At 40.2% G+C, this 533311-nt stretch overlaps 16 protein-coding genes and 1 long non-coding RNA gene across 31 annotated transcripts; 9 read left to right on the top strand and 8 right to left on the bottom strand.

Annotated features, from left to right (window-relative positions):
* Window positions 1-6164: 6164 nt before the first annotated feature.
* On the top strand, window positions 6165-81442 carry cadpsb (Ca2+-dependent activator protein for secretion b). Of its 7 annotated transcripts, XM_084349662.1 has the most exons (30): window positions 6166-6742; window positions 26049-26162; window positions 28420-28752; window positions 39086-39166; window positions 39469-39702; window positions 41210-41331; window positions 47011-47122; window positions 48517-48656; window positions 49060-49126; window positions 49457-49565; window positions 50276-50488; window positions 56647-56783; window positions 56866-57053; window positions 57954-58055; window positions 58157-58220; window positions 58331-58454; window positions 60801-60833; window positions 64249-64355; window positions 66120-66149; window positions 69293-69449; window positions 69551-69692; window positions 70426-70587; window positions 71860-72015; window positions 72158-72305; window positions 72447-72521; window positions 73116-73199; window positions 73568-73600; window positions 73797-73904; window positions 79373-79477; window positions 80147-81442. In XM_084349662.1, exons 1-30 carry the CDS (start codon window positions 6410-6412, stop codon window positions 80321-80323), a joined length of 3990 nt encoding a protein of 1329 aa, XP_084205788.1. In that variant the 5' UTR covers window positions 6166-6409; the 3' UTR covers window positions 80324-81442. The 7 variants fall into 7 exon arrangements, with proteins under 7 accessions (XP_084205792.1, XP_084205793.1, XP_084205794.1 ...); XM_084349666.1 differs by lacking the exon at window positions 70426-70587 and having other exon boundaries at window positions 6165-6742; XM_084349664.1 differs by lacking the exon at window positions 60801-60833.
* Window positions 81443-82315: 873 nt separating this feature from the next.
* Window positions 82316-195039, bottom strand: ca16b (carbonic anhydrase XVI b). Its single transcript, XM_084349561.1, has 29 exons — window positions 194249-195039; window positions 168523-168627; window positions 135211-135390; window positions 128801-128949; window positions 120314-120409; window positions 117464-117530; window positions 114487-114644; window positions 113105-113297; window positions 108050-108234; window positions 104075-104183; window positions 103936-103985; window positions 103111-103846; window positions 102172-102310; window positions 99228-99319; window positions 97040-97131; window positions 94979-95075; window positions 94780-94862; window positions 94261-94395; window positions 94014-94148; window positions 93225-93397; window positions 92958-93093; window positions 91572-91718; window positions 91063-91156; window positions 90436-90512; window positions 90129-90257; window positions 89767-89913; window positions 89279-89421; window positions 87734-87869; window positions 82316-86540 (listed from the first exon to the last, which is right to left on the bottom strand). Exons 1-29 carry the CDS (start codon window positions 194331-194333, stop codon window positions 86394-86396), a joined length of 4215 nt encoding a protein of 1404 aa, XP_084205687.1. The 5' UTR covers window positions 194334-195039; the 3' UTR covers window positions 82316-86393.
* Window positions 195040-267197: 72158 nt separating this feature from the next.
* LOC311254331 lies at window positions 267198-280079 on the bottom strand. Of its 2 annotated transcripts, none has more exons than XR_014622236.1 (3): window positions 279933-280079; window positions 277471-277546; window positions 267198-267254 (listed from the first exon to the last, which is right to left on the bottom strand). It is a non-coding gene; the product is annotated as an uncharacterized lncRNA (long non-coding RNA). The 2 variants fall into 2 exon arrangements; XR_014622237.1 differs by lacking the exon at window positions 267198-267254 and adding an exon at window positions 276995-277152.
* Window positions 280080-280146: 67 nt separating this feature from the next.
* Window positions 280147-319745, top strand: cfap20dc (CFAP20 domain containing). Of its 2 annotated transcripts, XM_084349575.1 has the most exons (18): window positions 280147-280420; window positions 280571-280660; window positions 283180-283273; window positions 283359-283431; window positions 284616-284730; window positions 284850-284997; window positions 285477-285623; window positions 289156-289328; window positions 289447-289555; window positions 289929-289943; window positions 290993-291103; window positions 291203-291337; window positions 292772-293091; window positions 305572-305907; window positions 307664-307855; window positions 312946-313007; window positions 318161-318255; window positions 319144-319745. In XM_084349575.1, exons 1-18 carry the CDS (start codon window positions 280400-280402, stop codon window positions 319257-319259), a joined length of 2352 nt encoding a protein of 783 aa, XP_084205701.1. In that variant the 5' UTR covers window positions 280147-280399; the 3' UTR covers window positions 319260-319745. The 2 variants fall into 2 exon arrangements, with proteins under 2 accessions (XP_084205701.1, XP_084205702.1); XM_084349576.1 differs by lacking the exon at window positions 289929-289943.
* Window positions 319746-331109: 11364 nt separating this feature from the next.
* On the top strand, window positions 331110-335081 carry LOC311253296 (protein FAM3C). 2 transcript variants are annotated; one of them, XM_084347160.1, is made up of 10 exons: window positions 331110-331213; window positions 332793-332835; window positions 332930-333028; window positions 333133-333174; window positions 333258-333390; window positions 333474-333532; window positions 334127-334177; window positions 334289-334373; window positions 334455-334581; window positions 334712-335081. In XM_084347160.1, the coding sequence occupies exons 2-10, from the start codon at window positions 332823-332825 to the stop codon at window positions 334826-334828; spliced, it is 726 nt and encodes a 241-aa protein (XP_084203286.1). In that variant the 5' UTR covers window positions 331110-331213; window positions 332793-332822; the 3' UTR covers window positions 334829-335081. The 2 variants fall into 2 exon arrangements, with proteins under 2 accessions (XP_084203286.1, XP_084203287.1); XM_084347161.1 differs by having other exon boundaries at window positions 331119-331227.
* A 927-nt stretch (window positions 335082-336008) lies between these two features.
* LOC311254308 (actin-associated protein FAM107A) lies at window positions 336009-341793 on the top strand. The gene is made up of 5 exons (XM_084348010.1): window positions 336009-336103; window positions 338186-338237; window positions 340145-340325; window positions 340416-340572; window positions 341088-341793. Exons 1-5 carry the CDS (start codon window positions 336080-336082, stop codon window positions 341190-341192), a joined length of 519 nt encoding a protein of 172 aa, XP_084204136.1. The 5' UTR covers window positions 336009-336079; the 3' UTR covers window positions 341193-341793.
* A 692-nt stretch (window positions 341794-342485) lies between these two features.
* Window positions 342486-362277, bottom strand: camk1a (calcium/calmodulin-dependent protein kinase Ia). Its single transcript, XM_084349101.1, has 12 exons — window positions 361845-362277; window positions 360329-360447; window positions 351217-351348; window positions 350160-350234; window positions 349567-349705; window positions 349344-349470; window positions 348973-349048; window positions 348780-348892; window positions 348623-348701; window positions 347661-347748; window positions 347324-347498; window positions 342486-345110 (listed from the first exon to the last, which is right to left on the bottom strand). The coding sequence occupies exons 2-12, from the start codon at window positions 360412-360414 to the stop codon at window positions 345007-345009; spliced, it is 1194 nt and encodes a 397-aa protein (XP_084205227.1). The 5' UTR covers window positions 360415-360447; window positions 361845-362277; the 3' UTR covers window positions 342486-345006.
* Window positions 362278-364374: 2097 nt separating this feature from the next.
* On the top strand, window positions 364375-377244 carry pbrm1l (polybromo 1, like). 4 transcript variants are annotated; one of them, XM_084349937.1, is made up of 30 exons: window positions 364375-364467; window positions 364812-364988; window positions 365148-365245; window positions 365410-365557; window positions 365707-365856; window positions 366038-366154; window positions 366237-366305; window positions 366420-366518; window positions 366602-366687; window positions 366807-366898; window positions 366981-367197; window positions 367305-367446; window positions 367638-367723; window positions 367879-368158; window positions 368286-368391; window positions 369204-369843; window positions 370038-370258; window positions 370353-370544; window positions 371058-371215; window positions 371316-371558; window positions 372045-372190; window positions 372448-372605; window positions 373156-373339; window positions 373438-373645; window positions 373777-373975; window positions 374055-374210; window positions 375352-375480; window positions 375871-375935; window positions 376209-376413; window positions 376810-377244. In XM_084349937.1, exons 2-30 carry the CDS (start codon window positions 364845-364847, stop codon window positions 376971-376973), a joined length of 4902 nt encoding a protein of 1633 aa, XP_084206063.1. In that variant the 5' UTR covers window positions 364375-364467; window positions 364812-364844; the 3' UTR covers window positions 376974-377244. The 4 variants fall into 4 exon arrangements, with proteins under 4 accessions (XP_084206063.1, XP_084206062.1, XP_084206065.1 ...); XM_084349936.1 differs by having other exon boundaries at window positions 375352-375513; XM_084349939.1 differs by lacking the exon at window positions 375352-375480 and having other exon boundaries at window positions 374055-374126.
* A 168-nt stretch (window positions 377245-377412) lies between these two features.
* On the top strand, window positions 377413-384868 carry stau1 (staufen double-stranded RNA binding protein 1). 2 transcript variants are annotated; one of them, XM_084348952.1, is made up of 15 exons: window positions 377413-377595; window positions 379239-379552; window positions 379844-379965; window positions 380083-380227; window positions 380332-380488; window positions 380600-380771; window positions 380878-380973; window positions 381108-381320; window positions 381409-381552; window positions 381663-381809; window positions 381922-381997; window positions 382109-382428; window positions 382523-382645; window positions 383467-383546; window positions 384071-384868. In XM_084348952.1, exons 2-15 carry the CDS (start codon window positions 379360-379362, stop codon window positions 384156-384158), a joined length of 2076 nt encoding a protein of 691 aa, XP_084205078.1. In that variant the 5' UTR covers window positions 377413-377595; window positions 379239-379359; the 3' UTR covers window positions 384159-384868. The 2 variants fall into 2 exon arrangements, with proteins under 2 accessions (XP_084205078.1, XP_084205077.1); XM_084348951.1 differs by having other exon boundaries at window positions 380083-380239.
* A 937-nt stretch (window positions 384869-385805) lies between these two features.
* On the bottom strand, window positions 385806-390085 carry rdh20 (retinol dehydrogenase 20; the record flags this gene model as incomplete). The annotated part of the gene is made up of 5 exons (XM_084349459.1): window positions 385806-386333; window positions 387409-387540; window positions 387914-388059; window positions 388258-388356; window positions 389633-390085. 5 exons carry the CDS (start codon window positions 390083-390085, stop codon window positions 386216-386218), a joined length of 948 nt encoding a protein of 315 aa, XP_084205585.1. The 3' UTR covers window positions 385806-386215.
* A 3288-nt stretch (window positions 390086-393373) lies between these two features.
* Window positions 393374-398776, top strand: LOC311255187 (somatomedin-B and thrombospondin type-1 domain-containing protein). The gene is made up of 5 exons (XM_084349460.1): window positions 393374-393655; window positions 395180-395371; window positions 395840-395918; window positions 396041-396223; window positions 397900-398776. Exons 1-5 carry the CDS (start codon window positions 393421-393423, stop codon window positions 398015-398017), a joined length of 807 nt encoding a protein of 268 aa, XP_084205586.1. The 5' UTR covers window positions 393374-393420; the 3' UTR covers window positions 398018-398776.
* Window positions 398383-438661, bottom strand: kcnb1 (potassium voltage-gated channel, Shab-related subfamily, member 1). The gene is made up of 3 exons (XM_084349458.1): window positions 438270-438661; window positions 433341-434005; window positions 398383-406120 (listed from the first exon to the last, which is right to left on the bottom strand). The coding sequence occupies exons 2-3, from the start codon at window positions 433956-433958 to the stop codon at window positions 404198-404200; spliced, it is 2541 nt and encodes an 846-aa protein (XP_084205584.1). The 5' UTR covers window positions 433959-434005; window positions 438270-438661; the 3' UTR covers window positions 398383-404197.
* Window positions 438662-441343: 2682 nt separating this feature from the next.
* ptgis (prostaglandin I2 (prostacyclin) synthase) lies at window positions 441344-450187 on the bottom strand. Its single transcript, XM_084348524.1, has 10 exons — window positions 448663-450187; window positions 447912-448035; window positions 447343-447518; window positions 447109-447255; window positions 446885-446997; window positions 446255-446436; window positions 444037-444199; window positions 443550-443731; window positions 442936-443087; window positions 441344-441612 (listed from the first exon to the last, which is right to left on the bottom strand). The coding sequence occupies exons 1-10, from the start codon at window positions 448731-448733 to the stop codon at window positions 441453-441455; spliced, it is 1470 nt and encodes a 489-aa protein (XP_084204650.1). The 5' UTR covers window positions 448734-450187; the 3' UTR covers window positions 441344-441452.
* Window positions 450188-454234: 4047 nt separating this feature from the next.
* LOC311252706 (SLIT-ROBO Rho GTPase-activating protein 3-like) lies at window positions 454235-491610 on the top strand. 2 transcript variants are annotated; one of them, XM_084346147.1, is made up of 22 exons: window positions 454235-454745; window positions 463944-464139; window positions 469467-469629; window positions 471782-471844; window positions 475548-475739; window positions 476065-476193; window positions 476296-476517; window positions 476643-476744; window positions 478414-478611; window positions 478719-478803; window positions 480318-480345; window positions 482950-482980; window positions 483342-483402; window positions 484790-484867; window positions 485201-485335; window positions 485428-485533; window positions 485608-485835; window positions 486390-486463; window positions 486565-486745; window positions 487481-487627; window positions 487775-488090; window positions 488692-491610. In XM_084346147.1, the coding sequence occupies exons 1-22, from the start codon at window positions 454679-454681 to the stop codon at window positions 489154-489156; spliced, it is 3267 nt and encodes a 1088-aa protein (XP_084202273.1). In that variant the 5' UTR covers window positions 454235-454678; the 3' UTR covers window positions 489157-491610. The 2 variants fall into 2 exon arrangements, with proteins under 2 accessions (XP_084202273.1, XP_084202272.1); XM_084346146.1 differs by lacking the exon at window positions 482950-482980 and adding an exon at window positions 481865-481967.
* A 27106-nt stretch (window positions 491611-518716) lies between these two features.
* oxtrb (oxytocin receptor b) lies at window positions 518717-525760 on the top strand. The gene is given in 3 exon segments (XM_084348217.1): window positions 518717-519793; window positions 524859-525070; window positions 525072-525760. Coding segments are annotated over 3 exon segments (1221 nt in total). The 5' UTR covers window positions 518717-518868; the 3' UTR covers window positions 525156-525760.
* A 1310-nt stretch (window positions 525761-527070) lies between these two features.
* LOC311254843 (caveolin-3-like) lies at window positions 527071-528087 on the bottom strand (the record flags this gene model as incomplete). Its single annotated transcript, XM_084348840.1, has 2 exons — window positions 527071-527412; window positions 527980-528087. The coding sequence occupies 2 exons, from the start codon at window positions 528085-528087 to the stop codon at window positions 527071-527073; spliced, it is 450 nt and encodes a 149-aa protein (XP_084204966.1).
* A 2218-nt stretch (window positions 528088-530305) lies between these two features.
* On the bottom strand, window positions 530306-532284 carry cav4a (caveolin 4a). The gene is made up of 3 exons (XM_084348500.1): window positions 531987-532284; window positions 531599-531786; window positions 530306-531079 (listed from the first exon to the last, which is right to left on the bottom strand). Exons 1-3 carry the CDS (start codon window positions 532212-532214, stop codon window positions 530929-530931), a joined length of 567 nt encoding a protein of 188 aa, XP_084204626.1. The 5' UTR covers window positions 532215-532284; the 3' UTR covers window positions 530306-530928.
* Between the last annotated feature and the right edge of the window lie 1027 nt (window positions 532285-533311).

Raw genomic sequence — 533311 nt, 5'->3', positions numbered from 1 at the left:
ATAAAGAAAATGGAAAATAATATGCAAGTAAACAAGAAACAGCACATTTGTACACAAAAGGATGTGAAAAGAAATAAAACAAAAGACTGAATGGGTTCTTGGAGACGTGCTGAGATCCCACCTCACAGAGGGAACATGAAAATATCAGAACTCCATTTTCTATTTTTGTGTTTGGGAAAAAAAAACAAAAAAACATGAGCGTCTGTGTTACGTAAAAGGATTTGTACAGATTGTTAATTTCTTCTAAACAGGCTTCTCCTTAAAAGCCAATTACCACCCATCATGGCTAAGCATTTCACTCCTCTGCAATCCATATATCCAGTCCATTTCACATAAATTAAAAAAAAAAAAAAATCATATGCTGCAGCACCTATCTTCAAATGCCAGTTAACCCAGGATGTAAACACGTTCTTGGTGAAAATACTGAGCGTCATCTTATGGTATTTGCTGGGTGTGAAGCCCTCTCTCTGAAATGGCTATAGTAGCTGCAGCGCTGACACTGACCCTATTCCATCAATCTCACATTAAAAACGCTCCCAGCATTTAAATATTTCAAAGAGCTCCTCAGCTAACTCCAGAGACGCTCTGAGCCTCAGTGTGTGTGTGTGTGTGTGTGTGTGTGTGTCACTTTCACTCCGACAATCCCTTTTTTTTTTACTTTTTAAAATGCAGCTGAACTTAGAGCTTATGACTGGTGACTTAACAGTATAAGCTCAAGTCTAAAAAGAGCAACGCAGATCTGAATGATACAAACTCAAGTGCACAGGATGAATCTGTTTCTGCATATGTAATCACATTCCTCACAGCTCTCTCCCCACTCACTCTTTAAGAACATATACTGAATAAAATAAACATGTTTTGTATATGCAGGGAATGTCAGGGACACTATATAAATGAGGAGAAGTGAGGCAGGGAAGTCATGAATATATTATCATGCAGTTCTTCTGTGGTGTTTCAGCTGTGTTGCACTGTCTGGTGCGTCACTGTGTGCTTTACATACTGTATGCTGTCTGTGTCAACTCTCCGGAGACACACACACACACACACACGACAACGTGCAAAAAGAGACATGCAAGACATTAAAGCACAGAACATGACTCCAGTGCGGTTTTATTATTTCACATTTTACTGTTGACCCTTGTATTCTTCACAGGTCTTAACCACTTCGAGACAGAATTAATGGAAAAAAAAGAAGCTCTTAAAACGGTGCTCAGACTGGCAGCAGGTGTGACGATAAAATGAGATGGCTCCCTGTAGAGTATGACTACAATTAATAATGAATTTCTACAGCAGGTCAAAGGGAGTTCAAATGATTCATCTCATATCCGCTCATCATAGTTGAACACCTAGTGCGCTGTAGCTCCAGAATTCATTACTTTCTGCAGGTTGAACCGATTCAACAGGAGATTTCTTCCATCTCTCCTGTGCTTGAGTTGGTATTTATCTGACAGATATGTTGATTTTTTGTGAATATGAAGTTAAGAAGTTGCCTTCAGCTGGTCATGTGACCAAATATTCCATGACATTTTGACACTGCCAATACTAAAACTCATGTGAGAAAACAGCAGCTCAGATAATAATCTCACCACTTAGTAGTAGGTCCTGAACATTCAATTGTGCTGCACCGAATGATCTTCATCAGCAGATGGATTCTGCCCAGTTAGATGTTGATGCACTTTAAAGCAGCTATATACTGTATATAATATTTTACATCATCAGTTTGTCTAGTCCAGTATCAAGGCAAAGTGTGTAACAGACACACTTATCCACTTGAGGATTCTGTGTCACTGTCATGTGTTGCTTCCCCTGGGAGCAACATGTCTTATCACATTCACATTACATGTTTATGTTCATTTTCGGTAGGTGGAGGGGATGATGATGCCGTTACACCTAGGTGAGAAGTCTGTGAAGCCAGTGACCACTGTTCAAGACTATCTTGGAACATCTGTAAGCGTGACACCACTGGAGATTTCTAACTAGACTTCGGGATGTTTTCCTGCCATGTTTGTGGCAGAAAGACAGGTATTTTCAACAAGAAGTCTGGATATCTCCAGCAGCAAGACAATGACGCAGTGCACAGGCAGCTCTGTTAAATGCTGTAAACACAAACCCAGAGAGAATTGTCGCCCCACTCTGCAGCTCTATGGAGCACTTTAGTGTCTTTTAACTCATTGTTTCGGTTTGCTGACCAGTGACTTTATTATTTGGTTCACTTTCTAGTGAACTAGTTTCAAACAGTGTTCTGGGGACCTTATTTTCCTCTGGGAACAGCTTGTTTATTCAGTTATGGAACAAATACATATTCCTGAGTTTGTATTATTACCTCATAAATATGGTAAATATAAAAATTCTGAGTTGAAATGTATTCTCCAAAACAACATAGTGCCATTTTGATAAAGAGAAGAACATTTATAACTTCATTTTGTGGTACATTTCCATTGTCAGGCTAGTGATCATTAAGTACAGAAGGACGTTTCGGTCCCACTTGGTCAAACTGAAAAATGGTAAAACCAGCTCCTGTTCCTCATGTACCTTTTCACTGATTATCTAATTGTTTTGGATATTTATTACCTTGGACATGTTGGATGATTAACCACACCTGCCATCATAGAGCTCGTGAGCCTGATGGTGTACATGATACATAAACATGGCCGTGGTTTTTCCATTTTTCAGGCAGTCTGAGCTGATGAAGATCAAAGTGGGATCGAAACTTTGTCTTTATTTACCTTCTGTGGCATGGAGCAAGTGTGCAGGTGTTACCCTTTTTTCCTCCTAAACTTCATGAACATTAATCAACAAAATCATGAATCATAAAGTCATAAATGTTCCTCTCAAAACAAAAACAAACATATTTCCAGCTCTTGTTGCATGACAAAACTCGTGATTTTTTCCCACTGGCCTTTGTGTTGCACTACCCTGAAGAACATCAACATTTAATGTGTACACACTCTGGCTGAAGTAGAGGAGCGGGCCAGAGAACACCAGTCAATTATTAATGTTTAAAAGGTTTGGAGAGTTCTACTGCTGAGGTTAGTGCTGGACCGGGGCACCTCGAGAGTGTGCAGTCTGAAACTGAAGGGTGTCATTCTACTAACTGCCTCACACTGCATTAGGAGCTGGCAGTGGCCTGTTGAAAACCTAACGAGCTGAGGACTATTGGGAACACGGGCAGGCCTCATGCTGCGACTACACAAGGGAACGCAGTGTGAGTCACAACTACAGAAGCACTATTAAATGCCAAGTCAGGGCAACAGGAGATCCACTAGAGTAAAAGTGGAGATGAGGAGTCCTTGAAAGCATGGTTACCTGCAGGGAATTTGCTGGTCAGATGCGAATGGAACATCTGGAGCAGCAGCCAGTCAGTCCAGCTGTCAGAGTCGATTTAATCTCTGAGGTGAGGCAGGCAGGGCTGCTTATCCTCTGTGCATGCTGCGCTCACAGTATAAAGGCTGTTATGGGTGTGCTGGTACTGTAAGTACTATGATGGTGGGGGAGGTGAGCACAATGCAGGGTCAGGAGGGTAACATCAGTTTGGAGGGGAAGAAAAAATCCCTGAGCCTCGACTCAAACCTGGAAGTGAAAGAATCTGAGAAGATGAAAAGAAAGACATTTTTAAAGGTTTGATGTATTTACTGATTGGCCTTGTGTCAAGATTTGGTTTTAATACATTCATTATTTTAGTTTAACTGTGCTCTTATAGCGCATATTCCTACATTAAAGGGCCAGTTCACCCCCAAGACAAAAGAGTTTTGGATATACTGGCCGTAGAGATGTCTTACTTCTCTTGAATATATAATGAAATCTCAGGAAAACTCAATAGCAATGTCTCTTTCCAGAAATCACGAGCCTTTTACTCGAGGGGTGTGTTTGTAAATCCAATCCTGAGAGTGAAATGAGAGCGTGGCTGTTCAAAGTAGTAGAATCTGCTCTTTCTCTATGAATTAACGGACGCGTCAAAAAAATGGCTGGAGAGGAAAAACTGTCCTATCAATATAAAACAAAATGTCGCTCCACTTGTGCAAGAGCAGATCGACAGTGAGGAAAATATAATGTAAAGGATGATGAGACGTACTACTGTAACAATATGCCTCGGAAAATACATTTTAGAAATGGAGGCTACTAGCTAGCAGTTAGCTAATGTTACACACACACAAACAGCTCACCTCTCTGATCATATTGAATTGCTATTCCTCTTTTCAATTTTCTATCACTGTTTGGTTTCCAGTCCAAGTTAAACACGTTTGAACTTCTTCCATGTGCATATTTTTGCGTATCATTTCCTCTTCTTCGCTCTGAAACGGTCCAGTTTGTGTCAGCGTGCACTCCAAATGGATAAAAAGCACAACTATTTTGGCCCTGGGGCCCCCTAACATGTATATCCAGCCATGCAGTAAGCCATGACAGTACTATACCAGGACCCTGAACCCCAAGCAGAGAAATTAAATGAAACCATCATTCATTTTTTTTTATTCATGCCTCTGCTTCTCTGTCTTGATTTGGAACTTGTTGCCATGTTGAGACGGATGACTGCCAGTGAGTGACTCATTGATTTTAAATGTGAAACAATATGATGAAAAGAAAATCACCTTTTGGTTGATCAGCTACAAACTCACAGACAACCTGTGAGAAAGAGTCACAAGCAGACATGGCTTTATTCTGACATGTCATAAGTCAAAAAAGGTTTAAAACAACAATAGATAACAGACATAACAGAGTTAAGATAAATCCAGTCATGAGCAGGTGGTCAGACCAGCTTCACAAGCTCACACTCATCAGCAGGGGAGATATTATTATCAGATCAACTGTGGTTAAATCTGCATCCTTTTTCATAGACTGTCATTATTACGAGCTGCTGGGCTTTAAAGGTGATACAGTGAGTGGGGGGTTGTTAGATAGCTGTGGTGGGATTTTCTAAAATGTGTCCCCACGGCTTACATGTAGTAAAAATAACAACAATAATAATACATCTTCCTCGATCACGTCTTCTACACCAGAAGTGTTTCTCCTTATTCACCTTTATCAGTTTAAACAGGTTAATAGATCCCCTGGTTAGGGCCAGAAAGTGCTGTCACATTGTTGCATTGTTTTTAAGAGCTGCTGTCTTTGACTCAACAAGTCAAAATCAATCTAGATATGTGATTTATTACAGGACACAGAATAACCACTAATAAACACTTGACAAACATATTATGTTTATGTAGAAATTGTGATAGTTTCTTATTAAAATAAGTGTTAAATAACTGTGGATTTTTTTCAGCCGATACGATAACCGATTTATTAGATGCTCACAAAACAACTTTAAAGGTGCATACCGCTACTTGTAGATGCTGCAGATTCAACGGCTATTATTTCTTTATCTGCCGATAACCGATACATTTTCCATTATCGGGCTGATAATGAATCTGTCCTTTACATATCGTGCATCCCTAATCATTATATAATATACAATTAATCAAGACAGTGTTTGCTTTGCAACACTTGGACATGTTAGACATTTGCATTTAGGCACAAACTGCTCAATATTACTGAATGAGATGAATATTTCCGCCCAGCATCATTAATAAATCTCTATAGCGCGACTGCAGCGCTATGCGCCGTCCTGACAGCAGATACCAGCACATGCTGCAACAATCAATTTGTCGACCAGCAGCCAGCAGGCAGAGAGAGAGAGCAGAGAGATAGAGGTTGGGTCTTTATGGCTACCCCACCCTTCACCATCAAGACTCGGCTCAGGAGCCATTCTCAACACCCACAGCCCATAAACTGAGTAATGTTCCCCATTTCGGTGACAATATCAGAGGAATCCTGTGGCAGCCATCTTAGGTGTAGCACTGCAGACCGCCAGGATGAGACAGAGGACGAGGGAAGGCGCGCATCCTTCACTCTCTCCTCTTACTCTCCCTTCAGGACCGCGGACAGCTCCCCGCGCCTCGTCCCCCGCCCGGCAGGCAGGGAGAGGCCATCGCCCGCTTTCATAGAAAAGAAAAAAAGAAAAAAACAGAAAACCACACACACAGAAGAAGAAGAAGCCGCTCTCCTTCCTCTCATCTGTACACAACACTCCCCCTGCCCCTCCCCTCCGCTTCTCTTCTCACCTCCCCCTCTCACATCCGCAGCGGTGACTGGCCAATAAAACACAGAAAATACGTAAGCATCGACGAGCGGTCGGCGCAGGCGGAGAAAGCTCAGCGTGAAGCAGCAGACTAAAAACCTCCTCCTCCAGCTCCACTCGTCCTGCTCACATCTCCCAGCGAGCGAGCTCCAAACCAGGGCCTATCCCTGTCCTGACATCGGGCATACTCTACATGAAATCCAGGCGCGGATAAGACGCAGGCATCATTGGGGGGGATTTCGCGCACAAAAAGAAAAACAGAAAAAGTGTAGGTTAGGCTATCACCTCTAGAGCAAGATGTTAGACCCGTCGTCCAGCGAGGAGGAATCTGATGGGATAGTGGAGGAGGAGAGCAAAGAGGCGATGGCACCTCAGGCCGGATCCCGCATCTCTCCGAGCAGGACCAGCGAGAGCTCCGGAGGACTGGCGCCCAGCAGCAGCCGCAGCAGCGCCCGCCCGACCAGCCCGAGCCCGTCCGCCGCCAGCGAGGAGAAAGAGGACCTGGAGAAGCTGCAGAGGGACGAGGAGGAGCGCAAGAAGAAGCTGCAGCTGTATGTTTTTGTGATGCGATGCGTCGCGTACCCCTTCAACGCAAAACAGCCCACCGATATGGCAAGGCGACAGCAGAAGGTAAGGGCCCATCGGTTGCAAAGGCACCATTAATAACCACATGCTGACGAAATGCCTCCTTTCATATCGCAGATGTTGTCATTGATGACCTACATAAGGTAGAGTACAGAGAGGGGGAGAGGGGGGGCGGTGGTGGTTTGGCCACTAGGCCTATCCGATAGCGCACGGAGAGGCTCCAGCACAGTCCCGGTGAGGCCACTGTTTGTTTGGTCCTTGACGCAAAATGCTGAAATCCTCGGAGCATGACAGCAGCACAGAGAAGCATGAAAGCGCTCGAAGCTCCGGGATAGTGAGAGGAAGAGGACACATGGCACTGCAGAGCTGCAGGCTGAGTGCAGCGCCTCCGTACACACGCTCACAAGTGACATCAAGCCCATTAATTGAAAGGGCGTTCAAGAGATGGTGGATGGCGCCTATAACAAAAAAACAAAAACAAAAAAACAGAAAGAAAAGCAGAATGGTGTCATTCTCCTTTTTCGGCTACATGTCACCCCAAAATCATGCATTTCCATTACATATGCAGCTGCCTTCTTGGCGGATACCCAATTCCAACCCGTTTGCGCCATCACTTATTCCGTCAATTTGGCCTCCCAAGGTGACTTTTAGGCACAGACCTCTTGAGGAGGGTTGCTTAATAGCCTTTCTCCTCTGCAGATGAGCTTGGCTCCTCTCGACGGGTTAGAGTTAATTAATTGCAGGGCAATTTTTCTACATCCAAGCACTATATTTGATGGGTTTTTTTGTTACATGGGCTCCAGATTATGAGATTTATGTGAGGTGCTGTAAGGGGACAAGGCCCTCATCCTGGTTTCACATTGCTGCTGTGGTGCTTCATTGATGTTGAAGCCAGTTTTGGGTCATGGTGTCCTTACTGTCAAAGTCACCGTGCACAGGCGCTACTGTACTGTACTAAAGGAAGGTTGAATTGATTGTTGGAGCCAGTCATTTGTGCATTTGTCTGCCACACCAGAAATAGACCATCTGCTCTTTGTACTCCAAGGCTGTAAAGGCAATTTCCTGCCATTGGTAAATTTAGGAACAAACGCAATTAGACTGTAGATGCATGTGTGAAAACACTGATCATCACATGCTTCAACGAGACACTACAGCAGCTTCTCCTGGCTCTCCTCACAAGGCAGAGATTGCACCCAGTGTGTACCTGCTGGAGATTCATTCAGCTCAGTTAATCTCAGCCCGATCATGTGTCACTCATGCGAGGGCACGCCGTAAACAACATGGGAATTGCTCTTGCGAGTGTTGTTTTTGTTTAACCTGGAGACAATTCCACTGGACACAGTTTAAGCCATATGGTCTGAATTTTCTGCTGACTCATGCACAAGTGCATGTGGGTGGCAGAAAACCACCGCGTTTGCGTCTATTTGTTTGTTTGTGGTCCCGTCCAGCGTAGGTTACTGATAGTCTTTTGCATGCTTACTAATGCACTTTCATATCTGGTCGCTCAGGCAGCCACAAGCCTCCGCTGTGGGTGAGTGAATATCTGGACAAACAGTCCTGTGCTTTGCTGTCAGAACAGGAAATCAAAGTGTGTCTGTCTGCCTACTGTCTGCTGCTAGACTTTGATTCGCTCCATATTTGCATCCTTTGGCTTAAAAACAACACCCTGTGTGAAACTGAACAACAACAACACTTTCTTTTTTGAGCATGTTTAATTGGTTTGATTTGAATGGCACTGAAAGAGGATAATTAATCACACAGCAAACATTCAACAACACGGAGCACTTAGATGCGAGTTGATTACTTTCTGGCAGCTATGTGCATTTTGTAGTGTCATGGTATTTCACAGCCATTTAATAATATTTCTGTCCCGTGTGGCTTTGCAGAAATTATTTGTGACCAAGTACACAGAATATTCACCACAGGTCCAGTATTTTCTCTGTACTCTCCACCATGATGCTCCTCTGAACGTGGTCTCCTCAGACATCCGTAAACAATCACAATCGAATATGTAGCCCATTACAGTTTTGGCCATTATAGATTAGTCACAGAAATGTGATGAAGCAATTTCTGTAATGAAAAAGACTTAAAGGCCTCAGCGAAACATGTGGAGCAGCTCCATGGTAATCCGTTATTAGAAGCTCTGGCACACAAACAGCAGCGATGGGCTATCACGGAGGAACAGGCCAGCCTGCAGAGTGTGCGAGCTCCACTGCTGCTTCTTGAAAAATGTATTGCTGTAACCTTGTGAAAGGGTAATACAATAGGGCAGTAACAGGCAGTTGCTTCCTTTTTTGAAGGGCGAGGGAGACGTTTTCTCATGCGGTCTGAAAGATGTCCTCACAAGCAGCCGTTTGGAGGCTGCTGCTGTTCATTTGTTGGTTGAGTGTAAGTGCATATTTAACTGGTGGCACGTGTGTTTGCATGCAAGGCTAATTGTCTTGTCCCTTTCCCTAAATGTGCTGTCAGTTAATTATTGACAGATATAGATTGTATTGGGGTAATTTATGGAAGTATGTTCTGGATGTTGTGGATGGTCCTGGAGGGCGAAATCCTCCTTCATGTGATCGCCATAAGCTGCATAAACTGTGTGCACAGAGGAATTAACCATAAAGGACATTTTAGAGGGTAACTGCAGCTGAAATAACAGAGTTTTGTTATTGTTTTTACGTGTTATGTAATAACGAGTTTAGCAATTTAGAAAGACGGTTCATTTTCTTTTGATGGCGATGTTGAAATATGTCAACACACAAGAGTTATTTGATGGATTGCCACAAAATGTCGTACAAGCATTCATGATCTCCAGAGGATGAAGTCTACTGACTTTGTTCAACCTCTGGCTTCATATAGTGCCACCGGCAGTTCAATGTTTTCACTTCACTTACAGTAAAGTGGAATATCTCAGCATCCAGCAGATGAGTTGGCACAAATCTTAGCACAGACATTCATTGTTCCCGGATGAATCCTAATGACTTTGGGGATCCTCTGATTTTCCCTCTAGTGCTATTACGAGGTTCACATTTGTGGTATTTCTCTCAGCAACTGTTGGATGGCCTGCCGTGAAATTAAGGTGCAGACATTTATTTCTCCTTCAGGATGGATTGTAATCACTTTTATAATCTCTGACTTTTCATCTAACACCATCATCAGGTTGAAAGGTTAGTTTGTCCAAAACAAATACCCGCAAAAATTCATTCATCTATGAAAAGCATCTGGGTTTCATTAACCACGTTGAATTTTTAGCAGTTTGACTCATGTTTGATGCTGTTTGACTGTGTGAAAAATCCCTATCGTCATTCAAATCTGCAATAAATAAGTACGTTGAAGCCTTTTATTCTTTTTGTTCAAATGTCTGACCTTTTAGACTAACAGCCACAGTTGACTTTGTGTGGCTGTATTAAGGCACAGTCGTGCTTTGAGCTAATGTTGACATTGGCATGCTTACGTGCTAAACTAATATAGTGAAAATGGTGAACTTCACACCCGCTAACTATCAGCTTGTTAGCACTTTATAATCAGAGCATGTTAGCATAATGACGTCCTCATCAGCTCAAAGCATCGCTGTGCCAAACTACAGCCTCAAGCAGCAAAATAAACTAAAATATGAATTGATTATCTTTCAGTGTTTTTTTTAAGTTGTTCTTTTTCGCCTTCCTAACAAGACTAAAAGTTTACAGACACAGTGGACTTTAAGTTGTACTTTTGCTTTGAGCTAATGTTGACATCAGCATGCTAACGTGCTCTTAGTAAAAGTGCTAACAAGCTGATAGTCAGCAGGTGTAAACTTCATCATCTTCACCATATTAGTATAGCATGTTAGCATGCTCACGTCAGCATTAGCTCAAAGCACGGCTGTGTGTCCTTTACAGACACATGAAGTCCACTGTGGCTAAATTTGGTTCATTTTGCTAATTTCAGTGTACGAGTTCCAAAAACAAGACACTGTACTATCAACACGATTTTGAAGCTGTTATTTTAAGATAAAAAAGTTACATAATGTTGCTTTAATTATATCACGAGGCAGTCTACTGTTGATACAGATGTCCTAAAAGCCCCAATATACTTATTTATTGCAGATTTGAATGAAGAATGGAAGCTCTCACACAGTCAAACTTCATCAAACATGAGTCAAGCTGCTGCAAATTAAACCTGCTTAATCAAACCCAAATGCTTTTTATAGACCAAAATGAGTGTGTATTTCAGAACAGAATAATCTCCTGGGTTCAGTATTTTTTCAATTAGAAAGTGCGATGCCCCGACGATAATCTGACCCAATCAACTCGTCTGCCAGCAGGCTAACTTAATGGAGAGCGTCTCGGCTCAGTGTCCTAATACGATACAGTGTGCCGTCCGCTGATACTCGGAGAGAGAGGAGCTGTGAATTGTGTAGCAGGCTTTGTGATGTGAATGTGAAGTAGACTGGAAATGCAAATCAGTGGTTCTTGAATGAAGATTGCTACTTTGATGTTTAGTGCTGAGCCTGGCAAAGGATCTTGGGCGTCCCATTGTGAACTGGTGTCACATGGACTGGGTTTAATTTTATGCTTTTGCATTTTTAATTCATAATAATTGGCTTGTAATGAATGCAAAAGCTGCGGTTCTTAATGATGACTTACTGTATCTGGATAGTGTTTGTGGTAGGGTTGCAACAGTATGACATTTTTACTGTATGAAAACAAATTCAGAAAACACCACTTTTGGTGGCAGGGTCCGCCAAATATGAACAGTAAAAAGTAAAACAGTATGAAACTGTGTTGTCCTTTAAGGTCAGTTTGTTTATTGAGTTTGTCCAGGCATAAAAAAAAAATCAGTTAATGAAGATTTTTCTCTTTTTATTAAAATGTCTTTAGCAAAACTACACAGTGCTCCTGTAATGAAATGAAAACAGAAGGTTTTTTGTTTGAACAGATGCTTCATTGTGATTTTAATCTTTTTTATGTCCTGACAGACTTGATGTTAAGTTGAAATAAATAATATTTTAATAACATTAATAAAGTAGAATCCAATACCTCAGATAATCAAATGTGTAAGGTTTGATAACCGTCGATGTTCATATGACGTTGTACCTTAAAACTGCTCGATTGCTGCAAACCTAGTTTGTGGTGGCAAAAGTATCAAAAATGCTTATTTGCCATTTGTGTTGGGAACAGCAGGGAGAATGTCTTGCCATGGTGGTCAGAGTAGCATGCAGTGAAAATATACATTTAAATATGAATCAAAATAATTGTGAAGTTATCGTCGGCTGTGGAGGAAGAGATAAGAAGTGTTTAAAAGGCTGTTTAACAGAGCTGAGCTGCGTGTTTGCATGGGGAATCACAGTGGGGCCCAGTAGTCAAACTTGGAGATAATAATTTAACCTTTCATGACCAGCAATCGAGCTGGTTAAAGGTAGGGGTGGAAGTAACTAATTACAACTACTCAAAATACAGTAATTAAGTCATTTTTTGGGTATTTCTCAAGTTTGTAATTTTACTCGTAGGTCTACTTAAGTATTCATTTCACCATGTAATCTACTAAATTACTTTTAAAACCATAATTGATAATATTTAAAATTTAACTTTATCCATATAGCACTTATCTAAACAAGGTTACAAAGTGCTTCACATAAAATACGGGTTAAAATAAACTTCACAGAAACATGAGAATAAAACACAAATTAAGAACATTCAGTACAATTTCATTTAATAATACATTAAACATCAATGGTTAAAAAGTTACTAATACTCTGAGTAGTGTTTTAGAACAATACTTTTACTTTACTTTGACTTTTTGTAATTTTGATAGCAGTAGTTTTACTTTTATTGATTAATATTTCAGTAATGTAACTTTACTCATACTGGAGTATAGATTTTCAGCACTCTTTCCACCACTGGTTAAAAGATTACACAGTGATATGAGGAGAGAAACTAGAAGAAGGAGCCGAAGGGGAGAGGAAGAAGAAACTCATCGGAAGAGACATGAGTAAAATTAGCAACATTAAAACATTTATAGGAATACACTCTAACTGGTGTATGCAGTCAGGACTGTCATTAACAGTGGCCATTTCTACGCACTGCATGGCTTTAAATTTAGAAGTCAGTGTTTAATGTCATTGCTTCTTATTTCTCTTGTCTTCCTTTGATGAAATCAGAGATTACATGTGAGCTACATACACGCAGACACACATTTAGCTGAGGTGAAACAGCCTGAGCTCATTATGGTCATGAAACACACAGAAGAGCAGCGGCTGTAAATGGAGAGAGCACAAGTACTATGACATTGAAATAATTTGCATTATTATGTAAGATCGTTAAATGGTGTTCGGCCTGGAAAAAAGACATCCTTCGTCAATGAAAGGAGCTTTGCAGCCGGTGTGAAAGTCAAGCTTTGAGTTAACAATAAAACGTGTCAGTCAGCATTTGAAGGCTGCTGCTGGGGAATGATACACTCTCCCATTAAGTAGCAGACGTTTTAGCATGTTTTAGCAACACTTGTATTGACGAATAAAGGTGTTCATCAATGGTTTGGATATGAAAGTGGATTCCAAAGGGATGACAGCTGAAAAGCAGCAGGTGAAACACCCCCACACCTACAATCTGTGCAGCCGCACGGAGCGACATTAAACATCGCCCATGTCTGCGTATAACCGGGAGGGGAGGCTAAGATCTTACCCGGTGGAATGAAAACACCGTCTTTTCCCGAAGGTTTGACTACTCTGAAGGCAGCAATCACAGTCAGGATCAAATTGACTCATATTTGCCTTGTGCATTAAAATAAGACATTCCTGTGACCTGGCATGTGTAAGCGGGGGAATCATGTGCTGACAAAAATAGCTGCAGAAATGCAAATGTTATAGTGTCGAGTGTTCGCATGTGTATGTAAAATATTTTATGTTTCAAAGTGGTGAGGGATTATTCCTCACAAGAGGCAGAGATGTAACTCATCTGGCTTGAAAGCAACACATCATTTAGTGATGTTTCTCTCCGTCAACTGCTCTCTCTCAGGATGCAGTGTGTACCCGTTAATTAAAGGAGAACCTATGTATCATCGAGGAGCCTATGCAGTCTGTCGACCAAAGCTGCATCTCATTTTGTATACAAATGTTCTACATCTACGGTTATTATTTGCTCAACCTTAATCCTTCTGGAACAATGCAGAAATTTGAGTTTTCCTGAGGGACACAATCCTCAGACACGAGGCAGAATTGTGTGGTTGAGAACAGTAACTGTGTCCTCGTGATGTATGCGTGGATTGAGACGGATTAATCTGCAGAGCTCCTGTCAGTCTTTTTTTTTTATTATCTATCGCATAAGATTGAATCCCTACTCCCCATACTGCACATGAGCCACAAAAAAATGGAAAATTAAAGCCTGTTTGTTGAAAATGGACATCAGACATTAGCAGCCGTAGTTGGCAACAGACCAGATTATGTGTTTACAGCTTACGTAGAGTCTTTCTTAAAGCTGAGCTGAAATGAAAAATGCTTTTTTAACCATTTTAGATCACATCAGCGATCACACTGTGCACCTATTTAACAATATATGTCAAAAAACGTTGTAATTTTGTTTCAAAATCGAAAGTGAAAGTCAATGTAATTTGTGCTTACATCAGCTTGTACTCACCGATTTCATCTAGTAATATCGTGTCATCCACCCGTCAATCAATCTTCAACTTTAAGCAGTGAGTGAGTGGCTCAGAGCTGAGATTTAATGTGAGAAAGACAGCGGGACCAGCGTGTTTCACTTCACTGCTGTACAAAAACACAAATGTATCACTTCCTGATTACTTTATCACTAAATCATGAGCTTTACTTATGACCTATTCTGAAAACAGCAGGAACTTACATTTGTTTTCACTATTATTATGATCATAGAAAATAAAAAGATTCTGAAACTATGGATGCATTATTTTCATTTTCAATATTTTAGTGATTCTCAATCATTTTGATTTATAAAACAAAAAAAAAAGGGGACAAAAAGGGGGAAAAATTGCCGTCACATCTTCATGAAATATCTTCAAATCGCATGTTTTTCCCAGACTAACAATCCCAGTCCAGAAATATTCAAGTAATTGTCATATAAAACTTGGAAAACCAGCAAAAATCATTTTAGCAGTCAGAGTGCAGTATTTTGGCATTTTTTTGTGTTGTAAAAATTACTCAGACAACCTTTATTTATATTCAAGAGATCATTGAGGGGTGACCCTCCTTTATGACGACATTGAGTCAAACAATACAGAGGCTGGTCCACAACAGCCTCATAAAAAGCCAATGCCATGAAAAAAATGTCAGATAATGTGATAAAAGAACTAAATTGTGAACATTCAGTTACTTAAAACCACTAAAACCTTGCAGCAATGCCAGAAAAAGACAGTCATGTTAAACGACAACAACTAAACTAAACATGATTGGTACTAAAAATAGATATTTAAAACAATTACAACTAGCGGCTGCGAGGTTTAAGGAAACTGTTGCCAATTACTTTTCTGTCAATCACCTGATTGATTAATTGACTAATTGTTTCATAATCTAAAAGCTGCTAATTACAGATGATGTCATTGGAATTGTATTCACAATGACACTGCAACAATATAAATGTTAAGGTTTGAAACTTCAGAGTAGTTGCTGAGATTGGCGGACCTCAAGAACAACCTCAAATAGATCAGTGAGTGTTTTGTGCGTTCGTGCTCGAACGGTTCCAGCAATTAAAGATGCCTGTGCAGTCTTAACATGGTAATCATAATTACTCAACCATTTCCAATACCTCTTCGTGCGTCAATCCAAGCAGTTAAACTAAAGCAAATCAAAATTAAATCAGCCCATGTCATCACGTTTCTGTCTACTCAAACTGTTATAATCACATACTTTTTTTCCTACGCTGTAATTGTTGTAATTCTTTTCTCATAATTACAAGATAGTTTTCTCATAATTATGAGATTCTAGGTCATAATTATGAGGTATGGAAGTTGTAATCACTGTTCGAGAAAACTTTTCTTTGATGAACACAATGTACATCATCACACTTATAGCAGGCCGCCGTCGGTGGTCGATTAGGACACGAGAATATGTTTGTGCAGTTACACTGAACCCTGTGAAACATTGCTGCAAAGGGACAATCACTAGGGCATGACTGGACTAAGACACATGATCGGATGTGATAATAACACATTGCTGCAGGACTATCATTGCAACTGATCAATCATGTTCTTGTTATTTCACAGTGTGACTCAGGGAGAAAGATCGAAAAAATGCACCTGGAAGAAGATGGCCCTTCAAACCATGTTTTCCTAAACCTAACCAAACAGCGAGAGAAAAATCAGTTGATTTAATTAAAATAATAAGTGAAGAGTAGAATAATATGTTCTGAACGTGAGTAAGAGTCCTTTCAGACAAGATAGCTTCCTCAAAAGGTGGACGCTGGACGGTCCTGGAGCATCATTAATTATGATGTTCCAGGAACAACACCAACATATGAGATAGACCGGAATAAGACAAAGAGGAGAGAGGCGGAGACAGAGATTAGCAGTGGTGATTTTCCACATTAAAGAAAGAAGACAGAGGTAAGAGCCGAAGCAGGATCATTACTGCAGTCCTCTGTCTCCCTCTTTGTCTGATGACTCCCACCGATGCATAAACAACACAAATGGCAGCCATGATACTGTTTGACAGGTAGACACTCTTAGTTTCCTCTGTGTTATTACGGGTGTCACATGTTCCTGTGTCGCCTCCTGAAAGAGTCAGTGCACCACTCCCTTTCTGTCAAACACAATCTGGTTCAGAGGCTTCTGTTTGTGTTTAAAATCATTGCTTTGATCGCTCTCATCAATGTCAAAGAACAGGAGAAACATTGTCAGCCATACACCAATGCAGTAAGACAACATAAATAATCACACTAGATCCATGCTGATAGGTCTGCTGTTTACTTATCGGGGAGCATGCATGTATGAAAAAAGAGCATAAAGGCTTTTTGTCTTTGCTTAAAGTGATGTCACTTGAGTCAGGATACGACAGAAAGATACAAATCTGAAAAGGAAAAAAAATTGAGTGTGGCGTTAGAAAGAAGTTAGCATACTGGACTCATAGTGCGTTCATGTGGTGTCGGAATAATTGGAAAAACGTATTTCCGACTGCGCCTCAGTTCGGAGCAACAACTTGGAAAGTCAGAGAAAATTTTGGTACACGACATTAACACAGAAGCCGGAAGAAAAACTTCCGAAATTGGGAAGTGGGGCCATCCGAGGAGCACTTGAATGCAGCGTCATCCCTGCTAGCTGCTAGTAGCTTCAGGCTATTAGCCGCTATTAGTATCCCTCATCCCTCACCATGAATCTGACAATGTTATGGGAGTGCAATGCTAAATTGGCGCCGCACTAGAATCTTTTCCTTTTAGTCTACAATCTTCCAAATAGACACTTAAGTAAAGATCCTGTTTCAAAAGTCGTATTAATGTTATCTGTGTGATCATTTTCATTACATCTTAAAGCATTTCATACTGATTAATGCACATAATGCAAACCATACTGAGCATCTGACAAGATGAACAGATTGGCACAGAGAAAGAAATGTCTAAGATAATCACCTTTAAAGGCAGAGAGAGAGAGAGAGAGAGAGGGGGAGAGAGAGAGAGAGAGAGCGCTTTACTAGACAGAGAAAAGAGGGGAAAAGACAGTAAGTGATTTGTGATGGGAGGCTGGAAAGAAAGGGATGTGTGTCTTAGATTCTTGATGAGATTAATGCACCAGCTTCAGACAGAGATACCAACCCACAGTCATCTCTGTGTGCCGTACCATTAAGAATAGCATTGCAGCGCTGCAGTAGGGTCACATAGTTTGCTCATTTTTGGGTTGATCTTGAACCACAGCTTAGAAACATTGGACAAAGAAGAGGAATGCAACAAAAAATAAAAAATAAAATAAATGAATAAGTCGTAAGAGGCAGAGGTCTTTTCTGTTTAAAAAATCAGCTTGTAATGGAGCTATTTCAAGCTTGGCCTTTTTAGCTGTTTGAACTTTTTAAATGTTGCAGCCTTAACCTTTAAACAGTACAAGGACCAAATTTGACTAAGACCACTCAGTGATTGGTTGGACTTGAAAACCATCCTGATTTGCAAGACAGCAGGATATAGAAGACTGATGAGAATCATTTTTAATTATTTGAATAAATGAATTATTTAGTTTCAGTCGAGGTGAAGTTCTGTCCAACCAACAGTACAAAACACAAAGATATAACATGGAAAGGCAGCAAGATACAAGGTTTTCATGGTATAACATTAGTGAAAGTTCTCCAGTCAGGAAACAGCTTACCTCAGAATTACATAATTAAGTAAATAGTAGACTATTACATTTAATTTGTATGAGCTATAAAGCAAATTAAATTATTAGTCTACTTTACTAATTTGAGGTAATCGTTTTCCCCGATCTTTTGAAGTAAAGTCACTGTCAGATTTGGCAGTGCAGATAAAAGCTTCCTTCATCATCGACCTACAGTATATGGTTGATTCTCTCAGGAGGATGGGTTGGGTCGGGTACATGTTAATTTAACAAGCTATTCATCTGGAACATTAACACACAGGACATTGTTATGGTAAACATGAATGCATTTCATAATAAGTCATCAAATGAATAAAACCAAATTCAGGCACAACAAATAAACAACAACGCTTCAGTGTTTCAATAAGTGACCCATTTGATTCTTGCAGCACAATGGAATAAGCAGCATTGATTTGACTGGTTCGGACTAAATTATACAAATGGTCCCATTGATTTGACCCTCTCTGTACTACAGAAGCTCACATGCCCATACCATTTTGGTTATATCAGGTTAAAGGCTTATTTTCTGCTCAGTAACTGAATGAGCATAATGAGGAACCAGCCGAGCTGTATGGCTGCTGCCAGTGAGTTGGTGGTGTGATAATGGATGACTGTTACAAGAAGGGGCAAGATGGGAACACAGTGTTCTGCTGTATATACCAGCACTGCCACAGCTCCTGAATATGACAACAGTCTGGTTATACAGAGCCGGAGCTCCCTGTTTTATCCATGTTTGCCGTGTGTCAGGCTCTGTCTGCAGAGTATACACCTGGCTGTTTACTAACCCAGTGGAGTGGTATTTACTCACACATCGCTCTGTGCGTGCGAGTGTGTGCCTCCAGAACAAATCTATGTGAGCAGGTCTGGTTTTGGGATAATAGCTTGTGCATCTGTCTTTGTATAATTGTAGTTTTGTGACCACAATCACTACACGAGGCTGGTGTTTGGTGTTTGATGAGGCCTGTTGCTGGTGGATTTTGTGCAGCTGTCTCGCAGCGCTTGCTTTCGTACTCGTGTTTGCTGTTTACTCAGATGTGGGTCGGTGGTGTCATCTGCAACATGACTGAAATATGCTTTGACTGGCCAGAGGATTCAATGATACTGTGTTTGCTGAAGACCAACAGCAGCACTGATGGGCAGCTCTTTCCTGGGCAAACAGATTTATACACAAGAGGAACATTAAGTTTGCATGATGTCCTTGTCATCATCACTTTGCATATTTGATCCCATGAAAGCTCATCCTCCTTTTTAGAATAACAATGTCCATCCAGAACAATGTTGATGGTCAGTTGTTTTGGCCTCATTTCTAGATTTAGCATTGCTGATTACAACTTTGGTCTAGTTTCACTAGTGTATTCAGTACCACTGAAAACTACACATCTACTGTACTGTGTTTTGCAGCCATCTGACTTTGGAAACACCCTAATTTAACTTCCCAACGTTATGTAACTTCCAGAGGAAGCTTAGGAGTGAGTCAGCACAGCAGAAGCTTTATTGCGCTGCTGAATAGCTACAGTATATACTGCATTCAATTAGCTAATTACTTCACTCATCACAGCACTGCAAGGACAGCTGATGTGTTGTATACCTCACAAGCCATGTTGATTAAAAACGTCAAAGAGATTGTATAATAAATACAAATAGAATGGTTATCATTGTATATAATTAGTGCGTATCACAGGTGTTATGTAACTGGCTGTTATTCTGGTTTAGTCTTTTTCTTATTAAACACACAGACGGATACAGCAAGAGGAACTGCTCCTCTGAAGAACCTTAATCACTTTATCTGAATATGACCTCCACTCATATGTGGCTTTCTGCTTTATTGAAAAGAGATAAAGATGAGTGGACAGAGATGAATGACCAACTGATGAGGAGATAAAACACTTATAATATAACTCATATTGTGAGAAACTCTATGCCACAGTGGTTACGCACAATTCAATCAGGCCTTAGCTTTTGAGTTTTTGATCCAACACACCGTCTGTAAGACTCCCTGCTGTGCAAGAACTGCAGTATTTGTCAGACCATAATATATTTAAGGCCAGCCAATGAATAAATAAATAAAGGAATCGATATTTCCCCACAGGTGTTTTGTACTTGACAGTGTGGGGAAGACTTTGAAGGAACCTTTATGTATGACTCATGGCCTCAGTATTATTAAAAAATCCTTACTTTAGCCTTGAATAGTCTCTATAATCTAGAGATCCTTTATGTAACAATCCCCTCATTACATCGGAGGTGGTGATTGACAGCTCTGAACATTTTAACATTCTTTAAAGGGCCAGTGTGGAGGATAAAGTGGCATCTAGTGGTGAGTTTGCAGATTGCAACCAACTGACGACCCCTTGTCTCGCCTTCCCCATATTAGTGGCTGCTAAAAATGTGAAAGGCCTCCTCTAAAGCCAGTGTTTGGTTTGTTCCTTCTGGGCTACTGTAGAAACATGGCCGACTCCATGGAAGAGGAACCTGTCACTTCCCGATGTGAGTGGCTGTCCATTCAATGCCGTCCAAAAATAACTTACCAAACTTTCCAGCGTTACTGCAGTTCTTAATATTGTTTGTGATGGGTTATGGTTAGCCACTCAGACAATGTTGTGACAGACCCACTCTCCCTTTAGAAATAAAAGGCTCAGTCTAATGCAACAGAAATAAAACTATTCTTAGTTTGAGGTGATTATACACAAACAAAAATATATTTATGAAATATTAATTCCATTTCTGCCCATAAATCCCAAACACTGGACCTTTAAAATTAGTAATCTCCCCAGTGCATGATGCCATACATTTGATTTGCACACACTGTACAAAAATATTTTATAAAAAAGATATTCATACTTCTTTCATCTCAAATCTATAGAGTTTGTCCTACACTCCACTCAGATGAAGGAAAATGGTGGCAAAATGGACCAAACACATATTGACAAAGCAGAATGTAGAAATAATCTTTTTCAGTTCACTGAAGAATAACTAAAGGCAGCTCTCATTTCACAAGACATGTGCCTGAAGGGGGATAAAATCATGAACCTGTGTTCGGGCCTCAAAAGGCTTCAAGATGCAGAGTATATTTTGAAATGATGTTAAGTAAAAGCTGACAGACTTATCCCCCAGGGTATATCATCCTATCTATGCTATTTATTAAAAAGCAACATGAGGAAAACGACAATTTCCAGAAGTTACATAAAGAAAAGGGGCCTAAACTACAGAAATATTTATAATTCATCTTGAAGTCAGTTTTTAATTAAAGATTTATTGCTCATTTAATGTTTCACAGTGACTGAAATATTGTATCAGCCACACAGTCAAGTATACTCAAATCCATAGTCATTTTGAATTGTAATGGAGTTACTGTAAATAAGGCCAATGCAATGTGCATATCCCCTCTATTGATATGTGAAGGGTGATTAATGTCACTGCCCACTTCATTGGAAGCCAATGAATCACAGTGTAACACTACAATCTTGATAAGAGCCACAGAGAGAGAATCAATAAGAGCAACGCAGGAAAGTATGTCTTGGGAGTCTGGCAATACTGATGAAATTGGAGGCATTTTCTCTCATCCATCAACGCGGCTTACTAATCAGCACAGTTCTCCAATCAGCAATGAAATAAAGAGCATGCAGAACTGAAAGTCATACATACTTTATGCAGCAGAACTATTCTTTCTCTCTCTGTTTTCCAGCTGGTTCACTGCCGTGTACTCAAGTGTCAGCTCTCCGAACAAACATGCAGACATTCACGGAGTTTGCAGCTTTCTGCGTTGTCACATAAAGTCAGATCGGCCGAGAGAAACTGTCAGCTGAAGCAAAACTATTATTAGCATTGACCTTTCATGGTGAAATCTTCAGGTAAAACATAAATGTGTTCTGCCAGTGTTTGGATGAGCGCCAATACCCCCTCGCCTCGAGTTTATTGTAATATCATAGTGACTCTTCCGCGGCTATATGTGAATACAGAGTTTATGTGTAAGGTTAAAAGAGATCACTCTGTCCTTGGCTACACGTATACAGCCAGAGCTGCAGCTATTATAATTGTTCTCAACACAATTGTCAGTATAAATGGAAGAAGTGAATGTTTCTGAAAAGCATTGGATGTGTCAACTTGGACACCGTTTCTTTAGGGCCAGCTTTCTTTTTTATGTTGCAACAATGCTGTGCTTATGCTCTGGTTAGGTCCCCTCAACCCGCCGATATAACAGTCAGGTCATTAACATGTAATGTGAACATTATATGACACGTTTCATCAAAATGCCAATATGCAAATCGTAGTATGTCATATGGTTTCGCAGAAACGATAACTGCCAACATTTTATCCTGGCTGTTATTTTAATTGTTGATTAATCTGCCAGTTATTTTCTTGATGAACTGTTTTGTCCGTTTGTGCCAATAAACAGTGAAAGAATTCCCAATTTCCCAGATCTCATGACAATGTTGTCCAAATGTTTGTTTTATTCATCGACACCTACACATAATTAGCCTTATCCATAAAACCCTGACATTCAAGAGGCGAGAAGCTTTTTGAAAAATGACTGAAACAACTGATCAAGTATTATTTGCTTCTGCTGTCAATTGATTAGTCGACTCATTGTTCCATTTTCTAATTACAGCTCCGAACATTACGATGCAATCACAATGATCAGAGATCTATTTTATCAACCGTATCGGACACCTTCAGCGGTAAAGCCGTTGCTATGTGCCAGTGTAATGTTGTTTTGAAGAAAGCCGCAGTATGTGCGACCTCAGGTCTTGTGGTGTAAGTGCTGTCTCTGCCCCGAAACATTTCAGTCAGCTCGGTTCAAGTTTGTTTTTGTGCCTTTTCTCAAAAGCCCAGCAGCCTTTCAACAGAAAGCATCTCAGCCCATATTCTACCTCCGTACATTATTCATACACTGCTTTCTTGGTTTCACTCTGCCCATTGCTGAATTGATTGTAGCTTATCATTCAGCATGCCCGCACTACAGCCTGAGCTTGTATGCACACTGTTGTTTTTTTCATTTATTAATTCTAATTAAAATGTTAACTCTAAATAAGACTCCTGCTTAGGAAACAACACTTTCAGAATTTAATAAGCATTGTGTTCTCATGAGAGAAAGGAATGAGAGTCTCATAAATTAACGTTTGCCTGTGCATTATTTTTTTATAATGTTGAGGATAGAAGACGCAAAGTGAAGACCGTCTGATGTATTTATCATTACCCTCTCACTTTCAGGAATGGACAACAATCCAAGGACAAGCATGTCGACTTAAGCCTCTGTGTGTCTCCGTAGACTGGGCTGATTTGCATACTGGTGTTAATATTAACATTCCTTGCCTCAGGATGTTCCTTGAACACCATGGTCGATTAAAACATATCAGGGATGGTCCACACTTTCTCTTTAATCTCACATCTAGCTGTTTCAAAGATGAATGAACCTGAAACCTTGAAGAAGAAACACGAGTATTGATCTCTGATGTTGTTGATGTGCTGTTATGTTGTAAGTGGATCTTTTATGTTTGGACATTAGGTGGTTTTACATCCTGAGATTCACTCTTCCGCAACAACCATAAATTGGATGCAGCAGGAGTGGAATATTTTGTGAGACTTGGTTTGGACCTTCGTAAACCTTTGTAAGCCACCTCACCTTCGTTTATCTTTCTTAATACACCAAAATCTGGCACTTACATGATCCTACCGAAGGGGGGTTGGAGTTGTACGATGGACACGCAGATGGTGTTGAGATTGCCTCAAAGGCACATGATATGTGGTACTTTTCCATCTCACTCCTACACCAAAGTCTGTCACTTGCAATGTGCAGCTGAAGGCGTGCAGACACACATACACACACGTTCCCAGCAGGTCCTTGTGCTTGTTTGATACACACAACAGCTTGAACTGTAGATTTAAAGCAGGCGTCAGAGGGAGCTTGTCAGTCTATTGATGGTTAGGTCACTGACTCTGTAACCGTGTGTGAAATCAATCCTCGGACATGTAGACCTGAGTGAGAAAGGATTGACAGGGAAACATCACACATGTGCAAAACATCTCCTGGCTTGTTGATTGTTGAGTGCTAATTGAAAATATAACACGGATTTTGACACGTTTTCAAAGTAGTTAAACCAGAGGAGCTACTTTATACATTTAGAGTACATCAGAATTGTTTTGCTTTATTGTACACAGATACTTTATGTCTGCCTTTAAAAGTCTTATATATGGCCACTGCTAGACTTGCAGCAAAAAATTCACCTGTGGCTCAGAAGCATTTTCCCTATAGAGCACCATTATAAAAGAGACATATGTAAAACTGTTAACAGGACACCTCAAACTGCAAACAAGGTCAATTATGACTCGTTTTATTATAAAATTTTGATCCACGGAGGTTTAAATATTTGTACAATTTTCCTTGAGCCGAGAAAAGTGGTTTAAAAAACTGTGACGATATGTAAAGTCTATCTAGACTAGACTAAAGTCTAGTCTGTTCTATTTAAAATCTGATGCTACCATGAGCATACTAACACACTCACAATGTATAATGCCAACATGCTGATGTTCAGCAGATTGAATAACATGTCACACCATCTTAGCTTAACATGTAAGCATGTGTGTTGGCATGCACTAAACACAAAACATAGCTGGGGTCTATGTGAACGTTATTTATATTGTAGGTATTTGTTTATTAACCTGATAATGGTGCTACTGTATATGTACAGGTAGACGTCACCAAAGTCATACAGTTTGTCCTGAGAGAGGCATGAATGTACAATATTTTATGGCGAGCCATCCAATGCATGGGAAAGGGAGTTGCATTCATATTCTCGTACATCCACCAGGGACCATGAATGTTTGTCTGAAATTTGGCAAATCCACTGAGTAGCCTAGATGTTGAGCTACGTCACTGGAAATATGAAAACTTCAAGCAGCTGGTGGTGCTTCAGGAAATATCATGGGGTCACCAAAGCAATTAGGATTCATCCTCTGTGGACCAAGAGCAACTCAACAAAATTCAAAATGTCAGTCCTTCCAGTAGTTGTTGCATAAATTCAGGAGTGACCCAACAGATCAAACAACAAATCATAATTGCCATTCCTGGAGCCACTACAATGTCTACAAAGAACTGTGATGTTAGACATATATACACAGTATTTTATGTAGTTTGTATTATAGTTCTTATAATGCTTGTCTTATCTGTACACTCAAAGTATCACATGATGCCAATGATCTTTTTTTTTTTACATTGACGTCTGACAAGGTTGTGACCCGTCACATCCCCTCGCGGACAGGATATCACAGCACAGCTGAGGCCTGGAGTTTGTCCAGTTGGCTTATATTAGGGTGGCATCTTTTCTATTTGTGGATGGTGTTGTTCTTTTGGCTTCATCGGGCAGTGACCTACAATGTCCACTGGAACTGTTTGCAGCTGAGCGTGATGCAGGCTGGATGGTGGATTGCTCGGCTCAGGTTAGGAGGGCGGGAGCATCCGAGTAGAAAGAATTCAGGTTCCTTTGGGTTTTATTCATGAGCGATGGTAAAAAAAAGGATTGTAAGATTGACCGCCGTTTAGGGGCACTGGTTGCAGTAATGCTGGCTTTGTATCAGGCTTTAAGTAGTAAAGACAGAGCTGAGCTATAAAGTAAAGCTCTCAGTAGATCCTGCAGTCACAACCTCTGGGTTGTAACTGAAAGAATGAGTTTGTGGGATGAGGTTCCTGGTTTCATCCATGTGAGTGATTTGGCAGGACCTTGTTATTGAGCTGATGCTACCTCACATTTATGTGGTTTGGGCACTCTGTAAGAATGCCTCCTGGCTGCCTACCTCTAAAGGTGTTCAGAGCATGACTGTTTAAAAGGGGAGGCAAAGGTAGACTCAGTAAACACTCCAGGGATTACATCTTCCAACCGGCCTCGGCGTGCTCCCCCAGGAGGAACGTTAGGATGCTTCTGGGGAAAAGGATGTTTGGGCTCACCTTGTGGTCACAAGTTGTTTAAAAATGGATTGATATTGTTGTTTGAAGTGAAGTCTGCTTGCTTTGACACATTTTTCTTCATGGCTTTAACACTGAGGTGTCCTCTGTTTGCCCTCACTTCCACAGATAACCAAGCAGCAGCTTCAGCAGACCAAGGATCGTTTCCAGGCCTTCCTCAACGGAGACACACAAATTGTGGCTGATGAGGCTTTCATCAATGCTGTGCAGAGCTACAACGAGGTACCGACACACCATAACTGTAGCAGCACAATCACAGCCAGGACCATTTTGTTATCCAAGCGCAAATGCTTTCGAATGGATCCCTGAATGTGTTGAGCTATCTGTATATACACCATCCATATCATGAGTGTAAAAATGCAGCTGAATATTCATGTCAGAAAATGAGTGGACCGTATTTTCTTGAACGCTTCAGTTGCAGATTAAAAACCAGAAACGACCAGCTCTCAGTCAAAAAAAGCTCGACTCAGTCCTCTTGCTATTCCCTGTCAAAATGCTTGTATTCAGACGGCTGAGTGGTAAAATGGTGGCTGAAGCTTTTCACTGTGCAGATTATGAGTCAGAGCATGTGGCTGACACAGCCATCTTTTCAAACCTCACTATTCAATCCGCAGACGAAAAAAGTCATTATTACCATGCATATAGTATAAAAAGCAGGGCAGACTGGGGATATATTAAAGGCCAAATCCATGATGGAAAAACAAGCATAGCCTTTATGAAAAACCGAAGTAACCATTAGGAAACACATATCTAGACTGTCACAGAGGTTAATTACAGGATGCCCTCTGCAGTATGTGACAGCTAATCAGAAAGTTAGTTTATTATGTGATATGTAATGTTAATGTGAAATGTACTATAATTGAGAGCTGGGAAATTATAATAACTGTAGTCGGACTGCAGTCTTGTAAAATGTTCGCTCACGTATTGCAAAGACAAACGTCTCATCCAACCATCACCAGTGTCTCAACACTTTAAAACACATGGTTTATAACTTTCTATCAACGAAGTACAAATACCATTATTGTTATTATTATTCAGTAATAAGAAGGCAAAACACAAAATGTCAGTGTGACGATTTACAAGTTAAAGTAATAAAAGTGATGAAACAGGAAAAATCACAGAAAAAAGCAAAGCAGATAAAGACATAGATAAAAGAATAAAATCAATAAGGGGACGATAAGAAGACAGACAGATAAATAGATTAGGAACAGTAAAAAGAATAGAATGAATTAACAATAAACAAATAAAAGCTGTAAGGGCAATAAGAAAAAAACATTACATAAGAAAAACAGAAAAACTGATTACAAACAGTGAAAGGAATAAAAGATAAAAATACTAAAAATCGACGGTATAATAAAGAAAATAAGAAGTATGTTGTGGTGAAGTAAGCAGAAATATAATAAATATAGCATTAAATATGGTAGTAAAGCACAAGATTTTTTAAAGATGTGCTACTAGATGTATTCTCACTTTCTTTTTGGTCGTCAAACGTTGCTCTCAAGATAAGTACGTCTTGATTTAGTGTTGTAATAATATTCCTTATAGTGTTTGTGTGGCTAAGAGGTTGAGTATGATACCAGAACGCTACAGCATCCTGGAAAATGTTCTGAGATAAACCTAATTGGAAATACTTCCGATCAATATGTCTTCCTCTCTTTGTTTGACTGTGGTAAGATGATTGCGGTTTGATAGAAACCATTTTTCTGGTCACCCTTTAACTTCCACCTCTTTTGCACTATGTAAATTTCATGTTTCATGAGTACAATATAATATAATTTATCTTGGGTTATTTAGCACCTTGTCTGCGGCGTGTGGATCTTTATTCACTCCGTCTCAAAGTAAAATGGTTAAATAATGAAAAAATGATGCTAATTTTCTTTTTTCTAATAGCATTGAGGGACACTGTTATTAGCGAAATTATGGACAATCACAGGTTTCTTTGTGTTCTGTCTTTTGCGAAAATCTCCCTAAATGCTGCGGTCTGCAGTTCTCCAAACGGGAAACCAAAGATTGACTTAACATCTTATTAATTTCAGCCTGCGGAGCTTTGTTATCCACTGAGTGTACACAAAATGACAGGGCTTATGTACCACTGCACTGCAATGTTTCAGTACAGCAGTTGCTGATTTTTAACCATAATGGATGCTAGGAACAAAATGTGACTGTTAGAGCGACAAAGCAGTCAGCTCTGATGGTTACTTTGCTTGATGATGTGACAGTATAGCCGACGCCAGTCTCTGTCCCTGTTAGTCTGTCATCGCAGGAGACAGAATGCAGCCATGTTGAGTCACGGTCGTACATATATGTTAAAAACCAAAGTAAATGGTTTAATGGTTTCTTTTTGCAAATGAAGGCAATGATTTACTGAATGTGACAGAAAATCTTTTCATTCTGTACCCTACTATAAATAATTGATGCTAATAATTTATAATAAGAACTTCTTTTATGCAATAGATAACATTGGTCTCTCACAATATAGGTGTTCCTGAAGAGTGACCGTGTGGCTAAAATGGTCCAGAGCGGCGGCTTCTCGGCCAATGATTTCAGGGAAGTGTTCAAGAGGCACATCGAGAAGCGTGTGCGCAGCCTTCCAGAGATCGATGGCCTGAGCAAGGAGACGGTGCTCAGCTCCTGGATGGCCAAGTTTGACACCATTTACCGCGGTGACGAGGATCCACGCAAGGCACAGCAGCGCATGACTGCCAGCGCGGCCTCCGAGCTGATCCTGAGCAAGGACCAGCTGTACGAGATGTTCCAGAACATCCTCGGCATCAAAAAGTTTGAGCACCAGCTGCTTTATCAAGCCTGCCAGGTAAGGATCTCAAGCCTACAGGTGATACGTATCAAAAGGTTTTCACACTTGATCCAAATACGTGAGTGCTGGAACTGTATTTTGCAGCTTTTATAATGTTTGAGGCACCAACATAAGCTTTCTTTCAAAAATAAGATTGGTCTAAACTATAAATCAATTACAGTAAACATAATGATTTTCTAATTTTCTAAATACTGTGAACACTAAAAACTTTCCAATCATTATTTTAATATAGTAAGATTGTGTTTTGATTTTCTCCTCACTTAGCTGGTCAACAGATTGTCAGTCTGCAAAAGTTTTGATAATAAATTGAAAAAAATGTTTTATTGTTTAATCAAGGAAAAAATATTAAATACTTGGTGGTTCCAGCTCCACCGAAAGTTCAGATATTATGCTCAATTCCAAATGCACAATTTTATTAAGGTTGTCTCCTAGAAAATAGCTGCTTGTCATGCATTATTGTTAAAAAAACATGTAATCTTTCTGCTGCAGCACCTCTATTCACCCTCTGTCAGAACGCTCTATTTTAGTGCCTGTCTCTTTAAGACCCCTACACAACTTTACAGAAGTCCCGATGGCTCGTTTAAAGGCACAGTTTCTGAATACAGGCCGTGTACATTTCAATAGTTACATTTTCACAGTATCTATATAGTTCTTAGACCTGCTGCATGACCCGAAACAGACATGGAAATCTCACTTTCTACAACAAGTGATATTCTCTTTTTTATATCAATGTCATATGAATATTTCTGAGTTTTGGAGACATTTGAAGGTGTCACAGTGGGTTTTCAAACCTTGTGATGGGCATTTTTGCACCTATAGGCACGACCAGCTTTTGAGGCGGACCTGAAATTTCTTTTCTGACCACTTCAAGATTTGACAGCACCTTTCACAATTCACCAAATGCACTAGATTCTTGGGGAAAAAAAAGCTGGCACTGGACTGAAAAAGACCCTTTGTCCCAAGTGTGAACACACTATATTCTAGTCCAGTGGTATTCAAACGTTAGTGTCCAAGGCACACCAAAGGGAAAGCCAAAATCTCAAGGCATACCTGTATTTGTATCCATGCAGCATAGCCTCTATAACACATGTTGTCTAAAACTTTGTACACGTTCTTTTGAAGGGTTTTTAAAGGTTTTTTTAGGGTATAGATTTTGCCTCTGTGTTGGGAAGTGTACAACAAAGGATATAGTAAATTAGAAAATCATTCATTACTTGCTGTATATTTAAAAAATAATCTATGGTTGTAACAAATTCCCATGCCACACCATTAGGAAACCACTTTTCTAGACTATCTGACGTTGGGATAATGTGTCGAAATAATCCATGAAATCTGATGTTTAATCAGACAAATGCTCCAAAAGAATCACCTTTTTAAAATCATTTAATCAAATTAATGACAACAGGTCATTTTTATCTATGGCATTGAATAGACATATTTTAAGAAAATTTCTCCTCTCAAGATATATCTCCTGACACCAGGGGAGCCATACTTCATTGTAGGGGAGGTGTGTTGAGATTGCAGGTGGATAATAGTGGACACTGGGGTGCTGCTTGTGTCAGACATAACTCTTCTTCCTCACTGTCTTTACGGCTTTACTGTTCTCTATGGGAATGCTGAAAGCAGCACTAATGTATTCTTTCTTCACGAGCCTGATTAAAAGTCTTATCACGACACGAGGGTTCCAACACATTTACATCGACTCATCGTTTAATGCATGAAAAACATGCCCCTTCATTTCATTTAGCTCTAATGGACACACCCCTTTGGAAGCCAATGAGTTTGAAAATGCTGAATTTTCTTTGGACCCAGGTGTCATCCGTCTTTCAACAGTTGCTATCATATAAATCTGCACAGATGGCAGGAGGTGCTGTTAAACAAATGAGATTGTTCAGTATTGTATAAACGTCTCTGTTGGCAGTGATCAGGACAGGCTCTGTTCTGCAGAGTGTTCATTTGTTAGATGCTTCTAATGCTGAGGTGCAATACTTCGCCATAGCCTCCAAATCCACTGTGCATTTTTCCTCCCAAGCCTTTGAAGATGCTTAACCTAGTTTTTTCATGTGTTGGCAGCAGAGCTGTTAGTATAGGGTCAGGAATCCACATGCAGAACACAATATCATTTCCCTGAACGGATCCCACTCTGAGCACTACAGAGCTATAGAAGAACATTTGATGCACAATGCACCATCATAAAGCCGTGTATGCTGCCGCAATGTGTACAGCTTCATACTACGATGTAATACTGATTTTTGACAATTATTGTTTGTGTTTGTGTGTTTCATGGCTTGTGGATTCAGGCCATAGTTGTGGAAAGAGACCAATTTGTTTTGAATGGTAATTCACAGTGAGCGGATAGTACAAAATTTGCATAGGAGAATTACAATTTCTGTTTTCGTTCGCACTTTTCCGGCTGTTCTTGGAGTCCTCTCTCTCTCTCTTTCGCTCCCCTTTCCCTTGCCGTTCTAATGAATGTATCAGCCCGCATTTATATTGACTTTGAGCATCTCCTCAGTAAGCAACCGGCAGCCACACATACTGCCCTCTACTAAATGATAAAATCCTCACTATAAAGGACATGCAGCAATCCAGTCAGCATGGCTCAGAGCTGCTGGGATTTGATGAAAGGTTTTCATGGATTGGCTGGGCTTCAGACACCATCATTTTTTAGCTGTCATCGCTAGGGATTTACATTTTTTTGCAGTTACATCCAAACAGTAGAAAGGAAGCGCTGGTCTATTTTCGTTTCATGCAGAAGTAAGAGCAGCCCCTGGAAATGACTAGCAGACTGATTAGACTGGTACGTCCAGCGGCTGCTACAGCCAGACTCCCTGATGGCTGCACAGTTATTTAGCTGTGGTGACACCAAGCATGACCAAACAACTGCAAGAAAATGTGTTCTGTGTCTACTTTCCAGAGCAGGTTTGTTATCTACACTAATAGATTTTTTTTATGTTACATATAGTAACATTTAATTAGTAAAGATCAGAGCACCTGGCTGTGCTCTGGTTCAGATTTTATTTTCAGTCGAAGTAAAACAGCTTTTGCAGAAATCACACATCGCTCGCTGCAGAGAGTGAAAAGATATCCCGCGCCTCTCAAATCCTCTAACCAGAATGCCTTTCCCACACACACGATTTTTCTGAAGGTACAGCACATTCTGAACAGCGCACATCAAACACTGCATGACATTTAACAAGTTCTTGTTAAACTTTGTCAAAGGATTTATGATCCTTATTATGACAACAGTTTCTACGCCGTTGTGTGTTCTGGAAGGAATGAAACACAAAAAAAAATGTCAGCGTTCAGAAAATGATCTTGTTGATATTTTATTTTGTAACGCATCTCACTGATGCAGTGTGTGCTTCCGATCATTTTCTTGTTTTACTAAAGTCTATTTACGGTAAAGGAGCCAGCATTGATTTACAGAATCTGAAGTGTTAATACTGTTATGTTATTTAAATCTATCACACTTGGCTTCACAAAAACACCTGATTATCAGCATCTTTGGTTTGTACATCTTTGCTGCACCCTCAATGCTGCGTTATTCACTGTTTGGCCACTAGGGGCAGTAAAGCTCAAAACAAGCTTGTTAGCAACAACTCCGAGAAAACTATTTTAAGGCTTGCTTAACTAGCAAACTGCTGTTAACAGGTACAAATATAACGTTTTAATGTTTTTCCTTATGCTTTGGGATCGTTGTGTGACGTGAAACCAAGCAACTTCAGTTCAGCAGCTAGCTTGCCAGGACAAAAAAAAGAAAAAAAGAAAGAAGCTAGCTAGGAAAAAAATAAATAAATAAAAAACAAAGAATCCTAGCTTGTTTGGTGTTAGTGGCGGCCCCTAGGAGGTAGTTGAGAGTGGAGAGAACAAATGGATAGAGCTGTAGATGTATGGTGCCACCTCTCTTTGATTTCTGCATTATGAGCTAACACTGCTTACAGATTCTCATGCTGATGTGTTTTAACCATTGATATTATTCACACCAGTGGGCTCTCACTAACAAAAATTATTCCCTCATCTCAAGTGGCTGATTAAATTAACTAAGCCTGGCTGGAGTCAAAGTAAGGCAGAAGCACATCTTACTGTCCCCCCACAGAGCTGTAAATCGTGGCCTGTGGCCCAGCCCCCCTCCAGACTGACAAACCATACTTAAATCTGCTTTCGCTCTTACAGGCGTTGGACCCTTCCTTCTCTTCTATAATTTGTCTTGTCAGCAACTGTTAGTTGGGAAATGAGGCCTGAGCTCTTCCTGGTTGTAGCCTGTAGCTGATATAATTGCGTAATGGAGCCTCTTGACTGCACACAGGATTGGGAGAGGATGAAAGCATTTGCTATGCCTGCCCAGCCACCTCTAAGCTGAAAATCAGTGGTGCTGAAACGTAGGGTGAAGCTTGACTGCACCAGTGTGGTTTGAAGCCAGGACAATATTTATTATAAGATATAAAAAATAAAAAGGGCAAGTTCGTCCTTGATAAAGATGTCCTATCTCATAAACGGCTGAAAACTAGTCTTTCCTCTAACTCTTGTGCTTTTACATTCATATGCATTTTTATTAATGTACTTTTCAAATACAAATTTAATTAAAAATAGTGTCAAATAATCTCCATCGTTCTCAGTCCCTTTGATTCTGTAAAACCGTATTTTCTTATGAAAAATCTCCCAGTTTATTGATTATTCTGTCTCTATTAACATCACTACATTAACAATCTTTCATTAAACCAGTAATAAATTATTTGGCTTAGCTTGGGGCAGTGCAACAAGCTGAAAACTAAACATAATTGCTTCAAAGTTACCATCAATAGCTCTGTTTTGGTTTCTACCAGCTCCTGAAGAAAACATTTAGCTCTTTTGCAACCAAATGCTTCAATATCTTCACCAGCTAGTGTCTCAATTTGTCTTTCTGCCATGTTACTCTGCATGTAACATACAGTGGCTTTATTAGAGCTTTACCAGCTGTGTCTGAAAATGAGGCTGGTGAGAGTGAGAAATAACATTAAAGTTATGGAGCTGTTAAACCAAAATAATGAGCTGAAGGCACATAAACACAGTATTTGTATATATTTTTTACCAGTAGGGGTTTCTCAGTCAAAACAATGACAAAAAAAAGACATTCAGTGGTGTTGTAAAGTAGTGTCTGATCTTTGCAGTTGCTGTCTTCATTGTTAAACGACCACCATTGCTGATAAAAATCAATCTTACGTGACTCAGACAGAAATGTTTGGTAATTACCTGGAAGTTAAATCAACAGGCAACCGAATAAAGCACACTGTTACCATGAAGAATAATGTTAATGTACGTATCTACACATCTCAACAAAATACATAAAAACACACTTTTTATGTATGTTGTTGAGATGTGTAGAGTCGGATGACAATTTTCCCTACAAGTGACCCTTTCACATTGTACCCCCATATAAAATAACTGATATCTGCAGCTTTAAACAAGATCAAAAGACAGAATAAACCAAATCTGCGCACTAGACTTAATTAAACTGTGAATTTATTAAGATGTTCGATGTTGAGATGGAGTTTTTTTTTTTACCACGCACACTCATGAGCACATTTCCTAATTAGCATGCCTCGCACAAGAGAGACTTTTCCTTTCACCACTCACTTTTTAACACACACAAATCAAACACATTACAGACACATCATCACACCCAGAAGCTCTAAATATAGATCAGCTGCTTCGACTCCTCCACGTCCTGTTCAGCTCCAATCTAGCCCTACCCGCCCAGTCTTTGTTCTCTACAAGAAGCTGCCTCTGGCCGGCTGTGCTGTCTGCTGCTAATGTCCCAGCATCCACCTGCGCATCTGTCATCAGCTGTGCTGTTAACTACCTGCCTGCTTCTGCTCGATCACCTTTAACCTGCTGTCAGCTTGGCTAACATTGACACAACGTCACCTTTATTTAGCTGCAGTGCTGCTGTCAGCTTCAGTAACGCGGGGTGAAACTTACCTTTAAGCCGGGCGTATTTTATATGAGATTGCCTGTCCACCTATATCGTGCATGTGGACCAGTGACAACCGTGACCTTTTGGTGGTTGTAGGCCGGATAAGATTGGGGTGCTGTGAGGCTCAGTAGGGGGTGGCTGTTAGTTCATACAGACACTGACCTCTAGCGCTACTTCCTCCCACAGCCAGGACCGCCTTTGCTTTTCACTGCTGTCAAGAAAGAGACGGGAGTAATAGAAGGAACCGGCCCCATCCCCCTTCACATTACATGCTCCAGAGTCACTCCTCTCATGTTAGCCATTTTGCCGTTGAGCTGCAATCTGCGCATAGTCACATTTACCAGTATTATCTGCTGCTGCTGCTGCAGTGTTCAGTTATGAAGTGAGGATTTTGCAGTCTCGAGAATTTGCCTGAGCATGTGGATTTGGGTCTGCTGTGTTTTGTGGGAGGGGGAGGCACACAGATGAGAAAATGCAGTGTCAGACACCGGCAGGCCAAGACGCTGGATTTCCAGGCATGGCAGTGACAGTTCTTTTGGGATTGCACGAGTCAGATGTCGCTGGCACCGCAGTCCTATAGTGCCCAGAGTGAGTGGTTTTGACAGGCGGCACAGGATCGCCAGCAGCAGGGGGAGAGAAGCCGTTGAAGCACAGTTCAGGCAGGAACGCAATCAGTATCAGTCACAGTTCTGGTCGTGGATGAATCTGGTTTTCTACTATTGGACATGACAATATCCTGCTCATGAGACTTCCTACCACAGGACGCTCCCCACTGTTTCACTGTCACTGTGTGGCAGCACAGGACCACTGAGTACTGCTGTGCTGCAAGTGCAGACATTCTGCTGCAGCTGGTGGCAAAGTATGATTATGTGCTCTACTAAACAGGAACTGGGGTTATGTAGGAGGGTGGCTGTTTAGTGGCCAGCACTGGTAATACACAAGACCCCCTCCTTTCAAGATGCCATCTGGCTTACATCATTTCATAATGTGCACATCAGTGAACAGAATTACAGAGATCGGTAATGACATAAAAAAATCCATATCAGCAAAATATGTATTTTCTACTCTAACGTGACCCAGATGCTCATAAAGATACTGCTTTTAAGTGTGTTTGTTTCATTGTCGGATCAGATCTGTGTCGCTCATTTCCCTCATCCACTTTTTGTTTTCTGATTCCAGTCGGAGCTGTGCAGCGCCTCTTATTTGTGCCCCCCTCCCCTCCTGTTAACAGCCGCACCATGACTTCAGCTCATTCGCTCTTAAAAAGGATTGCTGGAAGGGGCAGGGAATCAATATGGTAAAGCCTGAAAGACAAGGCCTGTTAATGTAATGGGAGTGGGTGAAATACCATAAGGTAAAGAGAGGTCAGCTCTGGCATGCGTCCCAGAAGCAGGAGACTGGAGGAGTTTAGAGCACTGTATCGCAAATAGATCCCGCTGCTCAGTGGGAGAGACGAGGCAGCTGTGCAGAGATGTTAGTGATAAAAATCTAAATTTAAACATGTTATTCTTTATTTAACTTTTTTTTGCCTTTAGTAGTGTGATATATCAGGTTGTTTCCTTGCATCCAGTCAGCTGAGCAGTTGACTCACTAGATACGAGGGCCCAAGAGATACTGGATTTTTGGGTATGTCCAATTTTGATATTAGGGAGTGAAAAAGATATTCTTTAATACACAGAATATATACTTGAACGCACATTTGTCGCAATGATACCTTAAATGTGATTATCAAACACTTATGACAAGGATACGTAAAGGAAGCTGGATATTTTATGTGTTAAACAATAAACTGTATTGTCTAAAATTACATTATTGCACTGAAAAACTAAAACTTACTGGGAATTTAATTATTCTGAATTATCTCAAACATCTTTTTCTGTATTATAATCTCTGAAAAGAGAAATAATTTTCATCTCAGTCCATATCGGGCAACATATACGCAGATATATCTATGAAACCAGCGCCACACAACACAGCATTTAAAGCCAAAGATAATTTGTTCCTAAATGGGCCTTTGAAATGCATAAAACTCAACAACAGATGCACAGTACCAAACACATTCACCAAACATATGCTCCTTTGGAACAAACTGAAATATGTGCTCCATGAAACTACAGCATTGTTTTCCTCCCACTTTAAAAAAAACAGCACTTGGGTGTAAAACTTAAGGATTTCGTGACATAACAACACCCGGGTTAGAAAGGACATATTTAACTTTTCACTGAGGACTCGTACGCGGCTGTATAGGAAGCTTTGTGACTCCCCAGGTACAACTGTGCTTCAGATACGTCTCAATTAGGCTTCTGTCCTTATAGAGGAAATGGTGGTGACTGGTGAGTCACAACATCACATTTGACAAGAATGAGCCGTTTTGGCTGAGAGAATAACTGAAGAGGTGAAGCAGACAGCGAGAAAGAGACATCAGCTCTCTCCTCTATTTCCTTGTGTCAGCTAATATAAAACTCTCATTCATTATTGATGCGAGCGAGCCATGAATTTCTCTGCTTTTCATTTCTCCAGGGCGAAAACTAGGCTAACAGATGTCAGGTATCTCTGCCCTGAAGCTGATATTGTCCTATGCAGGCATTTTTCAAACATTTTAAAGAAAATGCCTCTCCACTTGTTTTTCTCTCAGTGTGCCAAACAGTTGTGGAATGGCTCCTTCATGTCAAAGCTTTTCTTCATCACAGTGAATGAAGTTCGCTGTTGTTATTTACTGATACGATGTTAATTTCAGTTTGCTTCAGAGTTGCATTTTATTTCTGCTGATTGAAATCAGCAAGAAAAATCCCGAACACCCTTCAACAAAGAGCACTCCACAAACTGTGGGCTATTCTCGGTCTCTATGGTGATGGCAGCATGGGTCCTATGAGCTATTGATGAATTTCTTTTTGATTTTGATCTATCTGTGTGCGCAGCCACACGATGCTGCTATGATTGCAGCCTGTTAGCACAAACTGCGGCTCTAATTAGCCTTTTCACACCCTGCTGCACCGTTCGTCATCATTACTAATCTGCATGAGCACCTCTGGAGTGTATAGTCACATTTGCCTCAAGTCGCTTCTTAATGTTGTCTACCTTAAATATCTGCTATTTAAATCCTGCTATACCTTAACTCCACGGCTTTCAAACATCAAACTCTGTTTACAGGTATTGGGGGAGTACAAATGCACATGTGATAACAAGTTAAAGCCTTTCATGCTTCCAGATGGAGCTTTGCAAAATCTGATAAATTACCTCAAGCGATGTCACTTGAGGCTGAAATTAGTTTGAAAAGGAAAATAAACTAGATGTTTAGAGTTTGAAGTAATTACGCTTTTCAGACATCTGTAGCTTGGTCCTAGTCTCTGCTTGAGGCTTGTGGTTAGAAGCTACATTAGCCGTGTTTGCAACTACTTGCCAGGCACCCCCCGAATCTCAGAACTGCTAATGGTTGCAAAGTTGCATTGTGGGTGATGTAGGCACCAGGTTTAGACACAGACAAAGAATGCGTGGGATAAAAAAGATGCTTCGAATTGATTAAATAATTTTTTCCTCTGTCCTTGAAGTCTAGTAAATGTGTCAAATGCATTTTCTTCTCCATAAATCATCTGCAATGTCTATTTTTAAGTATTATAAATCATTCAGTGTTCATATACGTACATGTTTGCTAGCTTACGTTCTTCCACCACTCTGTCTTAATAGTCGCACTGGTACACTTCGTACATGTGAAACTAAATAGGTACCCATTTTCTTAAACGTGCTATTAGATGGTTAAACACACTCCACAGGGTGAATGAATGCAACAAAATGGTTTCTGTCCATCATTAACTCTTTCTACGTCTTGTCATGGAACCCAAGAAATGGGGACTTGTTCATGACAGCAATAGGGGGGTTTCCATTCACTTGTTTTTATGAGCGTTATCAATTTGCCCTTTAAACAATAAGAATTTTGAAAATTCCTTGTGTTTTGCTCAGGTGGGAATGTTGGTGTATCAGAAAAGCAAAACAAACAATACAGCAATACACAACCTAGACACAGACTTCGCAAATGAATCATGACCTAAGTGGACGATACGACTTAAACATCTCCGCAAGAGAGGAAAACATCAGATCTGTGTGGAATAATGAGGACACTGTAATAAGAAATATATTTATTTAATATGTTAATTAAGTTATTGAAAATACATATGAATAACATTTTAAAAGTATTGTCATCAACAATGCCATTCATGTATCGTATTAAAAGATTTTTGGGGATTTCTCATCTTTCACCGTGACATAAATGATCCTGGGAGATGTTGGTGACCCTTGACACTGACCCCTGGCCGTATTGAAATATTGCGGGGCTCTTAATTTGACCTCATTGACCTGCTCCTCTCTTTTTATCAATAGCTGGACAACCTGGATGAGCAGGCTGCGCAGATCAGAAGAGAGCTTGATGGTCGTCTTCAGATGGCGGACCAGATTGCCAGGGTGAGTCAGACACTGCGGGGGACTGAGGTTGTTTTTAATCTGCTTTGTTATATAGTTAATATGTTACTAATATGGTGCAACTCGTGTAAACATCGTAGAGCTCCCACCCACAGCTGAAAAGATTTTACTATTTCAAAGAATTTATGTCTGTAAATTTGGCTATATTTCTTCTGCACTAAATTAGGTATCCAAGAGGCACCCACACTAATCTTCCTTTTCTGTTTTTAGTATCTTGGAATGTCTTTTGTTGTTAAGACTGCAATTGTTCGCTGAGTGTTTCCTGTTTCCTGTTTTGCAAACAGGGCGGCAAGTTCCCCAAATTTGTGTCTAAAGAGATGGAGGCCATGTACATCGAGGAGCTCAAGTCCTCAGTGAATCAGCTGATGGCCAATCTGGAGAGCATGCCTGTCTCCAAGGGAGGCGAGTTCAAACTCCAGAAGCTGAAACGGGGACACAACACCTCCATCATCGACATGGGCCAGGAGGACGAGAACACGCTGTCCAAGTCTGATGTGGTTCTGTCCTTCACTTTGGAGGTACACTGTTAAAATAATGAGACTAGTTAGGAGTGTGTAATCAAATATGTGAACATTAGAATATCCAAACTCAATGCAAAAGTACATCTGCCTAAACCAGAACCTATAAATCAGAGCTGTCGTCTACTTGTCTGCTAGAGACTAAGTATAGAAGGAGACAGCAGACCTGCTCAGGGGGTTGAACAGACGCTATGTGAAGAACAGGCTGACACACACACATTAAACCCATTTACCTGCTCCTTAACGGGGAGAACGTGACTCATCCTGTTATCAGCTTGTCTGAGATGAGCTATCGCCACAGAACAGGGCGCAATCGCACCTCATTCCTTATGATGCGCTGCTATTTCAGAGTCGGGAAGTACAAAATGTGCGACGAATATGACAGTGTTGTCTGTTTCTTCACACAGAAGCGGGCACACCGTTATGAATGCTGAATTTATTTGCACAATAGCAACAATTAGCTATTTGTGTGAGGTGGTAATTCCACCGTGCTTTGGTAAAGCCTCATTTTTCAAGTCTGTTTACTTTCCAAGTGGTTGGCTGCAGCAGCTGCCAGAAATCCCTCAGCAACAAACCAGGCAAATCTTTGGAGAATCAGTTGGAATCAGCTGTAATATAGAACGAGTACTTTTGCATTTTTTGATCGCTGTGGATGACGACATTGAAATGTTGGGGATGATGTGAGGTGATGATACTTACAGGGCCTGTGATTTTTTTGTAGTCTGTAGCTGGCTCGAACAAATATTGTCAAATAGCAATATGGCCAAGTGCAATATCCAAACTGCAAGAGCTGCGATTTTTTAATGATTTAAAATCACTAAAATTACCATTCCCACTAAGTTGATGACTCATATTGCAATTGCAAAATAATTGCAGTATGACTTTTTTTTTATTACTTAAATATTTCAAATCTCATTCTTTCAAAAGTCATATTGATGCAATGTTTTTTTTATATTTAAGCATGCCAACCTGGCATGCATCGACTGATATAACGATATATAAACAGTCAAATAAAATATATTGGCGCCATGAAGACATCAGTGGATTTGGTGGATGCTTTCAATCAAAGTGGGTCCATTATCCGACAGCACATATTTCTGCCTTTGGCTGTCCCACTAGGAATTTACAGCTACAATATAATAGTTACCCCTGGCAGTGTTAGTACTATATTGTATTCATTGAGCGATTAGAGACCTCGTGAAAGATTTGGTGAGGTAGATTACGCCCACAGTACAAGCAGTTTTGATGATAGAGAGTTGTACTTTATAGTAAGGATGGCTGCAATTCTTATGAGCAGTTCTGCTAGAAAATCTGCTACAATTTAGTGATATTAAGGCACCGGCTGAAGGTGTAAATAGTAAATGTGGCTGGGATTTCTAAAATATCTATCAAACTGTAAGAATTTGCCGCCTGCGCGTCTGCTCTCGACTTTTTGCTCTATGACCTCTTTCAAGAGATGAATCACTCCTCGTCTACAACAACTCACTGAGTTGTCTGTGCTTCCTAGGTGGTGATCATGGAAGTGCAGGGGCTGAAGTCTCTGGCTCCTAACAGGATTGTCTACTGCACCATGGAGGTGGAGGGAGGCGAGAAACTCCAGACCGACCAAGCAGAAGCATCCAAGCCAACGTAAGGACATTCACGCACATTTATTTTTCACATACTTATATGAGCTTAAAATATTGTTCACACCCCATTGTTAGTAAAATTCGCATTCTACCACTGTCTACCCTTAATCCAGCTTCCAGACAATTGATTGCTGATTGCTGCTGTTTCCTACAGATAAGCCAGTAACTGTTTCTGGTATTGTGAAATCAAGTTGCTATTGTCACACAGACAACCGTACACAGGGCAGCGTAAGGAGAATTCTTAGGTGCCTCGATCCAGAACAAATCCAACAAATAGATAAAGAAAATAGTAATCTGTCATTTTAAATTGAATTCCTATTTCTTAAGGTCACTGGAAGATGTAAAGTGCTGGATAGAAAACAGAGTTTTTGCAACTTTTGTAATGAGGTTTTGGAGACAGGTACTATATATCTTGTTTATGTTTAAATTAGTTTTGTTACAGTTAGATAAGTCAAAAGTTATTTGTAAATGAGGTGCTTTTTTGAAGAATGTCCTTCCTTTGTTATTGCATGTTCTGTTTGTGCTCCATATCCTGTGTTTATGGTCCCGAGCCACATAAATAATGAACTCATAAAACTCATAAATGAACTCATTTAGCCAATTCTGAGTGCTGCAGGGGTGACATACTTTTGTAGGCTAACCCAGAAGTTAGCATTGCCTTGTCGATTTGACAAAAACAAGTTTGAGTCTAAAACATTTTGTTCAGCCCGATAATCTTCAGCAAGATAATGAACACTATTTCTATGATTTCTGAAGCGTGAATGCAATCGCTAGAAGTCAAAAGTTAATGTTAATGTTAACTGTTGTCGCATGACTTCAACATCACCGCCACTAGGCTTCCTACTACACTATACTATACACATTTTACTTAAACCTTATTGCTGTGTGTAAGCGGCTAATGTTACTACACAGACACAAACAAACCGTTAGCCTGTGGCTACAGCCAGCTGCTAACGTCACCTCCCGGATAACAGGTTGGGCTTTCGGTCCCATATATAAAGGGACATATTTCATAACTCTTCGGTTTCAGACTAAAGGACCGTGGAAAATGCGCAGTCTGTAACTATTCAGTGTTACACAGCGGTGGACTAAGTTACATGTTTGCAGCTAACACTACTTTGCACGTTAGGTCAATCCGAGTCCTCGTCATCTCATATGATTTTCAAATCAAGCTCTAAACATGACCTGTAATGTTTTCTTACCTGGTTACTAGGAAATGAGCCATGTCAGCATCTGCTTTCAGTCCCAATTCAAGTTGAAGCTGCCTCCATGAGTCGAACGTATCCGATGTGTATTCAGGTGCCAGCCTGGCTTTGGTCGTAATTTCGTTTCGACTCACGACATGCCGCTGACAAAACCTTCGTTTTCTTCTTAGTATGACTTTTTAGTGGACTTTGTGTGGTGGTGGGTCGTTTGCTGCGTAGCAGAATCCATTACTACTCAAACAGTTTACCGCGGTTGTCTTCTCCCTGTATCCAAGTCAAAAGCCGTCAAGGACGCGCATTCAGTGTCATCGGACGTCACGTCCGCAGGACTGTGCGGGAAATTGGGACCACGAATTGCAGTACATTGTGCAACGCACAGCCTGTTCAAGGCAATGGAGAGATACGTGGGTGGGCTCATTCTTTTCGGTTTTGAATGCTTCATCACCCATTACCATTAAACAACTTAAAATGCATGTTTATTTTTTCACAAATCCTGCTCCATGTCCCTTTAAGTCCGCCTGTAAAGACGGACTAGTGAGTAGATGAGTCTCTGTGTCCAGTGTTAGGATGTTAAATGTCCTCAACTACTTCTGTAGTAACATTTAGCCACTTGTAATGAACACCTTTTTAAGGACACGTTAGCACTCCAAACTCTAATAAGATTGTGTTAACCGCAAACCTTATTTCAGACATCTAACCAAAAACCCATTCAACAAACCAATTAACTTTGAGATGAGCAAACCAGAAGTGAAAAATGCAATGTATTTCAGGACTCATTCCTGCAGCACTCTGCTGAGGTCAGAATGAAGAAAACACCCTCAGTTCTGCTGTTCAGACTCAAATTCTGTTCATGATAAAAATGTGACTTTTAAAGCATTATGAATGGGTATCATTAGCCATCCCACTTCTGCTCAGCATCTAGTGTCAGGTGTGAGGTATTCAGAGAGATTTGAAATGAGTGTAAATTGGTTTGCACTCAGAGAGAAAAAAGGCCTTCAGTAGGTCACACTAGTGAATCTTTATTCTTTTGTCATGCAAACTGGTAACAAGTACACAGGTCTTGGCTCTTCCTCTGTGTGCAGTCAAGGCAGACTTGACCTTGAGTGCAGCAGAATATATTTAAGACATTTTCTTACATTCCTTACATTCGTTTCATGCACAGTCGAGTGATTCCACTCCAGGCAGTACTGTAACGTGCAAGTTCTGGACGAAGAAGGGTTTTCAATTATCTGTTTCATCCAGAGGGAAAATGTCATTTCAGCCACTTTAATTACATGTTCCAACAATTTAACACTGTTCATTTGAAACTTGTGCTGTTGAGATTATGCCCCATTCTTTTATTGATCTTTGGTGCCTCCTGTGAATTGCTGCAGATGCCCTAAGTGAAATTCACTTGCATGACAATCCAGTAAACTCTCCTGCATCTCAGTGGGTTCGTCATTGTTGGAAGACATTTCCAGTGCTCTCGCTTGTGTTTTCAGTTGAGCAAAACTTCAGTTTGCTTATTTTTTTTCATCTATTGTTCCAGGGCAGCAGCTCTCGTATTCAGAATAATTACCCCCTCAACTAAAGCTGCTTGAGTCATTCATGATTCACAGCTGAAACCGAAAACCTTTTTGACCTGGTGATGTATGACTCAGCCAGTCAAGGTGTGAAGATTCATGGTGTAATCCCACTGTGTGTCAAGTATAAAGTGAAACGACACAGTTTGTAAAATGTCCTTCCTTCCTTTAAGAGTCCCAACAGTTTGCATGTATCCTAAAATACTTTCCTTCATGTTATGCTATAGACCAGATTCATAACAACAATGGTCTCCTTCTTAAAGCAAATATATCTTCTTATCTTCTACTAAATATGTCTTCCCTTTTTCGCCTCATTAACCAGTATTGCAGAGCACAAGATGCAAGAGAAAATGTCCATGAAACATTCATGCAAATAGGAGCTATTTTAAGGCCCAAATGTCTTCCTCTGATCTCCTTAATTCAAGAGCCATTTTATGGAGAGAGTATGAGAGAGATGGAGGAACATGAATGAGAGAAGGGATTAGAGGGGAACAAGGAGAGGGTAATGTGTGTGTGTGTATGTGTGGAAGGGTGGGTGGGTAGATACACAGAAGAAATCACACAAAAACACACGAGATACATGTATTAATACGACTTGAGGTTATTTGCATGCAGTAATTACTTGCATTTGGATAACTGTTGTGATTTTACTTTGGTAAGTGGATTAAGAGGTTGAAATAGTTAACACCGCCATGAGAATTGTTTTCTGTTATTGTCCCGTACTTCTGCTGTTTGTTTGGTCATTTGAGCCACTCGACATACGCAGGGTTTCATATATTTTGCAGAAGGAGCTGTCGGTGCTCAGCCCTGTCACATCCATTAATAGACCTCACATTGATCCACAAGGTCACCTTCGTGCCAGCACAATGCTTCCCTCTGAAATCAACACACTCGCTCGTCAGCGTCAGTCAGCAGCTTCTCTCTGCTCTGTTGTGTTGGAGCTGCAGCATCGTTGTGCACATTAGGTATGATTTTTAGAAAAGGTTAAAAGAAAAACGGCTTTTCAAGGCTGGAAATCGACACCTTGTCCTGCATACCTCATTACGGAGAGAGAGTTCAGGCATTCATTTTATGTCGCACCACGCAGCAGAACATGTTGGCCGCCCCAGATGGCAGCAGAACTAACAAAAGCTCATGTAGGTTGTGTAACATGATTGCAGTTAACTGCATTTTCCCTGTGTTTTTGGTTTCGTTTAATCCGTCAGGCTCGTGGAGGTGAAGCTGGTGATGAGGTTTAGTCATTATTACATTATGTTTACATTTTCTGGAGCTGTTTTAATCCTTCCTCCTGTACATACTGGCCACAAAGTGATCCTTTCTTAAAGATATAATATGTAAGAATTCTGCATTTAAAGACCTTTGTTATCTATCTATCTATCTATATATATATATATATATATATATATATATATATATATATTTGTGTCTGAGTCAGGTCAGATTCACCACCAGTTAAGCAAATTTGACTATGGCATCATGTGTTCATGTGCGTTTATTCACCCCAAAACAGATTAGTATACTATACATTAGCTGAAAGCTAGCAAGCAACAGAACACGCTGAGGGTGTTTCTCACTAAATTTCAGCACTCACCAAGAGACTGTGGTTCTCTTTTCTTCTTCTTCTTCTTCTTCTTCCCTCTCCTCTCTTTAATGTTACGTTCATGAACTAAAGAAAGCACATTTGTTGTGCATTTTTAGCTATTTCCGTTGAAATATGGGGATACAATCTGTCTAAGTTCTGTGCTCTTTGAGTTAGACATATCAAGCAGTTATCTTCCAAAGTTAGAGGCTTTTTAGTGAGAGCCTGAAGCTTCATATTAGTTTTGGCTGAACTTTAGAAATTATTTTTACACTAAACGAGGACTTTGGATTCTGTCCCCCATCACTTACATTCAAACCACTTGGACATAAGACATAAAAGTTAAATCAGACTTAAAAAAAATATCCTTTAAGTTTTGACTCTGTCTAAACTACTTTCTCTTCCTCTGTCATGTTTGTGAGGATTAAATCTTTGAGCTTAGACATGCAGGTCAGGTGTAGTGGAGACTTCGATGTAGTGGTGTGTGTAACTAAACAATGTTATTGTAGTAGATTTACAAAGCAATATAGTTTATTTTCTAATTTTTAATGTGTTTTTATGCCAAATAACTCTGACTTACCTCTGTTTAAAAGATGCTATGCATATAAATTGTCTTGCTTTTGAGACATGCCTGTGGCGAGGTTTGAACAGATATAATACACTCGACAGTAGAAGTTAATTTTAGCCAGTCTGTAGGATCTCTCGGCTGCTCCCTGTAACAGAATAATTCTGGCTAATAAGACGGGTGTTTGGTTATATAAAACTCTTGCCAAGTGCAGCTTTAAAGATGTCTGGTTGGTATATAAATAGCAGAAATGCATTTAGAACAAGTGAGGCAGAGGAATCGAGTGTGTCATTATGTGTGTGTGTGTTTTCTGTGGTTTAATCCTGGCTTTGACATCTCTGTGACTCTGCAGTATTTCTTTTATTAAAGACTTTCAGTCAGCCCCCCATCATCTTTCTTCTGTGATATAAAGATACACTGTGGTGTGTGTGTGTGTGTGCATGTGTGTGCATGTGTGTGTTGTCCCCGCTCTGTTTATACTGCAAGCTCTGCCAGTTAGTTATTTCCAGACTGTGTTGAAGTGAGAATGTAAACTCTCACAAAACATGGATTTTATTTTTACCTGATTGCTGAACAATTTGTCTGACATTGTTTTCTGACTTATGTCTCAGTTGGAAAATGTTGAAATCTCTCTTCCAGACTTCAACTTTTATTGACAAGTGAAAAGCGATTCAGTGATTGCCGGAGATGAAGTCATTGTGTGGAAACAGTGTGCCGTCGTGCTGTCATGGAAGCTAACCTCTGGAGTGACTTTTGTTGTGTCTTTCAGCTGGGGGACCCAGGGGGACTTCACCACCACACACCCTCTGCCTGCTGTCAAGGTGAAACTGTTTACAGAGAGCACTGGGGTGCTGGCGCTGGAGGACAAAGAACTGGGCAGGGTAATGCTGTTTGCTTCATTCTTACCAGAACAGAAATACTCTGCTCTCAACACAGCCGTGAGAATACTGTGATCAAGACTCACATGTCACATAGAGGAAGACCAAACTTGTATTTCAAACACATTCTTAAGATGACAAAAACAAACACAGACACCGTGTAACATCCTGATTTTAATCCCCAGTGTGCCCTGACTTGAATATGATTCAGACAACCTTTCATTTGCAACTTAAACACAATATAGAAGTCATCAAAATGAGACAATCTTTCTCTCTTCCCACTGAATTTTTATTCGAGCATTTTTGCAAGTACTGCAAGAGGGAACAACACATTTTGTGTGCGCTCCCAGGAAACACTTCTCATTTTGATACTTTCACATAAAACTTGTGTTAGACCAACACCAACTGAATTATACTGCTCCATTCTCTGTTATCACACAGAAGTAGACGACAAAACTTTTCCCATCTTAAACAACAGATTTCCAATCTTTTTTTCTCATTGTTATGCTGGTTATTGTCAGGTTCAGTCCACATTGGTGAATAAAAGCAATCTTTTTTTCCCATTTTGCACTCAACATCAACAATAAGAACATTACAGCAGTGAAAAAGAAGGTGCAATTGTAATTATCTGACAGATTTTATACACTGCAATTGGCGAGGTAGCTAAAAAGCTTGTGTTAGAAAACAATAGCCCAAACACATTTACAGCTACCGTTGTTGCAGTATTCACTCCACACCTTCACCCTCACTCAGACCCTCTAAATGTCTCAACCCTAACCCCCTTCCTGCGATCTCACCCAGCTCTCTCAGCCATCTCAAATGAAGACTCAGCATGACTCTTCCATAATCGCAAAATGTGTTCTTTCCCCCCCCCAATCTTTGAACATTATTTAAATGCTCCTCTGACTTAAATGTAGAGAGAGCAGAAACCTTTATCAGTTCCCCACCCTGCCCTCTCCTGAGGTGTAAGGTTACTGTGATAGACGGTTAAGGAAGGTGGTGTTGGCGGGTTTGCGTTGGGGCAGCGGCGCCTCAGACGTCCCTGTAGTGGCAGTGACCTTGGCTTGTGACAAGGCTCTTTGATCTCCCACTGCAGCAGCGTTGGCAGGAAGGCAAGCTTCCTCAAAGCTCTTTAACTCAGCAAAGAGAGATTAGGCCTCCTCTTCAGGGAGGCAGAGCAACGCACTGTTCTGTTTTTTTCCTCCACCCTGACTCACTTTAGTCTTTCACTTTGAACAAAAACAACACAAACACACATAATCACCAGCCCCTTGCAAACACACAGATTGGTGTTGCTGAATGTTGCACAGGATGAGATCAAAGATTCACCTCCTGGATATGAGCGCTGATAATTTATGGAGTCATGCTATTTGCTGTCTTTTTTCTTTTGAGTGCAGGTTGTCCTCCACCCGACTCCTAACAGCCCCAAGCAGTCAGAACTCCACAAGATGACTGTGACCAAGGCATGCCCCGACCAAGATCTGAAGATCAAGCTGGCCATACGTATGGACAAACCACAGAACATGAAACACTGCGGGTGAGAGACTCGCTGCCAAGCATGATGTGGTGATGCTCCTGTGTGCCTTTCATTTTCCATGTGTTTCTTATAGAACTCCAGCCCCTTTCAGCTCCTTGGCCTCATTTCTAGTCACGTACCATGGAAAAATACTGTGAAGTGCACTACTCCCCCTGGTGGATGATGAAGTGTAGTTTAGATTTTTTTCTTTTTTAATTAGAAGGTGCCAAAAAACCTCAAAATATTGAAGGCAGCATAAATCATGTTTCATTTATATAACAGTGATGCTTTTCGTTGAAACACACGTTGAAACACTTTCATAAAATATAATGAGCTATTTGCAGTAGACATCAATCAGTGCTTGTTTCTGTTATGACATGTGGACTGGCTTTTGTCTCCTTGTGTGTGGACGATGTTTTGACAGGTATCTGTGGGCTTTTGGGAAGAATGTTTGGAAGCGCTGGAAGAAGCGTTTCTTTGTCCTCGTGCAGGTGGGTCATCGCAAAATAGTGTTAAAGTGTTCAACCCAAATTGAAGCAGCAGTGACCTTCTTAGTCGAGGTTGCTTCTGTTGGGGCCATTAGTGAGTTTTAAAGATTCCTTTGAACCCGCTGAGTCACAATATTGAGTGCTTCTCCAAGACAAAGATAACATCTGCACGTATTTGTGTTGTTTTTGTCACACCGATGTGCAGGAAAATAGGGCATTCTTCTGTCATTAGAATAACTATTGTTTCACATATCAATTACAGAATTCAATAAGTCTGCTTTTCCGGTTGCTAGTCGTTGATGGTTAAGTCATCGCTGATCCTTTGTGTTGTAGGTGAGTCAGTATACGTTCGCCATGTGCAGCTACAGAGAGAAAAAGTCAGAACCGCAGGAGCTTCTCCAGTTGGACGGGTATACTGTGGACTACAGTGACCCCCAGCCAGGTGAGACAACACACCTTTACAAAGTGTTAGGTCATATAACTTTGAAATGTAGTCAGCTAAAACAGTTCATCTTTTCGGTTACAAAAAATATAATTTAATCTGAAAACTTTTTTTGGATTACTGTAAAATCAAACATTTAAAACATTGTACCTTTATACATAAATGGACACAGCCACAGAAATGTAAGTTCCACAAATATTCTTTTTTCTCTTCAAACATCTCAAAACATTTTCAAACTGAATAAAATGCATTTTGCATCTTCAGCATTTATAGTCGGTCAAATGAAATTACCCTCACAAAAGACTTTGGATATCATTATATCATGATATCATAAGTGTTTTCCTCGTTTTACAGGCTGCATTACAGTAAAGAGATGTGATTTTCTGAACAGACCAGATTGTTCTACTTGTTTTAATACTTATGCACATAGTCAATATATCCACATTACTGATGATTATTTATCAAAAATCTCTCCCTGGTAATATATTATCAAAGTACTAAAAGTCATCCCTACAATATGGTTGCAATATAGCCAAAATGAAGTCTTAAGGAGATTTAGAAATATTGAGATATATATTGTTTATCATGATATAGCCTAAAAATATTTTGACAATATTATTTTAAGGCCATATTGCCTAGCACCTAAAACTACAGGTCCACACACATTGTAAAACACTGACCACTTGTTCTTTACCATCCTGTTGTCTCAGGCTTGGATGGTGGCAGGGCTTTCTTCAATGCAGTGAAGGAAGGCGACACTGTGATGTTTGCCAGCGACGACGAGCAGGACCGCATCCTGTGGGTCCAGGCCATGTATCGCGCCACTGGCCAGTCCCACAAGCCTGTCCCGCCCACTCAGGTCCAGAAACTTAACTCCAAAGGGGGTGCCTCGGCCCAAATGGATGCTCCCATTTCTCAGTTCTGTAAGTAGCTCGAAACACAACACGGTCACTTGAGCAGAAAGCAGTTTTTTTTCATCCACAAAGCAGCGAAAGCTCTAACCCATAAATGTCTCACGCCATGCGCTCCACACTGCAGTCACAAAAACGTGCTGGTAGAACTAACACACAAGCACGCACACACATGCCTTGATCTCTCACAGATCCCTCCAGCATCTGATGGACTTCCACTCATTGTCACCACTCCCACAGTGTTTAAAGGTGCAACTTCATGCTATTCCATCAGTCTGTTCACATGAGGAACAGACTGATGGAACAGCATCAGTCTGTTCACAAGGAACAACCAACCCAAAAAGACTATCATACAGCAGCAGGATACGTCGTGCAAACTTTGCATAAAAAACTAAATAGGTCACCACACATAAGATTTGAACATTCAAGCCTGCTGGGGTTGAATTCAGACGGACAGTGCCAAGGTGTGCTGCTCTCGTCCTAACCGTTAGGTCTGTTTTAATCCAGTTATAGCTCTAGAGGGCAGCCGTGGAGGCACCCGCAGTTCTGAGACAGTTTCTCAGATGGTTCCCTTGACACTGAACGGCCAAGCCAGACAACTTGTCTATAAAGTTTTAACCAATCTGTCGCTGTACTTGCACCTCTAAGCAGCCCACAGGTCAGGTAGCAAAGTGAAGGTAAGACTGTCTACAATAGTGTGGCATCTGCACCAACTTCTGTTGTAATCGTCTCTTGTGTCCCCCCTCATTAAAGAAGGGAAAAATTCTATTATTTTTGTAAGTATGACTGTAAAATTTGCCAGCAACATTTTTCTTCACACAATCTGATTCTACTCAAGTTGGTTTTGACCAGTGCTGTCAGTCCTTTTCTTATTTCAGAGAAATCAGTGCCTCTTTGCCCATAACAACACTAACATAGACCTCTCTGACCAACTGAACTTAACGTCACATACTTTTTACCAATCCACAATAATAGATCCTGCTATTCAGAAAAAACTTTTTGTGTGCATCTTTTGACTCCATAGTTTAATAATTTCTGTGAAAAAAAAAGTCGCATTTTTTTTCTTAGATGAATTGTAGAGAAAATAATTGGCATTATTTACTTCCGCTAAAAATGGACACCTAGGGTTCTAGTAGTAATAATAATAATTTTAAAAAGGCCCCAAGTTTATTTCACTCTCTGTTAATCATTTGGAGTAGAGCTATAAAGACATGAATTGGATCAGTTACTCAGAATCCTATCACATAAATTCTATGTTGTTTCTCCATTGGTTTCTTTGTCCAGTATGTGATCGTTCTTGTGGTTAGTTGACTCCTCTGATGCCAGCTGTTGCCATTCAAAGCCTCCTCACAGTGGCACAGACCTCCTACCCCCTCTCCCTGAAACATTGTGGCACACCACGCGTACATGTTTCACCCCCTGGTGGTCTTGAATGGCACTGGGACCATAACATACACAAGCCCTCCTGACTCTGCTGCAGTGGACTGAACAAGAGTCCTATGAAGGTTCTGAGCAATCTGCACCAACGGAAATAGTTTTCCTCTTCACCCAGTCAACCGGTTTCATTCTACTCTTTCAGTGGTTTAGTGCACATCACATACGAAAGTGCTAGTTAAAAAATGTAGCTTATCATCATATGTCATACTGTTCGAAATCTCTAAAAGATGGCTTAAAGGAGTACTCCAGTGAACAAGTTATGGGACTAAAAAGAGTAAGATATCCTGACTTTTAGTTTGGATCAAGCCAAAAATCACTGGATCCTGTGTTTCCCATAATGCAACTGGATAGCATCCTGAGCTCCCAGTCAGGGCAGAGGAAGCTAGTATGACCACTAGCTGCATGGTTAACGGAGTTTAACATAAGCTACAGTCAGCAGCATTTAGCATATGCTTCCCCCAATTTGTTTTGAGTATGAAAACTTGACCAATTTTTACATATTGCATCTTTAAATTATTTCAGTTAGCTTGAATATAAATAAATGTGGACTTAAAAGGGAACACCTAATAGGCCTTTATGTTGATGTTAGCATGTTTTTATTAGATAAGAAAAAACTTTCTTTTGACTTGCTTAGTTTTCAGACATACGTTTCAAATTTCCCACTGAATGGATTAATAAAAAGGAAAATAAAGTAGAAGGACATGCAGCTCTTCACATGAAGAAAACAGATCCACTTGCGAGGCTGTCACTCCAGGCAGGAAGTGCAAGAACGACTGCGATTTTGCTTAAAAACAGTAGGTAGTTGCAGCTGTTATTATTCCTGGCGCCACATCGTCTCTCCAGATGGAATTAAAATCACAGACCAACGCAGGTGATGTTAAAATCACTCCACCTCCCCCGGAGACATAAATCCAGTGCGAATGAGGCTTAAGACTTGACAACCCTCCCCCAGAGCCACCAAACGACAACAACTTTCAGAAGCGCTTACCGTGTCTAGGAGACTGATCTTATAAAGTCAGTGGAGTGCTCCTTTAAATCACGTTTAAATTATACTGCAAAAATGATTTACTTTCACCGTGTCATCACTTGATTTATCTCAACTTCTCCAGGACCTTCATAGTCTCTTACTTTTTAAAAAATAAAAGACACAGGCATCTTCTACACATCAAACTGACTCGGGGGTTTACTTCATCGGGTAGGTGTATGTGTTTGCCAATATCCCTTTTAAAAAGTAACCCTTCTGTTTGATCTGCAGTCACACCGAGTGACAGTACTTAACGTGTAGCTCTCGACTCCTTAAGTACTTGTCCAGAATCCAGAATGAATAAACTGCAGTGGAGTGATGAGGATCGTAAAATCTCTCTTCCTCCCTCTGTCTCTCTCTCTCTCTCTCTCTCTCTCTCTCTCCCTGTCTCTCTCTCTCTCTCTCTCTCTCTGTCTCTCTCCCTCTGTCTCGCTCTTCTTCTCTCTAATATGCCTCAACATCTGTTGTCAAGTTCACATATCCTCACATGTACTCACACACCACCGCCCACAAACTCTCATGTTGGTATAGGTTGTTGTTTTTTGAGTTGTGTTTTCTTCTTCATGCTTTGCCTGTACCCTTCTTCAGTAATGCAGCTGCTAGGTCAGGGTCTCTCGTGATTGCTCTCCTCCAGCCTTGTTGCTAGTCTTTATGTTATTCTGGTTTGTCCCTTCTTACCCTGCTGTCTTCTAGCTGGACTCAAGGGTAAGTGCTTCCCTGTAGCCGGCACAGCTCAGATAATCCCCGCTGATTATCTGACAAATGCAACGTTCTTTCTCTTCTTCTCTCCCTCTTCTCCTTTTTCACGTCTCGCCTCATGTCTTAGATATTAGTTGATAACTTTTTGTTTTTTTCGACGACCTCAACTCGAGGATCTAAGTATAAGCATCCATTCGTGCCAGCATAGGATGCATGTATTTTATTCTAAGAACTTATTATTTGACTCAGTAATGGTTAAAGTTGATATTATAGTTGTAACTGCATAATTGCCTTCTCTCTTTACTCATATTGGTGACGGGATCCCTCAGAGTAAAGCAATATGATGATAAAACGTAATTAGAAAAGCGCAAGTGCAAATTTCTGATGCTATGAGAAAGATTTAATAGAAACATAAATTTCAAAGCAGTGAGCAGTGAAACTTAGAAACATATCTGATGTTTATATAAAAGCATTAAATGATGAAAGTGTGTATAAAGTGTGAATGATGGCTGTGATGTGAGTTATTTTTCAAAATATATATTCTGTGCATGAGTGAAATTTGTTTTGACACTTCCTAAGTGTTGATCATGCTTTACTTGAGAGGGCTCAAATATTTTTAGTTCTTTTCCTTTGAACTTTTCTTGATGAGAGTTGGCAAATATGTACGCGGAGTATTCTGAATGCAAAAAAAAAGAAAAAAAAGAAAAAAAGACAAGGAGTAGCTAATGCCGCCCCTTCTTACGATAAAATACTCCGGATCCCCCCCTCCCCCTTCCTCTTACAGTAGATGGGCCTGTAGATAGAGGCTAGACCGGTGTTACACCTCCAGCAAGGAGAGATCTCATTTTGATTTCTTTTGACTGCCCTTTGTTTGCCTGAATAGGAGAACACCTGTGTCATGTGTCCATACTTTTGTACAAATACAGGAGTTTTCATTCATTTCCCCCCCGTCTCCCAGAGAATGATACAGTTTTGCCTCTGTCGGCTTCATGCTATCTACCCATGTACTTGCACCAAATTGTATTGCTACCCTTATTAGAGTTCTCCGGTAGTGGTATGCCTGTTAGTGTGCTCTGTAGAGATCATGAATACACTGCAACATATTCAAGTATTGTCAACTTGCAAATGCGTAGAGAAAAAAAAAAAAAAAAAAAAAAAGGGAATGCCAAAAAAAAAATAAAAAATAAAAAAAAAATGCAAATTTGAAAATGGGTCTGCAGATGTGCATGACATTTAAAAAGCTCATTGAAAAAGTCACACTGTTTTCCAGCATGTGATAATTTATATATGTATGCAAAAGTACTCGCCTATTCACTTTGGGAATCTGGTAATTTTATTCATGGTTGAAGTCATTACTGTAAGTGATAATGTTCCTGTAGTACTGAGTGTATTCTGGACTTAAACTCCATTTCCTCATTTAATCCAACCAAAGGAGATGTAGCCCACTCACTATGTGTCATAGCCCAACCCCAGGCACCTTCTCTTCACTCTATGGATGGTTTCTCACTTTCTCAACACTGATTCAACATCACTCCCTTTGTAACTTGAGTGATTCTGCCTCTTGTGGTCATCTCTTTTCTTACTGCACCATTAAAAGGTTGTCTCACCCATCAGGATCCTCTTTTCATCCTGTCACTGTCTTCCCATCCAGCACTCTTGCCATCATCTTCTCTCTGTGTTTCTAGATCTGACGTGTTAACTCTCCTTCTCTTTTCCATCACGACTTCCTGTTCCTGTCTCGTCCCTCTTCCTCGAACAATCTCTTATTTCGATCTACCACATTTTACTTGTTGTCTCGCAGGTTTTCCTTCTCAGATTGGAGTAAATAAAAGCTCATTTTCTGAGGTTTAACCCTCTGTAGGTTCCTATCTTTTTTTTTTTTAGAAATATCAGTGAATGTTTAGCAGCAGTATTACACTCCTTTCCCCTTCCCTCTCACTGACCTGGAGGTTGACGGATGTCAGTTTTTCTCTATTCGGTTCCCCTGGCCCTGTCCAGCGAAGAGCAGGCCTCCAGCTCCTGACCCCACCCCTCCCACCCCCACTCCCAAATCATCATCACTCATGTCAGTGTCTCATGGACATGACACCTGTCACTCATAGAAACTGCATCTCTTATCTATTTTGAGTCATCCTCGTTCCCATCATGACGTCTCTGACAGCTGTGTTATTTATCCAGCGCAAGACATTACAGTCAGTTCAGTTAGTAGATGTTCGTTCAGAGAAGTACAAGAAATTGATTATTCCATCAATGTTTTCATCCCCCATATTTACTGAATTTCATTATAGTTTCATTACTTTCCTTTTTTGTTTTTACTTTACGCAAGTTGATGTTACTAATATTCTTTCTTCAATGGATTTCACAAAGCAGGTTTAGTATTTTTTAAGTCTGAAAGTCTTCTTGATACAGAGAAGGTTAATGGCAAAAGTTATGAAGCAAGACAAACAGTAAAAAAATCTAATGAGTATGGTTTTCTAGGATTAATAATAACTCTTTTAATCACTTAACTTTTTTCTTGAAATAGCACTTTATGGTGTGTTCAGATAATTATTCTTTTGCCATCTTTCTGTCTTTTTTATTAGCACACGTCCCAATATTTGTCAGGACCTGAGTGACATTCAACAATTGCGAATGGCAGAATCTATTGAATACATTAAGAAGAATGCATCTAATTCTATTGAACCAGCACTTTTTCAAGCACGCTTGGGATATTCAAAGATTTATTTCCCCTGCAAAACATCAGGGAATGTGACATACGAAGATGCATGCATGCACATACAATAGAAGATCGATAGAATCTCATCCACCAATACATCAAATCTCTTTACGCTGTCTGACACAATGCAAGTTGACAATGTAAGCTGTAAGTGTTTATAATTTGCCCTTAGAAGTAGCAAAACAGAACTCCCTGGTGTTTCTGTGTTGTGACGAAGACTTGCTGTTTGCCTCCGCCTCACTGATGTCCTCTCCTCTGAACCGTGTTCTTTCCCCTGTGCCGTTGGCCGGATAGACGCTGACAGAGCTCAGAAACATGGCATGGATGAGTTTATCTCCGCTAACCCCTGTAGCTTTGACCACGCCTCGCTTTTTGAGATGGTGCAGCGACTCACGTTGGACCACAGGCTCAATGACACCTTCTGCTGCCTGGTGAGTGACTCTCTGATACATTTATGGCAGTGGGCTGAAACATGCGGTAATGTAATCCACATTTGTGTTTGCGTGTGTGCAGGGATGGTTTAGCCCAGGCCAGGTGTTTGTCTTGGATGAGTACTGTGCCAGGAACGGAGTTCGAGGTTGTCACAGACATCTGTGTTACCTGCGTGATCTACTGGAAAGAGCAGAAAGTGGGGCTATAATTGACCCCACTCTTCTTCACTACAGCTTCGCTTTTTGTGCCTCCCATGTCCATGGGAACAGGTGTGCCCTAATCCCATTTCTTAAATATGTTTGTACGTGAAATTGCTGATAGGGCTGCATCCAACAATTATTTCCATTGGCAATTAATCTGCCAACTATTTTCATGATTAAACGATTAATCATTCATCACTAATCCTGTTCAGCATTCGAACAGGATTTGAAAGCACATTAGGATCACAACTCATTTGAAACAAAAATAAATTGTATTGCTTTAGGCAGACTGAGTAGGTGGACACCATAAACACAGGACACGAGCAGAATAGAAAAGTCATCCTCGTCAGAAGCATCCTAGGCATTTATTTGTCTCCCATCTATATAATTTTGCCATGCTTATGTTTATTTATGTTTTTTATGTCAAATTTTTGCTTTTTGTCTGACATGTGTTGTCGTTAATCACTTGCACATCTCTACACATTTCCTTGTTTTCTACCATTTTTCTTTGTTATCTTTTCTCTCTGTCCTTTTGTTGCCATAGTCTCTTACTGTCCATATTATTCATCCTCCCATGCGTCTGTTAAAGTCAGAGAGGGCAGCAATTACTGGGGGCCCCTGGGCTATGAGGCCCTAATGTCCCCAAAGAGCTCCCAAAGCCCAGATCCACGCACTGCCTCTAAACAAGCACGAATATTCAAGTTTAGAAAGAGAAAGGATTCCAAAAAGCCACTCTTTCCAGGGCCAAAAAGGTGAGACATTGTGATGTATTTGTATGTGTAACACAAACTAAACTCAAGAAACAAATCTCACACAATTTGCATACAGTTCCTTGGGGGGCTCGAAGCTTTCAGCCAGTGTCTATTTATTCATTTATTTTGCTCCCGTCAGACTCAGACGAGAGGTTGCATAACTTGAACCTCTGCAGGGTTTCAGCTGGGTTAAAGTATGTGGGTGTGATCCTCATAGGCCAGACGGGCTGAGCACAGTGAAAGTGGACGAGAAGGAGCGCTTTGAAGACATCAAGGAGCGGTTACGTGTCATATTGGAAAACCATATTGTAAATTTCAGGTAACTGGCAACAACAGCGCATTACCTCGAGTCACAAAATATTACACCTAATGCTGTTATTCCGCTGTTATTACATTTAATGTCTACGTCTCCCCCTGTAGATATTGTTTCCCCTTCGGTCGTCCAGAGGGAGCACTGAAGGCCACTTTGTCTTTGCTGGAGAGGGTTCGTAAAGATTTCTTTCTTTAAAAAATTGTCTTTTCTTTCCCTGTGGAACAACAACTGTGATATAATGAGAACCACGTTACGTAATTCCTCTATAATGTGGCCTGCAGGTCCTGATGAAGGACATCGTGACTCCGGTTCCACCAGAAGAGGTTAAAGGAGTGATCCGTAAATGTTTGGAGCAGGCAGCTCAGCTCAACTACGAGCGGATTAAAGAGTATGCTAAAATTGAAGGTAACCAGAAACACACAACCCGACATCAACACAATGACTGCTGGAGTGAGTGTGTTAATGATGTCATGATAACAACATCCAATATACAATCAAACTGGTCATTAAAATTTCACTTTGAATGGTTTCAGATTGAAATGCTCAGTCAGTGGTTGAGTGTGGAGTAAAACGGGAATAAAGGACTACAGATAACTCTTCTAGTCTTCCTATTATTTGTTACTCCAGTTTGTGATTGTACTTGTCACTGTTATTTATCGTTTTTTTTACACAAGGTGAACTCCCTTGGTATTCGGTATATCTGTGTCCATATTCCAAATGATTTTGTGGCATCCCAAAATTATTTGTGACACTTTTTTCGGTCACTTTTCTGTCTCTTAGTGCAATAACTCTCTCCTTTGTTTCAGGCCTGCTTTAGCTCTGTGCTGTTCTGTAGGTCAAGTTGGCTTTTGTGTAGAGGTGTGTGAGTAAAAATGCATTCAAATCCAAAGCCCTGAAAATCCGTCGATGTGCTGATCTCTCATTGTGCCTTGACTATTCAAGCTGTGTAGTATCTCGGCCTCTGACATTTTGATGATTGGACTGTGAGTTCAGCTGAATGTTCCCTTTGACTTCCAGCTCCCAGTTGATGCACAACACTCCCCTCCACCGCTCCCATTATTTTACTGTAGCTGTTACCTCTCTGATTCCTCCAGCTGACTCTGCCCGTCCCCCCTTTACACCCCGGCCTTGAAATGCCAGCAGCTCTCCTGTCACCTCTGTCTTATGACCTCTATCTTCCGTTCCCTCGCTGTCTGCGCTGCTTTTTTTTTCTCTTCCTGTCCTACAGTTGTGGGCTTTGCCCAAGTTATCTCTTTGTTTGACCTCTTGACTTGCAATGTGATAAGTGGCTTTTAATCAAAAGAATGCTGGGATTGAACACCTGCAAACCAGCATCGGCCACCTGCATGTGCTTGAGACATAACAACATGGCCTTTCTTTACTGGCATGGATTACATATCAAAAATTACATCAATGGCAAGACATTGTATAATGTCTTATTCTCTCTTGCTGTGTCTTTGCATATTTACATGGAAAAATTGATGTTTTTTATGCCTTGAAAGAAATCCCTCAGGGTGCTAAAGATAGTAAGGATCTAACCCTTACTATCTTGCCATGCTGTGTGAATTTCTGTCCTCTTGAGGCGCCTGGTTAAAAAATAAAACCAAACATTTGGCTTTGCTACCGGGCCTCCTGCCCCGCAGAATGTCGTTTTCACCTGGACAGCCCTCTTCCCATCAGCCTCTGACCTCTAGCCTTCCCACCTCTGACCCCAGCCTCTTGCATGCCCCGATCCTTTTTTATAGGGAAAAGGAGGGAAATGTATGAGCACCCTGTCTTCTGCTTGGCGTCTCAAGTGATGGATTTAACCATCCGTGAGTACCTTCATCATCCTCTCCCTACCCACCCACTCGCTCTCTCCTCCTTCTTTTCAAGCGCTCTTTCACCTCCATCCCCCCCTTCTACCTCTGCTTTCTCCTCAGAGATGTTGCTGCTGCCATGCTTGTTTTTTATCTGTGCCTTTTGTCTGTGAGTGTGAGTGGGGAGCGCACCAGTTGAGAGATCTGAGCACTACCACACTAAATCAGTCGGGGGTCCTTCTTTTTTCTTTTTCTTTTTTTTTTTTTAGTACCATCTGTTTGTGATGGACATGAATGAGCAGTCTGGTCTGTAAGCTTCTTTCTTTTGGTTGGATGCCCGTTCCTTTGACTTGAATGCATTTTTACATTGCTTACATTGTTATCTCCTCCAGTCATTTGGTCTGATCATGTGTCAGTGGTGTGCTGTGCTGAACAGGTAGGCTTTTTTTCCCACCGTGACACCAGAGATAGTGAAGGAGCATCTGTCGACAGAGCTATTGTATGGGGAGGACAGGAGAGGGTAGGGTGTATGGACTTCACAGCTCCTGTTTGTGTGTTAAATGGATTCAAATCAACTCAAGTCACTCAGTGTGTCCTGTCGATGATCTGGCAGCTGTTTGTGTGTCTTACCTGTTTACAGTAGTCTGAGCTTTGTCTGTTTGTTAACAAACATCTTATCACTATTTTAATTTTCCAGTTTTCCACAGGCCAGTATTTCAGAGTTTCAGTTTTTTTTTATTGTGTGTCTGTGACGTTTTGTCTGTTGCCTAGAGAAACCTCACTCCCTGGAGCTGAGATCGTCCCAGCAGATTCTTTGAAAGGGTCACATGGTGATGAATGACAACTCTGAGCTCCAACCCCCTCCCCTCCCTGTAAAGTGATAATAACCCCAGAACAGTGCTTATTCTAAACATCTCCTCTTTATCTTTTCTCTCTCTTTTTCTCGCTGAAGTTGAGAAAGGTCAAAAGGATCAAAAGGATCCAGGTGAACTTAGCTTGTGGTTTAGCCACAGTGCACACAAACATGTACACACACACACAGACCTGATCCCCTCACACACATGTATTTTGTGAATAGATGCATGTACAGAATTGACTTGTTACACATTTTCCTTACAGTATATTATACACACATGTAATATACATTGAAGTTCTCAAATGTCTTGGCATGTTTTAAGCATCCCTTTTTATAAAGTAAATACGCAGAGATTGTATTACTTTATATCATTCCAGTTGTGGTTCAAGGCTGTTTAGTTTGTTCTTGAAGTTTTATTTCCATTTAGTTCAGCTTCAGTGCAATGTCCTGTGCATTATATGGCTGTATGTGTCTGAAAAATATATTAAAGCAACATCTTTGCATAAGTAGTGTAGAGTAATACAATCTCTTACGAAAGAATAAGTCACATATTTGCCTACATGTTAAAGTAAAAAATAAAAAAGAGACATAAGCAACATTTTTAATGTAACACTCATCATCAAATGGAACACATATTGGCATACATTTCAACTAAGGATCATCTTTATGACAATGGGATTGTGTATGTACATGAGTTTTCTTAATGTATTATATTTCATTATATGATCGAACATTTAAATCAAATTTATCCACCGTTTGAGACACTTAAAGGGTCAGTTTAACCATATTCCAAAACATAAATAAACAAAAAACTCTTCCTACTTTGTGGTGTGTAGTCATGCAGATAGTTACGGTTTTATTGTAATTAACACTTCGATTGCTCCTTAACTTTACTGTCCCCAAGAGATGAAAAATTGTGCAAAACATCTAATAAATATAATGGAACTCATTTGAGTGCATCCAAGGCCCAAGAGTCCCCTTTAATTCAATCAGGCCTAATCCAACATAAATTACAACGTATTTAAATCCCCTTGATCAAGATTTTTATTCGGATCTGCATCAATGTGACTCATATATACCAGTCACCTACACAGGCCTTATTTTTTCTTACAGATCCATGCAGTATTCCCTAAAAAATTAAGTCAAATGTTGAAAAATTCCTGGATCCGTCCCCTTATACGGATCCGTACCACAAATTAATGGGGTCTATTCTGGGCCGAGACCTATCCTCTGTCCAAGTTTCTTCCATTCCTTCCATTCAGTAGTTGTTGTGTAATCCTGCTGACAAACCAACCAAACAGGCCAAACAGACACGGGTGAAAACATAACCTTGGTGGAGGTAAAAACTTTGACAAATAGAAGCTACAAACCCATAACACAAGCCCATTTAAAACACTTCACATCAAGTGGCAGCAAAAAATAAAACCTAGAATACATCTGTCTATATCCAACAAAATACCCACCAACTGAAACTATTCGCATGGCTAAATACCACCAGGGTTAAAACATTTTTTGGCTTGTTTGTCTTATGTTTCTTGTAATTTTGGCAAACTGTCCCTTTATTACTCTACAGTAGTCAGACACATTGGATATTGGTGTTCTGTGTTAGAACCTGATCATTTTAAATGCCATAATAGACATAATGTAGATGTTCTACATATCATCTGATGATAATGCATTAATGGTTCTTATGAAGCCACAAAGGCCCCTTATGCTTTTTTTCTAGACCAAACCGTATAAACATCAGATCTACCCTTCGAAGGGCATTACGACCGCAGAATATATAGTTACTGTAATACAAATCCATGTGATCCATCCATTAGTGTCGATTAGATGTCCCTGAAGACAATGACTCTAGTATTATTTCAGCTTGTTGGATGTCTCAGATTTCCCCCAATGATGAACTCAACATGAAGATTGAAAGCGTAACCATAATCAGGGTTTCTATTTTACAAACAGGACCCCAAAATGGATACATACAGTATTTCTGTTTGGCTGGAGTAGAAATGCCTAATATATTAAATATTTGAGAAAATGCTGCTACTCAGTTAGATAATAGTGGAAGTGACAAGAGACCCCGAGTCAGAATTATAATCAATAGACGACTAGTGTTTTATGTAGAGTTACGTATACATGTGCTTTTGATTTCAGATTTGTGTAGTCATTCAGTTCCATGTTCAAATTATTCGCATATCATATCACACAAACGTACTGTTTGAAAAATCCCATTTCATAACATGTAACTGTCTTATTATGAGATCATTCTGTCAGCAAAGGTACAAGCAAGTGATCTGGAGCTTTTGCAAATTATAGACCAACGTTGATATTGTAAATGATAAGAAGGCCAACATCTGCTTTTAGTGTGCAAAACTTTAGTCAATGGCACTGTAAAAATATTCATTAAAACACGTGAAGCAATTCGTTCAAATGATTGAGAACAAGTTTCTGAGATAACAGCTGATTTAATCAACCAACACATAATGCACATAATCTGGAGTTATATAAAAAGATGAAATTCTGTATAATTTGGAAACGCATTGCAAAATATCTATTTACATTAAATTACTTTTGTGCTAAATTTCATTTCAATATGCTTTTATATATTTATTCGTTTTTAGAGAAATGTCTGCATGGATATTGATAAAGTCATTATAGCTTTTTACTGATTTCACTTTAAATCTACAGGAGGACTAAAAAAAGAGTTAATGGAAGTAAATAGGGGTGAAATGCAAACGAAATTAATTACAGAAATAAATATAGAAGGAAAAATTTTTAAAATAAATAATAAAATGGAAAATGAAATGTTAAAGTTGTGAAATAAATACAAAGTTCACTAAATACAAAGTAAAATAAAGACAGAAATATCAATTTATGTCACATTTTATAAAGTAATCAATGCCTACATACAAATGCCTTATTTTTGATAGTATTTTGAGTGCAAATTATTGGAACATAATTTATTAATTTAGCCATTTGTTGATATCTTTCTTTATTTTTGATTTTGGCACTTTCGGTTCTCAATAAATAGCAACATAAATAGTAAGTAAAACAACGTAAAATAGACATCCATTGAAAACGTAATGGAAAACTTTAAACAGAATTAATGAAATATTTTTGCAGTGTCTGCTCATGAGTGTTTTTTCTACCATGCCATGCAACAGCTCCTTATACAGATGGCTTATTCAGTACCGCTTCATAATATGCATGTTTCTGATGCCACTTGCACCTCCATCTCGACGCCACTATTCCTGTGCCTGATACTCTTCCAACATAAGTCTGATTATCCTACAACCACATCAGCTCTGTTGCTTTATGTCATGCAACCCTAAAATGCATATAAATGAGAAACACGCTTTACTTGTTAAAGGGGTTATGGTAGGTAAACATCACAGTGTAGGTGCTGTGTTTATAATTTTATAAAACAGTCAAAAATATAGACAGAAAAAATCTTCTGAATAGTCAAAAAAAAAAAAAAAAATCCCCCTGGAATCCTTCTCTGTGCTTGACTAACCACTCATCCCTCACCCTCATCCTTTTGTCTCAGAGAACGTAGGCCGCTTAGTCACGCCTGCCAAAAAGCTGGAGGAAACAATTCGCCTGGCGGAGTTAGTCATAGAGGTCCTCCAGCAGAACCAGGAACACCACGCGGAGGTGAGTGAGAACCCTCTCCTCCTCTCCTCCTCAAAACACTTTCCCTCTATACTCTCACTCTTATCTCACTCCGCCCCACAACAGGGAGTTAGTCTTATTATCAGTCATTCTATAAATAAAGCTGCTTTCATCTATGGGTAACGGAAAAAAAAAAAAAAAAAAACTTCCAGAGATGAATTTAATTTAGGAAAGCTCTAATTGGTGTTCGACAGACCATGGCTGCATGGATTTAGAGCGTTATGTTTGAGCAGAGACTGTAAATTACACAGAAAATGATATAATGTGTGCAGTTCTTTCCTCTAATCACAGTTCACAGCTCAGTGTTGCAGTGTTACATAACCCGCTGAAAAATGGTTAATATTTTATTCAAGGTAATCCAGACTAAACAGAAGGCAAGAGGGTAAACAGTAAAACAGGTTGACAAACATTACTCACACCTTCTGCGTGCTCCTTACATGTAATGAAAAAGGTTAATAAATTTATCGGTTTAAAAATGTTTTGAAAAAGTTGCCCTTGGTACAGTCAGGACAAAAATAGCCAGTGGTGGAAGAAGTACTCAGATCTTTTACTCAAGTAAAAGTACAAAAACAACAATATAGAAATAAACTATTAGAAGTGTGCATTTGAAATCCTGGAGAAGTATTATGAACTAAATACACTGAAGCTTCAAAAGGGTTGTTCGACCCTATATATTAAAAGACTACAGTACATTATCAGAATAAAGGTCCCATATTATGCTAATTTTCAGGTTCATACTTTAATTTAAGGTGTCCGTTTACATTATTAGCATTATTTTTGTCGTACTGTCACACATTGCTGCAGCAACTCTGTTCACCCTCTGAACACTGCATTTTAGTGCCTGTCTCTTTAAGGCTCCCCTTTGCTCTGATTGGTCAGCTCTCACAGGCCTGAGCCATGGCCCGGGGTATTGACTGTAAAAGTGTGACATCACAACCTTACAAAAGTTCCAACGGCTCGTTAAAAGTTTGTGAATACGGGCTGAGTGCATTTCTATATGAACTCAGTGTTTTGATACTTTCACAGTACTATGCAGCATCGACACCTGCTGTAGAAAAAGACATGGGAATCTAATTTTCTACAATATGGGACCTTTAATATTGATGAATCAATGAGAAAGATGATAACGTGAGATGAATAATGGGGTCATAAAGAAGAAAAAACTAAGGTTTTGTATTTTTTATTTTTGGATTATTTCTAATCTTTTTCCTTTTTTGGGCAAAAAATGGATAATTGTGTTTTCACCGCCTCCTTATGGTTATTCAAATGAAACCACATAAGAAGTTTAGACGGGAAATTACTCAATCACGTCTCAAACATTTTAAAAGGGTTCAAAAGCAAAAACATTAGAAAGCTCTGGTTGAATTGATAACAATTAATTGTATTAATTAATTGTTGTTATAATCTTCATTTTTGATTCTTGAATGTAAAATCTTAATCTGAAAACCATTAACTATAAATGAAGTGTAGTAAAAGTGTTTGTGGGAAATGTACAGTGGAGTAGAAGTATAGCACAAAATGGAAATACCCAGGTTAAAACTGTACTCAAGTACATTACTTGAATAAATGTTTCTTTCCACCACTGAAATAATCCCGTTATTGCACCCTGCTTGCTGCTATAAACATTGAGCTGATAGAAAAGCATGATGAGAATGTGCAGTTGTGTAGACCTGAAGGTGATCCAGTGTGATCTTAGAATATACAGATAAAGCAGATTTATTCTATCTCTCTGAATATGCTTGACAGGCGGCAGTCACAAGTTCTGGAGATCAATCGGTACAGTATTTTTATTTCTTTCTCCTCTTCAGTCCCCATCACGACCCCCCTGTATGGCATGTGCGCCACTCTGGCAACAGGCACTTTTCTAGACACAATGAGCTCATAGATACTGTAGCAATGGGTGGGTTTGTAGGCCATAGAAGTGAGAGCAAACTTGTTTTAAAAACTGAAAGGCACTTTTAGCTTGCACAACATAATTGTGATCATAAAGCATGTTCATCGGGCCATAAAGAGGTTTCCTTTTTCTCCAAGCATGCTGAACAGTAAATTTCCCAAAGTATGCTCCATGTGAACCTTTTGAAGTTTGATCCACCATAAACATTTGTTTCCCCTCCATCCAGCGATTAATTTCACAGTCCGCACTTGTTCAAGCATTACTCCCCCAGCTTCTCCTCTTCCATCCCTCTCTGCTGTCTATTCTTAGTTTCAAAACCCTTTAAGAGAAATGCCTCAAAAATACATTATTGTTCTGTACATCTTCCTGTGTCCTCACTGTCATATGATTGATGACTGTCCAAGCAGGGAAAAGAGGTATGTAGTGAAGTTGAATGAGAAACTCCTATAATGCTCTGTGCATGTCCAGTAGCCGTGCCCCTCCCCTCTCAGCATCAGTTCACTCCCTCAGGATTGGTGATTGATACGGCTGCATAGTTACAGCACTATAGTCCTATCTGGCTGAACACTGGGTCTGCCCCAGAGCTCTCAGGGTCCTGTATGTGTCCCTTAACCTCCATCAAAGGTTGGAGGCCACTCAGCCTGCCGACCTTTGAGTGTTTCCCCCCTCCCCTCACTCGTTGGAAGCTTTTACAGTCCTCCCCTTTAACCCATTACAATAAAAGTATCTCTCCTTGAATGTGATGGAGAAGAGCTTTGTTTGCTGCCTGTTTCTCTAACACTAGAACTGTCAAGCTTTTTAAATATTAGGAGCGGGCAGGTAAGTAGACAGGTAAGTAAGGTTTTGACTGCCAATGTGGTGGTTGGGCCAAATAGGAAAGTAGCTGAAAGACTGTAAAAAATAAGAGCATGCAGCGTAATTTGGAAAAGATCAAGCTTAATTTATTGAACTTGGCAACATGTTAGTCTGAATGATAAGCAAATAAGCCAAGCCAAGACTGCCAGCAAAGCAAATACCGTACGTCTGCTGTCAAAGGGCGAGGAAGTCCTGACTGTGCTGGAAAAACGGTCGGCTGAATCCCACAGACTTACTTAACTAATTGGAACAGACGCACTCCGACACTAGAGATGCTGTGTGCTGCAGTCTTTGGTGTGCCTACTCGAAGATGTGCATGAGTCACATTCGCATCTAGCGGGCTATGGGTTTGTCGGTGATGTGAATGGTGGACCCCCTCATCTCCTAGCTTGAGAGAAAAGCATGCAGGGAGCTCCACATTTGCATGAGAAAAGCACCTTTCCCTTTAAACCTTTATATAGATGCTGTGATGAATATAACAAGGCACGAACATGCAACCCTACTGTGTGATTCTTGTGCGTCGTATAAACTTGACTTACAGTTAATCCCACCTTTATGTCCCGGTCAATGAGAGCAGTGGATTCAGTTTCTGAGTATGCAACGGGAAACACACAACACACACACTCACACGCCACACACAATACACAAGCAACAGCAGACAGGTATGACAGTGTGTCCTTTCCCTTCTATGAAAACTATGTTTGAAAGAACAAAGCCAGCGATCTACATACAGCATGAGACGAACATGAATACTGACAGTGGGGCATTTAAAGGGTAACTCCATCAAAGACACGTGCTTACTTGTTTTGGAGGGCACCGCTGCAATATGTGAAAAGAAGGTAGTATAACACCTTTTGTGGCTCCAGAGGAAACTGCTTCAATAGCCGCCAGTGATGTCACTCAATGGCTAAATTGCACTGTGGGTAATGTGGGTGCCAGCCAGGTTTTGAAAAGCAGTCCACTGGTCTAGTGTTGCTCTGCTACAACACTGCTGGACGTACTATTGACCGTTTAAAAACTAATCAGAACAGCAGAACCAGAGATATCACTGTTTTTATTCCACACATTCTTCTTCTTTTCAAAGCCTGGCACCTACATTACCCACAATGCAACTGAGTGACATCACTGGAGGCAATTTATCACATTACATGATTCTTCCTCTGGAGCCATAAAAGGCTTTATACTACTTACCAGAGAAGTCCTCCCCAAGACCTGTAAACACACTTTAATTTGTAAAATTGGTGGGGTTACCCTTTAATGCATTCTTAAAGGACGAGTTTTACATTTTGGAAATGCTTGCTGAGAGTTAGATGTCAGTTAAATATGAAGCTATGGCCAGCAATCGGTTAGCTTAGCTTAGAATAAAGACTTGTTAACTGCTAGCCTGGCTTTGTCCAAAGGTAAAAATAAATACTTGTAACGCTCATTAATTAGGAAGTTATATCCTTTTTGTATAACAGTTACGTATTTATTGGCTGGGCGCAGTGACTTCCTGGACATCCTGGTGGTTCCAGGAAGTTTCTGTGCCTGGACAAACAATAGTTTTACCCTCCATAACCCCCCTTTGGTTACATGCAGGTTAAACAAAAAAAGATATAATGTTTTAAGTAGTGAGCTTTTTTTCAACTTTTGGACAGATCCTGGCTACTTCTTCTTCTTCTTCAGCCTTAATGCTAAGCTAAGCTAACCAGCTGCTGGTTCTAGCTTCATATTAAGCGGACGTATGTGAGAGTGGTGTCATATGGGAGGCTGATGAGGGTGAAAACACTGAAATATGTGCTGATAAACATTTACATGTGCACACACACACTGAAAACATTAATGTACGTACACACTGAGCATGCACAGTTTTCAGTGTGTATTTTTGCGTGTATCTGCACATATTTCAGTCTTTTCTACCCAATCAGCGTCCCATACTTTCAATCTTCTCATCTAACTATCAGCAATTAAAGCATTTGAATATTTCCCTAAATGTTGAACTATTCCTTTGCCAAACATTAACACACATAGAGCATACACAAATCTAGTGGTATCTCCTTTCAAGACCTGATCAGCTCCAGTTGTGTGTATTATTCCCTCCTTCCTTCCTTGTCTTTCTTCCTTGTGTCATCTCATCTCTTAACTGGAACCCTGGTTCACCTGTTTGCTTTTCCGCATGCTGTGTCTCTAGGCGTTTGCATGGTGGACAGACCTCATGGTGGAGCACGCAGAGAACTTCCTGGCCCTTTATGCCATCGACATGGATGCCGCTCTGGAGATCCAGTCCCCTGAGAGCTGGGACAGCTTCCCCCTCTTCCAGCTGCTCAACGACTTCCTCCGGACAGACTGTGAGCTCCTGTCCACACATTTTCTTTTCTAGCCACTTCAGGTGTTTCATGCTGATACAAAGACACTAACATCTTTCTGTCACTGCCCCTTTTTCGCACAGATCACCTGTGCAATGGAAAGTTCCACAAACACCTTCAGGATCTGTATGCTCCTCTGGTGGTTAGATATGTGGATCTGATGGAGTCCTCCATTGCTCAGTCAATTCACAAGGGCTTTGATCGAGAGTCCTGGGAGCCTGTAAAGTAAGGAGCCTCCGTCTTTATAGCTAGGCTGTAGGATGGTGGGAGAAGCAGTGCTTTTATATTCCGATGACAGACTGATTGCGCGGAGGCTGAGATATCTGGGAGAGCAGCTTTATTGTTCACCCAGGCTTCCTGTAGGTTCACTTTTAAAGAAGGAGCCAAGAGTGGGCTGAATAACCTATTTTTTCCTCTGCAAGAAATAGGTTATTTATTCTGAAAATATTCTTTGACTAATGTATGTGTCTAAGTAATTTCTCTCCGACACATTGGGGTCAGGGCAACACCTAATATTTCTGTTGTTTTGTTTCGTGAACTAACCTTCATAATGTGTGCTTTGACATGTTGCCAGAAACAAAAGGCCTCCAGTCTGTTATGTTGCTGTTTATAGTTCATTTGTTGTTGCTTTCACATTTTGCTTTTGCATTTTTTAGATGTTCTAGTTAAGATTTATTAAGGTAAAAGGTTTTTTCTTGGTCTTTATTTCCATTTATTCGTTTCAGTGTTACTTTGCTTCTCGTTCTTGCTGCATTTTATACAATATATGTGTGCGTCCTAAGTCCAGCTCTCTTTACTCTGTAGCTCTTTGTATAATGTGTGTCTAATGTGTGTTACTGTACGTTCCTGTCTTCACCTAATTTCTGATTTTACTTTAATGATGAGTGTTACATGGCTTTCTGCAGCTCCCACACCACTGTTATGGATCCTTTTTTCTTTTTGTCTGTCTTTTCTGCAGGAGTTTAACAAGTAATCTGCCCAATGTGAATCTACCAAATGTGAACCTCCAAATTCCCAAAGTACCAAATCTGCCAGTGCCAGTAGCAGGACTATCAGTTAACCTTCCACAAATGCCTAGCTTTTCTACCCCGTCATGGATGGCTGCTATATATGACTCTGAGTGTGTATTCAACAAGTTTACTTTAGAAATATTAAGCCAGCAGAGACTGCCTTGGTATGAAGATGCTCTCAGCCAAAGATAGTAAGAAAATAACACATTTTACAGTAAAATTACAGTAAAATGCTTCTGTATGGATCCAACTGAACAAAATCTAAAATCGCATTGCGCAAACATTTAGTTTGTCTTCTCATGTGTGAATACTCTATAATTATGTCCATGTTCATGCCAAGAGCTCTCTGAGAGGTGTTAGAGTAGATGGGGTTCTGCTTTCTAAAATGAGAGGCTGAAACGCTCTCATTTGTCTCAACATGCATGCTGTTGAGCTGAAGTGCGGAGATACAGGCCAAAAAACAAAAATATACATTGATACCACATATTGTCCGCATTTGAAAACATTTTCAAGTTCTACAAAAAAAAAAAATGTATCTCCTAAGAGTTGTTGTCCACAGACATTTGCTTTTTTTAGCGAACTGTAGCTCAGTCATGGCCGTAGGTTCATCTCTGACCTTGAGCACCTGCTAGTAGTCTGATTGGAAAGGTTGAAATGGGTGGGACTGGAGGTGATGGCACGGAGAGGCCGGGCAGATGGCGTTCATACCTCTCTGTTTTATCACCTCCCCTCCCGACTCTTTCCTACAGCGCTTTCCCAATAAGCTCTACTCAGGCTGGCCCAAATGGTCTGCATGGTTTGTCTGGTAATTCCTCCAGGGGCCCCACCAGCCTGGGGACATGGATGTTGAGAGAGGGCCTGTGATGAAGGGAAATCAATTTGGAGATTTTTTTTTTATTTTATTTTTTTTCTGTGGACCATAAATGCTCTTTTTTTTTTTTTTTTTTTTTTTTAACACGCCCTCCCTCACTTCTCCATTCCCCCCACTCCTTTGTCTTGACACAGTGTGATCAGCTGCTGTATCTGCAGTGACTTTACCTGCATGTGGCCACTTCACCTCCCAGTCAATAATCATACTCTGCAGCATGGTTATTGATTTGTTACACTAAAACCCTGCCTGCTCCTTTGCACCCATACACTGACTGTCCAGAAGCATCCGAACAAACTGGAAATGAGACAGACATTTGGACGTAGCAGTCAGTGCATGGCCGGAGTAAAATTTGACTGTGTCCAGGTGTGGAGGAACAGCATCCTCCTCCTCCACACCTGCCACAACACACCCCTCCCCCCAAACACACCCCTCCCACCCTCCCTCTCGTCATCAGGGTGACCTTTGTCTTCTGACCTGTGTGTGTGTGTGTGTGTGTGTGTGTCGATGGCAGTAACGGCTCCGGGACGTCGGAGGACCTCTTCTGGAAGCTGGATGCCCTCCAGACCTTCATCAGGGACCTGCACTGGCCAGAGGATGAGTTTGCCAAACACCTCGAGAGTCGCATACAGCTCATGTCAAGCAACATGATCGAGAACTGCGTCAAACGGTGTGTTTTTGTGCGTGCGTGTGTGTGTGTTTGCACGAGGAGAACTTTCAAAACCAGAAATACTTAGAGGCACTGAATGCTGAGAACACCTTACTGAAAATTTTATATTACAGTGCTCATAAATATTTCACTTGCGTTGCAGCACTAGGATGGCTTTCGAGTCCAAACTGACAAAAAGCAGCAAGTCCACAGATTTCCGCATTTCTCCAACATTATGCACCATGTTCAACGTGATGGTGGATGCCAAGGACCAGTCAGCTAAACTGTGCGCAATGGAGATGGGCCAAGAGGTAAAAACTTCACCTGGGCAGTGTTACAAAAAGTCAATTTATTAGTTGCATATTTAGACAATAATAGCAGACTATATATTAGCTGTATATTTGCAAGAAGAAAACGATATGTTAAATTCATGTTTTCTCCTCTTTTTGCAGAAACAGTACCACACCCAAATAGACGAGCTGATTGAGGAGAGTGTGAAAGACATGATCCAGCTTCTGGTTGCAAAGGTGCGACTGTAAATCAGCTGTGAAGAGAAATGCAATACTTAGAGCAGCTCCTTATTACGAGTTATGATTATGAGCCATGCAAGTGGCATGTCGCTCCGTCTGTGGGACAGTCCACTACTTCTGTTCAGATGGAAATATCTCAACTATTTGATGGACTGGCGTTACATTTTGTACAGACGTTCATTGTTTCCAGATGGTGAATCTTATGACATGGGTGATCCTTTGATTAGGCATCGGACAATATGAAAATATTGTGCAAGTATCCTGGCCAACATAATTGCAATTCACAGTATTATCCCACTTATCTGCAAAATATTCGTAAAACTTTAAAATTGAAAGCTAAAATGGCATGAATGTGAGTGTTTTTTTATCGCAATCCACGATAAAATCTCATCACTTTGATGATCCTGATCTTACCTCTGGCGCCATCGTTGGGTCAAAATTCAAATAGCCAATTAGGAAGTGATAAACTTAAGATGGTGAACATGGTACTGTATAAACATTAAACCTGCTTAACTTCAGTATTTTAGCATACTGACGTTAGCAAATTGTAAAATAGTTGATTATTTACTGTTTTTTTCCCTCGTTTCTCAGTTTGTTGCCATTCTGGACGGAGTGCTGGCCAAGATTTCCAGATATGACGAAGGAACTCTCTTCTCCTCATTCCTTTCATTCACGGTGAGATGAAGCTTCTCTTTATTCAGTCCCTCGCTGCCTCATTTTCCTTAATGGGCCTGAAATGGAATTGTTCAGCAATATTAGGGCCTCATTATGGTAAATCGATACTCTTTGTATCGCACCAGAATGAGTTGGGTACTGTAGCAACTAAAGATGGCATAAAATGCCTCCTCAGATTGAAATGATCCTTACTGTTATTTACTTATTCTTTGGTCGGATTGGATTTGATCTGTTCCGGTCTGATTTTTGAAAATAAAAAAAACATGTTTATATTTGTCAGAGTAAAATTTAAGTCATGGATTTTAGAAGATAGAAAGAAAAGATAAGATTTAAATTTTCCTCTAAACAACATTTTGTTTTGATTTCAGGTGAAAGCTGCCTCTAAATATGTGGATGTACCTGTAAGTGCAATAACACCCCACCTCTCCGTGTGCTTATGAGTTCATGTGTGATTTCCATTTACAGTTGAACAAAATACTTCATGTTTCTTGTTGTAACCATCAACTATGTTTCTTCGCTGCCTTTTTTATTTACAGTTTACAATTGTCCGGCGTTTGCTTCTTCCCCTCCTGACCCTGCTGTGTTTCCGCTTTACAGAAACCTGGAATGGACGTGGCCGATGGCTATGTGACCTTTGTGCGCCACTCTCAGGATATGCTTCGTGATAAGGTCAATGAGGAGGTGTATATAGAAAGGTTATTTGATGTAAGTAAGATGCCGTCTCCTCCTTACAAGAAGGGAGGGGCCTTCCAAAATGTGGCAAAACAACAGGGCAGAGAGGGATAAGTCCCATTTTGAGACCAGGAAATGTATTTCAACCTGGCAGAAGAGGCTTTTCTGATCCTCTACCCCTCTTCACTTCTCTCTTTCTGTCTCTCTTCTCTCTGAACCTCAGCTGCTGCCCTCTGCATTCTGGTGTGCATTGCCACAGTGCTTTTGGGCCTTTGTGTATGAAAAAAAAAGGAAACTTTTATTTTACAAAGAGTCCATAAAAGCATCCTCAAAAACAGGATTATCTGAAGCAGTGCTCTCTGGAAAGAACAGAACTCTCCATAGTAATCACACGCCAGCACACCAACTTATATTTTTTCGAGCTCACCACTGTACTCTGTGCTTTCAGACACTTTCCACATGAAGCATGTCAGCCTCCTGAATAAATGACACTCAACCTTCCTGGCTTCAGTCCACAGTGGAGCACCCACACGCTGGGTGAAGGATGCTGCTGGATGGGCCAGGGTGACTTAATGATGTCACAGTCGGAGGCTGACATGTCGTATACCCTTGGTCTGTTAGAGCAGTGGTTCCCAACCTGGGGTCAAGACCGCACTAAGATGTCACAAGATAAATATCACGGGATGACTCATTAAAAAGAGGAAAGAAATTACTGATACACAAAATAATCAGACTTTTCTTTGTTACTTCTGCAGCCTGTTGCACCAGTTTGTGTGTAAAACAAACGCTAACTGTTACGTTGTGAGTAGGTAGCATTATACTCAAGTCATTAACTAAATCAACCACTGAAAATACAAAAGCTTTACCTTGTGAATCATTCTGATAAAATTAGAGAGAAAGACAGAAATTAAGCGACAGCAGACTGTTATGATACATAAAGTAGAATAATGTATGATACAACACGTAATTGTCGTGAATAACACAACATTTATTGATTGCTTCTGTTGAACTTCAAGGGAAACAGAAATCTCTTCCAAGAAAAAAAAACATTTTCTCTGACTCTTCTATAATTAGTGTCTCCAGATAATAAGGAGTGATCTATACCCGCTGGAGAGAAGTGTAATTTTTCTCAACATTCTATCATTAGAGGTGAACCAATTAGCCGATTGACAGAAAACTAATTGGCAGCTATTTGAAATAATGATCAATCGTTGTGTGAAAACATCTGTTTTTAAATGTTTTGTATACTGAATGACTGTGTTAGCAGTCAGGAGAAAGACTGAGGAAAGAAGTTTTGAGTAAACCAGGAAAAACAATTTGGAATGACGCTATATCAACGCGTTAAAGTGGAGTCGTGGCATGTAGGGTTGCAACTAATGATTATCTTAAAAAGTGATTAACCTCCTGGTTATTTACACAATTATTTGATAAATCGTGAGATTGTGTCTTCTATAAAAGTCAAGAGCCCAAAGCAATATCTTCAAATTGCTTCTTTTGTTCAGTCCAAAACCCCAAAATACTTATTTTACCGTCATAAAAGACAAAGAGAAGCAGCAAACACGGGTTACTGAATGAGGAACCACAACTTTTGGACAAACAAAGGGTATCCAATATCAAACTCCACAGTTTGATATACTACTACTTAACCATAATCAAGCTGTACTCACTCGTAGATAACAGCCACATTAATACACCTGATATTTATCATCCCTATCTTGTACGTTAAAGAAAGTGAGAAAAAAATCCTGGATCACCAAAAGTTGAAGGGGTCTATTCTCAGCTGAGACCCATCTTCTAACTATCTGTTTAGTAGTTTTTGTGTTGTCCTGATGACAACAAACAAACAGCAAACAAACAATCCTCCTCAGGGGGAAGTAATAATTGGCAGATTAGTTAAAAGAAAATTGTCAGTGGCGGCTCTATCTAACAACTCGTTATGTAACTCACTTGTACGGTGCAACTAGTGTCTACTGCTCTTCCACTACATTCAAACTTTGCTGAAGTTATTCACACCTGGTGCAACAGCCTGCAAGACTGCAGCAATTTGAGAAGGAAGCGTCACTCGAAGTGTCACAGTTAATAGAAATATACGTCCTTTGTCGGGGGGTTATAAGAAGGCGTGATATTAAAAGGTCACGAGGCAAAATCCGGTTGGGAACCAGTGTGTTAGAGGGTGAAGAGAGCACTGTCTTACAAAAACATAATCCTAAACGGGATACATTGACAGCGATGTGTCCTCCATGTGTGATTTGAACGACACATAATGCTGTGATGTGTGTGCTTCATGTCATTCAGAAACTATTTGTACAGACCTGTGTCTCTGCAGGTGTGTGACGGCTTTGTGTGTGTGACAGATTCTCAGTTGTGTGAGGCGGTGAGTTTTTATGTCTGAGGGATACTCAGAAGTAGCCCCTTTGGTTTCATATTTTTGTGTTGGCCGTAGACGCGGGAGTCTTGCGCCAGATAAATATGATTTCTTTATTTTTGTTTGTTTTGGAGTGAGGAGTGATGCTGTTGTGAAGTGTGGGTCTGCTTTTGTCTTTGCGGTCCACACTGGCTCCCCCTGTCTCCTCCTGTGTCGTCAGTTTTTTCTACTGTGCAGTTTTCCCCCTCGTGTCCTCTGTGTGGCCCCAAAGTGCACCGAAATCCTACTCAGCACTGTCGTGTTTCAAATCTTCTGAAGATTTCTCAAGCTGTGAATGTTTCAGTTTTAGCGTTTTAAACTATTCTTTACTTCAAGGATGTCAATGTTTTTCTCTTTCATTTGAATGCATCTCCATCCATCTTTCCATCTGCATGCATGTGGGAAAACAAAACAAAAAACGTTCCTAGATGTTGCATAGGCTCTACTTTATCTCTCTTTCTTTCACTGATTAATTTCAATCCTTTTTATCTCCTCTTTTTCTGATTAACACCATTCCTGCTGCCTCCTCTATTCAAAAAGTGGCACTTATCTCTAGTGTTGCGTTGCGTTGTTTTATCACATTATGTTGGTTGGCATGATTTTAGAGTCAAATAATCTTCCTGTGTACATCTTCTAGCATGACCCTCCTCCTCAAAGCTCTGCCTCATTTGCACATACAAGCAGTCTTCCTTAGCACGTACTCTGCCACCCACCCACCTGCGAGGTCTGCATGCACTGCACGCTCAACTCGACTGTGAAGTGGACAGGCATCTGCATATCCAGGCCTCAAGTTCAAACCTTTCAACCATTCACCCAATCTTGATTTAAATAAAGAAAAAGAAAACCTCAACAAACATGCAAATTAAAAATCCACTTCAAATTCAGGCCTAAGAAAGCTTCTCTGCGTTCCTGCCTACTCACATGTTTAAAGTTGACTTCTTTTCTTGGGATTGGAGGTATGACGACTGTTTCTATTAGACTTGGGTGCTGTTCTCTTGTAACTTTAAAATGTACACAGTCTGGGAAACGACCAGCCAAAGCAAAGTGGAGAAAAGGTACAAGAAAATAGCACCGCTGCTCCCTGCCTGCTAACCATTTACTCACTTTCATTCTATTTTTCTTTTGCTAATGAACTCGTGTCAAAACTATAATTTCAATTCCCCATACAGTAGTCGTTTTCTCTATTCAGTGTAGGGGATTTAAATGCAGCCCTGCATTTCTACTTGAATAAATTATAAATAAAGGCTAAGTAATTGCCTTCAATAATTGATGGGCCATGCAGCTTTTACAAAATATTGACTCGGAGAACATTTTCTTTCGGTTTTCAAAGGGTAATTACAGTTCAAGAAAGATAAATCTGTCAACGCTCTATGACTTCCCTCTGCTTTATCATTTTCCTCAAGTAGCAGTAGCACCAGTGCTGTGAGCATTTCCTCTAAAATTGCTCCTTACAGCTCTTCAGAGTGCTACAGTATAAATAGAGTTTGTGTGCGGATGTCAAACGTGGTTTGCCTGTGTGTGTGTTGGGAGCATTTACTGAACAAACAGTACGGCCCAAATTCAAGATAGTCGCAAAGTATTTTAGTCGATGCTAATCAATAAAATTTAATGAGAGTAAATTTATCATTATGGTGAAATTGTAATGGGACCAGTTTTCATGTTAATTCTTAAATATCTCCGTGAGTAAGCCATGCATGAGTTTAGGTAGGTAGGTGAGCCTTTAAGGGCCCTGAAAACTTGTTTTCTAAAATAGTGTCTTACTATGACTGATGTGGAGCCACATTAAAGAAACAGTATTTGTCTTTTCAAGAGTTAGATGATGTCACTCTCATGTCCGCCTACTCATTATGGAGCCTTGACCAGGAGATGGTTAGCTTAGCCTAGCATAAAGACCAGAAGCAGGAGGGGAACATTGAGCCTGGCTCTGTCCAGTGGTAACAAAATCCACCAAACAGCATGTTTAAAACTCAGTAATTTACATGTACAACACATCTTCATACCTGTACGACTCAATAGGTTGATTGCCAGTGACTTCCAAAGACAACATACACTGAATCACTGTTCCCAAAACAACATCGTTGCAGCGTACCTGCGACAGGTGCACTGGACCTTCAGCCCAAGGTTGCAGTTTGGTTGGGTTAAGGTACTGGAACTACTTGGTTAGGTGGAGGAAAACATCATGGTTTGGCTTTATATAACTCGTACTACGTTCCTTTTTAATAATAATAACTACAGCCACCAGAGGTCTCTGTCTAACAAACGCAAATATGGGGCACAATTAGCTGATTTAACATTCAACCTTTATGTTTGTTTTTCTGATGAGGACGGCCTGTACATGTCATATCTCATGTCTTCAATTTGTACAAAAACAACAGTTCAGCTTTTTATGGGAGTTATGTGTTGGGCTATTTCTGTGATGACCATTGTGGGGTTGTAGCTTACGTTTCCCGATTAAACCACAGCCACACAGTCCTGATGAAGCGGCTTAGCTCAGATTTTAAGCGTTAAATTCATCGTTAAATATACCAGAGGATGTGGTTTCCCACAAACTTTAACTCTTGATTTTATTCAGTCATATTTAAGACAAAGTTTTCAGGGGCTTTTAAAGCGCTAGATGAAGACGGAATAGTTATTTTCATTTCCTTATATTAGAAATGCATGATAACGAGAAACAGTTGAAACAAGCGCTCAACACAGTAGCTTGTAATTCTTTGTAGGCGATAAGATTTATTTGAACATGACTTCATTCTTAATTCAGCCCGTTAACTTGCATTGATTCCCGATTCTGATTCATGAAATGCAAGAATGTTTGTCTTGTGAATTAGGATAGAGACTCATTAATCTTTGCTAACTGGTGTGTATGTGCAGTACACGTGGGTCAAATGAAGTGTAGCCTCACATGTGTTTAAGCAGCTCGGAGGTTTTATTGAAGTGATGCTTGAATACACACATGGGGGAGCTTGAACGTTAATATTACTTTCATACACTGTATGTTAGTTGTTCTCGTGTGTCTTAAAGGTTAGTTTCGTGTCATGAGGTCTTGAGTATGTGTGTGAGTGTGTGTTTTGCTGGAGAGCGTTGTGTTTATGTGTTTCAGCAATGGTACACTGCCACCATGAACCTGCTGGGGACCTGGCTCACTGAACGCATGGATCAGCAGCTCCACGTCTACCAGTTAAAAATCCTCATCAGGATTACAAAGGTGAGGACAGAAAACACCTATGCCCTACAATGCCAAACTGCAGTAACCGGCCAAACTTGAGTTGTGACCTATTTTTAAAAAAAAAAAAACATTTTAACCTATTTAAGGTGATACACAAATCAATAGTGGAGTATCTGCATTTTGGGAAATAGGTCTAAGAACTAGCCATGATTTTTAAACCAAGAAAATTACTTAGACATATTTTACTAAAATGGCAACCAGAAGAGCATATACCTCTACCAAGGCCAAACAGGTCCTTTATTATTTAAGCGAGCCTAATCCAGTATCAAATAAAACGTGTTTAAATCTGCATTAAATTGTACTCATAGAATTTTTCATCATGATCCATGTGTTATTCCCTGAGAAAGAAATGAAAAACGTCAAAAAGCGCTCTATCTTTCAATATTAAAGAAACTGAGAAAAAAATCCTGGATCCGTCCCTTCATCCGGATCCGCACCAAAAGTTAATGGGGTCTATTCTTGGCCGAGACCCATCATCCATCCAAGTTTTGTGGGAAATGGTTCAGTAGTTTTTGTGTAATCATGCTGACAAACCAACAAATGGACACAGGTTTAGCATAGCATTACAGCGGTTTGCCTTTGTAGGGCAGACCTGTCGGGTTGTTTGTGTCCACACACTGTACTGATGTTTCTCCCTCCTCCTTGCAGAAAAAGTACCGGGACTTCCGCCTGCAGGGCGTCCTCGACTCCACCCTCAACAGTAAGATGTACGACACGGTGCGCAACAGGCTGACCTTGGAGGAGGCCACTGCCTCCGTGAGGGAAGGAGGCATGCAGGGCATCTCCATGAAGGACAGCGATGAGGAGGACGAAGAGGACGACTAGAGCCCGAACACCGACACTCCAACCCTCCCTCCTTCCCTCCCATGAACCCCCCTCACCCCAACCCCCTTTCACACTTTTGACTTTAGCCTGGTTACCGATGCATGTACCAACTCAGATAGCCACTCTAGGACCTCTTTGTCAGCTCGAAAATGCCTATGAAGGAACTATTAACTATAAAAATAGTACTTATACTGAGGAAAATCAAAATAAAAATGTTAAAAAATAAATGATTGGCAGTTTAGCTGTGTCATGATAAAGATAGCACCTATCTTTGATTCATTCATTTCTAAATTCATTTCTATGTGTTACTAAGCAATATGGAGAACCATTTGTTTGACAATGTTGAGTGAGATTAATAGGTGTGTCCCTGTCCAATGCAAACCTATATGGCGCTTCTTTGTCGTATTCTACATTCATTAATGGTACATTGTCGTGATGATGAGTGTGTGGACCCTTTTCTTTGTCTTGTCTGTTTTTAAGTGAATGCCAACTGCTTCAAACTGAAAATAAACCTCTGTATTTGTTTACGGCTGTTACAGATACACTGTCGTCTACTCACTGTTATTAACATCAACAGTAAGTCTAGACCTGCATTTTTATCATGTGTCGATGCTATGTGATCTTATCTCAATTACTAATTAGACACGATTCAACAGGAATCAACGAGTGGGTATTCTAGAGATGCAATATTCTCATAGCTCCATTTTGATAACTTGGGAGATTCTATTTTTATTTCAACATTAAAAGGCCTTGAAACAGGTTCTATTTTAATTGAGTTGCACTTTTACAGAGAAAAGAGCAAAAATAATTTTTTTTATTAAAAAAAAAAAAAAGTTGGTCTGTCTTTGTTCTGTAATTGTGTAGAATGAGATGTCTGGCATTTGTTTGGGTCTCACTGTTGTTTTGTATATATTATATAAATATATATATAAATATAAAATGCTGTACATTGCATTCTGAGCCATCGCTGCATGCCTGTGGGTTCCCACCCTCCCCAAATGCTTTCTGTTTTCTGTGTGAATTAGCTGGTGGATTCATTCTTGCTTTTGCCTTATGAAAGCCAACAGTTGTAATATGCAAGAGCTGTGGCCTCTAAATAAAAATTACTGTACATGTGCATCCTCTGTCATGTTTACTTGCTGCATGTTTAGAGACACAATGAAATATCTATAAAGTGTTGGATTGTCATTGGTGGAAAGTACCTTATGACATTCACTTAATCACTGTACTGCATTTTAGATACTTTGAGATACTTACGCCCTACAGAAAGCTGCTTCCTCGGTTTGAACATTGGAAATTTGATATGATTTACATATATTTTTAGATCCAATGTGACCTACAGATTCTGTGGGTACCATTACATCAGGGAATGGTCTATAAAGACGGCTTGAAATCATAGAAAATTAAGCTCCCTATAACTCCAGAAGATGCCTGAGAATTATCACATTTTAGTCTCCTTCAGTATCAAAGTAATCCAGTGGTAGTCGTCAGCACATTCATGGGTACATTGCAAACGAGAACTGCTAACAGCCAATTCGGCATACTTTTAATTTTACCAATTCGCCAAAATCCAAATAAATACAAGATTTTTTTCTTTTAAACGCAGCTCAAGTTGTGGGCCATAGCTAACTCACCTGTCCCACCTCTTCTTGTCCACTACATATCAGAGAAAAATGTACTTTTCTACTCCACTACATTAAAGTTCCTCATTATTCTACAGCTGAAAATTTAATATAAAAAAATCTGTGATCCCACGAATATAAACAATATAAATAACATAGCGAAAGAGGTCGATAAAGCTTGCCTACATACATGTTTACATATATTGAGTCTCATCAGTGTGGTGTTGCTACTTTTACTTTAGTAAAGGATCTGAATATTTCTTCCACCTGTGTTGTTTGGTGACAGATTGACAGCAGGGGGCGACAGGACGAACAGGCTGCTTATTTGCTTTTCATGGCATGCTTAAAGTCAACACTCCTCCATCAGTAGTTTCATGTGACACAAGGATGCTGTGCACCCAAACCCAAACTTTATTTAATGTATAGCAATACAGTTTACCTATTAAATAACACTAGTACACTATAATATGGTATATGACAGCATCATAGAGATATATGGCTATGATACTATCATATAAACATGTGATATGATGGACAAAACCATTTTATTATTTATTTTAAGTTACAAAATAGACTGAACGACCAACCTGGCTGAAATGCACTGAGGCTAACATACTGGATCCCTGGACCGTAGAGCAAATGTCAGGAAAGTCTGGGTTAAATATCAGCATGGACCTCAGAGGGGCAGGTGGGGGTTCTGCTGTGGAGAATTGGATAATACATTTCCCACAAAAGTACAATCTGTTACAGGGCCACTATACAAACCAAATATTCGTATGAAAATATAAACTTCTATGGTCACAAAGATTACATTTAAGTCAAAGACATTTGTTTTTGAAGTGTTCAGCCACCACAGCACTCGTGTTTTCAATGAGCATAGAAATATCAAACAGAGAGGACACGTTGGCATTCACTCAAAAGAAAAAGAAGGAAATACGTCGCTGCAAATAAAGTTTGTGTTGCAGAGCAAAGTGATCAGAAATCTGGACTTTTCTCCAAATGTTGGAGAGTTTTCACTCCCCTTTTGTCAGAGAAGTCAGGTGTTCAAAGGAAAGAAAGGTTCCCATCATAATAGAGCACATGATAGAATAGGAGGATACACATCAATCAATCAAGAGAGAGAGAGGGGTGTTCGGGGTTGAAAAGGGCTTGTAATTAACAGCCACAAAATAGTGCGGAGACAGAATATCAGCCCAAACGAAACACATTTTACAGTCCCAACTTTAAATCTATCTATGTATCTATCTACTGTGAGGAAAGCTTCATGTACTCCGATTAGCGTCTGTAATCCTGAGGACACAAACACGCTGAACTGTTAAATGTTAAATTCACACCGCTGACACTGGTAATCTGTACTGCAAGATTTAACAATTTTTAAATTCTAGTTGATTAAATAGATCTCAGGACAAAACCACTTACATGTTTGCAAAACTGGAACCACATCTTTGGTTACAAATAAAGCATCAACCCCCCAAAAAGAAACCACAGTGCCTACAGAAAGTGTTCACCTCCTTTGGATTTTTTTTTGTTGGTTTCATTCATTTACAACTTTGAATCAGAGTGGATGTAGTTAGAGGATTTATTACACTGATCAAAATATAAAGAAAGAAAAGTCTAGAGCTATTATAAAACCACTGATTGCGCATTTGTCCGTCCCTTTTCTGTGATATCTAAATCATCAGGTGTTGAAGTTGAATGGAGCTGTGTGTAATCAAGCTATCAACGGCTATTTAGTGAATTTCCCCACGAAAACTGCTTAATGAAAACAAATGAATACTCCGAACAACTCTGTGGCATGTTTACTGAAAAGTACTAATCAGGGGAAGGACACGAGAACATTACCAAGGCACTGGATATCCCTAAAATGATGATAAAAATTAAAAGAGTTTGGCACGGCTTTTTAATCTGCCCGGAGCAGATTGTGATTGTTTTGAGAAGAAAGAGGCCAAGGGAGCTCTGGAGAAGCTGCAGGGTTTCATAACTGAGATAGGAGGAATCGTCCAGGTGTTAAACCAGCCGCAGCTTTATGGAAAAGCTGCAAAGACCTCACATGAAAGCATGTGTGAGACTTTGCGACAAAGCTGAAGGTTTTAAGAGCTGGTGATCCTAAATGTTACGTGGAGTGTAAGCCAAACACTGTACGTCTGCAGAAACGCACCATCCTTATCGTGAGGCCTGCTGAGGCAGCAGGCAGACGGGTAAAAGATAAAGAAAATCCTGGAGGATTTGTGTGAGAGAACTGCAAGATTCTTTATTTTTTTATCACACCAATGATGAAATATAAAGCCAAGGCTACACAGCACCGTCTTCACAAGAACAATGTTAATGTCTGCGAGAGGCTGAGTCAGAGTCTAGACTTAGTCCAGACCAGTTAGTGGCAGGACATGAAAATTGGCTCACTCACAGTGTGATGGCTGGGAAATGTATTTATATTATATCATTATCGTGATGTTGTCTTAAATTTTGGATATCATGTATAAATGTCGTCTGTTCCTGGTTTTAAAGGCAGCATTACAGTTAAATGGCAATATGTAAGAATTAGGGGCCAGCATATCATCAGAGTAAACGCTAACTGTAGCTGCCGTTCGCTAGTTAGCTCAGTTAGTAGTTAGGACTAGGAGCTTGGCCTTTGGTGTTTGTACTGCTAGCACAGGAGCTTTGGACCGGGACGGGGCTAGTTGGTTAGCATGCAAACTTCAGTAGATATCTCTGCGACACATTACATAAACATCGAAGTCAAAACTGTTATTTTAAAAAAATTGTATTGATCATTTATTTAACATAATTAATATTTTCTAATCTCAATATTTGCCCTTAGCCACATTCCTGATGGTAGTTTATCAAAAATCTCATCATGTTTTGTCAAGGCACCAATAGTCATCCCTACATTATTACCACAATATCGAAATTGATGTATTTGATAAAAAAAATAATAAAATATGATATTGATTTTAGGGCCCAGTGTAGCACTTAGGAGGCCCAGCACTACAAAGTCCACATTCAACTCAACAGAGTTTGACAACGTTATAAACCACAAACGTGTCCGGCTGTACGAAGCTATCCACAAAGATTCAATGTAAATGTTGCCAAAGGTGTTAATAAATAATAATAATGATTAATAAATACTGAAGGTAGTGAATACCTGTGCGTTCAACTTTGGGTTTTCTGCTTCAACGTATCATAATGACGTAAATGTTAATTGCGCAATGTCATGGATGTTGAATAATGAAACCATCGGTGTTTACACTGATTCCCTAAAAACCTCGCTGTCATTATATCATTTTGTCTGCCAACGGGCACACGGTCATCGGGGGGCGGGAGGAGGGGGGTGTTGCCACTATCAATTTGTTGGCATTCGTTTCTTCTTCTGATCAGCGTCAAATCTAAACCATGATTACATCCACTGTGACTTCATTTAGTAAAACATTAAAACAAGCGAGTGTGACTGGGGTGAATACTTTTTGTAGACACTGTACTGCGTCAAACACAGATACCCATTACACTTGTTAACTGTTGAGCTTTGACAGTTGAGGTTAGAAAAGCTGGAAAAAAAAAAAGTGATGAAAAAAAAATTAAGCTTTTTTGATAATTCATGACAAGCTATAGAATCTGAAAACAAAATGAATCTACATCAAGGCAAGTAGACAAAAAGGTAAAAGTACTTTTAAAGAAAAAGAAAACATTGGTTGGCTAGTAAGGATATAATATATATATATATATGTATACACATATATATATATATATATATATATATATATATATATATATATATATATATTACAAAACAATATAAATCCCTGTAAAAAGCAATAAACGTTCACATAAGATGTTCTAACACATTTGAACAAAATAAGCCATAAGTTCATTATACAAGACAGCAGTGAGATATTTGGACAATATGTGAAGATTAGGCAGGTAATCGTCTCTTAACGTGTGATAAAGGGCTTCACCCGTGTGGAGCGGAGCCTCAAAACAGTTAGTTTGATCGATGTGGCAAAGTGACATAATGCATGCTGGGCTACGTCGTGATGTGATGTTTTGTTTTGAGACTTTATCAGAAGTGGATCGCCGTCACTCGTCCTGGTCTTCATGCTTCAGGTTCGTCTCAATGCGGTCCCAAGGTCCCAGTTGTGTCATGATGCCAGGGTTTCACTGTGAAACTTTTTTTTTTTTTGTTCTTCTTTTTTCCACTCACTTCATTGGATTTAGGCAGTAACACTGATAGTATAGTGCAAACTGGACAGAGCTGCTTTTTCCTCACGTCAACTTAAACAGGTGCAAACGCTCAGCAGGATAACGTTTAAGAAATAAAGGACAAAAACATAAATATGAAAAAACTTTTATCAGTATAAAAAGTAATAAGGTTATTCATTTAATCAATAGTCTGGCAAAAAAGGCCTCAGAAAAGTTCTTGAGTTTTTACAAATTAAGTGCCTGGAGGAATGTCCTCAGACGAGCGACTCCATGCTCTCGGCAGGGTCCGACTCGTCTGCAATCACCACCACCCCATTAGTGTCCATGTGCATGGGGCTCAGGCTGCACTCTCTGTTACTCACCAGGCTGAGCATGGCTTTGTAAAGGTACTGGTACTGCTCCTGTGCACACAAACACAAACATGCAGTATGTTACGATACAGATCACATCCTTTCATCTGATCCAAAGCCCACACAGATCATGATATCGCTTTAAAAACTGCATTAATTTAACACTACAGCTCTCTGCAGCTTTATAGCTCATTGGTTCGGTTTCATGTCCAACACAATTACTGTAAGGTTTGTTCAGAACAAATCTCACTGACCTCTATTAGAAAAAAAAAAAAAAAAAACCTCAGAAAAAAATACTACATGTCCGGCACTAAATGGCAGACAAAATTACTAATTGACCAAATAACACAGTGGAGCGTTTAGTTGCTAAAGCCACAGATATTTTACTCAGGAACTGCTAACAAAAGATGTAACACATACTGATGTAAATTAGTGATTTTAATTAGTGTTTCAATGTTTTTCCGCCCCCTAATGACAAAACATTGATCAATGCAGCCATGAACGTTGCTACTGTCCACCTTGGGTCACCCAAACAAGACATTACCTGTGCTAGTACCCTGTACTAGCAAACAATTGCTTATTTTCAGCAATATTAACATTTGTTTGTGTCCACCTAACCAATCCAAGTACAATATTCACTCTTGTTTAAGCTCTGTTTTGGTCTCCACCGTCTCCTGAGGGAAATATCTGGCTCTTTAGCTGCTCAAAACTCCACCATCTTTACCAGCCTGTCAATAACTGTGTCTGTCTGCTGGGCAGGCAGTGTACAGGGCATTGATCACATACATGTCTGATGTATATTCGATGTATGTAGTTGGAGGCTGAACTTCCAAATATAGTTTGCACGGAGTTCGAAGGACGATTTGGTCGGAGGTGTCCAAAAGCTACAGTTTCATGTTCATAAATGTTGCAGAGAGGGTTATAAGTTGGGCTTCACAATTTATGAGGAGATAATTAAATAATAATATGAGGCTCCACAGTCTGAACCAAGTCGTGAAACTTTTATTCTGCTCAAACCTGCAGCACACACAGACAGACTCTCTGGTCTGGACTGTATACATTGCGTAACTGCCTATCAGGGGAGACTTCCCTCTGACCGTTTTACTAACAGGTCACTCAATAAAATTGCTCACAAGAAGGAAATGATGTATATAAGAGCAGTGACAGTGAAATAAACATAGAGCGACTGCCATGAAAACCAGCTTGTTTGACCTTGTTTCTATGCGACATAAACACAAACTTACAATATCAGTGAAGACTCCCGGCCTCATCAGATTGATCATCTTAGCCACTTGGTAGATGTCGACCACACCCTCATTCTCCAGCTGCTGGGACAGTGTGGTGAGGGCACAGAGCATGCCAGCTGACACAGCTCCATACCTGTGAGGAGATGATCAACATCAGCTGTCTGTCTACATTTCCTGTTCAGGTGTTCACAAAGACAAAGAGTAGACCTGTTTCTGGTTTTAGTGCTGCATCATCCCCCTGACTAAAGGCAGTCTGCGAAGTTATGAACATACGTGCACTCCTCAAAATAAATACACTACAGCAAATGCAAGGATACAACAGCTTTACTTCAATGCAGATTCTGGTTGTTGGCAGTTAGCATCAGAGGCTGGTGTGACGGCTTGTTATTTAGTCCACTATGTAGTTTTGAAGAAATTCAAACTCAGAATTTTAATATTTACAATACTAATGAGGTAATAACACAAACTCAGAAATATATTTTTTTTCATAACTAAATAAACAAGCTGTTCTCAGAAGGTCCCAGAACACTGTTTGAAGTTAGAAAGGTGGCAGGGTCCGCCACATATAAACAAAATAAAACAGCAGGAAATGTTTTGTCCTTTCAAAGTTAGTTTTTTTTTTATTCGGTCATGAAAACAAAGAGAGTTTGTTTACTTAGTTTGTTTGGGCATAAAGAGAATTCAGTCAATGAGGATCTCTCTTTTCTGATTAAAACTTCTACCCCCAAACTACATAATGCACCTTTAAACGTTAGGACCTTCAGTGATGAAGGCTAATCAATAAGCAGACAACGAACAGCAGCTGAGATGCTGACAGCTCAGAGGTCTGCAGGAACAACTGGAAAAGCTGTGGAAGTTGTTATGGTTGCCTGGTTACTAAGAGACTTCAGAGTGGTACTTAGTTTTGTGGCAGTAGCTGCCTGGAGATTCTCAGTGCTGGCATGCACAAAAGCACTTTCAAACATCAAGCCGTGGAAAGCTGTCCACATTTAAAGGCTCATTTCCTACCGTGCAACTGCAAACACTACAGCAAAGAACAAATCCAGGGTAATTAAACATGTGAGGACACTTCGGAACCCTTAAAATCCAGATCCGTGACAAAATCTGATGTCCTCGACTTGTTTATGACTATTTCAGGAGAAAAACTGAAGAATTGACGATGAGGGCTGTTACTAATCATTTTCATTGTCGTTAATCTGCAGATTATTCTCACAACTAATCGTTTAGTCGAAATGTCAAAAAATTGTAAAAAGAAATGCTCATCGAAAATTTTCTAAGCCCCAAAGTGACGTCTGTACATTGTTTGTTTGTCCAAACAACAGTCCAAAACCTGAAGACTCTTCATTGGAACTATTTAATTTTTGACATTTTTGTTTGAGAAATGACTGAAACGATTAAAAAATTACCAAAATAGTTTTCAATTACTTTTCCTTCAATCACCGAATCAATTAATCTACTAATCGCTGCAGCTGTAGTGACAGCAAGATGTTTCTTTATGACCTTCGACTGAAAATCAACAACATAGAGGTAAGAGTGACGTACTCATCGTGCACGATGGTGGGGCCGTCTCGAGTCATGGCCTCCTCCTTGATCACACTGATGAGCTCGAAGGCGCTGCTCAGAGGAGCATCAGGGTTGGGCCATTTAGGGCACTGAAAATGTCTCACCTCCAGAACGTAGTCATCCTGTCGCACACAGAAGAGGAGTCACTTCTAGCAATACATGCACATACATGACACGACACAAATAATGTTTTGCTTTGGGATAGTAACGCAGTAATCAAACAACGAGAATGGCAAAGACTCCTGACTTGTGATGTGACAATAATCAAACATTAAAGCAACGAAATGAAAGATGGCTGATTGGTGAGTCTCATCCCCAGGTAGAAAAATACTGACGCGCTGGGTTGGCGTTTGATCCGAGCTGCCAAGCCAAAGCGTCCGCAGATGAGACTCAACAATCAGCTGTCTTTCCCCAGGAAGTTACATTTTGTTGTTTTCAGTATGGCCACGCGTGACAAAAGAGAGTACCTGTGTGGCCTCTAGGATGAAGTCGTGGATGATGATCTGCTCCTCATTGGAGAGGCACAGTCTGTCCTTACTGATGAGTGTGACAGTGAAGGCGATGCAGTTCATGGCCTCTTCCCGACTCGGCCAGTAAACAAATTCATCCTCAGCCTGCAGAAAAACAACCGCAAGTCAACTTTTGGATACAGAAATACAGGGAATACAGTGCTGCTGTATTTTAACATTAGTTATAGCTGCGGTATTTGGAGAGTCTAATATTTAGTGAGGTGGTAAACAGTGTAAAATGTTTGAGAAACATTGATCTAGAGGTCGAATAAAATAAAAAAAATATCAGACAAAAACATTTTTATTTAAGGGTCACTTACCAGGCCCAGGTTGTCGGGCAGCATGACGATAATCTGAGCGTTATGGTCCCAAATCATCCTCCAGAAGTCTGTGGTGGTGTGGGGCAAAGGGTGCTGGGTAATGATGAACTCATTACTCCTGAAGTAACCCTGAGGTGACAAAAGCGGAGCAGTTAGCCTCCCTGAAGATCACACCACTCGTACTGATGGATGATTATGAAAGCTGACAGACTACTGATCATTTTCCAGGAAACTGTCACCAGGAAGTGTCAGACCTGTCAATAAAGTTCTTCAGAATTACACAACGAGCCAGAATACCACACCGTACCATTATGTAGGATGCATTAATGTAATCTGTTCCTTTCATTCCTGGCAGAGTGGTGAGTCCGACCCTTGCTCGCTCCGCTGTGGAGAGAGACACACACACATTAAAATCTCAAACCGAGGCCTCTTAAATTTCACACTGGCTGATAATGCACACATTCATTACCAGTCTTCACTGTTGCTATAGCAACAAGTCCCCCCCGCCCCCCATCAGGGTGCAGAGAACGCATAGAAAGATTAATTTACAGGATTATGGAAATACATTCTAATTTGGGAAAAATGAATTGTCTCTAATAATGTCGTGACTGAAAAACAGCAAACGTAGAATACAACTAAAATGCTGAGTCTGACTCACATTTTTTCGATGTCAAAAGGGAAAAATAACCAACCCAGAGAAGCAAATACTTCTTTACAGTGTCCAAATGTTCTTTTAACCTACAAATATAAACATACGGTTGCTGTGTGACTCATCTACAGGCCGCCACCCCTATTACTTTCAATATAAACCCACTCTAACCATTTCTCCTGACGCCACTGAATGCAGTGGCTATACATGTTCGACATGACCTTGATTCTCCAAAACCTCAGCTCGTCTGCGAGTGCGCTCTGGTAAAGCAGATAAGATACTCACAGGGAACCACTGAGGAATTGCGGTTCTTCTCCTTGTTGCTGTCTTTGTAGGCGCTGAAGCACTCCAGAAAGCGCGTGTTGCACTGAGTCAGGAGCTGGTGAGAGAGAAAGAGAGGGCAAAAAGACCAGAGGAGAAGAAAATCTGATTAAAATAAAGCATGAAAAAATAAAGATATAGTGTTGTTTACCACCACAGCAAGTGTTTCACATTAATAAATAGCGTGTGACGCTCAGGAGGAAGTGACATTATGTGCAAGCAATTAGTTTCTCTCTCCTGATGTTGAGAGAGCAGGAGCTTGATGAAACATTCATCGAGCTTTGCAAGAGGCAGCAGGGGTGACAGACATGACTTTATTACAGCCAACATCAGAGACTCCCAATCTATTCCCGTCTGGAACCTGAAAGTCGCTGTGCACGTTGCTAACAAGATCCAAAGTCTGCCACGATTTCAGCCGATGATGCAAACTTCAAACGGTGTTGGATAGTCCATCTCCCACAGTATTCACTCACCCTGAACTGCTTCTCCAGCTGCGTGCGGCCGGTCGAGTTGGGCGTGAGGATGCTGTTGACGTAGCTGTGCAGCTGCCAGGCAGGGACCTCCGTCTCTCTGCTCAGGATGTTCTCCATTAGAGCGTCATGGATGAAAACATACTGCTCCTGAGGGGGAAAAAAGGAATATATATATATTACAGGTGAATAATGTAACCCCAAGATTGTGAAATAACATTTATTGTTTTGAATCAGCTTGCTTTTATGACATTTCATTCTATCCAGCTTCTTATTGTGGGTCATTTTCATTTAATCCCAGCAGAGGCAGTTATGTGATTGGATGTTAATTTATTCAGAGGGAAACAAAAGTCAATCACAACCTGTCAGCCTGTTTGTCTTTGACTGACACACAAAGACTGTGGTGACAAGTAGCATTATGAAATAAAATGGTGACTGGAAAAGAGGCTTTGTGAAATAAGTGAAATAAGACACTGAAATTAAAATGGCCTGCAATCAGGGCGTGAGACATATTTAGAAGTCAATTTAGTGACAGCACGGTGTAGAAATACTAAACACTTCATTTTACTCACACATCACATACATCACGTTTTAGCATCAAAATATACTCAAAGTAAGTGGTCATTTTATAACCACTGGATTTTAACTATGAATGCACTGATGTGTACATCACGTTGTTTAAAAGGGGTAATATGTAGTTCAGGAGGAAATAATACAAACACAGAAATATTAATTGTTTCCACAACTGAATAAACAAGCTGTTCTCAGAGGAAAATAAGGTCCCCAGAACACTGAAGCTCGAAAAGTGTCAGGGTCCGCCAAATATAAGACAAAGTACAACAGTATGAAACAGTGTTGTCCTTTAAGGTCAGTTTGTTTATTCTGTTTATTCATTCGCGAAAACGAAGAGAGATTTTTTATTCAGTTTGAGTCGGCATAACAAGCATTCAAGTCAAGTACAATTCCCTTAAAGCTTCACCTTAAGTACAGTACTTGAGTAATCATAAGTTTACATACTTTCAATCACTGTGTGACACTTATTGTGAGTAGAAGCCTGATAAACTAAAATTTCCTGATCATAATTTTCTACAATAATATAATGAGTTAATTCAATTTGATTGGTTATTTCATAATTTAATTATTACAGTACATTTTGTCTGCATGAGTTCATATGCTGTGTTTTTATGAATATTTTATTTATTTGTTCCTTTTTGACACTCTGGGTCTCCATAAGAGAAATACAGAAAAAGACATGGCTCAGGGAAAGAAAGTGGGAAAAAAACAGAGAGATTTGTAGAAAGACACAAAAAGCCTCAATTTAAACATTTACATTGTTTTATTGATATACTCTAAATCCTCCAGCCAGGGATGATTTACGCAAAATCTTACCTCAGTCTGAACCAGGTAGTTGCGTTGTGTGCGGATGTGTTTGAGAAAATCCAGGACGCTGACTGTGCTTTTGTCCTTGATCTGTTGAAGCATGCTGTCGATGACAATGTACGTTCCTGTGCGGCCAACCCCTGCACTGAGGAGCAGAGCACAAAGCAATATGAGCATAATGGCAGGCCCACAGAGGGAGCTGTTAAGCAAATACGAGAGCCGAGCAGTCATAAGCAACATTGATTCGAGCCAGGGGCTCGGTAATAAGAGCTGTACCTGCAGTGCACCAGGACGGGGCCCATGTCTGCTGTGCGGGCCGCTGACGAGCGGTTGATGAAGGTGAGGACAGGGAGGGTGTACTCTGGTACTCCCATGTCAGGCCACTGAGTGTAGTGATACTGGACTATGATGCGCTCATTTAGCTTCCCTTTAGGGTTCCCCTTCTGACCCTAAACATGAGAGCAGACAGACGTGTGAGCCTGGTGAGAACACAGTGCAGACTCCTCATTTACTGTACATGAAGGCAGCTATCATGGACCGGCTGCATCTGTTGTTTTAAGTAGAGACTGAGTATAGTTAAGGCCTAGTCCACATGTACAATGATATTTTTTAAAACAGAAACGATCTCCAGCCGGACAAGCATTTTAGCACAGTTTCAGAAATATTCTTCATCTATACAACACACCTGGAAATGCACATCGCATTACTATTCATGTGCACTGGGCAGGAGCGTGCGGTTGTAAACAGGAAGCAGGTTGTATACTCTGTGGCTGATTGATTAGTTGCAGAAAATACTATGAACCAGGGAACCTTTAAAAGGTTTTATGGGTTCCTTGCTATGAACAAGGCGAGGTAAACATGAACACTCTTCACAGAATCCTCCTGGATGATGCTGTTTTTATTAAAAAACACTGTCAGCAGCCATATTTGTCTTTCCATTTCATTGACTGTAATATCAATGTCAGTTTGTGTCTTTCTAAATATAGACAATGTAACATCAGGTCCGTCGATGTACAATCTCAAATGGCCTACTATACTCGAATATCCACCATACCCTTCAGTTACCTTTTTAACTTTAGTGTTCCTTATAAGAAAACGCCGCAGTGTGTAGCAGGCGTGCACTTTGGTGCCTTTCAGCGTCACCACAATGTTTCCATACTGCTCGCTGTTCTCCATCGGCCAGTACTGGTCACATTTCCTCTGTGAGGACACAACAGACACAAGGAATGATTCACAACATCTGAAACACACTCATCTCCGTGAGGGATTTGTTTTCTATTTGTATTTCTGCGAATGATTCCAGTGAACCTACTCGGCCTTTTTCCACCAGGTTGGTGATCATGATGATGATTCCAGTGTTCTGCTCCCAAATCATCCTCCAAAAGTCCTCAAATGTGGACTTGAGAGGCCCCTGGGCAGCTATATAAGCTCTGGGCCGATTGTAGCCCTGAAACAGGAGAGTGGTGGAATATATTTGCTGGTAAGACGCAATCAATACTGTATAAATTTCCCACAACCCCTGATATAGCTGACATGATGGTTTACTGATGCAAGACATTGGTTGGTCATGAAATCCACTCCTCCAGCTGACAGAAACTGTAAATAATTATATATTAATCAATATTTTTGAAACTAGATCCCGTATTTTTTGCCCCGTATGTTGCTGATTCCTCACTTAATATGTTCAACAACGATGTCAGCGAGGCATCTCTTTTGTTTCATTCAAATATTCATGTGAATTTCACAACATTTCAAACACAAAAAAACCCCAAAACAAACCACGATCTGAAAGAAAAAAAGCCGAACATGTGAAGTGGCTGGTAAAACTTACATCCACATAGTTGGCATTGATGTAATCCGAGTGCTTGGCATCCTTCCCCGCCAGCGCTCGTAATTTCACCCTGCTGTGGTCATCTAGGGAGAGCGTTGACATGTTTGTGTGAATTATTAACAGGATGAAAACATGTTATAAAAACATTATTGGATCCCGCAGCAGCAAGCATCCTAATCAGATTTTACAGCTGACTCACAGGCCACGATGTTGATGTATCTGTTTTTGTGCTTGTTGTCAGGATGATTTGAATGTTCTGCTGTGATTTTCAGGTCGGCTGTGGAGCGTTGGACCTCCTGGAGAGGGAAAGAAAATAGACAGATCGATTGTAATTTAATAGAAGACACAATGGATTTATCCTCTCTAAGAGAGTGATATTTACTTAAAATGTCTTAGTGTTTTCGTAGATTTAAGTTTTTATGATACTATTGGTCTTTCTCCCAACTCGCCCCCTGCAGCAGGAGCACAGAGTTCAGGATGGACTGCAAAGCAGAACCTCCCGCATAAATTCAGCATTTTGGTCAAGGACACTTCAGCATAGCAGATGCTTTCTGCCACTGGGGCTCGATCTCTGGCCTCCAGTAGGATGGTCTTCTTCTTCTCTTTTTCTCCACCATACCACACTGCACCAGCTCACCTCTAAAATACAACAATCATTTTCAACACAGCTTCATTGTGCTGCATTTGAAAATTATGCACACAAGCTTCACATCAAATGACCCCAATTAGAAGGAATCCTCCGGGGGTGAAGCTTTTGCCTCATTTCTTAACCTGCTTACTCAGACAATGTGTTCCCGTCCAGTCAACCAACAGACAGACCCTCTCTAATTAACCTCTGTCTCTCTTGATCTTTCTCTCCGTCTTTCTCTCAACCATCTGCTCAAAATTAGCAACGCTGCACACAAACACACGCATAAAATAATCTTTAACCACTGCTCAGACCTGGGCCAATTTGGAGACAACATGTGCACAGTAGGAGGGGAGATGAGCTTTGCTGAACAGGCTATCAGTACTTAGTTAATACCAGAGAGAAGAAAACAAATGTGCTTTTGTGTGTTCTGCAGTCTTAGGGTCTTCACACCTGGCTTCTTTTTAGTTCAGGTCAAACACATTTTGGTGCATTTGCTGTTTGGTTTGGATCTTTTAGACTGGTGTGAAAGCTGTAATGGGAACATCGTGGTGTGGACCAGACAACCAGGCCAAGACTGTGTTAATAAGAAGGAGTCTGGGTTCACCTCCGATCAGACTGTGGTGAGGACACTGGATTTTATGATATTAGCAAGGTAATTTGTCTCTAATTTGTCTACTAATTTGATAAATAGTCTCACTTTGTATTTCAGATCTGCACCATAAGAAGTGAGTGAAATGTAGAAACCACACAGTGACTAAATTATTTTTACTGATTTCATAATTTACTTTTATGTCCTGAGGTTGTCACTGAACATGAAGTAGGATTTTTGTTGTTTATGATTTCTCTAAACCGAATTCCTATCGACAGTCTTGGAATGCCCATAAGATATTCAATCTCGAAACCCCAACCCCCCCTGTAATAATATTATGATAAAAAGCCTTCTTTAGTCCCGTGTCTACCTATCCAGTCACTATTTAATTATCAATCATCTTTTTATTAGCTCAACATTAACAACCAGTCATGTGTTGTATGACTTCATGTTTTCTCCTTTTGATTAGTATGTAAAGAGTCAATGTGAACATGAATCAGCCGAAAACAACATATTTTTTCCTTTGTGCGCACCAAGTGTGAACCCACCGTGACGTCACTCACAAGAGGATATCCTGATTGGATCTGACCGAGAACCCGAGGACATGTCATGATAGTGATATGTCTATCACAAGGTAGCCATGCCCTAAAGCAAACCTCACTTTATTGCCTATTTCACTCTACATGGGACCATAATTTACTTATTGAGCATCATGACCTATTAAAGAACACTTGAAACTAGGGATTGAGACCATAAAGTCATTTGGATACAGTTTACTGAGTGGATAAATCGAGTGAGAAGTAGGATAACTTTCTCACAAGCTTACATACAATCTGACTTCTTTTCAGTTGAGGTTTCTGACTATGTTAGCTATCAGAAAGAAAATCAATTTTGCTTTGGCTTCACTTTTCAGACGCCCAAGCTCCTTCCATATTTTATCCAGTCAGTGGTGCAGACGAACTGAACTCTGCTGTAAATCTCCCCTTTGTCATAGTTGACAAATCAGAAATAAACCATCATTAAAGCGTTGGGTAGCGTACCTCAAACTCCTCAGAGAAACCTTGAAGGTTGTTCTTATAGAGCTCCATGATGTGTTTAACAAAGTGCTTAACGGGGATGGCCTCCATGTCATCTGCAGGAGAAAACACAGAAGAAGTAGCAAAGTGTCCATTAGTGCAACAGCAGGGTGTGTTTCACGGATAATGTGTGTACATTTGTGGGTGTTTGGCAAAAAAAGCATGGAAACCAAAGCAATTTGTGCAGCAAATGAATAGTTTTCTGATTTATATCAGTCAATCAGAGTCTATTTCCTAATAACGAAAAGAAAAAAAAGGAAAGATAGAAAAGAAAAACCTGTGCTGTTTTAACAGACAAACCTCCACCACAAATGTAGGTATTCTGAGTATTTTTTGGTAGATTTGGTATTTTGAGCATTTATACGAGGGAGCATCTGTCTCATCTGAGTCAAATCTGCTCCAAATCACACATGAGGGATCTTAGATAAGGCCGGTCACAATCACGCTGGGACAATAGTGCAGGGGACCCAGCTGTCATCTCTTCTGACACTGGCCAATGTTTTTACTCATGCGCCCGAACAGCTGGGGCCTTTAGGGCTCTTACTTGCCTCAGTGGTTCCAGCGTTATGGTGAATTTTGTTTTTTAATGTGTCCATTTATCAAAATGTCTTTCCTGCCCTGTATTCGTGAGAGACGTATCAGTCTAATCAGTTCATCAGAACGGTTCTGGGTGAGGTCGCTTTAGGAGCTAGAAACTGAAATGAAGTGTGGCTGATTAGGCCCAATTATTCTGAAAAGGATATAAAACAGTATACTTCACATGTATGCTTCCCTGTCCCACAGCACTATATGCAAGATAAATACTTTAAACAGCAATTTAATTCTGCCAATTTCCACTTTAAACATTTTGCCTTTAAGAATATATGGAGATAAGTAACACAAATTCTGAGCCCATAAAGTCACTGCTCTATTGATTTCATTTTCTTACATATTGTCAACTTAAATCAAGTACATGTTCAGTCATTCAAAATATATGTGCCGTAAGGAAACTGCCAGAGTTTCAAAGAGAGTAAAAGAAAAAGAAAAGAGCAGGAAGAAAAGAATAAAGAAGGGAATGGACAGGCAATAAAAACCTAATGAATGTGGAGTCGATACCAGCATCAGCTGTACTCTTTAACTATGATATCACAGCCTTGAAATGCCCCTGAGCATTAAGCGACTGTACTGAAAGTAAAGTCTAGTATTGACTAGCTGCCACTTCTCTGCTGCCAGGGGCAAAAAAGGCCACAAAACTCCAGTCACACTGCTCCTACAGCTCCTGGAGTCACTTCACATGTAAATCAACTGAAACTGTGCAAATGCAAACATTAAGGTGACGGAGAAAACCATTTGAGAACAGTTAATGGCGGCCTGTGGATGTATCCAGTATCGGTCAAAAACAGGTCACTTTAAGTCAGTCAAGATTTCTTTGTTATTTCTGGGATTTTCTGGTTCTCACTGTTGGTCTTAAAACTACATTTTTCAAGGTTAAAATGGTATTTATTGACAATTTGCCCCCACAGTCCTGCTGAATGAACTCAATTACCCCTTCCTCAACACCGTTATTTATTCCAACCATGTATCCATTACTCTAAGCAAACTACTTGAAACATTTATTCATTTATCTCACCATATATCCAATACTTTAAGCTTACCATTTATTCATTAATGTTACATATTTTAATCCATTACAGTACGTTGAGTTAACCATTTTAACGGTTTATTCATTGCTTTAAGCTGACTATATCAAATGTTTATCCATTACATTGAGCTATTTCACAATTATCTATCAGTTTTAGCTCACTATTTTAACTGTTTATTAAGTTTAGCAAACTATTTTAACTGTGTATCACTTTTAGCTAACTATTTTATGAGTTTATTACCTTTTGCTAGCCATTTTAACAGTTCATTTCTTTTGGCTAACTGCTTCAACTTATTTGCTTGCCTGCACACTAGTTTTCACACACTCTTAAAACATTGTGTGCTGACTTAAGATAAAGATAAACATTTTTTTATTTTTATTTCATGTACAACAAAACAACTGCAGAATATCACCTGAGTCACACAGGTACCATGAAATATAATGCAAGTGTACTTGGTTGGGAAATCACTGATAGATATAGATATTTGAACAATTTATATATTCTAATACAATGAAGGAAATACAGCTTACCTGGTATAGGGATGACTGGTATATTCTCATTGGCCACCACTCGTGGAGAGCTGCTCTCCTCCACATAGAAGTGAGCTGTCTGGAAAAATCTCCTACAGGGACACAGAGAGAGGCACATTGAGCTGCCACAGTAAAGTCTATTAGGGAGTCGTTATCCCATTGTTTTCAGATCCGGTCTGTCAACATCAGCATCTAAAAACTGAATAGAATGACATGGTAATGGCAGAAAACTGCTAATGAAAACCCCAGAGTAGTTGAGACACAGCTGATCGCACACAAAGCGAGCGGCTCCTGGAAACACAGTCTGAGCCGACTACAGGGAACAGGTAAACAACTCATAGCGACACACAGCGCAGAGCCAAATTTAGCTCTTTACTCAAAATGAAGACAACTAATCCAAACACAGACTCTCTCTTCAGGGCCACTTTCAAGAGGTCCCACTCCACTTTGACAACAACAAAATCAACTTAAAAGGTGCATTTTCGGAGGAAAATGTACGTGATTGCTGCCTGCGGCTGCCGCTCAATGTCAAGTTCATTTATGAAGCGCTAATTCACAACAAAATTTATCTTATGATACATTTCATTTAGAGCATAATCCTTTAATTTAGAGACCCAACACGGTTGCCAAGTGCTTGCTCCCCCATGACCAAGCACTTGGCAACAGTGGCCAGACAAAACAGCCCAGTGCACAAACATATTGACAAAGTTGGAACCAGAAACTTTTGACCTTCATTAGTAATCCATAGGTAATTTCTCCTGTTTTGTTAGCCACACGTTATGCACCCTTTGTCGGACCATCAAACCCAAACAGTCCAAGGTCCACAGCTCAGGGATGTATTCAAGTCATGATCTTTAGAGAATGATTTCCGAGGTTACAGCTTTGTAAAAAAGATGAATTGTATAGTTGTTATAGGCTAAAAAAAAAATCAGATTCTAAACAGAAAAAAACAATTTCTGAAAAATTTAATTCCTTACTTTTTGAGTAAGCGAGGAATCCTGAGTTCCTGAACACCTTGCAAATCCTCTCCAGCCTCCACCCCCTCCTCACGCACACACAATGTATACTAATGAATGCATATAAGACCCATGTTTCACCCCAGTGCCAGCATTTCCCAGGTTTAAATCCTACCTGTACTTGATGCAGAGGAGGGAGCAGATGCTTGTCATTCTTTAAGAGAGACGGAGCAAAATAAATGTAAAAAAAAAAAAAAGGCTTCACTGCATTTAAATTATATAGAAAGAGAGACAGAGACAGAGAGACAGACAGAGAGAGAGAGAGAGAGAGAGAGAGTGAAGGGTAAAAACAAAAAAGGGAGGAGAGATCCCCCCTTGCTTTGCGTCACAGCCTCCCAATCTAATGGCTCCCTGTGGGTGCAGATGTGGTGCAGCTAACTAACCAGCACAGTTGACACCTCCTCCCTGATTCTCTACCATGGTCTCAGAAGAATAGTTGGCTTTGGGTGAAAGGAAACAGGGATTAAATAGGCTTTCTCAATGGATGTCAGTTGTTAAAAAGCTAAATAATGAATAAATAAATAAACAAAAGAGAGAGGCTTCCCATTTAAAAGCCACATAAGCAGTCACAAACAGAAAATTAGTGCTTTTTTTTTTTTTTTTTTACTCAGTTGAACATCTGTGAGTTTTAAACAAACACCTCGAGCCTCAGAAGCTTCCAGATGTGTAGTGTAACGCCAGCAATTAATTCCACTGTAGACTCACTCATAATAATCTAACATTAACAGTGATGAACAAGCTTAAAATGAGGGTATTACACTTCAAACGATGGTCCACTGATCACGTTTTAAATAAACACTTATGAATCAAATGAATTGTGATATTAAGTTGTTAATGACCAAAACATCTGTGAGCACAGAAACTCACTGCCTTTAATAGCTCCGCTGTCACCCAGAGAGACTAAGCAGAGCACGAGGAGTAAAGAGAGTGTGATTGGGTCGATTTCATCTTCCATCATGGTCTTTTCCCCGGGGGGAAGCAGCCATTGTCGGTGAACTGTCAGAGTTGTCACAACAACAGCTGTGATGGCCATTTCTAATCTCAAAGCTCCCCCTGCTCTTCTTCTCAAATACCTCAACTCTCAGTAATTTATCCACCGACTGAATCCGCTCCAGTCATCTTGTTTTCGACTGTCTGTTTTTTAAACACCTCTATGGAGCTGATAACCAGACTGTTATTTATACAGCGCTCTTTTATCATCTGACACCACAGAATGCCAGAGTAAGGTGTTGTTGGCCAATAAACATTTGCATTAACTGATCTCGCACCTACAAAATATCCTAGAAAAGAATTTATAAATTACATTTAACACATTTTCAGTATTTACCAAAAAATCTCAGGCTGTAAAAATAAACAAAATGCCAGTGGGCCAGAAACAGACTCTTTACAGACAGTAAATATGCATGGGACCAGCTGAGGAAATGGTCCATAGTGCTATTTGTAACTCATTAACCATCCCACATGTGCCAGTGGCCTGGCCCATGTAATTACTGGGGCTCCAATAGCGTGGCTGGAAATTAGCCCAGCAGATGAAGACACAGCTGGGACCCCTGCTGGCACTGCAGGGCCTTCAGGTCTCCTTACCCTCACCCCAGTGGGTGATGGGCCTGATGTACGACGTGCAGGCGAGTCTTGCTACCAGGCTGTTTGGGAGTGATGCACACTCGTGCATACATACACATAAAACAGACACATCCAAATAAGATGGGTCTGAATGTAGAGCAGACTGACTGGAAAAATCCAGACATGCATGAAGAGGTGTCACTTAATTCAAAATGTGGGTGTGAATCCATGAATGGGTGGGGTCAGAGTGGGTCAGAGGGGAGTCGTTTTTCATACCTCTGAGGGAGGTATCAGTGACACCCTTATTAAGATGAAGCACAAGGAGTAAATGTCCCTTCTGATGAGGGTAGGTGTGTACAACTCACCTCCAGTAGACCATCACAATCAGCAGCATTATGAGGCAGAGCAGAGTGAGAGCCGACACCACCACCAAGGGGACGATCCACACCATCCTGCCCATCCCCGGGTGAGGGATTCGGGTCACGTTGGACAAGACGGTCCTATCTGTAACATGATAAATAAATAAATAAATAAATAATAAATACATCACTAAAATTATTCTACTCGCCTACACCAACTCATTTGCCAACTTTAAAGGTGCACTATGTAGTTTTGGGGAAGAAACAATACAATTTCCGACCTGTTTCACTGTGTTTATATTTGCAGGATCCTTCCAAGTACCTACATTTCTAGCTTCGAACTAAATCACGAAACAAATGTCTGTAAGTATGCAGTGTGGCCTGCCATAATATACTTTTTTTATGCCACCACTGGGAGTCGCCAAAGTATATATATATATATATATATATATATATATATATATATATATATATACACACATATATATATATATATATTTATATATACATATATATATATATATTTATATATAACTTGAGTCATGCAAAAACCTAATGGCAATGAAATAATGGTAGAAAAAGGATCAAAAACGCTCTCTCTTGAAACAAACTCAAAGGAATTCCTTGAGGCAGAACCCCCATGGCAGATATCTCACTTCTGCCTTCAGGCCTCTGTGTTGTAGCGACACAAAAGCCTGGAGCTTTATCTTTGACTTTGATGGTAACCAGTGTAGTTACTCTCTTAAATCAAATTATTTGTTCTCCTAATATGGGCTCCTTAACTGTTGGTAGTGTTGACAGAATTATGCTTTGGAGCGAAGCCTTGTCTTGGATGATAGCTGAGATAGCAAATGGGATGTTTCTGTTTGGGAAGGATGTTAACGCTGGAAGACAAAGGGAAACCCTATTGTGTCATATCTGTGTGGGAGAGAGACGACCACTCACCAGTGTGGACGGAAAAAGGCCAGAGGCTGCTGATCTTCGGAGCCAGTGTGGAGCTCTGGGGAATCTGCATCTCTGCACTGTCATTCCGAGGCTCCTGAGTGGAGACTGCATTTACGTCTGTGTGATTTTTGTCTACGTTGACCAGCTGATCGTCGCCAGTGCTCGCAGGTATCGTGGTGCCTTTGACTGTCGGCTTTCCTTCTCCTTTCTCTTTGGCTGTGGATGCGGGGGTGGGGATTAGAGGCTCTTTGGCCACGGTGCTGTTCGCTTGCCTTTCCTCATTATCAGGTACAGTCTTGTTCTTTCTCTTCTTCTCCTCCTCTTCCTCCTCCTGCTCTCCCTCTCTCTCCCCCTCCTTTTCCTCCTCATCCTCGCCCTCACTTGCAGCCTGTTTCTCCTCGGACGGGGCATCTGAGTCGGGGCCCTGGGACGCCGCCTGCTCAGTGCTCGGCTTTGCGGTCGGGACGGACTGACGGGTGGGGTTCTGCGTGGCTTGGGGCGCCTGTGTGGGCCAAACAGAACTTGGCAAAGAGGAGATGACCCCGCCGCCTACGCCCAGGCCTGCCAGCAAAGTGCTCGTCACCACTGACGCCACTGTGGCCTGGCTGCCGCTCGAGGAGGGGCCCATCCCCGTTGCCATGGAGACAATGGAGAAGTGGATGCCAGAGGACGTCCAAGTGGAGGAACCAGAACTGATGGGAGCCATGTCTGCCGAGGACGCTGGAGATATCGTGGGCTGACGGAGCAAAGAAAATGTGATTATCAAACCCTGAACGTAACTGAGACAAAAAATACATTTGCACTGCCATCTTCTGGTCAACTCACCATCCCGGTTTTCACAATACGAGACCCTTCAAATATTCTTGTTGTGTTCGCTGAAAAACAGAAAAGCGAGGAACCATTTACAAATGTATTTCCGGAGCTTGACAGGCAAAATGACTGAAAGAAAAAATGATTCAGCTACCTCTGAACAACAGCGTTTGACTAAAATCACTGCGCAGGTCATGCTGACACACCGCCTGCACTCGGAACAGGTACAGCACGTCAGGGGAGACGTTAGTGATGACTGCTTTCTGCAAGAGAAAAGAGATGCACATACATACACACTTACTTGCAAACACATCGTACAAAAAGTCTGCATGGGTGGATGAAAAGACATTTAAAACTCTCTATGCCACTCATTCATGGTAAAATGAAAATATACCACGCTTAGCCGCTGTTCTGTCAACAGTCTATGACCCACAAGTTCAACGCGGTTTAAAAACCTCCATTCCTGTCTAATTTAATTGTGTTGTGCAGTTTGCAGATGGCTGTACTTATATTAAAATGGCCCTCAGAGCGGATGGGTGATTGCCTCCGGTATTGGAGAGCTAGTATTTTTCTAAAATAATTCTGATAAAAAGGTGTCCAGAGATAGAAAGTGAAAATTGAAATGGAAATGAAGTGGGCAAAATAAGAAAGACTGACAGCGGAGAGAGGAGTGCAGAGAATACTGTTTCCGTCAGTAAAGCGACTGATGGACTGTGTTAATGGAGTGTAACTACATAGAGCACCTCATGGACACATTCATTGCTCTTCCAGTCAGCCATTTGCAACAAATGTATGAACTTGCACATTTTAACAGAACATAAAGATATTACTTTAAAACATCAACAAAAGAATTAATACACAATTAAGGACAGACGCCTCCAAATCAAGTCTCCAGTCAACTTCTGGGTCTTTCAGCTTGCAAGGCTTCAAAGTTCAAATACAGGTTTTTTAGAAATTATTCTATTTCAGATTTGACGCCTCTCAAGCACGTTATACAACAGTATGGCGGATAACAGCAAATGCTCTACCTTCTTGTGCCTCATGTCAAGACCAGAGAGGATAGAAAATGAAGACTGGGCTGTAGAGATATGACGGCTCTGCCAGAGGACCTCAGGGAGCAGTCTGGCTGATGGGGAGTTAAAAGGTCAGTAAATGTAGCTGGGGGGATGCGGAAAGTAGCAGGTAACCAGCACAGGGAGACTGAAATTGCAGCGAGATGGTTTCTATGTTTAACATCAGACAGAAGTGTTGTGGCTGGTTTCCGAAAACGCTGCATGTGAGATACGGAGCTACAGTAGTCTAAAGGAGAGCATATAGATGTTAATATATATATTTATCTGAGGATAGTTTCATTTGTGAGGCAGTTCTTGATGGCAGAAGGCCTGATTGCATATTCATTTCAACCTGCTTGTCAAGTCTCTGACCTTCACCAACTAGTTTGTAAGTTAAAGATGCCCCCAGGCTGCTTTTAAGACACAACAATAAGATTCATGGAATAACAAGGTGTCTGATATGTTTTTTCCCCCACAAGATACGTCAATCATTAATTAAATCTACTCTGAGATATTGTTCATTTCAAAAGTTCAACTGCTTAACACAAACCTGACGAGCCAGATGGTTTTTGACACAGAACCATCTGGAAAGGCGTCACCAGAAACAGTTTGGAGAAGGGCAGGCAACTTTAAGAAAATACTTGGCTGGTGACTGGACGAACCATCTGTCTATCACCGTATCACGGGCTAACTTCCACCAATCACATCAACAGTAGTAGATTGATGTCACCAGCTGAGCCTGTTGGTTAATCAAACCTTTGACAAAGCCAGTCAAGGGAAGAGCAAAAACATCTTTTCCACGAAGCAAAGCCTCCAGTGCCGTTCTTTGCTCTTCATCACTGAAAATTCTCACCAGTTCTGATATAAAAGATGTTACAAGAGCATCTAACCTCTTGAGAAGCTGCCATCTTTCTTTTCAAACAGTCGCTTCTCTCGCTGGTCACAACGGCGCCTGCATCTGCCAGCAGTTAGCGAGCTAAGCTTAAAGTTCCCATGAAGTCAAATCACTGTTTAAGTGTTTTTACCAGTGACCGTTTAGCAGTGACAAAAAAAGGCAATTTTTAAGGTATTTTTAAATGGTATCTTAGTGTTTGTAACTTCCGGGAAAATCATGAAAAAATGTGATGATGACTCATCCTGCACTTGGGGGTGTATGTTCATTTTTCGTCCAAACACTTTCTCTATTTTATGACGCTGCCATAGATGTATAAAAAAAAAAAAAAAGAACATCGCCAGAGCAGTGTGTTGCTAGTGAGCAGATTTCCCGGACTACTTTACAGAAACACCACTTTATTTACTGATTTGGGTGAAACTGGGTCATGTTTTATGAAGAAAATATTTTAGAAAATATTTTCTGGTTGTCTGGTAGTCTGCTGGCCTCAGGCTGCTCTTGACAGATAGCTTTACTTGTTACTGAAGCAACTGCTAACAAACTGATAACCAGTAGCTTCTCAATGAGCCCCTCTGAAACGGGGCCAGAGGCCAGTTGAATAACGAGGTAATTAATGGAGTTTCCTGGTGGACAGATACCAACAGCTTAGTTGCTAAAATAAGTGCTAACAGCAGCTAAATGAAGCTGCCGTTAAAGTGGTCCTTGCTGATTCATTCTCGGGTTGCCAGGTTCCAATCAACCTCAGTACCGTATTCCCTTTTACACACAAGCCTCCATCTTCAGGTAGGTGTTTTTTATACATTCCAGGTTATTGGTGCCGCTTGTTTTATTGGAAACACGTAACTATGCCAAAGCAACTAGCATTCTCTTAGTTGTTTCATGGAGACTCATGAAGTTGTCTCCTTATTCAATGAAAGCTTTTACATCGCTCTTGTCTAATGTCACAAATTCATCTTGAAGGATCTGAAAAGATGAATGAGCAGACAGCTTTTAGTGTCAAACTCTGCACATACATCACTCTGCACAGCGAGGGTTAAACACATTACTGGGGGGTCATTAGCTAATGCATTAACTCGTTTCTAAGCATTAGAAGGAAGGGCTGACGTAATATGTGTAAAGGTTTATATAATTTCCTGTGCAGTTGCTCCAATCAACCAGTAGAAGTCACTTACGCAGCAACAACGCATGATCCCTCACCAGCTTCCCACCCATGACGATGACAACTGTGTTTACTGGAACACATGACCAGGCTGGAGGCTGTATTGCCATCAGGGAACTGATCCCGGGTCTCAGATCTGGTTGGCGAATGTGTTTTTGCCCCTGAACTGTTTATGTCTACAGAGGCAGTCATGCACACTACCAAGACAGCTGGGGGTCAGTGGGCTTTAAGGAGATGCACAGCTGGGTGTTGGGTTCCCACAAATGGAAAGAAATGTGACTGGGGAGAAGAATATATAGTGTGAAAAAAGAACAGCCCTGTAGGGTGTAGCCTCCTGCAGGGGGAGGATATATTTCTGTAGAGACATTGAATGCTCTGTTGGAGAGACACAGCGAGAACTGAAGTGGTAACTTGATGCTTAAGGCACACGAGCAGAAATGTATGATCACTGATGTCAGAAACTTCACTGAGATCTAAAAGACTACACTTGCACAGCTGCCTGCACTGGTTACTGAAAGAAGACAGTTTTTGTTCAAAGAGCTGCCTCCACTGCCGGAATATAGACAGGATTTTTTTAAATTACTTTTCAAAGCATATTATTTGATTTATTTGGCTCTTTTTCTGAATTACTTTTTGCTACGAGCTGCTGAATCTTTGAGCCTATAATATACTGAATAAATTAACAGAAAAGCCCAAAGCCTCGTCTGTCAATACATTACAGTTAGATTCGTCAATGTGAGAGTCCCAATTGTCTATTCTTAGACAGGTGAGTGACACGAGCGCGTCTAGGCCCTCATATCATCCAACAGCCACACACACGCAGGGTTCATCGCAACCTGTCACCTCCTCTGCACACTGTCAGTGAAGCAGCCACCCTCTGATCCGAACAGATACATCTGAGACAAACCAATCAGAGCTGCGTGGACCACATCCATCTTGATAAAAGAAAAATAATGTAGACAGTTCTGGCAAACCACTTTGGCCTGGTATTGATCAGCTGTTAGTGCAGCTGATAGCCACACTCACCATGCTCTGGTCTCCTGTCTTGGTGAAGGTCTTCTCATCAGCGACATCACTTTTCACCCAGCTGTAGGAGACCATGTAACTGGTGATGGGTGGGTGGTAGACGGTCAGAGGGCGTTCCCAGCTCACCATCAATGCTGTTTGGTTCAGCGGCTGGATTTTCATGCTCACTGGGGCACTGCTGCACACTGAAATGCCAGAAAGAAGACAGATAACGGACCAGCATGAGAAGACAAATGACTAATAAAAAAACAGTTTTTCACTATCTGAATGCAACTGGGTGAAAATGAAAGGCTGTGGTTGGGAGGACTGTTTGACCACATGTATTTGTCTCTGTTGATGTGTGTGGGCAGTATACAGCTTGCCTTTTAACAAGCCTATTATTACTGTCCGCTGCTGACTTGACTCTAAGCCATCACTACTCTTGAGAGACCTCTAAAGGTGCAAGATAATACAGTAACTCAATAACAATAACGCTCCTGGAGGCCTGACTGGGGTCAGGATGTCGGTGGAGATTGTCAATCTGGACAGTTGTGTCTTCCCAACGCCACATGTGGTACAGATAATACTGCAACTTCCTGCCTATATTGCAAGTTCCCGCCTGTGCAACATTAAACAGGATGCATGAGGAGGATGAAACAAAAGCTGCGTGTCGGCCTCAAGGTGGCAGTGTAGGCTGCAGCATGGGTATTTACACAGGGATCTGTCAGTATGAGTAAGGGACAATATAGACATGCTTCTCAACACATCGGGGCAACAGCAATCAGGAACCAGTGTCATCTGATTACGTGCATGCAGGGTTTCTGTTAAATTGAAATTGTCACCACAGCTTTCTCCATTTACACAGTGAAGCTATGGTGCAAATTATGCACCATATGTGAAAGGCAGACAAGGTGGAAGGAAATCAGTCAGAGGGGCACATGGGAGAAAAAACAATAGCAGAAATATCTCAGAGTGTTGATGAGGTGTGACAGGTGTGAAATGTATTATAACCCGTTGGATGTCCGTTGTCAACCTCGGTAGCTCAACAGCAGCTGAAGACATCATCGTGACTTCACTGCCTGAATCATTACTGTCATGAAAGTCAACACCTTTTTCACCATCAACACTGAAATCAACAGCAGCTGTAGATCAACAAGATACACCCTCTTATCAACACATGCCCTGCACCTTGAAATATAACAGGGTTATAATTCTAATTTTCTCTGTACTAATTACAAACTTCATCGCTCGGAGGCAGATGTTTGTTTTATGAAAATCTTTTAAACATAACACGCAATAATCATGATAACCATGAAAATGAAAGATGAAATATTGTTATTGTGTTTATAATACACGTATGATAATGTCGTCTGAATAACCCAAGGAAGATATTCGGCCTTGTGCATCTTTTGCTTTTGCTCGATTTTTTTTTTTGCAGTTATGGTAACAGACTCTCCATCGCCCTACACTCGTATTTTGAGGGTACTTTATTTGCTAAAGGAAGAGACAAAGCACAGCAAATAAAGTTTTGTTATTATTATTATCTAAATCTTTTACTCCAACCAACAGCCCAAAAGCCACAGAGTATTTGTTTGCTATCATAAATGACAAAGAAAAGCAGCAAATCCTGACATTTAAAAAAATGACTAAACCTTTAAAATTAAATTTTCTGTCGATGGATTAATCCTTGCAGCTCCACTATCCATTTCAAATTTGGATGCAAATGGAATTTTGTTACTCCATCACAGGTTCGGGTAAAAACAAAATCGTCAGCTGTGACACAGTGTGAACAAAATGGTGAATAGCACCCTAATGTTTCATCACTGGTAGAATTACTTAACATGCTACTGACTCTCTGGAAAATCCTATTATTTTTCTGTGAATACACACACTGTAACCTCCCAAAATAAGCCTCATAGTGGTTTTACCTCAGCCTGCAATACCACTCAGAGCAGAACATGAATCTTTCTCCTGGCAGCTTCTACCATAAAGAGAATGAATTGACTGTTGTCAAGTTTCACTGCTTCTCTCCTCTCAAGGCTGTACATTACGTTTTAAAGGGGGCTGTGTGCAGGCATCGGAATGATGGGAAAAACAACAGTTTAATTGAAAACACAAAGATTGACGGATCTGAATATAAATAATTGGTGGGAATGTAATCTGAGGGCTAAATATTAGGATGGTAACCACCGTACCTTACAGCAGCTACCACCGCAGCCTGAGCAGTGGTTAAGAACATTGCGATATCAGACTGTGTTAAGAATGACGTCTGAGTTATTGATTAGTTGACAGAGAGAAAATAAAGCGGCAAGTGATCAGATGACTGATTGCTGTTTGAGTCATTGGTTCCAGGTTCTGCATTGTGAGGATTTTCTGCTTTTCTCCCTTTCAATAAATTGTACATGGAATAGATTTTAGATTTGTACTGTTAAGGTGGACAATACAAGCAGGACCAAGGCATCACCTCGGGCTCTGGGAAATGTGGCAGGCATTTTTCACTATCTTTGATATTTTATATTTGCTGATTTAATAGACGAAACAATGAATCCACTAATCAAGAAATACTTAAAAAGGGGCAATATGTGTGAATTTTAGTTGAGACATTCAAAAAAATTAACTACAATCATCAACAGAATGTGAATAAATAGCAGTTTTGACTTTATGATGTCTGTGTTGCAGAGATATCCTCTGTAGTTAGCGCGCTACGATAGCCCGTTCCAGTCCAACGCTTCTGTGCTAGTGGTGTAAACACCAAAACCCCGCTGGTCCCTGAGTTCCCAGTCTGAACCACTAGCTGCGCGTCTGACTGAGCTAACTAGCTAAGGCAGCTACAGTTGGCAGCAGTTAGCGATTTCTCCAGTGACATGCTGCTCCCTGTTTTGTTGCAGCCTTGTGGACAATACCACCATTAACTAAAAAAATTCTTAACAGAGCTGAGCCAAATCTGGTCTCAACTCCAGAGAAAGGCCTGCACACACAAAGAGATAGAGCTTTATATGTTTAACTCATGCAGATGTTAAGTTTTAAAGCAGAAACAAACAATAAAATAAATATTGCCCTATATATATCTTGGCATCATTTCTGGACCAGCAATGACTCTGCACCACAAACACGGATCTGCAACCTGCGCTTTGCATCTGCAAAGGTTAGCTATGCATCCTTAATGGACGAACAACTTTCATGGCCACACTAATGGAATATTCAGCCGAGGTGTGGCCCTGGCCCTCACAACATTTACAAGGAAAGCCGTCATTTACTGCGCACAGATTAAATATCCCCCTCACACAACCTTGACAGATGTCAGCACTGAAGATAAGACTGACACTCCCAGCGCCTCCCACTAAGTATGTATTCTTACATTTTAACACAGTGAAATAGAAATGCAAGAGGCACAAAGGGAAAACGAGCAAGAGCGAAGGGAAGCGGTGAAAAAAAAACAAAAAAACACTGGTCCACATTCATTCTGCCTACTGACATGCCACAAAAGCAATTTCACAACTTAATTTGTATGGGTCTATTTTAGCTGTGCCACATATTAATGATGATTGCTGATCGGCCTTGTTAGAGTGCTCCAACTTCATCACAAGCATTCCCAATCAATTCTCCCCGCCAGACACCAACAACACCACTTTAAGGCGCAGCAGCCTTTCTCATTAGTCTCCATAGTTCCTGTACGGTTCTGTTAAAGCAAGCGGCGCAAGATGCACACATAAAAGAGAAAGAGGAACAAAAATACTCTAATCAAAGGCCTGCATGAGGTCTGTGCTTTGTATTAATATGTTCTTTGATATAAGAATGAGTTATAAAAATGGGAAAATGACATGTGCACTATAAGCTTTATCCAAAAATCTCCTGAAATTTTAATCACTACCTATTATTCAGATTGTGCTCCGTCAGTAATTTTTGCCCCACTAAAAAAGAAAAAAAAGATTACCTTCTGCGGTCCTATTATATTTCCTGACCCACTGATTTAAGCTGGGTCCCTACGAATGGGTCTCCAGGCAGAGCTGCTAGATGAGTTTCCTGAATTTGGTCCTCAAATACTATAAAAGATTTCTTTGAATTATTCATTGCAGTCCCAATATTTTTGACCAGAAAGAAAAAAAAGCGCTGAAAACCTGAAAAGTCTTTGTGGACAAAAAAGAATAGTACGGAGACAGTATGTATGCACATCGCAGTTTCACATGAGACTGAGACCATGAATAACGTCTCCGACAACTCACAAGAGGATCGTGGGTAAAACTATGTCTGTTCGATTAGGACTTAAACAGTATGCGATAATAGTAATCCCATTTAAATTTAAGTTTAATAACATGTTATTTTAACGCGTTAATCAGTTAGTATGGAGGGCATCATTGACCAATATTTACAACAGTTTGGCCACCTCACTATGGGGGCAGTGTGGAGCACAAAACCCCTTCCCCTGAACAGTTACAGAAATCACAGTTTAGCATGACGTCTCTGTCACCACTTGCTGAAGTGGTGACAGAGACGTGAAGGGTGATGTGTGTTTTTCAGTCCGCCTAAAACTAAAAACACAAGAGAAGTGTAAGGAATCGATAAAAAAGAAGTGTGTTTATCTGCTCTAATGTTAGCAGCAATCGCTAGTATGTCCAGCTAAGTAGCTAGCCAACAGTTAGCATAGCACATTTAACTAGCACTACAGTGCAATACAAGATCAATGTTGTCTCCTATTTCCTATGTCTCGTAGGCTACACAGGTCAACCACTTGTGAGAATGTACAACCCTGTTTCCCAAAAAATATATCACTGCATTAATTGAAATTAATGGTCATTAACGGTTAGCCTGTTTTTGTCTACCTTTGTCTGAAATCGTGAACCCAATGTGTAAAATTTCCAGTGGTAAATCTGCAGGTGTTATTGCAAATTGTGTATGTGTCCTTAGAAGGGAAGCTTGAAGGCTATTCAACTCTGACTATTAGTCTACTTGAATTCACAAGAAACAAAATAAAATAGTGAGTAATGATTAAAATTATAGAGGATTGTTGGGTTAAAGCAGGAGTGCTATAACATAAACAATACAGAGAATTTGACACAATACAGTAAAAATGTTTACCTCTTGAAGCCTCAGTGCTATGAGGGCTTCCCACCAGTTCAGTTAAATCTTTCTGCCATGCGTCTTTTACAGCCGACTTAAAGATTTTCCTGTTGTTGAGGTCCTGCAGGGGCCGGAAGTTGTTCGTCAGGTACTCGACGGACTTGACGTGGTCCTGTTGCTCTGTTGTTAAGATGTTGTAGAAGGCCCCCAGCTAGAAGGAAAGAAGGAGAAAATGGCTACCGAAGCAAATTTAAGAGCGTTTATTACTATATGTGAGTTGAATATAATATATCACGCAGGACTGCATTTGTAGCCACTTGCCAGCAGCTGACTGCTCACAAATGGAGCACAGTGTTTGCAAAAACCGTTCACAGCACAGGTACCAGCAGGCGCGGACCTCAATCATCATTTCTGGCTACCTACCGGGCTGTAACTTCTCAATGGGGCAAATTTGTGGTCATTGATTGCCATGAATGATCTCCTGCCGCGTGCTGTAATGACTACACATTACAGATACTGTGGAATCAATGTGTCCTATGCGTGCTTGGAGAAATGAATTACAGGTTCATAAAAGACTATCTGTGAGCGTCACAAACATTGTGGCCGTGGTCAATATTCCTGCAGCAGAAGTCATTTCTGAACAAAAGATTTGTGCTCCTGAAAGTTGATAGAAATTCCACTGAGCCCTGCAAATTTCTACAGCACAGAACGCTCTGGAGGATATGCAGCTGGGTAAACCGAGAATTGTATGTATAAAAGATGCTGCAAAAGGGCTGTGTATGGGATCAGCAAAAAGCACGGGGCATGATTTGGCATATATTATCTCTCAAAATCACAAACAGCACAAACAGTTGGACATAAGTTGTTATGAAGCACATAGGTGAGTGCTTTAAAATGCTACTATTCTCATTAAACGTAATGTTAAACTTTTACGACAGTAATTTATATTAATGAATACGAAATCAATATCAATTCTTGAACAAGATTTGATAACCAGCCCTCCGTGTGCAGCAGTATTCTATTTTAGACCGTATATCCACTGTCTCCGACAAACGTCGTGATAAATGCATAAGAGCCCTCTCATGCGGTCATTCAAATGCCAGTAATTGGCTTCCCCTTCCTGCTTAATCATCCACTATATATAGGAAGTTATGGTTTCATATACAGAGGAGTTGGGGAGGAACGAGGGAAAAGAGGCAGGGAGAGGAGAGGGAGATGAGGGGAAAAATTGCTTGTGCATCGACACTGTGGGGAAGCAAGTGATCCACTGACTGTGTGCAAATGGGATCTGACTGTGCGTGGAGAATATACCTGTCTGGTTGTGTGTGTGTGTGTGTGTGTGTGTGTGTGTGTGTGTGTGTGTGTGTGTGTGTGTGTGTGTGAGTGTGAACTTAACGCACCTGTGAGTGGGACAGATATACAGGCCTGGAGAAGATGATCCACTCCACCACCTTGCTGCAGGGCGGCGTGGTCAGAGAGCCGGTGTATCGGTAATAACCGTCCACTGACGACGGCAGCAGATCCCTCAGGATGAACGACCTGAGGTTGGTCTCCTTTTCTGGATAAAGCAAGGGATCAATACTTGTCAATACGCAGAAATGAAAAGCAGCAGCCTTCTGTAACGATACAAACATATCAGATCTTTTGCCCTTCAATGCTTAGCGAAAGAACTCTGCATATCCCGAGTCGCATTTACACCAGCGTTTACAAGGTTGTTTCGTTTGACGGTCCCTGTGGCATTTTTACTGCATTCCTGAAACCTCCACGAGTGGAATGATGGTGACAGCAGTTAAAAGCCTCAGCACTTGTTATCACTCTGGCCTCATCTCTGTACTCAGATGGGCTGAGAGGGGACCAAAGGGAGAGGAGTCAGATAAAATGGCCTGCTCTGACAGCTGATCTGTGGCTAGGTGGTAGTCTGCTCTGTTCCGTGTAACAACTTTGGCATGGGCCACGGGGATTAAGACAGATCCAAATGATTACCACATATGTCCTATCCTCCATGATCAGAACCAGGCAAAGCTGTGCAGGAATCAGTTTGTGATCCAGAGGAAGATCCCTTTATCTCTTGCAAATACGCTGTGTGGGCTTTGCAAGAGGGCTTGTTTTTTCCTTGAATTATGACGTGAAAAAAACAAAATAAATCTGAATTTGCGTCATATCCAATCTCTCACAGCTCATGACCTTATCGAAAAGCAGAAAAAATGAGGTTCAGGGGGGAAAGGACTGATAGGACTACTGAGGCACTGGAAGCCGCACCCCCATGCCTCATATGTACTCAGAGTGAAATTCAGTATTCACAGCCTTTCTTCTCTCAGTCTTCAGACAGCGTACGTGCCCTATCGCTCATGGGCCGCCGAGATGCTGATGGATGGATGACTGTGGGATAACGAGCTTGTGGAAAACCAACCACCCTAACCGGGGAGGAGGCGAGAAGCATTTAGCAGCCAGCAGGAAGAGAGTCCAAAAACCACCACACCCACACAGAGCTCTCTTTCAGCGGGGGAGATGAGAGATACTGTGGCGTTAGCACGAACATCTGTGGAGCCGCACAGTACACAGAGTTCAGGCACTTCTGGAGATTGATGGCGATCCGTGAAATAATCTAGTGTAACCAGACGTTTTTTGGCAACATGCCGGCGATCGAGGTTATGTAACAAAAGAAAAGAGGAGCGCAAATATCTCTGTGAAATAAGAACCACTTTTCAAATGGCCTCTCAGCTGAAAACCAATCCGAAATAAAAAATCTCTTTTCTTCTTTGCAATTGCATGAATTAAATTTAAATTGCAGAAATTTCACCGAACAACTTGACCCATTTTCTGATTTGGAAGTCAATTCGTATGTTTTTTAAGAATCTCTAGTGGCCTCTAAGGGAGCTTTCTTTTTCCCCCTAACATGTCTTGTTGTGTCATGTACTGCTCATTCAGAAAGTTGTGGAAGATTTTCTCTGTCGCCCTCAAAGCTCCACACAAAAAGTCGTAACCTCGCCGGCGCACACATTGCACAACATCAAACATCCATCTCCAGAAAGTACAGGGAGTGAAATTATAATTAGAAACGACTCAATGAAGCCCGGCACCAGTCTTGTGAAACCAGTGTGGGTACAGAGCAATTCCCCACGCTTCTATACGTCCTCATCCATTTACATGTCCTTGTCAGTGTGTGCTTATGCTCACATAAAGACCATCAGCGGCAGGTTGTAAAACAAGTCATACGTGTCCGTGTAAACAGAGCTGCTGCGTCCCCAGATGCAGTAAAGGATTATACAGTCATGCTAAAACATCTGCTTATGGTCTGCATAAGTCATGCATGCAGCTAAGCCAGCACATCAGCATACATTTAAGACAATATGCTATGAAGGAGCGTGCCACGGCATACAGCACAGGACACACAGTTTAAATGTGCATACGAACCTTTGCACTGAGCCACGATCCGCACAATATATATGTACGTCTGAGTCAGAATAGAACAGGAGTGTTGTCTAATTGAGGCTCAGATGTAATTAATAGTTCTTTCTCTGTGAGTGAAGCTCCTTGGAGGTCTCCCACTGTGGAGCTACTCTAGCAAGGGGGAGGCGGTGTCTTGCAAATTTTGCCTCCTTTTGAAGTTAAACTCTGCTCATATCTTGTGTTTAGAGTCTAATTTGGGGTTTAAGAGGCCCACTGTTTAAGCAGCTGAAATAGAGAGCATCAATCTTTGTTCTATGGAGGTTGGGAGGAGCACGGTGAGGAATTTACCTCTAGGATCAAGCAAAACATGAAAAACAGCAATTTTGTAAGGGATAATTGCTCTTTGGATTTCCTGCGTGAACTTAATTCCCACAGTATTGTTTCATGTGGAGGAGATTTTCAACAAAGGACTCATCCCATAGTAGGGCTGTGCTGAATGTCATTATTTTTTGTCCTCAATTTGAAGAAAGCAATTCGTCGGATTAAATGAGCAAGTCTTTTTTGTTTAATCAACTTCCTCTACACATGTACTTACATACAATCTGTAGATAGATGCACATGTTGTTGAAAGGCTAAAAGGCAACAAACGTGGATTGAAGCAGGATGTTTTGTTAGAAAAAACGTGAATTGTTTTTTTTCCAATAAATTCAGACTTTTGGATTTTACAACGCTTTGGATTTATTGGAAATGTTTGGATTACACAGCCACCACTGAAATCTAACTCTACAAACAGTACAATACTAATAATATTAGTGCCGCCTAATCTTTATCTGCACCTGTGCAGAAAAATTGAATGTCAATTTAGACGTTGAAAGTCAACATTATAAACGAAGCCCTAAACTCTTCAGCACAGCCCTGCCACACACATAATACGATTGTTCTATATTTAGCAGAGTTTGCTATTGAGGTTACTTTCCCATCACTTACCATGATGCACCACTCCTTTCAATCCCTGGATGATGGGCTCCACCGCAGGATTGTCTTTTTGCCCCAGCTGCAGGAAATGTCCAGAGACAAAGGATTACAAAAAGGATTACAAGACTAGAATAATAATCTAACGTAATGACTAAAGACGATCAATATAAAACACAGGGGGGTGCACAGGGCAACTACTCTCAGTACAATATAATCTAGCAGCATCTAATACCATCTGTTACCAAGTTTCTGATGTTCAATTTTTTGAGGAGTTTTGTAGGTGAGACTCAGTTCTGTGGTCGTTTTTGATGATACTTAATAACTATGTTGTAATCTGTAGATTTGTCACAACAATTTATACAAACTCGAAAAAAGTCAATGACAATTACTCTACCAAAATCTTTGATTAGTAACACTTTGATGTTTGTTAGAGGAAAATTATAATGACGCGTGATATTACCAATTGTATTTTTCCACTTTAGACGAAAATCAACTTCAAACATTCAGATACCTTTTAGATTTGGGATCCAACAGCACAACACCATAAATCAACACTGAACCTTTATGAATGTATCATTTTGTTTGTGTCTCCAGCAGTCTAACATCGGTGTTGATTCCCTCTTTATCCATTAGGTCTACTTTTAATTCTTTGCAATGACTGAAGACTGGCAGATATTCCACGATATTCCCAATGTCCTACTTAGGAGACGAGACTGGACAAAACAGTATTGGGATGCGGGGACCAATCTACCCTTGCATAACATTAATTCAGGTCAGTCGTGGAGAATAATCGTGTGGAACTGAATGCTGAATGCGGATAATGTGCACACCTTAGAGGCCATTAATAGGCCTTCGGGGAGCACAGGAGGAACTCTCGTCATTGATTAGAAATGGTAAATCTGAGCCAATGTGTGTGTGCCCGCTTAAAAAAACCTTCACACTGTAAACTGCTGTTCAGCGGATTGTGTTTGGTGGTGCTAATTGCAGTAAGCAATAGGGCTGTCAGGACCCAGCGGAGGCATTTAGGTCCTCGTACACACATGGTTTTATCACTGTCTGAGTGTAGACCTACATTACGAACACCTGTGTCCCCATTCCAGCCTCCCTCTTCCTGAGAGCTGACCCTTCCCTACATACTATTAAGCTGAACGTTAGCCCTCATTGATCACCCGCCATCAATCGCCAACATTCTGCTAATAGAAATTAAGACTGTGACACGGACAGGGGCCCTGCAGTCGTGCTGGTGTGTGCGTTTTCACGGTTCATAAATCTCTGAGGTGTTTTTACAGTTAACAGAAATTAGGACCATTCTTGTCCATTAAGAGCTTATGTGCGCAGACCTTCAGGGGACAATTTGGAGTATCTCAGTAAGCAATCTGCAGTGTGCCACAGAACAGAGAAAACAATTAGCTGCATGGTGAAAATACATTTTTCTATCACAACAAAGGTGCCAAAGATCTCTGAGAAATATCTCTCGCTTTCTGACCTCAAAAAGGTATTTACATCATCACAATTTTCATAATAGGAGCCTGGCCCCCTTATGTCCTTGAGTCTGCTCTTTTGTCCATCCAGTTCATTTATCTGTTGTTGTAACGTTTATTCAATTTCCCTGATTTTGTAAAAGAATTTCAGAAAGGTTTAAGTAAGCAACATTTATTAACAATTTTTTTTTTTTATATTATAAAAACAGATATTTTTCATCTAGGCAATACTGCCACTACCTCCTACTACCTATAACTCTTTAGAGAAAACTAAATTCTGGATATGAAGGATTCAACTTTAAAGGTTCTATATATGAGATTTTGATAAATAATATAGCAGCAAACAACTATTTGCTGTATAAAGATATAGTGGAGTAATGGCATCCTGACCAGAGAATAAAGTCTCACTTCCTGTATATGTGTGTGCTTCTCTGTTGTTTGTTTTGGTGGCTGGGCTGCCCGCACGTGCATGTTGCTCGAACTTGACTCGCAGCTGGTTTTTCCTCTTCTCTTCTCGCTAGAGTAGGCATGATAGCTAATTAGCTGTTATAGATATGAATTTGTTTTGCAAATGTGGGAATCGCTTCATGTCGCTGAATGTTGTATATAGCACCTTTAAGCTTGAGTTGTTTAAGAGTTTAAGAGTCTAACATTTTACCGCCTAACGTCAGCATGCCAACATGATCACAGTGACAATGCTAATATTCTGATATTAAGCAGGCAGCAGTTTAAATGTTCAACATCTTAGTTTAGCATATTAGCATGCCAACATTTGCACTAAACAACAAGGACAGCTGAGGCTGATGGTAATGTTATTTCAGGGTTTGAACAGCATTTATCATCACACCTAAATTGCTGTAATTCACAGAATTCCTTTATACTGATAGCGATTGTTTTATTTCAAATCATCTTTGGTGTACGTCAGTGACTTTGTGGAATGAACGCCAGATTTTGTTGCAAATCAATCTGTTTTCAAAGAGACTATTCAAAGTCAAGCGTTGCCCTAACCTTGAAAACAAATCTGTTCATATAAAGCATTTTTTAAAACTTCCAAGACAAACAAACCCTGTTTGCTTTGCAGGTTTTTGTTCCGAACATATTGAACAAATAGAAATATTTTTACCTGTTTCGCTCCCTACACGAAATGTCAGGGGATCATCAAAGTGATTACAATTCATCCTGAGGGGGATATGACTGTCTGCACCAATTCTCAAGGTAATCCATCCATCCAATAACTGTTGAGATATTTCCGTCTGGACTAAAGTGCAGGGACTCACGCTAGCATGGATAGAAATGTCTATGTTGTATAAGGGCATTCGTGTAGTCTTGGTTTTCCTCAGATTACATTTGTCTTGACCTTCAGCCCTGTGTGATACTTTACCTCAAAGAAGACGGCCATGGCGGAAACGATGCGTCTTTCCTTGATGGCCGCGCTGAGGCTGTCAAAGTCGTCTGAATTGTAAAGGTAGATCTGCATCTGGGATGGGAAACAGAGCATAAACAGCTTGAGGAGTGGACAAGGAGAACGAACAGTCCTGCCATCAATCACTTGGACACACTGCTGAGGAGCTGATGAAAAGCTGTTTTGAGGGGCATAAAAGAGGGTGTATTTATCACTCTCATAAATCTCCCATAATCTGTGTCATTCCTTTTTGTGTTCTGCCACTCCTGGAGGATGCTCGAGAAATACAGCATCCCATTCCTCAGGGCGACTGCCCTCACAGAGACAGTCACGAGCAGAGAGGAAGAACTGGAGGATTGTGCTCTTTTTTTCCCGCTGTGAGATCTGACAGAATGGAAGGCTTTTAATCATTCCTCCCAATTACCTTAAATCACCAACAACATCGCTTCTGATTCCACAACATGGCTAGAACTGTGACATATAATGTGAAAACCGTCATACACAGGATACATCACGTACCTGTCGTGGCTCTGGTTTCCTTTAAAGGAAAGATTCTCATTCCTTTCATTTCAAAGAAGACGTATTACGGTAGTGCTGATCAAAATCATCAAATGATTCTAAAAGTAGCAATTGGAGCTGTCCATCATCTCACTGTCTCCAGCCTCTTTAAAATGAAAAACCCTTTCATACCACTGCACCAAGTTAATTGGCAATAAGAAAGAGGTCCTGGATGTTGATTTAATTAAAGGGTATGCTCGCCTTTTTCCTCTTTCCAAGGAAAATTAGGAGAAACCTGCAGAAGAAAATTGACAGTGCTGACAGCAGATGCAAATCGCAAAAAATAAATTCAGTATAAACGCGAGTAAATCCATTAATGCGTGCCGCAGGCATAAACCAGGTACAAACTGACTCAATCTAGATAATTTAAGTGAATTTAAGTGATCAGTTTCCTTCGGAGTTCCTTTAACTGCGGCCTTTAATTGAACTAATTTGTTGTCTGGGAACTCAGCAAGAAGGGGCTCTTGCCATTCATCACCCTTCAGATGTTATTAACTACATCACCCAATTAAGCGGGCCCCCTTAGGCTTCATTTACTCACTGACATTAGATCACGTGACCTGCTCTTGTTAACAGCACACTGGAAAACGTGATATTCAATTATCAAACACTTTCATAGCAGCCGATAAAAACAAATGTTGTCGGATGCGATTTGAATCGCTTGATTGCACGCTTCGTTTCACTGTGTTTGTGAGCTCTGACACGTTTGAATACTTCGTTCACATCCGCAGATATCGCTGAAAGTTGTTGACTTTAAGCAGGACAGGCAGGTGGTCTGACCAATCTTTAAGCTCTCTTAAAACATCCAGACACACTCGTACATGTTTGTTTTTGTCAGAACAAAATTTACCAGACTGCTGTAGAGAGAAATATGCTAAGACAAATCTGAAAATGGTGAGCAGGGGACCAGAACTATCACGAGGAAACACAACAAAACATTATTTGAGCTTTATAATTTACCTCCAGATTTCTCTGGAGAGCAGACTGGTCATGCCATCTCCTTTCTTTAGTATAAATTCATTCTATAGCCCTGGATTTCTTTGTTTTCCTGCACAAGATCAGTGCAAAAACAAATGCTGAAAGCTGCTCTGCATTCCCAAGTGTCATTTAAGCACAAACAGGTGATGTTTGGCATGATTTCCCAAGACAGCGAGATATTGAGGCAAGAGAAGAAAACTTCAATAAATGAGTTTGTGCACAGAGAGATCTCAGTTTTATCACCACAGCACGGCTTCATTCCTTCTTTCCTTCCTTTTTTTTGACAACAACTGTGTTACTGCAGCTTTTTGTTGTTAACAGGTAAATGTGTCTTTTTTTTTTTTCAGTATGATTCTCACTCCAGTCACACTTAACTATCTACGTTATCTTTCACTAAGGCGCCTACAAAGTGATAGAGAACTAATTTTCAAGAAGAATAAAGTGTCGAAATTTGTACCGAACCTGTTGTGAAACAATTACATGAAATTCAGTGTTTCACATTAAAGATTACTGACAGAAAACGTCCGTTCTGTACAAGACAAGAGGATGAGTGGATTACGTGTCCGTATATAGATCATGTATTTATGATCCATGTACATTTAAAACGACAACAACACAGCCTAATGCTTGCTACAGTAAAAGACTAATGTTAGCCTTCCTAGCCATCCAATTCATTGCATACTCAGTTTCCGAAACCACTGATGTTTTGTTGGCTTCCATGCACCACAAATGCAACAACATGCTCATTCAGATGTGTTCATGGGTGTTCCACTGCATTAAAATGTTTGGTGATTTTTTTTTCTGTAGTTATGTTTTCTAACTGTAGTTACACTGCATTCATCTACAGTTTATTTGGTTGCATTTTTGTATTTACAGCAGCTTCATACGTGTTGTTAAAATAGTGCCTTTTGTTGCGTTCTTTGTTTTAATGTAGCGCATGTATTCTGCTGTTTGCATGACTTCATTTTCAGCTGAGCTCTAAGGTGCACTTTATCCATCCCCATAAGTTTTGACTTAACTGAGACTCTTGCTGTATATTCTTTCGCACATTCTGTTTCTATCTCTGAGATGTATCCGCTGTGATCCAACCCATACACTTGATACATCCGCAGTAATGTGTGCAAACACATACCCTTCCCAAGGTGTGATTTGTAATCCATGTATAATTAATCTAACCTCGTGACACCCTAATATATTATTAGAAAAGATCTCTCAATGGTACCCCGAGGCAGAAAAAAAATCCACCGTTTCATTTTTCATTGTGCTGTTTGAGCGAACAGGTGGTCCATCTATCGATTTCCCCACTTCACTCCCACGAAAAAGGCCGTGGTTAGATTAATGTCAAGCTCAGGAGTCACAGGCCGAGCAGCCCATAGGTTCTTTCTTTCTCCTTTAACATGACCATGTTATAAAAGGCAGAGTAACTCCATATGAGTTATAGAAGAATATGTGAACCATATTTGTGTATGTTTTCAAGCTTCCGGGCAGGTGGAATAAACACTTTTCAGGTTTTTCTTCACACTGTAAATACTTTATGCAGTGTGTTACCAGAGACTCAGGGCAGAATGTGACTCATTTGGAGTGGAGAGATAATTAGACAGCAGATTGGAAAACATTCTCTCTGTTTAGCAGAGACAAATAAACCCTGCAGCTCAACCTCCAAGGTCATGCTGCTTCAACTCTCCAAGAACAAGAAAACATATACGCAACAAAACAAAAGCCAACCTCTGCTATAAAAGATCACCGGGTTTATCGAACACAAACATTTATATGAGCTAGAGTTCTGGTGCACATGTGGCGTCAGATGTAATATAATATCAAATACATCAAATTCTGTCAAGGTGCGAATATGAAATATGAGAATGCCACATCTCACAGGATGAAGCGGTTAAATGGCTAGGGGGCTAGATCCTGCATAAATATATTCCCCTTCAACTATTCATCATTTGATTTCACTCTTTCACCTACTGGTTCCCGGGTATGAATAAATACATCATGTTTGATCCATGTAGGCTGACGTATTGATAAAAAGACCTCCCACTCTATGCTGTTTTTGCATATATCGTGTACATACAGTATTTAATAGGAAATATCTTTTGCTGAACTGTGGATGGAAAAGTCTTTTTTTGTACTTCCTGTAATCAAGGTCAATCCATCATTTTTAGGTTGCAATGAGCAGCTGTTCTTTTCTTGGCCCTCTTTTCTCTGATGTGGTCATTTCTTTGAACATTTCTCCACGGTGTCATTTAAACTCAATCCCCATCATACTGTATGTCAAGTCAATTCTATCTGGGCTGCATGTTCTTGACACGCACATTTAACAGAATAAACGGTACAAGAGGAGGGTCACCCATCCTTTGAATTATGAAAAAAATACCAGACCTTCCTTTGAATGTAAATGGCAGAGTGCCATTCATGATTGCTGCTGTGCATTCAGTTTCACAAGTGCTCTAAAGTAATCTTTTTAGTTTGATGAAGCACTTTGTCGACGCAACCACTCGCCTTTCCTCTTCCTTTTCATTTTCCTAAATATGTTCTTTTAAATACATTTTAAGATGAAGGCTACTGAAGCCCATTAAATCAGAAATGTGGAAGGTATTTTCATATTTACAGGACACAAATCATCCTGTAACTGTCAGTATTTAGCCTTGGTTTCTCTTGTCCTTTGCATTCCATTTGCACTGTATCAGTTACCCATTACTTTTCCTAGGGTTGGGCAGTATGACGGTATATTCGATGCAACTGTGGATCAGGCAGATTTAGTGTGCTGAAATTATAAATACAGAGTTTCTCTGTATGCTGATACAGATGAAAACTGTAGAGCCCTAGAGTTTAAAACTGGCTAGAACATCACCGGTACCCATCTAGAGAGCATCATTGATATCGGTGAAGTGAGATGTCTGCAAAGATGACACCCACCCCAGCCACAGTTTGTTCACCCTGCTGCCACCTGGAGAAAGATACAGAAGGATCCGCTGCCGTACCACCAGACTACAGAGCAGCTTCATTCCTCAGGCTGTGAGACTCCTTTACTCATCCATAACACTTGAAGTGTTAAGGCAGTTTTTCTTGTGTAGCATAAAGGGACAAAACTTGCATTTCATTGTACCCTGAACAGATGAAATAACTGAACAGATGAATTACTGTATCAAGGTGTATATCGTTACTGTGATATACAGTATATATACACACCGCAATAGAAGAGTTTGGTCTTAACTTTCATATATTTCAGTTTTTCTACTAACTTGCAAACAGGCTTTGGCAAAGCACTCCCAATTGCAGCACCTGGTCTTCAGGTGTTACAGCTGACTCAGGTTGTTTCAGGCGTAGTTATAACAATAAAAATACGGAAGAGGAGCATCTAATCCATTTGTAAGCCTATTTATGCTACTACTATTTCCATGTACCCCCCGGTAGGTGCGTATAATTATGTTCCTTGTGTTCTTTTGAGAAGAGCATCATCCTTTTAAATTTCAAACACATTAGCTCTTGAATACATGTTCTCTGACAGAGAGGTCGGTGCAAAAACCCTGGTCTACACACAAAGACATGCAAAGCTACAAATCTATATTTCACATCTATAAATGATGTATCTGGAGGGCATAATTTTCTTGTTCTTGCTCAGCTTTTTTTCCCTAACAGCTGCTCAAATTGGTCGTTAAAGTGAATTCCATCGTCTTATTTAGAAGCGCACCATCAAAGGAGCCATATGCACAACAGCTTTATAATGGTTGTATATAATCCGGTGCCCTTTAACACTACACTGCACGGAAAATGATGTGGCAAAAATAAATCTAATTACTCAGCCGTACAGCATCAAAAGCCGTGCCTGCAGAGAGGGCTCCAAAGAACAGGGCTAAGAAACAAACACAGGGGGACTCTAGCTGCGTGTTTGGAGATAGGACAGAGAGGCACACTAACAGCAATTTCCTGTTTTCATACACAGCTATATTTACACTAATTATTAACCATTTGACAATAGAGAGGGTGGGATTTTTTTAATATAAAACCCCACAAAATGTAAGAGTATGACACATTTGCAAATTCATTTTAGATAATGAATAGAAATGGCATTGTAAATGATAAAAAATTTGAAAGGCACTAATAACTCATTCTCCGCACCATACAAAAAGAGTGGGATTTCTGCTTTAATCCAGGAGCCAGAATAAATAATACCAAAAGGTTTCAGACTTAATACCCTTTATATCTGCCGAAAAGACTTGGTGATTTTTTTTTTTTTTTCTGCTTTCCTTTATTACTTGCAGTCTGTTCTCTCTTTGTTTCTTTTGTCTGTTCTTAGTCTTTTGGCATTAATGGCATTAAGAAATCGGTTATGACCTTGTACAAAATTCATCTGAGGAGCAAGTTCAACTTCTGCTTCAATGCTCATTTAATTTAAAAGTCCACAAGAAAACTTTATTTTTCTCCTACGCCTTCTCACTTTACTTTCACTGACGTAATATCCTTGACACCATATCAAAAGACTTTGAATATATTTTATTGTGTATTTTATATTGTACCCACACAGATTCGACTAGTGAATTAGTTATCGGCACAACCTCACATTCATTAACACGGGTAGTTTTGTGTTTTGTTACACAAGAAAAGAACATATTTATTAAAAGGGGCACTATGTAGTTTTAGAGAAGAAATTCAAACTCAGAATTTGAATATTTACAATATTAATTAGGTAAATCCTTATTTTTTCCATAACTGAACACACAAGTTGTTCTCAGAGGAAAATAAGGTCCCCAGGACACTGTTTGAAAATAGAAAGTTGGCAGGGTCGTTGCATTGTGCTTCAAGGTCAGTTTGTTTATTCAGTCAGTTCAGTTTTTGTTTTTTTAAATCAGTCAATGAAGATCTTACATCTTCTGATAAAAAATTTCTTCCGTTATTGTAAAAAGACTATTGTTCTGGTACCACCATCTTATACTGTATGACCCATATTGAGTGAAGCATATTAAGATTACAATTCATGTGCAACAACTCCCTTACTTACTATCAAAAAGGAGAAATTAGGAGGTTATTGAGGGACAACTCTTACTTAACGACCTAGTAGTTGTAGAATATGCTCATGCAGAATAAGGCTTTAATAAGTGCTTTACTGTATAATGGCTAAGACGCTAATATGCAACTAATATGCACACAAACAAGCAACGTGTTAAGTGTAACCTAATCATTTTATTGTTCCTAACAAAGTCAGAATTGAGGCGGCAGAGGTTGAGATATCCTCACTATTAGTCCCTAGAGTAGTGAGGGTTAAGCTTTAATAATGTTGAGTGCGACACTTCCCATAATGTAACACGAAAGTTCCTTTTTGTGAGACCCTCTCTGCCTGGCACATGCCCACATCTTTCAAACTCCACACCCCCAGTTTTCACAGACTTTGTCATACATTTGTACAAACTGAAATAACCCTTGATGACATAATCAGGGTATTTTCTATCAAACTGATTTTATGTGCAAAAGCTGTAGAGCTTCCCTTCATAACTGTGAGTAACGCTCTGGCTATATTGAACACGTAACAATTGCAGACTGTTGGTGGAGGTGATGTGCAGTGGAGTAGTTTTTTTGCTGGCTACACCTGCAGCGCACATACTGTATGCCGCAGGGTTTTTTTTTTTTTGAGTCAAAGCTTTGTTTATAGGGATTGTGTCTTCAGTTTTTGGCCCCTGCACAGCACTATGAAACTTCAACTTTTCACTGAGTTTTTATAATATGGGTAAGTTAACATCAGTGACTGAGCGACCAATAGCTGCTGGTTAAATGCTGACGGGGTGACCGGGACCCCAATGAAGAAGCCAGCTAGAGTCATTTCCTGTATACAGAATATTGACACTGTATGACACATTTCTGTATAAAAGGGCTGCACACACCCCGCATAAAAAATATAAATAGAAGACTGGTCTATTTTTACGCTTGTAGAGCAGATCTCAGTGGCACACACTGCTCTCACGCCTGGTGTAGCTGGTTTCATTGATTATAGTGGAAGCACAGTGTTGCAGCAGCCGCTACGCAAATGGTCTACCTACGTTAAAGGGTGCCTCCACCCATTTTAATGGCGCCGGGTTTTTAAAAGGAAGAAGAAATGCATGGAATGAAAAAAGTGATACAGTATCTGGTTCTGCTGTATTGATTCTGATCATTTGTTTTTAAACTGTCCATCATGAGTCCATCAGTGTTACTGGAGTGCAACCCTAGACCAGCAGACTGCTTTTCAAAAACCGCTGCCTACATTACCGACAATGCAGCTTAGCCACTGAGTGACATCACCGAAGGCAGTTTATTGATAACATGCAGCTTCCTCTGGAGCCATTAAAGGATTTAAACTACTTTTTCACATATATAGTAGAACTCCCCTGGACCTGTAAACACACTTTATTGTGTAAAATTGGTGAAGTCACCCGTTAAGTGTTCAACGTACTGTAGTTTAAAACTCATGCAAGTAGAAGCAATGCAAGTTTTGACTGTATTGTGGTTTTCTTCGACTTTTAAGTGGGTACATTTTGCCATCCTGTGAAATCCAGAGATTACCTAAAAGTATTTTTTGACCCCAGTGAAATTAATTTTCTCCCAAGGCCTGAACAATCCACAGTCCTCGGTGGTGCCTCTTGGATATGGTTTGGAGAGGTTTGGATGCATCAGTACTCACCAACTCCGTGCTACTATTGAAGCTTGAGATCCCTGCAGCATGTTTCAATAACTATTGAATCCATGCCACAAAGAATTAAGCCTGATCAACAAGCAGAAGTGCATCTTATCATTAATGGCATTCACAAACAGTTAGGAAGAAGTTTTTCGTTCTCTCTAAAAACCTCATATTTCTAAACACAACAGTGACTTGCCAAGCTACAACATTCAGTGTTGACCCTCAGGGCCTCTTGATGTGAATTTATCAAAGCGTATTGTAGTGACAGGACGCTTTACCTCTACAGGGAACCTTCTGCCATTTATGCTGTGTTCCGAGCCTGCTGATCCATTACTCTGGCCCCAATGAAACTCCATCTTCTCAGCCTTAAAGCGCCCTGGCAGTCCAGCACCCCTTACAAAGTAGTCATCCTTCAGGAGAACAGCAACTGGAGAAAAAGAGATGGAATCAAACAAAGAAGGAAAATTATTATTATTCTGGAACAAAGGCAGCTAAAAGGAGATTATTAGTCAAAGCACTGATTGTACCAAAGCTCACAGCGGCGGTCGATGCCAATCATTTTTTTTTTTTTATGTTACATCTCTTCTCTGATCTTATCTAATCTAAATTCTCATCTGTTTTTTGGTAATGGCAACTCAATTATCTCATGATCTCAAAGTACAATTAAATGCTGTGGTGTTTCTTCTACACGCTTCTAAATCTGAGATGATGCACTTTGTTATCCAAAATATCAAACATAATCTGACTGAATTCTAAATAAAATGGCACAATGCAATTTCTACCTGCTTCAAAAACCGAGTAATCCATTGTCTCTCCCTGTGACATATGTCAATACGAACTAAAACCGAGGAGAGACTCTTGAGGAGCTCCAGTGGGAGAAAAAAAAATTGGATTTGTTTTCATGTCTAAGATACTATAGTTACTGTGCCAACTTTTCCTTTCTACATTTACTTTTATTGATGGAACTGGATGTTACATAAGCTGCAATGAACACAGATCAGGTTTTACTCTGAAGTAACCACACAGCAAATAGATATTGTGATTACAACTGATCAAGGTGCTTTTATCCTTTCATTAGAGGCTATTTAAAGGGATAAGAAGCTGTTAAATCTCAAATGATCTCGACTCAGGGGGGACTTAAGGGCAGCAAGAGGAACATTTTTCTACCTGGCAACCCGCAGGCTGATATGGTGTGTTCCTTAAGACTCTCTACGTGGGGAATCATTTCATCACTTGATACAAAGAGGGATAAGTGAAAATTATGTTTTTCCACCTGCTTGCTTCATGCTTCTGTCGGAGAATATCAGGCCGATTTAAAACTTTCTCTGAAGGTTTCTTCAATAACATTTTTGTCCAGACAATCTTGAAATTTAGCTTGAAGGGTTTTGTGGCATTTTTTACAACCTGCCACTATTACATACATACACAACATTTTTTGGGGTCAATGCATGTTTTCTCCCATTTTCAGGCTCTCGGCATCCCAAATAGGCTGTGAAGTTAATTTCACATTATTTCGGTTCAACTTGTAGATTTTATTGTCGGATGTGTTTTATGACTGTGGTTGTTTCGATAGAGATACAAGTCATGGAAATGCCTCAGATAGGCAGGCTGATGGCGAGCAGTGGTGCCCCAAGGGGAGGCCAAAGGGGGCCCCTAGTACAATTCTAATGCTAATGAAAAAAGATGTGCTAGCGCCCAACCCCCCATTGTGAGTAGTATATGCATAGTATGCTTCTCAGTCATGAGTACTGTATGCATAATATATTTCTATGTGATATTTTACATTTGGTAGTATAAATTCAGCCTCAATCAATAATGAAAATAAGATGAAAATAAGAAATGCACAACCAGTCAGGTGCTTTTGACTGTCAATGATTTTCATTCTGTGTGCAATTCCTCTAAATATCGACAGTCACATATTTGGTCTCAAAACTAAACTAAACCAATCTGTGAAACCTTAAGCTATTGAGAATTATAAAAAGCCTTTTCTTGTTCTGTAAAATGGTCATTTTTACTTGTGAGCGCACTACTTCTTTTGGGTTATTCAGTAGGATGTAGCACGGTTCCCAGGGGTATACAATCCATATCTTTTTATCCAATATTCTCCTACACAGGAAGCCTGAGATTGGAAGCAAAGCAGTATAAAACATTTGAGAGTGTGAGAAATATTTCTGCAAAATTAAACTCTGCAGCCACAAGCCACAAATTAACCTCAATGCCCTCAAAAATGATGTCTCTGGCTTGAAGTAAGTTGACCAAATCAAACACCACAGCTTTGCTTGTTGTTGCAATCTGCCAAGAAAGGTGCAGTTTTCTCCTAAAAGTCTAATTTCAGTGGAGAAAACTATCACTATTGAAATCCTGCAGTGCCATCTGAGAGGGTTTTTTGAGGGCCATAAAATGTTCTACAATATATAGTGGACTGTGTAATCCTCCTCCTCCACAGACATTACTGCTTTTAAGAGGTTTTTTACGAAATATCAGCCATTTGGATTCACCTCAAAAGGTTCACCCTGTCTGTTTTTGTGGAAGCAAACATTTGTAAATGTACTCAGCAGTGTCATGTAAGGGCGAGTTATCCAGTTCTCATGACAAGGCAGATTATCATCCTTCTGCTGTCCTGGCTAAGGCTACATGTTAATGTATAACCATTCACCGCGTCTACGTTTGACATCATTAGCCAGATTAGAGCCACCGCTCTGTCGGCTGATCCCTCCCGTTACAGGGGGATTTAGTCACCCTCTCTGGATAAAGACAGCCCACTTTTAATCAGCAAACCAAGAGGATGAGCATGTGGACAAGCAAACAAAGACTGTCAGTAAACACAGATGACACGTTGAACCAGCTGGGCAGAGAGCGGATGAAAATCACGGTTCGTAAAATGTATCACCATTACGATGCAAGGTACAGAAACGAGTGCGAGATCAAGAGAAAACGAGTTAAGAGACAAAGAGATCCGAAGAGGGGAGAACCTCGTGTGATGAGGGATGAGCTCAGCGCCTGTCGTGAGGGAAGAAAGAATCTGCCAGCAGTATTAACGTGCCAGTGCTGCTTTAAGCTGATGGCCCACAGTATGATGGAAAAGGTCTTAGATGCAGGAGATTTCTAAGACTGAAAGCGCCGGGTCAAAGTGAACATCAGTCTGCATAGGAAAAAACCACCCATCACATGATCTCGCATTGGTTCCACTCATTTGGAAACACATGCATATTTACAGGAATGGTAATAAACTCTGTTACTGCTTGAAGTAGTGTAATCCCGTCTGTAACAGAAGGAAAGTCAAGGAAAGGGGATGCTCGCTGGCCCTGGGAGTTTCATTAGAAATGCTGCCCTGGGTGTGTTTGAACCCTCCAACAGTAGAGCAGGAATTAGAAGCTAAGCCAAAAAGACCTTGAATCACAGCCAGTGAAAGAAGCCGAGTGTGTGTGAAAGTAAATCCTTGATCAATGTGAACGTCTCTGGGGTCTTCCGATTCCTCATGAATTTGGTCGAGAGTTGTTTGAAATTTCACTGAGAAATGTTTTGTTGAAGAACGCTGCTTGAATGGCGTCCAATCAGCTCGATCTCAAAGTGGATCAAGGCACAAGGGAGCATTGGGAAATCAATCTCGATGAACTTTTAAGATCTATTCACTTGGTTTCTTAATTACAACACTGACTTTTAAATAGTATGAAGGATGTTAAAGCCCCCCTGAGTAGGATTTAGACAGCTGGACTTCAGCCCCCCCTTGTGGCAGCATCAAAAATGTGCACCATTCAATTAAGGAAAATGCTTAAATTAGCATCCAATCCGTCAAAATTTTGTGTCTTCAAATCCTGTGTGAGTTTCAGCTCATTTTTTAGCTACCCAGCCACCGCCTTTACTGGTTTGATTTACTTTCACAGCTCTCATAGCAGCATTTTCGACCCCCAACAGGGAGTTATTTTCATCAAAAACTTCTAAAAACCAAATGGATACTACCTGCTCTGCACCAAACAGCAGACAGACACAGTTGGTGACTAGCTGGTCAACATAGTGGATCATTTAGCTGCAAAAAGAGCCGGATATTTCCCTCAGGAAAGAGACTGAATATGGACAGGCTCCTAATAAATGGTAATGTTGTGCTTTAACTGCAGGATTTGTACAGTGAATTAGCAAATCAGTTATATCCACATCTTGTGTATGCTGCCTCCAAGTGGCCACAAAAAAACAGAATGAAATAAATCAACGATAGCAGGTTTAAAACTACAGTGACGAAATAAAATGATGCTGATATAGCTAGCTTTATCGTACCTGTATCTGCAATTTTAACTGGAACTGGACACATTTTACTGACTTATACAGTACTAGTATATCTGTTGTACTGGTACACCTTTAACTGACAGAGACTAAACATTTCAGACTAAAAACCTTTCTTTACATCACTTTTCAAATTAATTTTTGAGAAACCCAGAAGAAATAGTCCCAGTCTCATGACAATAAACTGTAAATGATGGACAAAGAAATATGATTCTCATAATACAAAGTGTAATGATATGGACCTCTGCTCAGCTCCTGAGGACCATAGCACTGTCACAACCAAACAAAGACAACAGTAGGCTTGGATGCAATCATGTATTGGCATGTTTCCACGGAATAGTTGGATCCCCTCCATTGTTCCTATTAGTGTGTGTCACGCTGAGTGGAGCTGAACCTTACCATGTAGACGAAACAAGGCCGTTTTTACATCATCTTGAACAACTTAAGTACGATTCAACAATAAAAGATTGAAAAGGGGGGCGCATTGAAAAGTCTTTGGACTTTGCAAACTCATAATATCAAGGATGCAACAAGTCGTGATGTGGAAAACAAAAACGACTCCGAAGGCCAAAGAGTCATTTGGCGAATAATGCATTGCATTCAAACCACTGAAATTGTTTTCCTAAGAAAATAAAGAATGAATTTCTGTTAGAATCAATAAGGAACAACGTCTTGAAAATGTAGTCCATGAACACATTCATCTACATTTCTACAATGATAAAGCCAGTCAAGTGCAGCTCTGAGAATAAAAGGTGGAGGTTGAGGAAAGTTTGCCAACTGCTTTAATCATTCTCAAGAGATAATAAGCCTCAACACAATCCATCGTTCAATTGTCCAGATATTTATCATCTTTAAATACTGTTTGAAGTTAAATATTTTAAATTCTGAAGTTCATTTCATCTTGGTAATATAATATTTAATTTACTCTTCAATCACAAATTGTTGTGTGAATGACCGTTAAATCTATCTGCCAAGGTAATTAAAAAAGGGTATAAGTAATGAAAAAACATAGTTTTATCCCCCCAGTTTTAAATCAATTTCACAATATTGTAAGGTGAATTTGCACAATATTAAATTGACCTCTTCTAAATAGTGTTTGCGCAATAATATTCAACGGTAATATTGTTCCATTTTCCTGATTTTCACATTGCTTAGCCATCTAAAATTCCCTCTGTACCGTTTGTGCCCAAAATTACAGCCGGCCGTGTTATTTCCATCTTTGTAAATAAGCAGCCCGCAGCATCGCTCGGCTGTCCCAGTGGCCTTGGTTGTCATGGAGGCTAACAACTCTCATTATGATCAAACGCAAAAGATGAAACTACTCTGTGAGAGAAACAGTGCCAGAAGCAGAGGGGATCAATTAAGGTCAGGGTTTTCACACCAATGGTCCACGGATTAGCTGATTGAAAAACAAAAGTGGCAATGGTTTGAAGTAGCAGTTAATCAAGTGAGCTTCAAAATGGTTCTGTAAAAAGCCATGCAGGCTGATACAAAGACGATGGGGAGACATAAACTGGTACTATTATGTGTGATTGTAATCTGATAGACTTATACATTAGAGCTTGGTTTTAAAATTTGCCATTAGACATACATAAAATCTGAAGAGTCAGTCCGCATAAAATATCTACTGTATGTGGGAACATACAGAAATGTAGTTTCAGGATTTGCAATTTAGTACCTCTCTACATTCAATATTCTACACTAGGAGTAGGTGATGTGGATAACATCTTTTATCACATGTTTTTATATTACATTGTCAGTATCTATTGTGGAGTGGTAAAGCTCCTAGAAATTCAATTTAAAGCTGTTCATAGATAAAATGACCACAAGGAATATGAATTAAATTCTCTGAAAATTAAGGTACTTCATAACTGTGATGTAAAAATCCTGTAAATCCAATATTGCCTGAAGGCTTCCTTGCTGAATTACTTGCAACATTGCCTGCAGTGTTCTAATAAAACCAGAAATAAAATGTATAAAAGGGATAGCCACATGAAGTTACACAGTATGGAACATTTCTGCCCAACTCAACACCTGATATGATTAAATTTTTGCAATAATGAAAAATCTTCGGAAGCCCTGACGGGCAAGTGAGAATTTGTTTCTTTCTGGTGACACATTTTTTTCTGATCTAAATCATTTTCTGTTATATATTTCTGACTTTAGACCTGGTGAAAAAGGATTTTGCCAGGATAATATTTCTAAGTTCTTCAAATTATTTTGAAAGAAGAAAAAAAAAATGGTGAAAAAAAATGTTTTTGTGGGGGTCGGGGGGTTTCCTTCTGGGAACTTTTGTTCCCACTTGGTTTGGCACCTGAAAATTAAAGAAATCAACACAAGATAGAACAAAACAAAAAACAGGGGGGGGGGGGGGGCAAAACTAGTCCACAAAAGATTCAGTGATGCAGACCTGTCTTTCCTGTATTTTTCATGGTTGTCTGGTTGGAGGACTCAGTGTTGAACTTCTCCAGCACCAGCTCCTGGTACTCCTCCGAAACCAAAGCTTGTTCATCTGCAATGTCCACAGGTGATTGGTTCTTCGCAGCACATTCTGGGTATGAGGCTGCCCAGCCTCGAGGTCCATGGCTTCCTGTAGAAACACAAGAAACAAGCACTTATGAAAAATGAAGTCTACTCCCCTGAAATCTCCTTTGTCTAAGAATTGTGGCTACAATACACACAAAATTAGAAACACAGTGACAATATAACTGCTACAGCAGTAGCCAGGTTTCAATATACCCTTAACGGAAATTGAGAGAAAGAGGACAATGATTCTTTCATACTCATTCAGCTGCAGTGCCCTCTAAGCCCCTCCAACAGCTGGGAAAACATGTAAACACAATGAAAATTCATCATCTGGCTACAGGCTATTCCAGCGTTAATTGTCCATATACGATATAAATATCCAAATGAGGCGTATTCTTACAGTGCCGCACTTACTGAAACTGAGCCTGGAATGGGTACAGACTTAATGTGGGTCTACGCCTCAGATATGTTTTAAAAAAACAAAACAAAGAAACATTACACCAAAAGGGTATTGAATAGAAAATACTCCACTTTAACAATTCATGTGCAGTGTGTGCTGCAAACGAACTTCCTGTAGAATCCCCATCCACTGTCTGCTCTTTTAATCCTCTATCCCCTACAGTGGCGCTTCTACAAAGGAATAATCCACTACCGACAGGGGTCTCCTTGATCTCTTCTCGGGTACAATGGGCCAATGCAACAACAAAAGCTGAGGGATCAGGGGAACAAGGAAGCATGCATGGATTTTAACTTTTCTGGGTTAACACAATATTCATGATCCCATTCCCTACAGATATAGGGCAACTATGCTACTGGCTCATGAAAATGATATGAGAACTCCTCTTTACTAAAACACCCTGGATCAAGGGTGGGTTTACGTCTTGCTGTGAATAAACACCTTGCAGCCAAAGACACTGTGCTCCAGTCCCTCGAAAAGACACAACGTTTGAGGATTAATTTGAAATATCCGATGTTTTACCACGGCAACCAAGGAACAACCATAAACATGCACCACGGGGTGTGCAGACACATAAACAGGAATCATTTACTTCATCTTATTCTCCAATGAATATGTCACAGGGTTAGGAAAACAGTGCATAAACACCGTTAAGCCCTTGGAAATGTCATGAAGTTTGTCCAGTGACTTAAACAAAATCAATTGTCTTCTGAACACCACCTGTAAGATTATGGACTGGTGAGGTCTGGATTGCATGGACACGTCAGAATGGATTTGAGCTGCATTTCTAATTAATGACTGCATTAGCAAGCAGGATTAAATTTGTCAGTCATGGCTTTAGACTTGCCAATATGTCTGTACCAGTATAACTCCAATATTTCGTACCCTAGAGCAGAGCCACCCGTACAACTCCAATATTTCATTCCCTGGAACAGAAGCCATTGTGAATACACCACTATTACTATAAGGCAAGAGAAAGCTGCCTGCCAAACCATAAATACAAAGAAGGGATTTATATAAATGTAGCAATCATGTACAGTATTCAAATGAAAAGTGTTCTGTGTATGACATTTTCTATTAAGGCCTAAATATTCAGTGATTATCTTGTATTTCAACTGGTTTGTGCTTGCAGACATCCTAGCCAGAACATTGCCATCGCATAACAATTGTCTGGGGCTCAATTAGCTTTAATAAACATTTAATTGATTAAAAAGCTCTATGAAGCAATATTTTTCATTTTATCACTGAAGCAAATGACTCCTTTTAATATTGCTACTGACACCAATTTCACTGAGAATCCACAACTCGATCAATATTGGTAAGATTAAGGAAAATGTCAGATATCTAGTCAGCTACAGAGAGGGAATATTAGATGGACCAAACCAGGACCTGTTTTTTCCATTGTTACTCTGGAGACACAGAGCCAATTATATTGGCCAATGTCTTTGTATATATAGATAGACTGTATATTAGATGATTGTAGATATATCTGAATTGGTATATATGGTTGAGACATTGCAGGACAAAAATACTGAATACATTTTGAGGTAGTGTATAAAATGTGTTCCCCTTAATGTCCATAAGAAAGCAGTGAGAAGTAGATTGTTAATCTGTATATTCAATGTGAATCTTAGAAGAAATTTGGCAGCACTTAATTACCATTTAATACCCTTAATACCCTTGTATTAAGGGTAGTTATAAATAAAAGGTAAAAAGGCAGTTATAAGTCCTGATAAGATTAATACTAATATCAACTAATACTGATAAGACCACTATATATACGTTATCCACTTAGTGTCAATAATAGCAAGCCACGTGTTCATTGTTAGATTATAAGATAGTTGTTGACATCTCACGTCCTTAATATTTATTATTTAAAATATTGTATCTACAATTGAAACGCTGAATGTTAATTCTCCAGTGCATCATTAACGCATGAACTCGGCAGCAACAACATACAACGCTCAATCTCTCTCTCTGGCTGTAAACGTCGCCATGACAACGAGGTTAACAACAAGGAAAGAAGCCACATTAAAAACACAGTGGACGGGATCGCTGTAAGAGAATGATGTAGAAAAATAGAAAATGTTATTGTAGCCTTCGTAACAACGGGGTGTGTTGGGTCCAGATCGACTTGCTGTAAAGTCTGGATGATGACCTGAGATGCGTTGCCTCATGAGTTTCTTATGATGGTTTGTAATGGCATCGCAAACACATTTTTTAAGGCTAACTAACTTACGTATTATGTCACTGTTAAATCTTTACTAAGGCTTTTTCCTTGCTTTATTAAGATTAATGTATACTTTAATCAAGAATAATGCCTTGTAAGGGTTAATAGATTTTTTTTTTAATTCTGCACTTATTATTAACATTCTAATAACATTCATCTTTTTTTTTTTTTATTCCCAAATATCGACATTAGCCTCGGGCTCAAAAATCCAGTATCCAGTATTAATGCATATTAATGAACCTGATGACGCTTGAGACAAGCTGTGTTAGTTTACTTGAACACCTACACAGCTGTATTAATCTTCAGAGTACGTCTCTAAATGTTTCTAGGACAAACACAGGAGCGTAGACTGAAACTGTGTAGGGTCAGCTGTATATTTATGTAGTTTGGGGAAATATTGTTGATAATGTAGTGCGCACTTGAGGCAGTTGTAGAAATGGTTACGACTTACTCCCATCCCATTTGGGTTTGAGGAAAATATATATTCTCTTTGGCAGAGCTGTCTGAAGTACAATGCCTCCAGTTGCTTTGAACATTTACCATTCCCCTGACCGACAAAGTGCGCTATGCGGGCTACCAACAATAAAAAACACTAAGAACTATTCTGGTTCTCCAGTGGGCAATTTCAACCCTCATTTTCTTGCTTTTCTTCCTTCTCCTCCTGAGTGAACTGTGGCAAACTACAAAAACCTTTTATGAGATGCAACTGAGATATATAGGGCCTCGCAAAACGTGACTGACATGCCTCACAACAACAACAAATTCCATAGGTCAGCTGTTTGGAGGCAGATTAGAACATGAAAGGAAGCTAGACAAGAGACGGGGCTATATTTATTGTCAGTTGGCATATGCAAACATGGAGCTAAGATATGAATAAATATCAAAGGGACGATCATGTCAACAGTTTATCGCATCAGAAACACATGATATGATAAGCTAAGTGTACTGAACCCACTGAAATGTTTCACAGGTCTCTTATTCAGAGTGCAACTAGTGAAAAGTGTAATCTTTTACTAATTTTCCATTAAAAAAAACACATTACATCCCATTTACTGCTAGAGAGATAACTCTGCCTTTCAAGAAGAGAAAGGGAGGAGCAGCGCTAAAATCAGATAAGTGAGGGTTGCACAGCAGTCGATTAATCTGTCTCATTGCCATCCATCAGAATGACTATAATCCTCGTGGTTAAGCCTTTCCCACTGCAGCCCAGCCACTCTATCAGGCTGAGGTGAACAAATTAAAAATAAGTGCATGTTTTAAAATGTTGTAGATTGATTTATCTAAAATATTACACGCCACATTTGCAACTACATTCAGCATATGGCCCTGAGAGAACACCTCATGCACACTGGGCTGCACGACACATTTATTCTAATGAAAATCTTTATAGGAGCTATGAGGTAATTCATGCAGTATACTGATGGTTTTATATGAACAGAGGTGGATGAGTTACACTGATGTTTCAGCTCAACTTCCAGAAATATAACAATCTCAGACAGAGTTATCTTGCCTGGTTCAAGATCTCTGAATCATTGCACGCATCTCTGATTCGTCCAGCGATTTGAAAAGGATTAATTAAGTGAAAGAAAATGGTAATGTAGTCCGATTATCAGGCGAGTATGATATTAACCTATGGTCATGATTACATATATGCTCCTCTGAATTTAAAGACCAACAGTGGGTGAAAAATGAGAGCATTTTTCTCCCATTCCACAACAACTGTACGGCTGAGTGCCAACTGGTAGCTGTACACAGCAGCATGCAGAAGGGATTGTATGGTGAGGTGCTATACTGTTAAACAAAATATAAAATAACACATATTCTCAATTAGAACCAACAAACCAAAGCTGGTCCAGAAGTAGAAGGTGGGAAGATTAGCTTTCTTTCTTTTTTTATCTGTTATGACACAAATATAAGCTGATACAATGATCCCTCTCGCGTCATCTTCAACACTTGAAAGGTGTAATACAAAACAATACAATAGCCCTGCAACAAATCCTACCTTTGTGAAGCTTGAAATGTTCTATATTTGGTGGGACTGTGAAAGCGAGGTGTGTGGTGTGACTTCTTTTTTTTTACTTGAGTCTTTAGTTTGTCTTGTTCCTATAGTCGATTGCTGTCATTTGTTGTTTGTGCTATTTTTTCTAATCCCTGGAAAATATACTGTACTTTGGAATAAATTAACTTGCTTCACAACGGGAATCAGAAGTGCATTTGCACATTTGCACACGGCGCATGAGAAAATGATAGATGCCTAAAATAAACACTATAGACTGATTATTCTGGTCAGTTGTTTACAGTGGGAAGTGACAACTTCCAATTGCAAGAGACAGATGAAGCCTGGCTTATGTATACCATGTGGTGTCCTTAAAAGATTCACACAATGTGTCATTTGCAGTCTGTATATACAATACATGTTTACTGTACTATACTAAGCAGCACACCAAGCATACAGTCATGAGTTAAACATATCAGTACATAAACTACGGATTGTACTTTTATCAGTTTCAGTAGCATTCAGACGGCAAAGATTTAAAAAACAACACATCACCTTTACATAAAGATTTTGAGAAATTCAATAACGTCTCCATTTTGTAATTCATGATCTATGCTACAAGTAAGACGAGTGATGTTTAAAATGTGTCTACTTGTTTGTTAATCCGACCTGTTCTTGGCTCACTTCTGCGTGATGCGACACCGCTCTCTGCAATCTACTTGTTTTAAGTAAAACAGGCACATGTTTCTCTCAATCTGGCACTTTCAGTTCCAGGCGTCATCCCATTAACCTTGGGATAAACAGCCGTGCCTGTGCTACCATGGCAATGCTGACAGAATGGCGATTGCCTTGTCATTTCCGTTTTGTCCCTCGGAGAGAAAGCATCCATGCTGTATGCCGCCTGGCAGACCTCCCAGAATTGGCACACTAGCCCTTGCAAAAAAAAATCTACGCTGATCAGTCCATATGTATGAGTGGCAGTGACAACAAAACATGGCCAGTAGAAATAAGGCACAGCGTGAGAAGGGTCACAGCAGTCGTCTATATGAAGAAGTGGCAAGTGTGATCTAGCTGTGTGTATGATGCAGAATCCTTTCAGTGAATGGAGGAGCATCGGGTAACATTTTGAAAGACATTCCTGGTGTCAGTTTCAATATGCTGATAACACTCCAGATGGTGGAGACACAGGCTTTGCAGCACTGGGGAGTATCAAATGTCCAGGTTAGACTGCTGAAGAGCTCAGGGCTTGTACAATGTGGGGACAGGCCAGAATAGTCAACTTAGTCTGTAATCAGTCAACTGATGATCGGCTCATGGCAGATCTTTTCTTTTATACAAGCCAGTAACGCTGAGGATGGTCTCCAACATGTAAAAAATATAGTAATGGAAATGTTTGTGATCTTAGGCCACTGCAACAGCAGTGAAAATGTCCAATGTGGCAACAAATACAAGTGGTCAGATCAACACCCAGGTTGAAAATTAAATAAAACAGAATAGTCAAAGACAGCTAACAGCCTGACTTCCCGGTTTAACATCAATATTTCTTATGTAGATGTTAAGATTCTCAATCCTCTAGTGCGATGAGAGATTATTAGCAACATTACCTCCAAGTTATCTGCTAAAGCTGCAGGCTTGTTTATGATCTATATGCGCATCGGACCGCCTGCGTTTGTTGCACTGCCACACCTATATTTACCAACACCACCGCATAGATTTTATCATTGCATTAGTCTGAAATCACACAATCCTTTAATTTCATCTTTAAATACGTAGGATAGGATGGTTTATTTTTTTATCTATTTATTCTTTTTTAATCTTTTTATTTTTTTAGAAACATCTGGCAAGCCAAATTATACCTTATGGCGGGACGACCATTTTGGTCAGCCCTGCTCTCAGACAATGAACATACAATAGTGTCTGCGTGTTTACCTTTTTGCCAATGGATTTTAATGGACATGGGGTGGATTTGTGAAAAAAGATCTCATGGATTGCGATTTCAATTAATTAATTTTTTAGCAAGAATGCCAACCCCCACAACTCTGCATGTTTACATTTCACCAGATTAACCAGAAGAGTGGGCCTTTGGCTAAAAAAAGGGTTCAATCCAAAGTAGAGGTGTGAATCTTCACTGGCCTTACGATTACAATTGCAATTCAGCTGTCAACGCTTCGAACGCAGAATGGTTTTCAACGCATCTCGATAATCAGATAATCATCTTCCAATAATCAGACTACAGCAGTCTACAAAATAAACGATGCATCTTTTAATAATGTTAATTTTTAATATTGTCTTCACATGGCAGCTTTAACGCAAGGCATTTATTGACTCTCCTGCACACACCTCTCAGAGTGAGACGGCAAACTTGACAGTGCCTCCTCAGATCTTGACTGATTAGCTGGGCTTGCTGTAACAGTTAATATTTATGGCTGCAGACGTTAGCTTCAGGTGGAAATGGCTAACGTGATTAGTAATTGTTGTGAGGCAGAAGTCTCATCCAGTTCGTACTTCCCAGAAAGTTAATAAAATATGACATGTTCCCCTAGATGTCCCCTTTAAAAAATACATGGTGAAATTTTTTATCACTCGCAGATGATCTCTGCCTCCCTCCAACATCCCTCCTACATAAGTAACGTTAGCCTAATGTCTGCCCACAATTTAAAGCATGGGAGCAACATCGCGTGAACTTTATTGTCCAGCTGAAGCCGGACAATCAACAATCAACATAAGATGCAGACTCTCGATTATGCTCCGTCTCTGAATCTATGCAGAAACTTCCACGTTTCACGCATCATGGTGCATCTTATAATCGAGAACTTTCCACACCTTTAATGCAAAGTCCTCAATGATGACAAAAGAAGGGAGACCAAGAGTTTGCAGGTATGCCAGCAGCCATATTCGGGTACATTGCTGCTTTGAGCCTTCCCACACGCTCGCATTGATAATGCATGCATGCTGATGTTTAACAGGTATACTGCCATCTAATATTTATTATGCACATTGTAAGGAGCATTTACTGTACATTTGGAAACCATGCCTGGCTCCTATACTCAGAGCAGTACCATGGCATCACCATGCTCGGACTTCATTCTGTCACAACATGAGCATATTCCAGTCCTATCTACTGTAAACTGCTAGGCCAGAGCTGTGCTTGCACAAAACAAACCAACAGGCTCTGTCCCTTCCTCGAGCATGACTTCGTTCCACTGTCTCTGTGTCCTACAGATCTCTTTACATGCCTCCTGGCAGCTCTGTGACCTAATGGCTGGGATGTGATGAAGAAAAGGGAGAGAGCTCAGAGCACAGCTGAATCAACTGTGAGAAGAAGAGAGCTACTAAACGATGCCGACTGTGAGCATTTAAACAATAAAGATACGGTCTCACAACTGCAGGAATTATAACAAGCAACCGGGAATGGATATGATTTGCAAATTCAGTCACTAAGCCACAGTTTCAGAACTCCTTGGATGCACTAATACCTACAGTGAGGCTCAGTCTACAGTCTTAACAGCATGCAACTACAAAGTGAGGAAAATCATCCTGGCAAAATTGGGGCAGCCAATTTTGGTGACTGACTGTTCCCGAGTCTAAATGAGGTCACACTGCCAAATCTACAAAATGCTACACCAGAGTAAAATGTGTGACTAAACAAGAGATCAACCAAGGACAGGGTAGTTCTTTGCTATCAATACCGTGCAGTTCAACAAGTGATATGCATTTTTATGAACAAAAACTGTTAGTGAGAAGTTTCAACATACCCACAGAAGTCTTACTGAGACAAACAGTTGGAAGCTTTCAGGGAAATGAGAGGAGGTTTATATGAGTGAATCATCATTTGCAACAATTGTCCTTCTATCTGTGTGCGTGTGAGTATGATTTTATATTAATAGGGAACCGTTCTTTCAAAGGAGTTTCTTGTCACATTCCTTTACTGGCTGGTCTGCGTAAGACGCCTCAATTATCAGTGAACCATTAAGGTAAAAACCATAATGCCCTCAGTGGGCGTCAGAAGGCTTCAAAGACAAGTGAGGGAATATGCAATGAAGAACAGTGAATAATTTCTGCCCAGGACTTATAAAACGAGAAAATAATTGCAGAGTCGGCTTCAGTGCTTTTAAAGGGTTTTTCCTCAACATTGTTCAACATCCTCTTCCCAGGCGAGATCTAAAGGGAAAGGTGCTCGATATATCAGTGCAGTTTGCAAGAATGAAAAAAGGTGTCCGAGGTCACCACGGGAGACATAGAGGGTGATGCATGAGTGACTCTTCTGTTACACTTCACCAAATTAAAAGGTGCATTTATTTGACCTTGTCAGTTCTGTCACGAACAAAGAGATAGAAGAAGTAAGCACACCAGAAATAATCTCTTTGTATTCCATCTTTATTGTAGAGACACTGGGACAACAATAAGAGAGTTAAGAGTCTGAGAAACTTCTTAAAAAATGACAAAAGTTGGTTCAGCTGAGGGTGACAGTAGAAAATTCAGCCCCAACAAGTAGGACAGCCATGTCTCTTAAAGATGGCTTATAATCAAATATCTTTAAAATGATTATTTTAAATTTCCCTAAATGTTGACTAGGTACACAATATCATTTTCACTCAACATGTAAAGCATCAGCAGTGCTCAGGAAATAATCAAAATGTAATCAATAATTTATCAGAGAATTCACATGTGCAATAAAGACGGGTGACATTAGGAGACAGACCGGCTATGTTAGGGCTAAATCATTAATTGACATTAATTTACAGACATTAGAGCTGTATATGACATCATGATGTGAGAAGTGATTTTTTAGAACATGTCAAACAATTTTAAAATTGTGCTTGCACATCTGTTGCATTTCATACATTTCATGTACACTTTAGGCAAAGGGCCACACAATGATCATTTTCTCAGCATAAAATCTGAAAGTCAGTGACAATACTGGCAATGAAGATCGCCTTTTACATGTTGGAGTAAGCAAAAATACCAAATAATTCATGGTTTCAAGTTCTCACAAGTGAGAACTGTCTGCTTTTCCCAGTCTTATATTTAAATCAATTAAACGTTTTGGGGAATTTTCGACTGTAGGTCGACAAAACAAGAAATGTGTTGTGTTATATTACTATTGATTATGGTATTGTTCACCACCACACAATCAGCAGATTATTCAATAATGACAATAATCATTAGTTGCTTATTATTAATTGGGATCAGGAGTAAAAGAGACTAAGCAGGATTATTAATGACAAGTCTTGCATGAAACAAATAGCAGCATAAATACCCTCTACTAATCTAAAAACTGTTATTAGTAAAATTAAATTAAAAATGTTTTTACTAAAAGATTAGATTTAAGTATAGTTTGGCTGTTTTTCAAGGTGCATACAAATTCAGCTATTGAGTTGTTCTCATTCACGAAACATGTAAAAAGTAATTTAACAAAATGCACGACTCACTTTTTCTTGCTGAAGATGACGTGTTTTTACAGCTTTATTTAATTAATTTGTTCAAGATTTTTATTTGAAAAAAACAAAAAACCTTGAATTAGCACCTTGCAGTTGCATGCCTCCATGCAGCAGTTAAGTTGCTGTTCTTGGGGCATTGGGTTGAATAATGGCAAAAGCTTTTTTGAAGAACAGTATGATGTCACAGTGAAGTTAACCTTTGGCCCTTTGGGTATAAAACTCAAGTTGTTGAGTAATGGTCAAAAATGTGTTCTGTGAGGCCACAGTGACCTTTGACCACCAAAATCTAATCAGTTCATCCTCGAGTCCAAGTGAGCATTTTTGTGCCAAATAAGAAGAAATCCCCTCAAAGCATTCTTATGACATATCATGTTCACAAGAAAGGGACGTACAGACGGACAACCCAAAAACACAATTCTTCAGGCCACGCCTATCATGGACGCATTGAAAAAAATTTAATATGCTTATTTATAGGCCACATTAATTTACAGATCTTATCCTTTTATCTGTGTCCAACTCCTCAATCTCCCTCGTTTGTAGACTCTGGTAGACAATGCAGTTTCATTTGATGCATTTGATAAATACAAGCCCTGCTATTGTAACTTTCTATCATTCCATTCAGGGCCACTACCATATCAGCCTCCTTTAATGTACAGCAGCCACCAACTGTGACAGGTGATTAAAGGTCTGGCTGCTCTCAGAGATAGCTGGCACAGGGTTCAGATAAGATAACTACTTCCACTCCAAATGTAATGCCAAAGCCAAAATGACAGAGAAAGCAAACAAGATCCAATGAATCATCAGATCCAATGGATCATCAATAATCCTCCGCTATCTCAACCATCAAAATGAAACTCTGCAAGAATCATTTTGAAGTTGCACTCTCTTCTGCTGATGCTGCGGGTCACTTACTGACCCAAGTTACATAAGTTCAAATGGTTATTTTATATAACAGGGAGCCAGTTACTTTAGATGTGGGTGATGACTGATATGATCAGACGCAAGTTTTGTTAAATGATTCTGAACTCATGAGCCGGATATCTGGGCCTTAGACTCCTTCCAGGGGTTGTCTGAAGTGGTACTTCACTGAAATATTAATCTTGCTTTATTACTCTAGACGATCTGCATTCATCTATTATCTCCTGCAACTATAGCCCGAGCCACCACTATGCTTCTAGCAGACTCATCCAAAAGCTGTACTATGCTGCTGTCTGCCTGCCATGGAGGTTGTAGGCCAAATTAATTTCTTGTACGGTGACAATCTTCAAGCACAAACACTCTTTCCCCTACATTAGACACAGTGTTTTGGACTGAACTCAACTTTTCTCAAAAGCTTTACTCTCCACAAAACAGCCTTTTCAGACAAACTCCCCTGACTGAAACAAAAAGGGATCAGGCACAGTGGTCATCTCAACAGAGGCGATAGAGCAAACGAGAATCACAAAAATAATCTTTTCTACTTCTAGCTGTTTCTTTCAAGCATTTCATAGCAATCTAATGACCAATTAGCAGAACGGGAGCCACATTTTCTGAGGAGAGAAGTGGAGGTTAAACGTCTTATCTCCAGAGAAGTTAATAATCGCAACCTCGAATGTGATGAGGCCATAATGTGCAGTTATGGTGGGAAGAGGCTCAGTGAAAGCCTGTTCGTGGAGAACACTTCCCGGAGTGAGACAGAGGTTTAAAAACATAGGTTTCACCATTATTACCCTGACATACTGTGCACTACCATGTTTCCCATTGTAATTAACAAAAAACAGCAATGCAGAAGAAAGTACTAATGCCAAAGCCTTGGAAATGCTGTATGTGTCTCCATGACAACTTAAATCATTACTTCAAGAGAACAAAGGATGACAAAGAGGAGATACAACTCAGAGGGATAGGTACTTTGTATTCTGCGTTTTTGTAGAGTACCATTATGTTCCTGTGATATGCTAGACGAGCTGACATTAACTGACAGGCACCAGCGGGCACACAACCACCACCAGACACCAGAATATCTTCTCTATTTTTTAATTTTTTTTTTTTACACCGTGAAGTGAGCAGCTTCTGGGTTGCCAGTCTGCAGCGAGAAGATAATGTGGTGTGTGACTCAAGTTAAACAATCTAATCTGGAGACGTCGCCTGTCTGTCAAACTAAAAGAGAAGTTTATGTCGATTTTATTTGGTTTCTTTGAGGGTTGATGAAATTACAGAAGTTTCCTGAAAGGAAATGATGAAAAAACTAGAGCGTGCCTGTAAAGAGGACTTCAAATATGGTCGACACCTGAGACAAATAGAGACTTTGCTGGCATGGTAAATAAATCTCACTACTTGAAAAGCAAGTACTGACTTTATCAGCGTAGGTCAGTAAGAAGAAGATTTGAGGTTATTTTTTTAAAAGATTAATATTTAGTTCTCATAACTGCCTGTAATGGTTTGGTCTATTGCATACACAATCATGTCATCCTGTTCTGTATGCCTGCAAATGTCCTGAACCCAATGAAAAACAGGCCCAATAGGTATCACACAAGAATAGAAAACTTTGAAGTCGACAGTAAAAATATCTACCTATGAAATAAAACCACTGAATGTAATATTACAGCCACTGAAGAGTACGAAAAAATTAGGGTTAGGGTGTTTAGGGGTTAGAGTTAGGGTTCTCCAAGATGTTACAAAATTTAATTAATACAACATAGAACAAAAATTTGGCTGCAAGAAAGTGAAAACTACTGCAGATATGAATTTTTGAAAATGGCAGATTCTTGGTTTGGTTAAAAAATGATTAAGCAACAACTATTTAAAGGGTCTCTTGGGTTTTCGGGACAAATTTCAACCCAATCCAGTAAAAAAACAAGCGGTTACTGAGGCTTCAAAAAATGCTGGAATTTAGCTCTGATGGCCAATCGGCAAATATTCATAACTTAACAGTATTCGGAGTACAGCTATAGGATTTTTGAGGGTCTCGTTTTACTGTAAGTTAACATTCATTTTTCAAGAACATCTGTGACAAAAACTGGGAGGCCCAAGGTAAATTGGTACGGAGTTACACATTTGTGTGCTCAAGCTTGGAATGGACTTGTAACAATGACTATAAGGTTTATCAGTTTGATGCTATTATAATTAGATCAGTGGAAATTGTAGCCTATTTTTCACATAATCACCTGAAAGTAAAGAGACAGAAGGTGATTGGACATAATAAAATAAACTTGAATTAAGACATAATATTTTCAGATTTGGCTGCTGATATGCTTTCAATCACTGCCAGAAATCTACAACCTGTAGACATTAGCAGACACTTGATATCCTCCTCCGCGCTGCTCTGCCAGACCTGTACTACAGCCATCTTCACTTGTGGCTTTTTGCCATCAGCAAGTGAAATGCAAGCCCATTTGGACTGAGGTCAAATGACTCGGCCAGTCAAGAGCACTCTGCTGTTTGCCTATTAAAAACTGGTTGTGGGTAAGTTCATTTAGGACCATTGTTCTACTCCACTGTCCTTAAAGAGCCCCTCCACACATGTATTAGGCATACAAAAAAAATTCTCTAATGTGTCGGACATGTTTTTTGGAGGAAAGAAGTATAATTACCATATTAAAATCCTTGACACTGATTCCTTCTCCCTCATTAAAAGTTCCAGAATATATGAATATGCAAATATTTTCATTTCACAAGTTTAACTGCTGGACACAAGTTGCCTCCTACTCCACTCTAAAGTCCAGTCTCACACTTCTGCTGCAAAGTGGACCACAATTGGCTTCCAACTACACTCAAAAACATAAACGCAACACTTCTGTTTATGCCCCTATTTTTCACAAGCTGAAGCATCAATTTGTTAGTGAGCACTTTTCCTTTGCTAAGATAATCCATCCACATGACAGGTGTGGCATATCAGGATGCTAATTAAACAGCATGATCAGTGCACGGGTGTGCCTTGGACTGGTCATCATTAAATGTCACTCTAAAATAAGAGTGGAATGATATAAACACTTAATTCACAGACAACAGCTCTGGTGGTAATTCCAGCAGTCAACATGCACTCTCAAAACACGGCAATCTGTGGCATCGTGTCTTCAAGTAAAAAAACTGCACATTTTAGAGTGGCCTTTAATTGTGACCAGTCAAAGGCACACCTGCGAAATTGATGCAGTATACTCAGCATCTTGACATGCCACACCAGTCAGGGGGAGTGGCTAACCTGTATTTTAACAAATCTGAGCCCAAAACTTTAGAGAAGTAAGCCTTTTGGTCCAACATGCACCCAAAAAATGTGTCAAGCGGGACTTAACATTTTCATTGGTCACACCATTGCACCTAAAATGTATCAATTTATTTTTAAACAGTTGAGGTTATTACCATTTCTTGCTGCCAGTGCTGCGATTTAAATGGAAAAAAAAACATCTACTTGTACCTTCATTCCTGTTTACAATAATTGACATAGTGTATAGGGTGCACATTGTTATTTGCTGGTGCAACTTAAAAAGTTAGGCACATCAGTGCAACCAGGGTAAAAATGTTAGTTTGGAGCTCTGGCATAGAAAAAGCCTTAGATCTTTTATTTGCAAAAACAAACGTGCTGCATTTATATATTTTTTTTCGATTATATATTTTTTTGTGTGTAGAAAATTGACACTTAAAGCAATGTGTGTTAAATACAGCCTCTAGTGTCAAATCTGCACATGCATCATTCTACACAGTGAAGCTTAAACATTTAACTGTAGGAACAAGAGGAAAAACACATTATTGACTGGGGGGGTTTAAAGTGGTGGATTATTTATAGAAGGGATGACCAAATCCTACACTGTTCTTCCAACATGAACACCCTCAAAGCTGAAAAGTCAGTGCCTAAAGCTGATAGCATTCAACAGCAGTTTATCCATCACCGGTAAATGATTAGCGTCGCCTCTAAACCTATATAAAAATCCCCCCAAAATGCATTAAACTAACGATCTCTACTTAAAGTGGTCAGTGTCAGGGACGAGGATTATAAATTGAACATTCCCAGTCTTTGCAACAGTTTAGCAGTTTGTTATTGGCTATTGATTGTTTGAAAGCACAGCTGGCAGCAACAAAGGCTCTGCTACCAATTTATAACAATTAAGTTCAGCAAAGATGTAGAAATGAGACACAGAAACGAACAGTTTAAAGGTCAGCCGCTTGTCTTTATCTTTATTTAACGTCAATTCGCTGTCAATTTGTCCCTCTTCTGACATTAACTTGCTCCAAGCTTGACTTTTCCTGTCATAATTGTTATATTGGGGATAGACCGATCAGATGCTCCAGTAAACTTGAAACTGTAGTATTGAGGTTAAATGTTTAGAAGCAGAACTGACCAAGAAATCGAGATTCGATTGATCTAGATTTGATGTGGTTATCGGCTCATTTACAGACTATAAAACTCTCCCAAACTCTTCTCACTCCTACGCAAGCGATGGTTCACTTCCCTTTGAAAATGAATGTCGCGCTCATCATTTGCTTTTGGTGTGTTGTAAACAGGGACGTAAATCACAATGATGTCAACATTTTCAGCACATGGTCATCAAACATCTTGCAGAAATTCAAATATATTTCAACTTGTCTATTTAACTTAGAAAGATTTTTTGAGTGTCATTTTTGGCCAATCTTGAAAGCCATTATTTTAAAATGAGATTTTCAGATGAGTTTGGTAACTGGTTGGTAAGGAAAAGAAGTGCTGATGATGGTCATGAAGCTGAGTTTGATGTGATAAAACCAAGGAGGCAGCCATTTTTTCTCCTATATGTGAAATTTAAAAAAAATCCCGGCAGAAATTATTTGATTTCATTCTAGTAGGTTCCTTAATACTTCATGTTATCATGCATTCTCGTGCCAGCTTACTCACTAAATCTCTTCCGGTGGCGCTAAATAAGACTCACCATTTTTGGCACCGCTGCTGTAAAAAGTCCTAGGGCAAACACTGGATAGTAACTGTTGGAGTTTAAAAGCAATGTGCTGGAGAAAACAGCCAAAATTATGAAAAACATATCAGTGACCTAATACGGTCTGACTGCACTTTAGATTTTAATCAAATTTAAGCTAGTTCCGATTTCTGATTACATAATGGTTTCTTTGAGGCGTTATCTTAAACCAGACATGTTTCATTATGCAATTAACTGTGTGACCTCATACCCTTCACTCCACCCAGCCATTCAAGATCCGGGCTTCACTTCCAGCCCATGTCTACAGGAGAGGGTGGAGGAAAAGACAAACAATCCATCCGTCTCTCCGCATATACAATGTGTCTCAGTCGATTGCTTTAAAAGACAAAGGGCTCGCAATATTTGCCTGCTGACTTCAAATCCTTAGATATACTGTGCGTTTCCCAATTGACTATTCGTTTCACTCGAATTTGAATTTAATATGTTGACTGCCCTTTACAAATCTGTACTGGCAAGCAATAACTGTTTCTATTTTAAACACATTTATGTATCAAGCATTGCCAAGAGATCAAATATTGAGTAGTTGGTTAGGCGCCTATATGAGGCCTTTGGGAGAACTGTGCATTCAAAAGCAAAAGCATTTGCAGTCATTGGTATCGGTGAAGTGCTTTTTACACAACTAGCGATGCTTAAAAAGTCTAAACATGCTCGCTCTGAGTATGTCAGTGTACTAAACCATCCATCCATTGATTTCAGGTGGTCTTGCTGAGTTCTGAGAAGTAGGCATCTGATAAGAATGGCGCCAGTGCTGTCTCCGAGCCTGAGCTCAATCTTTAATCAGGGTTCATTGTGTTCCGCACAGCAGCCCCGAACACATAAAAGCAGGTAGAGGAAGTGGTAAATCATACAAGCATTGGGGTCTAATTGGCCACCAGAATGAGCTCCAGCCAAAATATTGTTTTCCCTTGGCGCTATCTGCTTCCATCTCGTGGACTTTCATAGAAACTGTGGCTTCCTGTTCTTGGGTGTTGGCCGTTGCCTAAGTACAACATCCCCTAGTCTGTAAAAATAATCTCCAGGACCTTGTGTAAAGAAAAAGAGGGACAGAAATACATTCTGTCCCATGAGGAAGAGCTTCCCCTACAATTCAAAAACTTTAACAGCTTCCTCTTCAATATGGCAAGCAGCCAACATGCCGACAAATGTTTCTGAAGCTTCACTTCTAAAGGGATCACTGGATGGTCAGCACACAATACAATACATGAAACATTTCTGCCAAATGTATTAAGTATTAAGTAGTAAGTAGTAACTACTACTACTACTACTACTCCTACTACTACTACTACTACTACTACTTCAAGACAAAATCATAGACTCTAACAATGCATCACTTGCAAGTCTATTCTTGAATGGGTTCTGCAAAAACTAGCGTATACATCGTTCTAAAGTAAAATGAGATGGGTGCAGTTTGTGGGCCGTCACTCTCTACATGTCCCTGTTTGTTCTGCCTCACAGCACAGCTGCTGTTCTGCGACAGGCGAGGCAGGTGATTGGAGAAGAAGCAGCAGGTGGACGGCCCGCTCTGTCAGATCAAACAGCTGTAGACTGTGGTATCTTTCTGCACGCATGTCCACAAAATAATTAGCTTACCTCCGATATCCACCTTTCAAAGCAAAGAAAAACGGGTGTGACCTGAATGATTAGAGTCCACTGTATGAGTGCTCAGTGCATGACGGCCCAATGTAAACACATTTATCTTGTTAATTCCACTTTTGATATATGGTTTGTTAAGATAAAAAACACAGCTATGCGATACCTCTGCTTAGCAGTATAGTGATTAACTCATTCTCAAAATATATATTTTGTGTATATATATATATATATATATATATATATATATATATTTAATCAAATGAAACTGGAGAGAAAAATAATAGCAATACAAAAGCAGTGTGTTATTCTAACTGAGAAATTGACCATCCGCGCCTCTTACTTGACCTAAAACTTTAGAAACTATAACTTTGGCATCTCATAGCTGTTGAGTTAAAATCTGCTTGTTGAGCTGTTGAGTTAAAGTGTTCTCAACTCATATGCTTAGATAAAAAACCAAGGTCAGTTATCAGCAGCCCATTTTATTTTTTCTGCATGAGAATATTTCAGGCTTTAAGTGCGCCACGTGTTTATGTCCTTCACTGAATAATGCAGAATTATGATGGTTTTTTTTCTATTCTGTTTGGTTGTTTAGTGAATAGTAACATGATGCAAGTGTTGAGTGTTGACAATACATTTATTTATGATTCAAATTATTCACTTGTTTTTATTTAATGTGATTTAAATTCAGTTTCATCGTGCTGTAAAAGCTGCCAATGTAAACAGTTAAATTAAACTTTAATCAAGAGGTGACACAAACTGATCAGGCAGCCTTTGTTGGCGCCAATTCTCTGAAGCCGACCCTGTGCATCAGGGCTCTGATTTGTGGATTAAATCCGAACAATGTTTGAATAGAGAGTGCTAGACAATTTGAGCATTTGTTATAACAATGGCAGTATTTTAAGTAGACAAATTTGTTCATTATTTGTGTGCATTCACTGTGTCAAATGGTGACCTCCATACAAACAAGCTCAACCATCTCCAAAGCACACGAAGCTCAAAACAAAGATTCATTAGTGTAATCAAATTACTAAACTGTAGCAGTAAAAAACTGACCAGTAATTGTGTTTGGGCCAAAAATAAGCAGCCTAAATATAACATGCCTTCTGGAGATGATGCACTGGATGATGCAATTAAAAAAATGTTTAGCTCCAGGGTATATTTAAACATCTCATTATGCAATTTAAGTGTGCAATGTTGTGATGCTGTAATGTAATGGTATCTAATTCCACGGGTATGCAATAGTAAAAAAAAATCCAATCTTAGCATGCATCCTCTCTGGATCAACAGTTGTTTTAAAATTTCTTTACTCCTTTTATTCCACCAATTATCAAAAAAGTAGTCAAATTAAAACAAAATGCATCACATGATAACTTCGATTAGTGAAAACTAGGCTGTTCCTGAATGAATTTAATTCTGTTTGCCAAAAACAGCAAGGGTAAGAAATAATTCTTGACAAGTAATTGGCTTAACAAAAATTATGGCCAAATGTTTTAAACGGGTGTTTTTGTGACCTGCACCCATTTTCACGATTCTGTAACAGTTGTTTCAGTAGCAGCTTCTCCGGCAAACTTTACTGTCTAACAAACTGTTCCTCTCACAGAGATCTTTATTTAGATCCGGCTCAAATATTTGATGCATGAGATGTTTTATAAACACACTTCCCTCTAATTTGCTTCACTTAGCTTCAGTTTACAAACCGTATGTTTGTCCGGCTAATGACTAAGTTTAGGAGAGATGGTTTTGCATAAATTAAGTAAGAAAAAAAAAGGCAGATAAATAAAAGCCCTTTCCTTTAAACTTCACAGTTGCCCATTTAAAAGTTGTTTTTCCACACAGTATAAAGCAAAGTAAATGTTTTCTCTCAGGGTTCACCCTCTCTGTGTATCGCTGCAAATTGACATCAATCCAATACTGCATCAGCGTAAGGAAACCTCTTGTTAATTGTAAACAGTAGAGAGAGGTGAGCACTCTGTGGAGCGGAACACACACCTCTTCTGTAGAGCCGCAAAGTGAAACGCTGATTAGTGACGCTACATTACTCCGCTTTGTCCAAGGGCAACTGTTTCATATCAGCTAACTGTCGGAAGCACAGACGCTAACCTCGGCACTCATAAATGTCCTGCAGCTGGTCATGTGATGGACGTTTCCATATCAGAAATGGCCACTGTATTCAAATTAAAGTCAATATTATATTAAGGAATAATCAGAGAGTATTTCAGTCATTATTCAAATTAGAGGACTCTTACAATGGAGATGGAGCACGGAGGCTGAAGTGTGTGAGGACATGTGCACAATATGCATTTATGTTGGAATTGTTTGTTCAGAGGAAGCAGCACATGATGTGGTTCTCTCAATGGAATAAATCAGAGCCGTGCATGCTTAGACTGTGCACCAACATGCACACACGTGCCCACACGTGCCCACACACACACACAAAATATAACAGAATCCATCTCCAATTTGACACATCACTATTTCCATCTATTCCTATTGTTACACTCCTTTTCAGCGAGTACCTTATCTCACTCTAAGCCATCACCTCTTTGTGAACTGTCATACCTTTATATTCCATTTATGCAGCTTCATCCATTAGTTTAATTATCTCTTCTTTGGCTCTCGGAACTTCCACTAAGCTAGGACTTACGCACCTGACTATTAGGAAGGGCACACCGTTACCACTTTCTCAACTCGCTGGCGGGAGTGCAGAGCTTTAACAAGGACAATGCTGGCTCGTCAGTCTAAATCATTTTAGTCCAATTGGGTGTTAAGGGAAACAGGGTCTCTATATGGCATTCCCTTTGTCTTGTGACAGTTTTAAGTACACATTTGGTTAAAGTAGAGTTAGGTACATCAATCATTTTAATGACAGTAGAATGCAGCTAAAATAGCCTCACGGTGCAAAACTCACTTTTAAAAGACAGACATCGTATATGTGTTATGTCTCACGTCACCTTCTTCAACTATATTCATATAAAATGATGAACTAGACTGCTTTAGTCTTACAGCTTTGGAAGCCTCGCATATTGACATATGCTAATTAACACTAAACACAAAGTACAGCTGAGGCTGATGTGTATTGTATTAGTTTTGCAGGTGTTTTCTCATAAACCAAATATTGTGCAAGTCAAAATTTTGGGGGCTTTAGAGGAAAAGTAAAAGTGATCGCAAAAGTCATGAGGGTACATCCTCTAGGTACCATGATTGTCTGTGCGATGTATCCATCAAGTAGATGTGTAAATATATTACAAGTGAAAAGCTAGTGATAATACAGGAAAAACCAAAGGATCACCAAAGTGAATAGGATTTATCCTCTGGGAACCATTATTGTACACGGTTGTGTGCCAGTCCATCCAGTAGATGTGTAGATACTTTACAGGTTAAATATTTGACCTGCTAATGGCAGTACAGGAAAAGCCAAGGGATCATCAAAGTAGTTAGGATACATCCTCTGGCAACCGTGATTGCACAAGATGTTGTGCCACTCCATCAAATAGATGTGTGGATATTTTTTAGGTTCAAACTTTGACCGGCTTATGGTACAAAATGCGGGGGTGCACCAAAGTCGATAGGATTCATCCTCTGGGCACCATCGACATCTGTACAAAAGGTTCATGACAATCCATCCAAAAGAAATTTCAGTCTGGACCAAAGGGGCGGAACGACAGACAGTCAGACATTGCAATGCCCGAAGCCACACAGCTAGCGTGGCTGAAAATGCCAAACACATCTCAAAGATTACTGAACCAATTGTGTCACCAGTCTCCTACAAAGCAGCTGGCCATCAGATAGGGAGGGGAGAGGGAGCGACGGTAGATGCCTGCTAGAGGGCCGTTGTCTCTTTGACTAAGGGATGGCAGGAGGATGAGACTGCGGGTCTTGACTATGGGTCACAGCAGTGATAAAACCGGGACGGGCATGAAGAGACAGGCAGGCTGCTGTCTCCCAAGGGACAGAGGTTTTGAGACACACAGAAGCCTCTCACTTACCTGCCTGTCATGGCATCAGGATGACCCCCACAGCATGAGGTCACCACTAAGCAGACCATTAGCCAGAGTCAGAAGGCAGAGGTGAAATATCTCCACCCACACAGTGAACCTTCAGATGACATGTTATCTGGTGTTTTGTTTCGCCTGCTTGTACATCTTGTTTTGCGAGAGCTGCTATTTTAGGCAACACCAATTTTATACTGTCAAAACTGCAGAATGGCTCAATAATCCTCCCCTAAAACACTCATGATATGAAAGCTTATATCCCTTGGAAATGTCTAAAATGTGACATAGTAGTAACAGATATACCATACAATGCATTCAGCAGGTCTTCTGTACAAAGTGCGGGCACAACTTGTATCTAAAATTGGTCGTTATTTAGAATATCAGATACAGATTGCAAATGAAGTCAGGGGGAAGGAAGACAAGACTTTCAACCCAAAGTGGAGATCAGCTCTGCGAATCACATGTACACAAGCTGTCTGGGAATGATACAGAGATCCACGGACTGTAGTCCTGACATAGAAATTATTGAAGATTTATGAGCTGTTCTATTTCTGTTCGTCGAAACAGAAATACAAAAATGCGCTCACTCACACACGAGGAAAGAGATTCGCTCTCAAAGGAAAGATATAAAAATAACAATTAAACGATGCTTTCTCTAGAAGTACTACTACAAGTAGTTGCAGCAGCTGCAGTGGCAATATTTTCACTTACTGACAAGTTTAGATTGATTTGTTTATCAGTAAGAGGCATTTAAATATTTATGCAAAGCAAGGCACAAACATGAACCCACTTAACAGAGTGAAAACCTCGTCTAAGTCCTAATAATGTCCCGAGTTAACCACCACTTTCATATGCAGCCGTTTCTTGAGGAGATAATAATACAGTACAACGGTTGCGTATAGCCAAAGTTTAGATGATGGTTATTGTATAAGAAAGGTCATAGAGTCTCCACAGTTAATAGGTGCCTTCCTGTTTGTTGCATGAACTCTCTGAAGAGATCACAGCTGAACACAACGAGGTCCGAGCCAATCCCAGCCATTAGTGTGAGATACGTTGGTAACAGACTGAAACAGACAGCCAGAGGCCACCTTAACATAACCTTCTTGGCAGAGGTGAACATCATCTCCAGCCAAATTCCTATCTGTAACTTTTGCAGCTGTGCACTTTGACCTGAACTAAACAAGCAAGCATTTATTTATTCCGGCAGATGATGATAAATTGGCCTTGTGGAGAGGCCTCTCTCTGCACAGTTACACCCTTCTGTCTGCAACTTATTCCTGTGGTTTCACAGTCATCTTTTGCTTGTTTTTTTTACAGCTTGAGAGTGGGAGATTGTGTGCATATGTGGGTACATGTGCCAGCCTGTACACAGAGGCAAGAGAAAGGGAGAAATTAAAACAGAGACAGAGGAACTGTGCAAGTTCTTTATTCGTGAGTACCCCCAAAACCACTAATTAGGCCACAAATCACAAGATAGCACATGACCACATCCCCAGATGAGTGTTGAGCTAAGCACAGCAAGCGGCCATTTTAAATCCAGCCTTAATCCAGTCTGTGTCTCACCCTCCTCACTACCCCCAAAGCATCCACACGCAAACCCCTGCTCAGAAGGGAGATGTGGCCAGCGTTTGGAAAGATAGATGAGGGGGGAAATTAAGGGATATAAGGGAGGAGGACGCTGACACAGAGGACGAGAACATTAATCCCAAAGGAGAGGTGAATTCTGTTCAAGATCACTTACATCCATTTTATAATTAAAGTTTGTGTGGGCAGGTCTGCACTTGCTATGGACATAAAAATACATAAAAAGTTTGCTCTTAAAAAGTACGAATTCCCACTTCCCCTCCACGGACTCTTTGTTGCACCTTTCCTCCTACAGACACATGCACTGAGAAATCAGCTTACTTAAATGGCAAGTAGATGAAATGAAAATATATGCTTGGTGATGCTGCTGAAGCAGCTAATGACGTGAAATAGCAGAGGCAGTGGTATGCACATGGATGACTGACAAAGTGGCCCTTTGCCCTCTAGCTTCAAAGTTTCCCTCTGCTGCTGTGATGGGCTAAAAACCTATTTTGAAACAGAAAATGACAGGGAAATGGCTGAAACTGGACACATTAGCACACTCACCAAATGTTCTAACATGATGATTATATTTGCTCAACTCAATCACAGTCCATTTATAAATCCTGCCTACTGATGCTGAATGAAGAGTCTCATTTTCAGTTTTAAAAGCAGAAGATACTGACAGAAAATCAGAGGAGGTATTTGCTTAGTGCACAAAAGGTTTGGACGATCACGCATTTTATAAAGCAGGGAACAGCTTCCACCCCAATAATTTCATGATACATCTACATTATTTATTACCCCTCGCAGGTATATGAGCTCCCACTTAAATGAGTAATGAGACTCAACAAGACAAAGAATGACAGGCCTGAGTGATCTTCCCTCCGCCTGCTACTCTGAGAATATGAAAACCTAAATTAACATAAATGTCTTTGGGTTTGCAGAGGAATAATGGTGCAGGTTGTTTCGGATTTTATGGCAGCATTGAGGGGGCGATGTGAAGAGTTTTTAACTTTCACCGTACTTTAAGCTATCCAGCAGTAAGTGTGATAAACAACCGGATTTTATAGACCGAAAATTTATGCAATTACGAAAAATCTAATCAGCATATTTTGATTACAGATTGTTTTAAACCAAACCGTATCCCCCACCCACGCAGGCACCATTAGCTCAGAGAATAACACAGTACATTAAAAAAAGGCTTGAACCACACTGAGCTATTGCCCTCTCTGAGCTCAGCTCACCCCCACAGCAGCTATTACTCTTCTATGTTGCCGTTGTTCTGCAAGCTAAGCAGGGACAACAATGGCTGCATGTTTACACAGCCAGTGTTCTTATAATTTAGAATCTAGACAGGAATCAATAGTTAGCAGTGTAATTCAGTAAACTAGAGATAGCAGCACGGGATAAACAATATAACAAGCCTGGGAACTTCGGTTATCTAGAAGTGATGCAGTGCTTAAAGCCATAAATCGTGCCTCGCAGCTCTAAGTGCAATCTTATGCGAACGCACCTCCCAGCATTTCAACATGTAACTGCCAATCAATCGTTGTTTTGTAATTCAAGCAAGGCATCGCACGTCTTCCAACATTTTTGCCATTATGCCACTATTACGGCCCTGCACCCTACAGTTAGCTCCTCACCTCTGGGGGGGATATGTACTCATTACGAAGTAAGTCATCATGATTATGTGTTTAAAAATTTGCTGAGCTGCTAGCTAGCTCATTCCAGCTCATCAGCATAACCACATTAGAGAGAAAACCTGTGGGCTGGCAATCTCACACTTCCGCAATATTGCAATCCCAGCAGGCCGAGCATGTCCACATCCATTATGTTGGAGCTGAGCCACCAACTAGGCCTAATATGCTGCCACAAGGCACACCAACACCATGTGACACCTGAAATTAAATTAATTAGGTTTGCACAACAAACCTGTCGGTCTAATACATCAATCTGTCCTTAACAGAGGAATAGAAAATTTGGCAGTATTTATCATAGTTGTTGTGCACTGGGCCCTCCCTTTATGCATCCTGGCGGCACAGGTCCGGATACTGTTCTCTGAGCATGCTAATGTGACAATACTAACAATCAACTCCAACAAAAACTCACTGATTTAGCCCAGGGCGTGGGAATCCCTAATTTATTTCCATGCTTAATATATTTACCTCGTCTAGAGAAAGGAAACAGATTGTCAGAAGCAGTGGGAAGTAAGATGATTTGGAGCTCAATTCTGCTAAATTGGTTGCTGCCAGTGTGATACATCATGGAGAATTAAGATGCCTCTCCCCCAGCACAGAACTTCGGCAGCCATATTGGCACATCTGTCAAGGGCCCACCCCTGACAGAGACAAATGGACCAATTCTGGCACACGAAGGCTGATCCAAACTGCTAGCAATAACCAAGATGAATAATGAGTCAGCTTGGGCCCCGGCAAAATTCATTTTTAATAATTAGTGTTCCAGCACCTCTCATTTTCTCTGAAAATGAGTGCAGGTACAACTACAGGTTGATACGACACATCAGCGAGACTGGAGGAATATAGATGATGTTGTGTTAAGCTTCCATCATCACAGAGAATGGCTGTGACTACAAATGCTAGAGTGTAAGACAGATGAATCTCGCTCTGTTCTCCCAGGAGGAGGAAATTAATCAAGTCTAGAAAGCACTGTGGCAACGGGAGGAGGTAAAGGAATGTTGCAGGATGAGTACAACAAAGTTCAGAAGATCCTAGGGGTTGGACTCTGCTGTAAAATAACACTGCTCATACTCTCAGAATGAAGGAAAAAAGGGGGACATTCCTACATGTGCAACACAAACCAAAGTCCTGTCACGTAGCGTTGCGTCAGCTGACACCTGTGGCACATACTAATGCACCATACAGACAGACGTAGTCAGGGTACAGTAGTCTCGGACCAATCAGGGGCGTTGAGTACGATAAATTGCTGCTTTTCTGGACGGCTGCCATGTGTCAACTGGCAACGATGTCTGTTACTATGCTGCCAGCATGCAGGCTTACATGGAAAACAAGGCATGCAGGTGTTTTAACACTTGTCATTCCCTCTCTGTGTGTTGCCTTCAAAACCTGGAATCAGGATAGGGGTTGCTCTAACTGGTCGATTTAAAATGGCTCACGGGTAAATGGCTGCATTTATATAGCGCTGTCACCCAATTTGCCTCTCGTTCACCCGTTCACACACCGATGGCACTAAACTACCATGCGAGGTGCTGGCTTGGGCTGCGCAATTAATCGAAATATCATCAAAATCGCATGAGGTAAGAAATGGAGTGGTGTCGTGATGTATTGCTGCAGTGGTGCCCTGGCCTACAAATGTTTGTTTGGTACAGACCCCAACAAACGTCCATTCATCGTGATTTTAATGGTTTTTACATTGACAATGAAAATTATGACCCACTCTACTTCCTGAGCCACGGCCTATTCTTTGAGCTTTAGTAAACATTTAATGAAGTAGTATTTGCAATGCTTTGTGAATTAACTCTTGTGTTTAGGGATAGGCAATTTGATTTGGATTCACAGGGCTACGATGTCATTATAAAACATTTTATCAATGCATCAAAATGTTGAGGTTTCAAAAGTATCTTATGAGTATTATTGACACAATATCAATATTTCATTTTCAAATACCACGATGATCGCCAGTAATAGTATACTGCAACACCCCCAGTCTTTCCAAACATACCTGTTTTCCAGTATGTGGAGAACAAGATTTGCAGGCCAGGGCATCTCTGCAGTACTACAGTAATGTATTATAATGCTGTTCACACATTTTACCTTTATCAAACCATGGCAGCTTCCTGAGATTTTGTCAATATTTCAATTAATAGTGCAGTCCTATGTAATTTGCTTCCAAACGGCGACTTTGGCAACACTACACCATTTTGTAGCCACTAATAAAAAATGTATTTGTTTTATACAAAATGACTATTGATGTAATTTGGAGCGACACTCCCTTTAGGGAGCGAGACGACATATTACTTCAAAGGCTTTACTAGATTTTGGAGGTTGGGGGGGTCAGAGGCTGACCTTTACCAACTAGTGGACCGGAATCAGGTAGTGAAGCAAGAATCGATGCAAGGTTTGGTCGCTTGAAAAGATGAGATTTTATATGAATGGATTGTGGTTGGTGTACACAGTGATCAAATGATAGATCTCCTAAATGAATATGAAGATTACTTTAAATGAAATACACTGCATCCACCTTCTGAGATTCATAATATTTACAGTCACTTTGTTTGGAAAATAACAGGACATATTGTTTAGATGATGGTAATGTCATTGAACTGCATGATCATTGGAAATTAAATTCAACTGTGATTTCCAGCTGCCATTCCAAGTATTTCATTCTGGCAGAAATCTGATTTTAACAATTGCTTTGAAGTGTTCATTTGGACAACCAAAATTGTGTATCGTGATTCATGATACAAAACAAATCCCACAATGACTTTAATATCCGTTATTTGATTGTCTCAAAACAATCAGGGGAGAAACATCATTATTTACAATAAATCAGATTTCATCAGTGGGAGCTTGGCGAGATCTCTGGAGCTCTTGGAAAAATTGCCTCAGTCCTTCTCGCCAGGAAAACATACGTTAGGGCTGGTATTTTCATCTTCATCCCTGAGGAGAATGTCCCTAGATCCCTGTATAGAATTTTCCATACTCTGTCCTCCATAGATACCCTCTGTAAGGCCTGATAGTCAGAGAGCTTTGCTTTAAAGTCAAGTGCTTCTCGTACATGGTCTACCGGGAGCAATCCTCCTCTCGATTCATTACCTCCAGGAGGCAGAGCTCCTTCTGTCGGGCACCATGACAACATGGCACTGCTCTTTTACCTCCAGCCTTTATAGGGGGGTGTCAAGCTGCGAGAGACAAAGTGCACTGCCTTCACAAGCACGTAGTCCAGCCAGGTTATATGAATCATACAGTTTAACATGTCAAAACCAACTAACCAGTCTGAGAGACATGGTCACAATTTGAAATCAAGCTAAAAACCCTCGTCGCGTGGTGTATTTGCTCAAACAACTGCCTGTCTTTAATAAAGATTTCTATTAATGCGGTCAATCGTACAACTGCATGATTGACATGTTTATCTTTAAAGCTGGGAAATAATCAATGCTGCTCTTAGCGGCATGTTTTTCATTTTTAACAGAAATTAAGAAAATAATGTGAAAGGATCTGAAGCAGTGGGGAAACAAAAGAGGCAGTAACAGCAAGTGTGTGTGGCAGTAGAATCAGGGTTAATTCAAAGCCAAAACAAACAGCCCTGGCAATCAAGAAGAGTGAGTTACCTAATCTTGTTTTGTATCCTCTAAAGTACTAATTAAGTTGGATCAACATAGCAATTGATTGAAAATGACACTTCATTCACTTCATTATGTGAGACATGAGTGGAAAGATTGCTAATGATCACCGGCAACCTCGGCGATGTGGAATAAAACAGGCTGAGGGGAAATATAATCCACACGTATCAGACAATCGCAGGCTCTTTCAGTGGCTACAACAGCTCGTCAGGGTGGCTTCCATCCAGACATCCATGACTGCTGGATGAAAACAGACAGCAGGAGCTCGATCTGTGCAGAGCTTGGAGTAAGTTACAAATGTGCAAAATCACTGGGATGTGGCGCCTTAATAGCTATATTATTCATTTGTGGAGGTAGACCATCATCATCTTCTTAACGATCTGGGCGACAGTAGCATGTGCTCTTGACTGCATTTTTTTAGCTTCCCCCGACCAAGCACAGTTATCTTTTTTTCCTAACTCAAATCATAAATTCTCCCAGTGAGCACAGCAAGAACATGAATCTTTCATTAGACCTAATTGCTTCATGTCAGTCTGGAATGACATGCGATTTAACTCAGGGGCTTGATGAAACATAATGTTCTGAAAATAAAAATCAACTGTAGAGTAGAGGGATATCTTCGAGGGCGTTAATCTATATTTCTCTAAATCTAATGCCATCATTTCTTTGCACGGTTTTTCCTTCTTTTTTTCTTCTCAATCTACACACTGTTCGAGGGGATCGAGCGTAATGCCTCTGCAAATGCACATTAAGGTACTCCAACTGTTGTGCTGTAATTAAACTAGAACAATAAATCAACAAGAGTGCAATCAAAAGCAAACTACCGCCTATATTGGCCAAAAACATTACAACTACCGGAGAAACTAACAGGGAAGAAGTGAAAACCTGCAGAGATATAAAAAGGGGAAAATGATGCATAGCCCTGTTCCTGTGGGAGTCTTATAGGGAGTATGATATCATCCCTCTTATGAAAAATGCCTCTACACACATACGCACACACGCACACACACACGCACGCACGCAGAGCTTGCCTTAAATAACTTTTAATCAAATTTCAGGGTGTAGGTTTCGAGGCTACTTACATCGAGGTTCATATCCAAAGCACACAGGAAGGTGACGTGTCATGGGATGATAAGAGCTCTCATTACACTGTGTGCCTCGCTCCTCAATGCATTGGACCAATGTGTAAAATACTATTCTTATCATGAAAACTCTGGAACATATTTTGATACTGATGACATTGATATATACTTGATGATTCTTTTTCATTAACACCTGTTTAAAACAATGCAATGGCCGCATTTGATAGCTATTTAAAAAAAAGAGAGCAGATCTGCAATCAGATTTTTAACCCAAGGCTGCCCAAGTATTAACATTATTACCTCCACCAAGAAGGTTGTGTTTTGGCATGTGTCTGTTGGTTGGTTGGTTGGTTGGTTGGTTGGTTGGTTTGTCAGCAGGATTACACAAAAACTACTGAACGGATTTCCACAAAATTTGGATGGAGGATGGGTGCTAGCGCAGAAAAGACCTCATTAACTCCTGGTGCAGATCCAGACAAAGGGGCGGATTGAATATTGAGAGATGGGTATTTTTGATATTCATTTTCATTTATTTTGATTAGGCTTGATTGATTCATCAGGAACTGGTATCGAAGTCAAGGTATCAGTACTTGAATTTAAACATTTCTTCACAATACCCAGCCCTACAATTGTGTTGGTATGCGTTCTGTGACTGTTTCTGTCTCAGCACTGTGAGCAGGTTGTTAATATTTAAAAAAGAAAAAGAATCTAATTTTGTGTTCCTCGTAAATCTTTTACTTTCTGCTGTAGTATCGAAAGAGGTCACAAGTATCCTTTCAACGCCAGTATTCTAGCGAAGTTTACACTTCTGGTAACGCAACAATCTTATTATATGACCTAAACTAAGAAATCAATGTGTGTATTAAAACATATCCAGCACAATTAAACTTTTACAACTGAAAAAATGAAGGATTAAAGAGGTTGTTACTCAACTATATTGGCTTCTGCTCCACTTCATCAGACTCACTGTGTTCCACATTCTTCAGACTGCAGGATACACAGTGAGGAGTATGGAAAGGATGTGTGAAACAATGGATGACGTGCTCACCTATATATTATGTACTCTACATGCGTCTAGCTCAAGGAGCTGAAGTCTATTTTTCAACAGTACCTGTTAGCTTCAGGCTAACCCTACTGTGTGCGTTTCTTTTACACTCACTTGCACAGAGCAAATGCCCTTAATAACCATTTAGCTGCTAAGGCACGCTTGTCTGTCCCCCATTCACAGCCTTAGCCACTAATTACCTTTCCAAAGCAATGGACATTTCTGTGTTCCCTCAATGCTTCCCTTTTTCTCTGTACAATCAGCCAGCTGCCTTCACTGGTAGGAATTAGTGCTCTGCATGAGACTGAATCCAATGTCCAGAATCAACCCATCAGCGAGTTCACTGACCCGATGTTTCTTAATTTTTTTGTCCACTTGCCCTGTACAATTTTTTTTTTTTTAAAAACAGTAAGTGATCCTATCTTCTCCCAGTTAGCAGCCTGCGTCTTGTTAAGTATTCCTGCCCACACAAATAAGACATACAGTATGTGGCATTCTGAAAAATGTGTGCAAAATGAAAGTGAGAAAAAAAAAATTAATTCAAGCCTGATGTATATGCATACATACATCTTTTTCCTCACAACAGCAGTGCCAAAGACAAAATATTCCCCCAGTAAAATAATTCTCAGAGCTTCGATTTACTCCAAGCAGAGGAGCCGAGTTAGTTATTTGCTCAGTGATGTTTTTGGACCCTGGAACCTGTAAATATAATTTTACTGACTGGTCCTCACTCTCTCAGCTCTTCCAATGAGGTGCCCTCCATCAGAGCACATAACCCCCATTTCCCACCGGAGCTGCTCGATGGCAAACCAAAGGCTATGTTTGCACTGGGGTGTGAATGTGTGTAGATAGGTGAATGTGAAGCAGTGCTGTGAAAGAACATTGATGTGTGCTTATCAGAACTCAGCCAAATAATACATCTCACCTGCCCAAACATTTTTAAAAAAGCATCACAGTATCAAACATGAAGGAATTAATAACGCAGAAGGAGCGTTTTTCTCATCGAGCATCAATATTTAAAGGTGCAATACGTAAGAAGGTGTAGGGAGACTAGTATATGACCAGAGGAACTGCTAGCTGGAGCTGCCATTAGCTTGTTAGCTCAGTTAGTTGCTCAGCTAGTCCAATTACCAGGGGAGTCTTGATGCTTACACTGCTAGCAAAGGAGCTTCAGGCTGCCAGGAGAAAGAGGGCCTGGGGCTAGCTGTTTCACAGGCTAAATTCATTAGATATCTCTAAAACATAGTAGTACATAGATGTCTTTGACATAATGTCAAATGTGTTATTTCTTCATATTCTGTTGATAACTTGAGTTTAAAACTAAAATTCTTACATATATTTTAGAAGTGAAACTAGTTTACTACATGACTACAGCAAAGTAGGTTACACCCCGCTTTTCCGAAACCCCGCTGTTCCGAAAATAGACTTCCATTCATCATAATGGCGTGGTTTCCCATTTTTTTCTAAAGACCTCGTATTCCAAAAAGGCTATTGTGGAACCCCTGACCCTAACCCCTAACCCTAACCATATTGGGAAGTAATTGGAACTTGAAAGTCGGATTCGGAAGAGCGTTTCGCAATGGAGGGGTTTCGCAATGGAGGTGTTTCGGAACGTCGAGCTGTTCCCAGCAAAATATTACATGTTGGTTAGAGTACTAAAGTGTATCTAAAAATTATCATTTCTGTACAAACTCGAAAGACAAGATGCCTCTCAGTTTTAAAGAAAACTGTTGACATATGTATTAATCTGACTTGCCAAATTTGTTTTTGCACACTTCACAAAAAAACAACTTTTAAAAAGCTTAGAACTCAGCTACTGCCCCCTTCACGACTTCAGTGAACAGAGTTCGCTCATCAATTTACCACTTCACTTGAAAAACACACCCTGACTGTACAGTCCCAATACACACATGCAAACACATACTACTCTGAGAATATTTACAAGCATGAAAGTGCACATAATGAATCATCCATTAGAGCGTGCTTCTGAAAGTTCACTGTGGGCTGCCACATCCGTCCATCTCTCCAGTTTTGTTAAGGTAGATAGCTGAGAGATTAGAGGCCTGAAGTCCCAGCAGCACTTAATTTGACATTAAAAGCATGCATATTAATAACAGAGGCAGGAATTACAGAAAAACTAAAGTCTACTATATTTCTGATAGTGTATTTCAATACACATGGAAGTCTGCTTTTGCAATTTCAATCCTTGTGCATGTACGCCTGAACCAAACCTGACAATAAAAACATTTTAATTGAGTTGACTTATCATTTGTGGTTAATGGCAGCTGTCTAAAACATAATCTGATCATCAGTTATTATATATAAGAAAAATGAAAACGCACACTGCAGGTATACTCTTCTATTAAACTAATTCAGCCCTTCTGGCTACTGCAGTGAGGAGGGAATAGAGGTTACTGGGAAAATGGTAGACAGAAAGAGGAAAATGATATAGGCAAGAGGTAGCAGGGGTGAGCGAGTCAAAGAAATACATTTCCCCTCCTACTGAGAGCTCCGGCTGGTGCACAAATGAGAGCTCACCTGAATAGGACCAATAGGGGTCACCGGCTGCCCTCCTCTCCCTCATTACGCCTGCGCTCCCATGGTGCCCGTCTAGAGCATGGTGAGGTTGGCCACCCGATACAACTGTGGGAGGCAGAGACAGAGGTGAGAAAATCCACAGGGGGAAGGAACAGTTTCATTTACATGCTGAACAAATGAACAAATACGGCAACTTATTCAACAGTCTATTAAAAATGTCTGAGAAAATGTATGCAAGATTTCGGCAACATACTGAGAGATTTATAAAGGATTTTTTTTTTTTTTTTTTTTTTTGAAATGTGAAAATACAAAGTCTAGTCTTCTTAGAGATTCAGCTTATGTTTTGTAGAATTTATGTCTATCGCCAGTTTTTAGTGCAGATGAAGAAGGGAGTGTGTCGTTCATGCAGGTCAGGTCATGAAGGAGTGGAGTGATGGATGAGTGTCTAATGTGTCCAACTCTGACTCTGCAGACTGGGGATTATCTCATGTCTCCTCAGGCTGGGTAATATCTCAATATTATTTTCATCAGCTACAAAAATGAGCTCCTTTATAAAGGCAAATATATATATATATATATATATATATAAAATATCAGTTTGCGTGTTGCATCTAAAATTTTCACATTAATTTGCCTTGTTGTGTATATTGATTATGTAAAAATACTGCGATGGTTGTCATGTGCAGATTATTCACGAATCAATAAAAGCAAGGCACCGCATTGAAAATTTAAACACATAGTCATGGAACATAATCCTGTTTTTTTCAGAATCATTCAAGATGTATAGTCGGTTTTGCAATAGAAGTATTCAGTCAAATTGCCTCAAATCTTTTCCCTAATTGCAGCTGTTGAAGCTCCTCTCACAGAGGACTGATTGCCTTGTCCATACATATACAAAGTTTTTTCAAAATGCCTATTTTTTCCCATCCATTCTATTCACACAACTCTCATTCGCAAAACATGTCTGTACACACGAGAACGCAAACATTTTTCCAAACGCTCAAACAAGGATGCCAGGCCAGTAAGTGGCGATAAAGTCCATGTCAAGGATTCTTCAAACACCAGAGACAAATAAAACCAAACTGAGCTTATACTTATTTAAATAAAATGATCCAAAATCACAGAAATCCACTCAAGTTAAGTTGTTGTTTTGTAATGAGACCAAGCAGTACTAACAAAGAACTTACATTAGTGTGACCAAAGTATAAACAAACCATGTATGTAACCAATAGTCCGCCATTGTTGTTGTAGCTGTATGCTCATAACAGAAAATCATAAAGTGCATGCATGAATTGAGGTGATGATGTCATTGTTTACACATAATCGAGGGATTTGCAAAATCTGTTATTCAGAGTGCAATTTGACAGTGCCCAAACACTTTTGTAAGTCAAGGAGAGGCCAAACACAGAGGAAAACAATCTAAAATATCTGTTTACATGTGGACAAAGTCTGAAAAATAACAAGAAAAACTTTCCCAGTATCTTTACCAGCCTGGCAATTCTGACAAATTCTGGTTTGCTGAACTGATTCAGTGGAAAAAGAAGCCAGAGCAACAGAGGTGACTGTGTGTACCAAAAAAAAAAATATCTTGCTTTCAGCCCGGGTGCCATCATTTGACACAATGCCTTAATGGGTGGTAATGATCATCACCATCAGGGATCTGTTCAAAACAAGAGGAGCTTTTCCTTCAGCCCGTATGATGCTTCTAGGTCTCCCACAGCTACAATCAATCAAATTCTTTACAGCAGCAGCTGGCCTGAGTAAGAAAAAAACTAAATAGAGTGGACAGTCAATGTGTTTACAACAATGCCACAACAGCTTTCCTGCTAAGCCCCTATGTGAAAACTTAATTTAGTAAAAAGCAGACAGCCTATGTCTCCCTACCAGGAGTATAGACAATCAGCCCCCATGTCTTCTGGGCACAAATGTCCCTTTAGCTTCTTGGGGCAAATTGCCCGAAAGAAATCAAACATTCTCGACAGAATTACAGCGAACGCTAAAGGCACAAATTGTCCTTAAGCACACACATTCTGTAAAGCATGTGTAGTCCCAGCCTTGCAATAATCAAACTCATTGGGGAAAATATGCCCTCGTAACGGATGCAGACTGTGCCTGTAGAGGAGAAAATGTCTGGCTGAAGCCATTGTCAATCAGGTGCATGAGCAAAAACAAGAGAGTTTTGTGTTGCTGCAAGCAGTCGAAACCCACTGTGGCATTCAAAACCAGGAGATGTATTGGCTAATATTGGTTCCCTGTCGCTGGAAGGATGCAAACAATTGGGTACGCAGATTGTTTCTGTGTAAAAGGGAATGGCAGGAAAAACTAAAACAAAAGCAGAGATGACAATCTGCCAGACTCGGAATGAGGGCAGAAAGCACCGCTCCTTGCTGCAACACAGTTTCTGAATCCATTTAGATTTACTGGAGGTTTTTTTTGTACAACTGGTTACACATTGTACTTAATACTGTGTTCACCGTTTTAAAGCTTTTCACACAGTTGCTCTTAAGAACATGCAGCTCGGTAAAACAGTTATTATCACATCCAAAGTGCACAAAAAAAACACCAGGACAGTCTGCTCATGGGTTCATTGTGACACAATATTAGCACAAGAACACCGACAACACAACCACTTAAAAACACTTACAGGCTGCAGTACATAAAACTAAAATAACCTGATGAGGGTCTTTGCACCGAAACGTTGTTGATGGTGGAAGGTGTGAGGGAGTTTTTTTTTAATAAAACTGTAGTACTCATGCATTTCTTTTAAAATAAATAATGTTCATATACACTAGTGCTAGCAAAAAGGTCAAATGTGTCACAACATACTTCATGAATGCAGCATTGTTACAGATACTCCAGCCGATAAAGGAACATTGTCTGGTACAAACCCCAGCAAAAAAATCACATCAACATTTTTCCATTTTTTTCAGGGAAAATGAAATGCAAAAATGATCATCCCCATTAAAAGCATGACTCATACCGCAATCGCATTATCTGTCAAAATAATCGCACACTCAGCCCTACTACATGGGATTATCTACCAATATAGATACAGATTTTGTTTGGTTTATGGACTTTCCCACAAGATTAACAGTTATAAAATCTACATTCTGTTATTATATACACACAGTAACCATGGCAAGTGCTGTCCAATGAGGTAAAGGTAACAACAGCAGAGCTCCCTGGACTCACTGAAGCCGTCCACCTTTACATGGCGAGTTGTATCGGCTTGTTCAGCATCTGCACACATCAAATACAAACACGCACGTACTCACACACATCTCCAGCCACTTAAGACGAGCTCAGCTCTTACTAATAGTTGCATCATTACCGGGGATTAATTAAAGTAAGCACTACATCAAGCCAAGTCTTTCATTGCACTTAAAGTCAGCGCACTGCTGTCTCCAAAAATTCGTCTCCGCTATGGTATGAGCCACTTATAGTGTTTTCCAAATCAAATTCATTGCTAGGAGGGAGGTCACAGAGTCTACACGGGTGAAGACAGAAATAAATAGCTGCTCTGTTATCGTCACGTGTGTCAATTCACTGCGGGGAAACACGGGTTAACAGAAAGCGTGAAAAAAGAAAGAGAGGGTGTCTCTGTGGCTGAGACTTGGAGCATATTTGGAGGCAGGTTGTGAGACAGGAGGGCTACACCGTCTTTGATCAGAGAGCATAGGAGACAGCACCATGTCAACAGTTTACACTCATCCATGTCAGCCGTCCCCTGTGGGCAGAAGGATTAAAGCCACAGCATCTCTGATAGAGCCGAGCAGACAACGCAGGCTGTGCCGGGCCTGAAGGGGGAGGCTGAGGAGAGCCTACACTCCAACCTTCATAAATCTTCAATCAAGAAAACACCAGTGAATAGCCTTTATGTGGGTTAACCGGTTATCTGAATGAGATGTTCTATACGCAGACACATATTTTTACATTTAAGCATTGAGGAATGTTGCCTCATTTTCCACATCTGAGTATGTTTTCAGGGAGCTCAAAGGAAATAAAAGGTTTCAAAAAGCACCTAGAGAAAGAACAACACCTTGTACAATGTCTGGGCATACAAAACCATTTTCCCTTTTTTCATTGCCCTGAGGGCAGTTAAATCATCTACACCACCATTAAGCCCTGCTATTTGTTCCATAATATCACACTCAACAACAAGCCTAGAACCCCTGAGAGCCCTTGAAAAACAGCAGCCTAACAACAACCACAGGAGCGTTTAACTTGCGTTAGTCATCGGGGGGCCGCAGTTGAAATATCAATCTCACCGCCAATGGAAGCATCAGGTACGCGAAGGACGGCCGGCCTGGCACATCCATGTCACAAGGAGGATTATTTGGGGATGGATTATGCTATCGCATGCATCCTGGGCTGCACTGTCCATGTAATTTGGGTAAACAAAGAGTGGCAGAGTGATGAAGTGTGCAAGGGGGTGAATTTTCCTGTCTATAACACATGTAAATTATACATGATGTGCTGTTGTTAAGGTGTTTTTCGAGCTCACGATTGCTAGGGACAGGAGATATCCTTCTACAGTTTGCATAATCACTCCGATTCCGGATTCATTAAGCATGACATGAGACCAAAAATACATCATATCAAATAAATAAATAGAAATATTTTTAGATTGCTCTCTTAATTGTGTGGTACCACTTTTTGAAAGAAAATCCATGCAGGCATTACAATGTAAAATCAACATCTGAAAATTCTTTCCACTGAAATAGTGTCAGTGCTCAACCTATTATCATACACAGAAACAGAGTCAGGTGTGATAACAATTTGAATCCACTTACAAATGCGATTCATACGGAAGTGACAGCTCTCACCGCACAGGAAAAATAAGCATTGTATGCCAATAGGTGGCTAATGTCTAATAAAACACTGAAAATGGAAAATAGAACAAGAGAAATGAAACATAAAAGTAGATGAATACGGCTGGGGGTTTTTTTTCATGATGACATAGAGTAGATGGTTATAATGCCCAGTTTCTTATTCACTTATATGCAACAACTACTCTAAAAAAAAAAAAAAAATCAATAAAGAATAATTCCCCTCAAACACAAGGACTCATCAATTGATCTATTACCTTTAACAATCTTCTGACAACATTTGGCTTGAAAGGAGAACGCTGTCAATATTGTATTTTGTTATCAACAAATCCCATGAAAAGACCAAACCAATAACGCATTAGCCTGTCTCTCAGTGCTTTCAGACTCTCACTCCTAAAGACAGAAATGCTTAAAGTCAGGTCACGAATGTACACTTCCATTTCAAAAAAACAGCTGGGCACTGTTGTTTTTAGCAAACATTGCTCGACAACAGCAGTAAACAGTGCTTTGGACTATTTTCAGCCATGAGCGTTAGCGTGTAATTACTCCAGCAGGATGGTGTGTGTGGGACCGACTCAATACCAACTACAAAGCCTGTGTTAATGGTAATGAAGGGAAATGTCACAAAGGAACAATAGTGGGGCTCATTGATGTGTTGTTTTTAAACGTGTTTGGACAAAAATTCAGATTTATGGCACAGAGGAATGAGCTATATCAGACTGTGGATCAATTCATTGTTGGTTTTGGTGTTGTCATGGGATGTGTTGACCCTCAGGAAAATATTGATTATTTTTTAAGAGCAAAGGGATGTTCACAGTATTCTGCTGTGTTTTTATACACACCTTTATATCCTATTTAAAGCAACACTATGCAACTTTTCTACCTTAAAACGATAGCTTCAAAATAATTTCATGGTACAGTGTCTTGTAATAGGGTGAATGGTCTCTGTCTCAGCCACTCCAGCCCCCATCACCTGTTTCTATGTAACTTCAGTGAGAGGGTACGATCACAGTGTTAAATGTGTTTACTTCAAGTTTTCAACACTTAACATTGTTATGGTGTAATGAGTTCTGTGTGTAGTTAGTGTGGGAGAACAGTTAGCACCTACATTATGTCTGACAAATTGTTGCAAACCTGGGATTGGCATTTACGACAGTGGTGTTGCCCTCAGAAACTGAGGGGGGGGGGGGGCGCCAAATCACACAAAATGCAAATTTCTACATAATGTCAATTTAACTGGGAACTAGTTGTGAAAGCAGAACAGCTCAAATTCCCAATTAGCCTAACAGGACTGGTGTTATTTTTTTGTTGCCAAAGGCATTACCGTTGAGAAAAGTTTGGTTTATTTAATCATCAAGGGAATGTAACCTTAGCAAACTTGCAACAATATTTTATGTCTCCTCCTGACACTAATTCACTAGTCAACCAGATGGTAAAAAAAAAAAAAAAGTGAAAAATAACTCATGAACACTAAGATTCTGCAATTTAATTCACAAGCTCCATCACATTACCTTCAAATGCTGAATTGAAGGCGACGTGGCAAAGCTAGTGTTTGAATAAAGTGCATATTTTTCCAACATGTCAGTGAGCGTTCACATTCTCCTCCAGCATCTGCCTGCTTTGCGTTCATACAGTTATATGTATTTGCAGCCATTGAAGGAGAGGGAAACACAACTCATTCACTCCCATTTTCCCAGCTTGTCCTTTAATTAGAGGGAGAGCGAAGGCATATCATTAAATGTACTAATTAGACAAACTACGCTCTAAACAACTTACATTATCCCGTCGTACTAAACAGAAGTGAGCTGCGCATTTCACAGCATCATGAGTGTATAAAAGGGCAGACTCTTGATGCAAAATTGCTATGTATACAAGCAACAAATGTGTATACTGAGGGAGACAGCTGTTGTCTGGAAAATCTCATCTGCAATGCATGGAGTCAACTGTCAAACGTAAGGACATCTGCTTAGCTTTCTGTTATGGTGAATTGCTAACGCGTGTAATTATGACAAACACACCTTTCAAATGGGCTTGTTTTATTTCCAGGTCAAGTCAAAGAGTAAAACAAGCAAGTGGGTAAGCGGGGCTTGATCCTGAGAGCGCATGTGTTTCTCATTCCTCGGGAAGTGGGCGATGTGGCTAAGATATCCCCGGAAGTGTTTAAGTCACACCGTGGGACTTGGGAACATGAGAACTGCCAAGATCAGCCAAAGATTCGGCACAGAGGGACTCAGGCCTGAAACATCAAGCTCAGAAATAATAAAACAACAACTCAAATCCCAATGCAGATATTTAGGCCTACACAGCTAAAAGCAAACAAGCTGTTTCAGCAAACAGGGCGTCAGCACCCTCCGGCCAAAGAAATGTAGCCATATTACAGCAAAATTAAGCCCATTAGTCTAGAGATAAACATTGGTCCTTGACTGACTCAATGAAAAATTATATAACTAAAATAAAAAATAAATAAAAATTGAATTCCCTTTTGAGGCATTTCTGCATGTATGAGCATGTCTGAGCATGTCAAGATCCTTCTGGCTTTGTGCTCATCATGTTAATTGACAGGATGTGCTACTGCACATTCAACACCACTGCGATGTTTTAGTCTAGCCTAAAATACAACTTTACAGTGAGCTATAGAGACAAGCAGAATAAGTGAAGTGACAGAAACTCAAACTTTTAAATAAGTTCAAAACTCTGCCAAACAGATACGCACACACACACTTGTAGGCATTGTGCGATCCGGCCTTGGACCTCCCTTCCAAACAGAAAACATTTTTGTTTGTGTTTCATTAGGGAACTTGAGATACAAAGCGCGCAGAATAGGAGGAAGGGCAAAGGAGGCACACTCAACATTCTCATTATGCAACTCTTGCTCTGCAGTCTTTTTCCTCAAAACTTATCTGCTGAAAAGTGGATACGGCCATCTCATTATAATCAAATCCAAATGTGTCACCAACTCTCAACACACCCTTACTGCAGACACCCCTGCAGTTTTTCTGCCTCTTACACAAAAAGGCATTCTGTGAAGATTTGTATTATGTGTGCTCTAATATTACAGAAGTCAGGGGAGGTGATGAGGCCTGAGCAGTGCAATGCACCATGTGTTACACCGTTCTTCAACCTTTTACTACGAGGAATAAGTGAGAAACGCAGTACATCAAATGTCAGACTTTGATAGAGGATGTGGGCGAAAAGGTCTAGATGAAAGTCTCCAGTGTGTTCAGTCTTCCTTGAATAGAAAGAATAAAGAAAAGGGGAAAAAAATACACATCCTGGCATTTATTCTGTATTCATAAGAAGCCAGTAAAGAGCTATTGTTCTATTGTCTGACCAAAACTGACTCTTTTATGAATTAAAACGGCATGACTTCCTGTGGAGAAGTCAATGATAAACATAGCCTCTCACATACAGGCTGAACCTACAGAAGAAGTCTGGGCAACATATTCATTTTATATTGATGCTGTGATATTTCACTATATATCATCTTAGATTCTGGATCTAATTCTATCACGATATGGCAACAGTGTTGTCTTGTTGCAGTTCTAAAGACTGTGTTACAATAATGTGATGTAATTTTTTGAAATTACCAGACTGTTCTGCTTGTTCTAATTATTGCCTTTATCCACTTAGTCATTATATCCACATTACTGGTGATTATTTATTAAAAATCTCATTGTGTTAATATTTTGAGTCTATTCAGTCAATCCTACAATACAGTCGCAGTATTGATAATACCTCTGTCAGTCAAAGATATAGTTGTAGTTGATTTTGTCGCCCAGTTCTGGCATCTATGAAGTGCTTGTGGGAGATTTGTAAATATCAAGATATATGTTGTGGATCACGATAAAGCCTAAATATATTAATATTTTAAGGCATACAAAATATTATGTACTGACAGTCATGAAACTTGGTATTAGGCATGGAATGATATGAAAATGTCACGCCATGATTATCCTGGCCAAAACTAGGGGTGGTTATTTCAAGCAAAGAGGCTATTCAATAGTCACCGGGAACTATTCGATGGTTATTCGAGTATTTGATGATCTGTTGTTCAAATGTACAGAAACATAAAGAGGCACGAGCTTATTTTGACCTTGTGTGGAAAAGACGGCACGACGCGTGTTTACCAGAGCTTGGAAATAATAATGCAGTTCTACCAAGGCCAGTAATGACATGTTAGCTGCTGGTTTGACGTAATTTTTCCGGGCATCAGTAAAAACAAGAAAAATATTGGAAAATATATTTTTTCCAGACAAACCATAGGAAACCACCATAGGACTGTATGTTCTTGAGCTTTTTAGGGTCACTGATTTAAGAATATTCATGATTATCACAATGATGGAAATTAAGCACAATCCTGAGTGTTTTATCCTGAACTGCGATAAAATCTTAATTTCTCCTTTTCCTACTATTATATAATACAGATGGGTATTCTACTAATACAGTAGAATTCAATAGCATAGATTAGCAGATGTACATGGTATGTTAAAAGTCAATTGTCATAACACAGTATACTGTTGCAACCCTACTCCTCAGAAATGATGAAATTATACAGTAAATCTAAATTGCGTCAATCTGCTATCGAGTGTGCTTCTAAGGTAATGCTGGTACAGTGAATTAAGTGCATTAAATAGCTGGCGCGCTCACTGATTGAGTGCATCAGGGGCTCTGATGAAAACCATTAACAAGATTAAACAAATTCAGGGCGAGTGAACTCTTTACCACACCAGCTATAGCTTGTTCCCTTCACAGACTACAATAAACAATCCTGTGTCAAACGTGTCTCCACACATAGTGGCAGGACTGTACACAAGAGCTCTGACAGTGTCAGTAAAATTTACTGTGTAAAGTGAGGTTTTCAATTTTCAATATGTGGCAATTGGATCGCCTAAGTGCCAAGAGCTTATGAGGTCATTCCTCAGGACACGGTGTGCAGCCACGCATGAATTGTCTAGTTATTGATTCTGAAATAAATTTCACTGCCTCTGGTGGATACATTACACTCCTCGCACATTACTGGTGTTCATGAATAGTGATGGTAGATTACTGGTAATGTAAATGGGTGCATCTAACTCAACAGGTAGAGCGTGACACTGATTCCACCGGGCCAGTGCTTTGATCGCAGTTCGGGACAAACAGCCTGAAAATGAATATTGTCGCACCTTCAGTACGGTGATTTAGAGAAAAACATCCACAAAATGGCAGCTGTAAAATACCACTATAATAAAGCTGCAAACTCAAAAAAATAAATAAATAAAAATGTGGAGTCAAATATCTTTGGAAATGTGATTTTGTGGAAAACATCTGCCTGGGGTTGATGAAAAATACCTAACCCGCAGCTCACTGGCCAAATGACTCAGTGTTATCCATAAATAATACCACTGCTACCAGTAGGACTTAGTATGCATCACTCCCAAACAAGCTCCTCATGCCTGCCCGGGGCCATACAAACACTCAGCCCTCCTCCCTTCCTCTTTAAATGCTTTTTGATGTTGGACTCTAATCAATACTTGAAGGCTGAATTTAGAAACGATAAATAAAACCGTGGAGAGCTATGCACTTGATACCTCTGTAACAGCCTCTTAAGCAGCCTCACTAGTGTCCATACAGTTGACTCTTATATTTCTCAAGAACTTAACAAGAATCAACATGTAAATATCATTTTGTTCAAGTAATAAGAGAGTATAACACTGAACAGATCTGCTAGACGATTAAACTTATATTTTACACAACAGGTAAAAAAAATAAACAATATCACCTGAGTTTCTTATAATAACAATAAATGAAAAACTGACATTGTTTCATGTGACTGCTACAGCATGAATCGGATATCAGCGGTGTGTTTACTGCATGCTGATTCCATGCTTCCCTTGGAGAAGTCTCAAATTACAGATTGTTTCTAACCTTTACTTTGTAATTAAAGTTAAATGCACAGTAAATTGATATTTTTCTTGTGGAGGACAATCACACTGAAGCTGTAAGTATTCTTAGTATTCATGATGAATTCATTACCTACTGCCAGTTTTTAATGTCATTACATTGCCCCAAAAGTTCAAGGAAATGAAATAATTTCTCTCACACCAAGATACTGTCAGTCTCCTGCCGTTCCACTCATCCCCACTGTTAGTTTTTTTTTTAACTAGAATCACAGCATTTGTATCCGACTGCTCAAACTGATTAATTTTGCTCTGAAGGGAATATGATAAAACATTTTCGAAGATGAGTTAAAAGAAAAAAAAACCTTATTATTACCAATAAAAGCTAGGTTTTGGGGTCTCAGATTTTTTTCCCTCAAAAGGTGTTAAAAATCCAGGCTTTGTACTGTTTAAATCTGAATATAAAGTAGCTCAGAGGGAAAGAGATGTAACACTTAAAATGATGCATAGGTACAGAGTTTCATCGCTGCAGTCCAAGACCATGCTCCCGCTGATTAACTTTAGAGGTAATGTGATGCAAGAAATCTATTGGCATGTCACAGTAAAATGGCTGCTAATTAGCCTAAAGGGATTACAAGACCATTACAGTACCCATCATCTATGCCAACATATAACTCATGACAAATGAGGACATCTGCTCCGACCACAGCTCCTCCACACTCACTCGTTTGGCCTTGCTTAGATACATACTGACTTGTGGCTGATAAACAGCAAACTCCATCAATAGACGCCCGCACAATTTCACATCAAAACTTAATGAAGCCACCTTGCGCACTGATTTCTTCACCTACATGTAGTCAAATGTGAGGCAAAACAAATCCAGGGCTAATAAACACGAGATCTAATACACACAAGGAGCAGGAGCAAACAAAGCTTGAAAAAACAGCATTCAATTGAGCAGTGGTTGGCTGCGACTCAAGGTAATGATTCTAATCAAGCAGCAACAACACAGCTGAGTGCAACCTGCGAGTGCAATTAGCTGCAGTTTTCTTATGGCCCGATGCATGCTGGAAAATACATCACTGTATTTGTACCACATGTAACAGGAAAAATTAAGTGTTTAAGTCGCTTAACAAGCAAAATTGCATCTGATTCCATGCTATTCAAATGTGATGATGCGTTGTTCGTATGGATGTCTTTGGAAGTTTGGATGGGTGATGTGGCCTTATAATAATATTTTTATATTTAAGGAGGCATTGCAATGCACAACGTACATCTCAATACTTTGAAATCCCTTTAAAAGCACTTCGCAAATGCTTAGACTGGGTGGCGAAAATCAGATGTTACAACAATTCTTACCTTGATATCAATGTTGCGTATATATTGCAGGGAAGACTACTGGCACTGGTAACTAGTAATGTTTAGTAATGTAGATATAATGAGTAGATTGGTATTGACAAGTGTTAAAACAAGTACAAAAGTCTGGTATGTTCAGAAAATTTCATCATTTTACTGCAATGCAGCCTTTAACACCGGGAAATGGCAACATCAAAATCTAAGATGGAATTAGGGGTGGGCGATATGGGCAAAAAATAATATCTCGATATTTTGGGGGATTTCGGCGATGACGATAATCAGTCGATATCCTTTAAAATTCAAGAATATTTGCGTCCAGCCCGATCCACTGAAAACGACTGAAAACGCTGTAGTTCGTATTCCAGGCCTATAGGTGGCGCTTGAAATTCACCAAAAACGGAGAAGAAGATACGGAGCATGCGCAAAAAGCTTGCACGCTGTAAACAAAACAGACAGTAGACGGAGAAACCGAACACAACAAGAAGAAGACTAAAATGGCTAGTGCAAGGAAACCAGAAACATTTGTGTGGATTTGTCTGCTGCGACTCACACTCGACTACAAGGCGAGTAAGTTGCAAGAAACACGAACACAAGCATGTAGTCTGCCATTGTTGTTGTTGTTGTTGTTTTGAGACGTCCCGGGGTTCAGAGGTCGAAGGCAAGAGGTCGAGGGGTGGGGGGAATCCTGCCATGCTGTAGAGAGCGTTGCTGCACCGTGTATTAAGTGGATGTGAGGAGTTTCCGCGTGCGTTTCAATATTTTTGGCGAAGTAATTGAAATACTCGATAATGGAAATGTGCACATGTCAAAACAACAATGACGATATTATCGTAAACGATATATATCGCCCACCCCTAGATGGAATATAGTCTACACTGCATTTTCGCATCACATTGTTGAGAAACGGCTTCAAGTGCTTTATAAGCCTTATAACCTTGGCATTGGCCGGAAGTGAACTTTTTTTTTTTTACATGACAGACCTATAAGATAATTTAATTTATGTGCATGCTCAACTGACTCAATGAGTTCCGGCATCACCGCTCAAAGGTCACTCCAAAAGAAGAAAGATGTTGGGTTTATTTTCTTTTTCTAAGACCCTTTATTTATTTGCTTGGGAAGAGGGTTAACTCAGGACTGATTCGAAAAACTTCAAATTGTAACAAATGAAATTCTTTATCTTTTCTGCCGACCCCAAACCAAGGTCTTCAACTATTCCTTAAGAAACCAACACACAAATGCTATGGCCATGGGTTTCTACAGTCTAGGGCTCTAAAGCAAGGCATTCCTTTATTTTTAAAACCACTGCATTCAAAACATATTCAGCTGCCTGTAAGATTCCAGAGCTGTCTTCTTTATTGCAGAAGAACTCACATTTAAACCCACGGTATAAAAAGAATATTAGTAACAGGAGTTGTTTTATCAGATATTACAAAGATTAGAGAGATAGTCGTTCTGCCCCCTCAAATTACTTGAAATCAGAAGGACATTTTCAGCATATGCCTAGATTGCTTTACCATTAGCAATAACAGTAAGGAATATAGTGCTAATTACCTGAGGTAATCTCTTGACCTACATTACTTCTACTTTGGTGAAATGAGACAGATAATCAAACACAAAGCCAACATTAACACACTTACAGAGACGGGTCCAATCCTACATGGTTTCAGTCAGGAGTGAAGTGCCTTTTTCTTTTCATACTACAGTTCATGGGATCTGACCTGACTACAGGTTAACTGAGTTGACTGATCATAATAGAGTAATTGTGAGGCTATCATGACACTGTTCAAATGATAGACACGATGGAATAAGCCTGTAAATCCTGACCTTTAAAAATAGGACAAGAGTTTCCTATAACCACGTCCAGGGCTGCAACTAATGATTTTCATTCTAGAGTCATCTGCAAATATTTTTTTTTTAATTAGCTGATGACTCGCTATGTAAAATATAAGAATACCGTTAGCAGCAGGTTACTACTCTGGTGATATACTGCCCCTATTCGTTGGGGGTTTAATAGGTGGCCAATTCTTAGATATTGCATCTTTAATTGCCAACTTATTCATCTATCAATTGTTTCAGTCATTTTGCAATCAGAAATGTCAACTGTTTGCTGGTTTCAGCATCTTTGATGCAAGGATTTTCTTTCTAATTTACCCTAGTAAATGAAGAGTCTTTGGATTTCTTCTTTTCGATAGATTTAACAATTAATAATAAATAATTGGCAAATAAATCGACAATGAAAATAACTGTTAGTTGCAGCCCTAAAGACAAAGAACAAATACCAAATCCTGACATTTGAGAAGCTGCAAGCAGGATGTGCTTTTTTGGTTTAAAAAAAAACTACACAAATCAGTTATACAACCAGTCATCTTTAAACATAATAGGAATAATGGTTCAGAGTGAAGTGGTGAATCCTGCCAATGCTCAGCTGAATGTCCTCATCGCTGCCCTCTGAATCCTCTTTATCAAAAATAAAATACTTGCATCTCTCCATTGACGTGGCAATTATAATATTCATAGGCTTGAACACAAGATGAACTGTGTTTTTTCATCTCAAAGCAACAACTTCCATTTTATCAAGATGGCACTCTGTAATGTCACTAGCACCATTAAGCCCATTCAAAGCATTTAATTCTGAACATTACAGCAACACAGATGATTGTCTTGAGAACTGTGAGGCTGCTGAGTGGCTGCTAGCTCCCACCCGCCTCACGCCGGCTGCTAAGTGTGGGGACAGATGATCTCTGGAATCCCTGAGTGATTTCTGGTTACCTGGGGATGGGTCTCCTCTGCTGTGGTAAACACTTGTGTTGTGAGGGTTAGATTAGCAGCGACAATAACACACAGCAGCTGTCACACCTTCAGCTCACACCAGACAGATAAGCACGAATCTGTACGGCAGCAGGGCTTAAAATTACCCGAATCAACTGGAAGGTTTTTTTTTGTTCTTAAATCGTTCGACAAATTCAACTGTTGACTGTTCTTTTCACCGTCTGATAAACACGAGAGTTGTCTGTTTTGAGGAAGGGTAAAACAACGTCTTCCTGAAATATGAAAATGTCTCGAGGAAAAGGCCGTGGTATTCAAATCCCTTGTTAATTAGGGTTCCACAACCAGGAGGTTTTGAATGTTTGTGTTGAAGAACCGAAACATTTGCATTCCCCAAAGGGGAGCGTGTCAACAGGATCGATAGGGTAGTCTCCAAACTCCTGTTCAGCCTCCAAAAAAACTATCCAACTCAGCACATCTTCTCCCTTGGAATTCTCCAAAATTAACTAACACCAAGCTGCCTCTGTCATTTTTTTCAATACCACAGCTTCCTTGCAAACATCCAACAGCAGGCTTTCAGATACAATATATTAAGCACCTGAAAAAGGCCAAACACCACCTGAAATGCTTTGCAGTCTTTTTAGTTAAATAGCAGTGACCCCCCATTTCCACTGTTGTTTCAGAGCTTTTTCTTGAATGCTCCCTGAGAGACAGTGGAAGTGAAACAAACAGAACATCAATCTCATTCTAAACCCAAAGGAAAGAGCCTGAGGACTGATCTCTCAGGGTGTTAACTTAGGGAGGGGAAAAAAACACATTCGACAAGGAATTAATGAAATGGGCTTAGCACTGGAGTGGAAAAGTGGATATCAAGTCAGTGTTAAACTCACAGCCTGTCAAATTATACTTGATTACGACTAATCTTTATTTACCACTTATGTCATCTTTTCATGATGAATGATCTGCTGTTAGCAAGTCTGATATTTACTATTAACTGTACAACTCTAGGCTGTCGTATTTTTAAGTGTATATCCCAAAATAAACAATGCATCATCAAACTATGATAAGATGCGTCAAAGCAACCTGCTTATCACATTTCCCCAATAATACACATTCCAGACAACCTTCAACAACCTTACTTACTACTATGTGCATGTCTTTCTAATTTGACTGGAAGCTTCTTAATTATCCCCAAGTCTCACACCCATTTGGAAAGACAGCAACATTTTAAGAAATCTTTTGGGTGTTAGACTAACGGTAGCGACAGCTGTTTTCTTCCCCTTTAGCGAAAAGACCTTTTCAGACTTCCTCCAGTCAAAACTTTTAAAAGGTAGAGGTTGATTATACAGCAGTCTAATCTGAAAAGGGAGCTAAATTGGTTCTGTAAGCCATCGAAAACAGCCAAACTGGAAATTATAGTGCTGACACTTTTGATTAGAATGGCAGCTTACTCAAGAATAACTATTTTAAAGTAGACTGCTCAAATCGCACTGCTCCTTATAAAAACTTTTATCTGATGTGCATTCAACTCTCCTGACAGACAGACGTAAACGGACACTGACAAAAATAAAGAATACTGATATTTTGAATAATAACTGACAGCATTGATGTTTTTGGTCAGGATGGTATATGAAAAGAGGACAGTTATGCATTTCAAAGCACAGCAACCGTCTTCTATTGTTGGTGAATTTGCTATATTTTCTGTATTTATTCCATTCATACCAATTTATATTTTAAGACTAAAGGGCAATCCACACCAAGAACGAAAACTATAAAGCTAACTATAATGATGATAACGATGTGAGCATCAGACTGATGAAAGATAAAGTTCTGTTAACAGTCGTGTCAATCATGTACTGCATGCTTGAGCTGTATGTAAATTGATTACCTGTTACTGATGTATGTTGCATGGAGAAACGTGAAAAATACAGGGATTTGTTTTTATGAACGTCTTCAAAGATGAGAGGATGTAAGGTAATCCAACACTCTGTTACGAGAGTTGATGTCTTTTGAATTGAATTCATACTTTCCTATGCTTTCCAGTTATCCTGGCTAGTAAAAACAAAACAAACTACAGAGACCCCATCAGCACTAAAGTTGTATTGTTTGTTGTTTTTTTATGTGTAATTTGCAGCCTAATATACTGTATGTTAAATAAGCATTTAATAAGTTGTTTAAATAACCAAGAGTCATTATAGTAGACCATCTAAAACATTTTTTTTCTAAATGCCATCTATTAGCTTATACAAAGGAGGTAGGCCACAGTTGGGCACCAATGTTTCAAGCACTCCTACAACATTATCTTGGAGAAAAATTGATAGCCCTGTAATTTTGATTGGCTGTCAGTGTTTCTATCATTCAACAACTCGCTCTGAAAGTGATCCCAACAATATTGTTCGCCGCTTTCGTTGGCATTATAGTTGTGCAGTAGGACTCCACCATCTACTGCAGTTAGAATGAGTTATAAAACAATATCTTTATAGTTATTGGAATTGTTATTGGTCTTGGTGTGGACGCCCATTAAAGCCTGATAATAGCATATCACAGATGTATCAGTGCTGGCACATATGTCAGCTTATGGAACAAAGAAATTGGAGAATGGAAATTCAGACAGACATGTTTGCAGTTATGCGAGAGCTCACTATGTAATAGCAGCTTGGCTTTGTACAAGTGTATTTTTTGTAAACTGTAAAATGCCCCCAGTCAGTACGAATCTTTGCATGAGATCATCTCGTGTGGATATATTTAGGTCAAATATTGATATCGCCCTCAAAAAATCCAATGTCTGTCAGATAACACGACAAAGTCATATTAAAACCAGAGCGAATTATGTCAAAATAAATCTTCTTCACAAATCTGAATAATCAATACGTTTGAAAGCAGCCCACTGACAAGGAACAATGCTGTTAAAGCTCCCAGTTGCATAACACAATACCCTTGGGTGTTTGTTTTTTTTGTGTGTGTTTTTTGGGAAAATGTGTGCAAAAACAACCAGTCAATGCCAAAGATCTGAGGACTGTCAGGTTTGCCTGGCATCGTTTCAGTTTCATTTAAGCATTCTGTAGCTGTTCCATTGGAACAAAACAGTTGTCTGTCCTGACAGTGAGAACTATTATTCACAGTGTACACCACTGTAGATGATGGGCTGGGTAATGACTAAATTTTTTAAAGACTGTGGTGACTGCATTCTGAACTAAAAGTGACCTAAATGCATAGTAACAGAATAACAATATCACTTACATATGCTGGAGCTCAGGCATTTTCTACAGCTCCTCAAAATAACAAGAATATAATTTATGTAAATGTTAAAATTCAATTCATCACATGCAACCGGACTCTTTTTCAACAAGCTTATTTTGCATTCTGCGCAGCACCTTGAGCTTGATAAAACATGCACAGCCTATAATCCTATATCTTCAGTGATTGTCGTCATAATTCACGACAGGGTAAATGAGCCTCGTGGATGGGATAGCCTACTTTTGAATTTGTTTTTTCCTCGCCTCGGAAAAAGACAATCTTGAATGTAGCCCACCGAAAAAACAATGAGCACAAAGCAAACACATGCTCTGTTGACCCACAATAACACAATGCAGGAAGAAGGAGCCTGAAGGTTCCATTGTCTCCACCCTCCTCAGGACTGTGTTGACTGACAGTTCAGCTGTAAGTACAGCTGACACAGTATCACATCGTGGCGAGATTGTTTAAGGGGAAAGAGGACGTTGCGACTGAAGGACACAGGACATTTATTGATATGGCCAAGTCCTTGAGTGCAGCAGTATATGTCCTTCAGTGACAGTGCCTTATTGCCTGGACATTAATCACTATTGTCATGAAGCACAGGAAATAAGTGCACTCTTTTCCCCAACAGCATTTTTCCTCCCTTGTTTCAACTAGCCTGGTTGAATCCAGTTTGTGTGTGCGTGTGTGTTGTGTGCGTGATTTGGGTTGGATGTTGCTAGGACAGATGAAATGATTTGGAGTGAAGTGGCTGTGTGTCATTCTAAATGATTAAAATGCTTCTGTGACCAGCTTGGAGTATCTTGGCTCAAAGACCGAGTGAACTCAACCATACACACCGAGTAATGAAGTGATGACTGATTGCCTTGATTAACATAAGTTACACAAATAAACAGTTTAATCACAATTAATGTCAAATTACTATAATTATCTTATGAAATAAAGCACTGTTCTCATAATGTTGAGCTCATAACTGAAACGTGACACTTGGATATTAATGCCCTCATCTCCAGACTGGACGTCCTCACCCGTAATGTCCACGGGTTGTTTCGGTTCAGTTGCGGCTTCTGGACACTGGCTGCTGCCAACGTTCACCAGATGTGTGAACGGTACATCTCAATGACATCTAAAGTCTATTGAGGATTTATTAACTGTTTGTTATTGAGTGGATGCACAGAGCTGCAACAGTTAATCAATTAGTAGTTAGGATTAAATTAAACAGCAACTAATTTGATAATTAATTAAACAGTTTGAGCCATTTTTTAAGAAAAAGTCAAAATTCTCTGATTTCAGCTTCTTAAATGTGATTATTTTCTGGTTTCTTTACTCTTATATGACAGTAAACTGAATATATTTGGGTTGTGGACAAAATAAGACATATGAGGATATCATTGTGGGCTTTGGGAAATATCGAATGAGATTTTTCACCATTTCATAAACCAAACAACTAATCAATTGACAGATTAATCAAAATGAAAATAATTGTTAGTTGCAGCCCAACACACAGCAAAACTAGCCTGTCTTTTTTATCACTCCCATAGCTGTAAAGCAGAACAAGACCTGATATTGTTTTCTTTATGCTACTATACACAACTCAGGATATAAAGACAAAAAAATAAAGTAAGACAGCATGCTGTAGTCCAGGAAATAAAGGAAGTATGTTATCACATCAATCATGGATGAGCTGCTACCATGTATTTGAAAAGTTTGTGAAACAAAACATGCCAGTGAGCATGGTTTCTGAAGAAAAAAATGCTTTAAGACACACCACCTCTGAAATGCCATTTAAGTCAGGACTGAGATGTGACAGAGCTGTGGCACAACTGCAAATCAATGCAGCCACATTCAGTGGACATGAGGGGTCAACCTTGTCATTTATCTGTTTGGCTGATGATTATAGCTTTAACAAAAAGCAAAATAATTGGTATTGATTCTCTTGTAATTTAATACAGCTGAAGAGCAGGGAGAAACGGGATGTAGGTGGAAGATGGAAGATTATATTCATACTGTTTGAGTATATCAATCCTTTTTTTTTTTTTTTGGTCTGCCTCTACTGTCCCTACCTGCCATGTCTTCTGACGCCCAGTCATAGTACTGATCGGAGATGCTGAAATGTCTTCAAACTGGCAGCCAGTTGGTCTCTGGAGGCTATGTTTGGTCTCGTTCTGTTATCCAGCCGTGTTCACTTGGTGGCTGAGCCTGAGGTCGCTGTCCAGACTGACTCCACTCAGCTAATAGGGCCACTTAGCTCCACGGCTAACTGATCTATTTGCTAACGCCAGCTAGTCACTCAAGCCAAAAGATTGCTACAGCAATTGGCGGTTATGCTGCCCCTTATAGTTTTGGAGCTGCCTTCAAGTTCTGTTCATTTCTTAAACACCTTAAGACATATTATTAAAACATATTTAAAATCTGTATCTGGTCATTTGATTTTCATAATGCCGTTTGGGTATTAACACTACTGACCCATATTGCTATTCAGAAGAAGAGGAGGTGATATTATTACTCTAAAGACAGAGAAACAAGACAATACACTAAAAAACATTTTTGTGATATGTGAAGTTGTCTAGTTTGATAGTAGCTGAAATCCAAACTGAGTTTGATTCATATCCTCCGGCAGACACTTTTCTTTCATAACTTTGATTTCTTATGCAGTAGCTGCCAAAACAGTGCACTTTCATCATTTCCAGCATTATTTCATATTATGAAAATATACACTATCCCTTAAATCGATATCTGAGGGCTGATGATGACTCTTGAGTGTCAGAGCACACAGCTATTTACATCTAGTGCGGAAAACCAGAACAAGTATGCCCTTGTTAAAAAGCTCAACACATGACCACACATTTTCACATGAATGGCTTCAGGGCCAAAAATCAGACATAAAATGCATTTTGAAAAGTGACTAGATGCATCGTGAATTCAGAAAGTCACTCTGTAAACTGTTTATTTACATTTGCCTTGGCTGCACCAAGGAAATTATACATTTTCTCAAACAGCATTTCCCATCAGTAAAGACATTCAGTTATAGTAAACCAAAAGAAAAAATAATCCACACACTACTTCAAGAAATAATATCAAAACTTAAATGATTTTTCAAGTGTTTGTGAGAGTTGTCGATTTTTCTAAACTGCACTCTGTCTTAAAATAAAAATCTGTTTCTGTTAACATTAAGCGCACTGTAACTGTCCTGCATTTAAGATAATTGTATTTAACATAGTCTTTTTTTTTACTTTTCATCCAGAAAACTACCTCAATGTAGTCTCGCAGGAAACTGTGAAAGAATAAAACAAGGTAGCCAATTTCACAGCCTATTTTCAGAGATTATATACACAGCAGATCAGTGTGAAGAACCCATGCTGGGGTGCTTTTCCCAAACAGCAACAGTGGTCACAGCTTAACCACCATAATGCAATATGAACAACACACTAAGTAATAACTGTTCTCATAAACCAGCCTACAGTCATCGCAGCTCAAACTGTTTTATCGATAACAAAATTGCATTGTTGTTTTAAAGTTTATCCAGTGTAATTAGACGAATAGATAAGCCAGTCATTAGATTTGAAAGCAATAAGCAAAAGGATGAGCATCACCAGCAAAAAGGATAAACAGCGAATTATCTGCACGAGTGAAAAGTGATTACAGTTGCAATGTTTCCCCTTCGGACCATTTAGTGGGTGGCACAGGCAGCTGGTGGAGAGACAACAGATAACAGTGTGCCGAGCCCAACCATGATCGAGACCGAGCATATGTTACTGATGCTATTTTTAAAACCTGGGGAAAGTTAGTTTTGAGATGTTCTGTCAGTACTGTGTGCATGTTCAACCAATTATCCCAAGAAGGTAGAGGAGGCCCTTGATGATAATGATGCTGTTGCCAACATCAGTGATGTCCGGACAGATGGCATCCTGCTGGCACAGCAGTACATCAGGACCTCATTAATAACATTAATGACATGTTTGCACACTCATATTCTAGTTGCAGTGGACAGTGATGGTGTTATTTGAAAAGGACAACACACACAAGCGAAAATGGCCATTATGTTTGTCAAAAAGTAATTTTCTTCAAGTTTCCCAAAATCATTGACGTCCTATTGCCAGTGCTACCAATTATTCCCCAGCTGAATCACAATATTTTATGCCTTTATTCTTTTCCAGAGCTCTATTCACACAACGTGCAATTTTTTCCTCATTACTTAAGTGATGCAATCAGGAGAATTTCTATTATTAATGACAAGCTATGCTTCAAACGGCGCCTCAGAGTTGCAGTTCCAACCACACAAGTTTAAAGCAAACATTTGTCTAAACTACAGCTTTCAACACAACTCCTGATATTCTTCTTACAGAATTTTTTATCTCCATATATTGTAGGGAGTGCCACTTTGAGGAAAAACATCAGAAAAGACATCTACGCAAGTGAGAAAAAAACATGCAAGCTTTTCAAAATATTAAATTATCATGAAAATAAGACCAATTTTATCGACAGCTATGCCTTTTTATCTGGTATGCATAGATTGCAGACCGAAAATAATCCTCCTCCCTTTGAAATCTTTTATATTCACATTAATTGAAGCACCCGTTAAGTTATGCTGTCTATGATGCCGAAAAAAACGGTAGATTAATACAGTTACGTGACAGTGTACAAGCAGTTAAATTGGATTTGTCCTTCACCACTTTCTTGCTGGTCTACCAGTCAGAGTGTATTGCCTTTCCGCTGCGTGTCAGAGGTCTGGTGAGACATGCCATGTGAGAAAACTCTGCTGTGTTAGGGGCTTGGAAGGCTACTAGTCAATAAAGCTGCAAAACTAAGGACGTGGAGCATGGAAGTGGGGGATTTTTGGGGCAGAAGGGGGGTGACTCAGAGAGGAACCATTCTCCTGTGTTACATCACTGCTGCTTCACTATGGGGGATGACTGGTGCCACAGAGTGAAAACGTAAAACATACTTGGGATGCTCACAAACTATAACTGTTACACCACAATCTCACATAACATAATTAAACATATAGCTGATTAGACGACATTGATGTAACTACTGTTTATTATTCTTTCATTATTATCTGCCAATATTAATTAATCACAGATTTATCTTTAAGCGTGTACGTTGTCTGACAAGTAATACGAATTTTCAAGGTAGAAAAACTTCAAAGTACTGGTTTGGCTGTATATCAAAACAATAAAAATTGGACCTTTGGAGTTGCTGGGAAAATTTTATTGATTCAACAGAATACCACACAAAAATCTGGTCAACATCAAAGAATACATCCTGGGATGGATGCAAGATCCTGAAAGACTGAAAAAGCTGGCCGTTTCTAAACAATATATGAGAACTATTGGACTATACAGTAACAGAGGCACTTCGTTATTCTGAGTTCTTGTTAAAAAGTCACCTGTTCTCCATTACCCTTTATCCTCTAAACTAATTGCCATTAGACCTTCTTAAGGCTATTGTACATACGGTATCCTGCTTTTTGTCACTTCCTTACTCTTCACAACAGTGTGCCAGAGTGTATTTCCCCATTGTTTTTTTGTACCAACCTACCTAGAGCTGAATCCAACCTCAAACCTTTCTCAACCTGTCATATTGGTGATGCTTAACCTTGACCCAACCTTAACCCCTACTCCATCCAGTTACGTTAACCAAAATCAGGAGACTTTGACACAAAACCAGTGTGGCACCATATTTTATAACCTGATTGAAATTTCATCTATTTTTCTAATATTTTAGAGGCAGACTGATGCCGGATTTTTTTGTGAGAAGTAAATAAGTCTGATATTGACACGTCGGACAATATTCTTATACAGAATGCAAAATTAACTTTTGTGTCCATGGGCCATATGGCTTTTTCTTTAACCAGCCAAATATCAAGACTTCAAGACTTCAAGACACTTTATTGTCATTTCTTACAAATGTATGTTCATACACAGGCTGAAACGAAAAAAACGTTTCTCACCAGCTTCTAGCAGTGCTATACTAAAAACAATAAATAATTAAAACAAGTTAAAATCGCATCAATAAAAAAAGACAATGATTTAGACAAAAAAGAAACCATGGCATTCATACATCAGCAGCAGTTTGGGAGCGTGTCCATAATAAAGTGCTAAATTTGACCAGCTAATGACTCCAACGCTACATAACATATACAGGTCATTTCTAGGGTTGAGGGGAAGGTTCACCCCAAGGTCAATAAAACATATTTTTACCCTTGCCTGTAATGCTTTGTTTTTTTCTTTTTTGCATTTGTCACCAGCATTTGGCTAATTTAGGGCTGGGGCTAATTTTGAGCCTTGTATCTCTGCACTGATCCCTCACATATGACACATTCATTAGTCCGATTATCGGGGCCAATTTTCAGCATTTTCCATTAGTGGTATCAGTGATTTATCTGTCATATTGCCAGTAAAATAAACAAATAAAAAAATGTGCTACATTGGTTCTCATACAACATACCACCTACAACAATATATGCCTGGTAACACGTCACTATTAACAGCCTATCAACACTGAATGATCTGAATGTGCAAAGTAATACGTAACCAAATATATCGAATAAATGTAGTGGAGAGGGCGTGTAAAGTAGCAGCAAATGGAAATACTCAAGTAAAGTACCTGAAAATTTTAAATGGCAACTTAAACCCAGTTCTTGAGTAAACTGTACTTAGGATCATTCCATCACTGCTTGATTGGAAATTCTGACACAAAGATTTTCATCTTCGCTGCAAATGAATATCGGTTTTCAGTCCCCATCATGTCCAATAAATCGGTATCGGCCCTCTAAAAAGCCGAATCGATCGACCCCTATTCAGTCTGGCTTGCGCTTGACCGACACTTCACATGTTAATACCTAAATCAACCCATCAATCTCCTTTAATCCTCAAAAACCTCTAGCGGAGGCAGAATCCCATGGGTCACAAATGTCGCTGGTAGCGGGGTGGCCGATTATCGGGGATTTGTGCACCGGTGGCATTAAACGCCTCTCATACGGGCACAACCATCCACGGACCAACAGCGCTAACTATCGCCCTCATTCCCGTTTCTACCTACACACATGACAGCAAGCAAACACAGATTATACCTCCTCATAAACCTGGACTACACACCTATAGGCTGTAATAAAAACTTCTGAGCACAACAGCAAAACTGCACGTCCAACGAACAACCCTGGTAATTCAGGAGGCAAAGTGAATACTAAGTCAACCAGCGGTACAGATCGTATGAGTGGTGCCTACATCTCCTGAGATTGATGGATTTTGAGACACCATGTATGTTTATATGTGTGTGTGTGTTAACAGCCTACAGTGTTACACATCGTCAGGGTCAAACAAGAGTTGCAGGACTAAATAAATGTCCAGCTTAATGTTGAAGCAGGGAGGGGGGGCGGCAGTTTGCGCCATAGTCCCGCTGCCTAATCAATAACACGCACACAAATCACGGAGGCTAAACGTCTGAGCGGTAACGTAACCCGGCTCGGCCCTGTTACCGTTAGACGAACCCGGGCTAAACGTCGCCTCTGTGCAGAAGAAAAAACAAAAACAAAAACCGACAGCAGAAAGTCGCTTTCCCCCCCACCTCGGTTATAAAACACCAATTCAACACCGTGGACACTCGCAGTGGAGTTGCGGGCTACACATTTAGCTAACCCGTGTTGCGTTCAGTACTCACCGGGGTGACAGTCTTTGTGTTTGGGCAAGGTTAAAAACATTAAGGATAAAATCCACCAGCAACTCGGTCCCCGTATTCTCCGCATGTTAGACCACTCATCGAGAGTTAAACGAGAAGGCAACGGGTGACAAAGTTTCTCAGTCTTTTTTTCTCTTTCCTCCTTCTTCTTCTTCTTCTTCTTGTTTCTCCTCCTCTTTAGAAAATCGCACACACACGACCGAAGCTGAGAGCGAAGTTGGCACGGCGGCCACGAAGGCAGGAGAGCATCAAAGTACCGCCGCCGCTGCCGCTGCTTGCTGCTGCTGGTGGTGGTGGTCGGTGCAGGCGAGACAGTCACTGCCGTTTAAAAAGACACATTTCCTCGCCTCCGGTCCGAGCAGAGCTGGGGGTGGTGGTGGTAGGGGGGTGGGGGTCTGCTTTCAGCTCCGAGGAATAAAACGCTGCGCACGCCACAGCTGTGAGAAAACAGTTGGAAATCTCTGTGACTCCGCGGTGCCTGTAGCGGGGCTTCCCGACAGCGACATTCCCGAAGTGTGGAAGAAGAGGAGGAAGAAGGGGGAGGTGGTGGCGGAGGGGAGGTCAATCGGCGATCGATCGCTGTCTTCAACTACAAGGAAAAGTGGTCGAATATCATTGATTACACGTGGTGGTTATTAAGTGATTATCCGCGGCGTCAGCGTGACGAAGGGCAGCGCGCAACGCGGAGAAAAGTGGCGCTGGGGAAAAAATGTCCCATTCTTCCATCCAGGAAGTAGACTAGCGGTCAGGCGTGCAGGGATATCTGGCTTGCTGGTCCCATCCTACCGGACAGGCTGCGTGTGAGAGGGAGCCAGCGCGGGGCGGGAGCAGCGGAGGGGAGCGGAGGGGAGGGGAGGGGAGGGGGAGGAGAGGGGAGGCGGTTCTTGGATTTGCTGAATGCAAAATGACTCGGAACGGACCCAGAGGCTTGCTTTCTGTCCACCGTGCTATCATGAGGAAGACTCCAGAAATCAGTGGCTCATGTCAGACTGTCGCGTCACGACGTCCAGACTTGGATTCTGCTGCCTCGTTTTGCTTTCTTTTTTTTTTTAAATGTTGCATCAAACGTGTTGCATCAAATGATGAAAAACGCCGTTAGAAAAGCATCTTAGCTGAGGCCATTTCAGAGTCCACAGTGGGATTGAAGCCTTGTTCAAAGAGGAGGAAACAGTCTCCCTGCTAAAAAAAAAAAAAAAAAAAAAAGCCACTGATTCCACAGGCCCATCCTGTCATCTCACTGTTTTGTTGCTTCCTCCCAGGCCCCATTATTAAAATGACCCTCCTGTGGCCACACAGTGAAGTCCCTTTGCCTCCTGCTGGCAGAACTGTGAATGGAATACTTTAGCAGTAATCATCACCAGGAATATCATCATGTATGAGTGTGTACTGATCGGAGAATTATGCATCCACCGGTGACACTCCCCTAGGTAAATGTGTAGTCAGTGGTGTTCTTGCCGAACTATCCAGCTGGACATTTAATTTGAGGAATCTGATTAAATTTCTCATTTAATTACCCAGTTCTCTGCAGGGCCATTGAAGATAGTCACAAGGGCCCTTTGCTTTTAATGTGGGCCATCTGCTTCCTCTCCAAAATGCCTACCTTTTCAAAGCCCCCACAGCCTCGTGGGCATCCTCGCGCGGTCCTCCAGGCTGCACTACCTCCGTACACGCTGCAAAACACTACCGTGGCTGACAATACTCCAGACCTGACAGTATTCTGACTGATCAAGTGCAATTAACCTGAACAGAAGTTTCTGAACTCTTTCCAGATTTGTTTTCCGTCTTGGCCCCTTTTACATGAATTGTGCACACTCCAAAGACCTGTCCTGCAATAGACCCAACACAATCACCCTTATGTGTACCAAACCAATATGTGAGCCATGTTAGTTCTAATGTACATCAATGATGTATCAGTATCATATAATGTATGAATCCAGTTGATGTTGGCATAATAATCTTAACTCAAGCTTCACGTACTAGTTTTTTACTCAGTAAGTGAGTAGATGTTGCTCCGTTGAATACCTATCATATAAAGCTGACACAATTAATTGACTTGTCAATCAACATTAAATCAATTTTGATGATCATTTCATTGTTTTAAAGTCTTTTTCTTCTTGTTCATACAGTCAAATGCTTGATCTTCACTGTACAGATTGACTTAAGTGCAATGATTGACACTAGAAGGCTGTTTTCACATGTATTGCTGAAAGTGTAAATTTTCTGTGCTCACTGTGTGAAAATCTGATTTCAAAATTGGTCCAATTTACAACTAATACATACGTGTGAGTTAGACACTTTAATCCACCGCTGCACATACGCTGAGAATAGATTTAATATTGATATAAGACTTTCTTTCAATGAAGCAGAAAGAATGAACAATAATAATAATACATTTATTTTATATAGCGCTTTTCAGGGTACACAAAGACACTTTACAGGTTAAAAAGCAGAATAATAAAAACAACACACTCAAAGCATAAAAAAGAGACAGGATGCTTTTGTGGAAAGTAGGGCTGCACAACAATCTCATTGAGACAGATTAACTCACATGTCATGCTCCAACCTTTTTTCTGCTTGATACAAAGGCAAAGCTTGTGAGGTTCTCATTTTCCATGACTAATCTGCAAGAGACTAATTTAGTCAGACCTCTCTGACTAAACTTGAAGTGAACCACCAATCACAATAATTCTTGATCAGTTTATCAAACAGAGCAGCACCTTGGTTGTTTTATAAAATACATTCCCCGAACAATGTCACCCCCAACACTTTAATGATTATTCTTTCCAAATAGAGTTATTCAAGTTATCTGGTGACGTTCTTCTTGATATTATACTTTTTGTATGCAAAAAACAAACACATTAGACACGTCATTGTTTCCAGCAGACTATTGGTATATGTTTGGAGGGGTCTTTAAAGGACCAGTTCACTCCAAAATGAAAATTAAGTCATTATCTAGCCTACTCACTCCCATGCTCATAGAAAGATGGATAAAGTGTCTTGGTCCACAAAACACTTTTGAGCTTCACAGCAAAACATTGTTAACATTCTCCTACACAACCGAAGTAGATGGAGACTTGTTTTAAAACACAAATCAAAAACAAATCATAAAAAACATGAAATGGCTCCACACAGCTCGTCCGGTGTAATCCAAGTCTCCAGCAGACCAGAGATCCCAAATTGATTTGTGAAGGCGATATTTACACCCTTATTCAAGCCGAAATCTTCACAGCTAAGCTCAAAGTCATAGCACACACTCTGTCTGCACTGAGTGCACAACCTGACTGCACTGAGAGATTCAATGGAGGAGTTGAGATCCAGACAAAGAGACATTAGCCAAAGCTGTAGTCTTTCTAGGTCATGTGGTGTTAGACTAAGGAAACTCACCGACATGTGCCGTGATGAAGAATCCACATCACATCTCACACGCTTCTGTCTGTTGAAGTTTCCACGAAAAGAGCACACTTGAACCATCCATCTACACGTCAGCACAACTGAAAGGATTTATGATTAGGTCGTAGATCAAAGGCCGAAAATGTCATGTTAGATTCGACAGAGGCACTTGTTGCTGTCATGTCAGCAGAGCTTACTCTGTTTGTGTTTCGACGGCAGCTTCTGGTTAACTGGTGAACTCAGAGGTATGCAGAGATAGCAAGTTCCCGTTGATCTTGTCTAGCGGTGCATGTATGTGTGTTTAAGCTCACTCGCCCACATTACACGGCGTGCACACTAATGCTTTTAGCTTTATCAGCTACCTTTAAGATTCCAGCTTAAAAAGCACGTAAACAACAGCTTTTCCAATCAGTTATGGATCGCAGGGTTTCTGAACACTTGGATTATGTGGGATGAGCTCTGTGGAGCCATTTTTTGTTTTTTGTTGTTATTTTAGTTTTTTTTTATTTTATTTTCAGAGTCCCCACCTTCTTTAGTTGTTTAGGAGAATTCTGCAAAACTGTTTCTGTGAAGATCCAGAAATGTTTTATAGACTACCAAACATGGGGAATGAGTAGAATTTAGTTTTCTGATTGAACTGTTCCTTTAAGTCATTTCTCAAGAGAAACTGCGTTCCCTAGCTTCTCAGTTGTGAGGATTTGCTGCTTTTCTTACATCAAACTGAATATCTTTGGTTTTGGGATTGTTGTTTGGACAAAACAAGCTATTTAAAGACCTCACCTCGGGCTCTGGATGAACATTTTTCCTATTTTCTGGCATTTTAAAGACCAAACAATCGCTTGATTAATTAAGAAAAATAAGCAAGAGATTAATAAACCATGAAAGTAACATCAGCATGCCCCTTAGAGTGTCCTCTTTCACTACTCTTCTAACAAATGACTCCACACAGTAGAGTATGTATTAAGTCTGAAAAATAACACACAAACAGCCATCTGTAAACTTGAGTAATGGACGGTCTCTAATTAAAAGGCCATGGCAACATTTGCGGCCGTGATTTAAGCAATAAGCCACAGGGTTCCTCAAACTCAAGGCTGTCACGTACTTTGTGTGTTTTGTGAAACATTGCCTCCCAGCTGTTTTGAAACCAACCGTGACATGATACAGGCTTAAAGCCTTAATAGAAACAGGGTATAAGCACTCCACAGTGTTTTTTTTCAAATTCCAATAACACTCAAAAAACAATAAAACAAAACAGAGGGGTGACATGTTCCTCATGATGAATCTTAACTTGAGAATATTAAAAACAAGATGCAAATGAGGAGTTCTACATCCGATGAGTGTCGTAGATTAATTTTGTGGTTGCATCTCATTCCCTGTTGAATCTCAATTTTCCCCTGAACAGTAACACTTATTAGCCTCCCTGCATGCAGTGCAGCGCGCTCCTCTAAAACATGTGAAATAAAGGGAACAGCATAATTAATTACACAGCAATAAGTTGCATTCATGCAGCCCTGACAAATTCACCCAGGTGATACTGAATTAATTTGGTCAGAGTCATGCCTTTTTTATGCAGAGCGACATAAAAGCAATCACCGGCAACATGGTGTAAATTGAGTCATGACCATTATTTTTCTTCTGTCTTAGAAACATCATGCAGAGCTTCTTGCCAAGAAAAAGCAAGGAAGCCCAAAAGTGCCCTCCACTCCCCGCAGTACTTCTTTGCACTTTCTAGTACTTTCATGAGGCATTTGTAAAGCGTCCTTTGACATCTGACATTCTGATCTTCTTCACCCTTTGGGAGTTGAGACCCTAAAGGCATCTTAATACTTTCTCTGACAGTTAAAATGTGGGGGGAAAAAGCAAAGAAAAACTGAGATATGCATGATTCATCCGAGTCCAGCCATGACACCAGCATGTCCCATGGGCGTCTCCCTCCTCTTTGCCCTTAAGTGGTTTGAGAATCACACTTGTATTATTTTTTCAAACACATTTCACATGTTGACAGTTGGTACATTATGTACGACCGCGTGCATCAATTATGTAATGCAATTCAGGCTATGACCATATATAATTTATTTGATTCTCAATCTCTTACATTATTTAATCAAAAGCTATTTTTACCATTATTACTCTCCCCAAATAGTTTTATCTTTTGTTGCTCCATCCTCTACTTCTCCACATCAACGTGTCATGTTCCTGGACTGAATCCACTCTGCATTAATGCTTCAGGACGGTGTCATGAGTTTCTGTCAGCAGGGACAGGGAAAACCTCAGAAAGGGTAACACTCTAGAAACTGCATGGATGGCTTCAATTATGAGCCTCTAGCAACAAAAAAGCAGTTCTTGTGGAACTTGTGGAGAGCTTTTGAAAATATACTCTTTAAAATACTTTAATGTCAAATAAGTGGGTGTGATTCTCAGAGGCTGTTTCATTGAGGTGTGTATTGCATATGTTTCAGTCATGAATTCATAATCATTTGAGTTCATGAAGTCGTCATTAAAATGTAATAATAAGGTTTTAAAAAGGTTGATAAGAAAAGTGTCTAAAAGGTACTTTAAATGATTGGTTAAAAATGTTTTATTGCCTTTTATGTAAGGTTTTGTTTTAATGCAGACCATACCAGGTTTCAGCTCAGAGCATTGTGGGAAATGTTGTGATACAGTGTTTCTGCAGAGGAAGAACATGACTCCAGAATAACACTATTGTAAAAGTGGTCCAAGAGGAACACATGGTCACTGTCTTTCATTTGTTTCATATTCATGTACAATGTTGTTCCTGTGCCCTTAACGTTGGTGATGCATTTTGTTTTATTTCAGCTCATTTCTATTTCGCTAACTTGTTTCCGACTGCTAATTAACGGACACTTTAACAGTGAGCGAGAGAATTGAGATTTTCATGTCTTCTGTTTTGTTGTACTGTAGTTTTCAGGGTGTACACTGAAGCAACAGGGAGGTACAGTAGAGAGCAAAACTAAACTTTCAAAGACATCTGTGTGACATGTGTGCACTATTTCACTGGACCGGTGTAGCTACAGTGATCTTCCTGTCTGGTGTATTTCTGTCTTGATTAATGATGAACATTTGCCAACTTAATTCATATGAATAATGTAGGTTATGTTACATTTGCATGAGAACTACATTTGGAACTAGAGACGATCTTGCGATGGGATCACACCAGCCGCGACACCAAATCGGTTTGTATGGTGCGGTGGAACAGATGACATGAGAGTGAATATGGTGAAACAGGTGAACTGTGACAGATTTATTCAACACACCTTACCACCCTTGCAATTTATAATCTAAGTATTGATAGATGTGTTTTGCTGAAATATTTCCCTGTTTGACACAAACATTAACACGCAACATTTCACCTGCTTCACCAGACTCACCCTCTCTCATCATTTGTTCCGTTGCAACACTCACATTGATTTAGCGTCACGGCTGGTTTGACCCCAAGACAAGATGGTCTCTAGTTTTTACTTGATGTCTTAAAATGGATGGGAACAATTGAAACTGTGTGACAGTGATCCACGACTTAAAAGGAATGTGGGCCATGGGTGTTAAATGGGGGGCCAATAGCCCCTTCCCTACATCCTACCCTCCTAATTCCGGCGCCTTCATTTTCATTTATTTATTTTTATTTCGCCTTTTCTTTTAGTCCAACTGAGATCACAGATCTATGTTACGATGGAGATCTGGTGACTGGAGTCACAACAGTAATAAAAACATAAAGAAAACTTTTCCCCACAGACAAACTGGTCTCAATTTATTTTTCACCGTAGCTTTAAAACTGTTCAGTGGTACAATATTCTGAAGTTTAAGAGCAGTCTGTAGATTGTTCCATGCAGTGGGAGCTGAAAACCTAAAAGTTAACAACAAATCACAATCGAGAACAAAGACTACAGTATATCACAGTCTTCGTTCTCTTGACATTTTGAAAATGAATGCGGGGCGTAAAGCATGGTGGGGGCAACCCCCTACTTCTGGGCCCCTGCTCCTCTGACCGTGCCCATCTTCAAACTCGACCTTTATTTTGATCTGTACTACACACCTGTAAAGTTTCGTTACTGCACCTTGCACGGTTCGGACACTATCACAGTGACAATGATGGTCCACAGACTGACGGACATATAAACACCTGGCAAAATAGTCAACGTCGCTTCCGTGGTCTTCCCCGCTACAAAAGGTGTCTCCATGTTTTGCCATGGTTACACACACACGCGCACACACACACACACACACACACACACACACACAAAAAACAATACCAGCCCCCCTGTCGCAGCTGGTAAAAATAATACTCAACCTTTGTGAGGCTGAGTTGTTTTTGAAGCCAATTTTAGGAGCGATAAAAGGCTCAGAATCTGAAATGGTACTTTGGCTGTGATAAAATCAAATCTATGGCAATGACTTTGTTTTGATACATAGATTAAAGGACGGTACCGTTGTTTGTATCTCTTAGCCGATTTACTGTAATTACAAGTATTGAGGATCTGGCTGACAAGCCTTTTTAACCTGTTTTTGATGCCTCTTTGGCTATAAATAAAATGACAGGAAACCATTACAGAGTACATTACATCTGATTTTCTTTTTGTCAGTTTTATGTTATCTTTTTGTTGTAATGCATGGATTGATTTGTAATGTCTGCCTGTGTGATCTATTCATGTGCTGCGGGAAGTCGGTTGCCAAACAGGATTGCATTCATCATGCTGATAGAAAGGTGTGAAGACAGTTGATAAGCCCATCGGTAGACATCGCAAAGTAAAATGTGAATTTTGCAGCAGCCAGCTAAGTCTTGGATATTGAATGTGCTCATGGCTTCTCTCAGGGATTTAGGGTTTGAATTGAACTTTTGCAATTGTGCATCAACACCAAGGAAAGAGCAGATCAGAACGTCTGCAGTGTGGAAATAGTGGCAACTACCGTCCAATTTTTTGATTATTGATGATATTCTATTTGTCATCTGCCTCCCTGTGTGAAAGCTTACACTGGCAGTGAGTGTTAAAACAAATAACACCAAATTCTGCGCTTCTTGCACTGTTTGTGTTGCCTAAACCGCTCTGTTTCTCATTCTTACAGTCAGCTTTTAAACCATTACAAGATCATACAGTAGATTCATATGTGCAAATTACTTCATTCATCAAAGCAATGCCGTGCTTTTACATTCAGAGAGGCTTCACCATGATGTAATATGTTGGTGCAGTTGACCTAATTCTGGAGGATGGAGAATCATAATGCAGAGATAATGAGAGAAACATGGAAAGTTTTAGATTTGGGTGGTCACTACTGGATAAATGAGATGTGAGCATGAGGAAAAATGAGTTTAGCCAAGTGAGAAAAAGAGAGTTATGACTTGAGTGATTTGAGACTGTAGTAGTTACTATTTGAAGCCAGTAGAGGGTGTCTGCAAAATTCATGTTGCCATTAATCACTGCAGCTGCTCAAACCACCTAGGACCATCAGTGACGCTCCCGAAGAATATAATAGATTCATTTGTCACAGAAGGGCAACGAATCCCAGCAAAGAACTTGGATGGATGATTTAATAGCCAGGAAATCCAGAATATAGAGTCAGAGTGTCAGCGTGTTTAATATGGTATATTGAAGTCACATTAATTTACTTGATGTCAGTGTGTAGAGGCCTTGTTTGTGCAGTTGCCTTCACTGGTTCCAGAGAAGGCCACTATGTATTCTGTGTGAAAACAAGCAAAACATAAGAAAAACATGATGCTACTTTTCCATTGTGACTTATTTATAATATCGAGGCCGGAGACAAGAGTTTATTATGTTTGTTTGTGTGTATTCTCAACACATAGCAACCGCTCTTCAGCACATGGCAACTGCCGTCTTCCTCCGACGTAGAAGAAAAATCATCCCAGAGTATATATCTGTGGAAAAAGCTCCCATTTGTGTCCTTGTGAAGTAAAACATCAATGTTTTTTTTTTTTCTTCCTTTCTTTCACACATAGTTTGTACCGCTATCAGCAAAGCTCAGGGATCAATTTTCATTTCACTTTCAACAACTTGCTAATTTGCAAGTTGAGGATTGTTGAAAGTTATCGCCGTTTATCAAATGGTGCAAAATTGTTGGAGAAAGATTGAGAGGGAATAACAGAATATTCTCTGAAATGCTTAAACACATGGGTCATCTTCAGTTCAATGAATTCAAATGCTAACCAGGATGAATACAGTATAAATGTGTAAGGGTTAAGGGAGAAAAATAATATGGTTCTAATTTAAAGCATTTCATCCAAAAAATCAAAAATGCATTTTTCTCCTGCCACCTGTAGTGCTATTTATCCATCTAGATTGTTATAAGTCGCAGACTTTTGGAGATATCGGCCATGAAGTTGTCTGCCTTCCCCTCAGTATAATGGAACTGGATGGCACTAAGCTTGTGGTGCTCACAGCACCACAAAAAGAATAAATAGAATAAAAAACTCAACAGCAATGTCTCTTTCCAGAAAAGATGACCCAGTTACTCAAGAGAATCCACAGACCTCATTGTGAGCAGTTTCATGTACAGTAGGAACTATTTTCTCTCTCCTGAACGAGTGTACCACCAACACAGAGGAGACACCAAGACAGTGGCGGACTCAGGAGTATTGAGGGGCATCTCTGTAGCCCTTTTCACACACAGATTCCATATTATCTAAACCAAGCAGCGGCGGCATAAAGCCACTCTAGTGTTTAATTTCATACAGCACGCCAGGGTTGTGGACTAAAAGAAGCGTGACGGTACACATCATAACGCTGGGATCGGTGTGTTTTTTTTAACATGGTTTTTTAAACAAGTATCCACAGACTGTTTATGTATGCTGTTAATGTGTTGAGTGGCTCTCACTCACAAGAAGGGATGCTGTTTTTTCACAAGGGAAAGTTCTCTGAAGTCTGTTTTCGATACAAGTTGCCAGAGACGGTAACTACAACAACACAATATGTGATGTGTGTATATGACCCCTGTCCCGTGCTGCTGGATTTTCCATCACACAGATGCTGTCTCGCCTCTGTCGCGGCTCTGTTACTACCTCCGCCGGCGGATCAGAGGCAGAACGAAACTGTCCCCCCTCTCTCCGCCTCTGTAACTACAGGTAACAGGAGAAACATGTATTTTTGATTTTTGGGATGAAATGCCTCTTTAAATTAGAACCATATTGTTTTTCGCCCATCACCCTTACTCCTGTACATCATCCTAATTAACATTTGAACTCCAGCAATTTTGCACCATTTAATAAACAGCGATAACTTTCAACAATCCTTAACTTGCAAATTAGCAAGTTGTTGGTAGTGAAATAAAAAGTGATCCCTGAGCTTTGCTGGTAGCGGTACTGTGTGAAAGTTTCACACTTTCACACTTTTGATAGGCTGAAAGCCAGGTCTCCTATGTGCCGGTGGAATATCAGCACAAGATTGCCACCTTGAAAGGGCAGTGCAAATGTGGCCTTTATCTACCATAGATGCATCCAAGAGGGCACTTTCGCTGCATTTTTTTCAAACATGGACGCACCGGGGGGAAGTAAGCATGCAGAAGGAAGTAGGCATCTACTCACGGACGAGAGGCTAGCAAACTAAGCTACCAAACAGTACAGCCTAGCTCAAGAGGGTACCATTCATGTCTCTCATCCATTAGAAGACAAAGGCCTCCTTTTGCACAGTGATACAGAATGAAAATAGTTCCCTCGTGAAACTGCTCTCAACTGTGGAGAATCTTGAGTGGCTGGGTCATGGTTTCCGGAAAGAGGCATCGCTATTCACTGTATGTATGTATGTATTATTTTGATCACCACAAGTGCAATCTAGTTAGAGTTGGGTACTCAACTCGGTACTTTCAAGGGATCTGATCTCGGTGCTACCAAGTACAGATTCACATTAAACCAACTGCCGCCAAATTTGAGAGTAACGTTGAAGTAAAGTGCAGACAGCAAAAAACAGTTTCTCCAGTTGTTTTCTATGTCTTTGAACAGCTTTCCTCCTCTGAAGCAATTCAACGTATTTGGTGACTTCCTGTATAAGAGAAGGAGGACATCTCTACAGTGGATATCTCCAAACTTGGCAACCCACACCAAAACAATCTAGATGGAAAACTAGCTCTGCAGGAAAGAGGGAAAAAATATATTTTAGATTTTTTGGGTGATCAGTCCCATTTTGCCTTTACATAATGTAATTTCTCACCTTGACTGTTTCCAAATGATGTTTCTAATAGCGATGTGTTCTGGCTACTCATCCAACAGAACCACACAGTTCTGTGTGTGACCATTAAGCAACTGGTTCCGGTTGCTGTGGGATCTCCACTGTTTCTAAAATAGATTAGAAGTTGGCTCATTGTTAAATTAGAGGATGCTTTTATGTCCTTGCTCTGATTGAAAAGAGCAATGACAATCCTCAAATTCCCCTCGTGTCCACAGTCATTAAAATTAAGATACCTCCGATTTTCCTCAATAATTCAGAAGTTGCCGCATTTATCTCCCTCCTGGTACTAGCTGGCATCTTTTTAGGCACAGAGCGACTACTCGAGCTGGCAGATGTTTGGACACATGGGCACACAGTGCTCTACAAAATAAGCTGTCAGGCTAATGCGTCCTGATATAAAGAAAATCAGCCTGTCAGCATCACGGGCAAAGAACTCCTCTGTGTAGTACACCACATCCGTAACATGATTTGAGCATGATATTCCACAGAAGTGTTTAAGCTCATGGCTCTGCTTGACAACTGAGCACATTAAGAGTGATGATCCTCAGAGATTTCTTGTTTAACTTTGCATCATGTACTTCAGTTCAACCACAGCCTCCCACTAACATCAGGTATCCCAAGGTCCTCTTGCCACAACTAATCATCTAAATGAGTCTCCACTCACCTGCATAATTACCAAGATAAAACACCAAGTACAAACTTGATGTTGGATCGCATCAGTGAATTATAGACAAATTATTCTGAGGCAAATCAAAATCAAACCCATGAGGGGGAGAGAGTCGGCCTGATGGAGAAATGTCTTTCTACCTTTCAAGTACGCATTGCTGTATATAAGTAATTAATTTTTTTTCTCCATTTTTTATGCCCCTTTCCAGCTCAATTGGATTTCATTTTGAAAATTCTCAAAACAGGTGCTCTGATAATGTCAGAAGTTTGATAATGTCAAGAGGTTCTAAGTCATTCCTGACGTCTGCCTTTTACTTCCTTTATTCGCTGAGTGGTATTCACTTATAGGACCCATTAATGATGTTTGCTGGGTCAAAGTCACCCTGGACATGACATCTTTTAAAACGACACAGAAATCCCAACTTTTGTCATTAAGGGCCACTCAAAGCTCATTCAAAAAATATAATAAATCTACAGAGTTTGTAGAAATGTCCAGAATAACAGTGTCTTTTTTGCTTAAAAACATTATTATGATTGTGAATGAATAATTTTACAATGTTCGTCAGGTCCAAAATGATTGTTTTGTTTACCTCTGTGAATCCACATCAAGAGTCTCGTAGCTGCCAGTTTGTCAAAAAAATTAATAAAAGAAAATAATGTCTACAGTATATACATATACATTCTACAGTATGTGCCCAGCATACCGTACTGCCCTTACATCAGCTAGCTACCGTCAGTGACGTCAACATTAGCCACCATTAGCAAAATTAGCTACAACAAACTGGCAACCATTTGTGGGGGCAGAGGGTTCAAACAACAGCGGTGCTGTAATGTGAATGTGATGGCAAGGGCATGATGTAATGCCACAATTAGCTGAATGTAATGCCACAACTTAGAAAGAAGCTACAAGGAGCTTCTTTTGGATTGATTCTGGTGCCCCTGTGGACAAAAACGGTGTGACCCCCCCACTGCCTCCTGTCAGAATTTATCCAACAAGTCTGAGGCAAGGCAAGGCAAGGCAAGTTTATTTGTATAGCACAATTCAGACACAGGGCAACTCAAAGTGCTTTACAGGCGCATACAATTACAGTAAAACATTTAAGATACATTAAGACAAAACATTAAAACAAGTTGAGAAATAGACATTTAAACAAAACATTAAAACAAGTTAAGAAATAGACATTAAAACAAAACATTAAAACAAGTTAAGAAATAGGAAAGTAGGCTAAAATAGAGAAAAAATAAAAGTCACAGTGCAGTTCAAAGACTTAAAATTGTTTCAGTGAAAGGCTGTGGCAAACAGAAAGGTCTTCAGCCTTGATTTAAAAGAGGTGAGAGTCGGAGCAGACCTGCAGTTTTCTGGGAGTTTGTTCCAGATGTGTGGCGCATAGTAACTGAACGCTGCTTCTCCATGTCTAGTTTTGACTCTAGGGACTGAAAGCAGACCTGAGCCTGATGACCTCAGAGGTCTGGATGGTTCATAACGTGGTAGCAGATCAGAAATGTATTTTGGCCCGAAACCATTCAGTGCTTTATAAACCAACAACAGGATTTTGAAATCTATTCTTTGACTGACAGGAAGCCAGTGTAAAGATCTGAGAACTGGAGTGATGTGATCTACTTTTTTGGTTCTTGTTAGGACTCGAGCAGCAGCGTTCTGAATCAGCTGCAGCTGTCTGATGGATTTTTTAGAGAGTCCTGTAAAGACACCGTTACAGTAGTCGAGTCTGCTGAAGATAAATGCATGGATAAGTTTTTCTAAATCCTGCTGAGACATAAGTCCTTTTATCCTGGATATATTTTTAAGATGATAGTAGGCCGACTTTGTAATTGACTTAATGTGGTTGCTGAAGTTCAGGTCTGAGTCCATTATTACACCGAGGTTTCTGGCTTGGTTTGCAGTTTTCAACATTATAGATTGAAGCTGAGCAGAGACTGTGAGTCGTTCTTCCTTGGCTCCAAAAACAATTATTTCAGTCTTATCTTTGTTTAACTGAAGAAAACTCTGACACATCCAATCATTGATTTGTTCAATGCATCTACTTAGCGTTTGTATGGGATTGTAGTCCCCTGGTGAGATGGTTATGTAAATTTGTGTGTCATCTGCATAACTATGGTAACATATTTTGTTGTTTTCCATTATCTGAGCTAGAGGAAGCATGTAAATGTTGAATAGTAGAGGCCCCAGAATGGAGCCCTGGGGTACTCCGCTTGTCATTTTCATCCTTTCAGATGTGTAATTACCAATAGACACAAAGTAGTCTCTATCATTTAGATAGGATTTAAACCAGTTTAGTGCTGTACCAGAGAGTCCCACCCAGTTTTCCAGTCGGTCCAGTAGTATGTTGTGGTCGACTGTGTCAAACGCAGCACTGAGATCCAGTAATACTAAGACTGAAATTTTGCCATTGTCTGTGTTTAAATGAATGTCATTGAGGACCTTGACTAGAGCAGTCTCAGTGCTATGATGTGGTCGAAATCCTGATTGGAAGACATCAAAACAGCCATTTACTATTAAGTAATTGTTCAGCTGTTGAAAAACAGCTTTTTCAATGATTTTACTTAAAATTGGGAGGTTCGATATGGGCCTGTAATTATTCATTACTGATGTGTCTAGATTGTTCTTCTTCAGGAGTGGTTTAATAACTGCAGTTTTCATGGCTTGGGGGAAGACGCCTGAAAGTAGAGACATGTTGACAATCTGTAGCAGATCTGGAGTCATGCAGTCTGAAACTTTTTTGAAGAACCCTGCTGGTAAAATATCAAGGCAGCATGAGGAAGATTTCAAATGTTGTATTATCTCTTGCAGGTTTTTGTCATTGATTTGGTCAAATTGTGTCATGGTGTTAGAGTTGGTTTTCGGTGGACACATGGATAACACGCCTCCTGTACTAGGTACGGTGGCACAGACCGCTTGTCTAATTTTCTGAATTTTGTCAGTGAAGAAGGATGCAAATTCATTACAGGCCCTGGTAGATAGATGTTCAGAGGCTACTGGCACAGGAGGGTTTGTTAGCCTGTCGACAGTAGCAAACAGGGCACGTGCATTATTATTGTTTTTGGTGATAATGTCTGAAAAGAAGGACTGCCTTGACTTTTTCAGTTCTAAATTAAAAATGTAAAGTCTCTCTTTATAAATGTCAAAATGAACTTGGAGCTTAGTTTTGCGCCACCTGCGCTCTGCCTTTCGGCATTCCTTTTTTTCCATTTTGACAAGCGTGGCATTTCTCCAAGGAGATTTTTTCTTACCAGAGACCACCTTCACTTTAGTGGGTGCAATGGCATCAATAACATTTGTAACTTTAGAACTGAAGTGATCTACAAGGTCATTGACGGAGAACCTGGAGAGGGGAGGTGTGGAGGAGAAAGCCTCAATGAATATGTCACTGGTGTTTTCAGTGATGTAACGCTTTGAGACGACCTCAGTTTGAACATTTGTGTACACACATATATCACTCTCAAAGAGAACACAGTAATGATCAGAGAGAGCAACATCAGATACCAGAACCTTAGGAATGTTCAGACCCTTGGAGATAACCAAGTCTAGGATGTGGCCCCTGTTGTGTGTGGGCTGCATCACATGCTGAGTGAGTCCAAAGTTATCAAGGACACGACACAGTTCTTTAGTCCATCTGTCCTCAGGTTTGTCGACATGGATGTTAAAGTCACCAACAATTAACACACAATCAAAGTCAGTGCAGATAAGAGACAGTAACTCAACAAGGTCATCAAAAAAATCTGTACAGTATTTAGGTGGCCTGTAGATGTTTAGAAATATAGCCCGAGAAGATGAGTTTAACTGAAGAGCCACATATTCAAAAGAAGTAAAATTTCCATAAAACATTTGCTTGCATTTGAGTAACTCATTAAACAGAATACTAACACCTCCTCCTTTTTTATGCTTTCTAGTCTCACTTATGAAAGAGAAGTTTGGAGGGCTTGATTCAATGTGAACAGCTGCACTGTTGTCTTGGTCTAACCAGGTTTCAGTTAAAAACATAAAATTAAGATTGTGTTTGATGATAAAATCATGTATTAAAAAAGATTTTCCTGCCAGAGACCTGATGTTTAATAAAGCTAAATTAAAAGAGTCAAAACCAGCTGTGCAATCTTTTGTGACAGTTTGTGGCTGACGAGGAATGGGAGCTAAATTTAATAGATTGGCAGATTTATTAAGGCACTTCCTGTGTCTCAGCAAATTTACCATTTTTCTATTACCTGTAAACACAGGAATCGAGGAGACTACCTGAACTCCAAGGGGCCCCGGCTTTTCTGGGGGGAAAACATTCAAGATATCAACTTCGTAGCCTGGACCCGGAATGAATGTTAAATTTGACATTACACTCTTTCTTGGCAATTTAAACATTCTTTTTCTATTACCGATCATAACATGAACTGAAGAAGCTTCCAGTACACTGGGCCCCGACTTTCGCTGGGAATAGTCAGGAGTGACATCTTTAGAGCCTGGACCCATAAAACATCAGCAGTAAGAGACAGAAAGATCTAAGTGTGCTGAGCTCTTATCAGCTTGGGGAGGATGATGCCTGTGTGAAAAGGGTGGGGGTGGTGTGTGTCTTAACTTCACCGAAGGCTGAGGGTGTTTCAGGGGAATGAGAGGAGAGAAAATTGCAGTAGGGCGGGGGGTAAACTGTGTCCCAGCGATGACCAGCTTGTTCATTTGGTCGGTGAACTCCATGAGGGGGGACGAAGGCGACAACATGCCCACAGTAGATGGTGAACTGGGTGGGGTTTGGGGTGGTGTAGACAGTTGAACCTCACAGAGAGAATCCTCTTCCTGTTTGTCCTGACATCTGTCATGAGTGGAGCTCACTTCAGCTGGGGGTTGTGCTCGGTTTCCTTTGTGATTATCTCCTGTTTGTTTCAGCCTGTCTTGCCTCTTGTCCTTGGTGGAGGGAACAGATTGGTGACGCAGGCAGAAAGATATGTTGGACATAAACAGTTTGACTCCTGACCTATTTAGGAAGAGTCCATCTTGCTTAAAAAGATGTCTGCGGTCCCAAAAGAAATTGAAGTTGTCCAAAAAATACATAGAATGGACATTACATGCTTTGGAAAGCCATGTGTTCAGTGCCATCAATCTGCTGAATCTCTCAGCACCTCTTCTGACTGGTGGAAGGGGGCCACTGATTAAAACCTCAACATCCAGGGAGCTGACTGTGTTCAACAGATCAGTAAAATCTTGTTTGAGCATTTCAGACTGCTGCTTCACAATGTCATTCATCCCCGTATGCAAAATGATCTTTTTGACAGTTGGATTTGCTGCAACAATACCAGGGATTCTCGCTGTCATGTCAGGAACCATATCCTTTGGAAAACAGAGAACCTTCATGTTTTCACCGCACATGAATCTCACATCTTTAACAGTGCCATCTCCCACAATCAGAGTTTGGGGCCCAGTCGTTAGCTTTGCCTGTGGCCTGTTAGCTTCTGATTTACGTTCAGACCTTACCCTTCTCTGAGTGGTACCCGGTAGCCAATCTTCTCCCTGATGGTCTTGTTTGCTCACAGTATGTAGGCCATATAGGTTGAAACTGTTTCATCACCAGTTAAAAGTTCCTTGTTGTAAGTTTAACACATTTTTTTAAAGCTTCACATTTTCTAGAACGTACCTACTAAAGGAAGAGTAAATCAATTTTGTCAAGGTATATGTAGCCTCCTTTGGATGAGAGGTGTTACCAGTGCCTTGCCTAACTCCTCTAGAAAATGCACTCTCCTCCGGATGTTTCCATTGCGCCAGCCTCTGTTTGTTTGCATCCAGATCACAGAATCATGCCAGATCATAGCAGGAGAACTCATTTTCAAAGTCTGTTTACAGGCATTGAGGACCACTAATACATATGTGGAAAAAAGTTGTGCAAAGCCTTGTCTGGTTCCAGAGGGTTGGAAAATAAAATGAATCTGTGGGTGTGGAGTTAGAAAGTAGTGAGCTAACCAGACCTCTGTAGCCCGCACCTCGTCTCTGCTTGAGGCGAGAGGCTCGAGGCTACAGTAGCCGCCAGGATTTGACAAGGAAGAAGAATGTGTAGAATAAAGATGATGATATATTTATACAAGAGTTGTGCCCTCTCTTTTGAAACTACCCGGCAAATTTTAATGAGTCTGCATTCCTAAACTGACAGTAGCCTAATAGTGGAAGAAGTATTCAGATCTCTTACTAAAGTAAAACCAGCAGTACTGCAGTGTAAACATACACTGTTATAAGGAAAAGTCCTGCATTCCTTACAAGAAAATGCAAATTTATCAAAATATACTTCAAATACCAAAAGTAAAAATACTCGTAAAGCAGAATGGCTCATTTCAGAATCATATGTTACATTATTGGATTATAATTAGTGATTCATTAATGTGTACATTAATTTAATGTCAAATGGCAAAACATGTACTCACAGAACTAAAGTTCATTACCGTCTGCAAAACCAGTACAAACGTCTTTGTCTGCTTCGACCATGGACCTGGATGGACATAGATGGATGGAGACCCTGGAAGCTGTGTGGTTTGCAGCTGTTCTAGGTTACTGTTATATTTCCTGTTTAACTCAGCGTGAGCATGTTCGGTTAATGTGGCTGCTGTCTATTGTAGCAAGCTGGAGGAAGGTTTGAGTACTTAGTATTAAGGTCAAGAGAAATTATTTGAACACTAAGCCTTATTTGAAGCTTATTTAATAACCAGCGTAGAAGGTTAGATGTGGGGTTCTGGTACATTGCACTTTGTGGAACTTAATACTGTACAGTATGTCTCTGTTGCTGCTGTATGTAAATGTACTCAATAGACATGCCCTGTAGTACAATGACTATTGTACGTACTGACATGAATATGCTACGGTTTTACTGCCAAATAAGTGCTGCTGGGATAAACAATCCTACCCCTCGTCTTACTCTGAGAATGAATCACATTACGTTTACTAATTAACCTACTTTATCTGGAAGGCTACTCCTCCCACAACACATGTAGGCCTATACCTCATTTATATTCCTATTTGAAGCCAATAAACACATCATCTTGTTGTAGTTCTTCAGATATGTTCCAATTATTGAGTGAAAAGAGGAGTATCCCCTTTATTTTCACCGTATTTCCCCCCAGGAGATCAATAAAGAAATTCTGTCACCAAAACGTGGAGTAGAAATGTAACGTAGCATAAAATGGAAAATATCAACTAAATTACCTCAAAACGGTACTTGAGTTAATGTACTTAGTTACATTCCACCACGATAAATCGGTGGAGTGCTCGTGTAAGATTACGGGACGTTCTTCATCATTCTTCTCATGATGTGAATCTATTCTAATTGATGGGGACAGCGGATCAATACCAGATGAAGGACATACATTTGTAGCAGAGGGTATGTACTCACACAATATGTCAAGTTACATGTTCTTCCCAGAAAATAAGACATGGCGTTTCATAAAGTCACAAACTCACCCAGGAGACAAGCCACGGTGTGGAATTGGAAGTCAATTACACAGTCACAGATGAAAGTGCTATAACATTAATATCTGTGTAAGTATGCAACTGTATGCATAACTGATAATGAGAGATGTAATTTATGCGAAACTGAGGGATAAATATTTTACTAGCTGGCTTTTTTTTTTTTTCTCTCTCTATCTCCAATGCAAGTGTGAAAAATCACTAGCCAGACTGAATGCAGCATATGGGAGAGTGCCAAATAGTGCTGCTGGGCAGGTGCCTGGAGTTCCATTTGAGCAATGCAATTATGAAAATTGGAGTTATGCAGATGAACAAAAGGATTGCTGTTGGGAAATGTGTCACTGTCCTCTATTCTTGTCATGCACAGTTAGACAAAAAAATGAGAAATATAACAGAACAGACTAAAACTATGTATTTGTATGGAACAGACTTGACTGGAATATATCTTTTGTGTCCATGGTTTCATTGACCCAATCAAGTTAAAAGAAACGAAAAATGGATTCCGGGCAGTAGCCATGCTTGGCATTGCTTAGCACTACAAACAACCCAGCGGCAAGGTCAGACTGCTAACAGCACTTTATTAGACCGAATTAGGTTTCTTTACCTTTATAATGGAACGATCTATCTTTTTCTGCCCCTGATGTTTTAAATGAAAGTAAACTGTTAAATGTCTGAACGCTTTTTTATGGTCTGCATTCACTTTCATTTGGGCATTTAACCCACAGGTAGGACAAACACTGAGGATCTAATGTCACAGACTCTGCGGGTGTAAGTTTGAACTTTAGCTCAGTTGGCTCATGCATATGAATTTTGTTTGTGAACAGACAATAACAATTTAGACTTAGAAGAAACAGAGGCAATCCAATTATTATAGTGGCTGAATCATTAAAAAGGCAAGTCATTAAAAAAGCCAACATGTTCCGACTATTCAGAATGTGGCTAATGTCTACTCAGAGGACATTATAACCTCGATTCATGAGCATCATGAAGTAAATTCCATATTTTATTGCCTGTTGTAGGATTACAACTTACCTTGCCAGGCTTTAAGCAATGTGCTTGTGGGTGAACACAGACATTGATCCAATCATCGTTCTTTGAGGTGGCTACAGGCGTGGTTTAGGTGTGACGACCAGCGAGAGAAGTGACTGTAGCATCACTTATATCAGAGCTTCAACTTCACTAATCGAACAGCAAAGAATGGCACTCAAGGCTTTTTCTCAATAGATTTATATTTTTTTGTTCTCTCACGACTATCTTTGGTGACCCCAAGATACCATTGGGCACATCTACATCGTGTCACGGCTGCAAACTGAATGGCGGAACGGCATTGTGCATCTGGTCGATTGTCAAAATAAAACACCCAGTGCAGACTCGGGATCTACGATGTAACTATGTAGCCTTCTCACCCATGTTAGAAGCACAAAAATCAAGGAAAAAATTAAGAAGAAATATTAAGAAATACGCATAATGTGCGCACGTCAACAACATTAGTAGATGCTCCGCTTCTGAAACGCTCCCAGTGGGATTTAAAGCCGGGTGGAGGACGAAGCAAAACAGCGTTGCACACGAGAGGTTTCAGAGCCGTGCCCCGTGGAATCAAGGCAGAAGAGTTTGATTTACCAACTGGCGCTGCTGCTGGTATCACTCTTCTACTGTTCATCTGATTGGCTGAAATTAGCCAGTTATAGACAGATGGTTCATCCAAACAAGTATTTTTTGAAAGTTCTTGCCCTTTTCCAAACAGCTTCCAATGCAACAGACTACATTCTGTTATGGTGTTAGTTTGCTGCCTGTTACCCAAATCAAACCGGTTGAGAATAATGATCTATTTCTAAAGGAGATCTGCTCAAGACAGCTTTCATCCGTTTAGAAAAGAGGCTAAATGTACTGCTGCTAATGTTGATATTGCTTTTCTTTACCCTATATATGAGTGAGGGGTGCTTTGATGGTCAGTCTTCTGTTTTACAATCTTCTTATATCTGTACTTTTTGTTTTAAATCAAAATCTGTATTCATTCTGACATTTCCTTGTTAATTATCATGTGTGGCCTGTCCTCTTCTAGGTCACCACGGTGGAGGGAGGGTTGTATGGCTCGGGCACCACTCAATCTGTATACTCTCGTGACTAAATTGGGCTGTGCCATAGACGCAAAATCTATTGCACGACTGTCTGTTCTGGGAGAGGGGTCTCCTCCTCCTCCACGGGAGTCCTCTTTTTTCTTTTTTTCTGGGGAGCTTTTACTCAAATCGAGGTCCTTAGGACAGAGAATGTCCTTCACTGTACGGACTGTAAATCCCACTGAGGCAGTGTCATTGTGATTTGAGCTTTATTAATAAAACTGACGTGACAATACAAAGTACACAGATGTATACATCATTGGAATGACAAAAAATATGAATGAAATAACAGAAAGAAATCACAGTTCAGCTTGCACAGTTAAGTTGACTCCCATGGAGATGATTATAATGTCTCCAGAGATTTTATTTGGATGTGACATTTAAGCCTGGACCTTGTGGGTTAATATACTTCCTCTTTTTCTCCAAACACATGATTACCTGTGAAGCAATCTTTACATGCTCTCGGTGCAATATGTCAGCTGGATTCAAGGCATCCTGCAGGTGTTTTACTGTACATAGGCGAAGGATAACATGATGAAACTGTGCAGTCAAGTGTGAGATTACTGACACTGGTATTGCTTTATATAGGAGATGTGATATCACATGGAAGGAAAAAAATCAATTTCACCGTCAGTACACCCTTGCGAGTCTTCTTTGTGTGCCATTAAAAGGTCTTATACTTACACTTTTTCTGTGGCGGGCTGGTTATAATAATGAAATCTAATTAAAATCTATATTTGGAAGCTTAATGCAAACATGATTTACTTCTGAAGTGGCGACATACATAAACAGAGTGTACATTTAATTATAACCATTCTTCTATGAGCTGGTATCTTTCCAATGCTGTGCGTAGAGCAACTATCCAGACACCTTCATTTGTGTGCTCTGCAATGAGAGCTTTGCAGACGAGCTCCATTCAGTCTCCCCCACCTGAATCATGGCTGGATTGATGCATACTGAAGATCATTTTCTGAGCTACTCGTCTGTGTTGTGGCTCACATCCAGCACATGCTTTGTTTTAGGTCCCAGAGAAAAAGATGGATCCAAATCCAAGAGTAGACAAATAGAAGCGTTCCCCTACCTGGATGCCAGGATTCTGCCTTGAATTAGATTAAACAACGTTATCGAATGCACAGAGAGGACTGAAAATAAATCAAGCTTTATTGTGTGCAGGAGATGGATACATGTCCCTTGGGAGAACAGCCAGCTCAAAACATGCACAAGAATTTTAAATGAAGGACGCCAAAGTGCTGCAGTTTCAATAGCAATAAATGAAGCATGTGTCTCTAAACTATGTTGTCCACATGAGCAACTCTCAGGAAAAATCCTCAGCTAAACTAGAAATATATTTCTGACAAGGAAAGCAGACAAAAATAAATGTTATCCAGTTTTTTTTAGTCGTATCAGAAAACATGCATCGAATTTCTTCGCCGCACTGCTACAACAACATTGGCTTACTCTGCAGATATATGATCCCGGCCTGCATACAGAGCATAGATTCAATACAAATGTGTGATGGCAGGCCTGACAGTTGAAAAAACAATACACTCTTGACACTCCCCAAGCCTTTGTTTTATCGACCAACCTCCCTCCGCAGTCACTGTGGAGTCTATAATAAAAATGCATCAGATGCATCTCCCTGTCCTCAGCAGAACGTCACTCAGGGGACGGCATGTAGACCTTTATGAGAGCTAATGACCCACGGCTTTTAGATTCCCACAACCATCAGCATAATTAGGTTCAACGTCTGCGCTCAACCTTTCGTTTATGTGCCCTTGAAAGCAAAAGTGGCAAGTGATATTGACAAATGAACAGAGGGATTGGCCTCAGGTGGCAGGGATTGTATATTTTCAGGTGATGTTGCCAACAACAGTTCATCCACCCTGCGAGAACGATCACAGTTCCAGTGTCCATTACATTCTGAATAAGACTTGACACTCTCTATTTAACATATATTGTGTCCATGGACACTTAATACATTGTTTATGATACACAATCATGTTGTCTTTTTTTAGTGTTTATTGATGTACTTGCCAACATTTATAACTTCCCCCATTAAGCTTCCATAAGTGTGTATAAACACTTAACAAATGATTGATTACACAGTATCACATCGCTGTAATGATGTTTAATGATATATGATACACACATGACAAATCCTTGGTGTGTTTTCAGCATATTTATTGTTAAGAGAAAGATACAAATCATTCACACACAACTCTCAGGGTCCAATACTAAATCACTTCACGTTTTTTGACTATACCTTGTGGCCTTGATCAACGGATGCTTTAGTAATACTACTGTGTACCTCAAGAGGTGATTTTCAGTTGTTCTTTGTGCAACTGCAACTTCAGTTGCTGTTTGTGCAACTGAAACTGTTCCTCTTTGTGACTTAAAATGCCATTTTTGTTCAGATAAGTGAAAAGCTGTACTTGTTTTCAGACCAGTTTTATTGATTTTAATCAAGAGGCAGATTTCTCATATTACTCTTGATTTAGCTTTCAGTAAAATAAATGAACAAAATAAACTCACAAAATGCCAAGAAAGCTACTTTTGTATCTATTTCCATTACCAAACAGAAAAATGGAACCCTACAGCCTCTGAATTCAAGTTCCTTTAACAAAATAAGACAAGTATAATTGCCTTGTTTACTCATTGTAAAAGAAAATTTAAACTAGACAAATCTAATAAAACTTTTTTCACAATCACCACTGGTTTGGTCGAAATAAATCCTCTTTTCACAGAGTAAAATGAGAAAATGCATTGGCTCCGAACGCCGTTTTCACCCATTACTGACTCCCTCTCTTACGTCTTTGCCCGAGCTGCTGTAAATCACCTCCATACTGAATCCTCTATCTTGGAGGCTGTGTTCAGTCCCAGTGCGCAGTCCAGCTGTGTTCACTTTCAGGTTGCTAAACACGGTTGAGCGTTGGATGTCTTGACACCCCACATGATCCAAGGCCTAGTCTGGCAAGATTAGCTCAATGGCTAACTGAGCCATGAGCTACATTAATAAGCTAAGGGTAGCTAGCTAAAGCCAAGAGTAGCGAGCAAAAAGCAGCAGTTGTCAGTAATGCTGGTGAGATGCTGCCCCCAATGTTTTTGGACCTACCTTTGAATTCTGGCCATGTTTTACAAATTAGGTTATGGATATTTTTAAGGAGGAGATAAAGTTAAAGGCACATCCATTAAGAAACACAAGATGTCCATATACAACTCATAATAATATCATGTGCTGCTTATAAACGCTGGGTTAAAATAAAGTGTTGTCAAATAGGGTTTGTGAAATAGTCATTCCAACCCACTACCTCATATGGCTTGTTACAGTATCACAACAGATTCAGAACAGTTATTGAAGTGTTACAGAACATACTTACTCGGAGGCAGGCAACAAAGCACAACACAAAGTCAGTTTAATTAAACAGATTTACCAGTCCTCTTAGCTTCACTATAGACAAATATGTACAACATAATGAATATTTGTCAGAAACTGTGAAAATGACTACCCTCAAATCAATTAACTATCTTTTAGGTATTCCTTTTTGCTACTGACACTCCGTTTGCACAATGCATAATGCACAAGCTGTTATTGTACCGTGTTCATTAAGGTATTTCTTTTCTCTTTGTGATCTAAATTTGTAAATAAAGTAATGAATTATGGATGGCATCCCTTGTGACTGATTATACCTCTCCGATGCACATGTAAGAACAATTAGCACCTCATACTAAACTGGGAGTTGCAAATTGTTTGTAAATGCAACAGTCAGTAATGATTATTGTCTCATTTGTTTCTCTTATTGCTCCTTTTTTTATTTAACGTTTCGTAAAGCTGCAACTGCTTCCACAAGTTTACAATGACATAAAAGACAGAGTGTAATTTGTTAGTTCATCTAGAGCTTAGACTTAAAATGCCATTTTTGTTCAGATAAGTGAAAAGCTGTACTTGTTTTCAGTTCAGTTTATCTCGTTTGATTTATTTGAATTTGAAGTGCAAATTTCTCTTATTATTCTTGAAAATGGTAAATTATCAGCTTGTTTCAAGTTATTGACCCTTTAAAATGGCACGGAGAACAAACAGATATGTTCCACTAATAAGTTTTTTTGTCTGCAACGAGACTAAATTACTTACGATTCAGACTTTTGCACTTTTGGAATAACACTTGGCAAAAATTTGTTCCAACCCACATGATGCAAAGTAGTTTGATCGTCTGTTCAATGGAGTTAAACTTTGTGCACATGAAATAAAATCTCAATTTTTTTAACCCGAGCCATCGAATCCATCAAATAAAGAAAAAAACAGCACCTTAACAGTGATGGACAGGGTATATTTACAGTAACTTCTGTTCTATTTCCAAACATCTTCTCATTAGTTTTGAATGCTGACGATAAATGTTTTCACCACAGTGGAGCTTATGTTACCTCCATTCAGCGCTGTCAAATTAATTCTGCGAGACTGTGGGAGGTGACATTATTTCAACAGTTTTCAGTGAATTCAAAGCTGGACTCAGACGCTGACAGAAAGTCATAGCACTGGAGCCAAAACTGAAATGGACTAACTGCCCAAACAGTAATGAGAATAACTGTTAGATGGGTTTGATTAAAATAATGGCAAAACACCTTAACAAAGTTAGAGCTGGTGGTGCTGGTTCATTATTCATTTCACATGTCAGATCGGCAGTCTGCTCAGAATCGTCATGGCAATAACACTTACATTCAGGCATTATGATATGCATTGTTAAATAACACTGACGCCCTGTTTTAGTGATGATCTGGCCTCGGGGGTTGACATAAATGGAGCTTGAAACAATCACTACATTTGCCTGAAGCAGGAGTGAAACAAGAAGGTTTCATTCTCCTCTTTAAATGCAGCTAAATGGTTGTCTGGCAGATTACTGCACCTGTGTCACAGAGGATTATAAAAGAAAATGCTGTTTTATTTCGCCCATATTTCTCATAAATGCAGCTATTGTGACTCTATGGGTCGTTGTAACTTTGCACTTGCCACCTCCGTTGCAGAGATTCGGGGAAATGAGGACGAGCCTCCTACAGCTTTCCAAATAAAGATGGCTTACATGAATCATTTCAAACACTTATCTGTGAGTCTGACCAAAAGTAAATACAGGAATCTGGGACTTGGAATGGCCATTATGTCTATGCATATGGATGCTAAGTGGTAGGCTCATATTATTATTCTCGCAGAATCACTTTCCTTCTTTCTTTTTCTTGTTGCTCCAACACTGGATCTTGTAGTCGTAAGGCTTCTTCTATCAGCTGCAGATGTCTTCACAGTAGTGAGTCACTGAGCAGCAGGTCTTTCTTTAGTTTATCTAAATCCTCGATATTTTGACAACTTTACCTTCATATTCATATGAAAAGAATCCATCCTTACTAGCAACGGTTAGTCTCACATAGCCACAGCTATCTCCACAGCACTGTTTCAGCACTGGAGAGAGGCCTGGCTGCACCAATTGTTGTTCTGGTGTAGGGGGTAAAAACGCTAGCTTGTTTATGAATGTGCTGTCAGGAAACTTGGAGGTTGTTGTTTAATGTAGCGATGGGGGTTTTGAAAACAGTACACATTGATAGCAAAAGAAAGTGCTGGAACAGGCGCCTAATTACATACTTTATACTAGCATTTTACATCCAGTAAGTCAGACTAGCTAACAGTAAACACAAAGTCACCACCAAAGGTCAGCTTACCTAAAGATGTGAACAAATACATTACAGAAACTCAACAAAAGACCACAGGCAGCAGCAAAACCGTCAAAACAGTGGACATAAAAAAAAACCTTTTAGAATAATATTCCCCTGAAATGATTCTGCGAGTATCTTTGTAAGATATGCCTGTGTCAGTAGTTCTCCAGCTACACTAAAACAAAGCAAAAATCCCAACGCTAAAGCTGTTAGCATTCTGGGAAAACAAATCCCGGAGGACCCTCCATCAAAGTTACGAGAATCTCTGGGAATCAGCACTTTATTAATTTTCAGGCTACACTGTCTAACATAAGTGTGCATGTACTGTGTGCTTGTGTGAAAGAAACGAAAAGAAACCAATGGCTGGCTGGCAGATGACCAAAACGTGGCCAACTCAAATGATGATTCATCAAAGGCGTTCTTTGAGTTATGTTGTGTGTGTGGTCGGTCCGAAAACGAAACAAATTCAAACAACATACATACCTAGATGGCACACTCGTCTTGAAATAATAACTGGGAAGATATTCAGTCGACATCACTTTCGACATCTTTCCAATGTAACTCACGCAAACGTCTTCAAGACCTACGTGTGCTAATGGGGTAACGTGTCCATGCCGTCCATGTTACAGAAGTATTTTCTGATCTGACATCCCCATTGGCATGATGAGCTCATCAAAAAATCTGTTTTATCATGCAGGAACGCTATGATATAAGTTTGGTTAGGTCTGGGGAAATATCATGGTTTGGGTTAAAATGACTACTACGTAAAGGTGTAAGGGGAACCTTGTAACCATTGTCATTGAAAGCGTGGTTAATGTTATGGAATAATTGTGGCTTTACTTTGAAAAAAACGGAATCGAAAAGGACTCATGATTGGATATGGGAAACCAACCGGGTTAAAGTCAAATGTTTTGTTTACCCATCCATCTGCCTTGACAACCTTACCACCTTACTTCCTCTTTTACTTCCCTAATAGATACTATGACTGCTAGAAGGCAACAGAATTTTGGGATTCATTTTATGGAGAACAGTGTGCACTTAACAATCTTCAGCAAAAGACAAGTAGGCAAACAGGCATAGGCCCGCTCTCAGTCCAACAGAAGTTAAACTAAGACAACTTACTGTGGCAATGTTGCTATGCATGGACATTTACAATATGAGCTTACTAATTAACTGAACATCCTGCAAGTAACAATTAATTAAGAGTGGACTTTGGACTCTTGGTAGCATGAAACATTCAGCCCTGCAGCCTCCTAAAGTCCAGCAGCTGTTTCTGTTGTACAAGTTGCGGAGGAATTTTCTCACTCATCGGTCCACACTTCCCCCCAGGTACCTCATTCCCAGGATGTCTCTCTGTAGCTGAGAGCAAGAATGATGCAAAGGTTATTGGACTTTCATCTTGCGTGACGTGACATGACTGCACCGAGCCACCTACTGAAGTGGTAAGAAGGTCAAATGGTTCATACATTACTATCAGTCATAATGTGTGAGCAGCTCTAACTCATTCTCCTCTTTCTGGCACTAGTTGTAAGAAGTTGGGAGGTTGGAAAAGGATGTCTGCATTTTGAAGCTTTGCAGAAGTGACAACCGATGCTGCCTGTGTCTCGGTAATCACGTTCCCTCCTCCAAATTTGTCATCCAACCCACCACTTTTCTTTCTTTCCCGGCACAAATAAATGCACCCACAGGATTCTGCTCTTGATTCTCAAGCTCCATTTTTTCACTGCTTTGACACCGTTAGTTCCCTGGAACAAACCGAGAGAAATGGATGCGCCACATCATGACGCGTGACTACATTAAGGTCAAGAATAAAAAAATAATTACTGTGTCGTATAGAAATGTGCATGTGTTGATCAAAGCGAGGCTCAAATCTCCTTAATGAGCAGAGTTAATGCTCGCTACAGACATTGTGACTGAGGCTATTACCGTGTCTAATGAAGCCGATTTGTTTTTTTTTACTGGGTGCCATTATATTCTATTTCAAGCTGTAATTCGTTTTATAGATAATTGTACAGTTTTGCGAGCAACAATGCTTGTTGCATGAGATCCAGAGAGCTGCATTCCTCCTGCGAGTGAGCTAAAGTGTCTGAAAGCTATTCCACTGGTGACTATCCCCCAGTGAGAGTTGGCAACACTGAAATGCAGAGAATTTGCAATAGAATCCCATTAGATTGATGGTCCCTTCTTTTTGGTGCATGTTTCATTTCCCTGTTGTTTGCCAGTAACAGCAAGGCTACATCTCGGTGTAATTTCCCTGTGTATTGGAAGTTTTGCAAGTCTAATTTCTGCCCTTGAATTGAATTATAAAAAGCAGCCACAGCCATACAGTGTATTTGCATCTGGATCATTTAATATTTCGCCGTCAAGGATCGTTAATCTTGCTCTCGTTTCATATACAAATCATGCATCAATAATGTGGAGCAGCAAGGAGATATAAATCACAGGATGAATATTTTAGATTAATCACATCCAATTTTTTAATCAACAAGAGAAAGGAGAAAAATTAACAATAGACTCATCCTGGTTTCATGCTCCTGCTGAAGATGAACTATGTAGTGAAATTCTGTGGCAGGTTGGCTAAAAACGACACTTGGCTTTAAATAATCACAGTGTGCAAAGATGACAGTAACATAACAGCAGCCTTACATTCAGACCCTTTAGCCAGCTCATTTAGCACCGCACAACACCCACCACTTAATTAGCTCTGTCAGTATCATCTGCAATTCTGAATGTTTTCACAGCTGCTTTTTGATGCTTTGCTGAAAGACACATTTTCTCTGTAATTTAGTCAGCTACCCATCTAATCATTCCTATATCTTGGGAGTGTTTTCTCACTTTAGCGGGCAGTTAGCTGTGATCTGACGGCCCACATTAAAGCCTATGCTGTGACTGCACAGCACTAACTGCGTGACACATGTGAGGCACTAATTGTGGCGATGATAAATGAGCAAGGTCACAGGATTTCTTTCATTTATCATGATCCCATGGAAATACTTTTAGAGCCACGTGTTTAATGTGTCTTGTTTTGGTAATCAACATATTGATCTCTTTGTATCTTAGAGACTCACATCAAGACTCATCACGGAGGGCGTACTGATTCCTTTTCCTTTTCCTTTCCTTTTCAAGGAACACAAGTGATCAGACAGTCATACAGGTTTTAAACAAACCTCCAGGTTAGTCAAAAAGAGAAAATGAAGCCAAATGGTAAAAAGATACCATTCTAATTGTCCATCATAAACATCCATCGCAGACTCATCTTTCAGTTTTGAGCTAACAAACTTGACGTACCTGGTGCCCACAAAAAGTTTTCCTGTTTAGCTACATTTTGCTCACTTTCGGGTCCACCCCCAGATAAAGTGGTTTAGGTTAATTGCATCGATGCGTGATCTGCTTATCAGCCAAAAGTCAAAAGTCCACATTAAATTCAGTTTTCTGTTGTCATCAGTGACTAACTGTTATAGAGCTACCGCCGATACCTCACCGTCCTTGCATGTGCTTCACAGTAGACACAATGTCAGTGACAAAGCAACTAGCTAACGTCAGCAAACTATTACGGTTGGGGTTTCTGTTGGACACAGAATGCAGAAAATCAGTTCAAAGGTAATTCCTTTGCAAAAAACGAGTAGGGACCATGAGAGTGAGGAGGGCAGGCAGGCTCTTAACAATCAACTTTTTTCTCCAGAATTGCTTTACCCGCCATTAACAAAGCTTGATAAAGTAGGAAAGCCCAGAAACCGAGGACTCATGTCACTAACAACAAACTTTTAACAAGTGAAAAAAAAAAAAGTTGGAGTACCTCCATTGTTTAGCAGACTGACACCATTTTGAAGAAGGTGAAGGTGAAGAACTGGTGAAGTGGTTTGATGAATATGTAAAATAAAAAATGTAATCAGAGTGAGAGAAGCTTTCACCACATGGATACACAGGAGACAGACTGCAGCTCCACCCTGATCACAGCTCTGTATGTGGTACAGTCTGTGTCTGCTCACAGTGCCAGTTTTTCTACAGGGTTAACTAACACCATTTCAAAAGCTTTTTGAACAATGTAAAGTCAATTTCCACGGACCAAAAAAAGCATGTTGCATGTCGACCGCTAATAGTTACAGGCCAGTGTCCACATAACATTTCTCTCTTGCAGAAGAGCGCTGGCAGTGCGCTAGGGAAGTTGAAGCACTTGTGCGGTGAGAGTAAAAAGCGTGTTGGTATTGATTGACATTAGCTAATGCTTTGGTAACAGAGAGCTGACTAGACAGTTAATAACAAGCTTACAATGCTTAGGGTTATAAAAGCACAACATCCACCAGAAACATCCAGTGTACAGAAGATCTGCTCCCATTAATGGGCTTTACTGTCTTTGTTATCATAGTTTCTGTCTGACAAATGACAAATCTCAGGATAGACAGACACAGCCAGAGCAAGCTTCTCCCCCATTTCCATGGTTACCAAAATGACAGGTGACAAATCCTGCCCAACCTCATGTATGATTGGTTGCAACAATGACGACCTCAGTGCCTTCCTGAAAAGCCCGGAGCAGCATTTCTCAAGAGGCCACGTGCTGCCGCAGATGCACTCTCCTCATTGGAAACAATCGAAAAAAGAAAATACGACATGCGCACACAGGCCCTAAGTGTTATAGTATTGGTTTGTTATTTCCTGTGTCTATATTGTGGTTGTACCCTCTTGTGTTGTTACTTTCTATTTCCTGCTAACCTGTGCTCCCAGTGTTCTGTGTCCGTCCTGTGTTCCTGTGCTCCTCTCAGGCCTGAATCCCCCCCACACACCTGTCTCACATCAGCCTCATTAGCACTGCCCTTCTCCCTGCACCTGCACCTCACCCCCTTGTTGGTCTAGTTTGTATTTAAGCCTGTGTTGCTCCCTCACTCTTTGGTGGTCCTCAGGTCGGTCTTCCATGCTCCTGTGCCTGTTCCTCCATCCTTGTGTGCTCCCTGTGTTCCTGATTTGTTCGTTGTGGTTTTCCGCTTTGTTCTCAGTTTTTATATTATTCTGATATTTTGCTTTGTCTGTCTTTTGTGGCCCATTTTTGTTGCCTGCCATTTTATTGTTTGCATTTTGGGATTTCGGTTATCAGCATTAAAGCTCATTTTTTGTTTTCCACCTGCCTGCCTCTGTGTGTGTCTGCATCGGGGTCCTCACCATTTCGCCATTGTGACACTATGAGGTAATCTGTAGTTGCAGGCTCATATTATTTTGCACATATCTTAATCAGTTTGACACAGAGGTTATGAGATTTAACATAAAAAAGTGCACTAGCGTCAGATCAGCACTCGTTATAAGTTGATGTCAGCGAAAATGAAAGTTGGATCGATGTGTCGCTAGTTTGGGCAATGGCAAAAATTTACATTGCCTTGAGCAGTAGCAGTAGCCTCTCTGCAGGTCTGAATAGATGCGTAATGGACTTTTATATGCAACAGTTAAAACTCCATCACAATCCCACTGACCATCCCTGCTGTGTTTCTTACCCCATTTAACTTATTTTTAGCAAAACAACCAAAGGGCAGTTAAGTTATTGAGCACACTGTTATTATAACTTGTTATAAGAAATAATATAAATGATGTCCACAGACATGAAAATAAGACCCAAGCTGTGACAAAATCGACTCATTTGATTTCTCATTTGCTTCTCCTGTGAACCGTGTCAACTGGGCTATGTAAAATAACATTTGTAAACAAATACCCACTGAAGTCAATGGCAAGCCATTCTTACTGTCTAAGCTCTTTTCTTCTGCTTTTATCAAGAAAATTATGATAAATACCGATGTGAAATACGCATGTGTACCGTGTGTTTATGTGCTCAGGTAAATCCTCTATAATCTTTCCAGTTCTGTCACAATCTACCTGTCCCTTTGTACCTGCGGTGGCAGATTTGTTTTAGTATTTATTTGTTATATGCTAATAATGCATTGTATTTTCCTCTGCGTTTGATTATGCACACTGGAAACATTCCCAGGCTCATTAGCTGGTTGAGATAAATCTATCCGACCATGTTTTGGTATTAATGTGATTTTCAATTGCTTTATCTCACATCAAAGCTGAGGAATTGGCCTGATGATAAAAGGTTTCTCCAAAGAAACTTATTCTATTGACTTTTAAATAGATAAGTGTCTCTCTGGAAAACTAATCATGATTATTAAACATCAATGAGACAACAACAGAGATGAGGTGAAGGTTTGTGTCCAAGAGCTGAATATAACAAATATTAGAATCTGCTCAAAAGGCTTTGGACAGTAAGAAAAGTTGGATCACTTCACAAAGGTTTTGCAAAACTTGACCTATGGCACAACGCCAATAAGTATAAACATTGTAAGCATTCGGCTGTTCTTTTCTCGTGCTGTTTGCCAGATGACATTACGAAAAGATTAAATTTAAGGTTGACACTGCCAGTTATTTATATATGCTTAGACCCTCACATTTGAAGGGATGCAGCGCAGTTATTGTCAAACTTGATAACAACATCAACACATAAAATCGTTACAGACTGATCTCTTTGATGATAGTTTACTAGTGTTTTCTTCCTTTAACCTGGCACTTTGAACCCTTTTAACAATGAAAGAGAAGCTGCAGCTCAATAAAAGTTTTCTTAACTGAATGTTATGTATTATGTTATGTAATGTCAGCATATAGATGATATAACTGTCTTGACTTTATGATAGGGATGCCACAGTAAGGAAATAACCCAACTGGTTAACAAATGACAGTGGATCAGTTTGACATATTGCAGAGAGTAATTAAATAAAAAGGACATGAAGTGCTACAGGGGACAGGATGCACACCTTAAACTTCTCTGCAAGGTAACCAACTCCTTTTCCCTCGTCCTTATAAGCATTTAAATCGGAGCAGTGTGAGGGAAGTTACCTTTACTGAAATTTGAGAGTTACAGTAACAGTTCTCTGACAGGCTTCCTCACAATTTTATTTATTGATTTGATAAAATGTACAGTTCCTGCAGCAGACACTACGGTTTATAATAGTAGCGTCCATTGTTTGTCTACCACGGCAAGCCTTATATGGTAACTTGTCCAGTCATTTATCTGCGTCTGCTGTTAAAAGAATAGCTTGAAAGTTTGGCCGCTGCTAACTTTTTCTTGGCTAGGACCAGTTTCCAAGGCCAAATAGTCCAGCACACAGCCCCCAGCAACTGAAGTGTGATTTTTACACTTTTGTTTTGTATAGATTAAATAAACGAGAAATGTGTTAGTGAGCTTAAGAGGTGCTGGTAGGTGTTTTTTGTTCAAAACAGATAAATACTTCACACATCTATTTCATGAGCCAGGTACGTATAGAGGGAGAAGTAGTTGCAAATAATTGTTTTTTGTTCTCCTTGGACAGAACGTGCTGTTTCCCTTATTTTCTAGTATCTATGCTAAGCTAGGCTAACCAGCTGCTTGCTTCTCAGCAAAAACTTCACTTCTCAAACTATTCCTCTACCTGTGCTCCTTCAGTTTCTGCGGTCTGAAGGGTACAGCGACTTCAGCAAGGTCAATACATCTTTCATTTTAAGTGCACACAATATTGCCTTTAAGTTAAAAATTTCCATGGCCATCCATGATTTTCATCTTTGCAAAAGTTTCAGAATGGCAAATCAGAACTTATTTTTCCTCTCATGTTGCTTGGATCTGTCTTCTGACTGAAAAAGACCTCCCCTAATTGGCACCAATTTCACCAATAGGACATAACGGAAATCACCTGAGACGGACGCCAGTCACGAGTAAATTACCAGAGGCCCCGCTGTGGTCCTGTGTGCTGCCCTTTATGATACCCCGAGCTGTCCCTTTCTTGAAATGACAGACACAAACACTTTGATTTGTTGGTTTGCTTCAAATATAATAACATAGTGTTCTGTATGAGGCAAAACAGAAAGATAACAGCAGCCCTATATTTAGACCCTGTAGCCACCTCATTTAGCACCTCTCAACACCCACAGCTTAATTAGCTCTGTCAGCACCGTCTTCATGTTTTCACTGCATCCTTGAGTAAAAGACACATTTTCTCTGTAATTTTGTCAGTTACATATTAAATCATTGCTACAGGGCTTGCCGTCTGTATCTCCAGTCTAACACACTATCTCGCAACTGCTCCATTTTTTTTTTCACATTTGAGGCATCTGTTAAGGTTTTCGAATCAAGCTTCCTCTGTGTGTCGTTAAAGGTGATGACGTCATCACCCAAAAAACAAACATCCTTGAAACAAAATCCTCAATTTGAATAAAGTGATTCATCGGTTTAAATACGCTTTTTATTATTAAATCGACTTGATGGAGCACTGAGCAAATGCAGATACATAACACCTTCCATTTCATAACGCTTTAAGTAATTCACTATAGCAGCTTTTTTTGTGGTTATATAAATGTTATTTATGTGGCTGTTAGATTGCTGCTCGATGCTAGAAGGGCTATCAAGATTCAGGTTAGAGCAAGATTTATTCGGAAAGCAAAATGACATGTAAATGACAAGACGGACTTTTGACAGGGAACAAAATGAAAAGCGATGACATTGATCAAGCTAACCATTCCATAAAGAAGCCTACCTTTCTCTTGACCTTGTGGCTTTTATCAGTTTTGCTTGGTTCATGCTCATCACTCTCATAGTGTCTTTGTCCACAGCTGGCAGCTGCTTCTACTTTGATAAACCCTCTTAAAAATACCTGCTCAGCATCAACAACAGAGCTGAAAGAAAGTGAATACTGGACTTAGATTTGCCAGGTGAGCAGAATTATGACTCCAGACGAATGCTAATGTTGCACTTTAACATGATCAGCACAGTACATACATACATTTACATATCCATAATTCATTCCTGCTGCACCAAATCGGGTTTTGCAGATTTAACATACATTTCTCATTTGCACGACAGAAACTAATGAGAGATGTCACTGCACTCCTCTTTTTACTAGTTTCCCCATGTTTTTTTGTTGTTGGTTTTTAAAATCAGGAGAAAAAAAACTCCCACGCAGTGTTCACCTCACTTGCAATGAATTTTAATAACAACGTTCCGGTACTCAGACCTTCATCAGGTTATCTTACAAAACAATGGGGGAGACCAGCTTAAATAAATTGGTAGACCCATCTGGACCAATCAGGTCGCATTGCAGACATCACTCAAAATACTGTCACAATATAGAATATAATAATAATAATACAAAAGTTGGTTGGTGCTTAATGTGTCTCGTAGAGCCTGCCCTTGAGACAACAAAAAAGGACATAGAATAAGGGAAAAAAATCTAATCTAGGCTATGAAGAAGTTTCTATGAAGAAATTCAATCAATTAACACATCCACTGAACTTCCAAAGAGGGGCACGAAACAACATTTGGGACAACTGTGCCAGTCAAACGTGGAAGCATTTGTTACTACTTTGATAATTTAATGTTCGTTTGGACCTTCCAGAACCTTTGAATAGACAGCGTGGAAAAGGAAATTCTGTAGACATTTTACTATTTTCGCCTTTTGGAATCCATTAAAAAATCAGCAGTAATTCAAGCTGATCACTGCAGCCATTTTGTCAACAACAAAATCCTGAGTAATCTTATTTCACTTCAGAGGGGCAACATGTAAGATATGGCCACAATCTGAAGGAAGCAACAAAAACATAAGGGGAGGCATATCACCAGAATTTCGACTGCTGCTCACTGTACTCTTTCTAGCTAACTTTGCAGCTAGTCCTATTAGCTGACTGGAGTTTGCCTGAACCGGATCACTGGGGAAGTCAACACAGCCATCGGGTGCAGGCCTTTCAACTTTAAGGTTGATTAGTATCCTACTGAATCCAAAACCATAGTATCACTGAAAAGATACAGTTGATGCATGCACAATGTGGATGTATACAGCATATCTCTCCACAATCTACTATTGATGTCTGAACTGGATACAATTTTGGGGGGAAGAGGACCCCCAGAGCCTTGCTTTAGTTTTTTGAAATTCTCTGTGCAGAAAATCACAAGGATTTGTTTCCCCTGTACCTCCGTCCTGATGGTAAGCACTCATATTCACCATAGTTTAAAAAAACTATCATACGATAGTAGTACCCAATAATTGGGTTTGTTTACCACTAGGGATGTCATGTCTACAGTTTCACGAATATCTTTTTTAATATTCAGGAAAATACTTTGGGCTAGAACCTTGATAGAGAGGAAATCGTGTTCAGCCATCATGTTTTCTGAATCCTTTAAACAGCATCTGACTGCAAAGCAACCTCCTTCTTTAAGCCTGAGTGAGGGTTGATAAACTGACTGTTGACATGATGTGATTCGCAATGATGTGATACAGAAACTGGGATGAACTCAAAGAGCTGTTGCCACAATATGGCTATTTTCCACAGAAAGGTAAAGCTGATCGAGGTGTGTATAGCCTCACATTTTTTGATGTCTGCAGTGTCATTTGAGGTCAAAGTGATTCGGGGGTGTAAATAGCTTTCGTACATGGTAATAATGTCAAAATGTCCTCATGTGGTTCACTCACTTCTCACTGGCATGCTGATAGTAGACCCATACACTTTATTTTGCGTCCGCGGGAACACAACAGGGGAAAATGGGAGAAAGTTTGCTAACAAAATCTAAATGACAAGTTATTTTCTGTAAAGGTCACAATCACCCAAAATCACAGCAGCATGAAGGAGTAGAGCAATTTTCCTTGGTAAACTTGATATAGCCCATTACATTTAGAAGAGGCAGAGGGAAGCTAATTTATAATATTTTGCGAGCTGCAAGTCTGTCGACCAGTAACAGGTGTGTGAGTTAGATGTGCTGAGCTGAAAACAGCTTGTGTTCGTTTCCTAAAGCAGCAGATGGAGAGTGGTTTTCTCCGAGAGTGCCGGGTCATATGCAAGCACGATTATACAGACGACAGTGAGAAAGCGGAGGATCGGTGGAACCTGTTTTGAGCGCGTTTTATATAAACATGTCAGTATTTATCGTCTGGTTCGAGCATTAAAATCTGGTCACGAATACAGTGAGTCATAGAGAAGAAGCTGTAAGTGCAGCTGGCCAGATTTAGATCATTACTTTAAGTTATGGCATGATGCTGTAGTGGTAATTGCAGTATAATGGGCCATCAATGTAAATGAGGATGTTGGTAATTGTAGCTGTCTGGCAGAAATTACACAACAACAAAGTAAGTTCATATTCTATTACTGGCAATAAAAATATTTCTTAATGTGTTTTTATTCCTATTAATTATTCTGGTTTATTCCACTTGTCGCGTCAACGAGAGGAGGAGCTGAGGTTAAGTTCATTTAATAGGGTCAGAACATCGTGGCGACTGCGTTTCAAGGTGCTGTGTTTGATGCTTGTGTGTTTTGGGGGTTCATTAGGACAGGTCACTGTTTTTAGCCCCCGTCTAATCAGGAGAAAAATAGCAGGCACTGCTTGTCTCAATTAAAGAGCCAAATAGTCAATTTATATGAGCATCAACACAACCAGTATAAGAAATAATTTAATACCGCAAGTAATGTTCTGCTTGAGTGAAAGGGCACCGCAGGCCCTCCATTACTATCTGATTGGTATGCATAAAATAAGATATGGGGCTGCCAGTATCCTCTTCTTCACCTTAGCATTAATTGTTAGCTACAGTAATGACTTTGACCTTCACTAGTGAGTTGTTTAAGTGTATCATGTGTACTTCTCCTACATCTGCGCTGCAGCCGGCTCCTCATTTGCATACTAAAGAATATAAACACCATCGTTTCCTGAATTGATTGCCCTAATTTTTAACTTTTAAAACTATTTTCAAAGTTGCAAGGGAGGGCTGGGAATTCACCCTCAGTGCTGCTTTGCTACTGACTGAAATGCACACGTAGCCGACACTGTTACTGAACAAGAGTGAGTGGGAGGGAATGTCTATATCCAACAAACATACATCCATCTCTTTACGTATTATCTGGGCATGGGAACTATGGTATGGATAAGGTTAGGGAAAGATTGGGGTTATGGCTTTCTGCCACTCAGATTGAAACTCGCCCACTGTGCCGTCACATGTACGGCCTCTATAGAGAGCTACAGTCATGCCCCCTCTGATAGACCTCATGGGAACTTATTTCGGATTACAATCTGTTCAGTAGTCAGTGGGGAGAGACAAATATATTTTTGATCCTGCCCGACTTGTGCCATGATTTAGACATGTGATGTTTGTGAATTAAAAAGATATTTTTTCAAGTCAATAAAGTCGCTGTCTGTCGTAAAGATAGAGATATCATCTAGTTTTGTGAGCTACATCGTCTAGCTCCATATACGTCACCAACACCAACATGGCGCCAACTCGGCATGGAAAAAAGGGTTAACAAATGTAAAAATCGCAATAAAACAGGTGATACTGACAACTGCAGTTATGTGAAAGGGTAATTTTTCAGTTGTGTGAGCTGCTTATGTACAGGACCAGCTCTACAATGTTAAGGTTACGGGTTTTGGTGATCGTTCAACGAGATGACGTCTCTAACGTGACTGTTGGCTGTGTAGTCTTTATAATTGTGTATTTTTACAGTCTTATAATTCATGTTTTTGTCACGGTCCTGTCATTTTGGTTTCATTGTGTATATGTTGTGCCTGATTTTCCCTCAATCTGATTATTAGCTCAACCCTGTTTCCTAAGTTCTTCCCCAGTCTGCCTCCCCTCCACACCTGCACTGCATCTCCCTCATTAGCCTTTCTCCTTCCAGTGTTTTCCAGCTTTTCCAGCCTATCAGCCCCTTCTCCCTGTTTCTAATGTTTTTCCGTTCATTTCCCTCACCTGTGTTTCTTGGCCTCACTCCACCTGCACCTCATCCCCTCATTAGGTTTTGTTTGTATTAAAGCCTGTGTTGTTCCCTCACTCTTTGTTGGTCCGTCTGTTCAGTTCTCATCCGCACATAACTCCTGTTATACTGCGTTCCCTTGTCTTTTCCCCGGTCCTCATGTGCTCCCCGTGTTCACCTTGGATTTATGGTTTGTTCTCTGGTCTTGTTCTACCGTTGCCTGAATTCACCTTCATTTGCCAACCTTTGGATCCTGTTTTTGCACGTGTGACAGTTTTATGATAAACTGCAGCCTTCTCAAGTTGAAAAAAATATATTTTAAATTGACATCGTGTGGTATTCATAGCACAATTCAATCGGGATAAAAGACTTATTCGCCTTTCTCCACTCACTACCATAGATATTTTTTTCTCAAATAAAGTCCCTGGATGGTCCATCGGAAGGGCCTTGACTTCACCTCTCTACAGAGCAAACCAAGTTATCTGGCGAAAATTCCTGTATTTTTATTATGTTTTCAGGGTGTCTGTACACAGAGGTGCATCTAAAAAAAATGAGAATATAATGGAAAAGTTCACTTTTTTTCCGTAACTTAATTCAAAAAGTGAAACTTTCATTACAGATACTCATTACTATTTTCATTACACATAAAGTGAAACATTTCAAGCTGAGGTGTTATGGAAGCCCGTGGAAGGTTTCAGCAGCCTTCAGCTCGACTGTATTGTTGGGTCTTGTGTCTCTCATCTTCTGCTTGACAGTACCCCATAGATTCTTGTGGGGGTTCAGGTCAGGGGAGTTGGCTGGTCAGTCAAGCAGAGTAATACCATGGTCAGCAAACCAGTTACTAACAGTTACTTTCCTTTTCCAGCAGGACTTGGCCTTTGCCCCACAGTGCCAAAACTACTAATACTTTTTTTATTTTTTACTACCTGTCAGCATCCCGACAATTTTACTTTCAATGTCATCGATAATACTACTTTTCCTTTTTTATAAATTAGTTCATTTTTATTTTACTCATGTACTTAGCTTTTCTTACATCTGTTGTTATTCTGTTAGGCACTGGTTTTTGCATTGACTCCTTAAGCACTTTATATTCTGTATATTTCAGTAATAGTTTATGCGCTGTTGTCTCTCTTGTTTTTACTGTAAGTTTTTGGAGCAGTCTCTGGCACAAGAATTTCCTTCTGGATTAATAAAGTTCTGTCCTATCTAGTCTTTTGTCAAATGCAAAAAAGTTTTAGTAGAAAAACATGTTTTTGTACAACTCACAGTAAAGATACTTTAGGTCAGCAAGCGCTTGCTGTCGCTATGAATATTAATTGTGTCAGATTGCTTACCATTTCCTCTATTTTAAACTACAACCCACTATCTGGCTACGTGGTGACGAGTAGGAGGATGCAGCAACTGTTAGATCAGATCAGATTAGATGGACCTAGTAGCTACATAACACCTCAATTTATACTGGAAGAACCGATGTTTTCTCTGAGGAATATGGAGGAGACCGCTCCCCGAAAATGTGAGAGATGGATGATCTTTACTGCAAACAATGAGGATGTATTATATCTAAAGCTGAGGTCAATATGTACATAAAGACAGCAGATGTGTTCCCCGCTTTGTTCTCATGCTTTGTTGATGTTTGTTTTCTCCTTTTCTATTTTGAAATATCTTTTAATTGTTGCAAAATGAAAAAGAAACTAAGGAACAGATGGCAGATGCAGCAGTAACTGCTAACTCTCGGAAAGCACCTTTATGACATTGAGAAAAAAGTTTAGTTTAGGTTTAAGTATTGAAACTCATGTATTATACCAGGTACACAGTCGTAGGTAAGTTGGTGGGTGGCTCATGAGAAGTTAACTGATCCCCTTGCTTCACCGAGACAGAGATGGAAACATTTAGTAACCGCAACACTACGCCGTGCCGAAATTAAACAGCTTCGCGTCAGTGTGTACACTGTATGTTTGTTGGAAACAGAATGAGCCAAGTGACAATCCATTCTGAGACGCACGCACAGGATAAGCATCTAATATATTCGCTTTTGTTTTGAAATGCTAATTGGTAAACATTTACTCAATATGCATGTGTATGTCAGTGCGAGAGGGGAAATGGAGAGTGTATGAATATGAGCATCAGGAAGTTATTTGGTTTGTTGCACAGGTGTCTGGTTTTGAATAAAAATGCATTTGCAAACATAATTCAATGTGAGATACAGGAAGGGGGTTTATCTAAGTTATATAACTCTTCAGTGAATAAGCCTGCCTGGATCAGCAGGATTTTCTATGACAAATCGCTTATTCACCAAATCATCACATAAACGGCTTTGCCTGATACTCTGTATGACCATTCAATGAGAAAATACCAACTTGCCACCAATGTTTTTTCACCCTTGGCTGCATTATCAATCCTCTTAGGCGGGATGTGAGATTGGGCTTTCTGTCACGGTGAATTGACAGGTGCAGCAGCACAGTGACGGTGGTGGTGCGTCTCCACCGTGAGCAGATAACAATCATCAGCTATCACAACTCATTCAGGCCCTGCACCAATGTCAGAAGCAGCCTTTTCAAGATGTTAGCGATTAGCATGGGTCGGCCCTCGGCACTAATGACATTTCAGAGCGTATACTCCAATGACAATGCTCGTATACGGCGCTCATTAGCATTCCAGCCACACCAGGCTGGGTCAGAGGTGGCAGGCTGGCAGGCAGGCAGGCAGGATGTCTGACAGCATGCCAAAAGCAGCACAGCTGTCCACTTTGCCGAAGACCGCAGAAGCCCCCTCAGTCATCCTCAGAGTCGTGGTGCAGTCTCACCCTTATACGCAGGTTGCTGCTGCTGACTCACCCACTGCGTACAAGTGGCCACAAACAGACTGTGATGAATGATGAGCAAGTCAGCTGGCAGGTCCATTCTTCCATTTGAGTTATTTCCTCTGCAGATACAGAAACAGAATATGTGACGGGAAGAAAGAGGAGACAAAAGTGGGAAGGTGTTGAAAAGACGACTGGAGGCGTTAAACAAATCCGGCATAGTCCTGGAAGTGGATCACTATGGTAATCGTTCACAGCAGTGAATGATGACCTATTTTTATCTTTACTTTCTACGTAACATTACTTTTGAAAATGATGTCCAGGAAATCAGGAAGAACCTGTGCAGTTCTCAACATTCATGGCAAACTTCAACTTTGTTAAAACTGAATGCAAAGTGCCTGAATGGAGTTCCTCACTCTTTATACAGAGGACTAAGAAGAATATTATATTTACTATAGATTAATTCATATTAATTAATGTAATTTTGACCCTTTATGAGGGACCTTTTTAGATGGTGTTTTGTTTCTCATAGCCAGGCTATTAATGAAATAATCCTAATAGCCTATTTAGAAAAGGCGACACTATCACCATCTATAAAAGTTACCTTCATCAGTAACTGGGGGCCCCTGATTTAATTTACCTGAGTTGCAATCGCAGTAATGGTGGCTGTGTTAGAAGGAGGAAACCAACTAATCGGTCACTGGATTCTTCTATAAGAGAGGAGACAAACCACTGAAAGCATTTTGAACAGAAAAGTCTATAAACACCAGAGATAGAGGTTATATGACTCATATAGAAATAAAGTTGTTTATTATATTATTATTATTATTATTATTATTATTACTATATTATTATTATTATTATTATTATTATTATTATTATTATCATCCCAGGAGCCAGGAAACATATCAGCCAATCCTGTTGTTGCACTGACCCGAGTGCACAAAATAAGGAAGAGGAGGACCACACGCTGATGCACAGGATTAACAGGATTCCACATTAAACTCTTACATTTGTTCAAGTGCTTTTGTGGGATAAGCTAATAGCATCACGTCACGATTTAGCCATAAAAGAAGTTTGCATCGTACGTCGTAGAAGTATGACCTCTGGGAGGAAAATAAAATGTTTCAAGCCTCATTCTGGGGCAAAGTCATCAAACTTTTTAAGTGGTTTCTATCAGATCTGACTGGTGACTCTATACTGTACATTAGGGGTTTTACAGTATAATACACTCAAATTACCCAAGATGAATTAATAATTCAGTAATTAGTGAGTCTGTTGGGTAACTAGTCAGTAATGTGCTTCACTTGAATTGAAGGTGCACAAAAAGAGTAACTTATGATTCAGTAAAAAGCAATTAATGTGTCACTAGGGGGTGCCAATCTGCGGCTGGTTCATAGTTAATCAGGAACAACTCATTGAGTAGACAGATATTTATGAACTAATCATTACCTAATGATTCATTAATATAATATCTCCCAGTCTGTTCTCCAGTAACATCATTATCTACTATATAGTCCTTTAATCACAGCTATCCAGGAATTACTCATTAACAATTCAGTAACTATCAAGTCGTTCCTGATTCATTCCTCAGTTACTACTCATGTTTTTCGCAACTTTTTTGTAAACTGACCAATGGACTAATCATTATCTGATATTTTTGCAGATACAGTAATAAGTGACACCACAATGCATCATACAAACTATTCAGAGCTTTTAGAGATTGTCTTCTAACAACAGAAGGAGGACATAAGGTGTTGTACATACATTTGTTTAGCAATCATTTTCTATGTTATGTCATGTAAGTAAACAGAATTTAAGGTATTCAGAGAAGGAAACCTGCAACAAAATAGTTACTTGCAGTCAAACATTAACTGTGTTAACATGGAACCTAAAATTCGAATTATAATCGGTTTAAGAACATGCTCCATATAAGCACCTCCACTAGATTAAACAGGCCTGAACTGCATGGTAGTTTAAACCTTTTCATAAACCGATAAGACATAAATGCGTAGCGATGTTGATGGCGGCTTCTGAGATGAACTGGTTTACTGCGGAGAGTTTGATTTAAATACAAGCTCTGCGAGAACCCAACATAGACGACGACAGATATCCATCTTTAGGACAGGGAAATGTCAAACCATCCGACGAGGAAGGGGAATGCATGATGTAACATCACTCTAGCGCATGTCAGCTGTTCTGATTTCACTGTTGCATGTAAACACCAGGCCCTATTAATCCCACCATGTAAACAGTTGATCCCAAATCTTCAGTCGGAATGAAGAAACATTGTCCATGTAAACATAACTAGTGTCTCCAGCTCAGTCAAGCTTGCTGGGAGTTTAATCTAATCAGATCGTGGCTCATTTGTAAACAGCCTCTTAGAGCCAAATGTGGACTCTGCTATTTCCCCTACCCCAAGGTCGGTCCCACCCACATTGATTAACCCGGTTGTATTTGGCACCTTTTTGATGAGAATTGATCATTGTTATTGGGTGAAAAAAAGATAAATCTCTATTATTCTAGACTATTTGACGACTTTACTGGACTAGTGGATGACTACTGAATGCCCAACTAAATGTGCAGTTTTTAATGTACGAGTGACCATTCAAAGTGAAGTTACGGCTCTCTACCCATTCATTTAAATAGGGGCCTGGTCTTAATAGCCCAAAATAGCTGCCTGAGGGTTTTGCCAAGATGGCTGCTGACTGGCGAGATTTGCCTAAAAGGACTTTAAGATGGCTGGCAGCAGGAAAAGCAATGCTCTTAGCTCTTTAAAGTAATTTTCCCTGCTCCATATGCCATTTGAGGGACCAAACATGAATGCAACATGCGAGAGAAGCTGGTCACAGAGTCCAGTTCAGTCCAAGACAAATGGATCTCTTTCTTTGATGTAAGAACACAACGGGAGGAAAGACAGAAAAGTAGTCGGGGAATGACACATTTAAAGAATGCTAGCCAGCCTGTTTCTCTTGATCTCCCTGTCATTTCGTGTCATAAGATGTTGTCTTTAAAATATGTTTTCACTTTAGTGTGCTGGAAATAATGCCATGATAATAACTGCTGAACGGTCACAGTAACAGATGCTGACAGGTAAGTTGACAGATGGCTTTTTAAAGTCCACCGCGCTCAGTAAAAACATGACAAATAAATAAATAATAGCGAACGCCGCATCATGTCAGAGATTAGATGCTACTGTTTTCATCAGCATCACTGTGAGCAGAACCATTAGCATTTATTTTCAGCAGCACTAAGATGGAAATCCAGGCTGGCTACGAGCCCGTCAGCTTGGCATTTTAACCCCGAACAGGTGCCGGTGATGTTGTTGGGTACTGAGTCAGAAAGACGAGCTCAGAAAAAAGACACATACTGTACGGTTTTACTCTTCTGTTTTAAAAATCAAAACAGCAAACCTGTCCTTTACAACCGACCTTCAATGTGCTTGTGTATGTGTGTGCGTGGGCGTTTGTGTGGGTGGGGGTGGTGGGTGGATGATTGAACGGGGGGCTGATACTCAAAATGGTAATCACATATCTCATTGCATGTATAATGAATCACTGAGAGTGAAATGGCCAATTTCAACAGCAGTCACATTTTAATTTTTACAGCTTATGTGGAAAACAAACCCATGATTGTCTGTTTCCACTTGTACATGAAAGGATTCATTTGATTTCTTTTTTTTTTTTACTAAATGGACTACCACAACATGATGTGCGGATAACTGACAAAAATAATGAAAACCCAGCAAAAAAAGATACATATCTTTTGTGCTCGTGACTTGAATCATCTAGTGTTAAATGCTCTGCAGAGACAGAATATGAGGCTGCAAACAAGGATTGTTTTTAATATCTGGAGGCTATTTTCTCAAGTAACTGTTTAAATTCCTTCTTTTATCTGACCAACAGTTCAAAACTCAAACATATTCAGTTTGTCATCTTACGTAACTGAGAAAAGCATCTAATCGTCACACTTGAGAACCTATTCTATTCATTCTATACTATTCATCGAATATAATGATTTTAATTTGAGGCTGATCTGAGCCTGTAATGTGAAGCTGCTTCTTCCAAACCTTACAATGTGTCTGACTTAGTGGCATCTAGTGGTGAAGTTGCATATTGCAACCAACTGAACACTCCTCATCTAACCGTTCCATCTATAGAGGCTTAATCTAAGGTAATGAAAATGTTCAATTCTTAGTTTCAGGAGATTTCACACTAATGAAAACATAATCATTAACAAGCCCACACATCTCTGCACGCGTTGGGGGGTGCGGCAGCCGTGGCCCAGTTGCTGGACTTCTACCGTCTGACACGCCTCTGAATTTTCATGTGTTTTGGACAGCGTGACTTCCTGTGTCCAGTATGTGGCAGAGATGCTCACAAGTCATTTTTTGCAAGTCCAAGTTAAGTCTCAAGTCTTTGAGCTTGAGTCCAAGTCAAGTCTCAAGTCTCTTATGGTTGTAATGAGCGTTCTATCATCTGCTGCATGCCATCCGGTCTGTTTAAAACACTGCATAGTTAGATCTAAGGAATTCAAAGCATGTACTGTATTATCATCACTCCTTTATCCTCCTTTATTATAATCACTCCTTTATCTTTATTTAGCATAGAATATTATTAGCACTGATTAGTTGTTTGGTATATGATCACTTTAAACAGGCTATTGCAATGCAAGATGAAAAAAACACACACACAATGAAAACTTCCCTTTAAAATAACTGAATTCTGCTTTGCAATATAAATACACAGTTAAAGTAGATAAATGTAAAACACTATTGCTGCCAAATTATCTATATATACATCTATATATGTATATAAGTCCATAAACTGGAGATATTAAAACATGAACAGTTTTGTTAAAAAAAAATTTTTTTCTTTGTGTGACAAAAATTATTCCTTGCATGAATATGAAACTCATGATGAAATATCATTGGAGTTATTAAGTCCTTTTCTAACAGGACAGAACATTTGTGGATACAATTGTCTGTTTTGTTTAACAGTAAACATCAGCTGACTTTTATTCCTGAGGAAATGTTTGTGTTTGTGTGAAACCCATCAAAACCACGCTTTTCTCTAAGATTCTTTGCTTGCCATCAGTTCTAGGTTTACATGTAAATAGCACGCTGGGCTAAACATGTGTGGCAGCATGGTTCAAGTCACTTACAATTAAACCTGTTTGAAATATAAAAAGACACTGCAGTTTACTCTCTTATAATAAAGCATCAATTATCAGTAATTAAGTTATTGGCTGGATAGCACAACCTTCTCATGCTTAACAATTTTCAGTGTTTAAATTAGTGAAGAAAAACTCTGAACTTAAAGTGAAATGACAAAAAGCTTATGACAAACGTGAGAGCAGCAGCAGTTGTTGTGCTCGTCGACACTGTTGTTGTCATCTGTGGTAACAGATGCGTAAGGTTACGCATGTGGGAATGATGTTCAGCTCGTCACACCTTTTCCTAATGTTGATGCGCCTACAGATAAAATATAAAAACTGTTCACCAGTCCCAAATCTTGTTTCCGAGTCGAGTCTCAAGTCTTTTGAGGGCGAGTCTCAAGTCAAGTCTTAAGTCACTGAGTGTGCGACTCGAGGCAAACTCGAGTCCCCATTTCTGCGATGTGGCGCTAGGGAACACTAACTAAAGGGTAGACCACATTATGCACATTTAATGTCAGGGGCAGATTCAACCATGTACAGCCGAGTTTCAGCAACTTCCTGTTTCATGGCCAGTCATTGAAATTCGCTGCACTGCCACAGTCCCAGAGTTCAACAACTCAAGCTTCTGATAACTTTTGATGGCTACAGTGTTAAGACTGCTGTAGTAATCTGTTAAAGTACAACATGTATAAATCACCTAGATTCAAAATTGCTGACTTCCTGTTGGGTTTAGGTCATGCAGGTCTAGATGCAATACATACTGTATGTGTACCAGATTTAATACATGTAAGTGAAAGTAGTCCCGGGGGCCGCATTTTAGGGGGCACTATCGAGCCATTTTGCCCCGCCCATCGCCAAAACCCATAAAATATGTAAATTTCCACCATGTTTGAATGTGCAACTTTTCATTAGTTTATTTTTTCGCATGTTAAAGCCCTCATAAAAGCGATCCATTTGCCAGAAGAAAAAATGCCTGCATTTCAATCGGACCTTTGCACGGTTCAAGCTCGTGCTCCATGGACCTTTAACAATTAACCCCTTCACATTCAATTGCTCATATCGCAAATTAGCATCTAAAAGGTGATGAGTAAACAGTTTTCAAGGTTGATATGCATTGAACATGAATGACCATAAGTCTATGCGCACAGCCACTCAATATGACACATATGCATAGTAGAGGGTGCAGTCGTGAAGAATAGTAGTAGTTGTAGTAGTAAGTACAGATTTTTTTAGGTTTAAAATCAGTTGCAATGGGAGTAGATTTCCTTTTGTAAATATTCTCTTTTGCCAAAGGCATCCCCGAGGGCAGGAATTCAGACGAGGCATGCAGGAGGTGAGAGTTGTCCTTTCAGATAGTCTGCACTTTGTTTTTTGTTCTGTAGTGAACAAATCCCCGGCTGATTCTGTGGTTTCTGTGCTCTCACTGACTGTGTAACCACTCGAGTGTTTTTGTGTTCAAACCAAGGGGCCCACTGCAGAATGGTTGAGTGTATCTAAAATGAAGCTTTTAACTCAAGTTCAAGCCGAAAGGCAATTAGTACTAGAATTTATCAGCACCTTTCAGTGATCTCAGTGGGATTTGTCAACAAGCATTCCTGCCCGCCGGTGACCATTTTAGCAAATGGACTTTGTTTTTTTTTTAGGACTGACCGATTATTAGTAATCAAGGAGACCAATACTTGGACCTGATATATTTTTGCAGTAAAAATGAAATTTTTTATTTAGAATAACTGTTGTTTAAATTTAACACTACGAGAATTGTTGAAGTATAATTTTGCATATTTCAAAGACCATTTTCTGCTACGTCTACTCGGCTACATTTGAGAGGCAAAGATTGCGCGTTTTACTCCACTACATTTATTTGATAACTTTAGTTACCGGTTACTTTGCAGAGTCAGGTTATGAATACAAAATGACAGTGACACTCGTGATGTGTAACCAATCAGATAGTGATATGGGCGGGACATTGACCACAGAGTGGTGACTACAGACAAAGAGAGCTGAGTGGTGCATTCTTAAACAACGGCAAAAGAAAAGAAAAAAAAACTGATTCCAATAATTAGGAAAAATGCAGAATATCAGATCCGGTATTGGCCGAGCTGATAATCTGTTGAACCCTTATGTAGCCAAATCTGTAGCTACAATCTACAACTGTCTGCTATTTCAACATACAGCAACACATTCTTATCCTCGACTCATCAAATAAGGCAGCTTGGACAGCGGCCTTAAGTTTCAAACTATGACGGTACTTGCTCCTCATTGTCAGTTTTGCACGTAAAGGGCTGTACGGTTGTTAGGCACAAAAACCACTTGCAACGTATGCTTGCACTTTTAAAAAAAAAAAAAGGTTCCTGACAACCATTTATTATTTTATGACATATTATGAGTTTAGGACTGTTATTAACATTGTCTTATGGTCACAGTTTGATTGGGCTTAGGTTTGCTTAGGTTTAGGAAAACATCCAGCTTTGTGTAAAAATAATGTTCAGTCAGGTTTTTTGCATAACTCATGTTACATGATTAACGAAAGTTACCTTACTGATGCAACATAACTTAAAAACAATTCAATGTCACAGCATCATTTAAAAACAAACCCAAGGCCTGCGTAACTTGCAGTGACTATCTTGATTGAAGCATGGTCATTGCAAACAACATCACAACTAGAGGTAGTAACATTAAACCCCCGTATTTTAGTGGAGCCCTAAAGCCTGAACCAAACATTAAACTCGACGGCAGTGCAAGCGTGTCTGTCTGACAAACCTACAAATATAATGTCTCCATAATCTGCAGCAAGGCACTGCGGATCAACAGGATGACCCACTGACCCACTGGCACAACAACTTATATAAGCTACAGCTGAAACAGCTCACACAAACACAGGAAAAGTATCCTGCCACAGTTATCCACACAATAACACCGACTCACCAACCATCAGTGGCACCGTACTGGATAATTGGGTGCTGTGTGCCCTACTGTCCCTGTCAGTGGTCTCCTCCTGAACAAATGCTCCACAACATAACCAGCAACACCAGAATAAAGTTTACATATTAATGCAGATACATGAGGCTGCCATTAGAGTAAACAAAAAGTCCGTGCCGAAGACAAGGTGCATTAATCAGCTCATCTGGCAGAGCTGCACTTCACTTTGTTAGTACGTTTAAAAGGTAACACTTTATAATAATCAACAAGCAATTGTAAAGGTTTATAAACATCAGTTGCAACGTTATAATAAACAATGTCTTAATTAATGTTTTAGAGAGCATTTTGTTGTCTGTTAACAGTGAAATAACTATTAATTAAAGTTTAATTAACTATAAATGTATCATTTTTCAAGGTGCAATATGTAAGAATTGGCCAAATTCATACTCAAAACAAACACAGGGGGCAGCACAACACCACTGTGGTTGCCCTTAGCTGGTTAGCTCAGTTAGCCTGGCAGCTAGTGGTTTGGACTGGGAGCTCGAGGACCAGGGGAGTGTTTACACAGCAAGAACAGGAGCTTTGGACCGGAGCGGGTTAACGCTAGCTGGTTAGCATGCTAACTTCAGTAGATATCTCTGCAGCACCATACTGTACATAGACATCATTATGTCAAAACTGCTATTTATTCACATTTTGTTGATAATTTTAGTTATTTTTTTAATGTTTTTCTCACATATTGCCCCGTTAATTATGGTAATTATTAAAATCTACAACTACAGTGGACCAATGCTGAGACTGCTCGTACCACATCAGTTTATAGATGTATACACCAACCATTTAATTCATCAGCCGTACACAGACATCCAACCCTTTTCACCTTTTCAAGACGGTAAGAGAGCTTGCTAATCAGCTTGTCAAGGTAGAGATTAATTGGAGAAGATTTTTTCCACTCAAATTGATTTCGATTAAATTAGTGCGGGACAACAAAGTCCTGGTCAGGAAGGGTTCTCTAGCAAGATAATCAAATTATGTTTGATTATGTTGTTGTTCTATGTGTCCCACTGTTCTCTTGGTTTCCCTTGTTCTGTCCCGAGAAGTGACGATTGTAATGTGGTTTCATTCATTTATTTATTTTTATTGCGAGGCCTTCAGAGGTTGTAAACATAATTAATGGATGCAAATAAATTGCGTGATGCAAAAGCCTGAGTACTCCTATCTGTGTGACAAAGACTTTTGAATCCGTCACTGTTCTAAGTTTGTTTGTCTCAATAAGAGTCATGTTATTTTTATTGTTCAACACGCACCGTCTACCTTAGAGCATTTCCTCGTGGCTCAACATGGAGCTCATTACTCTATCTAACAAGAAGAGATACTTTGGAGTGTTTCTTTATTTTTGTCTTGTGTAGAAAAGGCATCCTGAAGTCTCATTGGGAAAAGCCCTACAGCCATGAGATTGCTGTATGCAGTGGAATGCTTAAAAGATTAATTTTTATTTCATACTGAATACTGATTAACATATGCATTATTAAGTAGTGGGTGCAATATGGTCTTGAAAAGGAACATGTTTTTCCTTACTGCTTATTTTGATCTTCAACTGTCAAATAGTTTTTAAACAAGTACTCATTTCTAGGGGCTGTATCCGTTCAATTGATATGCAACGCTTTCTTTGTTTTGTAAATGCTCATTAAAACCTCGCCTCAGGTTAGGTACACAGGTACATGGTCGACAGTCATGCTCTGCGCATCCAGACACTTTGCAAAGAGACTCTGCACTGTGAAGTCCGAAAAACATTTCCACTCACTTAACCCCGAGCAAGGTCTTTGATGTAAGAAAATAAACTGCAAAATAATGAGAAAGAAAGGAAAATGCATTTACATTACGAGTTAGATGAAATAATAAACAAATTAGAATAGAGGGAAATTAGATACCGCAGTACGAGACAAATAGAAAGTATAATAACACTTCATTTTGTTCCGCCGGAAATGTTATTGTAAGTAGGTGGTAATTATCTGAAATTTCTTTGTTTGAAATTTCAGTGAGATAACCCCCAAATCACCATAATAATTACCTAAAAAGTTATTGAAAATTACTCCAACATAAATTGATTATAATAATCTGCTATGTTTTTCTGTCTTTTCATTGCTTTTTGTTAGACAATGTAGCTGAAGGCTAACAGGAAATGGGGAGAGAGAGACTGACAGGCTGGATATGAACCACAGACCGCTGCGGCGAGGACACAGCCTCTATACATGGAGTACATGCTACTAACTAAGTTACTGGGGCGCCCCGATGATCTGCTATTTAAGCAGTTAATAAATAGCCGGTAATTTCTTTCATATACTTCTAACTTCCAATTACTTTCTGTCTAACTTCCCCTCAGCAGACCACTAAACTGAAGTGAGTCCAGTTCACACAGTTATTATATGCAAGTACTTAAATTAATATGAATATTAACTTATTTTCCTGTTTCCTGTAAATATGCTTTATTAAACTTTTAACAAGTTGATAAAATGGCTTTTAAAATAGTCACTTGATTTTTGATAATTAAGTTGTATTTGTTGACAGTGTTTGGCAGTAACGCATTAGCAAGTGATATATTACTGTGATATTATTACATTTCCCATTAACGAGTAGTTTTAAGGATTACAATTCAAAACCAGTAATACTATTACAGTTACTTTATTAAGTAATGCAGCATTACGTTTTAGTTTTTTGTCGTTGGTAGACTGTCTTGTGATGATGTGTACACATGGCAGGTCAGGGCATCTAACGGCAGCTACAGTACTAGCCAGAAAGCTGAAGGATGGAGGATGAGGGACAGAGGTACTGTATGTCACAGAGAGTTTGTCTCAGTCAAACATGCAAAGAACAGTGTGGTCTGGAGCAAACATTGTGCAAAAGTGCAAAAAAAACCGATAACAAATAAGAAACTTGTCTAAATAAACACTGGTGCTGGAAATGAGGCGTCTACTGCCAGTGAACAGCATGCACTCTGGCCAAACAACAGAAACTTCAGAGCCAGACATGCTTGTGGAAAGACAATTTGTGGAGGAGATGTTACTTAACCTATGTAAAAGTAATATAACAAGTGATGTAACTTATTACGTTTGATACCAAGTAATAAGTAAAGTAATATTATTACTTTTCAACACAATAATAAGTAAAGAGTAACTTAATACACGTCATGAGTAACTTCTCTAATACTGGTCGTTGGTAATCAAATTAAAATGTACTTCAGTGTACTGACCTGCAGACACTGGATGAAAACTCTATTGTTTCTATTGGAATAAGCAGATTATTATTAAACCACGTTGGGGTCATTTTTAATACATTTGAGGTAATTATTGTGGTAATTGAGAGCAAATTTCAAAGACATTTCCAAAAATAATTATTGCGTGAATAAAAAAGAAAAAAAAAAAACACTGTTGCACTTTGGTTTTAAACTCGGCTTCGACATGCTAAGAGAAAGGGATGTATACGGTGCATGTGATATTCAAAATGCGAATGAAATTAATGTCGACTGCCGGAGCCAGATATATAAGTAATTAATATAAATCTCTAAAAGACTAAACTGATTCACCATTTACAGTATATCTATGCCAATGTAGGCACCATAGAAATCATATTCTATAGATACTCTGCTGCTCTCTTCATCTGAAGGATGCAATTATAATTTAGCGCTTTGAGAGATGTCAGTCTTTTGTTCCAACCCACTCTTTAATGGCTTTTTCATGCATGTAGCTGCAAATTGTTCCATGAGTAATCACACCGGGGTCAGGAACAAAACCTGTTTTAATGAGGTATTCGCTTCAAACTCCGCCGAGGGTTCACAAGTGATTTTGTATCACTGCAAATAAGTCTGCAAACAATTAAAACTGTCATAACAGTATTTAGTCACTCTCCATGAAACCAATCTGAAAAAAGCTGAGTGAAATGATTTGATTAGAAACAGGCTCTGAACTAAACATCAAGGATTCATTTCGCTACAAGGTTGTAGCAAAATACTGGTTGGACCAGTTCGTCTGCCAAGTCACACAGAGTTTATGTACAAAGCTGACATCTGAGCTCTGCCTTCATCAGCCTTGTGCAAACGTACGCCAAGCTCAACACAGCACAGATTGGACGGTGACGGTAATAACCCCTTATCAAATGCTACATTTACTAAAATGTTATGTGGGAAGCAGCAGCAGCTGTAGAAGCAGAAAATGTTTGCAGCAGTGTTACAGCACAGTTTGCAAATGAGCAGTGTATCCATTGGCCTTATATACTGTCTGTCTGTGCTGTCTGGGTGCCAGATGCCATTTGGCCCTTCCTCAACGAAGCTGCCGGTATGTAGGAGCCCATTAACACGACAGTCATAGAACAAGACTAATTACTATCAGACATTGCTCTAAATGACATATTTCAGGTTAATAACATTATCTTGACTCCATGAAGACATCTTCAGTAAACCTTTGGACCCGACTGTCAACAAGGCAGTGATAACTGACAAAATTGGAATTAATTATTATTAGAGGACAGCAATTACTCTTGGTATCACTGTCAAACATTAAGTACATGTTTGTTGCACTCCAACACATGAAGAGATTTTCAAACTACCAATTTCTTAACACTGGAGATTGGTTAACTTAAGCAACTTGGAAAAAATTGTTCAAACTACTTGGTTAAATAAAAATGAAAATCATCTTCTGAATAAAATGTTGTCATTGGCTCTGTACAGTACCATTTTGGCATTTCTACAAAACGTGTCACGTCAACTTCACATTGCATGTTTATGACCTGATTTTCATATCAAGAGGTGGAGGGGAAGGTGGTGGAGTTACAGGCAAGAAGGCTGCCAAGCCAGTGACCACTGTTCAAGACTGTGTTTCAACATTTGTAAGCGTGACACCACCAGATATTTGTAAGGAGACCTCTGGGGCGATTTCTAGCCGTGTTTGTTGCAACAGGAAGTCAGGACATCTCCAGGTGTGATTGTGGTGCCCAAAAACAGAATCAGAGTCAGAAATACTTTATTGATCCCCGTGGAGGAAAATGCTTATGTTACACATGCTCCCTCTAAAATAAAATAAAAAATCACACACAGAAAATACACACACACACAAATAAATAAAGCACTGAAATATGAAAGTAAAAGTGTAACAAAAACCAGTAGAATAGGAGAAAAACAAGTCCAAGGGCAGGTCTGTTGACTCAAACACTCTGAGGGAAAACAAGATCTTTCCCTGACCCTAACAAAGTTTTTGTGCCTTAATCTCACACCAAGTGCAGCTTGTCAAGTTTGAACATAAACGTTGGTAGTTTCAGAAGTTAACTTCTCAAAAGATGGGAAAAAAATGTTGTAACTACTTGAATCGCTATGCGAGCAAGCCACTGCAAAATTTAGTTCAACTATTAGTTGTTTCTTTGACACAAGCTATATGGTAACAGCTCTGTGTGTCCGTTCTCAGACACGGCAGCGATTTGAGCTAAATGCTGATGCCACCATGCTAATATGCTCACAGTGACAGTAGTGTCGACATGGTACTGTTGTAGCAGGCATAATGTTTCCCTTGTTTCCCATCTTAGCATGTTAACATCTGCTAATAAGCATAAAACACAAAGTACAGCCGAGGGTGTTGTCATTAGCTTTGCAGGTACTTGGTCCATAACTAAAGTTTTTTAGTTTAGGACCAAGTACAATTTAGACCCTGAAGACGAGAGTACTAATATGCTCTCTCTCTCTCTCTCTCTGTCTATCGCTCAATCCCTCTCTTGCCCTTTCTCCAAAAAAAAGTAATTTGCTTGGCACTTGTTACTTCATGCACCTGCAAGCCTTGTGGCACCTTCGTCAGGTGGAACATGGAGCTGAGTGTTGAGGCACTTACTCACAAATGTTCCCTTTATTCTGGCTTGGATTATACCTCATTTGTATGTCACTTTAGACAAAAAGACCACGAATGTCTGCACAAGACAGCCTCAGCCTCACTGTGCATTACACTGAGAGGTGTTTCACTGATAAATGAGCTGTGGATTATCATAAATTACATATCTCAAAAAATTTAATCTGCAGAGCCTTTGAATTTTGGAAATAACTTTCAAAATTGTGGTTTAGTCTTCCTTCAACTGGCTCAAGTTAAAAGTGCTGTGATTTGCAGTATTTTCTCCGAGCTCAAGCTGAACTCTTAAAATAGATTTTCTTTTATTATTCAGTGCATTGTTTTTGCAGAAACTCAATTATATAGTGACAACAGATTTATGAGTTCAGGGAACTACGCAGTAGTTAAATTGAAAGAAAAAGCAGTGGCTGTGCAGTGTATTTTTGCAATCATTTTTCTTTGCAGTTTGATTCCTAAGATGTCTGTGGGACCGAACGGCAGCGCGAGGGGATACGGCTCATTTGTTCGATGCTAATGTGATGGAAAAAAGATGAGGTCAGCAAGGCATCGGAGTCACCAAAGTGGGATTGATTCCAGATCAGATCTCACTTACATGAGAACCATGGGTGTAAACGTATTGATTATGAGTGCTCAGAAATCCGCGGTGCCTCTGGCTAGATTAAAGCAGCTGCAGCCAGAATCAGCAGTGTCCTTCTCCTCTGCCCCCGTCCGCTTCTGACAAGATCGTGATTATCAGGGATCTCACTCAGTCAGCTCTTCCCACCGCTGGCTTCACAGAATTAGCAACTGGTCAGCATAACTTAACTGGAAATCACACTTGCTGAAGGTGTTTAATTAATAGCTACAAATTCCATTTGCAGGAGTAATTCCCTTGGTATTTAATTCACAAAGCAGACATTTAAATAATACAAAATTAAGCTACATTTGTGTTTATGTCTCATACTGCATGACGGTTAATTTAATTCTTGACTCTTGACACTACAGGTCTGTAGCTCTATTGATGCTGTTTATCTCCCGGTGTCCCTTTTTCTCAATGTCGCCCTTGTATTTTTACTTAATTTAATAGAAATTCAATGCCACAAGAGCAAAACTGCTTCTGTGCAAATATCTAATCATTCACAAGGTGACACTTGTAGACCTCAGAGGCAGTCCTCCTTCACAAGTCTCAATAATAATCTGCACTTACTTACATCACTGATTATGTCTGTGGAAGAGAAAGTCCGCCGGGCATTCAATCCTGCTATTGCACAGAGACAGAGAAACACGAAACAAACAAGATTAATAATAGCCTGCGGTGCTCATCCCTGGGGCCAAGCGGCTAACAACTCTTGACAAAACAGGGTTTAGAGCGGCAGATGGATTGTCTGTAGAAATGAAGGGAATGTGCACTGGGAGTGTAATGAAGAGAGAGAGACCGGGGTGCAGGCTTCTCCCAGAGTCCCTTTTGAACGAGCCTATGGAAATTAAATCAGCCTGTGACAGTTCCCATCGACTGATTCCACCTGGGGACAGTGACCACAGATATGAGCGTACACTAATCAGCCTTTGTTTTATCAGAAGAAAAGAATGCTTTTAATAATCACAAACAATACACTTGTGGTTCAATAGAAAAAGACAGCCAGTCCTTTGGAGAGTTATTACTGGGCTAAAAAACTGAACAACATCTCTGCCGGCAGTGACGAGAAACGTGAAATGCATCTATTTATGAAAAGGGTAGAGCCAGTGGAGCCTGTTTGGTTGGGAAAATTCAACATTTTTTGATCATGTTCAACATCAAAGCTTTCAAGCACCTTCATGTTAATTAAGACTCTCGCTTCTTACAGATACTGGATGTGACTTTGGATGAAGCTAGAGGCTGTGGGGACAACTATGTGACATTTCAGCACTGCGCTGTAGAAAAGATGTTCATACAAGAGGAAGTTGAAGGATCATTGTGGTTATTTCATCTTGGGGCTTTTTTTTTTTTTTTTCCCCCGTCAGTAATAATAATTCACTCACAGAGTTGCCTGCTGAGATTTTGGAACATATCAACATCAGTTAAAATCAAAAACAAACAGTCAAACGAAGTTCTTTCTTTCACATGTGCAGGAGTTCTCCCCAAGACCTGTAAACACAATTTAATGTGTAAAATTGATGGACTTACCCTTTATTTTATTTAATTACCAATTTATTTACCAATTCTTGCACACAAAAACATGTAGCTCGTGCAAGTGCAAGTGCACAGCTGGTACAATTAGCCAATTAATTGAGTCAATTGGCAGAAAGTTAATTGGCAACTTTTTTTACCCTTAAACGGTTCGACCTCCTGGTCCATCATTGATCTTGGATACAGTGCTTGTCGCAGGTGAGAGTGCACACCGATTTCCTGTACAACTTTTCAAGTGTGCTCACTTTCTGCTTAACATCCAAATAAAATGTTGTTTTCTTTTAAATATATAATTCATGTTAATATGATAACATAAGAAAGACAACAAATAGATCTGAATGCTCTGCTGATTAAGCTTCAGGGGTTCCACTATGGGGGCCTTCCCCCACTGTCAAAGCATGTTTATTCTCAAACCCTACTGCCAGTACAAAGATATTGGACGATTCTGCAAAACCCTGCATTTTGTTCAGTGACAACCATTTTTAATATTCCATGTCAAGTTATTACATTCTCGCTTTCACCAATATCTCTGATTTCTACAATGGCATGGTTAAGGTCAGGAAAAGATCAAGGTGGCAGATGGCAACAAAAGTCACTTCAACAAGATGTGAACTCTGGTGTGTCACAACCTTGCTCAGAAAGTCGCAACAAAAAGGGAGACCACACAAAGGCAAAGACTAAATTGAACCACATTAAAAACAAATCCAAAGCAATAAGAGGATCTAAATAAATGCAAACACATCCAAATTACAACCCTGCTGGTTGGGAGCACAAGAGACGGAGAGAGAAAGTGGGAGAGACATCCAGCCCAGACAAACAAACATCAAGTTGTTAACGCAACAAAATGGGAGCCAAACGCAAGACAACAAGCAGGCAGGTAACTGAACAAAAAGCGAGCTTTAATAATGAAAGCTAGAATCCAAAATCTGTGAAGTACAAAATACCAAAATACAAAGACCAAACACGGAAGCTAAACAAAGTACAACCGAAAAAGCAAAGTACAAATCAAAAGGTAAGGTACAAACCAGGAATAACACGGGGAATCAGAAACGAAAAGCCTGAAACACATGGTGGAAAGATGGGACAGGGAGGAACACAAGGGCATAACAGAACAGACAAACTGACAAAGACAGAGGGGAAGACAAGGACCTAAATAGACAGGGGCTGATTACAAAGATAACACAGGTGAGGAGAGAAAAGGGCAAAGGGCAAGGAAACAGGAAATTACAAAACCCTATAAGTATATTAACCAATCTACTTGATCAATTTACTTCACTGGAGTACTACCCTGCCCCACAGGTTCTGTGTAGTAATGAATAAAACAGATTCATTTGGGAGTGTGCATCACATAAAAACCTCGACACCAGTGCTATCGTGATGGAAAAAAGACGAGATCATCACTTTTGTCCACGGGGGCCTTAAGTGGTGGTGTTTTCACGGTCAAACCACAGAATATACTCACCATAACTTTGCCTGGGAAAATGTAAACACAGGCTCTTCCAGTCTGCACGAGGACCCTGTGGCAGGCATTAAGAAAACCTGATTGGAAATAATGAATCCTCATGCTAACCAGTTAAAAATTCCTTGTAGTAGCTTTAAATTATCAATATATTTCTGCTAATAATGAATCACATGGCTACTTGTACATGAATCGACAGATGATTCAACTCTACTTCTCACTCTCTTCATATTGCAAAGCATTTTAGTGACTTTCAACTCATTGTTTTGGTTGTCCAGGCCAAAGAAGCCACAATCATAGCATCGTTCTGGCCTCAGCAAAAACCCAAAAAACAAAAAGACTCGGAATCGGACCACCAGCGCCAGCAGGAACACGCACCCACACTCTGACGAACAACACACCTGGGCCTGTTGAATGAACCAGTCATAGGTAGATTTAATCCTTAACTGTAACTGCTAATGAGCTCATGTCTGTAAAAAAAGGAAGAATAAAAAACAAGAAAAAAACAGGGATCAGAGATCAAATCCAGAGGCTGTCAGGAAACTACACCCACCGGAAGCCCCCAGGCAGCTGACAGCACTGCAGTGATGTACAGACCAACTACTGCCTGACACATTTAATAATGTGAGAGGGTCCACATTTAGACAGGCGTGGTCCACAGGGGATGTGTGGAAGGTCCTCACAGTAAAAGGAAGAGAAAGGGGGGAAAAGACCATCTCGTCTGATTGATTCTTTCAGTCCTTGATTGAAATTCGTCCACTGCGATTTAAACAGATGTGACTAGAAAGAAGGATTCAGTTTGAGTACTCTCAATGAACCAAAGCAGCCGGAAAATATATAAAGAGAATTCATTTAGTGCTTTTTGGAAGTAAATTGGAAATGAATCCGGAAACTGAGCTTAACTATTTGTTTGATTTGTGAAATAATTGTCTTTCTTATCTTTCCTGGAAATAGAGACGGCAACATAATTTTGTTTTACTTCTGAATATTTGTGAATATGAAACATTATTCTACAAAATCTCAATCAGAGTTATGTTCCAGTATCTTTTAGTGAAAAGGGAAACTATATGTGACATACCAGGTTATGTACGTAGCTCTGAGTTTGGGCACTGCAGAGGAGAATAATCGAGAATGTGACTTATAACCGTTACATCTGCCATCACAATCACTGGCAATTGTCTTGAGGTCTCCTTAAAAATATCCAGTCTATGAGAGGTACAAATGTGAACTAGTGGTTTGCAGAAACGAAGACTTTGCAACATTGCAAAGGGTGCAGATTCATGCCGTCAACAAGTCACAACCCCTTTATCAAGAAAAACTTCAGTCTCTACAGACTTGTGAATGATAACATAAAGAAAGACAACAAACAGATCTGAATGCTCTGCTGTTTTTCCGCACATGCACTGCAGGCCATCAGTGAATATCAAATTTCAAGGACTTGCATCACTGCAGACCTCAAACAGGCAATTTATGACCAAGATTTGGAAATTGCTATGGTCCTCAGAGGTTGCGTACATTATGTTGAATCCAGTATTAGTTGAAGGCGCAATATAATGAAGATGTTGAGTGTTAACCGAAGGTGGCTGCTGTATTTAGGCTACCTTTTATTGTTGAAAATCACGTATGTTGTGGGTGTGGAAGTTCCTTGCAGAAGACAGTTCGAATTACTTTCAGTTAATTAAATCAGTCAATCTATTGGGCTCTTTGAAGGTGCCATTGTGCCCTCTACTGCTGGAATCCAATACACCCTGAACCTGAGAGCAGATGCACAGAGATATTACTGGAGACACACTCATCAACACACACCACCTGTGGAGGTAGTGGATAATGAATATGAGATAAATACTGGGGAGGAGCCACACAGGTTCACAACCAGCCTCACCTGCTGAAAGCTTGGAACAAGAAGGTGCATGTTTCTGTAGTGACACTGGTATTTGCAACAGTGTTTGGCTAATGTGCTCGCTCCTGTTAGAAGACAAACCAAGAATAGACTCGAATGAACTTTTCTCTTGCCAAACACTGCAGTCATTAAGCACCCGGACGACAGAACATTAAAAAAGAAAAAGTTCAGGCAGAATTGAAGCCGGTCCAAGAGATGGGAATAATATAAGTGCACCAGTTAATGTGACTAATGTAAATGCATTGTGCTTGTGCTCCAAACTGATAGGTCGAGTGTTCTGGGGGAGCTTCTGCAAGATGAATCATCCCAAAAAAGATTGGTTACTATAAGATTGTTATGTGACTCAGACTTTAAACACACGCCATTGAAGCATAGGGTAAGTTCAGGCAGTTCAGACTGAAGTTGTGCTTGTATTGGTTGATTGATATTAGCTGTTTTCAAAATGTGCGACAATTATCGGCTCATTGTGAAGCTGTGTGGCTAGTCCAATCATGTTCATGCACTCTGGCGGGTTCAGGATGGGGGCGCCCGCATGTTAACACAAAAACAGCAAAAGTGCTCTCTTGTATGCCCCTCTGGTAGATAAAACACAGTGAAGTGCCATCTATGGTGGCCCAATGTGAAGTGGCTTCTAGGGCGCCCACCTAGTGTAGAAAATGTGATGCAGTGCACTAATGGGTGCCTATGTACAGGAGGAGAGAAAATGCAATGCAGTGCCATATAGGTTGTGCTATATTTGGTGGAAAATTAGTCAGCCTTTACGTGTCTCTAAAATGTGACTCTAAATGGTTAAAAAGTGAATTACTCACTGTCTGTTTTATTACAGAGATGTAGTACTTATACTTTAAATCTCAGTCATGTATTTTAAGCAATTTTAGTCTTAACCAGAGCCCATGAGCACAGAGATTCGCGGCAACAGAAGTTCAAAATGCTGATCATCACGTGAATCGTGGAGACTTCAGATAGTTCCATGAAGGTCTAAGCGTGCAATTTAAATGCATGAATATAGAGGCAGGAGTACGATGTTTGGCAGTTTGTACTTAATACATGATTTACTGATTGATGGATTTACAGTGCCGGGCTGCTAGTTTTTGCAAACTACTGAAAGGCTCCACGATCCTCCATTGCTTTAAAAATTGGAGTAAATGGAGATGAGGTGACTCTCTGTATTTAAGGTCTCTGACTTTAACTAGATACCACAACAAGCGGCAATCCCCATCAGTATGTTAATGTTCTGACCCATGAGTACTCAGTACTGATGGGTATGATCACATTTATATTCAAACTTGGGCTTCATTTTGATCTCAACTATATACCTGTTTTAAGTTTCATGACTGGATCAAAATGAATGTGGGCTGTAAGTGTGAGTTAGATGTGAGTAAAGTGTTGAGGGGGCAATCCCCCCTACTTGAGCAACCTTGGTTTCACAATAGAGCAAATGATCCATAACACCATACTCAGTAAAGTAGATGGTGCGCCCACCGTCCGCCACCGGTGCCTGGCTTCAGGCGGGATCCCGTCCTGCCATTGTCGGAGCAGAACTTTCCCTCTACTCAAGTCTACTTGAGACTCCTGCTGGCAGTTCAACCTTCAGTCCAAGCTCAGGCGTCAATCAGCAGAGCCATCCTTGTCACCAACATGTCAGGGAAATTCTCCATGTTGACGTTTGAGAGTTGCTAATTCTCTTAAGGATTTCAGAGTCGGTGTGATGAATCAGATCTCTTTAATACATGCAGCATGGAGAGAAGGCCCACAGTGTTCTCTGCAGTCTTCCAGATCTCTTGACTTATACACAACAGAACAGTGGTTGCATACTTTATTACAAGTGTGGCTCATGCCTTCCCCAAAGCAATGATCCTCTGATGTTTGTGCTGATCACGCCTTCCCCGGGGCAGTGACCCTTTGATGTTTTACTGGACAATTACTGTCAGCCTATCTACCTTTCTGTTAACACCTTAGGCAAAGAGAAATGCCCCTCATATGAATTCCTGACCTGTTCTAACCCTGACAACTCCCCACAACTCAGGTGATACTCTCCCCTCCTCTCACAAACCGATATGTTCTAGTCCATAAATCTAAAACTGTTAAATTCCCACATCCCCCGTTGTACGGACCACGTCCCTTCTTTTTCACATAGAAAAATAGCAAAGTTCAAACCCATACTAACAGCCAAGCACATTGAACTACACCTTGACCTTTTCTTAGTTAGACTACTGTAACTCCGTCTTCACAGGCATTACTCAGTCCACAATAGCACGTCTTCAACAGGTCCGAACTGCAGCAGCTTCATTTTGATATCAACAGCTCACCTGTAAAGTTTTGTGAGTGTATCTCGCACTGTTGTGATGCTACCGCGCTGACAAAAATCTGTCCTCAGACAGACATATAAACACCTGCCAAATTGCTCAAAATAGCTTCAGCATTACTTCCCGCTACAATAAGCGTCTCAGCAACCACATTTTGCCAAGATGACACACACACACAGACTCACAAGGTGAAAACATTACCAGCTGACGCTTTGGAATTACTTCAATGCATCTTGAGTTTCTGCGCGTTACTGCACCACATACAGCTGGTGCCTGTCATGGTTTTGGTTTTTGGTTTTTCCTCTTTTATTTAGTAGTTATATCCTCTTGTGTCGATGTCGCTCTCTACTTCTTGCTCACCTGCCTTCCCAGTGTTCAGTTTCCCTCCTGTGTTCCTGTGCTCCTCCCCAGACTGATTTTGCCCCCACAACTGTCTCACTTCAATCTCATTAGCACTGCCCTGTTCCCAGTGTCTCTCCACCCGCACCTCATCCCCTCGTTAGTTTAGTTTGTATTGAAGCCTGTGCTGTTCCCTCACTCTTTGTTGGTTCTTCTGTTTTTGCCCTTGTGTCAGTCCAGCATCTCCTGTGCCTGTTCCCTGTGTTACTGATTTGTTCCCCGTGGTTTTCTGTTTTTTGTATTACTACTGTATTATCTTTTGCCTGCCTATTGTTGCCAGTTTTTATCACCTGCCATTTCATTGTTCACACGTTTGGATTTCGGATGTGTTTGGGTCTAAACTGAGACAGTTTTAGTTTTGGTTCGCCCCAGCCCCTCAAACAGCCCGAGTCCGCCACTGTTCACAGCGCAGACATTACAACCTGAGACTTATCACTGTTGCGCACATATCAACTCCATTTGCTGCTGCAGCTCCCTCCACCACTCAAACCTCCTCATGTTCCTGAACTTACAAAGAATTATGTTCACGAATGTGTTTATTATGGGGGTTCAGCTCTCTCAGCAGAATCCTCTACGCTGCTCATATCCTGAGAGCTCCCTCACAGAGCAGAGCCTTTTCTGGGAAATATTACGTAATATATCTGCTATAAATGGCCAATACCTTGGTTTGGAGTGTCTCTGATTGAAATGGTTTGTTGATTCCATTTTCTCCACAAACCAGGAATCAAAAAACAGCTCTCTCTGCAAAGTTCAACTTAACTGTGTCCTCCTGGATTTGGTTTCGCTGTTCAGTGATACCGTCACTTTTCAACATCTCATCGACAAAATATGTCCTTGATACTGTATATTAACAGGAAAGCACAGCAAGGTGGTCACAATATGCTGTGTGTGGCCATCAGGTGAGTGGAACCCTCTATCGCTAACGATGGCCATTCGTCTTTGATGTGGACCACAAGGCTTGTAGCAGGGCGTGCACGGAGCATGCACACGGCGGTGGCAGATTTTTTCCTCTTGCTCTGTGGGGCGGTGGGGAGTTGGTCACTGGCTGGATGACTCCCCAGCATGCTGTTTAGTCAGGTTATGTGGCAGCAGGGTGCTGTTACAGGCATCATGTGTGACTGGAGGGTGATTAGTGACTCAAATGAGCGGATTGCACAGCTTTAAGTGGGTGAATTAACAGCTGAGTAAACAGTGCTTACATATAGCATCCGTAATGTTGTTAATGTTCCTTTTACAGTTTTACTGGGGTTCTCAGCAGAGCTCTCTTTGTGCGTGTGTGTGCTTCTTGTCCTTCGGTAACCCCAGTAAAGACAGACTTGTCAGAATAACACGCACATTTTACTTTGTGTAGGAAAACAGCCTCTATGCAAGTAAATTATGACATTTTACTGCACTCCAGCCATATATAGAAGTCTGTTGTTTTATCTATAAACACACACACACACACACACACACACACACACACACACATGTCACATTATTCCCTGTTGTTTTACAATACGGCTGTTTTTCAATAAGTCATTTGAGAAATATTATATTCTGTTACCCCGAGGGTGAAGCTTCATAAATTAAAGTGAGAGTAGCGTCTTTTTCAACCTTAGCAGGTCATGTTCATTATTCAAACAAACAGACGTTGGCACAGTTTTCTCACCGGTTCTATAGTTTCCCCGGAATCAGTTATAAAAGTTGCATCAAGAAAAAAAGAAAAAAAAAAAACAGACCACACAGTAATGAGACTAGTCAAAAGTTAATTATGTTTTGTTTTATACGCTGTGTGACTGGATGAGGGCAATGCATGCCATGCAGCTCATGTGGAATACTAAATGTATGTGAGCCTAAAGATGGCATGGATTTCAAATGAATCTCTTTTAATCATTTTTCATTTCACTTGCGTAAAGTTTCTCATCTATTAACTTCAGTCAGTTAATGAACAGTCATATAATAGTGCATCAAATAGACGTGTAAATGCATTTCCCATATTGTGCCACGACCTCTATTATACATAATCTCATTGAAGCCTCCGCGTCTTACTCTTAACGCGGTATCCTCAATGCCGAGAGTGCTGCGTGCCCGTGCTTTTGTTGTAATGACGCATTGACAACATTCAACAGTGATGGAGTCTTTCATCACTCAAGTGACTGCGTAATGTTTGAATTCATTAAGCTGAACATATGGAGAATGCTATCAAGGTCTCTTCAGCGGTTTTCAACGGAGACAGAGCTCATCCACCAATCCAACACAAATGGGATCAGCCATCGAGAAGAATCGAGCCGGGGGAATCTGTATTAAAACCTACTTTTCTATAAACATTATGTGCAGATAGATCACTGCTAAGAGTCTTTGCAGTAAATTGCTCTTTGAATTTATAGCTTTTAAGTTGGAGAAAATAGTCTCAGCTACGCAGAGAAAGAAAGCTAAATGATTCTTCGAAAAGCCCTTTATCCATGTACTGTCATTGTAATATCCTGCTGAGAAGAGTTTCGTGTTTTTCCACAAACAAGTCGGTTATTAACTATAATTTTTCATTAGCAGAAGCCATCACACTGAATTGATAATGCATAACTCACCTTGCCACATCGCTGGTTTTCATTTATTCATTTGTGTTCGTTTGCGCCTCGCTCGTCCATCCACTGTGCTTTAATGAAAACAATTTAGAGGCATCGATGATGATTTCACCCTTTATTCTGACCTCGGCTGAGGAGGTTTGTTTTTCAAATTTTGTTTGTTTATCTGTTTACATAAATCCCAAGAAAATATTTTAATAATTTCTAAACATCGATATCAATTAAATCTGTTGGGAAGGTGAGGCTCCAGGTGACAAGACATGGGAAAACAGGGTAAAATGGCTGTAATGATTATGCTTTTTGGAAAAAGGGACAGTTCGCCCCAGAATCAAAGGCACATACTTTTCCTCTCATCTGCAGTGCTATTCATCCATCCGGATCGTTTTGGTGAAAGATGCAGCAGGAGGTGGAGGGGATCGTGTTGGTGTTGTAACAAGCCAACAGGGTTGCCAAATGGCTGACCGTGGTTCGTGTCACACCACTGGATATTTTTAATGACATTTGGAGACCTTTCCAGACATTTTTGAGGCGACAAAAAACGGACGTCTGACCATCTCCGTCTGTGAGCAAGAGTATCAGTATTTTAGGCCATCCATATTTTTTCCTTACCCTAAACACATGGTTTTTGTGTGTAAACATAACCAGAGCATAAGCACAGTGTGTGACGAGAGAAACAGAAAATTCAAGCTAAAAAAAACTTATCTGTGGTTTTGCAGAAACGTACTGCACGTACGGACTCACAGTCGCCTTTAAGATGTCCTGTTGTTATGGAGGATATTTCAGGCCCCAAAGACATGTTGGATCTTTGCATTCTCTGAATGTCAAGTCAAAGTTTTAACGTGGCCCAGTGATCGACCCCCTCTCTTCCTTTCCTTTATTTAACCCCACTAAAAGAAGCACCACATCTTGCTTCTTTTGTCAGTACTTTATTGAGTACACTCAAACTAAAAGAGCTGGAGAGAGCTTGAACAAAGAAACGTTCAATGAGTACTTCCATTCAGAAGAATTATTGACTGTGGAAATAATCAGAGTTGAACTGTTATGAACTCAACAACAAGTATTCACCGCTGCCCTTGCAGTACATTAAGTGTTTCCATTTCCGTAAGTTAATCACAGATATTTCAAGTTCTGCTTCAGATTTTTCGCCAGAATCCGACCTCACTTTGGTTTTGTGAATCAGACACGCTGCAGATGGCCCATGGGATCACTTTAAATAGTGCACGAGCAAAAAGTGTATTGTGTCTGTACAGCAGGCAATGGGTGACCTTACCTTGCCTTAAAGAAAAACATCCTTGAAGTAAAACAAGTGTGATGCTCTGGGGCTCAGGAGAAATCTCCGACCCCAGAAGAGACGCTGGCACAGGCAGACCTGCTTTGGGAAGAGGAGCGTCGGAGGGCCCGCGGGCTGATGAGTCACTTTGAGGCAGATCTGAGAACACGGCTATGGCTGCAGGGGCTGGAGAATTGTCAACCACGCGTTCTTAAACCTGAAGAGCTGCAGGAAGGAGTCTCCCCCTCACTTCCTCACTAATATTAAATGACAATGAATGAATCATTTTTATTTCAGTTCACATTTATTCAGGACACGGGTTTTTGGAGTTATTGGAGTCGTACTTTAACACCTCGCGCGATGCAGAGTCAGTAGCTCGGAAAAGTCAGTTTTTTTTTTGTTCACGACAAACACAAAGGTATGTTTCTCAGGCAAAAAGAGCAGGGCCAATGACAATATGCACGGGATAATAGTCTGGAGACTTCCAGATAGTAAAGTAAAGATACTGCCTTAAGTTCAAAATGCCAGACAGCAGAAAATGAAAGAGTTTCCGTAGGGTCTTATCTTTCTGTGTATTAGAAATTACTTTTTTATCTTAAGAACACTGTAGAAACCGATGAACTAAATGCAGTGCAAAAGGTCTCCTCTAAGCAGAGCAAAAGATTACCTTACTCTATTATACAGTAATTTGAAAGCAAGGTAAAGGTTAATGATGAAAGGAGGGCCACCGGCTGTGGCCAAAGGTGCCATGCAGGCAGGCGAGGGATTACGCACGAGTGTTTTAAAGAAATGATTCGTCACTTAGGAAACGGTTTCAACAATGAGTTAATCAAATGTATTCGATTTTCTCACTTTCTCAAATATTAGCATTTTTCTGCTTCCATAAGACGAGGTCTGAGGAGTAAATTCAGATTTTCTCTCTTGTGTAGTAGATATTTGCATTCTTCAAGCGTCCTACTTCCTATTTGGTGCTGTTTTAGTCAGCTACAATGAAAACCATTTGCTATTTGTGTAATGGAGGATTTAAACAAATGGTTGCAAGCGACGCCAGCTTTGTTTGAAATTGCATTGAAGGGAGGAGATAAAGTGTTTCTCTGATCATTGAAAACATGTTTTTGGTTATTGAGAATCAAAACAAAAATCAATCATGTCAAAAATTCAATGAAAACAGTGGATCAAAAGAGACAGTGACATCAAAAATACATTTTCTAAGTGCCTACCTGTGTTTCTGTGTTCAGTCATTTCTTGTTCTGAGTAAAATGTAGGTCAAAGTTATAATCTTGTTGTATTTTAATCTCACAATCCTTCTCGTTCTGTCTGAAAAATATTCAAATGTGTTTGATGACTCATTCGACACTCATAGGGCACATACATACATTTATCCAATCGATTGCGATTTGGGAGCATTACCTAATCCACCCATTTGAAGAACACTCTACCATTATCATGTTAAATTGTAGCAGCTAGTGGAGGAATATCAAGGGTCAGTGGTGTGTGTTTGGATTTCATTTGAAAGAAATATCATATCACAGTGATTGCACCGATGCTCTGATTTATTAATTTTCTTCCTCTTTCTCCTCTTCAGCACTGTGCTCATTACACTGCGCTCACGTTTGAGCAATCCAATCAAGTCACCCTATTTTTCCAAATGAATATGTCACATTCCAGCATTTTGGATTATGTGCTTGTTTGCCATCTTTCCCAGAGTTAGATATAACATCAGTGTTTTAACATCAGTGTCATCTGTGTGTTCAGAGACTGGTCCAAGGCTTGGCACAGAGATAGGAGCAGATGGAAAGCTTTGAAAACAAGTTTGTGGACTAGTGTTTTGTTGCCTCGAGTTTGGCATTATGGCCATTGCCATCTTGCTTTTTTGGAGCCAGAAGTGACCATATTTGGATGAAATGAAGGAGAATATGCCTCTATCCTAATTGGATCTGAGAACCAGAGGACCGGGTACCGCCTTGTCAATCACAATGGCGCCACACCCTAAAGCATACCTTGCTATATCATCTATTTTACTGTAAATGAGACCATAATTTACAAAACGAACATTATGCTGTCTGATAAAGACCTGAAACTGCTGATCGAGACCTTGAACTCATTTAGAAGCTGTTCACTGAGGGAATAAATCAAGTGAGAAGTAAAGTAATTTTCTCATAAGCTTACATGCAAGCCAGCTCCACATCTATATTATATTTAAAATCTGCCTTTGCAGGTGCAACTGTGATCCTGTTGGGTTGTGTTTGAAACATTCCCAGTTTGAGGTCAATTTGACTGAGATGCTACACGTTGTCATTGAGTTCAGTTCAGAGGATAAACCTAAAGGACTTTACACTCGAGGGACATTACAAAAACAACATGATTGCGTGAAAATACTTGCCTGCGAAAATGACGCATCGAACTGCAAATTTGCGACACAGGTATATTATCACATTGAAATTACACTAACCACAGACTAAACAAGACTGGCATAAAAAAGGTGCCAGCTTGCAGAGCTCCAAGAGGGCCCCACAGGGCCTCTGGGGTCACAGTACTGCAGCACTGATCGGCTCGCTGACATGCAAAGAGAGGTCGCATTCATCAGAGTCATCTCAGCGGTAACTTCCATGTGCTGTGAGGTAAAATTACTGTTTTTATCAGAGTAGTCTGGTGGAGTTGAAGAGAGCACAGCTACATACAACAGCTTCAGTTCCTCGTCTGTGGATCCCACAAAAAGAAAGAGTATATCAAATAAAAAGTCTGTCTGTGCTGTTAGCACTCGAGGATACTCATCCTAAGTCATCTTTGTTTTTTATAACTTTGTGTCCTTTGCCATATAATATAGAGAGATGACAAACTTTTTTCTTTTTGTCTTCGTTTGCAATGCTTTTACGTTGCTCAGGGATTTTAGCTTGAACTCTGCTTTTATGCATGATCTTTTATTGTCTCTTATGTTGACGCTATTTTCTTTGGCCTTGTCTGTAAAGCACTTGGTCCACTCATGTTGTTTTTAAATGTGCGAAAGAATTAATTTTTGACTTGACTTGATGAACAATACTTGCTTTCTGTGTGAAAGTACTCAAAACAGCAGTCTGAAAAAAACCCCAAAACATTGAGGTTTTAATTAATCGCACAAGAAAATGCCCCCAGTGTGGAAAGGCCTTAATCCATAAACTTGGTCCTTCTGTTTCAGGAAACTTAAATTGAGATTCATAATTTTTCCCTTTTGTATTTCTTTGATGCACAAATAGAGAGCCACATTTCTAATGCTAACGAGTTGACCTCAGCTCATCACGCAACAACAAATCCAAGAGGCTGAGGTTACTATGGCAACATGGTACAGCAACAAAGACAGCAGAGGCGTCCGCAAACTGTACGTTTGAGTGCGATATAGCACGAACTGAAAATACTACAGAGAAACTCAGCAACATTCCACCAAAGATGAAACACAGTGAAAGGTTTCTTTGTGCTGAACACTGTCAGTGTATCAATACACCTGAGAAATGAGACCAGCTCACTGTTACACACTGAATCGATTCAATACAACTCAATGAATGAAAAAAAGGTCTGTATTTCACTGTGTGCCTGTGTTTTAGAGGCAGAGAACAGGGCGTCTTAATTTAGTGATGCCAACATGCCCTTTTATGTTACACGTCTGGCCAAACGGCGAGTGCTGAGCTCTACAAAATGCCAACAATGGAGCCATTGTGTCCGGTAGTATATCATGTTCACTAAGCCCAACTGAAATGCCCATTGCATATAAAACATCAGGGTACACTTGCAGTATGTTGCTTGTACGTTTTATGCTGAAAAATCCAGCCAAATGGACAGGTTTCTCCTGAATTTCATTATCAAGACTACTCTAAGGTCTGTGAGATGCAACTCTAACAAGCACATTACTGACCTGTCAATCACGCAACAAAAGGAAAGTCCAGGGAAGGAGTCTGTGTCTGGAGATTTTCATGTCTGCAAGGAAACAATCCGTCACTGCTCACAAGTATTGAACCAGGAACACTGACACAAGATATTTATTTATTTTAAAAAACCATTTTAAGGTGCAATATGTAAGAATTGGCTATTTAACCAATGCAACCCTCCAGTAATATAATTTACGCCTCCAAACTTAGTGATTACACTGCTTTTTCATCATTAGGTTAATGACTTTAGCTGTCACAATTTGCTTTGTACATATTTTGTACACTGTGTCACTGAGGCTAGCTGGTTATCATGCTAACTTCAGTAGATATCGCTGCAATACAATACATAAACATCCTTGACATGCTATCAAAACTGTTTGTTCTTTTTTTTTTTTTTTACATTTCGCTCCCAGTCAATCTGGTTGTGGAAAATAGCTCATTTGCTAAACAACTCTGGACTTTCATGGGTTTTGTTTATTTATTGCCTTCAGTCTGAATTGATCAACAACAATATGTTTATTTAACATTTTTGGCAATAGTCCATGAGCAGTGGTCAGCAGTTCTCCGTGTCCATAACTACAGATGCATCACTATGTTGTGCTTCATGGATTATTCCTTACTTACACAACTTTATCCCACTTAGGAATAACTATATTACATTAGACGATCTTAGCTTGTGGCAATGCATGCACATTAGGTGAATAAATTCCCCCAGTGGACTGGACATTATTATGTGCAGGCATGTGTTCAAGATATAGCTTGCCTCAGCAAATGCCTGACACTCAGTAGCAAATTAAATTGAAATGACCAACATGGATTGCAGGACAGCATGAGCCAAGTTAAACAAGCTTTTTTATCCCTTTTATGGCAGTAATGAGTACAAAGTGGCACGTTTTGATTAACATGTAATTCAGAAGACCGTGACAACACAACTGTAACTGTGGTCTCATGACAGGGTCAGAACAAAGTTGTGTTGTGGATTTCGGCAGTTCCTCATTAAAAGTGAGTAAAGTAGCAACCAGCTCTGTTTGACAGCATCATGGCAGCATTTCCTGCCATAATATTGCAGCCACAAGACTGTGATTTCCTTCCTCTGACTTTTTAGTCTTTTTTTTTTTTTTTGTTCATCGATGCTTCCATGGCTGGTTGTATTATTTTCAGTGTATTGACTGTAATTATACAGTGTATTGACTGTGTTTGCTAACACAGCAAATCTGTGATAAGATATAGGTGTGAATGCAGACTGGCTCTTAGTCACTCTCCTCCGGTCTTACATTGCAAGAGAGTTGCGGCTGATTGCCATCGACTTTTTTTTAAGCTGATATTCTTGAAATAAATGTACTATTCGTAAAAAAAGTAAAGCTTCCGTACTTACGCAGGTGTGACAGGATCAAGAATGAGGACAGTGATAAAAGCTGTGTATGTAGCCGTATTTTGGAGAAACGATTAATGATAACTACTAATGAATAGACAGCAGAGAAGTGGATTTTGCTGCGCAAATGTTTTGGAGACTGTGGTTGTTCTGATTAATATTATTATTATTTATTTACAATTGAAGTACATTATAATTGACATGATTTCAAGCTGACTGCAGCTGCTTCACTTTACTTTGAGGACACATTTAGCATTTTATAGTTTATTGTTATAAGCTCCCCTGTACAATGAAATTCTTCCTTTGCCTTCCACAATAAATGCTGTTTTTACAATGAAAAACAGTAAGATGAATAAATTATTCCATTGCAATCAGTTCCACATCCAGTTAAGGGTTATATACATACATATTTACATATATTAAAACATATAACAAATAGACTCCTGTGCGCACAAGTGCTTCAGGGTTAATACCTCTCTTATGCTTCAGGTGCATAAAAAAATCTTAATATTATAGCTCTATGTTGTTTTTTTCAAGATAAATTGGCCAGGTGCCATGCACAAAGGTTTTTAACAACAACAAAGCAAAGAAAGCGACCCACAAAACCAAATTGCTAGCAATGCAAATGTATGATTTTTATTTTTTTTTCTGCTGATATGAGCTATCACAACCTGCAGGAAAACACTAACAACCACAACACTGTCACACTGCCAAGCCCACCTCCAGGGCGGTATACTCAAACACACACACACACACACACACACACACACAAGCTGGCATCTATATGAGAGATCAGGTCCCTGAAACCACTTCCACCGAGAAACGTGTCTGAATTAAAAGGAGAACAATCTCACGTGAAACCTGAAACTATATATAGACTTAAAAGCAAGAAATGACAGGGTAAAGCTAATCCTGTGTTTAAAATTGACTGGCAGGTAGTGTAGGTGTGTGCTGGGTAGCCAGTAATACGCAGCTGTTGGCTCCGCTGAGCCATATGAGGGTTAAACAAAACCACCACTGAGCTCTCAATGCAGCTATGCCAACTTCCACTGGAAATAAGCTATTCTGTCCATCTCTTTCTCTTCTGCAGCTCACGCACACACCCAAAACACACACACAGCTGCAAGAGAGTTGTTTTTTTTTTCTTTTAACAAAGAACGGACGAATGGACCGGTCTTGAATCTATTCACTGCTGTCCAACAACATGAGAATTGAGCTGGTTAGAAAAATTGGTCTTCCCTCTACCGCTCCTCAGTTGTCTCGACTGTCCAGCGGCAGCAGCACACCGCTCATTAAATGAGCACAAAGCCTCCTTACAGTATGAGACAGACTGCGTGCCCGACTCATTCACTTAATAAAATATCAATAACATCAGGAAGATGAGCAGCCTGTCATTTTCCTTTTTCAAAGCGCCCTGTGTGCACAGACTACAGCGTTGAATCTTGGGGCTACCAATTTGCTCTTGTCAGTCAAGTCAACCGGATGTGTGTTTTGCTTTGGTTGCTGGAGTTTTAAGTATTAGAAAAAGGTGTCACTGAGGACACCAGAACAAAACAAACATGAACTGAGAAGTAGCCAGACTATTTTTAATGACCGAAGTAGGACTGCAAGACTGTTCTACCACACAGCTTGTATGGGCTACAGCGTTTTATATAAACGTTATAATCAACTTTAAATATTATTATTGTCAGCTTACTGAATATAACCTCACATATTACATGAGTATTCTCGTGTAATGCTTTATTACTATGTTGTGTTTAAAATACATTAAAAATTGTGTGACTTATAAAGAGTGACTGTTCTGTTTTCCCGTTGCACAGTTTCCTGAACCAGTGAGACTAGATGGACACGCTTCATTGTTACTGTGCGCCTTTGTTGATCAAAACCTGAACCAGAACAAAAATTTAAAAAATTGCAATGTTTGATTGACTAACTCGGATGAATTTTAAAAAGGATTGTCAACAAAGAGGAGCCCTCAAATGATCAGATTTAAGTATTTCAGCAAAAATCCACCAGAAATCAGAGTGAAAAATAATGAGGTTCTGTAAATCTCCCATTTGTCTGCCTCACCATTCATCCACCTTGCCAAATCATTATTAGAACCTGCTGAGAATGAGCTGTCGGCTTTGCCAACGAACAAGTTTGGTGATGCCAGCTCTTGTCATGTGGAGGGAGGTTTTGCAGTAATTGCTGGTGCCATAAAAAAAAAAGTCCTCCAGCTCTAACCACGTTTTTTGGACATCAAAATGGTTTGAGACAGGATACGCAATTTTCTATCCAAGGTAACAGACTCTGTGTTCCTTGCTCGGATGCTTTGTGTGGAATTCTTTATGCAGTGAGCAGTGCTTAGAGGTAAAACGGGCTAGGTGCATACTGTATGAATATCAAAAAGCACTGATCATCGCTGTCTCAAAAGCCTTTACCCATCCACCAATTGCTTGGTAAGGGATAGTATTGTTGTACCAAAAGAGATACCAATACCTTCTCTTTTTATGTTACTTTTTGCTAAATGTGGATTAGTGGAATGAAAGTCCTTTACATTTTTTACAAATGAATTTACTGTTTCTTAAAGGAGACATATTAAGCTCATTTTCAGGTTTATACTTTTATTTTGGGTTACTACTAGAACAGGTTTACATGCTTTAATGCTCAAAAAAAACACATCAGTTTGCTGTCCAGTGCTGCAGCACCATATTCCCCTTTCATGCCTGAAACGCTCTGTTTTAGCTCCTGTCTCTTTAAGGCCCCCCCTCCTGAATACCCAGTATGAACTGATTGGTCAGCTCACACACGCCTGAACCAGCCCAACTAACAACAACAGAGCGGCTGTGCTAAATTAATTCTTGCATGCCCAAAATAGTCTTGGGGCGTTAATTATGCAAATGTATCACACAGTGAGGTTATGTGATGTCAAAAAGTCATCAAAGTCGAGCTGTGTTTTCTTTGGGAGGGAGACTTTGGTCTTTTTGACTTTCAAGACCTTACAAATATACATATATAAAACACTGAAGGAAAGAAAATGAACAAAAAAGCTATATATGTATATATTTAAAATGCAATACAAGATGCAGGCACAAAAACAAAAGCAAAAAATGATGCATATGTCCAATTTTCTAAAAGATATCACTAATAATTCAAGAGCAATTACATTAGTACGTTTTTTTTTTTAATTGACTTTCCAAATAGTAGTAATCAACTAACAATTTCAGGTCCTTCTGCTGATTATTTCAGTAAGAAGGAGCAGTGCATTGAAAAGCTTTTTTCCTGATTTTGAACATCTGTGGGATATTAGAGTGCAGGTCTTACTCATCAAGTGGTATAAATTTGAAAGGATCAGATAGCAAAGATCAGAATGTGCTCTCCGTAGATACATTTAGAGTAAATTTGTACAGCAACATGTTATCAATGGTCTGCTTTTACCTCTGTTACCCTGTGTGGCCTCAATGTCAGGATGTGTTTACAGATCAGAGAGAGAGGACAGTAGCTAGCTTGAGAAACCTTCACCTTTTCAACATCAGATGCATGAACAAGGTCAAAAGGAGAATCAGAAGAAGTTATGCTTCACTTTATACTTTAGTACCACATCTTAGACTGGCTGGGTTGGGTATAGTTGAATGACTTTAATGTGGCATAGTCCATTTTTCATAATTTCCATTTTGGAGCTAAGCTAGTGTAACCTGCTGCAGAGCTCTCCGGTTATCTTCACAAAGATCAGAAAGGCAATGTATTTTCATCATGTGCCTCGTGGTCACAGCCAATCCAAAGATCACCAGCTTAGTGTCTCCATTTCGCTGACACGCTCATCAATCTCTGCTGCTCCAAAGCCTCGACTCAGGCCACAGTTGGGTTAAAGATGAAAAATACACAGGGCAACAGTATTTTAGAGGTACTACTGTGTGTGCGCTGTTTCATTTATCTGCTTCCCTACAGCCTGAGCAGCAAACCCCTCTCATGACAGACATGATTATCCAAATTCAGCTCCGTAAATCCTTAAATACTGAAAGCAGCTTGTCTGTCTGCAACCATGCATGTGAATTATCACCTGTCATAGAGGTGACCCATTCTCTCAGAGCAGACATGTAATTTGGAAACGGCACACTTTGACAAATTAATCAACATTCTCCCTTGTGACAGAGATTTTACTGACTTTGGCTTACGCCTCAGGCTAATTTTACTGAATGACAGTCCCATGCTCATTATCTGTTTTTAGCTCACTTTCCAGTGGAGGTTTTCTCTTCTACGGTGGTACTTGATTGGATCGCAGTAACTTGTAATCCAGCATGTCTATAACATGGCAGAAGATAAATTAAAAATCCTTGGAGAGAATTGTGGGAATATTCACTGCTTTACACACTGTTGCCCAAATACTGATATTTCATTTTAAAGCTTGTGCACCATACCATAGGGAATTCTTACACAATAGACTGTAGACTGTCTTATTGGCATTTCAACCATACGTAGCTAGTACACACTGAAGACTACACAAACCTACATAAATCTACAAGTGCATGTGTGCCACAATGTACAAACAGCACAAGACCTGAGCTCTGACTGTCAAATTACCAAGACAAAGCAAGTACTTACACAGTGCAAAGTACATTACTGTCAAATAGTTGAAAATGGTATAAATGATTAAAAACTGCTCCAAATGACTTTGGAGTTTTGAGTAACAAAGCTTATTTCAGCACATTACCGCATCAGCCAAGGGATCTTAACTCATCTTCTTTCTTTCAAGATTTCAAACTGAGGAGATGGGTTTTGTCAAATTAAAATGCAGTGAATGCTTCCCATTTTAATATATTTAAAAAAAAATGTCATAAAAAGGTCACATCTGCATTGCAGGATAACTAAGCAGAAAATCAGCCCAGTCTCACGCCACAGTGTAATAGATCTGCTGATCCAACAACATGTGAGGACAACATGTGAAAGTGATGGTTTGTCTTGCCTATAGCGCTAAAACTACATGTGTGTATGGAGGTACCAGCAGGGGGTGATAATGATGAGAGCAAAACACGGACGTAGAAGAAACTGCCAGAAAGTCAGCAGAAAAAAGAGGTTGGGTTTGGATGGGCAGTCCGTTTATGGGACTTAACCTAGGTGATCTAGGACCCAGGCCCATGAGAATAACCTGAAACGGCATGTGACCCTGTTGTTTTCATAACAAGGCCAAGCCAAACACATTGAGACAGTGGACTGGTGGGTCCCTTTGAAAATATCTTATTTTGAAGAACCATTGAATTAATGTACAATTAAAAATTTGATGTAGTGTCATCTACTTGTTTCAAAAACAATATTTTTAAAAGAAAAAAAGAAGGAAACAGAGGCCACCTATAACCTTTCTTAATACAGGTATTCTGTTAACAGGTATTCTTAAGTGCGCATGAAGACGCAGCTCCTCCAAATTCTGGTACATTTCTGTTTTTTTGAGCTTTATTTGAGCTTTATTGCTGAAACACATACTGCATGTTTCAGAAATACTGTCACCATCATTGGAGAAGAAAGCGGGTGTTTTGGATTAAGAGCAGCGGACTTTGAGACCAGTAATACTAATAGTAATACTAGCATTTGATAGCTAGCATCAGAAACGCTAACAATAGCTAGTGCACAAACTGTCAACCACTTGAGGGGGCGGATGATTCAAACAACAGCGCTGTTGTAACATGAATGCAATGGAAGTGGGGAGAGGGAACGCCACATCAAGCGGCTGAATGTCATCAACAACACCTTTAAGAGACTACAAACAATAGTGAGATATTTGCTACAGCCTAAGACAGTGGCATTTTTTAATGATGTTTTTTCATTTTCATTTTCATCATTTTTCATTTAACTGATAAAAATAAATAATTTTGATCGGTGAATAATTTTTACAAGTCATTTTCACTGAGTTAATGTTAATAGGCCGTTTTTCCCACAGCCAGCATGAACAATGTCATGCAGGAGCCTGAAGACAGAAGCAGCTTAATGGAATTCAGTTATCATGAATTGTATTATTTATTTACACCTGCACTTGAGAAGGTCTTCTGTGGAAAAAAGCCTGAATGGCTTATGGGATATAATGTTTAAGTAAAAAGCTCTGCAGGTTTGAGGTCAGCAGACAGCATCACACAGTAAGCTGTCCTCTTAGCTCAAACAAGGTCACAGTTAAGTTACAGGACAGATGCTGTAAACACTCGGTCACAATGACACCGTTCAACCTCTTGCAGGCAGTGCTTATAATCCTGTTTAGTACAAATAAAGCTGTGTCTGTATTGTCTCATTGTCAACTCATCTCAATTAAAATTGATGCTGTATAAAAAAGCTCTAGATTTAGTTAAATATCTGCAAAAATTTAGCAGATGTTCACATTGAGCTACTGGTAATCATAGTACACCAGCTGAATACAAGCCTATAAAGAACATAACGCAGAATGGAGTGACCTACATATGTCGTCGGATATAAAAGAAGAATTGGCCTTCAAGGTTATCCAGTTTATCGGGCCAAAGGTTGAGCCCATTTACTGAAGCTCCGAGTGCACTGTTGATTTCCTCACAATAAAATCTGACACAGCCTACAAAAAAAAGTCTGAATGTTTTGCAGCAGATGCAGAAATGATAAACTAAACTATCCTCGGACAGCAAATAGTCAGGGGCAGTAATCTAACACAAATGCATGGTTCAAGGGTGTGGGTCAGAGGATTGAGGGTTTACTGGACTAAGGTAAATTAGCGCTTGTTGGGGAATATGAGCAGACACAAGGTATGAGAAGCTTTATGATTTTCCCAATTAGTTTCTATTTAAGGTCAGAATCGTGGCTTTGTGGAATACAAAAAAGAGGTCATGGTGGTTGAGAATTTGTCCCACTTGCCACCAGCGAGAACAGGATGTGAGGCTATGAAGGGCGGTAATGACCCCGACGGTGAACTTCTCCCTTTGATTAGTTTGTCTTTGTGAACTTAGAGAAGTCTTAGGGCAAGTTTCTATTAATAGATATTGCGTATTCAAGGTTGCACATTCACTGTGTCCAGATCATGTTAAGGTGACTTGAACAGTACTTGTTCCTGTGTTTGATTTTGTTTAAGTAGGTCACGGATAAAAAAAATAAAAAAAAAGTGAAACAAGGATGTAACTTATCATAACTCTGTTTTAATGTCCTCAAACTCTAAGATGTCTACCCAGTTGCAAGCAGCTGCTACAAAAATGGATCACAGTTGGTTGTTGAATGTAAACCAGACTTCAGAAAAATACCTGGCAATTATATTTCTGACAATCTGGGAAATCTGACAATATCTGACTAGCATTGCCTCCATGGTAATGTTGGAATCAGACAAAACTGCTGGCATAGATGTGGTACAACAGCAGGAACAGTCTAACCCGGCATCAACACCATAACAAGTCAGAATTCTGACAGACATATCATGTATGAGGATGACAAATACTGTCAAAACCTAATATGTCTCCATTTACAGACATTTTTATGTAGTGATTCAGTCGCTTCTGTCAAGTATTAATATTTAATTTACCTTATTTTGCCCTTCAAAATCACTCATATCAGGAAATAAAAAGGATAAAAAACAGTTTCGCAGAAGCAGAGGAATATAAATTCTAACTTTTGGCGGCTGTTAACAACATGGCTACTGCTGACAGCCTGGCTACTGTCCAAAACAAAAAACAACTGTGAGAATCCCAATTTGACATAGAAACCCTGATGTCAGTGCTATGAAAAGGCACAGTAAAACACTTGGTTGTGTTAATAAGTAGGTAGGCTTTGTTACTTGGCGATCTAGAGGAAAGAATGTCAGTTTTGAACCGTCCCAAGTCCTGTTGGTAATGCGGGAACGGACTTTGACACAACACCAGCACTCTCCATCGTGCAAATGCCCTTCTGTTCACTCTTGTGTATATCACTCTCCCTCTTCGCCATCTTTTAAAGTGTATTTTCAGCAGTTGTTCCAGTTGTTCCACCGTTACCTGGGGATAGCAACCAGGGAAGACAATGCCTCTTCCTGTTTTGGTTGCACAATGGAAGAACCACTTACTTTGTGCCGTAATTCGTCTTTTGTTTTGAGCATAGTGAAAGTAGGGTTTATAGGGAACCAATGTATATGCGGATGGTGTCATTTTTTTGACAGCCATTACGCTGTGCAAACGATAATTACTTCAGAATGAAAAGTTGAAGCATGAAAGTTGCCAGGTTCCCACTATATAAAAACATCTTGTCTTTGTAAAATGTTAAAATGACTCAGGAATGTAACTACCAATAACAAATCTAAACTTTAATAATTGGATGTAAGTGGCTTTTCTAATATACTGTACAGTTACTACTGTATACTCTGTCATGGAAAGTCTTTTCTGTACTGAATGTCTTGTAGTGACTGATTACAATCTTTACTTTGAAAGAAGCATATGTCTCAGTGATGATGAGCGTTGGGAAGAAAAACACAGACTGGATCAATACAAACAGACTTACAGTAGAAGTCAGCTGCTGTATGTACTGTATGATACACTCTGAGATGCATTTTATTTAGGCAGCTCATCTGTAAGGGTCACTCACTGCACACACTCCTCTTTCCCCAAGAAACGGTCTCTTTCAAGAAAATCTGAAATCAAACACTCAGTAAATGCAGTGCTGATCCTTAGTCATTTTAGTAGCGATTTCAAATCAGGACCACTTAATTGCACTCATCATAACACAAATACTTTGGGAATATCAGCGACGTAAATGTGGTCATAACAGCAATAAAATGAACATCTTGACTAACTGTCACTCTCCAGTATATCAAAACTAACATTGTCAACACTAATTGATGTGTTTTGACTGATGCAAATGAATGGATTCTTTTCAAAATAATGAATGAATAATTAGTCATAATTAAGCATGCTAACAAGCACTGATTTATTAACTGATTTCTCCATACCGGCTTCGTCAGTGTTCACTGCATGCCAGGCTTTGCTTTAATGAGGTTGTCTGTCCCAATCAGTGTCAAGCCATTCCTGTAGAGGGAAAGAAAAGTCAAATATTAAACTTTCAGTGCTCTTTTGACGCTATACCTCTCTTACACAGTCCTGCACAGTGTCATAATAAAGCAGTGATGTAGAGGGGACACTCCTGATAACGATTAAAAGTCAAGGAGTGATGCAGCTATAAGAATTAGTTTCTACAGCAGTGGTAGTAGTGGGAGTGCAACCTTGTCCTTGTAAAGAGTATCAATGTTTGCACGTGCACCATTTTTTTTAACAGTAAGACACATTGGGTATCATTATCTCTACCAAGGAGGTTATGTTTTCACCTGTGTCTCTTTGTTTTTTTCAGTAGGATTACACAAAAACTGCCATATCGATTTCCAAAAAACTTCGATCTGGATAAAGGAACAGATCCAGGATATTTTTTCTCATTTTCTTTATCATTGCAAGAAGGGTGTTTTCCCGACATTTTTGTTAATTTCTCAGTGAATAATGAACGGATGTTGATGAGAAAAATCAGGCGTAATTAGGTGACTGAGGGAGTACAAAAGAAGACTGTTGGGCCTTGTCGGAGGTAAACGCTCCACTGAGTGCCATTCTGGTTTGCAATATTATTACATGTGTTCTTGGATTGCTATGCTTATAGCAAGTCACTGATACTGCAGTTATGCAAAAAACTCAACAACACTTTAATCGTTAGGCCAGTGGTTCCCAAAGTGTGGGTCATGGCACGCTGGTGGACCACGAAGGTACTGCAGGCGGGCCGCAATTTATGATTAAAAGTGTATATTTAAAAAGTAGAATGAATTGACAAAACAAAGGAGCTAAATCACATGTTATCGAAATTTTTGTCTGACCTATTTTTAGGCAGTGTTCTGATGATCAGAGTTGTTTAGGCCGAGTCATTGGCTGCCTTAGACAATGAACAGCACGGTAAATGTCCTTCACAGATTTGTAAAGGCTAATGTAAGGGGAAACAAATAGAAAGAAAGGCTCTCTGCAAAGAAAGGGGTGGCAACAATGAGCCGGATCGATGTGGCCATCAAGTCCAAGCTTAAGCTTTTTGTCTTTCCAACTACAGGAAATACAGTTGAGTAGTAGAGGCCTCCACAGAGGTACATTGTAGTACAGTTTTTGTAGAGATGTACAATCCTATATGTGAAACTGTCAAGTGGAGGCATCCAGAAGAACTCAATACACGCAATAACTAGAGGAAGTTTTAGAAGATAAATTGACACAATCTGGATTCAGTGATATCATATACAAAACCATTTTTCGCTTGTTGACCTATTTCTTAGCTACTTTATGTATTATTCCTTTTTTCTATAATGGGCTACATTCCTCCTAACACTTCATTGTGGAAGTATTTTAAGGACAGACATCGTTTTTCCTCGATATCTGAACACACACACACACAAACACGCATGCATGCACATGAAATAGAAAATGGAGCGAGTGACATATACTTTGTAGTGGCATTTGTTCAAGAACAATGAAACTCATTGCAGTCCCACTTAGGTGTGACTGGACATATTTCTTTTTTTGTGGTGTCTTTTGTTCCATATCCATAAATAACTGAGACCACCTTGTGTTTGAAGTCAGATACATGCAAAACATGTTAATAAGCTGTAAGCCATACATCCGGATGTGGTCTCCCTCAGTAGCTAATTAAAAAGACATCTTTTTGATCTCATAATAGCCCTGCTGCCAGGGTAAACAAAGCAAGTGACAATGACACAATAATGGATTTTTTGCATTTCAAGAGAAGATACAACTTCAATACCCCATCTATTTTTGACTGTTTTGTTTAGCAGGATCTTTAGGTATTATGTTTTTTGAAACACCTCAAACTCTGAGAACCTTATAGGGATTGTTTAGTATGAAAAGCTCTTCTATTGTCCCTGCAGAGTCCAGAGATGAGAAAGAAAAAAATAGAAAAGTTACATCGCTGTGGGGAATAGGGGCTACTTCTGGAATTCGAAAGTAACTCGCAATAAACTTGTGAAAAGAAACACGTCAAACTGAGTTTATAAAGAATATTATACGTTTCATGGTCAGATCACCCATTTTGTCTGTGTGTATATAAGCCCATTTATTTTACAATACCTGGTAGCTTCACATTCAACACTTTGGGTCTATGTATTCATGACGCTGTCAAAATGGGCTTTACATTTTATTTCACAACATTATAGTGCAAGGAAATTGAATTTCAAGAATTGGATTTATATAATGACATCTCAGTCGGGGTTATCCAGGAGAATAGGGGATATTATTCTACACTAACCAAAAGAGTCACTGTAATGAAATTGATTGTAGCGGTAAATGACAATAAAGTCCAATGTAACAGAGAGAAACATGGCAACAAGACTCTGAAGGCGAGCTGTGGGCGATGTTGGTGAATAATATATATTCATACCTTATGTTTCAGTTACTCTGTAATCTCACTGATGCGCTGTGAAGCACTTAGACGTCACAGTAGAAATGACAGTAGAAAGGTCCTCTTTGTTCAGCCATTAGTAATTGTTTATTCCTTGGCTGAGACGTCAGGACACAGCAGCGTCATTGGTTGCTGCAGTAACCTGATGATCTCGCGTGATCTCGCGATACAGCATATCCAGCTACCTCGCACGGTAAACGGCTTCAGGTAACCATGGAGACATGTCTTGTGTTAGCCAAACGCTTGTCCTACAACTGCGCATTTGTTTGTTTTTTTGTTTTTATAACACCTTTAGAGTTACGTGCTTGTTTTTAATGATTAAATAAGATACGTTTCTTTTCAGTGTAACGTTGAAAACCATTCGGGGTAATGTAACAGCCTCGCTATCCACCATATTTTAACAGTTGTCGTCACATAATTTCTTCTAACGGTGACCTGACGTCAAAATGTTCAGGAATAATTATCAGGTAACCTAGCTTGGCTTTCTACTCTTTAAAGGCCCTGCTCATTGTAAACAACACGTCATTAATACTCCGTTTAGGCTAATATGAGCTTTAGCCTGATGTGACACTAGCTGCAGGCTAACTGATCAAAGCTATACTCATGTTGTGTCGCAGGGTGGAGCTGTGGTAGAAATCTTCAGTGGACAGGGAAACGACCCAGTAGCAAAATGGAAACTTAGCGGAGGGCCGTCAGCCATACATAAGGTGAGTTTTCACAGCTGCTCGTTTACCTAAGCCCATTATTATGGTGCTTAAACAAGCTTATTATTACACACAGTCAAATTTAATTATCTTGCATATCATCTGAGTAAAGCTAGCACACAGGGTCTGGATAGATAGCAATCCAGTAAACATCATACAGTACTTGTTGTTTATTTGATTTTCTTTTTTGGTCTTACCACAGAGATGAATCAACCTGTAATGAAATACATTATTTAATACTGTACAAGCAGGGCCGTAGCCAGGATTTTTGAAATACCGAGGTCAACATTCGGCAGGTCCCCCCCCCCCCCCCCCGGAAAAAAACAAAACAAACACACAGTACCATGTTGCTGATGAAACATTTATTTTAGTGTGTCTTTGTATGAATGCGTTGCTGTAATCGTAAAATAAATATATATAAAACTATAACTGAAGTATTTGAGTGTGTGTGTGTGTGTGTGGTGTTGCTGCCTCACAAAAAACTACAACTAAGATGATTTGTAACTATACATTAAGTGTTTGGTATAGGCTACGGTGAGTGAGTGAGTGAGTGAGTGAGTGAGAGAGAGAAAGAGAGAGACACAGAGAGAGAGAGAGACAGACACAACCATTATTGCTATGATATAATATTGTTGTTGTTTTTCATTTCTTTATTTTATGTATTATTATTATTATCATCATCATTTCATATGAACTGTATATATATATTTTTCATTATATATAACAACTTGTAACTGCCTAATGACACCCAATCTGTGTATAAGAGAGAGACAGCACTTCATCAGCACACACACACACAGGGTATACAGTACAAATGCATATATACTTTTTTATTTTATTTTATTATTTATTTTTTTATTTTATTTGTATATATTTGATTCTGTGAGTTGTATTTGTTTTGTTTCTTTGATTCTTGATGCTTTGGCAACATAGTTCTCATAACATTCATGCCAATAAAGCGAATTTGAATTTGAGAGAGAGAGAACGAGAGAGAGAGAGTGGAGATCCTGCTCAGGCTTCTTAGCATCTCTACTGGCTCTCTGTTGCATCTGTAGGCTCGTTCGCTATTTTTCTCATTCTCTCAGCTTATTACAATTCTCACCTTTCCTCCTCTTTGCCTGATCATCCTCTGCCTTTCTTGCTGCAACACATGATAACTTGGATTGATGCAGCCTCTTACCACTACGTTGCATCTTTGCTCCGATTCATTTAATTGCCGTTCTAAAAATAGACCTGCAGTCACGTCGCGATTTACTTTCGGTTTTAATGAAACGAAAAAAGTACCGAGGACATGACCTCGGTGTCCTCAATGGTGGCTACGGCCCTGTGTACAAGTTCCCATGGGTGCCATCCTTATTGTTATGAAAAGTAACCAAAGTTTGAGTAAAAGTAAAGAATAGGAGTAGACCGATGGTTGGCTTTGGCCAATTATCAGGCTGAAATTCAGCATTTTCCGATTATCCGTATCTGTGATTTTTCTTTCAGCTTCTTCTTCCGTGCTAAATATCAGTTTTTGATTTCTTCTAATCAGTATCGGTACCCAGGGGTGGTTCCTCATATGGGCAATAGTCTTGCATTTCTATAGCGCTTTTCCCAGTCTACTGACAGTTCAAAGCGCTTTACAATACTTGCCACATTCACCCATTCACACAGACATTCATACACTGATGGCAGAGGCTGCCATGCAAGGCACCAACTGCTCATCAGGAGCAATTTGGGGTTCAGTATCTTGCTCAAGGACACTTCGACATGTAGCTGAGGGGAGCTGGGATTCGAACCACTGACCTTTTGATTACTAGACAACCCGTTCTACCTCCTGAGCTACAGCCGCGGGACTTGTAGGTGAAGGTTCACCCAGGGCGTCATGCAAGCTAGGACTCGCCACTGTCGGTACCGGCCCTGAAAGAAGACCCCTATTAAAGATAACGCCTTATAATATTAGTTTGGTGAAAGTCACCTATGAACACTATCTTAGGCTACCTGAGTAAAAGTCTTAAAGTATCTGTTTATAAATGTACTTAAGTATCAAAAGGAATTTACTGGCAATACATGTACTCAAGTATTTAAAGTAGAGGTAAAAGTAAATGAAACATACATTTGTATGTACATATCTACTGTACACTATTAATCAGTATTTAGTTTTTTTAATTTGAAAGTTATCAGATAAATTTAGTGGTAAAAAAAGTATAATATTTTTCTCCAAAATGTGGTGGAGTAGAAATATAAAGTGACAGATCAGTGTAAACTAATAAAATACGGTAGAATTCATGTTGTCATTGAATTGCATTATCAGAGAAAACTTTATGTGATTATTATTTAGCTCTGTCCAGAAGCGCTGCACTGTAACAATGGCCGGCATTTTATCTGCCCTTGCAGATAATGGATGTTTATTATGTCATAGATCTGTTCTTGACACCCATACTTTCAATTTGCACTCATTGTCAACAGTGTGACAACACTGGTCATGTTTAGCAAGGACTTACTTTTAACAAGGCCTCTTCTTTATTATGTCTTCCCAATAGGAGTTTAATAAAGAAGTCAAAGGATTTGTTTACTGTCTGGAGGGTAGCAGCCAGACGGTCAAGATGCAAATGCCAGAGAATGGGAAAATGTCACGTAAGTCACGACCATGCTTGCACCCATTTTAAAATGATACTTTAAATTTTATTAGCCATTGACTTCTTTGCCCGATTTCTTGTAGTTGGGCTTCTCCAAAGATTCTTGGTCCTTCAAGTGAATATTCCTCAGCGAAAAGATTTTTCTATTGAGCTTGTGTAAGTACAATTACGTTTTGGTTTTTTTGTACTTTATATATGCCAACTCACCTTGAACATTTGTGAGGGCTGTTGTGGCTTTTCAATAAAGGTTTAATTGTGGTTGATTAAGAAATTCCATTGGTATTATTGAGCCACAATGTAGTTGCCGCAATGATGTTCAATAGAATAAATAAGCATTTTCTTACATAATAGAATAAGTAACAGTATAACACACAGTAAAATGCAGAGAATAATCATTGTATCACAATACATTCCCCTCAGACCACTGAACAGATTAGTAAAAGGCAGCCTGTTTACATTTAGTGGGAAAAACCCCCTGAGCCTCCTGAAAAACTGAGTGCATCATATCAGCAATGATTGTTATATAATTGTTTGAATAACCATTTGTGATAAGGTATTGTTGAGCTATTTGCTACAAAGAAAGCTTTTATCTTGCCAGCCACAGTAAATTCTACAAGGTTAAATACAAAGAAATATGCCTAATTTGAAAAACATAGCATATTTTGTGGATGCTTATTGATTTTCCTACATTTTGTCACCAGAGATAGAATTCACCAAAGTTCTAATGAGCAATGAAACCCAGTTTGTGCAATCCAGAGTATATTCAAAGTCATTCTTGTACTCAAAACTCTTCATGTGTGAATCAAATTAATGGTAATTTATTAGAGACACAGGCTGAGGTATGCTGTATAGGGAATGCTGTTTAGATTCATGGGAACTGTATAGAAAATAAAACTAGGAAGACATACTATAAGAAGTTGAAACAATCAAAATGAGATTAGTTGCCGACTATTTTGATTCTTAATTAATCGTTAAAGTCATTGTTTTTCAATGAAAAATGTCAAACATTTGCTAGTTCCAGCGTCCTAAATGCAAGGATTCTTGCATTGGGTTTTGGGCTGTTGGTTGGAAAACAAAAGCGAATTGAATTGTCTCACTATAAAGTTACTTACCTACTTATAAACTCACGCACTACACCATTAAAGAATATTGTTTCCACTGTTCTTTCATAAGAGAGTGTCGTGACAGCGGATTTCACAGAACAAGAGTAAAGGAAACAAAACACCTTGAAGAGCTTACTGAAGAGACCAATAAAGTTGCATTCTATGGTCAGGATTTCTTAGTGACACCAAAGATGTTGGTGATAATTTATGCTCTGTTCTGTTGTCTGTTATTCACAGGATAACTGATTCAGAGCACCTGAAAAGAAGACTTCACTTATCAACAGTGCATAAAGAAGTGTCTGTCACTCTTTTACATGCAAAAATACCTTTTGTGGGACTAAAACGTAATATTGTGAGTGTATAACCTATCCTTGACAAATTAATCTAGCATTTGCTTTCAGCTATGTACTTTTGTATTGTATCTCTGCGGGATCTTTGTACAACAAAATCATATTGTTTCTCTTGTCTCAGTGGACTACTTTGTGCATCGACCTTGTTTCATTCACCGGTGAACTGTTCAAAGGGTTTTTGACGCTGGATGTCATCACTTTGTTCGCTACCTGTAAAGTCCGCAGAATCTTCACCATGAAAACAGAGCCAGCCGGAATGTTGAATGACGGTAATGGAGTTCATGACACATAAATGATGAATGTCAAATTAGTTTTATGAGCTGATCCTAAAAGTCCCCGCTGTGACTGGTGATTAAAGACATACAATAGTTAGTTGCCATTGAAGCAAATCATTGGCCTTCACTTTTTGGAGAATTGTTGTGACAGAGGTGAATTTATATGAAATTGTGAGCATGTGCAGAGAGAGATAGACAGAGACAAACAGTTGGCTGTTTTCTGGGGTAGCTGGCTTACAGCTCAGCTGGTGTTTTTGTTTAATTCAGATATGGCTCAGCAGTGCAAACAGCTGCACTCAGTCGTGGCTACTCAGTGCACACCTACACTACATACCAGTAAAGACAGCTTGTCATTTTGTATTTTTCTGATGATCAAAGTGCTACTTATTTTGTGTGATGTTATGTTGTTATGATGTGTTTCTGTTTATTCTATTGATCAGGATAAATCTGAGTTTGTTTTCATTTTAATCCAGATATGTTTCTCAGCGGAGATGGTCTCATGGACCTAATCCCTCGCAGTTGCCAGTTCCCACCAGATGTCTGTCATGTCACCCAGGTGTTGAACATGGAGAATGTGCAGAAGGCAGATATGAGGGCTGGACTACTGAGCTCTGACTGTGGTACGTAAGAGCAAATCACGGGATTGTAAATTGATCTGTAAACAGTGGTGCAGAATAACTAGGAACATTTACTCAAGTACTTTACAACAATTTTGAGATACTACATTTCCCTGAAAGCTTTAGTCAGTAGTTCCAGATTAAAAATATTTGTCCAAAATATAATGAACTCATAAATGTTGATGTATTATTATGCGGTAGACTACCCAGCTGTGTAAGTAATTACAATTAGCCTAACCTTCGCCAGCTGCAACATTTAAGTGATGCGTCCACATTAATGCATCCATAGCTATAATCCAACGAAAACGATGTATTAATGTATATGTATTATCATACATTAGGCTGGGCAGCCTAATGTATTATAACACATCAAAATGTATGAGATGATAATATATGATTCTAAAATGGGCTTTTCTGCATAATGAATACTTTTGGTACTTTGAATTTTTTAATGCTAATACTTTTGTACTTTTTGAATTCAGGATTTTTACTTCAGCACTGTCACTACTTTTACTTCAAACCCTTACGGGCCAAGCATATATATAGACATACACTAAAAAATATTACGTAATGTATGAAAAATACAGTCTATTACATGGAAGGATTACATTTTGATTATACATTGGTAATATATTCTCATATGTTTTTAAAAATATATTATTTAAGATGTATGTCGCATATATTGATAGATCATTTTATATTTGGAAATGTACATTTTTGTTTACACTATATGAAATATATATGTATATATTTAGTATAGTTGTCAATATATAGAGAATGTGTCATTTAATTTTTTTTAAAAACCAAAGAAGATTGTTAAATATATACTTCAATACATACAAAGATTTTAAATTGGGTTTGTGGGCAGGGATACCTGAAAATTTATTTTCTCTTTTACTGCATGAACAGGGGGAGGAGAGACATGGATTACTGACCAAACACTATAACAGTGATTGCTGATGGAATATAGAACTATTTAACACTTATTTTAACAGCGCTTAATGCAGCTTTAATGCTACAGAAAACAATAACAAAAAACACAAAATATAGTGGAAACAATGACCCCCACACCTAAAGCCTGGTCAAGAAATAATGGTCTTCCAGTTTTGGTCTGGAAGAACTTAACTCCCCTGCACAAACTTGGAACACTGAATGCAAGCCAGGCCTTGTCGCCAACATTAGTGCCTGACCTCACTAATGCTCTTGTGTATAAATGGGAGCAAATCATAATAATGCAATACAATAAACTTTATTTATATAGCAACAAAACGGAGTTTACAAAGTGCTTTGACAGACAAGCAAAAGCAGAAAACTCAGGAAGACAATATTACAGAATAAACACTCAACAGTCACGGAAACACAAGGAAGCCTAGACTAAGGTGAAGTTAAAACAAGAAGGCAAACACAAAGAGTAAAACACAAAATGTCAGTATGAGTCATTACAAGCAGAAGGAATAAAAGCACTAAAATAAAATCACAGAAAAAAAGAGCCATGCAGAAAAATAGATAAATAAAAGAATAAGATGATAAAAAGACGACATCAGATCAGAGGAATTAAAAACTGATAAATAGATTAAGAACAGTAAAAAGAATTAAATATAATAAATGAATTAACAATAAACAAATAAAAGCAATAAGGGATGGTAAGAAAAAGAAGACATCGCATGAGGGAAAATTAGAAACAGATAGACTAGGAAGACAAAAAGTCAAAGCCAAAACTTCCAAAACTTGTTAAAAGCCCTCGAAGAAGAGGGAAGGCTAGCATAGCATCATTTTAATAACCACTGGTTTGGAATGAGATGTTAAAGTGTAATATTCAGGCGTCCACATAATTTTCTCCTTTAAGCTTATCTCTCCTCGTATGCGTAACAGCAGGTTCATAGTCTTTGTTGTTCTCAGGTTAATTTATGACAGGAGTACTGCAGGCGTGAATTTAAACATTTACACACAATAGCAGCCATAATCTACCAATAAAGCGGTAAATATACACACAGAGAAAATGCTTTCTACCAAGAGACTGTGATAATAACCGTTTTGTTATCCTTGTGCGAAAATCCTGTGGTCCTCATTTTTGTGTTCATTTGCACCTCACCTGTTTCTCAGAGAGCTGCAATTATCTGCTCGTATAAAAAGACATGCACCAGTAATCCAGTTCCGCCGCCTCTGTGGCCTTTTTTATCAGCGCTTATTTATTTGTTCTGACAGCTGTCTAAGTCATGTTGAGTCAACCGGCAATGCCCATAGAAAGAGAAACAAGAAATAGCTTTCATAATTAGCATCTGCATTATTAGCATAACATTCCTAATCATAATTAAAACGATTGCTATTAAAGTGGGCATACAATTTAACTGTGACAGAGTTGCTTGGTGAATATTGTTGCTTCAGTACCCAATCTGTCAGAAACTGTTAAAAGGAAGCTTACAGCCAGTTCTGTCACATAGCAACAAACAAACAGTGATAATCTCATACACCAAAGGCATTCTGGCATCAAATATTTTTTAAGTCTGTCAACTATCATATATATCATTGTATTCCTTACAACTAACACATTATTTTTTATGTGCTGCAGCAGATTTAAAGCACACTGAAATTGAGTCAGCCCTAAACCTTGGTCATTTTCTGTGTGGTGAATATGCGGCATCAAAGGACTTTTTCCCTTTCCTCACCCTAAGTAGATCCAACTCTGCTCTGCCTGTATCATCTGTACGATCCTGCATGTTTTGTGGAATGGAAGTGTCTGCTCCCTCTGATGAGGATCAGAGAGGAAGTGCGTTTTGCTGTTAGCTTCAGCGGAGGTGGTCCTAATGAGTCCTGGCACGGATACTGCGGGGTCAGGTCATGACTCCTGCTGAAACCCGTATTTTTGCATGATGATATGGAGCAGATTGATAGATTAAAATAAAACATCAACTCAGTAAGTTCAGCAGTAGAGTCTAATTTATATTCAACCACCATAGGTTGTAATTCAGCTCGCAGAATCATGTGTAAAACATCATTAATACTGAACTGACACAAGCAGTTCAGCAGCTGGACCTGATATAGGATTTATGTAATCTCTGCCTGTTTGTATTTGCAATGTTCTGCAACACAGCTCAAAAACATACTCCAGTGTATGAAGAAGGCATGTTTTTAAAGTTTTATATTCACAGCAAAAAAAGTGACTTTCAAAGGGCTTTGTGGCCAGTGGAGAAGCTGCTTCTCACTGATCTTAAAAAATGCTGTTCTGAGTCCTTCACACTGAACTGACTGCACGCCTGCATATTTCATTTGAACTGTGTGACTCTTGTAAATCTGAAGCATAACCTCGGGAAGTTGCGGTGGCTAATTGATCATTAACGTGATTGACAATAAGGAAATTGCTTAAAATTTGATGGCCTACTTGCCAGGTATTGGAGGTCCAAGGATTTAGTATTATTGTGCCACAAGTCAAGTATAGTCTTTTTTTTTTAATCTAGAATATGCATCAGCATAAGATGTATTAAAAATCCTCAAGGAAATCAACTATGGTCAATGATTAATGGGGATTTCTTTGCAGTTCCTGATCTGTCGGCCACTGCCAGATCAACCAGTCATCGGAGAACCAGGCCTCAGGGTGTTTCACACACAGCCTCAGGTTCACGGGTTTCAGGGCCACCCTCTCAAACTGGAAGAAAAAGCAGTGCAGCCTTAGTTGGGATTGATAGAAGTGTACCCTTTATCTCAAATACGGTAAACGCTTGTTTCCCCTTAATAAAATATATCCCTCTGAATGATTTGAACCATCATGTCATAAAGTACTGTAAGTTCAAAACAGAATTTGTTTTTCTCCTTTCGCTGTGCCCCACAGGGATCCGTGGCCAGTAGAAAGAACCAACAAATTACCGCAGAAAGTCGAAGCGTTGCCAACCTGAGTAGGAGCTTATTACACGGGGAACCCTCCCACATTCTTCTTGAGGGTAAATTTGAATAAAAGTTCAGAGTTGTTGTTTTATCTAGTATGCTTTTTACATCTAAACATGCCCGGTCATCCAGCTATTCATTTGTTTGTTTCTTTGCATACTGACTCCAGCTTGAGTTTATCTTCCACTTTCCGCACCAGAGCTGGTGACATACCATGTATATGCTGACCATCGTCAGCTTACATGGCTTATGTGGTTGCGGCTTCTTCCTGGAACCTGATAGGAAGCAGCTGGAAACACATAATGGGAGATGAAAGAAACAAAGAAATGATTACATTTATAGTCTACTTTATAATGCGGACCCAGAAGCAGGATGCAGATGTAGAGCAGTTATCCTTAATGGGCTGCTTACTTGGCCTTTGTTCAAAAGCAGGATCAAGAAAAGGTAAGCAGTCAGCGAAGGCAAATGTATAAGGTGAGTAGGTTGACTGGTATATATACGTGAAAATGAACTAAAAAGATTGACAGAAACATAGTGTAAAAATATATAATTTATAATTAGTATTGCTGGAAAATTCCCTACAGTCGAAACTACAGTAGAATCCAGTAGCCATGATTTTTTTTGGATAGAGCAATGCCTTCTTTCTAAGCTCAACTTTTTGCGCGAGTGCTCAGCAATCATAATTAATTATTAAAGAGATACCAATATCACCACTGCCCAGAAACCCTCATTAGTTCATAATTCACTAGAGGCCCCATGCTGGGTTATCAGTACAGAGCCGGAATACCACTTTTTCATTTCATTTGCCAACAAAGCAGAAGTATGTAGTGTTGGGTTTGTGAAGTTGTTTCACAATGCTCCTGTTGGTTTCAGTGAATATCACAATTTCATCTTTATCTTAATTACTAAACTTTAGTAGTACTATGGAAGATGTGTTTTTTTCGTTGCACTTCACCTCACCATAGATACTGTTATACTGTGAAACACAATGTAAATCCAAATAATGCCACTTAATTTAGAGAAGGAGGAGCTAGTGAGCATAGTTGCTTCTGATTTAGTTCCTGTAAGCATCCTCATAGAGGAGAATCACTCATCTTCCTTTTTTCAGCATGTAAATATAATGTTGAAAAGCTCATTATATATATATGGATAAAGCTGTGAACCAACAAAATAAGAGACCAGCTGTGACTGACCATGTTATTCCAAGTACCTAATAACAGCTTTTACAGTTGGTAATATTTTATCCATTGACCGTGACTGAATGCAAAAAAGGATGATTACAATTCTTTAATTCAGCTGAACATAATGTAGCTGGATGTATTCTCTCTGCAATGAATGAATGTAAGAAGCTCAGTGACTAAAATGCCTTCATTAATAGGGATTTTCACGGTGCATAATCAGTTTGCAGATATGCTTCTGGCCAGCTTCAGTAGCATTGTTGTTTAACTGTTTTGTGTTTAAAGCTTTTCTAATGTTAAAAGTACTGTGTGTAGGGACACCTGGCAGTTTACAGCCCCATCCCCCAAAAGACAGGGTGTTTGACAAGCTTGGATCGAAGAAGCTATGGGTCTACGGTGCTGGAAGAGAGAGGCTGGAATCGTCAGGTAAGCTGTGTTCACTGCATCTTATATTCTATGCGAGTGTAGAGTGCGGTTTGGCGCATGTATGGATTAAACGGTGAGGTGTTTAATTCTGGTTAACAGCCCCTTCAGACGCTGTCCCCGGTGGCCACAGGAAGAGAAGTAAAAACAGGGAGAAGTGCACCCCTTCATCCAGTCGTCAAGGGAGCAGGCAGCAACCTCTGACCCCAACAGAAAGGACGCAGCACCTAACAGCAGGTGAGGTTCACATCTACTGTGAGTAGACAGGAAGCGGGACAGGAGAAAGAAGTGCACTGTCAGACAGAACGATGGTTAGACAAGTGTAGAAAGACAAAAGAGAATAATATGCATGTTGAGTGATATTGATGTCTACTTTGCATGTTCTGATTTTTTCACATTTTTAGCTCCTTTATACTTGAGAATAATACCTACTCTTAATTTATGAATTAGTTCACTTCAAAATATTGCATGAATTTTAATGAGCCTCATTCTATGCTGCGTACACCATCGCTTTTGTTCCCCTTTTTAAATTTTGCATAACCCACGTCAAGGCCATTTCCAGGATTTTTAGTTGGATCACCCCTGACTCCAACTCACGAAATCTCCCTGCCCCCACCACCTCCACACAGACGCACACCTACACCAGCACCGTCCTCACAAAATGAGTGTGCGTGCTCTGAAAGCTCATTTATGGATGTTTCTCCATCGCAATAAGCTCCTGTGCTGCAGCCCTGCCCACAGACAGAAAGTAGTCAGTTCATTAATGGTAATGTGGCACATTAAATAAAAGTCACAGGGACATCTCCCGGGCCCAGGGTTTGCCACACAGTGGGCAATTAGAGGAAGTGATTATACTGTCGAGAGGTTCAAATGTGCTCACTCATTCAGATAGAGGTGCCTCTTTTCTTTGAGCTCAGGCCTATCGTGGAGTTTAAGGACTCAGCGTTTCTGGCACGCACACATGAATTGATGTGACTTAAGGTTTCAAAAAGATTTTAACCCATTGGATACAGGGTACATTCAGGAACATAGTGTCAGCTATTGTAATACTATTCTGAGATTTTTTTTCTTTCTGCTTAAACAAAAGCAGAAAACCAAAAGAGGATGGAGGTAATATCTGCCTTGAAAATAGGTGTCTAAGCCAGTTCCATTTTCAAAGATGTTTGTACAGAGCTGTCATTTCATGTGTGACAATTTTGCAGTAAACTGGTGTTCTACTGATTATGTTGTTTATATTGTTACATTCTCATTAAGGTATTAGCATAGCAGAGCTATTAACAAGAGCTACAAAAACGTCAGTGCAGGAGAAATTACTGTTCACGTTTGGCAAGCAGCGGAATTCATTACAATTTTGCATATTGTTATTATACATTTTTATGTGCACATAATCAAATGAACTTGAATGACATTAGCCACATGATGAAGACATTTAAAACAGATTTATTACTCACTCTAATTAGATTCCAATCATTATTCTCTACCCAGTCTTTGTGGTTAAGTCCTCTGTGTGTATTCTGAAAGACTTATTCACGTATTATATAATTTGTGCACTGAAAACCCTAAACTTCATCAATATTCATGTGCAACAATGGATGTTTGAAAGAGAGAATTTACTCCTACTTAGGTTTAAACTGACTTGTTTTTGTTTTCCTCCATGGTCTTTTATTTTAGATGAGTTTAGTTGCAGTCCTGCCAAGGAAAGTTCAGGAGCTTCTCCCACAACAGCAGAGTCGCTCTCTGGCTCGATCTTGCCAGGTTTGTCTTGTGACCTGCAGGTCTGTAGCAGCTGGGAGAGTAATGAGGGGTCTGAGCCCCAGCTCACTCTGCAAGAGGAGGTGTTCACTTTCTTATCCCAGCCACATTCACCCAAACGAGGGCAAGGCCAGGGTGACCAGGAGAAGATGGAGATGGGAAATGATGAGGTTCAGAGCAAAAGTGGGAGGCATGATGCCCAGCCTGAAGATGACTTTATCGGCAGTGAAAGTGATGAGGTATGTCTCCTCTCGGGGAGAGACTCATGCACACTCTGTACACATCCACACACAAGTGAGTGGCATCTTACAGTATGTTTCTCTGGCAAAAATAACAATCTGCCTTAAGAAAGCAAATTTGTGTTACATTACACATTGATGGACGAGCACCAGATTTCAAAAATATGATTCGTCCATTTTAAAGGAGTCTTTCAGGTTCATTCTTTTACTTTGGGTTACTAATAGAATAGTTTTAAATGCTTTAATGTTCAAAAAACGCATAATTTTTTCTCATACTGTCCAGTGCAACACTGTCTAAAACACTCATGTCCTTATCTCATGTCCCAGTTTGCTCTGATCGGTCAGTTCACACAAGCTTGAACAGGCACTGCTCACCGTATCGGCAATCAGCTCTGTCTGCATTTTAGCTTCCAGTAAGCGGCACTTTTCCTGTGAATATCACCACAAGAATCGCTACTACACCAAAAAAACAAAAACAAACCTTTCCCGGCATCAGTCCTACTTCTCATTATTTAGTGGGCTTCAAATGAAACTTAACATTCACATAGTTTCTCTCAACTGTCTCTCAATATGACAACATTAGTCCAAAATCGCCCCGGACTGGGAGTAGCCACATTAGCCAAGTAACATGCTAACACCTGATTCAACAGGCGGAGATACAAAATGAACAGTAAAATTACATAAAACATCGCAAAACTGACATCTTCCAAGTTTGAATCGGGTCAGACTGACAGACAGTATCGATTCATTCTTGAGCTTACACAGTAACTGGCCCTTGTTGATAATAAAATCTGTTTTAAAATTCACACATCCTTGAGCTTGTGATGTTAGCAGTGTGAAGTGAAAAACATACACACACAATTCAATAGTTTTCCAGTTGTTATGCGGGATTCCTTATAAACTAAAGTTAATCTGCTGTGTCTTGACATCCTCAGATGGGAGTAGAAAAAGACTTTTGTGTGGATTCTTGCAGCCATCAACAGAGCAGCTCCTGTGTTTAGCTTTTAGCTTTGTAGAGGCTCTCTGAACTAAAATGGTTAGCACACACAAGAGTTTTCCACTTGTTATGGGGATGTTTATATCAACAATAAACTTAATCCACTCTAATGTCCTCTGATCCTGGCACCTAATGTAGTGATTTTTGCAGGTCTGTGCAGCCAACAACAGAGCTGTGCTTAACTCTTACCTTTGACATAATGCAAGCGGGTCCGGTGCCTATGAGAAAAACATGGCAGACCTTTGCAGAGGTAGCTCTCAAGCCATAGGTGGAGATACTCAGCTTGGGGGCAGTATTATTTATATGGGCATGCACTTAACATAAGAAGGAGGCCAAAGTCTGAATGGCTTGCTGAATCCCATGTTTTTTGACCTAGCAAGCCGACAATACTGCACTGCAATGTCTCACAGTTTGTGGGTTGGGAGGCACTCCTAAAGGTATGTGCACATGCACTGAAAAGTCCCCTTTAAGGATGTATTCTGATTTGTGTTGTCACGTTTGAATAGTCATGCCTACAGTTTGATTTGACTCAGTTTCTTTGATTCAATTTAAAATTTCTGTGTGTCTCAAAATGCACACAGCATATTTTGTAGTTTGTACTGTAAGATTTCATAATGCGCATTTAACTGTATGCAGTATACTTTAACTTCAAAGGTCAGTGGGGTTATTTATTATCGGATAACTTATTAATTTCTCTGAGTCATATAATAAAGAACAGTTGTTTCTTTATGCTGAGCAGGAAAATTGTAAAGATAACTATCTTCAAAGAAATGATAATTGCTTTTACTTACTTATTAAAAACTTCATAATAAGTCTGATAATTCAAACTGTGGATCCTCATTTTTGTTTTGAAGCTGATTATTTTAGGTTTAAGATAATTAATTTTGCATCAAAGTAGTGTTTCCTTTGCAGAATTTTAACAACAACATCTACCCTGATAAACTGAAACTGAAGAAAAAAGGTCGATTTCAAGTCAAACTACTCTACACTAAATGTCAGGTTTTGGTATCAGCAGCTCATGTGCTCTCCCAAGACTCACTATTTTGCCCTAAAATTGTGTGCATGTAAAGATGTAAAGTCAGACCAGGGTGATATGCTAAAAACCTTCCGTTTAAAACAGCTCCTGTTTGGAAAAAATGTGACCTTTGTAAACTACCGGTATGGTCCTTGCTCCCCCGAGTTGACATTTTTCTTCCAATTTTGCATTTCTGTTTGGCTGGGAGAATAGTTTTATATCTGTATTCCCCTCTGTTGAATGTGTAAAACCTTTTCAATTTCCTTGGCTGCCATTTTACATTGTTTACAAGCCAGACGTAGCTTATTATTAGCTTATTATCAGCAATGCCTCCTGGAACTACATCTCGAAACCAAACAAACAGAGAAGGAGAATGCTTTTGAGCTGCTTTTGGAAAGCTAAGGAGAAACACACACAGGTTGTGTGTCTTTGTGTTTAAATGATCATGTAGCCTTTTCAAACACTGCCCTAATACTGAGCCTATCAGAACACCTTCAATCATAACAAACACCCACATAGAAAAAGCATTTCCCTACACTAGTAGAATATAGCGTATAGAGTGTTTCGTTCTTTCTTTCTTGTTTTCTTAAACACCTACTGTTTGAACCAGGACCATGCATCTGAACATTGGATTTTCTGACTGTAGGTGTGCGACAACCACTGGCATGTCTATCACTTCTTAAGATTGGAAACTTGCTCTGTTGCCATTGATATTGCTATGCCTTATGTAGCTTATAGAGCTCTTTATTTTTCTCTCCATGTGTATTACATTCTGCACTGCACAGTCTCTTTAAATGTAAAAAAAAAAAAAAATCACAACTGCAACTTTTTAGGGAATGTCCATCGGCATGCTGGGAAAACAACTGACTTAATTCAGCTTCATTGTAGAAACAGCTGAGTTTGAGAGAAAATGCACACACCTCAAAAAAATGTGATATTTCAGGATGAAATAACACCAAAAGATGTTTAATGCAAGTTAACACATTGAAATCAGGTGCCATCACGTTGTATGAGCTAGGGTTAGATGGTGGAGAAAGAATCATGTCTTTCCATTCTGTAAGAGCAGAGTACGGGTCTGTGTCTACACAATGTTTTTTCTTTCAAAGTGCTGCGCTTTTTTGCGGCCGCTCCAACCATTTCAAGTTGAAAAACTCTGAGGTTTTCAGAATAGTGCTGAGTGCATCACTGTCGCTCTTTTTCAGGCAACCAATCTCATACTAGATGGGGGCGGGACTCGTCATCTGTCACCCTGGTAACCAGGAAAATGGAGGAAAAGCTTGCTCTGGCTGTGTCTGTCTATTCTGAACTTTATCTGACAGGAACAATCATAACAGAGTAAGAAGCCCATTTGTGCGAGCAGATCTTCCGTACACTGAATGTTGCTGGAGAGTGTTGTACTTTTATCACCCCACGCGTTGTAAGCTTGTCGTCAGCTGTGCTGTCAACCTCTGTTACAATAGCGCTAGCTAATGTCAATCAAAACCAACGTGCAGTGTTCTTTTCTTTCAAAACACAAGCACTTTAACCCAGCACTCCCAAGCGCACTGCCACAGTTTTCTGCTATAAAGAAACGGTATGTGGACACAGCTTTAAGTGCTTTGATCTAGTGCGTGAAAAAGCCTGCAGGAAGATGAGCATTTTTATATGTCCTGGCTTCACACCAACTTTTATGTGAGATGGTCGTTTTGGAAGTGACTATTCTTCAGAGGGGAAAATAAAAGAGCCACACCTGTATGTACAGTAATATCCGAGAAAAACAGTTTTTCTAAGACAGCAAGATGGCTGTTCCCACTGGTGTCAACACAATTCATATATTCGATAACCAGAGATCTTTCAGGTATAAACTACACTTCAACAGGCTGGAGTGTGCTGAAATGTTTTGCTGTGATGGATTTTTATGATGGCTGATGGAGCAAGGCAATGTCTGGTGGAGCACAAAGCTGAAAACTGCATATTACCTCAGATATGCTGGAAACATACTGTGGGATAGCTGGAGTTATTTTTGTATCTGCCCATTCATCTTCCCCCAAATTAGCTGAGATAAGTTCATTTAAAGGTTCCCTGTGGATTTCTTTTCAACCTGTAGAAGTGCTATAGAGCAGTTTTTCTTAGTGGGTCCCTGTTTTTTCAATCTCGTGCATGCCAGAGGACACAGATGGGTGACACGATACATGGTCCTGCCAATGGTGTCACACTTTTCTATTGATCTCCTGCTGGATTTAACATACTTTAAAAAGAGAGAGGATTATAATGAAGGAAATGGATTCAACACACATGTCAGACATCAAAGATGAAATGTGTTTTGATAAATTTCATGTAAACATAACTTTTGTTTGTTTACAAGAAAACTCCTCAGGGTGCCTTTAATACTTTCACTCTTCTCTCAAAGGTTGTGTTAGGCTATTTATAGTAGCTTAAACACTTTGTTAATGCTGTGTCTCACTGGCCAGAGTCGAACCACCTGCCAACAAGAAAAACCTTTTTAAAAACAGTAGGGTACTGTTGGTATAAATAAAAGGAAATCAGCACCAGCTTGCTGCTTTAGACTTCAAACTAAAACAACTCTGTATGGCAATATAAACGTCACTGAACAGTGCTGTTGATCAGATAATCCGCTCTGGGTGAGGCACAGAAGAGTTATTTTTAAAGGGACTGAAGGGACTTTTATTTGTACTAGGATTTTTGCTAATTTGCAACAACAAAAAATACAGAAAATAGATTTTTTGTTTTCTCATTAACAGCAACTGTGGCAGGGATGCATGGTCAGGAGATGTTTGATTTCAGGTGTAAATAACGATCAACATGCTACGCAAACACCAATTAAATAATGAAGTGTGCATTGTTTATTAGCAAATAATGACAAAAGATTCAATATATCATCAGGTAAGGTCACCTATTTTCTCAGTGATCATGAAACACATTTTGTTGTCACAAGTTCCCAATCACACTGCCCTTTGAATGCGGGAATCATGCGCCGATAGTCCGCCTCACTGTCTGTGTGAAAGTTACAGATGAGGGGAGGGAGGACCATAAACTCCAAAGTCCAAAAAGCAAGCAACAAAACTGACAAAAACAGGCTGGGGCAAAACCAAAAAGAGAAAGAGAAAAACAAAAACCAAAAGAAGTACAAACCAGAAGCTCAGGGAACACAGGCAGGAATCCAGAAACAGGAGGGGAGAAAACACGAGGAGCAGCACAGAGACACCGGGAAACCAAACAGACAAACTGACAAAGAGAGAGGGAACACAAGCACTAAAATACACAGGAGGCTAATCAGGATACTAATTAGGGCAATTACAAGGGAGACAAAACATGGGAAAGACAGGAAATAACACAACATGACACATGAGGATGAACCTTACAAAATAAAAGAGGAAGCAATAACTAGGCAAGGCAAGGCAAATTTATTTGTATAGCACCTTTCATACACAAGGCAATTCATAGTGCTTTACAGATGCAAGGAAATATATAGGAAATTAAAAAAGAGAAAAAAAACAAACCCTAAAAAAAAAAAACCCTAACTAAGCCAAAAACCCAAACCATGACACATTTGATAAATTACCATTTAAACATCAGCAGCTGAGATGACTCATGTTAAACTATGTTATGCCATGTTTATGGCTTCCAACCTGATATTGTGTTTTGTGTCTTGATGGCCTGCTGAACAGGACACCGATTTCAATCTTCTTTTTTTTCAGTGCTGTAAGAAAGAAACAAAATAAAAGAAAGAAAGAAATTAATTATTTATATTATTCTGCTCTGTGTACAAGGCAAGACACAGGCAATTAAAATCACTTTAAATTAGACCACCATTCAAAATCAATAAGCAATAACACCCTAAACTAGTTCAAACGAAATAGGATACAAATGAAATAGAATACAAAAAGACAAATATATAATAGACCATAAATACAGTTGCAGTTACAGTGTAGTAATACTTTTAAGATGCTTTAATCTCAACAAAGGGGGGGAAAATGCAAGAGAAAAACCAATCACATAACACACGCCCACTTTACGAGAAATCAATCGACTCCATACGTCGCCGATGCGTCACAGCGCGATAGTTTATCACAGTACATAATTTGCACACAAACATCACAGAGACCAGCAACAGCCACCACGGCTATTCGCCATGAAGGGATGGAACTGGAAAACAACATTAAACCCACTGCTGTGAGAAGTGGAGCCGATGGTTACGCACTGTAACAGTCCAGCACAGAGCAGAGTAGGAGAGAAAACAGCTCTCCATGCGCTAAGAGGCATGAGGGAGAGCTCACAGATAGAGCACCCCGAACAACAATCACTCTGAAAAACAAACACTCAATACAGAGTGAGTCATTGAGATCGGCATCCATAGCTAGAAGTGAATGAAAGAGCAGTAGGAGTTAATTGATAAGAACAATAGTTAGAATTAGAATAAGCTCTGTTTTAAATCAAACATGTTAACATATGCATGTAAAGTATTTTGCATTTTTTTTACTCCCACCTGGCTTTACCTTGTCACGTAATCTGCCACTGCATTACACTTTTAAAATAAATATCACTGAAACTTATTATTTGCGCTCAGCTTTCCTGTGTTCTCTTCACTGACTTGTAACAGCTGGGGTGTTTCTCTACATGGTGCCTTTTCCTTGCCAGAGATGTTTTGTACCTTTTCAGGTGCAATAGCTTTAATGTCTTTCAGAGCTTTTACTGTCGAAATTATCAAACGGGGAAACAACAGTCTCTGATGTTAAGCTTACTGACATAGACATTGCTTCCATTAAACGGTTTCACTGTTGTCCCTGACAAGAGATAACAAAAAGCAGCTCTGTCACGTTATCAGCAAAAATTCATAAAGGACCTCAAGGTCTGTAAATTCTTAACAGCAGGGTTTGTGGTGTGCCTTTCAACACAGTGCGGATATATTCGAAGGAGGCAAGATCACCACATAACTGTTTGCATTGAAATTAAATAAAGCAGCGATGCCATCATCTCCTTTCTTTCAGGTCTACAAGCATTCATAAAATGAAAGCTTGGAAGGGCTGACTCAATGAGAAGTAATAAACTGCTTCTGTTATCTAGCCAGGCTTCAGTTAAACACATTAATTCCAGATTATATGTAGTGGTACGTTCAATAATTAAAAAGTATTTGTTGGTAAGAGATTTAATATTCAGCAGAGCTACCTTTGTAGAACTCATGGGCAACTTGACTGAAAATGTCAAGCTATGGTAACAGATTTCCAATCTGATAACGCCCTCTTGTAGTAGTTCCTGGAACATCATAATCAAGTTGCTTCAGGACTAGGGCTGGGAGACATGGACCAAAATTCATCTCTGTATTTTCAGGCTTAATGGCGATATGTGATACATATCTTCGTAGTTTCTACAAAGTAGGCTGAATGTTCAGTCGTAACAAAAGCCTTCCACGTTTGAAATATACAGCCACAAACCATGCAAAGGAAAAACTGCACATTATGTAATAGGTTATAAGTTAACCTTTTTTGGACTTCTTTGTCTCTTTTGGAGTATAAAAGTATCAAGTAAGTCCATTGTAGTTTAAGACTATTCAAATTTGGTGTCAGCAAACGCTATGATCTCAAACAATACCTTGTTTCTGAAACATATTGATATACCTTAAAAAGTTAAAGTACTGCCCAGCCCTATTCAAAACCATAATTGAAACTGAGCAATCACGTTTTCTTAATGTCACAGCTTAGCAACTCTGAGAAAAAGACCAGAAAAATACATGCATGGGAGAAGTTATTCTTCCAAACACATGTTTAGCGTTGTGAAAGGTTATATTTTAACTCTAAGTGCAGTATCGTAGGCAACAAGACTTGTTTCAGTTTCTTGAAGACATTTCACCTCTCATCCAAGAGGCTTCTTCAGTTCTAACTAATTGCAGGGGAGTTGCAGGCTTTTAACCCTGTGTGGGAGTGTCCTTACAGAGTCGTTAAGGACACGTGTGAGCTCTGAGTTTCAGAGTCGTTTGGGCCACTTCTGGGTCGTTGACTTAACTGGCCTACATGTGGGTTGCTAGGGCTAGGTGAGCCCAGGTGTGAATGGTTGTTAAGCTGTCTGGGGAGAGAACTCAGTACAGCATTGTAGGTGGGTGATAAGTAATGTCGTAGCACCCCTCCTCTGTTCAGAGACGGTCGTTCCAGTTTGACATAGATGGATTATTTTACTCCTCTTTCAAACCATCGGTCTTCTCAGGCCAAGATGTCTTCTAAAAGAGGAGGCGGCCTACGGCATTACTTATCGCCTAGCCCTAGCAACCCACATGTATGTGTATAAATGGAATATGAGTGCTATACTAAACCCAGTCCGCCACAACAGCTTGCCCCAGATGTGGTTTTCATCACCATAGTGTAAATTGAAGTGATGGTCCTGGAGTATCGTTAATTGTAATGATCCAGGAACAACACCAACACCACAATATCAGATAACTGAACAGATTAGCCAGATTTGACGACGGAGCAGAGGGCACAATTATCTATCCAGACAGAAAGAGGAAACTACTGGCACACGCGGTTCCAGCTTGTCCTGGGAACATTTGTGAGTGCCATTGTCCTTGTAATCTGGACACAACTGTGTTTTGTGCACAACCAGTTATACTAACTACATGATTAGGGGACCGAAAAAGTAAACCGTAGAATGGAGGAATGGTTGAGGGGTATGTTTGGTCCCAGCGGTATCCAGCTCTTTCATTTAGACAGTAAGCTCCAGGAGGGAAGTGAAGGGGGAGGCAGCAGTGACTGGTGAGGAGGAAGAACTGAATGGAGTTCGAGGAGGTTGAAGAAAGTGAATCCTCACAGGTGGTAGTAGACATGTGTGATGGAGACTCACTCTCTTGGCTCTGACATCCCCCATGCTTTAAAGTCAGGTCATTTCTTCAGGCTGAAATTGCTGCTGTCCACAGAGGTTTCTGGTGTGTGGTGTTGTGTCTCATCTTGTTTTGATTCCTCTTGGCTCTTGTCCTTGGCAGAGGGAACAGATGGGTGATACAGGAAGTAAAATGTATTGGAGATGAACAGGTTATCTTCTGACTTGTTGAGGCAAATTTCATCTGCTATATCATACAGAGGTGTTTCAGCAAAAGTAAAAATTGTCAATATAGAGTGCACTGCATGAAGGATACATGCAGTTGAACGCCTAGTGTTCAGTGGCGTCAGTCAATCTCTCGACTCCTGTTCTGATTGGTGGTGGGTCATTGATGAACAACTTGGTAATCAAGGAGATGAGTGCGTTCAATAAATCAGTAGTCTTGTTTCATTGCTTCTGATGCTGTTTCATAATGTCATTAGTCCCAATGTGCACTATGATGTTTTTGGTAGTTGTGTGCGCAGCCAGACTATGTGGGATTCTTTCTATTATGTCAGAGACCAGATCCATGGGAAAGCTGTTTGTTTTAGTGTTCACACTACTTATGCTTTTTACATATTTAATAGCAAAGTCAGTCAAAGACTGTTAGAGTTTGCGGCCCAGTTAGTGTTTCCTGTAGCATTTTGCTTTCAGAATTACTCAAAGTCTGTACCCCGCTGTGTGAGGATAAGAGGTTATCCTGGTCATCTGACAGAGATCCACAGTGCTGCAGCAGTGGTGCAAATCAAATTCAACTTGTACGCTTGCTTGTCAGGAAGGTTGCTAACTCTCCCTTTTTTCAGCTGTCCAAGGCTGTGTCCTACTAAGCACAGGGGTTGATGAGGCTCTCTGCCTGAATGGTAGTGCAGGCCAGCCAGTAGCATCTCAAATCTTGGGCTGCTGGGTCCTGGCTGTCATTCGTCTCGCCATGTCCCAGGGAAGTGATTTATTCTTTGGCAACAAATCTGTGAGGAGTAGTCCTCTCCTGAACTCTCTTGGTGCATGACAGACAGCCCTCCCTTTTTTAACTAGTCTTGTTGGTGTTTCTTAGCCGTACGTTAGCATTCTCTTGTTGTCCACTGTTTTGAGTTCAAGAAAAAGTGATATCACTCCTACACCATCCATTCACTTCCACTTTCACTTTTAGTCGATGGAATTTAGTTTCAAGCAGTGCACAGCAGCAATTTTCTGAGATTTATAAAAGTCATCCATGGAAAAGCAGGGCATCTTTCTGGAAATGAGTGTCCCGACCTCCATCCAGGTTACATGGCAATCTGTTAAGTAGTTTTTGTGTAATCCTGTCGACAGACCAACCAACAAGCAAACACGAGCGACAACATAACCTCATTGGCAAAAGTAATAATTTAAGCTAAGTGGAGATCGAGTGGCAAAATGTCTGTGCAGTCGGAAATCATTCTCTGAGCATGTGTGAAAGAAAAAGGAAATGTTTAAATGTTTATCTGTTGGCTTGACTTAAAATCAAGTTTAAGTTACTAGCAAGGTAAAGTTTGTAACATGCAACATATTTCTAAGGTTATGTATGCCAGCTGTGTTCAAATAGTTGTACAGCATTAAGTGCAAGACAGGCAACACAGATGTTTTAAAATATCACCTAAGCTTTGCAGTGTTATAAGCTTAGCTTGGTAAACCACATCTTCTGCCACCCTGGCTGTAGTGATGAATCAGAATGTGTTTAGTAGCCCTCTGACACAAGTTGGCCTGATTTTGATTTTCATTCATTTGTGGCAGGTTGCTCATTTCTCAACTCGGGGCAATATCATCTTTCAAGGTGTTGCATCAGGTTCATGCAATTCTTTTGAGCAAACGTTTGTTCTTAAACATAGAGAAATATTAAAAGCAAAACAAAGCAATGAACACTCACTGTCTGAACTACTCTGAATCATATGAGATACAGTAGACCGAGGTAACGTTGGTTATATTTTCAGGGAAATGTAGTTATTTTAATGCAGTAATAACTAAAAGAATGGAGTATGCAGGAGTATGATAATAAGCTGTCGTGACTCTTGCACTGTAACGCTAGCCAAACAGCTACGTGCCCTTAGCGCACAGGCTGCTTCACACACTTTTACACGCACACACTGCAAACCCACATGCCCACAGCCACACCCATATCAGGCTTTTCAATAATACATGCAGCCCATTGTTTATTCACTTGCACTTACGAAAATGATAAAGCGTGGAAAGAAAAGAGAAAACAAATAACAGATGGAGCAGATGAGCTAAAAAACCTCAAGGGGCTTATGATAACCCTTCACCCCAAAACAAAGCTCCGAGATGAAAGAAAACACCTCAAAAAGAGACAGCAGAAGGAAGAAATAAAGCGATAGAGAGACGTGCAGTTCTGAAAGAAGCTTCAAGCAGTTTAATTCATGAGAGACAGAGAATGTCTATATTATGAATTTAGGATTTGCTGGCAATCTGGTTGTAAGTATTCTGTATATTCTGCAATTGTAATCCTCTGTATCCCATATGGAATCTATAAAAGCTGCTCTGAACATTTTGAAGGTACAGTGTTAACTCAAACTTTATATATCTATTTGTAAAGATAAGATATGAAATTAAGTGATTAATTACCTAAAATGTAAAGAACAACACCATTAAAGGAACGCTCCACCATGTATGTTTTGAATATGAAACATTTACCACCTGTGGGCTTGAATGGTGGCTCTGAAACCTTTTATAGCGTTCTCCTTCATGGGAAACACAGCTGTGGTCAGCTTTGATTCAACAGTTACAGTGTTTTCCAACCGCGACCCAATTTCACTGCAAAAGAAGAAAGAAACTTTCTTTGTCCATACTCTCAAACCAAACCAATCATGTTTTCTCCAGTATGGCCACTTGGCCAGCTTTTGGATGCCGCTAGCGTGCTTTTATGTATGCACCTACTACAGTCACATTTGTGTGTGGCTCCAAGGATGGTCGTTTGGTTTACCTGTGTTGTGAGTGACAGAAGTGGTTTATGCTGCAGGAATTTTTTAATAAAGTTTCCCCGGATGTTTTTTATTTTCCCGCAGTGAAACTGGGTCAGACTTGGAATCCATTGTTACTGCTGCGGATCCAGCTGCCATCCTCAGAAAAAGCAGCAAGTTACAAACTTATCCGAATCACGTATCTTTTCAAGCCTACAGGGATGAGTGTTTGATATTCAAAACTTTGGTTTTCGGTGGAGTGTTCCTTTGATGTTGAGGGAGAACCGTGCACTGAGTCTGTACGTACAGTGTGTTATGTAACCTGATTGGTAGGCGACAAATTTTTAACTACATCACTGAGTGTTAACTTTGAAACTGAGGGTGGGAAAGATTAGCAGACTTAAGGAGAAATGCCATTAGCCTTTTTAAAAGAGAGGTTAATTTGAAGCGAAGCCCCCAACACCTGGTCAATCCCAATGACTGTGTGTCATCTCATTATCATGTTTCATTAAGCGCACATCAATCTAAAGGGCAGAACACAACATCAAAGTTGTTCAGCTAACACCAGAATTTTCCAAACAGACTGCTATATAGTCTTAGTGTAGTCTTAGGTCATGACTAACCATCTTTTCTACAGTGTGCCAGTCATTTTAAATCAATATTTGCTCACTTAGTCCCTGTATTTCTTTCAGGATAAGAGCTACACCACATTCCAGCATCAGATAACGAGTGAGTCCAACCCTGCTACTCCCAGATCTCCCAATACAACTTTTGATGTCCATCCTGAGCCTCAAACAGCACAAGAAGAGCTCAGTGCGGCTCCCACCAGTTTGCAGTCTCCACCCAGTGGGAGAGCTGAACCAGCCGGGATTGTCCCCACACGCTGCCTCTCACCCAACGCGACAGCCAGCAGGCAGGAACACAGGAAGTGTGAAGGGATAGTGAACCGGGAAGTGGATGGGAACAGCAGAGTATCACTTTCCCGGAGACTTCTGCAAGAAATCAAATTGGATGACACACAGCACAAGGTACTGCTTCACACCAGGCTTCATCCAGAGTGCTATGGCTCTATATAGGGTTTTTTTTAGGACAAAGAGACAAGCATATAAATGACTATTATTTTGCACCTCTTAGTTAACTGAATAGCTGTGGATTGGCCATCACCCCTAATTACCTCCACTCTGCAATGCCCATGTTTGATGCTACATTATTCCCACAAAAGACATTGCCAAATTGGATAACCTCTCGCTGTGTCAACACTCACAAAGCAAACGTGCTCATTATTTATCACGTAGATGTCATATTCACCCGCAAAAACAAGCTTGACATCCCAACAAACGCCTCCTATATTCGCGCCGGCAAGCTGACTTTATCAATTTGTATCATTAATGCTTTTTGATTTAACGTTTTATGTCATCGTTGAGGGAAAGAGCGAGAGTGAGCACACTGTTTTATGTCCTGGCGAAAAAGATATAATCTTTTAACTACAAACATTTATGAAATATTCTAATCAAAAGTGTGAAATGAAAGGGGATGCTCATAGTCCGAATAATCAAGGAGAATTAACTACAGAGGTTTAAGCTTCATTAAGTGCATGTTTTCCTTTTATGGCTGGCAAATTTACTTCATAGTCTGAGTCTTAGCCACTCTAAAGAATCCCTGTAGGCAACTGTTTCCGCCAAAAATAAAAAGCTTTGATAAACACACTATTCACCCAACATCAAACATCAGACAAACAATGTTATTGAGTGGATGGCGAAAAAATTTAACATCTACAACAGCAGGATCGACCAAATAGCCAGATATTATTGTCATAAGTTGGCAGAGATCACAACAGAATAAAAAAAAAAATAGAGTGAATGTTCTGATGTTTTTCTTCCCTCAAAAATTGATTAATGCAGCCTGGTTAAATAAACATTAGTTTGATTGAATTCCATTGGAAAGTGTTTGTTTACAGTCTTCAGTAGATGGGCTTGGTACAATTCTCATAATTTACAGTTACAATTATATTCGTCTTCAGCTAGGAGCTGCCGAGTGAGTTTTGGAGGCCTTGTGGCAAATGTGCAGCTTATTAAAAGCTCAGACTTTACTCCGTCAAGCTGTCTCGCCTTGCTCAAAATAATGTGCGGTCACTGCTGATTTGGACAGCTATGGAGGACTTGCGAAAACGTTTCTAATGCCGTGCTGCGATGGATCAGACTTTGGTCTGTTACAAATTGAGGTAGGCCGCTGCTCCGGTTGAAAAGATCCAGGATCAGAGGATAGTCAACTGGAAAGATCACAAGGCCTGAAGTGAGATCTGTCACTTGGCTGCTACTTTCTGCATTTACACAACTCACTGCTGAGACATATCCCAGCATCCTTCATCAGTGCAGCTCCTGACTGTCGATTTGTGCCAACTCCAGCAGACAGCATGCAGTGAAAGCTTTGACTGAAAGGTTGTCAAAGAAATGTGACAAGGAGTTTGTTTCCCTCCCTGCAGCACTGCTTTACTGACTGCCAGTGATTCACCACCAGGGCAACAGCAGGTTTCCTTGCATTTTGTCACAAATCAAGTTAGCATATTGCTCCATAGATCCACTGTTAAAAAGACAGTTCCTTAGAGGGTCAAAACAATGAATTATGTGCTGCCCTGAGCTCTGTCTGGGACTACTGTCTGCTCTTTTACCATTCACACTATTGTATTGGTTGCACAATGAATTGCCTCAACTTGGTGTTCTAAGTGCAAGGCATTGTCATTGGGATTACCTCCACATAAGTAATTTAATTTTCATGGTTTTAAAGGAAGAAGAGGACAACAGTCTACGAGTTCATGGGGATGATGATGAGGAGCTTCGAATGCTGGCAAGTCTAAAAAGGGAGCAGGAGGAAGATGAATGTAGAGCCTTGGGCTTCAGTGCATCTCAGATCCACCAGTGTAACGTCAGCATCAGCGTGAGCAGTGACGATGCCTCGACCTGGACCCACATCTTCACGGTCTGTGCCGCCGTACTCTGCGACTCTTGTTCTTTTCTTTTGTTGATTCTTCGCTAACTACTGACACTTATGCGCAGCTCATCTACTATTTACAATAATTAGCAGGTTGTCTGCCTTTATATCTCCCATCTGGAATAATTTTTTTGACCCTGGCTGATCCTCACCCTTGCTCATTTCCATTTCAAGCCCCCAACTTATGCTACCACAAAGTGCTAATGCACCTCATTCTCCGGCGTGTTTTCTGCATTACAAAAGATTATGGAGATAGAAACACATTAATTGGCCTCTTACAGCTTTTAAACGTACACTGGTATAATATCCACCGTTCCCCCAGTGACAAAAAAATTATTTAGGTCATTTGAAATTATCCCCAGAAGTCTTTTTTTAGAATTCAAAGATGGTATAGTTTGCTCTTGGCTATTGAAGGTCATGTAGATCTATGGGCCATTAGCATAAGCACAGTGCACTTATGAAGAGAGAGCACTGCCCCGCCTGGTCCTACTGGGTCCACTGAAGGATCCCCTGTGAATACATTAATTACAGATGCTCGAGGTATAGGCTTGTTACCGTTTCCACACATGCAGGTATCTGTTAATACACTGAGCTTCAAGCAGGAAACGATGAATAGCGGTATTACCGCAGGGATTATCATCTCATGGTTCCTCTTTTTGAGGACACAGCGATGTGGTCACCAACAAAAACATGTATCTTTATTAGACCTTGCAGCAGTAGGTAGAGTTTTCCACAGGGACGGGATGAGATTTACATCTGACTTCATCAAACCCTGAAGTGATGTTTTCAGAATCAGCTGCAGTGCTTTACAATTCTAAATACATATGGCAACAGCACCACCATCAGCATATTAAGGAAACGCTTGCCAATAAAGAGAGAGGAAGAGAGATAAGGAAGTCATTTTTCAAGTATAGTTTTAGTGGTATTGTTACAAATAAAACTTTAACAAGATTTAAGCGTTTGTGAAAGATAAAAAATAAGAACGGTGAATGGGATCTAGGAATAGAATCGTCATTGTCTGGGGATCTGATTCCTCCACAAGAACTGACAAGCCATTTCTTGTCCCTGAATGCTGTGATTCAAGTAGCCCTGCTGTTGCCTCTGTCTCTGCAGCCGAAGCTGCCGTACCAGCTCAGATGTACCAGTGCTCCAGTTATCCAGGTCGAAAACAAAATAATCACCTTATAGATTGTATGATTGTGTAAATCCAGATTTCAGACACCTTAATATGTGACCATGATGTCTGATTACAGATGACAGATTGAAGATAAGAAACACTCACAAAGTAAAACTCATACGGGTGTCTGTCAGTATAAAATACTCAGCCCCTCTTGGCTCCATAAGTAGATCTCCTTCCTTCATAATGAATTCAGCCACAATGAACTCCAGTGGTGATGTTGAATAGTTGGTTTCGACATAAAGGTGAGCCATCAAATGCATCTTTTGATGTGGTTGAAACTTTAATTAAAAGTTTCAACCACATCACTTCTCATAATAGGCGGCCGATTTTTACAATTAATTGCTGATGAGAGCCACGTGAAGGACTAAATCCAATCTCAAAATGTTTTTAAGGTTTTAATAAACGAATCTGGGATTGACACCTTCAAAATTAGAGTAGATAATTGTCAGATTTAGCTGTCCATATAAAAATGATGAGACAGTGCTTCTGCCAGTCAGCGTTAGTGCCAGAAGCTCTCGCAGTAGATCATTATAGCTTTCCGGTTCAAACAGCAAGAGCAAATTAGGGGGTGGAAACAAGGGATTTGATCTATTTTTTGATTGTGAATGATTTGTGCGTCCATGACTGGCAGCAATGTGGGTAAGTTTATTTGAAAAATATTAATCTGGAAGTCACCCTGGAGGAGTTTTTACCAAGTTGTGTTGACTGTCAGCTCCCATAGGGGCTGGTAAATACAATATGGAATTAATGTATTTCCCGCAGCATAAACATTCAGAGCAATGCAATCAATATTCTGAAGAAGAGTTAAGCAATTATACAATGAAACAACTCTTTACATAAATCAATACTTGTCCTTTAATTTTAATGTCACTCCCAAGCAAGTTTTATCCAGCAACTGGCATTGAGCCAGGACTCTGAGGCCTGTCTGGTATAGTTTCACTTAATAATACAAGTCCAATTTTGGAAGCGAGCTCCTTTCATGTCGATGTGCAAGGCTAAATCCAAGATATTTCTTCGAATCATGGAAGGGTTATTAACATTAGATATGTTAGGAGACGGGATGAGATTCACTCATTTATTTAATACTCCTTGGCCTTCGATGATGCCAAGGCAGTTGTACAATGAGGGGTAAACAACAGGAATAGCATTTACTGAATAAAAAACAGGAAAACAGTCAGTAGAGTGGAGCCGATCCGTCAGCCATCACCTTGAAACTGCCCTGATAAATAAGGCAGCAAGATGGATGCTAAAAAGAAATTATCTGGCACTAGTGCTGTGTTGTTGAACATCAACGCCAAACATGTCCGTGCAGCCCAGGAATGCTATGCAGAATGGTTTTACAACCAACTGTTTTGTTTCTCGTTAACAGAGGGCAGGCAAAGAATTGATGGAGTCTAGAGCGATGCTGATCAGAGACAAGTAGAGCTCTTTTGGGTTAAAAGATTGTTGTAGCATCATTCGACCCAGCGTGCAGCATAACAGTTGATGGACAGGGGTGGATTTGTTGAGGGGGAGGTGCAGTGGAGCTTGAGCACCAGAATAGATAAATGTTTGAACATCAGTCAAGAAAACTGGTCAAAGAACAGAGCTACCAGCTTAAACTACAACATTTCTAAAAATGTTTTTATGCTGGAATTTAAGATCATTTCTGAGTGCCCTTACACTTGATTCATAGATATTGAGCATAAAAACCTTGCTTAAGCAGGCTCTAATGATGCGTTCCAGACAATGACAGAAGTTGAAATTTCCTAGTTGAAACCTCCAACATCTGACCTCACCTCACCCACCTTGAGCCAGATGTCAGAGGAAAATGGCCGCTGTGTGAATATGGTCAACGGGTGCTGCCATTGTTGTGTGACGGGTAGAAGGATGTGCCCAAAGTTTACAAGTAGGAAGTCCAACTTTAAGTGGCGTTCCATTGTACATTTTCTCGTTGAAGGGTTTTTTCGAGATCCAAGTTGTCAGGAACACAGCATAAGAATACCATTCGTAACTTATGCATCTCAAATTAACTTAAATTTGCTGCACCTGCCTTGCGGTTTCCCCTTATATAATCCAAATGAGGGTTTATTCAGGAATAGACCAAAAGAGAAAAAGAAAATCATACTTTTTGGTAGTCCAGATCTCGACAGGAGATTGAAGCCAGGCAAGTTATTCGGATGACTTAACAGTGGGTCGACAAACAAAGCCAAACACACATGCACATTGTTCATAAAGCTTTTGCTAAGTTCACATATGCATCCCAAATAACTTCTTAATCATGGTTTTCTGAGTCATTCTTTTTAGAAAACTGGTTGTAAATCAATTTTATAAATGAGACTCCTGATGTGTAACAACCTCGTATTCAACATCTATCCCGGGTTTTTCTGAGAGGCTGTACAGCAGTTAGTATTTCATCCAAGTCATCACACTCGCTCCTCTGCTACAGGCAGCCAGTACTTCTGTGTTCGCACACTCCTCACCACATTTTGCAGTCGGAATAAGAGGTGATGTCTGTTCAAAATAAGTAATGTGCTTCTGTTAGCAGCAGATGTAACTCTAATTCTTTTAGACCTAAGCGTTCCCTTTGATTCTGCAGCTCATGTACGTTTAAATGACCATTTGAGGCGCTGGGTTTAATATTACAGATAGAGTACCGAGGTGGTTCAGCTCCTACCTCCCTAAAAGAATTTTCTCCATCACCCCACAGGTAACTCATCATCATCAGCGCACATTACCTGCAGAATTCCACAGGGTACAATTTTGGGTCCTGTCTTATTTTTAGAAGAGGATTACATAAAGAAGGGACTGGAGCACACAGATAGCTAAAATTTACTTAAGCAATGCAGGGACTACGGCTTCAACATAACTGCTTCTTCATCAACGTCATGCAATGTAATAGCCTTTAAGCAGGCACTAGGCTTAAATAGCCTCCTGAGGCTGTAATATGGTCCTTTAGCTTTGACAAGATGGAGAGGGTAATGCTCTTGCTTTTTTTGCAGCTGAAAATTACTATATATTGAAAGTGGCACCATCCTTATCTTCGCCCGCTTATATTCACAGCTCGCAAAGAATGTAGCTGTTAGTGTTTTAAAAGGCCCCAATCACACATACAAGCCAGCTACAATCCTTTGTTCCCCTACAGTGGCTGAGTTTCTGAATAGATTATAAGATTTTTTGGATTTCTTGATCTCGGCTTGTTCACCTTGTTGTTTTGAGCTACTTGCTGCTCTCTCCAATTTTTTTGTGTTTTTTTCTGCAGTGATCTTTCAAACTGTACTCTTAAGCCAGTAAGCGTGGCACACAATATAGAAGAGGACTCTTTGTTACGACCTGAACAGGCTGCTCAAGGATTTCCATAAACTGTAGAAGCATTTGATTGTGATTGTGATTGTGATACATTTTGGCAATGTAAGGTGATGTCCTGAGCCGCGGTCTTTCCACAAAAGACATGTTGCTTTTCAGCCTGCATTTAAAGAAGAACTACCTGAGAAAATCTATTAAATAACATGTTTTCCTTCTGTGGCTCAGCTGCTGTAGATTTTAATTCTACATTCTCATATGAAAATCACTCCTCATGCAGTTTGTATTTCAATTGAAATAAAATCCAGGTATGCTGCAACAATAGCACAATATCCACAACAGTGATGGCCTTTGACAGTTTATCTGTCAAAAAAAAATACACAATTTCTGTCTGAGACAACTCTCATTTGTCAAGCAATCCAGCATAAATAGATGGAGGTGGACATAATGGTATCACTGGGCTGTATTGAAAAAAAAAATATTTTCATGCCCCATCACATCATTTAATAGGATTTTAAACTTAATGGAAATAACTGAATATTGATTTTTGGAAACATTTTTTAAGTGACAATTGTGTGATATTTGAACTTTTTAACTTTTTCCCTTACTGATCCAGCCAGCTAATCAGGGTCACCACTATCAAAAGGAAATGAACCCCCTCCTGCAGTCAAACCCAAGGTAAGCAAGCACATGCCACACACATTTACAACACATATTCTGAGCTACGAATGTGCACAATTACAATAAAGTGCACACTACAAGACAAGGTCGATAAAGCTTAAGAAAATAAACAAGCCTTGTGTGGTGATACCACACCTTGTATGTGCATGAAGGCCAGGCTGTGAAGAGGGTAAAGTCAAGTAAATTTTATTTATACAGACCAAAATCACATTCACATTGCCACAGTGGGCGTTTTTAATCTGTACTCTGAACAACATCCTCTGTCCTTAGACCCTCGATTCAAGAGGGTTGTTCTCTTTAAAAAATACTGACATGCTGTCTCGAAAAATCTAACTTATTTGGCTACTGTGTTGTTAGTAACCATAGTTACGAAAGTATTTCATACATTTCCTGAATAAAGTGGACTTACGTAGCCTGCATTTGTATTTGGCTGCATTTACATGAAACTCGCCTTGAAATTCCTAATCAGATGGTAACCAGTGACTGCAGAATTAAAGCTAAATGTCAACAGTCAGATAGATATGCAGACTGGGGCTTATCTTGCTCACTGATGAGTATAAATAAATTGAGAGTGTGCCAGGTACGGTAGTTTTCTTCTCCCTTAACTGCTGTTGTCATTTTTGCAAGCGCAGATTATTTTTCACTCATTATTGTGCCTGTCGGGCAACACTTCTTATATACTACATGATTAATGTTAGACATAAAGCTGATGGTTCAAGTTATTATAAAACAAAAGCGAGGGTTAGTCTGTTTAGCTCTGACTTTCAGCAGCCATACAAGGAGAAATCCATCATTGATGAAGCAAAGGCCGACTTCTGCTCACTGAGAGCCTCAGTGAATGTTCCACTTTGTTTTACCTGCCTACAGGTTAAAACCAGAGTAAAGTGAAAAGTTCTAACCTCAAAAAGAAAACATATTGATGAATGGGCTTACATTACTGGGGGAAGCAGAAGAACTTGCAACTGCTATTTTCAATATTTGGGAAAGTGTGTCCAATATCAACTCCAGGCGTGTACAATGCTAACATACCTACATACCCAGAAAATCCACCAAATGAACTAGAGGTAGTCGGTACATCAGAAAGGTAAATTAAAACACTTCATCTGAATATATCCCCTCTCTTGTCTGTGTGTTGAACATTTCATTTTGAGTACCTGAGAGTAGAATTTTGTTTTTAAAGGAGAAATATTATGCTCATTTTCATTTTGGCTGTCTACTGAAATATGTTTACAGGCTTCAGTGCTCAAACACACCAGTTTTCTTATACTGCACTGGACCCCCCCTCTGTCTGAAATGCTCTGTTTTCGCTGCCGTCTCCTTAAGGCCTCCTTCCTGAATACCCACTCTCCTCTGATTGGTCAGCTCAAACACGCCTGACCCAGCACCACTCACAACAACAGAGCAGCTGTGCTAAATCAATTCTTACTTGCCAAACTAGCCTCTAGGCATAAATTATGCAAATGTGTGACATGGTGACAGTGTGATGTCACAAACTCACAGAAATAAAGGCTGGACTACTGACGAGGCATTTGAGTTTTCTGCGAGAGAAGGGAGCGTGTGTTGGTGCGGACTTTGACCTTTTTAACCTTTAAGATCTTTCACATGCACAAGAACCTTTGTACACTTGACGAAAGGAAAAACATTAAAAAGCATAATAGATCTCCTTTAAAGGAAGTTAAGATGGCCTTCGTAGTTTTCAAGGCAAGATGAAATGGAATTATGTTCCATGTGACCCTAATTAACATTTCGTTCAGATCAGTAATATAGAGAGATCGAGCTCTGCGTTGAGGCTCGAGTCAAATAGCTGTCATGTTGATTTAGAGGAGAAGGTAGACACACTTCTTCAGTACTATCATTAATAATACAATATCACACATTGGGAGCGTATTACAGTATGTAGTGCAATCTGAATTCTGGGCAGTCTTTCAAGCACTGCATATTCCTCTGAAGACTCGACCATGGCAGTATATGGATGGATCCCCTGGTTCCCCCTCAGAGGCTTCTGGAGACTCTGCATCGCCTCGCTGCCCGCTGATGCAGAGCCCTGTCTCTGCACATCTACATCTCTTTGTGGGCGTACACATGCGTGCTGCATGTTACAAAACAAGACAAAGGCATTGCATCATAGTTCCACTACTCAAATTATGCCACCACCTCCTCTCCAACACTAGTGATTTATTGATGAAAAGCAAGGTGTGAACACGCGTGGACTCCCATGCACTGAAATATTTAGGTGTTATTGTTTTTAAACTGATTTCAAAATGTTAAATTGATTTCATCTGATCAACAGTGAGAACAAGCGGGACTTAATTTTGGCTTTTCTCCTTGTCATATATCGGAGTTAACATGTTCTGGGGCTGTTGAAATATTCAGTGAGGTTATGGTGTGTGATTGGATGTCCACTGAGATGAATATTGCTATTGACAGACACCTCAAACACACTCCCCGACTTGTCTCACAAAGCAGTACAGCATCTGCAGCTGTACTACTGAAATTAGACTTCGAAGCAAGCCCTGATTTACATATTGAAGAGCAGCTGCACAGGATTTGTCGTTGTTTTCTCTCCTTTTCTTTAAGGCGTTGCATTCTGAGACACCCTTACATTGAATTCTATCATTTCTGAGCATCCTGGCATCACTGCAAGGCTTCCTCGCTGTTGAGAGCTCCAGTTTTCTTGACAACTAAAACGCTCCTGTTATTGTGCTTAACGTTGCCAGGGCTTCTCTCGCATTTTTTAAGCATGTTCCTTTGCGTGTGATACTTGTGCCTGCCTTTGGCTGGCATACAAAATGCGAAACCACACATCAGGCTGTCAGACAGACCTTTAGTGACAATTCAATTGTTTTTACAATAAACACAATTGTGAAATTCAGCACCGTTGCGAGGGTGTCAGACAAACAGAGTTGCCTTGATACTTTGTCAATGGGAGATATTTGGAAAGCTTAATTTCAATAAACTCCACCAAAAACAGTGTTCTCACTGAAATTAAATCAGCCTAATTTATTCCTTTTATCACAGGTTCTACTGTATCTGGATTATAATGACTTTAAAATCTAAGAATTTAATCACTTGCGCCAAGTCCCCGTTAACAATTTGAAGTCCAATTTGCAGCTCTGTAGCAGAGGCCTTTGTCCTCGAAAATTGCTTCCATTAACTTTTGTGCTATGTTCCTGCCGATCACATAGTCAGAGGGGGTTGTTGGAGTGGGGCGCCTTTGTTAGAAAGAAAAATCAGAGCCTCAATGGAGATAATATGCTTGATCACTTCAAAGGCATATGGTTGGAAATGAAGAAATTTCTGATTCCTGCTTAAATGCACAGAAAGATCTGATAACAATTAATCGGCCTGTTTTTAAGAGTTCATTTCCTCATTGCTTTTTTTATTTTCTCAGGATTGAATTTTAATCTTTGGTAACCAGAGTGCTTCAGTGTGTATGAATAGGCCAATTTCAGCTATTTTCTCGACTGAAAACCTGCATTTTACATTAATGTTTCCTGCAGGTGTTGAGATATAATCTGTTTGATATCGTATCAAACAGTTCTTTGAGGTAGCATCGGCATCTTTGGTATTTTTGCTTCACTGGTGCAGCATTTTCAAGATACCTTATCACAAAAGGTAGATTTACCTACTTTATTATTGTATTTACTGTAATAATACCTGTTAAGATTTCATTGGCATCCATTAAAACCAACATAATGTACAAGAGACCTATTATGTGAGTGTTTTATATATGTTCTTGTACATTTAAAAGTCTTCAATTCAGATTGCACCATATACTGTAATACACTCATAATGTTAATATGTGATTTTGTATTATTAATGATATCATTGAAGAGGTTCATCTACCTCATCCTTTAAATCAACATGATAGCTATTTGACCGGAGCCTCAACTTGGAGCTACCTCTCAGGTACATTACTGATCTGACCTAGATGTCAACTAGAATCAAAACTCGAGGACCATCTTAACTTCCTTTAAAGGAGACATACTGTGCTTTTTCTTTTTTTTTTCCCTTTCCTTCAGGGTTTTATATAGGTTCTTGTTCATGTAAAAGATCTTTAAAGTTAAAAAAGTCAAAGTCCGGACCTACAGAAGCTCCTCTCTCCCACTGAAAACACTGCTCCTCAATTCTGTGACTTTGTGACATCACACTACATCACCATCTTACACATTAGTTAGCTAGTTTGGCACGTAAGAATTGATGGCTCAGGCATGTGTGAACTGACCAAGCAGAGCAGACTGATGGGTTATTTTTTTGATTGTTTGTTTTTTAACATTAAAACATGTAAACCTATTCTAGCAGTAACCCAAAATAAAATTATGAATCCGAAAATAGGCAAAATATGTCTCCTTTAAGTCCATTAATATGATTTTGTCAATACTGCATGTGCATAGGAAACACACAATACTGTGGTTAGTGAATGCACTTTGTTGTCAGAGAGAGTAACGTGATCAATCATTTGAGATGAGTTGAGATGAGCGTTTCAATTGCCTGCTGTCAGTTGAATATCATACAGAAGAACCTCATTAAATATGCCATGTAGTGCTTTTATGAGATGTTATGTCCAGAGGCAAAAAAGATGTATGCGGATAATTGTAACTATGTAACTGATGTATAGCCTAAAATGATTATGAAGTCTGTTTAACAAATGACATTGCTTCCCAGTAGTAATTCATCTTGTGGCGTTTTATTTTTTTAAATATTTTTTTTTTCTCGGTTCTCCTACCCTGCAAAAGAGCAGTGTATTACTTCACTGGCAAATGATTGATGTACAGTTGTAGCCTGTGTGCTTCTCAGCACCGGCAAGATAAACTCATTTAGAGTGGAAGGAAGTCCTGCTCTCACAGACACAGACAAGGTTAAGACCCCTACTCGGGGCCAGAATGCGGACACTTGGAAGTCACAGCTTGAGTCAGAATCTAATAAATGATCCTTCAGGTAAAACTGTGAGGCGGAGAGGCTAAGTGTGCAGGAGGATGTGGCTCAAGGACGATGGAAGCTTAGATGGGCTTCTGAGAGCTCGCGATGATGGGACTTCATTGTTAAAATGTCATATAGAGGCAATTTGATGTGCAGAGGTACAGTAGGAGGATGGCGAATGTAATGGTATGTGTTGTCATGACTATGTGCCTTTATGGTCTTTTCCCTAGGGAGTGGATGGATGTGCTCAGCCCTCCTATTATGCCTCCCAGCCAGCAGAGAAGGTCAGGCAACACATGGAACAACCGGGAAAATATAATCGAAGGTACAGTTACCTTAATGTTTGTCCTTTTGCACTCCAACGCCTTGTCATGTCCTCTAAAGTCAGGCAAGTGGCAAACAATACAATGCTTTAACATTAGCCACACTAATTGCGCAAATGCATCGAACTAATGGAAACATCCAGCAGTGTCAGAGCTTACAAAAATGTCAAGCTTCCACCAAAGACTGCACTCAGCACAGGGGGAAAAACATGTGAAACTGTATCTAATTAAGGGTAAGAACCTCCTGAGAGTGGAGCTCTCTGTCCTTCACATAACTCCATAGGTCAAAAGAGACAGGCTCATTACAGGTCTGCACCCCCTAGACACATCGACAAGGTTAATTGACGAAACCTTTTCAGTTTACAACATCATTTTTTAAAACCTCTTACACAATGTGTCTTATAATTAGTTTTCATTATCGTCGCCGAAGTTCTGATAAGATAAAATGTTCCTCCCGGAGCATTCCATAACCTTTTTAGCATTTCACTGCCTGTCAATTTAACAGCTAAATTCACACGCTTTAAAGTAGTGGGGATTACAGGGAATCTCTTTACGGCTTTATAATGTGGTACAGAGGCCTGGGTGTCTTAGGTCTTGATTGATGAGAGAGAAAAATGGCAGCGGCGGAAAACTTTTAAATCTACCTGAGTCTCAAGGTTACCTCGCCATTCACGCTGCTCATTTTATTCCAGTAACAGCTGCTAGAGGTGGCCCTTATTCATATACGGCACGGCTGAGCTACTATAGAAAACACAATGTACATTTACATTTGTATATTTTTTTATCCGTACAATCTTAATTGATTTAAAATCACTGCAGCACTCTTATCTATGTATGTTTTGAACAATTTCTTCCAAGTGCTGCAGAGTGATTTTCTTGCATTATTACAGGAGAGGATGAGTCGGTGAATGAAGAGGATGACGACGAGTATTTGAATCTGCTCTATGATCCGTGCCTCAACTGCTATTTCGATCCAAAGACGGGGAAGTACTATGAATTAGCTTGAATCTAAAGCTCGAAATTTCCAAATTAATAAATCAGAAGTCATTGACGGCGGATGAATGGCTTCAGGATTTTTTTTTTAGGCCATGCTTATTGATCAGTAGTGAAGAGCCCTTTCACAAAAGCCCTTCCATGTGGCTGCTTTTGTTTTTGAGAGACTAACGGGAGCTTTGTGTCACCATAAGTAGCATCATGCTAGCGTGTAATGGAGTGGGGGCTCAGTAAATCAGATACATGCTTTTTGCGCAAAATGGAGTTGTTGCCCATTCAGTGGCACATCTGATGGTAGAAAGAGTCTTTTCAGAAGTCTTGGCTAGCAAATTAATATGTAATCCATTTGAAAGAACATCCTGGAGCTTCTTTGGCTCAGAAGATTTCTAAGATTGAAATGTTGCCAGGATTTGTTTCAACAGTGTAGGTCATTATTTTCTTTATTTATCATAATTTGTGTAAAAAAAGAAAAAAAAATCATTAAAAATATGCTGATTTATATTGTCTGAATTAGAATTTCATTGAAAGTGCTGCTGATTTCATGTGTGGCCTTAAATTAAAATGTCCAGGTGCTGTTGTTTTTAAGGAAAAGAGATACTTTAATTTTGCACCTTTCTACAAGCTCTGTAGATGTATTATTTTTAAATAATTATTTGTCTATGTAAAAATGTTATCAATATGACCTTTAAGGTTTGTCATTTGATACTATGTGTTAAAAAATAGGGCTGTTTGAAAACCATATTTTGAGCTTCGGTAGTAATCACCAGAAAATATATTTGTTGCTTTGCTCGGAGGCGAGAGGGGGTTCTGAGCAAGGACTCATCCAGACACTTCTGTGTTTTCGGCAGATTTTACAATATTGTTGTATAAATAGTTACTTGTTATTGAATAAAAATACTTTTTTTCAAAAAGGGGTGGTGTGATTTATGCATGTTTGTAATACAGAGAGTTTTGGTTAAACAAGGTCCCATCAACTGGTATGCACTTTCATACAGGGAGCCCTGATAAAGACATGTAGACTTTTTTTAACGATTGCCCTTTCAATGATTTAGCCACGACGGTAAAGGCTTTTAGGTTTTTCCTTCCTCGTTTCTTGATATTTTCTTTTTTGGAGTGCCTGGATTTCCTCAGGTATCACATTATTACAAATGTGTTGGCTTGTGTTCAGTGACTTTTTTTCTGTACAATCATTGTCTGCAGGTAAAAATATCCCTTTTTGGTGTGCTCAGAATTTTTTTTTTCTTTTTCCATGTTTTAGAAAAAGATGTAGAGTGTCATTATTTTGTATTACAGTAGTATTGTATCTAATTTGACAACCTTACTGTATTCACAGTTGAAGCTGGAGCCGGGCCTGTAAATGTAACCGTCAGTATCGACAGACGGGCAGCTCACGGGGCTGGCAGGTCTTTCCATCAGTCATGCCAAAACACTCATCACACCTGATGAGCAGGTGATATGAGATTGATTCATCGTTTTCAGCCTGAGAGGAGTTGTTGCCTCACAGTGGCAGACAAAAAATGAAACAAACGAAGAAAAGAGAATCATTCGTCACACTGTGAATCCCAGTTGTTTTAATCAAACAGTACACCAACTGGATCACTGGACTGAGCATTCAGCCAGCAGACAGTGCTCAGCTCAGATGGTGATCTATTTCATCAAACACTGATATCTGGAGGGTGTACGCAATTATGTTACATGAACTGTCAAAGAAATTAGTTAATAATTAATGCAGTGTTGAACGAACAGGAGCTCAAGCAACAGCAGATGCCAAGAAAAACTGGTTTTACAAAGTTTTCCCTGAGGAAGACACATAGTATTAGCTATGGGAGCCAGCCAGCTAGCTAAGTAGCCATAATATGTTTCATAGTCTTGATTTTTAAGATCTTAATGCTTTCTCTTAAAGCACAACATTAAAGTATGTTGACAGGTCTTGGGGAGTACCACTGCATATGTAGAAAAAAAAAAAAAGTTGTATGAAGCCTTATGTGGCTCAAGAGGAAGCTGCAGCTGCACTGTGGGTAATGTAGGCCAGGTTTTTGAAAAAGGAGAAGAACATTTGAAATTAAAAGGCGATATTTCTGGTTCTTCCGTATCCATTTTGATCGTTTGTTTTCAAGCTGTCCCTATCGAGTCCAACAGTGTTACAGGAGTGCAATGTTTTACAGAGGCCTGCTTTTCAAAACTTTGTGCCTACATCTCCCACAATGCCACTTAGCCCCTGAGTGGCATCGCTGAAGGCGAGAGAGATCAGATTACATGCAGCTTCCTCTGTTTCCAGATATGCAGCTTCCTCTTTTGCCACATTGCAGAAGTACTGGACACACTTTAATCTGTAAAACTGGTGGGTTTACCCTTTAGACGCCTGCCTGCCTGTAGAAATCCTTCCTGGGAATATTTCCAAGGGAATAATCCACTAAAACTTACTATTTTCCCGACAAAATAGTCGAACTTGAAGGCAACTACTAAACAGCGTGTTTCCACCTGCTGTCAGAAAGTATATGTTTTTTAATGTAATAATGCGTCGCGAGAAGACCACGTGACACACGACCGGCCGTCACGTGACGTTTCCTGCGAGGAGGAAACTTTTCGCAACAGGTGAGAGCGACGACGACGTAAACAAACATGGCGTTTGAGTCGTCGCGGTGACAAGTCGGGCAGGAAGCGTTCGCGTTAAGTCGTTTAAAGTTTCCCCGCTAATTCGGGGCTTAATTAGAAATCGACTGGGCTTTAATGTACTGAGCTGCGGGTCCATAATGATAGTAGATGAACTGCTCTGAAGTTTCTCAAGGATGTCAGCACAACAGGTAAATATGTGAAGACACACGCTGATGAGAGCCATTAAGTTCCTGCTGTACCTGTCGTCGGTTTGCAGAGTGGACTGTACTGAAATGCAAACTCATCATTGTCGTTAAATCCTCAGATGCAGGCTCACAGTAAACTGTCGGCTAGTTCCTGCTTTCATTACTTCAACTCTGTATGTGTTGACATCATGTAGCCTACCTAAAAGTCAGTGATGGGGATTTTAGTTGTCAACACACAGGCTGTCATCAGTTAATGGGGTCATTAAGACTGATGCACACCGCAGAAAACGCCCCACATCTACTTCCTGTGAAAAATGACGTTCACGCTCTGAATGTACTTGATGTTATGAGGCTGTTTCGTGTTTTTATTGCACTACACTCACTATTTGATAGATCTGCCTGGAATGATTCAGGATGGCAAAGTCAATCTCAGGATTGTGATATGATCATTTAAAAGTATCAAAAGTGCAAGTAAAAGTCAATTATACATATATTTACATGTGTGCACACTACTCAAAAGTAGTTTGGGATATTGGCATATGGGTGCATTTATATGTGTGCACATTGATGTCCAATAAAAGTCAAATTAAATGTGTAAAACCTAATGTTTGATCAAACCAAGATGATTTCATTTACAGACATTAAGTCAGCAAATGAATGTAATGAATTGATTTAAGTGTGCAGTATGCAGTGATGTGCAATATGCTCTGAACAGAGATGACATCACTCCAGCTGTACACATGCAGTACATGAGTATATGTAATTAGTTACAGTCCTTCAGTGCTGATAGGGATGCAGATTTGCCGCCTTAACAATCGATTATTAGTGTCATTGATAAAATATGAAATACACTGGACGTCTTTCCATTGGGTTTTTAACCACTATCATGATATTTGTTCGATGCAGAGTCAGAGTAGGCAGCATTAGGAGTTAAAAGAACAGATAAAGCAAACACCATGTTACTTAAATTGTAAACTAGATTAAATAACACAGATTCATGATTTCATTTCAATGGCAGAGCTTCTGTTTGTCACCATTCAACAAGTGGCCCGACAAAAATCCAACCTGAGGCAAATAAATGGCTAAATTGTAATTATATCGGTGTGTACAGGATGTTTTTCTTTTTTGTATCTTTTTAAATTACAATTCACAGGCATTTTAACAGAAAACATTTCCTCCTAATAATAATTTGTGTTTTATTTTGACATACTTGATAATCAAGTATTTGCAATTTGTAACAGGGTTAGGGTTCTTTCTATGTGTTTTACAATTATATGTAAATGTCTTATTCACAGATAGAATCATGTACATATGTGGTGATAAATCCGGTCTCATCACAGTTGTCTGACACCTCCTCACCGGTGTGATTAATTGTTCCTGTTGGATGTAGCCCTTTTGTTGCCGTGCTGCAAGTGAATCCTAATTATCACTACACACACAGATCTTCTCACACTCTACTCCTAACATTACCTATGATGTAGTGCATGGCTCTGATTTTAATGCTTTAGGCTTGTGATTACAGTTCGGATGCGAGTGATCATTTATTGTCAGGCATGCATTGGTTTTCGTGCCTGGTCGGGGATTCACACCCCTGCTGTGGAGCTTTTGGGTCGTACACCAGCGTGATCCATAGCACACTGCTGTTCAGCTGTCATATCTCCTGCCCGTATTTCCTTTTTATCTGAGCCACACATCATGAATTGAGCTGTAAGGTTTATGGGCTCTTTAACTACCCCACTGTTAGATCTTATTGGATTCATTTGTCGTTTTAGGCCGGGTTAAGGCTTCACCCTGGGATTATTGCATCTGTGATCTTCGTCTCTGCGGCGGCGATCGTTGCTGCTGTATTGATCATCCGAAAATACTGCTTCCCAGTCAAGTAAGCACCCTTTATTAATGAGCCTTAATGAGATTATTTAATATTCTGGGTGCAGTAAAACCACCTCCCCCTGGTCTGTCACATCGCTTTATTTCAGTGAGGCGACATACAGATATTCAGTGCTGAGGCGGCTGGAGGATCAGGGTTCAGCAGTGACAGAGGAGGATGGCGACAGGGGGCCCTGCACAGTTGGAGAGGAGTCAGACGAGGTCAGTGCTTCATGGCTTCCCTGATAGTAGCTTTCACAGTCATCTGTCCCACAGTAGAGGTTGACACAGCTGTAACCTTCCTCATCACACCGCATGTCATTTGTAACTTCCCTTTTTCCCTTGTGACAGGATCTTCTGGAATAAATCTCAGCCTGAGATGCCGCTGGACTGAATAAAAAACAGGTCATTGTGGATTTATTGTGCGGCTTAAGGCTGCAGCTCCGGATTATATTCATGATTAAGTAATGTTTTTATTATCTTTTGATTATCTACTAATCATGTGGTTCACAAAACATAAGAAAACAGTAAGAAAACATGCCAATCACAATTTCCTACAGCCCGTGATGACATCATCGAATTTATTGTCAGTCCAAAACCCCAAATATCACATTTAATATGACTTAGATAAGAAAAAGCAACACATCCTCATATTTGGCTTTTGTGAGAGTACGATAACCTAAAGAACAAGATTGGCACTCAGAGTGCATACCTTCACCAAGATCCAATTTGATCCAATATAAAAACACACATATTTATACCCACTAGATCCAGATTTTTATTTGGATCCGACTCAAACTCACTCTTAGACACCAGCCATCTAAATACGTGATTCCCCCCCCGAAAAAGCCATTTCTGGCAATGTTAAAGAAAGTGAGTAAAAACTTCCCAGACCCCTGGCTTCCTTCTCATTATCCTGATCTGCATCAAAAGTTAATTGGGTCTTATCCTGGGCAGAGACCCATCCTCCATCCAAGTTCTGCCGAAATCGGTTCAGTAGTTTTTGTGTAATCCTGCTGACAAACCAACCAAAAAAACCGACACAGTGAAAACATAACCTCCTCGGTGGAGGTAATTCATCAATTATCAAAAATAATTTTCCAAGCCATTGACTAATCAATTAATCTGTGAGTTACAGCTGTAGAGTGTCTCGGTGCTGTGTCGTATTCATCAACAAGCTGTAGTGTGGTTTGTTTTTGTGGATTTTTATTCATCGTCTGGCTTAAATTCCTATCAGTATTATTTCTTTATGGTTAATGTGACATTTTGAGCTTTATCTCTATTACAACTGAGACACGCGTCTTAGTGAAGAGGCACATAAAATATGTATTTATCATTAAGTTTTCAACAAAACTATATGATTTATAATCAGGGTTATCTACTTAAAATACAGCAATTCACACTGAATTCACTTTGTTTATTATGCTACCAATAATGTGGAACGCATCATATGATCAATTTTAGAATCATTTGTTAATATCTCAATCCATGTGAATATTCAAAGCTATGCGCAGTCGGCAATTTGAAGGGGGGATTAGCAGGGATTCCCCTTTGTTAGCCAAATGACCAAAATGCATCCCCGCCTGTTAACCTGCCATCCCCCATATCTATCCTCTAGCAGCAGAGAGACTGAAGGGGCAGAAGGGTTGTTTAGTTGAATATGTTAGTCTAGTCCGTCTGACTCATTAATCCTTTATCTCACTGAGGTTTGTGCGAGTTTGAATCTGTGACCCAGACCATGAATCTGAAATATCAATAGTTTAAAGTAAGAGCTTGGGTCTTTTGATGTGAGGTATCCCTAGTCAGTGTATAACCTGCAGTAGATGGCCGTCAGGTGGATATGTATTTTTTTTTTAAATACACCTTGCTGTCCGTACAGTTTAGCAGTACATTGTTTTGCTTCCCTATTGGTGCTAAGCGCTGCTTCTCCAAACAGGGGGAGAGCTAACTGTCGTGTACTGCAGGTAATACACTGACTCGGTATAAGTACCTCATACAACCCCACATCAAAAGACCACAACTATCACTTTAACTCTTCTGTGTATTGATAAATCGACAGTGCTGTTCTAGGTGCTGAAGTTGCAGACGGATTTGTTTGTCTTGGATCTATAATATTTTCTAAACTCTAAATTATGAATGCTCAATTCCACAGTATACTGTATCGTCACCTATATCCTCTGTAGAGTAGCATCACCTTAATGATCAAAGTGAGGAGTAGCGCTGAGTAGTCATGGAAAAGTGAGAGGATCATAGAGACACACTGTAGCTTGTAGTATTCCTGTAAATCTTTCTGTGATCCTTCAGTTGCGTCTGCGTTGCTGAAAAAACAACCCCAGACCAAGCCGCCTGTCTAACAGAATATTTCAGGAGACATGACTGACGATCTAGTTTTCACTATAGATGTTTGGTGTAAGGTATCCTGCAAGGATATCTTTTGGGAGTTGTCCATGGGTGTGTGTGTGTGTTGGTTGGTAGGTAGTGTTGGTGCAGGGGGGGTGCTCTCATTGGGCCATTTAACCCTGTGTTAGAAATCAAAAAATCACCGCCTGACTACACCATTGTTAAATGACTTCTGGTTATGTGAAGAGGAAGCTGGTGCTGCTGATCCCACTGTGAATCAACACTTCACTGGTCCTATAAAATGCTCTGGTAATTAAACTGAGAATAAAACGCATGATGAATTTTAGCATGATAAATCACCCAATCTAGTTTTTTCTCAAAATAAAGCTGGAACCAAACTAGAATGGCACTCAGTAGAGGGTATACATCTGCCAACAGTGCCCTTCAATTCATTCAAACCGTATATATATTTAAATCCGCTAGATCTGGATTTTTATTTGGATCTGCCTCAAATTGTACTCACTCATAGATAGCAGCCTCCTAAATATGGCAGATTTTTGAAAACATTTTAAAAATATATTTTTTTAACAAGATTCGTGCATTATTCCCTGAGATATTCACAAAAATGTTAAAGAAAAATGGCCAATATTAAAGAAAATGAGAAAGACTTGCTGGTTCGTCCTTTCATCCAGATCCGCAGCAAAAGTTAATGGGGTCTATTCTGGGCCAAGACCTGTTCTTCATCCAAGTTTTGTGGAAATCAGTCCAGTAGTTTTTGTTTAATCCTGCTGACAAACCAACCAACCAACCAACAAATAAACAGACACTCGCCAAAACATAACCTTCTTGGCAGGGTAGCAATCATCTTTTATTGGCACAACCGATACACATGGATGGATAAACAAAAAAACACCTGATTTAAATATTGAAATAACCCGGTTGTAACAATGTAACAGCAACAAGATGAACATTTGCTTAAATGTGGGTAACTATACGTGAAAGTAAAAAGTCAAAACACTGTTGCATCGTACAGAATCTACACCTTTACATTAATTCGGTATCAGTCTGAATACATCAGAGATGTCACAGCATTATCCAGCAGTTGGAAAGTAAGCGGTTTCTACAAAGCATCACATGGAAATTTGACATTTCAGATGATTTCAAACACTCTAATTGACTCGCAGCTAAAAATAGTCGCACTAAGACTGCTGCAGCTATCTACCAGTTGGCCAGTTCCCTTTGAAATATATTTCCCTTTTCATGCTAACATTAACCCACTTAAAGTACATTTGCTGTAGAGTTCGGAGTCCAATGACTCTTTAATGGACTTCCAGGCTGTGTGATGTTGCATGATTTCTTCTGACAGCTGCATTTGCCACAAAGAAAGAAACTCCACCTGCGAGGGAACATTAATATGTGAACATCAGTGTCATAGGATCCCAGTGACAGCACTCACTGTGGTTTCTCTTTTAATTGGTGTTTGTATGATGAGGACATTAAGCAATGACATCAGTATGTTGTCCCCCTATGAGTTTTATTTATTTCAAGTTCAAGTATTATTGCAAATTCTGCTGGTGTAAATTTACTGTTGATGGTATGAATGATGTTGATGATTATCACTGTACATTCTGGTGTACGTTTGAGAAATATATATGTTGATGTCTATTAAATATATTCATCCAATGGACTGTGGACCGTCTGTGTCTCTGCTTTATAAGTATTATATAGTTTGAGCTACTTGCTTCCTAAAGTTGCCCATTTAAAACCATTATTTGATTTGTCTTGCTGAAGTGGGCAGGCACACTCTTTACTAAAAAGGAACAAAATATGGATTTTTTTATTCCTCTGAATACATAATGTGTGATCAGATCAGTAGTGCACATAGACCCTCTGCTGGTTGTCTGTAGTATTACAGCATTTTAGGAATAAGACCTCATGATGCCATAAACATCTGTTATAGTGTAAATTCCTGTATATACAATGAGATGAGATGAGAAATATATAATATATAATATAATATATATATATATCCACCTTTTTTATATATTAAAGCGTGTTTACAGGTCCTGGGGAGTTGCATGTGTGGATAAAAAAAAAAGTGCTTATGGCTCCAGAGGAAGCTGCATGTAATCTGATAAATTGCCTTAAAAGATGTCACTCAGTGGCAAATTTGGATCGTGGGTAATGTAGGCACTGTAGGTAATTTATCAGATTAGATGCAGCTTCCCCTGGAGCCACAAAAGCTTTATGCTACTTACTTCACATATGAGGCAGTACTCCCTACTCCACCTGTCTGTTACTAGACCTGTAAAAACACCTTAATGTGTAAAATTGGATTAATTTAACAAGCAGGGAAAAATAAACCAGAACACCGCTGACTCTCTGACCCCGTCTGCTTCACCAGCATAGACTGCCACTCCTGCCTGGACGAATACCCACAAGATTATAAAACTCTCCCTCCAAACCACTGCTGGCAGAACAAAGGAAGAGCTGATTTGAGTTTATATGGACTTTGGACCTTCATAATAATTGATTTGGTTGAAATGGCATGTATTATTTGAGGATTAACAGATTGTTTGAATTTCATTATGTTAGATACCTGAGTTAATCCTGTGTTAATTAAGGAAATGTCAGATTGTGGATGCATTAATGATGTACGTTAAACGATAAACTAATTTATCATTATTATTGCTATTATCTTTTGTGAGATACTATTACAATTTTTAACATTTTCTTTAATCCTTTAACAAAACACCACCAGCCATCTACCTGTTAATTATCGCAATTCACCCTTGAGTACAATAAACTGTAGGGTTAAAAAATAATATAGCTTTTAAAGCCGTTAAAAACATGTAGCCAGTGATGAAGTTTGGGAAAAAATGGGGGACAGACTCAGCCCAGGCACGAAAAACAATATACCGCACCATGATCACCTCTAGTTTGTCTTTTAATGCATTTTAATGTTTCCTTACAAGAGCTTTCAGGTGTCAGACAGGATAATATTTCATGTATCCAGGCAGCATCTAATGTAAGTGCACACGCTAACTGTAAATATGCTTTCAAGTTTTGTCCTTTCAGTGTCCTTAATTTATTATAGTGAAAGCTGGATTACCGATGAGGCAAAGCAGACAGTTGTCCTCTGACCCCTGGGTGTTGTGTTCATTGTGTAACGATGAATTTGCAGCAATTTGATTAATTCAAATTGAAATGTTAAGAAGTTTAAGGTAATACTTACTTATTAACAGGTAACATAATATTGTCTGGTGGAGGAGCCCCGTGTCAAGATCTACTATTTATATTTTTAACATTTCAGTCAGTTTTATGCTCCTATGATGCATATTCTTGAATAAAGTTGCAATGATTGAACTTAATGTGATGTGCAAATGAACGACAAACCAGCACCAAATAGCACTGAAGCTGATGTGGAGACCTTTGGCTGCCTTCCAGCTATTTAAGACATTTTTCCCCTGGTTTTCCCTGTAATTTGTCACTGTCTGTGAATGTGTGGTTCATTTGTCAAAATATGGCTGTGCAGACCAGCGACTCAATTGTTTCTTGATGATTAAATTATAATAATGACTTTATTATGATCTGGCCACCATAAATAATAACAGTCATAATATCAGGTCATTACTGCCACTCCAGGCAGGTGAAAGCTCGAACTCAGCTGTTCAACCATCGACAGGGCAGACGTTTGCTGACGCAAGGGCTTGACCTCTGCTTTAAAGGAGACATATTATGCAAATGTTCTGGTTCATAATTTTATTTTGGGTTTCTAATAGACCTACATGCTCAAAAACACATCAGTTTTCTCATACAGCAGCGCTGTATTCTCCCTCTGTTTGAAACGCTCTGTTTTAGCTCCTGTCTCTTTAAGCCTTCACTCATGAATACTCAGTCTGCTCTGATTGGTCAGCTCACACATGCTGGAGCCAGCGACACTCAACATGTACCGGGTTAGCTCTGTCGTGTTTTCAGCTTCCAGTTAGCTTCACTTCTATCGTGAATATAGACATAAATTATGCTAATGTGTGACATGGAGTGTGATGTCACAATGTCATTATGACTACTGCGTTTTAGGAGCAGTGTTTTCTGTGGGAGAGAGGAGCTTCTGTTGGCGTCGACTTTGGACTTTTTAATCTTCAAGACCTTTTAGCGTATTATATGTTTCCTTTAAATGTTGGCTTCATGTGCATATAGCGTTGCCTACATGGTCTTTAATGCCTTATGTCTTGACAAGACATGTCACTTCTGTGGAAGTCCATTTCTGCCAGTTAATGAAAAAAAGACAACTGAAAAAAACTGAAAGAAAACTGAGCTCGATAAAAAAAATATTTCCATTGTAACTTATAATTATGACATAATTATGAGATAAAAGGTCAATATTGAGATAGAAAGCCATAATTATCAGATAAAAGGTCATGATCATGAGATTAAAAAGTCACAATTATAAGATAGAAAGTCAATAGTATGTAATAAAAAGCCGTAATTATGAGATAAGGCTATAATTATGAGATAGAAATTCATAATTATGAGATAAAGTCATAAAAAGTAATTAATATTTATTTATGAACATAATTATCTTATTGTGACTTTTTTCTAATAATGTCAGCTTTTTTATCTAATAATTTCTCCTAACCATGGGAATATAGGCCTATGTATAGGCTACATTTTTTTAATCAAGGCCAACTTTTCATCAACTTTTTTTCTTTATCTGGCAGAAATGGTCTTCCATACCATCGTACTCCTTTGAAGTGTGCGGTGCGGTGACGCCTGATGCAACGTGGAAACATAACGCCTATCATCGTCTAGGTTATGCTTTTATTTTGAAATCCCCTCAACCGCACTACGTCACCTGTCCATCTAAGCGCACCTGTTTCCCAGACATTTAAACTGCAGCGCCACATGCAGACTGAAATTCAGCCGTGTTGTTCAGGAGATGCAGTGACTTAAACCAGCAGTGAGTAAGAAAAAGTATGAATAAATGATATGTGTAGTTATGTCATGCCCTGAGTAGAGGAAAAGTTTGCTAGCCGCTAAGATAATTTAAGCTAATTAAGCTAATAATGGTGACTAGCAAAACATTTGTCTCCTTGACATGTTTCATGTGTGTCAGTGGAGTCAGTTTAAACTTAGCTAGTTACAATTAGCTGCGTGTTATTTTCCTTCATGGCCTAAAGCAGAAGAGAAAGTGGTGGTGGCTTCTTCTGTAATTGATTTTGTTAATTGGGCAGATTTTTGTAGGCCAACCCAGAAGTTGGCATGGACCTGGTACCCTGTACCTCCTTAAAAAGCTAATGCGTATGTTGAATTGGATTTTGAAATATTACCAAATGTGACAAACACAAATGTATGATACTTTCATGTTTTGTCCAGCAAGATAATCTTCACAATTCACAATATTATCCCTATCATCATCAATATCTATAAAACTCTTAAAGGTAAGGGAGGCCATTCTGGGGAAAGAAAGTTGATTGTTGAGTCTCACTCCCAGGTCGTCAAATATCAACGCTTTGCGTTTGTATTCGCCCAAAATTCGAACCCATACCTTTGGTATTTGACAACCTGGGAATGAGACTCAACAATCAACTATCTTTCCAGAATCACCTTCCCTAGCTTTTAAAATGGCAAAAAAAGAAACTGATGTTTTCATTGCATCACAGATGGGACATACACTTTATTAACATTCCTTAATGTGAAAAGCAAACCACCAGCGAACAGAGCTGGACAGTGGTCCTTGAGATGGGAGTGCAAATTGCAGGCGTTTGCTTCCACTCATCCCATTTAACTTTTTCTGGGAGATGCAATGCACAAGCCTAGCCTTCATCTGGAAATCAAGACTGTATGTTGTCAAGATAAACAGCTTCTTTAAGTCACTCATTTTAGGATATTCACGATTATTCCAACTGAAATTCACCACGTTCAACTTATCCTGAGTGTTTTAATCGTGACAGTATCTTTTTATTGTCCCATCCTTAACAAAGAATCAATATTATGTATTGTGATGAAACAGGTGATTTACACCTGTTATTTATTGTAGTTGAGGGTTTGAGTGAAATAATTTTATTTCTCTATTGTCAGTTTATTATAGTCATTTTTGGGGTATATTGTCAGTTTTATGCTGATAAGTACACACATCAGATGGGATTTACTAAGATTTACATACAAATAGAAAACTGTTTTTCACATTTACAATTCGAAATATGAAACCAATCATTGTTCACCTCAAACAATGTCTCTTGCTGCCTGACACTGTCCCATATTTCGCATTGTCAACGACAGAAACTTGATCATCTAGCTCAGAGGGCGTGTGTACATATATGTAAAGCCACATCCTGGTTTTTATGTAGCACAAGGGGGAGGAGAGCTGGCACTTGCAATGCAAATCCAAAAACCTCACCCACAAGGAATAGTTGTAGGAATTATCAGTGAGTGTGTTCACAGATGAGATGACAGCAAAGCTCTGCTGTATCTACAATATTTCCAGCTGACAGGAAATACTTGAAGTGCTTTTCAAAGGCCTCCTCTCTTCCCTCTAGGAAAAGAAAGCTCTCATATATATTCCAGATATGAGATTTCGAGGTGAGATTTTAACTTTTTTTTAAAAGGGGGAAAAAAAGGTTGTTTTGCTTGTATGTCTGCAAATCTTCATCTATCTGCTCTCTGTGGTTGAAAGCTTCTTTGCACCTCCCTGCTGTAATTGCTGTCCTCCTAATAACATGGGGAATCTTCATCAATTCCTTTGACGTACAGGATAAGGCAAGAAATATTCTCGGTGAGCTCATTTCTGCTTATTACGTCTTAAATCGTCAGCTACCGCTTCTCATTTCATTTTATTTGCCACATCCTAATAACACTGTCTCCATTCTTTTATTTTAGGGTTTAATTATGCAGATCAAATCAAACCAAAATTGAACACAGGTAAATCCAATTACGGTAGATCTCCTCTTTATAACATTATACAACTTCCACATTAACTGTATGTGTGACCGTCTTCCTTTCAGTACCTTCAGCCACATCAGCACCTGAGCCAAAGTGTGGCCTCTCCAAACACTGCCCACCCAATAATTTTGCTTTACACATCCAGAGCGGAGCAGCTAATGTTGTTGGACCAAGAATCTGTTTCGAGGGCAAAATGTACGTGTGTTAATATGAATGAACCTGAATTAACAGTGAGATTAATGACTATACAGTCAAACTCAACCTTGTTGTCTCAACAGCATTATGAGTCATGTGTTGAATAATGTTGGATCAGGACTGAACATCGTGGTGGTAAATGGTGAGTAAAATACTTGCACCACTGCACTGTATAAAACAAGTTTTTTTTTCTTTCTGTAGTTGAATATTTGAGCTTTAATGTGTAAAATAATGTATGTGCAGAGTTTTCCCATTCATCACACAAAGTGTAAATATTCCAGTAGTTTGGAAGCCAATCCTGGTCCACTATTCAGCATATACAAGCATGATATGGAAACTTGAAGCTTACAGCACACATTCAATGAAGTAGGAGAATTCTTGTGTCCAGCAGTCAAACTTGTTAAATAAAACGTCATGTGGCATCATACATTCAGGATTTTTTTTAATGAGGGTGCAGGGATAGGGTCCATTTTAAAGATTTTAATGTCGTAATTGTACTTTGTCAGCAAAACCCATGTCGGCTACACATTAGAGAATGTTTTTATGTTTGCCTTATACATGTATGGAGGTGATGTTTGATATCGTTAATAGTTTTGAGCTTAAAATATCATTGAACTTGGAAACAGCAGTTGGTAAAACAACATCCACAATGCCTAAAATGCTAAGGAGCAGCTATCATACAGACCTTGAGATGATTTTTGTTTTGGTCAGTTATTGATGTGTTTTTCCATCTCAGGTCAAAATGGAACTGTGGAAAAATGTGGCTATCTTAATATGCAAGATGGAAGTAAGAGTTTTTAAAAAAAAAAAAAAAAAAAATCCTTTCAATCCTGTTTTCAATTTCAAAGTTTAATGAAACCTTAAAATTATGTTTTCTTCTTTCAATGACTAACAAAAGACCCAGAAGACATCCTGGCATACCTGAAGGCAATAAAACCTGGAATGATTGTCTTGGTGGCCTCGTTTGATGATGTGACAAAGAAGTAAGTCTAAATCTCAGTGATTCAAGAACCAAAACGATTTCACGACATGCACAATGACCCTTTTCTTCTACTTTGTGGCAGAATGACAGATGAAATGAGGGAGGCATTTGTTGGAATGGGAAGCACTTTGATCAAGTCTGTGAAACGCAGAGACAGCTGGGTGTTTGCTGGAAGAGCGGGGATGGAAAACAAAAGCCTCCATGAAAGGGTTAGTGAGCCCGTTCACTGCAGTTTCATTTTATTCCATGTGTGACATCTATTTTAAAATATGCTAAAAGTACAAAAAGGCATGATAATTGATGGCAAAACAAATGTCTTCTTCTCTGTTCACCTGTCAGCAAGCTGTTAATGATGAGAAAACCAACACTTTTGAAGGATGGCCGGCGTTGGTGGAGGTGAGCGGCTGTTTTCCCAAGACCAATCTGACAGACGCTAAAGTTAACGGACCTTTGTGATGAACGGGAGGCTATGATGGAAGCTGTGTTGGTTGGCCTTTTACAAACTGCCCTGTATAAGTGATGCCACTTAAAATCTTGTTGGATTTAAGAAATGTCCTCCTCTTTTGCTCTTCCTGGGGTTTCCTTGGGTCTTTGCTCATCCTGAATCCGGGGACAGCAGGTGTTGTATTTTGTACAGATTGTAAAACTGTCTGCGGCTAGTATGCAATTTGTAATTCTGGGCTATATAAATAAAACTGACTACACTTGACTAGTGAATTTAATATGCCAGCAGTTTTATCCCTCTGGGGTAAATGAACAATATATTTTCAGATTCCTGGAGGCGGAGGATCATATATTATTTAACTGTCAATAAAAACCAAGAGCATGAGGATTTTGTGATCTGCAGTGCCCTCTTTTCTTTCCAAGTACTCTTTGCGAAAGAACTTCTCTGAAGTTAAAGGATAATGTAAAACAACAGGGTGGAAATACTCCATTAGTAAAGTAAAACCTCGACATTCAAAATCTGACTTCATGCAGATGTACTAGAAGTGTAAAAATGTGTCTCAGCATTTCACTGGTGAGGCTACATTATAGTACAGTTCATCATGAACAGTTTGACAGTTTAGTGTTGGCTCCCACCTTAGGGTCAGGCCCCCTCCAAAGGGTCATAAGATATGTGAGATGTGTTGTGAGATGATTAATGGGAGACGAAAGGAAAAAATTGCCAATTGCACAATTCTCATGTGAAGGAGCAAATTTAAAAATGTGAGAATGAACATTGTTTTATTTTTGCATGTTGAAATTGTAGTTCACATGAGAAGAGATCAAAGCATGTTAGAAGTTAACAAGGCAAATGTGTGATTGGTGGATCTGAAACATGAGAAGGAGCCCCGACTGGACAGTTTCATTTTTTTTAATCTGAAAAGTTTAGTGGTCAGATAAATGTGTTGGAGTTTCCCTGAAATGAAGTATAAAGTAACAAAATCCTAAATCAGCAAGTAGCTTAAAATTCTGCTTACGTGCAAGGCCTCAGTAAATGTAGTTACTTTCACTGCTGTACACTAAATACTGCTCCAGCACTTTGTTCTCCAGGGCTTGTCTTCCACTTGGTTGCTGCTTCATCATTGGTCTAAACCGGGGAAGTTTCCTCTCTGACATTCTTGGCATCTGCTGCAGTAGAGAGAGAGGGGAACCTCAAATTAGTATTGAAACTTTGTCCACTGTGAGCCCAGGAGGTGTCTGAAGAAACTCTGATATACCGAGGACATGGGAGTCACCCATGGAAAGAAGGTAAGTTTGTTGATTTTTTTTTTTTTTTTGCTTCCCTTACTGAAGTCACATTAAGATAATCCAGCAGAAGCATCCATGCAGCAAAAATACTTTCTTGGCATGCACTGTGTTTGAACAGATTAAGAATGAGGTGAGACGTTACGTTCTCTAACTTGTGTTATAACAAATGATATATACATGGCAATAATTGTTTATTCTTTTCCACATTCTGCATTTGTTTTGCAGAATTTCACAGTTTTTCTATGGTAGTTTTGTTATTGTTGTCTCTGCATTTCCCATAGACAGTCGGAGCCTGCACCAAACACAGGTCTTTATCCAATAAAAAAAGAGCCTTGCCAACGCTGAAGAGCGGGCCTTGGAGAGTGTTTATCCCGTCATGTCCTATTAATTCTTCTCCACACAATACCCACTGTCGGAGATTTAGCCAAACAGCATGACTCTTCCCTAATCAACCAAACAGCAGCCAGCAGCAGAGTTGTCATTAAAATACCTCGTTTAGATCGCACTATTATCCTCTTTCTGACAATTTACTGTCATCTTTAAAGCTTTGCTTTATTTGGTTACTGGCTGCTGGTTTTTGAACACATCCAGCAGTGCTGCTTCGGATTGTTTGCCCAGATATGGAACAGCATCTAATCTCAAGGCTATATCCATGGTTGGGTAGTAACAGATTACATGTAACTGGGATAATTAGATTAGAAATATAATTAGAATTATGTAAATAGATTACAGTGATGGAATGTAAATAAGTGCATTTACTCAACTACTGTCCTTCAGTACAATTTTGATGTAATTATACTTAATTGAGTATTTTCATTTTTCTACTTTCTACTTCCAATCACGCATATAGAGGCAAAGTTTGTACTTTTTAATCACTTCATTTACTTTAAAACTTTAGTAATTACCTCCTTTGCTGCACATTTTAAAATTGATTTATTTTGTCAGTAATCAGACCGAAACAAAAACTGACGCTGACAATTAGAAAAATGCTGAATATTAGATCAGACAATCAACCCCTTGTAGTATACACATAAATGTAAATGTAAACTGAAAATGTTTTGAGATGTTTAAAGAAAAAAAAAAGAATAATTGTGGAACTCCAATTTTAAGATTAAGCAGCAATTTTGTAAATGTTTGATTTTGAACTAATCCAAAATAACTCCAGCAGTATCAGGATTACGTCACCTTGTTTTGTAATCCAGTGAATCATGATACTCGTTTTCTATAATAGAGATACCGTGATAATAAAAATGTAAATATTGATATCATATTTATACATATATGATAATATTGTTTGAACGATCACGCACAGGTATAAGTCAGTGTAGATCTTTTATTTATCTATTCATTTGGTTGCCTTGTTTAAGTGTAATGGTCCTTTTTTCCTCGTATTTTGAATGTAGTTTATTTGCCAAAAAGGAGACAAAACACAGGAAACTAAATTAGAGATGAAATTGACTGACAGCATTTTATTTTAAACGTTTTCATAGATAACTTCATTAGTGTGAGCTTTTTGTTATTTAAAAGCAATCTGACCCACCCTGGCTACAACACACATTATGGATCATGTACATGGAACTGTACCATTATAATAATGTAATGTTTTCTCTTCTTTAAAACACATCAATAATTCATCAAACAACAAAAACAGAAAGAATTACTTTATTTAGCCGTCCAGTCTGAATCCCACCGAGCAATAACTCTGGTCTCGACTGTTAATTCTGCTCAAACTCCAGCAAATGAGTAACTCAGTGGGAATCAAACTGGGTTTTGTTTGATCCTGTCATTAATGAGGTGGCAGCCCTCCACCTCCCCAGTAACAGCGCTCGCTTCACTGGACTTGTTTAACTAGAGCTGACAACTCATTTGTCCGTCAGCGTCATAATACGGCTTTGTGCTGCATTGCTGCCATTTGCCGACGTGACCAAGAGGTTTCTATTTGTTTGGAGTGATTTCATGTGTCACACTATATTTATTTTATTTTACACACTTGTAGCACTTCATCTCAGGCATAGACAATGGTAATAACTACGAGATATATTCTGTTCTGTTTGACTTGTTATCGACTTTTTCTGTTGACAGAGAGATCTGCAACATTTTCCAGGTAGAAGCGAGACGCACCTGAACGGGTCTGGTGAGAAATCTAAAAATATCCAGTTTGATCATGCTGATTCATACCTGTATTACTTTCAACAACACAGAGTAGCCCACTACACACATTATACACAGTATTATCATAGATCTGATGTAAGAACAACTGTTGTGCCAAGTTTTTGTTTTGACAGTGAAATTAGTGTTTATTTGTTAATTTTATACCTCTTGCTGTGAGGCAGAGCAGTGCTGACTGACACGGTGCCATCCATAAAGTTTATAATTATCAACTCTATCATAAAGAGGTGTAATTTGGTGTTTTGTCTCTTTTGGTCTGGGACGAAACTGAAGTGTTAGAAGGGATGTGTGTGGCCATGTGCTGAAAACAGCAGCAGGTCAGTTTGCTGCAGAGGTATTTTTTATTGATTCTTACTGTCATTAAAGAGTAAAAGGGTGAGCTTGTTGAGTCAATGGTCCGTTGTGTGGCTGTCAATAAACCATTTAGTCAACATTCTAGTCTGTAAACTGTGTTTTAAAGCGAGGCTGTGTCACTTTGAAAGAAGAAGCACAAATGAAAAAGTAATCCTTGAGCAAATAAACACACCCTTGTGCATTTCAAAACGCTCAGACATTTTGAAGCTACGGCCTTATTTAACCTCATGTAGCTTTGGGTGGTTAATGTGAGCAAACTTTTGACAGTTACTGCTATTGTTTCTCTTCTTGTGCAGCCTATGTTTTAGCATTTACCATCCTCCTTTTAGTAAACACATTGGCAACTCTTAAAGGATAGGTTCACCCAAAAATTGACATTCAGTCATCATCTTCTCGCCCCCATGCTGATGGAAAGTCAGGTGAAGTTTTGTTGTCCACAAAATATTTCTGGAGCGTCGCAGCAAAACAGGGTTGCTGCATTCTCCTGAACAAGTGAAGTAGATGGCACTTCTAAATAAAGTGAATTCTCTAAAATTTTATTAAGCTAACAAGTGTAAACCTAATGTCTCTGTGTATACTCAGAGGTTTGTTCAGTGCTCTCTCATGTATTTCAGTCTGTTTTTTTCAATCCCTGACTAGTCTCACACAACCTTAAAAGCACTGAACACCTTAGTTATACAACTAATGAGAAAATGTCAAAACTATCACACAACCTGGATCAACTTTAGCTAAAACAGGATAAACATACAAACCTCATATATTGCAATATCATTGTGGGAGCTACTTATCCTACCTACCTTTGTTCAGCTTTATTAAGCCTGAAACCTGCTCACCACTTCTTGCTAACTGTATTACTCTAACCTTATAGTGTACGTATGTTTATATTACTGAAACTGAAAGGTGCTATTTGTAGGAAAAGCTTATTTTTGAGTCTCATTCCCAACTTGTCAAAAACTGACGCTTTGGGATGGTGGCCGACCAGTCCTACAGTCCCAAAGCGCCAGCTTTTGACGAGTTGGGAATGAGCCTCGAAACTCAGCTTTTCTTACAAATAGCACCTTTTAAAGGTTAAGTTCACCCAGAATGAAATGTTGCAGCATACTCCTAAACAACTGAAGTTTTGATGTGGACCAAAACCAAGTCTCCAAAACCCAAAAACCCATAACCCAAAGATCCCAAATTGATTTATAAAGACTTTATTTACACCCTTTTAAAGCCAAAATCTTCACTGCAGCTGCCGAGCTAAAAGCGTTAGCGTGCACGGTGTCTGAACTTTGTGCATGAGCTTGAGGGTGTAAATAAAATCTTTTCAAATGAATTCTGGATCTCGGGGCTTCCAAAAACTTGGCTTACTCTGGACAAGCTGTATGGAGCCATTTTATGGTTGTTGTTTTTTTTATCGCTTGTTTTTTTACGTTTGTTGCACTTCTACGTATGATGAGTATTGTTAGTAAGAAAGATTGCACACAAAAAGATCTTGGTAGCAAAACATATACTGTATGTTGGTTTCCTTTTCAGCCTCAGTAATGCAGACACACCAAACTGAACAGCAAGACCGATCCTCAGAGCTTCAGGCTGCGCTGCTCCTGAGTGAGGAGGAGAGCAGTAATCTCATCAGACCACAAAAACCTCTCAATCCTTTAACAGCCTCCAGGAGCCACCAGGAGCTCCACAAAGAACTGCGGATGACCCACAAGAGGTCGGACAGACACATAGACAGTTGTAAAACACTCGCACTTTGGTTTCATTGTGCGCATAAATCATTAAACTCCTTGTGTGTTTCTGTCAGGAGAGTGTCGCAGGAAGGAAAGAGTGAGCTCCAGAGGGCTTTAGAAAAGAGGAAATGGGAACAAAGGATGAAGGAGAGCAGAGATCAGGAAGAGGCGAGGAAGAGCAGATCACCACTTCATCAAGAGCTGGTGAAAAGACAGCAGAGGCTAGAAAAGGTTTGCCTTGGTCATCCTCTTTTTTTTCCGCATTTTCAATATAAAAGTTTGACACAGTGGTTGACACATGAAATCAAATTATATGTTCTAAGAGCATAACGTATCATATGATATAAAAATGCTCAGTATTTCCACACAGAGGATAGACATGTGGCAGCCCCTGATTACATCTACAGTATGTGGAGCATCTAGTTCTGCAGTCAACCACTGGAGGGCAGTGTAGATATTGTTTCAGACAGTACAACACTGTGACAAGACATTCATCTGTTAAGACACACCTCTGTGCAAAGTAGTTGTATGAACCCAAGCACATAAAGAAAATTAACAATTCTGCTCATCCAAATTGTTTTGACCATTTATGGATCTATGGATTGTCAGGCCTTTAATCTGAGGAAATTGCATCTAAACCTAAACCAAAACATCTGTAAAGTGTCCTTAAGGGAACAATGCTGTTTATTGTGGCTTCGCACATCAGCTCCAAATATACATTTTAGCTTGTATTAATTCCTCCACAGCTGGAGAAAGATGAAGGACAACAGCGAGAGGGGCCAGAGTTCCTCCGAGTCAAAGAGAGACTGAGAAGAACTGCAGTGTCCAATTCGGGAGAGAAACAAGTGTGATGGCAACGATTTGTCATCGGATGTTAAATGTTTTCTGTGGACAGTCAGCGCAGTAGTCCATTGGGAATATGAACAGGTAATATGAATCAGTGTTGGAGTTTAGGTGTTTGATTTCTCAGCATTAATCATCAATGCAGTCGGTCAAGGAACAGTTTGTGTCTATTGTGATCAATATGCTTTGGTAAGTTAGAAATCAAGGTCTGCATTGATAGATTAGAGATTCCACTAACATCATTAAGTCTATATGACTAAATTATCCTGCTGCATCATTATGTAATGTTCCCACTGTATTCTTCCCCATCACTGAGTTATTTGTAGTGTTATTTATGTCTTTCTGTTGTTCTCAACATGATGGACTTTAAATGAAAAGTGACAAAGTTTTACTTCACAATTTAACTGTGTGTTTTTTGTGTAATCAGTTGTCCCTTCACATGTCATTGTTTTTTCCAGCCATGTTAGGTCTATTATGTAATGGTGGGAAGTGTTGTGTCATCAATATGCTGGTCAGTAACCAGGTATGTTTGGCTGATGGGCACTGAAGTCGACACTGGGAACAATTGTGATTCTAAGATGACTTATGTGATAATTATTGTGTCCTTTGTGTGCCCTCCAATAATATTTACATTAAAGAATATTCAGCAACATTAAACAGAGATGTTGGACTGTTTTCTCACACGCAGGCAAGGTGAAAAACATACAGGAAAACAGTCACCAACTTTTTTGATCACTTATTTGATTATGAAGAACTTGATTTAACCGAGAAGACTTATTTTGGAAAATAATAGAACAAATTAATGTTCTAATTAAATGATAATCCCATTTTATGCTCATATTCAGATTCATTCATTCAGGTGTCTACCTTAACATGTTTAAATGCTGTAATGTATTTAATACACATGGTTTTTCTCATACAGTCCTCTAATGCAGCACCTTTATGCACCCTCTGACCTGCTTTATAATAAAAAAGGAGAGGAACTATCATTTTCTCCAATATCAGACATTTAAATATTCTTTAAACATGCTGTTGGCTCAGGCCTGTGTGAGCTGACCAATCAGGGCAGACTGGGTATAAGAGGGGGGGGCTTAAAGAGACAGGAGCCAAAACAGACAGAGGGGGAATACAGTGCTGCAGCACTGGACAGTATGAGAAAACTGATGTGTCTTTTGAGCATTAAGGCATGTAAACTTATTCTAGTAATACCCAAAAATAAACTTATTAACCTGAAAATTAGCATAAAATGTCTTTGTTTTGTCTACAAATAAAGTTTTTGTATAAAAACAGAACACACAATGCATAGACAAGGAAGTTTTATTTCATTTCCTGCAATCAGATCTCTGTGGGTACAAATCATTGTATTTTCTTACATCTTGTTCCATAACCCATGATGCATTGCATCCATACATTTGTAGCTCAAAACAGCTTTTACAAAAAAGGATATACAATATATACTTATATTTATATATATAATATACACGTGTTTCTTTATGCATTTAGATGTGTTTGTAATGGGTAAAATAAGCTTTTTTTAATTAAAAAAACAAAAAGAAAAAAAACACAGCTAAGTGGAAACGAATCCCAGGTAAGGTTCAACATAAGGTCATTACCAAACAAATAATAGCCAGGTTATCAAAGTCATCAACACTGGCTATCTTACAGTTAACATGAAGCCCTTCACACACAGTTTGCATATTTTCCACAATTACAGTCATGTAAATCCAGAGTGATTGCCTTATTTTACTGCACTATGAACCTGATAGTATCAATGACAGATTGAGGGAACTGGTTTTATGTGGGCAACACATTTTTTATGGGTTGGTAAATTATCTCTACAGCTAACTAATAATGATAATAATAATAATACGGCATTATGTCAGGACATACCTTAAATTAATAATGGCATGGTATGATTGATATCAACATTAAAGTGCTTTCAGCCGGTTGTCGCAGGGAGAGTGTAATTTATCTTTTCTACATTAAGTATCAGACATTGCTGTCCTTTAACTGAGCCGTAGATTCATAAGATGACAGCATGTTTTAATCTGCAGTAAGACATCCCCACTTCACCTTATGGCTTTAGTGCTGTAGTTCATCTACTCAGGGGGACAGATGTAGAGCGTGTACACTGAAGGCTACTCCCATGGCAGACAGTAGATGTTTCAATCCCTGTGATGTATATATGTTTTTTTAGGCTGGCACCTAGTTAAAATGAAGGTGTTTTTTCAGCTTGTGCCCAGGTATCAGACATGGATAAACAGCTCAAGAGATTCAACAATAAGCAACGGCAAGAAAACAGACTGAAGAAAAATAATTATTTGAGGTGTGAATAAACATAGTACAGGAGAAATGTCACTCAGGTAGAGACTTGACCTTCATAGTCAATGCAAATGATAAGTCCACTGTGCTGTGTTGTACTTTTGTCAACAACATTACTTCTGGTGTTACTCACTTCACATTATATAGCTCAAAATTACAGTATTACATCATTTTTTTTTTCAATACAACAGAGTAATAATAATCATGTGTGTTTATACTAATTGATCATCATTCATGTAAACATATTTAACCAGGTCATGCAAACAGTAGACCAAAACTTCTTCCACTAGAGGTGCACAGCACAGAGCAGGCCGAGCGCCCAGACTGAGATCCCTCCGACTCAGAGTAAGAGACTGACAGCAGGTGGATGTTTAGACGTGCCAGCAACAGAACAAGGAGGATGAGCGTGATATGAATGTGATCATTTTCCTCCCCACGCGTAGATGTGCACCTTCAAAATAACTCCTCCTAACACGATGGCAGAAGGTCAGATTCCTGTGATTTATGGGGATCTCAGTTTGAGCCTCTGATAACGGAACAGCCATAAAACAAAAAAAAGAAAAAAAAAAAGCTTCCTTTTGATTTTCATACATTTTTCGACGTTTTCCCCAACAGAAGCATGCAGACACTCCAGGTCAGAACCACTCTTCACAAACCCAGTCTGAGCCAGAATATAGAGTCCAAAACCCCCAGAATCACCCTCAACTTTCCAACAGAGGATTTAAACAAAAGTAGTAAATACTTAGAAAGACAGAAACACTTAATATGAGAAAGAAGTGATGGAACCGAACATAAGGGCAGGTGGCATTGGCAGTGAAGACATGCCTTGAGATTAAATCTACTCAACTAAACAGCTACTTGGTCAGTGACTGGACTGAGTCACGTGGATGGGTTAAGACATGCAGGAGTAGCTTTCAGTCCTGTTTCCCCCCCACGAGAAAGCCTTTTCTTTGTGCCCTGTCTGGCCAGATTTTTTTGGAGGAAGCTGCCAGTAATGTAGAGTGTGTGAGCCAGATGGATGTAGACAGACAGTGAGTGCGGTTAGAGGTAGATGTGATAACGTGAGAACAAAAGTAATGGACAAGAAAGACTCCCTTTAGGCCACTGCCTCCTCTCTGATTTGTAATCCAGAGGCTAGGATCCTTTCTCAAGCTAACATCCAGAAACACTTCCTGTAATACACACACTGTGATATGACCACCGTCTGCTAGAGCTGCACGAAAGGACAACTACATGTTAGGTTGCTTGGGGGGTTTATTCAGGATTATCATGCAGACAGGCCCTTTTATTAAATGACTCGGAGCAGCCTTGTAAAAAGTGTGTATCTTAGGTCAGGATGTTTTTTTTGTTGACAAAGACTTACAGTATGTCTCTCCACGCTGTCACCTGCTTGCTGTGGAGGTACTCTGGTGGACACTGCCTGATAACTACTCTGCATTCCTGGCCAGACTGGGCGGGCGGGGCGGGCTCTGGGCGCTCCATGATAACGGGAGGATGTGCTCAGACGCGACTGGCTGGCCTGCAGCAGTAGGTGCAGCTTCTCAGGCTGTCCCGATCCGCGCTGCCCTCGGTGCTTCCGCGACGGCCGTCCTCATAGTGGGACACTGGAGATGAGAGCGAAACAGGGGATATACAGTCGGAAGTTAAAGGTGCACTATGTTGTTTTTGGGAAGACATTTAGCTCAGAAGAGAAAAATGGTTACTGATTGATTTTAATGCTTAAACAAGTTAAATAAACAAAGTGACTTCATTTTCATGACTGTATAAACTGAATACAAACTGACCTTAAAGGACAACACAATTTCATACTGTTATACTTTGTTTATATGTGGCGGACCCTGCCACCTTTATAGCTTCAACCAGTGTTCTGTTCCAGTGTTTTCCTCTGAGAACAGCTTGTTTATTCAATTATGGAAAAGATAAATATTGCTGAATTTGTTTCTCAATACTACACGATGCACCTTTAAAGGGAAATTCTGTTTATTGTCAACTAAGGTCTTATCTAACTTTGCACTCACCACCTCTTTTGTAGATATACAGGAAATCTGACTACATATCGGGCAAAGCAGCCTCGATAAGCTTTCCAAATAAACGACATGTTTGGGAAGTCATTGAAACTGCTTGTTTCAGAGCCTCCCCAAAAGTAAACAGCTCCCTGCACTGGATTAGATATTGTTTCTAACTGCACAGGGATCTACGTCATCCACTTCTGGAGCAACCAGCCGGCAAACCAAACAGCTGCCACATCATCTGCACACTCCGGTTTGTTTACACGTGCGAGGCTGTGGGTTGGTGTCAATTTAGCAAGTGTGCATGCTAGAGAGGTAGTAGCTTACGAGATAAGATTTGATATCATCTTCTGAGGAAATGCAAGAAAATTAGGTGCAATTGCTGGTTATACAGTGGACTGCTGTGAGGACTGATGGAGTGGGGTTAGTGCTCTGATGAACACTGCAGTACTAGACTCTAGTTGGACCAAATGGACAGCTCTCTGCAAAAAAACTGCGTCACGTGACATTGTAGTTACATGGTTTGGCCGCTATGACAGTTTGCTTCAAAGCCTGGTGCTCATCCTGGGGACTTGGACTACATCCTGCCCCTCATCCATGAGTCGGTGCACTCTTCCTCCTCCACAATGGTACGGTTGGCGGGTGTAGTTCATTAGAAAGAAAAGGGTTCCTAAATTAAACTGCTCACAAGAAGGTCTGTGGATTATCTTGGATAACCGGGACTTGATTTCTGGAAAAAGGTCTATGCATAAAGCAATACATTATAAGTGTTGTTATTTCTACAGATGAAAAGATACTTTGCAATATTTCTACCCATACAGCTAGCATGGTTTGCCGCATAAGTAGATCACTATGAAGTTAGCAAGTGCTAATTTGTGTGTTTACGTTCGGTTAGAAGATCTTGAAATGATTTATGCTGTATGCCTTTGCACTGCTTGCCCTGATACACTTTGATTTGCTCGAGTTGTGTTTCCAGAATCTCTACGAAGATGGCAACCAAGGTGCCAAGTGCAAAATAAGCACGACCAAAAGTTAGACCTGTCACACTTCTGTGAACAGAATACAGAATTCTCTTATTTCAGGAGCAACTCCACTTCTCAGCTGAGCCTCTAATCACCTGTCAGTCCTGCTTACAGTAAACCTGGTTGACCCATCCTCTTCGTTTTGTCTCAGTTTTCGCGACTCTCTTCACTTGCCGTCTCCCCCTTAACTCTTCAGCTTCATCCCTCCCTCTATCCCTCGTCACAATTATTCATCCTCTCCATCCCTCCTTTATCCCCTCCATCCTCCGTTTTTCACTCAATCCTGTGCATACCTCCCTCATTTTTCCCTTCTCTAGGTACCGTCTGAGGCTCAAAGTTGGATCACATGCCTGAGGCTGACACCCCTCACCGAGTCTCCTCATTAAACCCTGCGTCCTCCTCTTACTAATGCTGCATTCACGTCAGATAGGACAGGTAGATGCTGGGTCACTGGAAAGCTTAAAGTTGGCGACAAGAGGGTCAAAATGTGAGTTTACAACATTAAATTACTGTGATCTAAAGACTTTAGCTAACGAGAAGAGAGAGAACACTTCAGTACGACCCGTGTGGAATATATATCAGGACTTGTTAGTCGTATTTCACTTGGCTGCCGACATTGAAGCTAATTAATGCAACTGTAAGTAACTCGTAACATCATCTTCTTTCACACATCCAGCTACTCTCAAAGTTTATTACGACTTTCCATCACTAACCCTCAACTACACCCTGTGGTATAATTACTGTATGTGAGAGTGCCTGCTCATTCACTATGAAGTGATAACTTACAGCTCTCCTCCTCCCCATTCCCCAAATCATCTTCCTCCTCCTCCTCCTCTTCCTCCTCTGGGAGCAGATGTCCATGGCAGGGACTGGTGGGAGTAATCTGACTGGGTCCCTCGAGACTAGTGCCCAGCTGCAACTTCCGCATGTGGCGCACCACCGCTGTGGCGTTAAACGCTTGCTGCATGAACAGAGAGAAAGAGAGAGGGGAGGGATAAACCTTCGTGTCTGACAGCTAGTGAGGGAGAAAAACAGCGAGGGCGTGCAAAATGTGCTCCGGCTCCTGCCAATCTTAATACTGCTCCTTCAGCAGGTTGCTCTGCGATTCAGCCAAGACACTGACCTTCCATTTACTTTTGGCAAAGTTCTTCTTGATTTGAGCGCTGACAGATTCGTGGATATTCTTGTCCAGAGCCGTGTCTCCACAGATCCTGCAAAGTCGGCAAGAATTAGAGAACAGTTAAGGAACCTGAGCTGAACGCACAGTGGTTCGACCAATCAGTGTCCTTTGAAAAACACTGGCAGCAGCGGGTGTGGTTTAGGTGTGATGACCAATGCGTTTGTTTGAAAACAACAATGGCGGCTGCTCAAGAGGTAAGCGTAGATGCTGCTCTAGCATCTGTTATATCAGAACTGGAGAGCTTATTTCACTGAAGGAAAACATGTTGGTGCTATCCTCGCGACTGCGCTCCACTGGTTGATCTGCTGATCTGATTGGCTAAGGTTAGCCTGTGATAGACAATGATAGACAAATGGTTTGTCCTGTCACCTGCCAAGTATTTTCTGACAGTGTCAAACAAATACTTCCCGGGGGGTTCGGTGTGACAAACCATCTGGCACGTCAGGTTAGCTGAAGGTTTGAGACTTTGTCCTTTGTTTGTGATGGCTAACTGAACATCGTGGAGCTTTTTCATGTTTGGTCTGGGAATTATAAGAAATCTACTTCTTGATATTTTATAGACGGATTTTTTTAATACATATATAAATATTGATCGGATTTAAACCCTGGGCCATTGCAGTGAGGACACAGCCTCTATATATTATAAATTGCTTGTTTTGGTTGACCAACAGTCCAAATCCCAAAGATGACCAATTTACAAAGATATGAAACATATAAAAGCTGCAAATCCAAACATAAACCTCTGGGATGTTTTTGTAGTTCTATACTGTATTATTAAAATGTGATTAAAGGTGATTCATTTCAGCTCAATACAAACTTACATTAGCTTCAGGACTACACAGAACCAGATCGTAGGGAATGAGTATGAGTGTACTTTTTCAGATAATAAGTATTTTGACTCTCACCATGGATGCTGGAGCGCCTGCTCACATGTGTATCTCTTCAAAGGCTCTTTCTCCATCAGGTGGCAGATGAAGTCTTTGGCTGCAAACACAACCAAAGTTCATGTTGTAATAAACCACTCTGACCTGTGAGCAGATGTTTTTTAGTAACCGGCGGTACCTGAATCTGAGATGTCATCCCAGTACGGAGAGTCAAACTCATACTCTGCTTTCAGAATCTGCTCGAATAGCTTGGCGTCGTTTTCATCGTAAAACGGAGGATATCCGCATAACCTGAGGGGTATTGGAACATCATCAATACAAGTAAACGATCACTGTACATACTTCTCAGTGATGAATGAGCTCAGACTTACAGAATATAAGAAATAACTCCTATGGACCAGCAGTCCACTGCTTTGCTGTACGGCTTCTGAGCGAGCACCTCAGGAGCTGTGAAACACACACACATCCAGGACAAGTGGAAAATATATGACACACAGCAGCAGTGAGGGGGAATTCAAGTAATCTTGACCTTTCAGTAATACCATGTGATCTGGCAGGTCACATTAAACAGGTAGAGAGCACTTCTGAAACACTTGCAATTGACTCAGTAGTGGATGAAAGAGCCTCTCACAATGCTCTGAATAAAGAGGGGATATCAGCTGAAATAGCAAGTGCTGAGCTCACATGAAAGAGAGGGGGGAGGTGAGGAGAGAGTGGCTGACCAGAGAAATAGATGCCTTACCCACATATCCAGGAGTGCCACAGGCCGTGGACATGACGCTGCCCGCTCCCTCGATCTTTGACAGTCCAAAGTCACTGATCATGATCTTGGAGTCTTCGTCCATACTGTAATACAGCAAGTTCTCCGGCTGCAAAGGCACGAAAGAGGGAGATGAAAGAGGACGGTTTGAAAATAGAAAAAAAGGCCAGCTTGTTGTACTTTTGTCTTCCCTGAGCAACGATACCTTCAAGTCTCTGTGGACGATCCCCATATCGTGGAGGTATTTGACCGCATCCAAGATCTGGTGGATGAGTTGGCTGGCATCTCTCTCTGTGTAGAAACCTTTCTCCACAATCCTGTCAAACAGCTCGCCTCCAGATACTCTGTCAGGTGAAAAATCATGAATAACAGCTAAGAGATCTTGCACCTTTACTGAAGACGTGAATATTGAAGGGTTTGAGTCCGAGTATTTCAAGTGATACGGACTTTATATATATCTGAATATATATGACACTAGAATGAGAAATAAGAGGATTTTACATCCCTTAAGCTACTAGAGGGTAAACAGAAGGGGCAAAGTGCATGTAAACTGAATGTTAATGTAACGTAAGTTAGTAAGTTAGTTGTATTTACTAAGATGTTAAACAGAGAAAAGCAGCAAAAAGTCTCATTCGAGGCACTTTGCTTGATAAATTCCTGATTTTTCTTTTTGTAAATCCAACAATCGATCAATCACATCACTGTTTACTCTTGTTTAACAGTAAAAATGCCTGCTGAATGCGTACCCTCTATTGTATAACTGGCCCTTGTATAAGACAAAGAGGAGGAGGAACTCACAGCTGCATGACAAGATATAGATGGGATGTACTTTCAAAGATGTCCTCCAGCGAAACAATGTTGGGATGCTTGATTCTGAGGAAGATAAACGGAGAGAAATCATCGAATGGAACATTTTTAATTGCGCCAGATTTCTCTAATGCTTACTGTCAATTGGTCACCAGATGGCATTCTTGCTGCACAACTCAAATCGCTCTCATCTGTTTTCTCTGCTCCACGGGAAGCCCTACAGTAAATTGGGATCAAACCTGTGTGTTTGCCCCGTTCTCCTGAAAGACAAACTGGGAAAGCCTCTCGGATGAAGCACAGAGAAGCTTTAGATGCACTAACTACCTCTTGCTGCGAATGACAATGACCAGCGTCTGCAGCTGGAACCATTAACAAAGGCCGGCTTTGGAGATTATCGCAGAATGACGGGATGTTTTTCTCTCGCACACAAATAAAATAGAATTGGATCGTTTATTGTTACGAAGCAGCCGACAGACGGTCGAGCATCTCTCTTGGCTTTGGAGTGGAGCTGAGAGCATGTGAACGCACCATCGCTGTAACACATCAGCAGCTGAGAGGAGCAAATGACTCCTTATAGAAACAGAGAATCCCTCTCTGTTCAGATTCTTCTTACTTTCTTTCTGCTCTCTCACGACTTTCTTTTTTATTGAACGCTGACTTTTAGAGGAAACTCCATTCACCCATTCCCCCATATCTTCCTCCTTCCGTCGTGCCCTACCCCCCTCTCCACTTCTCCACCCTCTATGTCTCTTTCTCTTTCTTCAATACACTGCTGCGGGGAACTCCACACACCATCACCATCTCCGCCTCTGTGTGCTGTTGCCCTGGCAACAGGGACACTAAAAATAGGTCTATCTTCTTTACTCCTGACATTTCTGGTGCACAATCCTACTGTTTCTACTGACACCATGCATTTAGTAACCCGTTCAATTGACCCCTTGCATATGCTATTCTGCATCTGTGCACGGATCGTTGTCGGGGAGGCTGCACCGGCTGAATCCTCCCGCTGGACGCGGAGCAGGAGCGCGGCGACGGATCTCGACCTCACCTGTGTAGTACGGCGATCTCATTTTCGATGTTGTTCTCTTTGCCTTCTAACGCTTTCTTGGGGATGCACTTGATGGCCACCAGCCTCTGGGTCCTCTTCTCCTCGGCTAGAACCACCTCTGAGAAAGCTCCCCTGAAACAAGCAGTGGAACAACACACACACACACACATTCAAACATTAGAGAAAGAAAGAAAGGAACGTGTGGGAGTGTGAGGTGAAACGGACACAATCGGGAAGCTAAACCAGGATTCTTCTTATGCTACAGGCCATGCTGGATGTAAAAACAGAAAATTCAGAGCTTATTATGCAAATCTTTTTTTGTTCCTCTTGAAAGTGTGTGTGTGTGTGTGTATTTGGTCGATTCCCACACTAAATAAAGTAATTAGATATTTCTGTGGCCTGCTAAAAACTGTCTCTCAGCTAACCACAACACCAGAGCTTTTAAATAAAGGTCTCAAAATAGCGTCCATTCAGCCATCTGTGTGTTTATATGGCGTGTGTATGCGTGTGTGTGTGTGTGTGTGTGCGCGTGTGAGTGCTGCTTAGATGAATTATTCAAAATGGTGACATTACTGAGAGGTTTTTTGGGGGGTTGAGAAAAAGGCTCGGGAGGTGAGGCGAAGCAACAGTCACATCCGGACATTTATAGTCGTATCAATTGCTTTTAAAAAGAACAAACTATTTTTATTCCATTCAATAATAGAAAGAGCAAATGTAGTGCGGCTGTTTCTGAGGGAGACTAGACTGCATTATGGATTACCGTGATGGCGAGAGGGAGAATGGTGTGTATTTACACAGTCTCCCCACAGGAGCGTGGGAGGGAGCTCAGGAGGAGGCCTGAGCGCACGAACATTGTTAGCAGCCACAGGGATCCTTTACATGTGTGCGAATCAGCGCTGTCATGCGACACACAGAGGAAGTTCAATGTCACGTTTGAGCAAATAGCCCTTCTCCCACCCCCATCTGTCGCACTGTGCAGCACGTCAGGCGTCTTAACTCCACTTGAGTCTGCAACCTTGGATAAAAAGATGCGGCGATAAGGAGGCAGGCATCTCTAACTTTCTGTTTATTCTGCTCTTAATGATTACAGTTAATAACTCTCCTGGCAACGTGCATTTCTTTCCATCTTCAGGCCATAATGAATGCTCATGTGGATCGGTGGTAATCCTTGAGATGGCTTTGTACTGTGGCCATCTTGTGCTCAACGAACCAGCGCGGCAGAAACGTTTGCATACTGAAGCCGACGATGCACACCAAGAAAGAGAGGCGATTCTCTCACACGCACATCTCTGGTTTCATTTTTTTAGTCCCTTAAAATAATCTCAATGCAAAATCACATAAAGCTCCAATTCTCATCGACCCATAAAAGCATTTTAATGTGTTTAAGTCTGCAGCATTTACAGCCAGGGTTTCCTCAAATGGTGGAGAGTGTTACATTTCTATTACCAGCAAGTAATAATCTATTTAGGCTTATTGGCTTTTTAAAATAGAATTCTCAGTGAGCGAGACAGGGAGACAGATGGGTAGGATACCAACATGTGAACGCTACTGAAAACAATGTTTCTGATTCTTGCCATGCATGAAGAAACATCTATAAGGCTGCAACTAATGATTATTTTAATTTCTGATTATTCTGCATTATTTTCTTGATTTAATGATTAAAAATATGATCTACTGCAGGGTTTTTCCCAGGGGTCAGCACTGTTGCTTCACAGCAAGTACGTCCTGGGTTTGAATCCTGCTGGGGCAGGACCTTTCTGTGCGGAGTTTGTACGTTCTCCCTGTGCTTGCCCGGGTTTCCTCCGGGTACCCACCATTGAAACATGCGCATTAGTATAATTCTCCAGTCAGTGCCCTTGACCAAAGGCGCTTGGTGAGATCTAGAGTTGGTCCCCGGGCGCATACACACTGCTCACTGCTCCCTCGAGACGAGTTAAATGCAGAGTACCATTTTCACTATGTTGTACTTTGTATGATATGTGATCAAATAAAGATTCTTCCAAAATCCAAACTTGATGGTGGGCCACAGGCCTAAAGCAAACTCCTATTGTGTTATATTGTTAAGATGATCCAAAGTCCCCTTAACTGAAATAATGAATAATAATTGGGGATTCAAGCCTCGAGAGCAATTTTACCCACAAAAAACAAAACATCAGTGATTTATAGTCCTTTTTTTGTTGTTGTTACACAAAAAACATCTGGCGGGCCAAAACGAACCCTATGACCAACATCAGAAAAACAACCATGAGCAGACAACTCAGCAGAACCGATAGTAAACGGTGAGATATTTTATCTTACTAATGCACTGAAGTTACATAAGTAAGTTATTTTAACCTGAACCACATTGTTTTCTTAACAAAGTAGTTTTAGTGCCTAAACCTAACCAAACTGTGAGCGTATGTTCTGAGAGCAGAGATATAAAGTGTCTTGGGACTGACTGGCATTCAACCTATTCAGTCATTCAGGTACGAGGATGTGTTATCCAGATGTTGCCAGTTAATTTTGTCGATCAACATTTCGAACACTTGACACATTATTTTAGCTTTAGTCGGTTAGCTTCAACATGGAAACACGACCCTGTGAGCTTGCCTCAGCCATGGCTGTTCATAAATAGAGGTAAGCAGATCAATGTTGTTGTTTTTTTATAAAACACGCCCTTACCCAAACAGCTAAATAATATCAGTAGCAGCAGTATCTGCTATTTTCACCACTGCTATTGTCAAATTTGTCAGTAGGCGAGATGAGCTTGATATGCTTCCCACAATTTCTCCCTGCACTATAAACAGACTATTAGACTGGAAGATGTCATCATTGACTGCTTTTGCTACAGAAAGTATCTGATTACACATTTATATACTCTGTGTGACCTGATCCATGCTTTATCTATACTACTCGTAATAAGAAGAAAATCCTTGCACACACACTTCCATAATGCTGCTGTGAGACACACTGTAATTAACCATCCAGTCGCTAATTTCTACATGGGGATGTAGTAGAGCTGGCCTCTCAGGGGGGTAGGACAAGGCACAGCAGACGAAAGAAGAAAGGAGGCAACTGTAGCGGTTATTCTGAACCGATGAGATGAACTCGTGTAAGTTTGAACATTAGACAGGAGTGAAATGAGACAGAGGAAAAGTGGACGTTGCATTCCTTCAGTCTCAGATTAAAGCACATAGTTTCTTTTTTCCACCAGAAACACACCACTCAAAATCTTGCCGCATCATTTTTATCTATTTAATGCCAATACATAATCCTGGCACGCACACTTACTTGCTGTAGCACATTAACTTGCTGTTACAAATTGAAATAAATAAGATTCAAATGAGTCATTGGTCTCAAGACTCATAGCTGACGCACTGCTGTTTTTGTGTACATGAACAAGACTGTGACTGCATATTTTTAGATGGATGGATGGATGGATGGATGGATGGATGGATGGATAGATGGATGGATGAAGCACGACATAAAAGCCTGTGTCTGGTTATCATCTGCATCTGTAGCAGAGTGATGGTGTCTGCCCCAAAGCCATCAGCACAACATGAACACCAACACAGCATGGGTCTCTCTCTCTCTCTCTCTCTCTCACACACACACACACACACACACACACACACACACACACACACACACACACACACACACACACACACAGAAGTTGTTGAAGACACTTTAATCCCAGCTGTCCATACGGGAAATATTGATTCACACATTCTCATATCATCGCTGTCAGTGTCTCACAGTGCTTTTCACCCCAATTGCAATCTTCCATGTATCTGAGTTGTTTAATATGATGGGCTGTTAATAAACTACATGAAAAGACATCTGCGCTGTAAGTTGTAGACACATCTCTCTGAAGGTCTTTTAAAGTTAGCTGCTGGCTAGCTTCAGACCAGTCAAACACAGGATACATCCAAACTAGTCGAAATTTCAGCATTGTGTAAATCGGTTGCTCGCGCCGTATAGCAAACTAATCAACATTAACTTTTCAAACAGGAAGTCATCGGAGCATCGCAAGCTGTGTCATGAATTAAAAACATTTGTGCTTTTAATTTTGCATGTTGCACATCAAGCCTTAAAGGTCCAGGTCCCCTATTGTGGCACAACCAGTGTCTGGTTTGTCCGTTCTGGGCTACTGTAGAAACATTGGGGTGCGACATGGTTCAATTCAGACTTGTAGTCCTGGCGAAAGTGCAGCGTTTTAATCCATTTGGTGTTGACATTTCCTTGCTCCTTGCTGGCAAATACATGGCATTGTTATGGTTGTAACAAACAAGTCGTTGGATTGGTTGTAGTAGTAGTTATGGGGTTACTTAGTAAACTTAGTAAACACTTATGTTAAAGCTGCCAAGTCTTAACAAAGTTCAAGCTAAGACAGCTGGCGCAACTGGCTCCTGAACTGGCTGCGCAGCAACTACCTATATGATCAGTGGTTGATATAACTGAAGCCCATTGCACTCAAAAAGATGGATGTTTGCTGACAAACATTATTCATAATGTTTTTTGTTGTTGTTGTTGTTTTAAAGATACACCATAAATCAGGCAGAGTCAGGCCCCTTAGACCTGTTGCAGAAGGCTGCTAGCATCCATCAGTCTATTGATCTCACCTGATGCAAGTGCTCCTTCAAGCCCAATGTGCCTCAGAGTCCTAAAAAAGCTTTCTCTTTTTAGCCTAATCCATTTTGTGTGTGCGCTCGTTGGGTGTGTGTGTGTGTGTGTGTTTGAGAGAGAGAAAGACAGAGAGGAGTGTGAGGACATACAGTACAATGCCAAATCCCAAACAATCTCCAGATTCATTCTTCCATCTGCATCATTATGAAAAATAACTTTATTCATATCAACAGATCTCGGGACTGAGCCATTCACTAACAATTGTACAACTGTATATTTTCCATGTACTCCACTAAAGTCATGTGTAGGTCAAACCTCTTAACTCCTCTGCTCTTCTCTATGAACAAAACAGCCAGTGAGAGTGCTTTCCAACAGTGTTTAGTACTGAATAGTCACAATGTTTATACGCCTACACTTTATTCACCTGGACCGCACAAAGAATTCTTACAACTGGCCTGCCTCATGTATTACTTCTCATATCATTGATTCCTTTTAAGGCACCATGAAATTAAAGCCCATCTTTTAGCCTTTAACCTCTTGTTCCCTCTTGAAAAGCGTCAATGTGGAATCAAATTGTGTACAGTTAAAGCTGTGTTCGTACTGCTCCAACTGCGAATCAACACCAAATTCTGCACCTCTTCGCAGGACTGTACAATCTATGTATCGTGGAACTACTTTGTTTGGAGAACAGATCAGATGGTGAGATCTAAAAAGAGCAATGCATTTAAGAAGTGCTCTGCTGTGGACGTTTACAGCTGTTTTCTTTACTGCTGCGCTGCGGTCTGAAATTGTTTTGTTAACTGGCCCCATGCTCTTCATTTCTGTCAGATAAGCTGCCAGCTTGCAGGGATATTTCTGTCCACAGGGCTCGTAAACTGAAATGATGTTTATTTATGCATCTACAGCATCGCTACTCCTAAGCCTTTAAGTCTCGGTCCAAGATCATATTTAATACATAAACACATCAAGCTCAATCAACGACTATACGTGTCCAAGTAAATCATGGGACAGTTAATCAAACTGTTGGGGAAAAATAAATCCCTGGTGTCGACATCCGTGAAAGACACAGTTGTTAAAAGTGCAATATATAAGAATTTTAGTTGAAAACATTTAAAAACGTTTTGAGAATGAATTCAACAGGACGCCAAGTCTTACAATTGGCACCTTTAAATGGACGGTTCACCCAAAAAATCTTTCTGCCGAACTACGCTGTATCACCACGCAGAAGGAAGTGTCTATCTGATCACGGACGGGAGGCTCGTACTCGAGACGGTGATGTAAACATTGACTGTTACTTTGGTTAAGTTAGCTTAGTAAGCTTGCTGTATTTTTTGGCTCTTTGAGCACCACAACCCGAATGCCATCTAATTCCTACATCTCCAAAACATCACATCAAAACAATCTAAATCAATAAATAGCGCTACGGTTAAGAGGAAAAATATGTATTTTTTTTTATTTTTGGCCAAACGTCCCTTGAAGGAAGTTACAGAAATGGGGACGCTGCTCTACTCTCTCCGCCTTCATCTACAGACTTTAACAAAGCCTTTCTGGGTAAAGAGCGCCTCCGGGTCACAGTTAAGAAAACCGTAAGCCAGAATCTTATGACAGAGTTTTTGGCTCCATATTTACAGAAGCACGACTCTAAAAAGGCCGAGAGGCATCACAGATATATGTATATAGACTTTCACTCCATCCTGTCTACATGACATTGTTAAAGGAGAGAAGTGTTAATGAGAATTACAACAGAAAAGTCAAAGTTTGTTGACTGGGGGATTTTTTTTTCTCCGGGGACAGCTTGTCCCTGAAGTGGACTCCAACCAGAGGTAGAACTGCGAAGGATTAGCTGAATCTGAATATAATATTTCAACATAAATCAATTAACTTCACACTCTGAATTCCTGGATAAAGCTCCTCTGTAATCTTCTCTCCGAGCATAAGGAGCTTTCCGTCAACACATTAATTCTGCCCTCTGCCAGGTCCAGCTATAGTGACGGGAGGGAAAGAATATTACTACAGCTTCTATCCCTGTTTTTTTTTTTTTTTTTCCTGAAATATGGGTACATGCTATTCCGGCAATTCACTCTTTCAATCCTCGTTACGTAACCCTTAATATCATACTTCAAATTACAATCAATGTTTTAAGTTCCTGCGAGTCTCGGTGGAATCGTAACAGAACTTATCAGCGTTTAGCAGCAGCCGTGATTTCTCAAATATACAATCTGCTAGTCAAAGTGCATTTCATACAGAGACACACACCGGTGGGGTCTTCTGATGTCCTCCTACAGCACTCGACATAAGCAGACAGCCTCATCATCTTCCCACTGCTATTTCACTTTTTTGGATGCGAACCAGAGTTGCACAGTCATTAAAATCTGATTCTGTGCTGCCTCTCTGGGGAAGCAGGTGTGATTCCAAGAAGAAAGAAAACAACCACACTCCATATGGCACACTCGTGTCCTCACAGGTGGACGTGTGCTGGGTCACTTGTACTTAGTTCGGGGTGGGGGGGGTGGAGAGGTGCCGCCCGACCATCTGGGCTCGATCCTGTCCCCCTGGAGAGGAGTGCATTCACAGGTCTGTGTGAGTCCAGCCCTCTCCATTACTAACTGCAAGGAAGCCTTCACCCTGCTGGATGAACGTTCATTTTGCAGTTTATTGCAGAATGAAGGCGTATTCAATAAAAATGTAAGATAACCTATTTTGGATTCGAGACCACATCGCATCAGATAAATCATAGGCAGCAACTGCAGGCATGGGTTTATGTGATCGCTCTATGCGTGAGCCCTTGATGGAAATACATAACCTGTTCAGCTGTCTCTCACATCCCTGCGGTCTCTCATCACATCAGCAGAGGAAGGTGCAGCTGATTATGACACATTCAGAGATAGATGGGTGTTATTAAAAGATTGCAGGTTTCATTGGGTTTTGTATTGTAATTTGGATAAGTTGTGGGCAATGAGAAAGACATTTTGTTTCTTTCACAGCTTTCATTCATGATCAAAAATATGTGTGTACTGACAACAGCCTTGCATCCATTCAGGACTCACTCTCCTAACAACAAAGCAAGCAAGTCCGAGCTAAGATGAGGCCAAACTGCCTGATATCACCTGATCTCAGCCACATCTACTGGATCTACAGTGGCCTGGCAGGACCGGCTTGGATGGGTGCCATAACAATACAGATCACTTGTGTTGAACAGTTAAAATAAAGTCCTCAGTGTGAATAGCTGACCAAGTCATCTTGTTTTGAATATACAGTATAAATCAGTGTTCAATTTGAATACAGTCATTCACTTTCACAAATATTGCCGTAATGTCCGAAGCAGGGAGAATAATAACGATGTTTAGAAACAAACACACTCGTATGCAACCATGCATGCATAACTGCACACGCGTACACACAAATACATGCAAATAAAACGCATGCATGTTAAGCACATACGATTGCAGCCCTAGCTCGACCACTGTTATGACTGTAAAGACCAAAGTGTCCAAATGCAAACTGTTTCCAAAACTAGATTCAGTTAATTTAAAAAGGCTTTTTTATTTTTATATATGCATAAAAATTAACTGTAATGCATTCAAAATGTCTTTGTGCTGCCCAATAGAGTGCCAAATTGGCCGGGGAAATGATGCATTCTTGAATACTTTAGGCGAGTGGGAAACAGTTGAGTCAGCATCCAACAGTGGCCAAGAACAAGACAAGTCTGAGTCAAAATAGGCAGAAGTGACAGGCCATCCAAAATGTCAGTCATGTTTTTCTTGTTCTCTTTTTTTTTTTTTGGATTCATGCTTTATTTAGATGGTGACAGCGAGATGGAGACAGGAAACGCAGAGGACAGAGATACGGGATGATATGCAGCGAAGAGCTGGAATCAAACCCAGGCTGCCACAGTAAAGACTTAATACATCGTACAGTGAGGTCTGTTATTCAGGTTTCTTAAGAGACTCTATTAAGACTCAAACAAGACTCCAACAACCTGGCACCATGTTTACTACCAAGGAGGTTATGTTTTCACCCAGGTCCACGTGTTGGTTTGTCAGCAGGATTACACAAAAACTATTGAACAGATTTCCATGAAACTTGAATGGAGGATGATTCTCAGGCCAGAATAGACCCCATTAACTGTTGGTGTGGATCCCGATAAAGGGACGGATCCAGGATTTTTTCCTTACTTACTTTAACATTGAGAGATTTCTATATTTTTGTTAATTTCTCAGGGAATAATGCATGGATCCTGATGACAAAAAATCACATTTAGGCGGATGGTATCTATAAGTGAGTACAATTTGATGCAGATCATAGATCTGGTGAGCTTAAATTATGACTAAGCAGTTACGGGTGGTTTGAAATTTAGAGTACAGGGCTATCGAGCTTGACATTGGATTAGGTTTGATGGAACACAAGCTGAGGTGATCAGGGCCATCGGTGCCGTCGCCCACTTCGCCCCTTTGATAACCCGGCCTCACTCGGACAACAGCACCGAACTACCCGTGTAACTTACGTTCCCAGCACTTCTTTGAAGTCATAATGTTCTTTGATGTCTGATGTCTTCTTTTTCCATCCATTTCCATCCTCTCCAAGAGGCATCCTACAACGCTGATCTGATTCGCCACACTACAGCTGCGGGGCAGAAAGAAGGGAATTTAAGAAAGAAAAAACAGTGAATAGTCGTTCACGATTACCTTTCATTCCACCACATGTCGAAATACACTTTTGATTTATCTAGATTTGATTATGATCAAGAGCATTTTGCTAAAGTGGAGGGATGATGGACATGCTGATTGGACCAGTGACTTTTAATGAAAATGACAAAAATCCCTAGAAGGCAACATGATTTTTGTCTCTATTACAAACATCATTCCAGCACACAGTTGGGACATAACAGATAAGACTTGAAATATTACACAACAATCTACGGGCACTCTTGACTGCGAGAGATATATTCTGCCTCTGCGCCAGTTTAATATGCCCATTACAGTTTGGCAGACTGATGTGACTGTTGCATAAAGCCATTAAATACACTATTGATTTTCCTGATTAAGCGTTCTGGTTATCACAGCCTCTTGTTTGCATTTTTAACAGCACTTAAGTTTGATCGGACTGGATGACAAGAAGACAAGTTCCTATCACGATTCTTTTTGCGTGCATGATGAAGACTGATCAATAAGTTCCAAAAAGTCCAATCCAAGTCAAACACTGAGACTGCAGGCCTGGCCTGTGCTGCTGTCTTAAACTCTTTATTCCAACAGAGAAAATAAATGACAGAGAGAGAGAAGTTGTTAATGAACGAGAAAGAAAAACATGAATAAGAAATAGATTTTCTCAACACTGATGAGATGTGACTACACTGCCCGGAAAAAAAAACACAACAGCTACAGACTTTCTTTGCTGACAAGCGGCCAGGAGACAATAAATAGCAACAAATAACAGCTTGAAAGTAGGGCAAACAGTGCAGCAGAGACAGGCGCAAGAAAGGGGGGACAGTCACCAAAAAAAACAAACGCATGGTCAGTGGAGGCAGATATACCAGCTGGGGGACCTGTGCTATATTTAAACATCTGAAGCTTTAAACACTCAGGTCGATCTGAGGCACAAGAAAATCCACAAATGCAAGACTGAGAACTGTACTGAGAGAAACGATGTGATAACCTGCTCTGCGTTGGGGCTGCAGGGCGTGAATGGCAAGCATGAGGCTGAATGGGAATCTTAAAGCATTTGGTCGGTGTGCAATGTGTATTTTACATTAAAACGAGTGTGAGTGTCGTGCAGGTGCTCATGCATGTAGGCTGCAGAGAGAGAAAGAAATTGAAAAAAGGCGATGTGGGTGTGCGGACATGTAGCCTGCTGCAGCGCTCAAGGGTACGGCAGTCAAAGGAATCTGTTAAACCGGGGAGGCTGCAGACATGCGACACACTGACAGCTCCACAACTTCTGCACAGAAACTAAACAATTGATGATGCACTCGAGGTGGATGTGAGAGTAGGAAGACAACGAAAAGAAATAAGGAAAGCACGTACCTAAATGGCGATCTGTGGCTGTGGTGTGCTCTCTCCTTCCCTCTGGGAGCGATGTGGTTGCTGTGCTTGTGCGCAGCGCTCGGGTCCGCTCAGACTTCTCCTGACGTCAAGAAAACCAGACGTCTGTGGACGTAGTGCAGCACGAAAATCACTCACTGTTCTCTTAACAACGCGATGTGCGATTTACCTCCTGATAGTCGAGCCGCCGTCTGCTGTGTGCGAGCAGCTTCTCTGTTCATCTGCTGGTTGTTTATCTGCGGGCTTCCCTCCCGCAGCGCGCCTGGTAACGCTCGTGCGGTTGCAGAGCATGCAGACAATTTTAGATTTTTTATTTTTTTTTTGTACCCCAAACAGGCCCAACGTGTCACTGTGAATAATTCATCACACAGGCACTGACAAGGCACACACAGGCGACCTGTGTGAAAGTGAAAGTCTTTAATGGGTTCGGGCTGAAGACATGCTGCAGGATGATGGAGGACAAGTGCGTGTCAGAGGCCCCGTGCACACTTGCAGGGAATTAAAGCTCTGATGTCCAACTAATGTTGAGGCAACGCCCTGCTGCCTCCTCTCTCACAGCATCAACACTCACGGGACCCTGCCCAGTGTCCACCTGGACACACTGGCTGCCAAGGGTCCAGTGGCCATCACAGGTGTGATTGTATGGGCAAGCAACAACACAACAACAACACAACAGGACCCAAGAAGTGTTTTCACCATCTCTCTAACAATCAAAGGCAACACATTATAAGGTGTTCCTGTTGTTTTGAGGAGTTATTTTTATCATCCACATAGTGTGCATAACAATGATGGAGAACCTTAAAGGGAAAACGCCACCAATTTTATAGCCTACATTAAAGTGTGCTTACAGGTCTTGGGGAGTAGGCTACTACTGCATGTGTGGAAAAAAACATAACGTCTTTTGTGGCACCTGCTGCAAGTAATCTGATAAATTGCCTCTGTGGCTAAGATGCATTGTGGGTGATGTAGGCACCAGGTTTTGAAAAGGAAGAAGAATGCGTGGAATAAAAAAGGCGATATCTCTGGTCCTGCTGTGTCAGTTTAGATCACTTGTTTTTAAACTGTCCATAATGAGTCCGACAGTGTTATAGACATGCAAGGCTAGACCAGTGGACTGCTGTTCAAAACCTGCCACTGACATTAACCACAGTGCAACTTAACTACTGATCGCTGGAGGCATTGATCAGATTATATGCAGCTTCCTCTGGTGCCACAAAAGGTTTCATACTACTGTTTTCACATATGCAACAATGTGACTCCCTGTAAACACTCTTTCTTTCTTTCTTTCTTTCTTTCTTTCTCAGAAAGTATTCTCGGGTAGATGCATAACAGTTAATCACAACTCACCACACTAGGACCATACCACAATATGTTGTTATAAACACAGGTCAAACCATCAAACTACCATCCTACTCTGCAGTATTGATTCCAGTTTAAGTCACTTGAATTTGAATTTATGGTTCTTTGATCTGCAAAACTTTGGACGTCTCTGTTCCGGTGTAGACCCACTGTTAAAGACTAGTTAACCTAATTTAAGCAGATAACCAAAGGCAGTGAATACCAATGGTAAATACAACATGTTACTTTCATGCATTTGACTATTACTGATGTTTTTGAGTCAGATGTGTCCAATCTTAGGTCACTGATCTTCTCTCTTCTTACACTTGTGCTATGGTGTGAGGTCTTCCGATCACTTATTGATAATAAGGCCAAAGACAGACTGTGGATAATTTTTTATAAAGCTCTGAAAATCTCTCCATTTCTAATCAGGAAATCAATCAACATTTATTTTACATCTCTGCTCTTGTGAACTACAGGCCTACATTTATCATGTCAGTATACAACTAAATATTTGTCATTGTAAACTTGTTGTCAGAAAGGTGACTCTTTTTAAAAAATATATATTATTTCGTAAGGATGCATTTACTTTATATTACATCTGAGTTTGTTCATATGTATAACATGCTTACATTTTATTAGCTTTATAGTAAAGACAAAAGAAAAAAGGGAAAAAACAACAAAACAAAATAAACACAAATAGTACTTATATTACTACTAGCCTACTAATCATAAAGATGATAGTGAAATACATTAGAAAAAATAATGATGAAAATGAAAATAAAATAAGTTAGTTTGATGATGTACATAGAGGCTCATCATGAACCACAATTTTGTTTTGTTTTTACCTACATGTTCATGTCACAGTTGCAGCACCTATAGCTTCACAATATACTAGTTTGTAAACCTGGTTTTGAAAGGTTACTTTTACTGTTGTTATTGTGTTATAGAATTAAATAAGCCACTTCCCCCGCAAACGTTCACTGCTGTCGACAAGCTAGGAGCGGTCTTGCAATAAAAACTTGAAAATACAATAAATAATGTGTATATATTGTTTGTTGTGTGGGCTACCTCGTGTGGCTAGTGGGTGCATTACTATTCCTAGCCTGAAGGGGGCAGCACTGCCACAGATGGCGCTCTCCTCATCTGCACACAAACACAATACAACCTCAACTTCCGGGCAGGAGTTTTCAAACAACACTAGCTAGCCAGCTAGCCGTTAAACATTTTTGCTCAGGGAACCACGGCAAACTTTGCTGAGTTTTGGGTGAGAATTATGTTTGAAAGTCTTTTTTATTTCCTTTTTGACTATTTATCTTTGCTTGTGAGTGTTTCTCGTGACTTATATATACATATAAAGCCTGGCTGTGTTGGTAGGAAAGCGGCAAGACAGCTAGGCTAGCATGCTAACAGCCGCTCGGCAGTTGGCTTTGTTTCATACATCCCAAGCGATGCTAACGCTAACCGGTTGAGTTTGCTCCTATTCCAGTTTAAGGCTTGTTGGGAAGTGCGCGATGGGCTGCTGCTATTTACTGTAACTCAGGGTAATTGCGTGTACATCGAGAAAAAAATCCCCAGCAAGTTTAACCCCTTTCTATTGTGTGTTTGTAGCTAGCGGGCTAGCCTGTTGTTAAACCAGCAGCGATGTCAGCAAGCTCCAAGAGGAGAAGAGCCACTTCACCCTCCAGCAGTGTGAGTGGAGGAGGCGACCTCGACGATACCTCCTCCTCTACTCCTGGAAGTGGCAGAAAAAGAAGAAGAACATCCAACGTTCCTCCTGTAGATACGGTAAATAAACGCACTTGATGCATTGGATGCTTTATTTACATCGGGTTTTGTATGACTTTAACCGATCTTACCAGAAACGCTTCAGCTGTTGTCTTAATATGTGTGCGCTAGTTAACACTTCAACTAATATTAGAGACTTTGTTTACTTGTTCTCTCCAGATTGCTGTATGCCATGAGCTGTTCAATGCTGTCAGGGACCACAAGGATGAACAAGGAAGGCAACTTTGCGAAGTTTTCCTTAGGGTACCAAAGAGAAGGTACGTAAAAACAAGAGTAAAGGTTGACATTGGCAGTAATTTGTAGGTGGATACCTGTTGCAGTTAACATGGATACCAATCACCTAATCTGTAGATGTAATCTTGAGATTTGACTGTCTGACTGGAGGTTACAGTGATGTCTGATCTCTCTTGTTCTCTTTCAGGAATCTGCCTGATTATTATGAAGCGGTGTCCCAGCCAATTGATATGACAAAAATTCAGTATAAACTAAAGTCAGACGATTATACTGATGTTGAGCAGCTTACTGCTGACTTCCAGCTCATGTTCAACAATGCCAAATCATTCTACAAGGTAGGTTGGCAAAAGATGCAGGTGCAGCATTTCTGTCACAGAAATCAAGTGTTTATTATTCTTTTAAAGTATGTTATCAACGTCCATTGACTTTGAGCGTGGTCTCCATTTTCCCATGACAATATTCCTTTGCATTCTCAACAATTCAGAGTGACAGCGAGGAGTATCAAGCTGCATGCAGGTTGTGGCAGGTATATTTGCAAACAAGGGCTGAGTTTGTGCAACCAGGAGATGGAGATGAGGATGATGAAGATGGTGATGATATGATGGATAATCCAGGAATGTCAACCGAAGATGAGGTAAATTATTTCCCCCGAAGTATTGCTAAGGTGCCCTGTCATGTCTTTTTACTTAATATAACATTTCTAACGTTTTAAAATGATGGGGTTGTTTTTGTATTAAGTAGGTCAAAAATGTTTTTCAATGGCATTTTGTGTAATGGCGCTACAGGGGAACCAATTTACGCTTTTTTTGTTTTAGACCTCAACCAGCAGTTTGAAGGAGGTGTTGGAGCAACTCTTGGAGGCTGTGGTTTCACACGCCGATCCCTCAGGGCGTCTAGTCAGTGAACTGTTCCAGAAACTGCCTTCCAAAGTGGTAAGTCCTTTTTATAATCTTTGGACATCAAACAATGCCCCTGAAATTCTTCACATTTACAGACTTTTCTTGCTTTTCTTAGCATTACCCAGACTACTATGCCATTATAAAGGAGCCAATAGATCTGAGAACGATCGCTCAAAGGATACAGGTAGTTTTTGTTTCATTTGTTTTGATTCAATTTTCTTAAAAGATTAAAACCTAAGATTTTAAGATCTTTGTGATGTTTTATTATAACCAGTACTAATTTATGTTTTTTGCATAGATTGGATTCTATAAAAGTGTCAATGCTATGGCAAAGGATGTTGACCTGATGGCCAAAAATGCCAAAACATACAATGAACCAGGATCTCAGGTTTTCAAGGTAACCTCCTTTTCTTGATTTTCTTTGTTTTTTTAAGATCCCAAACATCCCAAATCTCAACAGTTGTTATCTTCATTTTATAGGATGCAAACACCATAAAAAAAGTCTTCATCCAGCGGAAGACTGAACTTGAACACGCTGAACCCACTAAATCTAGTCTTCGCATCAGGTATTAAATCACAATTGCTTTGTTATTTAGTATATTACTTTTGTCTAAAATACAAATCTTTTATACAAAGCAGATGTTTTTCTTCATGGTGGGTGTTTTGTGTTTTTGCTTCTGTTTAGAAATCGCAGGTCTGGCCAGGGGGAGCGACTCTCTGGCGTCAGCGTAGCTCTTCAGTATGGCTCAGAGAGTGAGGACGACCCTGTACTCTCTGGTAAGTATGAGTGCTTAAGGCAGAAGTGAAATTGACCTTGTGTTGTGTGTTTTAAAACAGTACGTCATGTAAATGTTTGCAGGGTCTGTTTGCTATGATGAAGGAGAGTCAGAGGCCGAGAGTCAGAGTTCTAGTATGGAAATGAGCAACCCGATCTTCCAGCTGTATGAGGCTGTGAGGGGTGCCAGGAACAACCAGGGCCAGGTCTTCTCTGAGCCTTTCCAGCAGCTGCCCTCTCGCAGGGAATATCCTGACTATTATACGCAGATCAAACAGCCCATTGCTCTGCAGCAGATCAGGTAAGGATAAACCTTTTTTTTTTTTTTAAATACACCTACTGGGATTGTATATTAAAAGTTTCTAAGGGGAATTCAGGGCCTTCGTAACTTTTATGTTTATTTTCAAGGGCAAAGATGAAGAATGGCGAGTATGAAAGTGTGGAACAGATGGATGCTGACCTCACTCTGATGTTTGAGAACGCAAAGCGCTACAACATGCCTAACTCAAGCATTTACAAACGGGCCTTCAGGCTTCAGCAGATCATGCAGGTAAGGACATCTGCTCTATTTTTTTTAAATGTCAGGTTACGCTGCAGGATGTTTTGACTCTAATTAGGCCAAGAATGAAAGAAATTAGCCGTAATTTGAAACAGACTATGAAGCATCTTGCAGAAATAGCCCAGAGAGTGTAATTTTCCACTGGGGTGTCCGCCTGTCTGTTGATCTATCTTTTTGTGTAGGCAAAAAAGAGGGAACTTCTGAGGAGAGATGACGAGGATGGAGATAGCATTCTGTCATCTGATGCAGGGAGCGTCAAAAGGAAAAGGTATACTTTTTTTTCTCCATTGCTGTTTCTCTTAAATATGAAGAATCTGTAGTTCCCTTGCTTATAACAGTAAAATATATCACTCACAAAGCCTTGTTTGGTTTCTCACTGTTGCCATCCAAGCTCATTCATACTCTACTTTCATTCTTCTTAAGCCACAAAAAAAATGTCAAAAAGAACCGGATGAAAGCCTTGTATGCCGCAGTGACTGAGGCCAGGGAGGCGGGCACCAATCGCCGTCTTTGTGATTTGTTTATGGTCAAACCATCCAAGAAGGACTACCCTGACTATTATAAGGTCATCCTCGAACCAATGGACCTGAAGACCATCGAGCACAACGTCCGCATTGAACGCTACGCCACGGAGGAAGCTCTGATGGACGACATGAAGCTGATGTTCCGTAATGCCCGGCATTACAACGAGGAGGGATCTCAGGTAGACAGTGACATTAAATTTAAATTATGCTATTTTTTTTCCCCCTTCTACATTTGGATGCAGAACAATCTTGGCATGTGCTATCTTTTTCTGATATTACCAATTTTTTTGGTGGGGGTTAACGTAGGTGTATAATGATGCTGATATTCTGGAGAAGATATTGAAGGACAAACGCAAGGAGTTGGGACCTTCGCCTGAAGAAGAGGAAGTGGGATCTCCCAAACTGAAACTAAGTAAGTTTGATCACATCAATGATTTTACATGTCTTGGCCCGTTTGCTAAAAATCAGATACTCTTCACATTACCAGCTGTGCTAGCTGTGATTGCACTTCCAAGAGGAAGAAACCTGTTGACTTGTTGACCACTCATGTACCACTGACGGGTCAACCTTTCATCTTTGAATTGTGCTTATATCCTGACCTGATTTATTTACATGGTACATCCCAACAGGGAAGAATGCTTTATTTAGTGACCCATGGATCTTTCCTCTAGCACCAGCATCAGCCCAAATTTTGCCTATCCAAATTTACCATCCACTGAGTACAAAATTGCAACTGTTGCTCTTACCACTTTGTCTTGGCTTTGATTCCAACAGTTCTGTGTAATCTTTTTAATTCTTCTTTAGTTTAAATAATTTGGCATATTTTTTTACCTTGCCTCCTCCCATACAACCCTCAACCATTGTCAATGCATCGAATGGTTAAAAATAGACTACAATCACAAGATAAATCTAAATTCAAAATTCTAATAAAATGGTTCGGAGAAGTTTACAACAATTGAGCAAGTTGCATCTCATAAGTACCAAGCACAAAGCACAATGTTCAAATGAACTATTAGTAGTAACCATTCATATTTACATGAGTTACATTTCAGCAATTAGAGAAAAATGCATCATAAATTCCATAGTATAATAAGTATAGTCGTCTACACAAATGCGCAGCATCCAATTCAAATTAAAACCAAATAATATAAGTGTTGCTGATCAAAGGGAAGCGGTGTCCGTTGGTCAAAATCATTCAAAGTGTTTTTTTCTTTTTCTATCTAGGAAAGACTGGTGTTTCTCCAAAGAAGAACAAATACCTCACGCCTCTCCAGCAGAAGCTAAACGAGCTGTACGACGCTGTGCGAAACTTCACTGACCGACGTGGTCGGCGTCTAAGCACAATTTTTCTCCGCCTGCCATCTCGTGCCGAGTTGCCTGACTACTATGCTACTATCAAGAAACCTGTCGATATGGAGCGCCTACGGAGCCATATGGCAGCCGGACGTTACCAAGACGTCGAAGCCCTGGTGGAGGACTTTGCTCTCATGTTCAACAATGCCTGCATATACAACGAGCCAGAGTCTCTGATCTATCGGGACGCTCTAGTGCTGCACCGGGTGCTGCTAGAAACACGCAAGCAGCAGGAGGGAAGCGAGGACTGCGGGCCTCCTGCTGTGGGACCTCTGGTGCGAGAGCTGATCAGGAACCTGTTTGTGTCTGTGATGGGCCACCAGGATGAAGAGGGCCGGTGCTACAGTGACTCTTTGGCTGAGATTCCTGCTGTGGATCCGGCCGCCCCTGAGAAACCACCACTAAACTTTGATATCATCAGGATGAACGTGGACCGTGGACGCTACAGGAGACTGGACGTCTTCCAGGAACACATGTTTGAAGTTCTGGAGAAAGCAAGGAAGCTAAACAGGTATATCAGCTTGTTTTGAAACTTTTTATACTTGATGCATATCAGTTTTTTCTGTAACCAGTTTTTATAAGCATTTAGTGTAAAACTTTGTATAGATAATTTGTGATTTTTAGTAAACTGTATTGCAGACCAACACTGCTTCCTCATCTAAAACAGTGCAAGTGTTAACATTTTGAGTTTTTTTGCGTTTGCAGGACTGACTCGGAGATATTTGAGGATGCTGTGGAACTACAACAATTTTTCATTAAGATCAGGGACGAGCTTTGCAAGAACGGAGAGATTCTGCTCTCTTCTGCACTCAACTACACGGTAAAACATCTGCACAGCGACGTGGATCAGGAAAAGAGGGAGAAAATTCCAAAAGAGATTGAGGAGGACAAGCAAAAGACAGAGGAAGAGGGGGAGGAAAACAAAGGTATGTGTATGTGGACTTCTTGATTAATACACAGGATATGTTAAAATGTTGATGTGGTATTAAATTGATCCAATTTTATATTTTGTACATGAAGATGGTGAGAAAACCGAGGACCTGCCAGGAGAGGCATGGCGTTCAGAGTCAGAGAGAGAGCGAAGGTACAGTCAGGACTGTAGCTTTGAAAACCGCACCTACCATGTGGGGGACTTTGTCTATGTGGCGCCGTCGGAACCGAACCTGAAACCACACATCGTCTGTATCGAACGTCTGTGGGAAGATGAAGCAGGTAACACGGTTACCTCTTTTTTTCCCCCCGAAAACTTAAAAAAATGTCCATATCAATTAGCCATAATACACTATGTATATATATTAGTACACATATGTAGGGCTGCACTATATGGTAAAATAAAAAATCACATTGTGATATTTTTGACAGACATGACCTATGATAATATGATTGTTGAGGTCTGTGCCAAACATGTTCCTTTATATCTGCAGAACAGGATGTTCAGGCATCTCTACAGCACTACAGTACTCAATTATAATCCTGTTTTGTCACGTGGCCATATTGCAATTATAAGAATATTTTGATTAATTGTGCAGCCCTAATATGGTTACAAATAGACAAAATATCAAAATATTATACCCTTTTAATGATGCACTTCTGTCAAATTCAATTAACATAATAAAGAAAAATAAACTGCCTTTTTTATTTTATTTTACTTTCTTGCAAAATTGTAAATGTTTATATTGAATGTTTGCAAATATGTGCTTGTCTTGTCTTTACTTGTGTGTGAAGGTGAGAAGTGGCTCTATGGCTGCTGGTTCTACAGACCAAGTGAAACCTTCCACCTGGCAACACGCAAGTTTCTGGAGAAGGAGGTTTTCAAGAGCGACTACTACAACAAAGTGTCCATCAGTAAAGTTCTGGGCAAGTGTGTGGTCTTGTTCGTGAAGGTAGGACCCCAACAGGAACTGAACCAGATATAAAAAATTTTTTTATTTACTTTGACATGGATCTGTTCACCTAATTGTGACCTTTTGCTGCTTTCTATAGGATTATTTCAAAATGCAACCCGAGGGCTATGGGGCCGATGATGTGTACATCTGTGAATCCCGTTACGCTGCCAGAAACAAGTCGTTCAAGAAGATCAAGATTTGGGCCATGCCGGCAAGCTCTGTGAAATTGGTCTCTCGGGAGGTGCCGCTGCCTGTTGTCCGAGTTGCTTCCATGTTTGCCAAGCCTGACCAGGACAAACCTACATTTTCATACACAGACGGTGGCAGTTTTATGGAGAAGGTGAGGTGGCACTTTATTTTTTTTTCCAATCCAAAAATAAGAAAAATATGATGTCTTTGATTAGAAGAATTTGCTCTAAATAAGCAGTAAATGTTTCTCTGAGCTGCCTTTCATGAAATTTGGGTCATTTGTGGGAGCAAATTAAAAGACACAATAAAGACAAATTATAGGTACAGATACCAAACTTCAGTACTGACCTATCTTTGGCCTAATCCCAGAAGGCCTCCAGAATCAGGACACTAGCCCTCCAGGACACAAGTATATTTCAGTGTAAAGGATAAGGTTGCAGTCCAGATCTAAAATGAAAAAGCATTTTGTCTCCAAGCAATGCCTCAACTACAGGGGATTAATTAACTCAGGCATGTCTTGACAAGGGTTAGCGGGGAGGCAGAGGAGTAGTTAGTTCCAAGTATGAAAGTTTGTTTGTTACAATATAAACAAACACCTGACTCCGCTGTGTGTGTTTGTGTGTAATTATTCATTCAGGAGAGAGAGGATGTCCAGATGGAGATGAGCGGAGCTGAGCCCGGCTATCTGTACTTTGAACAGTTACGCTACAACAACATCTGGTATAAAGTGGGAGACTGCGTTTACATCCAGTCACATGGTCTGTCTAAGCCCCGGGTTGCCAGGTGGGTGACCGTATATTTTGCTCTATAGTGTACACGGTTCATAAGGGTGATGGAGATCAGTGAGGTTGTGTAGGATGCCAAGTCTACTTTAAGGCAAAACATTATTTTAAATTATATGTAACAATGTAATAAATGTAAGTAATGTAAGTTGCTGGAAAAGCTTAAAAATGTGGGAAGAAGTCCAATTGTACTTGTAACATTGTTGCTTTAAAGTTTTTACTGAGTTATTAACTCTGGCTCCCTTGACTGGGCGACAGGATAGAGAAGCTGTGGGTGCAGAATGGAACTACTTTCTTCTTTGGACCCATCTTCATTCATCCCGAGGAAACAGAACATGAGCCCACAAAGATGTTCTACAAGAGAGAAGTGTTCCTGAGCCATCTGGAGGAGACCTTGCCCATGACCTGTGTCATAGGTACTGCTTTGATAACTTCACAGAATGTGTGTTCACACATCACAATGAGCCTGTACATCCTTCATGTGATGTACTTAAAGGAATTGTTAGAAAGCCACAGCCAGATGCTGTTAGCTTCACTTAGCATAAAGACTGGAAGCGGTGAAATGGCTTGCATGGCTCAGTCATGCTGTGACAAAATCCACCTACCAGCACCTCTAAAGCTGACTATTTATCATGATATATCTTGTTTGTTTGTTCCATACAAAAACAAAGTATATAAATGACAGTTAAGCATTTAACAGGTATGACTATTTGTTGGCTGGTACAATTAATTTCTTGGATTTGTCACTGGTTGTCCGGCAACTGCTCAGAGCCAAGAAATAGTTGGCAAAACCCTGATAAACTGTTGTACAGTTACAATAGCTCTGCCAGAAATCTTCAAACATGACTTATTATTAAAGGGGTTTCCCTTTCCTCTACAATTTTTGGAGTCGACATTACAGCTACACAAGTTACGAATCAGCCCTTTACTAACAAACAAGTTTTGTCCTTCCTGTCTGCTCTCCAGGCAAATGCATGGTGTCCTCCTTTAAGGACTACCTGTCATGCCGACCTACCGAGTTCTCAGAAGATGATATCCTGCTGTGTGAGAGCCGCTACATTGATACAGAGAAGCTGATGAAAAAGTTCAAGGGTCTGAAACGCTTCTCGTACTCGTCCAAAGTGGTGGAGGATGAGATCTTCTATTTCAGGTTGGTCACTCAAGCAGACCACTGATGCTGAAAACTATAGAATTTCTTTCCCAGTCTGAATTTGTATTTGTGTTCTCTTGTGCTGGTTTCTTGCATAGGAAATTGATGGTGCCACAGAAGGAAGCATCACCCTTTTTGAACAAGAAGATAGATGAGCTCGAGCTTAAACTGGCAGATATGGAGGATGGAGATGATGATATAGAAGATATAGACGACGAGGAGGAGGCTCCAGCGACGCCTTCTATGCCTCAGATGCAAACCCCACTTGCAAGCGATATGGACCACATGCCATACACACCTTCTCAGGTACCCATACATCTCCAAAGACCTTAACCAAAGAAGTGTTATGTCCAAAGGTTTTAAACTGCTGCTACTAATATTAACAGTAAGACACAACCTGGTTGTTTTTTAACCTGCGCCTTTGTTTTCTCATGAAGTCCACTCCTAAGGTGAAGGGCTTATCCAAGAAGGAAGGGGCCAAGAGGAAGATGAACATGAGTGGCTACATCTTGTTCAGCAGTGAAATGCGAGCAGTGATTAAAGCTCGACACCCGGACTTCTCTTTCGGGGAGTTGAGTCGACTCGTGGGTACCGAGTGGAGGAATCTTGAGGGTTCCAAGAAAGCAGAATATGAAGGTGAGGAGGAGCGCTGAGTCGGCATGAAAATTCTCCGAAGTGAACTGAACTAAAGACAGAAATGATTTTTTTGTTTCAGAACGCGCAGCCAAAATAGTGGAGCAACAAGATCGTGACAGACCACCCCAGAAGCAAGGGTCCCCTAGAGCAGGTACCCCTGTAGGGGCACTGATGGGGGTGGTGCCTTCGCCTAGCACTATGGGAATGATAAACCAGACCATGTCACCTGTGTCAGGTAACCCCTCTCAGAGGCAGCACGAGTGTTTGACAACAAGGCAGCAGGGGAATGAGGCTGGACTGTTAAAAAACCGTAATCCTCTAACGTATTTACCTCAAGACTACATTCTTAAAACAACATTTTTCTTCTTTGCTGCTGTCTCACATTATTTTATGTTTGTAGGTTTTTATTATCACTAGATTCATATTTGCATGACATTGCCTGCATGATTGACTTTTAACCATGAATAACTTTTTTTTAAATTTCATTTAACTTTTATTCTTGTTTTGCCTGCTAACATTTTCAGACCCATTTGTGTTGTCTGCCCCTTTCACACACTGAACCTTTAACATCATCAAGTGGCAGTGGTTTTCATCATCCACACGTCAGTCTCTAATGCAGCAAATGTTACGTCAAATATCAGGTCAAGTTGCATGACTGTCCGGTATAGAAAGTTTGTTGGTTTGGTAACGCTTTATATTAAAGGGGCTTTATATTAAAGGGGCTCTATGTGACAATTTGTGTGACAATTTCAATCCCTTTTTTTGGCGATTTGTGACCAGATTTTAACTCTAAGTGAAAAAATAGTATTTTGATCCAGTAGCTGCAAAAATCACAGTAAACCGTTAAATAGTGGATAATGAAGTATGTATGAAGCAAAAACAAAAATGCGTTTGTAATTCCATTATAAACAATAATGATGAACTGTTTATAAATATCGTAATCTTACAATAAACGTGCATATGATGTGATTATTAACACTTACAATGTTCCAATGTTATAAAGGTGAGGATTCATAACGGACTAACTATTAAATGCGCTTGCTACAAGGACCTTAATATAAAGCGTTACTTTTTTCTATTTGAGAGTTTGGGGGGGAAAGGTATACCCAACTTACTTCATTTAAATCCTGTCAAAAATCAAAAGAAACCTTAATTTGTACGATTAGCTTGTTGAAGTTACACATTTACAGACATCTAACAATTCCTGAGCAAACATCGAGAATTGACAATTGAAAATTGTGAGAGAATTTAAGTCTTTCGGTGCATGTGTGAAAGGGGCCACTGTGTGCAGTAGTAGTGCATGTTATTTTTAGAGTCAGCTGCATGTCACTTATGCATGGATTTGTTGTTGTCCTCTCCTCACACTCTTCCCCAAGGCATGATGGGAGCTTACGGCCCACCTTACATGTCCATGCAGAGCCCCCATGAGGGCTTGTTGAGTGTGGCGACAATGCCACCTCACCCTGTAGGGGGGCCCCACCTGCCTCCTCACCATCTCCAGCAAGGTATGCCTGGGTACCCTGGCATGCTTCATCAGGGTAAGGGCCACTGTCCCAGCCACACCTGCTCAGTCACATTCAGTCGTGTCTCTCCTGCTGGAGGGGTTTACCTGGTCCACAGGCTGCACAGCCTGACGTACTCGCTGAGCAGTCAAAGCTCTCTGGTCTCCAACCAACTCTCCAAGTGTACTCACATGCAACACTTAAAATACAGTCTCCATGTACACATTCTCAGATATAATGCATGTAAAAATGACTAACATTCAACTGATATCAAAAACTAACATTTCCATGAGTCATTTTAAAGCATTGATGTAGATGTCAACAAAAAGCAAACCTGCATGAGTTTAACCACAGTTACTACATGCACAGAAATGCAATTTTGTCATTTAACAGGTATGATGGGCGCTGGGATGAATGGCGTGGCAGGAAGTCCTGCATCAGGCAACTATATGCAACAGGTGAGGCCCGTTTCTATCTAGACTATTATGATAGTAATAGTGATGATAGAAAAATGTATCATCAGTGTTATTCTGTCATGCAGCCACTGTTTCCACTGATGGAGTCTTACAAGATATGATCAGAATGTGTTCATTGGAAAACAAACTCTACATGGCTTGTTATTATATAGAGCATACATATTTATAATACATGTTAAACATGTTATTTTTATATTTCACTATTCCACATATTGTCCACATGCTAAAAAGTCTAATGTCATTGCCAAATTTCAGCCTGGGATGTTCAGCCCAGGACAGCATGCTCCTCCACCATATCCAGGACAGGGGCAGCCCTCTCACCTGCAGCCCACCACTCCCATGTTTGTGGCTCCTCCACCAAAGACCCAGAGGGTGCTCCACTCAGAGGCCTACCTCAAGTACATTGAGGGCTTGAATTCAGAGTCCAACACCGTCAGCAAGTGGGACCAAATGCTCAAAGGTGGTGTCTCTTCACTCATATTTTCATTTGGGGTGCGTGTGTGTGCGTAGAAGACAGAGTATGTTTCTCATAGATTTGTACATTAACATACCACCTTATAATGTCTCAGTTATTAAGATGCTAGATTCAGCATCAGCTTAAAGTCAAGACAATAATGTTGATGCAGAAATGTTATTGGAAATGTAATTATTGTACATTACTGTAACGGTACATGAGAGAAGCAGGATTGTTTAAGTATGAATACATATCTGGAAAGTACTGCGTGATTTTCTGTGAATTTTAAAGCACATTGGTCATTTGAAGTCCCACCTTGTTGCCTTTTATGAAAGAAGAGACATGTCTCAATTCACCTGCTAAGTAAGTAAACTAATCGAAAATCCTGTGTTTCCTCAACAGCTCAAAGGCGTGACGCTTACCTGACCAAAGAGCAGGAGAGCCGGCTGCCAGCTCACTGGCTCAAGAGCAAAGGAGCCCACACCACTATGGCGGACGCACTGTGGCGCCTGCGTGACCTGATGCTGCGAGACTCTCTGAACATCTGTCAGGCACACAACCTGTAACCCATTGGACACTCACTGTACCACTATAACCAGCTCACTCACTGCTTTTATCCTCAAGCTATGGAGTTTAGAAAGGATTATAGACGATAGAAGCAATATTTTATAGTGAACCCTGATCAATTTTATATTTATTAGCTAATATGATGAACTTGATAGTTATTTGTGTGTGTGTGCATTTTCATTTTTTTTACAGACCGGATTAATTATGCTGCAAAATCATGTTTTTTTGGCTTATTGATACTACGAAAATAAAAATTCTGATTATCATGTTCATGCTGTGTTTGTTTTTTTATTGACTGTCCTCAACAAGCATTGCTGTTGTGCTTGTTTATGATGATGAGAAGAGAAAAAAAAGCGTGATGAATCTTTACTATCAATGAAATCCTGCTTTATTTTGGAAGTACTTCCTCTCTGGCGACGTCACTTCCTGAAAAGCGAATCAAGATAGGGCCATTCTCTTTAGTGTTTGCCCTGTTTTCCCAATGTCCATCTCCTCACCGCCCGTATTTTGAGTTAAAAATAACATAGACTGACTCCTGAAACTGGCCGTTTACAAAAGAAAACGACAGTATATCAAAGTATACTATGGAGTAACTAAAAACTGAACAAAAGGAACGACGAGGTGAGGTTTATTTTATGCAGTGACATCGAGGGGTCGAGGTTAGCTAGCTAGCAATTTCACCGGTTGTTCTCCACACTCGCTGGGAATTAATGTGAGACGTGTTGTGTTATTAGAAAATAAACTAGTGTCAGGTATTGCTGCTAATGTGCTGTGAGTACATCTTTCTGAAGACACCATTGTTAGTCATTTGAGTGTTCTGGTTCATTTTCTACAGAGGTTGTCCCATTATGTGCATCCCTCCCACTGTAGCTAGCTAGCTGACGTTAACGTGGTCTTATGGGAAAGCTCCCTCAGCTACCCGGCGGTCTGACACAATGTAAAGCTTGTTAATGTCCTACTGACAATATTTCTTTATTTCTGACATACGGCCATATCATTAAAAAACGCTATAACTCATCAAGACGTTGTCGTGAATGCATATTTGAAGCGGTTGAAGCTCCATATTTGTCGCCGCTACCTAGCTCGCCTTCTAATAGCAAAAAAATGAGCAATTTTTAAGTTGTCATTTAAGTAGCGAGTTAGTTAATGTTGTGTAGCATACAGTAAGCTGAATGAGGCACATGTTAAATTCAGTACAGGTGCATTTTAATTGTTTTAAATCACAGAAAGCGGTGGCTCTATGGGCCCCACAACACACAGACTGTGATGGACACCTCCCAACCAACCGAGCACTTTGATAAGAACAAAATAATTAGGATGTTTTTGGGTGTGCAGCATCCTTATATGACAGCTAGGCAAACCAGACTATTGAGGAGGAATCAGTTTAAGTCATGCTAGCAGGGGTGGTCAGTGGAGCCACCCAGCTGGTTGCATTGTTTGGTTGTCATCGTTCTTGCTGGCTGTGACTGGTAGATAATGTTGACCTGGTGGGTGTCGTCCTGTCTTGGCACCCTACATAAACCCTACATAAACCACCATCTATGATGTGCATATTTAATGCATATATATACACACACACAATATTTTCTGGCATTCATGAATGTTGCAAATGCTTTAATGAATACAAATGTGTAAAGGGCAATTAGTTACCAGAGTTGTGTCTCTTTTTTATTGCCACAGAAGGAATATTGCTTAGAAATGTGCTTTCTTCTGGACTGCACTGTACTTTTACTACAACCAAACAATCTAGAAAGTCATGATAGTTGACTATCAAGGCACTATGTAAGGCAGAATCTTCTTAGCACTTGTCAGATGTTATTCACCTGGGCTTATCTGAAATGAAACTCGTAATGATTTGAAACCTGCAGAATGTGTCTGTATCGAGGTTGAAAGTTAAACTTGAGGGTGTAAAATCTGCCCATGAAGCTCAGTGGTTAGCAGTGTTGACTCACAGCAAGAAGGTGCTGGTTTCAAACCTGATCCAGGCAGCTGGGGCCTCTCTGTGTAGATTTAGCATTTTATCCCAAGCATTGCATGGGTTGTCTCCCACAATCCACACGTGTTGTCTGAGTAAATTGGACACTAAATTACAATAGATGTTAACTTGGGTGTCTTTGTTTTTATTCAGGCCATTGATGGGCATCCTGAGGGCTCCAGTATCTGTGACAGACTTTTAGATTAATTAAAAATGCTGCCATATTCTTCATCAAATCCATAATAATTGGCGCATCTCAGTCACTTGTCTTATATCCTCACTTTTCCAGGCAGAGCACATATCAGACCTCCTCAATAAAGAGTTCCTCCCACTTTGGCATTTACCATTGCTGCACTACAAAGTTCTTAACTTGACCTCAACCTGCGATTGACTAAGCTAGACCAACGAGGATGTCCCAGCTCCAGTTTCAGTGTCCGGCTAGCCCCATGCCTGCTGCCTCTGCCCCACTGCAGCTGGGGCAGCCACAGCCTGGCTACAGCATCCCGTGTGCCTCAGGCACCTTACCCTCGGAGAGCGCCAGCCAGCCCATCAGGAGCTCCGCTCTCCCTGCAGGCTCAGCCACTCCCTACAATACCACCACAGGTTGGCTTTATTTATTTGTTGGGTAACAAAAGCTTATATTTTATTGCTGCAATTCATTTATTTAACTTTTTTTGTGCATAGTAAAGTACTATCTGTATGCCACTAACATTTGTGGTTGCAAGTAATGCATATGTTTTTTTTTTAATTCCTTTAAACTTCTTGTTTTCTAAGGTTTATTAAACCCGACATGTCTTTTTCAGATTATATGTGTTTTTGCCGGCTTTGGGACTCGAAGCAAACTCTAGTTTTGTGTTCATGATCATGTTTGTTTTCTTTTTTGTTTTGTCATAGTATCTAACATGGCAAACCCTAAAGAGAAGACCCCCATGTGTTTGGTGAATGAGTTAGCCCGTTTCAACAAGATCCAACCTGAGTATAAGCTGCTTTGTGAGCAAGGACCAGCTCACTCCAAGGTACTTAAAGTTTATTTTTTACAGACAACCCAATCGTGTAATTTTATTCAAACTATTGTCTTCTTTTGTCACAAGGTCATGCTGCTGACAGAGACTGTACTGTATTCCCTCTCTCAGATTTTCTCAGTTAGACTCACACTGGGAGATCAGCACTGGGAAGCAGAGGGGACCAGCATCAAGAAAGCGCAGCATTCCGCGGCTGCATCTGCCCTCGATGAGACGACACTTCCCAAGCCCACCGTGAGGACGCCCCGCAACACAGGCAAGAACCCAGGTGGGCTCTTCCCACTGGCTCTGTAACAGTCTTTTGATAAGCTTTGCTAATATATCGTTTTATCTTTTGTTTTCTCTGTGTTGGCCTTACAGCAGATGGAATGACACATACCATGGAGTTAAATGCACTATGTATGAAGCTTGGTAAAAAGCCAATGTATAAACCCATCGACCCGTACCCGGGGATGAGACCACCGAACTTCAACTACAATGTCCGGGCTCCAGGACCTTACCAGCGCTCTATGCAACAGTGAGTTTCCTTCACTTGGAAATTAGAAAATATGACTTTCTTCCGTTTTGTCTTGATTCAGTTCATTTGTGATATGGTAAAAGACGGTTGCATTGACTTTTTTGTCTCCAGGTACTACTATCCATTTCCTCCAGTGGGACCAATGTTATACCACATGGAGCTTTCCATCGGAGGCCAGCAGTTTATTGGTAAGGGACGCACACGGCAGTTAGCCAAACATGACGCTGCTGCCAAGGCCCTGAAAGTGCTGCAAAAGGAGCCAATATTGCAACAGTTGCCAGTGGTGAGAAAAGAAGTGTACAGTCAGCATGGAATAGTGCTTGAATGCCTTTTGTGCAGTTTTATTCAGACACATTTTCTTTCCTTAATATGCTTTCTGCTCTTGACAGATGAATGGAGAGCCTGAAGAGGAGAACCTCAACAAATCAGAAATCAGTCAAGTGTTTGAAATTGCACTGAAACGCAATTTACCTGTCAACTTTGAGGTGATTTATACATTTTTTAAAATAAATGTTAATAGGCATACATCAGTTCAGTAATGTGTCGGCAATATGTATTGATTATGAGCCCAGTTTCTTATCCTGTTTAACTGTAGAACTGTTGTTCTGTTGTTTTCCAGGTTTTAAAGGAGGAAGGCCCTCCCCATATGAAGAGTTTTGTAGTGTGTGTTACAGTCGGGGAGTTCACTGGACAGGGTGAAGGGAAGAGTAAAAAGATTGCCAAGAAGCTGGCAGCAGCAGCGGTGCTGGGGGAATTGAAGAAGCTACCCCATATACCCAGTGTGGAAAAAACGCTGCCACGCATCAAGAAGAAAACCAAATCCATCATCAAGGTAATGTAATAAGTGAGCTGGAATAAGAACAATCGGCACAGGCCGAGAGTCTCGTCATTACATGATGACTAATCTGTCATGCCAACAGCTGCAGACCAGCCCAGAATATGGCCAGGGAATGAACCCCATCAGTCGCCTGGCTCAGATCCAGCAGGCCAAGAAGGAGAAGGAACCAGAATACAGCATGGTGACAGAAAGAGGTCTACCTCGGCGCAGGGAGTTCGTCATGCAGGTGATTTGACAGAAACTGAAGCACTCCAGTAGCGTTGTGCCTGTTCTCCTCTGCCTCTGCTTGTTAATTGCTCACCTGTTCAGTTTTTTGCTGCATCTTTTCTGATATAGGTGGCAGTGTGCGGCCAGTCTGCAGAGGGAATGGGACCTAGTAAAAAGGTGGCCAAGAGGAACGCAGCAGAGAAGATGCTGGAGCTCTTGGGATATAAAGTGCCTCAGCCTCAGCCCCCCAAACCGGCACTCAAGACTGATGAAAAGGTACTGCTATACCTATCAAGCAAGTCCTGTAAACTTAGAAGACAATGAAAGTTTGTATCTCTGTGCAAAATCTTCATTCCTTCATTTACATGTGTTGTTTTTGTAATTTTAGACCCCAGTAAAAAAGCCTGGTGATGGGCGCAAAGTGACCTTCTTTGAACCTGGCTCTGTAGAGGACGTGGCATTGGGTAAGTGTCAATAGATCTGTCAGACTTACATGTTTGGCAGTGGTCAAATAATTTGTTATATTATTTCTGTTGTGCTTATGTAAACTTAACAAATGTGCTTTTCCTTTGAAGGTTCCAAGGAGGAGGACTTCCGCCTGCCTTACCTGAGCCACCAGCAGCTGCCTGCAGGCATCCTGCCTATGGTCCCTGAGGTGGCTCAAGCAGTCGGGGCCTACCAAGAATCCCAGGCCAAGGACTACAGTCGAGCTGTACCCAACCCGGGCAAGGCCACAATCACTGCCATGATTGCCAACGAGCTGCTTTACGCAGGGACATCCCTGACTGCTGAGACTATCCTGAAGAACAAAAATAACATGAACCAACTGCCCCACGGCCCCCTCACCAGGCCTTCAGAACAGCTTAGCTTTCTGGCATCGGTGCAGGCCCTGCAGGTAACTGACAGAATGTTCTGCTCTGATGAACTCAATAATTGCATTAGATTTAGGATTGAATGTTCAAAATGTATCTTATTGTATTTGTTTACAGGTGGAGTACAAAGATTTTCCTAAAAACAATAAGAACGAGTTTGTCTCACTGATTAACTGCTCCTCCCAGCCACCGCTCATCAGTCATGGGATTGGGAAAGACGTAGAATCCTGTCATGATATGGTGAGTATTTTATAAAACTACAGACTTCATCCCTCTAGTTTAATAGTCTTTAACACTCTTTTATACCTGTCGATACTTCTAATGTGATGAATCACACTGTGTGTGTGTGTGAGAGAGAGAAGAGACAACATTGCAGCCAAAATCCTAGAAATGTGGGAGTATTTGGATGCCTTAGGAAGGACCAGGCAATTGTTGATGAAGGATAACCAACAGGAACAGGAACAGAAGCTGAAAACAAGTGGCTATCAGATTGTCAAACATATATAAGCATTTAGTATTGCAAGTTACGAACAAAGTTGAATCATGACTTTGTATTTTAGTCATATGATGCATGTTTCTGCCAAAAAATATATATTTTTGCTCCCCAGTACAGTAAAGAGGCCTATTTTGTCCACAGTCAGTGTCGTTGTCCTCGCACAGAACAAAACAAGTATGACTGGTTGTCAGATTTTGGAAAAGTCTTTAAAAGTCACCCTATTTCCTCCACACTGTGCACCCCTTTTGAGCAGCTGTGGTACTAGACAAGCAAACTTCCTTGAAGAAACCCCCCCTCCCCAAACTGGCATGTTTCCTAACTTTATTTCAAGAACATACCATGAAATGTGAGCATGACCAAAGGGAGCACAGCTGCTGTCAAAGGCAGGCTGACATGTAATGTACTTACGATGTTACAATGATGCAACAAACGCCCAGTTGTTCCCAAAATGGAGCTGTGTGTTACTGCTTTCTGGACACCCACTCCTTTTCTTGAAGGATACCTGCTGCCAAGACAATGCAGCTTTACTTCACTACCTAACCGGTTCTGTTCTCCACCTCTTCAGGCTGCACTGAATATATTGAAGTTGCTCTCCGAGTTGGACCAGCAGTCAAATGAAAGAACAGGAAATGGACCAGTCTCTCGGTAAGCTGTGATAAACACTGCCTCTCCTCTTATGTGTAGCTGTGTCTATAAAAAAACCTTTCAGTCTATTCATAATCAAAATGAGTAATCAGTTGCAATAATAACACCCTATGTAATCTCTCTTAAATTAGCATAAAACAGCTTTTGTTGTTCATCCCTTAGCGGTGCTCTCTGCCTGTTTTCCAACTGGTTCCTGTTTACCTAGGAGATAATTTATTAATTTTTGTAACATAAAAAGACGGATCAGCTTAATAACTCTGGTTGGAGTATCATTTGATAAAATTGTTTGATTACTAAAAGCACAGCAGAAAGCTTTTATCTTTTCAAAGGTCTGCTCATGATTAAGGGTTACACATAGTGTTTTTTCTCTGATTGTTTATTGTGTAAACATGACAGTTTATCAGATCATTTTATTTCGCATATATGCAAATACATCTGTAAACTTCAGATTACAACCATCAGAGGATCCTGTTAGGACTGAGTTACTGTTAACTGTGACACTACATGGGCTTTATTTTCTACAGGTGTGGCAAGCAGGAAATCGAAAGTGACTTGCACCTCAAACAGGCTAACTCAAGCACATTGGCACAGACCCTGGATGGCACTGTTTAGATGATCAGGTTTGGTTGTCTGTAAAAGCACTAGAGAAAACTCAGACACTGTGTTCTTAGTCAGTTTTAGAAGGCACCGGGAAGCTTTGGGCACTGTATGCTCTAAACCATCAATGTTCACTGTCATTATTCCAAAATGTTCACAGTTAAACAAGATTGATAGGAAAACATAGTGCTTCCCCTTGATGTTGTTTAATTGTTCACATTATTTATTTTTGTTGCGTTGTAGAAAAAGCAGCTGTATCCTAGTCAATGCGTTTGGGGGTTTATATGTCGGGAAAAAAAAAAGAAGCGATTTAACTGTGAACTTGGTTTTTATTTTGCTTAGAACTTGTTTCCTCTCTGTGAGACCTTTTTACCTGTTTTTAAGTCTTTTGCGTTTGTTCCCCTGCTGAGGTAGCTCATTAACTAGGTCTTGTAAAAGTTTGGACCTCATCTTTGGCTATGGTGCAGCTGCCGAACCTCTGATTTTCCTAGAGTGCTTTATATCAACAACCAGTGTTATCGACATTACCATGTAGGGCTGGGAAGAAGTTCTGACTAAATGTAGCGTGTGATGTAATGTGACGTTGTGTCTGCTGTGTGTGGCAGGGACGTTTCCTTGTTGCATCAGTTTCCCTGATTCTCCCTCCTCCTCCCCCTTATGTCAACCTTCATTCTCTCTCCGCTCCCCATGGTAATTAAACTGTGCTCATGTGCACAAAACAAAGACTTCTGCTATCTTGTCTTTTCTTTACCTGCCAGCGGTGTAACATATAACCCAAAAGGTTTTAGTCATCTGGAGTTTTGCAGTGATTCATTATTATCATCTTTCCACTTCCACTGGTGTCGTATTGTCGTGATATTATAATAATGTGCCACTGTGTTTCCAAATTAATGACTGCCACATATTTAAATAAAGAAAAACAAAAAACAAGAAGAGTTGTTTAAGTTGTAATCATTTAGATTTCAGGTAACATGAGCAGCTACTTTGTAAGAAATACAACTGAACAACTATCTGTTCACAGTGCTGCCAACACTTTCTTTTAAAAGCAATACTATGTAGAAATTTGCATTTTGTGCGATTTGGCAGATTTTTCAGTGATCCTACCCTCTCACTGAAGTTACATAGTGCAGAAACGTGACAGAGACACCACTCACCCTATTACAAGACACTGTACCATCAACATGATTTTGAAGCCGTTATTTTAAGGTTAAAAAATATTAACGATCAATTTTTCGTTTATATTTGAGGATATTATTAGCATGACTGGCAACATTTTCCACAGTAAATTCTGACATGCTGGAGGAAATGCTGCATAATTAGTCATAACTCGTTTGAGATTAGACTTCTACTAACTAACTAACTGCAGCACGTCCAAAACTGGTCACTGAAAATGCTTTTTTTTTTTTTAGCAATCAGTGAGTGAAACTCAAAAACTTGATTCAAAAAGATATTTTAAGCCTGTTCTACTTCAGAACCAGCTCTTACCAAATATTATTTAGTGCTGGCATCATTATATTGTCACTAATTTGTATGTTTTGTGAAGTTCTCGTAAACACAAAGCAGCACACAACTCAGTTGCTCTCATCAGAGAGTGTGTTTGCAGTAGTGTTTTTTTTAATCAATTTATTTTATGTAAACACAATACAGCACAACGTTCTGGTACATTAAATTACACATATTAAAGACATTCCCCTTTTGGCCAGTCCAGGATTCAGTCACTGTGAAGTATTTTGTCATTTTAAAGCCTCATGGTGAAAACAGTTTTAAGGGACTTCAGACTTCATTTGAACATCACAGAAATGTTTTGTTTTTGTTTTTTTGGGGCGCTGATGAACACTTGGCTGAGTCGTCATCTAGTACACACTTCTGAATGATGAGTCCCAAAGTCTTAAGCCCCCTCTGTTTGGCCTCTGATAATCCACATGTCACTGAATCCTGGCTGTAGCTGGGCAGTTAGGCCCACTGCTGTCCACACAAGCAGAAGGTTGTTTTTTTTTTTTTTCTTCTTTTGACATTTGATTTTAATTTTAAGGTTTTGACCCCCATCCTGCCTTAACTGTATTTGTGTACAACTATGCAACCGTAATGGCAGCATTAGATGCTTGTTTCTTGGTGTCAATGAAGGGATACATGCACTTGTCGGACCCCATGAAACGATATGTGACCACATTGGATTCCCACGGCAACAATCTGGAAGAGAACGTGCAGTAGAGCTTAAAATACTGAGCATCAGCTGCTGAAGATGCAATATGTAAAAATTTTAGTTTAAAACATTTAAAAATGTACTTATCTTATGAACAAAATGTGAAGAAATAATAGTTCTGATATTATGTGAAAGACGTCCATGAATTGTGTTGCAGGGATATTTTTTAAGTTAGTATGCTATACAGCTAACCTCCGGGCCTGATTACCTCTGTCTGCCCTGTGCTAGCAGCTAGCTGCACAGCTAACTGAGCTAACAAACGAACAGTTGCTACAGTCATAAACAGACTGCAGTCCTTAGGGGATAATGGTATTATCAGCATTGGTATTCTTCACAACCTATACAATTATACATAACTGCAATAAGAAAAAGTGCAAAAACACATGTATTTATTGTCCTGTACACAATCCAAAGACCACATGCTGGCTGGCTCACTGACCTATGCAGTAGGCTGCTAGTATTTAACCTGTTGAGTGCCCCTAGAAGTGTATTTCTGTACTCCATATGTGACTGACAAACACTCACTGGTCCAAGATTTTAGCTTCCTACCCAAAGCCAACATTGCTCTCCCCAAGCATAGATATATTTTATATATTCTTCAATAACATTATAGGTAAAAATTACTTTCATTTATTGATATATTCTATTTGGAACAACAAAACAAATAGTTAATTAAAAATTGTTGTTTTTTTAAGAGATATAACTAATAAATTCTCAAAAAACAACATGGTTTAAAAAGGAGTAGGAGGAAGTATACACATATCTAACCCTACCCTTCTCCACTTCCTCATTATTTCAAAAATAATTACTTCTCATTTATCTTGTAAGAAAAAAAGTTGATTTTTATTTTTTCCTTTCCTCTAAAAAGCTTGAGTCTTGCTTGTTTTTCTTCCACTGTATCTACATTTAAGTACCAGTGGGAACCAGTAAGTATTTTTGATGCCTGATTCATAAAGTGAAGTTAGGCTGTTATTTGCAAGCCGCTGTTGAATTATGTATATGAAGTGCCACCTAAATTATTTATGGTCTTTAGTTAATATGAATGTGTGTCTTTGTACTTACGCTCTGGACAGGAAAGGCAGGTAGGTGAGGCGAGGGATGCACACTAACGGTTGGTCTATCAGGATGGCGTTCATGGCCTGCTCCACACAGTACTGGGGCTCCAGAGGAGGCAGGATCAGTTCCACTTCCTCCCTATTAGTGGCACCAAAGGACAAATAGGCTGTCACTCATGATTTATTAAACAGTGTTATGACAGCAAACCCATGGCCAAACATAAACAGAATGCTTACCCTCGTCAACACACCCACACCCTGCGCTGGATATTTGTCGCAGCAGACAGTGGTTTAGTTTTAGTGTCAACAGCACAAATGCCACAGTCTCACAGTTCACTTGCATTTTTAAGGCAAATTTAAGAACAGATTGATGGATATTTGGTGTTCCCGTGGTGGGTATGGAAGTTGTGTTGCAGTACTTTTTCCAAATCTTGTAATATATTCTGGCTTGAGTCTAAATCACTCAGTTCAAAAGACCTGAACGACAGCATGTGAGTATTTTGTTGACGTACCGTATCTTGCAGCCTTCGAACATGCCTGTGTCCACGATATAGGGGCACACAAGAGTCGTCTTCACTCCATCAAACTCGTCAGCCAGCAGCTCGTGGGCCAGAGACTCATGGAAGCCCACTGCAGCAAATTTACTGGCACAATAATCCTGTCTCAAACAAAAATCAAAACTGTTTACTCTGTCTGCACAAGTATCAGGTTATTTGCAGTATGATTTCTCAAACCTTCTCAGACTGCTGTGGTATATGTGTTTGAATATGTGAATTTATTAGCTGACGTGTGTGTGAGAGACAATAAAGCTGTCATAGCTTAGTGTTGCAGTGATCTTTCTCCCTCCCTGGTTCACCTCGACACAAGCGGTGCTGAAGAGACCGAGGACGCTGGCGATGGTTACAATATGTCCATGATTCTGGGCCTTCATCTGAGGGAGGAAGGCCTTCACTGTCTGAGAAACAAGCACACATACACATGAGGTCATTATGAGGCAACAAAACTGTGCAGTGTACAGTGACTTGTGGTAACTCAATGGGAAGAAAGCTTATGTTGCACGAGCAGCTTCACATTAAGAGGATTAATGTGGGAATCCTGCAGTCCATAGTGTGAGGGGGATAAAGCTATTAACGCAAGACATTTTACACATCTTGCGTCACAATATGCACAATAACCTGCTGTGTGCAGCAGATTATACAGTACAATGTGAAATTCACAAGCTTCATTTCCAGCTCTCTAAATTTCAGTCAGTGCTGAATTATTGTCTGTGTTCGACTGAGAAAGTCTGTCACCTATACAGCAGGGCACATTAAATGTTTAATAAAAACAGTGACTACTACAAACACTAGTGTTGGTCATTGCGTTGAACGTTTGGATAGTTTGCCACCTTTTGTCACTTTTGACAAGTGAAGAAATTTTTAAGTTTTTCTCTGTATTTTTGGGTCCAGTATTTATTAAAATCATGATTAAGTATTTCTCTTTGTGAGTTCTGACCTGCGATTGGCTGTAAGTTACAACAAGCAGTGGTGGACACTGGATGTTTGAGGGGCAGGGGCGATGACAGAAAGGGGGCACCCCCCGATGCCCTAATTGTACAACAATAAAAATTTTAATTTCTGAAGCACTTTTCAATCTTAAGCCTACAGTGTTTTGGAGATCGAAAGATTTATAGGGTAATATATATTTAAAAAACCCTAACCCTGTACAACAACAAAAAAATGGAACATGAGAGTACATATATCAAGCAGCCCATACTTAAACAGATGGAAGGTAACGTGCAAAATAAAAGAAATGAGCTCATGTATAAATAAGCCAATCTGGATAAGAGAAAAAAAACTCATATACAGCGAGAGCAATTAATATTCCGGATAAACAGATAAATAAAACAGTATATTTGCTTGCTTTCGTTGTTTTTAAATGCAATTTCTTTAATTCTACTATTCGACTAATTTGACTATTTATTTACTAATTGTTGCTTTGTTTTCTTATTTTGAATGTTTCTCTATGCCCCTGTGTCTTAATGATGCTATTTAAATAATCTTGCCTTGCTTTGCCTGAACAACACACATGACTCTGTAATACTGACATGTTTACTGTTTCAACAGTATATCTGGAGATTTAGTACTGTTAAGTCAAAGGAAGCAGGACTTCCTGTCTGCTCATCAGGATGTTTCACTTCAACTTCAACTTCACTTTCACTTCACATTTCATATTGACTTCAGAGTTCTCACCCAGAAGAGGGCATGGCAGTTGACCTTCATGGTCCTCTCCACCAGCTCATCGGGGCAGTCTAACATGCGCTCCCCAGCCACCACTCCAGCATTGTTCACCAGCATCGTAACGTCCCGGCCCAGGTCCTTTCGAACAAGGTCTGCTTTGCGATACACATCCTCTCTGTTGGTCACATCCACCGTGTAGGCGTGCGCCTTACCCCCCATCTCACGCACCAGCTTGGCTGTCTGCTCGTTGGAGCTGCTGTTGACGTCCCACAGCACCACCTCTGCCCCATGCTTGGTGAATTCCTGAGCAAAGAGGCGACCCAGGCCACCACCTGCTCCGGTGATCAGCACCAGCTCTCCATCAATGGGCTTGGTGCGTGGGCGCAGGACGACCCGTACAGAGTTGCGCAGGATGAAGTAAATCACATCCAGAAGCATCATCTGGAGGTCCATAAAGAAAATCATGATGATCTATTTTACTGCTGATGGGGGTGATTGTAAGAAGAAATGTCTCAGTTTAGCTTCAGGTGGTTCAGACTTCACACCTGTTGCCTGTGAAGGTGTGTTTCCAATTGCCTATATCTAAATGTTAGATGGTGTGAGTGTAAAGGATGCAGACAGCCAAGCTGGTGTTTCCCTCCTTCTGTGGCTCTCAGCCTCCGTCTGCAGTTTATTTAAACACTCTCCCCACGGATTAGAGGAAAAACCTTGAGCTCCTCATAAAACCACTTTTGTTGAAAGCTGTGAATGTATGCATTTCATCATTACTGAGCAAAATAACACGTGCCAGAGGGCATTATGTAGCGTTAAGGATTCTTGAAGTTTCTGCGTCTTTACTGTTCACAGCTTTCACATACTGTGCACGTGTAACTCAAAGTACTGTTCTTACACTTAACAATATGAACTATGTCGTCAATATATATGTAAAATACATTATGACTCAGTTTATCTCTCAGTAAGGCAGAAGGAAGATGAAGAGGAATAACACTGTAGGTGAAGAGCTTAATCATCATCATGAGTACTTGAAATGGGACAAACTTCTTTAAGTGAGGCCCCATAGTGTAACACATACCAGGACAAACTGGGTGACTGTGACAGCAGTTCTCAATATTATCAGACTTTTTATAAACCAAACAATCAACCAATCAATCAATGGAGAAAATAATCAGAAGATTAATCCATAATAAAAATATCATTACATAGCTTCACCTCAATCAACTAAAACAGTAAAATCCTGCTTTTATATTAATGCATCAGAATAATAATCTAATGATAGGGCAGTTTTGTATGTTTATTGTTTAAAAGTTTACATGTTTGGTTCAGTGTTCAGTGAAGGAAGCCGTTCAAGGACAACCTTTGGTCCCACTTCTACCTCCGGCCCCTAGAGTCAGAATCATATGAAATGAGAACATAAGGAGATTATGTATTTGTGAACTGTAAGTCTCTGCATTGTTACTTATGTCCCAAGAAGGCTGCTTGTTTCTGTATCACGTTCTTGTTTTAGGCAAACACTGCCAGCCTTGTTTACTGCCTATGTATGCTGGCATGTGAGCCTTAAATAGAGACTCATGGCAGTGAATCGGCATGTTTTGACCCGTTGTCTATAAATTGTGTGTATTTTAAATCACTGTTCACATTATTTTTAAAGCATTAACAGATTTTTCCTACCTTTCAAGCAGCCAGTATTGATTACTTTCTGTGTAGAAAGACAATCAACCTGCAGAAGGTTGAAAGTGGCACAATGAGTTGAAAGAGTATAGTTGAAATTGTTACCAGTAATGTAAAGATGATCTATAAACAGTATGCTCTAAAGAAAAACTGTATACTTATTTAAAATTGGTTACTAATCCACATTTTAAGCTGGTGGCGCTTCATATTTCACAACAACATGCTGTGCAGATAAACACCTCTTTCTCTAAAACACAGAATATATTTACAGAAATGGGTCACGGCTGTAAGAAGGAGGTTAGTTTAAATGCTGCCAAGAATTTTTGCCCTACTGTGAGTTGTTAAGCAACCGCAGCAAGGATCACGTCAAAGTCAGTGCCTTGAACATACTGGTATAGTACCTGAATATTGGCACGCAGAGCAAGTGATGTGGAGCTGCGACTGATTGTTTGCCAGCCAGTTTCCCTGCTAGATGTGGCATAAAAATGATACATTTTTGACTGGAGTATGGTGGGAAGTCATTCAACTGTGGTCGTTTGTGAACTGAGTTATGGACGACACAAGTATGCAACCTATTTTTCCTTCTCCGGTTATCTTCGGTTTGCATAATTACCACGGTTGACTGATTGAATGTATGCAGTGTATATACAAAGATTCATGTTTATACATGGATGCATATGTATGGATGTGTATATATGTATATAGTTTATTTTCTGTTTGTTTTTTCTTTAAACATATAATAACAATAATTACAAACACATGTAAATAAAATAGACATTTTGTGGCTGAATCATGACTTTATTACAATAAAAGCATTTAAAAAGGTTTCAACATTCTTTACCTTTTTCTGATTGCCAAAAAGTTTTTATTTATTTATTCTTTTTTTTTTTTTGTGAGACTTTAAAAAGTAAGACTGTTATTGTCGTGGTGAGAAAATGTTCCAATTTTCCTTTAAAAAGTTTTGATGAGATGAAAAGCCATATTATAAAATCCGGAGAGGGGGTAGAGTGGTGTCTTTATGGTATGCGGTTGTATCCAGTTAGTGCTGTTTACTGGAGCAGCAAATTGACAAGGTCCTCATCTCTGTAAGCTTCACAGTTTTGCAGACACACATGGGGAAAAAGAACCACAGCCGCCGTGGTTATGCTTTTATATACATATGTTTCTCTCTTCCATACATCACAACTCTTATCGTGTGGTGTTTTGGGTAGTGTAATAAGTATTTCAGTCCCACCCACGCTCCCCTCTTTCTGTTCCTATCTGCTCCCTCTACGCACACAGTAGAAGGCTAATGGGAATCTTAGCTCGAGCTGAGGCCTGCACTGTCAACTCTGTTGTTCTTTTTGCATGAATAACCTCGGCCATAGGAGTTTCAGTAATCCACTCTTTTCACATGTTGAGGCACACATGGGCCTGGGAAGCTGGCTGCTTCACCAACAGGTCCAGAGAGAGAGAGAGAGTGAGGCAGTGAAACTGAATTTTTTACTGTTGTTTATCCTTCCTTTTATTTATATTTATGCCATTAATGGGGGTCTATATTTAACTTTTATTCTAGTATTATTATTATTATTATTCTGTATTTTTCTTTTCTGTGTATAGTAATGTGGCTACATCACTCAACGGAGCATTTAAGGGCAATGTAGGGCAGGCTAATGCTTAAACTCTTGTTTTCTAGATGACAAACTATGTAAAAAATCTAAATGCAGAGGGAGGAAATCTAATTTTCAGTTTCTCTAATCAAGCTTGGACAAGATCAGCAAAACAACACAGTTGATGAGGTTACAAATGAACTGTAAAAGCCTGCATTTATTAATATTCATAACAGATCCAATCAAATTATTGCATAACTGATTTTACAGTCACAGTAAACTCAGTTTTGTGGGTTTTCTTGTCCATTTTACTTCACCTACATGTGGTGAACTGTTCCTTTAAGAGATGCAGAGTTGACACATGAATAACTTCCAACTCACCGACCAGCTTCAGCAGCTCCTGATGGTCGCAGACACTTCTGACCTAACTGAACATAACAGGAGTTAATTGTAGGGACAGTCCTCTGGTGAATAACCTTTGACAGGGACTGGTTGAAACTGTTGCACTAAACTATCTACAGTCCATGTGCGTGGTGCTTCGTGATGACAGTGTGGAGGAGCAGCAGCTCTGTCACTTTGGTGTGTCTCGGGGTGTCTCTCTTCCTCGTCGGGCCGTGTCAGTCGGCCTGTCGGGATGCGGGTCTGTGCTGCACCGGCCGGAACGCCTCATGCATCAGCAGAGGATGGAGGTCTGACCGGACCTATGGCTCCTGTTACTGCGACCAAGCCTGCGGGTCCACCCTGGACTGCTGCCACGACTATGAGACAGCCTGTCCAGGTGGGTTTGTACTGATGTTGATTTCATGTTGAACTACAGAAATATTCTCCACTACAGTGTGTAAATTTGTTTAGGACCTGTACAATCATTCAGACGGTTTAGTGTCAATATCACACTGTAAAAAAAATGCATTAAAGGGGCAGTATGCAGTTTGTGGAGAAGAAATTCAAACTCAGAATTTTAGTATTTACAATATTAATGAGGTAATAATACAAACTTTTTTTCCCCATAATTTAATAAACAAGCTGTTCTCAGAGGAAAATAAGGTCCCCAGAACACTGTTTGAAGCTAGAAAGGTGGCAGGGTCCGCCACATGTAAACAGAGTAAAATAGTAAGAAACTGCGTTGACAAAGAGAAAACAAAGAGAGTTTGTTTATTTTGTTTGTTTAGGCTAAAAGATCTTTCTCTGCTGATTAAAATGTCTTCTCTTAAACTACACAGTGCACCTTTTAAAAAATGTAGCCTACTTTAGTAAAAGTTCAATGGTTTTATGAACGAGAAATAGCCTCCTCAAAGTATCAGTAGTGTCATTAGGCACCATAACAAGGCTATATTATCTGATTATTATTACTGTAGCATTGCTGTTCATGAGGTGGACCTCATTAACAAAGCCTATTTTACATACATCAGTATGTTTGTTAAAGCTGCTCAGCGTTGTTGTCCTTTTAGCTAACTTCACATCATTTTGCAATTAGCAATCTGTTCACGATCAGACAGGACCGCCCCTTTATGGAGTTCTCTGTCCCGATTGGATAAAGTAGACAGGGATACCAGAAAATGTATTTTTTGTTTTTGTTGCATTTTGAGCAGATGGAGGAGAGACATGAATTGGAATAAAGAGTTGTTTAACATTTATTTTAATAGAAATATATCACTTAACAGCTTTAAAAACTCTTGACAATAAATCACTGTAGAAACTCATTCAAGGGTTTAACATTTTTTTTAATGTTAACATTAATTTGTAAAGTATTGTAAGGTAACATTTATAGTTATTTCACTGTTAAATATATATAAAATAAACCATTTTTTAAGTTGCAAGTTTATAATGGTCATCCAAATAATGTTTGTGAAGAGCTACACAGTATTTATTAACCACTTATAAAGTATTGCGAACATCAGCTGCACCTCAACAATACGCAATTGCTTAATAAATAGTTAATAAATCAATTAATTGTTTGTTAACGGTGAAATAACTATTATCTAAATTTTAATTAACTATCAATTTACTATTTACAATGATGGTTATTATAAAGTGTTACACCATTTCATCATATAAATCAGGAAAACGATAAAAAACAAAAAATGTAACAAATACAATTTTAACCAAATTATATTATTAAAGTTTTGTATTAAAAGATACATGTTTATATTGTGGAAGGCTGGTTGGCCTTTAAAAGTCCTTCCAAATGCTTATAGTGATAGTGAGATCTTAACAAGAGGCCAGAGGTTTGATCTCCACTGATATAAAAACCTAACCAGTTGAAGCATGAAATTAATGATACTCCATGTGTGTCACACATCAGCCGTGTCCTGTGTGGTGAGTGAGTGGACGCAGTGGTCAGGCTGTGCCGAGCCCTGCAGGGCGACAGTCCGCAGGCGGAGCAGGACCGTCCTGCAGGAGCCGCTCAATGCAGGCAAACCCTGTCCCCATCTGGAGGAGCATGCCGGCTGTGCAGAGTACTGGACTCATCGAGGGCACTGTCACAACTCACTTGGTGAGTAAAAACTACCCGGATCCTTCCACAAGTCCACGTGATCATCACAATATTCTCTGACATTCTTCAATAAAAATCATAGTCGGTGTAATTACTTCATGTTGTTATCCAGCCCACCTCGCAGCTCACCTGCCTGGAGCTGCTGATGTATGGGGTGTGCAGCAATTTGTAGTTGTGTAAGCAGTATGATTTGTAGCCACTAGACGTATCTGAACGTGCCTGTGAACGAAGCTGTTCGTACCTGCTTTTTCTGTCTTCAAAATTTAAAATAAACCATACAAGACGTCACCTCATCAGTGCAGATTTACCTGTATTTCCTCTTCACGTCCTCAATTTGAAAATTACAGAGCAGAGAATTCTATGTTCACGAACATCTTACCAGCAAATGCTCATTGTAAATGTATGTGGCCTCAGTATTACAACATATGGTCACACGTAATGTTCTTATCACGGATACTCCCCCTGCAGTCCCAGCGCTTATTATCACGGGTGGCTATGGCAACGCCAGGAAGAAAAGAGACATCCCTGACAGCAGCGACATTATAGGGTAACATGCCTCCAGCAAAATGTGAAATTACACTCATATTTGAATTCAGCCTGAGATTAGTTTGTGTGTGTGTGTGTGTGTGTGTGTGTGTGTGTGTGTGTGTGTGTGTGTGTGTAAAATAGGTATTGTGTCCAGTTTCAGTTGACCTCTCTGACAAAAGGATGCCAGCAGAGCGGAGGCCCTCACACCCAGTGGATGCAGTACCTGAGGGAGGGGCACCATGTGTGTGTCGAGTGCCAGCCACCTGCTCTCGCTGCTGGACAGACACACTGCGCAGGAGACGGAGGGGAAAATGACGCAGACAGGTAACAACAAAAATAATGGCAAATATTGTCACATCGATAGATAAAAATAAGAAAAAAGAAAAGTTATGTTTAGCGGGTAACATTACAAAGCCTCAGAGTTTAAAGCTTGTGTTGTTCAGGAAGTGTTAATAACCATAAGAGATAAGGTATTTGTTTTTAAAGCCCAGCTAAAGGTTTATTCAACCATGAAATTAGCTTGAAGTTTGTTTTGCTCATATGTAAAGAAATTCAGTGTTGAACATAACTTCACTACACTAATGAAGGTGACCTTTCACTCCGTGGCAGTCAAATATTGTGTAATTACCAGCAAAAACACTAAAAGTAATTATGATTCTAACTCATATAAAAAGAAGGAAATTGCCTTTTTTGATTCATGGTCCAAGAATTAAACATTTAAGCAAACAAGAATTCACTGTATGAGGGAAAGAATCAGCGAAAATTTGACAAAGGTGTGAAGAAAACAATGAAATTGGTATCTGCTTAACTGCCAGGGAGTAATAGTTCAGTTTGACATTTTGGAAAATACACTTGAGAAGATTGTTTCCACTATCACATCTGTGCTGGAAATATGTAGCTGGAGCTGGAGGGCAGATTTTGATACTTTTGGACAGTGCCAGGCTAGCTGTGTTACCATTTCCTTACTCCAAACTGAGCTTACCAGCTTCTAACTGCAGCTTCATATTTTCTGTACACTCAAGATTGTGGAGAACAATCTTCTCTACTTACTCTTCACAAAAAGGTAAATTATCATATATTCTAAATTGTGGATAGGATATACTTCAATATAAATTATTATCAGTATAACCATAAGTCACTTACCATAAAAAAATGAAAACCTGAAAAAGCACAATAGAAAACACAAATATTGGTATTTTAAAGTGTGACCATGTAGTCTTTGAGAGCTGTCCATTTGAAGTCCTTTCTTCTATACATCGAAGGTTGTATTTACATTCAGAGTTATTTATCAAATAGCATGTTGTATACTTGGTTTCACAAATGTGATGAATGCATTTCCTGATTTTATCTTAAAAGTTGCAAACTTGCATTGTTTGCAGCCTTGTTTCCTAGCAAGCAGTCTGCTTGTTTTCTGCCTTTACATTGCCAATAAAGTCAGCCACCACCTGTAGATCAGTGGAATAGTCACTGGTGTGCATGTGTGCTGCATGTGCATCCTCTTGCACATGCATGAGACTTAACTAAACTAAACAGGGACCCGCTCGTAGAAAAATACCCTTTAGCGATACCTGAGGTCAAAACTGGACAGGGAACCTTTAAACCTGAGGTAGGTTCACCCTGAATGTAACCCTAGCCATATCCACAGGCGGTGTTTTTGAGTGGGCTTGTATTTGAATGAAACAGGAGTATATCTGCAGTATGCTCTTATCTGAGCAGCCAATAAAGATTGTCGCACTACATAGACAGAACACTGTTCTACCTGTTATTGTTTCTGACACAATATCTGTGTTTGTATTTTGAGAGGTACAGTGACGGATAGGGTGCCAATACATGTATCAGCTCACAAATCCAGGGTTTGTTTTTCATCCCAGACCACTAATTTACACCCTATTCTCAGATCTTGTTGCCAAAAGTGAGGACAACCACTAGATGGCAACATTGTTCATCACTTGGATTTAAACAGAAATCTAACTCTTTTCCTTCATCCTTCCTTCCTGCAGAAGACCGTCTCTCCAGTGGCAGGCAGTGGGAAACCCTCGATGCAGGGGTGTGTGGAGGCGTGTGGGGAGGCTGGAGGCCTGCTCCTGCCCAACAGCCCACAGCTTCCTCTTCATCTAACATCCTCCCGCCTTCTCCTTGGCCGCCCTCCAGTACACTTTTAACCAGACATGTGCATAAAGAACAATCTGACAGTAATAATTACAAACAATCTGCTTTATTAAAGAGAGCTAGTCAGTGCTCACCTGTGCTTTTTTAGTTATACTGACCAATTTTTTTCTTCTCTAGACCAGTGCAACTACATGTGAATGTTTAATTCATAAAGGTGAATGTGTGTCAATAAAAAAAAAAAAATCATATTTCTTAGTCAGAACATAATAACTGGTTCTGTCCTTACTGCACAACTTTAATAATACATTTACTAAAATTAAGGTTGCATAAAAAACTGCTAATTAACAGTGAAAATGAAAGTCAGTGAATCCTAATCAAAATGTAAAGTGATCAGATTTATTTCATTTTGAGTCATCCAAGGGAAATGTTGCTTTTCTTAAGAAATAGAAATATCTTGGGACATAGAGACACTTTTTTTTTTACATGACAAGTACTGGCTCTGTGTGAATCACAACCAGTCACAACGCCAAAGTTACAACATGCACTGAACAATAGAACATTTATACAGAAACAACAGCATAGAAAGTCAACAGGTAAAAATTTGTCTTCTTTTTTTTTCTTTTTTTTGTACAAAACAGACAACCTCGGGACCTACAAACAACATTGTATAAGAGCTGGCTAAGGTCGTTCAAATATCTTTTTTTTTTCAATTCCCTGGAAACAGTGTACTTACAAAGACTGATGGCTTAGGCAAGGTTGGGGTCAATTCCACTGAGAGACGTAGAAAAAATATAGTTTATGCTTTTAATTTGTACTAGGTTGTAATTTGTCTCATGCTCTAATACTGGTTCCTTTTATAGTGTCATGTGTGATGTGTGTTTTACTCCATCAAGGCATCCTGAATCGACCCCAACCCTGTAATACAGTGTTAGATTCAGAGTATGTGGAATAGGGCTACTTGCTAAAGCAGTGGTTCTCACTGGGTTTTGGAAACTACCACACGTCCTCGAAAAGGGTCCTATGGGGTTCTTACAGAAATTAAAAAGACTTGAACCTCTTTACAGATAAATTTAGCAGCTAGCGTGACAACCAAATACTATTTTAGGTTTCAACTAAATGCATTTACTGTACAGTGGGGAGTTTTGTGGTGGAAATGTCTGCGAAAACTGTGCTCTTCATCTGAATCTGTGTCAATAAATGAGAAATCAAACAAGTCACTTGAGTGTGTTTTCTTCATAAAGCATGACAGTTTAGACATGGAATTTTTCCAAAGGGATCTCATTGAAATGAAAAGCTCTTTTATACCATTAGATTCATTAATTTGAATGGCCCCCTTAAGATGGAGGGAAGTAAAGTGCCCAAATAAATAACAAGGATGAGATGTAAAAATAAATGAATATTTTGTGTATTGTTGTGGTATTATGTCACAGTATCGCAGTCTAGGTATTAAATCACAATACCAGGCTTGATGTTTCTTTGCACTACATTGTCTAAAGGTTAGTATCATACTACTGTCAGGATTTCATGTGTGTTCATGTGAGTGTGTGTATGCACATGGGTGCCCATATTAAATCTCAGTTCTCTACAATACTGCTTGCTGCCGATTAATGGAATATTGATTGTCATCATTGTTTAGAGATATATTTCAGTGAAAAATGGTCCCTGACTACCATACATAGAAACCCTAAATGATGGGACAGAGGCTCACATGATGCTTCATGAGCTGAATGCCCTTTATCTTAATGCTGAGAAAAATTAAAGGTCATGATCCAAATTATTTTGTCAAATAATGTAATGCACCCAGGAGATGCATAACTTAAATTTGTGTCTTCGCAACTTAGGAAAACATTAACACATGTTGGGCATACATTGGCCTTGACTTTTCATAAAATAAAGATACATATGCAGTGGAAAGTTAAAGGGGCACTATGAGGTAATAAAACAAATTCAGAAATATACTCCATATTCCATAACCAAATAAACAAACTGTTTTCAGAGGAAAATAAGGTCCCAAGAACACTGTTTAAAACTTGAGAGGTGGCAGGGTCCACCAAACAAAGTAAAACAGTATGAAATTGTGTTGTTCTGAAAGATCAGTTTGATAATTCAGTTTATTCAGCCATGAAAACAAAGAAATTTTGTTTATTTAGTTTGTGTAGGCACGAAAAATCAGTCAATGAAAATCTTTCTCCTCTAATTAAAATGTATCCCCCAAAATTACATAATGCACCTTTAATCAGGAACTAACGCCCAATTGGTGGGCTTTTAATCAAATTTGTTACGTATCTTCACCTGATTGCTGCGCCATCGGACATTTCCTCATTTTAAAATACAATAATTTCATTTAGGGACATTTCTTTGCAGATGATACATAATTTTATGTTTCAAAATAATTTTGAGAGTTATCGTTTTTTCTTTTTGTTGCAGTACTTTATGTGCAATTTAAGACGATTACAAATTTTACGTGACTAAAAAGAAGGAATGCTGTAATACATAGTGACTGCTGCATAAAACAGATTTATCCCTAATTATATGCGTGCTAAATAAGACTCATAAAATGCTTCTCCCATCACTTTTCACAACTGTAAATTAAGCTCCACTTCAAACATTAAAAGTGTGCTAAAGCAATCTTAATTTCTCATATGACTAGAGTTCTCTTGGAATTACAATCTGTGTTATGGCTGCATGTTAGGATCAGACTGCATATAGAATATGGAGAAAACAAAAGCAGGATTCCCCCCAACATGCAGACATTCATATCGGAAACAGTTCATTCTTCTCCATTAAGCTGCAGCCAAACTGCTCTAATGCCCTGGCTTCACAGCAGTCATACACACACGCACGCACACACACGCACATGCGCGCACGCACACACACACACACACACACACACACACACACACACACACACACACACACACACACACACACACACACATTCGGCTCTGCCTCTCACAGTCATTGGTATTCCTTTCACACCTCTACTCCTCTCACTATGGGAGAGCAATATGAAATGGTTCAACTCTGTGATTAAAACAGAAAATGAAATCAGGGTTTGTGATTTGACTCTGGACCACAGCACAACTAAAGATTTTATGTAGATCACCCTCTGTTGATTTTGAATCAATTTTACTCAACACCTACCTTTATAATGACCTCTTTTGTTTTAAGGTTTGGTCCATTTTCTTTGAAAATCTGGCAGTGAGGTTCTTCTTCACTCATGTCATCTAAATTATAGAAAGTTGTGAAGACATAAGACATACCTGCTCTTGAACTTTTTAAAGGCATTAGAAAAATGTTTTACTTTCACATTTTGAATTTGGTTTTAAGGGACGGAGGGGGTGAACAGTGAACAGTGATTAATTCTCTGTACTACAGCAAGATCTATATTCATGTATTACTTTGTTTGCTTGGGATGTTATAGTTATTGTTATATGTGACTATTTATCCTCTTCGATTTTGAATATCTTTATATTGTGATATGGCATAAGTGTTGTTTTTCCTCATTTTAAAGGCTGCATTACAGTAAAATTATATTGTTTTCTGAACTTATCGGAGTGTTCTACTATTTCTAAAATTTGCCTTTACCCACTTCATCATTAAATCAACATTACTGATGATTGTTTATCAAAAATGTCATTGTGTTAATATTTGGTGAAAGTACAAATAGTCATCTCTACAATATTGTCGGAATATCGATATCGAGGTATTTGGTCACAAAAATTGTTATATTTTGTTGCGCAGTCCTTACATTTATGAAGTGCTTCTGAGTAAATTTCATAATATCAAGATGTATACCATGGTCTGGCGAATACTTGATTCTGATTGGCTGGTTAGCTAGCATATTTAACATGCCGTGATATCATATTCATAGTTTGTCTACGCTTGTCATATGCAATGTCACTGACTTTGAATCTTGCAAGCATAAAGCTAGCTATGAGGCAGCTGAGCTGAAGGGTTCAATAAACTGAGCGGACTAGTGTATCTTCTGTTGGTTAGTCGTATCTAAGGTCCGTCCTATTTACTGGTGCAGTGAACAACGTTTCCATTACATAAGAACCTCATGGGATGGTAATGATTGTTTCAACAATAAGTCAAACTCTCAGGTGTTGCCAGGGAAACAGAGTTACTGCTTGTGAAAAACATTTTGATCACAAAACACATAAAGATATGTTAAAGATAATGGTGTTAATGTTTTTTTCCGTTGGCAAGTGACCATGGTATACGCATGGTATTCTAAGGCCATATTGCCTATTACATTGCCATGTTATGTTTCTTTCAGGAATTTCACCAGTTGTGTTCAGTAAATGTTCATTCTTGTAATATGTAGTTTTAATAGTGACCTGTGTTACGTAAGACTGCTGCTCTCCGCTATGTGCTAATATAAACAGATAATAGAGAAATGATTTGTGGGGAATTATAGTTTTCATGGGATGCTACATAGTTTTGGACGTAGACAAAACAATGCACAAGGTCCTTACATCATAATGTTGCTTTGACACAGTACTCATAAATATGCACAGTGAGGAGTGGTTCTGCTGACAGGTTACTACTGTGCACACCTGTCACTTTATGGGTGCATGCCCGTGTGTGTTCTTGTATATGTGTTGAACGCATGCAACCAGACCTTCCCGCCCCAATTAACAAACTGTTGCTGAGCTGCTGCCAGCCTTTGAGGACAGCGGCTGTCACCATGGAAACTAAGTATATCTATCTATCCTGAAGATTGTCTTCCTTACCTGCACGTATCTTCAGTGGGTGTGTGTACTCATGCATGGGTTTTATCAGGTCGGGGATTTACAACTGACTTACGGTTAGGTTAACCTGGCTGTGTATATTGAGTGCTATAACAGATTATTTTTAAGGAACAATGTAAAGATGGAAAAACCCTCTGTTTTCAGTATCAAATACATGCATTTTCCATTATTTGAGAGTGTGATCTCTTTGGCTGCTTTCATGTTGGTCAAAGGAAGGCCAATGCATGCTGAACATCTGTTACTGAAATATATTTTTTTATGTCAGTAATAATCATATGCTGTAAACATAAATAAATAATAAAAAAAATTAATATACTTCATTTCTAAAAGCGTCTCATGTTTTTGTGCATGTCTATTGGTTGGGCACATGCATGCTTCCTAAATGTGCGCTTTATGCAGCAAGCTTATTATTTCTGGCTGTTATGTTAGCCCATATCAAAAAATCTTGGTCCACTACCATCCTTTTAAAAATGATACTGAGGAGCGAAAACAATGTCCACTGCTCAAGATCGAAAAGTGTCATCCATTCTCACCATGACATGACAACATAGGGAATAGCAAAATACTGTCAATAAAGAGCGCTCTTTATAACGGAGGATGGGCTGGAGCCTCCAATAACTGCAGCCTCTGCGCCAAGACATTGAACCTCACACAGGATTACTCTTCACAAATGATTATGACACAGCAGACTAGCAAATCACGCATTTCTATAAGGAACTTTCTCTTATCTATATAAAAATAAATCAGGTAAGACAATCTCAAGAGTGTGTATAGATGAATTAGATCACCCATCGACATTCACACTCACTCACACACATGCACACACACACACACACTTGTATGCAGTCATGCACACCCCTAGAAATGTATATGACTAAGGCCAGTTTTGGGAATGGAGGGCACAAGTAAGTAGCTTATAGGCTTCTAGGTCCTCTCCTGTATGTCCAAGACTACAAAATGAACTGGGACTCAGTAATGGGATAGTGGGCAGCTGGGATTTTCTTCCTGGAGATATCCCCCCATGCTGCTAAAACAATCATTCAGATGGGTTACACCGGTTAATAACCGCATCTTAATTTCTCTGACAACTTCCACAGGGATCTCTGGACGGACTAGTTGGCTACCTGGGAGTGCGCTTTTGTTCTGTGGGTGTGTAATACCGCTAATAGGAATGAGTTGAAGGAGGGGCAGTGACATTCTCCAATTTAGAAGTGTTTTTCTCCCAGAGTATTCACCACACATGTTTACCCTGAGCTTAATGCCCACTGGCATGCTCAGGTAATTTGTAATTCGAAATGTTTCAGTGAGACTCTTCGTCTCTCCCTGTTTCCTTTGTCTCTGGCTTATAGAGTGTTTTTAGTCCGTCCGGTGTCTCCATCGAACACAAACACTCTGGCTCCAGCTTCCTGTTTTTGTCAGCTCCACTTGTACCTCAGAGGCCTTTATCTAAAGTGTTTTGACGCCCCCTCTCAACCTTTGGTCTACGTGCCATCTCAGGTCCTACGTGGTTCTCATGAGCTACCCCACGAATCCCTTCAATGGGGAACAGACAGTTCTGACCCAGCATTTTTTGGGCTGCTTCTAAATGGTTGGTGCCTTTCTGGTAATTGATGTTGATGCTGCGTTTTGGGCTTGAACCAGCCAAAAGACGCTCTGAGGGACTAGCGTCAGAGTTGTCTCGGAGATGCTCATCATCATCTGTGTCAGCGTCGATGTATTTGCTGATGGAGGAGTCGTGGAAGGTGAAGACAGTTGGGCCCAGGGCAGTGCTCTCCGGGGACTTCGGTGGGGTTCTGCTACTGGCAGTGGTATAGATAGAAACTTCAGGGCTCAACAGAGAGTGATCTGACAGGACAGAGCTGTCTGAAAGCGGGGATGGGCCTGACTCCCCCTCGCTGCGACAGCCTCCTTTTGGGATAAGGCTTTTTGAGGAGTTGCCAGAAAAGAAGAATTTCCTTGCATTCTCTGAGTATGAGGGCTTGGTGACGGACATGGGCGTCAGCATGGGCTCACGCTCTGCAGTGGTTTGCTGGCCTTTTGCACTACCATGCTGGGACAAAGCTGTAGCCGGACTGTGGGAGAACCTGTTGCTTTCCTGGAGGCCAAGATCTATTGCTGGACTATGGGGGAAGCGTGGATTCTCCTGAAAGTCCGTAGCACAACTGATGTAGCTGTCGATGCTGGACAAGCTTTTCATGTCCCCCACTCCGTCTCTGGTTCCTACCACAGGTGGGCCGTGATCTTGGATGGCCCCCAGCTCTATCTCATCCCTCTGTTTGCCCGCTCTGGAGCCTCTGTCTTTAGCATTGAGGTTTGGCTGGGATTGTGTCTTGGCCATCTGGTTGTACATCTCCTCCAGCTTCTGAACATTTAGCCTCTGGGGACTGGTGGCTCGGGCCTTGTTAGGAGAGCTTAACTCCTGGGCATTGAAGGAACGGTTTGAGCTTGTCTCTGATGTAGCCCTCTTTGGGGTCCATTTCCAACGGCTTGGAGAGAGGTGGTTGTCATGAGGCCGCTCACTCTTCTCTACGACCACATCCATCAGTTCTGCACTACGAGCAAATGCCTCTTTCAAGTTCATGGAGACAATGCTACCATTTCTCTTTGCCCTCTCTAGGGCCTCTCTTCGTTTAAGTGCTTTTTCCTGCCTCTTCTGCTCCTTGTAGAATTCAGAGAAGTTATTTACAATAATGGGAATAGGTAGGGCAATCACCAGTACTCCAGCTATGCAGCATAAACCCCCCACTATCTTTCCCAGCAGAGTTTTTGGGTAGATATCTCCATAGCCTACCGTGGTCATAGTAATAGTAGCCCACCAAAAAGAAGCTGGAATGCTCTTAAACTTTGTATCCTCCTCATCCTTCTCAGCGAAGAACACCAGACTGGAGAAGATCATGATACCCATGGCCAGGAAAAGGATGAGCAGTCCCAGCTCATTGTAACTCCTCCGAAGAGTGAAGCCCAGAGACTGAAGACCCGTGGAGTGACGAGCCAGCTTCAGGATGCGCAGGATACGCATGATCCGAAAAATCTGAACCACGCGACGGACGTTCTGAAATTGCAGTACGCTCTTGTTGGATTCTGTCAGGAAGATGGTGACGTAATACGGCAAGATGGCCAACAAGTCAATGACATTCAGAGGACCCTTAAAGAACTTCCACTTATTGGGGGAGGAGAGAAAGCGAAGCAGGTACTCCATGGTAAACCAGGCAATACATACAGCTTCCACGTGTGCCAGTTGTGGGTTGTCTGAGGACTGGCCAAACTCATCTGTGTCCTGCAGCTCTGGAAGGGTGTTCAGAGACAAGGCAATGGTGGATAGCACGATGAAGAGGATAGAGATGATTGCCAGAATCTGAAAGACACATTTATAAAAGTAATATGAGAAAGGATTGCAGAATTAGGGAATTACATACATCAGTTATTAAAGTTACAATTACAACCTACACAAAATTAGATAAATTAGGTGCAGTAAGTGCTGTCTATAAGTGAATTCTAATGACATAGTCTAAACAAACCTTCAATAAATGCCTAACTAAGTGTGTGATTGGCTCAGGGCTAAGGGATTGGATTGACTTGGATTGACCACTTTTTATTTATTTATTCATAACTCACTTATCAGGCTTATCCACATGAGTGAGTTTGCTGGACTGGATAATAATGCTTAGCAACTTATAAACAAAAGCAAAAGCATTACAGAATACAGCTTATGTGACTTGTGCTTTTCCAAAAATGAAATTTAAAGGTTTCATAATGTAGAAAGGGAGATTTCCATGTTGTTTTCAATATAAAGCAGGGTAGTTAGGTTTCTGTGAATGAATGAATTAATTAAAGAGTATGGTCTAGACCAACTCCACTCCAAAGTGTCATAAGATAACTTTTGTGAATTGGTGCTACATAAATAAAATTGACTTGACTTGACCACCCTCAGCAATGCCCGCAGCACAGCTGTGTTTAGAAAAACATCTTCAGAGCTGATGCAGACACAATGGGCGGTGCCTGCTCAGGCTTGAGAGAGCTGGCCAATGAGAAAAGACTGGGCTTTTTCAGGAGGATGACCTTAAAGCAACATTATGTAGGTTTTTCTACAGTAAAAAAACAGCTTCAAAATCATTTTCGATGGTACAGTGTCTTGTAATAGGGTGAATGGTGTCTCTGTCTCAGCCACCCCCATCACTTGTTTCTGCACTATGTAACTTCAGTGAGAGGGTAGGATCACAGCTTTACATACATGTTTACTTCAACATACAAGTTTTCAACACATAACATTGTTATGATGTAATGAGTTTTGTTTATAGTTAGCACCTACATTACAACTGACAAATTTGTATTTACGACAGTGGTGTCGCAGTCTTGCTTGAGGGCAACAGGCACAAACACATACACACACACACACACACACACACACACACACACACACATACACACACACACACACAAGGAATAATGTCCACAATCATAGTTAAGCATGTTAGCATGCAAACATTTTCTAATTAGCAATAGACAAAAAAATATTAATAATTGACAAAGTGACTTTTCGACCTGATGATAGAGCAAGATGATAAACCAGGAGCTCACCAAAACTATTACGATTTCTCCTGAGGGGGAAATGAAAGTTTGTAACAAATTTCATGGTGATCCATGAAATGGTTGTTGAAATATTTTACTCAAAACCAAAAATGTAAATCTAATGGTGGCACTAGAGAAAACTAGGATCAAACATTTGGGGAGCAGTAATGCTCGTATGAAATGTCATGGCAATCCATCAAATAGTTACTGAGATATCTGGGATCAAAAATGGAGGACCAATTGACATTACCATATACAGAGCCATGTCGCTATGGCTACAGAAAACTCCTTAGGTTGAGAATGAGCTAACATAAAAAGCATAAAAGCCTCAAGAATGAGTACAGTCAAACAGAAGCAAGAAACTAAAAACAGGTCATGTACTGTATGATCACACAGCCTTTGAATGCCCTCCTGACCACTGAAATGTGCACGAAGTTGCAACAGGCAAACAGCCTATTATTTCCACCAGATCAGTGACATGGTGAATGCTAGATAAATAACAAGGTGAAAAGGCTTCAGGGCTCCGTCTGTAAAATGGAACTAGAGCTATTAAACATTACCCTTGTGCTATTTTACACAAGTTTCGCCCTTTCACGGTCTTTCTATATTTAGAGGAAGGATGCCTGTTACTGGCTGTCACTTGCCCCCCCCCTGCTGTGAGACCACCACGGCATCAAAATGAACAGGCAGTAGTCTAATAGGAGCAGAATGTCCCCGCAATCCACTGCACTAGTTGCTGCCTGATTCACAGAGAACTGGGAAGTCTGTCATAAAACAGCATCCTGACACACACACTACTCACACTCCACCAATCATGCTAACAAGCAAGTATGCAGTGATAGACTACACCTCTTTTAGCACCGTATGACAGATCTCTTCTCAAACCATCATTCATAGTGTAAACAAAAACACAGTCTTTGCTTTGAAGTGTATTATTCTTGAAGCTTGAGCTTGTTTGATCTGAATAAGTGACTACACCTACAGTTTATACCACAGTGAGAAATACCAGAGGATACGCTGCCCTCCTATCTGTCCTGTGATACTCCATCAACCTCATGTACAGCTCAGATAAAAGACACTCGTAACAGTAAACAGAGTTAATAACTAGGCTGTATTTTGAGATTTTTCAAGTGTGCTGTTAAAGTTGAGACTCTTTAAAAAAAAATCACAGATGTTACAAACTAAATGTAACATTTTAAAAGTTTACGAAATCACATAAAATTATATTTGTCTTCACTTAGAAGAGGAAAATATCAGGCACCGAGACAGCTGACACCCTGAGGGAGGTTAACAGAATAACATTTTTCTACTGAAAACAGACCAAAATAATAATGTCGGTATATTTGCTGAAGCACTACAGTCACTCAGCGTCATCCACAGTCCTGGTAAGACCTCTCACTCAACCCAATTGCCAGAGGAAATGTCGACAATGTATTTTGTATCAAACCATGGACATGTTGAAATTCTTTCGGTTCAGTTGTATGTTTTATGTTGCGACAGCGCTGTGCTTATGGTCTGGTTAGGTGAGGAAAAAACAACACTTGGTCAGGGTTAGGAAAAGATCATGTTTTGCCTTAAAATACTGATTTTTGTTTGTTATTCTGAAATACTGATTTTTGTTGCCACAAATACAGCTGGAAATGTCCTGAAGTCTCCTTAAAAATATCCACTGGCGTCACGCTTATATATGCTGATATGCAACCTGGAAACTGCCTTCCTCGCCTGTAACTCCACCACTATCCTCTCAATCTCCCCATGTAAAACTCAAGTCATAAACACATAATGTGAATGTGATATATCACGTATTGTAGAAACGTCAAGGTAGTGCATAGCCTATGACAAGTACAAATACTAACAAATCAGTATTATGCTTAACACAAAGAGGGACCCAAACGCATGACGCAAGGAGGCAGGCAGGGAAACAAACAAAAGCTTTAATAACAAAGCTTAAGTCCAAACATTAAATACAAAAATACAAAATCCATGTATAAAAGGATGTCAACAAAAGGCTGGCAATGTAGGAAACGAAAACAGACGAAGCAGGCAAAACCAAGACTCAAGAAGTCCAAAAATTTTAAAAACTAAACTAAAACACGAGGAACACAGGACTGATGTAGGGCTATAAAACAGGAATGCCATAGTCACATGATAACAACAAACTGACAAAGACTAAGAGGAAAACATAGGTTTAAATAGACAGGGACTAATTTACAAATGAAACATAGGTAAAATGGTGGGAAAAGGACAAAGGGATGAAGTGAAAAGCAAAACATGACACATGAGGAGAGAACTACAAAATAAAACAGGAAATAACTAAACCAAAAACTCAAACCACGTCCATCAGTGGTTGTCCTAACCCTAACCCTAACCCTAACCCTAACCCTATACTGCCAACATTGTATCCTGGTGAGTGGGCTTACTTACTGAACAGTTTACATTTGAGCAAGTCCTCAGAACTCCTGAATAAACCATGAAAAAAGATGTCAGTGCATCATCCAACGTGGAACAAGTGAAAAAGTATCTTTTTCTCCCCAATTGACTTCATTTTTTGGCAGTATTATGAGGGTTAATGACCCATTAAATTGTTTGGCTCTGTAAGCACCGGAAATTCATCAGGCTTCCATTTGGGTTGTCTGTAAAAATATGCAACTCCCAATTTAAAATAATTATTTTGAAGGGTTTATTTCATTATTTCATATTTTAAAAAATCCATGTGTGATACTGACTACTGCCTGTGTGTATCCCATTGATAATGGTTACATAAGGAGGTTCCAAAATCAGCTTTCAGTGCACAAATTCAACAACTTTCAACTGATCTTAGTGCTGAGGTGTGAGAGCAAGAATAATCCAACCGTGTAAACTGTGCATATTTATCATAAACTGCCATATGCTCTGACATTCTGGTGTATAACCATTTAAATGCTTCTGCACAAGTATTACACAACAAAGCACTAACATTTCGATTACTGACTAGCAAAATGTAACTGTGCCTCCATAATCCATGCTGAATGCACCTGCTTCAGACTGACTTCACCTGTTCCTTTAGTGGACCAAGGACAGAATTACTGTACTCATTATATTAACCCTGAACGATTCTAAGAAATCCTGACACAGGACCGAACAGCACAACTTGGAGGATGAGTAGGAGGCTGTAGCTGGAACATAGAGCCTGTTTTGGCAATAGCCCACACGAAGGAGGTTTGGATGTTACATGTTGAAGTAAATCAGAGAATAGTTAAATATTTTCTCTGAAAAAGAGCGCAGCTTAGACAACAATGCAGTGTAGGCAGAAGACATATTCAGTATTCAAAGAATGAAATTAATTAGTTCCTTGTGATTTAATTTGAATTACAACACAATGCATAATAAACCCTCCTCCCACCCTCACCCTGCGATGAAAACCTCATCCATGAACTGGATCTACTGGCTAAACACACAGTCACATGTGTAAACACTTTGGTCTGTGGCCAGGGCACATGATACAAGATTTCCCTTTATATTTTCCAGAGGAAATTAAGGCACAGCAGCAGAAATAGGGCAATAGCAATGGTTGTTAGGAGTTAACTGACAGCGCCAGCCTTGACAACGGCCTAATAATTCGGAGTCCACTCCCAAGAGTAAAAGTGATGGCTAAAGAGGCAACCTTATCTACGACCAATCAGAGGAGGAGGACACTGTTGCCATAGCGTCACGGCAGACATGAATAATGACCCTATCTGTTTATTTTCTTCCCTCTGTGCTCCTTTCCTCCTGCCCTGGAGAAAATCTATTTGAATGAAACACTCGAGGGGCAGAGAGGTGCTGGGACTGGAGAGGGACGGTAGATAAAGAGGATGAAGCGCTGTCACGTATGGAAAACTGTGACGCTTTTAAGGAGAAAATTATTTTTACAAATCACAGACAGTATAAAATATGGACAGAGTTTTCTGGTCTTAAAATTGAAGCAAAATCAGCATTCTTCCTGATCGGCAGCAGGGGGCAAATCCACTGGTTGCAAAAGAAAGTGTGATTGTATGTAAGTTTATGAGAAAATGACCCTGCTTCTCACTTGATTTATTAGCTCAGTAAACGGTCTACTAATGATTTTTCAAACCAAAAACCCAAACCTATGAGACGAGGTAAATGGAAGTGCAAAAATGTGAACTGATTTCTGGGTTTTAGGGCTCATTCCTGACGTACTCTATGCCAAACTCGAGGTTTCACAAACACTTGTCCACAAACTAATAGGTGCGATCATGGCAGGTTTACACTTGTTACAAATATCTCGGTGTGAGGTTGTGCCTATCTTTATAAAAACAACCTCTTCAAGTTCATTAACTGCGTACCAGACACAATAAAAGTGTAATGAGTCAGAAAAAGGATGGAGACATGCTGTTAGCACATCTGAAATCGTGAAGCTGTGGGTGATTTGCGGCTACAGAAGAGCAGGACAAAAAAAAGGGCAGAGGTAATGGGATTGAGTAGCTATAAAAAGGTCGCTAATGATGGTTCTGTGTAACATTATGGTTATGAGGTCAAGTTCCACGAGGAAACCCTGCGCATTTCCCACTAGCCTATGTCCCCTGTTGCCTCTACACATTGTGCACTCTCTCACACTGCCTTGCTTGATCTCTTTCTATCCTGGGCGCTAATTACATCAAACTACCGCACTTTTAAATCAGAGATAAACCTTTCAGTGCGCATAAAGGAGTCGGCGAACAAACACACATGTCTAGGAAAAGGTTGAATGGAGCTCGGGACATGATTGCAATGGCACCAACACAATTAGAGTCTTTTTATAGACTCTCAGTGGACCAAGACGCACACATAACAAAAAAGATGTTAACAGCAGCCACACCCTAAATTATGTCACTTATGTCACGCAAAGTTCAGCATGATGAATACTCCATTAGCGCAACTAGATTGCATGGACACAAATAATGAGAGTGACTCCCACTGAATGCTCCTTGGTGGCCTACTGAAGAGAAGGAAAGATGAAGGGAGGGAGATATTTATATCTAGAGGAGAGGAAAAGACAATGTGTGTGCAAGAGATGAGAGAGAGAGAGAGCAGATTGACAGGAAATCCCACTGTGACTCTAAACAAAGCCAGATCACACTGGTTTGTGTCTCTCATGGCACATCGTCAAGTGGCTCAGCAGCAGACACAATAGTCTGCGCGGACCCCCCTATCTTCTAGGACAAGGTGACACCGGCCCTCATTAGCCTGTTTGAAAAGATATCCAGGACACAATTGGCGTGAAAGACGCCCGCAAAAAACACCCAAACACACACACAGCCCTGTGACATTCTCCTCTGAATTATATGTGGGAGATAAATTATGTCATATATATGGAAGAGGGAATATGACATGACAGCCATTGCACAAACACTATTGGCTCAAACACTATACATACACCCAAACACATCCAGCTCTCCGGAGACACTCGGGGCTCGGGGGGAGAAAAACTCATTCAATTACAATTATTCCTGGGCATCTTCCTGTAGCTGTGCTTGCTGTTTGTTCTTCCACAAGCCCTCATTCAGATACAATGGCCTGGTTTTATGTTGGCTCTGTCCCAGCAGCTGTGATTAATTTTCTTTGTGCTACATTGGTTTTGTCAGGGTCGGGTCCATTCATCCGTCTACCCGGCACTCGTCGAAGAGGGACGGAACCTTGAACTCTGCATGTTTTATATATACTTTAAAAAATGAGCAATATTATAAACTTAACTGAATCTGAGCACAGAGCTGAAGGAAATTAGTAGTCACCGAGGCATCACCTAATAAAAAACTAAAATAAGAAATAGAATTTATAAAATCACTGAATCCTGTCGGGCCTTTTCTAAGTAGTATTAACATGGGGGCAGTGAAAAGACCTGTAAATGCAACATTAGCGTATTATCTCTCTATCAGGTTGTTATTGTGAAGATGTTTGCAGAACATTGCCTATAAGCATTCTCTCGGAGTCGTGTTTGTTGCCCCACCTCAAATAAAAGTTCAATATTCACTTTACTTTTACCTCTGTTTTGGTTTCCACCAACTCCAGAAGGAAATATTTGGGATCTTTGCTAAATGCACAAATATGTCCACAAGCTAGTCATTACTCCTTGTCTGTTTGAGGAGTGGAAGCTTACAAGGGGTCTATCCGGGATTTTTTTTGCAAACAACCCCTTACTACAGTATGGCTGGAAACAAGGTTGATGAGAGTGAACTAAACAGCAAATTGGGTCGGTTTAGTGTTACACTGTAACTTTCAAACAGATCTAAGCCACTATTGCCATAAGTGGTCTAATGAATATGGGATAATGCTAATGCTAAAACAGTTTAGCAGTTGCAGAAGAAGAGGTCTAAAGTAACAGTAAACTGTCTAAATATTGTCAGTTACACAGCAATATCTATCTAATGTCTGTTTTAGCTAACGTTAGCCATTAGCTACTGGTCATAGTAGACCAGAATATATAACATTGTAAGCAGCACAACCACTGAATGTCTTAAAAGGAGCAAGACTTCAACTTTTCATTTATAATAAAAAAAAAAAGTTGTTGTCATGTCTTCTTTCAAACACTGTATTACTTTTTTCTGCATGTTTGCTGGTTCTTGTTTTGGGTGTGTTCTTGAGTCAGTTGTTTGTTTAGTTCAGCCATCCTGTGTTAGGTGCAGCTCAGGTTCTCCAAGTGTAAACCCACATTAATCATTGATTTCTGGACTACTGATTTAAAGCCTCGACTTTGGTTTTATAGCTATCGCCATCTTGGTTATTTGGAACCAGAAATAACCATTTTTGGACGAGAGGGCGGAGCTTAGAGGGATACAGATCGCCACGCCTCTATAGAGTGCCCCTTCTGATGGATCACCACAGGACCTTATTTTGGAAAAAACATGTTTGGTAGTGATTGGAGAAAGACAAATAATGTTTTGATCCCACTTGAATTGTGCCATGAATTACACATATGATGTTTGTTTTTCAACTTTTTTTGCCCCCTGCTGGCCATTAGAAAAAGTGCAGGTCTTGGAATTTCCCCATTGGCTTCACTTTTCACATGCGGAGGAAGCTCTATTTATACTGTCAGTGGCGTTCTCACATGGTATTAGTTTGGTTGCGTCCCCAGTTACAGTTCAGGAACTCCCAGACTCCCAGTGCTCCAGATTGCACCTTTCTCATTAGCAGCAACAGGAGCAACAAACACGCCGCTGTGCTTTAGCAGTGGAAGCTTATGTTCCTGTGAGCCCAACACCTTTTTCTGTTAAGTGTGCCAGCACTCACCTAGGGAAACACACCAGACCTATCTAATAATTGCAGGTTATACTCTTAAACATCCACTTAACACTTAAATAAGCATGGACGGAAGAGGTTTTGGTGAAGGTGTATTTATTTTCGGGTGAGTAAATCCAGGTCTTTCTTGATCACTAAGATCCCCTGACTAGCTGACTTGCTTTCCCATCATCCCCTGAGCCACATCCGAGGCCACAGGGATACCATGCAGCCTCGACTGCCAGCCACTGTCACCATGACAACCCCCTTGAAGCTCGACAGGAGGTGGCTACGTGGACCTGCAAGTCTGACAGAGTCCTCTTCTCCCTCCCTCCCTCCCTCCCTCTTTCCTTCCTTCCTTCCATCCCTGATTTCCACCTTATTTAAAGCTCACCCAGCTTTGAACCATCTGTACTGCTCGACAGTCTTTGTCCAATCTTGAGGTTTTTACTCTTGTTTGTCTGAATATGCTGTTTTCGGGTGCTGTGCTCCCTTTGTTAGACTGCTCAATACGTTATGGGTTAGAGTTATTGCACTACAGCTCAATTTTTTATCATTTTGAAAACAGTGTGCGTTTAAATGTGAAAGAGTGCACAATTACTGAAGCATCCTCCTTCAAGTTTAATTGTACGCCACACTTTTGCTTTCTTATCTGCTGTGTAGGTAACATTTTGCTGTTTTACATAATCCTTGACTTGAGGTGGAACATGTTATGGATATGGCTGGTATGCTGGCCTGTATGCCTCTCTTGTTCTACTATTTCCCTTGTGTTGTTTTTATGCATGTCTTGTGCATATTCTAACATGCTTATGCTCCCATCTTGACCAGGACTCCTTGGAAGAAGAGATCTTGTGTCTCAGCGGGATATTCTTGGCTAAATAAAAGACACATAAATCAAATGAGTAAAGATTAACAGGCATCACAAAACCACACTATCGATCTTCATCTCCATCAAGATGTTATAGTCAGCGGTCGATTGTACAGAGGGTAATAATATAAGCGCTAAATAATGTGGAATAATTCACACCCCTGATTCAGAATGTAGACGGGCTCTGCCTCTCTGCCTGTGAAAGAGATGGGGTTTCCATGGAGACGGGAGGAGACTGTGTCTTCCACATTTCCCCCAGCATGATAGCTTGAAATGCACACACACACACACACACACACAGACATGCACATGCACACACACACACACACACACACACACACACACACACACACACACACACACACATGCACACGCACGCACACACACACACACACACACACACACACACACACACACACACACACACACTTGCAGTGGCTCAGCTGTAGTCTCTCCACCCTACATCACGTCTACTTGTAACTTTGAACAGCAGCGCCTCATTTATCTTAGCCTCCCACATCTTTGCCAGAAAGAATAAGTTGTATCACTGGAGCTACTGCCTGTTCTGCTTTCTACACAGATGCACTGGCCTAAAGATTCAAACTAGTGACTTAAGATCATGACCTTGCCTCTCTAAGATTAAGACTACTGCACTTCTAAACTCCTTTATTGGCAGGGAGCTACTCATGCATAAGTCTCTGTCTCTCTAAATATTATATGATGGTTAAGAGACATTTGCTTAATAGTTTGCGCATGTGGGTGTCTCTCAGACCACTGAATTAAACTAAATTTAATTAGGTTGCATTACAGCATTGCTTCAGCTCTGAGTTTATTCCATATAGGAGGAGTATTAAAGCGTTAAAGTTATCTCTCTTATTCTCATCCTATTTTCTTATTCAGCGCCTGAAAACACCATGTACTTTGAGCCCATAAGAAAAGTGGGAAACAAGCCATTTTAGGGGCAAACTTTTCCCAAACTCATGCAGTGCTTTCATGCACAAAGTGCACCACAACCCCATTCAGTAAACTACTAATGTAGGTAGGAAATCTATGCCTGGACGTTCCATCTCCTGAATGAATCCCACCTCATCTCCTCTCCCTTTCAATTATTCATGCTTTTCAGATGAAGAAGAGGATCCAGACTCAGCATCTATATTTAAACTCTGGCTGGTCCACGGTGGCCATATAAATAGAAACAGTATAGGGTCTAGTCTGGCGCACCAAAGGCAGCTGTTTTCATCAGGAATTTCGACCCCGAGTATGCAGCAATGATAAGGACTGGAAGGAGATGAAAGATAGCTTAGTCAGTGTTGCGTAGAGGCATTTCTGAATTGAGGAAATATCATAGAGCAGTTAAAGAGGGGAGGGTTTCTGCTGTCCATTAAATGTCTAGAAGAATCTAATCTCATCCGCATTGTAGTCTCCTATCTGCACAAAAAAACTCCCTTAGCAATGAGCTTATGCATTGCACTTCGCATATAGAAAGCACTAAATACATAAAGAGGCAAGTCTATCACATTGTTCAGGAATATTGCTCCCGTGTAGTCTAATAGTGAATGTGATGCAGTTCGCACGGTCTTGCAGTCCATGATGGTTTATTTATTACAGAAATCAGAGAACGTCACAGTATACTCCGCACATAGCAGCACAGAAGGAAAATGTAAACATGAGAGAAGCATTGATTTGAAACGCAAAGAGAGAAGCAGACAGAGAAACACACACGCAACCTCTGTATACACACACACACACACACACACACACACACACACACACACACAGTCAATCAACAATGATGCCTGAATAGAAGGCAGCTGCAAGTCTCAGCATCACTGAAATGACAGTTGCCATGGTGACGGTGACAGTGAACTTTTAAACATTTTAACGATGGCAGTGAAAGGGAAAATAAAAGAGAGAAACGGAGAGAGCACAAAAACGTTGGAAAACAAAGCCGAGACTTGAGCGACCGAGACTGAACGATGTGAATGTTACGCATTCTGTTCACGGAGCAGCAGCAGTACACAGAGTTATTACTCTCCTTAATCCTGAACTCAAACACGTGCTTACTGCAGATATTCTACTTACTAACAGCGTAACATTGCACTGACTCCATTTTTCACAGTTTGTGAGAACCCAGATCAGTGGCCATTCAGCTTCAGTGCTGTTAATCCCTTTAAGAGTTATACTCAGATTAACATGCAAATCCTTGAAGTTTTGGTAATTGGACAGCTATCAGCACATGGTTTTTATACCTATAACAGCCTCCGTTGTATCGGTCACAAACTAAGTCAATAGCCATCCTTAATGCGCTTTTAATACCTGTTAGGTCAAAGAGAACATACTGTATGGAAGAGGATGAGCACAATATAGGTTTACGCTGTCTAATTCAATTACTGCAGCATGTACAGGAGGCTCTGCGCTGTGCTAATGTACATAAATGTGCTAGAAGATAATTGACAAATCATTAAGCCCCATCCCCCAGTCAGGCTTTCAATTCCCACATGAAACATATGCAGTTTCAGGTCAGGCGCCAGAGTGAAATGTTGCCATTTTACATTTACGCAAAGCACGGATATGTTCAAATCTGTTCATGTCATATGTACCCTATTGATATTTCTGCAATGCACGTCATAGCATGTCCACATTACTCGTTTGCGGGCTGTCTTTCATGTCAGGAGGTGGAGGGGATGCTGGGGGTTTTACAGAGGCAAGATGGCTGTCAGTCCAGAGACCACTATTTGAGACAGAACATTGTAAGTGCAAAACCGCTGTATGTTTTTGATGAGACATTTTTTCTTGCCGTGTTAGGCGACAGAACCAAGCAAGCCATAACCTGCTGTTTTCCTCACACTAACCAAGTAGTTTTTGCACCTAAACTTTACCCGATCATAAGGACAGTGCACAAAGAAATGTTGACAGATTTACCACTTGATTTTATTAATTTCTTAAAAATCCATGAATGTGATTTCAGACAGAGGTAGACAAAAGAGGTCCTTTCATTTCTGGCCAGTAAGATAAATACTGCAGGCCGCTGTCACTTGCAGATTTGATCAGCTAGCAACTACCTAATTAAACTAACGTTGGCTCTGTGAGATAGTGAAACAGTCTCTGGCAGACTTTTTAAGGCTCCCAGCTGAGATCATGAAATGGGTCTTGAAGATAGTCTTGATGGCATGATATAGTGCTAAGAGACGGAGGCTGAGGCTGCATGTCTGAGGCAAACCGTTGGCATCCTCACTATTACTACAGCCCTGTATGCACACTGCACAACTTGACACATGCCAGGTTACAGTTGCTAAGCTAGTCACTGTTTAGTGGATGGGCTTAGAGAATGGTCAATGACGGAATAATGAAAACATTCTTGTTATGTATATGCAAGTGGTGGTATATGAGATTGTGTGTGCCTGGAAGTAAACCCAGGCCAGGTGAAGGTGCTCATCAAGGTGAAAGGCGTCTTTCACCAGAAGTCAAGTGCTCTCTCCTTGTTCTCACAATCTGCCGGTGGCTTGATGAAGGTTTCTCCTTCCCCTCGGCAGATTCTATTTCTGCCTGTGGCCTTCACATTTTACTCAAAGTCATTCATTCACCTTTCTACACAGAGCCAACAAGTGGAGCAGCTTCTGGACCGGGGAGCACTGATTTATGGACCTTGCTGTTCGGTGCACACATACTGATGTTGATGTGGTGCGCAAGGGGTTGCATATCACAGTAATGGTGACGTGGCCCCTCTGTAGGGCCATGGCTGGCAGATGCCTCAGGGCCACTCTGCTGTACTGTGTGTGTGTGTAAAAAATGGTTAAGGAAGGAAATGACCAATGGCAAAAACAAAAACCTGTTATATCCCATAGACTGCATAAGACAGCAATAAAATGTCATGACAAGTTTTTATGCTCATTATGGTTGGCAGCACAACCATTACACAACAATATTTTTTAGAGCCTGCAAACTAGTTCAGGCAGACAGCCTGAGTTGCACTGAAACACTTAAACTCTACTTGATGCAACACAGTATATCCAGTGCATCCTCTGCTAGGTGGTATGCCTGACAATACCCCCATTTGCTCCTGCTGCACCCCTCATTTACAAACTCTGCTGTAACACTGATGCAAGCACTTGCTGCCACAGCTGCTGCTCATAAAACTGTCCGACCTGCTTCTCCACCTGCAGGGTCTGATTCGAAGGTACTCTGGAGGAGCGATTGCTACTGACACCTCCAAACATCTGCTGCGTGGATGTTGGAGGAAGTAGAGGCCCGAGCCAGGACACAACACATCAGCTCAGAGTATATACTCTGTGCATAAAATAAATCCTTTCCACGAGGGTTAACTGACCCAAGTGGTTATTTTCCACTTCGTTGCTCAGTGTGTAATGGAGAAAGATGGGAATGACATGTGACAGATGTTGGATCCATATGGATCTGAGCCACCATGTTTTGCCTGAATGTCATTTGCTGAGCAGGTGATTTTCTCAGTATTCATTGTAGTGACTCATACTTACAGACATGGCAGATATTATTTATAGATAGGAGTGTAAATTATAAATGTAAACCAATTAAATGTAAATTTGGCCTTAGTAATTTGGTTGGTTTGTTAGTTTATGCCTTTGGAAACTTCAAACTGGCTTTTCCTTCTTCTCCCTTTTGTTTTGGATTTAAAATCTACTAATTTTAAAGCCGCTAGAAGGAACAATTATTTATTGTTGAGTCTGTCCCTGTGGACAAAAGCTTTATGGGCACCAACGTCTCCTGTGGTAAAGATCTTTTTCTGCTAACTTAGCCTTAATACTATTTGTCTTTTTTAAATACAGCTGAGGTAATGTATCTTTTTGAGGCTACATAACATTATATATGATGGTGGTGAGTAAACGTTGTGAGACCCCTCAATTCATCCTCATTTTTGGAACGTGACCTGGTGGCAGGCATTAGGAATGACTACTGAAAGAGCCAGTCTTCTCACTGACAGCCTCATTTGTTTATGTAGGTCATACAGAGGCATCAGTATTAAATTGAGACTATTTTGTAACCAGTTAAAAACTCCTTGTAGTACATTTAGGTCTGTTCACGCCAATACCGTGTAAATTTCACTATTTTCACTGAGGGTTATAGAAAAAAACAGTGACCAAAACAGCAAGCACACCTTCAGGAAAAGCAGCTTCTCGCTTGTAGCCTGCAGCATTGTACTAATTGACAATTTACCCCACAATCATTGTGACAGAGGAGAAACTACTGCTGCCATGCAACTCTCCAGAGTTGTGAAATTTTCCCACGTTCCCCGCTAATCATCAGAAAAGCGAACATGGATATGCTCAGTGTTCAAACTCTTTATTGTTGCTCAAACGCCGTGAGTGTTATACAGTGTACTGTATCATATGCTGGTGTATGATTCAGCAGTCGTGACAGTCGTCGATGAGCACTCTCTTTGAGGGTTAGCACTGATTCAGGAAAACAGACATATCGTTTCAATTTTAATCATTCACTTACTTACAGTAAGTCTGTGAGTGAGGCCGTTCACGGGACATTTCGCCCACTATGTCACTCTAACTGCAGGACTAAATCTACCATGTCTTCAATAAAAAATATGGCCAAAGTCCCACTTTTTTCATAGAGGAAAAGCCTTGAAACATGTAATGTATATGGCTCCATGCTGACCATTTTGTTGTGAGCTAAGACATTAAATAGTATTCCATAAACCCGTCTGTCCATGTTGAAATTACTTTAGTCATCTTTTCTTTTTGGACATGTTAAATATTTGATGATTATTTTAACTATACATGTGTTTTCTCCTAACAGGAAGCATTCTGTGTCCCAGAAAGACTTGGATGCAAAACATGTGTCTGGTGAGACAACTCGTGACGAGAATTAATTTAGAAGATCTGGGTCTTCGGTGCTGAACTTTTGTTTCTGCTCTCATCGCAAAAAAACAAAACACTAACCAGATGCTTTTGTTCTTTTAGCCTCTGGGAATGTGTGCAATTGTCCCGCGTAAGAGCCTCGTTCTTTAGAGTTTAATCTGGTCCGAAGGCGACCATAAACTCAAATGGCTAATGCTCCTCATCAAAGTGATTATCTCAGACTATTCCCAGGTTATCCAGGTTCAACTGAATCTAACTCGTAAGGAGTTGTACAATTTAGTCAAAATAATCGACCAACAATGGAAATACTGCATGTGAACATTGAAATAAAAGCATCAAAATACTGATTCCCATTCTGATAAGAAACAATAATTTCAGCAATATACGACATCATATGTTCACAACACATAATCTGAAATGTTCTTCCTACAGGTTAAAGACAACTGAATATTCAACCATTATCATCTGCTGAATTCTTTTTTCCCTTAGTCATAAACCTACTTCTTGGTTTTCTGTTTCTCAGTCTCAGCCTCCATGTCTCATAGTAATTTTCTCTTTCACCTCTTTCATTTTTACTGTATCCAACTCTCTGGATCTCTTGATCTAGCGCTGTCTTTCTTCCTATCCCTTACAGTCTTTGCTCCTCAGGCTTCCTCCCCTTGGGGACACTGAAGACTTAGTGTCTTTCGCTCACTGCTCACGTAACAACAGCTCGACTCCAAATTGAATGAACAAAGGAGCTGTGTAGCTCTGCTATGGCGATGCACAATTCTTGACCCCTTACTTGTCATCCGCTGCACAATCTCAAAGACGATTCTATGGAACGTGTTTTGGATTGTTGTTTTGATGACTGTGGTTATATCATTGATAAGACACTTGTGAATTTTTGTCACCAAACATACAGAACATGTCCTCTGAAATAGAGGTGGTAAATAGAGCAAAACGAACACACTGTCTTTTCTAAACCTATTCTGCAGTTGTGAAACATACCGAAGCTGTGCCTCCCCGTGCGAGCCGGAAAAGCTGAGATGACACCACAAACCCTGAACTACCCACTACAAAATGCATGACATGACTTGTAAAATACTCAAGAACACCACTCAACCACTAGAGAATTGTACCTCTGCACGTTAACAGCGTTGAGAGTTCAAACATGCAGCATAATGTTAACTGAACAGCCCCAAACTCATCTCAAAACCTCTATCGGAAATTAACCAATTCTACTTATAAATATCAATCAAATAAACAGTGACAAGACGGCACGACTGGTGATCATCATCTTCATCTTCTTCACCGCGGCTTGGTCTTTCTACCCTTGGTCATACGGTCTTGACTCCCGTGTTTCATAACATAATATCCCCCCCAGCACATCAAATGATAATTCCCACCGGCATGGCGGTTATGTAATCGCCTCTGAATTGGTGTGAAATTTGCCATGAATGTTTGGTCGCCTCAGAGGGAGGAAAATAGATTCTGAAAACCCCCATGACCTTCGATTTATTGCCCACATATTCAACTTTCTAATGAGCGTGTCCCTTGCCCTGAAGCAAAATGTTTATGGTACACAGCAGAGAGACACCCACTGTTACTGCGAACCCCATCACCTTTCCATTACTTCTACCATCAGGAAAAACTTCTGCTACTGTTGTGTAATCGAACCAACAGACTGTTGACTGTGACAGTAACAGCTATGTGGGGGGATTATCAGGCCTTAGTGGACATCTGCACTCTGCTGAGTGTTTGCCATTCGAAGTGCTTTCTGTAAAAGCACAAAGTATGTAAAAAAGAAAAAAAAAGTGAAGTCATGAATTCATCTGTTGTTCTTGCTGTGACAACAGGTTTTTTGAAGAAAATGGCTCATCGATGCACGCTGCTGGCACTTACAACCAGATCTAGTGTGTGAACATGAAACTCTGCTGTATAAACAGTCCTAAAGCTGCACTAAATAATATTTTGAAATTAAAAATGTTTCGAGTGGATAAGAATAATGTGAAAGGAATCGCTCATGGGGACAGATCCACAGAGGATTAACTCGCGACTCCGCAGTCCTCCTCGGCTCTGAGGATTTAAGTGTCTGTTAGCGTTGTTCTGCGATATTGGACTTGGAAAACTGTCATTCGACATAGTATCACAGCAGTTTGTGAAATTGTCTTGAAATTTTTACGTTTTAGAGACTCTCTCTTTTTCATGCCTGCACCATGTTTATCTGACTGAATGACACACTACATTTATGAACCGTGCTGGAGTCACAGCAAGGTTGTTGAAGTGGATGAAGTCAAAGACTGTCACACCAGAATCCAGAGTTTGCATCCAGGTTTAGGGAACAACAGCCCTTTGGTTAAGAAACATATTTTCAGCTTGTGAAAAAGTCACGTTTGTTTTTGCCACTGACAGACTGAGACTGTTATGCTAAGTGTCTGACAACATTACGGAAATGATTCCTATGGATAAAGACCTTTTGGTTAAATGATAAAATCCGTTTTGTAACCAGAAATAGACGTGTCGCACAAGGTGACGTCTCGCTCTAAAATGTTGCATGATGAGCTGTTCCCGTTGTTGCCTCATCTTTATTATCAAAATCTGTTAAATACTCAACCATGAGTAAATTATCGCTGGCAGTTCCTCTAGGTAAACTCCAAATTTCCTCTCTCCAACTGTTTTCACAGTCGTCTTCCCGCAACAAGTCACTACTTGCAAGATTTAGAGTGAGATTGTGCAGGTTAAATTTGTTGGATCAAGACGTGGAATCCATAAACTATATTCTTGTTAATCAAAAAGTTATTTGGGTGCCATTCTGAGCATTGTCAAGAACTAACAATCTTCACCATGTGTGAGGAAAAGTATTTTCTGGATGGCTTTAGTGTGGCGTATAAACAGAAATTTGGTGCTCCAAACTGTTTGGCTGTGAAATGCAAATGAATTTGCAATGAGGACGGAGGACAGGGAAGGCAGCCATCTCTCCGTATTATAAGATCTTGATCATAATTGCTCAGCAGATACACAAATCCTCAATGTGCCACCATCCATCTGGCCAAAAGTTGGGTCATTTCCTGGTTGATAACTTTCTTGGACACATTGGGAACAAATTAACTGAGTTAAATAGATCATAACAAGAGGGAAAAAAACATTGTCTTGTCAGTTTCAGCTGGTAAAATAAACTGCAACAAGTCAGAGTTTTTCCAAAAAGATTCACCGAGTCTAAAAACAGCAGCTCAGCTTCCTACACTTCAGCCCTCTATCCTTTGAATGTACATGTTTGGAGGCTCTGTTGGTTACCTCATTGTCACAGTTCTTCAGTAATGCATTTCTGACACATATAGTAGTAAAGTCACAGTGTTAATTACATCCATCTACTGTAAAGAATGTTTCACTCTGAATGTCAACCTTAATCTCCTGAGGTTTTCAGTCTATCTGAGTAGGCTTGCTGTGTGTGTGTGTGTGTGTGTGTGTGTGTGTGTGTGTGTGTGTGTGTGTGTGTGTGTGTGTGTGTGTGTAGTGGGTCAGAGAAAGAGGAAGTAGGCAGTGAGATATTTTTAAACAAGTTGATTTAACATCATCATAAGAATCCATTACTCCCAGGATAGTGTTTCACTACATTAGAAACTGTCTACTATGCAAATATAGGTGTGTGTGTGTGTGTGTGTGTGTGTCCTCCCTATCAATAAACCCATATGTTAAGCAAACTATAACTAAAAACTGAAATATGGACCAACAAAGGTTTGACTGTTGAAGTTTATTGAAACTTTAACCTCAGTGTTTGCAGTCAAATTTTTATAGCTGCACTTGAATCTGACTTCAGGGCAAGTTAAGAAGAGGCTTAACCACTCAGTCGCTGCTGTTGACGAGGAGACATTGTGACAGGCAGAGAGAGCAACCGGCATGAAAGCAAGCGGTGAGGCACTCAATCTCCGCGTACACATGATCCCAGCTTATATCTCTGCACCTCACAAACCCAGACAATGTGGACATCTAACCTGGGGAAGTTTGATATCTTATTTTCCCCTAATCCCCTATCAAGCACAAATTTGTGACTTCAGTATTGCATGGTCACTCTGCAGCCTCCTGCCAGAGAGTTACATGAGATACTTGTTACTCTGTGTGCTGCTGCCCTCTTTCTCTGCGGTGTTTGTAACATAGAGGGCTCAAAGACTCACATAGGTATATAAAAAAAGTACATTCTCCTACTACCAGATTGGGGAGTAAGTGGACGATTTTATGTGTCTTTACAATCCTGTAAGTTTACGGTAATGAACAGCCATCAGCACGTTTACGGTGCAATATGTAAGAATAAGGTCACCTATTGAAATCTCACTGAAAACAAACGGGAGGCAGCATATCACCAGAGTAGCTGCTAATTACTGCTAACTGGAGCTGCTGTTAGCTCGTTAGCTCAGTTAGCCGTGCAGCTAGCAGGCGGGATGGTGAGCTTGGAGCACCAGGGGAGAATTCTTGCTGACACCAGTACCATGGGAGCTTCGATGGGCAAGGGCTAGCTGTTTAGCATGCTAACTTCAGTATATATCTTTTCAACATTAAACAGACATCATAATGTGAAAACTGTTATTCCTTCACATTCTGTGGATAATCGTAGTTATATTTTTAATGTTTTTAACTGTTATCTTACTTATTGTACTTTTTAAATAAAGCATTGATGGCTGATGGTCATTGTTGTTGATCTGGGAGATGAGGCTGTGTCTGTACTGTGCACACAGCTGACACAGTCTGTACACAAGTCCCTACTGTGAACATGACAAAAACAATTATTTCTCTGTATTTTTGTATAAGCTCACAAACTAGCAGCTTTATGTTGGATGTTCAATAAACACACAGAGTTGGATCACGCCCCTGGTCGCAACACAGATTCATGATAAATCCACTACACAACCACTTTTCAAAAGACAAGTGACTGAACGAGACTCAATGAAAACACTTGCAGATGTGTTCAATAAGGGCAGAAACACATTGGTTTAAATTTAACATGAGCATCTGTGATGCTGTGATTTAAACATTAGACAGTGCATTAGACAGGTGACAAACCAACCGTGCACGACGTGCAGAGGCTACAGAATGGCCCAAAAAACTTTGGTTGTGAGCCAGGCACACACCGTCTGTGTTTACTGTTAGTGGTTGACATATAAACCAATGTGAAGCTGGAGGTGTTCAGTGAACATCCAGTTTGTTTGAGATGGAACACCGAGGGGAGAAAATCACCTGTTTTTTTAAAGCTTTTGTAGGCTTTTGATGGAAGGTAATGAGCTTTACTTTTTACTTTTTTTAATAATATTGTCTTTTTTAGACAGTTGAAAAAAGACATGTATACACTAAATAAAAAAACATGATTTGTATCAAATCAGGCAAAGACTATATGTTTTCTGTCGGAAAATAAAAAAACAAAGATATATCTTAAGTTAACTAATAGGAGCCTAATTTTATTTCAAATTAGACAAAAACTATATGGTAATGGTTTTTGCTTTATTTTGCAGTATAGTCTTATTGTAAATTGTCACTAATTAACCTCTAAGAAAGTCAAAGAGGGTCTAAGGGGAAGGAAATAAAGATGATTTTTGCTTTCTTTTGTACTGTAGTTGTTTGTTTACTCTTATTTTTAGTTTTTGTCTAATTTGATACAAAGTTTGGCTTGTTACGTCTGGGACTGGACATTGTTAGGTGCTTGTCACATGCTGTATGTTCACAATCAATGAACAGCAACCTCAGCAAAGCTACCCAAGCACAAACTCCTCTAACTTCAATGCTGGATGATGACAACAAATATGACAAAGGGGTTGAATTATTCATCAGTGTGCCCTGCAACTGTTGTGAGGACTTTGTTTAGAGATTATGAATGCACTTTATACTTTGTATTTGAATATGCAATGTTTATAAATAAGTTGGTATAGAGCACCAGGGGGAAAAAATAAGATAAAAAAAATAACTGGACAATATTCACCTGCATCAAAAATAAAAGAATAATAAAATGTATGGCAAATCATTCAATATTTTTCTTATAGGCAGCTGGTCTTGCAGTTGAAATGACTGGTGGAAATTACTGGTCAAATTCATAGGACCTCATCAAGCGTCATCATCACGTTTTTTAAATTATGCCTAGTTGATGTCATTGAGGCAGAAAGAACTGGACCTAGTTAGACTGTTGGAATTGCTGAAACAAATAAACAACTGTCTGTTATCATCATATCTTTGTATAATCTGATAGAGGAAAAGCATGTAAACCGAAAACAACAGTGTGCCAAGAATGGATCCCTGGGGGACACCATGAGAGAAGCCTGTTATTTCAACAGAGACGGTTCTGTTATAGAGGTAGTAGGTTCAAAAGAGGGTCACTGGTGACGAGGGCTATCTCTGTGTTATGGCAAGCTGTCACACCAGACTTGAAGCATCTTCACAAGGATGCAAAAGCCAGACTGAACCTGTGCCTCTTCCCCAGGCGAGGCTGTCCAACCTTCCAGACAGCAGAAAAAGTTGTTGAGGATCGCCTGAATGAATTTATGGGAGCTGTGCAAAATTTGTGCAAAAGAAAGAAATGGGACTTCATGAATTATTCAGTCTAGAAGCGCAGACTCTGGATGATCGAGCCCCTGAATTGGGACACAGCATTCTGGTCTTGTTTTTATATGACTTCCTATACATCATCATCCCTTTGACTTCTCAGCTGTCAGAAAATAGTGATTGATTCTAGTCTTGTTGCTTCAAGTCTTGGAATTCAGCTGCAGACTGATTTATGAGTGGGGGCACAGCGAAACCACATTGATATGTCACCTAAAGTGTGACATGAGAGGGAAATAATTGAAATTTGTTGCCTGCCATCTGATGCACAATACCCCCTGACAGAGCAGGAATCGGTAACTCTCCATTTTTGGAAGTATGCAGGACAAAAATGACAGCAATATTCATGTCTGGTTTTTGTGTCTTCTGTGAAATGGTTGAAGCCAAACCCATGGATTTCATTTTTCAGCTGAACATCAAACAGAATCTTAAAAATGTTTGTGAAAACTGTCTCTAATGTGATTTTTTACAGTTGGGCTTGGTGTATTTCAGTCTTGCAGCAATGAATATCCAGTGAATGTTTAGAAAATTGCTCCTAAAGTTGAGTAAAGTTCCAAATTAATTTCATTCACGATTGCAAATCTGTAGTATCATAGTTATGAATACAGATATTAACATCACTACTATTAAAATGAATGCTTTGTTGGTGAGTGAAAGAAGAGTTCTGATATGATTTGCCATTATTAATGGCAGACACCACTCAAATCTGAGATAACGTTACATAAATGTTCCTGCAGAAAAAAGGATTTTCTTGGTGCCACATAGCCGACAGTCAGACGCAATCTTATTTTATGGTGACTCAAATCAGATTTTGAGCGAGAGGCAGACAATGCCGCGTCGTACAAAGAATGTAAACAGAGAGAGGGAAGCTTCAAATTGGGCCCGGAGTCTCCTGGAGAATAATTAATGTGACATTTCCCTGACATTTAGTCGGAGGTATGGTGGAGGAGCCTGAAGATGGGGAGGAAGGAAGCAGAGATGTGAGCCAGTGAAGGAAAAGAAAGACAGGAAGGACGTCAGGGCAGAAAGAACACACGCAGCAACACTAGATTTTTCCCTGAACATCTTGACAAATATTGCAGCTACTACTCGCTTCCTTGCGTTGCACTGTACAGACATTAAAATACAGGAGCTGAGCAGAAGTGCGATGACACACACACACACACACAGAAACACAAATAGACCTACTCTAATGTTCTGTATTCACTCCTTCAGTGATGGTAAAATTATACTTTTGTTGCTTGGTAACCATTTGTTTTGTGCTCATCTCGACCATTCACCATCTGTTTATGGGCTGTTACACATACATTACCATCCCTGACCCTGGATAGGAGAGCACAGCTGATGAGCTAACGCTGGAACAGTATGTGGTCGAAGCTGGACCGCTCGACAAGCCCTCTGTGCTTTTAGCAGTTTGGTCTGTGGTTTCACATTGCCCTTTTAAGCTAATTAGGAAATGATAAACTCTATGTCTTGCTGTGTCAAGGTCGCTCTTTTTTCTGGCACGTTATCCTCCGCTATAGGCTTATAATGATGCCAAACCAAGAGATGATGAGTGCTTTTTTTTAATGGTAATCACTGCACCCACTAGAGAGCTACAGATCTGTAGAAAACAATATCCACATACACTTTGCTGTGTCATTATTCAAATCGAGGAGCACCCATCTTGGTTAAGCGCTTCAAATCTGTTCTCCAGTGATATTTTGATAAATTGCAGATATCAGGGTGCCATAATGGTCGACTCAGAGTGGTCATCTCCTCTTTGTAGGCTACAGCACTTCCTTAGCTCTAACACAATAAAAATTGATTTTACATCTCTTTGATTCCTATGAAGAAGATATTCCTCTGACAGACTCGCAGCACTCATCGCAGTCTGTTTGTGGGGCAGCGCTGACAGTTCTCACAAATCCTCATCGCAAAGCATCAGCCAGCACAAACTGCTAATGGTTTCATTTCCATTTCCTTAACGTTTCCCAGACAAGGCATTCTGCTCCCCTTAAAACAGTGTTTGGAGAGAGACAGCATCCTCTTTGATCCCTTCAGCTCAATCTAGAAGAGTGTGATCAAAGGCTGCTCATGTTTAACACTGCTGTGGTCTCCCAGGTTGCAGTTGCAGGTGTGGCTTTCCGAAAAGTCTGCCGTGGGCCAAGTCTGTCGTTTTGCGGAAGCCAGCGCTCTCAGGCGTGGCCCTCGGATAAGTAAAAAATAATGTGACTGTGTGCTTTCAATACACGGATGTTACAAACAAAAACGCAGGCTTAAATGCTCATTCAACCAAACAGTGAATAATATTAACACACAACCACATGGGTGCTTAATTCTAGCAGCTGCTGTGCTGTCACCTTTCTTTTTCATAAATTCTTCACTAGTAAATCAACCCAATCACCACAACAAATGTTGGCAATATACGTCTCCGCAAACCATACATATATTGACGTTCGATATGTTGCAACTATACGTTTCTTTATGTTCAGATTTCTATTTTATGTTAAGCTTTGTTTATGGTGTAGTTTAGTTTGGGTTGGGTTAGGAAAAGATCATGTTTTGGATAACCTGGTACAGCTGCTACAAACACAGTTGAAAATTGTTCCACCATGTTGTCAGTATTATCTACTCAACCCCCATGCTTATAAAAGGCCAGGTAAAGAAGTCCACAAAACATTTCTGAAGGTTCACACCAAAACACAGCATTCTCCTAAACAACTGAAGTAAATGGGGACTTGTTTTAAAACATTCAAAAGAACTGCTGAAAAAAAAAAGAAAAAAAAGAAAAGGCTCCATACAGCTTGCCGGGTATTGTCCAAGTCTTTGGAAGCCCCAAGAGCACTAATTGATTTGAAACGTCTTTATTTACACTCTGGATGCGTGGCCGAGCTTTTAGCTTAGCAGCTACAGTGAAGATTTTGGCTTCAAAAAAGGTGTAAATAAAATCTTTTCAAATCAATTTGGCATCTTGAAACAGCTGGAGACTTGGATTACACCAGAAAGGCTGATTTACAGTTCTTTTGTGCTGCTTTTTCAAAGATTTTTTTTTTACATTTTAAAACAAGTCCCCGTCTAATTCAGTTATGTAGGAGAATACTAAAACGCTGTTTTGCTGTGAAGCTCCAGAAATGTTTTGTGGACTACGAAACTTAAGTGAGGTGAGTAGATAATGACTGAATTTTCATTTTTGGGTGAACTTGTCCTTTAACATATTGTGGTTTAAGTCTGGGGGATGGGCTGAATAAATTGCTAACCAACTAATCTTGTCTGGCATTTCTCTCTTGCTCTAGTTGTTAATTGAAACATGTGCACTAATTAGTGTACGTGTCACATATTTGCTCTATTGATCAAAACGCTCCTCCCAAGCATTGATTAATCCGAATGATTTCAACAATCCTAAATCACTTCTGACTCGTTGTTTATGCACAGAGATATAATTCAATATCTGAGCCTTCTGCAGAATATCTCAAATTCAATTGGCTCAGGATGATGCAGCGTGGGTTTGTCACAGACACACAACAACAGAATGCAAATGGACAATCAAAAGAAATCTCTTCAAGAGTCAAATGCGTTTTCAAGCTGTAAACCAGGGCAGCTGAGTGATATTGCAATGATTTATTAATGCTTGACCAGAGCATGAGGTCAGACAAAGTGTAATGCATGCACGAGTTCATGTCTGTATGCTTTGCATTTTGTACATTTACCTGGTCGAAGGTGTTTTTCTGTGTGTGTATGATGGTTCTACGCTGAAGAAAGATTTTTTCAAATGTGAGAAAAATACAGCCATGGACTTTTCTTACAAGTCTGGCACAAAGAGCGTTACAGCAAATACAGATAATGAACCTTGTGTCATGTTTTAAAGCTGGCTAATAGCGATGCATCCTGAAAGCGGCTTTCACTGTCACCAAACATATTTGACTGTTAAGACGTACTTTTTTCTAGTTCTTGAAAAAAACATAATGGCAGATAATGGCTCACACATCCCACACTGATAAATCACATCCACCGGCTTTTTCTGTAATTTCCATTCTTCACTTCGTGGTCCAACCTCGTGACAATCAAAACATACAGTAAGTTAATACCGAAGCGTGACACGGAGGCGTCCTGATTGATCCATTTTGTGCAACTGTAAATGTCTTTTAAATGTGATAGTAGGTCTGAAAAGTCTAATGTGCATTTTTCCCTGTGTTTTCCTTTGTAAGTGATGGCAATTATCTATTTTTGGTTGCCCTTTTTACTCACACAGTCACACTTAGCAGTGCACAGTCATGTGAAGGCTGCGGGCTTGTGTGCAGGCATTTTCATGCCTCCATTCAACCATTCACATAACGATTCAATGGTTGACAACATCGCATGTTTATGTTCATTTCAAAACGCGACAAACATCAAAAGTCACAGCACTTGATTCGGGACAAGGACGACATCATGTATCAGTATGTCGAAGCACGACGCACTATAAAAAGAGACCTGGGCACCCAGTCAGACAGGGCATGTTTTGCAGAGGGCAAAAGGTGAGGTGCACCGCATTGCCTTTTTGGGTGAAGCTCATACAGTTTTAAAAAAAAGAGCAGTCCGGTGTGTTTTTCTGTTGGCGTTGTTGTTGCTAGGCAACTACCGAATCAATCAGTTGAAAAGCTGTACCTTTCATTTTTGCTAACTAGAAGTAGTTAACTTCCTTGTTAGTGGACAGTTGGCCACCTTGTAAATAAACAACATCTGCATAAAAGATGGACAGGTGAAGGGCCCTTGCTCTGGCTCAGATTGAGGGTGAGAAGCTGTTCCCAACTAGTACGCTGGACACAAATAAATGAAACCCTCAGAAAGAGGAGAAATCACAGGGAGTAGCACCAGCTGGTCCAGAAGCTTTGACTGGGTGATAGTCAGTTCAAGGATTACTATTATAGTTATTTTAGGATGAGCCAGGGACAGTTTGACAATGACGTCAGTCGCTTTTCTCAACTCGAGGCATTCAGAATACTCCTGCTAATTCTCACTAAACACAAAGCTGGGGATGATGGGAATGTCATTAGTGTTGCAGGTGTTTGGTCATAAAGTAAAAGTGTTGGACTGATTTAGAGGTTGATCTGAGGACGGTGCTGAAAGAAACGTTACGGGATCAATGTGGTTGCAGTGAATCAATGGGGGGACATGTCTGTACCAAATTTTATGAGAATCCATCCAATAGATGTCAAGTCAAGTGTTTTTTCCTCTAGGATGGTGAAGGAAACTCACATTATCTCATCCTGTCATTGTGGACCCAAGAAGGTTAGGGTTAGGGGTTGGGATGGGGTTTTAAATGGTGTGCTATGATTGGATGTCCCATAACCATCCTAGAAAATAAAATATTGCATCGACATCACAGTCTAAATTACAAATGTCAACCTCAAGGTGGTGCTCGTGGAAAATTGCGGGCTTCACTTATTTCTGTACAAAATTTCATGGCAATCCACCGTTGAGATATTTCCAACCAATCACACACTCATCTCTTACACCAAATATCCAATGACAGTTACCTTTGCTGCAACAGATGAGCTGGGCTTCTCCAGGAGGTCCCAAAGCTTCTTTCGTTTTTCAGTACAGCAAGTGTTGTCAAACTCTTCTCCCTCTCTGTCTTTCATGTTGTCGGCCTCCCTTTTGAGCTCCTCGTTCATTTGCTCCTTTTTCTGGTGGTACCTCGCCTGGCAACACGACTCCAGGTAGATCTCATCGATGCCCCAGTAGTCGAGTTCCTGACTGAACGACAGGGCGCACATTTCTTCCATCATGTGCAGCTTGCCCGTGCGGTAGAAGTTCAAAATTGAAGTGAACGCCCCCGGATGTCGATCAAAAAAGTACTCGTTCTCCTCGAGGTTGTAGTCATCGCACACTTCCATCAGAGATTCGTGGGTGTTGCAATCTCTTAACTTTCCCAAACGTGTTCGTGGTAGCCTATCTAACGTTCGCCACAAGACTTCATGTGGGAGACCCCCGACATTCAGCCTGACTCTGCGGAAACATGTCTTGCTGCGCATGATGTCAACCGGTTCAGGCGGCAGCGATGATGTTGAGTGAGAGCCGGCCTTATTTAATTCTGTCAGGGATTTCTCCATGATGACTTCAATGGTTCGTGGTTCGATGAATGAGGCAAACATCTGGGGCTATGAGCTACACCTGGTCCAGTTTTCTTTCATAATTGTATCTAAGGGATTAAAAAAAAAAGATAGAAACCATTAGTATTGTCTTGTTTTCCTCAAATGTCAAGGTCCACACATAAATCATCAGACTCTGAACTAATATGGTGATCCAAGTTTTCGGCCTGGGCTCCAGGAGTGATTTAGAGCAGTTGTTCCTCACCTGAGGGTCAGCAGTCGAAGGTACATGAGATAAATGTTTTGTTACATTCAATTTTTTATTTTTATTTTAACATATTGGATGATTTTGCCTTCAAATGAAACAATCCAGAAGTCCAACTTCTTCTTAGATGGAACTGCTCACAGCTTGTGTTCAAACAACGGCCATAATCTGTGATGACAGGTCACAAACCACTAAGTTTGGAAACCACGTGTTACAAGCAGGGTTTTTCAATCCTAGCCCTACCTGGTTTGTCATGCTAGTCCCTACTTGGATTTGAAATTTGAGCCTGTCCTCACCAGAAAAATGACCATATAGGTGGAAAATCAAAGCATCTTATTATGACCTATGTTTAAGTTTGGTGTTAAGCAGCAAGCCCTAGTGGCTACAGTTACTTTTACACCTGCAAAGGAGGAAGTAAAGAGTGAAAAGTCTGTATACAGAGGAGATTGGTGATGGACGTTCAGGTTAAACACTTGTTTTGTTTATTTCTCTATTCTAACAGTTGGTTCCAGCTCCTAACCAGCTTTTTCAGCCAGTAGTATGACAGCATTTTTATCACGTGGTATCTGTGTTTCATCAGCATCAAGAGTCTTGGTAGTGGCCAATTTGAGGAAAAAAACAAAAGAATGGCTGTTTTCTACATCCCAACACACTGTACTGCCCTTATGTTGCTAGCTAGCATTAGCAACGTTAACGTTTGCTAGCTAGCTTGAGAAAAGCTAGCTAATGCTTGCTAGATAACGTTTCGAACGATTCGAACGACAGTGGTGTTGTAATGTGAATGTAATGGAAGCGGGGAGATGGACTGTCACATAGTGACTGCATGTTATCAATAACACCTTTAAGTAGTAAAGTATCATTTCAAGATATTTATTTTTGTTATGTTATCGCTACATTTGCAGCAGCATCTCATCTCAGCTCTTGTCATAAATTGTTTTCTAAAATCTTCTGTTGCTCGTCAGTAAATTAGATGTATGTTAGTTCTTGAGAAAATCAGGGCTGTGAAAGAGAGGACAGACAAAATGTCTGTTTGTTATTATTTCAGGATATCTCACTGTTGACTACTGTTATCTCATTGTGTCATCGTCCTGCTTGATTTTTAAAAAAAATATAAAATCCTGAATCAACTCTACCTTCAGGTCGGTATTCTTCCGATGACTCACAGCTATTAGGAGTTAAGTGGAAATGTAACTTCATTACAGACCACCATGCAGATGAGAACAGAACATGACTGGTTTGAAACACAGAGAAATAACAAAGAAAAACATAATATAATTATCATTATCTGTGTTATTATCTTCTATTAATTCTGTTTTAAATTCTTTTTGAATCTACCCTCAGACGGGGTTACATGAGATGATTCATGCATGCAGTATCAGGAATTAACAAGGGGGGAATAAATGCAGTCCTGACTTAATATTAAATTGTGATCATCTGGTACTCACATCAGAGAAACTTCACTGAATATAAAGTCCCTCAACTTCTCCCAAAACTACTTCAAAGCCTCCTCAGATTGAAACCTTGCATTGAACTGCAGGATCCTGCAGACCAGCACTGAACATCACCAGTTTATAGGGCTCCTGGGCAGAGACATGTAGGACAGATAAATTCAATTATTATCTCTGGATCCTCAGTGAACCGTAGCCGTTATCACATCGTCTATTGTATTATCTTCCCTGAATTCTTTTTAAACTATGTCCTCAATCAACAATAAACAAACCCTCAGATGTGACTCATATCTAATAACAGTCTGCAGAAGCCTACATTTCTATTTAGGGTTAACAAGAAGAATACTCTGGAATCATGACTAATAGCTACAGTCATCTCGTTCTGTCATCAACTGGAAGGACGCTTTGTTGAATACGACTTCCCACCAAAACTTAAAAAGCAACCATTCGTTGGAGACATCTCCTCTGTGGTGTCTTACATAATATTGTGTAGAATAGTACAGCGTTATCCCATTAATGACTAATGATTATATTTAATGTGTTAAAGAAAATCCTCACCATATATTTTCCGTTTGAGGTTGAAACATATTGGCTGTGGAAACTGTCGAGACATGTGGCTCCACAAGACAAAATCTAAATTTTGGTAGTTACACAGGCTCACTCATTTTATCAGTTTTCTAAAGAACACATGAGAGAAATACAGTTTCCTACGATCGATTGTGACTCGTGACAAAAAAAGAGGATGTGATGCGAACTTGTGTTGTAGCCTCGTACTTTAACCAACTGGAAACATTTCGTAACACTTTACGACAACCATCATTAATAAATGGTAAATTTATAGTCAATCAAACTCAAGTTAAGGGTTTTTTCACTGTTAAAGGTGCTATATTATATATGTAGGATAGGCCACCTGCCAAATTCATACTCCAAACAACTCTAAACATAGCTGCTAACTGCTGCTAACTGTAGCTGCTAGCTAGTAAGCTCAGTTAACCGTGCAGCCAGTGAGCGATCCCGTTTACCGACTCTGACCAGACTGTGAGCTCAGAGAACCAGGGTGGTCTTGGCACGGTTACTTTCAGACTATCATCTCTTGAGGTACAGTGGCTAGGGGCTAGCTGGTTAGCATGCTAACTTCATGCGATATCTCTGCAACCCAACACGTGAAAAATGTCATTTCTTCTCATTCTGTCGGTCATTTTTTCAAAATGTTTTAAATGGAAAATCTTACATGTTGCACCTTTAACAAACAATGAAACGCTTTATAGACCATTTATCAGGCATTTTTTTATTGTTAAATTGCAACTGATGTTTTTAAAACTTTGTAAATGGTCAATTAATACTTCATAAATACATTAAATGGATGGGCAAATGGTTTATAACCAGTAAAATAACTATTAACTAAAGTTTATTGACCTTAAAGGACGACACAGTTTCATACTGTTTTACTTTGTTTATATGTGGCGGACCCTGCCACCTCTCTAGCTTCAAACAGTGTTCTGGGGACCTTATTTTCCTCTGAGAGCAGCTTGTTTATTCAGTTATGGAAAAGATAAATATTTCTGCGTTTGTATATGACCTCATTATTATTGTAAATATAATAAATCCGATTGCTGGGGCATTTCTGGAGGGAGCCTGAGAGTGAAGAACTGACCTGACTGCCTCGCTGTACTACAGTAATTGTTGCGCATATGACAATGGGGAACATAAAACACTTCCCCTGGATGTCTCACATGGCTGCACACAGGTCAGAGAGAGAAAAACAACAGGCTCCTGCTCCTCTGATTGGATGTGTTGCTTTCTTGGTTTTGGCTGTAGTTCTTTGGTTTGTCTGGCTGATCGCTGCTGCTGCTGCTGCTGCTGCTGCTCATGTGACGCCCATGCAGAGCTGTGGGTGGGGACGCAGGACACCACCGTGAGGATGAGTGTGGCACAAAGTGCGCGCTGTCCACTCCGATGGTGCTGAAACACCAGGAAGCGCTGCTGGGGGAGACAGTCTACTGTACACACCCCGCATCCTTTGGGATCCGTTTATGAGTGAGCACCGTGCCCCAAGCTGGAACATCTGACATGCTGCTCGTTTGTGTTGATGCCCGGCAGCACATCAGGCCTGCAGATGTGATCACTGATCGTCACTGCCACACAAAGTTTCCAACACTTCACAAACACGATCAGACATACGCTTTACGCCAACAGACACTACGATAAGACACATTAACAGAGGATGTGGATATTGTTATGTCGGCTTTTGGACATGCAGTAACAGGCTGTGAAGAGAAATGTTAATTTGAAGGGAGCCTCCACCCTCCTGTTGTATTATTCGATGAAACAATTCAGCATTTAAACGCACCGATAAAACAAACATCATTGCTCCCTGTGTCTCCTCCTGTGTGCGCAGCTGAATTGAGAATGAGAGCTCAGTGTGGTGTTTTATCAGCTACAACTGCAATGTTGTGAAAGCAAATCCATCCATCCATCCCTCCATCCCTCCATCCCTCATTTCTCTGTTCCCCTTCCTGCTCCATATTGGTGCAGTTTGAATGCAGAGTAGTCCTGCCATGCCACAAATACTCTATTACAATTCACAGGATACATATGATTCACAGTCCAAACATGGAAATAAGCTTTTTTTTTTGTAAAAAAAAATATAGAAATACATACCGTAGTGAGTTGTTGTCATCCTAGCAGCTCTGTGGACAATCAATCCGTTCAGATGGAGCATTTAAAAAAAAAGGAAAAGAAAAAGAAAGGAGGCGTCGTTATTGGTTTTACTATTGCCAGGGTCTGACCCAATCCATTTCCCCCTCCTCTGCCTCCGACATGGCAGAGAGACCCCTCAGCACGATCTACCGCCTCCCCGCCGGCTCCCCGCTCCGCATATCGCGCCGCTGTTTCGCCCGGAGATCAACAAGTACGCCGAGAAGCCCCTTCGGACAGACAGACTACCTGTGTTTCCCAGTCAGCTGTGTGAGGAGGAGGAGGCGCCGGCCGCATCTCTCTGAAGGTGGATCCATGGCAGCTCCCTCTTCCACATCTCGTTAACTCTTTCAGCACCGACGCCTGCTCGGCTTGTGGCGCTGGATCAGACTCGTGTTCGCAGGCTGTGCTGTCGCTTAAGGACATGATGTAATGACAGGGCGAGCGCGTAAAGATGCGTGTACGATCTTGGGTCAAATGATCTGCAGGCCCAGAGCCAATAAACATGAAGGAAAATCAATGAGAGTGCCTGTGCAGAGAGAGGGGTTTAGACAAAACTTCTTAATATGGGAGTTCAGCAGGGCCGGACTCAGGGTGTGTGAGGGGCAGGGGCGAGGACACTAAAAAGGGCACCAGTTGTCTGTGGTGGGGCACCAGCACATATAAAATTGTGATGCATTTAGAGTGAACTGGAAGGGTACGTTAGAGGGCATCTTATCACGTTCACAGATGCCCCTACTGTTGATAAAACATGATAAAATGCCCTCTAGGGTCCCCTTCCACTGGTCAAAAATCCCACTTAAACCTGCTAAGATCGGGCATTGGTGTGCAAGGGGAATGTGTAAAGTCTGCATTTACACCCGGGTCAATTGACTCTGCAGTAGAACTGGGGTTTTATCACCTCAGCTCGGCTTTGATCTAACATAACACCCAGATGAACGTGCTGAATTCTGCCAGGTGAAGTGATGATGCGTTAGCAACATCTGGTGGTGGCGCATAAATAAAGAATTTGGGATGTGTTCTCTTCAAGGACGTCTTATTTTATACTGGACACAGTGTTGGAGGCCGAGCCCCGTTCATGCGCTGCTCAGTGGTGTTTTGTAGCCAAAAAAGCTCGACTTCCCAGCTATGAAAATACCTGGATCGCTGACCGAGCCGGCTAACTTCTGTTTCAGTGCCCAGCTAATCTGAAAGGGGATAAAATAATTTAATCGCGTGACTCCTCTAGACTTCTCAAATGTTATTGGACCGAGTGGCTCAAATTATGATAGTGAAACGAGTCATTTCGTGGGGGTTGTGAGGCTCAAATTCACAGTCAATGGGTCTGTTGTTGTTTTCTCTTCTTCACTGTTTCTGGCGTATTCGTGACTTGAAACGTGACGTCAGTGATGTACAACGTAACGCTTCAGATACAAATCACAGACGGGCTGTATCACAACATTCTGCCAGCTGGTGCCCCCCTTTTTTTTTTGCCCCTGCCCCTCAAACATCCCGAGTCCACCAGTGGACTTCAGCCAGTTTCGCTGCTTCATTTTTTAATGAGCGTAAGTGGGTTTACCATCCTCTTACCTTCCAGATCCCCTACAAGACGTTCATTTAGAAGGCTCCATTACAAGTCCTGCATTCAAAATCCTACTCGAGTGGAAGTAGAGAAGTATTAGCATCAAATGTACCAGAAGTATCAAATCTAAAACTCATTGAAATGCCCCTGTGAATGATATATTATCATTCGTTATTAGACTGGTGATGCATCAAAGCACAAGAAGCATCTGGGGGGGAGAGAAATGATTAATGGGGTTGGAAAGAAGGGAGAAAAAGCTGCAACACTATTAAAGGAGCTTCGTGGTACTTCTGTGTTGTGCTGGAAGCCGGTCGTCAGTGTATGTTAGCGGACCCCATTTCTAAACTAACGTTAGCTACTGTTGCTCTCTGTTAGCGGAGAGAAGAGGCACAAATCTGACCCGAGTCTGTCACAAACAAATCCACAGTCCAGCAGCATTAAACAACTTCAACAAATTGTCTTGTGTAGACGACCAAGAGAGACGGGGAGGGTCTGATTTTCCACTTCATGTTACAATCGGCTCACATTTTGACAATAAAAAAAGTGATTAATACATAATTCCTACAAATTGTTACATAGAGCTGCTTTCATATTGTTGGACTCTGGGCAAAATCTTTTCTCTTCTGTGAAATATTGGACAATTCGACCTCTCTGAGCCGCAGACGGTTATTTAAATGAAACCATATGTGCAATTTAGACGGAAATGTCTTTTTGGTAGCGCTGCAGAATGGTACCAACTGTTTTGTAAGAGAGCTCAAAAGGTTGGAAACGATGCATTGTATCTAGGAAAGTCTTTATCTGAAAAGTAACAGCTGTTAAATCAATGTAGTGTAGCAAAGAGTGCAATATTTCCATGTGAAATGAAGTGGAGCAGAAGTGAAATGAAAATACTGAAGCGAAGAACGAGCACCTAAAAATTGTACTAAGTACAGTACTTGAATCGACGAATATCCTCCACTCCCATTTACAGTTAAGAAGCAAAAATTTCTCCAACATTATACACCATTTCGTATTCAGTGTTTTGTGAAAAGGCTACCTTCAAATATGGTTTTAAAGGCAAAATAATCTTAGAATGAAAATGGTCCTCAATAAAATCTTAAAATTACATCTACTCCTACTGCGTAGAAAAATCCACGGTCTATGAATACTGTTACTGTAAAAGCGAAGCTATCGGACACAAGATGTCTCACTTCACTCACCCTTGAAGTCCATTCTCAGTTTTTATGTGCTCAAGGTTTCCACGTTTAATTTCTGTGAGTTACAAACCAGACGACGAGGCATTTGAGGTGAGCACAGAGAAACTTTCAGCAGATGAAGGTGAAAAAGGCCTTCCAGTGTCAAACTCGGCACATACATCATTCTGCACAGTGAAGGTCAAACATCCAAGAGAAGAAACATGAAGCAAAACACATTTTTGAGTGTAGGGGGGACTTTAAGAACTACAACTAGTCAGGTGTACTTTGTCTTTTCTTTTAATTGTACAAATCAATGATTGTAAATATGATTCATTATATAATAGAATAAATAGTACATATAACAAAAAAGGTTATCAATCAACAATATTTACAGTTAATCAAATCGTCAAGTCACATTTCAGGCTGCGTCCTCTTCAGCCTGTATCTGACCTGCAGATCTCCGTCAGGCTGGAGCATCCCAAAGCCGTAGCGACTGGGATCGACTGGTGGCAGTTTAGCCTCTGGGTCGCACATCTCCAGATCGAGATGGGTCAAGAGCAGGAACACAAATCTATGGTCACGAGAGAGAGAGCAGCTTAGAACAGGCAACACTGATAAACAGGACTTATAAGACAATACTCATATCAGCAAATAAAGGTTTCACACATCCAGTTAAAGGCAGGAAACCACATCATGTAAATACACCAGTCTGATATAAATGCCTGAAAATAACAGATTCCTAAAGTCTTCCTAGTGTATATAATAACATTAAAGGGAAAGTTCACCCTCAAATCAAAAATGCATACTCGTCCTCTTACCTTTAGTGCTATTTATCCATCTAGATTGTTTTAATGTGAGTTGCCGAGTTTTGGAGATATCAGCCGTAGAGATGCCTTCTCTCAAATATAATAAAACTAGACGACACTTGGCTTGTGGTGCTCAATGCACCAAAAGATGATGAGCAAGAGGAGGCATACATGTACTCCTGGATGAAAGAATCGTGCCTGTGACAGCAAGGAATGTAAACCTTTTCAATCGTCTCTCGTCCATGAGCAGATGCACACTTCCTTCGGTTCAGTGAAATGGTTGGCAGGTGTAGGTCAGTAGAAAGAAAATAGTTCCTATTCAACTCAACTATCTTTTGGCGCTTTGAGTACCACAAGCCGAATGCCATCTAAATACATGCAATCTGAGAGAAGGAAGACATCTGTATGGCTGATGTATCCAAAAATTGGCATCTCGCACCAAAACAACTTAGATAAGTTGCCTTTAATGCATTAAGACCTTGGGTGCCCATTATATATGCATTTTAAACACCTGAAACTTGAGGGTTTTCTGAAAAACGTTCACTGAAACCTTTTATTTCTCAGCCTCTGAAAACCATTTAAGAGCTTTAAACTTTGGCTCTCATTGGAAATTATTGCCTTTGCCTCAATTCATGAATTACATTGTATTTCTTCAGCCATGTGTCTCTAAAGTGAACACGCTCACGTCGCATCTGGCCTTAATGCTCCTTCTTTTTGTTTGTTGTAGATTACAAGGACTAACCTTTAATCTTTGTAACTGGATATGACGTCTGACAGAGACGCTCTCCCAACTGAATGTCCTCCAGTGCACTTAACCTTTTTCATACAGTTCATTTCAGAGTATAAGCAATTACTTTATAACAGCTTGTTGCTAATGACGATAGCGGACATGAAAGCAGCACTGAAATGACAGAAGGGGGAATTATATGTGGAGATGGATTTCACTGGTCTGGTAATTGGTATGAAATTGGAGGAAATGCTTTGATCATGTATGTATCATTCTAAAATATGTAAAAGTAAAACTGTAAAAGATAAATCATGGACAGATTCACAATTGAAAAGAAAAAGCAGTGGATCTTTACACTCACTGTTTAATGGCTGTAACAGCAAACTCTTTCCCGACGCACATGTTTCTGCCTGCACCCCAGGGCATGGTGTGATACTTCAGCCTCTTTCCATCCTTGTAGAATTTATCCTTCACTGTCATATCTTCATTTAAGAAGCGATCATACTTGAAAACCTGTTAAGACGTGACATGAGAGAAAAAAAACAAACATGAAGGCGTATGTTAAACATGTGCTTTAATATATCATGCAAATCGGTCTGTTCACGTGTCTCTTCCTTCAAACCCCGTGTTAAAAATAATATGCAATTATCACCTCCGACCATTGAAGACAAGCAAACAGAATGAACATTGGGAATTGATCTCGCTCTCTTGCTAGTCAGCTAGCTGTTTAATTTGTAGGCATTTAGCAGCTCATCCCAAAGGATGTATTCTGTCAGTGATTCTCATCACACTGCTTAATCCTGCCTCCTCAAGACTGCTTTGTGCACTATAACATAGCTGAACAATGTAGGTACGCAACTATGTGTATCGTGATGGTGGAGGCTCCATTCCCAACACTTATCATAAAAACAGTTGGATTTTCACGTCTGCACTGTTATCACTTTGGTCGCGGTGTGTATTTGCACATAACTGTACCTGTGGTTCTTGGTGTACCTCCGGGTCCATTTGAGGGCTGAGGTAGGGGAACAAACACACTTTGTCCCCACGTCTGAGGTGATACTCCCGTCCACTGGCCATGCGTAGGATTTTGTCCTGCAAAACCTCTCTGCTGATAATTACCGCGGCGGTGAGCCGTAGGGTCTCACTCAGAACGCTATCTGCAGAATGGAAAGGACAGCAGAGTAGATGATGTCAGAGGGTTGTCAGCGTGAATTAAGTCAGCAGTAGCCTCGGGCATGATATGGAGAGGCACAAACATTTGCACGAAATTATTTTATGGAAAAGGCAATCATTATTTAATTGAATCAAAGGTCTAACTTTTATTGTGACTGTCATTCTTTCTTATCTTGTTATTCCCAACAATTCAAATGAGCTTTTGTTTCCATTTCGCTGGAGTGACTAAACCCAGAGGTGGAAGTGCTCAAGTGAATAAGTAAAGAGGCTGCTAGCAGCTGTTACATACCGAACACAGGTGTGCAGTGGGCTTCCACTGGGTTGATGTGGGGATGCTGTAGGGAAGTGGCCTGGAGAGGAAGGCCTCTGATCTCTGATTTAAGAGCCTCCATGGCCTCAGGGTGAGTGAGCAGGAAGCCGAGGAGCCAAAAGGCAGCAGGTCCAGCATTACACTGAAAGGGAAAAAACACAAAGCATAGCCTGTACTTTAAAACACAAGCTTCTAGTAAGAAAGAATATAAGCAAGAATATTTTGTATATATGGACATACAACGCATATAATATATAGAGAAACTTCTTGTTATTTCAACTAATGTTTCCTCTCAGCTCTCTGTAATGGTGCTATCTGAATATGACTGATATGAGGAGTCAGTGAATCAGACCCGGCTTTGTCGAGACTGCTGTCAGACCTGTCTGGGAGAGACACCTGAGCCTGTCACACAGTAATTGCTATGGGTTAAGGGAGCTGTTCTTCTTACCTCTGCACATCTCAGGTCAGATCTCTATTGACAGCAAGGGCAAATGCTCAAAAGTGACTAAAGGTGCATCACCATGTCTTTCCTGCCCTCTTAGACCTTCAGATCACCAGAGCTTTTTGGAGAAATAGTTTGGCATTTTGTAAAATATGCTTTCAATCTGTGAAATTAATCTTTATCAATCATGTGATTCCGATTCAATTCAAAATACTTTATTTGTCCATTAAAGGACAATTCAAGGCAATGTGCCTGAAGTCATAAGTACACATAAACCATTGATTTGAAGACATTAAAATAAAAGAACAATTTAAATTTAACTAAATGTTCTATCCATATTTATCTTTGTTGTATATATATTTAAGTTCTTGTCTGTGTCTTGTTTTCTGTTTTCTTTACACTCTCTATTTTTATTCATGTAAGGTACTTACTCTTAAAGTCCCTCAATTAAGTATAATTTCCAATGCTTAAATATGCCTTTAGAAAATGATTTGACTCACTGGCAGCTGCATACTGGGAAAAGCTAGGAAGGCAAGACTCACTAAACACTCAGTCTATATATGTTCCAATCAATAACTTTGATTTGTTTGCAAATGGAGGGGGAAGAGCAACAGCCAGCCTGTGCAGGTGGATCCACGATGAAGTGGTAGGTGGCTCCAGTGAAATCCTAGCATCTGAAATACCTCAGTCTGCCTGTAACACATATATAAGCCAAATACGCTGTGGCACGTCTCACTACTCTCACATCTAATCCCTCTATTCTCTGCAGTGGTGCTCCATTTTCCCTCCCAGACTGAGACTGTGTTGCTCTGATATCCCAGCAGACGTGATAAAACACAAACATGCTGGAGAGGAAGAGCAGTCTTTCCCAAAACCAGCAGAGCATCTGAAAAAGAGCCCGCAGTGGGTGGCCTGGCAAAGGTTTCTCCCCTCTAAAATACTGTACACTGGAGCTACTGGGTGAACAATCGTTGGTCCAGTGAGACTGGCAGGTTAACAGAGGGCTGGAGGTATTACAGCTAAAATGCAGCATATGAGAGCAGACATTAAAGAGTATGAAACAGCTTGCTTTCTCCCCCACCTGGCCGCACAGAGGAATGACACCATGTTGATCTGAACATGTCTGTACGCGTGAGGTCAAGGAACATTTCTGCGCTCACACCCATGTCAATATTTGAACCGAAGTAAACAAATAAGACGTTGAAAAGAAGATTTTATTCATGGGGTGAGAGTTAAGGATTAATCCATCATGAACTCAAGTTTTATAAATCGTATTTAAGCAACCTCTGTATCCAAGCACACAGGTTAAACAACATTTCCAGTAGAGCTGCACTGTAGTCAGCAGTGGAAAACGTGACTGACGAAACTATTCCCATGTATGTGTTCCTGAAAGTCGCAAAAAGAGGAAGCAACTTCAGCTGACTAACACTCTTCTCTTACTCACTGCTTTCACATTACTTCACCTCAAACAAAAATAAGATGCCGCAGAAACTGATTCACATGATCAGAACTGGCAATGCTCCACTCTGTAATACAAGTTGAGGCAGGTAGCTGTGAGTGAACTGGCAAAGAGGAATCCACTGCCTCACTCGTGCATTGTTGTCAGGGTGAGCATCTTGGCGAGGAATTCATGCATGCAGCAAGGGTGTGGAAAGTTTGCATGATCTGGTATCAATGTGGCCTTGTGCCTGTTTGATGTTTGTGTGAATGTGTGGGTGAGTGTGGGTGAGAAAGAGATAATAAAACAGCTCTTACTTGTGTGGTCCACAGCTGCAAGAGTAGAGCTCTTTTTTGCATCTCTTCATCGACTCCCTCCTCCTGCAAGAAGCGACGGTAGCTCTGCTGCCATGAGTCCGACTCTGACCCTCCGCTCAGCCTGTCTGGGGACAGCAGCTCCCACAGTTGCTCCCGGGTTAAGTTGGCTATTCTGCTTTCCCCTGTGAGAGATCCAACGTCAATTCACACATAAATTGCTTTGCTGTATACAGCATACATAAAGTCAGATACAGTCCAGATTATTCTTAATTTGATTCCAGCAACATGTTTCAAACAGATTAGGACAGGGGCAATTTGGAAAAAGACTCAGAAAGTTGTGGAGCACACACACACACACAAAAAAACCTGTTTGGATCATTTTACATGGAAGCAGGTCAGTTGGGTAACATAGGCAGTTGGTGATAGTATCATGACTGGGTGGGAAGGACATCCTTGAAAGGCTCTTTGTTAGACACGATCGTTTGAAAGATATCACTACATGAGCTCGGGGACACTTTGTAAAACCAGTTGGTTTGCAAAGGCATTTTGTTTTTATTAGCTTTTTACGCATCCCAACTATTTGGGATTGGTGTTTTAATCTTACTTTAAATCACTCTTTGTGCAGCTTACCTCGTTTGAGTGTGCCGCGGGCCAGTTTGGTAAGAAGATCGTCAAACTTGCGAAACTCGGTGTAGACTCTAGCAGTGTCGTCTCCCCTCTCAAACAATGTTAGATACCCAGCCCTGTGCACGGCAATAAAGTTAGAAATATTCCGGCCTGTCACTCGTGGTAGTATGACCACTGACATCATTTTATTTTTAGTAATTTTCCTAGGCTAAGATGCTGTATGATACCTGAAGAGTAGGCTGTAACAAAGGCTGAAGAGTCCATCCTGTCTCCACCGTGAGGGGCTGCAGCCTTTGTGGTCACTCAGCAGTAGGTTCTGAAGGTGAGTGTTCATGGAGCTGCAGAGCCTGGAGAGACTGAGACCTTGAAAATGCCTGAGGGAAAAAAAAAAAAGATATTGAGACTTGCTCATTTAAAGTGGTGAACCAGAAAGTCTGTGTTTTCAGAAGATGCATCATTACTTTTCCATCCATTCCCTCTCGGCTGCGGGTTTGATGCTCGGCAGCTGCAGACTGAAGATTCTTTTCAGGAGCTGGTTTTTACTGCTGGTGAAGTCCAAGGAGACAGTGTCACTCAGCACGGCATCGAAAGAGTTGGCTTCCAACAGCACAGTCACGTAACGACCAGCAACACGGACCTGGGAGGACATCTTTTTAGTTAATCCAATATTCATCGTTTTCAAATGCAACTCTTACAAAATAGTCAAAGTTTTTGGGCTTTTCATTTGAAGCTATGTTTTATGGGTTGCAGTGGCTTCTGTGATATTAATCTTAGATATATGCAGATTAAAAGCATTATGGGAGTCTAATGAACTTGCTGCCACCACCAGTGATTCATGACGTATTTTAAATTTCAGATCATAAATTACAATATCAGATCTGTGATGGACTCCCTGCAGACTCCTGTATGCAAAAACATCTCTGACCTTTTCTTTCAAACTACAGTACATATTGACATTTACTCTATTTGACAGTCAAATGTTCTTCAACAAAAAAATCCTCTACATCACACAGGCTTTATTGGAACTTACTGTGAAGATATCCCCATGCTTTTCTTTCATCCGGGCCAAAAACTTTGCGGCATCTTTAACAAACTCAAGAGCGTGCCCCAACCACGGCAGGCAGCCTTTGTCCAGAGGTGGCTCATTTTTCTGTCTGTTCATGTACAAGGAAACTCATTAAAACAATTACAACAATGTGATACAGTTGCTTTATGTAACTTTCACCCCCACAAATCTCAACCAACAGGTTTTAGAGTTAGCATGAAGTTATGTCACAAGGGCTTTTTATCGTGTGGTTAAAAAGTTGCACGTAGGCCACAGTACGAGAAAATTAGTATTCAATTCAAAATACTTTATTTGTCCATTAAAGGACAATTCAAGGCAATGTGCCTGAAGTCATAAGCACACATAAACCATTGATTTGAACTCATTAAAAAAAAAGAACAATTTAAATTTAATTACATAGGTTCCATCCATATTTATCTTTGTTGTTTATATATTTAAGTTCTTGCCTGTGCCTTGCTTTCTGTTTTCTTTACACTTTCTATTTTTATATATTCTTTTATCTTATCTTTTCACACCATGGGTCTGACAGAAAGACATTTCGATCCTCTGTATGTCCTGTACATACGGCAGAATTGACAATAAAATTGACTTTGAACAAAAAAATAAAAAATGATAATACTAGAAATAAGTTAACTTTGAACAATGATTTATAGCAGTGGCCAGTCCAAAACTGACCGACTACCAAGCAAATATCAACATGAATGACTGGCTTTACCTTGTGCGAGTGGAGTAGAGAAGCACCAGTATCAGCAGACCATTAAATAATAAGAATATTGTCCATAACATGTTTCCGTCAAGTCAGATACTTGTCCTGTCCTGCAGATAATTTACTCCATAGCTGCTGGCAACTCTCTTATATCTCTGAGCCAGGCTCAGCTGCAACTACTGTTTGCTAGGAGGGGTGGAAAGGCGTGGCTTGCGACACAAAGTGTTACACAATACTGTAAACTAGACAGAGTGAGACCACACAAAAACATCCACATCCCGAGTCTCTCACACAAACAGCAATTATTCAAAACACCACTTAACTATCCAAAATATTTAGAGTTCACATGCAGTAACACATTTTAGAAGAGTGTATACAGCCTACATAAATCTTTCTCATACACTTCAAACAGTTCATAGAAAAGCCACATGCCACAACATTTCATAGCAGTGACATCATCAAGGTAGAGGCACTCATGTTTCGTTTGATGAGGGGCGATGTCAGGGCAGGCACACATATTTGATGACGGATGTCATACTGCCACATTTTCGAAATGCATTGATGAGGAATCTTTCAATGTTAACATCTAATTTCCCTGTAATATTGTGAAATGTCTATTTTTACCTCCCTTTTGATGACTTCACAGTCATAAGTATCTATTGATGACGCTGTCTGACACACTGAAACCAATGAGTAATTGACCTAACACTGACAGGTGCTGTTGCTAGTCTGAGTTTGTTTATGCCCATATATGATAATGTTATTCTACTTTTATTCTTACTAGTGAATGAATAACTTAATAAAAACAATTGTACAACCTATCTAAATTATAATCCACTGTTGTGATAAAAGTGATAATTGCACTGAAGGTATACACTAGTCAAAATCTGTCATGGGGATATTTTCAGTGTTTTATTCTGTGACATATTTCAATTTCTGTTTTGTGTTTGGTGAAATATTTCATTTGATCTTTATTGCATATGCATGTATATCAGATATGCACCCATATCCCAAACTAATTTTGAGTAGTGTAACTCAGATGAAATGTATAGGCTACATTCATATTGTAAAATAAAGCAGCATAAGGAAGGCTGGTACAAGCAAGACAAGACTGTTGGCTGGTTGCTTGTACACTGTACCAGCAGAGGGTAGTCGTGCACTTATATTAACCTCACCTTTCAGCAGCTGGAGACAAGTTCAGCAGTAGAAACTGATGTGAAAACTTCTCATGCTCAGCAGCTCCACAGAAAGCAGCTCCTCAGCCTTTCACCTGTAAATGACAAGGAAGTTAACGTCACAGCGCCTGAGCTTGATAGGTAACTGAGTCAGAAGATAAAACCACAGAAGGCGAAAAAATGAGTTGTTAAATCCGCATAGATTGTTTAAACTGTCAAAAAAGTTTTTTGTTTGTAATTCAGAGTAGCAAAGAGCAAGGACAAGCTAAATGGGAAAAAATAGCTTTACGATATTAATTTGCGAGAATTAAATCAGTCATTTGACAGTTTCTCAACGCATTAAGTAGCCGCTAGCTTAAAGCTAATGCTATCGTTTTGTGTGCTCTCCGCAAACTGACCGTACTAGCAACATTATCAAACTTCAGTTCCTACTACCGCAAACGTTTCCACCACAATGTGCATGAATCTTATTTTCATATTTTTAAATCATGCATCCAATGTACACTAATAGTAAACCGGCAATGTACATGGATACAATCACAAACCTGTAATTTACCATGTTACAAGACATGATAGGCTACAGGCTAGTTTATAATCCCATAAATGAGCCACACATTCTGATCCCCAGCTCAGTGTTGTAGCCTGTTTTACACTTAAACAACTTAACATTCAACAAACTACTGAACAATATACCAATACAGCTACTGAATATGCAAAAGGGTATGACAAAAATAGTTGTGAAAGATAATTACCTTGATATTTTCAGATGCCATGGTTAAAAGAGAAGTTCACATCATATGTGTGATCATTGATTATATCCTGTATGAGCTCATGAAGCATGAAACCCATGGTAATATACTAAAATCATCACATTGTGATCCCAGAATATTTTAATTTTAGTGTAGCCTACACATTTCATTGATATCAAATACCTTTCTCATATAAATAAAGTGAGTAAACCTAAGCACAAATATTCTAAGATTACTTACAAGCTCTTTTACAGAACAACGTATTTAAAAAGTATTTTTTTAATAACTTGCCATAGCTTTGAGTGTATAACACGGTTCATCTTTATCGTTTCCCAGTATCAGAATGAATTTACAAATCATATTCTAACGTACAGTTTAAGTTAAACATGTAACATCTAGATTTAAGTAAAATGATCAACAGACAGACTGATGGTGTAAACATCAACACTCCCCTGGTGCTCTGGGCCCTCAGTCCAGACCACTAGATGCACAGCTAAGTGAGCTAACTAGCTAAAAGCAGCTACAATTATCAGCAGTTAGCGGTTACTCTGATGATATGCTGCCCTTATATTTTGAGTATGAATTTGATGGTTTTAAGTGGACAATTCTTACATATTGCACATTTGAAGAATGATCTAAACGACAGAACAGTTAATTCCAGGTAGTCATGGTGTACACCCAGTTTCAGTATGATGTGTTCGATATGTTCTGCTTTGCTTTAAAACACATTTAGTTCCATTTGACCAAGCCGACGTCAATTTTGATGTGGCCCCTTCAAAAATCATATATTCATTGTCTAATGCTTTCTATTCAAACACTCTCAGACATTTCCCCGAGGAGGGGAAGGGGCTAGCAGGACAGCCAGCCAATAGGGGCAGGGTCTCAGGAATAATGATGTTATTATGTTAATGACCCTAAATTGCCTGCTTCATAAAGGGTGGGTGTGGTGCACTGGAAGCCAAACAAACAGACTCTGGTGTAAACAAACATCACATACAATATCACATACAAACAAATGACAAAATCTGCATCCTCTTTTGAAGCCCAACAGCGTATCGCTTCATTACATAACAGAACAATACATAACTCTTAGAGGCCACAATCATGACTGTTGGTTAAAGAGATGGTTAATCTATATATTTTACATCAAAGTCAGGGTGAAACTACACGTGTTGTCCTCATTCAGATCACGCAGCCGTACCGTATCCAGTGGAATATGGGGGTAAGGCGATCAAATGTAAATATTTATACTACTAAATAGTCTTGAGCTTCTTCAGTTGCTTGTAACTCTGCAAATGTGAAGTAATCTACAATAACAACAATATTTTGATTTAAATAACTTGACTTTTCTTAAACTCTGTAACATACACTTGATTTATCAGTTCATTAGGAACAGATGTAAAATCGGCTGCTATCCAATACAATAACCCTGCGGTGTGAATGAGGCCATATAAAACAATAGCCTTAATTAAAAATGAATAATATTTTGGAACAAAAAGCATAATCCTCAATAAATCCACCATAAGGACTGCTATAATTCTCACATTCACACAGCGAGGGATCTTTATTAGCCTCCTGAAGGAACCCTAATGTTTTCTAGGTGGACCATGTGATGATCATTCCTCCTGTAAAGGCCTATAAGTGGATGGTGTTAAAGTTTCCGTGGCCTAGTTAGACACAGCTTTTTCACATTATTTTCAAACCCACCCCGACTTTTATCAGGCTCGCTCTGTGGCCAAAGGATTGGTGAGTAACATTTGCTCAGGAAATTAGAAGTTGAAGTGGAGATTGTGTGGTGAGAACTGCACGGTTCCCCCTGCAGATTTCTCCTGGACTCTGTCCCAGCTTTAACAGTTGCCACGGGCTGACAGTAGCCCACAGATTTCCTGAGAATTGGGTGCAAAGGCCAAGGCACCAGGATATCTTGACACAGTTAGAAAATGCAATCTTCGCACAGCCTTTATAAAGAAAGTGCTCGATTATCCCTGTGCAATACAAAAACACATTTTGGCTAGTTGTCAAAGACGTGGCACACAGCAGCACTAAAGAAATCACTAGAAGTTATTTGAAGGGAAGAGCACTGAGGGGGAAAGAGCAGGACAGAGTGACTCATTGAGCCAGCCTGCCTCACTCAGGGGAGATACTCCATCAGCTTTGTCAAAATGTTGCAACTGTGGAGTGGAGGACGAGTTCGGTGTTAACACAGGTCATCTGTAGCACTTCAGTGTTTTTCCACTCAGAAATGTGTTTCTGTGATGTAAATTAGTCGGCTTGTTCACACCAGAGAAGAAACCACAACCGTAGGTTGATGTTTCCTAACATTTCGATGTCCTGTATAATCTGTATAATTTGATTATTTGTGGGAATAGTAATATGAAACTGATCTACATTTGATTTGAAGGCTACACAGGAACATCAGAGAGCTTACAGCTCAACATGGACCAACCCGATCGCCAAAATACATTTTGGCAATGTACATTTCTGCAACCATGGATTTGTTGAAACTTTACATTTCTTTATGTTGCGGTTTTACACTTCAGGTTCATTTTTAAATGTTATGTTGTGACAACATTATGCTCACGGTCTAATTAGGTTTAGGCACATTGGCTATGGTTAGGAAAGATCATATTTTGGGTTACTTGGTTCGCAGGTTTACAGCTGTTGTCAAAGATTTCCAGCAGTTTCACGCTTACACTTATTAAATACCGTCTCGAACAGTGGTCTCTGGCTCAACAGTCTTCTCGTCCAGCTGTAACTAAACCACTGTCCCCTCAGCCTCCCAACATGTAAGTCACCTCTTATCAAGTGATGTGACGTGATATGAATGGTATTGTTGAAATGTCAGTATGGTACGTGACACCTTTGCTTATCTACAGTATTGAAATCTACCATATTGGTGTTTTTGAATTATATATATACTGTATGTCAACCAAAAAAACCTTCTATTTTCAGTTGTCAAGAGAAATATAACTGAGAATATATATTGTGAAGCGTGTGATATCTTCTCGTACTGTTGCAGCCCCACCTGAGACTGAAACACACTGAGACTGAGCCACATCTTCTGCAGTGTTCAAACCCTGAGGTCCCAGACACTAATTACTTAATCTTGATATTTAAAGATCTCATAATTATGAGAACATTTTTCTATGTTTTTCATAATTATACCTACTCATCAAAGGTCTGAGATCACACAGCAGCAACGAGAGGACTTCTTTAAAAACAGCCTACTATTTTATTTGCATTACCGGATGAAGATGCCAGCATCTCATCCATTCTGTCGCAGAAAACTGTTTCTGGGCTGACTGGAGATCTACACGCCAAACATTTGAATGTTGAATTAAAAACACGTCTGTGTTGTTGAAACCCTGTATTCTGCAGTCAGCTTTTTGTCTTTCTGCTGTCCTGGAAGCACTTATCAGATCCTGATCACTAACACATTATTGTCTCCATCTGTGGACTGCAGCATACTGTGTGTGGGATGGCAAAGGTTTGCTTATCAGTTCACAGAGACCAATCTTAAACCATCCATGAGGAGGAAAGTGGTGAAGAAGGGAAGGGGCTGAGGGGAGGAGTCTCACATTGACTTTCACATCCATTCAGCCTTTTTTTCTGCAGCAGCATTGAACTTGCAGTGAGACAGAGAGAGGGAGAGAGAGAGAGAGGGAGGGAGGGAGAGACAGAGAGGCAGACTGGACAGTGTTGTGCAGAAGGAGCTCGGCGCTATCATCGCAGAAGGCTGCCATAGCTGCTCCCTTCACTGAAATGTACATCAAACGTGAGTTGTTTTCAGATTCACTGAGGAGTGCTGCTGGAGAAGAGGAGTGGTCGGGCACGGAGAGCATTATGCGCTTCTAGGTCGACGTCGCCTTGGACGCAGCGCACCAGAGAGAGAGAGAGAGAGAGAGAGAGAGAGAGAGAGAGAGAGAGAGAGACCTCAAAGTGCGTTTTTAATCTGCGAAGTTGAGCGAAGCGGGCGATGGTTCGCGTCTGATTGTTGCTCAACTATCCGGAGAGGACTGCAGACAGGGCTGATCGCTGCATTGTGCCAAACTGAGACGCTGATTCCTGCCCGAGGATTGCACAACCCCGCTCTGCTCCAAAATGTCATCTCATGCGAAAGTCAAGAAGGACAAAGAGATTATTGCCGAATATGAGACCCAAGTGAAAGGTTGGTAACATGCAGGCCTGCTCGTATTGTTATTCTCTCTCTCTCTCTCTCTCTCTGTGTGTGTGTGTGTAGCCACTATTGCGTAACTTAACCACACTGCTTTATATGGCTCTCAGTGTGCAGGGCTGAGGGGTGGGACAGATTTTTGTAGTTGGGGATGACAGACACATTTATTTCTGACATACCTCTCATAGAGTCCTGTCCTTTTTCAAGCATATGGGATGGAGGCTTTCACTTGAATCCAGTGATAACTTGGCAGAACCGGTTTCCCTGTGCTTGAAGATTACTATGTGCTCTGTTAACATGCCTAGCCCTGCATGTGTGGGGAAGCTTGTGGAGCCTGAAGACTTGCTTTAAAGTGCAGCTGGTGTTTTGTGCGAGATTGTCCTCAAAGCTGCAACACCCAACAAGGGAATGTACCAGTTCACCTTGGACAAGCTCTCCAGTAGAGTGGAGGTCATGCACCTCCACAGGATACCTCCACAGGAGGCACCTGGGTCCATTTTACAACTTCTCACTGAAGCAAAATAAGGTTAAAAACAGACATCGGATGATGTGATGGTGATTTGTGTCATTTCAGAAGCCAGTATGGTGAGGGATGAGTATTTTCCTGACACTCTGGGACAAAGTGTAGTATCAGGAAGGAGAGGGGGGGCCATGCTTGAAAAGATCACACAGCAAACAGTTCAGAAAGTCCATAAATAATGTATGCTGTCTGTATGAATTATGAACCATGAAAGGATTTTACTGTCTGCCGCTAAATACGTGACTGGATAAAGCACCCAGAGACACAGAGGACTGGTCCAGTCAGAGAAGGATGGATATAGTTGGCTGTCTTTTTGTGTTTTTACAGACAGCTTCATTAGGTGTAAACTCTAACGCTTCTGTGCATCGCCTTCTCATGCCTGTGGTTTTGCTCTGTAGCATGCATCAGGTTTTATTCATAGAGGCAGACATCCTCACAGCATAGGCTTTAATTTAATATGTTACCATTTTAAACCATGATAATGATGCACTATAGATATTGATGCTAGTGTTTTACATAGTTTCACCCAACAGGACTGCAGATCTCTAAAGCGACCACGACCGAGTTGACTTTAGAAGAGGAAACACCAATTGAAACTGATGGTGCAGGCCAAAACTCGACAACTTTGCCTCAGTTTAAGTCATAATATAACATTTTTACGCCTTTTTGTGCCCTTAGCAACAGTTAAAGGCAAAGGGATGTATTTACAAGGAATTTTAAAGGTGCAATATGTAAGAATTAACTGTAGCTGCTGTTAGCGAGTTAGCTCTGTCAGCCATGCAGCTAGCAACAAGCCCCCAGGAAGAGCGCCAGGCTGTGAATACAGTTTTCGTGGTGGCCAAACCATGTAATTGCAACGTCATGTGACGCACTGCAGCCCAAAAAGACTTTCTGCCATAAGCTGACATTCTGAGTGCTGTATCGTAGGCAGCTGGACGTGTTTCAGTTCCTTGAAGACGTTTCACCTCTCATCCAAGAGGCTTCTCTCAACAACTCTGAAAAAGTCTAGAAGAGCCGCACGATTCAAGTTAGCCGGGCGCTAAACCAGAAGTTAGCCGGCTTGGTTGGTGGAAGTCTCTAGTGCGCATGCTCTATGGGCCACACAACGCGGAAGAGTCACTGCCACTGAGCAGCTTTCATAATACAAATACAGATTTAATATAACATCCTTGGTAAGCGGTCTTGACTGTGAGCTTGCACCTCTTGGGGGGTGTTGGTGCTTACACCGCTAGCACAGGAGCTTGGGACCGAGACAGACTAAGGCTAGCTGGTTAGCATGTTAGCTTCAGTAGATATTTTTTATTTTATTTTCTTTACACTTACCTTTTGTGCAGTAAACAGAATCTAACATGTTAATTGATGATTTTTAGAGATGCTAGGAGGCTAATTCCTATGGACAGTTCCAGGCTTGCTTAATCCTGCTGTTTTGAGTCTTTATGCAAGGCTAAGCTCACTGGCTGCTGGTTGATTGATTGACGGTTGTAGCTTCATACTTGAACATACAGACGTGAGCGTGATAACGTCCTCTCATTGGACTCGGCCAATGTTTAAAAACATTCGGGTCATTTTTGTCTCCTCAGCGCAATGCATGATAGTATGTAACGCTTGGTTAGTGACCATCGGTTGTATAAAATCTCCCACTCTACATTCGGATGGCACTAAAAAATGGCAAACTCACTACATAGTGGGTAGTGAGTGATTTCGGACACAACCATAGCCTCGTTTGCATCAGCCTTTAATTTAGCCTGGCCCATTAGTACAGCTTTAAGATTTTTTTAATCTTTTCAGTGTTTCAGTTTGATAGTCGGCTGCAGCTGAGCTTCTTGTAGGTTTAAACACCCTCGATCATATGGCTCATGTGGTTTATCCTGCTGTGATGTTATTTCCCCGCGAGGTTCAGATCTGACCATATAACGAACTACATCTGTCAGTCTAAACTTTAATATGGCCACGCTCCAATGCTCCCCTCCCCCATTAAGATTTTCATATAAATTTGATATCACATCCAGATTACAAATTAAACACACTCATCAATAATAAAAAAGTGTACAGCTCACCAGCTCAGCATTATTTTAAAAGACATTAGTGTCAGTCCAGCAAAAAACTAGTTTGAATTTATGCCAATCCACAGAAACTGGTGAAACTGTGATGCCATCGAATGCAATATCGGTGCTGATGGAGTCATCTGGGTATCTGTGCAAATATATCACCAAGGTCAATTTAGAAATGACTACTGTCGCACACACACAGAGCAGAAATGACGGAAGCGTGTCAGTATGTGTGTGGAATGAAGAGTAGGAGTAGCATTTATCAGACAGAGGTGTGCTGTACTTTCTGTCTGTCGCTCTCTTTGTCCGTCTGTTTGTTTGTTTGACTCCTTCACTCTCTCCCTCTGTCTCTCTCTGGTCTCCACAGCAGCTTTGTGGCTGAGAGAGAGCCATCACAGCTCCGTCTCAGTTTCAGGAAAAGCTTTTAAGCTGACATCTTAAGCTCATTTGCAAACTGGGCTTAGATCAGTTCGGAGCTGTTGGGGCTTTACTCTGACACCGACACTGGTCTCCAATAATGCTGAGTTGCTGACTGCACAGCGGTTCAATCAGGCACAGACCTAATGCACTTTGCGGTACTTTTCAACACGCCGCATTTCAGCAAACAGTGGGGCCTCGCTCACCTCAACGATGTTTGTGTATCTTGAGCTCAGAGCGTCTGGGTGTGTGTTTACGATTATTGTCACGTGCCGTTCCTGATTCATGGATGACAGACATGAGATACTGCTTAGTATCTGTCACCATTTAGTCATTATCAGCAGCTGATATCATATTTTCTGTTTGTGACCAATACATGATGCGTCTCTCTGAGTTGTACTTCATGCAGGTTTCTTTGTACAGTGATTGAGTTAAAGTAATATTCTGTGTCGCTGACCAGTCTGAGGTTTCTCCAAGCTTCCTGCTCATCCTGAAAGCAAAAAACAAGCAAATGAGGGGATGCCCTTCATTGCGCATCACACTGTACTTCTAGCTGCAGGCCAAATTATCTTTAATGCCATTTGATTTGTTTGGAGCCTCGCCGCCTCATTCTCACGCACAAATCGCCCTAATTGATTATATCGCACAGTAAATTGTAAGATTCGATGTTGCCAAGGGAACATATGGCAATGTGGAAGTTGTGCAACATTGACCTGACATAGACGTCTGTCCTTAAAATGCCACGAAAAACACAAAAGCCCGTCATATATGAACATTTGTAACATGTTGTAACAATCACAAATATCATCTCACTATAGGCACTCTTGCTGCCTTGATGAATCAGGAGCACGACACACCTCTCTGCGTGTGTTCATCATAAAGAAGGAATGCTTTGACTGATACTGTCTTGAAATGTCAGGGTTGTGTTACACAAGTATAACAATATCTTTGTTTCCAGTGTCTCGGTAACATCTATGACACATTGTCCGTTGCTGTGTCGACAGATGCATGCACACAGTTGAGAGATTTAAAGAGAAAACCGCTTGGAATTCAGCCCACAATGTCCTGGATTTTTCCTGTCCTGTGGTTGCACAAATAGCGATGCCTTTCCTTGTTAGAGATGTTTATATCGGGAGAGCGAGAGGAAGAAATGTGAACTCAAGCAAAAAGGCTGTAAAGGCATACCATAGCCATTACTGCATTCAGAAGACAAGTGTTCACAGAACGCAGCCTTGATTTGTACCAAATTATGTCAACGTGTCAGTCTGGGTTAGGACACATGTGACTAGCCACGCATGGCTAACTGCAGACACAGCCCCGGAGACTGCTGCTGGCCACTGCGATAGCTGTGCTAGGCTAATTTGAGCAGGCTACCGTGTGGTGACAAGGACTCCTCACAATGTGATATTTGGTGCTCTCTGTTTCAGCAGTAGAGGAGCCTAACTGGCAACCCTGCAAGGCATCAGTGACCAATAGTATCCCCCCATTTCATTACGTTATCTGTCAGAGATCCAGACACGTAGCCGCTGCAGACGTGCCCCGTTTGAACTTCAGGGTGAAGGAGGAGGTCAGCGCCTCGTAACAGCTGAGCTCAGGAAGGTGCTCTCCTTTTCTCAGGCGGTAAACACTCATGACTAAACGATGAGGATGACGTGAGGGACGGTGCAGAGCAGACAGTCTGTATTATAGTGGCTTCATTTTAGTTTTATGAAATTAAAAAAACATAATCAGCTCGGGTGATATCTAAAATTTTATATGACGATATTGTCGTCAGGGTGGGGAGGATTTTTTTTATATATATATGTATATATGTATAATTAAGTGTTTTATTCAGTTTATTTGTATTTTATGTTGATTATTAGTGTGAATACATTTGTCTTTAGTTCTCCCCCTGCAGAAAAACATCCAACACATTTAAATAACAAATGTATATTAAAGGTGCACTATGTAGTTTTGGGGAAGAAATTGTAATCAGAAGAGAAAGATCTTCATCGGTGGGTTCTTTGTACAAACTAAAATAACAAACTCTTCATTTTCTTGACTGAATAAACTCTGGGGGACTTATTTCCCAGCTTTTTTACTCAGTTATGGAAAAAGCTAACGTTTCTGATTTTGTATTATTACCTCATTGCCATTATAAATATCTATAAATATCTGAGTTTGAATTTCCTCTCCAAAAACTACGTAGTGCCCCTTTAAAATAAGAACTTTACTGCAACGAATGGACTACAAACATACAATATTAGGTGCAGCTGGTCTGCTTCCCTTTTGTCCTTACTCTAGGGGGGCAGCCAGATGAGAAATGGCACTGATGAATTGAAATTAAAAATTTAAATACAGTCGGAGCAGGTCCTCTCAGAAGAATCACACAGCTGTTTAATATTCAATACGGTGAAAAATATTGCATATGATGAAGTACTATCATGCTTCACAGATGCCCTGGACTCCAGATGTAAAAAACAACATTTGTTTGTTTGAGTGTTTGGTAGACACGTCATCATTATTTTAAGTTTTATTGTTTCGGAGAAAATGAATATTGTGATTCAAAAATGAAAACATTCCCACTAATCCTGAACAGTACTGCGATCACAATAGTTCTCAAAATGATCACAATATGATGATTTTAACTATATCTAGCAGTCTTGTTGTGCATCAGTATCCCAAATGCTCAATCACAACCAGATTGGTGACTCAAGAAAGTTATTTTCTTCATTTCATTCCGCTTCGATGTTGCCCTCAAGTCTCTGGAAGCGATTCATATATGCTCAGAATGCTTGTTAAAGTCACCAGCACACAGCGGGATGTTAACCATATGGGTAAGAAGAAAAATAAACGTTACAAATGGGTAAAGTCCTATTAGTGAAATTTCCACAAGCCTTTGGGTGTGGAACATTTGATTCATTTTGGCTGCACGCTGTTCTCAGGCAGAGGAGCCGGTGTAGCACATGACTCTGCATTTCATTTAAGGACATCCGCACTATTGTGTCATCAATAAAAAGATGGAGAAGAGGCTGCGTTTGGCTTTTGAGGCTTACTTCTCCGTATATTATTCACTTGAGCTCCTTGCCAGCTTCCTCGTAATTATGCATTACTCTGCAAAGGCTTGAATCATTCATCGAACGTAGTGCAGTATTGCACAGTTTAAGTTCTAAAAATAACGTGCTCACAGGAGAGCAAATGCAAATATCATGAGTCTGTTTGGTGTCTCACTGATAACATTATGCAGTTAAGTCATTTCAGATTTGCTTACTATATCGTCTGCTCCTTTTTTTACACCGTCACTGTTTGATTGGAAATGATTAGAGTCACACAGGCCAGCAAATTGTGTTGTTCAGTGGTCTATTTTAGCAGAGCGAGTACATCACAGTGAATATTCTGAACTTGATTGCTGCCTCGTTCATCAGCGCGGGCTGTTTATTGAGTATTTCTAAGCGGAGAAAGTTGCCCTTGTCCTTGGCCATTATGCTAAACAGACTAACTGCTGCGACTGTCAGAGCAGGGAACTGGCCTGCTCTCATTCAGATGCCTCCAGAGGCATGTATCCAGGCAACCGGGCAACTATGGGGACCACGAGGGGTACATCTCCAAGCAGCAAGGGACTACATATTTACTCTGTCGCTCTCGTTCTTGCTTTCATTCACATTTTTGCTCACACACTCACGGACGATGGGGGAGGCATTTTGGTGAAAAGCTTTATTCTAGATACAGAAACGGCATTTAGAAGTGAACAAAGGGCCTTTTCTCCTGCAGGGCCATCTTTTCCATTGATAAATTTCTACAGAGTCTCTTTCTGTGTGCGGCAATCATGTGCATGGTTGAAACAGTCTGTCATAGTGGGATCTTCAGCCATCTCAGTGTTGCTCAACTGCTTCTTATTGTCTTGAGGAGATAGAAGGCTTGTCCCCCCCCCCACAAGTCGAGGTGTCTTGAATAACCGGTATTGACGATAAGAAATGAAATATTGACATTGTGTAAATAATACAGCAGCTCTTAGATAGTTTCCGTTTCTGTTTGATCTGGCTTTGACAAAGGAGGCGGCGGTCATGTGCGTTAGCCATAAAAACAAAAAAGAAGTAGGACAGAAAGCTGCGGTAACGGTTAACTGTTCACTAGCTGGTGTGTGGCTGCTACTCATCGATTTATTACTGCTGTGCTAAATCATGTCTGAGCCGACAGACATTTATGTTTACTCAGACTCTCATCCAGTGTTTTTATTTGACATAAGACGGACAAAACACATAATGAACAGAGTTGAGATGAATTTGACTGATAGCGTTTTTTTTCTTCAAAATTTCTGTGGATATCCCGCTAATAACGTGATCATAAATTCTTTCGGCCACGGTAATCGTCCAGGGAAAAACTAATATTGTGACAGTCAACTGATTATTTTCACTGATGATTAATCGTTCAGTCGATAAAATGACAAAAAAGTTTGAATGCGTATCACAATTTGGCCAAAGTGACGTCTTCAAACCGTTTCTTTTGTCCAACCAACTGTCCAAAACCCAAAGACTCTTCGTTTGCCATCATAAATGACGAAGAAAAGCAGCAAATCCTCACATTTAAGAAGCCGGAACCAGCAAATGTTTGACATTTTTGTTTGTAAAATGACAACTACATTTCTTTCAAATGGTTATTCAGTTGATTGACAAATCGTTGCAACTCAAGAGCTTTAGGATAGTTTAACGTGGTGAATCTGCACTAACTGTAGTTGCTCTCTGTGGGATCTGCGATGTTGTTGTTGGAGTTCCTGATAAATCTGGGCAGTAATTTATTTTTGTGATGTTGAGATGCTGTGATGTTTCAGCGCCGCAAATTTCTCTCGTCCAAATTAATGATTTCAAACAAGCTTTGATAGAAAAAAACAACAATAGAGTTTTTGTTTTATACGAATGAAGGCTTTTGTCTGATGTGGTGAATAATAATGGATCAGTTTTGTCATTTTATTTCAGCTTTTGATGCAAATTCACGATATTGTGATTTATATGCGATTTAGGAAAATATCCGTATCAGTATCCTGATGGTGATGTCAACCATGTCGCTCAGGCCCGTAGGCTCTGACATGAGTTATGCTGCCACACATTCAGCAGCCACTTAGCCACTGGATTTATGGCAGCCTTGCAGTAAACAGAGTATGGATGCGATAAAACGTTATTTGTATTCCTTTTGAGTGTTAATGTAAGACCATAAAAGGGATGTTATGACTGCGGTGGACGTTTTTATCACCTGAACTCCCAGAGGTGTTTCGGTACAGCGAGCTGCCAATACAAGCTGCCCATGTGGATATTTATCCAGGTCATGTTGAAGACCAAGATGAAATGGATCAAAATTCCAAAAATACGTGTGACAAAACAGCAATATAATGCGGTACTGTAACAAATGTCACATCAGGATTTTTATGGTTTTCAGTGAAAATGAAAATTGTGATTCAAAAACAATCAAAGAAATAATCGTGATAATAATAATATGGTGCAGCTGTACTGGTAACATGCACTCTACAGAGGGGAAACTCTCAGCACAGCTTAACTTGAACACCAGGAAACAACGCCTGAATCCCTGTTATAGTGCTGTGTTACAATGTAAAGCATTTCATTTAGAAAACGTCCTTGTAAATACCATATCAACCGCATTTTCAAAATTTTGACCGAAATGTCGTTTTCCCTCATTCTCAGACTATGAATAGGAGCAGCTATAGTTTCCAGACCTCATAAGCAGAAAACCACAGCGATCTTGTAATCGAAAGAATGCCTGCAATTTGTTTTTTTCAAGACAAACTTCTCTGAAGGCTCGCTCAGCACAATGCATTTTGAGAAGCTGACCTATTTTATATTTTCCGTGCTGTCTGCTGCAATCATCAGACATGCATCTCTTATGCACGTGTGCTACCCCAGCATTTAGACACCCCCACACTCCCTCCCTCCCTCCCTCCCTCTGCTCACACATGCACACGTACACACAGCGGACAAACGCACTTTGACATCCAGTTTTATCCAATTATGATGACTTTGTTATTTTACAAGCGCTTGTGCTCGACCATATCCTCACATTTGTGTAATCACTTCCTCATGTGCCGTGCTGGAGGACTGCGGGTTAAATTCTGACCTCTAGCACTGTTTGGCAGGCAGAAGTGAGGCCCAGCGTGTAAGCCCACTCCCCCAGAGTGGAACTGTTTATTCTGAAGGTGGTCTCCCTTTTTTTGATATGCAGAGATCCGTAACCAGCTGGTGGAGCAGTTCCGTTGTCTGGAGCAGCAGTCCGAGTCCCGGCTGCAGCTGCTGCAGGACCTGCAGGAGTTCTTCCGCCGGAAGGCCGAGCTCCAGCTCGAGTACTCCAGAGGCCTGGACAAGCTGGCCGAGCGCTACTCCTCCAAGATCCGCACCTCCAGAGAGCACCAGCACTTCAAGTGAGTCTCCCCGCTGTATGTCTGCTAAGCACTGGAACATCTGTATCGAATGTGTCTGACTGATAAATAACTTCTACATATTTCATACTGATCACTGGCGAGGCACAGACAGATGGAAAAAAGAGAAAGAGGAAGACAGAGGAGGGATAAGCAACAAAAGGGAGAGGAGGGATAAAAGCAGAAGAAATGACCTGAAATGAAGCCAGGGCCAAGGAAGCTTGTGGCCTCAGGCTGCTGTGCTTCTCCCAACTAGGTCAGACTCTTTATCCACCCCCCCTCCACCACCACAACTGCCCCGGCTTTTTTATGCACGGCTGTCATTTCATTTCCATTCTCAAACAACTTCACGCTAGACCACCACCCAAATACACATATTTTCTCAATGGACGCAGAAAATTAGGAGTCTGAAGAAGGAAACAATGCGGGCTCTTTTGTTCAGATTGACTTTGGCTGTTTTAAAATGTTCGTATCAGGGAGATCTGCGGTCATGAAACAATCATACCCAGCAGTATGTTGAGGAATTCCTCCTGATATGTCCTGACCAGCCTGCAGCTCGCTATGACTTTTAGATTGTGTAGCTGATTTGAATCTGCGCTCGGTAATAACCAGGAATTATATGAGCACGTTCAATTAAAATCATAAGCGTAAAAGTTTGATTTTCACTTGGAAATAAACCAGTTAAGGTTGCCGAGTTAAGATAAATCTGTCAACTTCAAATCAATTGGAAGAATCTACTCTCTAATAGCCAGTGTTGGAATTTTGAATTAGCAGCGCAGGAAATCGACATTACCTTAGAAAGTGCTACAGCACAGACGGTGTAATTGATTCGTAGACAGTTGCACGGCCTTTCATGTGACCCGGCTGTGTCAGCCATGTGTAACAAACCCGTTGGTTTATTCAGGAGAGGTCTTTCCGTCTCTCTTTCAGTCTCTCCGGCCAATTGGACGTAAAGCGTAATCATGGCAGAGAGCTCCCGTCACTGGGACATTGATAAATGGAGCGTTGCCTCAAAGGGAGACCCCGGCAGGAGACTCACATTGCATGACTTCTCTCTACACCCTGCTGTCCCAGATTCTCCCATGTCACATTAAATGGTCATCATTATATCTCTCTGTCAAAGGCTAGCTTCATACTCACAGACTACAATGGATCTACTAAGCCTCTATCATTAATAATACCACGCGGTCTTCTCTTCTGGCGTTTTGGAGCTGGCTGTGTGTTCTCTCGTTACTTTTTTTTTTTTTTTAACAGTAAAACCAGTTAACGGTGCCCTTCTTTCTTATCTGTGGCCCTTTAGGATTTTCATTTCTGGTGTCGAGCTAATAAAGGAGCTGCCAGGAGATTTCCAGCCAACATTTTTGAAACTTGCTGCAGCCACTCTGATACTTTATGACATTTTAAAGACCAAACAACTGGCCCGATCAATAAATCCAGAAAATAATAAACAGATTAATCAACAATGAAAATGATCCTTAGTTGCAGCCCTAATATCCAACATGTTTTAGAATATTTAAAGGTGCAATATGTAGGAATTGGCCGACTATATAGATGCTGTTAGCTAGTTAGCTCAGTTAGCCACGCAGCTAGTGGTCCTATTAGCTGCCTCTTGCCTGACTGGGAGCTTTGAGCACTGCGGAAGTGTCGGTGTTGTGTACGCTGCTAACACATGAGCTTTGGACCACCAGGAGGAGTTTTTTAGGCCAGCGGTGGAGGTGGGAGGGACCCAGTGGGGAATGCTGGTGGGGAGCACACGCACTCGCCACCGGAAGCTTGAGCCATACTATCAACCTCACACCTCCTGAGGTACAAAATGGTATTGCGAGACAATGTGAGTCGGGGCTAGCAGGTTAGCATGCTAACTAACACCTCTTCAATGCAATACATAGATGTGTCAGACATAACCTTGTCTTTTCTGCCCATTGTGTAGATCCTTTCAATCATTTTTTCAATGCGATAAAGTCAAATTCTGTCATATTTCACCTTTAATGGATTCAGTTTGAGTCTGTATTGTCAGTTCAGCTGTCTTGTGCACTCTACTGTATAATGCAGAGACCTTGTGGTGGAACAGGTATTGCTGTGCTTATTGTAGGCTGTCAGGTCAAAAACCTCCTTCTGTCATCTTCCATGAGCAGCTCTGCACCCACTCCTTTGTGTACTGAATACTACAGTCTCATCCTTATTCAAGAGCAGCCAACAGCCGAAGATTTACAGTCAGGTTGCCGGCGTCCTATGTACAGGATCAAACACCTGCTCCGCTTGAAAGGAAGGCCTGTAGGGATTCATGTTTTCTTATCAAAGTGTTAAAGGATGAAAGGAAAGGCAGAAAGAAGATGCTGATGCCCGGCACTCTGGATTACCTTTAGCATCACAAGTGCAACTCTTTTAACTGGCTGTCGACACAGAACTTTTCAGATAGCTGTTCTGTTGTGCAAAGTTTGTGCCTCTCCTTCAACATCGTTCATTCAGCCGAGAGTAATTTTCCAAATATATGACGTTGGAAATGTCGTCGTTCAGAGCTGGAGTGTACGAGTACAAATGATGTTTAGATAACGACTTGAGAGAATGTGGTTTTGAAATATTATAAAAGCTTCATATTCATATTCAACATGTAGGCCAGTTTCTAATTACATTTCAGCATTGCTTTGAATGCATGGAGCGAGCCAGAATGGTTCCCATATGATCCATCTTTGTTGTAGTGCGTAGCTAGTATTAGCTGAAGATTAGAGTGAGCTGCACCGAGACAGGAAAACATTCACTTCAGAAAGAAAATGAAAGCACGAATAAATGTCTGCCAGGATAAAAATAATCAAAGTTTTCAAGCAGTCGACAGAAAACAAGTCAGGACTACTTTTAATGTGGTCTTCAAAACTGGGATTAGAGTCAAAAATAACTACTGTGTTTCTGACTCCAGCTACGGTATAAATGGATAATTCTTTCATCAGATGATTTGCAGAGTCCAATAAATCATTTGGAAATTTAAATTATTTATTTTTTTATTAACGTTTCATACGGTTGCATCTGGTTTTCAAGATGAGCCGTAAAGTCAAAATGGTATATGATTTGACAGGCACATGGAGTTGTCAGCATACTAAATGCAATAAATATGTATAATTTGACCCGCAGATGCAGATACAGAATAATGAAGGAGCCATAATATAACCTGTAGTTTCTCTGTGCACCTGAAAATAGCAATGAATGTACAATTACTTGTATCAAGTGACAGATGTCTGATATGAATATGCAAAATAAACCCTTAAAGCAACAAAAGACTCCTTAAATTCAGTTCAGTGAAAAGCAGATAACAACATTTTCAACTCCCTACACCTCTCTTCTTTTCCTTGCAATGTCCTATGAAAATATTTTAAACATTGTCTGTCTGTAATAAACACAGATCTGCAACTTCAGTGCAATTCGGCTTACTGAAAGAACTAAATAAGGAACAAGTCACCGTTTATGGTGGAAGCATCCCTCGTGCAGCATGTACCTTCTCTTTATTTTTACTGTCTAAGAGCATTCATGGCTTTCCAAAGATTTTCTCAAAATTGCCGCACAACCATGGCAACTCCTTGGGAACAAACAAAAACCTCAACATTTTCTTTGCAAGAGGTACACTGTATTGTTGTACTCGTCATATCTTGTATTATTTTTGGTAGTTTTCATGTTTGGTTACTGCTTAACGTTTGCCTGGCAGTCCTTGCAGGCTTAGGGGTTGCGGCACCACTGTGTTTCTACAGTAGAAACACAGACACAAGAGAGGGGCCTTTGGTTTTTCGTTGTATTTTAAATTTTTGCATTTTTAGTGGCCACCTTAGTGAATGGTGAAATTTCTGCGTCTAATGCTTTGGATGTGTAGACCTGCAATGCTATATCTGGCAGACGGCTAACAGCTTGTGATGTATTAATATAGGTAACAGCCAGCCAATGAACCATTCACAAAAATCAATAGGCCACATCACGATCAATGCTTCACCTTATCACTCATCTTCTCTCAAGTGCACCTTTCTTGAGTTTGCCAGCGGAGGTTTCCGGTCAGGATGTTGCTGCTGTTGGAGCTCTGTGCTGTATTCTGGCAGCTGCATTTTCTGTGTGTATGATTTCTTGTCAAAATAAGGAGTGGGCAGTTATTTTGACAAATATGATAGATACATAATAGTATAACAGATGCACCAGTTTGACGTGTAAAAGGATATTATTTTTTTTAGAAAAACCAAGGTCTCAATCAAAGAGATAATTGTGGAAGCTTTGCTCTACAAACTAAAAACTCTGTTTCTCTTGCTGCTGTCAGCTTGTGTGTGATATGATAACTGGCTCCTTGGGTGTAAATCAGCAGAGATAGCAATCAGGGTGTGCAAACTTCCTTTTGAGCGTCCTCGCCCCTTTTAATAAAGACATGCAAAGTGTTAAAACCAGCCATCTTGATTTCCCTTTTTTTTCTTTCACCAGCCACATAGGAGAAATTAAAGTTGGTTTAAGCATAGATCAGCTCTCGGCCAGCAGCAGAGGGTGTGTTTACATTAAGCGAAAAGTAAAATGATCCAGCGTTTTTATATCGAAGTCACAACTGTTGAAGGTCAGAAAAACAGCTGAATTCTCTCTGAAGACAAAAGATGAAGACAAACAAAGTCTTTGGTGTGAGGATAATTGAACTCACATGCTCCCTCGAGCAAGGAGGCAAGTGCAGCCAGCAAGCCGTGTGTGTGTGTGTGTGTGTGTGTGTGTGTGTGTGTGTGAGCAGCCTTTTTTGGTGCTGAGTCCTCGCCACATGTACAGTGACCCCTTCATCTCTTAATGTGTAAAGCTCCAGAGCTGGTACCAATGGATCAAATGTAAGATCTGAGCAGACGCTCTTCATCCTGTTTATGTTTAAGGACAGAGACATGATTCCTACAAGAATGAATCACTACATGTGGTACTGCATGAATCGTGTTTCTCGAGTCACTCAAGGTCTCTTAATTATCTGTTCCTACCCAAGTGGTGGAGGATGGTTGTCTGATCACTGTCACAGGTGTTACCCAGGTGTGGCCTATATAACATATCAGTGCCTGTGTCTCAGTACGGCTGTTGATCTTGAAGAAATGCCAGAGGGCACAAACGTCATCAAATTAAAAAGAAAAATGCACATGGAGCTGAAGCGTGTGACCCTTTTGTTTCTACCTTCCTTCAGTTGAAATGATCCTGCAACACTTCGTGTGTTAAGGAGTTGAGCAGGTTTGTTTAGTTTGTGTTGGAGACAATAGCTCAAATATTCTTACTTATGGGAAATGTAGTGTACAGTCTGAGTGCTACAGTGGTATAAGTCTACCATCGTCTTTCCTTTGCCGTTTCAGAAAAGACCAGAATCTCGTGTCCACCGTGAACTGCTGGTATTTGGTGTTGGAGCAGACCAGGCGGGAGAGCAGAGACCACGCCACTCTCAGCGACATCTACAACAACAACGTCATTGTCCGCCTGGCGCACGTGGGCGAGGATGTCATCAGACTTTTCAAAAAGGTCAGAATGGGAATTAAATGGATGAGGGCACGTAACCCCGACCGTTACTAACGCACACAGTCACAGATCTCATCTGCTCAAACCGCATGACTGATGCCCACAGCTGGGAGCTTGACGCCACACCAACAGAAATATGTAAAAATATGTGTCAGGACATACATGGTGGTTCTCATACAGCTTATCATGTGATTACATTTACTTTGTCATTGTCTCTTTGTTATGAACAGTGATGTTTAATCAGTACTTAAAGGGCAACTCCACCAATTTTGCATATTAAAGTGTGTTTACGGATCTTGGGGAGTGCTACTGCATACGTAAAAAAGTAGTATAAAGCCTTTTGTGGCTGCAGAGGAAGCTGCATGTCATCTGATAAATTGCCTCTAGTGATGTCACTCAGTGGTTAAGTTGCATTGTGGGTTATGTAGGCGTAGAATAAAAAAAGTTGATACCTCTACTTCTGCTGTATCGATTCGATCATTTGTTTTTAAACTTTTCAGAATGAATCCTGTCGCCTACATCATCACTCACAGTGCAATTTTGCCAACGAGTGACATCACTGAAGGCAATTTATCAGATGACATGCAGCTTCCTCTGCAGCCATAAAAGACTTTATACTACTTTTTTTTCACATATTCAGTACTCCCCAAGACCTGTAATCCCACTTTAACGTGTAAAATTGGTGGAGTTACCCTTTAAATTACAGTACGGACTTTGCATGAGAGGTTCTTCCAGTCACTTTACAGCCTGGTTTCAAATAATTGCCATTAGGTTAATGCCCAGCAGACTATTTCCACCCATCACTGAGGTTTTAGCGACCGAAAACGGCGCCACTTTAGCCTCCCGGTAGACGCTATTGTGAGAGTACCAAGTGTCTACAGTAAAACTTAACACGGTTGGTGAGAGATTTTTCTTTTATCTTTAACCTCCCCCCCATTCAACATGTGTATTTCATTCTCAATATCATGCTCAGTTTGCTCCCCATTTCAGATCACTAACCTTTTTTGCTTGATGGTCGTAACACCTCATCACTCTTGTCGCCGGTACTCCACTCATTTCATTTCACAGCAGATTCACATTAAATAGGACTCACTCAGCACATGCAATCACAATTAGATGTAACTTATTTCTATTATTTCAAAGCATAACAACGAAGAGTACATTTGTGTAACAACACGTGTTCTCAGTTATACTCTCATATCTCATAAAGCATATGCTGGATGCATGCAAAGTGTGAGAGTAGCAGAGTGTCTGTGTTCCAGGAGCTGTGATGAACAGTCTGCCCCGGGGACCTTAGATCAGTATCCTTTGACAGTGGCGAGAGTCTACAGTAATTTATGCCCTCTAGGGGGCTCTGCGATGTCACGATGGGAGCAGTGATGAGCGTGGAGTGGCTCGCAGCCAGCACAAAGACGAGGACTAATATCTCCCTGCAGAAAAACTGTCTCAGTCTGCAAGAACTCAGCTCAAATTGTGACAAAGTTCTCCAAAACAATAATCCTGTTATGCTGTCGCATCCCGGTTCAGCTGCAGTGCAGCTTCACTGCTAATGAGTTACACATGCGGGGGAAGGGAATGAATCAGCTCTGGCGTTTGTTAAGTCAAAGTTTAAATGTACTGAATGTGCTGTAATTTAATTCTTGTCACGTGTGAAAAAGCAAAGGTTGCTGTTTTGACGAGTGGCCCCTGAGAGGTGGCAAAAAAAAAGCAGGATTGATCAGACTAAGTGTCGCTCCATATCCTCTCAACAGGATTTCCAGAGTCACTCTCTGCTGGCCACATTCCTCCTCTTGGGCCATAAGCCCTGTCATGGGACATGTCCAATTCATCATAGGCTCTTAGCCCCTGTAACTGAGCTGAAACTGTGACACAACTCCTTGGGAAATGTGCTGCTGTTTCTGCTCTGTTCTATTTTTGTCCTCCTGTGCACTTTGGGCATTGTATTAGATCTTTTCTGGTGCAGAGTAATGACAGCATTTCAACGCCTGCTGACATCCCTCACATGCACCAGCCTTCAAGGTTTTCACTCGTGAGAAGGCAATTCTCTGAAATAACCCAGTTGTGAGTCTTAGATGTTTCAAAACTCATGTCATTGCCATTTAGATGTGCCATTAATATTGCCTATGAAGCTATCACCTGTTTTTCTCCTTTACAGAGCAAAGACATCGGGGTGCAGATGCATGAGGAGTTGGTGAAAGTCACCAATGAGCTCTACACTGTGAGTTAAACAAATATAATTACCATTTCCATGCTGCCTGCCAGCCTGCCTGTTTTGCCTTTCTCCCTATGTTAGCTGCTACTGGCTCGTCAGTCCTGAACCTGTAACCTATGAAGCAGCTGGCCTGACCTGCACACAGCAGATATGCCTTATCAGCAGCTCCCCCTCTAACAGGTCATTTCTTCCTCCTCATGAGGTTGTGAAAGGAGAAAATTTGCATTCTTCCTCCCATCAGTTTGAAGGGGAGTGTGTTCTTGCCCCTGGCGGTGCTTCAAGCAGACTCAGCAGTCTGTTGCTGCAGTGGTGCACTGTGCTCACAGCCAACAGAGCTGCTGTTGAGCTCTCAGCTAATGCTACATGTAATCACACACATCTGCTTGTGTGTTGGTGACAGCTGTCACTCCTCTCGTCTATTGTTGCATGTTGTGCCGTACATGCAGAACACCCAATGTGGGAAACAGATGTGCAAACATAACGTGACATTAAGCACACAGAAACATACAGAAATAGAAAACAGCTGATGCCTTCGTTCATGGCTGATGAAAATGAAGCGATGCAGTGATATCACCGGCTTTATGTGGGACACGGTGCAACAAAGACACCAAAGTGCTTATTGCTCAATTATTGTTCAACAGCTAATCTGCTCAAAGAATCAGTTCATTTGAATCAGGACATGCACGAGGCGATCATTTTAATTTAGATCATTTAAGACTGAGCTAATATCTGAAGCAGCTGAAAACTGAACTGACTCAAGGGAGTACGAGTATCTTTGGGCAGGCACGGACACTGCAGCCTGTGAAATTAAATATCCAGGAAATTATCCAAAATCATGCCCTAAATGGCTGTGACTGCAGTTTAATAGACTGTATAAAGTCTTTAAATCATTTTTCACAGGTTTTCTATTGCATATAAGAAATGAATTCGCAGGAATGATCATACTGTCTTGTAGGTATCGACCGATATGTTTTTTCAGGGCTGATGCTGATACCAGTCATTAGTAATCAAGGAGAATTTTTTTTTACATTTTCTGCTACTTTACACCTTCACCCCACTCCATTTATTGGATAACTTTAGTTACTTTGCAGATTCAGATTATTCAGTGTTGATAGGCTGTTACTCGTGACCAATCAGATAGTGTTGTGGGCGGGACATCGAGTGACTACAGAGAGGGGTGCCGCATCAGGCCCAAAGTATTTTCAATTAACAAAAAAAAAACTGATACTGATAATCGGACAAATGCTGAGTATCGGCCTGGCCAATAATCGGTCCATCCCTGCTGTCTTGACTTGTTTTGGTCTATGAAGTACTGAATTGAAGTCCCTGCCAGGTGAAAAAAAGGACCATACATCTCTCAAACACCATTATTTTAATATATTCAGTGTATACGCCCTTTCTGCTTAGTTGATTTTTTTTTTTAATAATTTGCTGATGTGTGAAACTCCACCTTTGGCTACTTGCTGCACACTCAATCATCTAAATGTTATTGGGTAAATACTGTGTGTGATCAATCAAAGATAATTAAAAAACTTTGGGCAAAGTTTAGGTGTTTTATTTAAGACCCATTGATCATGTTGCTGTAAATTGATCTCGACCGTAACTATGATTGCACAAAAGTTAAGCAGTCTACATCGGAAGTGAAGTATTTGAAGTTCTGATTAAATGCAGAGGTAAGCAAATTCTAGACGAGGAAGTCTGTCACATCGTTTGTGTTTGTTTACTGTAAGAGTTTGTAAAAGAGATAAGATGGGGAACAGCATATTATGAAAGGAAACTGTTTAATTGCAGTGCAGTTTCCCTGATTTCATTCAATTCATTTTAAAAAGGTGTTCGGGACGAGCGAATTTGCAGCGAATCACAAATGGTGGAAGCAGAAAAACTGGCATGATATGAACCGCTTGAGAAATATTCTCACATGTAACATTATACAGCACTTTACTGCTTTGCTGATATTGATTTTTTTCCTCTCCTCTCTTGTTCATGCATTATTAAATGCCTGTCTGCAGCTCCCACACACAGCACAAGGAAATGCACTAGTCCTCGCATATTTCTGCACTTTAAATGAAACTTGAATAATTTGTTAATATTATGATTTATGAGTTGAATGTAAAATCAAGTATGGATTTGTCATTGCCAGCCCACCAGTCTCTGCTTTTGATCTGCTGCTGGCTTTTTGTGGAAATCTAGTAGTTTCTGGTTTTGGCGTGCAGCAGAGGAAGGTTGCTCACTGTCACTTTGTAACCTCCTTCCTCCGCTGCTGATCGATCTCGCTGTCCTTTGCACGTCCGTTTCAGGCAGCGTTGCTAGGAAACCAGAACTCGAGAGTGAGCGATGGAGGAGCAGATGTTGTTTAATTGCACTGTTGACTAGTTAAACATTTACATGGGATCTCTTTAGTAGCGCTATGAAACATGAGTCTCTTCAAATTCCTCAGATGCAGACTGAACACTGCTTTTGATGAACCGTGGTTGTCATTAAACTACCAGTGCTTTTTTTACATTGCTGGTGTCCTTTTTTTAACCCACTGCAATGCTGCGGTGAGGACGAACAATCTACAAAAATGTAGACACATCAGCAGCAGACGCACCCAGTATAACACCTCCAGCTCACTTAGGAAATGCCAATCAAAATATGACGCTCCCCAGAGCGGGATGAGTAAGTGACACTCCCTAATGTTTACGAGTGTGATGAAAATAAATATGTTCGTGGGTCACATGAGTTCATGTAATTTACACTCGGGGCTCGGAATAGTCTTTTATTTAACCGTATCATGATTATGGCGTAACAAAAGTGATGACCTGCACATTTTATTTCGCAAACAACGTAACGTGTCTGCGTGAATGAAACTCCTTCGGTGAATGCTGTCATACTTTCATATATTTAACAGCTTCACAGCCCAACCAACTGCATGTTGGTGTTAACACAGATCCATTGCACAGCTTAAAGGACAAGTTCACCCAAAAATAAAAATTCAGTCAGCATCATCTCACCCCTGATGGAAAATGGCGTGAAGTTTCGTGGTCCATAAAACATTTCTGGAGGTTCACAGCAAAACAGCGTTGCAACTGAAATAGATGGGGACTTGTTTTAAAATGTGAAAACAACCAACTGAAATTAAAAACAAATGGCTCCATACAAATTGCCTAGTGTAATCCAAGTTTCCGGAGCCCTGAACGAATGAAAAATGATTTGAATGATTATTTACACCCTTTATAAAGACAAAATCTTCAACCTAGCTGCCCGTCTGAAGTGGGGGCAGGAGCTCAACCGTGTGTTGGGGCTGTTAATAATGTCTTTTCAAAAAATGTTGGTATCTTGGGAGTTTCCGAGACCTGGATTACGCCTCAGGAGCTGTATGGAGCCATTTGTCATGTTTTTTTCCAGTCAAATATACACAAATGCAAATGAATTTTGTGTATATGCGTGTGGCACACATATGGATATTGTAGTTTACACATTTTGTTGTATTTCTGATTTTATGCCACAGGCTACAGGCTGTCAATTGAATACACCTGGTTTAATGTGCTTGACATCATACTTGAGTTAAAGTTAAATGTAACAAATATGTATGTAACATTTAACATTTGGTTCTGCTCTGTGATTTCTCCTTCTCAAATTCACTTCCCTTTTAACAACGACTTACTAGTTCCACTATGATGCCCTTGGCATTTGTGTCGAGTTTGCCCTAAGATGTGTGTTTTTACAGGTGATGAAGACGTACCACATGTACCACACCGAGAGCCTCAGTGCTGAGAGCAAGCTGAAGGACGCAGAGAAACAGGAAGAGAAGCACATCGGCAAGGCCAACGACATTGGTTCCAGCCTGCTGCGGTACGGTCATGATGAACGTCCACAGCGACGGAGCTCTGTCAAGAAGATGGAGAAGATGAAGGAGAAGGTCTGTTTGGGTTGACTGATTCATACTGGTTGACTGATATGATAGATGCGTCGTGCATTAAAGGCATCTACGCTCAAGAGCAAATCATTTTCAAATGTCTTCGTAATGATCTTCTTGAATTTCGCCAGTCGCTATTTGCTCAAATGACACTGGGAAATGTCATTAAAGACACAAGGAGACCATCTCTTTGTGTGCAAAGTATTGCACATATTGAGAGATGATACAGGATTAAATCAGATTGGTGTAGTAATACATTCCTTGAGTACATTAGGAATCCATTTTACATCCTGCAATGATGGGACTTTCTCTCCATTTTTCTCCCTAGAGACAAGCCAAGTACTCTGAAAACAAGCTCAAGTGCACAAAGGCCCGGAACGACTATCTTCTCAATCTGGCAGCTACCAATGCCCTGGTGGCCAAATACTACATCCACGATGTCTCAGACATGATAGATGTGAGTAATTACAGTCGGAGCCAAAAATGCAAATATCTCAGTGTTTGCTTTGCAGGCCTTTTTATTGGTTTATGATTACTATGTTTTACTTCTTGTCCTCAGTGTTGCGACTTAGGTTACCATGCAAGCCTGGCACGCACCTTGAGAACGTATCTGTCGGCAGAGTACAGCCTGGAGACTTCTCGTCACGAGGGACTGGACTTGCTGGAGGGAGCGGTCGACGCTATGGACATCAGAGGAGACAAGCTCAGGTTTATGGACACGCACAGCCAGATCTTCTGCCCTCCAGCGTGCTTTGACTATCAGCCACACATGGGGGATGAGGTGAGGCACTGTAGCGAATAAGCCTGTAAGGACGGTTTGCTTGTAGGTCTTAGTGCACTGTAATGTAATGCTGTTCTCTATGTAAAATCCTCCCGGTGATCGTTCCCTTTCTTTCCTAATCCCAGGTGTGTCAGGTGAGTGCACAGCAGCCTGTCCAGACAGAGCTCTTGATGCGCCACCACCAGCTGCAGTCTCGCCTGGCCACGCTGAAGATAGAGAACGAAGAGGTGAGAGTGCACGGGGGGTTGAAGGGAGCCAGAGTCAGCGTTTCATTCACTGCAAGTGTGCTGTACACAGAAATGTCCTTTTCTGTTGACTCAGAGAGGAGGAGGACATATGGCTTTGAGTCATACAAAGATGCTTTTGCATCATCTTTTGGACTCTTTTGTGGATAATTATTCATATACAGTAAACACAGGGTTTCCTCCAGGAAATTGTTGGTTATATCTGGAATGGTGGTGAAAAACAAAAAAACACAACCCTTGTATTCTGTATAGTAAAATGAAGTGCACACAGTAGTCTGAGTCGCTGAGGCCATTGCGAAATACTGCAGCAGGAAATTAATGTCTTATCTTTCAAACGATCAATCAAAAGCGACCACATGTAGCAGAACAGGAAGATGGTTTAGAGATGCATATCTGCTGCTCTGTATGAAGGATGGTCTGTAACGGGACACAATGTTCACCGGTACTGAAGTCTTTTGAAAAAGGATGGATTTGAGCTATCTGTGATGCAAAGTTATTTAGGAACCATTTGACATTGAGGGCTTTTTTATGAACTCATTTGTGTCCATTAAATATGAATCTACAACAAGCTGCCGGTTAGCCTAGTTTAGCGGAAAGACTGGAAACAGAGGGAAACACATGGGTTACTGACCAAACACTCCGACAGTGATTACTGTTGGAATACAGAGCTATTAAATACAATATGTCACTGACAGCAGCTTTAATGAATACGTTTCAGTGGTGCTGGAAGGCAGATTTTCATACCTTTGGACAGAGCCAGGTTAGCGGTTTCTTGAACTCATGCTAAGCTAAGCTACCTTGCAGCTGCTAGTAGTTTCACATGTACCGTAATGGTCTCATTCATATCTCAGCCAAACAAAGAGACACGGAGCGTTCCTCAAAGTGTTGAACTTATCCTTGAAGAAAAGATGGGACTTTAAAATGCTTCATTTGATAAGCTGCTTCTCTATTACGACCGCCTCACTAGCAGAATTACTGCTTGTACAGTTAATGACGCATCAAAGAGCTGTTTGTTTTGACTATCGGCACCTGAAGCGTTTTAATAGCGCCATTGGCTTTTAAACTGGGATTGGCAGCCAACACCCAAAACAACTGTCACGGCAACACGTAACAAAAACAACCAGACTTCAGGACCGTCACCCTGCATGTTCATCTTTACATCATCTGACACTGACTGGTGGGGTCGTCCTCTGCCTCCACTGGGGGGCCACCCCGGCATGCGGAGTCGCCAAGGCCACTGTGACTCACATGGACCTGCTTAAAGGTCACCTGGGTGTGTATATGTGTCGGAGCCTGTCAGTCATGAATATGGATATGCACACAGCCTTCCTGTCTGACACACATGGAAGGATCGTAGTTAATCTTTCATGTCACGATGCTTCCTGGGAAGAAGCTAATTACTCCGTTGTTTGCGGTGTGTCAGTCAAAGCGCTGTGAAAATGGCCTCCAGTGGTTCAGGCTTGTTTGCACCACACAGCTTGTTTGTGACACTAAGATGTATTTGTAAATATGCACATCAGGTATAATTACAATATCCTTCAGTTGTTTTGATGTGTACAGATTTCATATGAATATATTAAACAAGAATATAATCGCGGATGCTTTTTGAATTAAAGTTTTCGGTCGTGTTTGTCTGCTGCGTGCGTGTCAGGTGAGGAAGACCCTCGACGCAACCATGCAGACCCTTCAGGACATGCTCACGGTGGAGGACTTCGATGTGTCAGAGGCCTTCCAGCACAGCCAATCCACAGAGTCGGTCAAATCTGCTTCCTCTGACTCCTACATGAGCAAGGCAAACATCAATAAGAGACGAGCCAATCAGCAGGAGACTGAGGGCTTCTACTTCACTGTGAGTTCTCAGACGAATGAGAGCGCAAAGGCACTGCAGCATGGACCGCATACACTGAAACCAGAAATAATCCTGTCGCCGTTTCGTCTCATCTCTTTCTTCTGCAGAAATACAAAGAGTACTTGAATGGCAGCAATCTCATTGTGAAACTGCAGGCCAAGCATGACCTTCTGAAGCAGACGCTAGGAGAAGGTGAGACTGATTGTGTCATACATGAGTGGGGAGGAGAAGTGGTGGTCATAGATGAGTGTCAGCCATTTACATTAAGCTTAAAATCAGGAGTATCAATAATAGACGTTTTGTCACGATACTGGAATTTCTAACTTCAGTTGATATCTTAAAAAATATTGATATTTGATACCATGTTTAATAACACTGGGCAAAAGTGACAAGTGAAAGTTTTGGCTCTGCATTGGTTGGCGGGTCATTGCCAAGTATTTCAGACTCTTATGGATTAATACGGCACATATAATCTATAATACAGCTGTGTGGAGTGTTAATGGTGGAATTTGATCATTTCCATTAAAAAAGGTTTGACAAAGAAGAAAATAACTATTTTGTACTCAAGCTGCACCCATTGAAGCACACCGTGCCTTTAACCTTGGGAACATAATATAAAAACTAGTAGAGTGCATACCTCCTCCAAGGCCGATCAGTGTCCTTTTGTGTCTTTTTCATCAAGATACATGCATTACTCCCTGAGAAAAACCTCCTAACTTACAATGTTAGAGAAAGTGAGAAAAAAATACCTGGATCAGTCCCGTTACCTGGATCCACAGCAGAAGTTAACGAGGTGTAATCTGAGCAGAGATCTCATCTCCATCCAGTTTTTATGGAAATCTGATGAGAAGTTTTTGTGTAATCCTGGTAACAAACCAACCAACAATCAAACTGACATGGGTGAAAACATCACCTCTTTGGCGGAAAGTAAAAAATATTTACAGTATGACGGTTGGGGAATTTGAGCTCCGTCCAATCCATAATTGTGTTATACTGAAGTTTTCAATTATGGGATAGCTTGATCATTTTGGACCCTAAAAAAGATCCCATTGTACTACTTGTACTGTGCTTGAATTGATACATTTCTCATATTTAATATGCGTAACCCTCAGCCATAAGAGTGAAGAAACCTGTATATTCCATGTCATTGTGTTTCTACCCCAGACTCATGCAAACGTCTGCTTCAGGGCTGGAATTCTGTGTTTGACATAAAGTCGGATTGTGCTGGAAGCTGCTTTACACATGACGTGATCCCCCAACAAACATTTCTGATTGACTGATCAAAGTGAGGCCTTAATTTGTTTGCGTACACCGAGATGTGTGCGTGTGTGTGCGAATGTGGTGCACATATCGTGGAATCATCACACTGTATAAATCAGCTCCCGCAGCCTCCCACTCTTTTTGCCCCTGGATCTATTTTCTACTCTGCAGAACAAGTAGACAGGCTATCCCCTTCTGGGGCTCTTGTGCCGTTTCTAGGGCGACCGCTGAATGACCGCTGCCTGGCGGTGAGTCAAATACAGCCATAGCGCTCACCCCATTGAGCCTGACTGAATAGATGCCCGTTTTCTCATAACACCCCTTTCCGTCTCCATCTGCCAGCCTTGTATAGTCGGCCAGCACTCAAGCGTACAGCTAACTTCTGTGATTGTAAAACTAGCGTATACTAATTTAGTCTTTTTTTCCTCTGCTGTTTTTCATTTTAGGGGAGAGGGCTGAATATGGGACAACAAGGTAAGGTGTTCATTGACAAGTGGGTGAATAAAGTAGGCGATGATGTGTGAAATCCTTCCTGTGTCCCTGGATATGGCAGGAATGAGATCACAGTGTGGGAATAGTTTAAGCTTCTCTCTTGTTTATTGAACAAAAGGTTCGATCCTAATTAGAGAAAGTGCTGCTGGGAGTTGTTCTTCCTAGTCTTTATCTATTGGGAGAATTTAGGAGTATAAATGAAATGCCAGTGAGAGGGATAATGTCCTGCAGTTGTTCTACTTATGAACAATTCAGTGAGCTGAATATTAATAAATATTGACATAATACAAGGGCTGGAATTTTATCAGTGGTAAATTTCATTAAATGCAGTTAAATCTTTATTGAATTTTGTGTGTGATAATTTCCTGTTGTCATTGAAAATGTTTGTTACAGTGGCTCCATCTAAGGGTCTATTTAAAGGAATAGACTGAGAGTTGGAAATACGCTGATATGCTCTTTTTTTTGCCAAAAGTTCTGAGAAGATCGACACCACTATTGTGATTGTATGTTAAATATGAAGCTACCGCTAATAGCTAGCATAACCTAGCATCAAGATTGGGAACGGCTGCAAACCACTTGCTTGAAATAGCTAGCAAACAAGCTATTTTTTCACTTTTTGCAGAGGAACCCGACACGATCAAACTTCAGACAGTCAGGACAGCTGTTTCCCCGGTTTCCAGTCTTTGTTGCAAACGACTCCACAATGTCAGGCAAATAAGATGCAATAATAAAGGAAGGAAGTAAACTTGCTTCAACCGCTTCACATGGAGCTGACAGCCTGTCTGAGTAGGGAATTCTAGTGTCAGGAAAAAGTTCAGGAACACAGTCAGAAGTGGACTGGAGCACACAGATTCAGGCAACAAACTATTGTTTACATGAATCTTCATCATCACAGCGTCCTCATCATCAAACTACTACTATTACTACCTATGACTGTATTCCTGGAATTTTTTCCTAATACTAAGACACAATGATTGGAAACCTTCAGCTAGCTAGCTAACGAATAAGTCCACCTAATATATTACATTCTGATTTTTCAGAAATGCAGATCACTTTTATGACCTAATGAGAAATAATAGCTTTACTACACAAGTTGTAGGCTGCTGATTAGTTTATAGTGTGGTGTACGCTTTACGTCGGGGTTAAACAAATTCTTTTTACAAATGCTCTTCTGTTATTTAACATTCGTTGGTGCAAGCTATTTTTTATTTTTTTTAGAACATTTTTAACAAATTATAATTCTTAAAAGTGGTGGGGACATGTTCCCTTTGTTTGGCTGTAGCTTCATATTTATCGTCGCCTATTAACACAAGTGTTGCTGATCCTCTCATCTAACTCTTGACGAGTATTTCCAAAATTGTCAAATTATTCCTTTAAGTTTTGAACACTACTGTATGTGTTTTGTTGATGTGAAAATGTATTTTTGATGTATAGTCAAACCAGTTGCATTATGATTCATATTGATCATGTACCAACCATACACCCCCCACCATCTCCCCAGGCCCCCCACTCTTCCCCCTAAACCCCAGAGAATGCGGAAGTCTAGACCTCGCTCCATTTTTAACCGTAAGCTGTTTAACGGCAATATGGAGGCCTTCATTCAGGTATTGGCCCATCTGTGCTCTTTGTCTCTCCATGAGCTCAGCTGTCTCACTAGCAGTCCTTGGGGGTTCTCTTGCCTTTGCCCACTCTTTTTTACCCAAACGTTGGCTCACTCATGCACTGACTTTCCCTCTTGCTCATTGCCTTGTCTTCACAGTCTTGCCATTCAGGAAAGACAGGGTGAGGGTGAAAAGCAATCAAACATGTTCTGGAGGTGGTTTGATTTCATAAGCTCCACGCTGGTGCAGGGTGTTCTTTTAACGTTCCTTTCTTCTGTGAGCCCCCGGCCCTCCGGCGCTGAATTAATTTGGCTTTGTGAATGTCAGTTGGCCGCGAACCAGCCGTGTTCGACTATGCAAATAAACACATGGCCACATCCTCCACTCTAATGCTCAGTCAAACAGGGACAAGCAGGCAGAATGTGCATCAAAAGCAGTGGAGATGAACATCAGGATTCAGATAGAGCTAATTGATCAGTTGACTGGAAGAAGAACTTTGAGAAGCGATAAATAGTTTAAGTGATTTTCAACCCAAAAAATCCATCCAACAGTCAAAGTAATTCAGTGACACCTTGAGCTTTAGGAGACCGCGATGGCCATTTGTCTCTAAATCCTGACATTTAAAAACAAACGATTCAATCAGTTAATCCAGGGCAGATTAATCGATAATGAAAAAGTTAGTTGCAGCCCAGCTTTTCATTTTCCATCAAATTGTCCTCCCTGGCTGATAAAATGCTTTATTGTTTGTAGCCTCCACCCCCCTCCCATCCTCTCGGGTAGCACCCTCCCTCCCACACACTCCCTCCACCGAGCCGCGTCCTCATGTCTCACACCCCAACAAGGCACTGATGCTTTGGCTCCTCTCTCAGGCCAGACCTCCTCTTTTTTTCTCTCTCTGTACAATCTGCCTCTCCCTCTCACTAACCTGTTGTGGTTGTTGTTGCCTCTCTTCCTCTGTCTACGTGCCTTACTGCTCTCTGCCCAGGGGAAGACGGAATGTCCGTGCCAGGAGTCAGGTACTCTGTCTTACAGCAGGGCGGGGGTCATCACACTGTGTTCAGTATGCTAACCAACATGTCTGTGCCTCTGTCCTGTTGGCATTCCTTTGAAAATACTCCAGTAATAGTCATATATTTTGGTGCACACACCGACATGATTTTTGTTGTGCCTGTTTTTGTCTACGCACTTTGAATATCAGTTGTTTAAAAATCCATTAAATGATTTGCAATGGTCTTTCAACTGTGTGAAGTTAATTCAGTCGAGGGACTGCCTCTGTAAGCTTCTGATGATGATAACACCCTTCTGGCATGACTACTCGTTTTCCATTACTTGTTGCTTATGTGCTTCCAATAATGATCATTTACATCTGTCTGGTAGGACTCAGGGCAGCCTATACCAGTGGTGGTTGAGAGCTGCGTTCGATACATCAATCTATACGGTAGGTTCCCGCTGTGTTCATATGTTTTGTGTTTACACAAAATTACGCACAAAGAAACCTGCGCTCTCTCATACTCTGTTCCTCCTCTTCGTATTTTAAATGATATTTCCAGTTTTCAAAGTCTTAACAGTGAAAATCCATAAACAAAACTCAATTTTCACACAGGACGCAAACTCTGGTCCACACGTCATGTGCATGAACCATTCATCCATCACAACTTGCCTTTTAAAGTAGTAGTTGAGCATGTTTACAACATATCATCTGAAGGCCCACCTTTCAAAACATTTTCCTGCAGAAAACTTCTCATTAAAACCACCCAAACGGTCTTGTGAGGCAGATGATCACTATCCATGCACATAGATGCAAGGTCAAATACACAGTTTTTTTAAAAAAAAATTGTGCAGAAAATAATGCAGAACAAGATGCCTTGGGGTCCCAGTGAAGGCCATTTTTGCAGCACTGATGTTATTTTAGACAATAAAGTTTATTATTAAACTGTACATATCCTTAGATATATAGTATTCGTAGTGCCTCTCTCTGCTCCACTATAAGTAGCTAATGTAGAAATATGTTGATGAAGGTTCTCAGTCATCCAGGTCATGGTTATTCTAAGTGCTATATCGTAGGCAACTGGACGTGTTTCAGTAACTGACGTGTTTCAGTAACTGAAACACGTCCAGTTGCCTACGATATAGCACTTAGAAGTAATTTAGAAATGGAGTCCACTAACATAATCAAACCACTGGCTTCCAGCACAGCGCAGAAGTTCAGCGCAGAGTCCCTTTAATATTTCAGAAGCCGCCCTCATTTTTTAGTTGCTGTGGCTCAGTGGTTCCTGGAAGCATTTGCTCGGAAAGAGCTTAATAGCGTTGTTTAACTAAACGATTTGTTAAATTTGCTGACAACCTCTGATACATATCTCATAAAATCAAGTTCCTATTAGTGACGGGAGCATTTTCGCAAAGATTATAGCCAAGACATGTACTGCATGTGATTATCTTTTAATCCAGTAAGGACTGAATACTTCATTACCTATTAAAGGACCAGAACAAACAACTAATTGACTAGAAATGTCAGCCAAGACCCTAATGACCAATTAGTTATAAAAATCTTCGAGCGGACTGCAGCTTTGATCTCATAACACATTCGTTCATCTCTTGCTTTCTGCTGCAGACTGCTCTGGGCTGTCGTGTCTGCTCCCACACTTTTTGACACATACAGTACATACATTTTCTTTAAACTTTGCTTGAACTTTCTGGCTGTAAATGCATACATCTCAACGTGTACTGTGAGGACCAGCTGCTGCGCTCGCAAATGTGCAATGAAAGGACATCTGCGCTCGTACCTGTTTTTCCCTAGTTACCTTAACGCCTCTATCTGTCCGCAGGTCTTCAGCAGCAAGGTATATTTCGAGTTCCAGGCTCCCAGGTCGAAGTCAACGATATTAAGAATGCATTTGAAAGAGGTTAGTCCCAGTGTGCTTGGCCATCTTCTCTTGATTGATTTTAAATTGCGTTTTGTCCACCTCAAAAGCCACAGTCTCCCCCACAGGCCTCTAAAGTGCAAATAAAAGAGCCCGTGTGTCACATGTAACCCCTTTAATGGACAGGATAACGCTTTCAGATGCATAATGCATAAGAGCCACATCTTGGGGTCATAATAAATGAGGAAACATAACTCCACTCTCAATGTTTACATTAACATCACAACCTGAAATACACTTTAAAGATTGCATCGGTACCTAATACGGGAACGCTGATGTTGGAGAATGATTAATGAGTGGGTTGAATGTCTGTAGGAGAGGATCCACTGGTGGACGATCAGAGCGATCATGACATCAACTCTGTGGCGGGCGTTCTTAAGCTCTACTTCAGGGGGCTGGAAAACCCGCTGTTCCCCAAGGAGCGTTTCCTTGACCTCATATCTACAACCAGTGAGTCACATTCCAGGAAACCATCTAAAACATTTAAGTGTTGCTTTCTTTCATTTTTTTTTTTTTACTCCGTCTCTTTCTTTTTGTTTCAGAGCTTGACTCGGGTGCTGAAAGAGCTCATCACCTTCAGCAGATTATTGTGACCCTTCAGCGGCCTGTGATCATCGTCATGAGATACCTGTTTGCATTTCTGAATCAGTAAGTCCCGTCACAACTAATTCCACTTTTTTGACTCTTAAATAGAGTAGATCTAATTACTTTTGCCCCTCCAGTCTTTCTCAGTACAGTGATGAGAACATGATGGACCCCTACAACCTGGCGATCTGCTTTGGTCCGACACTGATGCCAATACCAGATGACCAGGACCCCGTGTCTTGCCAGGCGCATGTTAACGAGGTCATTAAGACCATTATCATCCACCATGAGGCCATCTTCCCGACCCAGCGTGAGTTGGACGGACCTGTGTATGAAAAGTGCATGGCTGGTGGGGAGGAGTACTGGTAAGTGCAAGACGTCCACGATGTGTTAATGTGTAGTTTATGGAGAGGCTGTGGCTCATGATATGAAGTAATTCACAGGAAACGATCTGCTCAAAATTCATCCAAGTCGCTGGTTTTACACAAACTTCCTACAGTTATTGCATTCACTATTTGGGTTAACTGTACAGTTTATCAGTTGTTGTTTCTGTTATTGTCATGTTAGGTCTTACAAAGATGTATCCTGCTAACTGATACAACCTTGATATTCCAAGTATGCACAATGCATGATTTATCAAAACATATATAGGATATCTTATCAAAAATGGAACAGTTTGCACACACAAAAAAAGTGATTTCGCAAAATTAACAACACATTTGATATAATTTATTATTTGGATGCTTGCCACTTCTGAAACTAACATTTAATTTGGCATAAAGTTGGATGAAATCTCAATATGAATTTTAAGAAACACTAAAATCCTACTGAGTCAGAAATCGTATTTGTTTCATGGACTGAAGGACTGTCCGTCTGTTCTTTTGTGCCTCTGACTGTTGGACTCTCTCCCTCTGTGCAGTGAAAGCCCCCACAGTGAGCCAGGAGCTCTTGACGAGGTTGACAATGGTACTGGACCCAACACTAGCGATGAAGGTGAGTCACCAAACACAAACTGCAGCTGCACCCCTAAGAGCTTAAAATCAGAGGTCTCAAATTGGATTTTTATACAAATCTTTGTATTCTTTGTGTTGCAGAGTTGGAGCAGATCGAGGCCATCGCAAAGTTTGACTACGTGGGCCGAAGTCCTCGAGAGCTTTCTTTCAAGAAGGGAGCGTCTTTGTTACTCTACCTGCGAGCATCTGAGGACTGGTGGGAGGGCCGGCATAACGGTGTGGATGGGCTGATTCCTCATCAGTATATTGTGGTACAGGACATGTGAGTAAGACACATTTTTGAAGCACACAAAAAGATAACCACAACAAGATTTTTGGTTTATCAAAAAGACATTATTTTAGTACAAAACTGCATAAGAAAAGTGATCAAGTTAAGGAGGTAGTACCTTAGTTCGGCTGCAGGAGAACATCTGCTTTGGGCTTGGTCATTATTTATGTTCCTCCATTTTCCCAAAATGCATGTTTCTATTCTTACCGCCTTCATGAGCTGTGTTGTCTTGGCCTTATAAAACCTTAGTAAGTATCAGTGTGAATAAAATGCTCCTGTTTTCCTGCCAGTTTTTTGTAAAAATGGCTATCGTTTGGTGATTGGCTGTACATTAGTAAGGAAGGAGCATTTTTTTTGTACTGGACGAGCAGTCGGGTAACGTCTCACCCTTTAATTTCTACTCCAGTCTGATAACCCCTCCTGCAGCACAGGGCAGGTCACAAAATTAACACCAAATTAAAAAGAAGAATGATGTATGTGCTACCAGCAGCGGCTTCCAGGGTCTGCTTAGTGATTCATTTTGTCTGGAAAAGTAATGAGGCTCAAAGTGCTGATGACATTTTTTGATTTTTGTGTTGTTTATGTGGCAAGAATGTAATTGGTAAAGATTCCTATCGTGCGGTTCGAGAGATCAAACTTTTACAAAGTTCGATTTCTTAAAATAAAAGCCAATATTAACATTTCCTGAGGACAAAATGGAGACGAGTCTCTTCTGTCTGTCTCCGTAAGGGATGATGCATTCTCAGATAGCCTTCAGAGGAGCGACAGTGGAGCCAGCAGTGGACCACACCACGACGAAAGATCCTCATCCAGAAATGAACGTCAGTCTCCCTGTGAACACACCCCAGAGCACCGCTTCGGAGCAGCATTGGGAAGGTGAGGACACACACAATGCATACAGTGTAGACAGTACATGGTGTACTCATGATAAATGATGGCTTATGGACAAAATCCTGGGTTTCCAATTACAGTGCAACTGTTCAAGTCAAGACATTGAAGCTGATGAAGTGTGATTTTTCTTAGGGTGAGAGTGCGATCAGATGGCGCAGCAGTTCCACGCCACAGGAACGGCGCTGATAGTCACAGCCCCAGCAGACTTCCAGATCAGCCCCCGAGGGTGATGCCTCGGCCCTGCAGCCCACACAAAATAGCAGTTACCCGGGGCCCAGCAGACAGTCCAGAGAAGCGGCGTCTCACTACTTTTGGCAGCGCCGGCTGCATCAACCACCCAGACAGAAAGGCCTTTATCGACAGCCACTCTCAACGATCTTCACCCAGCACCGCTCGGCACGCAAGTTTAGGAGATCACAAAACCCTCGAGGCTGAAGCACTCGCTGAGGTAAGAGTGAGTGTAGGAACGGACTTTGAAATAAATATAGTGGAAGCTCTGTTGACTCAGACACTGCATGGTTATTGCAGTTAAAGGCATAGGTTTGTTCAGAGGTCTGATGTCCCTTTAGTCTAAATGTATTGAAATTGTATGTAAACTACCTTATTATTGATACACCAACCCTACTTAAAATCAATATGTTTTTGTTGACAGACTTTATACTTAGATCAATATATCAAGTTCATCTATACTATAGTTATTAGCCTGTTTTGGTTTTATTCCTAGTGTCACAGTTTGGTCAGAATCAGGGAACAATGCTACTTGCTCATGTTTAGGAAATGATGGTTTGAGTTAAAATAGATGCTTAACCACGTGTTTGAAAGGATAACGTCTCCCATGTGCATGTTTTTCTGGCCTTTTCCATCGTGACATTATGAAAACATGCCTTTATTGATCCCCCATCAGAGAAATTCAATTGACACAGCAGCACAAAGGAACAGTGTGTAAACCATAACAAAAAGTAGCAGAAGTAGAATAGAAGTGCACAAGAGGGAATGTGTGTGCATATTAATCAAACTGACATCATTTCCCTTCTGCTCATGTTTGTCAGGATATAGAGAAAACCATGAATACAGCTCTCCATGAGTTGCGCGAGCTGGAGCGACAGAATGTAGCCAAACACGCGCCCGATGTTGTTTTGGACACTCTGGAGCCCCTCAAACACAGCGGTGGAGCCCAGGATCCGCCTGGCAGCCCTCTCCACACCATGGTGATCAGGGATCCAGATGCAGCCCAGCGACGTACCAGCAGCAGCTCCACCTCTGAGACCATGACCACTTTTAAACCTGCTCTGTCGGTCCGTAGACCGAATGCACCTCTAAGGCCCCCACCTGTCAGACCTGTCCGGCCTGCTCCGGTGATCGGACAGGGCCACGGACCACACCGCTCCAGCAGCTCTAGTTCCTCCGGTCTTGGCAGCCCAGGAATCACACCCACTGACAGGGTCTTTCCCAAACCTCCTTCCCCATCACCATCCACCTCCTCCTCATCCTCAGACAAACAAGGTAACATGTAGCTCCAGTCAGTCACAAGTCAAGCGGTTGAAAGACATTGTGGATACCGAGTGATTGTGATTACATCAGTCTATGATGAATATTTACCACTAATCATGTATAGTGTAGGACAGCTACTGCTGGTTTCTGACAACTGTGTGCCCACATTGACTTGCTGGTGGACAGGTTAATGTACTGTATTACAATATTACACAGAAATAGGATTTAAATTTATGAGAATGATTTTATACCATGCTGAATAGCCATGCTGGATTAAAAAAAAGAAGGGATGCACTGGAAAATACTTCTGTTTACTGAAAACTCTGACAATGAAGCATCTCATGTTATTAGTTTAGAGAAATGCTATGAGCTTGGACTTTGTATCTGGTTTCATTCTGCATTATGAAGGAACACTTAAGGGAATACTATAATTCACCACTAATTATCTAGACATCAAGTCTCTGCTGGTGGTCTATATAGTCTATTAAAGCCAAAACTCTTTGGCAACCATTTATATTGACAGAAGTTTTATTAGAGAGCCTTTCCCAAAGTGCCAGCATATACGAGCGAGCGTAAGGACTGTGTCTGAAATTACTCACCATTCGTCCGTTTAGGAGCTGTCCGCCATTTATACGAGTGTCTGAATTCTGAGTGGGAAATGCACAGTTGTTACTCCCTCAAAAACTGAAGTGAAAAAGTGGTTTGCATGGCATGTAAACTATTTTGCACAAACAATCCCATGATGCCGAGCATCACGTTTTATAGATGGCAGAAAATTACAGGTGTGTGACAACCCAATTGTCACAATAAATGTTGGCATTGTACGTTTCTGCAAACCACCAATACGTTGCAACTTTGTTTCTTTATGTTAAGTTTTACATTTTTACGTCGTGCTTATGGTCGAGTTAGGTTTAGGCACAAAAATCACTTGGTTAGGGTCGGGCCACTCATGATATCTCATGATATTTAAGTCAGGTCATATACATTTAATGTGTATGTTATATGACACATATTTCAGAAATGTCAATATGGTACGGAGTCCAGGTCATATACAAATATGGATATCAGTGGTTTGCAGAAACATTAACTACAGATATTTTATCCTGGCCACTGGGCTGTGTGTGACCCAAAACCTGTTGGTGATGATATAAAATGATGCTGATTCATTAGTACTGGCAATAATAATCAGGCTTCCCCTACTGGAAATCTCAATTTATTGTTCACTATAGATGAAACTATTTGTATGTCTATAATTTGGGGAGATGCAAGTTTGTGAACCAGGCAGTGATTTCAGACGCAGCCCTCGGCTGAGTGGTAAAACCAGGCTAGTCGCATTAAGATGCAGTTCTTCTAGTGGCCACTAGATGATGGTTCGAAGGAAATTACATACGAAGTAGAACCACTATTTTGAGAAGTTATTAGTATCGTAGACAGCAGTGCTTTCTACACCCCCATATTGGTAAAAATGTTCAATTAATTCTTTGTTCATAAGAAGAAGAGTAAGAAGTTCGAAAGCTCCCGGTAAATTTCACAGCAGTATAGAGTTTTTGTTTCGGTGGGATTGGTCAGCAACAAATACTCCTGGCAGCCCTGTCGTCACAACATCTGGCAGTGGTGGCCTCACTGGCTAATAGGTAGCAGTGCAGCAACACAGTCAGAAACAACCGGAGACTGTGCCCCTCTTTGTTGCATCTCCTCAGCAGATGACCAGAACTGTTACAAACCGACTGTGACTCCATCTGATAAAGTCAAAGCGTTTGCTGCCTGTCAGTACTGGCAAGCTGTTCCAAAATGTACTTCTCAAGCTTCATAACAGGAGACAAGAACATGAAACTTATCTCAGCCATAACTATAATTTTCCTTCTTTCATTAATCTCAGAATGGGTCAGTGGAGGGCAGAAGTAGATCAGGCGACAGTTAACACAGAGAACAGTGAAAAATATTGTAAACATTATAGACATGCCACCCCTATAACTAATACAAGCAAAGCAGTAAAATGCTCTTATAATATAGTCATCTCTATATAAAAAAAGATTAGCTGTGTTACCTCAATAAACAAGTAAAATGTTCTCCTACAAGTGACTAATGCACTTAAGAACACTACAGGGAACTGAGCAGCATTTGTAGGTTCTGTGTTTTCATTTTGACGAAGTCGTACTAGAAACATGATATAGCACATCAGTATCATTGAAGCTTACATAATGTCTAGATTGCACACGGTCAGTTCAGGCTGTGTGGGTGTTTAGATGAACTCGTTTACTGTTGGTGGTTTTTGTCGTTTGTCTTATAAGGATGATCAATATATCTTTAAAGTGTAATGGGTACATTGGATTGAATATATACATACTGTTAAAGGATACTTGTATAAATAACATTGTATGATAGGAACAGGATATATTATCATGTCTAGTCTGTAGATTTTTGTAACTCTTATCCTTGCACAAACATTAACAAAACAATAAATGAATGAAACCTCACAGAAATGCCTAATTTTTATTGTCTTGTGATAACATTCTGATTGCAGATGACTGAGGATGAACACCATTTTTATTGTAAATGCATGCAACACCGTTTCAGAGAATCATGGTGCTGCATTTTTATTCCTTAGCGAGCTTTAATGTGTTTGTTACGGTGTATAAGTGTGTTGAACATGTGCATGAAAATAACGTTCAGATCACTCAGATTGGTGTTGCAGTGCCACCTGCTGGTGAGCATAGATGTCATGCTCATCCTGTTAAAATCAGATGACTGTGAAAAATCAAGGATTTAACAACATAAAATGCACCACGGGAGGCCGGAGCAGTCGTCAGATACGCTTAGAAGTGTCTGGATCTTTCATGTGGTTTCAGAGCTTCCACGAGAAATGTTACTATTTGGTGTTTTAATGATGGTGTTGCCTTGTAACGCGGCCACAACCTCCCGCTGAATTAAAGGGTAACTCCACCAATTTTACACACTGAAGTGTGTTCACAGGTCATGGGTGGTAATACTGCGAATCTGTAAAAAGTAGTATAAAGCCTTTTGTGGCTCCAGAGGAGGCTGCATGCAATCTGATAACTTGCCTCCTGTGATGTCACTCAGTGGCTGAGTTGCACCTTGGGTAATGTAGGTGCCAGTAATAGGTGGTGCAATATAATATTTCTAGACTTTCACTGAGATGCACACTATGAGTCATCTGCTGCTAGAGGTCTCTCAATCAAAACAAAGCACAACAAAGTAGTTTGATGTTGTGACGTAGTGTGGCATCATGGGAGTTCATTGTTCTACATTGTAAAGTACCCAACGTGACGTGACTCAGGCAGAAATGTTTATGTATTAAAGAACATAACTCAACAAAATATATTCCATATCTGCAGTCGTTTTTAGACATTTTAAGATGGAAATGTTACATATAATATCTTGAGGTAAATGATTTCACTTCATCCATCACTGTATTGTTTGCATTTCCTACACACTCATCGAAACATTCAGTTACAGCTTGTGTCCTGTGGATGGAGACATTATCACACTGGAGTGCAAAGTGAGAAACGCTTTATGAAGTGATGACAGTGGTGACTGAAAACGTCTTTCTATATACTGATCAAAGTCATTCTGGTTTGTTTCTTCTTTTTTCAGCACTCAGAGGTTTAATTCATTTAGCCTAGGTGTGTTTAGTGAGATTAAAGTGGGAATATAATCAGATTATGTCCTTGCTCGGGGCCTGAATGGCTGCCAAGAGGGAGCGGACCACCCGTGGACTAACACCCAGCTTTTCACACTGTGTTTTCCTGGTTCATAAGGCCTTTTCATTCATGCTGTGATATGATCAGTAAGGCCACCGGAGTTGCAGGGAGCACAAGGTTGGGGATTGTGATGTCAGTGCTCTCCCAACAATACATCACCTCGATCCCAGGGTATTACACACATCAGTAGATTATTGTTTGTTGTGGCACCTTTTGCCTCAATGTTACGGCCCCTGTTCTATAAAGCAGTGTAGAGTAATGATCCTCTGTTAAACATAAATGTGTCAACATAGTTTTTATTCATTAGATTGTACTTTCCTGCTTTATTTATGCTTCTGGCAGAGTAAGAACTACCCAGGAATCCCAAAATGTGATACATCGTGTATTGTCTGCAAAATAACTAGTAACTTTAATTATTAGATAAATGTAATGGAGTAAAAAGTACAATATTTGCCTACATAATGAAATGGAGTGGAAGTATTAAGTACATAGTATAGTGAGTATACATGTATACATAATACAATATTTATCCTTTTTTCTCTTCGTTGTTTTGGGGTGTTCAGTTTGCATACATTGGCTTTTTTTGGGGTAATGCAAGCCCAATTAAAACAAAACAATGATCTAAGGGATGATATAAACCCTTCTTTGCCAAGAGCCTCCCACATCACATACAAGTAGAGTTGTATGATCTATTGTGAATATAAAAAACAATGATAATAGCTGCTTTAAGGACCTCTCATCAAAAGGGCCTGGGTTGTGAGCAATCCAATTCATGAATGAATAAGGGAAAACCCTGACTAGACAGGCTTGAAGAAGTAAAATGATAAAGTATTGAATTAGGAGGTGGATAGATCAGAGAAAGGTCTGCAAAATAAACATATTTTTGGAATTTATTTAGTTTTTTATGACTCCCTGCTTCAATAATCATCTCACAACCCCTCAGATTCATGTTGTGACAGTCTTCAGTCCAGATAATGACAAGTAATGAGATTGAATTTGTCCTTAGCACAAGATAAAGAAAAACAATTCCCTTATATGTAGCTGTGTAACTTGTAAACACTGCAAATGCAGACTCATTTATGCTCATTTCCTCCAGTTATAACAAATCTGTTTGTGGTTTCATCGGGTCTGTTTATGTTTTTAATCAGAGGCAGGCGTGTTCGTTGTATCATTTGTTTGACATGTAGCTGCAGATTTTAGTCGCTGCCCGCTTGATCTATTGACTCGTGCTAGATGGACCAATTAAACTGACAGAGCCTATCGTCGTCATTGGTGATAAGATGCTTATCCAAGTCAAACAGCAAAGATTTAAGACTGTACAGTGCATTGAACCGGTTCACAGTTCCACATTATAATAAGTGGTAGAGCTCAGTGTCCAATAACAAGTTTCCAATATAAAACAACAGGATCAGGGAAATGGGTTCACTAATCTTGTGTACAGTAATATTATGACTGTGAGGGTATGATATTTTTTTTCTGTCATATTAACACATTTCTGTAAGATAATAAACCAGTCCATCTTGAATTTCTTCTTAAAGTCCACTTTGGTTCACTCGCTGGTGCAAAGAAATACCCCAGAGTCATCTCAGTGTCATAAATGTGATTAACTCCATGTGTCTGTTTGATCAGTGCATTTGTAACTAGTTCAACCTGACAGGAAAAACTGCTACACACACACACACACACACACACACTAGTACTTGACTAGACTTGGAGACTCTTTCACATTTCCACATCCCATCTTCCACACCATTAGGTTTACTTAAAGCTTATAGTTTCAAGTGAACTAATCACTGACCACAGACCAACCATGTAACGTGACTGACAACAAATCATTCATTGAGCATACATGAGTCATTTCCTGCATGCTCACTGTTACACGTCATGTACCTTACAAATATCCAAACTGACAAAATGTGCAGAAGTGTGTTTTCCACTGTCTCAACTACAGGAGTAAAGAAACAACAGATCCAGCAGACTGTAATTACAGATTGTATTGTTACATACTAGTGTGCAGCTGGTGTCAAATATGGTAGATAGTTTTGCAATAAACAGTCTGTTTCTTGTTCTTGTTTATTTTCCACACTGACTGCAAAAATTAGGGAATTTGGCTAACTTTGTCCATTTTTTATAAAATAGTTCATGCTCCAGATAAAGTGTTATGATTTACCTCGATGAACTTTTTCATTTCCAACAAGTAACAGACAGTATGTATTGCCAATTTTCCCTGTTTATATCCTCTGTATGGAGGCCCTGAGGAGCCAGTGAGGATTTTTACTTTTTTCTGGTGATCTGTTTTTTTTTAAGTCTGATCGAAACTGTTTACTCTCCTGCGTTTATGAATGGACAATTGGTGAAAAAAATGTGAATGTGACATTTTTTTCCCAGGAGAAAAAAAATGTCTTCTTCATGTGTAAGACCAAATAAAAAAAAAGTTTTTGGCAGAAGAAAAAAAAAAATTCCACTCAGTTTCAAACATGAAAAAGACATTTTTCTCCTGAAAATGTATTTTCACTCGGTTTCACGCATGAAAATGAATAAATAAATAAAATAAATAACAAACTTTGAAGGCAGACTTTGAGGCAAAACCTTTTTGTCACCAGTTCTCAAGTCATAAACACCAGAGAAAACAATTTCGTCACTTGCCACTCAGGGTTTCCGTACCCCTGTGAACATTATACCATGTTTTTTTTCTTGGAAAGTTGCAAAAAGCTGAATCTGGATTAGAATGACCTGGAATTGTAGTGCTGACTTTATATACATATTATATCCAGAGTATATTCAGTTACACTCCCTTGTCAAGGCTACATTTTATACTGAATGGGTGGTCAGAATGACAGAATAATGCCGTAACACTTTCATGGTCAGGAAGCCAGCAGCCTTCTTGTTACATTGTCTTTGTGCTCTTCAGTTACACTCCCTGCAGGAACATAACTCAATGTTTCCTTTCATCTATTGTCCTTAACTGGCTGACTGGGTCAGCCTGAACACAAAGCTGCTGTTGGTATACTGAAAGTCTTCACTGGTTGTTTAACTTTGATTCAATTGGGCATATCAGCTAAAAAAAACACTTTACTTTAGTACAACGATGGGTTGGAAAATGTCAAAGGACAAAGATGATTTAATTTTAGACAAACTACTTTAAAGGGCATTACAGCCAGAGAGAAACAAGATGTGAAAGAAAAAAATGGAGCCGAGTCACAAGCACAATGACAAGCAAAAGTCCCATGAAAACAATGTCGGCCATACCAGTGCATGTTGAATGATTAGGAGGCAGATCATCAACATCACTTTTTAGCTATCCAAAAAAACAATCTGTCTATGTGTTTTGCATTTGTGTGTGTGTGTGTGTGTGTGTGTGTGTGTGTGTGTGTGTGTGTGTAAAGACCACGGTTACATAGCCAATGGGTGCTATTGTTTATCCATTGTTCTTGGATAGTGAATGTGTTTATGTGTCCGACCACTGTGCCATGAACTCATACAACCTGTGAACTCTCTTTCAAGCTCGTCTCCTTGTTTTACGATATTTAAGATTTTTTTTTGTGACAGGACGTCTACTCTAGCAAGCCTTAAAAGTGTTTTTTTAAGAGAGCCAGCTTTTCTCCACTGTTTGCCAGCGAGGCTATCTGTCTCCTCACTCAACCGTTCTTTTTCGTCTTGGAAAGAAAGATCATTTTTTTAATGTTAGGCGTTAATGTCAATTGTATGAGTGTGAAATACAAATCCTTAAACCAACACAGGCAGGTATGGGTTAGCAGCACCTCAGCAGCTACTAAACCGTTATTTCACTTTCTGTTTCCAATTTACCAGTTTATCTCCCACCACAGTCTTTTAACCTAATTGGTTGAAGCCTATGTGGCAAATATAAGATGAGCGCTTTCCTGGTTTCATAACACCACCTCAGATAAGTTTTAATTGGTGCTTGACTTCAAATTAGCAGTAGCAGAAGGGTACATATTGTGAAAGCAACATCGTCTGCTCAGACTTATTAGAGGAGAATACACACTGTCCTCTGACCATTAAGACTTGTGCAAACAGCTCGAGGGACAGAAGCACTTCAATTTTACTGGTCAAAGGTGAATGGGAGAGGGCAGCCCAGGGTCAATGGTGGTAAAATCATGTCCTCTTTGAAACTAATTGAATGAAATGAAGAGGAACATTGGGTGGACAACTGGGAGCTCAGAAGAGCCAAGGCACAAAAAATCTATTTCTTTTCTTGAGCACGATAACTGAACTAATAATATGTGATAACATCTTTGCAGAGCAAAGAACGCAAGATGCCATGTTTTGAGTTGCAGTAGCATGCTCATGTATGAAAGTTAGACATTAAATGTGAGTGGAATGAACCCTACAATGCAGCCTCCGGTTCCTCTTGCCCCTGCTGTGCGAGAGGTGCAAACATCCAGGTGTCTGTTTCCAATCAGATGGACATGGAGGGCTGACTCACCCTCCTCCCATCTGCTCCCTAGCTCTGCTTGATATTACCGGCAACAACTGGAAGGTGCTGAGGTAACCGTCAGGAGATGTCGGGGTCTGATCAACTAAATCTCTCAGTAGACAGGAATTTTGGCCCGAGAGGAAGAAGGAGAGAAAACAGTCAGATAATAACAATGACTGGAGGCGGACGTCAAAGTGCCAAAACACTCCTGGCAGGTCCCAGTGATTAATATCTCATTCAGTGAGTCTCAGCATCCATCACTGGTGGAACTAATGCGCTTACGAAAAAATGCAGGTTATCTGTGTGCTGCAGGTGAGAGGGATAGATTTGGATAAAGAGACAATTTTCCTCTCAAAGTCAAATGAAAGCTTTTCAAGCTATTCTAACTGAAGACTGCCTTGTGGTTGAGAAACTGATTTCACACATCACAGCAGGTAATTTCTTTTCTTTTTAAGGATATGGTTCATTGATAGTTGACAGTGCATAAGTGTAGTTAAGTTGCACTAAAATGAACCTGCAATAATAGATTTAGATTTGTTTGGCCACTTGGGGCAATAGTTGCAAAAACAATACTGACATATCACCTTTTAAGTTGATACGGCGAACGTGTGAACAAAAAGTTTCTTTTCTACACTTCCAACAGTTCTGGAGCAACATTATTCATTTGGACATGAGCTTCTGTCACCTGGTAGAGTTGCAGTCTAATATTCACTCTTTTATTAGCTCTATTTTCGGTCTCTAACTGTAATTTATTTGGCTTCTTAGCTGCTAAATGCTCCACTATGTTCACCAGCTGGTCTCTAATGGTGTCTTTTTGCAGGTGAAGCTGAGCATATAGGATACGTTGGGTTTTTAGGGCTTTTTCACAGCTGCGTGTTGTGTCTAAGGGCGCACTCAAACTTGACACACCTGCTCCGTACCATGCCGAAGCACGATTTTCCCTCTTCCCCAGTCCCCCCGCTGGCCTGCACTCACATTGCTCCGGCTCCGGTCATGCATGATCAACCGTACCGTGCCAAAGCACACCAGGGTATGGAGCACTCACACTAGTCAAACAAACTGAACTTTGGGGATCAAAACGTGCTTGGGCATGGTGCTGATTGCCTAGTGTGAGTGCGCCCTAAAGACAACGCTATGAGAGCAGCAACAGTTACCCAAAAAGATAAAGTTGCAGTTCTGGCAGCTAAACTCAATATAAAGCTCTGTGTAGTTGAGGGAAGCTGCAGATTCACCTTTCACATTGTTTGTAATATGTGATACTTTGTCATTAAAATAATGCTTCAACAATGGATCAAAAGACTACATGGAATCAAAAAAGGTGTCAGGTTTTGACACCTGACTCTGCAGTTCCCCTTAGCTCTTTGGAGCATTGTTGTACCTTTTAGCTCTTTGTTTTTGCTTCATGGCCTTGCAACTTAAATGATTTGGTTCATTCTCAACACTCTCGTCAGGTTGTTTTCAGCCACGACAGGCTGTTTTAAATTGAAAAGCTCTGAACCAGCACCAAACAGTAGGCAGACAAAAGTAAGCAGCTAGAGGGTGAACATATTGGAGTCTTCAATAAAGACTTCATTAGACAGAGGTTTCAGAGTGAAAGGTTTCAGAATTACTCTTTTGTTATTTATTAACTTAAGTGATTTAAGTAGTGAGTTTAGTTGTAAAAGAAAAAGTGAAAATTTGCAAGTTGATGATTGAAATTAAACCCGAGGTCTCTTCAGAATTTTTGGGATAATTAACAGTCAAAAAAATCAAGACCATCCATCATCAGTACAGGTTGCAACATGTTATTCTCACCATGACTTAAAGGATAACTACCGTTTTTTACAACCTGGACCTTATTTCTGGCAAAATATATGGTCATTTACTCACCCAGATAACTTTGGTGTCATTCGGCGTCGTTCGGACGAAATTAGATCCAGTGTAGCGGCGATATATCCATATAATGGGAGAGACGGGGCAGCGACACACAGCCTCTATATAACGCATTATCTGCCACGAAACTAGTTCATTTCATCAATATTTTGTTATGAAATGCTAGCGCTATTAGCCTCTGAGTCCGGGCTCGTCTATTGTCAACATCCGGGGTCTGTAGGCTGATCTACTACCGCTGACCTGGAAGATGTCGTCTCTGAGCTGCGCGCGCACCCGCGACAGCGCGGCTTGTTTACCTGTAGCTGCTACTGCTAGTTTGACCCCGGATGTTGATAACGGACGAGCCCGGACTCAGAGGCTAATAGCGCTAGCATTTCATAACAAAATATTGATGAAATTAACTAGTTTCGTGGCAGATAATGCGTTATATAGAGGCTGTGTGTCGCTGCCCCGTCTCTCCCATTATATGGATATATCGCCGCTACACTGGATCTAATTTCGTCCGAACGACGCCGAATGACACCAAAGTTATCTGGGTGAGTAAATGATCATATATTTTGCCAGAAATAAGGTCCAGGTTGTAAAAAACGGTAGTTATCCTTTAAGTGGTTTTTCACAAGTTGAATCATATCTTATTTATTTCTTAATACATTAATTTGTCTGAAATGCCATATTTTAGACTGAGCTACACTTATTTATTTTCACTCAGGTTACATTTTCAATAATGGACCTCGACATGGTGAATCACTATAACTGTGTCTTTCACATCACTATGGATATTTCCTCCACCATTGTTAAAGGTGATGTAAAGGTCAAGTGTCTCTTAAATGAGTTAAGGTGATACTTCCTTTCTGATGTGTTCAGGGACACACTGTTAGAAGCTGACATGCGGTCAAGGGCAGGAATCAGTTTCCATTTCAACACGCATATCTTCACTGTTAGCGTAGACTGTGATTTGACACATTTTGAAACTGGGCCTAGCTCACTGCATGAGAACTCACTCACGTCCATCTGGTAAACATATAAGTGGAATTTCTGTCTGTCAAGTTTAATGTCCAGTGGGTCTATTATGTAAATGGCCAGGAGCAGCACAGATTGAGATTTGATACGGATGGATCTTTTGTAAATCTCATGAATAGCTTGAGGCCTTGTTGCTACATTACACTGCTGAGAACTCCCCAGTATCGATTTCATGGATATCATCTTTCTCTGTTCAATATGAGATACAGATGTAGGATCTCTTTCCCACATTTGAGACGCAATGTTAAACATGAAATACTGCCGCAGAGGCTTGTTTGTTTGCTTAGCCTCTGCTCTTCCTGTCGACAAGAAGTGGACAGCCACAGTGGACAGTGGCATCAAGCTGCAAGAGTCTCATGGGTAAAAAATGCTCTGAGGGATGAGGGACTAAATGTGTTTGGACATCCACACACGCTACTACTGTGCAATATGCATTCCTGACTTTGCCTTGAGATACTCAAGAAAAATAACATAATAAAACATTTTCTTTTGATTTCTCAGACAATTAGATTTTGTTTCCTGATGCTTAAAGGTCCAGTCTGTAGGATTTAGGGGGATCTATTAGGAGAAATGGAACATAATATTCACAGTAATGCATTGCTCTTTCAAAATGATGTTTTCATCCATGTAAAATCACCTGAAAATTGAAGTTGTCATGTTTTTGTGACCTTATGAGCCCTTTTTATCTACAGAGGGGTCCTCCTCCATGGAGTCCACCATGTTGCACCGGCAAGTTTCTACCTACAATAGCCTTGAAGGGACAAACCAAACGGTAGCTCTACAGAGGACCCTTTGTGTTTTTTGCGTCTTTTTGCGTTGCCTGTCCTCATCAGAAAAAACATCTTACGTGTCAAAAATGCAAGCAGCTTATAATGACCCATACTTACTTTTGTTGTAAAGTAATAATTACAGCTGCAAAGGACGGAGTGAGAAGAAGAAGTTTAAAGAGTGAAAAGTCGGTATAGGGAGCAGGATGGGGATGGACGGTTGGGTTAATGTTGAAACAAGTGTCTGGCTAGTTCGGCAAACAATTCAAATATAGCTAGGCTAAACATTAAATAGAAATTCTCTTTTTCCCAAGTGTCCACTCCATTTCTCATTACACATTGAGTCCAAAACACAGTATTCGATTCAGATTTGTTTTTATGCTTTTATCTGTTAAAAGACTCCTCTCACGTCACAGCAGACACCATTATCCCTCTACACCAGAGATGGTAGCTGTTTGATTGACAGCTCACTTGAGTAGATATGACATTATATGCCTGCCCTAACTTACACTTACACTTACACGCCAGCTTAGGGATGATTAATGTATCCTGTAGCCAATGAGATTTAAAATCCACGAATACAGTTTATATCAGTTTTTAAAGCAACCTTACTAAATCCCACACACTGGACAAACTGGAAGAGTGTTAATAACTAAGCTTCTAAATAACAGGATTCCTACTGTGAGAAATTTGAAGAACACACAATTTGTCTTTTTAGCCACATTTGCAGATATCTGTTGATGAATCCTCTGCTGTAATATACTGTACTATACTAGAGCTGTTTGGCAAATGTTATCATACTTAAACACTAAAGATGATGGTAAACATTACCTACTAAACCCTATCTTGGCATTGTCATCGTGAGCACGTTAGCATCCTTACACTACACACATTTAGTACAAAGTCACACAGAGCTGCTGGCATGACTCCTCATAGTTGTGAGAAACAGTCATGAAATGAATGAAAATGATCAGACTGAAGGATTTTTATGTCCTTGTATAGGAGAGGTTTACAGTCCATAAGACTTCATAAATCCTTTTCAAATCTGTTTGGATAAACTTAAAAAGGCACCGTACAGTGTTCAAGACAGACAGACAGACAGACAGATCTCTGACCTGGCTGTGTATATTCGACCTTCCCATGGTTTAATGCAATCCTTGAAGTATAACAAGCAGGTCTAAGTCCTCTTTCATGTCCATATTTCCACAGCTGCATTAAAGCAAGTGCTCAAGCAAACTTCTCTTCTTGGTGCATACATAAATGACTTCTGAAAACCTGTATAAAGCCATTGAGATGTTTTTCTTTAGGCTTTGGTGCTGAATAAAGATCATGTCAGACCCTATTCAGCAGCTGCAAAGGAATGTAGTGTACAGTAAGAAGACCGCAACCCACTTGACGGGGGATCAGGAATAATGAGGATCTGTAGCATCAAATTACAGCTAAATAACATACAATGGTAATCCTTGCAAACAGTTTGTGCTCCCCAGCATGTAAATATTTAGAATCTGTCACCAGAACTGCTTCTCCGTGCACATCCAAGAAAATGTAAACTTGTTCAATAGAAACAGCGGATGCAGCTACAAACACTTTCCAGATTTGCTCCAGAAATGTTATGAAGACGTAATTTGTCTCATCTTGCATAACAACCGAAGCTCCCACCATGTTGTTTTGGAGAAGTGACACAGTGAGTCAACTTCAACACGATGATGACTTGTACATCTACGTATTTGACGACTGGGAGATGCACAAACTGTCTCGCCACAAGAAACTTTGTCCGTTCAAGTATTATTGTGAGAACAGACCTTTTCTCCTTCGTGTGGGGCCATTTATATGTGAAGAAACGATTATTTTTCCATTTTTACTTAGAGAAATGCCACATTTTCTAAATAATATTAATGTACATGTTTACAGTATATGCTAAATATCCATATTCTGAAACAAATGTACTGAAGAGTGGGGCTCTCTTCAGATAAGAGCACATTAAGTTTGCCATATTTATCTGTACTCTTTGACTACAGTGTGGTCGTGATAGAATGAAGACCTTTGGGGTAATGTTCGGTGTCCAGATTTGTTTGCTCACATCTAAAGAGACAGAAATGGAAAAGCTGTTTAATTTGTTTACTTATTGAAATGACCACAAGCCTGCAGGGATCTGTTGGGAAGAGACTTAGTGAAACACATGACTAAAAATACGCATTCTTTTCTTTATGGGTGGAAGGATTGCATGTTAGCTGTTATGTAAATCAAAGAAGGCTTTTGCTTTGAGGTGTCTGATTGAACGGTTTGTTCATGCAAACAATACGGGTAAAGTGCTATATATAGGAAATGTTTATGTTCTGAATAGCGTGAAGAATTGGAAACAATCAGAACAAAGTTCAGCGAGATTAAATCTCTCTCAGAGGCCACGTCAAAGCACCGACAGTTTGAGGTTTGTTTGGCATACCACTGAAAATATTCAGAAAACAAGTTTGACTTTCTGGCCTCCTGGTGAGAATTCAGGCATCTTTTGCACTTGTAACAGATTTAGTAATAGTGCAGTCTTGACATACCTGGAATGATTATATTTCAGTCTCTCGCACATTTAAAAGGAATGAAAAATCTCCTTCTGCAGTGTGCGTGTAGCTCAATCCTTCCTCTCCATCAATGACTAAATTAAAGTCCACATCCTTTGTCATATGTTCTCCATAAAAATTATCTATTGCACAAATCAAGTTAGGATTTGCTTGAGGTCTCTAAAACTTCCCCTTGTAAATGTAGAGTTGTAAATAAACTCTAAGCCCTCTCCCCAAGCCTGGCGGCTATTAATGGTCTACTCACTTGAGATGTAACATTGGGAGCGCTCTGTCTGAGTCAATGATATGCTTTGCTTCACTTTTCCAGGCCTGACAATATTTTCTTTACTTCTGCAAATATTTTCGGAAACTAATTTGTCTGGATGCCACAGGTGGAAACGGCCAATCATTCCATATCTAAAGAAAACATCCGACTTTGATAGACTTTTGTGGGAAAGAGAAATACAAATGCAGATCAGCTGTCAACCACCTTTCAACATTTTCAAGCTGATAAGTGTGTTATTTATTAGTATACTGTACGCGATGACATACAAGATGGCATGGGCTCGGTAAAAAAATGTCTGTGCACCCATGTCCGTTTGTTTGCTGGTTGGTTGGTTTGTCAGACGAATTACACAAAATCTACTTAACAGATAACCATGAAACTTGGATAGGGGATGGGTCTCAGCCCAGAATAGAACCCATTAACTTCTGGGTCTGGATAAATGGACCAATCCAGGAATTATCAGAGGGCATAAATCCTACTTGTACGATTCATGGCGATAATTGTAGTTTAACAATCCGAGTGTGTAATCAAATAGGAAGCAAAACCAAAATATATTTGGACATCTTACGAAATCCAACATGTTTTCAGGGCAATTGTATTGAAATTAATCAAAAAGGTCACTTGAGGATGATTAAAATAAATTGTGCTCTTCCCAGTCTGTACTCACAGAGTAATATCCTCTGTGTTTGTTGCTGTCTTACTTTATTTTATAAACATAACAACAGCCAGTGACTGACTCTCATTTCCTCCACTGATGTAGAGATAAGTTACAGGCATAAAATCAAAACAAGAGTTGATGAGAAAAACTTTAATTAAATCATGTTTGTTCAGAACAGCTTTTGCATCTCTCATTCCAGTTTTGCCGAACGAAAATGAAAACAAGTCTTTCATACCTGCCTTTAAGCTGGCAAAGAATGATACACAAACATGCCTGTATTTGGTATAAATTGAATTTGACGTATTTCCATCTGCTGTTATTATGTTTATTGTATCATTATCACTGTACCTGGTCTTCAGCAGCCTATGGGACGGTAAATCTACAGCGTATGATTTGTGGTCAATTAAACTAGGCCGTATCAGAGCACACAAAGATAACCCAGGAAGAGGCCGTCTGGCTTGAGATGCAAGGTTATGGCAGGCTCTAACTCTTTTTATTACTTAATTGAATTTTTTTATTTATTTTTTTTTAGGTCAGGAACACAAGATAAGAAGATACCCACTCTTGTGTTTGTACACCAAATATGAGGTTGATGGCTAGCTTAGCGTAATGACTGGATACAGGCAGAAAGCTAATGTCTGGCTCTGTCTCACGGTAACACAAAAACATTGTGATATTACTAGAACTAACGAGCTGGAACGCACACACCTACACATGGATCTTCTCATTCAACTCTTGGCAGAGCAAATGCGCATATTTCCCAAAATGCCAAGCCATTCCTTTGATGCATCAAAAATATATACATTTTGGACTTGTTGCATCTCTACACATTTCTCATTGCTTGAATAGAGACAGGATAAGAATGATAAGAAACAGCCTCACTGAAGGACAGGGTATAAATGGAAAGGCTAATGTGCACCATGTGTAACAGGCCTTGAGATTTCACCGAAGATTAACCACTTAGTCCTAAAACTTGAGCTGTAAATTGAATTTTTCTGTTAAAATCTAATCAACCCAGCATGTGAAAGAGGGTCCAACAGATCCCTCAGGATTTTATTTTTAGCACATATTCTGATACACATCTCCTCACTGAAAACAGATTACATCTTGGTGTTGAATAAAAAATATTGCTACTGTCTTACTGTCTTTCTGTGGCTGATTCATGAAAATATTGACATTGGATTTCTGTGCGTCTGCAATGCATTTTAAAACAATCATCAATAAAGCAAACACAATGACTAACTTAACTTTGAAGTTTAGTGAAACTTTTACAGTTTCATGCACGCAATTCATCTGTGTCTATAAGACAAATTCATGTTTCAACTTTAATTCAAATACAACTTTATTTAAATGTCCATATAAGATCTCATCGCACATTTTCAAAAGTCACATTCCTATTTAGAGTGCAGTATCATGTCTTTAAATAGTTCACTCAAGAAAGTGTTGGAACAGGCATATACATGATATGAAATGCTGTCATGTAGAAAACATATTTTTGTAAGTTAAAAGCCGGAAACTTTAAGGGGAAACCCAGGGTTCAAACAGTTCAAAAACATTAGCTTATCAGCCTAAAACACTACATGTGCTGTCATCACACTATATGACATAAAACATATCATTTATTTTACAGTGTTCTCACATATTCTTGGTCTGGGTCAACCAACACGCACTCTTTCCATTTTGGTTATATCCTGACTCTGAGGAAAACATCTCAGAATATCCAAGGACAAGGTGACGCCCATTAAGCTTTGACAAGCACTGATAAAAAGAGAGAAAAACAAACATTTTATTTCCAGTGCAGCTGGGTTATCAGCTGCACTGGAAATAGTTAGAAACTGGGCCAGCTGTACAATTTACAGTATCATAAGATGTAGTCTGTAAAAGATGGATGTAAAAGACTCATTATAAGACAGCAAAAACACAAATGAAAATATAAGTATGAATACAATATTTCATTTCTGACAATAGATCCCCACTAAATCCTAGACAGTGGACCTTTAAGTAAAGCAGTTAATCACACTGAGGTGTTAGCGAACGCAGAATGTGCTTTGACTATAAGTTATAGTTATAGTTTTCACTGACCAAAAACTTTAAACTACACCACTCTTGGACTGGTTGTAGTTAGACGAAGCACTTCAAAGACAGGAAAAGAGGAAGAAATAACAATTTTCCATTGTTTAATTTCTTTGATCAGATTTTTTCAACAAATGGCCAAACAATCTTTCACAGACCGAGCTTTCTGACCAACTGCCTCAGATTCCTGGTCTCAGATCTCTGCTGAGGAAGGAAAATCCACGTCTTCTTCAGCACTCGTCGCCTGTGGATTTCATTAAGAATTCAAATGTAGTCTCCATCTTGTTTTCATTTTACACGCTGCTCATCTGTAAGCACAATATCTCTTTTGACTGGTACAACACACAGATATGACTCAAACCAGCGGAGCAGCCAAAAAATGTCTCAGTTATACACGGCACAGTGTGGTGAAGTATACCACCGCTTAACTATATAAATCATCTTTGAATTATTCCACATTTAAACACACTCAGTGTGAAGCCAGATTTTGTTGTCCTACTGCCGATCTTTCTCTCTTTTTTGTTATAAATAAAACAAAACAAGTCAAGTGTTAATCAATCAAATCAAATTAGCCTCGGTTCGTTTTTTCTTTTCCTTGCTCTCACAGTTCAGTCAACTGTTAATTTCTGTATAACAGCAATACATACAATGACAACAGGAACTATCATGGCACCATACTCAGACGAAAGAAGAAGAAAACCTGGGATCAATACAAATTCATTCCCTTCATCATAAATCATACTGCTCATTTATGGGAAAAACACATACATAAAATAAAAAAAATAAAATATCTCTAATTCTTCCACATCTTTTACAATAATAACCATTATTTCACTGGAAACTGTCTCTTCGTTTCTTTGTTAGCAAAAAAGTCTCCTAAAACTCAAAAATAGCACAAAACATTTCAGTTCAACCTGATTTAGTTTTAGTTGGAGATTTATTACATTACAGGTTCACTCTTGCAGTTGATGGTATTGGCAGCCCAAGGCCATGCGATGTAAAACCCTTCCCCATATTGGTCGTATCATAAGACGTTCCCTCATCCCAAGGAGGGGGGAGCACCTCCAACACATCTTATCCTGGCTCAACCCCATCTGGTTAAATTTTATGGGTGTAAGTCCGACTTTTTAGAGGATACCTTACCATTTTCTCTTCTCTTATACTGATCTCATTGTTTTATATAATATACAACCACGTCTCTATGTCGTTATTTATAGATTTTTGACATACAATCGTTAAAAAGTGTAGGCATTTCTCGTTGACAGGCTATCTCTACTGCTAATTAAAGGCAGACACCGTGGAAAGTTTTCAGTGTCAGTGCGGTGGCTGCCCACTGCTCCCAAAATGTTCGAAGTGTCAAATGCTGAGGAGGAATTTTCCCATGAGTACAACTAAAGTAATAACTTTGGACAGAAGTAGAACTTCCTCTGCTGTGACATGGGTGTAAGTAAGTATAAGTTAGTTTAAGTTTGCTTTTCTTTAATATAACTCAAAGATCAAGGTCACAATTGTGCTTCAGAAAGTAAAATTATGCATATATACATTATACAGATAATACAACATCAGCAACAACAGATCTTAACAACATACCAAATGTCCAGTTCTTCATCTGTTTTTCGATCATTTGTAGACGGTCCAGAGACGACTTGCTGGGGCAGGCAAAAAGGAAATTGCGGTAGTTTTGTCGGGATGATATACAAGCGTGAACAATCCTCTCTATCTCAGGTTGTGATACAACAGAAGTGAGTCTGGCAATGTTTCTTTAATGGAAAAACATGCAGGTATCAATGATTTGATATGCTGGTCAAAAACAGCGTGAGTAGAAGCCAAACTGTAATAAAAACAGTTCCTTTGTGAATTTCTATGCAAAATTTGCAGGACTTTGGGGATAATAATTTAAATCTGTATAAAGTCCCCGGCTGTCTGTGTCCACTTTATATCCTGTCTAAGTACTGTATGATATGATACTAATTAATCCAGAGGCCATGTGTCAGCAGACAGGTTGCTGTTAATTTAAAAACTTAACCTGGCTGACTCTGTTGAGAGAGATAGTTTGTAAGTTTTTTGTTCCAAGCACACTGTTTTCTTATCGAGTGCTGTACCTTGGGGAGGGAAACACATGGAAACATCACATTTTTTAACAAAGCTGTCATATTTGACTGTCTCTTAAAGCAACATTATGTAGAAATTGGCGCCCCCCAAAGTTTCTGAGTGCAACACCACTGTCGTAAATACAAATCCCAGGTCTGTAACAATGTAATGTAGGTGCTGACTTCAAACAAAACTCATTACATCATAACAATGTTATAAACTTGTATGTTGAAGTAAACATGTATGTAACGCTGTGATCCTACCCTCTCATTGAAGTTACAAAGTGCAGAAACAAGTGACAGAGACACCATTCACTCTATTACAAGACACTGTACCATCAACATGATTCTGAAGCTGTTATTTTAAGGTAAAGAAGCTACATCATGTTGCTTTAAGTAGGTATTCAGACTGAAAAATAACCCTGCGTTACAACAACAGTGATTGACTAACAGATTACAGATTTTGAAGGCTCATCAGATCACTGTGCAAACACTGCACGGGGATCTATTATATTCAGAGTTTGCATATTTATCACGGTCAGAACTATTTTATCTTTGTCCTAAACCAGAAATATGATGTTCATGTTACAAAATAATCCACCCTGAATGCTGTACAAACACATGGAATTGGGCAATGTAGCCCCTTGCTGGATGTCTGTACCTTGGATTGTGACAAAAGTTGAGCTTGTATAACTTATTTGCCAGATGACTCTACTTTACTTTTGTATAATAATGTCACCTAACTGGCCTCATTCGACAAAAACGGTGGGCCACACAGGACTAAAGTGAGTCTGAACGTGGCCTAAGAGTGTCTGTACAGGGGGAAGATAGTCATTACTTAAACAGCCTGGGGTGTTCAACTGTCAGATTATATGTTGCCGTAACAACAACTTCATAAAATTATACAATTTGTTAAAATCCGATTAAAACCAAAAATTTTAAATCATGCTGTTTGTGGTTTATTCCAGTCAAGCAGAGGCCAATGCAGTCTCCTTCCAGCTCAGTTTGACAACGAACAACCTTGAAGTGAATGTACTCAGGGGGAGTAAATCCAATGTCAAGTCAAATTGACCTGCAATAAACAAATGATGATGATTCAGGGATACATCTGCGGTTAAGCTTAGCCGGCACAGGAAAATATAACTTACAATGTTTGCAAATCATCCAAACACTTGAGGGAGATCTTCTGGCTGATGGAGTCAAAGCCCTTTCCACTTTTACCTGGTAAAAGAATCACTGTGCCTCTAATTTATACCACTGATCTATGAGCTCACACACTCAGCACACATCCACAAAAGGCACATCACCAAGTGGTAGCAAAGCAGATCCTCTGTTTGCATGCATGCCACTGATTTTCCATTAACAGAGCTCAGCTGCGGATGTTACAGATGCTGCGGGTAGTATGCTATCCTTTACGAATAGTGCCAGGGGCTAGTGGTATACACTGCTGTCTTTAGGATTCTCTGTGGACTTGGCTTTTATCCCTCTTACTTGAAATTATGACCACATGCTGGAGCAGTTGTTGAAACTGTTGGCTCTAAAACAATGTGATTACTATTTTCACATGGAGCCAAAAATCTTTGCACACTTTTCGAAGATCTAATGAGAAAATCTTTATGTGCTCTCAAGTCTTAGAAGTACAGTGTTATGTTTTGCTACACTTTGTTATTCGCTCTGCAAGAAGTTTTACCAGTTCAAAAAACTTAACAGTGTCTGGTTCTTTCTTTGGCTCTCAAAACTTATAGTTTCATAGATTCCACAAAAACACGTAGTGCAAAACAAAATCACTTAAGTTGACTGTGACAGATGATCACAGCACACTTCTCCACAAGCATGGCAGAAATAATGTACAAGATGAAACAGGGACTTCCTGGAAAAAAGGCCTTTGGTTACAGTACATTAAATCCACTCTGCTAAATGAGACTGAACAACACTGAAAATATGAAACCATTAATGGGCATTTTTTACAGAAAGTATTTTAAAATGTCATAGCAGTAAAAGCACTAGTGTCATAAATTGCAGCAAGTGACTTTGGAGAGTATCACCCCCAGGATGTCATGTACCAGCACTTTGGGTTAACCAAAGCGTCCAATACTTTAAAAGTCCTGTGTGTAAAATTTAGTGACATCTAGGGGTGTGGTTGAACCTCGCAACCAACTAAATACCCCTCGTATCAACCTCTCCTATGGTGGCTGCCAAAACTGCGAAATTGCCCTCTCTTGTTCCTTTTTTACACTGAAATTAATGTGTGTACACAGGTTTTTTTAAACTAAGGTAATAATAATTGGCAATTAACCCTGTTCACATTGCCAGTGAGCGAGTTTGCCTTTATTTTTTTTTTCCTTTGTGTGTCCCGATCATCATCACAAATATAGGGAACAGTAGAAAGCAGCAGACCACATACCTTATCAGAATACATCCAAATAAACTTGTTTGAAAAGTCTTAATCAATGATATTCTGAATTAGACACATTGTTTTTTCCAGAGCTCATAACTGAAGGTGCTAAGAGGTGAGACATCTTGCTTCTTTCTGATCTCTGATGAGTTGTTCAGTGTCCACTGAACAATGTTCAAGTTCTGCTTGACAGAGACGGATGGGAAGATATTAACAAGCCAATGGAGAGGAAATTAGCCTGTTCACCCGGGTGTCGTGTTCACATCAAAGCCGAGCTGGAAGCTTATTTTTATGTATATTTATCTTTATCTATCCCATTTCGATTTTTATTTGTGCTTACCCACTTTCTACTTTGTCTTTGTGCTGTTGCAACACTTGAATTTCTTATCTTATACAACCCTGTCTTTCATAAGATTTGTGTAAGTGTTAATCAATAGCCATTAAATGTGGCTTTCTTTATTGTAATTTATATTGTTACTAGCAAACTCCAGCTTTCAGGGATTCGCTGGAAAAAACAAGCAGGTACAGTACATGATGCAGAAGCAAAAAGCAAATGCATGTACAAATATCATGCAGTATGCAAACGACATTTGACTATGAGTTCAGTATTAGTGCCACACAACATTGTTGACTGTCTTCTTCTGTTGTTTTTTTACAAGAATGTGATCTTCTCGGCACAAAGTTTGTGTATGTGTTGTGTTGCTGCTCACAAATGTTCTCCTCCTCTCAGTCTGATAGAGCAGCTGCTGGAGGCATGTTTGCTGCCTCCAGTCGGCATCATTTCAAATGGAAGTCACCATCATTTGCCATCAAAAAACACTTACCATCACCATCATTAAAAAGTGGAATTACATTGTGTTTACCACTCTTCTTGCTTCAGGTGTAGACAAAACAAACAGGCTAGAGACGTTTATTTTTGCCCATGACAAAAAATGTCTTTTTTTTTTATCACTCACAGGCTTATTTCTAAAATGTGAAAAACATGCACCAGAGAGCAACTGTAAAACAATCCTTGAACATATCATACACACAACACAGGAACGTTTAAGTGAAAAAAGATTGTCTTTTAGAGACAGCGTTCACTTTGGTTGGCAGTGTTCACACAAACCTTGTGTTAGTCACGCTAACATGATTTAGTTCTGCATGTGATTTCTGACCCCTCCACCACCACCACACACATGCTTCAGGTTAGGAACAAGAGAGTGACTGCTGGTTTATACCTGTGTGAGTGCACTGAAACCACGGGGCAGCTGTACCAACACGAGGGTTTGTTATTGTTGTATTGCGGTGAACCTCATTCCCACAGCAGGACTCCTCCACACTTACATCACCAAGTCAAACGACTGTCACAACACGCCAGCTTGATTTGAAAATATACCGATGAACTGATGGTGCATATAGATGCCAAGTGTCCATGAGTCAGTGTCAGACAGAGTTTATATGTGGTCAGGGTTGTAACATAGGATCTGTCTATTTACATACTGAATACTCTTCATTGTTCGGTGTGAAACAAGATAGTTTTACAGTCTACTTTCCAGTTCATTATGAAAGTGTTTTAGTCCTTTTTTTTTTTAAATTACACACACTCACGCTACATAGATTGTAAGCGCTACAGTATGAAGTGAATGTCAGATAACTGACTATACATAGCTTAACATGTAGTCAGAGATTAGATTGTATAAAGGCCATTTTTAGTAATGCAGCTCTGGCAAGTTTCAATCCAAAGATCGGCATGTTTTAGATTTTTGCTATTGTGCAATCGTAAAAACAATTACATTTCTAAAGATTTTGAGCCTGCGTTCTGTTTTCTGATGAGGATCTTGAGAAAGGGTTATGGGTCAGATTTTGGGCAATTTTTGATGTGTTCGGGTTCAGTTATTTCTAAATAATTTGTGTTGCAATTAAGACAGGCGGAGTTATGTATATCTTAGTCATGGATGTTATAAAACAAAATCCCCAATGAGTCCGTTTAAGACGTCTTCTTTGTGGGAACTTTATGACCTCTGTATAGGATCGTGCCCACACACAGATCTGTTCTGATTTGAGCTCAATCTGTAGATGGGAAACAAGTTCTGAGTTTAATCTGTCATCTGGTCAATATTTTGGGAAGACCGTTGAGATTATTGTGAAAAGCTGTAGTTTCATATTATGATTGCTGGCTAAAGATTGACATCATATGTGTTTTTTCCATGAAGGTAGTACAGTGTATTGTGTGTAGGCCTTGTTTTTAGTATTATAACTATTCCCAGGTTGGTTCTTTGAGATTTGAAAGAATTTCTGCATGACCAAGCGAGCATATCTATTGCTTTTTAAAGAAGGAATAACTGGAATGTAATATGGGGTCTGATGGGGTTTAAGTAAAGTCAGTCTCATTCATGTTTGGGTCTTAGAGATTCGATATGGGTCGGATTTGGGTCCGTCTCCATCTGTTAGAGACCTTGATGGATGTGTATTTTAGCCCCTGAGGTCTGTGTAAACAACTGTTGCCTCCTCTCTGTCATTTACAAGACACTTTTCAGAAATAACTGTAACAGCCAATCAACAGAGCCCTCTTCCAATGATTAGAAGTCAGTAATCAAGTTCCCACGACCCCTAAATTACATTTTTAAAACTGTAAGTGCTTGGAAAGTTTTCATTTTAAGATAAGATTAAAATAAAGCAACATTATGTAGAAATTCAGATTCTGTGCGATTTTAACTCTGAGGGCTAGTCTCTTACGTTACCTTCGCCTCTGTCATGATGACTATAGAAGCTGCGTAGACCTCCTCGTGGCGGTCCAAAGCTGCTGTGATAGCGGTGTAAACACCAACACTGCCCAGCAGTGTTCAGAGCAGCGTCAGCTAGACTAGAAGAGCTAACTTGTATCTACAATATGCAGCAGTTACAGGTTGTACAGGTTTTAAGCTGTTAATTAAAGGTAAAATGGTTACAAATTGTTACTTTAAGTATTCCCACACCAAAAATTGGAAGATTCCTAATTATGTTGTGTTATGTTAGGTTGTGGGTTTGAAACATTTGCATTTTCATACTTTTCATTAAAAAAAACAAAAAAATAAGTACCTTACCAACCAATGACCATCTTAAATCTCATCTTTGTTAAAACGTGTTGACTTCTATTCTGAAAATATCTGTAAAGGTTTAAAAAAAAAAGTGTTTGTCTGCAAACTGCTCTAGATGACAGATCAATTTGTAAGTCCACTTAGAATAGTTTTTAAGTCATTACAGTGGAAATTATTAAGGAATAAATCATCCTTAAATAACAAATTGATTGCTCATGTGTCATCATGTCTGGCAGATCTTCATTATTAGCAGTCACCTGTCTCATTCAAAGATGGATTATCTCCCAAATAATAAAATGAATAGTTTTCGTACAAAAATAATTACTGGCCAGATCATTTTGAGGGAGGTTTATTTTCAAGGCGAGACTTTTAATGAATGTTAAACTCCGATGTGCGAGGAGCCAGGCACTGGAGAGGAGATGGTATAATTGGGAGATTTTCCAAGTATTCCCCAGTCTTCAGCTCTTCTTAATGAAATGTCACATTAAAATGTATCTCATGAGTATTTGTTATTGCCTCAAGTTCAAATGTTTTTCAGAAGTTTATGTTGCTGAAACTTCTTTTGCAATGAGTTTAAATAACATGTCATAGCTTGTTTGTAGGCGGTGGTGTTAACGCGTCTTACAAATTAGCAGTTTCTGCTAAAATATGTACACAACAGAACAGAGAGCCAAAGCTTTGTCAGAGTTCAGTGCAACTTTATGTACCACGCTGTTTTTATGTTATGTGTTGTTCATAAAAGCAAAATGAATGAGGCCGTGGTGTAAGGTTCAATAAAGCATTGCACAGTGTCTTACACCTAATGTTGTATTATGTTTACGCAGTTAACTATGACAAATCAGTGACATCATCAGGTGCTTTTGAATGAATGATGAAAACTTTGCACAGACTTTTGGCCGATACACTCACAGCTGGCCTGAGGCGTAAACAGATGAAACTGCTGCTAGGGCCTTGCAGTCATTATAGTTTAATCTAATCAACCACATGAATTCAAAAGCAGCCTTTTTTGTAGGGTCTCGTCAGGTTGCGTGCATGTTGGTGCTTCATGCATTGTGTGAAGTTGTGTGATGTCAGCATAGTTTAAATTTCCTGCAGACCTTTTTTTTCGTATTCATCTTCTTACTTTGAGTGGTTGGATCGTGAATGAACTCGCAATATTTCGGCAAAAGTTAGAACAGCTTTTGTGATTTCACATGAAAGATTCCTGGGTAACACTTTCTAATAAGATCTGACTCTTGACTCACAAAAATATGAGTAGTTGCTAAGGAATGAATAAGGAATGAGTGAGGAATGAATAAGGAATGACTTGACAGTTAAGGAATCGTTTATGAGGACCATATAGTAGATAATGATGAGTTTCTAGAGAGCAGACTGGGAGATACTAAGTGAATGATTAGCACATAAATATTTGTGAATCTAAATACTGACCACTTTCTTAATTAGTTGCTCCTGATTAACTGTGAACCAGCCACTGAGTGAGTGTCAAACTAGTGAAAACTCATTATTAATAACTTCATCATAAGTTATTCTTTTTGTGCGCCTAACAAGTAGACTCATTAATTACTGATTACTTAATCTTTAGTTACTCTTTTTTGTGTATATCGTTATCATAAAGTAATGAGGGACTACTTTACAACTACTCAGTATTATGTTTCTCTTTACTTCAAGGTGCACAAAAAAGAGTATGATTAAGTAATTTGTAATTAATGAGTTGTTACTAGAAAGACAGCAGTCAGTATGTTGATTCACAGATATTTATGAACTAATCAATACCTAATAATTCATTAATATAGTATCTCCCAGTCTGTTCTCTAGTAAGTCATCATTATCTACTATATAGTCCTCGATTCACAGTTATTCAGGAATTACTCATTAACGATCATTAATTATCAAGAAGTTCCTGATTCATTCGTCATTCGTTTCTTCGTAACTACTCACAATTTTGTGTACCTTATTGTAATGTGTTACCGATTTCGGTAAAGTATTTTTGTCTGAGCTCTGTCAGGAAAATGTAACACACACATGCACAAATCAAGACGCTTTGTATCAAAAAGGGATGACACTTGTTGGGTTGCTTATTCATATCTCAAGGTCACTGTCAATCAAATCTGATCAAACCACAACTTCGGTCTTGATGAGCTTTTGTGTGTAAACTCTAAGTCAAAAATACCTGAGGATGTTATTTCCAAACTTTAACTTTTAGATTATATTTATTGTTATAAACAAAAACTATTTTCAAACATGTCTATAAGGACTTCACCCATTAGGACATCACCTCGGGTGATACTGAATGTTTTCAATCCAACCTCCACATCTTGTTTTTATTGAGCGGTGGATGCTTTATTGACCAGAAATGTGTATTTTATCATCCCTAACTTTCACAAAGTTCACACCCTCTTATATTGATTCAGGGAAATGTGTTCTGCAATACTGAAAAAGGGGCCCTTCATTCTGCTCTTCTGCTTTTCACTTTTGAAAAAGATCCATGGATCAGAAATAAAATAAAATGAAATAAAGTCTCACCTAATCTAAGTCATTGTTTCACTTTTGGTTTCTTGTTAAATCTGTTGTCCCACACTTCCTGAGTTTGCACCATATTGTCCTCATAACCTGGAAAACTCCTCATCTCACCTTGGAGGCTTCATTTCTTACTAAAACGACAAAATCCTCCAATTTCAGGGAATATATTGAAAAAAAACAGTGAAATCATCACATGCCACTTAATTGAAAAAGATAGTAACTCCCTGGATTTGCATACAAAACACTTTTTTGTGCTTAGCCAATCAAATCTAATTTAATTAGGCATTCAAGGTCTTTCACTTGAGGGTGAGTGCTGATTAAGCAAAGCAAAACTATTTGAATTAATTCTAGTTTCATTTGAGAAGCAGCACGGAAGATACAACCCACAGCATGCTTGAAGGAACATGTGGTATGAGTTACAAGGTGTTAATGCATATGGTTATCTCATCTAACCCACAGATGGATGCCTGATGCCAACAACCACTTCAAAGCATCAGCGCATCAGTGTATCAGCGTGTAATGCACTCAATTATCCACATCAAGACGTTTTAACTTTCTCCTTGGGCCTCTTTCTAGTTATTTATGATCTAGTTTAAAAGAATGATTTTCTGAAGATGAACAAAACAAACTCTTCTTCGTTTGCAGCACTTTATTTTGTAGTGTTTGAGTGTTTGCCATCCGTGCAGTAGGTCACGGCTGTTCTGTGAAGAAACACAGACTTGTATTCTGGGAATAAAAAGACACTCATTTATCCCTCAACAAGTCTGGTCAGATTGTATCTATCACGCATGCAACAAGACATCTGCATGTGTCCAACTGAGTGTGTCAGATGAAAGGAACAAAGGTGTTAACAACCTACATGTGACTGCACAAGTTCATGTTGAGGTTGGGAACAATAAAATGCTTTTTCCCATAGTAAAAGCGACCTGCCTCCATGTGGCTGAACACAAATTTGAAATACAAACATTACATAAAATGAAGAAGAAATGAAGAGATATTAATAGTTTATTTACTGTATGTAACCTGGGTATGTTGAAATATGTGCAGATAAAAAAAAACATTTGTTTTTTGGCATGGTGAGGGTGTTGTGCAAATGGGATGACACAACAACAAGTTTTTAGTCAGAAACATGATGACCTTTAAACAAAAAGACTGCCTCCATTTTGACTGCTGCATTAAAGTAAAAGAGCCTTCTGAATGATGGTTGTTTTACAAGTATGAATTATCTTTTGTTTCAGTGTCTGAAAAGGGGAGATCATTTTGATTTAGTGTCAGGTTTACCGAAAGAATCCTGCCGTCATGACTTCCAGGAACAATCTGGGAGCTGAATTTTGCCTGAGGGAGAAAGTTATGTTTTGACAGCTGACTGATTTTGTTTAGACACTATATATGGCACAAATATTGCAATCACCCACATCAGTTTGATGACTGACAGCAGTGTAACACTTGAATTAAGCTTTCTGACTTCACCTGTAATCATCCTTGATTGGTCCTGACTGTGCATGAAGAACTGGTTTACAGTACAGCAGCAGTCTTGGATGTAATTGCATTTAACCAAAGCACACTGTTCCAGCACCAGATAGCATCTTTTTCCATATTTGGTGGCTTTCTTTGGAAAACAAGTGACCCTTTTTAGAACAGAGTGGAATTTTCCTCTTTTTGACTCAAACAAGGGATCACTTCTAATAATGTAGATGCTAAAAGCATCGCCCAGATGTTGTTTGATTTTACAGAGAAGAAAGCACTGTCAAAGTGACGACCAAATCTCAATGTTCAGGGACAGGGAGAGAGAGAAAGCGTTATAATGCACAGTCTGCTCATACTCAACTCAGACAGTTTCCTTCAGAGGAAAATAACATGAGGGGCGGGGGTTACGGAGATTGTTAGATACAGAGCTTCAGCAAAGCAGACATCAATCTGGACGCAGCGAGGGATGCGGGCTGCTGTGCTCAGAGGTCCAGAGATAACTTCTCAGAGGATCGTTTTAAAGGTAACAAAATCGCTTGACATGGTTGTGTGCTCATTTAAAAGTTTGGACGGTCCAAAGGCTTGAGATGTGTGTGTAGTTAATCAGAATTTTCAATTAAAGAGTTGCATGTTGTTTCTCTGCAGACATGAGCGCTTCTTTTGGATTACGCACTGATTTAACTTGTGGGCAACTTTAATGGAGTGAGCTGGAGGTAAATCTGGCAGGGAAACAACACTTCCAAACAGCTGAAAGCGGCCCTGACTCTGTTTTGTGATGTGACCGCTGGCTGCGCCGAAGTGGCGCTTTTACGCACGATGGAGGACCTTTTACGCGAGCAGAACAGTTGGGCGCAAAACGTTTCGTGGAGCAACTCAAGCCGTGGAAATGACAGTCACTTAGGAAACACGACAGTGAATCCTCTGAAGCGAAACGAAGAAGTGGCCAAAGTGGAAGTTGCCGTCCTGGTGCTGGTGCTCCTGCTCGCTCTGACCGGCAACCTGTGCGTCCTGTGGGCTATCCACGCCAACAAGCACAGTCAGTCTCGGATGTATTTCTTCATGAAGCACCTGAGCATCGCGGACCTCGTCGTTGCAGTGTTCCAGGTCTTACCGCAGCTCATCTGGGATATCACATTTCGCTTCTATGGGCCGGATTTGCTGTGCAGGCTGGTGAAATACCTCCAGGTCGTGGGCATGTTCGCATCCACCTACATGCTCGTCCTGATGTCCATCGACAGGTGCTTAGCGATCTGCCAGCCTCTCCGCTCCGTGCACAAGAGGAAGGATCGCTTGTGCGTGATCGCCTCCTGGATGCTCAGCCTGATATTCAGCGCTCCTCAAGCCTACATATTTTCTTTGAAGGAGGTGGGGGACGGTGTGTATGACTGCTGGGGGGACTTCGTGCAGCCGTGGGGAGCCAAAGCATACATCACATGGATGAGCCTCAGCATTTACATCTTTCCAGTGGCGATTTTAAGCATCTGCTATGGCTTGATATGTTTCAAAATATGGCAGAATTTCAATTTAAAAACCAGAAGGGAGCACATCCTGGCTCTGACTACAAGGCCCTCTAAAGGCGCTCTTCCCCTCACTCGTGTGAGCAGCGTGAGGCTCATTTCAAAAGCGAAGATCCGCACAGTGAAAATGACATTTGTGGTGGTGGTCGCCTACATAATGTGCTGGACTCCCTTCTTCTTTGTCCAGATGTGGTCTGCATGGGATCCTGCAGCACCAAGAGAAGGTAAATTAATGTCACCTCTTTTAAAGTGTGCCAAGTGCTCAGTGACACAGTAGAGCATCATCTTCGCCTAAGATTTATAATTCCTGTGATGTAAAAAGTCATGTTTTTCAGCCCCAAGTGTGTCATTCTTCCACCTCACAGAAAACGTCTGGGAATGCACGAGCAACCCACTCCACTTCCAAGGCAACACAATGGCGTTTAACTTCAGACTTCCCCTGGGAACACACATGAATGGGAGTGTCACTTACAGTGGTTATCAGTTCAGGGAAAAGCCAGTGGGAGAGTAAATGTACCAGGACATCAAAGAGTTCCTATATCTGCTCCCAGTGGTGGTTTATATAATTTAACTGATTGTTCAGATTTACCCTTCATATCTCCTCATTAAAAAGGACAAGAGCAAGGGAGAGGACATCTAGAGATTCAGATATAGGCCAGACTCAGCCGAGCTAATCATCATTCTGTGTTGGTCTTCTTCCAAGCAGCTTCGCATAAAACTGGGAAAATAAACACATTAAAGCCAAGAATGCATGCAGTATACAGATAAGAGATCTGAAAGTGCATGTTGCATCAGGGGCCCTCAGGTTGTTTGGATCCAGTTAGCATTTTAAACATTTGTGACCTTGTGCAATGATTTATTTGATTTTCATAATGAACTAGAAATACTAAACTATGGAAGAGTGAATGTAGCCGTCCTGTGAAAACCACCTGTCTCCAAAATGTCAACTTTTTTTTCAAGCTGAGAAAGATGACAAGCAGCCCTGTTTTTAACTTTTTGTAGCTACCTTTTGTGAAGAATCCAAATTGTTTTCTTAAATATAGGAATTAGAAGAAGCTTCTCAATGGATAGAAGAATAAAAAAATCTTTCACTTTATCTGAAAAGATCAAAAGAATCATATATTTTGTTACAGTTTAGCATTAAGAGATTACTCTATTACTGACATTACTGAACAAATGTTCACTAAATGTAAAATAAGTTAAAATGTAACACTGTGCAATAAAGACTCAAATTATAGACTTAAGTAATGCTAATAACTAATGACTCATGATAATAAATGCAGGATTGATCATGAATTCTTGTTGCTCATCATCAACAAACAACACAGTCACTATGACTTTATCTGATTATCACACTGAATAAATCATTAGTTAAAGAATGTTAATTCACAGTTTCTTTATACATTAATTTATATGTGGCTAAATTAGCTGGATAACCTTTAATTCAGACCTGTCACTGCTCAGTCTCAGCGATGATGCTGTTTTTTTCTTTTTCTTTTTCAGATAAAACTGGGCGTCAGATTCAAACTTTTACCATGCTAAATCTATTCTCATATGCCAAAGTAGCCGATGGCCATAAATTATGCAAATGTGTGACTCTGTGACGTAGTGTGATGTCACAAAGTCACAAAATTAAAGGTGGGACGTTGACCTTTTTAACTTTCAAGATCTTTTATATTTACGAGAACATATATAAAATACTGAAGGAAAGGAAGAACAAAAGAATATAAATAAATACAGTTAGACTGAAAATAAAATGAAAAAATGCAGTTATATAAATACATTTATGTTACTGAATTCCAGCGAACTTGATGCATATTAATAAATGCATTAAGCCGCTGTGGAACAACATTCCTTAACTGATGAAGTAAAAACATAAATAACTTGATAATTTGTTAGTGCTGAGCAACATTCACTTCATGACACACCCTGCATTACTTCATACATTAAATCTTCACGAGTTATGCAGTAGTTGATGTATGATTTGAACCCTAATCAATAATTGTTACCAGTCAATTATAATAAGAGCTAACTGTGGTAAGCAAGAAGTACAATTATATGGTTTACATGTGTGTGTGTAAGAAAGAAGAAGAGAGAAAAGATCAATTTAAAATATATTGATATGTTTTCAGGATTTAGAGCATTTTCATGAAAGGTCGACTGGTAGATTGAAAATATAAATCAGCTGTCCTTGATAAAAAAGAAAAGTTTTCAAAGAGAATATTCTGTCCAAACCCAGGCGTAAAAGCAAAAATGATTTCAATTTCTCTGACTCTCTTCTCATCGGTTCCTCTTTATTTGATACTCTTGAAGCACTCAGGTTAAGACTCCACTTAGGTGAGTTTCTTATTGCCAGCTCAAACAGCTCAATCAAAAATGTGAAAATGAACCCTCTCTTCCAGGGCCTGAACTTCAGGCATTTCATCCCATTTCTTAGTCTGCAGTGGATCCACTGATAGTGAGGCAGAAGCTGCCTTTGTGCAATGCTTGTTTAACTTTTTATCCTCAGAATTGTCTTTGATAGAGCGATGTGACAGCAGTATCATCACAGTCCTTCCTTTGATTTCAACCTCAGTCTCTTTCCATTCTTCCAAATTCAATCTCAGAAGGGTTGTACATCATGATATGAGAGAAAAGCGGCCAAGATGAATGTTTTTCTTTTACTTCTGGCGGCACAAGAAAGTGCTGAATGTTCTGTAAGTCAAGGTTTGAAAAGAAGAACCATTTGAATGCTGTCATTTCGTGGTATTTCTGCTTAGTAGAGCTGAACTCCCCGTGGCACCAAACGATCTCAGAGCTCCGGACCGGGTGTTCAACTTATCTGTTGGATCATAATTTTGACGGGCCATTTGGTTGACACCTCTCACAATAAAGAGAGTCAGAGCACGGTGAACGGAGCAGGTCAGCATTTCACTTGAGGAGAGAAGAAGACAACGCGCACTCAATCATTCTCACCCCATTAAGGATGAGGAAAAAAACTTGGCAGTCGTCCACTTTCCGCCATTTAAATGGCGTACTTCTTCAATCTGCTCTGTGCCTCTAACAATTGGAAATTTAATCAAATGAATGAAGGAGAAAATAACGTATATTTCCCCCTCCAGGACAGCCTCGTCTAATCGAAGCCATTTGTCATGTTTGTGTAAAGCAGCTTTAAATCCTATTTATTTGACATCCATCAACCTTTTTCCAGTTATAACCTCACATGTTTTTTTATGGTTGTCTGCAATGCTTCAGCATGTCAGTTCATATATTTCTCTGTAAATAATGAGTAATACAAGCACAGCTGCCTTGAATGTGGACTGACCTTTAGAAAGTAGAAATGAAGAGAGGGCAAACACTCACTCTTACCTCAAATTTAACTTGGAGGAATGTAGATTAATAAACACACCTTTTACTCCCTGCAGAACAGTCACAAAAAGAATGAATACATTTTGAGACTACAGCCATTGCCATAGCCCGTGAGCATGCTAGTGTTTGCTAATTATTGCTAAACACAAAGTATAGCTGAAGCTGATGAGTATGATGTTACTAATATTTGACCAAAAACCAAAAAAAGTGTTGTTCGACCTGAAACTATGATGAAAAGTCAATCCGTCCGCCTCCGGGGACTATGAATGTCTGTTGAGATATTTAAAGGAAAAGTCCATCAATCTTTCACATTTTTCTCGGGGAATACTACTGTATATGTGAAAAACGTAGTATAAAGTCTTTTGTGGCTCCAGAGGAAGCTGCATGTATTGTTATAAATTGTCTCCAGTGATGTCACTCAGTGCCTAAGCTGCATTGTGGGTAATGTAGGTGCCAGGTTTTGGAAAGGAAGAAGAACGTGGTTCCGCTGCATCCGTTTTTGATTATTTGTTTTTATACTGTGCATAATGACTCAAACAGTGTTATAGCGGGTAATGCTAGACAAGTGGACAGCGTTTTCTAAAACCAGGTGCCTACATTACCCGCAATGCAACTTAGCCACTGAGTGACATCACTGGAGGCAATTTTTCAGATCATATTTATTCCCCTGGAGCCACAAAAGGCTTTATACTACTTTTTTTCACATATGCAGTAGTACTCCCCAAAAAACAAACACTTGGTGGAGTCAACCTTTAAGTCTGGAAAAAATGGTCCAAACAACAGTCCAACCAGCCAAGGGACAGACTGAACTGGCTGTCTCTGCAGCCATGATGTTAATTATGGCTAAAAACACATAAAAGTGCTGCTCAAAAGATCAAACAAAGCACAAACACACTCTGAAGTCTGGACTTTAGCCCACAACCAGGTGATCACATCTTACTGGAATGGAGAAAAACTTGAGCCTTTTGAGAGATCCACCCATCCATTCCTTTTCTAAACCGCTTATCCTATTCATGGAGGCAGGGGGCTGGAGCCTGTCCCAGCATGCACTGGGGAAGAAACAGGGTACAACCTGGACGGGCTGTGGGTCATAGACAAGGTTCTTTTAAGGATAAGGCTGGCAATATTTTATAGTTTTGTGTCTTGTCAACATCTCCCATGAAGTAGTCCACATCTTATTGTTTTATGACTTCTTCACCCTGCTTGTGGCATGCAGCCCCAAACCCTCTGGTTCCTACTGAAGATGGAAATCTTTTAAAACATGACTCAGAAATACATAGTTTCATTTTCTGGAAAAGGATTTAGCTAATGTTACTCAAACAGGAGACTTTTGACAGATATGTGAGACGGCTGCCAAGTGAGAGACCACTGTTAGAGACCGCTTCACGATGTTTCAACCAACAACACCAGGTATTTTTAACGAAACACTGAGACATTTTCCAAACTGTGTTTGTGGTGACAAAACGGAATATTTTTAAGGAGGCGTCACAGCATTTTCTTGCAGTGTTTGTGGTGACAAAACCAAGAACTGTAAGCCAAAACATGATCTTTTCCTGACCCTAAGTGTTTTTGTGCCTTCACCAAACCAGACCCTCATCACAGCATTGTTACAACATAGAAACGTACAATAACAACAATTATTCTGGCCATTGGGTTGTGGGATTTACTCAAAATAAACTCCAATGGCAACGTGTATAGCAATAAAGAAACATGTCACCCAGTGTAACATGGTCATTGATGTGTTTTTAATCATTTTTAACAACAATGGAGCTCTATGTCACAGAGGAATAAAAAATATCAGACTGGCGACACAGAAAATGCTTGAAGAATCGATTCATTGTCAATTTTGATCTTTTCATGTGATTTGTAGACAATAATAACAATGTAGAAACCGACAGTCTTACTCGGAATAAAACTGTTCGTCTCTGTGTCTCACCACAGACATGGCCTTCATCATCGCCATGTTGCTGGCCAGCCTCAACAGCTGCTGTAACCCCTGGATCTACATGTTCTTTGCCGGTCACCTGTTCCAGGACCTGAAGCGTTGCTTCTTCTGCTGCTGTAGACAGTACCTGACGGCCTCCACCTGCAGCTGCGATCGACAGTGCAGGCACAAGAGCGGCTCCGCCACTTACGTCATTAAGAACGAGAGCAGCCAGAGGAGCCTCACACACACATCCAGCACGGGGGGACTTGGACACTGAAGAGCCAGCTGAAAGCCATCCAGGCTTCCTGTAGTCGAGTAACCTGGCAATCCCCCACTTTTTCAGGCATTTAATGATCTGCAGCGGCGGCCCACTGCACCATGTTTTAAATTGAGCTAAATAGACAATGTAAACCTCCTGTCCAGAAAATGCCCTGCATCCTGTGATAACAAAGAGCAGAACAAAATGTCTCTATCGTAATGGATGTGTGCCCTCGGCTTTCCTTCCTCTTCACCAGAATCCTGCACATGAAATATTTCTCGTATAATGTAGGCTTCAGCAGTTCCAGATTTACCCCCCTTCTTCCTGTATAAGCAGCCATGAAGATTTTTATGAAGAGTTGTTTGTATGCTTCCCTGCTTCAGCCTTGAATCTTTAAGTCTGCAACAGTTGTTGTCCTGACCTTCAAATAAATGTAATCATCACAATAATTATATTAATGTTGCAGAAGGAGATTCCTTCCACGAAGCAAAGTATTTTAAGAAAGAGTTTGTCAGATTACATAAATGTCTTTGTTCTGAGCAAATGAGCTCTAATCCAGTTACTGTAATGATTGTTTGCTTGTTAAAGCAACAATTGTTTGTGCAAAAGTATTTTATATAAGTTATATTATTATATTTTATGGTCGGTTAAATCACAATGTTGGTATGCATGAATGATATTTAAGGTTATTGAGATAATATCCACCCTCAAGGTTTGGTTTATTTCAAACATCCTCATTGAAATTCATCAACAAAGCAAAACCCATAAGGAATGCATTTTACCACATGGAGGCTGTTTTCCATGTTTTCAGCAGGCTTTCGTGTGCTACACATCAAACAGTGTTTGTCCTTCATGATGTATTATGAAATTCACTTTGTAAATATTTTCCACTGCTACTCGTTTGCCTTAACATGTCATGTTTTTATCAACTCCATCTCCTCTTTTCTCGGTTGAAGGTGCTTATAAGGCAGTCTGGTTTCAGGCACGCTGAAGCACATTTCATCTAGAATAATGGTTCCCCCTAGTGGCCACCTCAATATCCTAAAAAATGAGTCTGCTCTGTCTATTTTTCTGTACTATTTGAGACAATATGCCAACTGTTTAAACCACAAAGAATTTCAGTGTCCGGATTAGATAATGTGCATTCTTGCCTCATTAGGTCTGTGTTCAAATGTCTGTCACTTCTCTATATAACCTGGCAGGTTTTCAAGCAAAATGGCTCAGATATCATCCATAGAGAGCAGTTTAAGGTGAAAGAGGGTAGTGCACATTAATATGCAGTTTCAATAAGTGTCATCAAAGTCTAATATTTGGCACAACCACTAAATTTACTCTTACGAAATTTACGCAGCGCCTCCAATCACGTTCTGTCTGAATGTTCTGTTTAAGTGCCTGTCTCTTTAAGACCCCCACTCCCCAAAAGCCCAGTCTGCTCTGATTGGTCACCTCTCACAGGCCTGAACAGGCACTACCCACCACACTTCCACATCAGCTCTGCCGATATTTTTGCAACCACGCTCTTGCTGGAGGCGTGGCTGAGGGTGGTGGCTGTGTAGTTGTGACATCACAACCTTAGAGAAGTCCTGACGGCTCGTTTGAAGGTACGGCCTCTGAAAACGTCTTGTGTGCATTTCTCGGTGGATTGAGCATTTTGATACTTTCACAGTAATAATATAGCACTTAGACTTGCTTTATAATCAAAGAAGACAGGGAAGTCTCACTTTCTACATAAGGGACCTTTAAAATTTGTCTGACATCAACACAGAATGAAAAGAGAGAAATTTGTGTTTAGACAATTTTCAGATTTTGTTGTATAAGTTATAAGTACAAAGAAAGGCATCACTGTAGACACTAAATTAGCACAAAATTAAGACAAACAAACAAAAATAATGTTGGTTTCTGATTCATGGATCTTCTGAAAGTCAGTGAAATGTCCAGATTAGTCTCTATACTCAGCAGTACTGCTCTTATGCCTCCTTACGTACCATCCCTTTCACACTGCCGTATACCTTCCTCACCACCTTGAGGACTGGGCGAACAACGGTCTTTGTGACCTGCAAGACGGGTCGACACAGACAGTGGAAAACAAACATACAGCTCTTAATGCTGGGCACAACAACCCAGATCTGCCAGAATGACAGACAAGCAAACAGCAAGCCCCAGAGCAGCGACAAAGGGAGGCCGAAGATGGCAGTCAGGCCACGATAACACCAGAACTTTGACACTGTGAAGGTATTGAAGCTGAATTTCCACACCCGATCCACACTGTGTACGCCGGCAGGCTCTGCGATCACATCTTCAAAGTCGACCTAGGGCACACCGAAAAGGTTCACTGATTGACAGCATTTGGTTATCAAGGTTTAAAGGGTCAGTTCACACAAATCACAAATAAACCTACTGTCCCACTTACTCCAGGCAGAATCCAGCCATGCATACAAATACATATATCTCACCCTGAAGCCCCAAGTACATAAAATTATATTCATATAATAATGAAGACTGTGGATTATCCCAAGTAAGACATTGTTTCTGGAAACAGATGTTTATACTGGGTTGTATAAATGAAAGTTTGTAATGATTATTTTAAACCCTCTTCAAATAAAAGATTAAGGAACAAGCCGTAGAGTTTTCTACCTTCACCAAAACAATCCAAAGGCATAAATATCATGACGGTTACAGTAAGAGGAAACATCTATTTTAGATTTTTCATTGAACTGTCCTTTTAAAACTTACTGAACTCTCTTAAACTTAAGAGAGCAGTTAATAGAAAGTTTTGAATCATCCACCAAGATTTTTCTATAAAAGCGAAAAATTAAGCTCTATAAACAAAAACGCCATCCATCTACCATCAACAAGTAAAAACAGATTATTTGCACCTTGTCCATATCCTCAGTGATTTGCTTGGGGTCCCTGTTGTTGGTGAAGTCAGTCTCCACAGTGGGGTCGCTCCCAGTCAGCGGTTCCTCCTCGTTACTTTCAGCCATGGTCCTGCTCTCTGACTGAAGGAGCAGGCTGAAGCTGAGATAATAAAGCCAGAGAGGAAGAGATGACAGGCATGTGGCTACAGTCAAAGCCACAAAGACGGAAGCAGGCATTTCACACTGCTAAAACGAAAGTCCCTTACTGCACATTAAATAGTCAGCACATACAGTAGGTGCATGGTTATGTTATTTCCATCCACATCCCCAAAGTGACAGACAAAAACATTATCGAATGCTGGGTACACAGCTTGGCAACAACGTTTGCTTTAAAGGTGCAGGACATAAGAATTTGGCCGTCTGTCGAATTCATACTTGAAACAAACAGGGCACTAACTGCTGAACTGCAGCTGCTGTTAGCTAGTTAGCTCAATTAGCCGTGCAGCTAGCAGTCTGGACCGGGAGCTTGAAGCACCGTGGTAGTGTTGGTGTTGTCCACCCTGATCATGAAGGAGCAGCAGCACAGGCAGAAGACCAGGCGGCTGATGGAAGCTCTGAAGAGTGGCAGATATTGTAAAACAATATTGTACATAGGAAGTACGGTGTGGGGAAAGTGGGGGTGTTGCACCCTTATCTTGCACACTCGATGACACCAAGATGAAACACTCTTTTCTGTTGTCTGAACACTGTCCCATTAATTTAATGGAGAGAGATTTAATGTCACTTCAGCATATCCTATCCAGACCAGTTGAAGATTACTTGAATGCCTGTGGAGAGTTCCAGCTCAATTCCATCACAGTATGTCTGTGAGTGGTCTCTGGTGGTGCCATCTAGTGGTTATCAATCAGCACATGTATCAGAAGGGAGAAAGTGAAAGTGATGAAGTAGAACAGTTGAGGTTTGAACATGTTTTCTGGACAAAGGAGGCTGTTGCTGTTTCTGTATCTCTGTCTTAAGCAGAGAATGAGCTGGTCCGTGTCCACACGTGTTGCTAGCCAAGCCTGCTGGGTGGCAATGGATGGATCTTGGGCCCTGGATTCACAGGCACATGCAACTGACTGAATTCAGTCCTGTAAAATGGGATCCTAGGAAGCTGTACAGCAAAGAGGGTGATGTATATAAGACCTTATTTGCAGGCACCGCTCTTGTTAAAAAAGTGGTTGAGCTCATTTCTGTTTTGGAAGTTTCACACACCATGGTGGGTCAACAACTGACTGTTGACATGGCTGACTTATCTGAGGTGCTGCCTGAATTATGGTCACAACATAAATATGATGTTGGCCTGATGAAAGACACCACACCTCTGATAATCCACCCAAAGTCTGATTTCCGTCCATGCATGAGACAATACCCACTTAAAAGAGACATGTGAACACAGCAGAGGGCAAATCCCTCTCTCCCAAATGCATACAAGCTATGCAAACGATGAGTTTCTTAGGAATGACGTCGTATCGTAGACAATGGATCCCAAGTTATTCAGAAAGAGAGGCACCCCTCTCTTTCACGATTAATGGTAATAATCTCTGTGCACATGACAGACTGAGCTGGACTGACGAAACAGAGGCAGCGTTTCCTGACTTAGAGGGCGCTCTGCAGTCTGCTCCTACTCTTGGACTGCCAAAACCTGACGTGCCTTTCACTCAGTTTGTTGATCAAAAAGACCGTTTCATGACATCCGTATTGACACAGTCACATGGTGGTAAACAAAGACCTGTCTCTTATTTTTCAGCTAAACTAGACCCTGTTGCAGCCGGTCTGCTTTTGTGCCTGCGTGCTGTTGCTGCAGCTGAAAAAGCTGTGGTTGCCTCATGTGACATTGTGGGATACGTTGACCTCGTTCTCATGGTTCCACATGCAGTTTCACACATCCTGCCCACACAGAAAACATCAGATTTGTCAGCACAGCGGTGGTAAAGATATCACACAACAATCTTGGGTTTGCCAAATGTTACAGTGATGGATGTAATGTTCTTAACCTGCTACTTTGTTTCCTACTCTTGCAGACGGTGAACCTCATGACTGTGTTGCTACCATTAACCAAGTTTGCACTCGTAGACCTGATGTCACTGACACTCCTCTTGAAAACGCAGAGACGGAGCTGTTCGTGGACGGATTGGCGTCTCGCTGCTCAGACACTGGTGAATTTAGGGTGGGTTTTGCAGTGGTCACTCAACATGAGACTCAGATGATGATAATTTTAGGTTAGTATTGAATTTTTTTAAAATGATTTCAATTGTTTTCAACAAAATTCTTACCTATTGCACCTTTAAGATTAAAACAATAGTACGAATGATTTGTGTTTTATTCTGTCTTATTCCGGAAAAGCAGAAAAACATACTTTAATCCATAGCTTCAGCTGCCATTTCCTCCATAAAGAATACATCTTTAAGTACACGTTTCTACAGGACTAAATATAGGAAAACTTTCAAATTAGAGTCTAGTAGTTATACAATTTTGTTCCTTGAGCTTAAACTCCAAATGTAGAAAATGAACAAAATATGACACCAAACCCAAATATTATGACAAAAAAGATTAAATGGTGTTTGGAGAACAAATTATGCTGAAATTACTTCAAAGTCTAAATATCATCCAAAGTCGTAACCCAACTACTACTCTGAGCCTCTTTTTGGCCTCATGAAAGCGATTTCACACGCATGAATTGAGCATTGCATCACTTTGTCACCCTGTCAGATCCATATTATTGTTTACAATTATCAAAAACCCTTTTATAATCATTAAAAAAGACAGAAGACACTGTTGGACTTTGCTATTCTAACTATGGGAAACATGTTGCAATAAAACATTATTTTAAAGAATCCAGTATCAATGCCCACTTGGGACTCAGTCTTCGAGAACATCAGTGCACTTGTGCACATAACGAACAACCCCAGTCTGGATGTGTGAGTCTCATTCTTTGGCCAGGTGAATGCTGAAGCCTCCACAGCATCTCCCAGCACTCAAGAGGACGGGACGCACTATGACGTCCAGCACAATGCTCCATAAGCTCTGCAGCCAGCGTGTGCCAACAGAGATGCACTGGACACAAGGACCGACCATCCTGTCAGGGAATGAAGCACAAACAAATTACAAAGAAAATCAGAGAAAAGAGAAGGAATCTCTCAGGCACATTTTGAGCTCTGGAGCCAGTTTTAGTTGAATTAGATCTGGCTCTAATTGCTGATGCAGTGTAGGCTGCCAACTGACAGAAAGTCTTCTACTTCCACAAAACTGTGGGAATTTTGCTTTTAGTATTTCTTAACTTTAGTGGTCAAATCAGGATATGAGCGCTTCTTTGTTCTTTCCAGCCTTTTCATAATTCCTCTTTTCCCACAGCACTGATACCCGAACACTGCTGTAAGTCCTCGAACAGACTTTCATTTCAACATTTTTCTCTCAACTATTTTACTTTACCAAAATTGGCTTATCTTAACATTGTTCCATGACTGTTTCTTTAGTATCAAATCAGTTGGTATTACTGATTGAAACACACATGACCAGAGTTTTTCAAGTCATTCCTCTTAAACCTAAAAACCCTAAATTAAACCAAAATATGCAGAAAGACGTGATCCAGACATACCAGATGTGGAAGCAGCTGAAGATGGCGAAGAGAACACCAGAGATAATTGACACGGGAATGGCCAGAAGCACTGTGACTATCCTGTAGATCCAAACCCTTGACACCTCAAACAGGGCGTGACTCCAGATCCAAACTCTGTCCCCACTGCGCACCGACACCGGCTCAGCAATCACATCCTCAAACGTCACCTGGAGACACAAAGAGAAAGTGGTGCTGATGCTACAGAGATGAACCTTTAAGTCGTGTTGGATCTTTATTCACCCTCAAAAATAAATGATATCCACTGGAGGGCAGTGCTACCAGTCTTTTGGTTTTCATGAGCATGTGACAAATGCACAAATAATCCAAAAAACAAGTTCAATAGAGCCGCTGCATTAAAATGCAATACCTTGAGACAGTCATTGATACCTCGAGGGTCTCTGACATTAATCAGAGGTTTGGTATCACTGATTTCTACGAGCGCAGACGTGTGAATGTTTTCCTCTTCTTCCAGAACAGGAGGTGCCCTCCACAGCATCTGAGGTTCCTCCCCATTATCAAATTCATCAGTTTCACTGGAGTCCCCCAAGTCAATCTCTACTTCCTCTGAATCTTCTCCTCTCATCATGGTGTCCATCCAAACATTGAAGAAAACACAATCCAGAGAACAGAATGGGAGCCTGTCACACCCCTGACAGCTCAGACTGAGGCCGCTGACCAGACCCCTCAGCTGGCTGCGCAGCCAGGTTATATTGGGAACGTTACGGTGCCCTGGATGGTATTTGCAGATGGTCTTTTAAATAGAGATCACTTTCCTGTGCGGTGGGAGGATAGGAAGGATAGGGGGGATATAAATACTCTAAGCATGGAGGTGGCACTGTATACCCTGATACACCCTCCTGGGAATGCAATCACACGCAGACACAAAGACATGAGTGAATTTACAAGAATGAGAGCAAAGATTGAGAATGATTAGAGTGCACATTGTGAAACTTATTAATGATACAGGTGTATTTGCTGGACTGATTCTAAGATTTAAGTCCCGCTTTTATTCAAGTGTCTGAAAAGGGTGACTTGGAGACCACACTGCCTCCCTCTGGCCTGTGACGGAAATGTAGTCTCTCCCTCTGAGCAGTTAGATGTGCCTGAGACCGATTGTTGTGCGAGGCACTGACCTAATTACCTTTGGCACACATAAAAACCATATTTTTGATGTAAATACTCTTTATAGAATAAAATAAAATCAAACTCTAGGATTAGAAAAAGTCTCCTCCCCTGATAGCGCCACTTCATAAGGTCCTTGCAATAAGCATTAGTTTAAGGCCCTTATAAGTCCTTAAAAGAAATTTAATCCTCCCCATGTCCCTCAACTACTGACCCCTCCCATGATTTTTTCACAGTGTCCCTGACTGCTTGAAAAAACAGTCACTTGTTCAGCTGTGACGACGCCTTGGATCACTTTTTCCAGATCACCAACAGCATCAGTCACCATGTGGAAGCAACGGGAGATATATTGCATGTTATCACAGTATCCTTGAGCGTTCTCGGGTCTCTGCGCTCTCTCTGGTGTAAAACAAGTTTCGCAACATGCTTTTAAGAAAAACCCTCTCACCCTTATCAACCTTTGGACCCATTAACCAGCCATCCTCACAACTATAAATAGGTCAGCTGTGAATCCACAGAGTTATCAGACTCTTCTCAGCTAGCCACCAGACCTTCATCACAAGGCCATCT

This window comes from Pagrus pagrus (genome assembly GCF_965226575.1).
Source record: "Pagrus pagrus genome assembly, chromosome: 3".
Classification (NCBI taxonomy): domain Eukaryota; kingdom Metazoa; phylum Chordata; class Actinopteri; order Spariformes; family Sparidae; genus Pagrus; species Pagrus pagrus.
This window is presented reverse-complemented; position numbering and strand designations above follow the sequence as displayed.

Bases quoted from the DNA above. Each gene is read 5' to 3' on its own strand.
- cadpsb (XM_084349662.1), top strand. From the start codon at position 6,410: ATGTTAGACCCGTCGTCCAGCGAGGAGGAATCTGATGGGATAGTGGAG. The intron at 39,167-39,468 runs GTGAGTCAGACA...TTTTGCAAACAG, and splicing joins TGGCGGACCAGATTGCCAGG to GGCGGCAAGTTCCCCAAATT. The intron at 69,450-69,550 runs GTGAGCTCCTGT...TTTTTCGCACAG, and splicing joins CGACTTCCTCCGGACAGACT to ATCACCTGTGCAATGGAAAG.
- ca16b (XM_084349561.1), bottom strand. From the start codon at position 194,333: ATGCGGAGAATACGGGGACCGAGTTGCTGGTGGATTTTATCCTTAATG. The intron at 117,531-120,313 runs GTAAAGTATCAC...CATTTCCTGCAG, and splicing joins CCATGGCCGTCTTCTTTGAG to CTGGGGCAAAAAGACAATCC. The intron at 94,396-94,779 runs GTAAGTTTTACC...CTCCTGTTTCAG, and splicing joins TCAATGCCAACTATGTGGAT to GGCTACAATCGGCCCAGAGC.
- cfap20dc (XM_084349575.1), top strand. From the start codon at position 280,400: ATGTTCAGGAATAATTATCAG. The intron at 280,421-280,570 runs GTAACCTAGCTT...GTTGTGTCGCAG, and splicing joins TGTTCAGGAATAATTATCAG to GGTGGAGCTGTGGTAGAAAT. The intron at 280,661-283,179 runs GTGAGTTTTCAC...TCTTCCCAATAG, and splicing joins GGCCGTCAGCCATACATAAG to GAGTTTAATAAAGAAGTCAA.
- LOC311253296 (XM_084347160.1), top strand. The intron at 333,029-333,132 runs GTGAGCTCATTT...CTTTTATTTTAG, and splicing joins TAAGGCAAGAAATATTCTCG to GGTTTAATTATGCAGATCAA. The intron at 333,175-333,257 runs GTAAATCCAATT...TCTTCCTTTCAG, and splicing joins CAAACCAAAATTGAACACAG to TACCTTCAGCCACATCAGCA.
- LOC311254308 (XM_084348010.1), top strand. From the start codon at position 336,080: ATGGGAGTCACCCATGGAAAGAAG. The intron at 338,238-340,144 runs GTGAGAAATCTA...TTTCCTTTTCAG, and splicing joins GACGCACCTGAACGGGTCTG to CCTCAGTAATGCAGACACAC. The intron at 340,573-341,087 runs GTTTGCCTTGGT...ATTCCTCCACAG, and splicing joins GACAGCAGAGGCTAGAAAAG to CTGGAGAAAGATGAAGGACA.
- camk1a (XM_084349101.1), bottom strand. From the start codon at position 360,414: ATGCCTCTTGGAGAGGATGGAAATGGATGGAAAAAGAAGACATCAGAC. The intron at 350,235-351,216 runs GTGAGGTCGAGA...TATCTTCCTCAG, and splicing joins GAGATCGCCGTACTACACAG to AATCAAGCATCCCAACATTG. The intron at 349,706-350,159 runs GTGAGTTCCTCC...TTCACCTGACAG, and splicing joins CTATATCTTGTCATGCAGCT to AGTATCTGGAGGCGAGCTGT.
- pbrm1l (XM_084349936.1), top strand. From the start codon at position 364,845: ATGTCAGCAAGCTCCAAGAGGAGAAGAGCCACTTCACCCTCCAGCAGT. The intron at 365,246-365,409 runs GTACGTAAAAAC...GTTCTCTTTCAG, and splicing joins CTTAGGGTACCAAAGAGAAG to GAATCTGCCTGATTATTATG. The intron at 368,392-369,203 runs GTAAGTTTGATC...TTTTCTATCTAG, and splicing joins ATCTCCCAAACTGAAACTAA to GAAAGACTGGTGTTTCTCCA.
- stau1 (XM_084348951.1), top strand. From the start codon at position 379,360: ATGTCCCAGCTCCAGTTTCAGTGTCCGGCTAGCCCCATGCCTGCTGCC. The intron at 380,240-380,331 runs GTGGGCTCTTCC...TTGGCCTTACAG, and splicing joins CAACACAGGCAAGAACCCAG to CAGATGGAATGACACATACC. The intron at 380,772-380,877 runs GTGAGAAAAGAA...TGCTCTTGACAG, and splicing joins TATTGCAACAGTTGCCAGTG to ATGAATGGAGAGCCTGAAGA.
- LOC311255187 (XM_084349460.1), top strand. From the start codon at position 393,421: ATGACAGTGTGGAGGAGCAGCAGCTCTGTCACTTTGGTGTGTCTCGGG. The intron at 395,372-395,839 runs GTGAGTAAAAAC...CTCCCCCTGCAG, and splicing joins GCACTGTCACAACTCACTTG to TCCCAGCGCTTATTATCACG. The intron at 396,224-397,899 runs GTAACAACAAAA...TCCTTCCTGCAG, and splicing joins GGGGAAAATGACGCAGACAG to AAGACCGTCTCTCCAGTGGC.
- kcnb1 (XM_084349458.1), bottom strand. From the start codon at position 433,958: ATGTTTGCCTCATTCATCGAACCACGAACCATTGAAGTCATCATGGAG. The intron at 406,121-433,340 runs GTAACTGTCATT...TGTGTCTTTCAG, and splicing joins GCTCATCTGTTGCAGCAAAG to ATTCTGGCAATCATCTCTAT.
- ptgis (XM_084348524.1), bottom strand. From the start codon at position 448,733: ATGTTATGGACAATATTCTTATTATTTAATGGTCTGCTGATACTGGTG. The intron at 448,036-448,662 runs GTAAAGCCAGTC...GTACATGAACAG, and splicing joins CTCTACTCCACTCGCACAAG to ACAGAAAAATGAGCCACCTC. The intron at 441,613-442,935 runs GTGAGTGTAAAG...TCGTGACCATAG, and splicing joins GCTGTTACAGCCATTAAACA to ATTTGTGTTCCTGCTCTTGA.
- LOC311252706 (XM_084346146.1), top strand. From the start codon at position 454,679: ATGTCATCTCATGCGAAAGTCAAGAAGGACAAAGAGATTATTGCCGAA. The intron at 485,836-486,389 runs GTAAGTGCAAGA...CCCTCTGTGCAG, and splicing joins GCTGGTGGGGAGGAGTACTG to TGAAAGCCCCCACAGTGAGC. The intron at 488,091-488,691 runs GTAAGAGTGAGT...CATGTTTGTCAG, and splicing joins AGGCTGAAGCACTCGCTGAG to GATATAGAGAAAACCATGAA.
- cav4a (XM_084348500.1), bottom strand. From the start codon at position 532,214: ATGGACACCATGATGAGAGGAGAAGATTCAGAGGAAGTAGAGATTGAC. The intron at 531,787-531,986 runs GTATTGCATTTT...TTGTGTCTCCAG, and splicing joins GTATCAATGACTGTCTCAAG to GTGACGTTTGAGGATGTGAT. The intron at 531,080-531,598 runs GTATGTCTGGAT...ATTCCCTGACAG, and splicing joins TTCAGCTGCTTCCACATCTG to GATGGTCGGTCCTTGTGTCC.